Here is a 576,716-nt window from a genome sequence, read left to right as displayed (position 1 = left end):
AAACAATTCTTCCACCAGCCAGTCCATAACCAGCTCTGATTCCACTCGATGCAGCTATAACTGGTAAAACCCTGAAAGAGATCCAAATGGCTTATGCAACAAGAGAAAAACAACAAAAGCAACAAGAAAACATAATAAGATTACATAAACAGATCATATTATTGCTTTAGAACTTTCGGTAATCATTCGGCTATCATCATATAATCATCAAAGAATGTCCGACAATTAACCGGTTACATGCAGGCTATCAACCACATACAATCCAATCCAAGACTCTAAGAATCAACCAGATCACAAAATGTGAATCTCAATTCTTATTCGCAATTCTACTTCCTCTACCCCTACAAATGATTATATAACATCATATTTATACCCACCAGAACATATCCAAGTCGACCTTATAAGATTACATTTACTAATGCTAGAAAATGAAACGTGTAATTAGGTCAGCCCTAAGAATTAAATAAATCTTTTCAAAAAATAACAACCATGAAGTGTGGTTCAGCAAGAAGGTCAGCCACACGCCAAAGAACATCGAACAAGACCTAAAATAGATCCACACGCTAAGAATCATGCTAGTTATGAAGGAAAACCAACTGGTAAGCACAAGAACTGTCCCGAAACCCAGAAGCAGTCAACCGGAAGCGATAATTGACCCAAAAAGAACCCAAACGGACTGAAAAATCTTGAATTAAGCACACAAACTAGCCTGGAAACCAAAAATAAGACGTGTCATGAAAAGAAAGTAGCTATTGGTGCCAACCGGTAAGAATATAGAAAACTGCATTAAAAACTAAACAAGAACAAAACTAAAAGGAAATATTTTTGGTTGATGCAAGATTGCTCATCGACCGGGGATGCTCCTGCATCAAACAACCTAGGTAGAAAAGATGTTCCATGAGAGGCAACTCATGAACATATAAAAGGATTCAGAATAAAGACCCCATTGCTCATTTCTAATTCAAACATCTTCTTTATCTGCCAACCTCTTCTTTAGCTCCTTTGGTGCCTCAATCGGCTTCTCTAACCTCTGACTCTCTTTGTTTCTCTTCCTTTGCTTCAAATCTACACATTGCCTCTGTTTACTCCCTTCTTTCTTCTGCAACTCTGATTTGTTTCTGCCACAAGACTTCATCTAGTTTGTCACCATAATCTCTCTACAATTCGGTTCCATCTGTCCATCACGTTTATCTGTCAAGTCCTTATGCAAGCTCATGTCACCCTTCGGTATAACCTTTCCAATTGGTTCTATCAAATATTCCTTTAAACCTTCTGGTATAACCTTTGCCACTGGTTTCTTAGTACTACAACTTTTCTCAACACTTAGATTCTTCACCTTCTCAATAGTAACTAGGTTTCTTCTACAGTCATAAATAGATCCCCTATCAAACTACCAAGGTTTTTCCAACAAGACATGACAAGCACTCATAGATACAACATCACACAAAACCTCATCTCTAAAAGGCCCAATGTTGAAATTCACCAAACATTGTTCCTTTATCTCTATCTTTTGATCATCTTGCAACCAACTTACCTCATAAGGACAAGGATGTTCAAGCCTCTTCAATCCAAGCTTCACAACCATCTCCTCAGATACCAAATTGTCAGTACTTTCACTATCTATAATAACCTTGCAACATTTACCACCTGAGTTACACATTGTCCAGAAAAGATTGTTCCTCTAAGTTGATCTGGTATCCTTTCTCCTAAACATAAGGGATTCTCCTTGCTTTGGTGCATAGTCAAATCTGGTACCTTCACCTTTTGGTTCCTCAGTTGCCACACAACTTATTTCCATTCCCTTTTTATATTCATAGAATCTATGTCTGATTTCTCCACACTTGAATCATTTGCCAGGAAACTCTATACCGATACTGCTACTACCTTTCCTCTGGGATTTCTGGTCTAGTTCTTTACTCCACTTAGGTTTTGATTCATCTTCCTCAATAGGTTTCTTAATACTATCACTCATCTAAACTTTGAATTTCTCCTTCCCTTTATTTGGTTGTCTTCTTCTCATCTTTTCCTCAGCCTTCAAAGCATACTAGTAAGCTTCTTCAACTGTGGAAACCCTCAACATACTCATCTCATCCTGAATGTTAAAAGAATGTACATTTACATACCTCGCCACCTTTTCTCTGTCCATCTCTCTATGTCCAAATCTAATCACCACATTGTAGGATTCCTCAATATATTCCTTCACAGTCATGTTTCTTTGTTTCAGGTTCTGTAATTTCTTGAACAACTCCAATTCATAGTCTCTCGGTATGAACTTGGCCTTCAATCTTGCAATCATCTGTCTCCACCGGGTGATCTTCAATTCACCATTCTCCACTTTGTCTTTCTGCAATTCTTTCCACCATAAGGAAGCATTCCCTTTCAACTTAGTTTGTGCCAACTAGACTCTTTGTGGGTTCTTGACATCCTCATACTCGAAGTAATCCTCCAAATTTTTGATCCAATCGATTAGATCCTCTGGGTTCAACATTCCAGAATAGTTGGAAACTTCAAATTCATGAACTTTACTGGCTTGTGCCACTGCTCGCAGGAATCTTTCCTCTCTTTCATCTTTCAGTCCTTCAGCTTCCTCAAGCTCTTCACTGAGTTCCTCATATTCATCCTTAGAATTAGGGTTTCTTCACAAACCATCCAAAGCATTTCGGATTTCATTCCTCACTTCATTCTTCAAGTCTTCCATCATCTGCTCTACCCTCCGAGGGTTTGTCCTTCTAGGCGACATCTCCTCTTCCACTCCGATGAACTACCTCAACTCGGCAATCTGACTGTCAATTTCAATTGCCTCCCCTTGGTGATCTATTGAACACACGCACAACCTGCCTCCAATCGGTGATATGTCCACCCAAAGGAATGTCTCAATGTTTGCAAACAATTCTTCCACCAACCAGTTCATAACCAGCTCTGATTCCACTTGAATGCAGCCATAACCGGTAAAACCCTCAAAGAGAGTCAAACGACTTATGTAGCAAGAACAACACAATGAAAGCAGCAAGAAAACATAATAAGATTGCATAAACAGATCATATTATTGCTTTAGAACTTTCAGCAATCATCTGACTATCATCATATAATCATCAAAGAACGTCTGACAATTAACCGGTTACATGCAGGCTATCAACCAGATACAATCAATCCAATCTGGGACTCTAATAATCAACCAGATCACAAAATGTGAATCTCAACTCTTATTCTCAATTCTACTTCCTCTGCCCCTACAAATGATTACATAACATCATATTTATACTCACCGAAACATATCCAGGTCGGCCACTCCGGTGAACTGCCTCAACTCGGCGATCTGACTGTTGGTTTCAATTGCCTCCCCTTGGCGATCTATTGAACACACGCACAACCAGCCTCCAATCAATGATCTGTCCACCCAAAGGAATGCCTCAATGTTCACAAACAATTCTTCCACTAGTCAGTCCATTACTAGCTTTGATTCAATGCAGCCATAACCAGTAAAACCCTCAAAGAGAGTCAAACGGCTTATGCAGCAAGAGCAACACAATGAAAGCAACAAGGAAACATAATAAGATTGCATAAATAGATCATATTATTGCTTTAGAACTTTCAGCAATCATCTGGCTATCATCATATAATCATCAAAGAATGTCCGACAATTAACCGGTTACATGCAGGCTATCAACCAGATACAATCCAATCTGAGACTCTAAGAATCAACCAGATCACAAAATGTGAATCTCAATTCTACTTCCTCTACCCCTACAAATGATTATACAACATCATATTTATACCCACCAGAACATATCCAGGTCGGCCTCATAAGATTACATTTACCAATGCTAGAAAATGAAACGTGTAATTATGTCGGCCCTAAGAATTAAATAAATCTTTTCAAAAAATAACAACCACGAAGTGTGGTTCAGCAGGAAGGTCGGCCTCATGCCAAAGAACATCGGACAAGACCCGAAATAGATCTAGATGCTAAGAATCATGTTGGTAATGAAGGAAAACTAACTAGTAAGCACAAGAACTGTCCTGAAACCCAGAAGCAGTGAACTGGAAGCGATAACTAACTCAAAAAGAACCCGAATGGACTGAAAAATATTGAATTAAGAACACAAACTATCCTGGAAACTAAAAATAAGATCTACCACGAAAAAAAAGCAACTACTGGTGCCAACCGGTAAGTATATAGGAAACTGCATAAAGAACTAAACAAGAACAAAACTGAAAGCAAATATTTTTGGTTGGTGCAAGATTTCTCATCGACCGAGGATGCTCGTGCATCATAATCAAAGCATACACCATGTGAAACATGGTGTATTGTCGAGGTTAGAGGCTTGCAATCAACTGTGTTTCACAAACCTAACTCGATAAATGGTATTCCAAAAATGGAGTATGACAAGATTAAGGTCTTCCATACACCATCATGATTTGAAATATGATGTATGTCAACTCGTAATCTTCAACATACACCAAAAACTAGAGGTAGAATAATAATGTAAGTCTTAAGAAAAAAGGATAAAGAGAGTTACTCAAAAGGGAAAAATAGCTTCGACCTTGAGCAGTCACTCCCAAAATCCATCAAAAATCCTCGAGCATAAACAAACTAAAGAGGGTGAAAAAAAAACTGTAAAAGATATAAAAAGAAGAAGAAATCAAAATGATTTTGAAAACTTAAAACAATTAATGAGTCTAAATCATGTGAATTAAATATGCAATTCAGACTTATAAACCTGATATGCACATTGGTGCACAAGAAAACAAAAAAAGGGTGTAATTTGAACCTATAAGTTTGATGTGCACTAAAAATGACCAAAATGGTGTAATTTGGGCTCATAGGTCTGAATTAAACCTAGAAAGACAAGAAGGTGAAATGTTGGAGTTAAACATCCACTTCGCACTTAAAGACTAAAAGTGGTGCAATATCAAACTTAAAATCTAACTTTGCACCAAAAGACAGAAACAAAAAACTCTTTGAGAAGACAAATTTGAGTAAATTTTTTGAATTAACCACCAAGACTAGGATTGAGAAACGACTACAAAGATTCTAAAAGACTAACGAGGCAAACAAATGCCTTGAAAAATGGGCTAAGAGAGTTGAATTACAAATTTGAACAAAAATTTGTAGGGGTTATCCAAATTCTTTTTCATGATAAAAAACTGGGATAACAAACCTGATAGCAAAAGGTCCCCCACAGAGTTGTAAATGTTGTTTTATGTTGATCTTCCTCTGCAATTTTGATCTTATTATAGCCTGACAAGTCATCCATGAGGGAAAGCATTTCGTGTCTTGATGTTAAGTCAACAAGAATCTCAATGTTCAGGAGAAGGAAATCATCATCTGGGCAAGCTTTATTGAGGTCTCGAAAGTCTATACAGATTCTAATGGCTCCATCAAGTTTGGAGATAGGTACCATGTTGGGAATCCATTTTAAATAATCAATAGGTTGCATGAATTTTGCCTCTGATAATTTTTCTATATTTTCTTTAACTAGTAATGCTATTTGGGGATGCATCTTTCTCAATTTCTATTTAACTGAATTTGCATCAGGCTCGATGATGAGATGGTGTACAACAAGATCTGGGTCCAAGCTGGGCATATCAACATAAGACCAAGCAAAAATAATAGGTCATCATTGAAGAATTTGCGTAAATACTTGAAGCTCTTTTATAGACATTGAGGCATAACATGTGTAATGAGTAGATTTTCTATGGTGCCCAGGTTGATAGGCCGAGTCTCATCAATAAGGATTGGAGATCTATTAGGCCATTGTATATCCATGAGAGGAAGGGGGAAACCTCATCTTCTAGCACCTCAAAGAGGTTTTCACTAGAAGATACACCCTTTCTTTTTACTATTTTGTGTTCAAGAGGTGCCTTAGAGAGGTTTTCACTAGAAGACTACTTTTTTATTTCTTTTTCACTATTGCAGTTAAGGATCCCCTCTTCCCCAAAATAATCTTGAGGATATAACATGTACACTGTGTTTGGAGTTGGATCCTGATAGGATGCGGAATCAATTGCACCCAGTAATTCTAGGAGTGCAACATCATTTTGGAAAGTATTGAGGTGTGCAATAGTTTGAGCCCAATCGATAAGTTCAAGATGGAGAAGGGGAAGGTCAATCAAAAGGATGCATGTGTGGAAGAGGTTGGAAGTTTCAAAGGTTGAGGAGTTTTCTATATTGTCATGTGCGTGTTTGACAATGTCCTCAGGTATGTCTTATATGTCAATGAAGCTACTCTTATCATTTTGAGTAGTACTAGCCAAAGTTGAGGCTTCATTAGAGGGACACCCAAAACCAAGCCCTTGATAGTGAAAATTATGAGTCGGATCCACAAGTCTTCTGATCCCTTGTTCTTCATGTCTTCATCGTCCAACTTGATAATCCCATATCTTGGTGGCTAACTTATGGGAAGCTAGATATTTGTCTTTGAAGTAATCAAGGCATGCATCATTATCTTTGGGAGAGTCTTTATAAAGCCATTGATTGATATCTCCCTCTATCTTACCCAATTTAGTTCTCCATGGGATTGAAATGTGGTGTGCCCAAATGTTAAAACTATAGGTTCTTTCTTTTTATGCTCTTTGGTGGGTTTTCGATCAGTGGAGATCTAATGGGAGGGCCTCGACTATAAAGGTTCCTTGTAAAGCATATTCTCCACGACCAACGTCATTGATCTTGAGTTGGAAAAAGAAATTTGAGATGGATGTCTTTTCTTTAGCAGTAGTGAGTATTGTGTTAGGATTAACATATGAAGAGGATGAAGCAATGTGGGAAGTGTCAATGTTGACCCCAAGGAAATGGTATGCCTAAGGCGATGAGGCTTCGAGGGCATGACAATACTCAAATGGTTGGAAGTCTCCACGGATGCTAATTTGTAGCCTTGATATGGAAATTTCAAGCATTGATGGAAGATGGATGGGATAGCTCACATGGCATGAATCCAAGGACAACCAAGAAGGATATTGAATCGAAGATCAAGATCAAGGATGTGGCACAATTTGTCCTACATCATTGGGCCCACCTAGGAGATTGATCATACCCATTGAACTTCTTTCAGCATTATCATAATCCTTTATAGTGATACATTGATTGTGCATGGTAGCGACAGTATACCCCACTTGAGTAATGAACTTAAATGTACATAGATTTAGGGTCGAAACCATTATCAATCAAGACCCATTTCACTTTGAATTTATTTATAATATTTTCAATAGTAAGTGGTCGAATGTGATTAGGATCAAGAACCATAGCATCGGATTGGGTAAAACTTAGGTGATATGTGGAAGACAAATGTGCTACATTGCTTGGAATTGGGTAGGATCAATATTTCTTGGAACACGAGTTTCTTACAAAGTGCGCATGAGGATCTCTTGATGAGAAGGTGACAACTTGAGAAAATCTAAGATGGAAATCTATGTTGGAGTCTTTCCTAAATGCTCTAGGATATTATACTGCATGATACCAAAGCTTGAGGCAAGGTAGGGGGTGCAAGACCAAGAGAAATCATGTGAGCCTTTCTAGTGGTGACAGTGCATTGATTATTTTCCCCTTTGACATGAATCATATTGACATGACCTTTAGAATAGCTAATACAGCCAATGGTGTTACTCTAGTTAAATGGGACTTCATTGTAGTTGATGTTATTGGTTGCATTAGATTGACTAGAACCAGACTTGCTAGCTTCACCTTAATGCTAAGGAGAAGTATTCTTATACATACCAAGGTGGGCATTTGGAGACTTTTATGTAATAGGATCAATGACAATTTTTTCCATCATTAATAAAATATTCAACCAAATGCTTAAGCTTCATACACTTATTTGTAGAATGATCCTTGATGCGATGATAGGCGAAATGATCGTTTTCTTTGTACCAATTGAACTTAGGCTTAGATTCATCAAATGGTTGCATTTGTGAGTATACAACCAAGTTGTGTTGCTCCATTATTTTAAAGATAGCCTCAAGAGGTTCCTCCCATGGGGTGAAGTGATGCTTCAAGTTGTTATGAGGCATTGGTTTTTGTGGAGCTTGAGGAATGGTAACAGCATTGGTTCAATTGGTTTGAGGATGTTGCGTTGGCGATTGAGGATAGATTAGGACTGATGGGGAGGGATTAACATACAATTGTTGTGATAGAGTGACATAAGCTGGTTGTGGTGGTGACTTGGCGGCCACGATCATTTGAATAGTTTTAGAATCTATCAATCCATCTCCGACCACATTCTTGTTCTTATTGCAATACTTTGATTTATCATTGGTTGTCTTATCTGAATGATCCTTATAAAGTTTGATGACCCCCTCATCAATTAAGGCCTTTTCAACTATCGGTCCCTTTGACATGATATCGTTGAATGTGCTTGCACAATTTAATTGAATGTGATAAGAAAGATTGGGTCAATGTTACTAATGAACACTAGTACCAATTGAGAATTAGGGAAATTGCATGAAAGGCGACTGACGAGAGCCCTCCAACATTGAATGTAATCCAAGAGACTCTCTCCTCCCTTTTGTTTAGCTTGATAGAGGTGAAGCATATAAATATAGTTTTTCATATATAGTGGTGTAACGTCCTAAAATTGCGACACTTGCAATTTTGACTACATTTGGGTCTTCACGATGGTAGCGCAACGTTGAACCTGAATGGAGACCCTGAAACTTGCTTGTGACATCAAAAACTGCATATTTCTACACCTTGGCCTAATCCTTCCTTGCACCCTGCTATCCCGGGAGGTGGGACCATGGCGCCCAGCGCCCTGGTCCCTGGCCCTATTTTGGGCCCGGTCTCTTGTTGGGCATCGGGTCTTTAAGTTTGCAATTCGGAAAATGATGCTTCTAGGTCGGCCTAAGGTCGGAAAAATCAGTCTCTCAACCCTAATTGACAAGTATATAAACTACTTTTCCTCTCCTAGAAAGGGAGGAAGAAAATAAGCAAGAGCAAGACGCGGAAGCGATATTCAAACATTCAAACATTCAAGCATTCAAGTATTCCTTCAAGCAATTGAGCATTCTAAGTCTCCATTCAAGGCTAGGTGTTGCATTCAAGACAAGGATTCAACCATTGAAGAGGAGATCACCTACAACATACAACATACAACATTATTACACCTTCGCATGTAAGAATACAAACATTCTTACAACAAGGTATCAGTACTTGTTTACATTACAAACATTTACATTTACAGCATCCTCATTTCTTGGTTAATTCCAAAACCGGGGTTTGACCTCAAGGCAAACCCCTAATCCCTAACCCCCCAATCATCCTCTCTTTTTTGTGTGTAGGTTGCAGGTACGTGGCTGTAATTGAAGATCTGGAATCCTTGTGCAGAGACGAACAGATCCCCCTTCGTTTCGCGGATTTTTCGGAGGACCGTGTGCACTCCGAGCGCCATCGTCCCATCAACTTTCGCTCAAATTTGCAGAACAGCATTGTCTCGACATTTTACTGCTAATTCCAGGTCCGCAGCTTCATCCCGTATCCCTATCTCTGTCTATAAGCGAATCTTTCCTACTTTACATGCATTCCTAGTTCAATCATTCTATCTACATTCTTTACAAAAGAGGGTATCCTTGATGTCACAACCCTTGAAACTCATCTAGAATTCAATCTTGCATTGTGTGGGATTGGATCTTGTGAGTTTCAACCCCTCTTTTGAATGTAAAGTCTCTCCTAAGTGAAAACTGTCAACCCTAGTGACCCTCCTTTCTCTCTCCTTGGAGTGGGGGGGGGAAACACCTAGGGTTCAATTTTTCCGCTTTACAAGTGGTAATGTGCTACAAACCTCTCTGACAATTCAACAAATGAAGTGATTGTGTGGAATGACAATTCAGAGAACCATTCTAAGGCAAGTCCATTGAGACTTTTTTTTATATATTAAAGATAGTTCAATAAAGCTCAATACATCAAAAAACGGAAAGTATTGTATTTGATCGATCAGAGAGTTACTACAGTCATCTAATCAGCAATGTTGATCATATTTTTACAATGTTGTAACATTATAAAAAAATATTTATCACGAGAGTTCCTTAGCAATAGTTAGCAAATATATAAGAGAAGATAAGCTATGTGCAAGAGATCACTAGTCCCACTATCCAATAATATTATTGTTGCATTCAATATGGTCTAACTCAAAATTTTCAAGTGGAGGAACCATAGCCTGGGGGATTTCAGTTGCTTCTTCCCAGTTCGATGCATCTGGGCCAGGAGTTTTCAAAATCTTCTCATTTTCCTTCTCAATGTTGATTTCTTTATCCTTTACCAATTGTTTAAGCATTCCAAATCCTTCTCATCAAGCATGTAATTGTAGGTACTGAAGTAATGTGTTGATTGTAGATCTGCTTTATATATAATGAGGGTACCTTTCTGGATAAGTATCATAAATATGCTCTTAAGTATCTTGAGCACTGTTGATACCTATGACATTATAAGATGGTGAGTTTTTTATTGAACTCAGCAAGTACCCTCTTTTTACCTTGTAAGACTTCATCATTTCTCTGTTTCCAGAGGAACCAAAGAACTTAAACTAAAAAAGAAAACCAGAACTTGTTAAGTTTAGCATAAAAAAGATCAACATAGCTAGCACGAATTTCAATCCAAGAGAAGCCAGGGCGAGAGTTCCAGTGAATGGGGACTCCAAAAAAGAGAGACCAGACCAAAGTGGAAAACTTGCAATCAAAACAAATATGCTCAATGCTTTCAGGGACATGACACAGTGGACAACATGGAGGCAAGATACCAACAGAATGCAAAACAAGACCTACAACAAGTTTTTTAAGCAGCAAAATTCATCTAAAACAAGTCTTCTTAGGCTCATTGGGGTGGTTCTAGAACAAGTCTAATACGGAGTGCCATTTGGAGTCCAGTCAATCAAGGCCTCATAACTAATTCAAACACCTAAGAATTAAAGAGTCATCCTTAATAATATTATAAATATGTCTGGTAGATGCTTCCATTAGCAGGGTACCATCCTACCATTTCATCTGCTTAATAAATTCAACATTGTAGACCATTTTAGCTGGAAAGAATACACCAACAACCTTGACAATCAAAGTATATGTTTTTTTTTCTGAGAATTAGGAATGCCCAATTTATTTTTGATCTCATCCCACGTCCCTAGCCTGTTGTCAATCAAGATACCCTTAATCAAAGAAATGCCTTTTTCATTCGATTGTTTAACAGAACAACTCTGTGTAAGAGCAAGTGTTTTACCATTTAGTTGAATACCCCACCAAAGAGACCTATCAACAACAAAGAAACAAGGAGGGCCATCAACTGCAACTTTGGAACATAATAGCCTCCTTACCTGAGTCCATGCCCTCCATAATGAGGCAAAAAACACTGGAGGCAAATATTTTAACATCAAAATCACCCATGATGATATCACAGAGAGAAAGACCCTTCCACCACTTGCCTTTTTTAATGGAGTATCTCAGAATATTGCTTCTTATGAGTACTTTCCAAGGCTCATTACCATGTATAGATTTAAAAATCCATTTAGAAGATAAAGCTATACCATGGGTTTTCAAGTCTCTCAGACCCAAACCCCCTAAGGTTCTAGGCATACAACACCAGACCCATCTGACCGAATGTCTCTTTTTTTATCCAAGACCATCAGACCAGAGAAAATCTCGCATGATTTTGTCCAACTTATCAATTTGGTAATTGGCAAATAGCCAAGAAGAGGAACAATATATGGTATGAGAAGCCAAGACTTTTTGAACTATCTGAACCATGTCAGCTAGCAAGAGCATATGTGTTTGCCATTTTTTATGCTTTTTCCCACTTTGGAGTATACCCATGCCCACATATCTTTAGGAGAGGGGGAAAATGCTAAAGGTATCCCAAGATATCTGACAATACATGTCAGGCCAGCCCACATCCATCCTTTGTTGCTCATCCACTGTGGGGTATCACTCTGCTATCCAAGCACAGTTGATTTGTGTGCAGCAATTTTTGCCCCTTATGCAAGACAAAAAAAATTTGCAATCTATCCAACACATTATCAAAGTTCTCTTCAATAAGCTCAACAAATAGTGTAGTGTCATCTGCAAACGGAGTATTGATTAATTCCTCTTGGTTTGAAAGAGTAATTCTTTTGACATGTGGACCCAAAGTAGGGGATCTGAGAATGTAAAATAGGGCATTTGCCACAATCACAAATAGGGATGGAGTTAGAGGACAACCTTGTCTAATAGACATTTGTATGGGGATGGACTCAGACAACTACCCATTGATATCTATAACTGTTGAAAAGTCTTTCAAAAGATTTTCAATCCATTTACAAAAATAAGGAGGAAATCCAAATGCTTTAAGCATTCCTGTTACAAAAGGTCATTCTATTCTATCATATGCTTTTTCAAAATCTAGAAGAATCATAGCAAAATTTTGCCCATCTGTTTTAGCTCAGTGCAGGGTCTCCCAACTAGTTATCAGATTTTCAAGGATATACCTTCCCTTAATAAAATCGGTTTGTGTAACATTAATGACATGCTGAAGAAATCCTACAATCCTTCTAGCAAGAAGTTTAGCAATAATTTTATAAGATAGATTGAGGAGAGTTATTGGTCTCCAATTCTTAACTTGAGTTTTGTCTCCACCTTTTGGGATCAATTTGATCACTCCTCTGTTAATGTTTTCTCTCACTGACCCTTGTTCAAAACCTTCATTATATAGCTCAAAGAGCTCCAAACTAACCCAATCAATGTTTTCCTTGTAGAACTCAACAAGCAGCCCATCAAGCCCGGGTGATTTCTCATTGGCCATGTCTCTAATAGAGTCTTCAATTTCTTCGACAATGATGCTCTTCTCAAGGTTCTTTGCAATAGAGTCAGGCACTCTTTTTGGGATCAGCTCTAAGCATTTGTTTAAAGCTTCTTGATTAGTGCTTCCATGTTTAGTAAAGAAGAGGTTCTTATAGAAATTAAAGAATGCATTTTTCACCTCTTTAACATCTGTAATAAGTCCCATATCCCCTTGAATTTTTTCAATAAGTTCTCTCTTATGTTTGTCTCTAATCAGATTAAAGAAGTATCTTGTGTCTTTCTCTCCTTCCTTAAGCCAGTTTGCTTTGGCTCTAATTCTTTGGCCTTGCAATCTGTAATTTTGCACTTTCCTTAGATCCATTTTTGTTTTAACTAACTCATCCTCTAAAGCTTTTTCATAGCCCTGAGTTTGCAACCTTCTTTCAATCAACTTCAGTTTGGACTGTAAAAATGTCTCCATTAGATTTTTATCCTTGACCTGTTTTTCTCCTATAGCTTGGAATATCTTTCTCTAGACAATAGTAAGGGAATTCCATTGGGATCTCGGATCAAGACCTGAGTTACAGAATTTTGACAGAAGAGTAGCCATCTTGATGGCATCCAAGGAGTCTTGGTCTTTAAGCAAGGAGACATTGAGTTTAAAAGTATTTTTAACCTTGATTCTATCAGAGTGAGAATGGACAACATCAATCAGAATAGAGAAGGAGATTGGGGAATGATCCGAGATGGAGGTCAAGGTTACAATAACAGGTGAAATTCCAATAGGAGAGGAGAAAGAAAAAAAAGGAGGAATCAACACAGACCCTGTCCAGTCTACAATTGACCCTTTTCTTTCCGAGTTGATTGTTACACCATGTGAACAAGATATCAGAGAACAAATCCTTCTTCCTTTCTATGGGATCCACAAGATTGAGTCTTCGCTTGAACTTGGCCCAGAAAAAGTGCTCATTAACTTTCCAAGAATTTTTTATACCTCCACATTTATCCTCTCCATATTCAATCATGTTAAAGTCACCAGCAATGATCCAATTTGCCTTGGACAAGCATGAGGCTAACCAATCCCAGAGAGTAGCTTTGTCTCTGTAACCAGTAGGGGCATAGATATTACAAATTCCAAGAGTATTGCCATTCTGATTAAAAGTAACCCAAATTGCTCTATTACATGGGGAGACTCCATTGTCTTGGATCAAGTCAGCCCATTTGGGCCCAATAAGAATAGTCATGCAACCTTTCCTCTTTCATGCTCAGATATAAAATGTGTGGCATGGTTCCAAATGAATTTCATAGTAGTGTATGCATGATAACCAATCACTTTGACTTTTTGAAGGAATAAGATGTCTTTGTTCTGAATCTTATTACTCCAATCTGTGAAAACATATTTCCTGTCAGACATTTCTAAACCTCTAACATTCCAACTTGCAATGTTCATCATCATTAATGATTTTGGTTTGGTTTTAGATTCTTGTAAATCTTGTTGAAGCAATCACGCAACTCTAAGTTCTTAGTCTTGCTGCTATTATTATTTGAATTTGAGATAAAGTTTATGTCCATAGTCTTTCTCTTCTTTTTTGAGCTCTTTATAACAACTTTTGTAAATTCCTTTTCATTAATGTCAAAATCTTTGGAGACAGACACAATTTGCTTGTCATTTTCGTCCTCAACCATGGGGTCCATGGGCTCCACAAGGGGACCATCATATTTCAAAAGAAGTTGTTCAAATTTTTTATGTATCTCTGCCCTCTCCTTAATAGTTTCTAGGGCAATTTGTTGGGCATTTTTCCTTCTAGGAATAATTGGATTATCAGAAGGCTTACCTAATTGACAACGGGCTAAAGAGGTGGTTGTATTAGCTTGGTTATCCTTATGAGGAATCACTTCATACTCATCCTCGAAAAGAGGATTTGAGAGGGAAGTAAATTTAGACCTCTCGTTATTAGTCAAGGCATCTTGAATTTCAGAATTTAAGGTATTACCCTCCTTATCAGCAGTAACTTCTATATATGTCTTGGCATTTTTCAAATTTATGTCATTATTGTCCTGAATAATAGTATTAGGATTTGGCCCCTTATTAGAGTTTACAGCAAACGCTCCTTTCTGCAAGTTTTTGAGAGAAGGGCATTCTCTCCTGGTGTGACCATTCAATTTACAGTGAAAGCATGCATTTAAGTTGCCGAGTAGAGCAAGTTCCCATGAATAGAGGTCTTCATAAATTTTAACAGAAATATTATCTGGTATAGCAACCTCTGGGGCTAGGGCAATAAGGATCCTTGCATTCAGATGGGGCAGTGTAACCCTAGAGTCTTCGACTTGCAACACCGACCCTAGGGGTTTAAGAATTTGTGGGATGAAGGGCCAGAATTCTGGTTGAAGCCCTTTGAGTTCTACCCAATTAGGGGAAGAACGACCCACGACCTACTCAAGATTCCCCTTGGGGGACCACGGGATGGCTCGAAACAGCGACTTTCAAACATTCCAGAAAACCTTTTCAAAAAAAATTCTTGCATATTATGAATTTTTAGAAAAACAACAAATAAACCCTTATGAATTAAACGAAAAAAATTTACATAAATCCCCAAACATTTGATATCCATTCATCAAAGAATTTTCTAGATGGTAAAGATTCAGAATCCATATACACAAAGAAAATAGCCACATTTTTTAGTCCGGTTTGTTCATTTTTTATGGCCTTTATCATGTCCTCATTAGGAGAAAGAGACAAAGTCTTTAGGGTAGCAAGAGGAGACTTACCATCTCTTCCCCCTCGAGGGTCTGCAGTGTTGAACTCGCCTCTGTCTCTATCTCCATCGGGGCGGGACCCCAATGGTCCTCTTGATTATGTCTCGGTGTTGACGAAGACTCCATTAAATTTTGCAGATGGAGGGCAGGAAACCACTGAATCTTTTGCAAGAACAGATTTATAGGAAGGTTTAGGACCTTCTTTCCCACTTTGTTGTTGTGGAATGTCCATTGTTTTTCCACCACCTTGCTTAATACCATCTTCCTTTGGTAGTATATCGTTATTAACTTCCATTAAAACCTAGGTGAAATAAATGCAGGATGTGGCTCGAAGAGCCGAACTCCAAAAGCACCACACCAGACTCTCACATGCGAGGGCAAAGGAATGATGTTTGCCTAAGGCAATCCAGAAAAAAGCAAATAAAAACCAAGAAAGAGCATAGCCAACAAAAAGCACATTAAAAAACACACAAAAAGACGCCAGCAATCGAAAGCAACAGAAAATATAGCCAACTTGGTCCGCTCGCCCAGGCAGGTGATGTGTCTATTCACCTCCCGAGGAGCGTACCAGGTTGCAGATCTCGACTTCCAAGTCCATTGAGACTCTTGGAAAACAACCGCAATAGACAATTGTCACAATGAGCCACCTCTTGACAAGCCATGGGTTACTCTGCTGAGGTAGTATGACTGATGATGGGACTTGTGATTGGGGTGGTACTTAGGATATCACAACTTGCTAGTGATGCATCGAGAGAGCAATCTGTTGTTGAGGTGACTCTAGAGGATTAGCAGTCACTGGTGTAACTGAAGAGGCATTAGTCATGCCTTGAGAAACCATGTTTAAAAAAATGATGTCCTTGCAACTTTCGATGATGTTCTCCATTCTATGAGCATTATCTGGAATTTGGAGGAAATGATCTATAGGACTGATTTGGACATCAGTTTCATCAAGTTGATTTACCATGGTCTCATCAAAATAAATTTGATTAAGAGGATCAAAATTGAAGGGTGGATTCCCTGACATAATGGGTGTGACAGTCGAATTTGGATCTGGTTGAGGATCAAGGAATCCTAGACCCAATCGGAAAGGTTCTTTCTCCATTGCTTACTTTGATTTGGATTAAGTGGTGACAAGCATGAATTGAGAAGTGAAGAGATGTGATAATGAAAATGCAATGCTAAAATCAAGGATTGAGATTGAAGACCAATTTGTATGATTTGATGTAATATTGATGACAAAAAAGACTTGATTGATTGGACTTTTGATGCTCAAATTGCAATTGGATAAGTCTAATTGAGTGATGCAACACAAAAGTTACTCCAGAGGATGCACTCAAACAACAAGATGAATCAATGTGAACCAAACCTCTTGCTCAAGGTGATAAGGTTACAATAATGTGAAAAGATCAAAACTCTAGACACGGAATAGTCAAAAGAGTTAATAATGAGGGTCGCTAATGTCAGCTATATCACAATTTACTGGGATACGAGATGAAGTATGGAAAAAGGATTGATCCTTGACTTGATTGATTTGATTGATCAGATGTTGAATTGGATGAAAGACTGAATGATTGATTGATTGATTGGTTTGATGAAATGATTAGTTGATTGGATCGGATGACTGACCACCCAATTGAAATTGAAGGATTGATTGACTCGATTCAATTGCACTTGACAATTGATTTGGGATTCAATTGGCATCTGATAAGGAACCTTGATTGGTGACACAAATCAATTTAATTGAAATATTGATTTGATTTATGATCCTCGACTTAGGAAAAAAGCAACGATGATGTGAATTGGGAGACAAGTGAAGATAGGTGAAAAAGATGATTATGACAATGCCAAAACTGAATGATGACAACCAAGATTGTTGATGATATAGCGTCGATAGAAATCCTACAGGTCGACTCAGCAAGGTCAAATGTGTGAATGGCCTATTGGCCTTACACATTTGATGAATCTATAACTTATATTAATCCTTTAATATCTTTATTTAGTCACATATGCATTATTAGGTTTAATGATTAAACATACATTATCGAGTTTGACTTATTGGATTTGTTTCAAACGGGCGGACTTTTGGTTAAAGTCTGCCACCCCTCGTTTGAAGGCATACAATGCTTCATGAAGGTCGTGTCTCCTTGATGAGAGTCAACTATTGGATATCTCCTTTCGACGAATATATATGGATGTGGTCTTCCCTCTTTGGAATGGAGATAAGACAACAAGTTCGATCATAATCAGGCAGATCGAATTCATGTACAAGCAGATCAATTGATGGTGAGAAATTTATGTAGCGTGCTCGGGGGTGATGATAAGAGCTTATCGTCTATGGTTGGGAAGGCAATAGATTTGATGTTTGCATGTGGTTAACGAGCACTACCTTAAAATCAACATGATATCAGAGCGGGTTCCTTCTATAGAGCCTAACCGCTTGAAGGTAGATCTTGTGCTCTACAGGGAAATTCTATCACAAACAATTGCAGATTTAAGTTCTCTTCCAGATTGAAAGGTGACTACAGAGGATAATGCAGTGATTACACTCGTTGACCTTCGCCCTTCATGGTGGTGTCGGTCAGGTGTCTAAACAAATTAGGTGGCAATCAGGGGATCGAGTCTCCCCAGGCCTCGAGAACAAGTATGATCACCCAAAATCCTTTGCGCCTGAAATTTTGTGGGAAAACACAGACAACAACCTGTGCAAAAAGTTGCCTGCTTCCCAATCACAAGATTTCGCCCAAGATTTCAAAGCTCGCCATTGTCAGCGTTGAAAGATGTCAACTTGTGACTCAAACTCAGGCTGTTGTGGCTGGAGAGGTTTTTGTGCTCAATACAAATTCTTTGTACAAGAAGAAAGGGCTAGAGACGGAACCCGCAACCCTGTGGAATTGGTACTTGGATTGGCTTTATCAGCACAAGGAGCTCGGATTGTATATCGATGCCAGCCAAATGGGGTTTACGGATGAATTCGTGGAGGCGATGGAACCCAAGTTTCAAAGCGCTTTTAAGGCATTGGAAGAGCTTGAGGTTGGTTCAATTGCCAATTCGAACGAATGCTTGACGCTATCTGCAAATTTGCTGACGATGTAGTCAACGTCAAGGATGGCCTCTCTACTTAGAGCATCGCTCAATTCTTGTTGCCAGCTTCCCAGTGTGAATTCACTTTGAATTTCATTTTGGAAGAGTTGCAGAAGGATCCGTGGGTGGTGCAGACAGATGCAATAGTTGCACGTTGCACTGGCACTACTCTCAACGTGGCCACGGGGCTGGTTGGGGCTTGTGTGCCTAGAATTGCTGCCAGAATCATGCTTTTCATTGGCGGTCACTCTACCCAAGGTTTAGGCACTGACTCTCTATTCAAGGAAGGAAGAATGCTTGCATTTCTTCGCAGAGGAAGAATCAGCATTCAGAGGGAGTCTGACATATCATTAGAAGTAACCTTGGACGAAGAGGTCATAAGGTTGATATTTGCTTCAGAGGGAGCTTGTTTTTCAGCTTTAAAGGGAGCCTAACATTTCAGCTTCAAAGGGAGCCTAACATTTTAGCTTCAGAGGGAGCCACGTCATCATGAAGATTTGGTTAATGCATTTTTCTCTATGATGGAGAAATTTGAGGTGAAAGCCCTTGTTAATGAGTTTTTCTCTGAGAGAGAGAAGTTTGAGGTGCAATCCCTTGTTAATGAGTTCTTCTTTATTAGAGAGAAGTTTGAGGTGCAATCACTTGTTAATGAGTTCTTCTCTGAGAGAGAGAAGTTCGAGGTGAAATCCCTTGTTAATGAGTTCTTCTTTGTGAGAAGTTTGAGATGCAATCCCTTGTTAATGCATTCTTCTTTGGGAGAAGTTTGAGGTGAAAGCCCTCGATCCACCCTCTGCAAGTAGGTATGGTGGATCCACCCTCTGTGAGTAGGCATGGTGGAGATGCATTCTTCTCTGTGAGAGAAGTTTGAGGTTTCAGCCCTTGTTATGCATTCTTCTCTGTGAGAGAAGTTTGAGGTATCAACCCTTGTTGTGCATTCTTCTCTATGAGAGAAGTTTGAAGTTTCAGCCCTTGTTATGCATTCTTCTCTGTGAGAGAAGTTTGAGGTTTCAGCCCTTGTTGTGCATTCTTCTCTGTGAGACAAGTTTGAAGTATCAGCCCTTGTTGTGCATTCTTCTCTATGAGAGAAGTTTGAGGTTCCAGCCCTTGTTCCACCCTCTGCGAGTAGGGTATGGTGGATCTACCCTCTGCGAGTAGGTATGATGGATGTCATGTGAGAGACTCCATGACTTAGCATTTGTGTGTATTCACCCACTAAGAGTAGCCATTGTGGTCAAACATCACGATTAGGTGATATGCTATCACAATGAGGTGATAAGCTTCTTTCATTCACATGAGTGTAGTCGTTATGTTAGTCATCACGATGAGGTGATGTGACTTGTAGAGATTAAGAGGATTCCTCTCTAGCTAAGAGGGAGTGTTGATGATATAGCGTTAGTAGAAATCCTACAAGCCAACTCAGCAAGATCAAATGTGTGAATGGCCTATTGGCCTTACACATTTGATGAATCTATAACTTATATTAATCCTTTAATGTATGTATTAAGTCACATATGCATTATCAGGTTTAATGATTAAACATACATTATCAAGTTTGACTTATCGGATTTGTTTCAAAGGGGCGGACTTTTGGTTAAAGTTTGCCACCCCTTGTTTGAAGGCATGTGATGCTTCATGAAGGTCGTGCCTCCTTGATGAGAGCCGACTCTTGGATATCTCCTTTCGACAGATATATATGGGCGTGGTCTTCCCTCTTTGGAATGGAGATAAGACAACAAGTTCGATCATAATCAGGCAGATCAAATTCATGTACAAGCAGATCAATTGATGGTGAGAAATTTATGTAGCGTGCTTGGGGGTGATGATAAGAGCTTATTGTCTATGGTTGGGAAGGCAACAGATCTAATGTTTGCCTGTGGTTAACGAGCACTACCTTAAAATCAACAAAGATGACAACTCTAAAACTAGGATGATAGAGATGACAATGCAAATTGAGACCCTAGTAGGCGATAATAACAATACAATGGACTAAAACCTTGCTAGGGTAAGCAACAAACCTGCCGAACTTGGTAAACAATTTTGAATCTTGGGAAAAATTAGGTAGAATAACTAGGTAAATAACATTCTCACAACTTGTGGGTGCACACTCGATATTCTAAAGCACAATCTCATGGTTAGTGACAGTAAACTTGCAGTTTTGACAAGACTAGTAAAATTGATTTCTCAGAGACAGCGTTCCTGTTGTTTCTACACACAAACTCGCAATTTTGACAAAAGTGGCAACTTACACCTAACAATGTTCCCATCATTTCAAGGTACAATCCCATTGTTTCGCAACAGCTTACAATTAACTTTAAAATTATAATAAATCAAATCACCATAATATTTTTTAAGCTTACAATTAACTTTAAAATTATAATAAATTGTAATTTTTAAAATTCATAAACATTTATTATCTGATACAAATAAAATTAATAAAATTAAATTTTTATTTAAAAATAAATCAACAATGAGTAATTATAATTTTAGAATAAGTTAAAGACTAAAATCTAGATTTAAAACTAACTTTCGATTCTAATTTATTCTTTTTTGCATTCAAATCATTTCATATTCAAATTTTTAAATGATTAGTAAATTAAATAAAATTAAATATATCAAATATATATATATATATATATATATATATATATATATATAACATGCAAATCATTTCATATTCAAATTTTTAAATGATTAGTAAATTATATAAAATTAAATATATCAAATAAATATATATATATATATTAAAAAACATTCTATTTTATTTATAAAATCAATTTTAACCAAAAAATCAACTTAAAATTAAAAAGAAGTTATGTATCTAATAATGAAAAACATCGTACTTTATCAAATGAACTTGTTTTTAAACAAAATTCTAAGATTTAATATAAATAAAATTTTGTGGGATTTTTGTTGCTTTTCCATGTAATAGTTGTAAACATTGCAAACCTCTTGCCTCTAAGCTGATATCAACTGTGGATCATCTAGTTGAGTTTGTAAAGCTCACATAGGGAACACCTTCAACGTAATGACCATGGTTATCTACAATTGTGAAGAAATTTGTTACAATTGGATTTGAAAATCTTGTGATAGGTGTAGTGACTATGTATGTTTGTTGTCTTGCAGTGTCTGTTATTAACATTGTATTTCTAACTATCAATCACGGAATGGATAGGTCATGCTTGTTTACGTTGCTTTGAGTGTTTATCATTGTTTTAGTTTCACTATTTTCTTTAATAGATTTTACTATAATTGTAGATTTTACATTTGATGTCTTGTATCATGCTAGTTGTAGATGATTTACAACAGATGTGATGATTTGTTATCATTTGAAATGTGTGTGCATTGATTGACATGTTTATCATATGAAATGTACTACATGCATTTTATGTCATGTGTTTAGACCACTCACATATTAGAGATGATATTCCTATACTTATCTAAATAGAAATATGACACTCCTTAAAAATGCTCATTTAATTTGAAAGATATGCAACTCAATTACATTAAAATCCTGATAATGATTTTATCATCCTCTTGGTGCACATGATGCATTCCTCATGTTAATTGTCTTAAAGTATGCTAGTTGATGAAGTTTGCAACACAAGCACTTACAAAATCAAATTAAAAAACAAAACACCTTCCACAAACAAGAGCTATAAGAAAAAATTTGTTATATTCCTCAAAAGCAAAGAATACAGAATAAATGAAAAAAAACATAAAAACTTACTTTTTAAAAAAGCAAATGAAACCTAATCTATAATGAAAAAAATAAAATTAACTTAGAGAAACTAAAATTAACTCAATGAAATCCTAAGTGAATTTAACCTATATATATAGCATAGCTCCTAAACATAGAATGTTCTAACAAAGTGTTCAGTGCATTTAGTCAAATGATATGTTATCTTCTTTATCCCTGACTGTTGAAACCATTCGTTGCAAAACATGAGGAATAAAGTAACTAGTATGACAGGGCAACTTAGTATGTTAAATGAACTTAAATTTGCTAATATTGTACTATATTTTTTAGTCATTGCATTAAATATTAACAATTTTGGTTTTCTGAATGATTTTTTTTTGTCTTCATAAGGTAAAGAACCTAAAGATACTTGCAAATCATATATCTATTTTTTTTTAAACTACCCTACTCCATTTATTGTTGCTTGTGACTGTTGTTTTTCTTAACATGATGTGGCCTTACTAGCATGTAATAAATGGTTCCCTCAGTCCTAAAGAAATGATTCTCTTTCAATGGAAACTTTTAGATCTATAAAAGTTAAGATAGAAGTATTTTGCTATTTGTAGTTTGATAAAAAGAGGGTGTTTATTAGGAAAGGAAATAATATTTTGAATGTGTTGTTTAAGTTCAATACATGAAGTTTTATTGTAAATGTTTGGACATGATTTTATGGCAAAGAAAATGTTATAAAGTCTCTTGGATAATAATCATAATCTTATAGAAATCATTTGTAGCATATGTATATTTCATTATGATCCTTTACAACTAATCTTAGCAAACTAATATGAATAGTATGAATGCAGCTGAATATGTTATTATCTTTACAGTGTTGATTGGAGTTCTCAAATCAAACCCTTTAACACCGTATACAATTTAAATACCCTTACCTTTTGTTTAGGATAAGTGGCATCAAGTTGTCAAGCTATATCCTTTGGTATGATAAGGAATAATCATCATTTTACTACTTTCTTCTTAGTCACATCTAAAACATGCATTCTCTATTTACCTTGCTGCAATATCTTTGTAAGTGTTAATGCTTTAAAAGACTAAAAAATCTGATATGTTTGTATAGAGGCAAATTTAAATGTCCTTTAAGTTGAGATTCTTTTGTTATGAATTACTGAAGGACGTAGAGCTTATTATTAATACATGAACATGGTAACGAAGATCAAACTAGGGAGAGTTGATTAACAAATTAATGAATACTCGGATAGAATAATTGTCCCCCAATAATCTGATTGCAATCAAGGTATCAAAATATATCAGATAATAACTTTTATATTATATAAAAATAACATCAAAAGTGTGACCTTTGATTATCACCTTATATAATTATTTGAGTACTTCAAATGCATCCTATATAGGCACCCAATCTGATAAAGAACAAACACTTTTATAGAACATATACATGTAGCATTGTAATAAAAGCACAACCTTAAAACCATAACTTCCATTTTTGGGCATGTAGCAATAGAAACCTTCTAAATTATTCATTGTCATACAAAAATTAATAAAGGGATATATTCCAAATATGACACAATACTCATTGGTAGGAGAGCAAACCACTCTAACCAGCAGGCCCAACCTCCTTGCATTCGGGCGTTGCCATTTTTGTGAGGATGAGCATAAGGAAGGCACAAACAGGATAGGCTAAACCATTTGTCAGTGAACTAAATCTCTTATGCTTCCTAAGAAAACTGGAAGGATACGAGTGATAAAATAAACCATAAATCAAAAGTAAAGTTAATAATATGTGAGAAGATAATATTATAGGTTATAAGATGACATATTTTAAATTAACAATAACAGTAAATTTAGTTCCTTTCCATGAATACAATTAAAGGTAAGCTGAAAACTAAGAGTCAGAAAAACACTACCTAAGTGGGGCATGGTTACATAGTATAAGGTTAACTCATTATCTTGTCTTACTATATTGGATTATTTGGGTTTCCAAATGTGGATGATTGGGTGCAATTCTGGGATTGCATACATGAACCTTACCATGGTTCCATTAAATAAGATGAATGTGATATAGCTAGTTCTTTCCTTGTATGGCCTTTGTTAGGTTGGAAACTCTAGTCTTCCCCATATTGGGATGTCAACTTGAAACATCACGTGAATGTATAGTCTTCACTCATCATCATATATGCAATAATTTATGAGTTGATTTTCTAGTGGTATTGTGAGCAAGGAAATGAAGTGAATGATCATTGATATTGTTTAATTCATAAATTAGTATTGGCTTATTCACGTTTACAGTTGTAAGCTAGTTTATGTGGACTTAATGCATTATTTGTGTGTTTGTAAATTGAATCCCAAACCTATAGGACCATGTACATAGATCAATGGATCACTCTATGGTAATTTAACAAAATCAACTACTCTAAGGTTTGTGAACTCTAAAGAAAATATATGTTAGATCAGTTGTGTGCTTTCTAAACATCACGATACCAAAACCAAGATGGATACAAGAGTCAACTTCTATGCCATCACAACCAAAGCTGAGTAAGGAGTACTACAAAGACATAGGCAAAGGACAATCATTTTCTTTAATCATAGCTCTTCTTACTCATCTCAAGGTGATCAACAAATTAGTAAAACCTATGACCCACTCTGTTGGTAAACAGATTTGTCATTGCGATCGTTTACCTGAAACTGACCCTATTTGCCCGATAAGCAGTGACAAACGTTCCAACAGTTGGAGAGATCGTTTTGTGAAACACAATCTTCCTCTGTGTTTGAGAGGGGCAGCTCCCTCGTACGATAGGGGTGTTTAGAGTTTTCGTGTACTTTTAACCTGAAAGTACATAAAGGAGAAAACATAGAACTTAAACAAGATTAATAACAAAAACCCTACTAGAAGACATACGAACAACAAGTAGGATTCCATAAATGATAACAATCACAAAAGGGGTTACCACCAAAAAGGTTATTCATGCAACAATGATGAAAGAAATACAATAAACCTTGACACACGAAGAGATAGGTTGTACTAGCACATGCAAGTCAAGATACCATGAAATGATGTGTTTCATCAATGGATTTCACCAATACATAAAGGGATTACTAATTCAACATACACAAAATTAGCAACAATAACTCATGAATACATTCAAGACACACGAACTCAATGCATTCTTCGTTATTCTTTTTGAAAATATACACGTTCAAAAACCCCTTGGTCAAAGGTATGAATATCAAAAGATCTCACTTAGTTTCTCTACAAAATTCTACAGAGTTTTCCCCCCTCTGTAAGAGTCCCCTCCTTTACAATGCAAAAGCCTTCTATTTATAGGCTTATAGGATAACTACCTAATAACCAACTTCAATCTTGGATTAATAACTAACTCTTTTCTGCGTAAATCTCAATGAGTTAGTAACCTACACTTTTATGCACAAAAGAAGTCAACTTTCTAACCTTGGGTTACAATAAGCAACATAAGTCACCTTTTACAAAAATAATATCAAACCCATTAGATTGAAGAAATAACTTATTGTCGATTTTGTCGAGGTGGCCTCCATCTTCATTTGCTTCATTTGATCTCGTAATCACTTCACCATCTATTTCATATGTCGATATCTTGATCATTGAAACAAGGTATTTACCTACCAATATCTTTTGTTCGAGGACTCACCCATTGTGATCACATCAACTAGAATCCTTTACTGCCATCTTGCAATGTTTGTTAATTATCAAATCATCAGCTATGTTGAGGCACTTCTCCATCTTTATCTACTTCACCTGAAGATGTCATCATCTCGCCATCTAACCATTTGAGATCACAACATGTCCATACATTAGTGCATTGCTTGTCGAAATAAAGTAGTCATTTGCCCTCCAAAAACACACATTCCAACTACATTAGCTAGATATCCTTCATGGTCAGCACCTACACTTCCTTGGGGTCACAGAGCCTAGCATTTCTGGACATAACATCTTTTTGATTCATTTTGTCAAAGAATTTCTTATGATTTCACTGATCAATTACATAAATGTTATAGTTTATGTGATTAAAACATCTACAACACTTATTCACCTCTTAGAACACAAACAAAGCTTATAATGTCAAGCTGCATTAATTCAATAATTTTGTGAGATTCCTTGTAAAATCCATTTTGTGCACACACTTTTCTCATTGCGGTCCATGGGGTAACGTCTCTTCAAGGTTTTCTGTCAACTAACCCAATTTTGTACATATGCTACAACCATGGCATTCCATGAGACCACATTCCTTTGAGAATTTTGTCTCAAAGTTACAAGATTTGCATTATATTTTGATTAATGTAGTTCTTTAAACAAATTTGTGTGCCACATATCTCATAACCATACATCTCATGAGATGATGCCTCTATGAGGAATTTTGTCAAACGAATCAACTGAAATGATATCCTCTCGGGGCTATGAATTGGGTACGTTGAGGGACCTTGCCAAATAGTTCATTTATCATGTCTTATCTTCTATATTTGCATCCATGCATTTCATGAAATGACATTTCTAAGATATTCTGTCAAACATTAACGTGCATTGCTTATGCTTTCCATGATCTGCATCATGCTATTCTATCAAACATCTCATGGTTTTGGCTATGATCCCACGATGCATGTAAGTCTGCCAAAACAGTTACACGACTGGAAAGTCTCCCTTATCCTTTGTGCTTGAACGACTTCCACATTGGCTCGTGAGCAAGAAAACTGCAATGTTAAATAAAACAATTCACGTGCGAGGTTGATGCTTCCACGATTTGCACCAACTGCGACTACAACATCTGACGCAATTCCACTATCTTTCATGCGTTGATGAATGTGTTGACAATTTGGTGCATATTCTGCGATTATTGCATTAAAAGAGACCACATTTATTTAAAACATTCTATCAAATGCTTCCCATGCCACGTCTGAGCTTTCCGTTATTGCATGTTACGTGTAACTCGGGTTTACACCTGCCAATACACTCCTTGAAGCATTTTGTCAAACAATTCACTAAATGTCTATGCTTCATAACTTATACCCCACGGGGAAGGAAGGGAGTAAAAGAAAGTCGACATTAGGAAGGTTAACTTAAAATCCGAGGGTGGGTGTATTAGCTGGCCATCCTCGCTGAACAAAATACGTTTAGAGAATAAAGTGGATAGGGAAGCGCTATAGCATGGACATCTTTTCAACCTTCAATCTCAGAAACCCCTAATCCCTAGTGCAGAGATATAGGCGCCTAGCTTGCTTTCATCTAGCAAAATAAAATGCTTTGAATCTTGTCACTTAGTCATTCTGAATATTTAATACGTAATTAGCCCTCTTCGCAAGTGTTCATTCCAGGAAGTTAGTTGCCTTCAAGCGGAACTAGCATGGGGTGTGTTCTCACCATTAATGGTATTTAGGAAGAAGAATGAACCCGGCCAGCAGCTCTTTCATTTTCGAAACGGGCTGCTACGTGCCCATAATGCTTTGTAGAACTTTTCACATGCCAACACGATGCTCCCATTCTCTGCGGATTTTTTTTTTCTCTAAACCATATGACATTTCTTCAAGGCATCCGGTCAAACAAATCAGGTACGTTGGAATCATTGCAAGAGCATTCTCTAATTTTCCTTTGTGCATACGTAAGTTGCAGAGCTGAAGATATAATAACTCACGTGTCCCAAGAGTATGCACTCACTTTTTGGTTCAAACATTCCAGTTTATCATCGGCATGGAGGATGTTGCATAGCTTCAAAAGCATCTTCAATATATACCACGAGACCACGTTTCTTCGAGGGATTCTGTCAAACAGCTCACTTGCTGGTTTTAACCTTCAACTCATAGCATTTCACGTGGCATTTTATCAAACAATGCACATGCAGTTTATACATTCAACTTATGACATTTCACGAGGTATTATATCAAACACTTCGCATGCATTGTTTATGCCTTCAACTCCCTACACTTTACATGGCGTTAAATGACCCAGCGGTGAGGAGAATGGAATGCACAGCGTTTATTAGGCGTTAAACCTGCAGTACCTTTATACCGTGGCAAGGTGACATGAATCCTGAGGCACTTCGTAGGACAATTCACCAGATGTTTTTGCTTCTCATTCTGCACGCAAGACTACCAAAGTGGTTACATCTGCCGGCTTGCAAACCATTCCATCTTTTACGCTTTGACAAGTGACTTAGACAGTGCGGTGCATACCCTGCAATCATATACATTTAAACTTTATTAATTGCAACCTCTGATGTGATTCGATGCAGTTCATCTATCTTTATCCGGCAAGGAAAATATATTGTGTGAGGGTGAGAGGTTGAATTAATCAAACAAATCTCTACAAATCTTCGTTGTGTGCAAACAATTCATGCGCCTTGACCACACCTCTCATACTTTTGCATTCATATCTAGAATTCGCGGCATGTCTGTGCTTCCATTCTGCAATTATAAGAGGTCAAGAATGCTCAAAAAGTGAGCATTTCTAACCTTCTTGACAAAGTGGGGCCCGTGAGGTTAAGAAATGAGGTTAGGAATGCTCACTTTTTGAGCATTCTTAACCTTTTTTTTTTTTTGTTTATGAGAGGTTAAAAATATGGGTTAGAAATGCTCAAAAAGTGAGCATTTCTAACCTTCTTAACAAAAGGTTAAGAAATGAGGTTAGGAATGCTCAAAAAGTGAGCATTTCTAACCTTCTGCTTCACGAACTATCCTTTAGACCTTAGAAACCATTGATCACAGAGAGGAAACAAGGAAGAGTGCAACCGATGCTTTTGAACAACTTTTTAATCGCAAACAACCAAACATATTAAAATAATTTAAAATATTAAATTATTATTTGAGAAATAATTTAAATATTTCAAATATATTGCTTTGGCTGGAGAAAAATGGCATAACTTTCAAACGGTAGGGATTTAGGTCTTGAAATTCGAAACACACGTCAATGAAAGGGAAAAAAGTCCACACAATTATTTACACCTCATGACGAAGCCTAGGATGAGATATTTTAATCATTTGGGAGCAACAAACACCAAAAATTGAAAGTTTAAAATATGACAAAGTATGAACTGGGTTCAAGTGAAAGTTGGACATGTGATACAAAATGATGTTTAGATCCTAACTGTCAAGTGATTTCCCTCAATTTGTGATAATTTTCAAAATTCTTCCACCTTTCGTATTTTGACTAGTAATGACCTTGGACGACGTGTTCACTATTTATGCAAAAACACCTATTGGATCTTCATTCAACATTGAGATCGATTTGAAATTCAAATTTTAGGTATGCCAAATATGGGGGCAACACACTCAAAAACAAGCTTATTGCTACTCCAGTGTGATAGAAATCAAGGAGCATGCTTTACCAAAAGAAGTAATCAGCCAAATCATAGGGTTAGCTTTCATCAGCAACATGCAGGTGATAAATAATAAGAGCTACTGACTTTTATAGGTTACTAAAATAAGTAATCAGCTGACTCATAGGGTTAGCCAGCTTCCACCAGCAACTTGCAGGTGATAGACGCCAAGAGCTACTAACTGTTATAAGTTTTTTTTACTAATTAGTAATAACCAAGGGTAACAATTATAGGAATATACCATTCACCACTTACAATGGAGATAAGATAGTGAAGCATAGGTACCATGAATTCAACCCAAACAAATTCTGTAGGTATTCAGTGGTTACATAAAATGGTATAAGAATGCTTACGATATTGAACCCTCTCACTGCATGCCTATTGTCTTGGAGATAAAAGTAAGATTTTCTATATATCAATAAATGATCAAAAACAGACAATATTATTGAAATGTACAACAGGGGTGTGCATAAGAGGCGAAGTGTGAGAAGAAACTCCAACCTAGATTAAATGTAAAGGCATCAAGCCTGAGAGAATGGATCAATAATATGAATTAAACTATAAAAATATGTTAAGATTTATCAGGTCAAATAGAGATCTACAACTCATCTCCAACTGCAATATAGACTTGAAAAAATTATCTATCGAGTGTCATCTGAAACCGTTTGACTACCTTCTTGTATATGTGTAATAGAAACGAGGTGTTTTATGAAGATGCTAAAGATGTTGCTAAGGTAGGCTGCAGATAATCAATTTAAATGCCCTGACAGTAAAATGGAAAAAGAAAACAAATGATAAAAGAAATTAACAACATGATCTTCAAATATTCTAGGTTAGCTCATGCTCCAGTAGTTCTACAAAGGGAAGCTAATTATCTGGCAGCCCTCATCAAATTATAAAAAGACCAAAATCCCAAACTGAACCATAAGAAACTGTTGGTTAAATGAGATTATTAAGTAGGTCTTATGTTTGGTAGAAATATCCTATAAATAATCTATCAGTCTCTAGAAATAACAAAAACACATCATCTTTGCAAAGTCTAAGCGTCATTATAGGGCCCTGAGAATTGCATTCCATGGTATAAATAAGAGCTGAGATTGGCCCAAGAAGTGGAATCTCACAAATGGTTGCAAGAGAGCAATACCATGTAGATCATCTTGCATGGAGAACAAAATAACAACATTTTCTGTAAATAAGTAGATTGATATCATGAGCTCCTATTGCAAACATTCATCCCCCTTTCTAGCCTTGAGTATGTCTATTAATCTCATCATTGCACAGTGCACATATCAAATCATCCCCGTTTGATGCTGAAAGTTATATTAAATCCCTATGGGAAGTCATAAAGTGTATGAATCATTCTCATATAATACCAAACTACTCAAAAGAATCTTATGCCTCAAAAGTAGTTGTTGACAGATTACATCCGAAGCCTTTTGTAAGTCCACAAAGCAAAAATTGACCTCTAAGCGGCAATTACTTGCCTTCTCAAACCAATCCTCAACATCAAAGGATGGTCAAGGATCCAATAATATCTACAGACTGCTGTACTGAAGGCTATCCTTGTCTACATAAGCTAATGTACGAGCATCCAGTAGAAAAAATCTTGGCCAAGTATGTGCTAAACTGATGCCTAGAAAAGAAAAATCAGACATATTCTAAAGTCACAAGCAAAGTTTGTGATCATGATAATTGATGGTCCAAACGTTGTTAGCAAGTTACAACTATGCAATATCTTCTGCTTCTGCACAATGATGACAAGGTTCCATTGATGAAGATGCCTGAAAGGCAAACTGATGAATTTTGTTGTATGTGAATTGATGTAATGTCTTTCACAATGTTAAAGAATGTCTAAAACTAAAATGGTAAGATTAACTTACAAAGTGTGATGAAATCATACACTATGGGAGAAAGAAACCATCGTCAAAGGAGATAGCTAGACAAAGACCATAAACAACTTCACATAATGATACTCATAAATGAGCAAACAGATGGTTATATTAAGGATGGAGAAAATAAGTTAAAAAAAGAATTTTACAGCACAAAACCATCAGCAAGAGTAAATGAATAACATGACTGGACTGAAAATTTGAGATTAGAGTTGATAGACACGATTTGGATGGAGCGTGCGAGAGCTTTGCAGGTCTGTGCTAGGACAACCGAGCCCTAGCCCGTGGGGGGTCTGTGTTTGGCTGTGCGTCGAGGGGGGGAACTGTTCTGTGCTTCCGTGGGTGTGGCGGTTTTGCTGTGGAGAGCGGTGGCTGGTGGCGGGGAGGACTGCCGTGAGGAGTTTAGTTTGAGTGCAGGTGCGGGGTGTGCAGGGCGGCTGGTGTTTGGTGGCAGCAGTAGGAAGAGCTCGAGGGGTGTGGAGGGCTGTGGCCTTTTTCTCCCCGTTACAGAGTTTGGGAGGAGTGTGAGGCTTGGGTGGAGGGTTTGGTGGGTAGGGTTTTGGGATGGGTCTTCAATGTGTCGGACCCTTCTCCTTTGTGATGTCGGCTGCTGGGGGAGAAGCCTTGGGGGACTCTTCCAGTATAGATTTTTGAGGTGCGTTGGGCACGAAATCCCCATCCCAAGGTATCAAGACCTTCACTAATGATCTTTTTGTTACAGATTCAGGGTTTACTAGGGCAGGTTTGTCCAATGGCTCTCGGATTTCGAAGATAAATGGCTGTCTTGAGAGATGCAAAGAGAGGCTGAAATTGGTAATCCCGTCTAAGATGATTGCTGAAGATGTTGAATATTTCTCAAAGCACTCGTTATACTGCAATTTTTTGGGGATGAGGGTTTCTCTACAGTTTTTGGAGAATTGGGCTCAAAGGACTTGGGCGCCGGAAGGGGAAATGGATGTTATGTTGTTGGCAAACAATTACTTCATGGTCACTTTTAATTGCATCAATAGGATCTTTGAAGGAGGTCCATATTTTTATAATCAGGTGGGGCTGTTCATAAAACCTTGGCATGCAGGATTTAACCCTTCGGAGAAGCTCCCAAATCGGGTCCCAGTGTGGGTTCAATTACCTCGTTTTCCGATGGAATGTTGTCAGGAGTACGTGTTGCGAATGCTATCTTCATTTCTTGGGAAGCTGGTTGGATCTTCAACGCAAACCTTGGGGAGAAAGGTAATGACCTTTGCTCGTATTTGTGTTGAAATTGATCTTAGTAAGCCTTTGCCAGATGCTATAGATATGTGTGCGGGCTCTTACTCTTGGGTCCAACAGCTTGATTATGAGACTTTACCTTTCTGGTGTCGTCTATGTCGTGAGTGGTCATTTGCAGCATAAGTGCCCTAGGTCTAAATCGTCTGAACTTCAGCCTCAACAGCCGTCCCGTAACCTTGATGGGGTTGATAAAGGAAAAGCTTCCATGTCTGATGGGGGGCTGTGGATGTTGATGGTTTTGTCCCGGTTAAGACAAAGAATAAGAACCGAGGTCAAAAGAGGTCTTTGCAGGAGAGTCAGGAGGAGAATACCTTTAACAGATTTGAAGCCTTGGATAATCTTAGCCAGCAGGAGGTGAATCCGGGGATGATTCCTTTGGATCATAGTGCAGCAAGGTTGATTCCTAATAGTGTGAACTTGGTTACTACCCAGAGTCTGCAGGTGGGGGTGAGTTATCAGATGGAGATGGATCAGCAGGTAGTGGCTCAGATGGGACCCATCTCTAGTGCTGAAGTGAAGATGGTTGGTGGGGATGTTTCTCCTACAGCACATAAATTGGACTTTGTTGGGGTTAAAAATAATAAGATCTCTTTACATCTGGGTATTCTTCAGAAAGACATTAAAAAAGGTGCAATGGAGAAGATTTCGAAGGTTGGCAAAAAGGACTTGGATAAGATCAAATTGATGGGGGAGAATTTGGTTGAGTCAGGGTCAGTTAAGACTATAGATTCTCATTTTTCTAATCCCTCGAAATGATTGTGCTATCATGGATTGTGAGGGGCTTGAACAGTGGCCCTAGAAAAAAAGTTGTTCGGGAGTTGTTAAGGAGTCATTCTCCTGATGTCATTTTCTTGCAAGAAACTAAATTATCTATGGAAAGTATGTTGGGTCTGGTGCCAAAGCTATGGGGGAGAGGCGAATGTCAGTGTATTGGGGCATTTGGCTCCTCTGGTGGTGTGGCTTGTCTTTGGAACCCCTTGAGGATTCGTCCTATATGGTGGGTTTCTTTCAAATCATCTTTATCCGGGGTTGCCTCTAGTCTTGAGACTGGGGAATATATCTTGTTTACTAACATTTATGCCCCCACTGATCTTCAGGGTAAGCAAAATTTGTGGTCTCGTATTACTTTTATGCGTGGGTTTTTTCCTTTTCATCTATGGATTATGGTGGGTGATTTCAATGCCATCTTAGAGTTGAGTGAGAAGAAGGGTGGTGTTTTGCGGTTGGAGCCTTCTTCCTTCCTTCTTCGAGATAGTATATCCACCTTGAATCTTGTTGACATCAAGCCCGGTAATGATCTGTTCACTTGGAACAACAAGAGGGTAGGGGAGAATTGGATTGCAAAGAGGCTGGATCGCTTTCTGGTTTCTAATTTTTGGGTTGGTGGGGGGTGGTCCACATGCTCTGAGATTTTAGATTGCAGAGGTTCGGACCACTGGCCCATCAAATTGGTGTCTTCTTCTGCTCAGGTCGCTCGCATTCCTTCATTCAAATTCTAGCTTATGTGGTTGCGAGATCCTTCTTTGCAGGATCATGTTGCGACTTGGTGGAAGAAAGGGAGGCCAGCCTTTGGCACTGCTGTGTACACTTTTGCCAAGCAGTTGCAATTTGTTAAGCTTCAGCTTAAACGGTGGAATCGTCAGTGTTTCAGTAATATTTTTCATGCTAAGACAGCTGCTCAATTAGAGTTGAATGGTATTACCAAAGAAATAAGAGAGCATGGACTGTCAAAAGCCTTGCTTAGAGAGGAAGACAGGGCAATCAAGGTTTTAGAGGAGTGGGAGCTTAGGGAGGAAATATACTAGAAACAGAGAACTCGTATTGATTGGCTTCAAGCAGGGGATAAGAATACTGCATTCTTTTTCAACTCAGTGAAAGCAAGAAGACATGGCAATTCCATCACTATTCTGGTTAATGATAGAGGTGAGCAGTGTTTATCTTTGCAGGAGATTTCTCGGGAGTCTATGCAGTATTTCTGATCCCTTTTTAGTGAGGATTCTCAGGGGGAATCGGAAGAGGGGAATCAGGTTCTTGCTTGTATTCCTTCTCTAGTTACTAGGGAGATGAATGAGCAGCTTATGGGTCCTATTTTGTTGGAAGAACTTGAGAAGATTGTTTTCCACATGAAGAAGGGGAAAGCTCCTGGACTGGATGGGTTTCCGATTGAGTTCTATCAAGAATTTTGGGATACTATCAAATTGGACTTATTGGAATTGGTCCAAGAGTCCCAGAGGAATAAGTAGATGCTTCGGGCTTTGAATGCGGCTTTCATTGCGCTCATCCCCAAGTGTGATGGGGTTGACCGGTTAGGCCAGTTCCACCCTATTTCTCTCTGTAATGTGATTTATAAGATTATTTCTAAGCTGATAGCGGAAAGGTTGAAGAATTGGCTTGGGGGTATCATCTCTGAGGAGCAGAGTGGGTTTGTGAAGGGTCGTCAAATCTTGGATGGAGTGGTCATTGCTACTGAGACCATTCATTCTATGGTTGCTTACAAGGAAAATGCTATGTTTATCAAGCTGGACACGGCAAAGGCTTATGATAGAGTCCATTGGTCCTTTCTCCGAAAGATTCTTAGGGCTTTTGGTTTTGTTGAAGAATGGATCCAATGGGTAATGAGTTGTGTTTCGTCTACCTCATTCTCTGTGCTAATTAATGGAGATCATACTGAGTTGTTTGGTGCGTCCAAGGGTCTTCGTCGAGGGGACCCTCTTTCCCCGTACTTACTCATTCTTTTGGCTGAGGGTCTAGGGAGATTGATTAAGTATAATGTGGGACTAGGTATTATTCATGGTTGGAGCTGGGGTAACGACATACCCCCTCAGTCTCATTTGCAGTTTGTGGATGATACGACCCTGATGGGACTTGCTAGGATCAGAGAAGGTATAAATCTGCCTAAAGTCATGGATGTCTATCTTGCTGCTTCTGGCCAGTTGATCAATGAGGATAAATCTTCCATTCTCTTCTTCAACACACCTGGAACTATTCAGATGAGGATTTCTCATATCTTGAGATTCCAAGTCGGTTCTCTTCCCTTGACTTACCTGGGTATTCCTATCTTTGCTGGTAATCCTCCCAAGACTCTTGGCAGGGTATTCTGGACAAATTTCACATGAAGGTTGAACATTGGACACACAGATGGTTATCCTTTGCTGGGCGAGTTCAACTAATCCAGTAGGTGGTTCATGCTCTTCCGATTTATAGGTGTATGCTCCAAGTGGCCCCAAAGTGGTTTGTGAAGGAATTGGATTCTTTGGCAAGGCAATTCTTATGGGCAGGCAACCTGTCCTCCTATAAGAGGAGTCTTATCAATTGGGACTTAGTGTGCAGCCCGAAGCAGTTGGGTGTGCTTGGCTTAAGGCAGTCTTCCTTATTTGGGGAGGTTTTTGCGGAAAAATTGTACTGGAGGTGGTGTGTTGAACAGGATCGAGGCTAGGCTAGGATTTTATCTTACAAGTATATGCAGAGGATCTTGAAGGAGGAAATCCCAAGATAATCCGCTTGCGGGAAAAGGCTCTACGATTTGGAGTACTCTCAAGAAAGGGGCTACACTGATAAAAGGACTTTTTTTTATCAATAAGAGAGGGGAAGAGGTTCTTTTTTGGTTTGATTCTTGGGATGGCTATCCCCCCATTATTGATCGGTTTCCTAATTTAGTGAATCTTTGCCAGAGGTTCTTGGAAGCAAGGTGGTCTAGAGTGAGCGACTTTAAGTCTGTTTATAGGTGTGGGCAATTGGAGATGGTGCGGTGGAAGGTTCCTAATGAATGGCCAGTTTTTGGTATGGAGGAAGACTGCATGGAGCTTCATGGCATTTAGGCTAGTAGACATTGTAGTTCCCTTAAGGATAGGGATAGGCTTGCTTGGTCCCAGAATCCTAAGGGGGTTTTTACTGTTGCCAATGGGTACTAGGAGTTGTTGTCCCCTAGATTGGAGGGGAGGGAGGTGCACTGGTGGAAATATGTTTGGAACAATTTCTCTTGGCCGAAGTGTAACCGTTTTGCTTGGACTTTGGCTTTGAATAGATGTCTAACATGGGACAATATTCGCAAGCGGGGGTTCCACGAGCCTGCCATCTGTGTTTTGTGTAGTAATGGGGAGGAGGATTCTTCACACCTGTTCTTTAGATGCCCTTTCTCGTTGCTGATTTGGCATTACTAGTGGGGGGTGTGGAAGCACCCTTGTGTTCACACAAATTCTTTGGTGGAGTTTTGGAGCAGTTTGGGCAAGCCTCCTATTTCATCCTCTTTTCTCCAAACTGTCTGGCACATTGGGCCCATTTTCATACTTTGGCAGATCTAGCTAGAGAGGAATAGGAGGATATTTAGGGAAGTCAGACTGCTAGTTCAACAAGTGTGGAATAGAATCATTGGAATGATCCAGGAAACGATGGAAGCTAAATGTGCGGTGAATTTTCCTCTGGACAGAGGAGAGATTGATATAGTGTGTAGGTTGGGTTTGCAGGAGATGTCTCCCGTCTCATCTTGTGTCAGGAGAGCTAGACGTGCTATGAGGAAGGTTCTTAGGGTGGGAAGATGGTTGCCCCCTCAAGATGAATCCATTAAGATTAACACCGATGGCTCCTCTAGGGGTAATCCGGGTCCTGCTGGGATTGGTGGTGTTGGTAGGGATCGTATGGGGGAGGTGGTTTTCTTCTTTTCAGTGCATAAAGGGCAGCAGTCTAATAATTTTATGGAGGGATTAGCAATTTTCTATGCCCTGGAGCGTGCGTTTGAGTTGGGGTGGCGTAAGGTTATCTGCAAATCGGATTCGCAGATTATGGTTAATCTGTTGATTGAGCAGAAGGTGAGTGGGATTAATTGGTAGCTGGCAGGGATTGTTCACCAAATTTTGCAAATTAGTGCTATGATGGAGAAGGTGTCTTTCATCCACATTCCTCGTGAATGGAATAGAGCAGCTGATTGTTTGGCTAAGTGGGCCTCAAAACATGGTGATGATTGGAAAGTTGAGGGTTGGGAGCATCTTTCCCCGGATTATTGTCAGGGCTTGCATAAGATCTTTGTTGAGGATATGGATAGTCATGAAGTTGGTTGATAATTGGTTGGGTTTGTTGTTCTCTTTTGGAGCTTTGAGGCTCTGGTTTTCTTATGTAATGCTTGCGTCTGATTATTAATAAAGTTTTTACCCCTTTATTCAAAAAAATAAATAAATTTGAGATTAGAGTTCAATTGGCTAGAGCCAAAAGTACCTATTTTTCTTCTAATGATGTTCGACAATGTATCTAAAAACACAGATGAGACAGATCACACTAAGGAAGTATGATATATTTTAGTAAGTCGGCTGTAAACTAATGTAGACAAGGGAAAAGTATGAAGATTGGTATTGGAGCTTGAGATAGAAATAAGTGGCAATGATTTCTGATGACAAGAAAAAAGGATTCTAATAGGAGACAATGTCATTTGAAACAAGAAACCTGAGCTTTCGAGCCTTCACACTATTTGTTGCACCTTGATTAAGAAGATTGAGAACTAAATACAAAGCAAGAGAAGTATCTAGGAGGAATCAGACCTGATTATCACAGAGGCAGCCGCATCAATTTGTTGTATTTTCAAAATTGTAATGATAGGGAGTAAACAATATGCATTCTTATGTATCCCCTGCCTTGCATGATTGAAGTGAGTACAGCTGTTTAGACTACATTTCTCAATTTATGTATATCAAAATAAGCCCAGAATGTGGGTTTGGTCCATGGTAAGCACATAAAGTATTACATTTGTAGGGACATAAATATACCAAAAAATTGCAATTATTTCATTAGAAAGCCAGGAGAAAGCTTTATTTATTAATAATTATTAAACGAAACAGAGACACAGACAGAGACAGAGAGGTTCATTCATTATGGGAGACTCACAGAATCCAATAGCTTTGTGTCTCTTTAAAAGACACAAGATTATAGCAGTCATTAAGCTGGGCTGACTCACATCACTTACCAAGCATCAGGAAATTACAATGGAAAAATGAAACAGGAACATAAATCGCCTGGATCCCAAAATTAATTATTTATACCAACATAGGAATCTTTACATCTGAATAATTTGCAACTTATCCTACACGTCCAAATCAGTTTGATCCCATCTGTCGATTTAAAAATCTGCCAATGTTTATCTGTGAAGCTCACTAAACTATACGAAGATGACAGTGCTTTGGCCCTCTTTCTAAACATTACCATGAATATAATGGTTGGGAATGTAAAGAACTCCATTGGAAATTGTCATTTGCAGCAAACCCTTGTGCTATTTTGATGCTTGCTCCTATTTGCTATTTTGAGTTCCTTCAATAATATAAAATAAACTAGATCTTTTATACTTAAATTTTGGTATTAGCTTGAAATGTTGATAATGTGGGCCTTAGTTGTTATTGTTTCAGAAAATACTAAAATGTTCCCAGTACTTCTTAATAGATAACATTCACACATACCAAACAAACGAAAAAGATTTGAACAATGCTATACCATTTTAGATATATCTCCGCTCCTTTAACTGTGAATATAAAAACATCAAACTCATATTCCAAAAGGCATAAGAGAATATTCAATTAAAACAAGCACAGAATAATTTTGTGTTTCAGCAAAATAACCTGACTGGAAACCATAGTAGCTTATCTCCAGCGAGAAGAGTAAACTTTGGCCAAAATCAGTTTGATCATTTCGGAATGTAAAGTCAAGGACCCTTGATAAAATTATGGTATTACTTAGTTCATACAGATGTTTATTCAGAATATGGACCAAAAATTTATTGTCCAAGGAAAGAAACTAAATGAATACATTGCTTTATTGACGGACCACTTTGGTAATTATTGAGAATGCGTGGCTAGTAGAGTAAAACCAACAAGTTTACTAAAATTGAAATAAGGTCCTGTGATAAGACAGCCATTTTTGACCCATCGTTAGCTACACAGCAGTTGCTCTGCTCTGCCATGCCCCATGGAGATCCAGAGGGCATAATGTCAAATTTTGGTTTGCCCTGGCAATTATTACTTTCAACATTTGATGGTACTCCTGACAATCAACCACGTAATTCAAAACACCATTCAACTTAAATCAACTCTCAGGCAACCTGATCAGGGTACACCAGAATTTCAGCCCTGAGTCTTGCCCGCTCAAATTAAAAACTGAAATCCAAATATCCATTAATATAGACTACCCTGAGCACTTCAACAACATTAGAGAAGATGCATTCAAGATGTCTCACTGTGTTGTAGATCCTTGCTCTGATCCCCCAATTCAATCCCTGGACTCAAAACTATTTTTTCTTCCTTCGGTGATAATGAACTCTCTTCAACCTTCTGGGACCCTGTTAATCTTGCCAAGAGCACAAATGACATACCTCCTAACAAATTGTTTATACAACGAAGCGCAATCACAGAAGCCTTAAACCTAAATGGAGGCAACCCCTTTGCAAGCAGAAATTCAATTCCATTTAGGGTCTGATACCTCAAATTGCTACTAAACCCCATGTGAAGCGCCCATGTGGATGCATTCAACAGGGGAGGTGGAGCCTTATTTAGGCTCACAAAATTGGGATCCATTCTTTCCCTTATGTTGATCAGAGCATTAGACAATGCAGTCCCCAAAAGACCTGCCCCAAACCCAGTTACCGAAAACAATGCACCCTTGTATACGAAAGTACCCAACCTCTCAACAATACCATATGAACCTGTCTCAAACATGTGACTAGGAGGACAACACGAGAAAAATCCTGGTAAGGCCTGGCCTCCTACTAATGAAGTGGGAGCCAGCAAGTACATCAATGTGAAATTCATTATGGATCCAACAACAAGAGTGGAAAACACAAAGTCGAGCTCATTAAGTCCAAAGTTGGGCCTGGAAGCCATGTCCCCAATTAAACACGAGCCCATCCCCACCACCTCCTCCATCAAAACCTTGAAAGGAAACTGTGGATCCGCCTCTACTCTCAACCTCCATCCTTGCAAAAACAGACCCAACAAGCCACCTTTAATTCTACCTTCTTCTCCATCACCATCAGAGTCCCCCCAATCAGGCCTACCATTATTAGAGTTCCCACCATTGTTATCATTGATCCCCCCAGATCCATTTCCTCCAACTTCATCTATGATTGATGATGCAGATACCCGTTTCTTAAAATTTCTCATATTCAATCCATCCTTATTATTTCTAAGATACCCATTGGAAAAAACAGAAATCAAACATTTTCTGTGATCCTTACCTCTTGGAGAAAGCCCAAGACAGTTGGCTTGCAAGCCTGTAGTCTTCCTTCGACAAGGATCGGTAGCTTTAAAACCAGCGATTGGCTCTTTGCATGACGTTGCAGGAGTATATAAACATCTCATGTTCGCCATTGTTGTACAAATCTGAGCAAAAAGGATGAAAATACTAGATGGCCAAGGTGGTGTGATTGACAGTGTATTTTAAATGCCAACCGATGGTGTCGTAAGTGTTAATAAGGCAGAAGGTTAGGTGACAGACAGGTTTGGATGTGATTTTCACGTGTTAGATATATAAACAAGCACTCTCAGCAGAGATGGTATTCGATTCAAAAACAAGGTGTTCAAAGATTTGGCGTGAGGTTCTCTTCAATCATTGTTCAACCTACAAAATACTTGTCAATCTCTATGGCTACCTAACAAATGTTTAATTAAGGGTAGGTAAGACAAAGTACTTAGTCACTCCATTGGTAGTTGAATTTTTTTTGATATTTATTATAAATATTATTTTATTTTATTGTAAAAACTATACAATCTTAATATAAGATTTTTTTATTTTTTTTAATTGATAAGTTACTATCAAAAGTGGTAGTGCATGTATATTATCAATAATTTACAGTATCTTTATTTAGCAAGAAATTCATTTATCAAGTATACAAATCAAGAGCATCATGCAAACAATCAAAATTTGTGTTCTTTAGTGTCTATAATATTGTTGGGTGAAAATTTGGTAAATTGGTGAAGGTTTACAAAATTTGAGTTTCACGACAGTACGTGAGATAATACTTCTAAAAGGCAAAGTACAATCTCTCCTAATTATAAGGGAAGACTATTTTTCCTATTCTACCTGATAAATTTACACTAATCCAGGATGCCACAACAACTACGTTCCCTTTTTCAAAACAAGTTTAATCTGATTCTCTATTTAGAACAAATTTCTTCTTTCAATCAAAACAACTCAAACTTGTAGTAATATTAAAACTATGCTAATTAGGAAGTAAAGTGTTCGCGAAAGAACAAAGTCTTCCATTACTTCCCTTTTGTGAAAATGACTTAGGGACGGGCCTTATGTATACAAAGAACTCAAAGTTTATTTCAAATACCTAAGTCCTATCAACCACTATAACCCAGAATAACGATATATTGCTAGCTCAAAGACTTTCAAATATATCTTAAGATTTTCTACTCTAACAAGATAACTTAGTATAGCACAAAGACTTTACCTTCTTATCTACTTAATATAAACTTCAAAGATAATAAACAAAAGCTCAAAGACTTTCTGATATTATCTACACCAATTTCCTATTCTTGAATTCTCAAAGTAACACAAAGTCTACCTTTATAAACTCAAGTTACTCTTCAATATTTTGCAACAATAACAATAGACAACTTAGATCTTTCAACAACATATAACACAAATGACATAAGAACATTTATATCATACTTAAGATTGATTCCAACACAAAGTTTGAAAGCCAAACTTGTCTTCTCTTTGATTAAGTTTTTAAATTCACAATATGAACACCAAGTCTCACTTTGCTTTTCACTTCGATGGAGTTTTGTTGCATAAAATAATGATGGAAAAAGATCCTTATTACAATGAAAATCCTCATATATAGAGAGGAGAGGTGCAACATGAAACTAGGAAAGTTACAACTAATTTGTGACCAAGTCAAAAGTAGAGACCTATTTGACTTAGAACACGTGTTGCCCTACATGTGTACTAGAGCATATGTTGAATGACACTTGAGGCGTCAATGGAAATTACAAAATGCCACTAAAAATACATAAAAATGACTAAGTGTCCAAAGACACATCTTTATTATGATCATCCTTCTTCAGAAAATCTTCGTATTGTTGCTAGGTTGCTTGTATTTTAGAATCATTTGGTGTTTGCAAAGTTTGACATTATTGAGGATGAGAAAGAGCGGATAGGGTTCTTGGTTCTCAAACTTCATTGTCTTTTCCCTAGAGATGGTTCTAACATTTGAATAGCATTGGGAAAACATCAACACTTGTAAGGAGCAACTCATCGACCATCTTGATCTTTTATACTGAAGAGGATCATGCATTACATATGCCAAATTTAATATCATTAGGGTTTCCAAAACCCCCATTGTATCATGGTCAAACAAGTTTAAATCAGGTCTACAACCCCAATTTACATGTGTGTGCATTTGGTGCAATTCGGGTTCGTAGACCCAATGTTCATAGACCCGATTTACATAAAGAGGCTACGTGTGGCTCAAAGGTGCAATTCAGGTTTGTAGACCCGAACTACACTTGTAATTGAGAACAAATACTAGGTGTAGTTCAGACCTAAAGACCCAAACTGCACCTTGGGGAAAAAAACATATCATTGGTGTAGGTCAGATCTATAAGTCCGAACTACACCTAAAAGTGTATAGGGCAAAACTAGTGTAGGTCGGACCTGTCAGGTCCGACATACACCAAAATAGTGAATGACAAGAACAAGTGTAGGGTGGACCTATAGGTCCAAACTACACCTAAGGAAGAGATAAATGGTGTAGGTCGGACCTACAAGCTCGCCATGCACCAAAATAGGGAAGAGCTAGGAATGGCGAGGTTCGCATTTGTAAACTCAAACACCACCATTAATTGGTGTGGCTTGGGTTTACAAACCCGAACCTCACCTAGAATTCAATTCACAAGGGAAATACAATGTTGTTCGAGTTCGTAGGCCTGAACAACACTAATAACATGGTGTAGTTTGGGACTACCACCTCAAACAACACCAATAACATGGTGTAGTTCAGGTCTACCAACCCGAACAACATCAAAAGATGTAAGGCAAGTGCGAGGAGGAGGTGCAGTTCGGGTTTGTAAACCCAATTTGCACTAGGAAGACTAAATGCTATAACTTGGGTTTGTAAACCTAAATTGCACCTGGACACTTAGAATTTGCAAGACAGACAAAAGACCAATAAACTTCAAATGAAGGTTCTAAGACGGGAAATCACGCATGGGAAGTGACACAAATTACCTTGAAAAGCGTGCATAAAGCATATAAGCTACAAATGGGTTAAAAATTTGTAGGGTTACCCCAATTATTCCAAACTGAGGATAACAAATATATTAGAGTCTCATGCCCTTGAATACTTCAAAATCTCATTCAATCTAAGAAGAGAAAAGATGTGTTTTATGTGGGCAATGAAGAAATTAAGTGTTTACATGCTATCTCTTTATATACCTTCATGAAACAATGTAATTGCTGCTTGATGTCTTTGCTTTGATGTGCACTAGCGATGTCAAATATTCCAACAATGGAACAGACCTGTGATGAAGTGTTGAAGACCCTAACAACATGGCCTAACTCAAACATCATGTGCCTAATGATGAAAGATGTCGTTTACTGATTGGCACAATTTGACAAGTTTGTTTAAATAAAATTCTTTGACCAACGTGTAGATGTTTTAGGTTTGAAGAGTTTTTTAAGATAACTTGCGTGTTATTGACTTTTAGAATGTTGCACAATAGACTCAATACAAATAGAAAACTAAATAATTTTGAAAATTTGAAAAATCAGAACTCTGATTTTTATTACAGCAGTGCAATTTGATAAGGAAAGATAATTTATTTTTGCTCAAGGTGCAAATTTGCATACCAGAAGTCCAAAGCTTGCCTGGTTGAGCCTCCTTAACTAACTGAACTTCAATACATGTTGATGTGTGAGCTTCGAAAGTGTGGAATTAGCTCCAAAAGACTTTATTGACTTTGAAATGAATTACCAAAAACAATTGGAGAAGATTTAAGCAGACTCGGATTGATTTCCAAAACCTTGCTAGGAGAAGTCACCCAATTTGACCTCTTTTTCCTAATAAATTGCATATGTAACTCAAATGAGATATGGATTCTTTGAAATAACCTCTAATCTGCCTTTATCCAATCCCAACAATGAATTCCCAAACAAAAGTTGATTCCAAAACCCTCATGTTTATTTATTTGATCTTGCAGACTAGCTAGGATGGTACAATCTAGCTGGGAAAGTACAAATGGCCCCAAGTGTGCACAATTTTCACTAAAAATGATCAAATTCCTGCTTAGATTTGAATTTCAGAATGATAACCTATAGTAGCTATCATTAAAACTTTGATTTTAGCCCTCCTTGACTAGATATAAGCATTTCAGGCAAATCGATATGTTGAAAAGTGAGAGGGGTTTCATCCTTTCACCAAGAAATGGAGGTTTTCATCTACAAATCCACTCTAGAACTCTGTCAAACTGGTTGCAAACCTGTAGAAGATAATATTCTCTCAAAAAATAAACAACTCAATGCCAAAATGATTGTCAAATTCACTTTTTTTATTTCAGCTCTAACCCTAATTTCGAATTAGGGTTTCATTTCCCCTTTTATTAATAAAATAAGTTTATTTTATTTATGCCTCCTTATGAAAATCTAGCCACAAGGGGCCTCCATCATTAATCTTAATTTGACCCCTTCATTATTATAGTAATATTTGCTAAAATGCCTAGGTAAGAGGGCCAATGAATTATTATAACTTATTTCTCCATAAAGTGATTATAATATCACTTTATTATTATTTTATTAAATCCAAATTGAGGAAATATTAAAATATTTCCCTTATTTATTAATAAAATTAGATTCGGGGCTCAAATTGGAATTTCGTCTAAAGTGCTATGATCGCTACTGATGACTAAACCCCTGCAAGCTGACTAACAGTTCCTCCTAAAAAATAGGAACCTCGCTCAAAGTGCCAAAAACTGTCTGAGAGGCTCCTGCTCAGCTCCGTTGTCCCCCGAGTGGTCAACCTGTTAACTGCCAATTCTCCCTAAAAAATAGGAGACCTCCCTAAAAAGTAGGAATTATCGTCTGAACATCTGAATCAACTCACAAAGCCCCTTGCAAGGCTCCATGACTCTTGAATGGGTTCCCTCTTCACTCCACTGGCCTATGAAAACCAGATGATAGGCCAATCCCTACTCAACTGCCTGTCACCTAGGAAGGGGACATTACAAATGACCTTCTTAATTGTATTTTCAATATCTATGTGAGATTCATTGTTGTTATTATAGAATATCTCTCAACATAATAATTGTACCATCAACTATTTATCACATTTGATAATGTAACAAGAAGAGATACCATGAACCCCTTATTTTGATTGTTTTTACATATAATATTAATTAATAATATACAATTTTATATCAATAAGGGGTCCATGGTATCTCATCTCGTTACATAATTAAATTTGATAATTAGGTGATAGTACAATTATCATGTTGAGAGATATTCTTAAAAAAAAACTAATGAATAAAATTAATTATTAATCGAGAGATGTATTATTTGCAACTATAGTAAATAAATTTTTAACCCTAACCTTAACCCCAATCTAATTATAACCCTAATCTTAAAGTAGAATTAGAATTATAGGTAAAGTTAGAATTGAAATTAAAAATTAAATTAAATTTTGAAATAACACATTTTAATGAATAAATTAAATAAATTATTAATCAAGAGATGCATTATTTTCAACTATTGTAAGATATAAAACTAAAAAAATGAAAAAGTATTCAAAATCTTATACCCTAATTTTAATCCTAAATATAAGTTTGACCCTAACCTTAACCCCAATCTAATTCTAACCCTAGTCTTAAAATAGAATTACGGTTGTAGGTAAAGTTAGAGTTGAAATTAAGAATAACACTAAAATTCGAAATAACACATTTTAATGAATAACATTCATTTAGTTGGGGTACTATACATGGCGAGCGAAGAGGAGCAGACGAACACCGAAGAACAGATAGGCAGGCGCACTAAGGAATCGAATGATCACGAGCAACGGTTTGGAAACCTCGTCAAAAGGAGGATCCTAGAGGTTGATTGGGAGGAGCAAACCACAACGTAGAAAGATCCTAAGGCGAGCAACAACAATCGAACCGTTGAAAACAAACACTATGAGGAAATAGGCACAAAAAGATCGGGATCTAAGATTGAGATTGACCTAACAGAGGAGGTAGCGGATGAAAGAACCCTTTTTGAAAAACAAGTGATCATCGCCAGATTCATAGGACCTAAGATGTCTAGGAAATCCTTTCATGACTGGGTTGAAAATAAATGGGGAAACAATATTGTTGTTAAATTCCTCCCAAAAGGCTTCTTCGTCGTCGTCTTCTTTGAAGAAACCAGAATGAATCAAATCCTAGAAAAAGAAAATTGGTACTTAGATAACCACCCATTATACATCCAACCCTAGACCCCTAACTTCGATCCCACCGTTCTTGCAGTCTATGAAGAACCGGTTTGGGTCCGATTGTTTAATCTCCTAATTGAATATTAGAGCGAATCAAGTCTGGAGAAAATTGGGCAAACCCCGGGTATACTTCTGGAAATCAGTGAGGATATTATTGAAAGTGATCTGTATACATACACAAGGTTAAAAATTGTAGCTGTTAAGACCATTCCATAGTCTGTCACAATCCTAACATTGAATGGTGAATGGAATCAACGGGTCGAGGTTGAGAAATAAATTAGGGCATGTCACAAATGCGGTAGTAAATTCCACCTATCTGACAAATGCAAAATGTTCGTGAGAAGAGCATTTAACAGACCACAAAGTAAGCCCAAACAAGAATGGAGGAAAAATAGGAGAATTCACATAAGCGCATACTTGTGTTAGAAGCACCAAAAAATGAAACCCTTCCCCCAATAACACATACGAATGATAACCCACCTCTGCACAATCAGGCGCCATTCCTCAATATGAGGGAAAGCGACATCCAGTGCAACCTGGAGAGGCCAATTCAAGAATATCCCCCAAAGGAGATGGAACAGAACTTGCATGGTTTTGAGGATGGTCTGGTGGATTCATGCTCTGAAACTTCTGAAACATTTGAGGAATTTGAAAATATGGAGAGCCTGGACCCCAAATGCATTAGCCAATCCGCCAACATCCTCCTTGGTCGATCCAAAGGTATGAGGGGCAGGAAGAGTAATAGATTGGTCAGAGAACAAAGAGCCAATGAAAAAGGAATTGCCAGTGTCTTGAATTACTTGAAAGTATCCAAGGGAAAGAACCCCTCACTTGGAGAAAAATGAAGATCTCCTCATGGAATGTCAGGGGCTTATCTGCCCCTGACAAAAAATGCTTGGTTAAAAGATCTTTGACCAAGCTCGATTATGAAATAATAATGATGCAAGAGACAAATCTCAATGGTGAAAAGGTAGTGGATTTTGTAAAATATTGCTATAAATGGGAAGGAATTTTCCAAGATGCTAGGGGATCGGCCGGTGGTCTGGGCTTGCTGTGGAATCCATCTCTCATTGCCTCATGTGATCATTGGATGGCTTGTATCATTCAATGTAGGAGTTCAGATCCTTAATTTCCCCCGTTTAATGTGTATGGACCTACCAAGACTGAGGAGAAGCAGAGAGTTTGGAATGAGATTTCCCTTTAGATAAACTTGTTAGCATCTAATAAGGAGATAGTTCCTAGCGATTTCAATGCCATCCTAGATATTGATAATAAGGCGGGTGGTCTAAGGAAACCTACCAAGGTAATGGAGGACTTTCGAGACTTCATTATCAATTGCAAATTGTTTGATATCATTCCCCAAAATGGGAGATTCACCTGGACAAATACAAGAATTAATTTTTCCAAAATTTCCAAAAGACTCGACAGGTTCCTGATAGGCGAATGGTGGATGAATGGCAACCCCTCACTGGAATCTAATATCATACCTCAAATTGGGTCAGATCATTTTCTAATTTCACTCTCTATTGTACAAGACAATCCTTGTAAGAAAAACTACTTCAAATTTCTTAACATGTGGTGGCGGGATCCAAAATTGTTAGGGAATCTAAGGGAATGGTGGCTCGAAAGTAATATCTTCTCTCAATCTCTAAGTTTCAAATTCACTAAATGCATACACTTTTTGAAAAATAAGCTCAAAACATGGAATAAATCATCCTTTAAAAACATCTTCGCGGAGAAGACCGGGATAGAGGGAGAATTGGAGGACATCAATAACCAGGTGACGGCAATAGGCATGACAAATGAAGAGTTCAAAGCCGAAAAATTCTTAAAAGATCAGTATTCGGAGATCCTTAAAAGGGAGGAGTTGTATTGGAAAGAAAAATCTAGGGAATTATGGATTGTAGATGGAGACCTGAACATAAAATTTTTCCACGCCTCATCCAAGGCCAAAAGAATAAACAACAAGATTGGATCCATCAAGGATGGAAATGGCATGGTATGCACCTCACAGAATGAAATTGAACATGCTGCTGTATATGGTGAAAATGGATAACAATAAACAACAATATTGAAAGACTAAAATGGATTCAACCACCAAACCCTAGCCTAACAATGAACAAAGATCCACCATAACATATGAAGATAACCTAAGACAATGCAAATAACTCAAAATCACAAAGATTATACCATCACATGTCCACTAGGGTTTTGATCTCCATTCTTCCTATCTTCATTGATCTTGTTTGATATGCTTGCTCTCAGATTTTTATGTGCACAAGAGCTCAATAAAGAACGGAATGTGGTTGCAAGTAGAATTGTAGTGTAGCCAAGTCCTCCAAAATCAGTCATTAGCATGTGTCATTAGGGTGCTTCATTAGGGTTTGTCAATGAAGAAAGCATCTCCTTAAATAGAAGACACAATAAGAAATGGAGGGTTAAGATTGAGAGGTGTAAAAAGAGAGGTCGGCTAGGATTAGAGGGTAGGTATAAGAAATACCAAAATAATGAAAGAGGTAGGTAGTGTAGGAATTAAGAGATGAATGACATGTGTCATGTGTAGAAAAAGATAATGAATTAATTAAATAAATAAAGATTTATTTAATTAATAGAAGAAGTAGGACAATTAAATAAATAAGATATTTATTTAATTTAGGAAAGGGGTAATTTAAATAAATAAATGTATTTATTTAAATGAGAAATAAGGCTAGAAGAGGATACATGAATTAATTAAATAAATAAAGATTTATTTAATTAATAGAAGAATTAGGCTTAGATAATTAAATAAATAAAATATTTATTTAATTAGACATGACAATTTTAGGTGTCTACATTTTGCCCCTCTTTGAGACAATGCGGCTTGTCGCGTTGTTTCAAAGAAGATAAGATGAACTGATACAGAGTTGCCCCAGAATAAGGAATTATATGCCCCCTCGAGAGATTGGATGAAAATGTCTGAAAAGATTGCAGACAATCTCTCGATAAGAAAGATGGAATAGAATGGGTTGAGTGGATAATGTGACAAAGTCACGGGATGAAGAATACTGACTCGGGAAATGAAGGGCAGGGCTAGGGTAGGCTATAAGATAGACCACGGGCAAAAGACATCCTCATTGTCATCCACACCCTTAGAAGATCACAGTGCAGAGTGAGAAAAGAGCAGCAGCAGTCAGCAGCGATGGCATTCGTTCATAGATTCGACCGTGTCCGCCGATTCCAACGACCAGCCGATGCAGGAGAGCCGGTAAGTACCCGAAAACCTCCTCGTACTTTCACGCATTTCGAGTTTTGTCATAAATGCATGTCTAGGAGCAATAAATGCGCTAGGAATAGGATAGTTTAAAAGTGCAAAAACGCGCAACCGTGTCTGTGTCAGCGCCAGGCGCGTCTGTGTCCAACAGGCGCGTCTGTGTCGGATCCAGGCGCGTCTATGCCTGGAACCGCGTTTGTGTTGTATGCGGACGCGTTTGTGAAATGTAGCAGCGTCTGTGATTTTTAATAGCGTTTATGTCATGTAGGGACGTCTGTGTCCCCTGGTCGCGTTTGTGTCTGGCATAGGCACGTTTGTGTTCAGAAAACGCGTCTGTGTTGCAGAGGCGCGTGTATGCAGTCTATAAGCGCGTTTATGAGTTAAAAGCGCGTGTGTGTTGAAACAGTGCGTTTGTGTGTTTAAATGCATGGTTTTAGTCCTTTAGGTCAAATCGGCAGTTCTGTGATGAACATACGCTGTCGATTGGATAAGCTGCTGAGAGGATATACTCAAGCAGGTCCTCTAGGAAGATTAGGATAGATCAAGGCACTTTGTGATGAACAGGGAGCACCAGGATAGACAGCACTTTGTGATGAACAGGGAGTGCGAATGTGAGTGACACTTTGTGATGAACAGGGAATGTCACACACGTAGTACTTTGTGATGAACAGGGAGCACTACTAGGATAAATAGCAACACTTTGTGATGAACAGTGAGTGTCACTAGGGTAGATAGCCATATGCATTTAGGTAGCGAGTAGCATTTTGTGATAAACAGTGAATGCCCCGATAACTGACAAGATTGAGTTGCTTGACTGCAGGAGTATTTGTCGATGTTGGAGTCACGGGAGAGATTCCCGTCGACTCAGAGACTGCGACCAGAGTTGTCTATCCAGGACATGATTTCCATTGAGGAGATGGGTCTCACACATATGCTCTATGTGCCCGAGTTTCGGGCAAACATGGGGTTGCTGACTGCGTTGGCCGAGAGATGGCACTCAGAGACATGCACGTTTCACCTGCCGATGGGTGAGATGACAGTGACATTAGAGGATGTATATAGGATTCTACATGTTCCCATTGATGGAGAGTTGATCCCCTACGACCGTGACGGTGACAGGGAGGCCTTGAGATGGGTTTTTCAGGATCCTGAGTTGGAGATGCGAGCAGGTCATGTAGCCTGGGACACCATGACTGCCACGAGATTAGCATTGTCGGCAGTTGTTGGGGGAGTCATCAGTGGATACTTGTGTCCAGACAGGGCCACACGAGGATTGGCAGTGGGCTGGGGAGGGGCCTTGGAGACGCTGATGGCAGAGCACACTAGGTATGCATGGGGGCCATGTGTCCTAGCACATTTGTATTATGAGCTGCATCAGTTTGTATATCATGGATCAGTGGGTTTGGGCTGCGGTGTGACTCTCTTGCAGGTGTGGGCCTATGAGCACCTTCCTATCACACGGCCTATTCATTTCAGAGGCAGAGGACAGGGACAGAGTTTTGTGCACCTATATGCCATGATTACATCCCAGCCTCGGATTGGGAGATTGGAGCACTGGAGGAGAGTCATTGATGACATTGACATGGTGATCTGGAGGCCGTACCTGGGGTGCGAGGAGTGGGAGGACGATGCATTGGAGCTGCCCTACACCTTCCGGAGCAGGTACCTGATTGGGCGGACGCCCTATATATTAGAGAGACAGCTGGTGGACAAGGTATGCAGGCAGTATGGCAGGATTCAGAGGATGCCCCGAGGCTCGGGCATGTATGCCCGTACGGTCAGAGATCAGGTGCAGTTTGGCCCACTGCTATCATATGATCAGGCAGTGATGCAGCTAGCGGAGATGATGCCGATGCCATGGGACATGTGGCCAGAGGTAGATGATGCAGGGATGGACGCAGAGTACTCTGCGTACTGGGCAGGGCATCCATTTCCTAGATTGACAGATCCAGCAGAGCCAGTGGATGGAGAGGGTGGAGGAGAGGATGATGATGGAGGAGGGGATGGAGGCAGGGGTCGGCGGAGGCGGAGGGGAGTGGTGGGAGAGAGACGGGTAGCACCTCGGAGGGAGGGAGGACAGGAGAGAGCAGCTCCAGTGGTGAGAGGACGGGGTGGACTGCCCCTACAGGTGCCAGCAACACAGGGTCCCAGAGAGGGACAGAGACAGGTGCAGCTAGAGGGACAGAGACAGGTACAGCCATAGGTACCTATACAGGCACAGGGACAGGTGCAGGCAGAGGCACAGGGACAGGCACCTGTAGAGGAGGAGCCACAGGCAGGGACGGAGAGCGGAGACTCTGAGGAGGATGAGGTGCTTAGGCTGCGGGAGATCTGCCAGGGCCAGGCAGATGAGATTGAGGATTTGGTTCGAGAGAGGAACCACCTCAGGATCAGGGTCCGAGATACAGAGCGGGAGAGGGATCAGGCCATCCAGAGATATACAGAGGCCGAGACAGCCCTGAGGGCAGGGAGGCGGGCAGCAGAGGATGCAGGGGCAGGCTACGCATATGTTTTGTGAACCGGAGAGGAGATCGCCTACTGGAGGGATCTATACTATGCAGCCGTGCCAGCAGATCAGCGGGCTAGGAGCTTTCATAGATCATCGCGCACAGCGACGGCTACGGGAGGGAGTCGCAGGAGACAGGCATCCAGCGGTGGGGTTATGGGGCCTCCACCACCACCAGAGAGACAGGGGGATCCTGGGGCAGGTCCATCTACAGCTCAGACTCCGTCGAGACGAGGCGGCTCCGAGGGAGGGAGTTCCTCATAGCTATAGTGGGCTCCCATTGTATCAGTATATGTACCATTATTGTATTGTAGACACCTGCGGGTGATTCCTTTTGTAGCCATATGATTCTTTTGACATCATTGTATTATGACACATTTGATTATATATGAGATGAGTCACCATTTTTGCGGCAGCTATATGCATATGTACCTTATGTGATGAGATGTTCTTATGTGATACATGTTTTATGATATGGATGCTTATATGATGCAATGCAATATATTTTTGTTCTTTTATGTTGTATATGTGATGCATGATGCAAATGTGAATGTATAAATGCAAATGAATATGATAATGCAAATGATTATTTACATAATGAAAATGTGAGATGTGCTAACATGTATATGCAGGATGTGATGCAATTGTGATATCTATATGTATGTATGAAATGCTTATATGTGGTGATGTAGGTGCAACTACATGAAATGCAAATGTTTTTTGGTGTGTCATTATACTCAGTCATGTGATAGCGGGCTACGCGGACTCGAGAAGGACAATGGAAGTCAATCAAGAAAGGGGGATGGAAGACAGAAGATATGAACATGAAAGAGCTTCTTGTGCGTTATCATCATTGAGCTTTATTATGGCAGAATAGGTTATGACAATCGAGGCGTTTGTTCGGCCCAGAAAGTCATTGTACCTGTTTGCATGGAGATAAGACAGTCACAAACAAGGAATGCCCCAGTTCATACTAGACTCACAGTGTCCTCATATCCTTGGACAAGTCATAGCATTACTAAGAGACAATCCACAGACAGCAAATGCAAATAGGTGACGATACCCCATCCTCGCCTTTCTAGTCAAAGACATCCTGGAGATAGAATCTCTAGTCAAAGACATCCTGGAAAAGCTAAAAGACATGTCACCAAAAGATAAAATCAAAAGAAAACCAAGACTCGACACCAACATCCACTGTAGTCCTCAAGTTTAGTGTCTCTTGTCACTTGTATAAGTCAAATTTTGATTGTGGTCACAATGTTCACTTTCACAAAAAGGATAGATAGCACTGAACCATATGTTGTCTGAGTCTGTTAAAAGATTTGATTTGTTGAAGCCCATTGTTGCTGCTGTGTCTCCTTGGAAACTGACTGAATCCATGAAACTGATACGTTATTGTGGAGAAGACGAAACTTTATTGCGGATTGGCGATGCAAATGTTGCTTTATTGCGGATTGTGCGCGGATAGACTGAAGAAAGCTGAAAGAAACTGTACTCCTCGAAACATGTGATGTTCTTAGTTCCACACCCATTACTAGACGTAGGAATTGGCTGTAGTCACAGATAGGATATGATTTATTATGGATGGAAAGGGGGTGAAAAAGGGAGGGTTATGGATGGCTAACTAATCTTAGGTAGATCAATAACAAGCCATGATGGGAATGGGTAAGTTTATTGTGAACGAATAGGTTGTGAGTGTGTGCAAAGTGAAAGGATGAAAGTGAATCCTGAAGGAGGGAGGAGCAAAGTCCCTACGCATGGCGCTGGTGACCCAGTTTTCACCATGGTACTTGCCCAGGGCGCCACCGAAGTGGTTTTCACCGTTGGACGAAATTATTTCTCTTTACTTTTTTGGATTTTTCAATTTTTTTGATTTTTTTGTTTTATAATTTTATTTTTTTTGTATTTTTGAAATTTTTTTGATTTTTTTGTATTTTTGCGTTAAGATGCTCTGAAAAGCTATGTGTAGAACCTGCGAAGGTGCATGCTGTTGATAGGATCCTCCAAGGGTTCACCTTCTGTAGTTGAGAGCTGATATGCCCCAGATCCATATACTGCTGTGATGATGTAAGGACCAAGCCAGTTGGGTTCAAATTTGCCCTTCTTTTCTCTATCTTGCTGATTCTTGGGGTTCTCTCTGAGGACTAAGTCACCTACCTCAAATGTGCGAGGCTTGACCTTGTGATTGTAACTGCGACTCATTCGTTGTTGGTAAGCCTTGAGATGATTAAAAGCAGTGTGTCGTCGTTCCTCCAGCAGTTCTAGTTCTTGTAAGCAAGAGACCCTATAGTCTTCATCGTTGATTATGTTTTTCAAGGAGACCCGTAAAGAAGGTAACTCGACCTCAATAGGCAAGATGGCTTCAGCACCATAGACAAGTGAGTAAGGTGTAGCTCCTGTAGGTGTGCGGACACCAGTACGATAGGCCCAAAGTGTGGGATTGAGTTGGACATGCCAGTTACGGCCAGCGTCGTCGACTGTCTTTTTAAGTATTTTGAGAATTGTTTTGTTAGACGCCTCAGCTTGGCCATTACCTTGGGGGTAATATGGTGTGGAGAAACGATGAGAGATATGGAAGCGCTCACAGAGTTCACGAACATCCTGGTTCTTGAAAGGATGCCCGTTATCGGTGATAATGGAAGTAGGAATCCCGTATCGGCAAATGATGTAGTTCAGGATGAAAGTAGCGATTTGTTTCCCAGTAACTTGTGTGAGAGGCACGGCTTCAATCCACTTTGTGAAATACTCTGTGGCTGTGATAATGAATTTATGTCCGTTGGAAGAAGGAGGGTGAATCTTGCCTATGAGATCGAGTCCCCACTGACAAAAGGGCCAAGGAGATGCAAGTGGCTGTAGTTCCTGCGCTGGTGCATGTATGAGGTCTCCATGAATTTGACACTGCTTACACTTCTTGACAAACTGATATGCATCTTTTTCCATAGTAGGCCAGTAATATCCAGTCCTGATAAGTTTCTTGGCCAAGGTAGGACCACTAGTATGCGGACCACATATCCCTTCGTGCACTTCTCGTAACGCAATCTGAGCTTCGTCACTCTCTAAACATCTAAGGAGGGTGCCATCTAGACCTCGTCGGTATAGGATATTAGCTAGGATAACGTATCGGGAGGATTGGCGAATGAAAGTGCGGCGTTGGTTGTTCGATAGATCGGGAGGTAAGATGTTGTCGCAAAGGTATGTGAATATGGAACCATATAACTGGGATTCAGGACCAACAACACATATCATTTCCGTAGGAGTGATCTCATATGATGGAATCAGCAGGTTGTCAACCAGGAACTCATAACAGGTCTCATTTTGCGGCAGATCAATGAGCGAAGCAATTGTAGCCATGGCATCAGCAGCACGATTCTGTTCTCTTGGTATCTGCTCAAACTCTATCTTTGCAAAGTGCTGTTTCAGATCATCTACCAGTTGTTTGTAAGGCATTAGCTTTTCATCTTTTGTTTGATAATCATCAGTTGCTTGACGGATGACAAGTTGAGAATCGCCAAAAACACGAAGTTCCTGGATCTTCCACTGAACTGCAATCCTTAGCCCCGTTGTTAATGCCTCGTATTCCGCTATATTGTTGGTGCAAGGAAATGATAAGCGGTATGACTTTGGTATAGAATCACCTTGGGGAGTTATAAAGAGTATACCCGCTCCTGCCCCATGCTGTGTGTATGAGCCATCAAAGTATAGTTGCCATGGCTTTGCCGGTGATATTGTTAGAATGGACTCATCTGGAAATTCTGACTGTAGAGGAACATCATCTATCATGGGAGCATCTGCCAGTTGATCTGCGATGGCTTGTCCTTTTATGGCTTTTCTGTCCACGTATTCAATGTCGAATTCACTCAAAATCATTACCCACTTGGCCAGTCGCCCAGTAAGTGTAGCTTTGTTGAGCAGATATTTTAGTGGATCAATTCTGGCAATCAACTTGGTCTTGTGAGTAAGCATGTAATGTCGTAATTTTTGTGAAGCGAAGACCACAGCGAGACATGCACGCTCAATTGGTGTGTAGTTCAGCTCATATCCCACCAATGTGCGACTGATATAGTAGACTGCTTTTTCCTTGCCGTCAGGTATTTGTTGTGCTAGGAGTGCCCCCAATGCTGTTGGAGTAGCTGATATGTAAAGTAGCAATAGTTGATCTTGAATTGGTGGCATCAAAACTGGCGGGTTCAAAAGATAGTCTTTGAGCGCCTGAAAAGCCTGTTGACAGTTCTCATCCCATTTGAACTTGATGTTTTTGTGTAGCAGGTGCTGGAAAGGGTTGCACTTATCTGCAAGTTGTGCTATGAATCTTCGTATGGACTGGAGTCTCCCTTGTAAAGACCGAAGTTGACTGATATTCTTGGGTGGCGGCATGTCCAAGATAGCCTTGACTTTTGCTGGATCCGCTTCTATTCCTCTTTTAGACACAATGAATCCTAGGAGCTTCCCGGAGGTTACTCCAAAGACACATTTCTTTGGATTTAATCTTACCTTGTATTTTTCCAGCCTATCAAAAGTAACTGAGAGTATATCCAAGTGTGTATTTCTGTCTATTGATTTAACCAAAAGGTCGTCAACATAATCTTCCACCGTTACATGCATGAGATCATGGAAGATAGTAGTCATGGCTCGTTGATACGTGGCACCTGCATTTTTCAACCCAAAGGGCATGACATTCCAGCAAAAGGTTCCCCATGGACAAGTGAATGACGTTTTATGTTGATCTTCAGGTGCAATCTTGATCTGATTATATCCAGAAAATCCGTCCATTAAAGATAACATCTCATGGCCTGCTGTGAGATCAACAATTAAATCAATGTTTGGCAGTGGGAAATCGTCCTTCGGACAAGCCTTATTGATATCCCTGAAGTCTGTACATATTCGGATGCTGCAATCTGGTTTGCTAACAAGTATTAAGTTGGAAATCCATTCAGGATAATCAATTGGGCGTATGAATCCGACATCTAGTAATTTCTCCAGGTCTGCCTTGACTAGCAATGCCACCTGTGGATGCATTTTCCTCAATTTCTGTTTTACTGGTTTTGCCCCCGGTTTGACTGTTAAATGATGCATTACTAAATCGGGGTCTAGTCCAGGCATATCAGCATAAGACCATGCGAAGTTGACTTGTCGTTCCTTAAAGAAGCTTATGAACCTTGCTTTCTCGTCCTTTGTCAATGATTGAGCCAAAAATATGTTGTGTGGAACCTCTGCTGTACCAATGTTTGTCTTTATAGTCTCCTCTACCAACATGGATGATTTTTCCTCATATGATGCTGGGAGAATGTCAAGCCTTCCATCTTCAGGTGCCTCAGAGAGGTTTTCACCCTCAGATACGTCCTTTCTTTTTACTTTTTTAGAGTCAGAGAGCGCCACAGTGTGGTTTTCGCCATAAGACCCTTGTTTTGTTTTTATTTTCACATTTTTGCGACTAGAAGGCCCGACACCCTCACCAAAGTATGCCATGTTATTTAGCTCTATGGCGTATCCTGCTTTATGGTCTCCAAGAGGAAGATCTTCGCGAATGCCAAGATAATCAACAATAGCTTCGTCATTTTGGAATGTATCAAACTGTGGTGGTCCATCCTGATCCCAGTCAATGAGTTGGGGGTGAACGAGGGGAAGGTCTTTAGTGTTTTTAGAGTCCGCAAGGCTAATAGTGAAGATGTGGTTATATTCAGGTATGTCAAGGTAGTCATCGAGTTCGTCAATGGCACTCTCCTCATCAGTGTCGATCATGAGTGAGTCCAAATTATCATCACTAGTAGCACCCTCAGGGACAGGTGTCCTCATCCTATGTGATCCTGACCTAAGGCCTTGAAACGAAGCTTGTGCGGGATCCTTATGGGTCGGTTCTTGACCAACTCTGAATTTCTTGTAAAACTCCTCCTCCTCTGTAGGTTCATCTGGCTCTCTAAATGTCTCATTGAGTTCATAGTCGCTGGAGGATTTGTCTGAACCCCATTCCCACTCATTGGAGTCTGTGGAATAATTATCCTCTTGTTGAACTTCAGCCACTTTGACTCGCCATATATGTTTTGTTCTCTTATTTTGAATCTTGGGATTTAGAAAACCAAGCCCCTTGGAGCGTTCCCTTCTTGTAGTTAGCTCAGGTTGTAGAGGCTCCATGACACCTTCTTTGCGTAGTCCGAGAGGACTTTTTCCATCATACCCAAATCTCTGCAGAATTTTGAAACCTTTACCATAGTTTTCACAGGGTATTATAATTTGATCATGTGTATCATCTTCAGCGTCCTTATATAGCATTTTATATAAATTTTCTTCCTCTAGTTCGCCCCATTTTTGAAAGACGGTAGGATCCCATTTGAGTAGCATGATGGAGATTTGCTTATTAAGATGTGGCCTCCCATATTCCTTGGGGGAGTTCATGACTTGTCGTAAGAACATTGTTTGATTCAGAGTGTATTCTCCCATGCCTTTGTCTTGAAACTTGGCTCTAAGTTCACCTTGTTTGGATGTCGAGGGCTTTAATGACTCAGGATCAATATATGTTGAAGAAGGAGTAGCCTCACGATTGCTAGGAATGATAGTCTCAGTATGTGATCTCAAGTTATTGCAATATATGAATGGATTTGGATCACCATTGACCGTTACCTCGACTCCATTATGAGGAAATTTTATGCACTGATGGTACGTTGATGGGACTGCTCTCATTTCATGAATCCACGGACATCCTAGCAATATGTTATATGTGAGGTCTAGATCCAGGACTTGACAAATCACGTCCTTTGTGACTGGCCCTATTCTTAGTGGTAAGATGACCGTGCCCTTGGACGAACGCTCTTCATCATCATAAGCCTTAATGGTGATTTGATTCATAGAATTCACAGCTTTGTCAGAATATCCCAATTGTCTGATGGTGCTCAATGTACAAATATTAAGACCTGCTCCTCCATCTATCAGGACTCGTTTTATTCTGTGTTTATGTATGAAGGCTTCAATATGTAGAGGTGCATTATGAGGCTGACTTATGGAGGCGTCATCGGCTTCTGTGAATGTGAGGGAGTGTGGAACGGATAGGTATCCCACCATGGCTTGAAACTGATCCACGTTCAGATCAGTAGGGACAGCAGTATCTCTCAAGGTTTTATCAAGGATAGCTTTATGTGCAGGAGATATACGTAAGAGCTCAAGAATAGAGATGAGTGCGGGTGTTTTCCCTAATTGCTCTACAAGGTCGTACTCAGGCTTAGTTGACGGAAGATTGGTATTCTTAGTAGAGGTACCTGGCAATGTGATCTTACCTCGACGGGTTGTAACATGACATTCAGAGGTAGATGTGGATAAAGATCCCACACCTTTTAGGACAATTTTGGGTCGCTGAGGAGGATTCTCAGGATTTTTATTTTTGATAGTAATGGTAGAAATATGATTGTCCATTGAGATGTGATTAATAGTGGAATCATAATTGTAAGATGTTCTGGTGTAATTGGCTTGATCATCTGTGACTTTGCCTTTTCCCTTGTCATGTTTTGGGAATGGTTCCTTAAACACCTCATGCTCTTGGTTAGATGAATGTCCCTCAATCTCAATATCTCCTCTGTCAATGAGATCTTGTACAATGTTTTTCAATCGATGGCAATTACTTGTCTTATGACCCTTGCTCTTATGAAACTCGCAATATTCATCATCATTCCACCAATTCGGTTTTACCTTCGGTTCATATGGAGGAAAGTCTGGGACCGTGATCACTTTGTTTGCTACAAGCTTTTTGAATACTGATTCAAGTGGTTCTCCCAATGGAGTGTACTTCCTTCGTGGTTTAGCAGCCGTTTGATTGTTCACCTGATTGTTGGTAGAACTTGATCCAGAAAAGACGAACTTTGGTCTCACTGTGTTGGCATCAACAACACCATCATTAACTGTGTTCTTGTTCTTGTTCCAAAACTTTGGTTTGTCCTTTCCCTTAAAGTCCTCTTTGTTTTCTTTAAATAGTTTGATAACTCCTTGTTCAATCAAGACCTTTTCTGTTGCTAGGCCCTTTTCAATGACATCCTTAAATGTAGACAAACAAGCTTTTCTGAGATCATAACCAATAGCCTTGTTAACATTTTGTGTGAACATCTCCACCATTTGTTTCTACGGGATTTCACAAGAGCATCTGCTAGCTAAGTTTCTCCATCTTTGTAAAAATGACGCAAAAGATTCTCCTTCTTTTTGTTTCGTATTGCACAAGGTAGTAACTGAGACATCTGTTTCAATGTTGTAAGAGAAATGTTGGATGAATGCCTCTGCCAAGTCGCCCCATGACTTAATACCAGGAGGTAATTGAGAAAACCATTCCATCGCTTGATCTCCTAAGCTCTGTGGGAACAACCTCATTAAGTATGTTTCTTCTGCGGCTACCTCAATGCAAGCTGTGAAGAATTGTCTTATATGTGCCTTGGGGTCTCCTCTCCCTCTATATTTGTCAAATTTCGACGTTGCAAAGTGCGGAGGAAACGGAGGCATTGGAATGCTCTTATCAAATGGATAAGGGCATATATCTCTCATAGTATATGTGGGTTTTGATGTGCCCATGTCTTCCACTTTCTTTTGTAGATCTCTAATTTGTTGCTCCAAATTATTTTTGGGAGGAGATGGATTTCTTGTAGCATACCCCATGTTTGAAACACCCATTTGAGGAGGAACTTGTTGCATATATGGATGATACTGATCGTAGACATGTCCATATGGAGGTCTATATTGTTGCGACATGTATGGAGCACTTGGCATAATTTCTTGTTGAGGGACCCCATATCTGTTTTGTGTATATAAACCATATTCAATAGGCCTTTCATTTTCCATTGTGTTGCCCCCAATTTTGGCATGAGGTCTCCTTGTGTCAAAATTTTGAGGAAGTCCTTGAGTATCCATTTGTCTTGGTTGACCCATATCTTGAGCATGTGTTTGAGCATAGGGCCTCCATGATGGTCTTTGAGTGTAAGTATCATGCATTTGAGCTTGTGTATGTGGGATTGCTGGTTTCTGAAGCAAAATTGATGGTGACTCCGGCATCATATTATTTAGTCCTCCACTATTAGGTTGAGTTTGTTGTGAAGGTCTACTTTCCATAAGTTGAGATAAGTCAAAATCATGTGGTATTTTAGCTCCACTTTGTGCCATCATGTTTAGGAAATATTGACGATCTCTCCTCATTATCTCTTCAACCAATCTATTGAATTGAGGATCCATTATAGATTCTTGTATGTCTGCTGATAGTATTGAAGAATTGTCCACATTATCATTGTGTGTAGCGTTGTGTATAACGTTTGCGCTTTCCACATTTGGATTGTGTCTATAAACATTCATGTCTGGTAATGTAGTGTGCTCAGGATTGTAGAAGACATCATTGTCATACTCATAAGAACTCATGTTTACGGACCCTTGAGCTTCTTTAGCTTTTCTCCTAGATTTTTGAAGACGGGTTTCAACCATGAACTAGGTGTTTAGCAATATGTGAGAGACTAGACGAAAATGACAAGAGTATGTAAGACTAAGAGTTGTATGGAATGTAAATGAATCTGAAGTTTACTTGCAATGTCCAAAGTGTAAGACCAAGTATGTAAGTAGTAGAGTAGGTGTGACTTCCAAAGAGAGGATAGTTTCTCTTGATGAGGTAAGCTGACCTTGACTCTAAGTAAGACCAAATGAGACCCAAAGGTAAGAAACCTTGATGAGGGACCACTTAGCAAAGTGTTGTAGTGTGTTGACAAAGTATGATGAGGACAAGCAAGTGACCTTTTGACTCAAGTTTAGACAAGTCTGAATGTAAAATGAGGTATGAAGCAATGATGGACTGTGTAAGACCTTAGAACAGGCTGAATGCTAGATGAAATCTGAAGAGACAACCTAGGAAGCTCAAGTATGCCGAAACTGATTTCTTTGTTTGCTTGACTGTTAAACTTTTCAAATCCTGACACAGACGCCTCTGTATACTTCACAGACGCGGTTTTAATACACAGACGCTATTCTGTTTGACGCAGACGTGATTATGAGATTTTCTGTTGATGTTTGCTGGGACTGTAACAGTTTTTGCAATTGTGGACACAGACGCGCCTGTATACTTCACAGGCGCGATTTCCAGACACAGACGTGTCTATGTTTGACACAGACGCTGATAAAAACACAGACGCTATTCTGTACTTCACAGACGCGTTTATCAGACACAGACGCGATTTTAACCGACACAGACGCGTTTCTGCAACCTTAGTGCAATCTTTCCTATATGTGAATTTGTTTTGTTGTGACCAAATCTGATTTTTCGACTGTTTTTCGTGACAAGAGGACACAGTGTTGATGACCCAATGTTTGCAGACTGTTTAGACTCCAAAAAGTGTGTTGTTTGATGTAAAAAGTTTTTGCATACACTTGAAGACACAAAAGACACAATGTTTTGCTGTTTTGTCTTGATTGTTTGAATGTTTATCATAAGTCAAGCACAATTCTTATGGCTGGCCAGGACAATAATTGTTGATCCCACATGGGGTTTTACCCCCGAGGCTACGCTATTCAGAGCGGATACTTAGATGCTTGACCTCACTGGCTCCACCCTCGGCACTCACTTCTTGGGTCAGCCAAGCATCAGTCCCCATGAAAACTCCCCATGGCGAACTTTGTATCTCTACTAAGAACCGTATGTGTGTGGGCCGCTACCAGAGGTCCGACCTCCTGCCTCAACAACTAGAAGGATTTGGGCATCTAAAACAAAATGGTGCTAGTAAGGGCATCCGCTCGTGTGGCCATACATGCGGCACTTTCAGCTCTGTAAATACAGAAGGCTCCCAGCCGGTAGGGGTTACGCCCTACAAATGATCAAATAAATTTGATCAAACGGGTTTATGGGGAGACATAGTGTCGGTATGAACTAATCAGCACACGTTATTCATAGTTTTCACCATGAATACATTTGATTATAGTGGCTTGGAAGAAGATGGCTTTTCTTTTGCTACCACTTGGGTCGTTCTCTTCTCACTAGTAGTCCTAATGACCACACGGGAAGACAGGCCCTCTAAAGAATAAACAAAAAGAGCCTATTGCTCAAGACACAAAAGACAATGGTTCAATTTTAGTGCACCAATTGAAGTGTTTGCTAAGCTATGAAACAAGGCACACAATAAAAAATTACAAAACCCTAGCTAAGGCCCTGCAACAAAATTGTTAGTAGTTTGGGTTGTTTCAAATGATAACCCCTTCCTGCAAGCACACAAGTTAGGTAAATTTTAGAAAACCCAAAAAGACTTTGTGAAAAGGGGCCTTCAACAAAACGTATTTGTCTCCAAAGCAAGCTGCACAAACCAGGTTAGCTAGATCTGCAAAGGTTAGCCAAAAAAAAACCAGATCTGAAACCCTAAGTACAAAATCCGAAAACCCAAATCGAAAAACTTGAAAAATTTGCAAAACAGAATGCACAGACGCTGTTATACCAGACACAGACGCGGTTGTCCGACACAGACGCGGTTATGTGATTCGCAGACGCGATCTAATAACACAGACGCCTCTTTCTTCTACAGACGCGATCAGATGGTGCACAGACGCGATTCGGGATCACAGACGCGACTTTCGGAAACCTGCAAAAATAGAAATGACAGAAACACAGACGCGATCCAAGATATCACAGATGCCTCTGAAATACAAAAACGCGATCCGAACACTCGCAGACGCGGAAAAAACCTAAAATGTCGTCGAAATCGTCCGATCTGCAACTTCAAAAATGCCAAATCTGCAACAAAATGTTAAATGCAAAGGGACAAGAGTCCCACCGGGCGTGCCAAAATGTATATGGTGAAAATGGATAACAATAAACAACAATATTGAAAGACTAAAATGGATTCAACCACCAAACCCTAGCCTAACAATGAACAAAGATCCACCATAACATATGAAGATAACCTAAGACAATGCAAATAACTCAAAATCACAAAGATTATACCATCACATGTCCACTAGGGTTTTGATCTCCATTCTTCCTATCTCCATTGATCTTGTTTGATATGCTTGCTCTCAGATTTTTATGTGCACAAGAGCTCAATAAAGAACGGAATGTGGTTGCAAGTAGAATTGTAGTGTAGCCAAGTCCTCCAAAATCAGTCATTAGCATGTGTCATTAGGGTGCTTCATTAGGGTTTGTCAATGAAGAAAGCATCTCCTTAAATAGAAGACACAATAAGAAATGGAGGGTTAAGATTGAGAGGTGTAAAAAGAGAGGTCGGCTAGGATTAGAGGGTAGGTATAAGAAATACCAAAATAATGAAAGAGGTAGGTAGTGTAGGAATTAAGAGATGAATGACATGTGTCATGTGTAGAAAAAGATAATGAATTAATTAAATAAATAAAGATTTATTTAATTAATAGAAGAAGTAGGACAATTAAATAAATAAGATATTTATTTAATTTAGGAAAGGGGTAATTTAAATAAATAAATGTATTTATTTAAATGAGAAATAAGGCTAGAAGAGGATACATGAATTAATTAAATAAATAAAGATTTATTTAATTAATAGAAGAATTAGGCTTAGATAATTAAATAAATAAAATATTTATTTAATTAGACATGACAATTTTAGGTGTCTACAGCTGCCATCGAATATTTCACTGATTTGTTGGGGAGCAAAAACAGTGACAACAACTTGACAAATTCATTAATTGATGAGGTTATTGAAACACTCATAACAGATGAAGATTGCGCGATGCTACAAGCTCCGTATACCTTGGAAGAAGTTAAAAGTGCAACCTTTTCCCTCCACCCACATAAGGCGCCCAGACCAGATGGTATAACTGTCGAATGTTTTTAGAAATGTTGAGATTTCATGGGATAGGACATCTGGTTGGTGGTGGAAGAATTTAGGAAAAAACATTAATTCATCAAAGAAATCAACCATACCCTGATAACACTGATTCCCAAGAGACAGGACTGTGAATCAATGATGGATTATCTCCCCATCTCATTGTGCAATATTATTTACAAGATTATCTCTAAAGCAATGGCAGAAAGACTTAAGAAATTATTACTGAAGCTCATCTCAGAGAACCAAAATGGCTTCACCCCCGGACGAGAGATTGTTGATAGCATCATTCTAGTCTCATAAGTTGTCCACTCAATTTACAAAGAGAAACAAAAAGGTATGGTCATTAAACTTGATGTTGCCAAAGCTTATGATCGGGTTGTATGGGGCTTTTTAACATGCATACTAAGAAAATTCGGTTTTCCTATCAAATGGATCGAATGCATCAAATTTTGCATATCCATCGTTAACTTCTCGATGATAGTCAATGGAAATGTGTGTGGCTTCTTCGGAGCCACGAATGGCCTACGAAAGGGAGACCCGCTATCACCTGCCCTGTTTGTGATTATGGCAGAAGTTCTTGGGAAATTGATAGAAAAAAGACATTGATCTGAATTATTTTGTCAATTCAAAGGATAATACCCAAAGCAGAATTTGTGGTATTGTAAACACATAAAAAATCCTATAAAATTTCATTTCATTGAAAATATGTAAGAACCATACAATTTTTGGCAAACTCTGTGAAAGAGAGTTGTGTGCCCTTGAATCTATCCCATTTGGGCAAACTCTGTAAAAGAGAGTTGTATGCCTGGAATCTATCTGATTTGGGCAAACTCTGTAAAAGAGTTGTATGCTTGAGCCTGTACAATTTAGGCAATCTTGTGAAGGAGCGTATGCCTACAACTCTGTAACTCCATAACTCTCCAACTCCTTGCAATTGGATTCGAATTGGGCTTATTTATAAGCTTTCAAAGAAGTTGAACAACCACCACATTTATGTCCTCATCGGAAGTCAAAAAGACAATCCAGTATTGAAAGGTTATTACATTTATATGAGGACAAAAATTAATTAAAGATTAAAATATTTAATACTCTGACTTATTTATGATCATTACTCCCTTCTTGAAAGGCAATGGGCCCCATTGCTCGATAATCTTCCAAATAAAATTCTGCCATGTAACTTGAAAGTGCCAATGAGACTCTCGAGAGGATAATCGCTTCTTCCTAATCTGCTGTAGCAGCAGGAGCCTTAGGAAAATCGCTAATTCAGATCAGACATGCAGATAGCAAATGGAAAGGAATAAAGGTAAACAGCCAATTGGACATTATTACTCATTCCCAATTTGCTGATGACACAGTAATCTTCGGGGAGGCCTCGCTGATTGAAGCCAAGAACATCTTGAGCACACTGACTGTATACTTTGAGCAATCCGGGCAGGTGATGAACAAAAATAAATCGCAACTTTTTTTCTTTAATACTAAAATGCAGGATCAACAAAGGATCTCGAACCTGTTGGGAATTAAAGTCTCTCCACTTCCAATCAAATATTATTTGGGGGTTAGAATTGAGAAATGTTGCAGACAATCTCATATTTGGGAAGATGTGTTGAAATCTTTCTCGACCAAAACAACACTTTGGAAGAATAGATGGCTTACACAAGCTGGTAGATTGACAATGGTTAAATCTGTCTTATCAACCATTCTCATTTATAGTATGTCATGCTTCAAGATGCCCTTTCCTACTGGTAAGAACATTGACAACTTGTTTAGAAAAATTGTTTAGGAGGGGGCAAAAGACAAAAAAAGATACCACTTATTAATTGGGACACCATGTGTTTATTGAAAGAAGATGGCGGAGCTGGACTTAGGAAAATGACACTTCAGAATATTGCATTGGGTGCCAAATTATCTTGGAAGATGTACACAGAACCACATAAATTATGGTGCAAAATATTCAAGAAGAAATATTTTGATTCTAACAACCCTTGTCGAATCCTCACTATGGAAAACACTGAGTGGGGATCCGCCTCCTAGAACTTTCTTTGGGATTGCAGATTCATTATAACTGATCACATTTTGTGGCACATTGGAAATGGCAAATCTGCAAAATTTTGGAGGGACTCATGGGATGGTGCTCCTGCACTATCTGACAGCTTTAGTCTTGATTGGATTGAGCTCGTCGAGTCTAAATATGGTGTGTTTGTTGAGGATTATTTCGAGCAGAATAAGGAACTGGATGGGAACAGGGTGTGGAAACAGATATCCATTGGAAATCTGATTTTATGTGAATCTCTGAAAGATGTGCTAAAAAGTAGATGTATTCCTTTGTCTAATGATGAGGATACGATATTTTGGTGTGTTGCTAATCAGGTGAATACTCTGTCAAATTGGGGTATGAGGTACAAAGACAAAGGAGTCAGTGCACGGACTGGCCACATAAGCTATGTTGGAGCAATATGTTACTCCCTAAAGTGGTGGCATTTCTTTGGTTGGCACTTCACAATAGGATCCTCGTTGGGGAAAAATTAAAATTAATAGGTATCTCTGGACCTAACATGTATGTCATGTGCAAGGCAGATGAAGAATCTTCCAATCATCTACTCTTCAATTGCCCCATGGTGGTGGCTTGCTGGAATTGGTTCTTGGATAATACCAATCTTAGAACTGTTAGAAATGAAGTACTCAAGGATTTTCTTATTTCTTGGCCAAGGATCTACAAATCAAGGTGGAGTGACATGTGGTTGGTAGGGCCTTCATTAATTGTTTGGCACATTTGGAAAGAGAGAAATGGGAGGATCAAAGAAACCTCACTTCCAGTTAGCAAAATCATTGAGAACATGAAAAGAGTTGTTGAGGAAATGATAAATGGGAAATCTGCCTCAAGGAAAATCAGATCCTATAATGATTGGGACCAAAGCATGGAAAAGATATGGCTCCTTAAACCCCCTATAATCATATACAACAATAATAGAGCGAAAAGGAGGGATATCAAATGGATGGCCCCACCACTAGATTGGATGAAATTAAACTTCGATGGAGCTAGCAAGGGTAACCCGGGAGATGTTGGATTTGGAGCCATAATTAGAAACAATTCTAGTAAGATAATTCATGGTGTTTATGGTAGACTAGGCAAGGCTACTAACAACGAGGCTAAAATTAGAGCATTGGAGGCTGGATTAAATCTCTGTGTTCAAAATGGTATCTCCAAGGTACTCATTGAGGGAGATTCCCAAATAATTATAAATGGCATTACCAATTCAAAGTTCCAATGTTGGAATTTACGCAAATGGCTCCCTCGAATAACACATCTGTTGGATTTGACTGGCACTTTTGAATTTATGCATGTGTACCGGGAAGGGAATCACTTGGCCGATTACTTGCAAACTTGGGAGTGGTATGCAATGACAACATGACTACCTTTGACCAACATTTTTCAAGCAACGATATAATGAATCACATCAACATGGATGCTTCACGTGACAGTATTAGCTGAGACAAGTACCCGGGATGGAGGTGGCACTAGACTGGACTCTGGTTCAGTCACATGGTACTGCGATTGGATGTCACTGTCATCTTTATCCCAAAAAGAAGATTCAATTTTGATTTCCTGCAGTAGTGGCGGCACAGTCGCATTATACTTCTCTAGACAAATTGGGCAATCTATATCAAAAACTCTATTTTTTGGATTTTGAAAAAGAAACTTCCAGAGACATCCGGCTCTATAAAGAAATGCCTTACAGTTGGATGTCACCAGTATTGATGACCTTGGAAAATGGCTCACTTTGGAGAGATCAGTTGTGTGAACTATGAAAGGCATGTGGGTGCCCAAATCAGAAGTCTATTCGTAATAGAGGAGTATGTGTATGAGGCAATCCAAGCGTTGATGGGGATCACTCTTAATTTCGACATGCACTGATGTGATGCACTAGTTTATGAAGCGATGGTGCTTCCCATAGTTGATATCATCAACTCAAGGGAGAGGTCTGTTGAGCTATTGTGCGACTTTGTTAAGCCGTCTGTGGGAAATATTATTGCCAATGGCATCCTCGGCTTGGATGAAAACACAAAGGTCAGCATACTGAAAATGTATTTCCATCTAGAGTACTATTTGCCTTATGATTCTAGTGAGGATGCAAACAACTCTAAAGAGGATGAGCTGGCAGATGGGTCAGATTCTGAGAATAGCGACCAGGGCAGCACAACCCAAAGAAAGTTGGAGAAGGCGGAAGAAAGGGAGCAAATGTAGACCTTCATAGAAAACGCCTGGGAGATATTTAGGTGTGCGGTCTTGAATGGGAACATAGATCCTTTCAAGTGCGTTACTAACTCTGACGATTGGTGGTTCCCTGTTGCCTCTATTGCGAATGTTATTAGCCTTGGAGAGTATGCAGCGTTGATTCTCTAGGCTATTCGAGGTGAATAATTGTTCTGCACTTGGTCACCACCCTATCTCTGTATATGTTAGTCATTTAGGTCATCTACTCTAGTCTTTGTCTCTAAGGTTGGTGTTGTTATCAATCATAATGGCAAGTCCTATGGTAGTATAGATGAGAGATTCACCCACCTTTTGTCATATGTGGGTGATGGTACTTAATATAATTTTCAGCATTTTAATAAAGGGTGCTATCCCCATAATTGATAGCACTTACCTTAAAAAAAACACACACACGCACACATTTTAATGAATAAAATTAAATAAATTATTACTTAAGAGATGTATTATTTTCAACTATTGTAAAATATATAACTAAATCAACGAAAAAAAATTCAAAATCTTATACTCTAATTTTAATCCTAAATATAATTTTAACCATAATCTTAACCCTAATCTAATTTCAACTAATCTTAAATTAGGAAGTAGAGTTTCACTTCCTAAATCTATGTTGCCAAGGTGGGAATCACAGCCTCCGGCTTGGTGCAACAAATATTCTCTTGTGGGGTGGTCTTAATCAATTAGCGAGGTATCTTGGTATACCTTTTGTCATAGAACCAAATCTAAAGGATATGTGGGAATGGATTAAGGAGAAGATAGATAAGAAGCTTGGGAAGTGGAATAGGCACTTCCTCTCACTTACTGGGTGAGTTCAGGTCTGTTAAAAAATTATTTCATCCTATAACATCTATTATACCTCAACCTAGCTCTTCAATAACTACCAGTTTTGTCATATACAAAAACAAATTAGGGAATTCCTATGGTCAGATGGGAAAGGAGGCAAAAAGAGACATGTTAAGTGGAAATGGTGCACTATGAGCAACAATAAAGGTGGCCTGGGTCTTAAGGACCTAAGGTGGCAGGGTATCCCTCTTGCTACGAAATGGATATTCAAAGCCTTACAAGGGAATGAACCCTATAAAATACTAAAAAGGCATAATCTTGCTAAATCCACCCCTAAAAAAGCCCTACTTGGAAAGGGTTGTCACTAAGTGACATCATTGCAGGTAACTTTGATGTTAGGCCCTCAGGATCTATTGTCTTCAGGTCAATTTGGACAGCTTGGGAGGTTGTGAGAAGCCATATCTCTCATAATGGCATTATTTGGGAGAATGGGGAGGTCTGTGGAGAAAGATATATATGGTGGAATTTAAAATACAAGGACAAACCTATAGCTCTTATACAAGATTGCTCAACCAAGGCATGGGCAGGAAAAGGATTGAAGAAGTTCTCTAATATAATTAGAGATCGTCACCTTTTGAGTTGGAATGATATTATGTTGAAGTACGATGTGCCCATTTCACAATGGAAGACCTTCACTGTGCTTAGAGAGGCTTCTACCCCTCTTAATCTTCCCAAACCCTATCTTGAAGATAGCTCCAGATTCTGCCTCTATAGGTGGTCAGATGGGTCCTTTTGCCTAAAACCAGAGCTAATTTTATATATGCTACTCTTGTGGATGATGATTCTATCTTCTCTCATGTTAATACCTATTGGAATCTAAATTTTGATGTTACCTTTTGGCAGAAAGTGTTTGAGGCCCTATGGGGCAGAACTGTTGAACCTAAGAAGAGGTATTTTTGTTGGCAGTTCACACTAGAGAAAAGCTTTCCATCAGTAAACACAATGGGGAACCCAACATTTGTTCTTGTTTGAAAATACTTAAGTCTGTCAACCATATTTTCTTTGATTACATGTTCACCAAGGAATTTTGCAAAATATTTGGTATATGCATTGGTACTAATATTGTGATTTTTGATGTTGTAACTGGTTGTGTCCAAAGCCTTGAGAAAAATGCTAATATTTTCTAGTTTGTGTTTTCTGTAGAAATATTATAGCTGATTTGAAAATTTAGGAATGACAATTTGTTTAGTGGCAAGGATAGATCTCTTACTAAGCCTTCGAGGAGACTCATTATCCATAATGTTGATGTGCAAGTTACTGTGGCCATGAGGTCAGCTCAAAGGAAGTTCAAGAGATTCTTGCAAGATGGTTCAGCTAGAGTCTTCACTTGTTAGATCTCACATAGATTCACTTGGACCAAAACATCTAAAGACGGATCTCCCTTTTAAATTGGCTTGGAAAATTTCATGAGAGACCTCAAATATGCAACAAATTAGGAATGTACAGGAGCAGGTTCAAAACATTTTGGTAGCAGAACCCTTCATCCATCCATATATTGATCCTTTATGGGGCAGGGTCCTAATGTGGAGTGATGGCCCACAAGGGTGGATGTTAGGAATTGCATGCAAAAAATATCAATTATATGCAGATAAATATTAACACAAGAATGAAAAAAAAAAAACACAGAAATAGTAATAGCGAAGACACAATATTTAACATGGTTCACCCAATCTCGGGCTACATCCACCAAACAGAGAGTCCAATATTATTATCCAGTAAATCAAGACCGATTACAACCAGCAATCCCTTGCAACTCAATACCACTACAAAAATGCTATAAAATTCTCTATAGAAGACCCCTAACCCAGGGGTGCTACCCCTTGACCCCACCTTCATCGAAAAATATGGGGGGAAACCGCGCCGATAAAAGTAGGGAAAATTTAACCTCTGAGTCTAATTAGGCTCCATATAACAACAGTGGATTGTCTGGGTTGAATCTATTGGAGATTCTAGCTCTCCTAATGGGGAGATCTCCTTTGAGTAACATAACTCTGAGTATCATGATCCTTTTGTATACCGTTGACACTGTTTATATGCTTTAGTATATACTGTTAACATATGATCTATATTTTGACTAGTGGAACGTACTGATTCAGCTATGATGTATATTCTGGTTAGTGGAGCATACTGATACAAGTAGGATGTATACTTGAATGGTGGGATATTTTGATATAGCAATACTTTTGTAATGTGATCTCATTAAATTTAATAGAAAGTCTCTAATCTTAAAGTAGAATTATGGTTGGAGATAAATTTAGAATTGAAATTAAAAATAAAACTAAATTTTGAAATAACACATTATAATTTAAAAATTATTAATTTGTTGCTAAAAACTTAGAAAATATTAAATATGCTAACCTAATAAAATTTATTTAAAAAATAATGTATAACAATTTGATTTATAAAATTTATTTAAAAAATAATGTATAACAATTTGATTTATAAAATTTATTTAATATTCAAACTTAAATTAAATTCATTATTTAATAAAATTTAAATTTTATTTTTAAATAAATAAAGAATTATAAAAATAAACATAAGTTATAAATATTGTAATTATTATTTTTAAATAGTTTTAAAAATTAGCCAAAAAAATAATATTGTTATAACTTACTTTTAATGATTGAATTAAAATTAAAACTTGAATTAAATTTATTATTTAATAATTTAAATTTTATTTTGATAAATAAAAATAAATATAAATTATACATAAAATTATAAAAAAAAAATTTAAAATAATTGTAAAAAATGACAATACAAAATAATGTATATGTTATTTTTCATGGTTGAACTAAAATTGAAACCTAAAATTTCCCATTGTAGACCCCTTTAAACTTAAACTTTTAATAAGCCTATTTTAATTACATATCTACAAAATTTTGGAAAAAGGTCCAATACATTTAGGTTGATATATATGTAATTACATATATGGTGTTGGTTGCGTTCTTGTATTAGTTTTGCCATAAACAAAATAATAAATATTAAGGGTGTTGAATTCGGCCAAAAACAATTATGTTGCATTCCTTCGTCACCAATATGGTAATTAATTGTCCTTTCATTGATGCAATCCTAATGTTGCAAAAACAATATTAAAGTTTTACCAATTATCTATTTACAATAATTTATCGAGTTGTACTTGTTCACCGAATGAGTGAAAAAATAAAACAAGATTTTTTCAAGTCCAAGTTTCCTTTTTTTGGTGCAGGCAAATCATGCCACGAGACTCATGACTTTTCTGTCTATGGCTATAACTACTGAAAATTAAATTTTAGTAATGTTGTATTAGTATTACTATTACTATTTAACATCATTTTTGTCTATTCTATTACCATAAACTCGTGTAATGTATTTTAATGCCCTTTTGTGTATGTTATGAAGGAGTCTCTGCATTTCAAACCTAAATAGTGGTAAACTCAACGAAAATATGTCATAATAACTTCCTGGGAAATGGATGCTCTGTTAAAGGGAGGATATTTATGAGCAAGAATTTCCTCCCTTTACCCCTTTGACAAATTGATAGAGAGATTGGCCTGGTGCATCATCGATTCCAACACCAACATTCACATTCCTCATGGTCTCCTCTTCTATAGTGCCAAATACACTCTTTTTGTGGAAAGATTATGTATGGCCAGGCTTCCTTTTTAATACTTTCATCCTCTACGTATTGATTTTAATCTAAAACTTGATGGATAGAATCAATGAATGTTTACTTGGGATTGGTTTTAAATTCTTAATAATGATGCAAACAAAAAATTCAAAGTAGACACTTTGTTTGCTCACATTAGTAGAATTATTCAACAGTATATGATTTCAAGGAGTTTATATGTCCAAATGACTTCGTTTATTTAAAAAAGAATGGATAAAATAATTTAGAGGATTAAAATCCAATACCTGTAATATGATGCAATTCTTTGTAGGTGTTGACTTAGGTTGCTCACATTCTTTGGCCAGTTCTATTTAGCTTTTTCTTTGTAGTGCGCATATTGTTTAGTCTTTTTGTTTGGTCTATTTGGCTTCTTATATGTCACATATAATGCTTAGATGGGGTGGTGCCTAAGATAACTGACAACATTTAATGATATTCATTGGCATCTTTGCTATTGCACACATCGTCTATTTAGCTCAGCTTAAACTTTGATTTTCTTTCTAATACTCTTGAGATTAGCAGCCAATAATTAATGAACTCACTAATCACTTACTTTTGATGTCATGCGCATTGAAATGTATAACAACTCACAAACTTCGTCAATGCTTTACAGGGAACAGAGGAAATTGACAATTTGAATTTTCCACCAGAAAGAGAGTCTTGGCGTGAGACATTACAAGCGCGGTAAGTAATTCTGACAATAAATAGCCTATCCGCTAAATATGACTGAAAAATGCAAATCATACTAATTATTTTAGATGAAAAAAATATTAATATATAGAATAGGTGTAATGATGAAATTTGCATGCCTACGTTAACTTTCATTTAGTTTGGGATTCATTTTGAGAGATTGTCTTAATATGATTACATAATGATATGTGATACATTCCCATTTTAAGTTTGACTCATTTCTCGATCCTCACTACTATCATTTGTTGGCATATGGACACTCCAATGAGACATTGAAGGTGATTGAAGGTTTTGTCATTGATGGCAACCTTACAATCCTATGGCACCGACAAGGCAACTCACCGGCATCAGCAGAACACGCTTTGCACCGTCACTCAGAACACAGGCACCGGCACAGAGAAAGCAAGTATACTGGCACAGAGGCCGACAGGATTTTGTTATAATATATTTTGTTTATTATTTAATAAACTTTGTAAGCCGACTCAATATCATTGTAAAATGACTTGTATATGTAAGAAGTCATTGTAGGACATTTTGTAAGATGGAGGAAAATATGATAAGGCGAAATTAGGCAGACCTATTATGCGAAATATAGGTTAAGGGGTATATGTAAAGAACAGAGCAGAAACCGGTACTAAATCTGGCATTGAAGATGCTATTGTAAAGCAGTACAAGATATTGGATTTGTATAATCCACATTGTAAGTCAGTGAGACTTCCCATTTGCGTTTGAGCAGTGAGCTCTAGGCTGTTGGCCTTCCTGCATGTGCAGGCCCCCCTATTGTAAGTAATATTCTCTTATTGGCCAGTAAGATAATATTGTGGGTCACAAATCCCACCGAGGTTTTTCCCACACCAGGTTTCCTCGTTAAATCATTGTGTTATGGTGTGTTTTTCATGTGGATATTCTTAATTCTGTTTATTGCATTATTTCTTGTATACCGGTACACTGTTATATTATGTTCTACATGTTTTAAGATAAGAAATTCCAATAACCAATTAGATACTGATTCACCCCCCCCCCTCCCCCCTCAGTATCTTTAGGAATCCTAACAATTGGTATCAGAGCCTGGTCCTCTATTTTCAGAAGCCTAACAGCTTGAGGAAGATCTTGACACCGGTAAAGATGGAAAACTTGATGAAGCAACTTGAAGCAGCTCTCTCAGACTATGATAAAGAAAAATTGAAAAACATCAAACTTGAAGATGATCTAAAGGCAGCTCAGGATATCATTCAGGCACTTCAAAAAAATCTCACCACTGCAAGAAACAAGAGAAGAAAACTTTGTGAAAAGATGCAATTTGAGAATGATGAAAAGGAAACTCTAAATAATATGATAGGGAAGCTAAAGCAAGAAAACATGGCAACAAAGAATGAGATGCAGGATATGACTATGAGATTTTTCAAAGAAATTGAAGATAGGAAGAAGAATGAAGAAGAATTGATCAGAAGACTAAGTGATGTAGCAAATAAGAACACAAGACTTAGCTATGAAAATGACCTATTGAAGACAGATCTGATGCATACACAGAATGACTCAAATGAACTAATGAGACAGAAAGAGATCTTACAAAGAGAACTAGATATTGCAAATCAACACAAAGATAAATTCAAGAAAAGCTCAGAGGAACTTGGTGATTTGTTGAAGACTCAAAAACCTAATGGTGATACTTGTTGAATTGGCTTTGAAGTTGGTGAAAGCTTCGGTACTGCAAATACTCAAGATCACAGCAAACCGATAAGACAACCTAATGCTTATAAATTCAATGGAAAATACTTTAATTGTAATAAGTATGGGCATAGAGCAAATCAATGTAGATCTAGAAGTCATCAGAACAACAACACACCCACCGGTCAATGTTCTAAATGCAATAGAATTGGTCACAACTCAGAAAATTATAGAATGAATGTGAGATGTTATGTTTGTGGAAGATATGGACATTTATCTAATCAATGCAGAACACAAACTGGCATAGGTTATAGCAAAGCTATTCAGAAAAACAATGTAACTTGTTATGCATGTAACAAGATTGGGCATATTGCAAAATTCTGTAGAAGCAAAGGAACACCGGTAGACAACAAAGGTGCTAGCTTGAAATGAAAAGAAAAAGTTGAAGAGGTAAAGCAAGAATTCTCAAAACAATGGATTAGAAAAACAGATCTAAATGTTGGGAATACTCCTCAACTGGTAGAATCAATTAACACCCCACCGGCAGAACAGAGTATTACTGCACCGGAAGGACAGAATAGTGCTCCACCGACAGGAAGTTCTTCATCGAATTGAAAAAAGTTTCTTTGAGGGTTTGGCAAATCAAATGACACATGCTATTATTCCCTCGGTTAGAGATGAGAAGTTGAAATATACTCATACCGGCAGACATGTTAAGTTATTACTTAACCGGCATACATTTAATGTGGAAGATGGCAAATAAAGTTTATAAATTTGTGGTTTTGGCTCCATTTCACTTCACCGAGATTTCAAACTTACGAAGAGCGCGAATACTTCGAGCTAAGGCATTTCGAGCATAAAGCAAGAACACTCTAAGCAATCATCCATCCCAAAGGCAGTTAAAGGTATTTTATCATGGCATCCACCTCTGCAATTGAATATGTAGCAAACCCTACTGTTGTAGAAATCATAAAAAGACCTAGGCCTGTATTTCAAATAATTCCCGAAGTAGCAAAGAAAGATGATGCTTTAGGTGCTTTTTCTCAAATTCCTAAAGGAGTAGTTTATGCTGAAGACCCTAGAATTTACATTCACTGCAACATTGAGGAACTAGGAGATGAAGAGATTAAGACAATGTTCAAATCTGTGATATGTGATGAAACCGATAAAGTAAAAGATGAACACAAAATCATTGAAACCCTAGGATTCACAGAGATCCTTAGCATTCCCGAATTTCCCAAGGATGTTATTAGGATAGTCTTAAGTAGGGTGCATGGAGAATTTTTTTGGCTAGATGCAATCCATAAAATCACTAAAGAAGCTGTGAAAGCTATCACAGGGTTACCGACCACCGGTAAAAGACCAAATAAAACCAAGAAGGTATCCAATGACCTAGTTATGGATTTAACTGGTGCCACATCTGATAAAAGGTCTCTAAGAGTAAATGATATAAAAGACATTAATGTGAGATTTATCAGCATGATATTAGGGTATAAGGCCACTCATGCAAATAGACTTAATTTAGTATCAAGTTTATGCATTAAGAGTGCTTATGACATGGTCACAGATAATGCAAAGATTGATGTATGTGAATGGTTAAAGAATGAATTAATTGACAATCTTGGAAAGATCAAGAAGGACAAGAAAGGAACCTTTAAGTTTGGAAATCTGTTAGTATGCCTAATGCTACACATATGCAAACAGGTTCCCGGTATAGGCTACAAAGAACTTGGATATGATATACCGGTAGGCAAACAGTTAACAAAACTATTCAATAATATGGGAGAATACAAGGAACAGAATATAAATGACTTCTTTCAAGCATTTATGGCCAAAATGAAGAAGAGGATCAGACTATCACAAAAGATGGTTGACAAATACAAGAAGGAAATCTACTTTGTGATCAAAAAGGATGAAATCTGGATGGAAGCGGTCATCCCTAGGACTGTTTGGGTAATAGAGATGGGCTATGAAACAGATGATCTGATCATAGAAACATATGCTAAAGCACTTTTAGAAGCCCCCAAAGAACCTAAGGAAGAAGTATTTGGTAATGTTGAGACCATAGAAAGCCAAACACAATCTAAGAAAAGAGTGAAAAAGGTTGAGGCAACAGTAAGAAGAGGTTCCAGACAAGCAAAGGCCATTAAAGAAGATGTGCTAAAACAAATCGGCATAACAGAGGATGAGTTAGCAGCTCTACAACCTGAAACTCACCTATCACCGGTAGGTACTTCTTCGGAGAATGACATGCCTGCAACTTTCAAGAGAGTTGTAAGGAAAAGAGATCCCTCACCGGCAACCACACCCTCACCCAGGAGGACAAGACAAAAACAACAAGCAGTGAGATCTCCGATAAGAAAGGCTACACCAAAGAAGAAACTGACACCCGTAAGGAAGAAGAAGACAAACAAAGACTTGGCCCCTCTTGATGTATTGTTAAATGAAATTACAGAGGAAGGAAAATTGAAGAACATAGAGAAAATATATGACACTCTGACAACTGATGAAAAAGAACAAGTTGAAAACAGTGTTATATTGCATATGGACATGTATAAGAAATTTTTGATGGAAGGAGCAAATGAAATTCCAGTTGAGCTATTTAAAAGGATAGAAGCAAGGAGACTAGCAGTAGTAGAACTTGACAAGAAAATCAAGATAGAAAAACTACTTGTTGTGTACCCAGTAAACTCACCCAAGGAAATTGATGATCTAATTGCTGAAGCCAACCGGTCAGTATTTTCTACTGCACATCGACAAATTGCTTTAATGGTAGGAAGAGTCAAAGAAGTGACTGAAGAGACAGAGAATGCATGGGACATATTCCTAGTGGAAAAAGAAAAATAGGAAGAATATATGAGCCCTAGACCAATTAAGGTATATCAGAAGGCAAAAGACAAGGGTAAAGGTATAGCTGGTGGACCACCTTGCATCAAAGTCAAAGACAACTTACCCCCACTTCCTTTGATTACTCCACCAGTAATAACAACAACAACTATAGCTACTGAAGATCAACCGGCAATTGAAAGTATGGATATAGAGGATAATAATCCTGATCTTGAAGTTTTATATATTGTGGATGTTGATACTCAAAAGATCAACATAGTGGTAGATAAAGATACAACAGGTAAGACAGATATGGCTAGTGAGCCTCTGGTAGCTGAAGAAATTGATAAACCGGCAAAAGATAAAGAACAAAAGGTAGAGACTGATTCACAGACTGAGGCAATGCAACATACAAAGAAACAAATAGAGCTAAAGGCTCTGGAACAACAACAGCAACAGGAATAGGTACATAAGGAAACAGTGCCACCGACAACTAGTGAAGTAGGAAAACCAGTGCTTAAAGAAATGCAGACACAAACAGACCTAACAGAGGTCAATACAAGCTTGGTTACTTCCACCCATACTCAGATTGTTGGATCATCATCAGGATACAAATCAACAAATGTGACTGAGGTATTACTAGATTCTATCAAGAAAATAACCGACTGCAGCTCACAAGCTTACAAGGCAATTGATGATGCCATACCAATTTTGAAGGTAATTGCTCCCAACTATAACATAGATAAAAAAGATTCTTTAGGAAAACTGAATACACTGTGTAAATATATCTCTGAAAACATTGAGAAAATAAAGGAAGAGTCAGTAAAGGATAAGGTAGAAATTGAAAAACAAAAATTCTTTGATGAGCAAATAAAGAAGTGTAATAGAGATTTTGACACACTTCTATCGGAATTATGTAATTTGTTGAAAGAGTACAAAAATCTGTACAAAGATGTCTATAAAACAAACTTTTTGACTGTAGATATAGATAAGAAAATGAGCAAGGTACAGGATGAGATCAATAAACTTGCAGATAGTTTTGTCAACTCACCTGATACACTATCAGTCTTTGAGGAGAAGATATCAAATTTTGAGGAAGAACTACTCAAATTGGAAAGAGAGAAAGAAAAAATAGTGAATAAGGCAAAACATTTGAGATCAAAACTAAGTCCGAGATTGGACTATCTAGCATCTCTACGGAAGGAAGTATCTAAGGTACTAATACAAGGAAACAAAACACCAGCAGAGCATTTACAGCATCTCACCGGTACAATGAAGAGAACAGAGACAGCAATAAAGGATAGCAAAAAGTTTATGGACAATATAAACTTGATCTTGGGAGATATTTTTCAAATTGTAACTTCCTAGTTACAAGGTTGAAACTACAAACTCTACCGACATCCTGACAACCTTTGTCATTGATGTCAAAGGGGGAGTAGAGGAATGAGAAAATTCAAAAACACTACAGGAATCATATGCTCAGGGGGAGCACACGTTTTTGGTAACATTTTTGGACACACATTTTTGGAGAACACTTTTTGAAATTTCTCATGAGTGTTGCCATCAATTCCAAAGGGGGAGATTGTTGGCATATGGACACTCCAATGAGACATTGAAGGTGATTGAAGGTTTTGTCATTGATGGCAACCTTACAATCCTATGGCACCGACAAGGCAACTCACCGGCATCAGCAGAACACACTTTGCACCGGCACTCAAGACACCGGCATCGGCACAGAGAAAGCAAGTATACCAGCACAGAGGCCGACAGGATTTTGTTATAATATATTTTGTTTATTATTTAATAAACTTTATAAGCCAACTCAATATCATTGTAAAATGAATTGTATAGGTAAGAAGTCATTGTAGGACATTTTGTAAGATGGAGGAAAATATGATAAGGCGAAATTAGGCAGACCTATTATGCGAAATATAGGTTAAGGGGTATATGTAAAGAATAGAGCAGAAACCGGTACTGAATCTGGCATTGAAGATGCCATTGTAAAGTAGTACAAGATATTGGATTTGTATAATCCACATTGTAAGTCAGTGAGACTTCCCATTTGTGTTTGAGCAGTGAGCTCTAGGCTGTTGGCCTTCCTGCATGTGCAGGCCCCCCTATTGTAAGTAATATTCTCTTATTGGCCAGTAAGATAATATTGTGGGTCACAAATCCCACCGAGGTTTTTCCCACACTGGGTTTCCTCGTTAAATCATTGTGTTATGGTGTGCTTTTCATGTGGATGTTCTTAATTTTGTTTATTGCATTATTTCTTGCATACCGGTACACTGTTATATTATGTTCTACATGTTTTAAGATAAGAAATTCCAATAACCGGTTAGATACTAATTCACCCACCACCCCCCCCCCCCCCTCCTCTCAGTATCTGTGGGAATCCTAACATCATTTACTCTCCCTCACATACATTCCTATATACTTGTTATATCCATATTATGCATTATCATTTATTATCTCAAATTTCCACACATTCAACCATAATACCTAGATTCCACATTCCCCATCTTGGGTCATTTTGGCAACAAGTGTGGTTCATCTCACACAACACAATTTAAAATTCAAGTCCCTATCTCTCACCATATCCTTGTAATAGATGGGAACCAACTTGATACACATTTGTGTGACAATTTGTTATACATCAGTATTTAAAGAAACTCATTCAAGCATTAATCTTTTTTTTAATCGATATATGCATTCAAGCATTAATCTTATCACCTAAAAATCATTCAAAATCTTGAGCAATCAATGAATATTCATTATAAGAATTCTTCAATTTAGAGCACTAAAAAGAATCAAAATATTAAATTAAGATTGCTATCTATATTATTTGAATGCTTACTTGTTTATTATATATGTCCCAAAATAGATATTTTATACACCAAATAAGGTATATGTAGCTTCTTAGGGTCATGCATGTATACACTAAAATCATATACATGTGTCAATTAAAGTTAATTTGATGAAAATTCCAACTCACTATTGAATGCATGGTAGGAGCTAGTCTAGTGATGAGGCATTGACCAAATTCTCTTCTTCTCAAAGAAGTAACATGCATTTGGTGGGTACAATAAAATATCTTGAAATAAGTTTATGACTAATGGGGATGCAAATAAATGTGATACAAGGATTATTTTGTGAAAGAAATAGTAAGTGTTTTGTGCAAGAGTGTTTAGTTATTGGTTTTTCATTAAAATATTTTTAGAGAAGTGTTCTCTCACTAGAAGGCTTTGAGAAGAACTAGTTGTTCAAGAACAATGAAAAAAGGAACATGTGGGACCTCTATAAATCTTTTGAGATTTCCTCAAACAAATGTAGCCTTAACCTAAGATTATGATCCTCTAAAATAAAGTAAACAAATTAAATTGTTCAAGCACATGTTCAAATTCAAATGATTTAATCCTGATTTTATTTGCTATCTTTTTTTTTAATAAGTAAATAGTTGGATAGGCCAACACCTGTATTAGTGATAAAGTATTAACATCCAAGAGGTGTCTATATGTCGTTTCCTCCATCAAAAAACTAAAGAATTTCTAGTTTCAAGTACAAACAACAAAAAAACCAACTATCCATATACTAGCTCTGGCCAGGGATACAAAATTTGAGCTCAGAGACCTACTCCCTATCGACATTCTATTATCTATCAGCCATTAATCAAAACCTAGTAAAAACACCATAGAAATATTTGAAAAGATAAAAAAACCTTGAGGAAAGGGGCACCATCAATCACTGTCTGAGGGGCTTTAAATGCTTTCATATACCCTCTGAGCAACAAGGGTCTATGCTATAATAGGTAAATCTTTGCCATAGTCCACATGAGCCTCTCCAGCCGCAATTTCCTCCACCATCCTCATGTCATTAGGAATCCACAACTCTCCAAACCCCAGACCGCAGTCATTACCTTTCGCTACCACCCCATTCTCATCCACCCCAATATCCCACCTACCCTACAAACCTTCCTCCCTCACATACTTTCCCAGGTCGAACCCTTCTGACCTTACCAGGTTGTCAGTCATAAACAAAATAAAAATTGAATTTCTACTTCTCTCCTCACGACCTTGGTTATATTTCTCCAACTCCATAGTCTACAAAATGTAGAATTTCCTCGTCTCTCCTCCCCGCATCATGGGACATGTAGTATTGATGGGCCAGTAGAATTTGGTTTTGGTCGTCTATGTTGTCTAAGACCACATCGATTTCTCCCAAAAAAGGGTGCCTAAAAACCATCTGACAAACCTTCTTTGTTCTGGGTTTGCAGACACCCATATGAATGCAGATAGCCAAGAACATGCTCAAAATGCTCAATTCCACTCTATATTTGTGTGCTACCCATAGAAACTTTGAACCCAAAATCTTCCTCACCACATGCAAAATTATTGGGTGCTTTGATTTCGACACCATCAGGAGCCACTTCTCCGTGATCTCCCCAAGAAATGTCATTTGTTGTTTGGTTGATTCCAAAGTAGAAAGGGTGTCCATATCTATAGCTTCCAAATTACTCAGAGAGAAAGAAATATACAATGCAGTTACTACCATGCTTTCCAAATCTATAATCCCCTTCACCCAAAAAGGTTGTGAGTTGTATTGATTGACCATCATAATGAAAACATAGCTCGACCCGTACTCAAAATATATGTTAGTTGCAACTTTTATTTATTATTATTCCTTATGGAATGAAGGCTTAGGCCGCCGCCACCTAAGCCTCATATACCAATTCGAGTACAAATCACATATTTGGTTAATCTTTGGTAATAAGTATTTTGTCACTTGTTTATAGTCTCGAACATGTCACTTGGTTATTGAGTACTTGTATGTCATATCCACACTTGCCAACTTCCTTTAAAATTGTACCACCACCATCTACCCAATCCTCGTTATTATTTCCTCACCGATTGCTTGTCAATTCCAAATCATTATGCAAAGTTAATAGTTTCAAAGCTCCTTTTTTTCTCCCCCACTTGTTTGGCCAAATCATCTGCCAACCCATTGCCTTCTCGATAAATATGACAGATTTTAAATTCTTCAAAACTCTTCAAAGCATTTGTAATTGGTGTGAGTCATCTCTCAAGTTGCCATTTCACCCTCCATTGATTCCTGATTGCATTGATCGTTAGCAAAGAATCCCCTTCAAGATATATATTTTTGACCCCCAACCTCCTAGCAAGCTCAACTCCTTTCAAGGTTGCTCAAAATTCTGCAATGTTGTTGGTGGTCTTCCCAATATATTCAGCTGACATCCTGATAGTATGGCCCTGATCATATTTGGCTATAGAAGCAATACTTGCATGTCCAAGATTACCCAAGGAGGCGTCGTCAACATTTATTTTGATCCAACCCTTCTTCGGCACCTACCACCTCGTAGCCCTATGTTTCTCATCCACAATCGATTGCTCCAACTTGTAACCCTTATGAACCATCAAACCTGAGAATTTCTTCTTCAACTCATTGTCTTGATTTGTAAAAATATTGGACTTATTGAAAATCCTTTTGGCTACTTCATTTAACAATTCTACTATTGCAACTTCCCTTTTTGACACAAGAACCTCCCTCGGCATTGCCTGATCTTTGAAAACCCGCCTATTCCTTTCTTTCCAAAGTTCCCATACATCTGTGGATGGGAGAATAGACCATATGTTGTTGAACATACCTTTAGGCATCTTTGTTGGCCAAGATACAAACCATTCGTTGATGCTCTAAGGCTCTACATGCTGAAAGCCTAGATTTCCCAAAATGAATTTCCAGTAGAATTGAGCATATGGACAAACCCAGAGGAGGTGATCAACATCTTCTGCACTATTCTTGCACAACATACATATGCTAGGTCCACAAATCCCAATTTTGGCAAGTCTATCCTGAGTCAAAATCCTACCTTGAATGGCTAGCCAGGAGTACACCCCAACTTTAGGCAAAAAATCTTTGCCCCAAAGAAGTTTAGTCGGTCAGTGACTTTCCTCCATAGCTGCTTCTTTCAGCCTATAGCCAAGTTTTACCTTGTATTCCCCATCTTTGGAGGCACACCATCTGATTTTGTTAGCTTCCTGAGAAATGGGTATGGTTCTATCTTTGAGAATGTTGGTTAAAGTGTCTTTTTTATTTTGAGGGGCATCAATGACATCCAAGGATTTCCAACACCATTTTTCAATATCATTATCAATGACCACCTCACCAAAGTTGCATAATTTTGACCCCCAATCCCTAATGATTTCCGCTCTAATCTACCTCAAATTGAGGTCTAGGTCCAGCATTTTGTGACCATCCCATGAGTCCTTCCAAAAATTTGTTGGTTGACCATTACATATTTACCAAGTGGTATATTTGGACACCAACTCCCTGCTTTTGCATATAAAATTTCAAATGGCAGAACCTTTTGGGGTTTTTCTAACTCTTAGAATATTGAGAGGGTCATCTGAATCCAAATACTTTTTTCTTATTATTCTTACCCACTTCAGATTTGATTTAGTCATGGTCCAAGTGAGCTTAACCCCAAGGGCCAAATTCATGATTTTGAGTTGGCGAATCCCAACACCCCCAGCATTCCACGATTTGCAAACCTTTTCCTAAGCAAGTAATGGATTCTTTTGATCCTCATGAGGACTAGACTAGAAGAATCTTCTTAGAATCTTACTTAGGTTGTCCTCTACTGATACTGGAAGTTTCAAACATGTCATCGAATAGATTGGGATAGTTGATAAAACAACTTTCACCATTTGCAATTTGCCTGTCGAGGTCAACCATTTCCCTTTCCAAAGCTTCATATTATTTTTGCAGTTCTGAATCAATCTGTCCCAATAGCATTTTTTTATAATACCTCCAAATAGAGGCAAACCTAATAAATTCCTTGGGATTTGTGCTACTTTTAATCCCAATATTCTTGCAATGTCTAGCTAGAGGCCCGGTTGGACATTGAGGAAAAATACTTCAGATTTCCACCAGTTGATAGCTTGACTAGTGGCCTCACTATAATTATCCAAGATGGATTTGATACTTATCGCTTCCCCTCTAGAGGCTTCTCCAAAGAGGATGGTGTCATCCGCAAACTGTTGGTGGGTGTCTGGCTCTATGTCAGGGGTGACCTCGATGCCCTTTCACCGACCCCCAACCCTCGCAACTGTTATACTCCTCCCTAAGGTCTCTGTCATTATAATGAATAAATATAGAGATAATGGATCCCCTTGCCTTAAGCCTCTGCTTGAACTGAAATACCCATTAGTTGAACCGTTGATAAGAATAGAGAACTTTGGGGCTTCGATGCATCCTCTAACCCAGTCAATCCAATTCTGATCAAACCCAAATCTAGCCAAAACATCTAGCAGAAAGTTTCTATCAACCATATCATATGCTTTTAAGATATCCAACTTGATGATCATGTTGGGGGTCCTTAACTTCCTAGCTGTATGGATCACTTCATGAGCAACTATGATTCCCTCTGCAATAGACCTACCCGCCCGGGTAAAGCCACTTTGTTCTTCCAATATGATCTTTCCAGAACCTTTTTCAATCTATTTGCCATTACTTTAGTGATTATCTTATAACAGGTATTGCATAAAGCAATTGGCCAAAAATTATTCATACCTGAGGCATCCTTCTTTTTAGGGATAATGGCTAGAAAAGTATGATTAATGGATCCCAAAATTGTTTTTTTTTCTAGACTCCTCTGCTACTAGCTTTGAGTAGCTCATCCTTAATGATCTCCCAAAAAATTTGATAGAAGCAAGCCAGGAATCCATCTGGTCTGGGGGACTTATCAAGGGCAAGTTGGAAAGTAGCCATTCTGAGCTCCTCCATAGATATTGACCTAAACATATCCTTGTTCTCCTCTTCAGTGATGATACTAGCTATCTGATTGAGAAATTCACTCAACTTTTGCCTCCAAAATTTTTCCTCTCTGATTAGTATTTTTGCTTGCTCCACCTTGAATTTTTTCTCCATTCTGAACTCTTATTCTATCATACCTTGAGTTATCACTATTTCATTTAGAGCCCTTAGTTCTTTTTCAATCCTTTGGCCTTCAGTCAAGATGTTCTTGAAGTGTACCTTGATCCACTCCTTGAGTTTTATCTTTATGTAAGAGAGTTTCTTATGAAAAATAAACATCTTGGAGTGTTTTCTAAATCTACATTCCTTCCACCATTGATTCAATGAAGCCGAAAGGGATGGATACTTGATCCACATCCTTACAAACCTGAAAGGGGATCCACCAGAGTATGGATTTGATGCAAAGAGAAATTCGATTGGAAAATGATCAGATCCACTAAATGGAAGAATTGAAGACTCCGCCAAACCTGGGATCTTGGACCAATCACCAAAAAGAAAAGAATTTGTCTAATTTTTCAATTATGCTAGTAAATCCCTATCTTCTATTGGTCTAGGTATATTTACCATTATTTGTCACAATCTCCCTCAACTAATTAGAGTCCACAAAATCCTGAAAGTCTTGTTCTATTCTATTCTTCACCATAGACCCTCCCAAGTTCTCCAAACTATTGAGAGTTTCATTAAAATCCCCCCCACTAATAATCTTCTCATCCTTGTTCAAACTCAGTTTCCTAGACAACTCATGCCAAATGATAGGGAGCTTGGTAGGAAAGTGCTCACAAGGCTAACTTGCTCCAAAAGGATCACTGTATTGGCCAAAACCTTGTAGGATCTGATGTGTATGTTTTACTCAACCTGTCTGGTTATTGAAATGCCAAGGATTCCATGGTCTACTTGCCTAGCAAACTCCATTTATGGTGTTGGCTTACTCCCATGCTCCAGAACTACTCAAAGTGCTTGTTCTCCCCATCTTCAACTACTTGTGCTTGGTTCTTGGGGTCTTAAACTTTCAGTTCCAATGTGTACTAGGAGATTTCCACATGGAAATGTAGGGGTAGCAAAGTGAAACTCTTCATGGAATGCTCAACTTCTAGTTTTAGGCCTATAACCCACAATTTGCTCAAACTCACTAATAAGGTTCAACTACCCCAAAATGGTTGCTCACCATCTAGGAGACCTAAGGAGCACTTGGAGGACTTCTTGAAATGTTTCCATACTATTTTACAAGCCCAAGACTCATTTCCCAATCGAGTTCATACAATTTTGCAAAAACTGCCAATTTTCTGTGTTATGCAGCAGGGCTAGTAGCCCATGGAGGCCTAATTGGCCCTTTTTTGCTCCCACTGGTCAATGATGGCCATTCCAACCACAAATAAATCTTGGAATGGTGTTTTAGGAGTGAATACTTAAATATTTTTGTGGTTTTGAGTTCCATGGGGTGTGTTTGAGGACTGTCCACATTTTAAGGCCCAAAAGGAGGGTTCAGTGAGGGTTTGATACTTGCTTTGTTTGATTTGCATTCTCCTGGATGAACCAAGGCCTAAGACTGTTCAAGAGGGTCTACCACACCATATATAATCCTTCCCTACCTTTGGTGGACTGACATTTTGCCATACACTTGGAAAACAAGAAGAAGTACAGTCACTAACTCTGTCTTTTCACTGCCTTTACCAGTCAGCAATTTGTTTGTCTTTGGAACCTGCAAGAATGAGGAGATTGGGATGGAGTTACACCTTAATGAGGACTTCCATAGAAAAAATACATCTCCCTATTACATTTCCTTAAGATGCAAGGCTTGGATTATGCTCAACAAGCATTCCATGGGCATTTTGCCAATTACAAATTCATAAAAACAGTGAACTCACTGTTTGGTTACAAAAGGAACAAGATTGAAATAAGAAAAAGTTAAATATCCATCTAAGAGGATCCTCAACATCCTTTTCCCAATCTCCAGGACCTTGACACATCCATTTGCCTACTCAAATCATTTTTGAGTGCAAACTATGAGTTTAGTCAAGTTACTAGCGAAATGACAAACACTTTTCTAGTAATCACTCATTTGCATCTTCAAACCATTCTTCTGGCACAAAAAGAAAGGAATGTACAATATATATACATAGATAAACTTGGAATAATCCATTGGAGGGATCCCAGACCTGGATCAACCAAGTTGACACATTTTGCAACCCCAAACCCTTGGCAGGGCAACAGGTACCTAGTTTCCACTTATTTTTGTAAAAACACTTTGAAAAAGAGAAAATGATAATAATTACATGGAAAGCTTGGTTACATCCATATTACAACTTCCAAGAAGGTACAGTACAGATTGTACAACTACAGTACGGACTGCCCCTCAAAAAGGAAGAAAAATAGTCATAAAAGCCAAAAAAACACTTGTTTTCTATTGAGTTATTCTTGCAAATACAATCAAAAACCTTTCCCAAGACAAGGAGAGACCTTATATAGTTTCTCAAGTTGGTTTCTACACCCATGTACGGACAAGAGACTTTTTAAAATACATTTTTCAAGAAAATGACCTTTTTGACAACTTTCTTGAGCAAAATGATAACTTTTCTTGCTCACAAAGGCATTTTTGACATCCTAGCCTTATCAACTTGCCTAAACCATTTAGACATGATTAAAAACACTAAAAAAACATGTTTCAATGCTCTTGAAACCATTACGAGACCTTTTTGGCACTTTTCCACATTTTTGCCAAAAATTGTCAACTCAAGGCCTGAGATGCAAGATTTGATCTCTCAAGTCCAAAATGAGATCAAAACCAGTACAAATGAATAAAAACAACCTAAAACAAAAAAAAAACAACCTACAACAAGAATTTACAAACATATAATCATGAAATACCCAAAAATGAAGTTTTGACTCAACTGGGTGCTCCTGCACCATACTCCCCCAAAAATAAAGAAGTCATGTGACTCCTTGAGGCAGCAAAGAAGAATAAATGCCAACTTTCTGAAAGTCAGCTTCAGGTATCTAAGTGGCTTCTGAGATAGGTTGATCCTTCCACTTGATGAGATGCTCCATGTAGGTATGATTCCTAGTCTTTTTGAGAACTCTGGAGTCTAGAACCTGTTCAGCACGGGAAAAAGAAAGAGAAGGGAGAGAGAGATCAGAAAGGGATTGAGAAACATTTGAAACTCTTTGAACCTCCTCAGGTGGTTGCCCTTTGAAAGCAATCAGATCTACAACATTAAAAATGGGGGACAAAGAAACATTAGTAGGCAAATCAACTTTATAAGCATTAGACCCATACTTAGCCAAGATCTTGCAAGGGCCTATCCTCCTCATCTGAAGCTTGCTTGGAACTCCTTTTGTAGCCTTGCCTTATTCAAATGTACCATCACATAATCATCTATGGCAAACTGAACATCTCTCTTTGTAGCATCCACTCTTGCCTTGACCTTTTGAGAGGTATCTTGGAGAGCTTTCCTTACTTGCTCATGAACCTTCTTCATGGAGTGTGCCATGTCATCTGTTGTCCCACTCTTTTTCTACAAGTTAGTGATATCCCTCAACTCCATTATACCCCTTGGATGCATACCATAAACAAATTCAAATGGACTTTTACCTGTAGATCTGTTGACACTCTCATTGTAGGCATATTCTGCTTGAGGAATGAGTTGATCCCAACTCTGTCCATACTCCTTTGTCAAACACCTAAGAATGTTTCCAAGAGACCCATTCACCACTTTTGTTTGGCCATCAGTTTGTGGATGATAAGTTGAACCAAAAGAGAGATTAGTACCCAATCTCTTCCACAATGTGTTCCAAAAATGTCCAAGAAACTTAACATCTCTATCAGATACAATGCTAGTAGGTAGGCCATGAATTCTAACAACTTCTTTGAAAACAAATAGGCAATATGACTTGCATCATGTGTTGTTTTGCAAGGAATGAAGTGAGCCATCTTACTGAATCCATCAACTACTACAAAGATGCTATCAAATCCTGCTTGAGTTCTAGGTAATCCTACTACAAAATCCATGCTAATACAATCCCAAGGCCTATGTGGAATGGGAAGAGGCTGATATAAACCAGCATTAGAGGAGTTACCTTTTTCTTTTTGGCATACCAAGCACTGCTCAACATACCTCCTGATGTCTCTCTGCATCTTAGGCCAATAATAGAACCGTTGAACCAGCTCTAAGGTCTTATTGAGACCAAAATGTCCACTTAAGCACCTATTGTGCTTCTCTTGAATGAGGTTCTCTCTCATAGAACCTTGTGGAACACATAACTGTCCACCCCTGAATAACAAACCATCCTGCAAAGTAAAATCAGCATAGGCACCATGGAAGTTATTCTCAAAATCTTTACAAACTTTGTAAGCTTCTACAAAATCATTATCAGTAGGATACATGTCCCTGAAACTATCAATATCAATGCTCTGAACTTGAATCTCATGAACAGTTAACAATCTTCTACTCAAAGCATCTGCTACTTTATTCAATTGACCCTTCTTATGCTTAAGAGTAAAAGTGTAAGCTTGTAGATATTCTACCCATTTAACATGCCTGTGATTCAGTTTATCCTATGAGTTAAAAAACTGAGTGCTTGATTATCTGTGTATACAACAAACTCTTTAGGAAGAAGATAGTGTCTCCATTTCCTAAGTGCTTGTACTAATGCATAAAGTTCTAAATCATAGGATGAGTACTTTTTCTTTGCAACATTTAAATTTTCGCTAAAGAATCCAACTGGTCTATTTTCTTGACTTAAAACAACTCCTACTGCAATATTACTAGCATCACATTCAATAGTAAAAAGCTTATCAAAACTAGGCAAAATGAGCATTGGTTGAGTAGCTACCTTAGTTTTTAGTAATTCAAACCCCTTATTTGTTGCATTTGTCCATTGAAACTTTACCTTTACACCCCCTTTGATGGTGTCCAACATTGGAGCACAAATCTCACTGAATCCCTTGATGAATTTCCTGTAAAACTGAGCCAAACCATGGAAGCTTCTGACATCACTGGTTGTCTTAGGAGTTGGCCAACTGGTTATTGCGGCAACCTTTGATTGATCCATTTTTAGATTGCCTCATGATACAACAAAGTCAAGATAGACTAATTCTTGTTGCATGAAATCACATTTTTCTAGATTTATGGTTAGTTGTTCATCAGATAATTGTTTCAAAACAATAGCTAAATGTTGTAAGTGTTCTTCCTTAGTCTTGCTGAAAATAAGAATATCATCTAAATACACTACAACAAATTTTCCAATGAAATCATGTAAAACTTCATTCATGAGCCTCATGAATGTGCTAGGAGCATTAGAGAGTCCAAAAGGCATGACTAGCCACTCATAGAGACCCTCATTTGTTTTGAAAGTTGTCTTCCACTCATCCCCCTCTTTGATTCTTATATGATGGTAACCACTCTTCAAGTCTATCTTACTGAAACACTATGCACCCCCCAAACAATCCATCAAATCCTCTATCCTGGGTATGGGAAATATGTATCTGATGGTGATTTTATTTATGGCTCTGGAATCTGTACAAAGTCTCCATGTTCCACCCTTCTTAGGTGCCAACACTGTAGGTACTACACAAGGAATAATGCTCTTCCTAATCATCCTTTCGTCTAAGAGTTCTTGTATTTGTCTTGCTACCTCTTTTTTTTGCTCAGGGGTCATCTTGTAGGCTGCCTTATTGGGCAAAGAGGCTCCAGGAATAAAGTCAATTTGATGGCTAATGGCTCTAGAAGGTCGTAAGGCTGTAGGCGTACCATCACTGATTATTTGTTTGAAGTTATCAAGGATTTTCTGCACTTCATATGGTATTTCAACTTTCTTTTCTACCTTTTCCTCCTTAGGCGTCACCATGAGTGCAAATCCTACTCCCTCACCTTCTTCTAGTGTCTTTATGAACTCTTTCTCATTCACTAACAGGATGTTAGGCACTTTGTTGCTGCTCTCTCCTTCTTCATTGAGGGATTGAATCTGATAGTTTACTCCATCTTTTTGAAAGGAATAGGAGTTTCTTTCCCCATCATGCTGTGCTTTTCGGTCAAATTGCCAAGGTCTACCCAACAATAGGTGGCAAGCATCCATTGGAAGGATGTCACATAGGATCCTATCAGTATATCCGCCTATGTGGAAATCTACCCAGACTTGCTCATTTACCAACACATGTTGCCCCTTGTTTAGCCATGTTACTTTGTATGGTTCTTTGTGTTTTATTCTAGGTAGTTTCAACTTACTGATTGCTTCTTCTGATATGATGTTGTCAGTGGATCCTAAATCTATGATCACCTTACACACCTTTCCCATGATTTTACACTTAATCCTGAACAATGCTCTTCTATGTGAGGCCTCTATGCTCTGTGGCTTTTTCATTAACACCCTCTTGATCATCAAACTCTCACCATCTTCTGAAGCTAGGTGGTTCAATGCTAAAGTTCTGGTATTACCTCCATCTTCTTGAACATAGTTTACTCTCTTTTCACCTCCATAGGATGAACTAGGCTTCTCTGGGCATCTATAAGCAGGGTGGCCTAACTTTTGGCAGTTGTAGAATTTCATGGTTGAGAAGTAGGACCCTCTCCCTGGTCCATTAGATCTACCTCTACTCAGGTTGCTTGATCACCTACCCCTATAGTTTGGTTTGCTTTGAGAATCCCCACTTTGCTCAATAAGCTTAGACTCTCCCTGGGATCGTTGATCTATGCTTCTTCCCCCAAAACTGCCTCTATGGCCTCTGCCATCTCTTCTCCTACCTCGGCCTCTATTGTTTTGTTCTTGCTTTCTTCTACCTTTCTCTTCCACTCTAAGTGCCAATTGATAGCACTTGTGGACTGTTTGTGGGCACAACAAGCTCATCTCCTCCTGGATGTTCCATCTTAGCCCATTCATATACCTTGCCACTTTTATGCTCTCATCCTCTACTACTCTGGATCTCATACACAGTTTCTGAAACTCTTCAGTGTAGCTACTGACATCTAGGTTTTTCTATCTCAAGTTCTGTCTTTTCTTGTGAAGTTGTATCTCATAGTCTTCAGGAAGGTAGGTCTCTTTGATTTTGGCTACCATTGCCTTCCAGGTGGCTAGTGGTTGCTTGCCTTCTTTCACCCTTTCCTCTTGGATGAACTTCCACCATGTTAAGGTTGCCCCTCTCAGCCTTGACTTTGCCACCTTGACCTTTTGTGCTTCGGTCACTCCATCACATTCAAATGGTTTTCTAACCCTTCGATCCACTCTATTAGAGCATCTGGATCCATCTTCCCACTGAAAAGGGCCACTCCTTCTAAGGTCTTACCACTCATAGCTCTTGAGGCTTTCAAGAATGGTTCTTTCTCAATGTCAGGGTCAGGTATGGGAACCTTATCTTCTATGGCCACCATTTTACCCTTATCTCCAACCTTATCATGGACCCCTTCAGTTTTGGATTCTACTTCAGCTAGTTTCGTTGCTATTTGGTCTAATCTTTCTCTGAGTGCCCTATTTTCCTCTTCTTGGTCCTCTACCTTCTTTACCAATTCTGCATTGGTCACCATGTTTGCTTAATGTGTCTTTCCCCTGAATCTTTTGTTGGCTCTGATACCACTATGATAGGGAGCTTGGTAGGAAAGTGCTCACAAGGCTAACTTGCTCCAAAAGGATCACTGTATTGGCCAAAACCTTGTAGGATCTGATGTGTATGTTTTACTCAACCTATTTGGTTATTGAAATGCCAAGGATTCCAAGGTCTACTTGCCTAGCAAACTCCATTTATGGTGTTGGCTTACTCCAATGCTCCAAAACTACTCAAAGTGCTTGTTCTCCCCATCTTCAACTACTTGTGCTTGGTTCTTGGGGTCTTCAACTTTCAGTTCCAATGTGTACTAGGAGATTTCCACATGGAAATGCAAGGGCAGCAAAGTGAAACTCTTCATGGAATGCTCAACTTCTAGTTTTAGGCCTATAACCCACAATTTGCTCAAACTCACTAATAAGGTTCAACTACCCCAAAATGGTTGCTCACTGTTTAGGAGACCTAAGGAGAACTTGGAGGAATTCTTGGAATGTTTCCATATTGGTTTACAATCCCAAGACTCATTTCCCAACCGAGTTCATACAATTTTTCAAAAACTGCCAATTTTGTGTGTTTTGCAGCAGGGCTAGTAGCCCGTGGAGGCCTAATTGGCCCTTTTTTGCTCCCACTGGTCAACGATGGCCATTCCAACCACAAAGAAAGCTTGGAATGGTGTTTTAGGAGTGAATACTTAAATATTTTTGTGTTTTTGAGTTCCATGGGGTGTGTTTGAGGACTGTCCACATTTTAAGGCCCAAAAGGAGGGTTCAGTGAGGGTTTGATACTTGCTTTGTTTGATTTGCATTCTCTTGGATGAACCAAGGCCTAAGACTGTTCAAGAGGGTCTTCCACACCATATAGAAGCCTTCCCTACCTTTGGTGGACTGAAATTTTGCCATACACTTGGCAAACAAGAAGAAGTACAATCACTAACTCTGTCTTTTCACTACCTTTACCAGTCAGCAATCTGTTTGTCTTTGGAACTTGCAAGAATGAGGAGATTGGGATGGATTTACACCTCAAAAAGGACTTCCATAGAACAAATACATCTCCCTATTACATTTCCTTAAGATGCAAGGCTTGGATTATGCTCAACAGGCATTCCATGGGCATTTTGCCAATTACAAATTCATAAAAATAGTGAACTCACTGTTTGGTTACAAAAGGAACAAGATTGAAATAAGAACAAGTTAAATATCCATCTAATAGTATCCTCAAAATCCTTGGCCCAATCTCTAGGCCCTCGACACATCCATTTGCTCACTCAAATCGTTTTTGAGTGCAAACTATGAGTTTAGTCAAGTTACTAGCCAAATGACAAACACTTGCCTAGTAATCACTCATTTGCATCTTCAAACCATTCTTATAGCACAAAAATAAAGGAATTAAAAATATATACACATGGATAAACTTGGAAGAATCAATTGGAGGGATCCCAGACCTGGATCAACCAAGTTGACACATTTTGCAACCCCAAACCCTTGGCAGGGCAGCAGATACCTAGTTTCCAATTATTTTTGTAAAAACACTTTGGAAAAGAGAAAATAATGAAATAATTACATGGAAATATTTTTTACATCCATATTACAACTTCCAAGAAGGTACAGTACAGATTGTACAACTATAGTATGAACTGCCCCTCAAAAAGGAAGAAAAACAGTCATAAAAGCTAAAAAAACACTTGTTTTCTATTGAGTTATTCTTGAAAATACAATCACCAACCTTTCCCAAGACAAGGAGAGGCCTTATATAGTTTCTTGAATTTTTTTCCACACCCATGTATGGACAAGATACTTTTTAAAATGCATTTATCAAGAAAATGACCTTTTTGACAACTTTCTTGAGCAAAATGACAACTTTTCTTGCTCACAAAGGCATTTTTGACATCCTAGCCTTATCAACTTGCCTAAACCATTTAGATATGCTTAAAAACACTAAAAAAACATGTTTCAATGCTCTTGAAACCATTAGGAGACCTTTTTGGCACTTTTTCCACATTTTTGCCAAAAATTGTCAACTCAAGCCCTGAAATGCAAGATTTGATCTCTCAAGCCCAAAATGAGATCAAAACCACTAAAAATGACTCAAAAAAACCTAAAACAACAAGAAAAACCTACAACAAGACTTTACAAACATATAAGCATGAAATACCCAAAAATGAAGTTTTGACTCAACTGGGTGCTCCTGCACCAGCAAATCTCCCTCTTAGCTGGTGTGGCAATGGGTCCATATACATTGATCACTTTCCAACACTGATTACTCTTGAAATATTGATATACTACCATCATCCAATTACTATGGGATTCCACCGAGGACCATCATGCCTTTGAAGGGTTCCAAAGACAACCAATTCCGCCTGAGGCCCCCATGGACTCCATAAATTCTTCCTCCCACTATCTCCAGAACTTCATCTTCCTCTCCTGCTCTACTTTACTCCATTTGGTTTCCTAAATCAGCACCAAGTCTGTCTTACATGACTCAATCTAGCGCTTAAATAGGCACCATTTTCTAGGGGCATTTAAGCCCCTAGCATTTGATCTTATTATCCTCATGGCTCCTCGGGAAGGGGTAACTCCTTCCCATTTTTAAGAATTGTTTGGAATAATTTGGACTACCCATTCGCACAACCGACCATTTCCAATTTGGATTTGTTTGTCTGACGACCCCTTTGCTTGCTTGATCTGATTTTGGGGGTTTTCAAAGAGGATTGGATTTTCTCTAATCCCCTTTCCTCTAGGATTCCAGCCTGAAATTATTCAAAGGTGTCATCCATGTCTGAGTCTATGTTTAGCTCATCTTCAACATCTATATTTACAATTGGGTCCTCAGGACTCTGCCTCTCTCCTCACTCCAGGTCAAGTGTCTTTGTACCTTTACCCATATTACCCTCTTTGATTTGAACTATCATTTCCTCCAAGTGATCCACTTGATTAGGCAATGGGATATCTAATAGTCCCAAGTTCTCTGCCCCAAATCAATCTTCTTATGGAGGTTCAATCGACTCTTACGCAAATTTTGACTTCTTCAATTCTATTTCCCCTGAGTCAACTACTTGTGTCGGTGACTCCACATGAATATGCATGCCCTTTGTATCCTCAAGAGGGTTGTCCTTAGATTTTTTGAGGTCTGCTTCCAGTGTCTCCAAATTTCCATTTTTCAGAATAACCTTCTCTGGCCAAATTAGATCTATCAGTTATTTCTTCATGTTAGTGAATGGGGCCCCACTTGATCTCTCCCTTACATTTCCAAGGAAGGATTTCTCAATTATGTGATTAGAATCTACAAAGATCTTTAATTCATAGCTAACCAAGGTGTGAGTCAGCGACCTACAGTTCGGGCATAAAGCCAACTTATCCTCCCTATCAATCAACTGTGTCCAATTTCCCACCTCCGACAACAATTCAATTTCTGACGGAATCTTTTCCTCTGAGGTTACACTCACACAGATTCTGAAATAAGTTCACATAGTCTAATCTTCCAGAGGATTGTCTAGGAATAGGAAATTACCAAATTTCTTGCCAATACTTTTTAGGACTCCATCGCCCCAGAATTCTAAAGGCAGGTTATAAATGCTAAACCACACCGTGGTATCAAGGACCATCTAGGTCTTGGGATTGAACCCTGGTTTCCAATCAAAGAGATGCATCTGATCTCCATTCATGAAGAGGGCGACAAAATTGAGGACATTCTATTTGTCTTCCATTGATGCCAAGGTGACCAGGTAAAACCCATTTGCAAGAGGCTTACTCAATGTGCTCTCACCCCATTTCTCTTTGCACCAGTTGCTTATTAGCTCCCGACTCTTCCATCTAAATCCCCCCATTTGATAAAAAAACCCAAATTTTTCTATACACTCTTTATTTTGCATCACTATTTCATCTACAATTACAATTGACTAGGGACTCAAAGATTCCTTATCAGTTTCTTCTTTTGAGCTAGGGGGTGTTTTCGTTGAAATTTGAATTCGTGCTCTATTTTGGTTGGCCCTTTGAAGTTCCAGCTTTGAAGCGATCTAATCTCCATTTGCACTTCACATCCACTTCGGATATCAACATTTCCCTAAACCACCCATTCTTTCCTCTCTGAAAACATTTTGCCTTCCATTCCTGCGAGTTTGCAGGCCACTTGCTAGTGGGACGCTTGTCACTAAATTTGTCTATTTTGATTCCTGCTCCGAATCCATGGAGGTCCAACAAAATTTTGATTCTTAATTGGCATTGGTAGTCATTCTTTCTCAGCCTGCTAAAGTGAATCTATCGACCGCCCATTCCTGAATACCCATTATGGACGATATTATATCAGATGATCCAAATGGGGTTCCTTCTGCCTCCTGGCATCTTTCATCAAATAATGTCTTGGTTTGTTGTAGTCCTTCCATCCATTGTTGACTCTAGCCTTGATTGCCTCCATCGAGATAGTTTGATATGCCTCGTCGCTCCATGACGTCACCTTCCATCTAGTGCTCCACTCGCCTTGCTAACAATCACCTTGTTGGATTCATCTGGTCTGGATCTTCTCTCGAACCCCGGAGATACCCGCGCCATGCCTGCCATGCAAAATTTCACCATCGCCTCCTGCTCCCGCCATTTCGCTTGTTAAATTATTTTTTATTAAATAACATGACAATGATTTGCTTTGCTATCTTATTTGAACTTGAATGAATATTTTATTGTCTTTATGTGTTGGATGAGTGCTTGTTTGAATGTAAAATATTTTTCTTTTATTTTTTTAATATGTAAGAAATAAATTGATTTTGAGAGCTTTTCAATTATTTTAAAAGAATTAAATATTTTAATTAATTAATAATGAGTAAATAATTTATGGGGTTGTTGAGTGCGTTATACGGTGGTAAAAGTGTGAGAATGTCGATTCTCTCATGATGTGTTGAACCCTCGAAGGGACGGAGGAAGAAGGTAAGGAGAGTAGTAAAGGAGGATAGCAAACGACGACACTCGGTGACAGATTGTCAGTAGTCGATGGCAGAATAGTGACGATTGTGGCGATGGTGATTATTAGAGGTGGCAAAGAATATGGTGGTAAGGGAAAGAGGTGTAGGTGAGATGGAAGGTGGAGAAGGTGCATGATTGAGGAGGATATGGACATGAAGGTGGAAGAAGAGGAGAACATGTGTTAATGTCAAGGACGAGGCCCCTATTTATAGCCTCACCTAGAGCTAGGGTCGGGCTAAAAATCATAGCACATCACCAATAAAAAAAAACAAGTATTTAATTTATTAACCAAATCAATTAGATTGTTCCTTTTAATTTTAATGTAATTCATTAAATGATAATCACGCAAAACCTTCATAACTAATTAATGTAAAACAAACAATGTGACTTTCTTTTTGTATTTTTTGTATTTTAAAGGAGCTAAACAAAGCAACAAAAGATGATTGATTGGATTCAAAAACTAAATCAAATAAATTATTTTAAATGAATTAATATCATTAATTAAATTAAATTAAATTACTTCTTTTTTCGCTCGATAAAAGGCTGAAAATTAAATTACTTTTAAATCTAATTGAGACTCGTAAAAATTTAAAACATGTAAGGAAGAGGTATAAAATAAGCAAACAAGGATTCTTCCATTGTTCTTTTAAAAAAACATGTAATTATAATGATATAATTTGAATATCGTATCACACTTTTGTCATTATTTTAGCCCTTTTGTCATATGTGTGTTATGAGTTCTTATTTTGACCTTTTTTTTCTTTCCATATGTTGTATCATAATTGTGTTGTTACGCTTATGTTCTTGAGCCTTTATAATATTTTATGTAGTCACATAAATCTGTCCATTTTAATTAAATGAATATTTGCTATTTATTTGATTAAAAACCCCACTAGCCATCATTTAATTAAATTAATATTTAATTAATTCATTTTCAAACATTCTCCTATTGATTAAATAAATTATTCAATTTATTTTAATTAATTCATTAAACCAAATTCACAATCAATTAAATGAATAAATCATATTTATTTCATTTAACCCCTTTTCCTCTTTTAAATAAATTAAATAAAACATTTATTTACATCATTAAATCCCCCCCACTTGCATTTTCGTACAAATGTAACTTGCAACCACAAAGTTGAAATAAATTAATTTTATTTTAATAAAAATCCTATTTTCCCTCACCCACCAACCCACTTGCACTCCTAAACCCCCTTCTAGATTCTTCTAAACCCTTCCTAATTAACTTAATCCATCCCCTAATTATTGTCACATTCCTAAGCAACTCGGAGTCACTTCTCAAAGACTTTAAAGTCTTTGAAAAACATTAAATGCTTTGTGTGTTCAACAAATTAACCTCTAAAGTCTTCCAAACCACTAATGGCTCTTACATGACCATTTATAGTTAATTCCACTTGCACCCATGGTTAAGGACTTTAACCCTTAACTCAACCCTCATATAACCCATGTCTCCTCAAGCATTTATTGCTTTGACCATGGTTATCTCTTTAACCTTTGCACAAGAATTTACCCATTGGATAAAAGCATTATTCTTTGGATAATGAATTTATTCACTCGACCCAACCTTGACCTTAACTCCCAAGTCATGTCAAGCATTTAATTCTTATTCCCTCTCCTCTCAAGCCCTCTCATGTTGACACTTGCCATCCTGGGATTGGGTTGAAAGCCCTCACATGGATTGAATATTATTCAATCCTGACCCTTGTTGAGATTACTCAATCTCAACCATCCATTGCTCTATTTTTTCTATAAATAGAGCCCATTTCTTCATAATCCAGATCTTGAAAACTTGTATGCATTTAATCTATAGTGAATTTTAGAGAGCATTTAGCATATTTTAGTCATATTCACTCTTTTGGATTAAAATCAACACTAGATTAGATAATAATCTCATTTCTAACTTGTTCATACTTGCATAGCATTTAGAGTAATCATCTATAATCTTCAACCTCCAGAAGGCATCCATAGTGCAAAAAGCTGCTGAGAGCTACACTAATTTGGAACTTGGAGAGGAGAGAAACAAAAGAGAAAGAGGTAAGAGCATGTTAGAAGGCATTTGGAGATGCCTTGTGATATTTGTTTCCATAGTTAAAAATACTTTAGCATGTTTTTAGTGTCTCTTTTGATATGCCTGCTTAGATTAGTTTTTGGTTGAATAACACTAACTTTGATCTTCGTTTTCTTGTGTTTTTGAGTGTTATACGACCACAGTTTTAGTCTAACCATTGTGTATTTTGCAGAGCATCATTTGGTGAACCTGACGTGAATCCAGCACCCAACAACTTTTTTGTTTTTGTTTACAAAACTAACTTTTGACTGTTTAGCTTGACACATAGGTCACGCTTTGGCGCTTTTGTTCACTTTTTAGCGCTATTGTTTTTGGTATTCTAGCACTTTTGTTCTTACAATAGCGCTATTGTCCAAGAATTAGCACTTTTGCTAGTAGTATGGTGCTTTTGTTCATTAATTAGTGCTTTTGTTTCTGTATTAGCGCTTTTGTATTGTTGTAAAAATCTTTTCTTTTAGCGCTTTTGTCTATATTGTAGCGTGTTTGTGTTAAGTAGCGCTTCTGTTTTCACACAAAGTAGTGCTATTGTAACAGAACGTTGTAAAAAAAGGGCCATGTAACCGATAAAATAATTTTCTTTAGGCTTGTGGAAGCCCACCATATGGTCGAATTTTACTAACTATTTGCTTCATGTGCAGGTTTTAAACTAACTTCTTTTTTTTTTTGCTTAAAAATCAAAAAAAAAAAAAAACACACTTCGTTTTGATGCTCTAAAACTTACAAACAAATTTTATTTCTTTGCAAGTTAGGTTCACTTCATTTTTGGTGCTCTAAAACTTACAAAACAAATTTTATTTCTTTGCAAGTTAGGTTCACTTCATTTTTGGTGCTCTAAAACTTACAAACAAATTTCATTTCTTGCAAGCTAGGATCCATTTCATTTGGTGCTCTAAAATTCACAACACAAACTTTATTTCTTGCATCAAACTAAAAATTCACAATCAACACTTCATTTTTGGGCAAGTAAAAATTCAAATTCTTTGTTGCCAAACGATTTTACTTCATGCAAACGTGTTTTACATTAAGTTGACTAGGATTTCAAATTCTAGTTTACTCAAACATATTGCCTTTGAAGTTAAAAAGAACATCATGATTGTTGGAGCAACATCTCCAATTAGATAGAACACCATGCAATGACAAGTTAAAAAGAACAAGTGCATTTCATGTTTGGCACACTTGTGCAAAAAGAGTTTTTCGAGTGGTCCTACTTCTAACACACACTATCCTCTCCCTTGGCTCTTGTGGTCCTAGGTGCAAGAGAAAAGTGTTAGTAACACTCAAGTTTTATCTTTTTAAGAGAGGTCTGCCAAGAGATCGATCACTCTTGGGAACGACCTCGCGTAGTAAATCCTTCGAGCCGCTATAGAAATCAGGTGAGAGCGAAAGTTGTAGCCTTGGATGTAGTTGTTCCTACAGTGTAACTTGCCGAAAGGACAAATAGGCCCCACCACAAGTTACAAGGCTCTTAAGTGAGTCACTGCAGAATGAACTTATGTCCAAAAACATAAAAAATTACTAAACACCTTTAAGTAGTAGCTCACCCATTCTATTGATTGAGGATATTTGTGATAAATTCAGTGCAAGAGCATAGAAGGTTTTGCTCCCAATATACTCACCATACATATTTCCTTGAGTAGAAACATAGCTTTTTGAAAGGTTACTTGTAGCCTGATAAAAGTGGTGACTCCCCCATCATAGGGATCATCTATTTGTTATGCTCGTGCAAGACTTAGTATATCACATCCTTACCTGCCACGACGGGATTCATAAGGTATGTAGTACCAAAGTCAAAGAAATATCAAGATGTGGGTTGAACTTATCGCAACTGGCCATTTGACCTTAGGGATAAAAAGTGTTTGAAGTGTTTTCGTTTTGAGTCAAGACCAGTGCAAATTGAGCCGACTTTAGACTTTGGAAAACACCTAAAATACATTTAAAGGAAAGAGTCATAAAAAGTCCAAAGATTGGGTTGATCTAGACCCATACTTATTTTTGCCTTTTTAAGGTAACATTCTTGTGTTTGTGTGCTTACTTTGTTTTCTTGTTAAAGAAAAATAAAAAATCAATTCCAAAAACAAGTATTCATCCAACACAAACATTTTTCAGAAACCAACAAAGGATCAAAATCAAACAGCAAAAGTATCAAACTATATGACCATTCTTCACATCTTGAGAAAGAAGAATCTTCATCAACACATCAACTTGAAGAAAAGACCATTGAGCTCAAAGGCTCTTATCAAAAGGAGGAAATTCTTCTATCTTAATAGACAAATTTTTGTCTCTAATAGAGATTTTCTATGTCACATGCGTCTCTATCTTCAAGGAAAATCAAACAAGTTTGATCAAGAGTCATTAAATTGCCAAGCTTTTATGCAATATCACGCTTTGAGTTGTCACAAAAACAAAGGAGGCAAGATCAATCCTGACTTCTTTCTAGACATTTGCATTACATATAACGTAGCTCAAGAAGAACCACCAACTCCTGAAAGAGAAGAAGAAGAAGAAGAATTTGTCCTGTATGTAACACGAAGTTTCTATTGAAGTTAAACATTCCATCCATTACCAGATTCACATCATTACTCCATTTCAACTCTCAAAACATTAAGAGGTTCTTATCCTAAGTTCTATTTCGACATTGCTTGAATCAAACACAAAACATCACTTTTTAGAGTGTCTCTACATCTAGGATAAACTCATCCTAAGAGGCATTTCTACGCAGGTTAAAACTAGTCTATGAGTGAATCCTCTCATTACTAGGTAGTTAAGTTTGTAACACATCTCATATTTCTCTAAAACCTTATCACATCAAACTTTGTCAAAAACAACAAGCAATTCAAGAAAGAACTTTGGTAACATCTACCTTTAGTGCTAGAGATCCATATGCAAAATACCCCACCAAACATAAATCTCTCATTTCATCAACAACTCATCATCATTTTCACCCAACTTCAACAAAAACTTGTAAACAAAATGGCTCAAACCAGATCTAGAACTAGACAAATGGAAATTGAGGAAGAAGAGGAGGAAAATATCAATGAATTCCAAGAAGCCCTGGGAGGAAACATAAATGACGAAAATCCAAGTACTCCTACTCTTGCGGCAATAGAAAGGGTACAACACAACCCTCTCTTTAATAGTCTGTTTGATGAAATACTCAGGAGCAATGCTAATGCTCACTTTTTAAGACTTGCTCAAGAAGGAGCCAAACTACCCTCTGACTTTGATGTTGCACAACTAAGGCAAGCATCAGAATGACAAAGTCGCAATGAGGAAGAAAGAGGTCAAGATCACATCAAATACAACCTTCATCAAGGCAATCCACCACCTCCTCCTCCTCCAAATGAAATAAGAAAAGTTGCGACAACAAGTTGAAAATCTCACCCAACAACTTCATAGTGGTGTGAAAACTAATCAATTTTCACTCAATGACATTTGTCCCTATCCCTTTGATAGGAATCTTCATATGCCACCTTTTCCACGAGGGTTTGAAACACCCAAGTTCAAAAAGTATAGAGGAAAAGGAGATCCTCGTGATCATGTTAGAGAATTCCATTCAGCTTTCCTCGAAGTGGCATATGAGGATACGTACCTCATGCGCCTTTTTCCCCAAAGCTTGGGAGGAACAACCACATCATGGTTTTCCCAATTACCAGGTGGCATTAGGACATTTGAAGAACTCATCCAAAAGTTCGTGGCACATTACTCACACAACATTGAACGTGACATCACCAGGGCTGATCTATGTAACACTAAACAAAAACCAGGTGAACTATTTTTCAGTCTTTTTGCAACAATGGCGTCAAATGTCTAGCAGACATTCTCTTTAGTTACCTGAACAAGAACTAGTGGAAATATTTATTTCCAACTTAAACGAAGAAATGGAATTTCACCTAGACGTAAAAGACACAGATTCTTTCAATGACATGATCACCAAAGGCTTAAAATGTGAGCGGGATCTCATCAAGAAAGGACTTATCAAAATCTACAATGAGCCAAAGGATGGCCCTCGTCCATGCTTCAATAGTGACAAACCTAACTTTTGGAACAAAAACAAAAATATCGTCAACGACGGGGTTGTGGATGCAAGAACTATCAAAAGTGCACAACCTGTGGTCCGATTTGCAGGATAGAACCCACCCCCCAAGAATAACACAGTTGCTACTCCAAATCAAGGATGCAACGAGGAACCCAGACAATGTCAACAAAATTTTAAACCAAAGCGAACATACACTTCCTTAGGGGAACCCATTGAAACAATGTTACGTCAGTTGGTTTCTCAAAATCTAGTAACCTTACCCAAAACATCAAATTATGAACCTCAAGTCAAACCTTCATGGTAGAGGGATACCGAACATTGCGATTTCCATCAAGGGAAAGGGCATAAGACAAGCAATTGTCACAGATTGAAAGATCTTATTTAGGATCTTATTGACCAAGGTGAAATCAAAATCGAAGGACATGACCCAAAGACAACAAACAATGATAATCTCATGTTTAAAAATCCACTTCCATCACAAAATCAAAGGGGTCCTTCCACTTCAGGGAGAAACAAACACCATTGATTATACGCAAGCAGCATATAATTACACTATGAATCACCTATACGATGCCAGTGAACAAATTGCAACTATTACCATCAAAAATCCTAGCTCTACTTGCAATGTTGTTACACGTCGCGGCAAGATTACCATAAAAGCATCTCCACAAGGCACCACATCTATCCCAAAGCAGTATAACCTTGTGGACCAATTAGATAAAATGCCCACACTGATATCTATCTTAGAACTATTGCGCCTATCTCCCTCTCATAAAACAATCTTGGATCAAGCTCTCCAAGAGGCGTCAGTTCCTGCAAACTTAAATACAGATCAGTTCCAAGCCATGGTTGGAAATCTAAGGTCATCACCTTGTCTCACTTTCTCTAAAAGTGACAACACATCCTTCTAGCAACCTCATAACACCTCACTCCACATTGAAGGGTTTATCCACCAGCATAGGATCAAGCGAGTCTTGATCGACAATGGAGCGGGCTTGAATATTTGTACACTACAATTAGTCACAGCTTTGGGATATGCAATTGAATCAGTGGATCCCCGCAAGAAGATCACAATCAAAGCTTATGATGATGCAGAGCGTTCATCCAAAGGAGCTGTTGTACTACCAATCTGAGTGGGCACCGTGGTGAAGCACATCATATGTCAGGTTCTGGACCTTCCTCTGCCATACAATTTGTTGTTGGGAAGACCTTAGATACACGCCATGCAAACTGTTCCATTCACTTACCATCAGTGTATCAAGTTACCACATAATGGTGTAGAAATCACGATCTTGGGCGATGCAAACCCCTTTGCATATTGTCATAACATAAGTCATCAACCAGAGATTACCGTTCCCAAAAATAGAGAAGCCATCTCCTCCACATCATACGTAAGTCCAACCTCTCTTTCCAATTCAAACACCACTATACCCAAGCAAGAGAAGCTCAAGATGAAAATAGCAAAGGAAGGTCCCGGAGAATACAATCTAAGCCAACTCTTTTGTGTTGGAAAAATGCCCACTTCTCCTATAAGACATAGCAAACCTCAACAAGTACTTCAAACGTCACTGGTCAAACCAGCATGTACTTTGACACCTTTCATCATTGGAAAGAGTCAAGAAGAGGAAACCAGGGATGAAGACTTAGCAGAATGGATCTATAAAGATCCTATCACCACTGACATTCCGCAAGCTAAGCTTCCCATCGATCAATATGGAAAAGGTCTTCTCATTATGCAAAGAATGGGATATGATGGTCAAAGTGCTTTAGGGCATTGTAAGCAAGGGCGACATGAGCCGCTGCAGCCGGAATTAAAACCCAATGATAACACAGGTTCAAGCTTTCAAAAGGAGATCCTTCCTAAGCTCAGATTCAAAGGGAAACCCAACAAACCACTATATCAACCTACTACAATAAGGTCGCCTTTAATTATAAAAGCAGCACCCAAAAACATAGCAACTGCCCCATTGAGGCTAAAAAACCCAACAAAACCACCTGCAACGCCAGTCACCCCATCGATCAAACCAGCAACACCATCAACAGCAGCAATAACATCAATAGTCCCCTTAGCGGCAGCAACTCTATCAGAATTCCTAGCAGTATCGACAACACTGGCAATTCCAGTAGAAGCAACAGATTCATCACTACCAATACTTCCTGTATCAGGTCCATTGATCCCCATAATTCTTCCTGCAGCACCGATCATTCCATCTACAAAAGTACCTCAACCAATCACACCTGCAATTTTTAACTCCAAAGATATCCTAGTATGGTATAGTAATCGGCTACTGGAAAGCGACTCAGAAACTGACTCACATGAGTGGGAATTTGATTTAGTACAACTTAATACTTCAGATGAGGAAGACGCATCACTACCTCCACCTCACAAAGACATCCCTGTTTATGGAGAAGCATAGATAAAGACCTCTTGGGTTCCTGAACTCGACACATCTTCCATAGACCCTACGTCACATCCTACGCCCGATTCTGACAGGGAGAGTACCATCAACGACCTTCACCATAACGTCTTAACCCTCACCAACACATCTAATGAACTTAACCTAATCGATGAAGTAATGCCCATTATCCATCCTGAACTCATCGAATGGAACCAACCTAATCCCCTTTCCTTGACCACTTCCAAAATGATGAGGTGATCATTGACTTTTTGGAACTACGGGATAACATACCAAGCGAGGATCACAAAGCTGGATTTCCCATAGAACTTAATAACACAACATACTTTGGAGTGGATGTCAAACCTTTCAGCTGCAAAAATATAACAATAAAACATGGATCTTCCAGTGAAAACCACACTGTGGCACTGTTTGATCCCACAAAAGTAAAAAGAAAGAATGTATCCAATGGTGAAAAGCTCTCTGAGGTGCCCGAGGATGAAAGGTTTGACATCCTCCCCTCTAGTACACAGCCGAAATGATCAACGATTCTCATCAAGGAAACAAAAGAATACAACATGGGGACTCCTAAAACTCCTCACCACATACATCTGGCATCTCTTTTAACTTCAGAGGAATAGCCTAAGTTTGTTGAATTCTTCTAGAAATGCCAGATTAACTTTGCATGGTCATATGCAGACATGCCTGGTCATGATCCGAATTTAGTCATGCATCACCTCATAGTAGTAGAAGGAGCCAAGCCTGTCAAATAGAAGCTTCACAAGATGCATCCCCAGATTGCAGTACTAGTCAAAGCAGAACTTAAGAAACTTCTGGATGTTGGTTTCATTAGACCAATTGATTATGCAGACTGGATATCCAATATTGTGTCTGTCGGCAAACCAAATGGGGGCATCCGTATTTGTACTGACTTTAGAGATATGAACAAGGCATGTCCTAAAGATGACTTCCCCCTACCAAATATCGACATCATAGTAGACCTAACCATAGGGCATGCCATGCTTTCACTCACGGATGGTTTTTCAGGATACAATCAGATAAAGATCGCACCAGAGGATCAACATAAGATAACCTTCACATGCCCATGGGGCACATACTGCTGGAATGCAATGCCTTTTGGTCTAAAGAATGCAGGAGCAATCTATCAATGAGCAATGACCACCATCTTTCATGACATGATGCATACCATAATGGAAGATTATGTTGATGACTTACTAGCAAAATCACTCACAAGAGAAGGTCATCTGGAAATATTAGAGAAAATCTTTGACAAACTAGAACAATATCATGTTCGACTCAACCCAAAGAAATGTGTATTTGAAGTAACCTCGAGGAAGCTTCTAGGATACATTGTCTCAAGCAAAGGCATTGAGGTCAATCCAACAAAGGTCAAAGTAATCATGGACATGCCACCTCCAAAGAACATCAACTAGCTAAGGACACTACAAGGATGGCTTCAAACTATCCGAAGATTCATTGCACAACTGGCAGATAAGTGTCACCCATTTACACACCTGCTACACAAGAACATCCACTTTTGGTGGGATGCTAAATGCCAGCAAGCATTCCAGATGCTTAAAGATTATCTCATGAATATGCCATTGTTGATCCCACCAGGTCCAAGTAGGCCTTTATTGCTCTATATTTCAGCAACAAGTACAACATTGGGTGTACTATTGGCACAACACAATGCAGAGAGTGTGTTGTTTACTACATCTCTCACACACTGGTTGGCTATGAAATCAATTACACCCCTATTGAGTGAGCTTGCCTAGCAGTAATCTTGGCAACCACTAAATTGAGGCACTATCTGTTAACACATAAAGTACAACTCATTGCAAAGATCAATCCACTCAAGTAATTACTCAACAAAGCAGCATTGACAGGCCATTTGGCCAAATGGGTGATGATTCTCAGTGAATTTGACATCGAGCATGTGGACCATAAGGCTATCAAAGGACAATTTATTGCAGATCAGTTGGCCAATACACCACTCATAGGCGATCATCCTCTCATTTCCAATTTTCCAGATGAAGAGATATTCATGATCACAACAACACAACCATGGAAACTATACTTTGATGGTTCATACACTAGGCATGGCTCGGGGGCAGGCATTCTGTTTATCACACCTCAAGGTGACAGCATCCCGAAGTCTTACAGGCTCACATTTCCATGCATAAACAACATAGCCGAATGTGAGGCCTTGATCACAGGACTCAAGCTAGCCATACAATGGAAGTCACAAGAACTGCAAGTATACGATGACTCCCAACTGGTCATTTGATAAGAAATCGATGAATATCAAACTAAAGATGAAAAACTCATGTCGTACAAACAAATGGTGGATATTCTAAAGGCATCATTTACTACTATCACCTTTGAGCAGATACCAAGAGATCAAAATCGTGTTGCTGACGCTATGGCTACTATTGCATCTCTCCTAGATCTTCCGAAAAGTTCAACACGCTATGAGTTCTTGGTCGAACAACTTTGGATTCCCGCTCATGATATCCCTGAATCCAAGATGATATGTCACCTTGTCAGTTCTGAATCCCCATGGTACGGTGAGTTTTACACTTACCTCCACGATCACACACTTCCTCCTAACCAATCGAATAACCAACGTAAAACCTTCATTCGGCAAACCACTCGATATACCATTATTGTTGAAACCCTATACCGATGCAGTCTTGATGGTACTCTCCTTCGATGTCTAGAATAGGATGAGATAACAAAGGCCTTGAAAGAGGTACATGAAGGAATTTGTGGAACTCATGCAAGTGGCCCGTCACTGGCCAAGAAGATCATATGAGCTGGATACTATTGGCCATCAATGGAAAAAGACTCCTACTGCTTTGTCAGAAAGTGCAAAAAATGCCAAGTTCATGGAGACCCGATACATGCACTAGCATAGGAATTGCAACCAATCACAAAACCATGGCCCTTTTGTCAATGGGGACTTGACCTTGTGGGTAAAATCCATCCATCTTCATCCAACGACCACAAATTCATTATTACTACCACCGAATACTTCACAAAGTGGATCGAAGTTGTTCCACTTACCCAAGTCACCGGCAAGCAGATCGCCTCATTCATCCTCAATTACATCATCTGCTAGTATGGTGTACCCATGTCCATCATCACAGATAACGGTCTTCCTTTCAAAAATCAGGATGTCTGTGAACTCTGTGAGAAATTTCACATCCAGCATCGCTTTTCCACTCCCTATTACCCACAAGGCAATGGTCAGGCCAAAGCATTAAACAAGAACATATTGAGAATCCTCAAGAAGAGAGTCAATGATGCCGACTGTGATTGGCATGTTCAATTGAATCCAACACTATGGGCATATCAAACTAGTATTCGAACCCCTACAGGCGCAACTCCCTACTCATTGGTCTATGGAGCAAAAGCTATCTTACCTATTGAGGTTGAGATACCATCACTACAGGTTTCCTTGCATAATCTAATAGATGATGAAGCCTACAGGGTATCACGTCTTCGAGACTTAGAGCTACTTGATGAGAAATGACAAGCTGCATACAATCACCTCAAAGCCTATCAGCAGCGCATGAGCAGAAGCTACAATCACCGAGTTAGAACTCATACATTTGAGGTAGGTGATCTCATTCTTCGAGAGAATCCTTGTAACCAACCCAATCGAGAACATTAGGGAAAGTTTGAATCGAATTGGCTGGGTCCATATGTTATCACTATTGTATTTGGGTCCAGGGCATATCAGTTGGCTACTTCAGAAGGAGAACTGCTAGCAGATCCAATCAACAGCATGCACCTCAAACGGTTTTATACCTAAAAGTTGTACAGAGCGTCAGGCTCTCATACATACCAGAAAAACACCAAAAACATTCAGAAAATGTCCTAAAGAAAATACAAAAACATCAAAATAGTAAAGAAAAATCATGCATTCAAACGGTGAACAAACACTCTGGTGTCACCTTGGGTAAGTGTGATGGTGAAAACCTGGCAAATAGGTGCCACTCGTAAAGGATATGGTTCCATTGTCTTTCAAGCTTGTTGCGATCACATTCATTGCATCCACTCATCCACCAGTCCAAAACCATGGCTTGTTGTTGATCTGCAATCAAGGATAGTCCTTCATGCGTCTTATATCCCGCTTTTTCATAGTCATCTCTAAACTGGGGGAAATACCCTTAACCTATTTGATGGAAGTGGATTGTGAATTACTTATGATTCATTGAGTTCTTCATTCGAAACTGTCTCACAAAATTCAAAAACATTCAAAACAATCATCAAAATACCAAAAACATTCAAAACATTCATCAAAATACCAAAAACATTCAAAAACACTTACAAAATCCTAAAATATCATAAAACATCAAAAATCAATAAAAACCATGGCAACACATTGTATATATGAATCCAAGTAGATAACCAAGTAAACCTTGTAATTTTTTTTTTAAAATGACCTCTTATCGCATCAAAATCAACAATCAACCATCAACACACAAACTATCTTAACAAGGATGCATCCTTCCTTACCAAAAACAAAGACAAGCTGACATTTTCTTTGACAAGAAAATTTTGTTTAAGCTATCAAAATACTTGACTGATTTGTAGGTTATTCAATCATTTATATATATCAGGTTCCTATGCTACTCCGGGATATCCACAAGTGATTAGAGTGGCCGGGATGGTTCCTATGCATTGTTTGTAAGTCTTCTATGAATTATTCCGATGAAGTTCTGGGGCATGTACTAATGGTGTCTACGTGGGAAGTTCACTAAGTTACGTGATCTTATGCGAAATACAGTCATAGATCACTACGGCTTGCTGACTACAGCGTATACCTCGACCATATGAGCATGAACCATTATCAAGGGTCCATATTTTTTATTCTTTATTATTTATATATGTTATTTGCTTACAGGTACAATGCTCTCTCTTTGGTTCCTACTGCCTCATCCAAACTCGATAAAGGTTTATCTCTTACTATAGTATGAACTTGTCTCGGGATATGATCGGCCAAAGATCAAGGAGGACGTTCCAAGTCATGCATGAAAGGAGATAATCCTTGTTTGTTCTGTAAGCAATACCCAGGTCAACTCGATCCATTATATCAAGTTGCTTGTATTAACTTGCTATATCAAAATCCATGTAAGGAATACTCAGGTCATCTTGAATCATTATGTCAAGTTGCTTGTATTTTCTTACAACATTGTAAAAGTTGGATGATGAAAATAAAGCACTATGGATCGTCATTTCATCTCATTTGCTTATATTGCATTCCTTTGTATATCGCCCATCCATTTACTCATTCATTCTTCATATGCATGGTTTTGTATGCAAGTGTGAACAATATTGAAAAGTTATGGAAAAATGAGTGGATCTTGGATACAATCACGATAGAGTACTCTGATACATCATCACTGCATCATGCAAAGTCTAAACAACCTTGCATTCATCAATCATAATCACATCTTCATCCTTGCATTTAGTTGCATTTGCATCAAGTGCATTTCATGTAGTTGCATTTAAATACATATCGTTCATTATCATTTATTGGCATTAGTCTCATTATATCATTTCATCATTGCATTAATCCTAACATTTTAGGTTCATTTATATATCACCCTTGTTTGCATTAACTATCATTATTAACCATTACTATGCATTCATTTAGTGTCAGTTACCAATCATCATTTATCATCATTTAAACACATGTACCATGCATTTGTTCATAATTCCATCATTGCATAAATTTATTTATCCATCCATTAGTTAAATACATTTAGTTATCCATTTAGTATATTCTTATACTCATTCATTTCATTTAAGATTCATTAAAATGCATTCATTCTCCTTGTTAAAATTGCATTAAGGTGCAATTATTCGTCCACCCATGAGTTGCATTATCATTATCATTATCATTGTCATTTTACTTCATCATATTTTGACATTTAGAATCATAATAAAACTATTTGCCTCAAAACATTGGTTCATGCATTATACATATACATTCATTTTTAAACCATCTAGATGCATATACATAAATAAATCATTCACTCAACACATTACATTAACATCATTACATATCATTATCTCATCATTATATCAATATAAAGTACACAATACTATCTATACCATCATAATCATCATTTCATTATGCATACATAACCATCATGGCATTACATACATAAGGCATTCCATCCCAAAACATCAATGCACACATATATCAACCTGCATCCACATGTTAGCATCCCACATCATACACCCTGCATATCAACATCATGTAAGAATAAATCATCATAAAACATGCATATAGGAATCATCTCATAAACAAATACATATAGCAAGTACAAGTATCCATCTAAGCATAACTCATAAGATCGTGATCCTGCATAAAATCCATACATATCAACATGCATATCATCACAAAATATGGGATCTCCTCATATATATCATCTCATGTATTAGAGTACAATAAAGTCCAAAAAAATCGGCTACCAAGAGCCATCCAAGGTATAGTCCAAAATGGCAATATCAAAATATACAAAATGCTCTCTTAGATGCCACTCTAAACGGATGCCGCACCATCACCACTTGCTCCCCCACTACCCCCTACACCACCTGATCTATCTCTTCGTGGAGGACCCATCACACCCCCACTGCTCTGCATCCTCTGAGACCGCTCTGATCTCTCCTGACGCATCTATGAATAACTCAGTGCCCATCAACTAGATGGCACCTTCTGCTCATATAAGCCCCACTAGTAATCCACCTTTGCACCTACTCTCCGTACCTCCCTCGCCAATGCCTCCATAGATGGCCCCTGTCCCTGTACTCCCTCCAAGGCCCGCACCCTCTCCTACAACTGGATCACCCTATCCACGACCTAATCTCTCTCCTGCAACACTACAGTCAGCTCTGACTCTCATGCAAATAATTGCACATCTCTAGCAGCCACCTCTGCTTCCAAATCCTCTACGTGAGTATGCAAATATCCTATCATATGGTCCCGCAGATCTCCACCTGTAGCTCCCTCCCCCATATCCATAGGTGCCTCTCCAGTGGCTCCCTCTCCTGTAGCTCCCTCCTCTGTATCCATCGGTGCTTGTCCCTCACTTGCATCCCTGCCACCTAGTCTCATGCCTCCCTGCATCAAAGGTCTCTGAGATAGCCGCAATGGCTGCCCACCTCTCCCTCTCCACTGTAATCGACCACCTCCTCCTCTGAATCCACCACCTCCTCCAAAACCCCCACCCACTCCTCCTCCTCCTCCTCCTCCTCCATCACTACCTCCTCCATCCCCACCACCACCATCCCCTCTCCCTCGTGCACCTACTCCTCCGTGACCTCCTCTCCTCCTCTATCTTCGTCCCCTATCCTCCTCAAAATCCAGAATTGGCTCTGTCGGATTTGATATCCAAGGAATCGGATGTGCCGCAATGTATTGCGTGTACTCCTCTGACACCCACAACATCTACTACCCCTGGCCTCATCTGCCATGGTCTCACCTGTAAGGTGCAAAACTCTGCTAGCGCCTGATCCTAGGGTAACACTGGTCCCCACAAGTACCTCTCTCATACCACTCGTGCATACTCGCCCGATCCACTAGGCAATCCCTATCGCCGCCCAAACTGTCTCAACACCCTACCCGACAACTGTCTCTCCACATTGTAGGTTGTCCTACCAATGAGGTATTGAGTCATAAAAACATACGGCAATGCCTCCGCATCATCCTCCCATGGCTCACGCTCAATATATGGCCTCTAGATCATTGTATCCAAGTCATCCAGTGCCTGCCGCCACCACTCTAACTTCCCCAGGTGGGGCTGACTCATCATCCCACCATACATGTATACATATGGTCGATCCATTGCTCAAAATCTCAGATTGACTAGTCGGGTAACCAGTAAGTGCTCCCAGGTCTAGATATGCAGCAGTGTGATCCCTACTCCCAATGAGCTCACTCCTCGGTATGCTACCTCATGCAACTCTTGATATAAGTGCGATAGCATGTACGGTCCCCATGCAAATCGGGTCCCCTCTGTAATCATCTGCTCGATCGCCTGACCGTAACCAACGACCAATCCATGCGATCGTCAATCTGGGCATAAGAGTCCCCCAACAATACCTGATAGCACTGATGGTAATGGCTTATACAATGCGGCTATGTCCTCCCAGGCTATCGATCCATCATCAATATAGACATCCTCCTCAAAAAATCTCTGCACTGCTAAGGTCCCCCACGCTCGGTCATAGCTCACCAGCTCTCCTTGGATAGGAATGTGCAGGATGTGCCATACATCCTCTAGAGTCACTATCATCTCTCCTTGCACTAAGTGAAATGAGCATGTCTCACTATGCCATCGCTCTGCCAATGTTGTGATCAACCCACGTTTCGTTCGAATCACGGGCATATACATAACGTCATATAGGTCGGTCACTGCAATACAATCCACCTCGGCTTCGGTCAAACGATCGTGCAACACCTATGTGGCGGGATGCCTCTCGCGCATCTGTAAGACGCGTAGATCCTCCTGCACACGTGCATCAACCATCACCATCAATTGTTTTGTTTCAAATTTTCTTAAGTTTAAACCTAGACTATCAATAGATACTTTGATCAAGTATCTTCAGGTCTCACCACGTAAACAATCATGCACACCTAGACTTCAATAGACATTTATCCTAATGACGTAACTCTCATCAGGGCTGCTATGGTTCAAAACAATTCTCACATCACCTCTCCATCCATCCATCATTGGCATCAGGAGATTCTTGTTCACACACACTGGGGCATCTCTTTTTATAGCAAAAGCGCTATTTTATACACCAAAGCACTAAAGTGTTGACAAATGCGCTACATCCACTACCCAATAACGTTAAAACATCAATAGCGCTACATTGACTATACCATAGTGCTACTTCACATCAATAGCGCTAATTTAACTACTTAATAGCACTAAACATGCAAAAGCGCTAAAATAGCTATACAATAGCGCAACTCTTGACAAAAGCGCTAAAACTGCTATGCAATAACGCTAAAACACAGTTTTAGCGCTGTTGTCTTGACTCAACTTGGACTTAGTTAAAAACATATAAAAAATGCATAAAATTTGAAAATTCAAATTCACATACCACTGATCCGTAGTCGTCTGGCTGCTGGAATCGACAGACTCGCTCTAATCGATGCTCTGCTATGGGAACCGGCATCCTGACTGCTCCTTGTTCTTTTCAAAAGTCACTCCCAGAACTCTAATTTCATTATGGACGTGAATGCAAATAACCCTGTTTTCGCCCCTTTCCCCCCATATATACCCTTTGTCGTAACTCCAATTTTTCCCTACTCACCGCCGTGGTCCCCTAGAACTTCCCGAGCCTCCCATTTCTTCGTTTTATCTTCAATTTCTTCTATTTTTCACTAGCATTGCTAAACTCTTCTCTTCTACCACCCTGCCAATTTTCATTCTTTTTCGAGAGATCGCCCGATTTTTTGAAAATTTTCTTCCCATCTCTCGAGGGGGCATACCACCCATTAAATTAATATTTTGTGGGCCATATTTCTTCACACCTATTTTTCTTTCTTTGAAATGACGCGACAAACTGCATCGTCTCAAAGAGGGGCAAATGTAGTCACATAAATCTGTCCATTTTAATTAAATGAATATTTGTTATTTATTTGATTAAAAAACCCACTAGCCATCAATTAATTAAATTAATATTTAATTAATTCATTTTCAAACATTCTCCTATTAATTAAATAAACTATTCAATTTATTTTAATTAATTCATTAAACCAAATTCACAATCAATTAAATGAATAAATCATATTTATTTCATTTAACCCATTTTCCTCTTTTAAATAAATTAAATAAAACATTTATTTAAATCATTAAATCCCCCCCACTTGCATTTTCTTACCAATGCAACTTGCAACCACAAAGTTGAAATAAATTTATTTTATTTTAATAAAAATCCTATTTTCCCTCACCCACCAAACCCACTTGTATTCCTAAACCCCCTTCTAGATTCTTCTAAACCCTTCATAATTAACCTAATCCATCCCCTAATTATTGTCACGTTCCTAAGCAACTTGGAGTCACTTCTCAAAGACTTTAAAGTCTTTGAAAAGCATTAAATTCTTTATGTGTTCAACAAATTAACCTCTAAAGTCTTCCAAACCACTAATGGCTCTTACATGACCATTTATGGTTAATTCCACTTGCACCCATGGTTAAGGACTTTAACCCTTAACTCAACCCTCATATAACCCATGTGTCTCCTCAAGCATTTATTGCTTTGACCATGGTTATCTCTTTAACCTTTGCACAAGAATTTACCCATTGGATAAAAGCATTATTCTTTGGATAATGAATTTATTCACTCAATCTCACATTGACCTTAACTCCCAAGTCATGTCAAGCATTTAATGCTTATTCCCTCTCCTCTCAACCCCTCTCATGTTGACACTTTCCATCCTGGGATTGGGTTGAAAGCCCTCACATGGATTGAATATCATTCCTGACCCTTGTTGAGATTACTCAATCTCAACCATCCATTGCTCCATTTTTCCTATAAATAGAGCCCATTTCTTCATAATCCAGATCCTGAAAACTTGTATGCATTTAATCTATAGTGAATTTTAGAAAGCATTTAGCATATTTTAGTCATATTCACTCTTTTGGATTAAAATCAACACTAGATTAGATAATAATCTCATTTCTAGCTTGTCCATACTTGCATAGCATTTAGAGTAATCATCTATAATCTTGAACCTCCATAAGGCATCCATAGTGCAAAAAGTTGTTGAGAGCTACACTAATTTGGAACTTGGAGAGGAGAGAAATAAAGGAGAAAGAGCTAAGAGCATGTTAGAAGGCATTTGGAGATACCTTGTGATATTTGTTTCCATAGTTAAAAATACTTTAGCATGTTTTTAGTGTCTCTTTTGATATGTCTGCTTAGATTAGTTTTTGGTTGAATAACACTAACTTTGATCTTCATTTTCTTGTGTTTTTGTGTGTTATACGACCACAGGTTTTAGTCTAACCATTGTGTATTTTGTAGAGCGTCATTTTCTAAGTAATGTTTTGTATTTAATTATTGGCCCTTTATATGTTCAAATTATTCATGTGTTTGTTGGGCCCCCATTATCTCTTTGTTTACACTTATTATTTTATCCCTATGATTTGCATGTGTGTGATCCCCACCTTTTCCTGACTAAAGTCATGTCTATAGAAGAAAATTTACCACCTAAACACCTATCTCTAGATGACCACCGTGTTGCTCGCACTTTCCTATAAATTTGAGCTTGAAAATCATTTAGAGATATTACCCTAGAATAGGTTAGCTAGGTATATTTATCCTCCTACCAAATACTTTGGATAGGATCTCATTTATTATAATCCATGAAAACCTTGCTATTTTTATAGAAGGGCTTAAATTTTGCCTTGTTTTAACATGAGAAAAGCAAAATTTTGTAGTGGTTCTAAAGGTTTTTATATTTAGCATGAGTGTAATATTGTTGCATTATTTCAAGAACATTCTAGAGAGAGTTAGCTTCTAGCTATACCTTGCAAAATATTTTTGTCTAATTTGGATAATTTTCCACTTGGATTATTTGCAACTAGGTCCTAATTTTTCAATGTTTCAGGCAAATGAGGAATTTTGTTGTGATGGGTTTTATATGAAATGTTCTTATTTTTCTTATATAACCATTCCTAAGCTATCCCACACCCTCCTACTTCCATTTCATTTGATCCCTTTTTTAACCTTAACATTTTCCCTAGTTAGCTTACATATTTTCATAGTGTATTGAACCAAAAATATAAAGGTTTAGTTCAAACCCAACCATAACTTGTACTACAAAATTCTTGTTAGATTAAATGAGAATCGAGAACCAAGCCTCAATATGATGTAGACCGTACATCAAATGCCACTCCGATTGACATATGATCAAAGATCTAAATAGTAGAGTGGAAACAAAATTTGAAATGAGAGAAAAGTAAAGACAATGCAAAATAATTTTACAATACTCTTGTCACTCTCGCCAAACAAGTTACTGAACTAGTGAAGGTGAGAGGAGACTTCCATATATATAAAATAAGGACATATACATCTACAAGGTGCATTAACTTAGGTACTACCCATGAAAAGGTGGGAAGTTGTACCTACTTTTTAAATGCCAAAATATGTCCAACATAACCTTCTCAAGTAAAGACGAGAGAGAGGTTACAAGATGTGGCACACAAATTCAAAGTAGGGTGTGTAACCCAACTACCCCATAACCTACTCTGGTAAAGACAAAATAATGGTTATGAGAGGTGGCATGACAAGCCAAAAGAGGGTGTGTAACTCAACTACCCATTTCTGAGAGAGAGTGTCATATAGATAATGTATTCCACCACATGTCCTCATATTAACCACATCTAATAAACCTAGGTGTAATGTAGAGAAAATGGGACTCACTAACCCAAACATGCAAACTAGGAATCAAACTCAATCCCATCAATTACATTCCAAAGAAAAACCAATAGGCCCAACTTCAAACCCTCGGGAGAGCCAGGCATAATAGTATTGTTCTCTTTTGATTTGTTAGAATGGATGAGATGGATGTAAATAAATAGGCTAAATGATCCAATATTGATAACAAATCGTATAAATAGACAAATTCATATATGAGAATAAACTAAAATGTATAGAACTAGAAAGGGAATGTAGAGAGGAACCTATGAAAGAAATTTGAGCTCAAAATGGTAGGACATTGTGGCTAGGTTCCCTAGTCCTAAAAGGTGTCCAGGTGCAGAGCAAGGGTCAAACTGGTCTTGGGAGCTCCCAAAATACCTTTTGATAAAATTGTAGGTTAAAACACTTGGACTATGGTTCTAGGTGCCCTAGTCCTTGCCTTTTTCGATGAACTTTCTTTGGTTGTATTTGTCTTTGTCTACATTATGCTAGTATAGCCTCAATCTAAACCTAAAATGTATTTCAAAACCTGCACATACACAAAAGGAGAGGAAAAGGTGTTGGGTTGTACAAGGGCTTTCCTAAGTAAAACCCTAGGTTGGAATTAACCCTAGAAAAATGATAAAAAGGAGAGCTTACCCCTGATAGAGTAGAGGCTAAATCTAAAATTAAATGCTTGAATGGAAATGTTAAATTAAAATTATTAGACCTTTTGATGATGCAATTCCCTTAGGATAATTCTTCGAAGTTTTGATGCAATAACATGATAAATCATCACAAGATCCATCATGAAAACGTACTTGAAGATGCCTTGTTGTAGCTTTATGCTCCTTAAACTTAGATTTGCTCTTGAACAATATTAATTATTGTTAAATAATGAAGATGGGATGATGAAATGAGTTAGTGATGATGTCCTACATAGCGTTCTTGAGGTATTTTCACTTTTTGGTTGACTTACAATGGTCATGTCCCAATTTCAAGACTAGATTTAGAAACATCAAGGATGATAGATTATTCTCTCAAAAATTTAGCCAAAAAGCATCAGACTATGTGGCTATAGTCTTGACAATTTAGGCACAAATTTTAAGGGAAGCAAGATAATAGGGCCCTCATATTAGATCTATAATTTAGATTAGGATTGACAACATTTAAATGGGAGAAAAGGTGCTTTGAAATTTAAAAGGATACTGGACCCATATAGACTTAAAATGATACAGGAGAAAGTCCACACTTAAAGTAAGGTCCCAAATAGGAATGTGTTGAAGTTTTAAAGTAGGATAGGACTCATATTATTGAATTGAGGATTAATTCAAGGCAAGAAATGGTCAAAATTCTTAGAGGATGGAAAAATAAAATGAGTGCTAGGAGAGTGTGAAATTGGACTCAGTAATTAGAGTACAATTTACGACACTGCACTAAGATATTAGATAATATGTGTATGAAAATATTACCTCTAAAATAAGGAAAATAAAAAAACCTACATTAGCACCATCCCTTAAGCTTAGATTAGGTGGATGAAATATGGGCCTTCACAATTAAATCCTGATGAGGCACCCATGTATATAGGAATCCATTCCCTCCATAAGAGGAATAACCCCCAAAAAATAAAGAGAGAAAATACCTCCTAAAGTAGAGAGAGAGAAGACTCAAAAGCCCCTATTTAAGTAGACACTTGTCACACCTCTAACAAATCTCGCAAATGAGGAAACTTTCTTTCTATGAAAGGTTTAATGAAAATGTCCATAGTATCATCTAATGTATAATAGTACTTAAGATCAAATATGTCTTCCTAAATCAACCCCCAAATGTAGTGCATATGTATCTCAATGTGTTTCATCCTTTAGTGATGAACTAAATTCCATAAGATCTGCATCATGCTCTTATTATCATAAAATATGATTGTAAGATTTTTGAATAGAATGTAAAATTTAGTGAGAATATTTTAAAGTTAAATAGTCATGGTGGTGGCACTAATTGCCCCTCGATACTTAGCCTTTGATGATGAAAGTGCAATTGCAATTGCAAACTGCTTCTTGCTTGACCAACAAATTCGATCAAAACCAATTGACAAGTAATATCCAAAAGTATACTTGTGATCCTAATAATCCCTTGCCCAATCTAACTCCATGTGTCCCACCAAGTCAATATCCATGCTCACTACATAAGGAATCCCATAATTGTGTTTATCTTGAATATAGTTCAGGATTTGCTTAGCTTCTTTCCAATACAACTCATGTGGCTCCTACATGAATTGAGAGACCATTCTCACAACATATGAAATATTGGGTCTCGTGTGATTTAAATAGATAAAACTCCCAACAATTTATCAGTGTAAAGTTTCGTTAACCAAGGGTGAGAAACAAAACCTCAAGTTTGACTTGTAAAAGAAATGGAGTCGGTGCAAGCTTACTATTAACCATAAGCAATTTACAGAGCATATCAAGTGCATACTTGGGTTGTCCAAGGAAGATACCTAAAGATGAATGATTGGCCTCAATCCATGAGAAGTAATATAAAAGACCAAGTTTGACATAAAAAATCTATCATGTAGAGCATTTTCAACTAATCTAATTTTTTTTAAAGGAGTTACCCCCTCTATAGCTTTATGAGGAGCTCGATTTTGGATCTAACATGAACAATTGATTGCCTCTACCTAGTATTGAGGTGCTAAGGATTTGGAGTGTATCATACAAATTTTCATCTCCTTCAAGGACATGTTCTTACTTTTTGTAAAACTCTTTTGTTAAGGACTATATGGAAATGTGTGTTACATGTTGATAGTTTATGATGTAAAAAATTGTTAAAAATAATGGTTAGCTTATTCACCCCCATTATTTATATGTAGAATATTGATTAATTTTCTAGATTATTACTCTACAAATGGTTTGAAGCCCTATAAATTATCAAATATCTTAAAAATTTGTTTAAGAAAGTAAACCCATGTGTAGCTAGAAGTCATCAATAAATGTCAAGACATATCCAACCCTGTTGAAATATGGTTGTGGAAATGGCACTTCCAAGTCACTATGTACCAAACCCCAGTAGTTATGTATCTCTCCATGCTTTGGCTTTGTCATATTTCTCCTCGAGATGCTTATCAAGAATGCATCTGTAGCAAAAACCATTAGAAAATCGAATAGAAGGCAACCCTAAAACTGTGTCCTATTATTTGAAATGTTGTAAGTAATGATAGCTCAACTAGACAATCCATTGATGCCACAAATAACTCACCTCATCTGCATGAGTTAGTAGGATTGCCAAAGAAGAGTTAGGAATAACTGAGGAAATTGATATAATCTAGACTAACAATCTTCTTTTCCCATGACAATTGTAAATCCATTATGTATTTCACTAACTACCATTGTATCTAGTGCGAACTCAACTCACTTGCCATATGAACTAGTGTGAGTGATATGATAAAAAAGATAGGAGAATAGTTGATAAATATGCAACACAAAGAATTTCCTCAAATGTTCCTTCACTCATGTCAACATACCCGCTCTTGTGCACTTCAATAAAAGTGTCATCACTCATTAGTGTGGTAGGCATAACACATGGCTACGAGGAGGAAAAATTATATTTTGAATAGGCCATGTGGTGCAAAGAACCTAATTTAGTGATCCAAGAATTTGTTTGTAATGAAACTATAAATAGGGCCTTTCCTTTTCCGTTCCCCTTACTTCTTTTTTTATGTCCTTAAAATAACCTTCTGATGAACTATGTTTGACTAACTCAAGCAGCTTGATATCATTATTTAAAAAAAAAAATGTGATAGGTGATAAATTTGTTTTTTTAAACACTTACGTTCATCATGGACGTGCCTTTTAAAATAGGAACACTTAGCCTTCGCCTTATTAGGTTGATCAGCCTTTTGATGAAGAGGTTTGATTTTCTCCTTTTGAAGTAGTAGGTTTATGATCTTTCTTCTTCTCTCCTTAATTATTTAATTTCTTATCTTATATACTAGACCCTTTTTGTTCTTTTGTTCCTTAATTAATAGCCAAAGCATGTGACTTAGATGTTTTAATTTCACCTATTAGAACTAGTTTATCTTGCTCCTCACCAACAAGTTAATCTACAAAAGGTATTTTATAAGTGGAATCAAGGGAAATTTGTACAATAGAATGTAGAAACAAATACATATTAACTAGTACCAAACTTAGCAAGAGTACTTAAGGTAATTTCCTTAGCATAATTCTTGATTCCATGCTATTCTAATTACAATCTAAGAACTTTGAATTTTGTGAAGCAGTCTCTTTTTATGTCAAAATTAGTAGGACTTGACCCTTTTCAAGTTCATTCTCTAACTATTCGACCCCTAGTTTATCCTACTTACCAAAGAGGATTTTCAAAGTGGTCCAAACTACATTTGGTGTATTTTATATTGAATGTAAAAATGTAGGTCTAGATTAACATACATAGTGTAATAAAGGCTTTATCACATTTTTTAAAGCATTTTACCTTTTTTTTGTTTCAAGTCACATTATAACCCAGTGATAACCATGCATTTTGAGATAGATTGTCATTTTATATTTTCATTCAAAATAGTTATATGGAATTAAAATAATAATTCTTGATGAATCCATAATTGTAAAAAAAGAGAAAGAAAAAAGTGTGAAAAATAAGACATACAAGAAACCACCCTTCCACTATTCTTGAAAATCACGTTGTCTAGATATTACAGTGTTAGCACTTTATGATTGATACAATTACAAGGCTTTTACCGAATTATAATGCTTTTTAAGCCTGCAATGGCTAAAATTATAATTTTTGATACAAAATCTTAAGACAAAAACCTTGTAGATGTGTAGTGCTCTTCAATACCTTTATAATGCCTATTTGATTTTGAAAAATAGAGCTCCAGCGTAAAAGTTAAGGTCTGTTGAGGAAAAAAATGTACCAACTTCAACCTGTAATATCTAGAAAAAATGGTAAAATTTTTTATCAAACCTTTGTGGATAGAAAGTTCTTGTCTCCAAATTTTATTGACTATTTATTTGCCAAAATTCATCACCCAAGGCAAAGTTATGCACTTTTCAAAAAAACAATTGAATTTCCCCTCAGCAACATCTCGTCTAGTAACACATATTTTCATTTTGATGTACTTTATACAAATTTATTAAATATATGCAAAAATTAATGGATACCTAAAAAACAATCATCCTTGGGAACAAAAACTAGAAAGAATTTTTCTTTCTAGCAAGTGGAAGATGAGTTTGTGATGTAACAATGCAAACTTGCCTTGCAAATAGTTTTAAAATTCCAAACTCTTATTTGTTATCTAACCTTCAATCTCTGATTTTAGTAAATAAAATTCAATATTGAATTTATCAAACCATTTGGAGCTATAGGAAAATTGAAATATTAAAAAACTAGCTCTAGATTAGTCTCAAATCTCTAAAAAAAATTAGAAAATAGAATGAACTATACCAAACAAATATGTTCTGATATTATGTCAAATTTTGCAAGAAGTGAGATGTGCTTTCCATCTTCTTCTATGACAAGATTTTAAAAATAATATATAAAATATCCCACTCAAACTACTACCCAACAATGGAACAAAAACTGACCAAGCTCTAACACCAATTGAAAAGAAGCAAAGGTGAGAAAAATGCTTCCTAACACTAATCTGGTGGGAAAGATAGTGCATTTTTTCTTTATAATCTTTAACGATTATAGAATAAGAAACAACTTTGAAATGAGATAATAAACATGCACAAAGATATGCAACAATGAACACAAGATATGCACGGGGAAAACCCTTTCAAGAGAAAATCCTCACACTCCAAAAACATAGTACTTTGTATTCTAGCAAACTAATCAGTTACAATACAATATCACCACTTAGCTTCTTCAACATGAGTATACAACCAAAAACACACAATTTGGATTAATTTTGGCAACATAACACTTCACCTGCAAAACATGATATGTGTAATGCTCTTGAAGACCACCTTATATAGAGAAATGCAACAAAAGAGGATATTTATGAATGAGGATAGAAGAGGGAATCCTGCAAAACACTTGGCACACTTTTTCAATAACATGTAAGCATGAAGGTATCAGACATGATAGAGGAAGATGAGAGGAAATAGACGTTGTGAAACTACAGAAGGCAGGTGGATTAGGAGGAGGCCAGACTACTCATGCAAGCCCTTGCATTGCGTGGGCATCAAAAGACCTTCCTTGGTGGCCTCTATGTCCCAAAGTTTAATAAATTAATGTCAATATGCTAGAGTAGGCATTTTTAATAGGCAGTAAGCCGCTAGATAAAAATGTTAACCCTAGAGTGGATTCTAGAGAACGAGGCAAGAAAACATTTAACAGGCGGTTTTAGACACTCAACATTTACCAGAAGGAGAATGTTTACTTGCAAAGTGAGCGCAGGCTGAAGAAGGCTCAAATGGTGGAAGAGGAAGTAAGGATCTCTGTAACACTACTCTTGTTGTCATTCCTAATTTGAAAAAATGACTGTAGCTATTTAGAATGAAAAAAATGTGTTAAAGAATATTGTGATTTTTCTTGCTGCCCTAGACATTAACAAAATTCCCTGTAGAAATTATATCAATATGTGGCTGCAAAATACTTGGGGGAAAAAACTAGGGTTTTCCTATACCTTCCGCTGAATGATTCAAAAAGGGCTTTTATTAATTTTTTTCAATAACCCTAGTAGCAAAAAAGAGGTAATTAAGAGGCAATACTAGAATATTGGATACGGTTGCTTTAGGGCTATTATTTGGGAGCCTAATGCAAATTTGAATGAAAAATTAGCTCTATCGAGCCCTGAGTGGATAATTGTTCATAAAATTCCTATTTTTTTGTGGAACACTATTCCTAATACCTTGGAGCCTATAGGAAATGTGTTGCGAATGGATAAGACGTCTTCCCTATTTTCACATATGGATGCTCATCTACTTATCTCAATTAACCTTAGGAAGGATCTCCCGAGTGATCTCAAGATGGAGTTGAAAAATGAAACCATTGTTTGTCCCATTGAATTTTTGGAAGAAATCGATACATGTTTCCTATGTAGAAGGGAGGGACATGTTAGAAAGATCTGCCTCTTGATTAAAAAGAAAGGTAAAGATAGTAACCCTAACTCAAAATTTATTGACTCTAGTAACCCTAAATTGACTGCTTCGGTTGATGCAAATCATGTTGACTCGGCCCCCAGTGAGTCTCTGCTTGTGGAAACTAATGAAGCTAACCTTGACTCTCAAGACTCTCCCGAGATTTCTAATCTCATCCCTCCGCTCACTAGTGACTCTCAGGATGATAGTATGGTTGCTAACCCTAACTCCACTATGCAGGCATGTGATGATGACTGAATCCCCTCCTCTTCTTGTCTTTGAAACCAAGGTGTTGCTCCTTCTATCTCCAACCCTGCAAATTCCCTAATTAGTAAGTTGAACTCTATAAGAATTGTAATTAGAGTTGCTCATCAATCCTCTGTTGCTGACCAAACCCCTATCAATATATTTATTCATAAAGTGTCAACCCCAAGAACTTATTCTGGGAAATCTTAAATACTTGATAGACACAAGAACAAGGATCCAGAACTTATTGGATGGTGAAAAATAGATATTGAATAATTGAAAATAAAATTAGAATGAGAATATATCCCAGGCCCCCTTGAATTCCCATACCGGTGGAAAAAACAGGGCCCCTAAGATTCAATCTCAAGATCCTATTGGTGAGCTGCCAAAGCCTAAAGGGGTGAAGGATACACTCGATCTGATGAAATCCTTGTTAAAGGAACTGTCAAAATGGTGGATGCCATAAATGAATCACCTAATATTGTTGAGAGGGAAGATGAATCTATGGGAAGTGAATTTAAAGTCTCTTTGGGGAACCCCTCATATAGTGCTCCCCCCTTCAAACTTGGATAGAGACTCAACAAAGAGTTTTGAGGGTCTAACAAGGACACTTGATGTATCATTGTTAGTGAAATTATAGATAGTATGGAGATTGAGACAACTAGCAAGGGTAGAGATGTTGATGATAAAGCTATCAAGTGGGCTATAGTTCCATTCAAGGGAGATCCTAATAAGGATTTGGTTGAGGAGCAATGAAAGAATTTGGGGTTAGGAAGGCTAAGAGGAAAAATAAATTAAAAAAGAGTAAAAAACAAACTGCTCCTCGCTTGGAGGCTGATCAAATATTTGAGTTTAAAAGAAAAAGGGGAAGTCCCAGTGGCTCCTCTACTTCTACTCAAGAGAAGAAAGCTCCTAAAGGGTCTATGTCCAAATGTTATAATAGCTTCAAGGCTCCTATGGATATTGCTCCTTAGTCTCTAATGGAATTGAATCTTTGTTCATAGAACGTTAGGGGGCTTGAGTCCCCGAGTAGGAAGTATGTCATGAAAAGATTTTAAAGAATGAAGAAAGATATTGACATCAAACTTCTCTGAGAATTGAAAGTCATTGACTTTTGCCTAGACATCAATTTGAAATGCAATTGGAGGGATGCTAAGTACTTTACCACCAGGCATGACAAAAGGAAAGGTGGTGCACCATCTTAGTGAGTAATAGGTGGAGTAGGTCTATTGTCTGATGGGGGTACTCATCCTGTAATAGGTTGGTATGGGTCATCTTGAAACATAGAGAATTTGAATTTGGGATTGGATCTATATATGCGCCCCATGATCACAAGGAAATGATAGAACTTTGGAAGTGGATTTATCAAATTGAAGAGATTTTGTGGATTCTTGGGGGAGACTTTAATATGATAGAAAACCCTCAGGACAAAAGTGAAGGAAACAAATTTGAGTGGAAAGGAGATGAAAGATTTTTTGGAACGAAATGCTAAGTAAGATTAAACTCATGGATCCCTTGGCGTGAGGGAAAAATGATTCCAAAGGCATCTGGTATACTTGGTGCAATTCCCAGCAAGGAAATAGGAGGATTTGTTGCAAATTGGATAGGTTCTATTTCAATATAGAGTTCTTTGGGGCTAAGAAGGATCTTGATGGATCCTCGATGAGGACCACCCCCTTCACCCTCTCAAACCACCATCCTATTCATATTGTTGTCTTTCACAAGGACCCCCCCTAAGATCGTGTTTTGAGAAAAATGCATTTGCCCTTGACACTAGTCTGTTATGCAAAAAAGAGATAAAGCAAACAATTCTGATTATTAGACAGTTCAACAAACAGATTGCGAAGCAAGATTGTTGTATTGTTAGGTAGAAATAATGTGTCAATAGTTGGAAAGCTTTGTTTCAAATAGTGGGTAAGAAGAGAGCCAAGGATTTTAGGAAAAGGGAGTTTGAGGCTCATCTTATGCTATTGAGATCAGAGGAGAGTATCCAAAATAATCCCTCCAATGCCACTTCCTTAGATTCCTTGTGTCAAGCCAAGTATGCACTCAAAACAATGTAGAATGTGAGAATACAAGTAGCTAGAACTAGAGCCAGAATCAATTGGTTGGAGAATGGAGATAAAGGCTCTAATTATTTCTTCCAGCTTCTTAAAAATAAGGAGGCTATAGAGAGTATTGATAGTATATGGGAAAATGGGGTTGCTATTACTAATCAAGCAGATATTTTGAAGGCATTTGAGCAATTTTATCAGTATTTGTTCACTTTAGAAGATAATGATGGTGATAAGTTCAGGGCAATGGATAAAATCAGGGGTATCATCCTTAAGAAAATTTGTAAGGAAGACTCGGATATGCTTGATAGAGAGATATACTTGGAAGAGGTTAATAGGGCTATCCTAGCGCTCAATAATGATAAAGCACCTAGACTTGATGAGATATCTACAAAGAATGTATTGATTGGATAAGAGAGGACCTCCTTTAGGTTTATAAGGAAGCTATTTCTAGGGGGTCTTTAGGGGATGAGATTAACAAATGCCTTATCAAGTTAATCTCTATAGATGGTGATAGATCCTTGATGAAAAACTGGAGACGTATTATGCTGCTAAATGTCTCCTATAAAATACTGGCTAAAGTCTTGGCGAGGAGATTGGAAAACATTATGCCCAAAGAGATTAGCCCCACTTAAACAGGACTTGTGAAGGGTAGATACATTCTTTAAAACCTAATAACTTGTTTGAAAGCAATGAAATATCAATAAAATTCGATCTTTACAAGGAAGACTCCAGTCCATACAAAGATTCACAGCACAACTTGCAGATAAATGTCATCCTTTTCAGCAATTGCTACACAAAAACATCAAATTCAAATGGGATGATAACTGTCAATAGGATTTTCAGATACTCAAAGATTATCTTCTAAATCCACCAGTCTTGATGCCACCGGTCCCAAAACAACCCCTATTACTCTACATATCAGCTACATGAACAATACTGGGGGCACTCATGGCGCAACAAGATGCTAAGGGCAAAGAAAAGGCAGTATATTACATTAGTCATACTTTGGTCGGTTATGAGCTAAACTACACACCAATTGAGTGTGTGTGTCTCGCTGTGGTTTTTGCTTCGCAAAAATTATGACATTACTTGCTAATTCATAAAACTAAGCTAGTCGCAAGGATCGATCCATTGAAATATCTTCTCAATAAGGCGACGCTTACTGGAAGACTAGCCAAATGGGTGATGCTTGTGAGTGAATTCGACATTGAATATGTGGACAGAAAAGCAGTTAAGGGACAAGCTATCACAGATCAGTTAGCAGATGCACCCATGATAGATGATGCTCCTCTAATTTCAGAATTTCCAGATGAATCCATCCTAGCAGTATCACACACAAAGCCTTGGCAACTGTACTTTGACGGCTCATACATGCAGCATGGTGCAGGAGTTGGCATCCTCTTTATCACACCTGAAGGGGATTCCATTCCAAAATCATACTGTTTGTCATTTCCTTGCACTAATAACATAGCAGAATATGAGGCATTAACAACTGGATTACAGATTTTAGTTCAGTGGAAGATCCAAGAACTTCATGTTTTTGGGGACTCTCAACTTGTAATTCGTCAAGCAACCGATGACTACCAAACAAAGGATGAAACATTAATACCTTACAAGAAAATGGTAGATGACTTCAAGCAACATTTCATAAAGATGACCTTTGAGAAGATACCAAGAGAGCAGAACCGAGCCGCAGATACCATGGCTACTATTGCCTCGTTGATTCATCTACCACATAATGAAACCCGCTATGAGTTCTTGGTGGATAACCTTTTGGTTCCCTCGTATGAGATTACTCCTGTGGAGATGTTATGTGTTGTTGGTCCTTATTCCCAGTTATATAGTTCCATTTTCACATACCTTCGTAACAACACCCTTCCTCTTGACTTATCCAACAACCAACGCCGCACTTTCATTCGCCTATCTTCCCGATACGTTATTTTTGTCGATATCCTATAATGTCGAGGTCTAGATGACACTCTCCTTAGATGTTTAGAAAGGGAAAAAGCTCAGATTGTGTTACACTAAGTTCATGAAGGTATATGTGGTCCACATTCTAGTGGTCCTACCTTAGCCAAGAAACTCATTAGGATTGCATATTACTGGCCCAATATGGAAAAAGATTCATATTAGTTTGTCAAGAAATGTAAGCAATGTCAAATTCATGGAGACCTTATGCATGTGCTAGCACAAGAACTTCAACCGATTGTGACTCCTTGGCCCTTTTGTTAGTGGGGACTCGCTCTCATAGGCAAGATTCAACCTCCTTCCAATGGCCACAAATTCATTATCACTGCCACAAAGTATTTCACAAAATGGATTGAAGTCATGCCTGTTACACAAGTCATTGGAAAATAGATTGCTACATTCATTCTTAATTATATCATTTGTCGGTACAGTATTCCTCTTTCCATCATCACTGATAACGGACATCCCTTCAAAAATTGGGATGTTCGTGAACTTTGTGATCGCTTCCATATTAGCCATCGTTTCTCCACTCCCTATTACCCCCAAGGTAATGGTCAAGTTGAGGCATCTAATAAAACCATTCTCAAAATCCTCAAAAAGACAGTCGATGATGCTGGCCGAAATTGGCATATTCAACTTAATCTCGCACTTTGGGCTTATCGCACAAGTGTTCGCACACCTCCAGGAGCCACACCTTATTCACTTGTCTATGGCGTCGAAGTTATCCTGCCTATTGAGGTTGAGTTACCATCTTTACGAGTCTTTGCAAAACATTATCAGTGATGAAGACTACAGGGTCTCTCGCTTACAAGAACTAGAACTATTGGATGAATGAAGACAAAATTCTTTTAATAATCTCAAGGCTTATCAACAATGAATGAGTCACAGTTACAATCACAAAGTGAAGCCTCGTACATTTGAGGTGGGTGAATTAGTTCTCAAGGAAAATCCTGAAAATCAGCAAGACAGAGAGAAGAAGGGCAAGTTCGGACCAAATTGGCTTGGTCCTTATATCACTACAACAGCCTATGGATCTGGTGCATATCAGCTCTCAACCCCAAAGGATGAACCTTTGGAGGATCCTATCAATAACATGCATCTTCATAGGTTTTACACATAGCTCTTCAGAGCATCCTAATTCAAAAATACAAAAAAATCAAAAAATACAAAAAAATTAAAAAATTAAAAAATACAAAAAAATTATCAAAAAATTATCAAGAATACAAAAAAAAAATCATAAAATAAAATTAAATAAATAAAATCGTTACTTGGTGAAAACTTGGAAAATAGGCGCCTTGTGACACAAAAAAAATTGAAAAAAATTTGAAAAAAGTAAAGAGAAATAAATTTGTCCAACGGTGAAAACCATTTCGGTGGCGCCCTGGGCAAGTACCATGGTGAAAACCGGGTTACTGGCACCATGTGTAGAGACATTGCTCCTCGTTCCTTCGGGATTCCATTTCATCCTTTCACTTCGCTCACACTCACAGCCTATCCATCCATAATAAACTTACCCATTCCCATCATGGCTTGTTATTGATCTACCCAAGATTGGTTAGCCATTCATAATAATCCTTCCTTTTCACCCCTTTCCATCCATAATAAATCAGCTCCTATCTGTGGCTAAGGCGAATCCTATGTTTGGTGATGGGTGTGGAACTAAGAGCATTACATGTTCTGAGGAGTATAGTTTCTTCCAATTTTCTTTAGTCTATCCATGCACAATCCACAATAAAGCAACACTTGCATCGCAAATCTGCAATAAAGTTCTGTATTCTCTATAATAAAATATCAGTTTCATGGGTTCAGTTAGTTTCAGATGCGACACAGTAGCAACAATGGGCTTCAACAAATCATTTTTTTCAATAGACTCAGACAACATTATGGTTCAATGCTATCTATCCTTTTGTGAAAGTAAACATTGTGACCACAATCAAATAGACTTATACAAGTGACAAGAGACACCAAACTTGAGGACTACAATGGATGTTGGTGTTGAGTCTTGGTTTTCTTTTTATTTTATCTTTTTGGTGAGATGTCTTTTAGCTTTTCCGGGATGTCTTTGACTAGAGATTTTAGCTCCAAGATGTCTTTGACTAAAAAGGCAAGGATGGGATATTGTCACCTATTTTTCTTTGTTGTCTATGGATTGTCTCTTAGTAATGCTATGACTTGTCCAAGGATATGAGGACAGTGTGAGTCTAGTGTGAATCGGGGTATTCTTTGTTTGTGACTGTCTGATCTCCATGCAAACGGGTACAATGACTTTTTGGGTTGAACATATACCTGGATTGTCAAAACCTATTTGCCATAATAAAGCTCAATGATGATAATAGCTCAAGAAGCTCTTTCACTTCCATATCTTCTATCTTCCATCCTCCTTTCTTGATTGACCTCCATCATCCTTTCTGAGTCGGTGTAGCCTGTTATCACATGATTAAGTATAATCAATGACATGCCAAAAATATTTGCATTTCATGTAGATTGCACCTGCATCATCACATGCTAGCATATCTCATTCCATACATACATATAGATATCACAATTACATCAGATTTTGCACACACCATTGATTAGTGTATTATATACATCATGCATCTCATCCTGTGAATTTCATACATTCACATATGCATAACATCTTTAAAACATAAAAGAAACAAAAATATTGCATTTCATCATATACATATTTGCATCCATGTCATAAACATCACATAGAAACACACATCATATAGAAACATGCATCACATAGGTACACATGCATATAGCAGCCGCAAGGATGAATCATCTCATATATATATATATATACATATATATATATATATATATATATATATATACATATATATATATATATACATATATGTATATATATATATATGTATATACATATGTATATGTATATATATATATATGTATATATATATACATATATATGTATATATATATACATATATATATATATATATATGTATATGTACATATATGTATATATATATATATGTACATATACATATATAGATATATATGTATGCATATACATATATACATATATGTATACATATACATATATACATATATATATATATATACATATATACATATATATATACATATATATATATATGTATATATATGTATATATATATATATACATATGTATATATATGTATGTATATATATATATATACATATGTATATATATGTATATATATATATATATATATATATATCTCAAAATCATAAGTGTCATGATACAATGATGTCAAGATGAATATGGCTACAAAATCACCCGAAGGTGTCTACATCATCATACAAAATGGTACAAAACTGATACATAGGGAGCCCTCTAAGGTTATGATGAACTCCCTCCCTCGGATCCAGCTGACCTCAACGAAGTCTGAGCCCTGGAAGGACCTTCCCTAGGATCATCTCTCCTACCCCCTCTATCTGGTGGTGGTGGAGGACCCATGACCCCACTGCTAGACGCCTGTCTCTTATCTCTCCCTCCAGAGGTCGTCGTCATTCATGATGGTCTCCAGAAGCTCCTAGCCCGTTGATTTGGTGGTACCACTCCAGGGATTTCTTATCCCTGGCTGGAAGAGTTCAAGTGTGTCAATTTTTTTTGTCTTCCTACAATATTTATTATACTTTAGCCTGACTTTCAATAATTATCAGTTTGGCTATATCTAGAAACAAATTAGAGACTTCCTTTGGTCTCATGAGAAATGAGGGAAGAAGAGGCATGTTGTGAAATGGTAGTGGTGCATCATGAGCAAGAATAAAGAAGGCCTTGGTCTTAAGGACTTAAGATGGTAGGGAATCTCCCTTATGACCAAGTGGATTTTTAAGGCTTTACAAGGAGATGAGCCTTAGAAAATTCTGATTAGATACAATATATCTAACTCTGTTCCTAGAAGAAACCCTTCTTGGAAGGGGTTGTTACTCAATGATATTAGCGCTAGGCAATTTCAAGTTAAACCCGTGGGATCCTCTATTTTCAAATCCATTTGGAAAGCCTGGATATTGTGAGGAAGTTCATCTCTCATAATAACATCATTTGGGATAACAAGGAGGTATGTGGGGAAAGGTCTCCGTGGTGGAATCTTAAGCATAATGATAAGCCTTTGGCATTGCTTCAAGAGTGTTCAGCCAGGGTATGGTCCTCAAAAGTCTTGGTGAATTTCTCAGATATTATTAAGGATAGCCACTTGCTTAGCTGTAATGAAGTGATGCAGATCTATGATATTCTTATTTCCCACCGCAAAACCTATGTTGTGCTCAGAGACGCATGTAATCCTCTTGCTCTCCCCAAGTAGTGTATTGTTAATAGCTCCAAGTTTTTGTCCTTTAGGTGGCCTGATAGTTATTTGCTTCCAGACACTAAAGCCAAATCTATTTACATGTACCTTGTTGATGATGAATCTATCTTCTCACATGTTAATACTCACTAGAATATGAATCATTGTGTGTCCTATTAGCCAAAACTGCTTTATTCTCTTTGGGATATACCTATGGAGCCAAAGAAAAGATGCTTCATTTGCCACCTTATCCTGCATAAACTTCCCACCAGATTTCCCAATGGTGAACCCTCCATTTTCTCCTCTTACAAACTGCCTGAGACCGTTGAACACATTTTTTTGGAATGCCTTTTTGCTAGGGAAGTATGGAATATATTTAGTCTATCTATTGGTAATAAAATCTATATCCTAGGGATTGTTTTTTTTTTTATGTCTAGCGCATTAAGAGAGATGCTAATGTTGCCCCCACGGGTTAGAGTAGTTGGTCTTAAGTCTCGGGTTTGCTCCCTGGGGTCTTGGGATCGACTCTCTCTCTCTCCCAAAGTTATTCTGCCACAGACACTTGGGGGCGGTGTTGATGGCACCATGGCCGCAGGGATTAGTCTTTCCCTCAGCTCGGCCCTTGCCTGAACCAAGGTAAGGTCGGGGCGCTGGGTTGGGGCCGCGGGGATACCCTAATGACAAAAAAAAAAAGGAAAAAAAAGGAAAGATGCTAATGTTTTTGGGTCTATTTTTTGTTGTTGAAATACTATGGTTAATTTGGAAATTCAGGAATGATAACGTGTTCAGTGGTAGAGATAGATTCCTTACCGAGTCTTTGAGAAGGCTCAATATTTATGACATTGATATGCATGTTACAATGGCCATGAGGATTGCCAGGAGGAAGTTCAAGAAGCTGCTCTAGGATGGCTTTGTTAGGGTGTTTAGTCGAGAGATGTCACATTAATTTTCATAGTCTAGATGTACCAAGGAAAGAACCCCTTTTGAAATTGGACTTGAATATTTCATTAGAGAACTCAATCACCAGAGGAAATCAGAGGCATGGCCTCAGGATCAGATTCTTCCAGTAGTTGAACCAGTTGTTCACCCATATATTGACCCCATTCTATGAGTTAAGGAGTTGCTTTGGAGAGAAGGTCCATAGGGTTGGATTGCATGGATAGAGGTTGTTGTAGATGCCAGCTCTCATGATGGAGAGATTATATATGCTTAACATGTTACTAAATTGACATATCACATTTTGTATTTTATGATATATAATTTCAGATTTAGATGTATAGAGGTGTCATTTTTGTAAACTATGGCGGTTGTTATCGGTAGTATATATTGGACATGATTGTAATCTAGTCCTCTTTTGACTACAATATATGATCAATGTGGTTATGTGATACATCCCCCTTTTTTACTATGCTTTACTAGTATCAAATAGAAAAAAATAACATATAAGCATGCAAACCACACATGCACATCACCAAATGAATCCTCTTTCAAACCTTCTAAGCTAAGCACCAAAGATTTGCCATATTAAGGTATGATAGATGCTTTTATACCTCTTACAACTATCTTAAAAATAATTACGACTAACCGCTCTTATGGGTGTAAGAGAATCGATAATAATTGACTATTAATAACAAACCCTCTTATAGCCTGTCATTACCCAACTTGGGTGTCTGCCTTCTCCATGCAAAGATATCTCTTGTCACTTGTCCATTTTATCATAAAATATGTCAAAAGTTATCATTTGTAAGTTTGTCATAATAACTATCGTAGCTTTTGTCATAAATCTATCATAACATGAAATTTGACACTTACATATCATTAATACAAGATCTTTAAAGTGATACACCTACCTCCACATATACAATAAATGTGTCATATTGTCACTACCAAGTAGGACGCTACAAAGCCTATGGGTTCCACTAAATAAATAGACATTCATAGGTAATTAATTAAACAAATATAAAGAAACAAGTGCAATAAACCAATAATCAATGTTAGAAATTGCAAAGGTTGAGACACCTTAATCCCAACATAACTTTGGCTTGTTGGCTAATATTGATCAAGCATCTATTATAGGTAACATATGCAAGGAGAGGAAGCATGGATTGGGATGTTTGATTACATTATTCTCATTCATTTGTTCACAAGGAGTACAAGTAGGAATGTTGGTGGTTTGGAAGCTTTTCATGGAGACTCTACAAATGCATTATAATCTTTATTCACTAGATAAATACAATGACTGTGTGAGTGAATTTGGATGTTGTTGGTGTGAGAGAACCTAGTTGGATTCATGCCTCCATGAGGCTATTTTATCAAAATTGCTTTGTCATTATGTTTCGGTCATGTAATAAGGTCTTGTAGATCATTTTGAACTTAGTTGTATCAAGTTAGTGTCTTAGGAAGTCATGTTCGGGTTGTATGTCAAAAGTTACAAAAGTTGCATTTGTTGTCAAGCAACTTTTATTGTCAATTTTGTCATAATGGGCATTTGGTTGTTTATGGTAATTGTACATTTAAATGTTGGTTAGTAACCATCGGAGAGGTTGGCCAACCATGTAAATAGCCCTGTTCCATTGGCTAAGGGGTTGGTTGATGATTTTCGAAGAAGAATTAATAAAAGAAACAACTTTGTTTCTTGTGTTTTATTGTTTTGTTGTTGTTGCAGAGATTTATATAGCCCTATACAATGAATCTATGGTCTAAGATTGACTAGGTTGGATGGAGAAGTGAGTACCCTTTCTATTACTTCTGGTCCCATTGAATTTCATCAAGTTTTGAGTGATTTGTCGCTATTCCTTTGAAAACTGATCTAAAACCCTAAGTTTGAGGGTTTGGTGAGAATAAATCATGAAATAAGTCCATTCCACCAGTGAAAAGTTCTAAAACTCGGTAGAATGGAATTAGATACAATGTTTTTATTATTCTAGAGTTCACAAGGGCGGGGATGGAGTTTGTTGCAGTTTTGTTGACGCCCTGACCTAATATCCCTATGTATTAGACTTAAAAGGCACGGGTAGACCTAAGTGTTAGAGGCCAATTGAATTGGGAATGCTTCTAGTTGATATAATATACATATTCAGACCCCTTGAGACCTAAGAGATGCCTTGAAGTGGAGTTTAGTAGTTTGGGAGAAGGATTTCTTGTGGTTGCTTTGTAAAAGTGACCTAATTAGGCCTAGCTTGCAATGCAGCAGTCAAAAATTGAGGCCTTTGTTCCAAAATACCCCTAGCTACAATTTGGACATGTTATTAAATTGCCAAAAGCGTACTCAAATGAGGTTTTATTTTTCTAGTATGAATCCTACCCTGGTGATTATGTTCTGCCAAACCCTTCAAGAGGGTTGTTAGGCTAGAGGCCTAATTGTGAAAGAAGTAAGATTGATCCATGCTCCAAGAAAGATAAAAGTGTTTAATTGTGTTGAGAATAATACTCTAAGCCCCTGCTCTATATCAGTTGTATTTTTCCTTGTGAGGGTATTTCCAATGTACATCTTGTGTAATCTTAATAGTGTGATTGTCTATCCTTTTGCATTATGAACTTTGAAAAATTGCTAACATGTTTGTATCATGCGGGGTTATATGAAAATATTTTAGCATGGTTATGAATTTATTTTCATTTGGTATCAAAGTCTAGTTATTGGGTCATTCCAGAGGAGATATCCCTAGTATTGTTAATCCATGGAATGAATATATATTTTCCCAAAGTTGAATCCATGTCTTTAAGAAAAAGGTATTTTTAGAGTCATAGATGCGTTGATGAACTGGAGTTGTTGTAGATTTAAGGCTTAGTCAAGATGTATCAAATATTTTTTATTTGATCTTTTTCTATGAGAGTTTTAAGGATAACATTTTTTGAAAGAGACTTCATGGATAAAAATCTACCTCACCGTTGACTCTAAAAAGATCATAAGATATAAATATGACTATGGTCGAGGCCACTTTTTGGTCATTTTCATGCCCTCTGAGGAATTTATATAGGTTGAAGTCTATACCAGAATACAACACCCATAAAATCACATGGTTTATAAGCATGGTAGGGGAGGTACAATCATGTTCAATGTTGCCACTTATTGTTAGACCTGAGCATACATGATTTATCAACTAGATTTATCTTATATAATTTAATAACCCTTTGGGAACAAATAGAATGTTCTTTACATTCAAATAAACCAATGTTTTTCACCAAAATTGACATTAAAAAGACTTACAACCATGTTGAATGGCCTTTCATTTTGGCCATGCTCCAAGATCTTGGTTTTGGTTTGTGATTCATTGAATTGGTGCAAATTATTTTTCTAGATTCTTCTGCTTGCATTACCATTTCTGATTTGTAATCGTGCTCAATTAGAGTCTTTTGTTCCATCAAGGAAGGGTGCCCTCTTGACATGACTCTTTATGTTTTGGCTAGGAAATGTTTTTGCTACCTTCTTTCTCGAGCTATTTTTCAATCCCATATGCAGGGGATTGTTCTTCCTAATTTTCAGCAACAACTTTTTAATGACTGTTTTGTTAATAATTTTTTTCTTACCCTTCATGAGGAAGAAGAGAATATCAATTATGCTCTTAAGTTCCTTGACATTTTCCATCATGTCTTTGGATCTTGTGTATAATGACACGAGACTCTATGTTACAAGTAATCCTTCTTTCCCAAGATTGCTTTGTTGGCCTCTTTTAATTGAAAATGGATTGATCGGGGAGAAATCTTTAAATTTTTGGGCATCCCTTTTGCTTTCCATGCTAGCTCGTTTTAGGTTTGGCAAGTGGTGTTAGTGGTAATTGAGAAGAAACTTCAATATTAGATCACCAAGCCTCTTTCATTACATAGGAAGTTTTAAATTTTTTCCAAGATACTGGTGGTCATATGTGTTTTTTATTCCTCTTGTTGGGTTTCCTCTATGGCTTCATACCTAAAAGTTGAAAACTCATCAGAGACTTTATCTAGGCTTCTAACGATGGACATAATGGATTTCACTAGATGCCATGAGAATTTTGTTGCTTGTTGTGGGAGGCTAGAGGCTTTGGTTTGATCTCTATTTGTTTTTATGGTACAACTCTGTGTGCTAAGTGGGTAATTAGGGTACTCGTTGGCAATGAGGCCTAGAAAGTACTTGTTTTCCATTGCATTGACATCGGGATTCCTCATGGCCACTTGACTTGGAATGAACTGGTTCATATTTAAGGCACCTTTTTCTTCAAAAGTATTTGGAAAGCATGGGAAGCTCTGAAACTTTGCCTTCATTGGGTTGAAGATGATTTTTGTAATGGTTTATGCATTAATCAATGCTCCATTCAGGGTCCCATCTTTTTTCATTCTCAAGGGAGGCTAGTGGCTCTCTTACCTTTGATCAAGTCTCTAGATTTTTTCAAAAGAGAAGACAACATGTTTCTAGATTTTATTCACTCGAGCACCAAGAATTTTCTTCCTAAGTTAGATTTTAAATTGAAATATAAAATTTTAAATTATGATTAAGAGATATACATGGTATGATTTTTCTATAATACATAAATTATTGTACAATATTTTGGGTAAAAGGTATGGGTATTTTTAGTTTTGACATTTTATATCACACTTTGTGATCCAAAACATCAAAAATAAAAATACACACAATTTCCACACAAAATATTGTAACAATAATTAAGAAACTACATAAAAATTATTGAGTCCATACCTCCATAATCAATGCATAAACTAGGTGCGCATTGTTTCAAACCTTGATGGAAGGACTAGAAATGGTTTTCAAATACTAATTTTCAAAGTTGTCTCTAAGAAGTATTCTTAGTTGTATCTGCACCTACATATGGTTGATCAACTTAATTTTTACTAGCAATTACATTCCTCTTTATGGGGCTTGGCAATAAAGGTTTCAGGGTGTTTGGGTTGCTATGTTGGAGCCTAAACTAGCTAACTTTGCTTGATGTTTACCATACCAAGCACATCCTATGGGGTCCCATCTCACCCATATGTACATTCCCACTCTAAATTATACTACACATGAAAAATCGAGTCTCTCGAGCACCTCTTTTGATTACGTTCTTGATCTCAATAAGCTTAGTATTAGATTCACGACTTTTCAAGCCCTTTGGGCCTCCCCTTTCTTGTGACACATGGTTATCTTTAAGATTTACCTTTCCTCCCTCACAAGTATACCCAGATATGACACACTTTTAGGATGAAAATTTTATTGAATATTTGGAAAGATAGAAAAATTGCATTGTTTAATCACAACACCATTGATAAAAAAATTCTTTATATTGTAAAGTTGTGATTTTTCTCTAATGTTCTAATGTAGATTCATGTGCAATCTAGCAATGTTACACTTAAATTTACTCATCTCCAAGATCCATTGGACCATTGGGGTAATTCCCCTTGTACTGCTACCTGGTTTCCCCTTGATTCCATATCTCCTTTTGGGCATTGATGTAGACATAGCTAATCTTCTCAATGGGACAATCGTGGAAATCATGGGTCTCCCTTTATGGTCCTATGCATATGAATCCTAAAGACTTTGTTGACCATGGAGGATGGCCTCAACCTTCGCGTCCATCCTCTTCGCGATATACCACTAGCTAGTCGAACACCAACTAATTTATTCGTGTGTTGTTTACCATCTCTTTGGTTCACACTTAGCCTCGTAAGGAGAATTGAAAAGATAATTCTTTCATTGGTTTGGATCTAGTGATGTTTGGGATAAACGTGATGATAAAGTTCCTCCTCCCCCTTCCATATCCATGAATACTTAATTATTTTATCGGCTTGACCCTTATGAATTTGTAATATTGTTTCAAAGTTTGATCATTTTGTTTAAAGACTCAAGGTTGTTCCTTTCTACCACTCTCTTTTAAAAAAAAATATTGTACTATTTTCTTTATATTGATATAAAGTTAAATAAAATACATGACATTTAATCTTGATATATGAAAAATGCTTTAAAAAAAATGCAAACAAGAAAGAGAAAATATCCAAAGAAACAACGAAATGTTAGAAAATAAACTCCTTCCAAAGCTCAAAAGTAGAGAAGATGACCGAGGGATGGAAAAATATTCAAAACAATTAAAATGATATGTTGAACATTCTAACTCGGATAAATTATATCCCCATAGATAAGTATGCAAGGTACACCCCCCAAAAGAAAAAAAACAATAAACATAAGGGCTTTGCTCAAATTAAAAAAAGGCAGGCTTCTCTAAAACACAATAATCAAGAATAATAGAAAACCCGTCATTTACAATCAATGTATCTTTCATCTTCAACAATGAAATGGGATATTTTATTCACATGACACTAATTAGGAAGATCATCAAGAAAAATGCAAGCATAAAACAAATAAGAGCTTCGGTGAAATAAAACTAGAAAACAAAACCAAATCTTATATTCATACCAAAAAAAAAAATCATTTTTATATTTCATAAAGAAGAAGAAAGTGATGAAATAATCAATTCTCCCTCATGGAGATTTGAAGGTGTTAGAGTAATCTTTTATTAACTAATAATTGTTTATTTAATTATTATTCTATTATACTCTATGCTTAAGCTAAACTTAGGAATCTTATAATTCTTTAGGGTTTTCTCCATTAGGGTTTCGAGTATCCTTTTATAAGGATTCTCTCTTTGTATTTTCATAATGACAATAATTATTAAATTGCATTCTTGTTGCACAATCAATATGACTCCTCTTTTCCGGATCTCTGAATTTTGGCCTCCATAGCTATTTTGCTTCTCTCTTTCTGTGACAGGTTTGCATGCAGGTGATCTTTGGGAGCTGTAGAGTTGATTTTCCTCAACTCCAATATGGTATCAGAGCTTCAGATCTGCATGCCCCTATTTTCTTTATGAGAGTTTTTGGGCCTTGTTCTTCAGATCTGTGTATTTGGGGGTTAGTGCAATTGTTTTTTTTCCATTTCTGGGGGTAGCTAGTTTTTTGGTACATTTTGGTGCCAAAAGGACCTCACGGTTGGATTCAGAAGACTGATTCCATGAATTTTGATATATAATTTGCCTAATTTCGGTGACAAGGGCATTTGGGGCATGATTTTTTATTGGCACAAAAATCTATACGACTGTACTTGCAACTGCGTTAGAAAATTTTTGTCAAAAAAACTAAAAAATTATTATTTTTTTTTACCCTTTTTATGCCCTAAAAAGAGAGGTTTTTTTTTTCTTTTGGCCGTAACTTGGTCATACAGAGGCGCTTTTTCAAAAACCTTATATTGTCGGAAAGCTCTTTTCGAGCTCTATCCAAATTTGGAGGTTTGAACTTTTGATTTTGAGTTTTTGATGGTGTTTTTTGTTGTTAAAGTCAGATGTTTGTTTTGCACTCTGGGAGACATAACTTGAGCATCCAACTTTGTTTTTCAAAAACTTTATATCGTTGGAAAACGTATTCTATGTTCTTTCCATTCATATGAGTTTTCTTTCTAGATTATTCTCTAGGTATATTTTATTCATTTTTTTGCTTTTCAGCACTCTAGTGAATATCTTGGATGTTTCAGGTCCTGGGATCTCTTTCTTTGAGTAGGATGTCTCGTCTTTGGCTATTCTTTTTGTTTCCAGTCTTCTGTCTCTTCTGATCATTGTAGAATTTTATTTATGCAAAGACACTAAGATAAAGTGTCATCATGCATTGTATACTTGGGATCTTGCACATCTTGTGCCTTATTGTACATGCACTGCTTATAAACCGCCATGGGGGGTTGATGTTTGCCTTTGTTTGCCATCTACCTTTGTCATGTGAGTGTTCCTTCCATGACATTAGCCTCATGATGTGTGTCAAGTGAGTGTTCCTCCCACGACACTATGTACTTTCTCTGCACCTTTGATGTTTCTGGTTCTTCATCATGCAGTTCTTGTTGGTTGTTATTTTCAATGTACTTGTCCCTCTCCCTTTTCAACATTATGGGGAGGTTTGTCCTGTTGTTCTAATGCTACCTTGGTATGATTGATCAGCTCTTCAGGATATGGTGTTTCATGCCATCTATATCTTCGAGTTCAGTTGTTTGCCTTTGTTTGCCATTTGATTCGAGCAGTGTCATTTGAGGACACTCATGCAGATTACAGTCTTCTCTACCTGGTCATGTTCTATTTTAGTGGAGGTTCTTCAGATCAGCAGTTACTCTTCGACAGTGTTTGCAGCTATTTCATGCTTCAGTGGTGTTCTTAATGCTCTTTTTTTGTTCCTATCTTCTGGAACACTCTTGTTTGGAGGCTTCTTAGTCCTTCACTTGAGCTTTTCATCTCTTCTTGGATAGGAGTTTTGTTCCCCAAGGTTTTTTCCTTTTTCTCCACTTTACAGAGATTTTATTGTACTTGGGTACCTCATCAGGCCCAGTTGTTGGGACCCATTGATGCTTTCTTGCATGTTTTAGTCCTTAGTTGGTTTTTAGCTACTCCCTCAGTTCATCTTAAGGGGGGGTGTTAGAGTAATCTTTTATTAGCTAATAATTATTTATTTAATTATTAGTCTATTATACTCTATGTTTAAGATAAACTTAGGAATGCTATAATTCTTTAGGGTTTTCTCCTTTAGGGTTTCGAGTATCCTTTTATAAGGATTCTCTCTTTGTATTTTCATAACAACTGTAATTATTGAATTGTATTCTTGTTGCACAATCAATATGACTCCTCTTTTCTGGCTCTCTGAATTTTGGCCTCCATAGCTATTTTGGTTCTCTCTTTCTGTGACAGGTTATCTTTGGGAGCTATAGAGTTGTTTTTTCCTCAACTCCAATAGAAGGAAAACAAGTGTATGTGGAGGAATGGATTAATAACTTAAACCCAGGATGAAATCTATCTCAACAAGTGCAATTTGGATTTGTCTATATAATTGACCTATTGAGTATTGGAACACAAATTGTCTTAGATTAATTGGTTCAAAATTGGGTGTGGTCTTGGAGTTGGACATGGGAACAAGTGACTCTACCCTTTTTTTCAAAGCCAAACTAATCACAATAGATTCAATTCCAAAGAGCATTTATATCACGAATTTAGGGGGAGAATGGGAACACAAGTGGAAGTGGAAACTCAAAAACTCTATATTGTGTTAAATGAGGAATTTGAAGCCATACACAGGAAAAATATACAATGCCATTTCCAAAAAGATAGACCCCAAAACAAAACAAACTAGAATGGAAGGATCCTCCCAAACCCCAATCCGATAAGAAAACACAAATTTCAAACAAAAGAGAAAATAACTGAGAAATAACCCCTCAAGATATAGTGATAGTTGTATGCAAAGAAACATTAAAAATGAAACAACAACAAAAGAAATAGATATCAAAAAAGAGGTACCAATTCATGAGGCAATGGGAGAAAATGAACCCAAGAAAATGGAGATTTGAGGATACTAAAATAGTTTCTCCTTCATGCTCAGTAACACAAGAAATCTCAGAAGACAAATATAAAAAAATATTCATCTTAAGGGAATGAGCATTCAAATCACACTTCTCTTGCAATGAATCAAACAAAGAAGATGTTTTCAATTAGGAAGACCCCTTAAACACCATTGATATCCTTGAATCGAGATGTATAACTCAAACTGTGACAATTTTTCTAAATAATGATCTAATTAAGAAAAGTAAAGGAAGGAAGTCAAATAAACAAAAAATGATTGAATAGGTTCTAAAAAGGGAGTAAACGTCAATTAAACCTTACTTGGTAAGATCTTGATTGAAGGGAGGAAAACTCTTTCTTGGAGGGTAATGAAGGTACTTACATGGAATGTCAAGGGATTAAAGACACTTGACAAAAGGATTCAGGTAAAGTGCCAATTAGAAAGAAGCGAATTCAATTTTATTCTCTTATAGGAAACTGATGTAGGAGCATCCCCAGTTCATAGCAATCCTGCATCAACCAAAAATATTTCCTTTTTGTTTTGCTTTTAGTTTGCAGTTTTAGCATTTCTTTCTGTGTCCCGAATTTGTCTCACTAGAACTTGTGGAGTTCGATTTTGCTTAAAGACCTGATCATCTTCCTTATTTCCAAACCATGGAGCATTTGGATCATTTTCCGACAAGTTATCGCTACCGGTTTTTGAGACAGTTTTGTGTTACCGGTTGCCTGGACCTATTTGCATTGGTGATCTACCGGATCCCTTTCATAGCTTGCGGAGCCCTAAGTGTTGATTCTGATGTTCCTTAGCATGTGGCCGACCTTTTCTCATGATCTACACTTCATCCTTTGGATTTTCCAGAGGAATTTCTTTGGCGGAGGCTGACCTTGTTGGTTTTGCACGTTGGGTCTTGTTCTTCGGGTTTTGATCCCTTTTTGGGCCGACCATATCCCCTTGGATCATATAAATCATTGTAATAGAGCATTAGAATGAATCAAGAAGTTAGATTGAGCATAGAAGATAGATCTTAAGATTTGAGGTCCTGGTTGTGACCTGTTTTATATTTTGAGCATGTTTTAGAAGGCCTATGAGCTGGTTTCTGTAACCCGGTTGCTACCGGTTGGTTGTAATTAGTTTTCATGATATAATTCAATCTGTTCTGCATTGTCTCCATCATGTCCCTATGTTTCTGTTGTGTTTACTCTTGTTGAAAAGTCTAGATTGATCTCTTTGAGGTCCCTCCTAGCTGATGACTGTTTCAAGTGGTATCAGAGCGAGCTTTCATTCCAGAGATTGTGTTGTCTTGAGAATTTTGTTGTAGGGTGGCGGACTGTGGATACGACCTGCAACTGCAAAGGACTGGCATAAATATGGTGCGAAGAGGAACTAGGAATGGTGGAGCACATGGGAATGTAGACCCTGTTGTGAAGGAAATGTTGTGAGGAATAGAAGCCTGGTTGGAAGCCGTGGAGAAAACCCAAAGAAGAGGCCGACACATTGAAGATGTAAGTGAAGATGAAGGAGAAGAAGCCTCGATAGAACAAGTAAACCCACTAGCGGTTGATCCAGATGAGGAAAGGTTTTTGAGGGTTTTGAGTAGGGCGAATACTAAACCTCATTTTACCCCATTGAAATATGATGGAAAGTTGGATTCAGATGAATTGATGGATTGGATCTCAGAGATGGAGAAATATTTTGATTTTGAAAACACTGCAAAAGAAAGGAAGGTGAAATATGCCTATACTCGGTTGAAAGGTCATGCATCTCTTTGGTGGGATCATTTGCAGGTTGATAGACAGAGAAGAGGTAAAGAGAAGATCAAGATATGGGATTGAATGGTTGTTAAGTTGAAATCAAAATTTATGCCAGCTGATTATCAAGTAAATCTATTTCGAAAGTTGCATAATTTGAGACAAAAGGAATCTAGTGTGAAGAAATACACTGAAGCATTTTAAAAGTTTAATATCATATCTAGAGATGTTGATGACGAAGTTGAACAAGTTGTAAGATATTTGAATGGATTGTAGGTGAGTATACAAGATGAACTTAGTTTGATCAAATTGCAAAGTGTTGAAGAGGCTTACCAGTATGCCTGAAGGTAGAAGAGAAGCTAAATAAAAGGCATGAGCAGAGGCAGAGAGGAAGAGGTGGAAGGTTTTTCGGAGGAAGAGGATATACCAGAGGTAGAGGAACCTGTGCAGATCAGAACAAGGACAAAGAAGTGAGCAAAGAAGGTAATTCATACTAGAAAGATGATAGAAATTTCTATCAAAGGAGAGAACTAGATGGCTACCAGAATGAGAATTTTGGAAGAGATGACAAAAGACAAGAGAAAGGGGATATTTAGAGGAACTTGCTATAAGTATGGAGGAGAAGGACATCGTGATTTCGAGTGTAAGGAGACAGAGAATACCAAAAGAGCAATAGTGGCGGAAGAAAACCCCACTGGATTAGATAATAAACCAGAAGATGGAGAACTGTTGAAGATGAGGAGAGCTTTGTGTCATACCGGGAGAGATGAAGAGCCCTTGCAGAGAAAGAATTTGTTCAAGACTAGATGCAAGGTATCCGATAAGTGTTGTAAATTTGTTATCGATAGTGGTAGTTCAAATAATGTTATTTCATAAGAGATGGAAAATAAGTTGGATTTGGAAAGATTAAAGCACCCTAAGCCTTATCTGATAACATTGATTCAGGATAAACATAAGTTATTAGTAAGAGAGAAATGTTTGGTGAAATTGAAAATTAGGAATTATCATGTTGAAGTCTTATGTGATATTATGCTTATGGATATTTGTCATCTTTTGTTGGGTAGACCTAGGTAGTTTGACAGACATGAATACATGATGGGAGGAAGAATACATACACTATTGTGGCCAATGGGATGAAGCAAACCTTGTTGCCCTTACATGAACCTTTGAAGAGTGAAGTCTATACGAATGCTAGAATCTGTTTGGTAGATGGAAGGAAATTCCTCGATGGATTGAGACATGAGAATGTGTGTTTTGTGTAAGGACCCGCTTGTCCTAACCCTAGTTAAACCAAACTTAAACTCACTGTTTTAATTAAAAATTAAATTAACCATTATTGCACATGCAAAAGCAATATTATCAACATGCAAGTAATAGATAAGTAACTGAACAACCATGCAACTCATAAATAACATGTAGAAATTAAATGTGCATGCGAAAAATAACAAACTAAAATGACGCATGAGGACCGAATAGAATACAAACCATAATTAGTTAAGATGTCGAGTTATGTTTGCGCATGTGTAGCGTAAATTGCATGCATGAAATTATTACAAATTAAATTAACATGCAAAAACTCATAATTAAATAATCTACCAAATAATAAAATACGACCATGCATGCATGCGTAAATGAAAACTAATCTAAGAAAGTAAATCATGCATGTTAGTGGATTAGCATGTTAGTAGCCTTTTTCTCTTCTTTTCTTTGTTAGTTACATTGCATGGCGACTTCTTGTCGCTTTACATCAGGTTACCTTATAGGTCCTTTTTAATAGCTTCTACATGCGAACATTCTGGTCTTTACAATGAAATAAAATATACACCTTTAATTATTACATAAATTTTTATCTAGAATCTCTGGCTTTCTCTGTCTCTGGATGTGTCACCTTCGTTTGACCTAGATAACCTCCTCTCGCAAACCAGATGACAGACATATGACCCAGGCATTTTATCTGCCCAACCAAATGAAGCATAAACTTCTCGGTGCTCTTGATAAGCTCTTGTCCCTCACGACGGAGTATCCTAGCAAGCCGGTGCCAACTGGTAGTAAAGGAATCATGTGCAATCATGTATAACTAACAACCCATCCTGGTTGAACTAACTACATGTGTTATGGCAGGGAAAAAAATAAATAAATAAATATGATGGCCATCATTACCCTATTGGGGAGCTGAAGAAAATCACCCTTCCCTGGTTAGCCCATAACAAGCACTCTCGTTCCATAATCATCCCTCATAGACAGAAAAATAATTAACCCTCCACGGATTATTGTTAGAATAATATTATTATATGTTTTCTTTATAAATTTTTATAAATTTTCCCTTTAAAATATAATTTCCTCAAATCAAAATTAAATTTAATATTTTCAATAATTCTAAATTAAGAATCTCTATTTAAGTTAATATAATCTTTAAAATGAATTCCATATATATATATATATATATATATATATATATATATATATATATATATATATATATATATATATATATATATATTATTGCTTTTATTCTTTTCTTAAAAATTCCTAAATCAATCTTGAAGTTAGAATTTACCACTATCAAGACTTTCCAAACATAACAACCTTGTTTGAAAGTTATTTTATTTTCAATTATCAATTTTTTTCCATATTTTGTTAGTACTCTCCTAAGCAATTAACATAATGCATATTCTATGATAAAAATAACAACAAATAATCAAAAAGAAATCAAGATTCACGTACCTAAAGGAATAAATCTACAGAGGAATGCAATGATTAAAGAGGATACAGGTGGGAATACTTAGCCTGACATTTAAGTCCACTAAGAAAATACTCTAGAAATCAAAGAGAAAACGCTTAGTGAGAAATAAACTCAAATCAGTGTTTGGAATGTGTTATGGGGATTTCCAAAATTCTAAGTTACGCAAGTGTGGAAGCATAGAAACTGAATTATGATCTGAGGCGGTCAACTTTCAGTGATGAGCACATATCATATTCAGTCATGATACAATCGTAATGTTTCAGTTGTTTCTTAAAAACCCAGATCCCAATTTCTCTGAAATATTCATAAAACTTAGAAATCTTTGAAACGCAAAAACCTAGTAAATTTCCTAAAAACCTAGTTTCTATTTTTAAAGATACATGGATTAGAAGGCGTTGACAACACAACTGGCACATCAAACAAACTAGCATTAAATCCACAATATCCAATTACTCTCAGCAACAAAACAATACTAGCCAATCGATTTCATAGATAGAAGTCTTGTGGTAAAGAAGAGATTAAAAACCTACCTTGAACAAATTTATTTCCCATACTTAAATTTTTAATCAGAAATTATGACAAGAAGAACAAATTTAAAGGAAAAGGTCAAATTAAGACTCAAATAAAATATGTAAAATAAATGAACCTGGCTGTGAGAAAAAAGAATCGCAGGCATTTCTCCAATTTCAAACAATCTCTTCAATCTGCCTTGTTGACTTCATAGAAATCACATGAATCAAGAAGCTCAAAAGAAATTGAAATGAATGAAATAAGAGATTTATCCCTATATTTATAGATATTAAATTCTCTAAAAATAAAATTTAACTAATTGCATGATTAAGTTCTAAAAATAAAACCAAATTTTTAATTATAAAATGCATGATTAGAATTCACAAAATAATTCTTAAATTAAATCACAAATTTGTTAGCATGATTTTTAAGATTTAGTTTTAAAGAAAATAATCTACTAATTTAAATATTTAGTTTTCATCATGCCTTGCATGTCGTCTATATTTTTAGCACATTATTTTCCCTAAATTTAGTATCTTACTATTTACTCATGCATTGTATCTTGCATGTCGAAAATATAATTTATAATCTTGATTATACATATATATTTAAATTATTTTATTAATTAATATTTTAATAAATTCCTTTAATTGATCCCCTTTTTTAAAATAAAATTAGTCCTCTAATTATTTACAAGATGTTATCTCTTTAAATAGCTTTTATTTATTTTATAATTTAATTATCAAATAACTTTTTTTTTTAATTAGTCACTTTTAAATAATTATATTATAATTAATTTCTAGCTTGATTGTAATATTAAATACTTGTATATTTAATAATTTATCCTTATTATTATTTTATTTTTATTTTGATAATATTATTTAATCATTTTATATTAAACTCCCCAATTTAATTTACTAATTGCTTATCTAATTGGGTACTTTGCACAAGGTTCCAATACTTAGGTTGCTACTGGCGAGCTAGAAAAACCCCTCCTCGGTCATATGTCTGCCTTCGACGATTAACCTGCAACTTACTCCAACTCAACAAAAGGTCGTTAGATCACGATAATAAAATGCATTATTCATATTATCAAGTTTAAAATCTAATTAAAGCATTAATATCATTAATGATCATAATTGAAAATAATAATTCATCATCATTAAATAACGATATTATAAAATAATTGACCATCATTAATGTCATTAAACCACAAAATACCATCTAACATCATTAAAAAGTTAATCAAATAATTACGTGTAAAATGTAAACAATATAAGTATCTGACATAGTAAAGTAAATCTGACTAGGGTCTAATTCAAGTCGTGACATTTTGCCTTAGTTCCTAAGAAGACTGAGAATTCAAAGCATGAAGAGGAACAACCGGAAGAGATAAAAGATTTGTTAACAGAATATGAAGACATCATTTTAGATAATGTGCCTAGTGGATTTCCACGTGTGAGAAGTATCAGTCATTACATGGACCTGGTTCCCATAGCTAGTTTGCCTAACAAAGTTGCACACCGGATGACACCGACATAGAATGAAGAGCTGAATAGGCAAGTGCAGGAGTTGTTGCAAAAAGGTTTGATCAAAGAAAGTTTGAGCCCTTGTGCATTACTAGTAATATTAGCACCCAAGAAGAATGGAGAGTGGAGAATGTGCACCGATTCCAGAGCAATAAACAAGATCACAATGAAATGTTAGTTTCCTTTGGCTAGGATGGATGACATAATGGACTATTTGAGCATAGCCAAATACTTTACAAAGATATACTTGAAGAGTGGATATCATGAGATCAAGATTAGAGAAGGAGATGAGTGGAAGACAACATTTAAGATAAATGAAGGACTATATGAATGGTTGGTGATGCCTTTTGGGTTAACTAATGCACCAAGTACTTTCATGAGGCTAATGAATGAGGTTTGTTATTGTATATTTGGATGACATTCAGATTTTCAGTAAGATAAAAGAGGAGCATTTATTGCATTTGAGACAATTTTTGCAGAGGTTGAGGGAAGAAAAGTTGCTGATAAATCTTAAGTGTACTTTCATGAAGGAAGAATTAGTCTATTTGGGATTTGTGATATCTAAGGATTGTTTGAAGATGGACCCTGAGAAAGTAAAATCAATTGTTGGCTGGCCTACACCGGAAAGCATTAGAGAGGTAAGATCATTTCATGGATTGGCTAGTTTTTACTGGAAGTTCATCAGAAATTTTAGTTCAGTTTGTAACCCTATGACTGAGACCATCAGGGGAGATTAGAAGGAATTTAAGTGGATCACTAGAGCAAACAAAAGTTTTGAACAATTGAAATGAAAGGTGATCGAGTAGCCTATGTTGGCTTTACCAGATTTCAATAAAGTATTTCAAGTGGATTGTGATGCAAGTGGAACAACAATAGGAGCAGTCTTGAGTCAGGAAGGGAGAGCAGTATCTTATTTCGGTGAGAAATTGAATGATGCTCAAAGGAGATATTCAATGTATGATCAAGAGTTTTATGTCATAGTTTAAGCCTTGAAAAAGTGGAGACATACCTATTGCCTAAGGAGTTTATGTTGTATACGTATCATCAAGCTTTGCAATATTTGAACAGTCCGAGTAAGTTGAATCAGAGGCATGTGAGATGGGTAGAATTTTTGCAGAGTTACACTTTTGTGTTGAAGTATAGAAGTGGGAAATCTAAAAAATTTGTTGATGAATTGAGTAGGAGAAGGAATTTGTTGACAAAGATGAGGGTGATAGTATTAGGATTTGAGGAATTGAAGACCTTGTATGATGATGACTTAGATTTTGCAGAACCTTGGAGAGCATGTAGAGAACCGGCTACGGTAGATAGAAGCAAGTGGTTGGATTACTTCATTCAGGGTGGGATGTTATTCAAAGGAGTTCAGTTGTGCATACCTAAGAGTTATATGAGGGAGAATTTGATAAAGGAGAAACATAGTGGAGGATTAGCTGAAAATTTTGGAATTGACAAAAAAGTAGCATTGGTGAGTGAGCATTAATTTTGGCCCCAGATTCATAAGGATGTTAGGAAATATGTGCAAAGTTGTAGAGTTTGTCGAGTTGCAAAGGGTAGTAGTCAGAATGTGGGATTGTATAAACCTTTGGCAGTACTGGTAAGACCTTGGGAGGATATAAGCATGGAATTCATGCTTGGATTGCCTAAAACACCGAAAATGAATGATTATATATTTGTTGTAGTGGATAGATTCTCGAAGATGGCTCATTTCATACCTTGTAAGAAGACATCGGATGCATTACATGTAGCAGACCTAATTTTCAGTAAGTAGTGAGATTGTATGGATTACCTAAGAGCATAGTTTCAAACAAAGACATTAAATTTGTTGACTATTTTTAGAGAACACTTTGGAAGAAGATGAAGACAAATTTGAAGTTCAGTTCTACTTTTCATCCACAGACTAATGGACAGACAAAAGTAGTTAACTGAAGCTTGGAAAATTTGTTGAGATGTTTTGTTGGAGATAAAACCGGAAGTTGGGATTTGAATCTTGCACAAGTAGAGTTTGCCTGCAATAATTCAGTAAATAGGAGTACCGAAAGAACACCTTTTGATATTGATACCGGAGTACATCCTAGAGGTATACTAGAATTAAGAGATATTAGCAGTGAAGAGCAGAGAAGTTCAAAAGGAGAATAATTTGCAGATCACATGAAGGACTTACATATTCAAGTTAAGCAACATCTGGAGGACATGAACATCAAGTTTAAGGAGAAGGCAGATGAGAAGAGGAGACATAGGGAATTTGAATTTGGCGATGAAGTGATGGTGTATATGAGAAAAGAAAGGTTCCTGGTTGAAACTTATAACAAGTTGTAGATGAGAAAGTTTGAACCTTGTAGGATTTTGAGAAAGTTCAGTTTTGGGAATGCATATGAAGTGGAGTTACTGGATAGTCTGAGTATTTCACCTGTGTTTAACATTGCAGATCTTCATCAGTATCATGAACCAGAATTTAGTAAGGACAATATTGCAAACTTGGAGAAACAGTTACCCCAGAAGGAACCGGATCAGATTGAAGACATTTTGGATAGTAGGATTGGGTGTAGTACCCGAAGCAGTTAGTATAAGGAGTATCTTGTGAAGTGGAAGGACAAACCAATTGAAGATTCATCTTGGATTTCTCAGGCAGAGGTAGAACACCTTGGTTTTCCTTTGACCCCAATAAAGTGAGAGACAACTTTTCAACAACCCCAGATGTTTGATGCAGGAGCATCCTTGGTTCATAGCAATCTTGCATCAACCAAAAATATTTCCTTACTATTTACAGTTTCAGCATTTCTTTCTGTGTGTATTGGATTTGGCTCACCAGGACCTGTGGAGTTGGATTTTTCTTGAAGACTTGATCATCTTCCCTATTTCCAAACCATGGAGCATTTGGATCATTTTTTGACAAGTTATCGCTACCGATTTCTGAGACAGTTTTCTGTTACCGGTTGCCTAGACCTATTTGCATTGGTGATCTACTGAATCCCTTATGTATCTTGCAGAGCCCTAAGTGTTGAATCTGATGTTCCTTAGCGTGTGTCCGACCTTTTCCCATGATCTACACTTCATCCTTTGGATTTTCCAGAGGAATTTCTTTGGCGGAGGACGACCTTGTTGGTTTTGCACGTTAGGTCTTGTTCTTCGGGTTTTGATCCCTTTTTGGGCCAATCGGATCCCCTTGGATTGTATAAATCATTGCAATAGAGAATTAGAATGAATCAAAAAGTCAGATTGAGCATAGAAGATAGATCTTAAGATTTGAGGTCCCGATTGTGACTTGTTCTGTATTTTGAGCATGTTTTAGCAAGCATGTGAGCCGATGTTGCTACCGGTTGGTTGTAATCAATTTTCATGATATAATTCAATCTGTTATGCATTGCCTCCATCGTGTCCCTATGTTTTTGTTGTGTTTACTCTTGTTGACCGGTCTAGACTGATCTCTTTGAGGTCCCTCCTAGCCGATGATTGCTTCAAAAACAAAGTTAACATATAGAGAAATAAAGATAAACACAAACCACTATAATGGTTGGAACATATTTTTTATTGAAGCTTGGGAGCTTCAACTGAATTAGGGATTCCATGGTGAATAAATAAAGTGGACATCAACATCACCTCATCATGTACAAACTATCAATTAGCAAAAGTTGAAAGTCTGAATTTGACACTCGAGTTCTCTCTATTTAAAATTTATGGATTAGTGAAGAATGAGGACGAGAGGTGAAATTGGTTTAATATTATCAATTAAATTATGACTACTCAAAATAAATGTGCTCTTGGAGGTGATTTCAATGCAATACTTAATCAGAAGGAGAAAATGGGAGATTTGGGATTGTAAGATTTAGCCTCCAGAGTACGATTTAGACGAACCAAAAGACAACTTTGATTGAAAATTACCTTCTAAATCCAATGGTGGCATTGGATTTGGCCCATAAAGCTATAATATTGACCTACAACAACAAAAGCACAAATCCAAAACCCCAAATTATACCAAATTTCTCTCCAAATGGCAAACTAGTGACACTCTAAAAGATCTAATAACAATAACAATAGAGAATAAATGTGACAAGAATAGACAACATTCCTATCAATGATGAAATACAATGGATCAACTGGATTTGAATGATAGTACATAGGAGACCCCTTGGTTAAATAGGCCAAGGTGAAACATAGGAAGGCATAGGATTAGGACAAATGCCATAATCTTATGACATGAGACATAAAGTGAAAACCTATCATCTCACCTAAATTGGAAGAGTGATAGCGTGATAAGACCACTAAAGGTGGATCACCTAGCTAAGGTGAAAAAGTGAAACCACGAAAGGTGGTTGTGATAATGTGATAAAACAACTAATGGGGACACCAAATAAAGTGGAAAATGATAACATGATAACACCACCTAAAGTGGAGATGCTCCTAAAAAACTCCTATGTGGTTCCTAAGTAAGCTTAAGTGACATGTAATTAGGACCTAGGTGAAGAATAACCAATGTATAACACTTTAATTACGTCAATGGGGACAAATCGCCCAATCTCAAAAAGATTTCTCAAAATCTGTCGAGGACAACAAATTAATAGATTGGGAATTATCCAATGGGTTATACACTTGAAATAATCATAGAAATGGATTTATAAACATTGTACAGAGACTAGATCATTTACTATTGACAAAATATTGGATCAATTGGCCAAATCTCTCAACATCGCTTACTTGCCCAACACCTATCCTAAGAACTTCCTAGTCGAATTGGTAATAATGTAAAAGAAACAACTTGTTCGAGGTCAAAATTTCATTTCGAAAAGATGTAGCTGAGACATCTAGATTTGCTCCATAAAATGAAAACATGGTGATAAGAACAATTGAGGGAGAAAGTAACAAAATTTATATTTTCATATAAAACTTAAAAGACTAAAGGAAAAACTAAAAGTATGGAACAAATAATTCTTTGGTAAATCTTTACCAAAAAATTGAAGTATCAAAGTGGAGATAGTTGCTCTTAGTGAAGTTGCGATGAATGAAGGAATGACTCAAACAAAATATAACAAATAAAAAAATATTGTTAGCTAAGTATCAATAAATACTACCATGCAAATAAATATATTCGAGGTCAAAGTTGAGATAGACATGGTTGGTAGAATGTGATCAAAACATGATTTGTTTTGACAACACGACAAAGGAAAAATGTGGAATGGACATAATTTTACAAATCAAGAAAGAGGATGATGCTACCATGATAGACATGTCAATAATACAAAATAATGGTTGTAGATCATTTTTATATTCTCCTTGGAAGTGAAGGGGAAGAAGATTTATTGCATCATAGGTTCCAGGATTGCATCCCCAAGATAATCAGGATAATGACTTCTTAGTAGGACCAACATCAATGGAGGAGGTCAAAAGAGAAACCTTCAAATTGAATCTAGACAAGGCTCCAAGTCCCGATGGATTCCCAACTCTAATATTCCAATTTTTTGGGGATTTTATGGGTGATAAGGTTTAGCAACTAGCTGAAGAGTTGAGGAGGAAGACAACAATCCTTAAATATCTAAACAGTACCAACATAGTTGTCATCCCCGAAAAGGCACTTGATTCTTTGATTATCAACCTATTTCATTATGTAATTCAATATATAAAATAATTGCAAAGGTAAATGGCCAAAAGGCTCAACACTTTCCTATCAAAATGATTTCTTAAGAGAAAAGTAGTTTTGTTCTCTAAAGGAACATATTAGATGAAATAATCATAGCCCACAAAATAATGCATTTTATTTAGAAATCAAATTTAAAAGGCATGATTATAAAACTAGATGTGAGCAAGGCCTATGACAGGGTTAAATGGAGATTTCTATTAACAATAATGGAGAAATTTGGTTTCAACAAGGAATGGATTGATTGGATATTTAGTTGTATCTATACTCCTAGATACTTGATGATAATTAATAGAACTCCGTTTACATTATTTAAGTGTGACAAAGGGTTAAGGTAGGGGGATCCTTTAACCCCCTCCCTCTTTGTAATATTAGCAGATGCCTTAAATAGGGAAATACAAAGGAAAGTGACAACTACGTTATGAGAAGGAATAAAGGTATTGCATAACACATCCCAACATTCACCTGTTAGATATTTATAGTTGACACCTTGATTTATGGTGCACCAATGGTGGATGGAGCCTGGAGTATAAACAAAACAGTAGCAGGATATTCAAAAGCATCAGGGCAAATCATTAACAAAGAAAAATCAAATGTTTTTATTAAATACATAAAAAACATTCCAAAGAAGAATATCTAATACTCTTGGTTTTAACATAGAGAAGCTTCCCTCAACATATTTGGGAATACCATTCTTCACTGAAGCAATAAATGGTTATTATTGGAAGATCACAATTGAGAAGTGCATAAGGAAAATAGAAGGATGGAAGGAGTGATGGCTCATGACGGCAAGTAGGATCACAATGATCTAATTTGTCATTTCAACCATTCCCATTTATACTCTATCTTGCTTGGAACTTACAAAGTGAGCAAATAAAAAACTTAGTGCTCAACAGAGGAAGTTCCTTTGGGAAAGGCTAAATGAGAAAAATCGAATTCCTTTGATTGCATGGGACAAAGTAACAAAGGATAAACCAAATGGTGGAGCCAATATTCACATCCTACAATTATGCAATATGACACTAGGTTGAAAGTTAACATTGAGAATTTACCAACAATCAAATGCATTATGGAATAAATTCTTATGTGCAAAGTACTTGGATACAAAAGAACCTATCAAAATTATCACCATACCTAATCCTCCAATAGGATCTACAATCTAGAACTTCATAATTAAAAGTAGAAACATTGTTACAAGCCACACTACTTAGAAAAATAGAAATGGATAGTTTGCATCCCTTTACCATGAGTCATGGAATCGATATATCCCATTGGACTCCATCGCCAAACCAACCAACGCCATTCAACCCACAATGATTGTTTATGGCAATAAAGTTAGCAATTGTTTTACAGTACCTATTTTCAATGGTATCCCAAATTACAAGTGGAAGCAATTTGAGTTTGTCAAGCCAGTTTGTAGAGCCCTACTTACAGTCGAGTTGGAGAATCACAAGATTTATTTGACAAAGGGAACTACTAAAATAATCTAGAGTGCAACTAGATTTTTCTCTTACTCAATATGAATTGGTTATATTGTTGCTAAATTACACCAAACATCTGGATCTTGGGGCAAAGATCTATGCTAGGGAAAAATGTGTTCCCAAAGGCTAGAGCATTTGCATGGACTACACTTCATGAGAGGATTCTAACAGGAGGCAAACTTCAAAATAGGCATTGTGGGTCCTCAAAGATGTGTTACGTGCAATGAATTGAAATAAACAATAAACTACCTTTTGGTACAATGTAGGTGGCTTGTGAATGTTGGGTTTACTTTTTAGGAAATTAGAATGGTATGGACCACTACCAAATGATATAAAGTATTTTTATGACATGGTTGAGAATGTATAAAGGAGCCACATGGGATGGTTTATGGATCGAAACACCATTGCAAATTATATGGCAAATATGGAAAGAGATAAATGAGAGAATATTCAATGAAAAAGAATCTTCGTAGAGAACACTTTTGAACAAAATTGAAATCAGAGTATCAAAACATTTGAACACAGAAGTTTTTTGAAGATAGTGTAAATTTTTCTCATCATGGGATAATCATAGAGAATTGGGGGCTAGATTCCCTATTTGTAATGACAAAGGTTCAATTGTATGTGTTGGTGCAGTAAAAATAATGACAAAGGTTTAATTGTATGTGTTGGTGCAGTTAAAATAATGACAAAGGTTCAATTGTATGTGTTGGTGCAGTTAAACTCTTGGTAGGAACAATTAATGATGTTGGATTTGTAGTCCTTTATGCTGGCATTCAAATATGTATGAAAAAAGAATATTAGACAAATATGTGTGGAAGGGGATTCTATGATTGTCATCTATGCCATTGTAAAATTGCATGCTCCTAGTTGGAAATTTTTGGCACGGATAAACAAGATTTATATGTACTTGTAGCAAATGGAAGAATTTTCCTTTACACATGTTTATTGTGAAGGTAATGTCGATGTTGATTTTTTATCAAAGAAAGCCATACAACAATCTGAGGTGGAAGTCATCGAGGACAATACAAATTCTTGGCTTGAAATAAAAATAATCATAGAGATTCAAGATGCTAAGAAGGTTGGACACAATGACACCACTCAATTCTAGGCAATTTGATGCATCATTATGCTTATCCCAAAGTAAAAAGCACCGAGCAAGAAAGTAGGCTAAGGGTTGAAAGTTATACCTGATCAATAACGAAGACACTAAAAAGAAAGATCATGCAATCCGAATGGGGATGCATAATTGCTTGGGGCTAGTTACCAATAGGTTCCAGTTCATGGTAACCACTTGTTTACAAAAAAAGTGCGACTAAAAGGGAATCAAATCGCCATATTCAACCTAAAAATGTCACATTAAATAGCCTAATATTGAGAACTTTGACTAAGGATAATACAAAAGTTAGATGAAAATGTATGTTGCTTGATCCAAACAAATGAAAAAGGAAGCCTTGAGAATATCAAAAGAAATAATTTGACTGTTTTGTGAAAGGTAATAATTTTGCTCTTTGAAAAATTTGATGTTGGGGACTGACAGAAGAATACTTTAAATAACTATCAAGAAGCAAATAAATAATCAAGAAGGAAGGATTTTAAAGTTGTAGCATTGTAAATTGTACTTCTTTAATTACGGTGTCCAATTTCACATTCCTAGCACTCATTTTAAATTATTTTCCATTCCTTTATGCATTCTAAGACCTTTTATTGCTTTAAATTAATATTTAGTTCAATATCATGAGTCTTATTTCACTTTAATACATCAATACTTTATTATTTGGACTCTTATTTTAAGTGTGCACTTTATCTTATTTCATTTCTTGCTTGTATGGGTCCCATGTTATTTCAAAGTTCAATACACCTTTTCCCATATCTAAGTATTATAAATTTTCATATAAATTTTATTTCTGGAATCGGGAACCTATTATCTCATGACCCTAAAAATTTGAGCCTCATTTGATGCTTTTTGGCAATTTTTTTGAGAGGATAATATGTTGGTCTTGCCATTTCTAGAACTAGCCCGATGTGAAAATATGATAATTTCAATTCAGCCAAAAGGGGATTTTACTATGAAATCCATATATAGAGCATCTCTCCTAATTCATTTTAATATCTCATCTTACTATCATTTCATTATTATCATTCCACTTCAAGAGAAAATACGAGGCTAATAAGCAATGAGCTACATCAAGGTATCTTCAATTATGTTTCAATTACAATTTTGATGATTTATCATGTTACTGCATCAACACATGAAGGACTTATCCTAAGATCATCACATCATCAATTGAAGGTATAATCACCTCAATTAAGCATTTACATTCAAGAATTTAAATTTAGATTTCTATTCCAATTCATCATCGTTGTAGGGTTGAGTCCCAACTTGTGGTTTAACTAGGGCAAACCCCTATACAACCCCAAACACCATTTTTCTCCTCTTGTGTGCAAATTCAAGTACAAGCTTCCAATAGAGTTTGAAGATGAGAAAGTGATAAAGAGCCAGAGATAGAGGATCTCTTCAAATTTCATCAGGAATCCTCTAAACAAGGGTGTTTTCTAGGACAAGGGCATTTTTCTTGGACAAGGGTGCCCAAATGCCCTTTTACCTCAAAATTTGGCTGAAATTTGGTAGACAATAGGCACATGGCCTCGGGATTTTAGATCCAATTCAGTGCTTAGAAATTCACCTATTGGATAGGGGAACCCAAGCACCATTGTCCACGCAAATTCAACTTACATTTTTGTAACAGGTTCCTCTCTGCATCCTCTTTCCAAATATGGGTTGGTTATGTGATTATTAGTTCTATATTTGATTATTTATGTTATCCTTTGTCAATTTTGCACCTTCTAGCCTGAGTTCTCACATTCAATTCACATACTTTCAATTGCTCATTTTCAACTCAATCAAGGAGTATTGAATTCACCTTGTGCCCAACCCTTTCCTAATAAGTTTGAGGTTGAGCCTATTGAGTTCATTCACCTTCTAAGGTAATCATTGTGAAATAGGTTTAGTTCCTAGTTTATATGCATAAACTAGTGAGCCCTATTTCCATACATTACAAAAGTTTCAAGCTAAGTTGGGCAAAACTTAGTGTGCAGTTTTGGAATGACAAGTTCTTTAGTGAATACTATTGCACAAAGGAAGTTGATTTTCTATTCATTCCTGAATGCAGTTGTGATTGCAATCAGAGAACGATGGAGGATTAACTCAAAGAAAATTTTGTGATCAAAGAAGACATAGAAGATGATGTGAAAGGGTGGATAATTGGGGAAAGGATAGTGTCAAGAGCCCATTTGTATAATGCAGAATTATTGGAATTCTTTGAATACAACTAACACAAACGATTGGTGACTTTGACATTACTGAAAGGCTATCAATGGGATGGTTAATCTTGATTCGAGGGTGTTAGAAACAAGTGTCCTAAGGAGCTTATTGGTCAAGCCAACTAAGGGTTTAATTGGGGTTGCAATATGCATCGAAACAATAAAGGACAATAGGAACTTGAAGGTCATGGTCATTGTCACAAAGGAAGGACTAAATAACAACATCAAAAACACCTACACATACTTAGTAAGATTCCATAAGAACTTCTTAACCCTGACACAGATCGAACGTTTATAGAAGATCATAGAGACATGTAAAATTATGTTCCAGACTCTTTACAACTAAAACAAAACAATGTAATTGGTGCAGGAGCACCCAATGAGACATGGAGGTTCAAGAAGTCATTATGGCATGATCAATGTGATCAAGGGTCCAAATGACCTAAACATATTGTAATAAAGCCTACTAAGGCATTTGAATGTAATAGGAAGAATGAATTGAGTTATGAGTCCTAATGGACCTAATAGGGGTCATTACGTCTAAATATGTAATAATGGCACATAGGATGCCTAATGAGTTCAATAAGGTTATGTTTAGTCATGAATGATGTAATAAGGCCAAATAACGAGTCTTTGAATTGGATTGGGGGTCATAGGAGTAAAAAATTATCATATTGTTAAAATGTTGTCAAAGCAACTTTTCAAAGTTGCTTGACAACTTGTCCCTAATGGGTAGTTAGTTTGAAATATAGTTAGGGGTCGGTTTAGAGGTTGGTTTTGGGTCTATTAAACCATATATTGCACGCCATGAATGGTTGTTGAACATGGAGAAGAGATTGGAATGTAAGGAGAACCAAAAACATGAATAAGAATACACGGTTTCTGCAATTTGAGTACAAAATCTGAACATTACTTGCTTTGTTTTGAATTGCTTCCTACTCATAAGTATTGGCATTGTTTCATAGATGACCCCTTAAGGTTTTTGTGAGCATTTGAATTCATTTTGAAAGGGTTTTACATCTGTTTTGTTCCATTTATTCTGATTGTCGCTAAACCTATTGTAGGTGACAGTTTGGAGCCATTTTGTGAGTTCCAATGTGGATATAGGCTCTCCCACTTTATGTATTAACTGTGCCTTGTGGAATGAACCCGAGACATTGTATTATAACCCTACTAACATGAAAATCACAAAGGAATGAGGTTGGAGTTGGTGATCACCTAGTTGGAGGGCAAGTTTGCTCATGAAAGCACATGGAAAAGAGGGCGTGGGTATTAGTTCTGGAGTTTTGCCTTAAGGAGGGTATCATTTTCTGATGTAATATGTTTGCACATGATCATTACATGGTGAAACAACTTGGGTTCAAGTTTGGAAGTGCTTGGAGAGGTTAGTTTGGAGAAGCCCTAGGTTTTCATGCATAGAAACAAGGGTTTGACATTTCAAGGGGTAGATGAATGGGGCAACCCCTAAAAATTTGAAAATCCTTTGTTTTGAAACATTTCCTAAGACTATTTGAGGGTCTGGAGTTTCAAATTCAAGTCTACAATAGGGTTCCTTTGGAAAAGTGGGTTAATTAGGCCTAGTTAGAAGGTTGCAGGGTACTAGTCCAATGTGTTGGTCCAAAGGAATGATACTTGATTTTGACATATGTTGAACAACTTCCAAAAGGGTGCTTGCAAATGTATTTTGCTTAGTAGGTGCTTTGGAAAAGTTTTGAGCAAAGGTCAAATTACTTGCTGAACAAGGTTGCTAGGAATTGACCTATCTAGTTACTCGGGTAAGGGTTTGTGATTGAACCGATTGATAGGATGGGTGAAGCCTGTTGGAACAAGTGGAATAGGGTATGTTGAGACCCTAGGAAGTGTTGGAACAAGTTGGTGAAGTTGAGAGATCTGTTTGGACACCTTGGTGAAGCCTAGAGAAGAAAGAAGGTCAGTAAACCTTATAAGTTGGAAGTCACAGTTGATTGAATCCATTTGGTTGTTGATTGTTGCTTGAGTTGGGCCACATACTTCTCCATTAGTAATCTTTTTCTTTGATGTTAATGAAAGGGATCTACCCCCTACAAAAGCAATTTGTTTAAAAAAAATACCAAATACAGAGTTAAATAAAATTTATTAAAAAAATCAATAATTTAATAACATATCTGTTTAAAAAAAATAAATCTGAAAATTGCAAGTCTAGGTAATGAAAACATATGTTTTTCACAAAACATCACTTCATGGCATCACAATTGATCTCCTCCTGGATTGCTCCACCCAATTTAAAAAACATGAACTAGATGAATGCAAGCATCATTCATTGATGTCCGTTAAGAAACCAAATGAAAACGTATCGTTCTTTTTTCTCAAAGCATTCTGCCGCGTAAATCTTTTTGTCAGCCGGTTTCTGCAACTCCCTGTTCTTCTGCGCTCTGTAATTCAGCATTAGCTTCAAATGGATCGCCTGGTTGCGGCCAACGAACTTCCCTTCAGGGTTTCGTTCACCGGTCACAGTGGGCACCTCAGAGTGGAACCTCTTCCGCCGGTTGAACGCCCCAACCCTCTCAGAAGCCTTCCTGATTTGATCCTGGTAAGTTTGAATTTTTTTTTTTTAAAGACATGAATTTAGTTTTCTGTTTATTTGGTTTTTGCAGATTTCATTTTAGGCGGTGCTTATCTTTCTCTTTCCTAAAAACTTTTCGAAACGCCTTTTTTTTCGGTTCTAAAAAAACGAAAGCTGAAGCTCAATGTAGGGTTTTGTGAAATCTATATATGTATACGTGCATACATGTACATATATACAATGTGTAAATAACACATACATATATATACGGGTGCATATATATGCAGATATATCTTTGTGTATATACTGCTAAAGGTTTCTGTTAAACTTGGAGAAACGTCAATCTTAAGGTGACAACCTAAAACGGTCCTGCCATACGGGAGTCATGGGAAGAACATCCAAGCTGCATTACTCTGCGGGAGAATTGAGTCGGCTCTGTAGCCGAAAATCTTCGCAAAAACTCATAACACAAACGCACTGAAGAAAGAAATTCGCTTAGTCTCCCAGAAATTTCCTCTCACAGGCTTCAGTCGGGAGCGGCCATTTCCGCACGTGTCACAGGCACCTAGTTGTTAATACGACACATGGGGCCTTACTTCCTTCCTGCTGCAAGATTATATTGAATCTCTCCAAGATCCTGAAATCAATATATTTACCAGCATAACTATATAAAAGCAAATTCCTAAGGGGGAGAGTGAAAGTATGGGCCACGTTTCGTCGAAGGAGATGGATGTACGGCTAGGATAGGGGGCGACAGGTACTCACATTCATGTGCGATATCGATCTTTTCCGAGCAAGGTAACTGATGTATTTCTACATTGGCTAGAAGATCCGCAGCTTTATTACACTCTCTAAAACAGTGTTGATAAACAATATCTTTAAAACACTTACAAAAGCTACAGGCTTCCGAGAGAATGCTATCGAGATACCAATCCTTGAAAGCCCCTTTGAGCGAGCTTGCAATCATCACCTGTGAGCCGCATTCAACTATTAGCTTCTTACAGCCCAGCCTAACTGCCATCTCGAGACCTTCCAGCACCGTCTCCATCTCTTATTCGTTGTTAGACCTTGTATCTGAAAAGAAAGATTTCCTTTGATGAACTGCCTAGAGGAAGATTGAATCAAAGCCCCTGACCTAGCCAAACTAGGATTTCTCCTTGCTGCGTTTAAAAACTTTCCAGAGGAGGTTTCTAAGATCCCTCAAGTCATTTGATGTGATTCTAAACTACCTCATAAGGAGGGAAGGGGGGGAATGATTCTAGTTCTTCGGGACCTACACCTCTAATAGAGAAAACTGAGAGCTTCTCCAAGTGAGAGAACCTCTGGGATAAGAATAATGAACAGCCTCGATTTATATCCAGCATCTCTCCCAATAGGAGGCTTTAGCTGATTCATGAACTAGAAGGGTATCCTTCAACTAGCTCGTTAACAAGGTATTTTAATTCTTAGTTTAAGAGAGAAATAAGACTAAAATCAAATAACATAACTGAGGAAGGTAATTGGAAACAAATTAAAGAGCAACACCATAAAAGAAGACATGCTTACATTGGATATATCCCTTGTGGGTAAAAATTCCAGCAAATGCAAGCGCTCACATAATGGTTCTAAAGGACATGGCAATGGAAGAACAACCCTTAGATTTAATGGACATAATCTTCAAACAACTGAGATAACTCCCAATGATCTCCAATAGTTCTTAGAATCACTTCCCTTGCTGCTGCTACAATAGTCTCAAATTACAAAGAACTCCTACAAGAACTCCACTAACAACTCTCTAAGATGATAGAATAATGCTAAGAGCTTATTTTAGCATAAACCCTGAAAAAATCATAGAAAGATTGATGCCAGACAAGCACTTTCTATCAAAAGGAGGAAAACAAACTTAGAAACACCCAAAATGCTGGTGTCGAAATGAGCACTTACTATAAATAGCAGTTGTATTGTCCCCTCTTCTCTAGTGCCATTCAGAGCTCAGATTCACCTGTCACCCATCTCCACAAGTGAAGTTGATGTTTGGAGATGAATTCGCTAGCCAAAGGGGACTTAGATTAGTCATTTCTTTTGACTTTGGTGGGTGTAATAAAGTAACTTTATGATATAAAAGTTACATAAGTCATTTTTCTTAAAATAGAAAATCTAATAAAATAACTTGTAAGTTACTAATAAAACTTAATAAATGACTTTATTTCAAAAGTCCTTGCACACCTTCCTAGGCGAACTCCAATAACTTAAAAGGTGGTTGTTTATTCATGTTGGAGAACCCCTCTCATGTGGGTGCCACTTTTTAGAGAATAAAAGATTCCAAAGAATCTATCTTTGATGCCTCTAGGGTTCTTTTTGGTTAAAGAGGCTTGTACGATTCGTTTGGAGCATTCATGATTTGTTAATTTTTGCAACCTTTGCACATTGGAGGACTGCAGCAGCATGTATTCAGCTATGGCAGCCCAGGGAGGACGAAAACCCTCTATTATTTGATGGTGTGGATGGAATCCTACACCCTCAGCAACACTACAGCAGCAACATCTTCTCAGAAATTGACCATTAGAGATTACAGTCAGCAAAGAACACACCTACAGCAGCATCAATTGGTCTTAATCTGCAGATCTGAGCAAGTTGTGTGTGATTTCCAGCAAGAAATAAGCCACAAATGCCAGCCGTACAGCTCCCTTGGCCAGCCGTACCATTCTCCTGCATGGGGATCTATTAATAAATAAACTAAAGGGTTTTGGCACCACTATTGGTGTGTAAATTTATTGTTGTGGTAATAATAAGTGATCACAGTTGGTTTGGTGTGAAGAAAATATCAGATTTGGGCAGCAGCAGCAATTCTTTGAGGAAAAGAGACATAATTTGGGAATCTTGCCTAGAAGAATTTGGAATTCCAACTGGGTCTGAATAATTCTTCAATATTAGTTTTTGGTAATTATCCTAAAGTTAAATAAAGTCATTTGCAGCCATTGGTAGCAGCTGGAGGTGCTTGGTTCAGTCATTGCTTCATTCCAGGCTCAAATTCCACCCTCAAACCCAAACATTGGACTCTTGGTAAACCTTGAACGACTTAATTCTATCAAGAATCCTCTTTACTGTTTATTTGTACTTGCTGCAATTAATAATCAGAATTCTGGACACTATTTAGTTTTATATTTATTGTATTGCATTTATTATTTTCCATGTATTGTCAAAAATCCAAAAAACTACAAAAAAATTGAAAATACAATAAACTTCCAAAAACTCTTTCGCTGGTCAAAGAATTTGAATTTGTAAACAAACAACATTTTTGGTTAAGAATTTTAGTAAGGGATCTTTCAGTGGTATCAAAGCGATGATCCTGCCAGCCTGGGGGTCATCAGAGTAATTCTATGCAGCGGGGCAGATTTGGTACCTATAGATATTACACACGCAGGAGACCTAGAGTGGATTTAAATTTTGTCACAACCACCCTTTGAGACTATTATGGGTGATATACCCGAAGGACAAAGGAGCCCACCCAGACAGGAGAGACAAATTCCACTCAATCCTGATGAGGTTATGAGGAGCTTGGCTGAAGCACAGCCAAGAATTGTTGACACAATCAACAGGTTACAAGACACACTTGACAAAATGGATTTGGGAAATAATAGGGGAAGGCACAGGAGCCGTAGTAGTTAAGTATTAGCTACAGGAAGTAGGGGCAGCAGTAGATCTCACCACAGAGGGACAGGACCCATACTAGGACAGCGGATAGGCCTATGCTTCCACGGTTCACTCCTAGAGATGTACCACCATTGGCTGAGCCTCAGAATGGAATCACCTTCTAGGACACAGTTATGGCTGCCAGCGATGAGTGGGCACGTCTACCAGCACATGTTAGAGATGCATTCCCGTTGCATCAATATTGTATGCAACATCATGATTCCATGAGGGGACAGAATGACAGGGGACCCAAACATCAGTGGAATAATGATTTGAAGAAGGCTACAGATAAGCTGATTTTATCCACTTTTGATGGCAGCGGTTCCACTAGTGCACGAGCGTGGTTCACAAGCTAGATATATACCTCTCCTTGAAACCCATGGCTGAAAACGAGGCCATTCAGATTGCTGTCCTACATTTGGAGGGTGTCGCATATGATTGGTGGCACCATGGATTGGTCACGCAGAATCACTCTCTCATTCATTCATACGCAGAGTTCACAGATAGGCTGATTTCTCGATTTGAGAGGAAAGATGTGGAACTTTATTGCAGGGATTTAGCTCTCCTGAAACAGTCGGGTCATGTGGATACATCAACGTATAGTAGTGATGGTACCAGAGATGCTTGTTAGGAGGGTAGTTATGCTTTCATAGAGGGACTTCATGAGAGATACCGTGGTTTAGTCAAGGCTTTGAAGCCTAAGACTTTATAGGAGGCTATTCAGCTCACGTTAGACTTGGACACCACTCCTCCATCCTCCACTTTTCAGCAAAACAAAAACTTTCCCAGGAACTCCAAACCCTTCCAGAAGCCTTTCAATCCACAAAAGGGTAACACATCTTCTCCTAGGATTGATCAGGAGACTAGAAATGAATTAAGGAGAAAGAAGCTGTGTTTTACTTGTAAGGAACCTTGGGAACTGGGTCACAGATGCCTTGGCAAAGGCAAAGCTCATCTCATTGAAGTGAGCTCAGATGTGGAGGATGAGCACATACAGGATACTGATGATGAGGGAGAGCATATTGAGTCTCCCCAGATTGAGCTTGACTCTACTGATGCACAGGCTACGACCAATGTTACCACGGCAACTCTTTCCAGTTATCCTAAGTTCCACGCTTTCAGATTGAAGGGAACTATTCAGGGGCAGCGTGTAGTGTGTTTAGTAGATATTGGAGTGACCCATAACTTTATTGATCAGCATATGGTAGAGAGACATGGGTTACAGACAGAGGAATTTTTAGGATTTGGTGTGAAGGTTGCAGATAGTGTAGTGTTGGGATGTACCAGGAGAATTCCTCAACTCAGTATCCAGATGGGGGACTACACTTTGACATATTACTTTTATGTTTTACCCTTAGAGGATTATGATATAGTTATAGGTATGCAGTGGTTACAGGGAATTGGTAGATATGTCATTGATCACCGCAGAATGCAGTTGGAGTTCTTAGCTGATGGTAAGAAGAGAATACTGAGGGCATTATCGGATGGAGGCCCCAAGGAGGTTTCCTCTCGCAGGATGGAGACTATTATCAGGCACAGAGATGGGCTACACAGTGCTTTGTTTCATCTAAAGCACCTTCATCTCAGGATGGCAATTCATATCACATTGATATACAACAGATTTTAGATTAACATGGGATGGTGTTTGGTGATATACCTCCTAGAGTACCACCTGATAGAGGCTTTGAGCATGTGATAGAATTAGAGGATGGAGCAAAACCAGTCATGACCACTCCTTACCGCCATCCTAAGGCCTACAGAGATGAGATTGAGAAGACCATCAGGGAACTTCTGGACATGGGATTCATTAGACCGAGCTCTAGTCCCTTTGCTTCTTCAGTTGTGTTGTAAAGAAGAAGGATGGGACCTTATGCATGTGTATTGACTACCGTGCACTTAATAAGAAAACCATTAAGAATCGGTACCCCATTCCACACATAGATGAGTTGTTGGATGAGCTTCATGGCTCAGTTTATTTTTCGAAGATTGATCTTCGATCAGGGTATCACCAGATTAAGGTGCGGGAGTTTGATATTCACAAAACAGCCTTCAGATGCCATTATGGTCATTATGAGTTCTTAGTGATGCCTTTCGGTCTCACTAACGCCCTTGCTACATTTCAGTCATGTATGAACCACATATTTAATAAGCATTTGCGTAAGTTTGTATTGGTATTATTTGATGATATATTGATTTACAACAGATCATGGGAGGAACATCTGAGGCACTTAGATGAGGTGTTGAGCATTATGGAATTTCAGTCCTTGTATGCTAAGATGTCCAAATGTGAATTTGGGCTCACTGAGATTTTATACTTGGGTCATGTGATAGGAGTTGATGGAGTCAAAGTCCATCAGGAAAAGATCCAAGGTATTATTGATTGGCCACCTCCCAGGAATATTTCAGAGTTGCGTGGTTTCCTTGGTTTATGTGCTTATTACAAGAGGTTTGTAAGGGGTTACTCTCAGTTTGCAGCACCTTTGACAGATGTCACCCGGAAAGGGGCTTTCAGATGGACTGAGGAAGCACAGGAGGTATTTGATAGTCTTAAACAGGTGATGAGCACTTGTCCTATGTTGGCATTTCCTAATTTCACCCAACCTTTTGTGCATGAATGTGATGCTTCAAGAGAAGGTGTGGGTGCAGTACTTTTGCAAAATCATCATCCTATTGTGTATGAAAGTAGAAAACTGAAAGACAATGAGAAATTATACTCTACCCATGATAAAGAAATGTTGGCTATTATGCATGCTCTCTCAAAATTCAGGCAGTACTCAGTGGGGAGGAAATTCATTGTTAGAACTGATCATAACAGCCTTTAGTAATTTTTAGGACAAAAAGATCTTAATGAGAGGCAGCAAAAATGGGTCAGTAAGATCCAAGCATATGATTTTGACATTGAATATGTCAAGGGGAAAAATAATGTAGCTGCTGATGCATTATCTCCTTAGGAACTTGATTCATAAAATCTGCAAGTAATCTCCTTAGGAACTGCTCTTTATCTGCTGGTATGCATTTTTATCTTTCACACTCTGCACACCTCTATCACACTTCAAAGAACTCTTTATGTATCTTTACCGAGGGAGGTGATCTCGTGAAATGATGCATCTATTTGCAAAGTGAGACAACTCTAAACAAACACACAGCTCTTCATTACTACCTTAACATAAATGATTTCTCATGATCACGTATGTAAAACAGTGCGAGACACGCAATGGATTTCAAAGAATTGATTGATTAATCAGAATGAGCAAGACGCTCATAAATAATACAAAGCTATTTACAAGAATAGCAAGTTTCTAATAAGAAACTGCTGAGAAGATCGAAGACGATCTGTCTAAAATAGAATATACACTGAATGAGCATTAATACTAAATTTAACATATTTTTAATATTCTATTACCCTCCCTTAATGCTCAATCTATTAACTACACCTATAGACCCCCTGAATTTTACAAATTTATCAGGACCAAGGGGCTTGGTGAAGATGTCTGCTGGCTGCTCCGAGGTAGGAACATACAGCAACTAGATGGATCCGTCTTCAACCAGCTGTCGAATATAGTGACAATGCGTTTCCACATGCTTGGTTCTTTCATGGAAGACTGGATTCTTGGCGAGTTTGAGCACTCCCTGATTATCACAGAACAAGGGAGTAGGACCTGCCTGGGAGACATGCATATCCGCAAGCATTCGTCGAAGCCAAACCGCCTCACAAGATGCCTTAACTGCTCCCCGATACTCTGCTTCTGTCGAGGAGAGAGCCACAGCCTGCTGCTTCTTACTAGTCCATGTGACAGCACCAGATCCCAAACTAAACACATACCTTGCTGTAGACTTACGGTCATCAACCGAACCTGCCCAGTCAGAATCTGTGTAACCACTGAGTATAGGATCAGAACTCCGAGTGTACAGAAGTCCATAATCAGGAGTGCCACTCACATAACGCAGCACACGCTTCGCTGCTAACCAATGATCAGCCTTGGGAGCTGTCATGAAGCGTGAAATGTAGCTCACTGCAAAACTAATGTCAGGTCTAGTGGCAGTAAGATAGATGAGGCTGCCCACTAGTTGCCTGAACAGAGATTCATCCACAACTGGTGAGGATGACTGAGCTGAAAGTTTGAGCCCGGGTTCCATAGGAGTAGAGGCAGGTTTGCAATCCTGCATTCTGAACCTGTCCACAAGACTTCTGGCATACTTGGACTGAGAGAGAAAGATACTGGTCTCAGTCTGCCAGACTTCAACTCCTAAGCAGTAATGTAGAAGTCCCAAATCTGTCATATCAAAGGTGCGGCACAAATCCTGTTTGATCCCAGTGATCAAATGTGCTGAACTGCCAGTAATGATTAAGTCATCCACATAGACAACCACAAACAGAATATCATTACTAGAATGCTTGATATACAAGTTTGCATCAGATGGACTCCGCTGAAAGTTATGATCTGTCAGGTACTTATCAATTTTCATGTACCAAGCCCGAGGAGCTTGTTTCAGACCATAGAGTGCTTTGACTAGTCTACAGACCTTTTGTTCTTGACCAGCAACCTTGAATCCTGGGGGTTGCGTCATGTAGACTTCTTCCTGTAAGTCACCATTCAAAAAAGCACTCTTGATGTCCATCTGATGGACTTTCCAACTGAACTGGGCTGCCAAGGCAAGAACGAGCTGTATGGTACTCATTTTGGTTGTAGGAGCAAAAGTCTCCTCGTAGTCAATGCCTTCTTTCTGTGAGAACCCACGAGCAACAAGACGAGCCTTATACTTGTCTATGGTTCCATCAGCTTTGTATTTTACTTTGTACACCCATTTGCAGCTAATGGGCTTCTTCCCTGAAGGAAGATCAGAAAGGGCCCAAGTGTGATTCTTCTGAAGACTCTGGAACTCAGCTTCCATAGCCTGTTCCCACTCAGGTATACCTTTAGCCTCTGAGTATGTCTGAGGCTCAAAAACACTGTGTATGTTAGCCATGAGAGCAAAATTGACTGTATGCTGCTGTTTGCTCTTATTACGGGAGGTTCTACCCTCAATGAGCTCAGTATCCCTGAGATCACCAATGGTCTTGGCCCACCATTTAGGCCGGAGAGTAGAAGTGCGAACATCTGGAGGAGCTGGAAGAGGCTCAGGATCAGGAACAGGAGCAGCAAGAGGAGGATTATTCTCCGGAGGGAACTCAGGTAGTGCATCATCGAAAATAGATTCTGCATCATCCCTCCCATTAGGCGAACCTAATGGAATAAGAACACTGTGAGGCTGATCCTCAGAACTCTGCTCAGAAGAAGGGGACTGAAAGAATCCTCTGTCTTCATCAAATACAACATCACGACTGAAGATAAGACGTTCAGTGTCTATATCTATCAGTCTGTAGGCCTTATGGTGATCACTGTATCCGGTCATCATGAGTTTCTGACTTTTGGAATCCAACTTGGAGCGCTTAGCATCTGGAATCCAAACATAGGCAACAGAGCCAAAAACCTTCAGGTGGCTGATCTGAGGCTTCCGACCAGACCAAACCTCTTCTGGAGTCTTCCCCTTAACAGCCTGAGTAGGAGAACGGTTAAGTAGGTAGACAGTAGTAAACACCGCTTCAGCCCAATACTTATTCGGAACACTTCTGTGTTGTAACATAGAGCGAGCCATCTCAACAATCGTACGATTGCGACGCTCGACAACACTGTTTTGCTGAGGAGTGTAGGGTGTAGTCAATTGGCGTTTGATGCCATGGGTATCACAGAAGTTGGAGAATGCAGAAGAACAAAATTCCCCCCCGTTATCTGTCCTAAGAGTAATGATACTATGTCCAGACTCTTTTTCAACAAAGGACTTAAACTTCTGAAAGATACTAAATACATCTGATTTATGTTTAAGAAAGTACACCCACATCTTTCTACTAAAATCATCTACAATAAGCAAAAAAAATTTGCAACCAGTAACAGAAGATGTATTCATAGGACCACAAATATCAGCATGAAGTAATTGAAGTACCTTAGATGCACGCCAAGACTTTCCATGTGGGAATGAAGTCCGATGCTGTTTGCCAGCTTGACAGGCGCCACATACTCCAAGATGCTGAGTCTGAATATCAGGTAACCCTGAAACAAGTCCCTCCCGAGACAGCTGAGAGAGATACTGAATGTTGAGATGTCCATATCTCTGATGCCACAAAGTGCTATGAGGAGAAACACGAGCTGCTAGAGCCACTTCAGGAGAATCACCAGTGTCAAGGAGCCTATATAGGCCATGATCCTCTAGACCAACAGCAACAGTAAGACGAGTCTCCCGATCAATGATGGAGCACTTGTGAGCACTGAACACCACATCTAGTTGAGGAGAATTCCTCATAATCTGGCTGACAGAGAGCAGATTAAGTTCCATTCCAGGAACATAGTACACATTCAAAAAAATGAGAGTCCTGCCACTAGACTGTATCTGAACAGTGCCTCTGCCAACAACTGTATACTCCTCACCTCCGCCAAATACAACGGAATCACTGAAAGGTGAGAAGTCTGTAAACCAGTCACGCCGATGAGAAAAGTGACGTGATGCACCAGAGTCGATGTACCAAGCAGAAGACCTAGCATGATCGGAAGACCGCTTAGCCTTAAAGGCATAAAAGGCAGACTCTTTCTGCTCGGAATGTTCAGGAACATGCGCCCTCTGGTGTGACCCTCCCTGCTTCTTTTGTTCAGAAGCGAGCCTCTGACGGCAATCTTTCTTCATATGGCCGTACTTGTGACAGTAATTGCACTGCACATTCTTCTTCTTAGCTCCATCCTGTGTCTGAGAAGAGCCTTTCTGCTGAGAAGAGCCTTTCTGCTGAGAAGACTGAGAGGATTGAAATTTGCCTTTATCCTTCTGAAAGGATTGAGCTGTGAAGGCATTTTCCGAGGAGGCTGATGTAGTACCACTACCAAATTGCTGTTTCCAGCGATCCTGCTGTAGAAGTTTGGTGCACAATTCTGAAAAGTTCAGATCAACATTAGTGGAAGTAATATTGAGGGTTTCAATGAAGTGTTCATACGATTTCGGAACACTTTTTAAAGTGATTACAACCATGTCTTCTTCCTCCATAGTCCGACCAATAGCTTCGAGTTGATCTCGAATGTCCTTAATCCTTGTGAGGTGCTCCTGTAAGGACATACGTTCGTCCATCATAATGGAGAACAACTGATTCTTCAGAAAGAATGCTTGGCTCTTGTCGGATGTCTCATGCAATTCCTTCAGATGCTTCCAGATGTCAGAGGCTGTCTTGCCGGAAGGAATCTGTGGTAACTGATCATCAGTTACTGAGAGTTTGAGAAGCATGACTGCCTCCCGATTGCGTTCATCAAACTTATCTTGATCTGCACCAGGTGTACCAGGACTGAGCTCTTTGCCCAAAACAAGCTGGTCAAGACGCCTATATTCAAAAATGGTCAACATACGCTGTTTCCAGATGTTGTAGTTGTGACCATTAAAGCGTTGACTGCCTTCTAACATCAGATTGGTGAGAGAAGCCATTTGCACGTTTCCCAAGAAAAAAATTCCTGGCTGACCCAGAAAAATCCAAAGACAGCCCAGAAATGCGTGCAAAAAACCCAGAAGGATTCTCCTGTCAGAATGGGGATCCGCGGGCTCGAAAATCGAGGCACGAAAATTGAGGCACCCAGAATAAATGGACAACAACCCAGATTAGGGTTTGAAAAACCCACCACGACTCTGCAAAAAAAACTGAACTTCGATAAAAACTGGAGGTAAACACCTCAATCGAAGATTGCAGAGGTCGGCGCCATTGTTTGCAGAGAGAAACGCTGGAGGGAGTTGCAGATGGCGACGCTGTTGGAGGCGACGCCTGAGTTTGAAGTTGCGACGCCGAAGTCAGAAACAAGCTCAGAGTTTGCACAGAGTCGCGGACACCACCGGAGTTTGAAGTTTGCGATCGCCAAGAAGGCGCGACGCTGTTTGCAGAGAGTTGCAGGTCGCGCGGGACGTTGCAGGTGGAGCTCGCGACGCGGAGGTTATAGAATGTGAACGCCGAAAGACGATGACCTTGCGCGAACACAGGTCGCGGTAAAACGCGACGCCGGAAAAAAAACGACGACCCTGCATGAACACAGGTCGCGACGACCCTGCAAACAGAGGTTGCTGAAAAAAAAACCGATGAACCTGCAGGTCGAAAACCGACGATTCCACCCCAGAAGCCAAAAAAAACTTTGATAAATTTTTCCAGAAAATAAGTTCGAAAATTTCCACTAATTGGAAATTAGAATTAAAAAATTTTCGAAAAAATTCCTCCTATGGCTCTGATACCATAAAACAGTGTGAGACACGCAATGGATTTCAAAGAATTGATTGATTAATCAGAATGAGCAAGACGCTCATAAATAATACAAAGCTATTTACAAGAATAGCAAGTTTCTAATAAGAAACTGCTGAGAAGATCGAAGACGATCTGTCTAAAATAGAATATACACTGAATGAGCATTAATACTAAATTTAACATATTTTTAATATTCTATTAGTATGTTTGCATTTTCTTTTATTCATTACTTCTCTTTGAACGATCTTTATATATCTTTTATTATATCCTTCTTATACTTGCTGTTGTTATGATGTATCTTCAATTGTTTACGCTCTTCATTTAATTGATGTATTGTTTAATAATGAGTGATCTCCATAAATCTTTTGTTTGCTTCCTTCTCAAATTTGAATATGAACAATGAGATATTTACACAATTTTCCTTCAAATATTTTGTCTCGAGGTCTGCTTTGGAATTCCGAATGATATATCTTTTTAACTCATGTATTCAGCATACACTACAAACAATCTTCTCTTAATCTCCTTATTCCATATATATCTTTATCTCTAAGAGTCATACCCTTTAATATAGATATTTTTCTGAAGAGACATGTCTTCATTTTTAGTAATTGCTACCTTTATGATCATTCCTCCTTTATAAACAATCATTTCTTTTTGTTAGTAACTTTCCTTCATTATATAGATCGCACCTCTTTTTTAAAGCTTAAACTCAACTCATTAGTTTCATCTCATACAATCACACCTCTTGCAAATGATTGTTGTCTTCACTTAATTGCCATTTGGTTGAGTGCTTTTATTTTAGACAAATTGCCACCTTTATAAATCACATCTCTTTTATGAATTACTTTTTACATAAGTCGCCACTTTTTATTTATTGCAAACTGTACTTGTCTCAACATTGCTGCTACATCATAATCACCTTATAGCTATTGCTGCTGTATGTATGTTTATGTTTATTGCTGCTGCAATATGATATTGCTGTCGGTTTGCTTATTGGCTTGTAATCGCTTGTTTGAAATCAATATCTTCTTGAATCAAACATATCTGCTTTACATATTAGTGCTCTTCTATAGATATTAATAGTTGTTATTAAATCTCTGCTTATATTATTGTTGCTTTTAATAGTTAATTACTCCCTTTGTGAATGCCATTGCTCCCTTCACATTATCTTAAATGCTGCCTTCACAATATCTGAAGTGCTGCCCTTTATCATCTTATCTCTGCTCATTAAAACATTAAAAAACTTGTTCGTTGTTTTCTCTACCAATTGCTGTCTTCTTTCAAATCTTATATTGCCGCTTTGTAAAGACAATCATTGCTTTTTTTTTAAATAATTATTTTGTTCGTTTATAAGATTGCTGCATATAAACATGATTCTCTTCTTTGTTCATTGCTGCTCCATTTATGAATAGCTCTTATAAAATCGCTATTTCATAGTTGTTTTATCAAAACAATTCTTAATGGAATTGCTGCCTTATGAAATACTTTTATATAGGTGCTATCTTTATTATTATCAAATCTCTTAATCGCTGCTGATTGGATAATGAACTTGCTACTGATACCTTCGTAAACATAAGTGCTTTAGTAACTTGTTACCCCCACTTACTTTGAAAGTCCTCAAATTGCACTATTACATGTGGCCAACATGGGAAGACTGCCTCTATGAATTCATTAATAGCTGACACAAATTCTTTCTCCATCAAGCCTGTGATTTAGCAAGCTTAGGCTCTGCTTATTATTTGTACCACAGTTTATTATAATAGGGAGTATCCTTGGAGGATTTATATCTGCAGCTGCAACATATAACTCCAGATTTTAAAATGCAATCCCAATGCACTATATTCTTTTCTATTTTCCTCTGTAATCATAACCATATCAACTTGACCAATTATAGGCCATTGACATCAATGACAATCTCAAACAATGAATTCCTTTGATATTATTGATAGGAATCTCATTAATGTGCCTTTAACATCAATGACAACATTTCCAACAGTTAGCTGATGGAAAATCTTTTGTTAATCTTTCAATGCATAAATCAAGTGTATTGACAACATATTTATGTACTGCTCTTACAAATAATGGCTACAGGGATAACTACAGTGGCAGCAAGGAGCAAAATGTAATGGTGTTAGAGTGTTAACAAAAGTTATTAAAGAGTGGACATATAAAAATAGTAAAAATACGTATGGCCCACATAATTTTTTTTTAAATTTTAATTATAATGAAATAATTATGTATTTTAGTAAATAAAATACTAAATAGTAAATAGCTATTCACTTTACTAAGTAAAAATAATTAACAAAATATCTTTATAGTAAATAGCTATTCACTTTACTAAATGAAATATAATTAAGATAATATGTTTATATTAATTCTGCAGATGATAGTAAATATCTTTATAGTAAATAAAATAGATAATGATGTGATTAAAAATATAATTAAGATATATCTTTATATTACACTTAAAGATAGGTACCTGCATTTAATAACTTAATCTATTCAAAAAATAATATTAACATATTTATTTATCTCTAGTAAAAAGTGTATACTAGCATAACTATCTCAGATAGATCTATAAAAATTAAATAACTTTTTTAAGTAAATAAAGTAACAGAGATTGATATCTCTTGGAGTTTTTTAGACAGATGTATTTTAGATATCTATACTGGTGTAATACCAGAGGAATAAAAATAGTAAAATAGAGATTGAATTCAGTGCATCGTAACCCTAGCAGTATTATCTAAATTTAGCTCCATGTGAGTAACAATCATGATGTGGATACTGTTAGTGTTAGTGTGATGTAAGTTAAATACAAGTGTCAAACATAGATGGACTTTGACTGAATGTGGTTATTACTTATTGATAATAATCATGCAACGTGAAAATATTAGTCAAATGCGTATCTGTGAATTAATTCAGTTCATAATGACATGAAGCATGCTCTAGTTGTGGAGGATAGTTGATTCCTGCCTCCTGTTCATTAGGCTTCTAACAAATCTAGTTTTTAAAGAGTAATTGTTTCCATATCGTTTTATGCAGCCTCCAGCATTTGAACCAGACACACCAGACTCAATTCTGAAGAATGTGGAGAACAAGTATCTTATGCCAGATCTTGATGTTGAAGAATTTAATCCTGACAAATGTGGCAGGCAGTGGGAGTTTGATTGGTTTAACAATGCTATTGTACATCTGGAGCCATCTGCACCACGTTTAACTATAATTCCAGTTTGGGAACCACCATATAGACGTGCCTGCAAAGAAGAACCTGGCAACAAAGAAGAGTTGATGCTACCTCAAAATGCAAACGATAAATCTTCAAGCAACTGGATTCCAAAATCTCTGCAGGTAATGCTGACCTATAATTCCTTTGCATCTGTTATTTCCACACCTCTGGCTTTGGACAAGATAGGTCAGCTCATGTTACAGCAAAATGAATGTATATTGTGAAGAAAATGTAGGATAATTTATTTTCAGGTAATGTAATAAGTTAAGTTGAATTTAATAGAATGATCCCAAGTCTAGAAAATAAATTATTTTGCAAACTAAAGTTGTGTTCACAAGAAGGAAGAAGATCTCTTCTTGTGATAGTTTTTGAGCTATTTATGAACTTATGTAGGGTTCATTATTTCACACATTTTCAATTTTGTATTATCTACTGTATAATTTAGAACTTTTTGTGGTGCAGGTGTGAATCAATGTTAGAGGTTGAAAGCATGTTTATATGATTTATATACAGGCAGTTTAAAAAGCAGGATATCTAGAAGGCATCTCTTTTTATTTTGCGAGAAGTTGAGTTTATCGTATTTTGTGATTTTGTGCCAAGTCCTTAGGTGATATGGCCCCCTATGGTGAGATTTTCCCATGGAAAACTTTCTATCTTAGTTCACCTTGTAGCTTTTGTCTCACGCTTTTCTCTTCTGCTTACTTTATCCAGCCAGTGCCTCTCCTCATTGTACATCTATCCATTCTACTGTAATCAAGAGTGTAAACATAGAACTTTTTCAGTATATTTTTATTTCTCTTGCATTTTTCATGTGTTTCCACCGAGTGTTCTTGTTTACTAAATGATTATGACGAAGAGTTGATATACTTGATATGGAGGAGATAAATATGCATTTCCACATCTGAAAATTCGAAGTTCAACCTTAATACTATTTCAATGAAATAACTGAGCCCAGTGATTAAATGACCCAGTCAAATGTTAAGAGGTTTTTCCATGGCTTGTCTTAGCCATAAGAACTCTAATTCCTAATGACAATATAATTTAAGTGTGGAAGAAAATACAAATACATTTAAATTTCTCAAAGGTGAAGATTCTTTAGTCTTAAAATTCTTAAGGAAATGCTAATTGAGTTATCTATGTCTTACTCAATGTTTTATTAGGATATAGCTGTGTAGTTTTTGAGTCAATCTCGTTGACCCATATTTTTTGAGTAGTGTTTCACAAGAACCCACCACTTACGAGCATGAATGGTCCACTCAGTGCTCATTGCATCAAGGTGATGGTCATAGGTGTGAATTATTAAGACTCCTTAGGAGATCATCTATCTTAGTACTATTGTAATTCAAATGTTCTTTAATCATGGATTTTTCCCCAAGATCAAGTGCACTTAGCTTGTTGTCTTATTTGCAAAACATTCAACAAGTGTTGTGTTGTTATCAAGTAGGTAGCGTTTTATGTAGTGTGTCAAATTATATGATGTTTTGTTAGGATTCAATTGTGTAGTTTGTGAGTTAATCTCATTGATCCATATTTCCTGAGTAGTGTTTTATAAAAAGTTATTTCTCATTTCTCATTAGTGCCCACCTTAGCACTTAGGTCTCTCATCCTATTACTACTGTTACCCAAGCATGCTTGACCATGGAGGTGATTTCTTGGGAAGCCTTGATGCTTCATCCTTAGGAGTATCAAATCAGTACAATAAGTGCTAATTGGAACTCTCATGCTCATGAGGGATGGGTTCTTGTGAATTATTATTGATGGAATACGAATCTTGATAAAACATCACATAGTTTTTTGTACTACAAAAAACACCACTTGATAATAATTGAGCTAAGGAGCTCCATAATTCGTAAGGTACAACACTTACTATAGGTTTCGGAAATGGGGAAGTGTTGTGACGTAATCACACATTGCCCCATTGCAAATGGGGACCCCCTCTTTTTTGTTTGCTTTTAGTTTAGGGTTTTGGTCTCTAGTCTCTAAGTCTCAGAAATGAGTCAAGTTTTGTGAAATTTGGAGTCTCATAGTCAAAAAGTGAAGGAACGGTCGAAAGAATGTTTTAATGCTACAGATGGTCTGAGATGGGACGACGGAGTAAAATCGCAATTTTTCGGGGTCAATTTTGACAACTTGCTTTTTTAGGAATTTTTTTTCTTTCTAAATTTAGAAAGTTTTGTTTTTGGCATTTTGGGGCCAATTCGGGAACTTGCTTTTTCGGCTTGTTTTTTTCTAAAAATAAAAACGTTGCTTTTTGCTTTTTTTAAGGTCTTGGATGGTTTTAGGTTCAAAAGATGTGTCAAGTAAGAGGAATTCATCCAGAATGTTCCAATTGTGAAATAGATTTTGAATTCAGAAGATGTGTTCCTAAAAAGCTAAGTTGAAGATCTAGAAAAAAAGGCTAAGTCCAAAACCAAAGTCAAGAAATTCCTTGTTCAAATCATGGAGGTGGCGTGAAAAGAAGAGAATTTTCAATTGAAGACCAGGGCATACTTTGCGTAGCACTGTGCAAAGCTTGCCCATGGTAGGTTGGCAATTATACGTGACCTTGTGCAAAGTCCGCCCTAGCATGATTAAAACTTACTTGTCCTTGTGCAAAGTACACCCAAGTAGGGGTAATAAGGGTAATGAAGTATAAGCACTTGGAGGAGGAAAGGTTTGAAATTTTGGTTAAGTGTTGGTAGGTTTCTCAAACCTCATAACAAGTCCCTCATCTTGGTGTGGAAATTTCCAAATCATCATGAGGTCAAGTAATGGAACAGGAGAATCTTCGATTACTAGCTTTCCCAGTCTCTGCTTCAGTAACTACTGCTCAGTCTTGCGAATAATAGGGAATGTTCTCATTTGAATTTGATCCTCCTCTTTCTTATCCCATTCTATCTCAGGGATTAGGGAAACCTGTACTTTCTCAGCATACTGCGGATCAATCAAATCCTCACCATTATCTACAACCCCTGTTACATTCATTCTGAGCTGAAAGGTATTGATCTGATCCACCGTGAACCTAGAAAATGTTCTCCTCCTTACTTCAAATTCATCACCGCAATCCTCCTAGAAGTCCTCAAGTTGTGAGATGTGAGAAAAACCTTCTTTGAGAGCTAAATGCGCCTGAGCATAACCTTTGTTGTCAAAATTAGGTCGAGCTGTATAGTATTGAAGGTTAAGCTTTTTGAAGTCAACCTCTAGGTTCAACGCATCAGAAACAGTATGGCAAATATAATAATGCAGTTCAACTGGGAAAGAAACACCTGAATCTTGTCTAGCTAGTGTCCTCTTATCAATGTGAGCAAGTTGCCTACAAAGTTCAATCAATACGAAGCGATCAAGGGCAAACCTCGGTAATTTAAACGGTTCTCCTTCTAACCCTTCAACTCTAATGTAAGTGAACCGAGGATACTGAATAAAATAACTCCCATATGTGCTCACTAGTTGCATAGCCTCATCAAATAATCTTTTGCTTACATTCCCTTGAAGTTCATAGATTAATCTCCCTGCAAACACATCATGAACCCTCCAAAAATCCTCTTGGCACTTGTAGCTGAAGGTGTGGATGATAATCATAAATTTTCTTTCCATCAACCCATTCCTCATGATACAAATTGGGCCAAGGCCTGACACACGCCAAACAATAGAACAAATATGAGGACATATAGAAGTTTTTACTCCCAAGGTAGTTACTTAGTCCTTCATGTAACCTTTCAGCAATTAGCTCTGCCCAATCTATATAGCGCTTCTCATCTAATATGACTTGAATGAAAAAGTACATCCAGTGTTCCCAATAGAACGCCTGCTGGTTCCCTTTCACTTTGTGCAGCAAAATGACAATGTCCCTTACCTCCCTGATCAAGTGCTCTCTAGTTAAGGGCTTGCGTGATCTAGAACCGCCTTTTTGAAATTTCAAGAGCCAATTCCTGGCTATGACACTTCTATACTGGGACTTCTTTTCTGAGAAGAATCCATAAGACGTGCTTATTGTCCAATCCTCATACGGTTCCTTATCAGGTATTTCAAAACAGCCATAACAATTTCTCTATTTACATTCAATAGAACGCCCCCATTTGCATTTCTAATACATCTGTGTTCTGGGTCATACTTATTCATGCACTCGAGCACTAATTTAGGGCACTGTATAGCAGGAGGAAAAACAATAGCTTCTATTAAGCCACTATCCACAAACTTTTCCATCATGGGTTAACCAGAGGGATTCTTAGCTCTTTCTAAGAATTCATCCAAATCAGCATGAGCTAAGGACGTGTCCCCAAATTTTGGGAGAGAACAACTGAGACCTGATTTTGACCCTAACTTTGGTGGAATGGGTCTCATTTTCAAATTTCACTCAAATTCAGCACACTGACATAGACTGCAATGACACCCACTACAGCTACTACAACAAAAATTAACAATTTCTTCCTTGAGGCACGAAAACGACAGAGACGGCAAAGACTTTTAACTCACCTTTCATTCAACTGAGTGTCTGCCAATCTTGGGAAATGAGAAAATTACCTCCAGCGCCGAACTTCCACCTTTCCTAATTTAGCTTCTTCATGAAGATACAAATCTTTTTGAAATCAATATAATGGCTAAAAACTCGGTTTAATGATTACCACAACTCATTCGTTCGTGTCGAGTTACCATTGAAGTGACACTTCTGACACATGCTTTTATTACGAAATACTTCGCGAGATCTCTTATCAAGAAAATGATTACCTCCTTAAGTGAGAATTCCTTAAAATAAATTGCCGAGATTCTCAGAATATTCTCCTCCATACAAGTCATTTCCCTCCTTTGGTCTCCTGCTTTTATGATGTTTCTAGTTTGAATGTTGAAGTGCTGAACCATTGAACCATTGAACTCTTGAACCAATGAAGGTTCAAAGGTTCAAGTTCATTCTTCGCACGAGCTTTTCTGCACAAGTTAGACTTGCTGCAACTAAGACGTAATACACACAAAGACTCAATGAACCGATGAGCTCTGGAACTAAACTCTGGGTTCAAACAAAAGGTTCAAAGACGCGAACACTTAGACATAAAGATGCATGGGCCGAGACGTACTTAAAGGAGAAAGATAACAATTTAAGAGAATTAACTTTTCTGAATTAAACACACATTATCTGGGCACGAATATTCCAATTTAAGAAAAATCAATGAGTGCGAAAATAGGGGGTAATAGGCCTGAAGAAAGCCCCTCGGGCTTGGTACTTCAAGATTGATCAGTATTTGGTTGAACATGGTTTTTAGCGCAATCCCTCTGACACTAATCTGTATGTCAAACTCTTCGGTGATGATATCCTTTTTCTTGTTGTCTACGTGGATGACTTGATCATTACTGGCAATTCAACACATTTGATTACAGCCATCAAACAGGACTTGTGCCAAGCTTTTGACATGACAGATTTGGGGCTTGTTCATTATTGCTTAGGTGTTGAAGTGTGACAGATTGATGACAGTATCTTTATTTCACAGTCCAAGTATGCTCGCAGTTTGCTTGACAAGTTTCGAATGCAGGGTTGTAAATTTGCTTCCACACTTATGGAGAAAGGGTTGAAGTTATTAGCCAAGTTTGATTCACTTGCCATAGATGAAACTGAATTCAGGCAACTAGTAGGCAACCTCATCTACCTCATTGCCACTAGACCTGACATCAGTTTTGCTGTCAGCTACATCTCTCGCTTCATGACGACCCGAAAAGCTGATCATTGGATTGCAGCAAAGCGAGTGCTGCGATATGTGAAAGGCACTTCAGACTATGACATTCTGTATTGCAAGTGCAACGATCCAAAGCTGATTTGTTATACTGACTCAAATTGGCAGAATTAGTGGATGATAGAAAATCCACTTCTGGGTACGTATTCAATTTGGGTACAAGTGCCATCACTTGGAGCAGCAAGAAGCAACAGGCCGTGGCTCTTTCCTCGACCAAAGCCGAATACTGGGGAATAGTCAAGGCCGCATGTGAGGCAGTTTGACTCCGGAGGATGCTCTCTGACATGCAGATGCCACAAGTAGGTCTTTCTCCCTTGTATACTGATAATCGAGGGGTGCTCAAACTGGCCAAAAATCCAGTCTTCCATGAATGTACCAAGCATGTCGAGCTTCATTGTCACTACATCCGCAAGCTTGTAGAAGATGGAGCAGTTCAGTTGCAGTATGTTCCGATAACGGATCAGACTGCGGATATTCTCACCAAGTCTTTGAGCCTGGATAAGTTTGTAAAATTCATGGGGCAACTTGGTGTTTTTGATCGATTGACCATTAAGGGAGGGTGTTAGAATAATATTTCTTTATACTGTAATGGTCAAGTTAGTAGGTATAGGTTGTTAGACATCTTAAATGTCTACAGTTGTAGGTAGTTAGAAGTAGGTGATTTCTTTTATATCTACAGTACTTTGTTATTCCTATATATTGTAATATTTTCTCAGTTAATAGATACTGCAGATTTTTACTAGTGAATCTCTAAATTTCACAATGACATCTTAATCGTAACTAGGTAGCATCTGAAAAGGGGTTGTATTATATAACATAGATAAGGGTCATATCATTGGATTGCAGCGAAGCGAGTGCTGCGATATGTGAAAGGCACTTCAGACTATGGCATTTTGTATCGCAGGTGCAACAATCTAAAGCTGATTGGTTATACTGACTCAAATTGGCAGAATTAGTGGATGATAGAAAATCCACTTCTGGGTACGTATTCAGTTTGGGTACAGGTGCCATCACTTGGAGCAACAAGAAGCAACAGGCCGTGGCTCTTTCCTCGACCAAAGCCGAATACTGGGGAACAGTCAAGGCCGCATGTGAGGCAGTTTGACTCCAGAGGATGCTCTCTGACATGCAGATGGCACAAGTAGGTCCTTCTCCCTTGTATGCTGATAATCGAGGGGTGCTCAAACTGGCCTAAAATCGAGTCTTCCATGAACGTACCAAGCATGTCGAGCTTCATTGTCACTATATCCGCAAGCTTGTAGAAGATGGATTAGTTCAGTTGCAGTATGTTCCGATAACGGATCAGACTGCAGATATTCTCACCAAGTCTTTGAGCTTGGATAAGTTTGTAAAATTCAGGGGGCAACTTGGTGTTTTTGATCGATTGACCATTAAGGGAGGGTGTTAGAATAATGTTTCTTTATACTGTAATGGTCAAGTTAGTAGGTATAGGTTGTTAGACATCTTAAATGTCTACAATTGTAGGTAGTTAGAAGTAGGTGATTTCTTTTATATCTACAGTGCTTTGTTATTCCTATATATTGTAATATTTTCTCAGTTAATAGATACTACAGATTTTTACCAGTGAATCTATGATTTTCACAATGACATCTTAATCGTAATTAGGTAGCATCTGAAAACGGGTTGTATTATATAACATAGATAAGGGTCATGAGATGTGAGAACAACTAAAAATTATCCTGATTTCTTCCCAAAATTTTGTTGGGATTATGCCATAGATGCTATTGTAGCAATTGTGTTATGTGTTGGATGTGGTAGTGCAATGTGATGATTTTAATTGTAAATGTGAATTGGAGGCACTATTGGTACCAAATACAACACATACTTATAGTTTGGAGATTTTGTTATAAATTAGAAAAATACAGGCTTTGCAAGAATATACACCTTATATATGCCCAAGATGTCCGATATTGCATGTGCAATTGTTTTTAAAAACCCTTTTTTTGTTCTTTTACATAAGATTTCCCTTTGAAACTTGTTGATGTGTCTTTCATGCACATGCGAACACATAATAAAATACCAAGGTATCTTATCCTCTCTTGAACAAAATTTCCTCGAATGCTGAAGATTTCGCCTAAGGATCATTCGAGAAGACTCCAAGGTTCTTATATGTAGGGTCTCTACGTGTGTATAAGCTCTGTGGTTTGATGTAATTTTGTTGGAATCACAAGGGGACTTACATTCGACTGCCTGAGCGTTTAAATTTGCTGGAACTCAAGTCCTATCTACTCACCAGGAAATAAAGAAATAGCAAAAGGTAAAGGGTTTGGAGAATCTAATCTAAGACCTAGACTGCAAGAAGATGGATGAACGACTAGGTGGAGTCCTATTGGGCTGGGTCTCACCATCAGGTTGAACAATCCGACACAAAATCAGTGCGATCTTCAAAGGGAATTTTGAAGATGTTCAAATCGTACACCATCAGACACTGATCACCATTCAAGTTAATGCATGAACAATAGACGCGTAACGACTTGAGATTAAGCTCATTCTATGCCAATTGACCACGCAGGGCGCACTTACAATTAGCAAGAGGCTAGTGGTTTGGACTAGGCGGATTCCACGTGAGTGCATCCAATAACATCCTTCATTTAATCTAATTATTTACCATCTAAAATAAAGATTCAACGAGAAACCATGCATATTGCAAAAAAACGACATATTTCACCATATCTTCAATGAAAATGGAGTTCATTTACAATCAAGACAACAATTTCTTGCTTTCTCTTCCTAATCTACTCTAATTGCTATTAATCATTAGCTATTCTAACCTCTATGAACTAACTATTAACTATTAACATTTACAAATGAAGAGCCAAAGCCTTATATAGGGAGCTCTTTATAATTTGATGGCTTTGATTGATTTAGAATGAATGGCTAGTATTACAAGATAGAAACCCTAATTAGGGTTTGTTATAACAAACTCCTTTAGCCAATGATAAAATTACATTTCATGAGAATGGACCAATAGATGTTAGGGGTAGGTGCCTCGAAGTTTGTGTCATCACTGGTGAGTCAGGTACATTGAATCTTGACATGCTGAGGTGGAGCTATCTGATTTGAGGAACAGTGACTGGGACGCCACCTTGTCTGGTATCTGCTCATATCTCTTTTGATACTCAATTTGGTGATGTTGAGAAGCTAACTTTGATTAACTCTTCTAAAACTATCTGCTTCTTCAACGTACCCTTGCACTGACTTTGGTTGATCTTCTTCTATCCTTGATGTACTTGATGGATGATGTACCTCTCCTTGACCCTCCTGTGTTTGATGAGGCCTCTTCATGGTCAAGTCGCTCCTCTAGTAGCCCATCTTGCCTTGAAATGTTTACAAGATCCTTCTTCTCTGTCATCCTGTGATCTCTTTAAGGATAGTTCTAACACATTGCTTGCAATTGTTGATCATTCGAAGTCCTTCAATTTAGTAGCACCTTGAGTACATTCTCATGCATCCAAGGCTTCCTTAGTGATGATGAAACTTGAATAGGTCCTCCTTGTCTGTTCTTCCTTCTAGCCTGGTCTTGTTGATCTGCAAACAAGCAAAAGATGATTAAGAATACTTGTGATATATTCATTCTAACATGGCATTTCTTACCTTAAATCATCAATAAGAAGATATTTGAATCAATTTCCCTTGAAGCTAGGAGGAAAAGACACACTTTTAGAAGAAATTCACTTCTGTACCTTAGAGAGGGTGAGGAGCGAATTTGCCATTTGTGTTCAAATTCATCAGGTTTACTCATTTCTACTAGCTCAAACCATGATTATAGGTCCTTAAGGCTTGGATGAGGTCATTCTTCCTTATGCAAAGTTCTTGAACCAAGGATTCTACCCAAACTGGAGGTGAGATGTACATTTTGAAAGAATTCGCTCCTGTACCTTTGGAAGGGTCAGGTGCGAATTTGATCCTCTAGGCTCAATTCATATTCCTTTTCACTTAGCCTTGTCTTAGACTTGACCTTTCAATCCCTCTCTCCTGAAGACATTATTGATTTGACCCCCAAAAAGGCCTAAAAGAAGGATTTCGCTTTGGACCTTGGCCGAGGACAAGACCTATCATGAAATTCGCTCTGGATCCTCTCCAAGGACAGGCCCAATAAAGAAATTCGCTCTGGATCCTTTGGAAGGGTCAGGAGCGAAATTGACATTTCTAGACAAATTCCTCACGTTTTGTGACCACAACTCACTCAAATGCATGCCTAAGGATGCTTCTAAGTTCAATCCACCTTAATCAATGCTAGGCTTGACACAAAATTGGGAGCAAAAGAGGTTTCAAGAAAATTCGCTCTGGACCCTTTGGAAGGGTCAAGAGCGAAATTTGCATTTTGACACCATTCTTCTTCTTTTCAAATCTTCCTCTATCATCATCAAGTGAATTTGCCCTCAATTTGGCCTAAAACAAGATCTTTTTGGGTGCATTAGATGAAATAAGGAGTCCTCCTAAGGAGGATCCTTTGGAAGGGTCAGGAGCTTGGAAAAAATTTCGCTCTGGACCCTTTGGAAGGGTCAGGAGCGAATTTTGTCTTTTGACCTCAAATCCATCGTTGCCTTTACTTCCATTCACTTCTTAAGGCAAGCATATATCCATCTTCTCTCAACCATGCCTTAGGAACTAAGATTTTGACCTCAAACAAGGAGAAAATAGGTGTTTAAGAAATTTCGCTTTGGATCCTTTGGAAGGGTTAGGAGCAAAATTTGTCTTTAGGCTCAATTCACACTTCTTTTCCTCTCAACTCACCTCAAACTTGACTTATCAAATTTCCTCTTACCATAATCAAGTCAATTCGCCATCTATTTAGCTTAAAACAAGGTCCTTTTAGTGCATTAGGCAAAATAGAGAGTCTTGTTAGGAATTTCGCTCTGGACCCTTTGGAAGGGTCAGGAGCTTAAAAGGAATTTCGCTCTGGATCCTCTGGAAGGGTCAGGAGCAAAATTGACATTGTGCTTGATCTTCCTTCACAAAACTCCATTTCTCATCCTTTAATCATAAAAAATAAGTCTTTTGCCTTCAAAATTGCTTGGGAATGAGTTAGTTCGTAGGTTTGAGCAAGATATAATGTTTTATGAAGAAATTCGCTCTGGACCCTTTGGAAGGGTCAGAAGCGAATTTGCTCAATTAGGCTCAATTCTCATCCTTTTCCACTCATCTTTGCTTTAGACTTGATCCTTGATCCTTTTCTCTGCCATGCATGACCACCATTCAATGTCCCTAGTGAAGAAATAAGCCATTTGGAGGATTTCGCTCTAGACCCTTTGGAAGGGTCAGGAGCTTAGAAAAGTTTCGCTCTAGACCCTTTGGAAGGGTCAGGAGCGAAATTTGCAATTATGCTCAAATTCCTTACTTTTCATTACTTCACTTTGTTTCACACCTCAATACTCTCTCAACTATGCCATAAGGACAAGGTTTATCAGGCAAATTAAGACCAGGAAGGGAGATATTAGGAAATTCGCTCTGGACCCTTTCGAAGGGTCGGGAGTGAAATTGAAGAATTAACCTTAAATACCTTCCAAACACTCAAACTTCTCCCTCAATCACATTGTTCTCACTTTAGGACACACTAACAAACCACCTTAAAGGAGTTCCTGGCTCAAAAGTTGGATGAAAAGTGCATTTTAACCATTTCGCCTAAGTACCCCTGGAAGGACAGGACCTATTCAGGAATTTCGCTCTGGACCCTTGGAAGGGTCGGGAGCGAAATTCTCTAAAATGCTCAAATTCTTGACCTTTCTCCAAATTTTCAAGTCCAGACTTGATCATTAGGCGTTCTCCAAGGATAAATAGGTCAGTTTCACATCAATTAATGCCTAGAACTTCATCATTCATCAACTGGACCAATCTCAAACCCTCAAAGGGAAAATCCTTGATGATACTCACAAACCTTCATTCACTTCCTTAATTCAAAGACATAGGTAAAAAAGGCAAGACTCCTAGCAGAATATAAGGACTTCGTCAAACTCAATCAAGACTTAACCTAGAAACAAGAGCAAAGGCCTGACCTAGAGAAGGCCTTTGAAGAGACCCTGACCTGGACCACCTACTGACCCACCTCAATTCAAGCAGAGCCTGCTATCCTAATGAACCCCCTGGCGACCCTTCAATGCAAAGACTAATAGCCAGGACCAGGCAACCAGGCAACCAAGCAAACTAAACTAACCCTAGAAAGCAAAAAGCAGGGGTCCCCATTTACAATGGGGCGATGTGTGAATACGTCACAACAAAACTCTGTAAGCAATCTTCTATTTATATGCAAAATTGACCATTAATTTGACCCCTTCTCTCATACAAAATTCACCATTAAGTTCAACCGTTTCTTCTTTCAGGAAAATGATATCAAAGAAAAATTTATTTTTATTTAGCTAGTCACCTTTTAAAGTTAAAGCTTCAACAAAACCTTTTGTTGGCTATACATGCAAATATAATCCTGACATGCAACTATGAAGTTTGAATGTGTAAAAATTTTAACCACTGAATGCCAATGTTAAACTTGTTCTGACCACTCCATAAAAAGAAGAATCCTCAACACAAACTCTGAATAGAATAAGAATTACTGTACTTGACTGCAGGATGTTAGCAGTAATCTCTTGGCAGAGAATCCATGCTACCAGGTTGGTAGTGAATGGATTCGATTATGACAGGATTTATAGAGATCCATGATTCTAATGACTTGATATTCATAGAGATTCACACATTAGCGTCAACAGTGTGAGGTCATTGTTGAACCTCAATAAATGGCTGCACAGTCATATCTTGGGAGCAGTTTTTTCAGTCATTGACATATAACATGTTGACAAAGTTTTGAAGACTGTAACACACCTTCCAAAAGTTTAGGAAATATCAATTACTACACACAAGTGTGATAACGATATAGAGATGACAAATGACAGTCAACTTTACAAAAAAGTAAACAACAAAGATTAAATACCATACACTGATCCAGAGTAGAGATTTGAATGTTATGGGGGATTGCAACATTTAATGTTTAATGAGTACAATACAATGAAAATGAGTGAAAGCAACCATATCATATACATGAACTTACATTTAAATTTTGGACTAAGATCTTAATGTGAAACTTCACAAGAAGAATGAATGTGCTAGCAGAACCTTCACACTACACTTTGCAGGAGCAAACAAAAAAAATGCGACAAACCTCTTTGTTTACAAATGATCTAGGGCTTCTGCACAACTTTCTTTTTAGCTAAGCCTTCTACAAGCTGTGATACAACATGCAAACTCATGGAAAATACGAAATCTGGGTATTGTATTCGTCTAAATTAAAAATTACATGGAGAGGTGCCTATAGACAGTTTCCCTTTCAATATAAAGTCTCTACTAGCAATGTGGTGCTTTAACAACTTCCACATCCACCACCTATGGGAGTCAGTTCTCGAGATTAAGTTTCTTATATGACTAAATTGTACACTGACACCAAGTTTACGTCTAAGCCTAAGGGTCTATCTCTATGAATAGAGATGCGTGCCCCTTTTACAATACTAAGACATAGATCTACCTAGAATGTTACCTTGGTAGTGAGAAGCCAACAAAAAGTACCCTTTATTTTGTACCTTGTTGTAGCAGTCTTGAGAGTTCAGGTTGTTAGGCTACATGGACTTTGACTGGGATGGTTCTGTTGACACAAGGACATATACTAGTGAGTGTGTTTCTTCCATGAATTTAGTAGATATTTCGCAGCAAATCATTCTCCATCATTCAGTGCCTTGCCTTCTGGTGAAGCTGAGTACAAGGCAGCTGTTAGTGCAGGTTGTGAGATGGTATGGATACAATGTTACTCCGTGCTTAGCTAGAATCAGTGACACTGACTCCACTGTGCTGCAATAATCTAAGTTTTTTGAATTTTGGGAATAACCCACTATATCATGGCTTGACTGAACTCATCACTACATTCAACAGTGAGTTAATTGTGAGCACAGTTCCCTTCATTACTGTATCACACAGAAGCAGACTGCCCGGGCCTGATAAATATGTACTTTTTCAAGACAAGCATAGGGTTGTCTCCTGTTTAGTCATTGCGGCTTTAGACATAAGGTATTGATGCATGAGATAGGATATTAATGCCACAATGTTGTAATGTTAGCTAAATTAATTATGTCTAATACCACAGTTAAATAACTTAGACAATGTAAGTTACACTTGATGTAACTTCCTCATTAACAAATAAATGCACAAACACATTTTAAAATGTGCTTAATTCCCCCATCACCTTTTTGGAACATGCTCTAGTTGTTAAAGGCAAATGTTTCATAAAAGGGTGCATTTTGATTATATTGTGGGGATATATTGATTTTTCTTTCTAATCTACAGGGTTATTATCTGATATTTGAGAATATATTTACTACTAAAGAATTCAGTGTTGTAAAGCTGAATGGTCATAGTCTCATAGATGTTCTTGGACTCTATATAAGGTTATGGGGTCCTTGTAAAACCCTTACTTCTACCCATATCAAAAAAATAAATCATTGATTTTATTAAACAGTTGGTGGTCAAATCGTATTTTAACATGCTAATTTAATTGTTGATAATTTATCCATCTTATACTAATGCTACCATATTTCATTGAGCGAACCACTAGTTTCTTATGTCTGGACCTCTTTGGGTCATTTTTTTTCTTTTAAATCATAAAGTGATTTAATTTTGTCATTTCATCTTGAATTGCATCAAGCTTGACGAATAACTGTTTACTCATTTTGTGAAAACTTGTACAGTGCTTTTAAAAAATGATTTCTTGTAAGGACAGATTGGCATGGTCTGACTTAATAGCTTGGCCTGAATGCCAGAAATATGAAAATGGATGATAAACTTGATTTTTCAGATAACAATGTGACATGTGATATAGATGCTTCAAATCTGAGATGTTATTGTTTCTGCTTGCAAAATATGATACTTGCTTATGTGAAAATGGTACATTATTGGAAATATGATTTGGTTTGGCCCCTATGCTTTATTGGAAATAGTTCTAGCATTATTTGTTTTGGAGTTCTTATATGCCTGCTAATATGGTTACAATCAGATTGAAGTGAGAGACATAGAAAGAACACAAGATTCATCCTCTGTTTTGCGTCGGCCTGGAGCCCCAGAAGACTTTGTAAGGGGAAATACAAACAGCCGTCCATTTCTTCCTGGAGGCTTTGAAGAAACCCAGACTTCAGAAAGATACCTTCCTGAAGGTGCATCTAATGGGGATTGGGTGCATGAAATTATTGAAGGTGGTTGTATGCAGACAATCCCACCGGGATTTAAACATGGGTTGGATCTTGGCACCCCCAAGGTGAATATTTCTGTTTATTTTAGCACGTTTTTAATATGTACCATATGGTAGTCGTTTCTTGTAACTGGGTTAGGCTATTGGATGAACTTTAAGGATAGACAGTAGCCGTTTTTTGTAACTGGGTAAGGTTATTGCATGAACTAATAGGGTAGATAGTAATCCTTTTTTTGTAACTGGGTTATGTTACTGCATAAATATGACTGCACAAAATCACGAGACTATGCAACTTTTGCAGGCATATTCACAGTCAAGAATCAACGTTGATGAACATCGTCCCCAAATTGCAGATTTTTCCAAGAATAAAAGGGTTAGCACTATTATCAATCTATATAATAATTTTTTTAATTTAGCTTTATAATATTCTACAATGAAAAGCATTTGGTTACAGGTTTCAACATATGTAATGCCAGCCTTTGAGCTTGTATTGTGTATTTGTTACGAACAGTGTGCTTATAATATGTCTTTGTAGGGAAGAGAATGGGTTTTGTTATGCAGTTAATTACAAAGAATTAATTACCATGTTACAGCCTAATGTTTGCTTGAATGCCTGTGATTACCCTGTTATTGTTTTTTAATGAATTTTATGACATGCATCCAGCTCTTTAGGTTCTCTAGTTTCTCTTGTATAGAAAAGTAAATCAATAACACTGATTATAAAGGAGATCATCAAATATTTTCATTTTCAATTCACAACCTAAGGAAAAACTATTCCCTGAAATTCAAAAAAACTACATCATGTATTTGTTTCTGATGCAACTTTTTCGTCAGGGCTATGCCAACTATATGATTATTTTCTTTTTAACTACAAATGTGTAAATGACTGATTTTTTTTGTCTCTTCCCTTTAAATGAGTGTCAAGCAGAGGGTTTATTTACTGTTCATTTGTGCTTGAGGAAAAGGTGCACTGCTGATCATGCTATTTGTTAATATAAACAAGAGCCAAGTGTTGAAGACTGCACTTTTAAGATCTGGACAAGCACACACACATAAAAAGAATGAAGTTTTAGCTTTATGTTTTGAATGATTTGAACTCGTATGAATCTTCTTGACCACAGAAAATGAAGACTTTCCATATTCATTCAGTGACTTGTATTGAATTTCTCTTATGTCTTGAATGAAGTGAACATTTTTGTGGTTTGGTTCCGTTCCTCCAATAATCTGTTGACTAGGAATGGTAGCAATACAATTCAGTTGACACAAAAAGAAATGAATCTGTGATATGAAAAAAGAATGAAGAGGAACCAGGAAACTGAATTGGAGCAGGAAGAGGAGGAAGATCTTTCACTCTAACCTACTCAGCCAGTAAGCTATCCTGAAACTAGAGGAAGGAATATTATTTACAATGTTAAATATGATCCCTTTCTTGGGATTTAATGTAATTTGCTAGGTTATGGTAATGTGATCTCAATCCTATCTGTTAGAATTTTACAATGATTTTTGGGAACATCTTGAAGTTTCTGTGAAGACTTCTTTCTTAGTCTAGTTGATCACCTTTTGCAAGTGATGCAAAATGGAATATCAGAATTTGTCGAGGTGCTCATATATTGCAGATCTGGAAAACTCATAATGGTAAATCAATTTAGAGGTCGTAGAATTAAATATGTTAGATCATACCAGTATATTAAATATTTTAATAATAAACAAACAGCATGTAGGGTTCCACCCCCGGATCAAGAATGCTGGTTTGAATTTTTTTTTGCTGAATGGTATTGTTTTTGATGATTTTCTGTTTTTTTTTTTTTTTTTGGTTTCTAGTTTTCTGATTTTTTTAATTTTTGCTTGGTTTGGCCAAGTCAAATACAATACAAAATAAAGAATGCTGAACGGAAATGATACAGCAAATAAAAACATACAATAGATAAATTTTTATGAGCCTTTATTGAGTAATTTGCTGGTTACATACCCCTGATCGGCAAGTACAAGTCTGATACAAAATCTGGAACAGCAAATTTGCCTCGATGAGTTAGATATTTCACCCAAGAACGCTGTCCATGGGTCTGATCCACATTATCAGGCTCATATAAGGTCTGATCAGCTCCAATAAAGGTTTGAAACCCCATGTCCCAGCTAGGGTTGGCTGCAAATGCTCCCAAGAAGGTACGGTTAGCTGTAGGTGTAGTGTCCCACTCCTATTTGCCACTAAATTTTTGCACTTTCTCTTCTTCTGTATTACTGAGGAATTATGTCAAACAGTTAGCATACATTCAAGCAAAGTTTTAATACTCGGACTCGCCACGGACTCGGCAAACCAAAAAATTGGACTCAGACTTGGACTCATGAAAGATTCGCGAAAGGACTCGGCAAAAAAAACCGTAGTTTTACAAAAAAGGCATAAAGAAATTAATGCATTTAGAGAACATAACAGCCATAATTGAAACACTACACGTCATATGATCTCCAAACACTCAATATTTGAAATTTCATCATTCATACTCTAGTTTCAAACTTTAAAATGTATAATGGCAGCATAAGCTTATAAATGTTTACAAAATTACATATAAGGATATGTCCAAATGTGAAAATCAACAATGAACAAACTAAAGAGAAGACTACATCTTCCTCTTCCTAGCTCTAGTGAAAACCAAGGAAGAGATAGAACTGGAGGGTCTAGTTCTAGGAGTCCGATGTGGCTTCTCCAGCTCGTCAAAATTAGGTTGAGGGTAGTACCAGTTGCTAGGGGCTGAGCGTGTGAGAGAGAGAGGGGTAGAGAGATAGGTCTAGATTTTGGGGGAGAGAGGAGAGAGTGAGATAGAGAGTGGTAGAGAGAGGGGATAGAGGAAGAGTGATAGGGAGATAAAATGATAGAAAGGTCTAAAATTCGGGGCAGATAAAGTGAGTGAGATAGAGAAAGCAAGAGAATGCTAATAGGAGCCTATTGATTACTGAAATTTGACTAAGTCTGAAAAGATTTTTTAAAACATAGAATTTGCATTATAACTCCTAGAGATCTAAAACCACTCTCAAACATCCTGCCAATATATACATGAAATATAACTTATACTTAGATGTTATATTTCATGTATATATTCTGATGAAGAGAATGAGTTTGACTTCAAAAAAAAATGAGATAATTTTTTGATGCGTTTCCTCTCCTTCTAGGCGTACATGCTGGGTGACATGAGTCAATGTAAAAAACTTGCGAGTCCATGTAAAAAACTCGTGAGTCTTTTGTTGAGACTCACCAGGACTTGGCTCGCAAATCCTTGGCGAGTTGACTTGGCCCACCAATGGACTCGCGAGTCTGTGGTGAGTCCCACGAGTCTTAAAACTATGTATTCAAGCACTGTGATTCGTAGTTCCCTGGCCTCATTTTTGTTTTTAAATTTGTTTGATGGGGGTTTATTTGCAATGTTTCCACAATGATAATAAATACATATATCCAGTTTCAGCTAGAGTCTAGTAACTGTAAATGATTAAGTAATCAGCACAGCTATATCTGAGATTACAAATCTGATTAACCAGCCCAAGCTATTTAGTTTCATCAAGGAAATACATGGAAATCAGAAAACAACATACCCATTAACGCAGTCATTAAATATTTTAATAATCATAATCATTACTTCATAACCCTGTGCGCAGTCCATACTCAGACCAGCATTGGCTCAGCAGCAATACTCAGAAAATAGCTCTAAGAGGTGACTAATGACCCTTCAATCACTGCGCAAGCACTTCCAGGTCTTGTCTCCAGCAAAGAGGAACGTGGCTGTTATTTATATTGACGGCTAGCAATGGGGTTTCAGCTCCAGCAGTCAATTACGGCCCTGTCAAGTTGTACGGCCTCCAGCAGTATCTCCAGCAACAATGGAAGATGTCCTCTATAACCTCCCTAAAATCTCAGCAAACTTCAATTAAAATCAACACCAGCCCTTTGAACAAGACAGCTAAGCTAAGGTAAAGCCTCCAGCACTGAAGTATGGCCCAGCTGGTATAGTACGACAAGAAATGTGTATGAACAGCTAACACTTCTCTAGAAAACCTCTCTGGTCACTCTCGCAAATCTGATAAAATATTCCAAATGCAACTTAAACTGAAATATAAAAAGCTTGTGCACAATAATGTTACCTGAATGCAAGCATTGACTGAATCTCCAAACTTACAACAACAGTACCTTCATTTTCCAAAATATGAACCACGTGAGATACTTGAATGATATCTTCAACTGACAATGGATTTCCGTCCACTGCCTCCAAGCACGAGGGTTTCCGTCCTCAAACTTGCTGAAAGCTAAAGCTCCCAGTTTCTCCAAGAGAAAATAATAAGCCAAGTATAACCAAGAATATTTGAAAGAGAGCTCTTGAATCTCTTTTATAACTCTCTCATAAGAGTTCATTCACTCACCTTGCCAATGTGGGATAAACAAAATCACTTTTTGCCTTTTCCTATTTTTTGGGATTTTGCTTTTTCCCCTATTTTCTCGCAATTGCTTTTTCCCCCCCTATTTTATTGCGATTGCTTTTTTCCTTTAATATTTCCCATGACATTAACTAATTTTCACTTCAACTTAAGGCCCTGTTGACGTGTATTTTGTACACAATCATACACAGAATAAAATACCCAAGGGTACCTTATCCTCTCTTGAATAAAGCCTCTGATTGCTGAAGATGTTGCAAAAAAGGATCAATCAGGGTGACTCCAATGTTCTTTTATGTAGGGTCTCTACGTGTGGATAAGCTCTTTGTGGTATGATGTGATTTGCTGGAATCACAAGGGGACTTACATTTGATGATTGAACGTCTGATCTGCTTTGAATATTGCTGGAACACAGGCTCTTACTAGCTTTGATTTGAAAAAAAGGAAAAAAAGATGAGGGCGAGGAGAGGATCTAATCCTAACACTAAGGAATGTAGGAGCAATGATTGATCTTCGATGAAATTCTAACTAAGTCTTGTTTTGACATCGTCGGACCATCTCCACAAGGCTAGTGCGATCTTCGAAGGAAAGCTTTATGATGTTCAAATCATCACTGCAGGCATAGACACCATCACGCTGATGCATATCAATGAAGAAGCGATAATTGAAGTTAGGCTTAAGCTGAATGATTCCAATTGACTACACAAGGCAAGTCTGCAATCAACAAACTGCTAGTAGTATGGATATACGAATTCCACCATCAATCAAGCACATTTCTTCCACTCATTTATTAACATGAAATCAAATATGAGAAGTATAAAGACCATGCAAATTGTCGAATCGACCCATAAATTTCACCATTTCTTCAATGAAGTTACAAGTCTTTTACAACAACATCTTGGCAACAATCTTTGCCTTCTCTCTCTACTCTACTCTAATTGCTATTCTAATACTTCCAACTGCTTACTAACTATTCTAACTCTCTCTAATTGCCTTTACAAAATGAAATGCCAGGGCTTATATAGTGCCCTCAATACAATTCGATGGCTTAGATCAATTCGAGATCAATGGCCAAGATTCAACAATGAAAACCCTAATTAGGGTTTGTTACAACCATTACATAACATTTAATGCTTGACCAATGATAAAATTGTATTGCTTGGACACATGTCCTCTCTAGAAAATTCCACCAATGGATATCTGGGGTAGGTACATCGGAGTTTGTGCCACCTTCCGTGAGTTAGGTACATTGAATCTGGACATGCTGAGGTGGACCACACTGATTGGAGAAGTGATGACTAGGATGCCACCTCGTCTGACACTTGTAACTTGGTAGATATTCAACTTGATGTTGTTGAGAAGCTAGCTTTAATTAATTCATCTGGAACTATCTGCTTCTTCAACGAACCCTTGTTCTAACTTCTTGTGTCCTTGATGTGCAGGATGATTGTTGTACCTCGCCTTGGAATACTGGATTGGAGAAGTCGCCCTTGATGACGTTAGATCGAAGAAGGTTGTCCTTGTCGATGCTAGACTAGAGGGGGTCGCCCTTGTCCTTGCTTGATCGTCCTTGATCTGGCTTGATTTTCCTTGAGGAGAGTCTTCCGACTTGTAGACCTTTCGAGCTTGGGAGTCGCCATCTTGATACCTACACAACATTTCAAAATTAGTAATATATCTTGAAATCTAAAAATTAAACTTTAAAAGGAAGATTCAAGATTTTAATTTAGGAAACCTCATGATAAATCTTGAGTTATCATTTCCTAATTTAGGATTTTCAAAGCAAAATTTAAATCTTCAAAAATGGTGCCAAGGTGATTACGCCATACCTCCACTTGGGAATTAATTCTAAAAAATGATGCAAAAATAGGAGAATTCGCTAGGCAAAATGTAGATCAAGACTCCCTTTAGCAAAATGCGCCCCCTTTAGTCTTCACAAGCATCAACTCCACCACCTCTAGCCTTCAAAAATCTGGAAATTCGCCTTCAAATGTCTTCAAAATCTGGATATTTTCCTCCAAACTAGCAAGAAATACGCCTCTCTAATAGCCTTCAAGATGAATTTCACCCTCCTTAGTCTCCACACTTGGTAGAAATTTGCTCCACTCCTCTGGATTTTGCTCCTCAAATTGCTCTCCAATTTCGCACTTAGGAAAGGATGATTGAATGATTTGAATAATGAAAAATCACCTCCAATATATAGAGCGCTCACCTTCCACTTACCCATGAGGCCGACCTTGCAAATCAAGGCAAAAAAATAAATAAAATTAAAAAAAGAAGAGGCCGACTTGATAAAAACATTAAATAATACCCCAAGCGCCCCAATTTTATTTTTAAATTAATAATAATTAATTTTAAATGCCTTTATAATTAAAATTTCGATTTTTTAAAGGCATAAATTAATTATTAAATGTTTTGCACACTTATTAAATGTCAATTTAATTTCAAAAATATTTCAAGGTTTTATCGAAATTGGCATTTAATGTGTCATAGATGATATTGGCGCCTAGGCATGGCAAGATAATGGACATCAACAAGATCGCTCTGGTCCTTGGGAGAGGGACAGGAGCGCCCTTACACTTTAGCCTTGCAATTCTTGTTTTTCACGTTCAACACTTCATCCTGGACGTCCAAAATGGCATTTTACTTGAAATCTTGAGTTTGATCTATTCAATTTTTGGAACGAATGCTCCTTAGAACCATTTTCGCCCTGGTCCCTTGGTGAGGGACAGGAGCGATTTTGCCTTTTGCCCTTTGTTTTTGTCTTTTCCAATCGCCAATGCAAGTTGTGAGGTAGGCAATGGTCATTATTGTTCGTCCTATGCATGTTCAATTCGCCCTCTCAAGACAAAACGAGCTCTTCTAAGGATTTTCGCCCTGGTCCTCCAGTGAAGGACAGGAGCGATTTTTGTATTTGAGCCTAAGATTATTGATTCTTGGGGTAATTTCTTTGTTCACCATCTTCTTAAAGGCATTTCTGACTTTGCACAACCTTGCCTTGGCGTGGTCTAGGAAGGAAATGATTGTTTTAATGAATATTGCCTTGGTCCTTGACTGAAGGACAGGAGCACCTTTTAGTTTATTGCACAAATTCTTAATCGTATCAACCTTGAATCACTTTATAGACGTAGAATATCATTCCCCCCTTCATCTTGAGTCCTGGAAGCAAGAAATAGTATTTCACAATGCTAGGTAATTAAGTACTTTGAAAATTTCGCTCAGGTCCCTTGGTGAGGGACAGGAGCGCCCTAGCCATTTTTCATCAACTTGATGGCCTTTGTTACTTCATTCCTCCGTGAAACCTTTTAAACATCATTTTGACCTTGCGTCTTGACTTGGATTCATCCGAATTTGGAGAGGAAGGTTAGCTAATGTGTTTTTCGCCCTAGTCCCTGGGAGAGGGACATGAGCAATTTTGCATTTATAAGCTCACTTGTGTTTTGCTAGCTTCGAAAATTATCTTCAACGGATCGATTGCGTCTTCCTTCACCCACCTCAAACGCGAAACTTGCCTTCCTTTTGCCAAAAACATGTCTTGAGGGAAAATCGCTCTGGTCCCTTGGAGAGGGACAGGAGCGCCCTGGCCTTTATGAGCTCATTTATGCCTTGTTAACTTTCAAAACTATCTTCAATGGGTTGATTACGTCCTCCTTCATGCCTTTGATGTCTCAATTTGTCCAAACAAGGTCAGGAATGACTCCACTAAGCTTTTTCGCTCTGGACCCTTGGTGAGGGACATGAGCGATTCGCCTTGGACCCTTGGAGAGGGACAGGAGCGCTTTTCGCTCTGGATCCTCAGTGAAGGACAGGAGCGAAATTTGACTTTTTGAACTCTCCATCAGGATAATTTTTATGGAATATAACATTTAAGTATAAGAGACATTTCCTTCTTTAAGTTATATTCCATATATACTTTCAGGATGTTTGAGAGTGGTTTCAGACCTCCAGGAGTTATATAGCAAAATCTAGTTTTTGGAGGTTTTTCAGTTTCCAGACTTAGTCAAATTTCAGGATTAGGACATTCCAGACTTAGCCAAATTTCAGGATCAGGACTTTCAGACTTAGCCAAATTTCAGGATCAGGACTTTCAGACTTAGCCAAATTTCAGGATCAGGACTTTCACTCAAGCCGAACTTGCTATCCAATTGATCTCCCCGACAGCACTCAAAATGCAAAGGCTAACTAACAAAAACCCTAAAAGACCTAGAAAACAAACCCTAAAAAGCAAAAAGCAAGGGTCCCCATTTGCAATGGGGCGATGTGTGAAAACGTCACAATAGGCCCCAAACATTGTATGTCTTCAACGTGTTATTAAATAAAGGGACTTTAAATACTTGCACTTAACTATAGTCCTGCATTAATAAAGTTAAATATTTTGAAAGGAAATACAAGAGCAAGGAAAGAAAAACAAAATCCAAGTAAGTTTATTGATGAAGTAAATGTTACCAAGAGAAATGCAGAAACCTTGGAGCAATCACCCAAATGTGAAGGAGGAGGCACAAGAACTTCTGAAAGGGGAAAAACAAAGAAAAACCCTTTGTGATATTATGAATGAGGCAATGCCTAAAATGTGTGTGTGTGTGAGAGAGAGAGAGAGAGAGAGAGAGAGAGAGAGAGAGAGAGAGAGAGAGAAGCTCTTTACATTAATGTCATTAAGAAGAAATGAGAGAGGAGACATCTCTTAAATAGAAATGAGGAGAGGAGTTACAAAGAAACTCCCAAATCTATGAATGCCACCATTCATAAAATGTCTGTGCCATGTGTCCACATCCTCTTATGAAGGAAATCTAATATTCCTTAATAAAGAAAAATAAAAGAAATGACTTGTCCTCACACATGTACTAGAGGACAAATTACATGTAGGAATTCCAAAGGAATATCCTAAACTAAATACAAATAAACCTAAGCCCAGTAAAGATTAAATATTCTAACATATTTAATTTAACTTTATAACTTAACTTTATTAATAAATGAATAATTAATCACAAGCGATTATTAAAAACTCCAATAAAAAAATCATCATGAGGATATTATTTATGAGATCACTGTTGATCCAGACTTGGCCCAGCTAACTTACTATAAATAGCGTCCTAAAAACCCATCAAAACACATCAGAATCACTTGCAACTGAAATTGCCTAGGCCAAATATTCTCAAGATCCCTAAAATGTCCTGGTTAGCGTATGCAACCATGGAGAAATAGGCTAACGACAACCTCATACAACATGTGCTAGAAAGGGGACATTACAATAGGGATCAATGGTTTGCTGATATATGGTTGAAATTCTGTAAATTACTTCTCCAAACTTTGAGCCAATAATTCTGAAAAATGAATAATAACTTGTGAGAATAACCTTGGGCGATCTTCCACACTTGTAGGCTCTCAATCCTCTGAAAGTTTTCATTCTCAAAGTCTGATTTCCTGTCGAAACCCTTGCTCCAGAGCTCCAAATCCAAGTTGCTGCTGTAAAAATGAATTCATGAATGCCAAAAAGAAGACTCCAATTGTTACTTTATTGACCTCAACCCTCTTCAAACTCTTTTGGAGGAATCTTGGATTTAATTTGGAATATTCTATATTTTATGATTTCATTCCCTTTCTCCTGCTTAGTCTAAACGAACCTTCTCATGAAGTCCCTTTAATTTATTAAGTTGTGTTTTAAAAACAACTTTTATGTTTCCTAGGTGCCATGTCCTCATGGTGCTCCCCATATTTGGTGACTTTATTAAAATAATATAAAGTAAGTTTATGAAGTAAGCGCTTTATTAAAATCAATTAAAATATTGAAGTTATTACTTTAATATTGCAAATTTTTATTGTGAGATCATCACCCATCCTTGCCGTTGGAAACTGATGTTGCAATTGGTCCCACAATGATGTCTGAAAGAAGCAAGCCATTGTTAATCACCTCCTTAACAACTAGGGATCCTCCTTAAAATTACGGAATCATCTCTAGTCATTTGAAAGGGCTCATAACGCCTCCTGCAAGGCTCCACAAGCTTTGAGTGGTCATCAGGTTGACCGTCAGTCTCCTAAAAAATAGGAATTGTCTCTAAGCTCTTGAAACTCTTCACAAACCTCCCCAAAGGTCACTTGACTCCTTGAATGGGCTCTCTATCCACTGCATTGGCCTACAGGAGCCCTAATAATAGGCTAACCTTGCTAGACGTCATATGCTATTAGGAAGGGGACATTACACAACAATTAAATAAACTTTTGAAATTCGTGTTTGTTGTCTCTTTGCATGCTGCAATACACTTGCCTCTCAAATCCTCATTTGCATTCTTCAAGTGACCTGCAAAAATCAGTAAGTTGTTTTTATTAAGAATTTTTTTTTATTGCATATAATTACTATTAAATTTTTTAAGGAAAAGTAGTAGTACCTAAGGAGAAGCATAAGTTTCAAATAGTAGTGTTATTTTTCCAACGTTTGGAAACTAATTGTTTTTTTGAGAAAAACAGTTTTGGAGGATATGAACATTTATATATTTTCATGAAATATTTAAAATATAGCGAAACATGTCATTCTTGATGCAAACAAAATCAAAACTAATTTTGCAAACTTAAATTGATTGTAACGTTTAGTAAGCACAATGCCTTTGTTTGATGATTATAGGTCAATCCGTCAAAATTGAACTACTGCATCCAACGCCTAACATTGTTGCAACAATGAGGTTTGTGGCACTGACCCTATAAATCGCTAGGGAGTAATAAGGACATTTTCATTTTCCATTTCTCTCTATTACCCATTCATTGCTATCTTACGATGTAAACCCTAATAGGAAGAAATTTTGATTTTCTACTAATAAAGTGCCATTGATAGGATATATCGTTTTCATGTGATGCCTAAGTGCTACACATTTATTTGTTTCTATGTTTGTTAATGGCACTTTCACATATCAACAGGTTTATCAAAAGGATGAGCTTTTTCCACCTACCAATGGGTATATTGGAAGGGCGAGCATATTGAGAGGTTTGGTATATTGGTCTGGCAGTCTGTAGAAAATGAAACCTCTGAGAGGAATTAGGAACCAATCTATCTCCCATTGACAACAAAATGCATTCCAACATATCAATTGTTGGTGCAACATTAACCAGAAAGACACTTGGTGATAATGGTCAAGGCAAGCTTAGAATACTCTCATCTTTAATGATTTGTGCTTCAACATTTGTGATGAAGACTCACGATCAACTTAACCAACAACAATTGGAAAATAGAAAATCTATAAAAAGTAAAAATTTTATGGATTGGCCTTGATAAGGGCCTCACTTGATGGGGGAGTCTTCTGTCACATTCAAGGGTGCAACACACCATTGGAAGTGCTAAAAAAGTGGAAGGGTTTGTATGATTTCCATTCAAAATTGGAATGCATACAATTGTAGATGAAGTTGTTAAAAGTTGAGTTAAAAAATAGTGATGTAATGAGCCTCTGTTTATAAATCCAAGCAATCAAGCATGACGTTAAAGCTGCTGGTGTAAAATATATATATATATATATATATGAGACACTGCCTTCATAAAAACTCTTCTTTCGACATATTAAACTTAGTTGAAGTCATTGCAACCAAGCGATCAGCTGAAGGCACTTCCTTTTAATCAGTTGATTTAAAAGATGGTTGACAGGGAAAAGGCACTTGTTAGAAAAATAGAAACCATTGGAGAGGATACTTGCTATGCTCAACAAAAAGGCAATTCCTCAAATAAGAGTTCATCTTCCAAAAAATGAAGGGAATGAAAGAGGGAATGGAGGCTGTATATAGTGAAATTGGAAGACTAAATTATTATAAAACCAAACAAAGATCCAACCACATAAAACCGTAGTTCTAGTATGAAATCTACCATACACCAATGAAAAACCTAAAAATGTGCAAAACAACAAAATAGAAAGATTATACCATTCGTGTACTCATTAGGGTTTTGTTGACGTAGCTAAAATCGCAGAACTACGACTTCATTCGGGCAACGCAAAATAGAATGCTAAGTATCCTATCCTCTCTTGAGATAACGAAATCCCTAATGCTGTTTTTAATTGATCAATGGGGGATGACCTCAAGGTTTCGGTTGTCAAGTCTTGACTGTAGGATAACTTAGCAGTTGATGTGTTTTGCTGGAAACACAAAGGGGACTTACCGTTAGACGGAATCGGTTTCGCACAGGTTCCCTAAATTCTTACAGTCCCATTTCATCTAATTTGCTTTTAATTGATGCTACTTCAGCTTGACTTGCGGGTTTCTTTTTAATAAAAAAGGGAAAAAGGGGGAATAAGGATAAAGAGTAAATAAAAACAGCTAGCTAACCTAACTAAGACAACATATTTGAACACATAGATGCAAATCTTAAAATAACCTGAAATTACTTTGCCAGCTAATTAGCACAACTAGGTAAAAACTAGTGCAATCATCTAGGAATTTTGAATTTTCAACATGTTAAATACAAATGCTGGACTCTTACACCCACTCATTCAACTCTAACAACCGAACTTATCACAAAATTGTGCTCAGACTAACCATGCAGAGGGAATAATAATCAATTATTTCCTAATGGTATGGACCAAGATTTCCATCAAATACATGCATAATCAAATGTAAGGCTCAATTTTCTCATTTGTAAAGGTTAATAGAGAATAGTTAGTAGCCAGAGAGTAGAAGTAGAGTAGGAGGAAAACTCAAAGTTGTGGCAAGGATTTGTTTAAATAAATACTTGATTTCATTGAAGTTATGGTGGATCATGATGTTATTTCTACTTGTTGCATGGTTTCTTGCTTACTTCTCATGGTCTAGATAACATTCATTGATTGCAAAGGAGAAATGTATGGATGTTGATGATTCCTTGGTTCATACTTTTTGTAGTTTTTTGATTGTAGGCTACAATGCAAAGTCACCCTGAACCTTACACTTGTTCTTAGTTCAATTAGGGATGCTTATTCAAGTTTGTGCCATGTATGGGTATTTGAATGAGTATTCATGATATGAAAACCTTTCTCATCCTTAGAAGATTGCACTAGTTTTGCAGAGTTGTTCCTAGCATGGCGAAGGAAAGCTCAGTTTAAGGAATATGTCTGTCCAAACATCATCCCTTACTATCATTGATCTTAGGAATAGATTAGATCTCTCTAGACTCTTTATCTCGTTTTTTTCCTTTTTTTCAAATCAAGTAAGATTCCACGTTCTAGCGGCATTCAGACATTCAAGTTCAACGAAAGTGCCCTTGTGATTCTGTAATGTCCCCACTTTGAAATACAATTTAATGGTAAATGATAATAGTAAAATAAAAATAAAAATATAAAAGTATATAATTAAATTTTAATTAAGTTAATGAATGGTCAAAGACATGAAATGAAAAGTTGTGACTCCCTCAAACAGGTGATATAAAAGGGAGAAGAGAACCTCATTTGAGGGGGATAATTTGGGAATCAGAGGTGCAGACCTAATTTAAATAAAAGTGCAGATCTGATTGTGAAAGGTTGTGTCCCTTTCAAAAAGGCAGAAATAATTAAGAGCTGCACTCTTTCAAAGGGTACTGATGGTGAAAGGGTGTACCTCTTGCCAAAGGGCATACATGGTGAAGAGGTGTGACCCCTCCCTCACATTGAGAGATATAAAGGAAAGGAATCCAAGCATCCAAGGAGATCAACATCGATCAGATCAAATCAGAACTGTTATTAAGTTACGGGCAGTAACATCTTTGTTCTTGGTTGGGGATGTGCTTAATATATATGCTTAATATATGAAGCCTGATAATGTTCTTATGCAGAATTCAGTAGTAATATTAATATAGACTGCAATATGTATGACATTCATACTTAATCCATAATACATGAATCAGTTGGAAAGAAATATATTGCACTCAGAATTACATCAACATCGCAGGCGGATCAAACTTAAAGATACCTTCAGAAAGCCACACCGAAATTGACTGATTGCTTATAACAGCATCTGGGTATGATTACCAGTGAATTCCTTATGCAGATAGAAAACACATACAAATAGATTAATATGCAGATAGAAAACACATACAAATAGATTAACATGCAGATATATACAGAAGTTCGATCTACACTCTGATCTAAATGAAAAAAGAATCAAAAAGGAGAATATTTTAGCAGAACAGAAAACAATAAAGGGACTGGCAAACTGTTTTCCCTTTAAGAAGATATAGGAACCCTCTCTCTAACCCTCCCTTATCAATTGAGAATAGTAATCTAAGGCAAGATTTAGGGGAATTCCAAATGGGGACATTACAGATTCCAGCAAATCACATCACCATCACTGAGTCTATCCATGTATAAGGTCAAGATCTGACTATCGGAATCTTGGAGTCGTCTCGTTTGACCACATTGTTTAGCATCCGAGAGGTCTTTGTTCAAGAGAGGATGGAATACTTAGTATTTTATTCTGTGTTGCATGATGTGATAAAAAACACATCAACAGGTGCCACACAACACATGACTTTTAAAAGGGATTTCTTTCATGAGTTTCATAACGCAAAGATGTCGCATCAATGGAAGATAGCACCAAATTTCATACGGATCCATCATTTTAAAGAGCTGCTGAAGATGACCTACTGCAGCGATAGACTATTGTTTGAGGCTTTGAGCTACTTATGCCCATAAGCGTAGCTTTACTTCTTTGAAATACAAAATTGCTTGAACCATATTTTTCACAATTTTGTTCATCCTTTCAACTACTCTGTTTTGTCAAGGAGTACGAGAAACTTTGAGAGAATGCCTGATCCCATGTTTCTTTAGATAGTCATCAAACACCGTTGATGTGAATTCACCACTATTATCGGTCCTCAGTGTGCAAATATGGGATTGTCCATCATTTTCAAACATGGAGAGAAACTTCTAAAATGTTTCAAAAGTTTCTGATTTTTTATTCAAAAAATAGATCTAGGTCAATTTGTTGTAGTGGCCAAGGAACAACATCAGAAAATTAGGGGACAGAGGAGATATTACTTAAATTTAAACTTTCAGTGGTCCTTTGAGTGATAATGCATATCCAGTCAATAATCTTTGATTCATTGAGGAGAGTCCTTTGATTATCAATATTTGATGTTACTTATGCACCATTAGAAGCCAGAGGAAACCTTTTGTTACTACGAACTATCAAGTTGTGAGGCAACTAAAATTAATTGTATCTATGAATTATCATTGAATACCAATGAAAGAGCTTAAGATACTACAATGAAGATTTTCACCCAAAACTGATATCGCTGATTTACTGGGAGAAAGAAAACTAGCTAACACAATCTAATTTGCAAGACTGAAGGAGGATGATGCATAAGATGTCACGGGACATGCAAATTGCACGTTGCTCAAGAAAAATGATACATAATGAGCACTTACCACTTTTAAGGTGTCTTGGCCTTAATAAGATTGAATACAAAAACAAGTTCCATTGAATTGCCTTTATCATGTGTGTAAATCAATATGGTTTCTTTCTTTCTTCTCTATGACAAAATAAAAAGCTTTGGAAAGATGATCATAAAAACCTTAAATTATTTAATCAGATTACTCAGAGAGGTATAATAGATGTTATTTGTCTGCATAGATTTTAAATCAATCAAAAACCATTCTTTTGTTTATTTTTTATTTTGAAGCAAATATTTTATTTTTGCTTGAGTTGAGTTTGTGATGCTTTCATGAAATAAGTGAATGGCTGATTGAGTGTGACGCTACTTTTATGGTAGTTCTTGTGTATATTCTTGTTAGCTTTTGTCGACTTTCAATTGGATTTCTTTCATGTTTTCTTACTAGCTGCTTCTTTTCAAAAACATTTCTAGGATGGATTATCTGTGCAATTTGATGACTTATTCAAGAAAGCTTGGGAAGAAAATGTTCCAGTGGAAGAGAGTGATGAAGGTAAGTGGAAAGTGGTTTCCCAGTTGGAATATTGCAGGGCAATGCAAATGTTTATTTGTACTTCTGTAATTTTTTGGAGAAATTGTTTCACTTTTGAAGGAAACCTGATGAAGATTTTTTAACTGACTCAGAGGGTGTGCTTGCTTCCATTGGTTTCTGAGTGGATTTGTGGTACTGTTAAGATTAGTCAGATCTGCGAGTTCTAGGTGATTTGTGTTATGTTGGTTGGGAAGCGTTTAGCATTTTTTGCCCTGAATGATCAAAAGTTTTGTGCTTAGAGTGTTGGTCTGTCATTGTTGATTGTCTTTCTTGGAATTGCTTGAAGGTAAATGATGTCATCCATTTTGTAAAATTGTTTGGTTATCAACTTTCTTGATAAAAGATCATATATTTCTTGTTATCAATGATGTCAAAATGAAATTAAATACACACTGCAATTGGGTAAGGAACATGTCAGCATTTTGGAAGGTGGGAGTTGATTTTCAATGATCTGTGTAGTGTGGAACACACTGATTTTTCCCCCAACCCTAGTATCCTTGTTTCTCATATATGTATAGTAAGCATACTTCGATTAACAATTAACTCTCTAAAACAGGAGAATCGTGTCTTCCTAGTGGTTTTGAAGTAATAGTTTTTGAGTTCTTATATAATCACTGTACAACCTCTTGGCTTACAATTTATCTTTACAATTGTTGTCGAAGTCTTTATTTTAGCACAGGAATAGTTATACAATCTACTGAGTGCACATTTAGCTCTTCAAGTGAGGATCATGCACTAATTAATTTTTATTTAGTTCTAGTGTAGAATAAGATTTCTGAAGCCATGAAAATGCAAACATACTTGAACCCCCATTGATTATATGTATTCTTTTCGCGTGTCCCTGCTTGCTGAATAAAAATCTGCTTTTGTTAAATTTGACAAAAGGCTAGTTATTTTGTAACCTTGCAGAGAAGCATATCTTAAGAAATTAGTATTTGATGTCAAGAAATGGGCAAATAATTGTTTTTTATTATAGCTGCACTCTCTTGTTGTTGCTTCTTGGATTTTATTTAATGGGTTAGAGTGATGTTTATTGATTTGAATCACCTTAGAACATTCTTGAACCTCTTTGGATTCGTTTACTCTCCTTCACACCTAATACTTGCTGAAACAAATGCAGCAAGATCGAGTGTTTTTCAAGTTGCTATCATTATACTTGAACTATGATCTCACCATCTCCATTGTGGATATGTAACTCTCTTCTCCGCTCCCCTCACTTCCTCAGCCTAAGAAACCATCTGGCTGTGCTATTGAATCCTCCTTCAAAGGAGCAGTTAATGGCCTTCTTTGGATGCTCATCATCAGCCACCAAGTCATTTCTTCACAATATGAAGGCAACAGCTCAACAAGAAACAAACCAAATCTGTAAGAAAAATCTGAATATTCTATGTTACATGGGATTTTAAGGACAGGGACAGTGGTTTATGTTTCTAGGATGGCAGTCTGGTGGGTGGGGTTGGGAGGGCATTTTTGCTGGACACTACGGGATAGTGTATATATGTATGCCCTGATTTTATAAGTACACAGCATCAAAAGTTAAGTTTAGAGTCTCGACATTTATAATTCATTGATTCAAATATTCATACAATATATCAAAGGAAATAGCAGAAAGTATGTTCATTGATTCAAGTATAGCAGCAAAAAAAAAAAACAAATATAAAATATTTTGATTTCAATGTTTCATTGTTGAACAGAGAATATCAGAATTAAAATCAAAATGGACAATTATGCTCCATTTGTGATATCAATATCAAAAGAGTCGTCTGACATTATGTTAGTATGCATAAGTCATGACTCATCTGATGGAATCCCAAACAATCTTGGCTGCACGTCCTCATCGTCAGTCTTTCTAGCATCTTCAGCATCAATATCCCAATGCGCAATTGGAGTTAAATGATTTGGAGTCACAAGGTAGTATGAATTGGAACTAGCTTCTTTGCTTGTTTAGAGATAAGCTTATTCCTATTGATCAAGTAGATGGAGCTATATTCAGACTCGTTCCTTTGTTCAGTAGAGAAAATATTAAATAACAATCTTTGACTGTAGGTGAACAGCAAGCTGGTTCATCTCGAGTGTATCCTTCCCATGTCATGTCCACCATGCAATAGGATCTTTTTGAGCAAAAATGATCCTGTCTATTCTAGCCTTTGGATTGTTTAATGTACGAGCTCAAAGGTTGATAAAATCAATTTGTTGACATCCTTATTATTATACATATTCCAAATGGGGTTTTCATAAATGCCTTGTTTACTTGATCATCATCAGAAGGAGCATCCAAGCCTGTTCTAGGTGCATACTACTTGGGTTTAACAGCAGCATAGGCAGCCATATGAAGTGGGGAGCTAATTTTGTTCCACCTCTTTGTAAGAATAGGATTGATATACTCATCATAGAATTGCAATTTAGTTTCCTTAGTATGAACTGCTTGCCTCATTTGATCAAGCATGCCATCAAATGTGTCATAAATTCCTTTAAGTCTAGGAGACTTTATATTAGCATACCTAATCAACCCCATGATAGATGATATAATAGAGCTAATATATATGCAAGCTACATTTAGAAATTTAGAATGAATAGTAAGTTTTTTAAATTTGTCAAATTGAAATGAGTCGATGACAAAATTATAAATTAATGTTTAAAATTGAAAGCAACATGGAAAATACATTTAATTTCTTACCTAGAAGCGGTCCACCAAGCGTCATCAAGTATTTTTTGTTTCATCTTTTTCCCCTTCTTTTTGACTTTAATTCAAGCCACTTTTTCTACTCTCCACAAACCACCATGTATTGTAGATCCTCCAATACCTCCAACATCTTCTTTAACAAATTAAAATGGCTTGTTTATCTAGATTCAGTTGGCTTGAAGATTTTTCTACTTTAAAAAGATTTGAATATTGCAAAATTGCAAATGATGTGGGGTGTTACATTTAACCATTTATACATCTCTGGCTTTAGCTACCACTATCTTCAGTCAATTTATTTTCTTGATGTCTTTTGAAGAATGGACACATGGGTCCAAAAAATGTTTGTAAGTGCTTTCAACCATCAAACCAGCTAGCTTACAAACACAAACTAAATTAGGCACCACTTGCACAAAAATAGAATACCCTCGATGGTTGCTTTCAAGATTTGAAACTAGTAATTTTTGTGCTTGGGCTTCTAAACGAAAACAATAACTCTAAGAAAGTGGGTGCCAGTTGGACACGTAACAATAATATTAACGTGGCTAATGTCGAATATTAGTGTACCTATCCATGACAAGGAGTGATTAGTTTTAGTTCATGTTTTTTTCATGTCCTCTAATATGTTCACTTTGAAATAGTGTTTGTCAAGGAGGGAGGTATGGAATTTATGTTCTCCAGGGGACATGAGTGGACTTATTTTTTTTTGATTTCTTGAGAAAGTCTTTGGAATATGGAGAGTGTGACACATGAAACATGATGTCATGGGCATGAAAGAATGCGATTATTGAATCATTGGCTTCCTCTTGTGCATGTATATTCAACAACCTTGCCGTTGTGTTTCTAACAGCAGTGGCCATCCTTTACCCTTTATTGCAAGAAGAACCCTTTCTGCTTATATCTTTTATAACCATAGATGACATAGTGGAATGCATTGGAATAAATTCTATGGATACACCTTTCATTTTTGCATCACTCATCACAACCAGTCGAGCCATTTCAACTCTCTTCTAAAACTCTTTCACTTTTGTTAAACTTGTGTCACAAACTTTAGTTTGCAACTCTAATAACGGGCTGTTATGTTAGGAATCTGGCCCTTCAAGTATTATCCTTATATAGATCCTTTCAATGTTTGATGTCCTGCTTTTGGGTTTATGGATTTCCAATTAATTTAATCTTTCTATTTCTAAATTTTTCTCTTCTCAGATTAACATGGCTGTATTACTAGTAATACATCCTTGGAAAATGAAATTCATTCTGTTCTACACTTTTTTTTTTTTTTAGATTTAAAATAAATGATTTTTTGTTACTTTGTATCAAGAATATTCACTGATGTACAGATGCAGAAAATTCTCTGGGAGCAGAAGATATCAATCCAGAGGGCAGAGAACCTGACAGTATGGATATCAATCCAGAGGGCAGAGAACCTGACAATATGGATGATGAAGTGCATGATATAGCTTTAGATGAAACTACAGTTTTGGATGAAATTCTTTCTAGCACCCAACAAGATATAAAGAAAGAAGAAAGTTACGGAAAAGCTGAACAAAAGAAAGAGGTATCAAGGCATATATGGTTGAAAAATCCGTGATTTGGAGAATTTGTATTTTTGGCACTTTATTGTTCTGTGTATGCTGTTGTTATCTTATTTATGAAATGTATAATTTGTAACCAGCGTTGAAATTAGAATTATTTATTCTTGGTTGATTACAAACACAGACGATGATCTCTTTTGCTCGAGAAACTCCATCTGAATGTTTATCTATATAATTGATGACATGTTGAATGAATTTTTTTGTTTGATGCACACAAACTAGAACTTCTGCTATATTCTGCACAAATAATGACAATCACCCAATGGATTTACAAATTATTGTTTCATGTATTCATAAGTATTAAGACTCTGGCAAATAGCTGTATTTATGATTGGATAAGTAACATACTAAATTTTCTTAACAATTTGTTATATAAATGAAATCTCCTACTTTACAAAAGAAATCAGAAATAACAATTTAACAGAGGAATATTGGAAGAGGATAGGTTGACAATGACAGAATATATCTGTGGTTGTGCCTCTTTAAAAGCAGGATCTAGTGCTTTATGTTGTATGTTAATCTCTAAAGACCCGAGCCAATTTCTAACCCAATTTTTTTCCAACTTCCCACTGTTACCATAAAGACTTTTTGTCAAACCGTTAATATTTACCTCCTTGAGTGTTTTTCTGTTTTGCAGACTCTGTGGTGTTTGTAGAGCTCAAAATGCAATGTCCACCCAGCAACACTTGAAACTAAACTAAACATTCAGTTACCAACAAAAGATAATTGCAATGATTGAGACAATAATACTTGCAGCGAATTTTCATCTGCATGTTTGTGAATATTGGACGCCGTATCCTCGGTATTTTCTGGATGCAGTTCTTGCAGTGTCTCGGGCACAGATCTTTGTGCTTTTGGCTACTGTGATTTGTTTCTGCTGTAAATCCGAACTAGGGTTTTTAACCCTGCCATGACCTGGGGCTTCAGTAGCCTATTTTTTTACAATTTTTTTAGTAAAAAAAATCTAAGTTATTTTTCTGCAGAACTATACCTTGGGATCTGTGCAAGTTTTTTTTCTTCAGGTTATTATTTTTTCTGATTTTTTTCAGAAAATTTTCAGGGTTCAGATTTGCAGGAAATTTTAATTTCTGGGTTTTTAGCAAACCTCGAAATTCATGCATTGGGATTCGTGCCTCGAAATCCATTTCAGTGTTTTAGATTCTTTGTGCAGCTGTTTCAGTTCTGATTTTTTAATTAGATTCTTTTGTCCCATTTTCTGTGCCTTCACCAGGTTGAATTGATTCAACCTTGGTTTTCGTGATGGCATCCTTGACCAACATCATGTTGGAGCACAGTTAAAAGTTCAACGACTGCAACTACAACACCTGGAAACAGCACATGCTGACCGTTTTTGAGTATCGTTGCCTTGATTAGATTGTTTTGGGCAAGGCTACTCGTCCTGCAACATCAGATTCAGACCAGGATGAATTTGATGAGCGCAATCGAGAGGCTGTCATGCTCATCAAGTTGTCCGTCATAGATGATCAACTTCCTCAAGTGCCTTCGTGGAAAACAACTAAAGAGATCTGAAATTTCTTGAAGGCTCTTCATGAAACATCCGACAAGAGCCGAGCTTGCTTTTTGAGGAATATGCTTTTTTCTATCATGATGGATGAAAAGACGTCTATCTAGACACATCTTATGAAGATCAAGGACATCCGTGACCAGTTAGAAGCTATTGACCGAACCATGGAGGAAATGATATGGTAGTGATCATGTTGAAGAGCCTGCCCAGATCCTACGAGCATTCCATTGATACGATCAATATCTCTTATGCTATTGTTGATCTGAAGTTTCTTGATCTCTACAACAAGCTTCTACAACAAGATCGATGGAAGCAATAGTTTGGAAGCAACGCTAGTTCGTCCACTAAACAGGTCTTCACAGCTAAATCTTTGGATAAGAACAAGGGTAAAGCTCAGTCCTTCCAGCAAAAGGGATAAGGTGAATCTAAACAACCTTAGAAGAAGAAAAGTGTACAGTGTAACTATTGTCACCAGTTTGGCCATATTAAGAAAGATTACAGGAAATTGTTAGCATTTGTGCAATCTAAACTGGGAGGGTCTTAGGAATAGGAGCAGGCTTTGAATAGAAGGAGTTAACCTTCTATGCTTTGTGATAAGCAAATTTCCTGTCTGCTAGGTTTTCACGATTTATACCTAAAAAATTGTTTGAGTGTTTTCATGATTTTTTTGTGAAAAATTGTTTGTGGGTTTTCATTTTTTTTTCCTCAAAAATTGTTTATAGGTTTTCACGAATTTTTTCCTCGAAAATTGTTTGTTGGTTTTTACATTTTTTCCACAAAAATCATCTGTAATTCACGAAGTTCGCGTGGGATTCTGTGATTTGCGAAGTTTTTAGGGTTTGATAGATTTTTCCTCAAAAAATCATGCTTTGTTGTAGTTTGTTTTATGTCACATTATAAACATTAAATTATATTTACACCATTATGTTTTATTATATTAATATTATTTAACATTCCCCTCTTATGTCACATTAACCATATTAATTATATTGATTAGTATTATACTTAAAATAGTCATTAATAAAGGGTGATTTCTAAAGCCAGTGAGTTGGGCAATAGGGATTGTTGGTTCTAGGAAATTGAGTTTGCGTTGCTGGTTTGGACATGGCAGCTCATCCTTGTAGGCAATTTTAGCATCCATTTCTAGCTGCCAATCACCTAAGGGCTGGGCATTTGATGCATGCGGTGACGTGAGACTATGGTAAGATGGCATGAAATTTTTTGCAGCCATTATTGACCCTTGGCGTGAGGATTTAAGCTCTAATACTTCAGGTGCAGACCTTGTAAAGTTCACTGTTCATTCAATGACAAAAAAATGTTGATATAAATGTTGTATCCAGCTCCTTCCAGAGGACAACATTGCTGAACTTTGAGGTCAGAGTTGTATATCCATTTATCTCTGTAACCTGCTCATTTAAGATTGCATGAAAATATTGTTGTTATCATCTATTCCAAATAGTGCAGTTATTTCTTATATCTTATTTATGAATGCCAAAGTATAGTTGTGAATGTTATGTGATAAATCCATCAAACCAAGCATCACATAAACTTGCAAATCAGAAACTACACAGGAGCATGTACATAATCTGTTTGATTAAGTGCATGCTTAGTGAACATTGAGGAAAAAGAGAAAAAATTGGTATAAAATTGGCATGGATCTTTACAATCAGCATGAAGTTTATTGAGTCGTACCAAATTGAAGTGCTCTAAGCAAGTGAAACGTGAAGCATTGGAAGCAGGGTTTCAAATTCATCATTCAATATTCAAGGCTAGGGTTTGCGAATTTTCAAATGTTATATGTGTGCCACTGCTATAATGATTACCTTGTTGAACAAGGTAATGGGGCAGCTAGAGGCGAGAATATTCAAAAGCTATTATCTATATCATCATCAACATTTGTGAAGAAAAAAAAATCCTTGATTGCAGCAGCTGAGAAGAGAATAGCATTCACTGGCAATTTTGCAATTTCTTCTAAACTCGGAGGTTTCATATGGTCTCTTACTTGATGAATAGTAATACCTTGGTGCAGTTAAGAGAATTTTTAGGATTGCGCAAGGGAAGCACAGTTGTTTTAGAAGCAATAATCATAGCTAGAATATAGTCACAGCATGAGACACCACAAGAAGGTCAATGGCACTTTTCTGATGATTAGAGAGAGAAACTTAAAGAATCAAAGTGACATCATAAATATCAAATCATGCTGGGGCTATAATATCCAATGGGGCTGATTGTTTTATGACCAAAAAACACACTTATACTGGTTCAAATGTGTTATGAATGTAGGAATTTGTGGAAATGATAACAGTCCCAAACTTAGTTGGAGTACGTTAGATGACAAGCATGATGCAAAGTAGACAAGACACTTTATTAGAATTGTAAACTAAATGATTTGTTTTTGAAATTTTTTCTTCAAAATCTGAAAGGTCAAATGTCTCATAAGGTGTCTATCTATTATCTTATCATCAAGTCATGTAACCCTCAAGAATAGTTTAGCAGATTACTATTAAAGTATGAAAGGAAAAGGTACAACTTAGCAGTGACAGGAAGCATGGCTCTTCCTCTTTTGTGGATTCATTTCCTTGGTTTTGTTGTTTTTAGAAAATTCTGGAGAAGAGCAATATGGACGACATTGTTGAAAGTTGTACAACATTAACAGAGGGGATATTGGGCTTCACTGTATGTACACATTCTAGAAGAGATCCCAAAACTGATGATGAAGTCAGGATATGCCATGAAGCAACACCATTGCTTGCTGTGTTTAACAAGCTCAAATATCTTGATCAATGCTTATAAGTATTATGTTTGTAAATCTATGTTCTACAGAGCTGTAATGTTTTCTTCTCTTATATCGCTTTCTCTTTGGCTTATATCAGCCCTTAAAGGTCCTTTTATTTCTCACCCAGAGATTTTGGTTAGCTGTTTTGAACTTCAGGTTTCTGTAATATTCTTTTTTCAATATATTTTTGCTTATGATCAAAGAAAATTTCTTGCTTATACCCCCTAACATCCCCCCTCCCAGCCTCTCTGTTTCCTGCCTCCTCGTCATCCTCTCTCCTGATTCCTCTCCTTCCTGAAAGCATGAAAGCATGTGAATCCACTCTCTAAAACTGAAATATATAGAATCAAATGTTATTTTTGTGATCAAGTTAAAATGGTTATTACAGGTTTACCATTTTAAATATTGTTTTCGTTTTTCCTGATAAGAATTTTCTAACATCTAACTCTTTTACCTTTTTGCTCGAAATCCTGTGTCTATATGTGTCTCCAGGATTTTGTTTAATAATGCCATAAATTCCACATTGCATTGATTTTCTGTATGAGATGTAAGAGAGTATTCTATTCAGTCATGGAGCTGATTGTTTGTGTAAGATAATTTTTGTGTTGTGGGGAGACATTTCTCTGTATTCATAATTCAATTATAGCATAATGGCCTCTGGTTTGTATATTGTTTATTGCAGTTACTGCAAGCTAATTAGAACAAGTGTGCAGGTGTGGGCTGTCATGGGAGGTGATGGCGACATTGCAGGCCGTTTTTCAGAACTTGTGCCTGATATGGCCCTTAATTTTCCTTTTGAGCTGGATAAGTTTCAGAAAGAGGTATTTTGCCACGTTGTGGATATGGTTTGTTATTTTTTGACTCTAAAATCTTTCAGGCTTTTGATTTCCCTTTTGAGCTCAATAAGTTTGAGAAAGAGATACTTTACCATGTTATGGACACCATTCCTTATTTATCTTGTGAAAATCTTTTGATGTTGTCTAGTAGAACTTTTGCAAAATCTATTTTAAATTTTATTTCTTTAAATTTTGTTATTGTTCAGGATTTTTTGTCTACCTTATTTACAGTTTTTTCTGCGTTACATTATTTCTGCTTAGATTCTTCATCGAAACTCATTCCTTGCAATTCTATGTTCTCATTGATTATGAAATTTAATGACATCTTGATATTGTTTTTGTTATTACTATTCTTTTCTTAAACTCAGATGCCTCTGGGTATATCACTTATTTTCCATACATAGATTGATAGCATGCATATTTGAGATCTTGGTTATATAATGGTTTTCAGAGTTCATTCTTGCAAATTGTTCATTTGGCCTTCCTCTATGTTAATGTTTGTAGCTGCAGGAGATTTTTTATTTTTTGCGATGTTTGTATGACCGTCTTGTTGATATCATGTCTTACCTTTTATCTGTTCGTTTATTCTGTTCGATTATATTGTACTTTGCTTTCGAGTCTTTGGTTTCCTCCAAGCTGGAAGTGTAACGGATCATTTGTTAACTGTCACCGACCATTGGGTTTAATTACGGCTCCATGGGAGTCACGTACTTGGTGGCTACGTCTCCTGCCTTTATCGTATTTCTTCCATCAAGAGGTATGGTGGTGTCTTCAGCTGTGCGGCTCTTTTTGGTAACCGTCTATGAAGCAGCTTGTATTGTAACCACCACTAAGCTTGCAGCATGGGCTCTTCAACTTCCATCACCCTTAGACATTCTCGGAGGCTTGTATATGTTATTTAGATATGTTGCGGATTATTTTTTGGTGTTAGCGCTGGCGTGAAGTTCTGAGAAGAGAATATATTATATATGTGTTTATCCGTGTGGTGGTTCTGATCTGATCATATCTCCTTCAGCAATCTTTTATCTTCCTCTGTGCTTCTGCATCATCGCTGCCTCCTCATATATTATTGATGTATGAAAGTCTATGTACTGGATATATGGTAGAAGTCTTCACTCTTCTGAGATGATATTGGCTTATGCTGTTGATTGTTAAAGTGTTAACAATCTTGTTCAGTTAATTGCTTGTTAAGCTCGAGCATTGTATCAGATTTGTGCCTTTAATAAAGTTAATTTTTGTGTGGCTGGGTTTGTCACCCTCAGGTGGAGGGTTTTCCCAGGAATTTTTTTGTCTTCCTTGTTCTTGTGAGTTTTTTAAGTGTCAGATTTCTGAGTTTAATTTTAACACTCTACACTACACTATTTTCTTGTTTTTTCAGAAACTTAAGAATTTTAACCTATTCCCAAGTCAACAAAAAAAGAATACAATCATATTCTATGTCAGGAACATAAGATGGAGCTGTGGCAGACTTATGTAAAAAATGAATTGATGTATCCCTTTTTCTTTATGTTGTTGGGTTTTACACATGAAGTTTGCCTGGCAAATTATGTTTCAGAATACCACCAAAGAAACAATAGGTCTTTTAAATCACAATCTCCAATGAGCTTTTGAGATTATAAAATATCATTGGAACATGTGCATATATATATGTTTGTATAACTGGTTTACCTAAATATAGAGGGTTTTGTGATTGTTTACAATCAATGTAGATTATTGGAGAATGAAAAACATGTAATGTCCCCATTTTAAGAATAAATGGTTTGTGGGCATTTACTCAGTTTGAGTTTTCTCATAAGCTACTTGGCGAGTTGGCGAGAACTTGAAAAAAAATGTTGTGCTAAGGTTGTGTCTTGCAGGGTTGTTGGTTGACAACGAGTTCAATATGGAGCCTTTTGATGGTTTTGGAATCAATACCTAACCTTTTGGGTGCTCTGCAAACTTCTTGGAGGAGCAAGCCAGTTTTAGTAAGTCAACCAATTGTAATGTCCCCTTCTCCGCAGTGATTAGTTCGGTTGGTCGTTAGCCTAGTTCGGAGGCCCGTAGGCTAGTCGGGAGTAGAAATTAGGGTTTCCTATTTTCTAGGAGGATTCTTTGGTGTTTTCAGGGGGTATATGTGGGAGTTTGACAGTTTGGATTCTGGATTCCTTCTGGGTTTTCAGAGAGGTTCAGGATGGTTTGACATGCATTTGCATCGGGTGACTTTTTCCAGACTTACTATTTTTAGTAAGTGCGACGACTTCTCAGACTGTGGTTAAAATTACTTTGGAAACACCGACTATTTTTAGTAAGTACTATTTTTAGCAGTTCTATTTTTAGTAGGATGTCAGCAGGCTTGTTCAGATGGCTATTTCCAGCAAGTCAGTTTGAGTAGTTGGTCTTCCAGTATTTTTTGGTGCTATTCTTGGCAAGGATTCTGCAGCTCAGTTTAGTGGCTATTTCTGGCGGTATTATTTTGGCAGGATCCTGTATTCACTCGGATGACTATTTTTAGTAGTTTAGTTCAGAGCTCCAACTCAGTTTAGTTTTGGTGATTTCCAGCACTTCAGTCTCCGGCTCAATTTGGCAATAATCAATATTTGAGAAGGTATTTTTAATATATTAATACCTTAGGCACCAGGTATTAATATTTGATTATTTTATGGATGGACGACTTAGGAAGGGAGAAAATATTAATTTTATCCTAAGTCTATTTGGGTGAAATTTGCATATGACTTCAAGGGGCTTGTCATGGTTTTAATAATTGAATTATAATTCAAGGCAAATGGGGCGATTTTCTAATTATATTGCCTTAGTAAAATTTTTTATTTCGAAGTCATAGTTGGGCGCCCACTTTACACTTTATTTTATGACACTTAAATTTATTAAAAAGGGCAATTTTGGATGAATGTGAATTGGACGAATTTGTGCAAGGAAATGAAATGCAATGCAATGCTAAATGTGGATGAAATGGAATGGCATTTGGTTTGGGTGTATTTGGAGTGCATTTGAATTTGAATTTGGTTGGCAAAAAGTTATAAATAAGTGACTTGGGCTCTCATTTTGGGATCTCAGACAATTTACATTGTTATGCTGTCAGATTGACTCTAGACAATCTTCGAGAGTGAATACCTCCTAGGGCTCTTGACAGACTTCGAGTATGAGATCACACTCCTAGCTGTGATTGGATCTTCTGAATGTGGTTCGATTTTAGTGTGCATTTTCAGATTTTCAGTGTGGTGTGGATTTCAGTGTCGTTGGTTTTTGGTGTGGCTGTAGCACGTTTTAGTTCATAACTCTCAGTTCGTGTGTCAGATCATTCTGGGTAGTGGCTCGTTCTCTTCCTATGCCACAGGCGATCAAGTTTGTAAGTTTGTAGAGCTTAATGTTGAGTATTTAATTTTTAAATGCAAATCGTACTTCTTTCCTAGCCGTACTATGATGGGCTGCTTGGGAATGCGTGCATAAATTCATTTGGGAGTTTTGGGTGCAGTTTATTGGTTCTAATCTCATCGCCTGTCTTGTATCTCTCATTTGCATTCGTTTGGGGGTCATTTCATTGAGTGTGAATAGAGTTACAAGCATTTTTGTGAGTTTCTAGGCTGCGGTCTGTGTGTTTCCAGCACATGGTTGCATATCAAAATCTAAAAAATTGTTAGTTTGGAGTGTTTCCTTGTGTGGAGTTGGTTTTAGAGTGTGTGGGTTCTTTGGAGTGTGTTTAGAGATAATTTGAGTGTGTGGGGAGTGATTTAGAAGTGTTTGTGAGGATTTTAATGTTGCTGGTCTGTATTTCCAGCTTGCTGTTCATTCATATCAGATTTAGTTTTTTGGGGTTGAAGCTGGTTTTCAGGTGTGTGAGTCTATGGGTGTGGTGTGAAGAGTCTTGGTAATAAGTTGCAGCTGTTAGTTTGGGTTTTGGCATTTGAATATCCATGACGAATCATATTGTAATGCTTGTTAGTAGTACTAACAACAATTTATTTGAACTCTCCTAGTCCCACTGCATAAGTGGAAGAGGCTGGCCTTGCCACCTAGTTTGGACAATGATTATAATAATTTGGTAATCCATGTTTGCATTTTAAAGCTGATTAGTAGTACTAACAACTTTATACTTGGATTGTTGTTCTTTGGCCCATTGCATAAGTGGAAGAGGCTGGCTTGCCGCCTTCTTATCTATTGTAATTCTGTCCTCCCGCTGAATAAGCGGTTGAGTTGATTGTAATCTCATTTTCAGTCCTCTTGCTGAATAAGCGGTGGAGTTGATTGCTATTTCATTTCTAGTACTCCCGCTGCATAAGTGGTAGGGTGATTGTTCTTTAGTTTCTTGCATCATCCTTGGTTGGTTTATCGCCAAGTGATTTTTAATATTCAACATATCCAAGTATTGTATTATTTCCAGTTATTTGAAGCTAACGATCCCCTCAACACCGTATGCTCTCACCTTCCCATATTGGGCTTTTGGTGATCAGAAAGTGGAAGGGTTACAATTTCAGCATTATTGTATCTTCGTTTCCTAACCTTAACGAGTTCTTGTTGTGATTGTAACTGGAAATAAATGGAAAACAATTGTGGGGATATTACACCAATTGCTTTGGTACATCATCCCATGACTCCAGTATCACTTGTTATGATTCAAATTGCATAATTATGTCATCTGTATATTTTCTACAACTTGGGTAAGCTATTGAGTAATCTTTAAGTTGTCTAATGTTGGAAACATTAAAATGACAACTTACTCTAATAGGTCATTGAAAATGTATTTAAGATGTGTTTAAATTGGAAACCTAGGCTTGGGGGCCTTTGTACATGAAAAATAATATTAATTCTTTTAAAAAGCCTTTGTGAGAGTAAAAAAAAGAAGAAATTAATATATTTTAAAATTGAATATTTCCCTCTAGAAGGCTATGTAAGGAGGATGTGGGCTTATTTGTGAGGTTAGATTTGTGAATGATATTTTTATGTCGCTGGAATGACCTGAGTTTTTCCAAAGCTTCTTGAGGATGAAAACTTTCTTGGAATTGTTGTTTTTGGGGACAAAACCCCCTCTAGCTAGCCGAGTAGTTTTATAGAATGATCACCATTGTGCTTGAAATCAAAGTTTTAGTTTTGATGCGTGAATATGGAGGTTTTTTATGTGTTATGAGTTGTAGATTTTAGTGATTTCTATCAAGGAATTTGAAGTGTGTTTGAGGTGATTTGAGAGGTGACATGTAGGCTGTACCATTAATGAAAAATTCACTGTCTTGAAAAACTCACGAGTTTTTCTGCTCAGCAAGTAATTACAGCAAAATCTTACCGAAAAACTCCCAAGGTTTTTGGGAAAAACTTGTCAAGGTTTTGGCGACTTTTTCCAAAAACTCTGCAAGTCTTTGGCAAAAATTCTGTTGTGTAAAAAAGAGGGGCCCAAATTGTCAAAAAATCATTTAATTTTTTTTTTCTTTAAATCAATCCGATTCTCTTCATCAGAATATATACATGAAATATAACATTTAAGTATAAGAAAGGAATAAGACATTATACTTTTAAGTTATTTTTCTAGTGTATATTGGCAGGATGTTTGAGAGTGGTTTTAGATCCCTAGGAGTTGTAATGCAAATTTTAGGTTTTGAAGAACTTATAAATTTTTAGATAGTCAAAATTTAAGTAATCAACGAGCTTCTGGCACCATTCTCTAGCTTACTGGCAATCTAGATGATAACCTTTTCCTGATGTCAGATTGTTAGAACATAATGTTATTAGGGATCACATCCTTATAACATTTATATATAATGTTCTAATATAAGGTTATAAAACCTTATATATTATATGCTTTATAAGCATATCCCATTTGAAATAATTATAATCTAATAACTATTAGATTATTAATTATTTATGAGTGAGGGTTATTGAAAAGGTGTGACTAGTGAAGTCACCCTTCCTCCTATATTTAAGGAGGTTCTCTCTCATTTGAGAGGTGTGTGAATTTGGAGCTTTATGGTGAGTTGTATCACTATGCATATGAGATATTATTGGCCATGTGGAAGTATTGGAGGAGTATCCCCAGGTTCATGTCTATTTTATTATAGACTATATTTGTAAGTGTTTTAATTAAATGATGCTTTATGGGGTTTTTTACCCGAAAGGGTTTTCCCCATGTATAGCTTGTGTAATGTGTACATTTTGCATGTATGTTTCATATTTCATTTACTTCATAATCTTGTTTATAATGATTAGTATCCTTAGATCCTATTTTCTAACAATCTAGACCTATCTCTGTACCTCTCTCTCTGTCACCCTCAGAGCCTTGTGAGGGGTGTTACCCTCAACCTCGTTTTGGCGAGGTGGGGGAGCCACAACAGACTCCTAGGACTAGACCCTCTAGTTCTACCGCTCCCCTAGTTTTCACTTGAGTTGGGAATAGGAAGATGTAAAATGTTTTGATGTAGTATTTGCTTTTAGTTTTACATAAACAATTTGCTATTTTTATTTAGTTTCAGACTCAACCATTGACATTCCTGAAATATCCTATTGTCCGTGTGGTGGTTCTGATCTGATCATATCTCTATTGGAATGGTGAATTTTGGCACTTATTACAATAGCATTTGATGCTGCAATTACTCAGAAATTTACCAACGGTACATGCAACACATACACAATTCTGCAATCATTTTCAAACATGCCCTACAAGGGATTGCCCAATCTAGAAGTATCATATAAATTCATGCAACCTTCAACCTGCAACATGGCTCCATTATTGTGTCCAAACCCTAGCTAGAACTTCCACAAATCTGCTCAAAATTCTGCAAATAAGCTCAATGACAAACTCTGAATGAATCCACCTCACAAGTAGTGTTGGGTTTCTGTCCAACCTACAAATATCCAAGGGGTTTCGTCCTTAGAAATGGCTGTCACTGTCACACCAGCAACTAAGGAGAAATATTAAGTATCAAACAATCACATAATATCCCCTTGGAGAAGGACGAGGCTCGTTATAAATACTTTCCAAACCGTTGTTGAGCTTCCACTCTCAATGTGGGATTAAAAATCACTTTATTTTATTTACTCCTTATAAAGTCACTTTATGACTTTATTATCATTTCTATAAATAAAGTCACTTTACTTTTATAATTTTATTTTATAACATAAAGTAACTTTTCCCACCAAATAATAATATAATATCCCATAAAATAATATTCCACCTTTTATTTCTCCACCAATAGAAATTTATGACGTGATCAGCATATCATCCCTTATATCTCCTAATTAGCCTATTGGGATGATGTGAAATAGGCTAATCAACTCTCATGTGGTCACTGAGAAGGGGACATTACAATTCTACATGAGGATGCCATTTTCCACATAATTTGCGTTTAAATCAATTAACTATAACTAGACTCAGCTTTTTTCTTTTATGTACTCATTTATTGACTCATTGGATGCATATCCTCCTTGAAGTTTGCAAATGAAATGCATTTCTAATGATATTTGAGCAATCTTTTAAGTCGCTAAGTGTTTGCTGAGTTGTATTTTCAGGCCTTGCCGAGTCCGAGTTTTATAACTATGGGCTGTACCAATCACTTGAGGCAGGCCGTACCTCTCTTCATGCTGGTTGTACCATATGAGATATCTTCAATTTTTGTATTGAGACTCATTTCTCTGTCATTTTTTTATAATGATGATAATAGAAATGCAGATCGTATAGTTTAAGGTTGTAGATTTGATAAATGGCTACGTGTATCATTGACTAGATGTTCTTGGAGGTTGTGGGAAGCCTAGGCTGAAATGTTGAGGTTTTAGTGTGCTAATAACCTTGTTCAGGGTCACCGTATTCATATTTGCAGTTTTCAAGACTTCTTGAGTTGGACAAATTGCTGATTGAAGAGTTATGTTGCATATATTGGTGCTGTACCTGCCATAACAGCACCATTTCCAGATCTGTACTAGTGCATTATATTATATATTTTCTAACTTGCAGTGTTTTAGTCAAGGCAACAAGCATCTCTAATCCTTATTCACCTTCATTTAGGGCAGAAATTGGGCATCTCTAATTTGGGGACATTACAGAGTCTTGGTGAGGATATCTGCAGTTTGATCATGAGTTGGAATATACTGCAAATTTACTGATTTGACTTCAACCAGATTTTGGATGAAATGACAGTGAAGATCAGCATGCTTGGTTCGTTCATGGAAGACTGAATTCTTGGAGGGTTTGAGCGCCCCTTGATTGTCACAGTTTCGGGGTGAAGGACCTGGTTGAGACATCTGCATGTTTGAAAGAATCCTTCGAAGCCAAACTGCCTCACAAGCTGCTTTTACAGCTCCCCAATATTCTGCTTCGGTCAAGGAAAGAGCTACGACTTGCAACTTCTTTCTGGTCCAAGTAATGGCACATGTTCCTAGGCTAAAACCATACCCAAATGTAGTTTTTCTGTCATCAACAGAGCTTGCCCAATCTGAGTCTGTGTAACCAATGATTCTCGGATCTTTGTTTCTGCCATTTAGAATGCCAAAGTTAGAAGTGCCCTTGACATAGTGTAGGACACGCTTCGCTGCAACCCAATGTTCAGCTGTAGGGGCTGTCATGAAGCGAGAAATGTAGCTCATAGCATAACTGAGATCAGGTCTAGTGGCGATGAGATAGATGAGACTGCCTACTAGTTGCTTGAATGCAGATTCATTCTCAATAGGAGAGTCAGATTTGGCCAACAACTTCAGGCCTTTCTCCATAGGTGTAGATGCAGGTTTGCAGTCCCGCATTCAAAACTTGTCTAGCAGAGCCCTAACATACTTTGATTGAGAGATGAAGATGTTGTCACTATTCTCCCAAGCTTCAACACCTATGCAGTAATGCCGAAGCCCTAGGTCCATCATGTCAAATGACTGGCACAAATTGTGTTTGATTTCCTTAATCAAAAGTGTCGAACTGCTACTGATAATCAGATCATCCACATAGATAACAAGAAGGATGATATCACTGCTTGTGGTTTTGACATACAAATTTGAGTCTGAAGGACTCCTTTGGAAGCCTTGATCAGTGAGGTAGTTATCAATTTTCATGTACAAAGCACGATGAGCCTATTTTAGGCCATAGAGTGCTTTCACCAGTTTGCATACTTGGTGTTCTTTACTGACAACCTTGAATCCAAGAGCCTGTGTCATGTAGACTTCTTGCAACTCACCATTGAAGAAGGCACTCTTGACTTGATGGACCTTCCAGCCAAACTGAGCTGTCATGGCTATAACTAATCTGTTGGTGCTCATCTTCGTTGTTGGAGCAAAGGTCTCCTCGTAGTCAATGCCTTCACAGTGAGAGAAGGTTTTCGCTACTAGCCGAGCATGGTGCTTATTGTTGGTTGAAAATTTTGTAAACCTAGACGGATGTGCAAAATTGTGGTTTCAGCCACAGTGTGTGAGTATGATACTCCCCTAATTTAGCGAAGGCTCCCCCTATCTACTAACTAATTTAATCTAATATGGGGCAGGACAACAATCTTTCCTCTTTTTTTAGGGAAGACTATATTCTTTTCTCTTCACAGAAAAGTAATGACTGTTGTAAAGAAATAATAACAACTTTTAAAGCAAAACCGAGAGAGGAAATGAAGTTTCCTGAAAGCACAAAGACTTCCACTAGCTCCGCCGGGATGGAAAAACAATAACAAGCACAAAGTCTTGAATATGTGAAATCCTATACCCTTTTATAATGATAATTTAAGAACAAAGTACATCGTATAGTAGCGCAAAGTCAGCAAATATGATGCACTTTAAAAACTACTTTAGATGGGAATTACTACAAGCACAAAGTCTTGCAACACTTCTCAGCTTCAGATCACAAACTAAACTAGTTTCGCCTTCAATATCTGCAACACAAAGTTTGCAACTATATGCGGTGAAGCTCTTCTTAACAACCTTCTACAATCTTCAAGTAAGCACAAAGAACTTCCCGAATATGACGCAAGAACACAATGGGAACAAGGTAAGATTTCAACACAAAATCTGAAATCCCACACTCCTTTATATTACTCAAAAGAAAACAATTTACAACTATAAAGCTCAAATTTTTCTGGGAGGTTTCTTGAAGGGTCCCGATTCCACTTCTAAGTTCAGTTTTTCCAAAACAGTAAAAGAAACCCCTAAAATCTACGACTGAAGGCAGAAACCCTAAAATTAAGTCTTGGACTTCATCAAATTCACCCAATCAAAAAGCAGACTTGACCAATATGACCCTCAAACACTCGCAAACTTAGAGAGAGATTGATGAGGCTGCTACAAAAAGACCCAAAAACGCAAGCCAAAAGACTGGGAGGGCCTAAAAAGTAGGGGGTCCCCATTTGCAATGGGGCGATGTGTGAAAAGGTCACAACAGGTAGGTGATAGTTGGGAACTGTAGAAACAAGCAACTGTACTCATTTTCCTTCTTCCAGGCTACCTCAAAGACTCTTCTATTTTTGAGGGTCTTATCGAAGAGACACATAAAGTTTCCGAAGAACGCATCTTGCACTCTTCTATATTGAATCCTGCTGGGCCTAAGAGTCAGCTGATCATAATATTTCCATACAGGCACCAACGATCTGTCACCTTTGGTGGAAAGACCAGGAAATTGTCTGAGTGATGCTGCAATATACACCAAATATGAATTGATATAGAAGGGGAGGGTATTGAGAACTTGCGGCAGCTGCTCGCACAAGTTGTCACTGATGATTTCTGCCCAGAAAATGTGACATTGCCCCTTTCTCATGATCACAATATATTTTTACATCCAGATCTCAAACACGTTAGAGTGTTTCAAACCCATAATCCTGTTGAGAAGGGTGATCATATCGCCAATTTCTTCAATGAAGTCGCAGCGATAAAGCTTAGGCCATCTGGAAAAACAAGTTCTGGGAGTCTTCAGCCACTTAGCATTAATATGCCTGATTCAATCTGACCTTCTCTGATTATAGTGATCCAGGGCGCTTTTCATCGTGATGTCTGCATACACTGAAGCTACGGGAACTCTGAAAATTTTATCGATAGTCTCCGGATCCAACTTGATAATGACGTTCCCATCATCGTCTCTGATTGATCTAGTCTCCTTATCAAAGTGAGATGCGCATGCGAGCACAAATTCAAGCTCTAAGGCAGCCATTGGAAATGAAGACACCAAATGAATATGACTGTTCATGAGCAACTGCATCCCATGTGTAGGCGAACCCTCTGTTCTTTCTAAGAACTTGGAAATGCCAACATGTCCAATCTCTGTGTCTCGGATCTCATCAATGAGAGAGACTACCTGAGTAGGAGCAATCTGATTCTGATATTTGTTGTATTTGTATTTCATCTTTTTGTTTGGAGGTGATGCCGGTTCCCCTGACATCGAACAAGAATCTGCAACACTGTGATGAAAATCCAAAAGAGTAAGAACGTCTTCAGCACCAACTGGAGATTCCATAGTCTTCAAGTTTTGAAAACCAATGCTCACACCACGACTTGGGAAGGATTTTATCATTAAATAGCTTGGACTGACTCAAAGATGCTTTATAAATGAGCTTGGATAGCGATGTGAAGGAAAATCGGATCTCGTGGGGGGGATTGCAAGTGGGAAAAAAATTCACTTTTCGCACTTGTAATCGGGTCTCAAGAGATCGGACTGCAAGTGGAAATGTGAAGACATGGAATGATGAATATTTGTAATGGAGGGTTTGGGACTTGATTGCACATGGATGATGAATCAATGATATTTTGGAAAGCATCTCGTAGTGAAGGAGTATGACTGCAAGCAGTGTGAGCTTACCAAACGAAGGGGAAAAAATCATTTTGGGCATTTAACTCGTAGTCGGGTTTCTAACCCCCGATTACAAGCAAAAGGATACCCAATCTAATGAGAGTTTGGGAAGGAAAATCGCGAAAAGTTCACTTGTAGTCGGGTCTTAGAGACCTGATTGCAAGTGAAGTTTTTTTTTTTTTTACTTGCAACTCATAAAACTTGCAATGATGTGTGACAAACCTGAACTTGCAATGATATATGACAAACCTGATTCATAAAGCAATATTGAACTTGCAATCGGGTATAGAAAACCCGACTACATATGACAAGAGCTAATGAAAGGAACAAAGCACAAGGGAAATACTTGCAGTTGAGTTTAGAAAACCCGACTGCAAGTCATTCAAATGTGAAAGACTTGTGTTTAAAAACGAATGGCCTTGTTGCAGAGATGAATGCAAAGCATGGACGCATGCTTACAGGTGCAGGGGAAGAACACATAGATGCCATCGAATCAAACGAAAATACTCACAATGGAGGGTAAAACTTATATGCTAGGACGACTAGGAACTTTGACAATAAAATACATCATGGCGTGGAAGGAACCCCATCGCTTGTAGTTGGGTCTAGAAAACCCGATAACAAGTGATCAAAACATGCATTTGATAAAGAAATATACTGACACAAAGCATGAAAGAAATTAAAAGAAATGCTCATACCTGAAAGAGAAAGACGCTAAACCGAAAACCACGAAATCTAAAGGGAAGAAAAACAACTCTTGGAATGCAACTTCCCAAGAACTTATAGCCGATTTTAGAAGAAAGACTCCCTTTAGAAAACAATCTCATCACTCATAAATGCAAAACCGTTTCCCCAACAAAACGGATTCCATCATAGAGTGGAAAGAACAAAAGAACCCCTTCAAACTCTTGTAATCGGGTTTTGAAAGAGCCAATACAAGTAGATGAAAACTCTTCCTTTCAAAATAAAAAAAAGGAACTTGAAGTCGGGTTTAAAGAGACTTGATACAAGTGCATCACTTTTGCTTATGACTCTAAGAAGTGACTTAACTTGTAGTCGGGTTTTGAAAGAGACGATACATGTTAAGCATTTTTTACAAAACCTGTTAAAAAGAAAATAGAATCGGGTTTCCAGAAAGCAAATGCAAGTGATTATTCACTTGTACATGAAAAGGGAGGCAACACTTGTAATCGGGTTTCTAAGCCCCGATTACAAGTGACACAAAGAATCTAAAACATACTATTGAGAAATCGGGTTTGAAGAGACTGACTACAAGTTAAGTCATTACAACTTGTTGCATAAAGGGAAAGACCCCCAACTTGCGCTCCCAACCTCCAAACCCGAATTTGCACTAAGGATGCAAAAATGAAAACTTAAAACAATTAAAAACTACTAAAGAAAACCAAAGAAAAAGCACACACTCAACAAAGGTAAAATTTGAGACAAATTTCAACCTTGGAAAGCGTGCATAGGAAGTCTAAAGTATGAATTTTAATCAAAAAATTGAAGAGGGTTGCTCACGTTTTTGGTTTACAAAAATAAGGACAACAAACGATATAAAGGCTGATATTCTGTGAACCAATCATGTTGATGAGTGAAGTGTCGAGAAGCACCTGAATCAATATACCAGGCAAAAGACTTCACATGATTTGCAGGTCTTTATGCCATGAAGGCGTAAAAGGTAGATTCGTTCTGCTTAGTGTACTGTGCAACATTTGCCTTTGGTTGAGAACCTCCTTGCTTGGATTGAGCAGCCAAGTGTTTATGACATTCTAGCTTCATGTGACTGTACTTGTGAGAATAGTTGCACTGAACTTTCTTCTTCTTCGAGCCTTCTGATGATAGAGCAGAGCTCTTCTGCTGAGAAGATTGAGATTTACCTTTATCCTTGTTAAAGGATTTGGCTAGAAAAGCTTGTTCTGTGGAGGACGAATTGACATGTTGCCGAACTGCTGTTTCCATTGATCTTGCTGTAGAAAATTGTACTCTTCCGCCATCTTCCGCTCGATTGCTTCCAATTGATCATGGATGTACTTGATTTTGGTGAGATGCTCCTGAAGAGATTTCCGTTCATCCATGATGATAGAGAAAAGCATGTTCTTGAGAAAGAATGCTCTGTTTTTATTGGAAGTCTCATGCAATGCCTTTAGATGCTCCCAAATCTCGACAACTGTCTTGCTAGACAAAACCTGCGGTAGCTGATCATCGGTAATCGATAGTTTGATGAGCATGATTGCCTCACGATTCTGCTTATCAAATTTAACTTGATCGGGACAGGCTGCCAGATGACATGTGGATTTACCTAGAGGCATCTGATCAAGGCAACAATATTTGAAGATTGTGAACATCCATTGCTTCCAGGTTTTATAATTCATGCCATTAAACTTTTGACTGCCTTCAAGCATGATATTTGTTAGTAACGCTATTCAACACGCTTCCCGAGGCATTATAAATGAGGGACATGCAACAAATATTTGCACGAAACTCGATACAAATTCTAATGCACAAATCCCAAGGCGTTGAAAATAGAACAAATATTCCTCGTGACAAAGATCAAATTGCAGAAAATATAACTAGGGCGTAAGAAACCCTAGTAGGTATGTAGTAATATTGACAAACTTTTCCAGCAAACCTAGCTGGCTCAGGAATTTGTAGACCCTAGCAAAAACCAAGGTTTTTGAAAACCTAGGTCACATAAAAAGATGCCACGATTTTGAGAAAAATCGTTTGAAAAAACCTTTTCACGATGTGAGCACAAGAATGTAGACGACAAAGAAAAAATGTGACTTCCGTTGAAAATGCCAGAGCCTGTGTCTTTAAAGAAAGACGTGTGTAGATTGAAGAAGTTCGTGTGCTCGTTGAAGGGCACAAAAATGATATGCTCCAAGAAAAAAACCGAGGCACTTAGATAGGGAAATCCCGACGTGAGAGAAGGTAGGGCCGCAAAAATAATCGTGCACAAAAAAAAAAGACTTGCAGAGATGTTGCAATTTGCAAAGAAGTCTCAAGACAGAGTTGTCACAGGAATAGGCCACGGGAAGAAGAAAGCAGTTCACGAAAGACCCAAAAATGAAATTGCGACATGAAAATAAATGCCCCCGGATTTGCAAAAAATTGCACGAACTTCCTTGTCAAATTGTCAGAACAAAAGCCCTTTGCAGGTTTTGAATAGAGACGACCCTTCAGAAAAACGATAAAAAGGTTGACTTACTGAAAAAACTTTTCAAAAAATTTCTTCTGAATTTTTAAATTTTATTTTTTGATGAATTTTTATGTCTTCCTGTTTTGATACCATGATAATATGGTAATTGCATAAATTATTGAAAAAAATGAATGTACATATATAAGCAATTACAAAGATGATGTTTCCTAATGAAACAATTGTTCACAGAGTGCAAAATTAGAAACAATCTAATTAAGCTAATGCTAGACCTAAACTACATTATTGACCATTAAATAATAATAGAATAATATTATTCTAACAGATGCTATTCATGAAGGAAAGGAAAAACTCAGTCCCTCAGTTCGCCCTTATACCACCTGATACAATGAGGGCATCCACCTTCAGTTAGTGAAAAAGCACTCAAAATCCATGACTGAGCTAGATTATTTCATGCCATGCCAAACTAGTACTTCAGATATGTATTAAATCGTCTAGTGAACAATTGATAAATGACAAAATATTGTCTTTTACAAATACTTCATGAATTTCAGTGACTCTAGATGATTAAATTCAACGAAAACCTCTTTAACACAATTGCGAACCTTGACTTGATATGCCTTGAAAGGTGCACCATGAATGAGAGTTTTCGTCCTTTCATTGACCTTTAATGCCTTGCCAATCCTTGTGTAGATCTGCTTTGGTGAAGCATGAGGGTTTCCACCCTCCACTCGAAGAAACCTTTGAGTTTTTCCTCTTGGAGACAAAATTTTAGCCACAAACACAAATGTTTAAATCTTCACAGAGAAAACAACGAGCATTTGAATATTCTATATATCACAAATGATCCCTCAACCACCTTTTTATAACCACGACGTGAACTTTTTGGCAAGTGCATTATAAACAAGGTTAAGCATCCAACATTTGAAACTTTTGAGTCTCTTTCCAATGAGCTATCATACTGAGGTGCCTGATAAAATATTTAAAGTAGTATGGTAACATGAGTAAAAGTAATTAAATATAGCTCAAAATTACAATTAGCTGTGAAAATGGTCGAAAAGTGTCAGAATCGAAAATTGACTGCACGAGTGATGCTGATGATGAAAGATGATTATCGGACCTAACCAAGTGTACAAAAAGTGCCTAGTAAGCCCTCTAGGACATTTGAATTCACTAGTAACATCAAATTACCACTCAAATACAGCCAACTCACACCTTGAAGGATAGAACCAATTGCAAAGTAGGAGAAACTGAAAATGGGGACATTACAATCCTCCCTTTCCAAAGATTGCTTGTCCTCAATCAGTGCTTCACCGTAGGAGTAACCCTATGCTCACAATGGTCAAAGTTGGGTGTTTGTTTCATTTTGTGTCGTTTCACGTTAAGAAGGCTATTTTGGGCCATTATTGCTCATTTGGACCCATTTGTGAAAGTTTGGAATCAATTTGTTCAAAATTGTAAAAGTTGTCACATATTGTCAAAGTTGTCTTGACAACTTTTTGCATTTTCTTGTCAACTTTTCAAAAAAGTTGTTAGGTGGTACTTGGGGTCGGTTTGAAGGTTGAAAACTGATTGTATGGGCATAAATAGGCCTACATTGTACGTCCCAAGGGTTGAATGTTTTGTTTTTGAGGTTTGAGCAATAAAAACATACAATTTTCTGCACTTTTCCACGTTTTTTTCTGCTCTCTTGCATGGTACGGATCTGTACGGCCTGATACGGTCCTGAGGTTGATTGGGATTGATAGAGGGATGAATCACCTTTCATTTGCAATTGGTTTGGTGGTTTTTTATTGAGTTTGGAGAAAATTATGGTCATTTTACCATAGGCAGCCCGGTAAGACTGTTTTTTCTGAATGTTGTGGGCTGTTGCAACAAATGGTACGGACTGTATGGTGTATTAAATTATCTGAGACCAATTGGGAATGGAAGTGATATGAATTTACTTTCTTTCGGTTTTGGTTTCATTCATTCTCATCAAGTACTTTAAAAGTTATTGTCTTTTCTTTCAAAACTGGTAAGAACCCTATCTAGGGTAACCAGTGAGTTTAAAAATGATGTAATTTGGTCCTCCATCGCTGCATAACCACAAAAAGGGGTGGAGAGGCTTGTGTTAATGTACTTAATCATATTCCAAATTTGCAGGGCCTGAGATTGGAGTTTGCACGTGCAACAATATGACTGTTGGTCGGATATCCTCATGTATCAGACTGTCAAAGAACAGTGAGGGGCAGAATCAAAACAAAGTGTACATCATTTGAGTTTTGAGAAGGAAGGAGGGTAAAGGGAGATGTGCAGCGGTCGTACAAACCCAAAATAAGTGATTTGATCACTTTTGAAGGTGTTATTCAAGTTATGATTATGACTGTCCTAAGAGGACTGTTATGATACTCATTGTAACATAGGCAGTCACAAAACAAGTTAGAGTTGTTATATGGGTCTCAGTAGTGAAAATTCAATGAAGGCACCGTTGAGAGGTTGTGAGAAGGCACCCAAGTCAGATTTGAAAGTTTGAAACTCTCTATAATTTTGTTTGGTCAAAGTCCATTAAATTTGTCTTGCTTAGTTGAACAAAACAAGAGTTGGAAGTCTCATGAGTTTGCTGCACTATTGAAAGTTATTACAAAGAAGTTGTTCATGATCTTATCAGCCTATTGTGGGTCTGCCCATGCCATTTGCACTGCCCAAAGTATGTTGGTTTAAAGCCTCTAAAAGAGATCAATACTAGAGTCTAGAAATGTGCACCTAGGCTCTCCAAATGAAGTTGGTATAGAAAAACCTTATCATTTCGTTTGTTTTAATTTCCTATATGGTGCCTCCTCTGCATCAATGCCAACTAAACCCCAAAATCACCAAACTGATTGAAACTGAAACCAAATATGATCCTAGGGTCCCGAGTCAACCAAGGAGGTCTATAGTTACATCCACTCAAAGCACTATCTTGCTGGACATTGGTACAAGAGACTTCTTGTAATTTAGCTGTAAAAAGATCATTCAAATACTGCGAAAACTTGGTCACATCCTCAAAAAATTGTTCTTCAAAGAAACGAGTCCAAAGCACCATAGGAGTTGGCTCAAAATGGTTAATGTTTTTGTACTAACAAACCCAAAACTGCCCAAAAAAAATTGAGTGAAGCCGAACCTCGAATCCAAACCCAAGCCCGAACCAGGAATCGGTAACTCAGCTTTTACTGATTGGTCCTTTGAGCTTACACTGTACATACAATTGCAAAGTTTAGTTTGTTTTCTTATTTATTTCTCCGTTAGTTATCTTGTATGCCATATTCCTTTGTTCACTATTCTTCAGTAGGATAAAGTTTGAATGTTTGGATTCCTTTATTATCTTTGACCATTGTAAATATGCATCCAATGGTTTTCTATTTTGGGTCACTTTTAACAATGTGGGTTTTAGTGAATTGCAATATGAGTTAATAAATCTAGTATAGACTTCTGATATCTAGTTAGGTCTTTATTTGTTGATCTCGTTTTTGTTTTAATGTAAATATAAATGTGCAGGCTGTGTATTATATTGAAAGGGGTGATTCAGTTTTTGTGGCTGCTCATACATCAGCTGGAAAAACGGTTGTTGCAGAATATGCCTTTGCATTGGCTGCCAAAGTATGGCTCTTTTGAAGCTCCTATAATTGTTTAATTGTTTCAATTTTTATGGTGATTTTGTAAGGCCATCAAATTATCGTTTGAAATGAAAATTACAGTCTTTTCTGGTTTTTTGTAAGTTTTTGATCATTGAGTTTTGAGATGTACACATATTAATTGCCTAATTATGGGGCATGACAAAATACTTGCAGAATATACCAGAAAATAAAAGAAACAAACTCAATTAAAAATTCAAAGAACCTGTCAAAAGAAATAAAAAATTACAAAACTATTGGCGCCCATATAAAACTTTCTTTACAGTCGAGTTTGTCATGTTGAATCAGATAATTCTGGTCATGTTATCAATGTTAATTGTGGTCTTTCGCAGTCAGATGCAAAATTTTGTTCAATCTTGGTATTTTTTTCTAACAACTTTTGTAGGGTAAAGAGAATTATTTCAACTTTCAAGCTAGATAAGGGGTAAATGGTGGAGATGTTCAAGGAAAGAACAAGGAGGAGCAAATGACAAGGTAACAAGGCAGAATAAGGACAGTATCATGAGATTTTAGCTTATGGAAGGCGTCAAATTGCAAAGGAAAGCATGCTTAATAAATAAGGGACTGAATGCCAAGGATATGGCACATAAGTATATATTGGCATCACAGCAAGGCTGCCTAAAATGTTGGAAAGAGTTGATATTATTCTGCCCAAGGTATGATAAGAAATTTAATGTGGGCGAGCTACACAGTTTGGGTGGCAATAGCACACTACAAAGAAAAGGGCCCAATGGTGGCAAACTCAATGGGAAACCGTGCCTAGAAAAGATGAGACCCTTGATGCTAAATCAGAGTGGTTTAATCATGAAAAAATCATGCCTGGTATTAAAAAGATGGCAAGGAGTAATAAATCTGCCTAAAGAAATGAGTTAAGTAAGATAATTATAGTGCACTTCCCAGCGGCTAGGCCACAAGAAAAAGCATCTAAGTTGGTGGGAGAGTTAGTGGTATGTGCTACATCAAAAAGACATAAAATGATAAAAGATATCCAATTTTAGCACTGAAATAAGGTCGCTCACCAATCTTTGGTTTACCAAAGAGGGTATGGTCATTCTGAAACTACACCGGCCGTTAAGGGTAATAAACAAGCAAAAAAGTGCAGAATTTAGGTGGCATAACCATTTTGAAATTGTACCATAGGAGGGGCAAATGACTGTTAATCACGCCTGGGAAATGAAGGTGTAAAGAAGCGTGAAGTTGACAAGATTTTAGGGTGGCACTGCCATCTCATTTCTCTGCCATAATATCACCAAAGTCGTAACTCCAAAACTTAAAGGTGCCTAATTTGAAGGGCAGTTTATAACATCAAAAAGTGTTACATTTTTTCCTTGGCAATAGTAACAAGTTTTTTGTGCCATTTGTCTGCAAACTCAAGTCATTTAAGTGGATTCACTACGTGGAAACTCATTTAAAAGAAAAGTCAATGATAGTTTTTTTTTGTGTGGCACTGTCACCTGAATGCTTAACCCTTTATGCGTAAGTCAGGAACATCAAGTTTCCAATACCAAGTTAGAGGTTTTAAAGCAAAAGGTAGCAAATTATAGCCATTTCTTGTCATAGCCAGCCTCTATTAACTAGAAAGCAGATTTATAGCAAGAATGAGCCTAGGTTTCACTATTTGAGTATATCAACTAATGTAGTCTAGTTCCAAGTCTTATCAGACAGTTGGAATTAATAGCTCAAAGAGTTTATCAGCATGCAAATGATTCACAGGAAATTGATGCATTCATTTATTAATTTGCAGTAACAGGAGTACAATGAATACTATCAATTCAGTCTCTTCAAATTACAATGGTCTTTAGAACCTTTGTTTCACCTCTAGCCAGCCTCAAATGTCTCCTTAATGAATTGTCCAGCGCTCTTTGTATCTCTCCCAAATTCCCTTTTATATCCTCCTCTCTAGAAAACCCACAAAGGGTGTTTGAATCGCTATTTATACGACAGTTGGAGAAGTTGAATTGTCACAACTGATTCATACTCACAAAATTAATTTAGCTTTGCAAGAATGTGTTTTGTCTTTGCTGCACATGGAATTTTGACCACCGAACACTATTTGAATATCTGCAAACTCTTTTTGCAAAATATTGAGTTTGTGAAATTGTGATTTCATTGAAAATGACTTTCAGCAAACTCACTCTTCCATGAACCACTTTTTATTGCACATCCTCAACAACTTCTTTTCTTCTTTTTCTTCTCTGTCTTTTGATGAACCAAAGAGTTCCTGAATCAAGTTTTTGTCTTTGTCATTGTCCTTTGATTGAGAGGTTGGAGTGCACAAGATTGCTAAGCACACCAAAGATAGGTGAGTGCACAACATATATCAACCCATCATGAGTGCATTCCAAGGGGAGGTTTGCAGTAAAAGTAGAGTGCATCTAGGAGGTTGATGTGCACAAAAGACCTAGGAATGCATTTAGGAGGTGAGGTTGTAGAAATGTGCACACACCACAAGGAGGTAGCACTGCACTTAGCCAAATATTTTCCTCATACATCCCATACCTAGGGCACATGCTAGGGTTTATTTTATGCAAAAATTACATGTTGAAGCACCCCTTGAACCAACACTTAGACAATTTTCGAATGACAAGATGAGGTAGGGCATGACATTAGTGCACAACTTATCCCTCTTAACCTTGCACAAATTTATACATGAAATGAGGGTGTTGATCCTCAGTATTTTCACAATTGTTTTCTCACCTAGGTCCTACACAAATATAAGCTTGTAATACATGACCTTGAGGTGATGTGCTTGCAGTTGCTGATAGAACTACAAGCAAACTTACTACTTCTTCACTTGAAACCCACTCCTCACAACACCTCTCCCTCTAACAACTTTTGATAACTTAGCACCCTTGACATCCTTTGCAACATTGGCAATATCAACAACTCACCTCAATCTTGAACTGACAAAAGTAAGCTCCTCTCAAGAGCAAAAGGTTAACAGCTAGGATTATTGCCAAGCTAAAGACGACTGAGTAAAACACCTAAGCAAGGAATCAGAAAATTGGGGTCCCCATTTGCAATGGGGCAATGTATGATAACATCACAATAGGTGAAAGCAATAACAAGTATGTGGAGCACAATGCTCTAAGATCTTGATAAATTTGACATCATGGATATGCGGTCCATCCTTGATTATAAACATTTCGAAATATACTTCATAGAATTAACAAGAATAACAGAAGAAGTGTGTTAGGGGTAAATAACGTATGTTAGTAAGAATAATATTTATAAGTGTGTTTATGTTGTGTTTATGATTATGTTTTGTCACCGAGAGGTTCCCGTCGGGTAGTTGGGAGTTGGTGACGGTAGGCAACTTGGCCAACTGTCGGGTCTATATATTGTTTAGATGGATCCTCGACAGGGGAGATTATGTATGGATATATTTTGGATAAATCAATAAAGATATAACTCTTCTGGTCTAGTTGTTTATCATTATTACTTATGCTGTGACATATGAATGTACAGGTATATGAATAAATGGTACGTGTGGAAAACACTGTGTTATCTGTGAGTTTTACCAATCATACATTAAGGACTCAACATTTTGGCGTCGTTGCCAGAACGAACCTGGAGACAACTATGGCGGTAGGCGAAAGGAATTAATGGGCCGGCCATTCAACCAACAATTAATTGTCGTGGACAGCGACACACACGAAGAGAGTACCGTGGAAGAGGCACGAGAGGATCAGTTGATGATTGACTTGGTAGAGTTGTGGGACGTGTCGGTCACGCAGTACGTGCAGAGAGAGGTTCGGGAGAGAGTCGTCTCGGAAGGCACGGTACGTGGTGAACTCACCGTTAGCACTCGCGTCTTTGACCTGCTCGGAAGTATTCCAAAGTTACTCGCCAAAAATTTGATTACACTTCAAGACCGAAGCTAGGAAACTACATGAGAACTCCGTCGGCAACAAGTACTCCGAAGGTACGAGCAGCGGAGCCATAGGGAGGAAGAGGAGAGGGAGGCTAGTCGACGCCGTACCTCTGGCACTTGATGCCCCTACGGCCAAACGAGGACAAACGTACCACTACCACCGAAGGTGTAGATGAGGGAGCCGTACGGAGATCTCTCCGCGTACAAGAACAGGCCGAAAGGAGACGGTGGCTAAGGGAGGTTGCTGACTCGAAGAGCTTGGAGAGACACAGTAGGAGTCAGAGTGTGAGTCGGAGTTGTAATCGGGAGAGACATGCCGTGTATGTGGAAGGAGTTGGCCGAGGTCGCCAGGAACCTGCCACTTCTAGACGTAGTGGAGGAAGATCTCGTCGACCAGGCCCCACACTCGACGTCAAGCGAAGAGGACACTCGACGTCAAGCGAAGAGGACTCCGGAGCCGAGTCACAGAGCAACCCGTCGGAATATTCTGAACAAGGAGAGGCGGTGGTACGGGACCTGCATGAAGAGATTGCCACTGTTTTTGAAGCAACATTATTTGGCATTAGGAACTTATCCTTGTCAGAGGGCATCAAAGTAGGAGGGTCAGATCCAGAAACCCCGAGAAGGAGGGACTATCGGAGCGAGGGTGACAAAAGCCCTGTGGCAAGAGTGTACGATACCTCCCGGACACATAGTACCTTTCCGACATACAGTCACTTCCAAGCGCTATACATAAAACCCTCCAGACAAGAACAATGGCACACACCCCGGAAAAACAAAAGCTTCCAAAATTCATGGGTGACGGGGCGAAGGATCTCGTATGGCATTGTAAGACATGCGTAACCATTTGTGAAGCAAATGGCCAGGATAACCAAGACTACTGGTTGAAAGCATTTCCAGCCACTCTGCGGGGAATAGCGATTGATTTGTATACAGACCTGGATGCCCAGTACAAAACATCCTGGAATAGTTTGAAGAAAGCTTTCTAGGAGGAGTTCAAACTAATAAGAGATGATAATGAAATTGTGGCGGAGATTTACAACACCAAGCAAGGAAAAAGCGAATGCGTGCGCGCATATAATAGAAGGCTAAGGGAACTGCTTAACAAAATGGAGAACCAATCGGCTGATGGCCTCAAGGAGCGGTGGTTTGTTGAAGGATTGGTACCATCACTCAGACGGAAGATGAAAGTGGTTCCTCCGCCCTCGTATGATGAAGCATACAATTGCGTGATGGATATTGAAAGTGAAAACAAGACATCCTGGGGGAAGCGACGGGTGAGCGATGGTGACAGTACGGATGAAGATAGTGATGGGGAGTCCAAAACCGTGCAAGCACTTCGGAAGGATATGGTGAGGATGATGAAAGAATTAAAGGGTGACAAGGAAAGCGGCAGGGAAGGAAAAGAACTATGGTGCACTGACTGCAAGACGGAGGGACACACTAAGGGAAGTTGTCCTCGCAAAGTTTTCTATGACATCTGCCAAGTAATGGGACATTCCATTAAGGAATGCCCGTACAACTTGAAAGCATGGAGCACACAAGTGCTCTACGCCCAACCCGACCAAGCCACACCACCAGACACACCTTCGAAGCCAACAACAAACTCTGACGCCTCTCCTGGAGGGTACAGAAACAATCGGTGGGGTAACAATAGATCCAACAATAACACGCCAAGGAGTGGAATTCAATAAGACGCGAAGGGATGATCCATGATTCAATGCAGAAAGTGCAACGAATGGGGTCACTTTGCGAGGGAATGTCAAAACTGGGGCGACGCAGGAAGTCTGTTGTGCAAATGGTGTGGTCCAGGAAATTATGAGGACATAGATTGTGCAAAGCAAAAAGGGGTGAATATGCTGGAGGTGGAAGGACCGAGGGAAGGCGTATTGGCAATCACACGATTGCAAAACAAAAAAGCCATGTACCTTGACCCTCGCACGGAGAAGGAAAGACTCCAGGAAGCTAGGGCGGATATTGAGCGTGCAATGGCAGAAGAGCGGAGGGTCTCGCACCTAGCTGCGAGTACACCACTCCGGTTAGGACTAGAGAAAACTATCATTAAGCAAATGTTATAGACCACAATACCCATACGGGTATCCGACCTTCTGCAGACCATGCCACAGTTGAGGATGGCTCTGACAAATGTAACTGGGGACACTACCCTCGGCCAGGAACACCAAACGATGATGGAACCATGTAGTACGGACCCGATGAAGGGACTTGGTACGGACGCCATGAACCCTATGCTACTCACGGTAAGCGTTGGACGAAAACCGACAGTAGTAGTGATGGATATAATGGGACAAAAGCTCACGAACACCATTGTGGATGGTGGGTCCAGAGTCAACGTACTACGGGAGGAAACTTGGCGAAGCCTCAAAAAGCCTACACTCTAGCCACCAACCTTCCACCTGGTCGGTGCAGATCAACGCGGTATCAAACCCCTCGGTACCCTCATTGCACAAAAGGTGGAAATCGGGTTGCAACAATTCCTTCTGGATTTTGTAGTCATCCCACTAGAAAGAAAAGCGTACAACGCCCTCCTAGGAAGGGGATGGTTGATCATGGCCAGAGCTAATCATAATTGGAAAAAGAATACGCTCTCAATCGAGAGTGACGGTGATAAGTATGTAATCGATCTAAGGAACCAGTTCGTCAGTGAAGAGCTCTTGTCATCCGACTCTGACACAAAAGATTCAAATAGATGGGAGTGGGGTTCTGAAGGAGACAGAGGAGGGAAAGAGCTCGACGAGGAAGGAGTATTGGAACTGGGCAGATGTTCTGAAGATGGAACTAGTTCACTGGCCGGACTCTTTCATTGGCAGATGGAGGACTATGAGGTCTTCCACCCGGAGTGTCACATGCTGCAAATATGTGAGATAGGAGAATCAAGTGGCAGGATGGAAGAACAATCCTTTCCCTCGGAGTACGGTAGGTAGCAGGAGGGAATGGCGTGGATGGACGACATGCCAGCCCACTAGTTTGAACAAGATAAACCCATCAAGTACAAGGAAAGAGGTGTTGAGAAGGTTAATCTTGGCAATGAGGAAGAACCACAGATGATACTTGTAGGGGATGATTGGAACCCCGTGCTGAAGGCAACAACCTTCAAAATATTCCTCGAATATAAGGACGTCTTTGCCTGGACTTGCAAGGACTTGAAGGGGGTACCACCGGAGCTATGCGTACATCGCATAACCCTCATACCAGGAGGCCAACCGGTACGAAGGAGGCCGTACAGGATGAATAGAAACTACACAGTCAATGTAAATGAGAGCAATAAAATGCTAGAAGCAGGGATCATATTCAAAGGAGAAACTAGTGATTGGGTTTCCCAATAGTTATCTCTCTCAAGAAGGAAGCTAATCAGATAAGGATATGCGTAGACTTCAGGTACCTGAATGCAGTAACCATCAAGGATCCATTTCCGATCTCAATCACTGACAACATCCTAGAGGAAGTCGTCGGGCATGAGATATACACATTCCTAGATGGATTCTCCGAGTACAACCAGATAAGTATCGCGAAGGAAGACAAGTTGAAGACCACATTAGTGGTGGAGGAAGGGGTGTACGCCTATAATCGCATGCACTTCGGACTATGTAATGCTCTTGCAACCTTCCAGAGAATAATTTTACACATTTTCGACAAGATGTTTGTAGGAAACTTCAGGGCATTCCTGGATGACTAGTCGATTTTCAGCGATCAGGACACCCACTTGAAGGCTCTGGGGGAGTGTATGGAGAGGTGTCGGAAGGCTAGGCTAGCCCTGAACCCAAGGAAATGCAGGTTTATGGTACCACAAGGGAAGCTTGAAGACAGACTCGGACAAGATAGGAGTGATCGTTAACATGGAAAGCCCAACAATGTGATAGGGGTGAAATCATTCCTGGGCCATGTCGGCTACTACTGAAGATTCATCAAAGGCTTCGCACAGGTTTCCTGGCCCTTACATAAGCTAACGAGGAAGGGAGAGCCGTTCGTTTGAGGTACGGAGTAGGAAGAAGCCTTCAAGGAATTGAAGGACCGACTGACGAGTGCACTAATATTGGTATACCTTGACTGGAACAAGGAGTTTCATGTACATGTTGACGCCTCCAACTTTGCAATTGGTGCTACCCTCGCGTAGTTAGGGACACAAGGATTGGACCATTCCGTGTTTTTCGCCAGCCGACTCCTGTCAAAGGCAGAGCGGAACTACAACACGACAGAGCGGGAGGCACAAGGGATGGTGTACGCAATACAAAAGTTCTGACACTACCTATTGGCCACGCTGTTCACATTTTATGTTGACCTTCAGGCATTGATGTACCTGGTAAATAAACCAATCATCCAAGGTAGGGTAAGTCGTTGGCTATTACTCCTGCAGGAATTCACCTTCACCATCATCGTACGGCCAGGAAAGTCCCATGTAATAGCCGACCAACTATCAAGGATCAGATTAGGGGAGTCTGCCGAGGGGGTGAACGAGGACTTCACAGATGCACACTTGTTTCAAATTGCGATACTACCAGCTTGGTATGCAAAGATCGGCCAGTACCTCTCTACCTCCACATTTCGAAGAGAGATGCCTTTAGGGGAACGAATTAAGCTGGCACTAAAGAGCAAGACCTTCTAGCTAATCAATGGGCTTCTATGTAAGATGGGTTCCGACCAAATCTTGAGGAGGTGTGTTAAGGAGGAGGAAATCCCTTGTGTGTTGAAGGAGGCACACGACAGGTTGGCAGGCAGACATATGGGACTAGATGCAATTGCAAGGAAAGTGCTTCTAGCTGGCCTATGGTGGCCAACCCTACACACCGACGCTCGAGAGTGGGTGATTGGGTGTGACACGTGCCAACGGGCGGGAAAACCACTCAAAAGGGACTTCATGCCCCTCTTTCCTTCACAGCCACAAGAGTTATTCGAACTGTGGGGTCTGGACTTTGTGGGAGCTTTTGAAGCCAAGTAACATGCACAGGTGTAGATATATTGTGGTAGCCACGAATACCCTCACTAACTCTTTCACAAATGCATTTCCCTTCTTGAAATCAATAGTCTCCAAGTTGTAATGCACCTCCAACTTCAACATGTCATGGATTGTCTTCATTGTATCATTCAAGTCTTCCATTGCCTATTCAGTGGTAGGAGGACCTAAATCAATAGTCTCCAAGTTGTAATCATGGGTCTTGTTGAAAGTTCTTCCCATTTTCTTGAAGATGTTCTTCCCAAAATCTTTTCATTTTCACTCATATTCATTTCCATCATCCGTACATACCATTTCATCCACTCATTTCACACCTTTATTCATTTTCTCCATTTAAAGTCTACCTGCGGTCAGCCATCCAGAACCCGAAATTGGTCCAAAATGCACTCAAAAAAACACTTGTAAATGAGTTTTAAAGGTCCAATTGCAAGTGCAAATTTGTAGATACCCATTACACATATGAAGTTGCATGTTTGTTCCCCGCAATTGTAAGTTAATGCTCTTGTTTTCCCCACACATGTAATGCAACTTCCGTAACCCGAAACTCACTTGTGAGTCCATTTTCGCATCAATTTATCTCTTCCCTTGTCAGTCCGGTTTGCACACACGATCTACCAAATCAATGGATTAAGGCATGGGCCTTATTTTGCAAGAAGATTTCAAGAATGAAGGATGATTCAAAGAAGAGATACAACAACAATTCATGGTTGAGAGCATAAAATGCTTTCAAGACAAAGATGGTCATGACATGAAAAGAGGAAGGCAACCGTTTCCCTCCTGAAAAGATAGTACTACCCCAAGCAAGAAGACAAGGATGCAAGTTCCCGTTCCGGTTCAAGATGTCTTTACCAATCCAAAATACTTCAAGTTCTAGCATCCTGAAGCGACATGAAGATCATCACAGACAAAGGATGATGCAGTTAGAGTCGTGTCTTTAGACACATGGAATAGTTTTAGTTATGCATTTGTAATTTTGTTTTGACAAGTTACATGTAAAAAAATAACTTTGTAATTGCAAGTTAACTCATTACTTGCACTTTTGTAATTACATGTAAATCAACTACAAGTTGTGTTCAATTATGACTGTAGTTGGAATAAGTCATAGTTAGTTATTGAATAAGTCTTGGTAGTTGAGAGAATCTCTCAAATTAGTTGGGATCCTCCCACCTTTTTCTCATGACTCCTCTCCTATAAATACTTGAGGGGGTCTATTGTAATTTTTATCTTTTGGAAAGCAAGCAAAAGCTCTGCCAAATTTATAGCAAAGAAGTCTTTGAGCTTTCATGTGTAAATTCAAGAATTGAAAGGAATAGAAGGAAATTGCTCAAGCTTTGAGTCTTTGTGCTACATTCTTGAGTTAGTGTTCTATATTATCTTTCTTGCAAGTGTTCCTAAAGAGCTTAATCACATCTGATTTGCAGTCTTTGTGCTACAAGTAGTTGAGTTTAATATAGATTAAAATAAATATTTTGTTGAGAGAAGCTGCAAGTCTTTGTGCTTTGACTTGTTCTTAGGAGAATTTAGGAGTAGATTTTGTGGGAAATAGCTGAGAGTCTTTGAGCTTACACTACTTCTCATTGTTTTAAAGAAGAAAAGAATAGTGTTTTTCAGTCTTTGAGCTGTCATAACTTGTTCTTTATAGCATTAGTGTAGAAAAGGGTAGATAGGACTTCACATAATCAAGTCTTTGAGCTTGATATTGTCGTCCCGTCCCAAAGGAAGTGATGGAAGTCTTTGCGCTTTCAAGAAACTTCATTTCCTTTCTCTCATTTCATTTGAAAGTGGTTAATGCTGTTTATATTCAATTGCTATCCTTTTTTGTGAAGAGAAAAGGATATTGTCTTTCTTGAAAGAAGAAGAAAGATTGTTGTCCCATCCTATTTTATTTTCAAAGTTGTAGTTAGATAGGGGGAGCCTTCCCTTAATTAGGAGAGTTTTACTCACGTGCTGTGGTTGAAACCGTAATTTTGTATATTTCCCCAATTGTACAAAATTTTCAACCAACATATTTAGTATTTTGTTTTTGAAGTTTGAACTTTAAACATTATTGAATCTTGATAACTTGATCAGTTGATTGTAATTTTGATGAACATTGGATCGTGATTAAGTTGATTATGAAATGAAATTTTTTTGAAAATTCTTGTTCGAATATCTATATTTGATATTTTGACATTTGTCATTTGAATACTAGACTGTGATTATCATGCTATACATCTTTATCTTTTTGAAACTAATTTTTCAGGTACTACATGTATTATGTCAACATTGCTCCCTTGCCGCTATCCCCTCAGCGTTCCCAAACTTAGGCCCCAAGTAACCCTGTCAGTAAAACTCGTCCCCTCGTCCCCTTGTCCCCTCGAGGAAACATCCCCAAACCCTGTGGAACTTTGATATTATATGATTAAGATGGCTTTGTATATATGTTCTCTAACCCTATATGGATTCGGATTTGGGTACGTGGGTATGGCAAATTGTTTTCCCCTTTGGGTACGAGTATATATATATATATATATATATATATGAATTTACAAATAATTAAAATTAATAGATAAATAAAAATATATTTTGCTAAACATTATTAAATATATAAAAATAAATTTGAAATGTTCAAAAGTAATTTAATCAAATAGTTTGCATGAAAACTGAGTTCTATTGACATAACAGATTATATTGAAAATCATAGAATATCAAGACATCTGAAATTCTAAATGAATAAAGAATAGATAAATCATTACAACCTCAACAAAAATCAACATCATTAAACTTCCAATCGTAGCCACAAAACTTACAAAAAGATTGGATGTATTGAAATTTTCCCAATCACAGATATAGGATGTACAGAAGGATTGGAAATCCACATACCGACAGCAGATATGTCTGATACCTTTAGCAAACACCAGGCAGAGTAGATCTTTCACTACCTTAGCTAGTCTTCTTCAAGAGGGATTTCGTCCTTAGGAAGGCTGATATGGACCAAGTCCAAATCTCCAGAACCTCACAAGGTTACAACCAAGAAATGAATAAACCCAACATGATCAAATAATCATCTTAATCCTCCTTTATAACTTCTGAATGTCCCTTGGCCTTCCATGTACTCTTTTAAAGGAATAATATTAAATAATTACATTAATGGCTTATTAAATAATCAAACATGCTTTTAATTATTTAATTATATCTTAAGCCAAAAGGAGTCATTACAAATTTTTACAAAACTTATACTGTTAAAACCTACGATACGGAAAAGAATAGCATGTTACATATGGCAAAAATGGAAAAATGAAGATTAAACACTGCGAGAAGAACTTTGACGATTCCTGATGATTTCTTGTGATTCCTGGCGAGCGATTCATGGCGATTTCTAACAATTTCTGGCGATTTGTGCAATGTCCCGAACCAGGTATGAACCCATGGCCGAATTGGGCTCGGATCTCGTCCCAGTTCATAACTAGCTTTGCACCTAGTGGCTACGAGACAGTTCTGGTATCGTAGGCTATAAGTAATAATTGATATTGTGTATTGTATTTTGTATAATTGGTCTAACATGATTGCAGGGTTAGAACCAAGATCTCTTTTGCTTTGTATTCTTTGGGTAAAATTTATATCTCTAACTATATTATGTTATTTGTTTTTTTTGAATTTGTGATTCTCGGGCAAAATCTAGACTAATTGCCAAAAGGGGACATTACATTTACTATAAGTGATAGATTGTATTGTCAGTTTTACAGGTTTGCTGTACCTCAAGAATCCTCGTAAAAATGCTTGATTTCGCTTGACCCCCCTTAAGTGCCCTTGTTTGCCTTTTATTTGTCTTCCTGGTTTGCTTTACACTAAGGATGAAGAAATGAGTCATATAATAGATTCAAGTTACAAAGAGATAGAAGAAGTGATTCAGCTTCTGTTTTGGCACTTGGCCCTACTTTTTTTCTCATACGAAAGGTTCGTAGAGCCTAGAAAAATTGATGTTACTAATGTTGTTCCTTTTTTATGGTTTCAAACCCAGGTGAAACTGTTTGATGGATAGAGTTCCAGTTGGTGTAGCCTCAAGTTGTTTGAATCATCTCTAAGTTGGAATGCACTTATTTCTAACATTCTCTATCTTAGTTTTCATCTATGCCATGCCCAAGTCTATCTCAATTAGGTTATTAGCATGTCTTTAGTTTCTTTTTAGCTTCATGAACTAAGAAGTACAGCTGATCATCTAAAGCAACTGAATCATGAAGGTTTTCAAAAATAAATTTGGATGAAAAGATTGGAAACTAAGAAAATCAATTTTTTCTATCATTTGAAGGTTTGTAGAGAAACAAAGAGAAGAAACAGTTCACCTCAAAATTGAAATTTGTAGCTTTTCTCAAGAAAGTATTTATAGGTTCTTTATATAAATCACAGTAATGTGTCTCATTAGTGTCCAAGAAAATATCTAAAGTTTACAAGTTTAAGCATATAAATTCTATCTAGTTGCCGCTTTTCTTGTTTTAAAAATTATGTTTCTTGATATTCAATTGATCATCTGTAATCCTTTGAAATACTTTTCAGAGCATTGAAATCTCAAGTGAGTGATCGTAATTTAAGTGTAGCCGATTCATAAGATTTAGGCACTACTCCTTGTTAGACATGGTTATTTATGTGCTCAACTGTAATAATATGTGTTGTAGACCATATATACTGAACTCAATAGGATATGCAAAGTTGCATTAGTGGATCTGAGTTCACACTACGCACTATGATTTGAAAGTCAAGCTAGATACTTATTATGACACTAAAGTTTATAAACCTGTAGACTCTGAATGGTCCGAAGTAACCATTTGCATAAAACTAATAAAATATTGCCAATTATATTTACAGCCTACATTCCTTTGATACTATTGATTCATGTGATGTTCTATTATTTTAATTATTTTTGACGTAGCTATATTTTCATTAGTTATGTAAGTTGAATACTGTGGAAAACTCTATCGAGTTTAAAACAAGTTTGGCAATGCCTGTGTTTCTGAAAGGTTAGTTGTGTCCTTACAGAGTTTAATAGTTTCCAATATTGTCACTATCATTTAACTACAGCTTGTTCTTTGGTTTGCAGCACTGTACACGAGCTGTGTATACATCTCCAATAAAGACCATCAGTAACCAGAAATATCGTGATTTTAGTGAAAAGTTTGATGTTGGTCTTCTGACCGGTGATGTTAGCTTGAGACCTGAAGCCTCGTGCCTCATCATGACAACAGAAATTTTAAGGTCTATGCTCTACAAAGGAGCAGACATTATTCGTGACATTGAATGGGTGAGTGATATCTGACATAAATTTTCATTAGAAAGGATTGGGTTAAAGTTGCAAAGTTTATATGAAATGTTTTTGATAAAGTTAATTTTGTTAGATATACTTTCAGCTAACACTCTTATATATGTAGGTTATATTTGATGAAGTGCATTATGTAAATGATGTTGAGCGTGGAGTTGTTTGGGAGGAGGTTATTATAATGCTTCCAAGACATATCAATATTGTACTCCTATCTGCAACGGTAAAAATAAATTTTGATCAGTTAGTGATTAAATGTTTTTTGCAACGGATTTCTTTTAGTATGCTATCTTGAAATGTAAAGAATATAGACATGTATTCAAATGCCAATGTATCTGGAAATCCGTATTCCCTTTTTTGTTTTTATCTTGAGAAGGAAGTGAGTAACGTGTAACATAGCAGCTTGTAATGTCCAAGAAATTCGAAAGAAATTAATCAGCATCATTTGGTCAACACCTCTCATACATCTCCTGTAGAATCCTAAAGGAAACAAAAAGATTAAATATGTTGCTCAGCCACACTAGGAGACAAAAGTCACTAGAAGACAAATATGTAAAAGACAGAAGGATAAGTAAATGTATTAAGTATCATTCCCTAGCTGTAAGTATTTATTATTACGCAGCGATGATATTATTAGAGGCTGCAATAAATATTATTAAAGTCAGCAATAAGAGAAAGATTAAAAGCGGTAAATATATCATTTAATGCAACAGTTAAAAAGAAGTAACTAATAAAGCAGCGATTTTGTAGAACAGGAAATAATTAAAATATAATTAAGTTTTAAGCTAGTCATTAGGAGGAATGGTTGTGACTCTTTCAAAGGGGTAAAAATATTGAAGACTGATGACTTATCCCTTATATTGGAGGATATAAAAGGAAGGAGAATTCATTTGAAATGATCATCAGGGGATGGGAATAAAATAAGAATTCTGATCTACAATAAGGAGGTCTAATACTGATTATTGCATCAAATCAGAGTAGAGTTCTTATACATAAATCTGCATTCAACAAGGTTCAGAATCGTTACAGTCTGCAATCTGTATTCATCAGATCAGACTAGAAATATATATGGAACAAGAAGAAATCTGATACAATGCAGTCAGATTCAGGCATACAATTATTAAGTATTACACCTCATGATTTGGTGGTAGGCAATATGATGTGATTCTATATATATAGAGACACACACACACACACACACACACACACACATTATATAATGAGGGAATACAAGGAGGGGAATCAATTATGATGTCCTCTTCTAGGAAAACTAGCTTATGGTGGTGAATGATAGTTCCATGAGGCAAAGGGGATGCAAGGACTGCCCCGCCCTTGGGCTTAGAAGGGAAGGATGTTTCAGACACCCTATTGTAGTATCTTCTCAAAAGCTCTACCATGGTTGACCATTGAATTAAGGAGCCCAATCATTGGGAGGAGAATAAGGATGGCATGATGAAGGGTAACGGTTAAAGGATTCCTCACTACTTACACCACCTCATATGAGATGGTGGAAGGCCATATAAGGCCAAGAGGGATGGTAGATCTGCTCCTCGGTCTAGGGTGGAGGATCTCTTCGACACCCTATCATGTCTCCTTATCCATTATGGTTGAACCCTAATAAAAAATTAGATATGTTATATGATTAAAATGATTATGGATATATACTCTTAAACCCTAGTAATGGTTGATCTTATGAATTGCATCTTCAATATTTGTCTAACATGATTGTAGGATCTCAACAAGGAGTTATTTGGTTTTACATCTTTTTGGGTAAAGTTATATCTCTAACTATATTATGTTCCGTGTTTATTTGAATTTGTGATTCTAGGGTAAATTATATGGTAGTCCTGAAAAGGGACATACCACAACTCCAAAAAAAATGATTTGATTTTATGAAGCTTACATTGTTAAATTTTGTAATGTCGGTCGTAGTATTTCATGCTTCTGATATATATATATATATTAATTTGATTACATATACTAATATGTTAACGTTAACTAATGATAAATAAAACCAAAGTTAACTTATCGCACTCCTTTCGATCGGGTAAGTAAATGGTGACTAGTTTATATACTGTGGTGAGAGGTACGTAGGAAAGAGATGTGTCTTCCCACCCATGTGGGAAGACATAGCTCCTCACTATGTAACCCCTCATCCACTTATATAGCATGCTTACATTGAGGAGGATGTATACACCGAAATTAATAAGTGTGGTGCATCTTCAAAACACGCTATAGTAGATAAAATACAACTTTCAGATCATATCTCCATCTCTTCTATTTTGATCACAAAATTTTGAAAGAAGTTAACATGGTATCATAGTGAAGTTAAGGAAGATCATATTAAATTTCGGTGGGAAGACATATCTCCTCACTATGTAACCCCTCATCCACTTATATAGCATGCTTACATTGAGGAGGATGTATACACCGAAATTAATAAGTGTGGTGCATCTTCAAAACACGCTATAGTAGATAAAATACAACTTTCAGATCATATCTCCATCTCTTCTATTTTGATCACAAAATTTTGAAAGAACTTAACATGGTATCATAGTGAAGTTAAGGAAGATCATATTAAATTTCTTTAACGATCTCATGAACTTTCAGCAGGCTCTTACTAAGATCACATTCCCATAATCCTAATGACAACCGGAGTTAGGTTTGAAGATAGATTAGATGGAGCACCAAATTTTGTATCTTGGAAATTCAGGATCATGCTTGTTTTGAAAGAAAATAAAATTGACTCCCATGTCAAAAATGAAATTCTTGAACCCTCTGATGATACAGAGAAAATTCAGTGGAGCAAGGATAGTGAGAAGGCCCTTAAGATAATTGTGGATTTAGTAAGAGACCACATTGTACTAGTTACTTCTAAATATGAGACGACCTTTCAGATGTTCAAAGCACCAGCTGACATTTATGAAATCAACAACACTAGCAGGGCTCTCACCCTAAAGAATCAACTACACCAAATAAAGATGAATAAAGGAGAAACGGTTACATCATATTTCTTGAGGATCACTGAGCTTAGGGATCAACTATCCACTATTGGACATCTAGTAGACAACAAAGAACTTGCTATGATGGCCCTAAATGGACTTCCGACCTCATGGGAATCGTTCATTCAAGGAATCAATGCTCGTTCTAATTTTCCCAAGTTTGATAGATTGAAAACCGATTGCAATCAAGAGGAATCTTAGCTTGTCACAAGAGGAATAAAACAAAACAATGGTAATGAAGACATTCGAGTTCTAAACTCTAATTCCCACAAGAAAGGAAAGAAGAAGAACTTTAAGAGAAAGAGGGACAACAACTCAAATGGGAAGAGGTCTTCAAAGAAGAAGAGAGACATTTCTGAAGTACAATGTTTTAGATGTGACCAATATGGGCACTATGCAATGAAGTGTTTAGACAGGATCAAACAACAAGCTTCAATGGCAGAAATTAAGAAAGGGAGTAATTCCGAGAAGCTAGTCTTCTACTCAGCCATCTCTAGTCAAATCACCTCCAGTTTCAACACATGGGTGATTGATAGCGGAGCATCTTGACACATTACTGGATTTCGTGAGCACCTAGATACACTTGTGGAATGTTCAAATGAAGAAGTGACAATTGGTGATGACTCAAATTATCCAGTTATGGGAATAGGAACCTGCAATATCAACCTAAAGTCAGGCATATCCCTACAGCTGACTGGAGTTCTATTTGTACCTGGTATAAAGAGAAACCTTGTCTCAATTTCTGCACTTGAAGATAAGGGTTACAGATTAACCTTTATGGAAGGAAAGGTACTTGCTTGGCCAAAGAACTCCACCATCAAGAAAGCCCACACCATTGGAGTACGCCAAGGGAGCCTCTACAGACTTTGCACCACTCCACCTCGAGCCTTGATTCATGAGACTCCAGATTCGAATGAGCTTTGGCACAAAAGATTAGGGCACCTTCATTTCCATGCCCTACCTAAGATAGAGAAGATGGCGATCGACTTACCCAAGCTAAGTCAAAAATCTGAAGGAGCCTGCAAAGGGTGTGCCTTGGGAAAGAAAGAATACTAAAGGGTCTTTTCATTCTAGCAACGGTAAATCCAAAAATGTATTAGAATTAGTTCATTCTGGTTTATGTGGACCCATGTCTGTACCCTCATTAGGGGGATTTTTATATTATGTAATATTTGTAGATGATTATTCTAGGAAGACCTAGATATATTTTCTGACGTACAAAGAGTCTGAAGAAATCCTTTCTAAATTTAAGGAATTCAAAGCTCTTGCGGAAAATATGACAAGTAAGAAAATCATAACCTTAAGAACAGACAATGGGGGGAAATACACTTCTGATATGTTTAAAGATTATTGTATAAATGCTGGGATTAAGAGGGAGTTAACTGTACCTTTTAACCCACAACAAAATGGGGTAGCTGAAAGAAAGAATAGGACTATAGTAGAAGCTGCTAGGGCTATGTTGTTTGACCAAAATATAGAAACCTCATTTTGGGCTGAAGCATCTAGGACAGCTGTGTACATTCAAAATAGATGTCCTCATTCTCTTCTTGACAATAAAACCCCTGAAGTTGCCTTTACTGGCAACAAACTTGTCATAAGTCATTTCCGGATCTTTGGGTGTCCAGTCTATATTCATGTCCCCAAAGAAAAGAGGTCAAAGTTAGAACCTTCTGGAAAGAAAGGAGTATTTGTTGGGTACAGTGAAACCTCTAAAGCCTACAAAATATACATACCTGGTCAAAGACAAATTGAACTAAGCAGAGATGTCATCTTTAAGGAAGACATAGCATTCAGGAGGTCCAAAAGCTGTAATGAATTAGAACACCAAGATCTTCTTATAAGCTTGGATGAGGATTCCACCCCTGAGATTCAGAGGGAGACCCCTAAAGATGCTGAGCATGAAGTTCAAGGCTTACCTTTAGAAGAAAATTATCCCGAAACTAGGAAGAGACAACTTTGGGCTAAAAAGATGCTTCAAGAAGCTGAAAATTATGCTGCTCCAAAGGGGACCTTTAGAGAAAGTAAGAGACCTAACCTATTTTCTAGTTATACTGCCTTGATGAATGAGATCATTGATGCAAAACCTTCTTGTGTTGGAGATGCGCTCAAGCATCAGTTTTGGAAAGATGCTATGTCAGAAGAGTTTCAGTCAATTCTGAAAAATAATGTCTGGGATATTGTGCCTAGGCCTAAAGGCAAATCTGTGGTATCTTCTAAATGGCTCTTCAAAATCAAACATGCAACAGATGGCAGCATTGAGAAGCACAAAGCAATGTTTGTTGCTAGAGGTTTCTCATAGAAAGAAGGCTTTGATTATGAAGAGACATTTGGTCCTGTTGCCAGATACACTTCTGTCTGAGTAGTTTTGTCTATTGCAACATCTAAAGGATGGAAAGTCCATCAAATGGATGTTAAGATTGCTTTACTGAATGGTAAGATTGAAGAAGAAGTTTATTTGGAGCAACCTGAAGGTTTTGTGATTCATAAGGTTGCAGATTAAAGAAAGCTCTATATGGATTGAAACAGGCCCCCAGAGCATGGTATGAAAGAATTGATCACTATCTCTTGGAATTAGGGTTTTCCAAGAATGAAGCAGATCCAAATCTCTACTACAAGGTAATCAATGGTGAATTATTAATTCTTATTCTTTATGTTGATGATCTACTAATCACAAGAGAGGATAATTGTATTTCTCAATGTAAGAAAGAATTAGCGTCTGAGTTTGATATGAAATATTTAGGAATTCTTCACTACTTCCTTGGATTGGAAGTTTGGCAGCAGGCAGATGGTATAATCCTTAATCAGGGAAAATACACCATTGATATACTCAAGAGATTTGGAATGATGGATTGTAGATCCATGACCACACCTATGGAGACAAATCTGCACAAACTAAAGGAAGCAGCTGCAGAATCAGAGTTTGCAAATCCTACCCCCTACAGACAGATTATTGGATCTCTGATGTATTTGGTAAACACAAGACCTGATATATGTTATGCTCTTAATGCACTAAGTTAGTTCATGTGTGAACCTAGGGAAATACATCTTGTTGCTGCAAAACATATTCTGAGATAACTTCGAGGAACTATTGGTTTTGGTCTGAAGTATAAACATGTAGACCTTGACCTACATGGATTCACTGATTTTGATTGGGTTGGAAGCGTAGTTGACAGGAAAAGCACATCAGGATGTTGCTTCAGTTTAGGATCAGGAATGATCTCATGGATATGTAGAAAACAGTCTTCAGTTGCTCTTAGTTCTACAGAAGCTGAATACATTGCAGCCTCCATGGGAGCAAGAGAAGCAGTATGGCTTCGGAAACTGCTTGTAGGACTGTTTGGTCAGCCCTTAAATCCTGCTGTCATCTACAGTGACAATCAGAGTTGCATCAAACTTTCAATGAATCCAATATTTCATGACAGGTCTAAACACATTGAGATACCTTATCACTATGTTCGAGATATGGTGGAAAGGAATGTGATCCGACTGAATTATATTGCTACAGGTGACCAAATTGCAGACATTCTGACCAAGCCTCTCTCCAAGATCAAGATTGAACACTTTAGAGATAAACTTGGTATGGTTGAAAATGTTCTTTAATTTTGAGATAGTCTCATTTATTCTGATATACTAATATATTTAAAGATGTTTAGTGTGTAAACTCTTGTATTTGTCATGTGTGTGACTCCATGACTGCATGGGCCTTATGTGAACATTATTGAAGGGTGACGACTTTTCAATAATGAACACTTGTTTCAAATTGATATTGTAAGGTGACGATTTTACAATTACCAATTTAACTATCTTGATGGATATCATGTGACTTGATATCTGTGGACATGTTGTGATAGTATATATATCTCTGAGACATTATGGTAAATATCTGTTGGTTGATATCATTAAATAAAGCATAATTATGATAGAGATCTTCATGGTGAATATTATGAACATAATATTCGTGGACATGCCATGAAATCATTATTAGTATGGTAGGCATCATGTGACTTGATGCCAGTGCACATACCTTACTTGATAACTATGAGTTATGGTGAGTATCATGAGACTTGATATTCATTGTTGAACCATATCTCTGAATATCACTATGGTGTGATATCTCCTCTCTTCACAATCAATGGATGAATTGTGATGTTTTCTCTAACATGAAATGTGTCCTCACTAGTTAAGAGGGAGTGTTAAATTTTGCAACGTCAGTCGTACTATTTCATGCTTCCGATATAAATATATATATATATATATATATATTAATTTGATTACATATACTAATATGTTAACGTTAACTAATGATAAATAAAACCAAAGTTAACTTATCCCGTTTGATCAACGGTTACACCGTTAATGGTATCGGGTGGTAAAGCGATTCTCAAACAAGTCACACTCCTTCCGATCGGGTAAATAAATGGTGACTAGTTTATATATTGTGGTGAGAGGTACGTAGGGAAGAGATGTGTCTTCCCACGTGGGAAGAGATGTGTCTTCCTACGTGGGAAGATATATCTCCTCACTACGTAACCCCTCATCCACTTATATAGCATGCTTACATTGAGGAGGATGCATACACCGAAATTAATAAGTGTGGTGCATTTTTAAAACACGCTATAGCAGATAAAATACAACTTTCAGATCATATCTCCATCTCTTCTATTTTGATCACTGAATTTTGAAAGAACTTAACATACATAACTATAGTTTGTCTATAAAATTGCCCTTCTAAAGCATATGCAGTTTGCTTAGTGCTCAAATCCTACTTTACGCTAACTCCATCGAATTTATGATATGTAACAATCCCATGATTTATATCAATTAAGAAAAATTCAAGATGTATGAGCCACTGTTTGGTCCTTCACGTGCCCGTTTGAATTGCACAATACAGGAATTATACACTGATAATATTCATAAAGTAAATAACAGAGCATCACACAATCATATAGGCTAGAAAGATGTCTTTATTGCACTCAATAATGGATACACAGTCAACAACACTTATTGCCGATACAGTGCCAAATTATATACTACCCGGTCGGTTGGCGGGAATGCCAACTACCGTAACTACTAACTACCTTTGAAAAAGTACCCATTACAGGCCAGATTATGCTAACGACTAAGTTTTTATTTAATGACGACATAATTGCCGTCTACATCAGCCCCCCCCCCAAAAGAAGTCGTCTGCCAGACGACTCGAAAAAATGGGTCTAAACAAAAAACTACTGTTGAGAGGACGTCCCTGGAGTGGTGGTGGAATCTGAAGCCTGACGCTAAAGTTGCTGAAGTTGTGCCATGCGAAGCCAATAATGTACCCAATCACACGGTACCAGAATTTCACCTTCGACATGTTTTCACTCTCGGCGTACTGGATTACGTTCTCGACGTTCTACACCTTTGGCGGGTTTCACTCTTGGCAAAAATACACTCTTGACGTACTACACCTTCGGCGGGTTTCACTCTCAGCAAGATTACATTCTTGGCGTACTACACCTTCGACGGGTTTCATTCTCAGCGTACTACACCTTCGACGGGTTTCACTCTCGACAGGATTACACTCTCGGCGTACTACACCTTCGACAAGATTCACTCTTGGCGTACTACACCTTCAGCGGGTTTCACTCTCGACAGGATTACAAATCGTAGATATTACCTCCGTCGATAAGATTATTCTAGGTACGGGTATGAATTATCAACACATAGTATACACCAACAACATGGAATGGCCAAGAACTAAATATTTGTAATTATATTTCCACACGGTAGAGATAGATCCGACAATGAAGTACAAAGTGAAATATCAGAAATGATATCTCCAACGACAGACTAGGGTGGCTGCTAACCACCGAAACTGTGATTACAGAATAGGGAGGATCTTGCACCTTCGAAACTGCAACAAAACGAAACTCCACTTGGAATTCGCAAATACAAAGAAAACATCAAATTCACCATACCTACAACTATGCCAAACTTGGCCTTATAAAGAGCTCTGGGAAGTTTCCCGAAGGGTTACAGGCAGGCCGACAATAGTTTATGATTTTATTAATTTGGGCCCCTTTATTTAATAATTAAATTAATTAATTAAATAAGTCCTTATGATATTATTTAAAATTTAGGACCACTTAATTAATAAACTTAATTAAGTCACTATTAAAATTGGGGACATTACAAAGCCGTAGGTCATGCTCGGCCACCAACTAACGCTTGCGGGCTTTCTTCACCATGTGTGCTGCCTCCAGTAGATCCTTGCCTTTCTGCTCCACTTGGCTTGTCAAGGAAGCCAGCTTATCGTCAAGTGTTGTTATCTGAACACTCTGCTCTGACACATGGGTCGCCTGGGAGGCGATTATCTCCTCCAGCTCAACTCGGATTTGTTTCTCCATGGTACCAAGTTTTGCACGTTTGTCTAACTCCTACTGGAGTCTAGCAATCACTTCCTTCGCAGCGGCCTGTTCTGCCAGAGTCCGCCTTATCTGAAAAAATAGTTCTTAGTAGGAACTTTTCATACCTTGGAAGATAAGACCCAGCACCCCCTGATCCTACATGATGTGCCCTTGCTGCCAAGTGGTAACCGTCTGCTCAGTCTCCGTCGTTGGCCAACCTTGCTGGGTGAATTGTCGCTCAAACTCCTCCTGGCATCCTCTCCTCATAAACTCCAACAGCTTCTCAGCCTCCGTACAGGGGATATTTCTACCGACATCGACAATGGTATTTGTTATTTTGCGTCCCATGATTTCCATTTCCACTACCGCTAGCTTCCGGCCAATACTTACAACAAGTAGCATTGGATCCGTAGCAGATGTGCCAGGTAGTTATCCTGCCGATAGATTCGTGGTAGACTTGCCAGGTGATTTTGTCGCCGGCTAGTTACATTCCTGGCCAATAATGTTATTACCGACTACATTTGTGAGAGACATCTTCAATTGTGGCATTGTCTTCAGAAGGTCAGATACTCATACAGGTACGGTGGCTTGCAACATCTGTTTGATTATAGCTCTTTCCAGAGTTCCGTGACTTGCGGCGAGTCACGCGAGTCCGGGTGACCCCTGCCGGGTCACGGTGACCCTGACCCGGGCTCGGACGGGTCAGAGGGCGTGACTCGCCCGACTCGCCGAGTCAGGCGAGTCATTCCCTGACTCGCCGAGTTCGAGGGTTGTGACCCGGCTGGAGTCACTTAATAAAGTGTAGTAAAAAAAAAAAAAAAAAACATAACATTTTTTAATGACTTTTTTTGCCATTTCCCTTTCTTATAACACCCGACACCTTTAGAAAATAATAAAAGTATTTTTGTCCTCGCGGGGCGATGCCCCTTGACCCCAAGTTGGGGGCGCTGCCCCCAAACCCCCGTTGAAAAATGTAGGGGGAAACTACGCCGATAGAAGTAGGGAAAATCTAACCTCTGAGTCTGATTAGGCTCCATATAACAACACAACTTAGAAATCTTGGTAATTGGTATTTAGATTTAGTATTTCAAATTTCCTATAGTCTCATTTGAAAATGTAATTCTTATATTGTAATACTGTCATACATCTTTTCAAAACTAGTTTTTCAAGTACTATATGTATATGTATAACTATATCAGCACCACCACCCCGCCACCCCCCCATCGCCGTCCCCTTGCTGTCCCCAAACTTAGGCCCTTGGTCCCCCCATCCCGGAAACATGTCCCCTCGTCCCCAACACCTATGGCTACTCAGACTGGCACATCACAGGCAGAGACTATGGCTACTCAGTCATCCAGGACCTACCTTAGACGCCTTTCTAAGAGGCAGATAGACGAGGCTGAGGCTGAGCCTGAGCCATAGACTTGTTTTTGTTTACACTTTACAGTTACATATATGTTTGGGAACATTTGAAGTCATGGATTTTATATACATTGGACAACATTTATAACTCTATATATCTATGTTTTCTAATTCCTTCAGCTACAATTTACATTTCTACGCATGTGATGGATGTATGTTTATGTATGTGATCAAATTAGCTTCTATTTGATGATGTTATAGTGTCTTTAAGCTTAATTCAATAATGGGTGAACGAAACAAGTTTTAAATCGTTAAAAATCTCTAAATTTCAAGGGTTTTCTTATTTTGCCGAGTCGTTGCCGAGTCATTGCCGAGTCCGAGCCGAGTCACGAGTCGAGTCAGCCTTGCCGAGTTAGAGCCGAGTCCGAGTCTGGGAACTTTGGTTCTTTCAGACTCTGACCGAAGTGGGCTATTGGCAGTGTTATGTGAGGCCCGTCGTTCCTTTGCCATCGCCCGTTCAACATTAGCCTTTGCCTCATAGAGCCTTTCTTTCTCTGTAGGGGAAGCAGGGTACATAGACTTTTTGCTCTGCAATCTTGTAATTGCTAGTACCTCCTTGTTTGGCTCTTTGATGTCCAGATATTTACCCCCTTCTGTTTTTGGCAATCAATGTCCTCATGCTTCCCAGGACTGCACCACTTACACGACAAACTTCCATTATTGTTTCCATTTTGACACTCCCGAGCAAAGTGGCCCCATTCATTACATTTGTGGCATTGAATCATAGGTCGCCCTTTTGCGTTGTACTGGATTTTACTTCTTGGCGTGTTGGTATTGGACCGATTATTCTCTCGCCAATTGTTAAGATATCCCCTTGGTGAAGCATTAGAGTTTGTTGGTTTGGGTGATGTGGCTGGCAGAGTGATTTGCTCCGGTTGGGTAAGGAGCACTTGTGTGCTCCTTGTTTTAGATTGTACGGTTATTTCTTGATGGAATGCCCCAACACCTGATAGATGTCGCAAAAAGACTTCCGTGGGCATGTTCCCTTAGTGTGACCTTCTGCCTTGTAGTCGGTATACCAGAGTTCTTTACCCTCTTTACCATTCTCCTTGTCGGCTTTCAACTCTCTCATCATTTGCATCATATCCCTACAGAGGGCCTGTACGTTCTTCGACTCGCCATCAGTATTTTCATCTGTACCGTCGTTGTCGCTCGCCCTCCTCTTCCCTTTTTATTGTTTGCTTTCACTTTCAATATCCATTGCTTTGTTGTAGGCCTCCTCATATGACGATGGAGGGACTGCCCTCATCTTCTTCCTAAGGGACGGTACGAGTCCGTCCACAAACCATCTTTTCTTCAACCCATCAGTTGACTAATTCTCCATCTTGTTTAGCAACTCCTTCAGCCTATGGTTATAGGCCCTGGCACTTTCACATTTCCCTTTCTTAGTATATAGATTTCGGCCACAATCTCATTATCATCCCTCAGGAGCTTGAAGTCCTCTTGGAAGGCCCTCCTCAAAGCATTCCAACTTGTGTTGTGTTGGGCATCAAGGTCCGTATAATAGTCAATTGCAATCCCCTAAAGAGTGGCTGGGAACACTTTCAACTAGTAATCTTGGTCATCTTGGCCGTTCGCTTCCCATATGGTTACACATGTTTTGCAGTGCTGTACGGGGTCCTCTGACCTGTCGCCCATGAATCTTGGGAGTTTCTGTTGCTCTAGAGTTTTTTGGTTGTGGGCCATTGCTTTTACCTGGAAGGTACTCTGTCTCGCTTGGGAGGTGTTATGTGCCGCCTGGAAGGTACCGTACGTGTTCGACTAGATTGAACCGTTCGACTCCATACGTGAGCTTTCTACGCGTCCCCCTCCGTTTTTCGCACCTTAGTCACCCTCCCTCCTATAGTCCCTCCTTCCTGGGGTTTTTGACTCCGACCCTCCTATTTTTGACTTTTCCGCGAGAGACAAATTCATAATTCTATAGATTATTTTCAAATATTTCGGCGACCTCACCCTGCAAGTCCCGTACGACCCTCCTATTTTTGACTTTTCCGCGAGAGACAAATTCCCAATTCTATAGATTATTTTCAAATATTTCGGCGACCTCACCGTGCAAATCCCGTACGACCTCTTCGTCACAGTCGGATTGCTCTCAGACCGAGTTCCGGTTTCTTCACTTGACATTGAGTGAGCGGCCTGGTCGGGGAGATCTTCCTCCGCTATGTTCGACAATGGTAGGTTGCTCACAATCTCTACCAACTAGTTCCACGTACAGGGTTTCTACCTCTTCCAACTACGGCTCCGATTCACACTCCGACTCTTGCTCTGCCTTTCTGGACTCTCCGGGCCTTCAAGAATCTTCCTCAGGCTACGTCTCCGTTCGTTTTGTTCTCTGAAACGTAGGGATCTCCGTACCTACCCCTCGCCTATGTCTCTGTTGGTTTCTGTACGCTGTTGGTCTTTGTTGTGATGTAGGGGCATTAATTGCCAGGGGTACAATGTTTGCCCATATCCCTCTCTTCTTCTTCCCTACGTCTCCGTTCCTCTTACTGTTGCAGTATTTGCTGCCTACGATGTTCATGACTAATTTCTTCCCTCTACTCTTGTCGTTCATTGAGGTTCCATGCCAACAGTCTAGGAAGGCTCCCAAGAAGATCAAACACGACAAAATTTATTGTTCAATCCTCCCATACTGTGCCCTCAGGGACCGCTCTCTCCCAAGCTTCCCTCTGCACGTACTGAGTGATGGAAATGTCCCACAGTTGCACCAAATCGTCCATCATTTGATCCTCTCGTACTTCTGCTTGCATGGCCTCTTCGTGTGTATCACCTTAAGTGACTATCAACTGCTGTTCGAATGGTTGGCCCATTAGTGGTTACCACCTACCGCCATATTGATCTCCGGAATTCGAATCGGCAATGGTGCCAAAATGTTTGCTCCTTCATGTGTTAGTTTGAATTGCACAATACAGGAATTATACACTGATAATATTCATAAAGTAAATAACATAGTATCATACAATCATATAGGCCAGAAAGTTGTCTTTATTGCACTCAATAATGGATACACAGTCAACAACACTTCTTCCCGATACAATGCCAAATTATATACTACTTGGTCGGTTGGCAGGAATGCCAACTGTCGAAACTACCAACGACCTTCAGAAAAGTACCCATTACATGCCAGATTATGCTAACAACTAAGGTTTTATTTAATGACAACATAATTGCAGTCTACAGCCACTCTTATCAACATATAGAAAATATGAGAATGCCAAAATTATAAGGTGACCTGGAAATTTTATTTTTGAGGAGGGGTGTAATTTTGTGAACCAACATGCGTTGGGTTGTGCTACACATTTCTGTTCAAATCTTATGCGCAATAGTTAACTGAATAATTTACATTCACTGTAAAATATGTTCCTGGATGAATGCTCGGTTAGAAATTGATATGTTTATGCTCGGTCAGAGACTAGCTATGTCAATCCTTTAAAATGTAATGTTTTAGTTTTTTAAAAGTAAATTAGGGTTTTAACAGGGTGGGGTCTAGGAGTGGTGCCCTTGTTGGAAATATTGTCTTTGATGTTATATAAAACATGGGCAAGATTTTTGTAATTGGTGTGAAGGTGCATAAGAGAGATTGTTGGCTTCAAAGGTGAAAATACAATATTGCCATTTACGTAAAATGCAGGTAAATAAGATTGTTGATGCCAAAGGTATTTGGAGAGGATTATTATCATTGATGTATGAATGAAATTATTAGATGTGGTTGTTGGTATTAAGATAAGAGGATATCATTAAGGTCAAAAGTCACTATCCATTGTTCAAGGACAGATTCTATGAAAGGGTAGATCACAGGCACAAATATTGGGCAAGCTTATTGGAATAGTCACCCACTATGGAATAACATGTGTTTGACACTTAAAAAGACTTTTCTGAAGAAAGAGGATTGCTGGTTGATTCCTTTTTGGTCTAAGATGCCAAAATTAAGAATAAATTAACAGACAAGAAGGCAGCAAAGTCAAGGATAAGTGGCAATGAAGCAGGGTATAATACAGATCATGTGCTTCAAATAAAGACAGCAAATGTTATGAGACTAAAGCAATGATTAATTTTGTAAAGGCAGTGATGTCTTGCTTCTGTGTAGAAGGAGATGCAATGACTATATGCAACATTGATATTGCCAGGCAGCAACTACTATATGGGAAGATGGTGACAAAGTCTGAATCTCCCATGTGAAACAAATAATGAGCAGCATCAATGTATATTTTAACAGTAGCAATGTCAGTTTGTTTGATAGCAGTGATTCAAATTAACACTGGCAGGCAGATTATTATCTGGAAGTTGTGATAAAGTGATGTGATTTTATTATATTTAGCATCGTGTTTTAGAAGGTGCGTGTTGTGACCATTTCACACATCGCCCCATTGCAAATGGGGACCCCTCTTTTGCTTTTAGTTTCTAAGTTTTAGGATAGGTTAGGAGTAGTTCGATCCTTTAGATTGAATAAGGTTGAGCTGATTTTGTCCTCAACGGTTTGAAATGAGTGATTCATGATGATCATTCCATTTGATCATCATCATAGGCTTGCAAAATCAGAGATGAAGTGCTGAAGTTTGATCTAGGCAAATTGTTGAAAGAGAGTTAAGGCTTGGAAGGAGAACAGGCTAAGGTCAAGGCAATCATCAAGCGGCTTAGTGTAAGGTGATTAAGTGAGCAAAATTGAATATTCAAAGTCATTGCCTTTGCCCCCTTGAGAGCCCAATCCAGCTTGTGATCACTTCCTTGACTCAACCAAGGTATTGACATTTCTTCCTTCGATCTCATAGAAGCCTGATCTGGATGGGAGACCTCCGAAATTTTGATCAAGGTTGATTATTTGATGTTTTGCAGTGATATGGGAAGATGATGAACTTGAGCGAACAAGGTAGGAGCAATTAAAGTCATTTCCTTTGCCCCGAAAATCAGCAAACTACATTTGAGTCATTTCCTTTGGCTCCCAAAAGCAATGACCTTCCTTTGATGACACTTCCTTTGGGGTGCAAAAACCGCGACCTATCATGTGCCATTTCCTTTGAGCCCCCAAATGCGCAATCTTACTCTCATTCATTTCCTTTGACCCCCAAAAGTTAAGATTTTCCCTTAGTCGTTTTCTTTGCTTAGTGAAAATTCTGACCATGCTTGAACGCTTCTAAAAGGGGGATATCAAAAGTCTAATCCAAAGCAAGTGAAGGGAGCAATTCAATTTGCAAGTCTTGAGGTGCTGTTAACGCTCTTTCAAACCACGATTTGAGTTATTTACTTTGGGGTGTCAAAACCGTGACCTCCCTTTAAGTACTTCCTTTGCCCATGCTAAGGCACAAACTTCCTTTGCCCTTCAAAACCCGCAACCTCCCTTTAAGCACTTCCTTTGCCCATTCTAAGGCACAAACTTCCTTTGCCCTTCAAAACCCGCGACCTTCCGCTCAGCACTTACTTCGCTCACCCAAAAGTGTGAACTTCCTTTGACACTTGAAAAGTGTGATCTTTTCCTTGATCCTTGCCACCCACAACCAAGGGAAAGACACATAAGTTTTAGTGCCAGCCTATGAGAAGGGGCCCATGAAGGGAAGGAGACGTTTTGATTTAAATTGAAAATGAGGAAAGCAAGTCGGCCTTCATCCTTTGAAAAACGAAATTGCAAAACATTCAATGAACAGCACAAGTCAGTCTTGAGATGAAGAAGCGCATCCCTTACAACATCTATAAAGACAATGTTGATCGTTTCCATTGATCAACATACAATCGACAAAGCGAATGATCTCAATCAGGTGCGGCGCTTGCTTTTTAGGAAGCAGTGACTCCATTCAAAGCAAGACATTGTCAAATTCATCTTTGCTAAGGCAGAAAATTCACTTTGAATAGGTAGCGTTTCCGTTCAAGCATTAGGCGAATTCAACAGTAATATTGAGGACTTGGCATTGTTAATTCATTCAAGGCACAAAGTGAATTCATTGTTGCAGACCACCGTTCTTGCATTATCAAAATCAGCGATCACCATCAATAATCAGCGAATTCCACCCTCAATTTCAGCATTTGACATCATTATCATGGCGAAAGCACTTGAATACAAGGAGAATTCTGCCAAATTAAAGACTAATTGGAAGTCATCAGTCAATTTAAGACATAGTTTCAGGTTTGAAACAAGTGGTTTTGATCGTTTTTCATTAAAAAAAAGACTTTAATGCGCTGATGTAGCTCCACAGCTAGGGTTTGTGATGAGGTTTCAAGTATAGAATTTATTTCATACCATGCTTGAGAACACTTGAAATTGATCATTTGACAAGTTTTAAAGCAAAGTTCATGATTATCTTCAAGTAGGAACAGATTTGACAATGTAGGGTTTTAATATAAACTCCTTGAGTTCTAGCAATATTGAAGATTTTAGTGAATTATCAGCTTTAGAGCAGAAGGTGCTAACTTATGTGGTTAATTTCAGCTTGGGAGCATTGATATCCTATTATGGAACTAACTTAGACAACTCTCGCAGGTAGAGCATGGGAGCTCTGAAGATTGGAGTAGGTACATGCCAAACCCTCATCAAGGAAGACTCGAAGGGAGAGGCGTTGCAATCCAAGATGACCTCATTTTGGAGCAATGTGGGTGACACCAACCTAGGATGAATAGACATGAAGAAGTTCCAAGTCCCCTTGTATACCACCAGGCCATCCAAATTCTCAAATATGATGGTCGAGAGCAGGATAGTAAAAGCAACAGGCTTCTCTTCGGCCATACAATGCAATGAGTTGATGAGTGTGCCAAACACTATGATGCTAGCACAAGAAGAATAGTGGCACCAGATGGCAAAGTACTTGCCTACCTATCTAATACAATTATTAGCAAAGCAAATACCTGAGCCCAAGGGCATGATTTACAAAAGCAAAGAAGTAGCACGGGCATTCTATGAAATGCCTTGGCATAATGAACAAGTATTGGTTATCAAAGAGTAGGCCTGACATATCCAAGCTACTCGCCAATCTTCACATGATTGATTTTAAGGAAGAGTTTAGTGATTTGATTACTTTGCTCAACCGAGTCATGGGGACCTCTCAGGCATCTCAATTCGAGAATTGGATATTCTATTTCATGCAAGTAGTTTTGACTGGAAAGAGAAGATTAACTGAGCAAGAATCATAAGTAATAACCTTGGCGTACAGTTGAAGACGCTTGCATGCACTAAGACGTTATCATATATTCACTTGCTAGAGCTCATGAGTACACAGGATTGACATATAGAGGTCCAGTTGAAATGGAAGTAGGAGAGTTAAGAGCATCTAACTCATACACATAGTTGCATTATCCTGGCAAGGACCACTACAGGAGGGTGAACAGTGCTTTCACCATGCACATAACAAGAACCTGGCAAGGCCGCATTTATCACAGGCTATCCCCACAAGCAAAGGAGTTGATAAAGAAATTTGGTACTTGGTATATTCAGTTTCCCAAGTTCACGTACATAAGAATTCAAGGTATTTCTTGTCCGCCCTACATGCTAGCACGATAGCCTACCGACAAGATATTATTGCTTGAGTTGGTGAGGCAGTTGACGAGATATAATAAAGTGTAAAAGAAAATACAGAAGACAAGAAAATCGTTGGGAGTGTGTCCCTCCTTGTAGGCTTTAGAGAAAGTAGAAGAAGAACTGAAATCTCCCTCCTTATCCCATACTTCTCTAGAGAAAACTTTGATCCTTATGGCCACATTAAAAGAACTAATGGAAGAAAACACAAACACAAGGTACAGTTGGAACATCATTTCATGAATGCCCAAGATGATCTTGGGATAAGAAGAAGAATGTGCTCAAGACTACCGATTGACATCGTCAGGATGTGCAAGGTCTTCAACATTCCAGATCAAGCACAAGATAGGAAAATGCCTTCAACCAATATACGAGCAAGAGAAAGATAGGAAGGAGGAAGCCAATTGGATTGATGTGGAGGTCACCGATTTGAAAGATTTGATGAAGCCAATCTTAGCATATACACGATGATGGGTTGATATCCAAATCTAGAAGTTGAAGAGCCGGAATACGCAATTGCCTTTCGAGTTGATGGGAGAGACAAAATCCACCCAGTCAAGTCACTCCATAGGATCGAAGAGAAAAGAAAATCGCAAGGAAGGGCTTCCACACAAGGAGCATATGTCAAATTCAGGCCGCCCCTCTACTAGCACTTCTTGTATACATGATGTGGAGATGAATCAAGCAGCTGATAAAAACAGTCAACCACTAAGAGAAAATATAGATCATGGGGTGAATGAATCCATGGAATCCACAGTCTAGAATAATAGAGGTGAAACAATAAATAAAGGAAAGCAACCGCAAAGTCAAGACAATTCAGTTCCACATGAGCAAGCTAATAATAAATAAGGCAGAGATGTATATGTGGATATTGAGAATGAAGATGAAAAGTAACCTCTTCACACTGAGAGGATCCACCACTTAAGGAAGTGCATGTAGGAGAAGAGAAATCTACTATTCCAGCATGGCTTAAGGAGAGTTTGGCGAAATAATTAATAATAGTGGAGGAAGATCCTATGATGATTTGGATAGCTTCTTGAATAGAACTCAAGAGATAGATGAGAAGAAGAAAGCAACTAAGATATCAAGAGACAAATGAGAAGAAGAAAGCAACTAAGATGTCAAAGATGACAAAAGATATTACAGGATCTCAAGTGATACAGGTTGCCACTCCAAGAGTAGACAAGCCTAAAGGTGAGATCACTACAGAGGATTACAACTTGGAGACTATTGATTTAGGTCCTCCTACCGCTGAATAGGCAATGGAAGACTTGAATGATACAATGAAGACAATCCATGACATATTGAAGATTGGAGGTGCATTACAACTTGGAGACTATTGATTTCAAGAAGGGAAATGCATTTGTGAAAGAGTTAGTGAGGGTATTTGACAAAGCTGGAAATGTGCTTGAAAGAACGCAAATCCTCATGGTGGCTTATGATACTTTCGTTTTCACTAGAGATTATACCATGCCGAGATTGCAAGCAATGAAGAATCTACCTAAGCAAACTTTGGTGAACGAAGGAGTGCTAAATGATGAACAATTACCTGATTTCTAGCAATGGTGTAACTTGCTGCCAATGAGGAAGGTCATCGTTGAAGATATCAGCAATGGTTACAACCAAGTCGACGAGACAATAAACTTGATACATTACAAGATTTTAGAGGTAGTTGAGATCATACTTGAAAAGGAGATGAGTGAAGGAATCCACATAGATATCGATCAGTTACCTGAGAGGGTAAAAACCATATTCTTTGGAACAGACAGATCACCTTCGGAGAAGCAATTAGAAGACATACACGCATTCATGGTACTCGCCAGCAAGACTAAAGATATGGGCTAGGACGGGAGAAAACCTGTGCTTCTATCTTAGACGAAGTGAGCTTCCTAGAAGAACAGTTGAGGAACCTCTTGCTGTCCCAATAATCGAAATTGAGTTCAGATGTCCAGATTCGTTGAATTTGCAACAAAAGAAATGGATAAGGGAAACAAAGTTCTAGAAGATAGTGTGTTATGATCCCATGTGGCATCATTTTTCTTATTGGAGGATTTTTCCTCGATGTTTGTGCGAAATGGATGTCACATTCCCATTGGTTGATATTTAATAATTTGCAATAAGATTAGGTTTTGATGGAACAAACCCTAATTAGGGTTTAGGTGGCAAGATCTTGGCCCTTAATTCTAATTCAATCTTGGCCATTCATTGTATTTGGGAGCATTATATAAGCCCCACTCATTTCATTTGTAAATGATCGACTAGAAGAGTTTTGAATATCTGTTGCTCGATGCTGCCAGAATTAATAAAATTATTGAAGTGTTGGTGACTTATTGTGTTTTGGAGTATTTTCTTGTTTCTTCAGTGGTTTATGAGAGAACTTAATATTTGAAATGACAAAAAAAAGAGATACAATAGAATTTACTTTAGGTATTTTAGATGAATGAAAGATGCATGTGCATGATTGATAGTGAAGCTCTCATTGTTAATACTACTAGTACTCCATTGATGGTGAAGTATCTCACGTAGTGAACTAAAAAATATTTTGGCCAAGCTTATCTTCAATTGCTGTTCCATTATTGATATGGTTCATCTTGAAGACATCTATGCTTGTGGTAGTGATTTGAAAATCATCAAGCTATCCGTTGAAGATTGCACTAGCATTGTGGAGATGTTCATGGCATGTCAAAGCAAAGCTTATTCGAGCTCACTTGAAGTTGTCCATTGTCTTGCATTCTTAGCATTAGCATAGCATTTTTAAACCTTACTCTTTTTTCACTTTTTTATCAAAGATCATTAGTGGTAGTTAAAAGACCGACATTGCAATATCATTCGAAGAATAGTATTCCTTGAGCTTGAAGAGAACAATTACATAAGCCCCTTTGAAGGTACAACAAACACATCACACCATTGAAGCTATCCAACATGTTAAGACTTGACATTGTAAACATTATAGTTGTCTCAAGTGAGCACAGAGTTGAGCATTTGAGAAGTCTTTTTTCAAGAGAGGATAGAGTATTCAATACTTTATTCTGTGTTCAATCGTGATAAAAACCATGTCAACAACGTGATTAAAAATTCTGAAAAGGTGTGATTGTTTGGTTAAGAAAAATAATAACAAATGGAAAGGTGCAATCCATAAAGTAATTGTTAAGTGTGAGATATATTCATTGAAAAATTAAGGAAGAGGTGTGATCAGTTTGAAGGATATTAAAGCTGATTTATGTTAATGAAGAGATGTGTTTTTAGAAAGGCATGTTTCATTAGAGATGCCTAAATTCAAAAGGTATGTCACTTCAAAGAATTTGAAGATAAAAAGGGAGAAGTATGAGATAAGGAGTGTGTTGTTGTGTAAGTGCGAGGTGTGAGTGGAGTATGTGATTTATAAAGGATATGCCATTCAGAATTTTAGAGCAGATCTTGAAGAAATATCTGAAGGCGAATTGTGTGGAAATATATCATTGCCCATGTGCAGATTTGAGAAGTGGGCAGACAAAAGATTTACAAATATCATTCAAGGAGAGGTTATATGCAAATATATGTGATCATGAGAATAATTTTTTGTTAAGGTTGCAATGGAGAGTGTGTGTGCAAGAAGTAAAAGATATATCAGATCTACACATTCAGATCTGTACAGGAAAGTAAGTAATGATTTATTATTTAGTTTAATGCAGATATAAACGAAGAGAAGGGGCATAAATATTAAGCGTGATTCAGATTCATATTGAAGAATATATGCAGCTCATGTATAAAGGATAAATGCAGATATATATTAAGAACATGTTGGAATTGTTATCATTGATGTCAAGGGTATACATAGACATTTGGAAGTTGTCATTGATGTCGAAATGATAGTTAGATGATGTCCAAACATATGCAAAGAGAAGATTGAGAAAATGGATGGTGATCTTTATAATTGGGGAGTTTATGAAATGGCAAGATCATAAAAAACAAAGACTATAACTTGTTATGGCATTGAGTTTATATCTATATGGTCGACTTTATAAAACAGTCGACTTCATCCCTGGCGAGTATTTATAAATGAGCAGAGATAAAAGTAAAGACATAAATCTCTAAAAGCAGCGTTGGCATGACTTAATGAATCTCAGGAGAAATTGATTTAAAGTGAGCAGTTTCATGCACATGGACATTGTTTTGAGTTGGAGACAAGCTGCTATGGAACATCCTGCACAGGTGATTTTGTACACCTTTCTCATGATTAACAGGTTGTTGCCTCTGATGCTAAAGAGCTATAGCATTTGTCAAGGTTGTTGAAATCTTGATGCATGTATTGTTTAAAGAATGAGAAGTAATCTGGTGCAGCGATTAGCAAGTAATTACGTTACAAGAAGTAGTGATTACACTACAGAGAGTGCTGAAGATTAGTATTATGAATTAGTCTCAAAGGGAAATCAATTATCAAAGAAAAGGCAGCGAAAAATTGTAAGGAAGGACGCATAACTTTCTTAGAGAAAACTAATGATGTGATTTGTCACAAATAGATGCATAGTCAATGTCCAAACAAATAAGCATACGATGGTAGTCAAAATGGAAATCGCTGATCTGGTAATCAGTTATATTAAAAACCAAAGATTATTATCAAGCAAGCCTGATAAAGAATGAAACATTGAAAATAAAGAATTATCAATAATGGAGACTGGTGTTCCTTCAATATAGATGACTCCTGTAATGGTGATTGAAGTTAGTTTTTCTACAAAAGACAAGTGCATCTGTTTGTCAGTAAAAACAAACAGTAGTTAATAAGTAGTGATAAATATTAACAAACCATAATGTATGCAGCAGTTAGTTATTATTAAGACAAGCCGATTGTTTGAAAAGTTTATGGTAAGGACAGTGCTTATATGTTATTAGACAAAAACAATTACCATTGTTTGTTTAGAACAGTGATTTAATTCTGATGTGTAATGAAGCAATGAAGTTTCATTAAGGGAGCAGTGGACAGTAATCATTAAAGAAGCAGCGATTAATCAATGGAAGAGTAGCGACTAAAAAGGTAGCTACTAAGTTTGTCAACAAAAGCTACAATTAAAGATAATGAAGAAGCATTAATGAAAAGGTCCGATTGAGTTAAAGAAAATAACAATCAAAAGGGTGCTATTTTGTTAAGCAAGGAGTTGCAGTTCTTCATGAAAAGTTAAGTGAATGATACAAAACCATAAGACAAGAGTTGATTGGTGTGTGTGAGTTAATAAAATGAAATATCATTCAATAAAGAATGAAATAAAATAAAGTAAGGAGTGTATAAAGATAAAATAGAGATGGTTATGTGCAGACATATATAAGATATATGCCTGGATATCTATAAGTTTATGCATGCAGATTTGAAAGGAGGAGCGTACAGATCTATAAAGTCTTTGTAATAGACAGAGCTATGAAGCATTCTTGAGCAGATATATAAGGTCTTTTTGAGCACTCTATAGCAGATTTGAAGATCAAGTTGAGAAGAATAGGATCATCCATCTTCCGTCAAAATGTGGAATTTGAATGAGGGGTTGGTGCCTCTAGTGGGTTGAGATCTAGAAATTTGTAAAAGAGGTTTTGTATATGTAAGGAAGCCATTTTATCGTCGTTTTCTCCCATAAGCGTTTCCATGTATATATCTTGTGTTGAACTTGTGATGCATAATAGTTAGATTTTTGTTAATATTAATATGTAATGAATATGTTAATGAGATCAAGTTAGATGCTTATAATTTAAAGTTGAAAAAGTGAAAGTTTGTCATTATACTGATTCACCAAAGCCTAGAATCTGTACCAAGACCGTGAACTCAACCTATTTCAAATATTGCTTCATGCAAGTGAACGACCTTGGCAATGTTTTATAAACTTTGGGAGTATTCTTCAACCAGATTATCATTTTGTTATGTCAATAGTGGCCACTACAAGGGCCTCCAAGTACTCACATAAATATTTCTAATCACTTAGGTCAATGCATGGCAGTGTTTTGACCCTTATCCTCTTGTAAGGTGGAAGTGTCGGTTAAAGACTTACAGGTGATGTTTCCACCTTTATCTTTCAAATTTTCTGCTCTATGTGCATGACCTCATTAGCACCTTCATGTGGAGTGATAGTCTGCATGATTCCCATTTAACAAAGTCACTAGGAAAGAGCTAGTGAAAATTGAGAAAAGACATAATTCATTTTGTCAAGGAAGTGATGGAAAAATTCATTTTGGGAAGGGTGGTGAATTAATGCCTTATTAGACAAATTGAACTCCGGTATCACCCTCTTTGACAAATGTATCTTTAATATTGGGTTAAAAGTAAAGATCTACACATATCATATTGACATTGGGTAACATATTTGTTTCTATGGTGATATTTATAGCCTTGTAGCGAAGGAGAGGAAAATGGTAAATAGAAAGAATGTATCCTTTCAAGCCATGGTCCATGCTCTGTGGTTAAAGAACATGTTCAATGTAGAAAACCCTGATACTCTGGCTATGAATTGATTTGTACTAGTTAAAGATAGCATTGAAGGGAGTGGAAGCAAAAGAACAAGAGCCATGAGAAATTTGATTTATTTTTTAGAAAGTTGCCAAGGCTTGTCCAAATGAATGATTTCTTCACTTGTATTTTAATGAATATTTAAACAATATATGATTTCTTCTTGGGCCATAACATTGGTAGATGTGACAACCACTGAGAGGAATTGAGGTGCATTGAAAGAATACTATAGGTCTTGTGAAGCTAATTGCTTTATAGAGATGACTTAAAGGCTAGCACCCTTCCGGAATTGTCAAGAAAGCTTGTACGTTCCCAAGTTCGGATCCTCTCACACTCTCAAGCAAGATTTGTTCTTTGGTAACAATATAAAAATAGGTCAGGCATATATTCTATAGTGTTGAACAAAAACAAGGTAGAAAACTCATTGTTGTGTCTCCAATGTCATAGTGGAAGGACCACCAAGATTTATTTTGATGTGAGCCATAGCCTATGATTCGTTACTTGTCTTGTTGGCCCCGTTGTGTTCTTTGATACATCCTAGTTTTTGTCCTTTGAAAACTCCTTTTATTTGGCTATAGACATATCTTTTCTCCTACGGTGGTTGTAGCACTTTGAGAAGCTTTCACTTGACAATACAAGGTCTTATACCTATGCTCACATTGTGTGCAACACCAACAATATTCCCAGTATAAGGAAGTTGCTCAATCATGGTTGTATGTCACCAAATAGGTAACATTGCGTCAAATTAAAATGTGCTTTCTGCACATGGATCAATTGAAGTAGAATTAAAAAGCATTCTACGTGTATAAGAGAATTTTTTTTATAAATAGTACATTAAATTAAAATAAATAAAAGAAATCAACATTATGCTATATTGCGTATAAGAGGTTTCTAAACTTTTTTGAAACATTTTTATTTAAAAATCTTGATATTTTAAAAAAAGGTTTCAAAATTCTGTAAATCTCGAAAAAATCTCAAGATTCACTCACCTTTGATAGATAAATCTTCTTTGTGCAGCTCTTTCACTCATGTTGGTGTAGGTATTTTTTTCTTGTAGTCTTCATCTTCAACCAAAAATGCAGTAACCTTTGAAAATTAGCAATGACAGCTTGGAGGAAGAAATGTTGGTTTACTCATTTGTCTTTTTGAAATGAGGCAAAATAAGTGAAGTCTCTTCAATTTAGGGCAAAATTTGGTTTTTAGGAATTTTTTTTTCAAGTTAAAATTTTTTAAAATAAGTGTTTTTTGTTTTTGTTTTTGTTTTTCAGCAGCTTGTTGATCTAGTCTAGGCTCTTCAAGAAAGGACCATAGGGTACCTAGGGTTCTTGGGGCATGTGTTGGGTAAAACAGACCTATATGGGTAAGGCTGGGTTTTCTAAAAGAAATCCATATTGTAGGAAATAAATGAAAACAACCTCTATGTTAGGCCCATGGCTGCTTTGAGGATGCATTGGGTTTGCAGGTAGGTTTATCATGTTTCTTTATGGCATTACAAGTCCCATACTATAGAAGGATGGTAGATGCACTTCGATATCAACATTTTCAAGCCATTAACAAATCAAGTAGGTTTTACCTCATGAGGACCATGCAAACTTTTGATTTAAACAACTTGTTCCAACCAAGCCTCATTTCCTATATCACTCTCCATGAAAAGTGGGTTTATGTTAGTTTGGAGGTGGTGATCTCCGTTTTACATTTGTATGGATTATATCTTTAGTCTTTTCCTTTAAAGGAACTGCCATGTTATTAGTACTATGGTTTCGTATGTTTTGTTTTGTTTCAACTTTCAATGGCTTTTACTTTGAACTTGCCCTTATCTGGAATAATATAAAGGTTTGATTTGAAAAAACATGTAGATTCTTTTATTCTTTTTATACTTGTATGGTGCTTTGCACCTTGTTTGTTTCCAATGTCTAGGAACATTTATCATATTACTTTTATACTATAATTATATTTACTCTTTTGAGTCCTGTTGAGCATTTTTTTGTCATTTGTGGATATTTGTAGTCTTTTTATCTTTGCTAATTGTACAAGGAAAGCTGAAGAGAGAAGCTTCCTTTTACTGAGGTTGTCTTCTAAAACATTGTATGTGCATTTATTTTTGTTGATGTTTTTGCTGATATGTTTTAGGTACCAAACAGATTGGAGTTTGCTGATTGGATTGGACGAACCAAGAAGAAAAAAATATATGTCACAGGGTATGTTTTCAGCATTGGTACATTGCATGTGTTTGTGAAGTGATTTCAAGCTTTAACCTTATGCAAAGATAGAAATAAGTGTGTGGTTTTCTATAGACTTTTCTAGAGCCACTAGATTTGTAAGTATGATTTCTTTGCCATTTCTTAAACATCTATTGCATAACCATAGATTAGTTGAGTCATTTCTAGTTGTAAATTGTATAGAAACTTAGATACTCATCGAGATGTTTTTTCTTTGTACTGTATATCTTCTGTACTAATCTTCCTTTTGTCCTAAAGAGAAGCAAATGTACGTTTCAATGTGATAGATCTTTTAATTTTAAACTATTTATTGTTCTTAGGCCATGGTTTCCACAAACCATTAGGATTGTTAAATATAAGTTCAGAGGATTAGTGAAATACAATGTTATCAGTAGACGTTGGTCATGAAGATGTTCAACATGATTGAAGTAAATGTTTTGCTCTAACTTTAGGAATATTAAAGTAGAGTTCAATGAATTCATGGAATACCATGCTATTAACATTCATTTGAGATCCAAATGTTTAACATGAATAAAATAAATTGGTTTTGTTGGTGCATGTTGTTGGAAATATTGTCATTGATGTCAAGAAGGTTATTATTGATGTGAAAGCAAATGAACAAGGTTATGACTGACCATTGATGTAAGAATGAGGTTGATAGAAGTTTTGTCACTGATGTCAAAGAAGAATTGGTTGAGAAAGCATGATGGCCAAATGCCACTAATAATTTAGATGTTTGATTTAGAAGAATTGAAAAGAGTGCTAATGCGTTCATGTTTTACACCCAAGACAAAGGCTTACATATGAAATGTTTAGAAAAGAATGAATGATGCAAATGAAGTAGCAATTAAGATGTTTAATAGGCTGAAGTTTAACATTAGTGGAAGTTAAAGTTCAATTTACCTAATGCAGTGATAAAGAAGCCTTGACGTGCAGCGATCACAAGGTGGTGATTAATGACTTCACATGTTTAAGAAACCCATGCTTATGGAGGAGAGGTTACTAAGCACCATAATACACATCAGCAATATTGTTTGAAGAATGAAGAAGGCAGCACTTTTGTTTATTAAAGGCAAGCAGTAATTAGTATGATTAAAATAAGTAAACAACAAGTAAACAGCAATTATTATACGCAGCAAATAATATTGTTTATATAAATTATAAACAATCAGATAAAGCAGATTAGTGACATGAAGGCAACAATTATATTTGTAAAGAGAAAGAGCAGATAAGACAAATTAAGAAAAGGACAAAATTCCATATGAGACAAAAGTCAAATAATTTATCTTATTTACCTTGTCTTTTTCAAGGAAGGAAGACAGCAATTCTATAATGAAAAGACATACGATTTGGTTAGTATTTATTTGCAAAAAGATAGCGCTTTGTTCACAAAGACAAAATGGTGCGATTTGTTAACAATAAAAAGCAGTGATTATTATAAATGAAAAGGTGCATCTTAATACAATTAAAAAACTAGCAACAACTTGATATTTCATAAGTAGAGGTGTGATTACTTAAAAATTAGTTTGTTTTGAAGGAATGTGACCGGTTGGGATGCATCCATGTGTTGTGAAAGGGCATGACTTTTAGAAAATGGGTGTGTAGAGTGTGTAATAAGAAAAGACATATCTGATCATATCACCAGCCAATAAAGAATAAATACAAAGAAGACTATATGCAGTTTAGATAAGGTAATTGTAAGTTGTTTAAAGGCAGATTTTGATAAACTTATTTGTTTGCAAAGGATTAACTTTTGAGAAACATCGTGTCTCTCAATAAGAGTTACATTCCTTGAGAAGAATTTGAAGATATAAGAGAAATATTGATTTGAAGATGAGGAATAGGTGTTGGGTCGTGTGAAGAAAAAAAAGATATATCAGATCTACACATTCAGATCTGTACATGCAAGTAATAGAAGATCATCAAGGCAGATATAATCCTGCCAAACTATGAAAGAATTAACACTCTAAAGATGAACCATGAGACCTAGCAAAAAGTCTCAAACATCCAAAGAGAAAGATCATCTACTGTCAACCTGGGAAAATACATCATGATCTCAAGTCTATACTGAAGAAAGAAACTACTTGTACAGAAATCGTACAAAATTATTAGCAAATTGAGACTTCCTACATCGCTTCCATGATTTTACACATGGCAACAACATCTTTACGACAAGATAACGGTGGACAAAAGCCTTCTTGTGGAGAGTATTCCTGTCGTTTACAATGATCTAGCACACTACATTCTTCCATAAAATGAGGAAAATTGGTATGAAGACAATATTGAAAATAGTACCGTATATTCAATTGTAAAAAGAAGAAGATATTAAAACATTCAAGGAAAAACAAAATTAGCTTGAACATGAATGAATAGTACTCTATACCAGTGAAGCATTAATCGACATTGAATTGCGATTAATCACGATTCTGATTAAGTCGGCCTTGCTCCCGATTTTTTCACTATAATCGCACAAAAAATGGATGACCTAAAGTCAACGACTTATTACTGATTAAATTGCGTATAGTCGCGTTGCAAATCGTGATTGAAATCCGGAATATGTTGCGAAATGTTTTTCTTGCGAACTGGTAAAAAAAACCTCAAAAAAGACACCCAAAACCTGGGACACCATTAGGTAGGATTTTGACTAGTTGCAGAATGAGAGACTCAAGAATAGAAGAATCACGACACTAGTGCGAATAGCTGTGTTTGTCTCTTTTTATCACCTGCCGTATGCTACCGTAGGTCTTTCGGTGTATCAGTTTTCAATAAAATGTTTATGCAAGCATAAATCTAATAATTTCCTCTGGTTTGAAGTCATATTATGATTTTCCAATAAAGTTTTTTTTAACTGAATTAATTCTTTTTTCAATTTTGCAATAAAGTTTTCAATTAGAAATTCGATGGATTTGATTTTAAATTGTAAAATGTTAAAAGTTGGGTGCATTATTTTTACTCGTTTGTGAACAATTATATGAAATTGTTGAGTTTGTATAGTTCTATTCTAAGTCACAAGGTTCGAATTCGAATTCGAAATCGACGGACATGAAATTCGGATGAAATTCGACAAGGGAAAAATTCGAAAAAAAAAATCGGATAAAATTCGCCTTATATAATTTTGTTTATTTTTTAAATATATGTATACTTCTAATAAATTATCAAAATAGCTTAACATGGCTAAATAGATTTGAAGTCATTATAAAAAGATGGCACATTTATAAAATATAAACCATAAGAAACATGTGAAATCATGATTGCGAAGATGTTTTCTTTTCAAAAAGTTACAATAAAAAGTTAAGACTTCAAAAAAGCTCTAAGTCATCAAGAGCACTTGGCTCAGATGGTGTAGCATCATCATCTGTATCACTATCCAATTCCTCATCAAGAAAGTCAGGCTCATCTGCAACTAGCACTTCTATGTCTTGTGGAATGTGTTGTTGTGAAGAAGAAGTGGAGTAACTTGCTGATTTGTTCATGAGCAATTTCAAATTGCTGCGAACGTAGACAAGATCTCCCAACTTTCCAGACAACAATTTGTTCCTCTTCTTGGAATGGATGTGGTCAAAGCAACTCCAATTCCTCTCACAAGCTGATGAACTTGCTCTCTGACTCAGTATTCTAATGGCAAAGCGCTGAAGTTCAGGAGTTTGTGTTGCATAGCTCATCCACCATCTATAACTAGGTACCGCATCTCGTTTCATATCATATTTGGCTCCTGCTACTCCAAACAACCCTTCTGCTCTCTTGTATAGCCAACTTTGGTCTCTGATTAGACTTGCAATTGCTGGATCTAGTTCAAATTTGCTAATGGCTTCATAAAACCCTGCCATAATTTCAAAATCAGCTTGTCGATCAATATGAAATAGCTTAGGCTCCAAATAACAAGCTGCTGCATGTAAAGGTGTGTGCATCATTTTCCATCTAGAATCAACTGCTGCCCATATCTCCATGTACTCTGCATCTACATTATTTAGTGCTCTCTGAATAGCTTCCTTACAACGATCCATGCTTTCATAAAGCATGCCAAGGCAAGGTTTGTCACCATCAACCATGCGAAGCACATCAACAATTGGCTCACATATACTCAAAACCTTTGTTCCACTTTCCCAAAAGCTGCTATTTAAAACAATTTGCTCTATGTTCTTGCCCTTGGCACTTTTCGAAAGCGCTGAATTTTCCCACTCATTGGAACAAACAACAGATCTCAAAGCTGCTTTCTCTTCAACAACTCTCTTCAAAGTGATATAAAATGAAGCAAATCTTGTGTCACAAGGCCGCAACAACTCCCTAGATGCATGTTGCCTGTAAAGACTCAATGTGAGACGATGATTTCTTATGAAGTTTGCAATTGCTCTCCCTCTATGAATTGCTTCATGTATCCATGGAAACTTAGCCAAATCATGAAGCAGCAAATCCAAACAATGTGCTGCACATGGACTCCAATATATTTGAGGGTATTTCTCAACAATCAGTTTTCCAGCTCCCACACAATTTGCTGCACTGTCAGTGACCACTTGAACCACATTTTCCACCCCTACTTCAAGAATGGCTTCCTCTAATATTTGAAATATGTATTCAAAAGTTTTCTTGTGGTTCATGGTGTCAATCACTTTCAAGAATGCAACACCTTCAGGACAAGCCACCAAAACATTGATCAATGGCCTTTGACATATATCTGACCATCCATCACTCAATATGGTGCAACCTGTTACCTTCCAAGAGGCTTTGACCTCAGCTAGTTTCTCAGTCACTCTTTCTTTTGACCTCTCCAAAAGACTTGTCCTGAAAGCCTCAGAAGTGGGAGGTGTGTACCCTTTGCCAAACTCTACAACTTTTTGAATTGCATTGTGAAAATGCGGATTTCTAGCTACATTGAACGGAATAGCACTTGTGTAAAACAAATCTGCTAGTGCATCATCCACCTGTTGTTTCTCTACTGGTTTCCAAAGACTCTTCAAAGTTCCACTCTCTTTGGATGTCCTTGTGGCCTTGGGTAGACTCGAAGAGGAAGACATAATAGATGTGGATCTAGACAGATCCTCTTCAATTCTCTGTTTCTTTTGTGCCACCTGCATGTTTCCTGCAATCGAAGAGGCTTGCTCTTTCTCTAAAATATCTCTAATTTCTTTGGACACATTTGGACATGCAGTAACACCTCCACCTTTACCCCCTGAAATACAAAGCAAGTGGTCCTTTATCCTTGTTAAAGTTCCGGTATAAATTTTCGGGCACAAGTTACAATGAAGATAAGTACCATTGCGGGTCACATGTTTCCATCCCTTTGAAGTTGATTTGTTGGGAGCCATTACAACCTGTACAATTTAGAAGAAAAATGATTTTTAATATTTAAAACATGGATTAAATTTTATTTAAAAACATTATAACAAAAAATATATAATATGTTAATTTTTAACTCTAAAAAAAAAAATAATTCAATAAGTTTAAAACTTTATTTAAATATATATTTAACTCTAAAAAGAAAAATATATAATAAAATCACTGTAATAAAATAACTTATATGTTTAAAATATAATGGTGTCTTGAAGTATATATTATAATGTTTAATATTTAGAATAAAATCACTGTAGTAAAATATTGCACTACAGTTCATGACTATTTGTAGCTAAAAATTAAAATCATTGGAGTAAAATCAGCATCAAACTTTAATATATTGGAGTCCGATAAGCTACGAATAAAATTACTATTATAAAATCACTGTAGCAAAATAAGCTACAAAAGATCATGAACGGTAGTAAAATAAAAAATCACAGTAGTATTATAATATTGATAATAATAAAATCTATGAAATGAATAAAATATATAATACCATTTTCTTTAAAAACATAAAATATATGAAATGAATAAAATATACAAATACCATTTTCTTTAAAACCATAAAATATATGAATGCACAGAAAAAAAATGAAATGAATAAAATGATAATACAAAAAATAAACGAAATAATGAAAGCATACAAAAAATAAATGAAATGAGTTCGGCGCCTACCTCAACCTGAACACGGCACGGCAGCAGCTCGGGTAGGAGAAAACGTGACAGCAGTGGCTCGGCCAGGAGAAAACGCAGCGGCAGCTGGAGAAAATCCGACGGATACCGGAGTGCAGATACAAATACCAGTGAATACTAGCGAATACCCGAGTGCAGATACAAATACCAGCAAATACCTTTGACGCCACGAAAGCGAATACCAACGAATCGCGACCCAGCTGTTGCAGATAAAAATACCCTCGACAGCGCTTTATAGAGAATCCGCCGAAAATCTTTTAAAAAAACCCTAAACGCTTTACACAAACCCTAGAAAAACGTTTTAAATTTTTTTACTTTAATAAAAAAAAATGACGTCATGGCCATCCGATTTTTTGGTCGAATTTGAACGAATTTTTCATATTAGTTTGAAATTCGATTAAAATCGGCCCTCATCTTTGAAAATCGCCGATTTCTATGACTCAGGTTCTATTATTAATCCTTTTTACTAGACTACAATTTAGTTATATTATTTGTTTATTTGTTTAAAGTTTTGATAGATAATAAATTAAAAGTGGTATTTTTGAAACAAAAATTCAAAAAATATTATTTATCTTAAATATTATTATTTTTTATATTTTAAATTTATTTGCAGAAATACTAGTTCATAAAGTGAATTAAAAACTAGATTCCCAAACTGACTCATATTATTGTTGGCGGTGTATCAATGTTTTTTATAACATGTGAAACAAACTATTGACTATTTTGAATCCTCAAATCATTATTTTCTTGGTTTATATTTCATGTCAAAACATTGTTCAAGCATTGACATCAAATCTCAAACAAAAATCACTTGAATGCTATCCCAAAACCATTCAATCAGCAACGTTAAAAATCAGGAAGATTAGTTCAAATTTGGCTGGGGATCTTTTAAAAACACGTTAAACTTACGTAACATGTTACTGATTTCTTTCACGTATAGATAAAAATTAGAGTTCAATACACTTCATATACAAAAAAATGAGTTCCAATTTTTTCATACATATGAACTTCAAATTTGAATATCGATAAAAGTAAAATCACAATTTTCTTCTGTGGCTAAACCTCAAAAAAGTCTAATGCCATTGCTTGGGTGTCATATGGATAGTATAGCAAAATTAAAGATGACTGATATAAAATTTTGTGTTCTGATTTTTAATAACAGCAAGATAACAACTTTTCAGAATTTATTGAATTAAGCCAAATATGCATACCTGGAGTCCAACGCTCTACCAATGATGGGTTTTATTGAAGAATTCAATAAAATCACAATCAATGAGTATCCACTGAGATGCAATGACTCCAATGGACTTTATTTGCACGAACAATAATTATAAAAAATAAATACTGGAAGAAATAGTGGAATGAAAGATCCCCAACCCAATCTTTACCAAATCTGATCCAATCTCTGATGTTTTTTGTAATTGTTTGTTTGCTGATAAAGTCTTTGGCCAGTGTATGTTGAAAAAGGGTTTAGACTGATTTTCATGTTTTTGTGTGGTTTCTGAGTGTTTTTGAATGAATTTTGAATGCTAAATGAAAGAAACTGCTGATACAAAATAGAATAATGGATAACACACAAAGAAGAACAAATAAGATGAGTTTCTTTCACTTAATGGACGATATACATACCAATAGCTGAGCATATAGGTCTAATACAAATTTCCAGCTGATTGAATATGAGGATCAGCTCCAATATTAGCTGAAAACCCCAAATACAACCTAGGTTTTGATGCAAGCCAACAACATATATAGACCCTTTCCCATGAAGAACAATGTTCATATATCATCCCACATGAGTATCCTTATAGTCAGATGAATCTAGAACAGCAATTCCATCAAGCATATTGGCTACATCAAGGGCTGGTTTTAAACATGTACCCACTAGAGTTACCAAATGATGATGCAATTCCTTTGTTACCAATGGATTTTTTGAATGTATACCCTTATTAAGTCCCATTTCCAAGCATGAAGTATCATTGCATGAAGATATTATAGCACCGCTAGCACCATGTACCAAGCTTGCTATGCCATGAGTATAAGGAGATATGTTGCTGTTGTCATAAAGGGAATAATCTGATTTATCCCCATACGTCCATTTGGTATTATCATCAAAGTATGCTTGCATACACTTGGCTGCCACAATTTTTGGGTTATCATTGTTGGTAGCCTTTAACATAATTTGTTTACCTCCATGGGTAAAGTCAAGCTCCATGTGTCTTCTTCCCTAACCATATATGCCTTCCAAGTGTGATGAAGGAATGATATTGTTATGAAACAAAGGCACAATGTTGAACCTTGCATGCAATGGGGTTCTTTAATTCTTATCACATGCTCTTGCATAACAAGATGAATGAAACCATGTAAAAATGGGAGATGGTTAATCATCAATATGAGACCCACCCTTATTTGTAGATGCTTTCGTAGCCTATTGTCCAAAGATGTCACATATTGTAAACTCCCCTCATGATGTCCGTATACCCATGCATATGAAAGAAGCCCATCTCATACACCTTACCTATCGAATAAATGTGTCTCCACACACTCCAATCCAACCCATAAACTGATGTAGATCTAGATAAATCTGGAAATACAATGCATAACCACGTAGGACAGCCACATGTCAACCATGAATCTCATGAAAATTATGTCACAACCCAACCAATAAACAGCTGCATAAGCATCTGAAATAGGCGATATGATGGGGGAGCATCATTGGTTCTTGGCAATCTTGCATCAACCAAAAACATTTTCTTTGAGTTTGTTTCTTGTTTTGCAGTTTCAACATTTCATACTGTGTTTCTTTGGATTTGCTCACCAGATCTTGCAGAGCTGGAATTTGTTTGTGGACATGTTCATCTACCTTATCCTAAGTCCATGGGACATTTGGATCTTTTTTCCGGCAAGTTATTGCTTCCGGAATCTGAGACAGTTTTCTGTCTTGGAGCTCAAGAACCGCTTGGACCTATTTGCTATTGGTGAATCTTGCGGATCCTTTTTATAGCTTGCGGAGCTTCAGTTTGTTGTTTCCAACGTTCCTTGGTGTGTGGCCAGTCTTCCCTTTGGTTCACACTTCATTTTATGAATTTTTCGGAGGGATCTCTTTGGCTGAGGCCGACTTGGTTGTTTTATACATTTCATCTTGTTCTGTGGCGTTTGCATCATCTTGGGGTGACGTAGATCATTCTTGATCATATAAATCAATGTAATTGTGTATTTAGAGATCATCATTAGAACATAGGAAAAAAAAATCAAAAGGGTAAGAGGTTTGGAGTTGGCCAATACTGCATTTGACCATGTATGTAAACGAGCCAATGTGCCGAATCTTGTAAGCCTGCATGTTGCCGATAAATTGTAATTGATTTTCATGATATAATCCAGTTTGATTCTGCATTGGCTCCATCACATTGTGTTGATTCCGTTGTGTAACTCTTGCTGCACGGTCCAGACTGTTCTCTTTGAGGACGCTCCTGTTGTGACTGCATTGAGTGGCATTAGAGCGAGTTTTCATTTCGGAGATTGCGGAGTCCTGAAGGAATTTGTTTTAGGGTGGCGGATTGAGGATCTAGCTTGCAACTGCAGAGGACTGGCGTGAAGATCGTGCGACGAGTAAATGTTAGAGTTGGTGGAGCGCGTGGAAATGCAGACCCTGCTACGATGAAAATGTTGTGAGGAATTGTGGCCCAGTTAGAAGCTGTTGAAACGGCCCAGAGAAGAGGTCGACATGTTGAAGATGTGAGTGATGATAAGAAGTAGCTAGGGAACAAGGAGCAAATCCATCGGCGAATGTTCTAGATGAAGAGAGGTTTACAAGAGCATTGCCAAGAGCGATTATCAGACCACATTTCACCCCACCGAATTATGATGGTAAGTTAGGTTCAGATGAATTGTTGGATCGGGTCATGAAGGTGGAAAAGTATTTTGATGTTGAAGGCACCGCGGAAGATAGGAAGGTGAGATATGCGTGTACTAAGTTGAAAGGACATGCATCCCTTTGGTGGGAACGTTTGTAGGTAGATAGACAGACAAGAGGTAAAGAGAAGATCAAATCTTGGGAGTGGATGGTCAACAAGTTGAAATCAAAGTTTATGCCAGCTGATTATCAAGTGAATTTGTTTCGGAAGTTGTAGAACTTGAAGCAGAAGGAATCTAGTATGAAGGAGTATACTGAAGCATTCTACAAGTTGAATATCAGATCCAGACATATTGATGATGATACTGAAGAAGTTGCTAGGCATTTGAATGGGTTGCAGATGTCTATACAAGATGAACTCAGTTTAATCAAGTTGGAGAGTGTTGAGTAAGCTTATCAATATGCCCTGAAAGCAGAGGAGAAGTTGAATAAAAGACATGAGCAGAAGCAAAAAGGTACAGTAAATAGATTTTAGGGAGGAAGATTTCAAGGAAGAAGAAGTTATTTTAGAGGAAGAGGACCCTGTGCAGATCAGAACAAAGACAAGGAAGCTAGCAGAGATGATAGTTCATACGGGAAGGATGACATAAATTTTTACCAGAGAATAAAACCTGATGTATAGCGGAATGAGAGTTACGGAAAAGAAGATAGAAGACAAGAAAAGAGAGTGTTTAGAGGAACTTGCTTTAAGTGCGGAGAAGAGGGACATCGTGCTTTTGAATGTAAGAAGACAAAGAACATTGGAAGAGTAGCATTGGTAGAAGAAGACCATACCGGATCAGCTAACAAACCGGAGGATGCAAAACTGTTGGTGATGAGGAGAGCTTTGTGTCATACCGAAGATGATGAGGAGCCCTTGCAGAGGAGGAATTTGTTCAAGAGAAGACGTAAGGTATCCGGTAAGTGTTGTAAAGTCATTATTGATAGTGGTAGTTCAGATAATCTTGTTTCAGAGGAGATGGTGAATAAGTTGAATTTGGAAAGATTGAAGCACCCTAAGCCTTATCAGATAGCATGGATTCAGGATGATCATAAGATACTAGTAAGTGAACAATGTTTGGTAAAATTGAAAATTGGAGCTTATCATGATGAAGTTTTGTGTGATATTATGCCTTTGGATATTTGCCATATTTTATTGGGAAGACCTTGGCAGTTTGATAAACAAGCAATACATGATGGGAGAAAGAACATATACACTATTGTTGCAAATGGGATGAAGCAGACGCTGTTACCCTTCGAGGAGCCTCTGAAGAGTGAAGTTTGTACAAGTGCTAGAATTTGGTTGGTGGGTGGAAGGAAATTCTTGGATGGGATGAGACATGAGAATGTGTGTTTTGCCTTAGTTCCTAAGAAGGTTGAGAATCCAGAGCATGAAGGAGACCAACAGGAAGAGATAAAGGAGTTGCTGACAGAGTATGAGACATCATTTTAGATAACGTACCTGATGGATTACCCCTTGTGAGAAGTATCAGTCATTGCATGGACTTGATTCTCAGAGCTAGTTTGCCTAATAAAGCAGCACACCAGATGACACCAACAGAGAATGAGGAGTTGAATAGACAAGTACAAGAGTTGTTGAGGAAAGATTTGATCAGAGAAAGCTTGAGTCCTTGTGCAGTGCTAGTAGTGTCAGCAACTAAGAAGAATGGAGAATGGAGGATGTGCACTGACTCTAGAGCAATAAACAAGATCATAGTGAAGTACCGATTTCCTTTGCCTAGGATGGATGACATAATAGATTGTTTGAGTGGAGCCAAATACTACACAAAGATAGACTTGAAGAGTGGATACCATCAGATCAAAATTAGAGAAGGGGATGAGTTGAAGACAACATTCAAGACAAATGAAGGACTATATGAATGGTTGGTGATGCCTTTTGGATTGACTAATGCACCGAGTATTTTCATGAGGTTGATGAATGAGGTATTTAGGAAATTCTTTGGTAAGTTTGTTATTGTTGGAATCAGTGAACACTGAGAGAGGGGGGGGGGGTGAATTAGTCTTCTGCAATTAACAATTTTTTTAAGTTGATTCTTAAACCACCAGATGCAAATGAATAAAAGCAAAGTGCAGAAACTAAAAGCAAACAAGCACAAAACCATAACACTGGAATTTTTACGTGGAAACTCGGAAAGGGGAAAACCACAGCGGGATTGGAACTCACAATATTATAATACTGGGATCAGGAGTATATTAATATTACAAGAAGGGAATGGACATGCATTCAGGCACACTGCCTAGAGCTCACTGCTCAATTACAAAAGAGGGCTACAACTCGGAGGAAGGTTCACTGCCTTACAAGAGATTACAAGGGATGACAATAATGTCTGAACTGAATAGTAGCATCTACATATGCCAAAACGAAGTTCCGGTTAGGCGCAAAAGGTCTTCTTCCTCTGTTCTATCTCTTTGCTCTGTCATATACTAGAGCACAAAGACTTCCAATCACACACACAAAACTTCGCACAATTGCTCATACAATTTTCGCACACTCATACCATCTCACAAAATGCTGAAATGAATCGGTCTTATATATCCGCACTAACAAATTAAATCGATTTCCATGTCGGCTTCCAAAAACGACATAACATGCAACATGAAATGTGTAACATAAGTCGGCTTAATCCGATTACCAATCCATATGCGGATATAAACAAATTGATAATAAGATTCCCACATGTGGGCTCTGCCACCTCGAACTCAAAACAATTCACCGAAACCATCTCGAAGATTCCACATAACACGTTATACCAAAATAACTCTGTTCTTCCTAAATTACCATTTACTGGATTTTCAATCTTGCAGAAGAATGAATACCGGAGTCTAGGATTGCGAAATAAACTGCCTCAAATGTCCAATCAACTACCTCTTCCACCATGACCAAAACTATGCAACCAAAATGGAGATCTGGACAATGTACTCATACTCTACCGCATACTGTATTCCACCTTCCAGACTTAAGCATAAATGAATATCAAACTTCTCAAACTTTCGGTAGATCACTTCTACATATATCGAATAGAATATCTGATCTGAGTTGCCATCAATAACAACCCAAAAACAATCCTCACACACTAATCTCTACTGGTACAATGTCTCTTGCCAACAATCTCCCCTTTTGGCATTGATGGTAGCATTTTATGAAAAATGACATTGCAGCTGCAAAACTTCAAAACTGAAACAACTCAATAAGCTCCCCGATAGAATATACATCATTTTTCACTCCATTCTCTCCCCCTTTGACATCAATGGCAAAGGTAGGAATTCACCAAAATTTGTGTCCAAGAGTATACTCACTAACTTACATAAATTCAAAGATGTCTGCAAAAATGGTTTTCAGGGACTGCAGGTGATCATCCCAACCTTTCTTATAATTTTCCAAAATGTTTATTAGAGCACTAAAAAGGTAGGCGTGCATCTCTGCTCCTCTGAGATATGCCGGAACACTCTTATTCAGAGCATTCATGGCATCGTGTTGATTAGTCAGAAAGCTGTCCAATTGAGGAGTAATTAAATTCTTGAGTTCTCCCACTCTCCCAACTACTCTATCTTTTTCTTGATTAAGGCTCTTGATTTTGTCAAGTAGAGCCATCACCTGTGCTTCATAGTTACTAGCAAAAACTGACTGAGGGGCATAAGATTGAGATACCTTGGCATCCTCTATTGCTCTGATAGAATTCTATCAGGGCTTAGGGAACAGTAGAATTCTAATAGGGTACAATGGCTTCCTCTATTGCTCTTTGATCATTTTCATCACATTTCTTATAGTATTATGATATATTGTTCAAATTTCCTTCCTTTACTACTTCGTCAACAATCTAACTATGTGAAATTGGGGGCACAATAGTATAGGTACCTTCTATTTTTCCAAACTTCAAAGCTTCATCAAGCTCAGACTTAGGTTTCCTGCTCGGACAAAGTCTACCGGATTGTTTAGCTGCAACTTTAGGCTTTTTGCTTGGCTTACCTTCACCAGATTGTGGCTTCTTGACTACCTTGGTAGAGGTAGCGGTCTTCTTCACTTCCCACATTGCTTCATCAGACTCTGTTTCTTCCTCTGTAGTGGCTGCCACATTGACTCTCGTAGGCTTCCCTTTCTTCCTCTTCTCTGCTCCACCAGATGATTTGGTTTGCGGCTTAGCTGGAGGGACAGGCTTCTGAGCACCGGAGGAGGGTGCTGACTTTGTTTGCCTTGGCTTAGGAGGGGTAGAGGCCGGTTTGGTCTTCTTGGGTTGCACCATGTCCTCCTCTTTCAGGATGTTTTGCTCTCTGGCCCTATGGACAACTTCCTTTGTGATTCACATGTCTTCAGCAAGTAGTTCTACTTCTTTCCTTACTCTCTTTTGCATATGGGGCTTAGTGAACTGAGAATGCAAGCTTAAACTTTTCTCTTTATAATTTCCAAATCTCTCTTCCTTCGCATCCACTGGCTTGCTCAAAAGATGTTGACCATACATGTCAAGTATATTAGCATCAACTTCATACCCCTTGGGCATGATCCATACCGTTCTAGGCTCAACAACTTCCATCAGGCATTGGTCAATTTCCACCATGAAGCATATGGTGTCCTCATATTTCTCTACAATCTCTTTCAGAATCCTTTCCCGACTTTGTACCATACCTTGGAAGGATTTGGAATATCCCCACAAAACAACTTTCTCTGCTTGTGCATCACCCAATCCTTGCAAAGCTTCTTTGATCTACGCAACCACTCGTTTCTCATATGCCCACTGTACCTTACTTACACCGGGGATCTCATTCATGAAATAGAGGGCCAAACAGACAATCAAAGTGCCAAACTTAAAGGCATGCTTCTTATCTTGTTTAATCTTCTTCAAGTTGCTCTTTAATTGACTCAACAATACTCCACAGAAGTCATACAACTTGTTTTCCGTCAGGATTTTCTGTAATGTCCCCGTCTCCTTAGCACGTGGACATTCACGGTTGGCCTATTATTTGACCTTCAGAGGCCAAGGTGTTGATTAGAGGGTTGATTTGGCGGGATATGGATGGCTTCACATTTTTATTTCTACATGGTTTTGATGAGATTACACATGTGATGTTATAATTGCACTTTATAACATAATATTATTTTTATTTAATAATTAAAGTGCAATTAAATAATTAAAATCTAAAAAGAGAATATGAGCTAGTTAGAGAAAAATCTTCTAGAAGGGACCAATCATGTGGAGAAATAAGGATAAATAGAGGGAGTTGGTTCATTGTGCATCATTGGTTATTTGTTATCTTCTCTTGTATTGTGGTTGTGGAGCGAAGGTTTGTCCGCAGATTTGGTCTTAGGGAACGATACCTCCGTTTGATATGCATAATTAAGGGGGTGAGAGATCCTCCAAAGGGTTGCCTTGAGAGTGAGGGACATTGAGTCCTTCATATAGAATTAATTGGTGTTTGATATCAGTTTTCATGGTGTACGATTTTTGTTTAAGACTTCAGCTGTTGGGTGAATGAATGGTGATGATTGTGCCTACACATTGAGAGAGGCTACACGGTGATGATGTCGTTGATGGAAGAAGACAAAGATGCATGAATTGAGAGGAAATTTGACACCATGCTAGACATGATGTCTCAATTGTTGGGGAAAATGGAACAGCAGTCCAACAACAATAACTTCCATCAACGACATGAAGTTGAACATAGTGGAAACAATGAAAATATTAGGAATACTGAAGGTGATAGGTTTGAGGATCAGCCTCTAGACCACTTTTCTCTACTTTCACACCAAGGGAAGAACAACCTCCAGTTGTTGCAGCCACTACCTTTGGAGAGGAAGCAAGGCAAGCTTACCAAGACTACAATGCGTTACCTGCTGATTTGAAGGATTAATGGACCTTTGATCAATTCTTGAATCAAAGGAATAGGAGAGGAGGAGGAGGGAATGATCATTATGTTCCGCCAAGGAATGATTATCAGTAGACCCTTGGTAAGATCACTATGCCATATTTTGATGGAAGCAACAAATGTACAGCTAGGTCTTGGGTACAAAAACTTGACAATTATCTATCATTAAGACCAATGCTTGAAGAAGATACAATAAGATTTGCCACCTTACCTTTGGAAGGAGCTACTGATGAGTGGTGGTACCATGGGCTGATCACTCTTGGTCACAACCTAATTACCACTTATGATGAGTTCACTGTAAAGCTGATTGAAAGATTTGATATTAAAGACCCCGAGGTAAGCTTTCATGAGCTAGCACAACTTAAGCAACATGGTTCCCTTGAAACATATGTTACTCAGTCATGGTTTCTATTATCAGTGAAAGGAGATTGGTAGTTTTGTTTATTGAAGAGCTAATTGAACCACTGAAGGGCTGGTTGAAAGCCTTTGATCCTCCATCTTTACAAGAAGCTATGAAGAAGGCACGTGGGATGGAGTTTGCAGTACCTACCAGCAACTTTACATCAAAAGGGTCATCTTCCTACCGTGACAACAAGAAATTTCCAAAGAAGGATGATAAGGCAAAGGGTAAGTCAACTTTTCCGCTTGACCGTGAGACACTCAATGACTTAAGAGAGAAGAAATTGTGCTTCTATTGTAAGGGGCGTTATGATGCTAATCATGACTGTCCTTTAAGGCCTAAAGGGAAAGCAAATAGAGCTATGTGGGTTCTCTATGAAGGCTCATATTTTGACTAGCAATCAGATAATGAAGATTCAAAATCAAAAAAGTCAGAACAAGAAGGGGAAGTTGAGACTGAAATGAAGCTTAAGGAGACTCGTCTCAATAGCATTCAGCTTGAGGGTTCTTTCAGGATGAGAGGAGTGCTTGCTGGACAAAAAATCATCACTCTAGTTGACACAGGCGCAACACAATTTTATTGATGCAAGACTTCTTGAGAGACGTGGCATACGCACCGAGGATTTTGAAGGAATACGAGTAATGGTTGCTTATGGTTACACTCTCAAGTGTGACAAAATGATTTCCAACCTTCCTATGCGCTTGAATAATTTTGAATTCAAGACTGATTTTTATGTGGTAAATATGGGGGACACAAATATGGTTTCAGGGATGACATGGCTGCATGACATAGGAATATTCATCGTCAACCTCCGTGAGATGGAAAGGAAATTTGAAAGAGATGGAAAGACTCTTGCATTGAAGGCACTGAGGGACACTAGTTGCAAGACTATATCATTTAGGAGGATGGAGCGTCTTTTGTGACATTGCATGTTTGAGTGGGCAGCAGGTTGTGTTTTGAAGCCAACACGAGGAGCAACAAAAACCTATCTATCCATCTGACATTCAGGAGTTGAGTATGAAGCATGATAAGGTCTTCAGCGAGATTCCACCTGGTAGACCTCCAGATAGAGGGATAGAGCACATCATTGAGTTGGAGGAGGGGGCTAAGCCCGTGATAGTCACTCCCTATAGGCATCCTAAGCGGCTCAAGGATGAGATAGAAAAAACCATTAAGGAGCTGCTAGCTCTGGGACATATCCGACCTAGTAAGTCACCCTTTTGCTTCATCCGTAGTTTTGGTCAATAAGAAGGATGGTACGTTGTTGATGTGTATTGACTACATGTTGTTGAACAAAAAGACTATCAAGAACAGGTATCCTATCCCTAGAATTGATGAATTGATTGATGAGCTACATGGTGCACGGTATTTCTCTAAAATTGATTCAAGGTCACGATATCATCAGATTCGAGTTAGGGAGCAGGACATTGAGAAGACATTTTGTTGTCATTGTGGACATTTTGAGTTCGTGGTTATGCCATTTGGGCTAACCAATGTACCTGCTACTTTTCAGTCCATGATGAATAGGGTGTTTCATTTACAATTGTGGAAATTTGTGCTAGTCTTCTTTGATGGCATTTTGGTGTACAACAGGACATGGGAGGAACACGTTGCACATCTTGATAGAGTTTTGGGTATTCTTGGCAAGGAGTCTCTATATGCCAAGGAATCCAAGTGTGACTTGGGTATGACAGAGTTACTTTATTTAGGTCACATCATCAGTGCTGAAGGAGTGCGTATGGATCTCGACAAGGTTAAGGCAATTGTAGAATGGCCTACACCTATAAATCTTACACAACTTAGGGGGTGTTTTGGCTTATGTGGTTTGTATCGCAGGTTTGTTAATGTTTACTCACGACATGCAATTGCACTCACCGATTTGACTAAGAAGGGAGCTTTTGTTTGGACTCCCGAAGCGCAGGAATGTGTAATGTCCATTTTTTGATTATCTTAGAAGGCTGGGGCGATTACCTAATTCTATCTTCTTACTTTATCAAATAATTACAATTAGAATCAAGTAAAGATGTTACACAAGATACCTATTGATATTTCTGATATATATGTATGGATATGTGCAAAATTGATGTTGAATGAGTAGCAATGTCTGATATACACTGATGGAAAATGCAATGAATGTTTACTGCTCTACCACTTGTAGTGATAAAGAATTGAAACTATGTCTGTACACAATATGCTTGTGTAAACGATATGTATTGCTTCCAACAGTAGGATTGCTATATCTGATATATCTATTTGTATATGCTATGATAATTGTAACGCTATTCTAGATTACGACAGTAATATCTTGCGATGAAAATGAGCTATGTCTGCTATACAAATTGATTGTTACATGTTCCGATATTGGGCCTTTGGCTTTGCTATCTTCACGCCTTCCAAGTTGGAATTATGAAGATATAAATAACTTTGATGAGGTCTTTTTTATTGGCCTTTGAGTGCTTGCATTAATGGTGGTGCCTTCTTTAATTTTGAATGTGTTCTTTATGCAATCGATTCTTGACTCGAGGTCAAATGCTCAGATTAAGCTATCCAATAAGATATATAAAAGAGATACAAAATCCACGATGATCCATTGGGAGATTGTGAATGCTCTCTTATATCGTGCGAATGATTTCCAAAGGATATGTCTTATGCCTCTTCTCTTCTCTTACTAATAGCACCTTTTCGTTATTGGTTAGATTTGTATTCTAATCGCACCTATTCACAATGTAATTGATTAGCCTTCAAATTCAGATTGATTTGTCTTGATGCTTAGTCACACCCTCTTCCATTATGATTAACTCTCATACTAACAAGCGTTGTTTGTTAACTAATCATCTTTTCATACTGATTGTGCTTAATAATTAATATTCTTAATTGCTCGTGTTTGTACTTAAGATTGGATAGCAATCCAATCATCATCGATGTGGAATTTGTTCATACCTCACGTGATGATAATAGTAATCATCCTTAACTTCTTCAGAATCGGTATTGCACACAAATTTCTATCCTGATGAATTTGTTATTGAGAGATCCTTTAATACATTGTTATCATTGATGACGAACCCATCACTAATTATTAGTAATGTTCCTTATAATGTCAATGATGTTCTAGATCACTTAAACCTTGTCTGGCGGTGCTTCCTCATGGTGCGATAACCATCTTTGCTAAAGATTCGATTAATCTTCCCTTCGAGGTGTTAATTATCTCTCTATAATAATATTGACTGTTGAATGATAACCAATAGCTAATAGTCGGTTTTGCACCAGCTTGGATATTGTTCTTTTCATCGCAATGGATTCGTGCCTTAGCCGAGTATCATCATATTCAATCTTTGAAGTATTGTTATCACTCTCGACCTATGTTAGTCATTGTCCATTAATTCCTAATGGATTTTGCTATTGATCCATCTCCCACCGAAGCTTGGTTCAGTCTTCTTCCTTTCGATAGTTATTGTGGTTCTATGATATATTCCAGTCGCTATCTCATTCATTTTAAGTCGCTTAATGAATATTATATTTTTTTATTATTATTTATTTATATTATTATATAAAAAATACATATATATATGTTTATTTATTTTAATTTCAATTTTATCATCATTATTTATCATTAAATTGTGTTTTAAAGTGGGGACATTACAAAGTTAACCAAGATTCATATGTTCCATGGTCTTCCTACAATATAGAATGAACAACATGAATGTGAAGGTTGTCAGTTGGGAACGTTACATTAAAATAAAACAATAATAATAAATAATAATCATAACAAATAATAAATATTAATAATCATATATTAAAGGAAAATCGTGAAGTCTCATAAATGAGACTATTTTCCAATATTATTAAATGTTAATTAACAAATGTTTTAATTATCATCTTTATTTAATCCCATGTCCAAAGAGAGGTTATGACAGAATGCTTTGAGATGTTCAAAGAAATTATGACTACTTGCCCAGTACTTGCTTTGCCAGATTTCAGCAAACCCTTTGATTTGCAGTGTGATGCTTTAGGTGAAGGGATTGGGGCTGTCCTTAGGCAAGACAAATATCCGATTGCATTTCAGAGTAGGAAGTTGAGAGGTCCTGAGAGGAGCTACAACATATATGATAAGGAAATGTCGGCCATCATGCATGCTTTGGCCAAATTCAGGCAGTATTTGGTAGGCAGCAAATTCATTGTAAAAACGAATCATAACAGCTTGAGACATTTCCTTGGGCAACAGGATCTTAATGATAGGCAACAGAAATGGGTAAGCAAGCTGCAATCATATGACTTTGACATTTCCTTTATCAAAGGTACACAAAATGTAGTTGCTGATGCACTATCTCGCCTTCCACATTTGAACTCCATGGCAGAGGTTTCAGAGGATTGGAGGCATCTGATTGCGGCAGAATATGCCAAGGACTCTTGGGCTTCATGTATAATTGAGGGGTCGATTCATGATGATAGGTATTCCATTGTGAATGATTTAATCATTTACAAGGGGAGAATATTTCTGACTCTAGGATCGGATGTGAAGAACATGGTGCTGAGAACCTTTCATGATACACCTATGGCAGGGCATCCCGACTACTTCAAGACATACAAATAGATTCGAGAGAGGTTTACTTGGGAGGGTTTGAAATTAGATGTTCTTCAATATGTCAGAGAGTGTCCTGTTTGCCAGTAGAATAAATGGGATCACACATACCTTGCAGGTTTTCTTCAGCCACTTCTGATTGCTGACAGGAAGTGGGAGTGCATATCCATGGACTTCATCATAGGCTTACCTAAGGTGCAGGGTAAGGATTGTATTTATGTGGTGGTTGATCGTTTGACTAAGTATGCTCGTTTCTTCCTGATCACCATTACATATTCAACTACAAAGGTAGCAGAGCTTTTCTTCCATGAGATATTCAGATTGTATAGTTCACCTCGGAGTATTGTGAGTGATAGAGATTGTCGGTTTATGAGCCATTTCTGGCATGAGCTCTTCAGACTTTTCGGGACCGAACTCACTCCGAGCAGCAGCTACCACCCATAGACTGATGGACAGACAGAGATAGTGAATAAGTGGGTGGAGGGATATCTGAAGAATTATATTGCAGGGCAGCAGAAGGGTTGGGTCAAGTGGATATATCTTTGCGAGTATTGCTATAATACCACTTGCCACCTTTCTATTCAGATGACACCATTCATGGCCTTGTATGGGTATGAGGCGCCCTGCTTTCTCGATTTGTTGTTGAGTGATAGTAGAGTGCCTAGTGTGGGAGACACGTTACAGGAGAATCAAGATATTATGAGGGCTCTTCGAGAGAATATACAAAAGGGACAAAATCAACAGAAGTAGTATGCAAATCAGAAGAGAGGAGAGTGTTCATTGGAGGTAGGTGACATGGTGTATTTGATGTTGCAGTCGTATAGACAGTCCACTCTCAAGAAGAGTGGTGCAGAAAAACTTAAGCCATAATATTATGGACCTTATTAGATTGCCAGGCGTGTTGGGGAGGTGGCTTATAAGCTTGAGTTACCGGCGGACAACATAGTGCATAATGTGTTTCATGTCTCACGCCTCAAGAAGGCGTTAGGACATCATGTGATTCCTTCTACGACTATAACACCCTTGGATGATGAGGGTAAGTTGATTTTAGTACCCAAGACTATCTTGGATGTCAGGTAGAAGCAGCTGAGGAGACGAGTCATCAGGGAATATTTAATCAAATGGAAGGATTTGCCGGTTGAGGATGCTACCTCGGAGAGTGAGGATATTTTGCAGCATCCAACACTGTGATTGCTTGAGGACAAGCAATTTCAGGGAGGGCCGATTGTAATGTCCTTTTCTCCTTAGCACATGGACATTCATGAGGTTGGCCTATTATTTGAACCTCGTAGGCCAAGGTGTTGATTAGAGGGTCGATTTGGTAGATATGGATGGCTTCACATTTTTATTTCTACATGGTTTTGATGAGATTACACTTGTGATGTTATAATTGCACTTTATAACATAATATTATTTTTATTTAATAATTAAAGTGCAATTAAATAATTAAATTGTAAAAAGAGAATATGAGTTAGTTACAGAAGAATCTTCTTGAAGGGACCAATCATGTGGAGAAATAAGGATAAATAGAGGGGGTTGGTTCATTGTGCATCATCGGTTATTTGTTATCTTCTCTTGTATTGTGGTTGTGGAGCCAAGGGTTTTCCGCAGATTTGGTCTTAGGGAACGATACCTCCCTACGATTTGCATAACTGAGGGGTTGAGAGATCCTCTGAAGGGTTGCCTTGAGAGTGAGGGACATCTAGTCCTTCATACATAACTAATTGGTGTTTGATATTAGCTTTCATGGTGTATGATTTTTGTTGAAGATTCAGCTCTTGGGTGAATGAACTGCGATGATTGTGCCTACACATTGAGAGAGGCTAGACGACTTTCCTTGGAGCATATTGGAGGAGTTTTTTGTTGTTTGCAGGTGATATATCAGATCTGAAACATATTGCATCGGGCGCTCATCTACCACGATTTTGCTCATAGGCCATTGTGGATGCATCATAGCGAGGCTTTGAGGACAGTGGAAGTATCTTGGGGGAAGGGCGATTTTGTTTGATGTATTTTGGAGGAGGAAAAGGTGAAGTTCGAGGTCTAATTATTTACTAAGCAAAATCGTACGAGTCTGAAGGAATTCTACAAATTTGTTCATTGGCTCCCATTGTGACATCGATTTGGAGAATGGACTTGAGCGATCTTCTCGGAAAGAGATAGCGATTCATTTTGGCATCGCAAATAAAGGATCAGCACTTCAAATTTATTTGTTTTCAGACCTCCCTAGCAGCAGGGGTGATTTTGACATTAAGGTCGATTTGGGCCATTGGAGACTCCAACAACAAAGATATTGCTTGGTTCTTCAAGGCGCCACATTCCAGGTTCATCTGTCATTTGTAATCTCAGTTTGTATGTTGAGTCTTTGCTGTCATATGTCCTCAGACAATCTGAAATTGGTCACTGTTATTAGTCAATGTTACTAATAACAACTCTCTTTCATTCTTTAGGACTGATTTAATGTTTCAGGTGAAGGAATGCTGTCATATGCATTCCTTTCCTTCACCTGTCAACTCTCTTTCATTCTTTAGGACTGATTTAATGTTACTGTCCCAAAGTTTACAAATCCAATCCTCTCATAGCATTCATTATCACAAATATTATGTCTAACCTTTGCATCTTGTAGATCATTAATTGGAGAGCCCGTAGCCCTTACTTTTTCATGAAAATAGGCAGCTAACTCATGGGTATATAGAGATATAGTGTTGCGGTCCTTAATTAGGGATTTAGGACTGAATATACCCTTTTTTTTGGTGCCCTGTAAGTCTTCAATACAAGAGTACACTTGCATAGACTTGGTGTCCCTATCTTGTAGCATTTCATGTCTTGAAGCCTAGTCATTATCATGCTCCATCAATGTATCACTAATTGATTCATGCCCTTCTTCAACTGCCGATATAAAATCAGATTGCTGGCAATTTTAAGTTTCAATCTTTACCTCATACTTGTCAATCCACTCGCGAATGTCTACCATGCTACATTTGTTGTCACCACTCTCCGTCTTGGATTCGTGCCAATGTGATGTCACAATATTGCTGTCCCAACTCCAAGAACCAGAATTATGCTCATACCTTTCCATGGTGTCTTTATTGCTCTTTCTTGTATCTTTTTTGAGGGAAGATGGTTCCTCTATGAGTGCAGGCCTATGTGGTGTGACCTGCTGCGAGTAACATAAATTCCTAGTTGCTAAAGCCAATCTGTCTTTTATTACTAATCAACTCCATGGTGTAGTATGCAAAACAAACCAAACATTATCAAATTGGAAGATCTTCCCATTAGGGAATCTCTTAATCTCTATAGTCAGCTGTCTAAGACAAAATACCTCATATGATCTTAGCAAATGTTCTTTCATTGTGGATGATGCTTGTTCAATCAAAATGAAATCAATAATGTTTCCTGCTACACAAATAGGTATAATAGTAGTGGTTGGTCCACCAAGTGTGTGTCCATTATCATAATAGTTTTGAATCATCAAAGGACTCTCTAAAAGAGGAAACTCATGAACCTCGTAATGCATCTAGATACACATACTGAATTTTCTGAATCATCTCTTGTCCATACACACTATGTTCTTCTTGTTTGCTTACCTCAAGAAGATCTTCCTTTGCATGCTCAACTTGTATACATTCTTCTCTTGGAAGAAATAATGATCTAATGCATGATTCCCTTTGTTTCCTAGCATTATCTAGCTGGTTGCATTGTTCGTTGACCTCTTGTAGGCGATGTCTTGCTTTGGCAGCAAGCATCTTTGCCTTCTTAGCTCTTTGTAACCATCCATCACACATTCTTTGTGTCTTCTTTACATCTTCCAAGCTGTGATATATAAAATCAAAACATTTGTGGCTTGAATCCACAACATATTCCTCATGTTTGACTCGCAAATCTGGAGTGCCATGTTCTGATCTTTCTTCATGTGTAGGGGTTTTGTCATCATGAGAATCATCTATCACACTAGAAGATGGATTGTGATCACCTAAGGAATCCATACCATCATTATCCATGCTAATCTCATGCCATACATCAAGGGAAGCCATGCTTATCTCTGTAATAGAATCTTCTTGTGGATCTTCTTGCAAAGATGATGAAGCCTCATGTAAGTCACTCCCAAATGCTATCCTTTTGTCCTCATGAACCGAATTTACATATTTATCAAATTCTTCATGTAGATTTTTGCATACTTCATTTCAATTTTCTTTCCTCTTACGCTGCTGATTTGAACTTGTAGATACCAATTCATTATCATCCTCATTTGGTATACCCATAAATTGTACGAAGGTAAGCATGTCTTGTATCTTTGGAGGAAGAGAGCGATACTTCTCATAGCCGGCCGTATTTGCCTTTTTTGTTGGTGAAACATTAGGACCCTTAGATGTTCTGATAGATGGAGACGATCCACTAAAATGCCCAATTTTATTTGAAATTGTATCATTCAATTGCTGCAATTGACGGTTGATCTTATGTTGTGACTGTTCTAACTCTTTCCACACTTGTGTATCCTTAAGCAACTTCTCCATGATGACTCATCATGCTGCCCAACTGAAAACTAAGCCAAACGGAAGTACACACACTTTGAATTCACCCAACGGGCTAACAAGATCCAGGCTCTGATACCACAGAAGATCCGTAACCCAATCTTTACCAAATCTGATCCAAACTCTGATGTTTTTTGTAATTGTTTGTTTGCTGGTAAAGTCTTTGGCCAGCGTATGTTGAAAAAGGTTTTGACTAATTTTCTTGCTTTTGTTTGGTCTTTGAGTGTTTTTGAATGATTTTTGAATGCTAAATGTCAAAAAACTGGTGATACAATATAGAATAATGCATAACACACAAAGATGAACAAATAAGATGATTTTCTTTCAGTTAATGGCCGATGTATATACCGTTAGCTGAGCATATAGGTCTGATACAAATTTCTCGCTGGTTAAATATGAAGATCACGTCCAATATTAGCTAAAAACGCCAAATACAACATAGGGTTTGATGCCCTTATTTCCAAGATGGAATGATTGGCTGAGATAATGCTGGAAATGTGTTGTAGTGACCTCTAGAAGGCCTAATTTGCAATTAGTTGAAGAGGATCAACCCTCAAGGTGATCAATCTGCAATTAGAACCCCAAATAATTTTGCCAGCTACACACTAAAGCTGGATAATGCTGAAATGTGTCACCAGCAGAGATGGGTCTTCGCCCAAATCTCCATATTCTCCCAAAAGTTTGCGTTTCTCGAAGCTCCAAGCTGTTCAAACCCTCAAGTTCGTTGCTGCTCTCCAAAATGAAATCATAAGAATGACTCCACATTATAGACAAAATGCCTTTTTATCCTCTCTAAGAAAGTTTGATTCGTTTTGGGGTTACTATTTGGCCTAAAATTCATAAAAGAATATTCACGGTCTAATTCCTGATTGTTTACTTGGCCCCCTTTCAAAAATAACTTAAGTTACTAGGATGGGGGGAACTTTTCGCTATTCCTCTTATGTTTCTCTGTTACTATTCACTTTTTAGTATTCCCTTAAGCGCAACTTTAATATTTCAATTTTAATCATGGATTCAACCGCATAACTCCAATCTGAAAGGCCCGTAAAGCTCCCTACTGAGCTCCAAAACCCCTGTTGGGTCTGCAAACCACACTGTTGATCTACAAGACCCTAATAGTAGGCCAACCTCCGCTAAAGTCTGAGAGGCCTAAGGAAGGGACATTACATGGAATTGCTAAATCCCACGCCTGGCCTCCGAGCAAGATTATTGAATTTTCTGAATTTTCCCAATGAACAAACAATCTGAATCACATCTAACTCCTAATGCTTGCTGAGATCACAAAGTCCCTACTGATAAACACTGAAGATGAGGTTTGTAACATTTTCCAAGCTCTTGCTGAATGGTACGACTTGGAAGAGTGGTGATTTGGGCTCCAAAAAGGTACGGCCAGCCCTAGGAAAGGTGCAGCTGAATTGTGTGAGTTTCAAACCTTTCCAAACTCTGTGCTAATGCCTTGGAAGCAGCTGTAAACAATTTCCCTTGAAGCACTTGCAAAAAGCTTTGTCAAACAGAGAGTAATTGAACAACTAAGGGCTTATTTCTTATTGAATTTTGCCTGATCTATGTGCAGCAAACGCTTGATGCTTATTTGCTGGAAATAATCTGTAAAATAGTCGAATGCATCAACCGCTTGATGCTTATTTGCTGGAAATAACCTGTAAATCTGTCTGTAAAATACTCCAATTAAGCACAAGTGGAAACCCTGTATAGATTTCCCTCAACTGTGAACTGGGTTTCTGTCCAATTCACAAATCTCCAGGGAGTTTTTGTTACTAGAAGTCTGATTTGCTACTGAAATTCACCGTTAGAGCTCAATTGTCAATTTCGTGATGTAAAAATGAATGCGTGAATGCTTAAATGAGACCCCAAAATGTTCTTTTACTAACCCCAAACCGTAATGGACCTCTTGTGGGTTTCCTTTTCATTTTAATAAGGCTATTTTATAAATTTTTTCTCTCGTAAGTGGTATAGCCACCTCGAACTTCTTATTCATCATTAATAAAAGCCCACCTTTTAAAACAACCTTATAAAACCTAGGGGGGTGTGCAATGGGGGTGTGTTGTGCGTTGCACATGCTCCCTGTCGCTGACAGGGTCCCCCTTTCTTTTTGTGGGCCCTTTTCCGTCTTCGCCCTGTTGAGTCCCACGCAGAGTGTCTCGCGCCCTTTCGAGGGAGCCCGCGACCAGTCCGTGAGATGATGATGTTGAGCGAAGGAGCCGGTGATTCCATTAGGTCAGTCGATCCCTCGAGCACGAATTCCAAGGGATTTTTCAAGCTTGTGAAATCGCCTTGAATGGGCATGTGATGATGGAGACTGGCGAAGTCCGCCAAGTAAAAGGACAACGCATCTGAAGGTCGCATGAGGACCCAAAGTTGCCGATTTTCGCATAAGAATGATGAGAGAGATTATATGATGTTTGTTTTTACAAGTTTACGAGATTTGAATGAATAGCGATTTTCGCCAGCTGAAAGGCAAAAGAAGGGCGAAGTCTTTAAAAGTGCCTCAAGGTGAAAACTTGTCAAAATGCCCAAAAGGGACGAAATTCGGACCTTTAGGCCGAAATGTCAGAAAATTAGAAAAGTTGACAAAATGGCCAAAAGGGCCGAAATTCGGACCTTTAGCCCGAAATGAAAGAAAAGTGAAAACTTGTCAAAATGCCCAAAAGGGGTGAAATTCGGACCTTTAGGCCGAAATGTTAGAAAATTAGAAAAGTTGACAAAATGGCGAAAAGGGCCGAAATTCGGACCTTTAGGCCGAAATGAAAGAAAAGTGAAAACTTGTCAAAATGCCCAAAAGGGGCGAAATTTAGACCTTAAGGCCAGAATGTTAGAAAGTTGAAAAATTTGCAAAAAGGCCAAAAGGGCCGAAATTCAGACCTATGTGCCGAAATGCCAAAAGTCTGAAGTTCGCAAATAACTAAAAAGGTCCGAAAATATTGAAAAGTTGACAAAATGTTATAAAATGCTGAAAATCGCGATCCAAGTGATAGGTGAGTATTTCGAAAGGTTTAAAAAATTATCCCAAGGCACCGAATTTTGCATAAAGACGTAAACGCGTGAGAAACGAGATTGACGAATTGCCCCAGTCCGCCGAAGTTCGGAATGAAGTGTGAAAATCGTGAAATATGGAACCACGCGAAAGTTTTCAAAAACTCTCATAGCGTCGAAAATCGCATTTTAGGGTTTAAGTGCGTGAAAGTAAAAATTGGCAAAAACTCTCACAGCGCTGAAAATCGCGATTTGGGGTAAATATGAAAGAAAGTTTAAAGTTTTAAATGGTTTTTAAAACTCTCCGATTCACCGAAATTTGCCATCCAAGCTTGAGGAAGAACCACAAAGTCTGAAGTTCGCAAACCCTTCCCCCCCATTTTCCGAAATTCGCCCATAGCGCCGTGAGTGTTGAAGTGTAAGGTATGAATAGCTCTTCGAAAATCAAAATTGCGATTTCTTAAACGTTGCAGCCCCTTTTCAGAATCACGTTTCAACTAGGTTAAAATTGCAAAACGGCCAAGGTAAAATCGCTGTAGTAAATCACGAGGTTAGAAAACGCAGAAGTCAAAATCACCAAAATCGCCCAAGGTAAATTGCTAAGTCTGTATAAAAATTGCAAATTCTTTTCAAACCATAGGCATGAGAATTTGGATTAAAAGTCAACCTTTGAAATTAAAAAAATTGCAGAACTCTCCCATTCAAATTTGCAAATCGTGCAAATTCTCGCCATTCATTTTCACCAGGTAAGTGTGCTTCATCTCTCTCGATCGTCTAAAGTATTTGCAAATTGGATAGATGTGTGTGCGAAAAATCTGATTAAAATGCTTAAGTCTTGAAAATCGCATCTTTTCCGTTTATAGGGCGTCATGCAAAACAATTGAAATCAGAATTTACTCCTAAGAATCAGTTAGAAAATGCTTTTACAAACTTAGGAGAATTTCTCAGGCTTTGTCCGTTTTGAAAATTGATCCTGAAAATGCCTAAGTGTAAATCCACAATCGAAAGCTTCATAAATACTTATGTTTAAATCAATCAAGCTTTTAGCTAACGAAATCATGTTGTTCTTCCAATTTGTTTTTTTTGAATTAATCTTGGTATGCTGGTATATCCTTTATCTAACCCGCTTTACTTCCTTTTTATCTCCTCGTAATCCGCATCCGGCTGTGCAGGATGAATTCCTAAATCGGCAGTAGAATCATCAAAGTCGCCTGCTATAACCGAGACATCCCGAGCGTCCAAATCAGATATCCCTCGCAAAGTAGAAAGGATGAAGTATCAATATCAAAGAGGGGGACTGAGGGAGTCAAAAGTTCAGTGTTTGGGACAGTGTCAGTGATACTGACCTGGGCCATATTGATATCCAAGATTTCAGGAACCGAGTCTTCTCCCCTAATGCCTATGGCAGACCTAGGCAGATGATGGAAAGTGGCATCGCCCAAGCGGCGGGATTTCCTTTAGCAGTGCAAAACTATGAGTTAGTAGTAGAAGCTGCCCGACATTACCAGCCAGGTTCCAGATTGGTGCTCCTCGAGAACATGACCCTCACTAACTTCACTCCTGAGGCCATTGGTGACGCATTTGACATTCCCTTTCCAAACAACCCTATAGCAACGACTATGGACGAAGCACAGGGGGTGTATGATATGAATCTTGCCAGGTGCAAAACACTAATGAATGAAGAGTGGTACAAGAAAAGAAGATCCCCAAGCGTCAGGATTGGGAAAAAGACCTCTTGAAGCGACTTTCACAATGAGCATGGGGACATGGTCACATTGCTCAGCAGGATTATGGGACTTCCCCAATCCAACTACTTTGAAGAATTGATGTTTTACTTCACAAAGCAGGTCTTCGCTGGGAAATCCAAGTTTGACTGGGCCCAGATCATAAGCGACAACATCCAGACTCAGCTGATAGAACTTGAAACAAAGAAATACTTCACTATGACCTCCTATTTGGTCTACATGTTCGCCAAGAACCAGCCACTGCCAGGTTTAATAATGAAAGATGAAATTGGGAATGGGCCTGGTCAGGTAAAAGTGTATGATTGTTACCCACAGCTGCACTATCACGATATAGCTCAAAGAGAAAAGAACAACCTGACCTATGCGGTTGGTAAATATGAGCGCGTCAATGACGCCTTCACGATTTGCCTGGTTAGGCTAATGCAGGGAGGATTACACATGAGGCTTTCAGAGCAAGCTACTGTTCTAGTACAAAGAGATGGAGCCTGGTTCATCCAGTTCCCAAGGTTCTCCTACATCCGGATAGCTGGCTTTGATGGTGCCCCTCTCCGGCTTCCACGGTACCCAATCGACAAGATAGTTGTTATGGAGGTCGCAAGGCAGTCGCGTCCGACAGGTAGCTTACTCAGGGACAGGAGGCTAGCTGGATTTGCATTCCCCATGGTTATAGGCAATCAGGATGTCCATCTAAAGACCCCATCTCAGGCGGAGGAATCCTTTGCGGAGCTAGCCTCATATGGCCTACAAGAGCATTTTCCAAGGAAATGCTTTGATCACGACAATCTGGCAAAGAGAGCCTATGGTAGGCGGTATAGAGTAAAGGAATCAGTTGAAGATTATTGGAAAAACTGCTCTGATGACTATGAGGTCCGAAGGCGTGAATATTCTAGGCTAAGTGTGCAGCAAATGCGACTCTTTGAATACCACCGGATCCCAAATCAACTCACAAATTCAGGGAATTGTCTGCAAGTCCGAGAATTTGAGGCAGTAAGGCATCTTTTGCCAGGCGTTGATTGGTTGCAAGACCCGATCACTGATTTTGAGGCAGTCATGGCAGCCCCAACAAGATATACAGGCCAATGGTTGCATCAGCAGATTGAGCGACTAATTCATGAAGGAGTCCAGTTCACCTACCACTTAATGGGTAGCCTTGATTCTCAGTCCTTCGAAGATGAGGGAACTTCCAGCGCACGTAGGGCAGAAATTGAAAAGCCCGAGAAGAGGAAGAAGGCTAAGGCCAACAGAGGAACCCGGACATCCAAGTGAACACAGAGGGAAAAGATTCCCATTAGGAGACCAAAGGTTGCTTCATCGTCAAAGGACCCTAGTTCGTCCGACGATGTAGTAGAACTAGATTATATACCTGCTCCACCTTCCCAGAGTGACATTGATGCATTTGGAGTTGATGATCCTCCCCCACCCGACATACTAGACGCCGAGGTAAGAGCTATTGAATCAGCCGAGTTGGGTAACCAAATTGCGGAAGGAGAAATTCCATCCATTCAGGGGATTGAATTGCATGAACTCACCCAACAAAGCCGCCATGAGTTGCTGCTCCATAATACTACCAAAGATGACTCTACCGTTGAAGGAGAGCAAAGAACAGAGGAGACTCACGACCTCGAAAGGAGTGAAGAGCAACCATCACGTTAAGGCACCAGACAATTGTTCAGTGAAGTAGGAGAAAATTCAGCTGCAAGCAAGGAACTTGACACCTCCTCCACTCCTCCGGTAACGAAACAACTGCAAATTTGTGATGAGACGGTTGAGAACATCAAAGAACAGAGTGCAAATTTAACCATAGCATCAGCCCAGGTTGTACCTCAAGAATGGTTAATTGCGCAAGGCCGGCACAAAGCCACCCATCGATTTGGAGGATATCTTCTCACGCATAGACCAAGCTAAAGCCAAGGGGAAGAAAAAGCCCAAGGCATATTCTAGAATGACCAAAGATGAGCAAAGGAACCGTACTCTTCACATCGCCACCCCGCCTGTAAACAAGCCAGCAGATTAGATCACACTGGCAGATTATAGCATCATGACCGTCCCCATCAGCCGAGCCACTAAGGAACAAGAGGAGGAGGAATTCAAGGATTCAGTGCAGAACATACTCAGGCAACTTGGAGAAATAATAGCTAAGAAGGATATGTATCGAGCTCGTGCCGAGCAGGCCGAAGGATACATTGATCAACTCCTAAGACCATTACACAATGCTTCCGAATCCCATATTCCCCCGACAACATTAGCACAGAGAACCACAATAGAATTTGAAGGGGTATGAGACACTGCAAGAGCCATCAGGGAATGGATACAAGACATCAAAAGAAGGGGAGAATGAATCCTTGAAGAAGTAAAAGAGATGGCCCACCATCGAGAGACCACTCAGGTCAGGCTATTAGAGGTGAAAAGGGAATCCCTTAGAAAGTATGAAGTAGCTGCCGCTACTCTTCCCCTCATAAACGCTCTCTTTTGGACCCAAGCACAGGTCCCTACACACTCCGACATCCTGCACCCTCATGGTATCGACGTTTTCAAAGAGTGGTACCGGACTATCAACATGAAGAATGATTCGAAGGAAATCCTTGATAAAGAAAACGATGCATGCGAGGCAATCCTGAAAGGCATGCAAGAACTCGGCAAGACGATCCTCCGATCAATGGTCTCGGGATGGCAAAATGACCTATCCGATGATGTGATACAGCCAGATTGGGAAGAAAGACTAGGGACGGATAGGATCACCTATTCCGCTAGAGACTTGAGTTTTGCTGGTAAGTTCCATTCAGACATGATGTGCTTTGAGCGTAACCGTTCCAGCTAGAAGGATGGTTTGAAGCACGTAGACCAATACCTTGAAGGCATGCAATATAAAATTCGTGATCCTCCTATGCCTCCATTCAATCTGCTATTCCAATTGTGCCACAGGTTCCAAGAATATGTTCGTAAAGAACGTGGAGCAGGTCAGGACCTTTGGCAAGAATATTTGCATGGCGAGGACGAATTCCTAGAAAAGGGATGTGAAGCTGAAAAAGAAAAAGTGCTCTCCTAAAGTGCTTTTCCCTACTAATTTTGAAAAGTGCACTTTTTGGCCAAAGGGTCATATTTGACTTCCAAGTCAATTGTAAAATGTAAAACTTAATGTATGCCCTTTTTGGATTATTTGTGGATAAGTTTTAATTACCTTTTTGGGTAGTTATTACTCCCTTTGGGGTAGTTGCTGATATTTACGCTCCATTTATGGGTATGGGTACCTTTTGTAAGGATGAATCTGGGCCATTTGTTTAGATTAAATCTTGGCCATTCATCCATTTTTGAAGCCTATTTAAGGGACTGGTTTTCCCTCATTTTGTAAGAAGTTCTTGGATTGTTGTTGAAGCTCTTGCGAAATTTACAGGATTTAATGCAAAGTTAAGACTGTTTCAAGTTTCCTTGTGAGTGCATGGTCTCCTTTTTCATTAATTTGGAATTTTCAGTTATGTTTCTTTCCTTTATATATAGCATTTTCTAAGTAAACATCTGATAGAATCCTCGCTGTTCATACCATTAGGGAATGGCTGACTGTCTTTCCTTCTGCATGGTTAATCTGAACCTTTTCATATGCTTAGTTTTGTTATTGAATGCTCATTGAATGAATGTAAAAGTTTTGATGTTGTATTTGATAGCATGAAAACTTAATTTCCCCTTGAAGATCGCACTGGATTGATGCAAGTATTGTGCTTAAATGGCTGGTAATGCTTAATCTAGTTATTTGGAGGTGTTTGTCTGTTTACTGAAACTGCTATCTTAGTTAAGTAATTTAGATTTTTTGTACCTCTCTCTCTATCCCTCCTTTTTCCCCTTTTTTATCAAGAAGAATCCACATTCCTGCTGAAGACAGTATCAATCCGACTTAAACCATCCGATAAGCGAGACTATTGAAGTTTTAAGGGAACTCATCCAGCAATTGCCTATTTTACCGTAAGTCCCCTTGTGTTTCCAGCAAAAACACATCAAACCACTGAGTAATCCCGCAGTCAAGACCTGACAAACGAAACCTTCAGGTGATCCCCTTTGATCAAACGCAAGAAATAGCATTAGGGATTTCCTTATCTCAAGAGAGGATAGGATACTCAGTGAGTACATTCTATTCTGTGTTGGCCGTATGGAGTTTGCAGCAATGTGACTTTAGACACGTCAACAGGGTGTCTCATTAATATTTTATTTCTAACTTTATAACATAAGATTATAAAGCTACCTTATTATGGCTTTTAATTATTGTTAAAAATAGCCACCATAATGAGGAATTACCCGTTTTAACCATGGGGGATGTCTATTTTTAGCAGAAGGTGACTTAGCCATCAAATAATATTATTTGCTTTAGAATGAAGACGACCAGTTGCCAAATGCAGTGTATAAGGTCCTTCCCTGCCTAGAATATCATCTGCTATCCATTGGATTTGCCTACGGAAATGGATAATAGGCAAATATCAGCATCTGAGTGATCATCTAGGAAAGAGGGGACATTACATATTTTAAAAAATGCATGTATTTTTAATGTTCGATAAAATTTGTTTATTTTTTCATCGAGTTTTCGCTAAGTTTTGAGATTTGAAATTAATCGTATCAGCTAATTAATTGTCCAACCTGAGCTTTAAAATTGTGAGTTATACTCTTGTCATGCTAGTTCCTCTAGTTATCTCCACCTATTATGAATATGTAGTTCTAGTTAAAACAATTTGTCATCGATATCTACCTTTATTTATGAAAAATTTGAAAGGAGTTGAGCTGGTCGTTTCTCCTAAAAGGTGCATCTATTCAGGAAACCTAGACCTTCCTACTTAAGGATCTCATAGGAGGCTGTTAAGCCACGTCACAAATCCTGAGGGGATATGTTGGACACTTACCAAGAATCTTCACCTTCTAAGGGGATTCAAACTTGCGACCCTGCTCTGATACCACTTGAAAAGAGTTGAGGTGGCCGTTTCTCCCAAAAGATGCATCTATTCTAGAAACCGATACCATCCTAGTTAAGGATCTTACAGGAGGGTTTTAAGCCATGTCATGAATCCTGAGGGGATATGCTGGACACTTACCAAAAAGATTCCCTCTGATTTGATGACTGCAAGTTCTGATATTTTTTGGTTTTTCTGAGGTTTTCAATATTTTGATTTTTTTTGTATTTGTTGGGGTTTTTCTGATTTTTTTTGGTGTTTTCTTGATATATGCAAATTATAAATGAAGTACAACAAGTTAAGTTTGATCTGGTACGGATCGGAAAATTGTTGAGATGTCCAACCAGCACATAAAATGTTTGAATTCATGCATAGGGGCTGTTTGTTAAGTTTGATCTGTAACAGCAGGTCTGAAAAACTCCCAAAAATGTCTGGAAATGGCTTCCAAAACCCTACGCCCAGCTAGCTATTTGCTGCGATCGATATGCAAGAGGTATGACAGGCTTGCTATACTACTGGATGATGAATGTATAGGCCCAAACAGCCCAGATTTGCAATCAATTCCTTTGAATCTGCTCTGCAATAAATCTGAAACACTGGTTTCTGCTCAGTGATGAATTCTGTATGAATTCACCCTCCAAACAATGTTGGGTTTTCGTCCAACCCTTGAATCTCTAGGGAGTTTTCGTTCCCAGAAGTTTGATTTGCTTCTCAAACTCTTCCTCAGAGCTCAAACTCAATTTGCGGTTGTAAAAATGAATGCTTGAATGGTGAAATGATGCCTCATGTTGCTTTATTGACTCCCAAACCTAATCGAACTTTTTAGGGTTTCCACTTTATTTAATTGAGTTTATTTTACAAACTTATTTCTCCTCATCAAGATCGAACCCCTTATGACTCCTTTATTAATAAAAATAAGCTGTTTTTAAAACAACTTAATTTAAGCCTTCCTAGGTGTCATGTCGCATGGTGGCCCACGAGTTGGTTACTTTACTAAAATAATATAAAGTATCTTTATTAGATATTTATTTAGAACATTAAAGTCATAACTTCAATATTCCATTTTATTCTTGAAATCATCACCTAGACTCCAAACTGAAAACTGAGTGTTGCGACCAGTCCAAGGGTGATGTCTAAATATAGCAGGGCCATTGCCAATCCCCTCCTAAAAAATAGAACCCTCTTCGTAAAATTTAGGAAACTATCTCAGACCATCCAAAATGATTCTTGAACCATCTCCCAGACAACTCCTAAAAAATAGGGTTCCTCCTAAAAAATAGGAGACTGCATCTACATATCTGGAAAGGTTTGTAAAGCCCCATGCAAGGCTCCACTAACCCCGGTTGGGTCCCCTATCCGTTCTGCTAACCTACGGGAACCTTGATAGTAGGCTAACCCCTGCTGAAAACCGGTTTGCCTAAGGAAGGGGCTTTACAAGTTAGTCTTATTATGTCATGCATTGCCTTGCTTTGTATAAGCATAGGATTATTTTTACTTTGTAACAACAATCACCAATATTGAATTATTCTATTATTCATTCTATTGGTTGTCTTATTTGTCTGTGTTTTTCATTAACTTTGTATAGATCTGTTTGTTGAATGTTTGTTGGTTTGATAGTTCTTGAATCTGTGAAATATTTCATTATTGCTACTGGTCGAAGTTACTGGGTTCAGTGACTGCCTGGCTTGATCCGAGTCCGGTCAGCTCCAGGTTCGAGGTGCCGGTCTGGTTTGCATACGGGTCTGGCAAATTTTTTGGGAGGGGAAATTTTTGCCAGGAGATTTTGTCACGAATCTGTTTCCGAGGGCACTGGAGTGGAGTTAGGTGGAGATCAGACGTTGAAGCGGACTTGGGTGGAGAGGAAAGTAGGGTGGAGTGGAAATATTTTTATAAGACTAAAGTTTTAATCTTTCAAAATATTATATTTAGATATGTTAAATTAATATATTTTAGTATTTATAATATTTATGGTAGTTTTTTTAACAAATTTGCATTCTAATATTTTATAATTTATATATGGTGAATTTATTTTCATACATACATATATAAATATGTATAAACAACTTAGGTACTGGTTCATGTTTTATATTTGCATTCAATTAACGGAGAGTATTTTCCGGTCTTTTGGGGCAAAGTTGCAGTATTGATGCATTTGAGAGCACTATGTTCTGTGGTCTGACTGTTCGTAATTATTAGAATAATTTCTTTTTGTGTTTCATCTGATACATTACAGTAGCCTGAGTTTTATTTTGTGCTTGTTGCGTAATATCTGCACCCTTGTGTTCCTATCTAGTTCGTTCTAGCGTTATTTAATTGCTGAGATTTCATTATTTGAGATGCAAGTGAAGGCTTATTTGCTACTATTCTTGCTAGTTAGACTTGTCTTTACACATGAATGGTTTGTTTTATTTTATGTTGAAATCTTTTAGGTTAACAAAGTTTATTGACAAAGTCTAATATGTCTTATGTTACCTAAATCAGCAACATGACAGTATTCTAGCTTACCAGAAAATAAATGAAAACCTCATAAAGAAATAAAATTTTAAAATATATTTGTAGAATATTTGTCGTACTTTCAGAACAGGATTCATTTCCTGTTTAGGTTCTATTTTGGGTCATCTTACTTAAATGTATAATCATCATTATTTTTATTAAGGTTTTTAAAGCTCTTCATTCTTATATGTTTAGGCTGATTTTCTTTTCCTTCTGTTGATACATTTGCTATTGACCATATCTTTCAAATTTTATTTGTCTTGTAATTCTTATTCAAATTTATGTGAAATATTTTTGAGACCAGAACAACACAGAGGCCTGTGCCACTTGAACACTATCTGTATTATTCAGGGGAACTCCATAAAATTTGTGAGAGAGAAATGTTTCTACCACATGGAGTAAAAGCAGCAAAAGAAGCATATGTGAAAAAGAACAGCAAGGCAGGGTCTGCTCCTGTAAAAGCTACAGGAACAGCGAATCGTGCTGGAGTTCCTCATGGTCGGATTGGGGAGAAAGGAGGTGGCTACCAAGCACAAAAGTTTGTACAATCTCATGTAGCAGGGAATGCATCCGGTGGTGGGACTCAACGTAGATCAGAGACTACTCAGTTGTTCTCACTGGTTAATAAGCTATCGCAAATGAATTTGCTACCTGTATGTTTGTCTGAACATACCTTCTTATATGTTTTTGACTTCCCCTTCGCCGTACTCCATTATATTTGTCTAAATGCAGATACCTTGTTAGCAGTTGTATAATTATGCATTGGTTGAGATAATGCTTCTACTACATGATAGTTATTTTTATAAATATTACTCTGATGCTTATTTTATGTTGTTTCTAATAGAAGGCTAATGACCTGTTATGTTTAGGCTAATGACCTGTTGTCTGTTCTGTAAGCATATAAGTAGCAAGTTTTTAATAGAAGGCTAGTGACCTGTTATGTTTAGGCAGTTGTTTTTTGCTTCTCAAAAAACCGTTGTGACCAGTCAGCGGACAGCTTAAATTCTGTGGATCTTACAAGCGGATCAGAGAAGAGTGAGATACATGTTTTCTGTGAGAAGGCATTCTCACGTTTAAAAGGATCTGATCGGCAACTCCCTCAGGTAAGTGAACTCCTTTTTTTTTTGGATATTTGCAACTTTAGCAATTTTTTTGATGAAATCTTCAACTGGTTTTAAAATATAAGGGATAATTTTCTCAGAAGCTATGCAATTTCTAAAACATTTCTTGGCTGCAATGCTGCATATAGGTCTTAAGATTGAAAGAATTGTTGCGCAGAGGAATTGGTGTGCACCATGCTGGTCTTCTTCCAATTGTAAAGGAAGTTGTTGAGATGCTTTTCTGCCGTGGTGTTATCAAGGTTATTTGCATTTCATTTCATCATTTCCAAACTAATTTCTTGTTATTAACTTATATGTGAATATGTGGTAAAGCCCGATCTCTTCTCATTGTTCACTAAGTGATAATCTTATTTTCTACTGTGCAATGATGTATATTGTTTTGTATTGAGTTTTTATTGTCAATATTTGGTTTGGCTTTCATTCCTCTTGGTAAACTCTTCTAATGAAGCTTTCTATTTATTAATGTCAATTTTTTTTAAATATTTGCCATGCTCAACAAACGGACTTCACCAAGTATGAAGCATCACAAATTGGCAATCGTGTTTCATTTTTGTCTGCTTCTTTGTATGCAAATACCCATTTAATTTTGGAATTCCTCATGGACGGTTTTTGGAAATTAGTTACCTTTTACTTATTTCAGATTTTAATCAGATCAATTCTAATTTAACTCTGTTTAAGCCAACAATTATAGAATTTCTCCTTTGTACCATGATATTTAATAAAAAGAACATGCCAACTGGATAAAATCTTTACAAAACTTATTTGATCAACAATGTAGTGGATTTATGCAAGTAGCCATTTAATCTTGAAATTCCTCATGGATAATTGGAAATTACTTGCCTTCTGTTTATTTCAGATTTTATTGGATTTGATCTAGTTGAACAGTGTTAAAACCAACCATTCTAACATAATTTTGCTTATTTGTATCAAGGCATTTAATGAACAGATCTCATCAACTGGAACATTTTATGAGGAAACTATACTTGATTGACATGGTAGTGGATTTGATGGTGTATCACAGGTCTGCAAGCATATTCTGTGTTATAGAATTTGTAACAGTTGATTAAGGTTATTTCCAGTGGGCATGATGATGGCCTTAGTTCAGACCTCCATGGGCACTGCTGGGCCATCTTTCTTTCAAAATGCATCTGTAATAAAGTGGGCCTTCAAAAGCAATCTTTCCATGCACCCAGGAAATGAGGCTCCCATAAGTTTCTCCCAGGTTGAGGGGCCTATGGTACTGTTATATGTCTATGCTGACTAGGATGAGTTAACTAGTTCTGGGATGATTATATTTTTGAATAGAGACTTCATACATGCATCTTTATAGATATGTAATTTTTGGGTCTTCACCTAGATATGCTTTTTGTTAAGGAATTTAGATCACAGATAGAGAATACAATAGTCTGGTGATATGTAGTGAGGATAGACTTTAATAAGATCACTGCAATGAATATGTTTTACCTCCGATGTGTATATATATATATAACTCTAACTATTAATTTTCTATGATAATATCGACAGCTTGCTGGTTCGTGAAACTGCCACAGTTATTGGTCTCGGTTCACAGCAAGTGTCGATGCCTATAAATAAAAGGATGAAGAGTCATGTCCACGTAGGGGTATGACTTCTACGTGGCTTATGCCACGTAGAGTCATGACCCTACGGGGACATGACCCTTCGTTCAATGTCGTTCTATATTACTTGCTTCAATCTGAATGAAGCTATATCCTTAACACTCCCTCTTAGCGAAAGAGGATTGAATTTCATAATTAAGTTTTAAGGAACAACATTCTAGATATACACATTCATTTGACATGATCAATCACTTAGTAACACTTACTAGTGAAATACTTCATATCTCAGAGAGATATGGATTATCTAATATCCAGCACCCTGGGACAACAACTACTTGAAGTCTTATCAGATTACAACCTTGATTCTAGTGACAATTGTAACATTGTCATTATCACAGGTGAAATAATTTTAGTATCATGATATCCGACACATTCCAAGACAACAAATTAATGTAGTCAATCATGATATGATTGTTATCATAATTTCCGACATATTTCGGAACAATCATTTAATGATATCAATTCAATAACTCATCATAGCAAATTTAGTATCAAGATTTCCGGCACATTCCGGGACAGCAACTTAATGTAGTCAATCTTGATAACAAATCAGGCCATTGTGAAAGTCGTCACCTTACAACAGCGATCCTACACTTAAATCACAGGAAAGATCGTCACCTTCCATGACATAACACATACATGCAATATTGCATTCAAGATATTCATGAATATATCAATTACATATGATTAAGATTAATATCAGAAATTTCCATTATAATTTAGTCATACCAAGTTTACCTCTAAAGTACTCCACTTTCAACTTTGCAAGAGGTTTGGTGAATATGGCGACACTTTGCTTTTCAGTGGTGATGTAGGTCAATTTGATGACAACTCTATCTACCATATCTCTTATCTAATGGTATGCGATTTCTATATGCTTGGATCGATTATGAAAAACTGGATTTACAGAAAGTTTGATGCAGCTTTGATTATCACAGTGAATCACAGTGGGGTTTAGGGGCTTCCCAAATAGTCCAACTAGCAATTTCCTTAACCATACTGCTTCACGTGCTCCCATGGAGGCAGCCATATATTCGGCTTCAGTGGAACTCTGAGCAACTGCTGACTGTTTTCTGCTAAACCGGGATATCATAGCTGATCCAAGACTAAAGCAACACCCCGTTGTACTTTTACGATCAATGGAACTTCCTGCCCAATCGGAATCAGAATACCCTAGGAGTTGGATTTCAACATATTTTATACTTCTGGCCAAGTCCAATAGTGCCACGCAAGTATCTCAGAATATGCTTAGCAGCCATTAGGTGAATCTTCTTAGGTTCGCACATGAAATGACTTAACACATTGGTAGCGTAACAAATATTAGGGCGAGTGTTTACCAGGTACATAAGAGATCCAATAATTTGTCTATAGTATGTAGGATCTGTAGGTTTTGAATCTACTGCTTGACTTTTGAGCTTATGAAGATTTGTTTCCATTGGAATGGATAGAGGCTTACAATCTATCATACCAAATCTGGTCAGGATATCAGTGGTATATTTTCCTTGATTTAGGAAAATATAATTCTCTTTTTGCCATACTTCTAGGCCCACAAAATAGTGCTGTAGACCTAGATCCTTCATATCGAATTCAGCCACAAGATCTTGTTTGCATTTTGCAATGAGGTGATCTTCTCCTATTATCAACAAGTCATCAACATAGAGAACAAGTATTAACATGTCACCATCCAATATTTTTAAGTATATGTTAGAATCTGCTTCATTTTTGGAATATCCTTGTTTGGAGAGATAACTATCTATCCTTCCGTACCATGCTCTGGGAGCTTTGTTAAGGCTGTAGAGAGCTTTTTTTAGTCTACACACATAGAGATTTTTATCACGTGTAGCAAAGCCTTCAGGTTGTTCTATATATACTTCTTCCTCAATAACACCATTAAAAAATGCGGTCTTCACGTCCATTTGGTGTGTCTTCCACCCTTTGGAAGCTGCAATGGCAATGATGGTTCTTACAGAAGTATATTGGGCAACTGGAGAAAATGTGTCTTCGTAATGAATTCTAGCCTTTTGAGAGAACCCCTTGGCAACGAATCTGGCTTTGTGTTTTTCAATATTACCATCTGGTGGATATTTGATTTTGAATAACCACTTTGATGAGACAACTGATTTGTCTTTTGGTCTAGGTACAATGTCCCAGACATCATTTTTTAAGATAGATTGGTATTCCTCAATCATTGCATCTTTCCAAGCTTGATGTGTTAAAGCCTCTTCAATATTTGATGGTTCAGATTTTGTAAGTTCGGTCATGAGGGCAACATAGCATGATTGACTTCTTGTTTTCTTATTCTCTTTGAAGATTTCATCAGGTTCCACATTATTTTCTTTAATCATCTTTCTTGCCCATAGTGGTCTTTTCTTGTTGTTAGGATTTTCAGCATTCTCGAAATTAGGTGATTGAAGTTCATGATTTTCTATGCTATTCTCCCTATGATTTTCAATTGTAGGATTTTCATCTGATTCTGCGGTTAGATCATCTTCTGCACTTAGAGATAGTTTATAAGCGGCATCTTCTTCAAATTTTACATCTCTACTGATTTCAATGGATCTTTGTCCTGGAATATAGACTCTGTATCCTTTAGTGGTTTCACTGTAGCCAACAAATATGCCTTTCTTTCCAGAGGGTTCTAGTTTGGTTCTCTTTTCTTTAGGAACGTGAATATACACGTGGCAACCAAAGATTCTTAGATGGCTTAAATTTGGTTTATTTCCTGTAAAGGCTTCTTTAGGTGTTATATTCTGTAGGATTGAATGAGGGCATCTGTTTTGAATGTACACAGCTGTAATTGAGGCTTCAGCCCAAAATGAGATGTGTAGATTTTGATCATGCATCATGGCTTTAGCAGCTTCGATGATGGTTCTGTTTTTTCTTTCTGCACTCCATTTTGTTGAGGATTATAAAGTATAGTACACTCCCTCTTAATCCCAACAGAAATGCAGAATTCTTTAAAATTTTCAGAGATATATTCACCCCCATTAGCTGATCTTAGAGTCTTTATTTTCTTCCCAGTTTGATTTTCCACGAGGGCCTTAATTCTTTAAATTTCAATAACACTTCATTTGATTCGTTGAGTTTTATGAAATAGATCCAAGTTTTCCTAGAGTAATCATCAACAAATATCACGTAATACAATAATTCCCCTAGTGATGGTAATGACATTGGACCACACAAATTAGTGTGGACAAGTTCTAGTACAACTTTTGATTTGTGTTCACTTGGGGGAAAGGACCCTTTTGAGTTCTTTCCTAGAGCACATCCTTTACAAGTTCCAACATGATCAGATTTTAGATTGGGTAATCGTGTGGTAATTTCTCCTATAGAAGGTAGTGCACTAAATCGAAGATGTCCTAATCGTCTATGCCAAATTTCATTAGAGTTTGATAGTTCATGATTTAGTGCTTGTTTTTGAGTATTACATAATTTGTATAAACTACCATCTCTAGTTCCTATATGAATAACATTCTTTATGTTAGAGTTTTTAGGCCAGAGTAGAACTTTATCTTCATGGAAGGTGACACGATATCCTTGATCAGCTAGTCTTGAAATAGAGCCAAATTCCTTTTGATACCTGGTACAAAGAGAACATCTTTCAATTGTAATGTAACTCCTGTTCTTAATTGAATTTAGTAGGTCCCAATTCCTTTCACTGGATAGGTAGAATTGTCTCCTATTGTAACTTCTTCAGTTGAGTGGCCTTCAAAGGTTTCGAATTGATCTCTAAAACCAGTTATGTGTCGAGATGCTCCACTGTCGATTATCCACAAATGTTTGTTTGAGTTTAGTTCGCTTGATAAGGCTAAGAAAAATAGAGGATTCTCTACTTCCTTGACTTTAGCTATGGTTGCTTCAACTTTCTTTCTTTTTGGGCAGAACCTGTGAGTGTGTCCAAAATTATCACACTTGTAGCATTGAATCTTGGAGAAGTCTTTACTTTTGTGATTATTTCCTCTCGTCCGTTTGAACTTCCTTTTCTTCCCTTTGTTGCTTGTGTTAGCATGTAGTGCTTGAATTTCTCCCCGTTTCTTTGGACCGAATCCTCTTGTGATTAGTCGAGATTCTTCTTGAGTACAATCATTCTTGAGTTGATCGAATTTTGGTAGTGTTGGATGAGCACTAATGCCTTGAATAAAGGATTCCCAATTGGATGGGAATCCCTTAAGTGCTATTAGATATAACTCCATATCATCTATATTATTCCCAATAGTTGACAATTGGTCTTTTAATTCTGAAATCCTCATGAAATAGGATGTGATTGTTTCTCTTTTGTTCATGTAGATATGCATTAATTGTTGTTTTAAAGTGAGCAATGTGCTTGCATTATTTATTTGATATGAGTTTTGAATGGTCTTGAACATATCATAAGCTCTAGTTAGTTTTCAGATGGTTGGGAGAATGTGATCTTTAACAACATCAATTATGATTTTCTTAGCCTTGTTGTTGTGTCTTTTCCAGGTTGTTTTCTTTGGCTCGTCTTCGGGCATCTTAGTATCTTCTTGTATGTATGCATCTTGTTCGAGTTCTTGAAGAATTGTTGTTATTCGAATTCTCCATGAGACGAAGTTGGATGTGCCTTCAAGTCTATCCTCCACTCTAACACTGTTCACCATGATTGAATTTTCCTTTGATTCTGAGTGTAAGTCTGAATTTTGTTTTAGAAAAGAGGTGTCACTATATTATTATTTCTCTACCAACGTGGCTTTGATACCATGTTAAGGAATTTAGATCAGAGATAGAGAATACAATAGTCTGGTAATATGTAGTGAGGATAGACTTTAATAAGATCACTGCAATGAATATGTTTTACCTCCGATGTGTATATATATATATATATATATAACTCTAACTATTAATTTTCTATGATAATATCGACAGCTTGCTGGTTAGTTAAACTTCTACAGTTATTGTTATCGGTTCACAGCAAGTGTCGACGCCTATAAATAAAAGGATGAAGAGTCATGTCCACGTAGGGGCATGACTTCTACGTGGCTTATGCCACGTAGAGTCATGACCCTTCGTTCAATGTCGTTATATATTACTTGCTTCAATCCGAATGAAGCTATATCCTTAACACTTTTGACAGGAGTTTGGTGTGTTGAGGGACATCTCAGCTTAATAGTTTTGATATTTGTATACCAATTAATTTAGCACTGCCGTTTTGCTAGAAGCAGATATTGCTATGTCAAAAGGTAGGGGAGGGATATTGTAGACCCTTCACAATAGACTTTAATAATATCATAGCTTGGTCTACAAGTAGATATGTAGACAAAAGGTTTCTACCAAGATCGTTCAAGCAATAAACAGCACGTAGAAGGCACGTTTTAAATATTTATGATCTGCATATTGCCAGAGAAGTTTAAAGTTATGGCCTACTCTACTATATCGTTTCCAACATTCTGAAAGATTCCATCTTGGTGTTAAACCAGTAATAGAATTCCCAAATTTTTAAATCATTTTCTATATCAAAAACCTGTAGGGGAGAGGGACCAATAGGTGATAGGGGTACCAATACATGCTATTGTAAATGGACAAAATGAGACCAATAGTGGTGCCTTAAAAATGTCATGTCAATGCTTATCCGCAAAAAAGTACCTTTAAAATTCAAATAATAACCGATGATGTGATCTCACATCAGCATACAAGTAAACATGACTTAGTGCACACCTATGGGTCTTATGAGAATTTGGGACCATTTTGGATACCTTCACAAAAATGCATGCTAATGTGGCATCATATTTGATCATGTGGACTTGAAATTCTGTTTTTAAGTAGGGGACTTGACAAGTAAGCTGCTGTGTAAAATTGTGAAAAGTTTGAAATGTCCACATGATTTTGAGAAGCGTGAAGTTAGGGTGCACATGTATAGGGCCCTCTCCCTTAATTTGTGATGGTACAATTTGTTTTTTTTTCTATTTAAAGCGATGAACACTTTTGACCCGGAGCTATAAACTGGTGAGGTCAGAAATGACGGACCTCATCCCCATTTAAACTGATGCAAGATAGCAACTCCTCTCCGCTCTATAAATTGAACACTCAAAAACAGACAACATAAAACAGAGACTCATTGGTAGTAACATTCAGATTGAAACCAAGGAACAAAAAAGTTTGTATTCACATCAAATCTGCATTTTTATTATTTATATAGATGGCATTTCATGGCCGTTCTCTCTCTTTCTCTACTGTGACAGATACCTCTACTGGCGTTTTCCTGCAACCCACAATGTTCCATATTCTGAAGGCCAAAACCAGCCTATTTAATGGCACAACTTCGATTCTCCAATGCCCCTACTTTTTTCTTGGGATTCTTCCATGTTTTCTTCTATCTACAGCCATACGTTTTATTCACCACTTTGTGCAGGCTTTGTTTCTTTTTCCCCTCAATTGATGCCCACTCCATCTCACCTGGCTGATACTTCATTATATAATCTTCTTCCTCTATTGATTCAGGTTCCTCTTCCATTATTGGTGCATTCTGCCGTATGTCTTTTCAATTTTCATACCATTCAATCATACCTGTAATTAGCATTTATAAGTTGCTTCCAGCAAGTAACCTTGTTCATTTTTCCGCATATCTTCGTTGAAACAACATTTTCTTTTACGCATTCGGTCAAATAGTTCATTCCCTTGCCCATGCGTCCACAAATTGCATACGTGTCTACGATGGCAGTTGCAATTACAGCAACTGACAAAATTTTCTTTATGGTTCGATGGTTGTCCAAACTCTATTTTGCTCTGTTATCCCTAATTTGGACATGTGGAAAAATTGTGGTAACCTCACAAATTTTTGGTCTGTTTGTGGTTTATTTGCTCTATGCATGCATTTTGGGATAACTTTGTTATCTCGTGCATGATTACTGTTTTGCAATTCCTAGTTAATCTTCCTTTTTTCAGTTTAGGTGTCATTCGGGCCTATAAACTTGATTTACACCATTTTGGATTCTAGGTGCAATTCGGGTTTATAGACCTTATTTACACCTCCCTTTATGCCTTACCTTTTCGCACTAGGTGTAAATTGGGTTTGTAAATAAAAAATGCACCTTGTCATTGCTAAGTGTAAATTGAGTTTACAAATTGGATTTGCACTTATTAATGACACTTGAGCGATACTAATGCCCCTTGTTCTGATTCAATTAGGAATCGTTTTGCCTTGTTTTTAATCATTTGGGCTTATCATTTGGACTCTAAGTCGACTTTGTGGAGCGTTTTTTCTCTCCGAATTTGTAGGGTTCCTTCGTTGGTAAGATCATTTTCTTTTTTATATTCCACGATTTGCTCTTCCCATGATAAATCTTTTCCATTTTTGGTTCGTTCTGGATTGAAACCCTACTTGTTTTTCTTTGTGATGGTTTTTGGCTTTTATATGAGGCAAATGCATATCCTCTTTTCGTTTTTGAGTGACTGGTGGTATTTGGATTTGAGAACTCGAATCACACCTGTGTTTGGTGAAATTTGGGTTCATCAAACCTTAATACCCTTTCGCCTTTCGTTTCGTTTCATGACACTATGATTAATGACTTAGCACACCCATGATTGGTGCTGTTCGGGTCTACAGGCCTGAACAACACCATATACATGTTATCCGCAATTTGGACATGTGGAAAAACTGTGGTACCCCACAAATTTATGGTCCATTTGTGGTTTATTTGCTTTATGCACACATTCCGAGATACCATTATCTCGTGCGTGATTACCATTTTGCAATTTCAAGTTAATCTTCTATTTTTGAGTTTAGGTGTCAATCAGGCCTATAAATCTGGTTTACACCATTTTAGACTCTAGGTACAAATCGGGTTCATGGACTCGATTTACACCTCCCTTTATGCCTTACCTTTTTGCACTATGTGCAAATCGGCTTTGTAAACCTGAAATGCACCTTGTCATTGATAAGTCCAAATTGGGTTTACAAACCCGACTTGCACCTATTAATGACACTTGAGTGATATTAATGCCTCTTGCGCTAATTCAATGAGGAATCGTTTTATGTTAGCCCGAAAGAGTATCAGAGTTGGCTTGGACCATGGGTTTGCTCCCCATTGGTCTCGGGTTCGACTTTCAAGCTTGGAATCAACCGATGGATCTGCCTTACGTGCGGCTTAGTACATCTCCAAGGACTAGTCTCGCCTAAACTCGCCCCATAATGGGAAACCTGTGTCGTTGGGTTGAGTCGTGGGGATAGCTTGGACTAACCAAAAAAAAAAAGGAATCGTTTTATCTTGTTTTTAATCTTTTGGGGTTATCATTTGGACTCTAAGGCGACTTCGTGGACCGTGTTTTCTCTCCGAATTCGCAGGATTCGTTCGCTGGTAAGATCATTTTCTTTTTTATCTTCCATGATTTGCTCTTCTGATGATAAATCTTTTCCATTTTTGGTTCATTTGGTATTGAAACCCTACTTGTTTTTCTTTCTGATGGTTCTCAAGTTTTATATGAGCCAAATGCATATCCTCTTCTTGTTTTTCAGTGACTGGTGGTATTCGGATTTGAGAACCCGAATCACACCAATGTTTGTTGGAATTCGGGTTCATGAAACCCGAATACCCTTTTGCCTTTCTTTTCGTTTCATGACACTATGATTAATGACCTAGCACACCATGATTGGTGCTGTTTGGGTCTACAGGCCCGGACAACAATATATACATGGTGTTGCTCGGGTCTGTAAATCCGAGCAGCACCCTCAATCCCCTATTCAAAGCAAAGGTGGGGTTCGAGTTTGTAAACCTAAACCACTCTAGCATTTGGTGGTGTTTGGGTTTACAAACCTGCACCTCACCTTCTTTTAGCCATTGCTTGTTGTAGGTCGGACTTATAAGCTCGCCCTACACCATAGATCCAACCTTTGGTGTAAGGTGGACTTATAGGTTTTGCCCTACACTACTTCAGTCCTTGCACTTTGTTTGTTATTCCCTTGGTGTATAGTGTACCCATAAGTCCGACCTACACCAATTTCACCTTATGCATTCAATAAGTGTGGTTCGGACCTATGGGTCCAACCTTAACCTATTACAAGTTTTACCCTAGGTGCAGTTCGGGTCCATAGGCCTGAACTACACCTAGCCTTATTTCCAAAGTGTATTTCGAGTCTACAAACTAGAACTACGCCTTTGAGCCACACTTAGCCATAAGTGTGATTCGGGCCTACGAACCCGAATTACACCAAATGCACACACATGTAAATACGGTTCATAGGTTCGATTTACACTTGTTCTACCATGATGCAATGAGGGTTTTTATAACCTCGATGATACCAAATGCAACTAATTCATGGGCTTGTTCAGTTCAAGATGATCAAGATAGTCGAGGTTTGCTCTTCTCAAGTATTGATGATTCTTCTATGCTATAGTGTCATTCCTGTAGAAATGACAGTACTATCTCCAGGCAAGAAGGCCATGAAGTTCAAGAAGCAAGATCCGCATCCGGTCTTCCCTCCTTCGTCAGTGTCTATGGATATTGATCATATAAGGGACACTGAAATAGGACATTTGGAGCTTGCACAGTTTCTCAAGTGAATTGAGTAGCCACCTTCATACTATAAGATGGAACATACCATCAATAGTGGTATTCATCTAGTTTCAGCAATTCGCATGTCTACTGAGGATCGTGAATTTGTCATGGTATTTGCAAATCATTTTGATCCAGTTTGCAGGAGCGTGAAGGACACAAGTGGCAAAAAGTTAATCAGACTTATGAAGACTTCTTTGACACTATCTTCAAGTGTCCAAACATTGAAAAGTATTCTGATATCACATCAGCACAAGCTTATTATGGAAAGAATTCAGATAAGTGTAGGAAGAATATGAATGACAATTGGCTGAAGACCACAATGCCTACAATTGCTAGGTGGCCAAAAACCTTTCCTAGAAGTGATCTTATTGAAGAGGTCAATGAATTGGTTACTCTCTTATGTAGGGTGAAAGGGCTTCCTACTTCAAACACCTATTATGAATGGATGTATTAGTACATCCATGTCATTAGACAAAATATGGAAGAGATATTTTGGGGGAAGCAAATAAGTGATGCCATATGTGAGCAACTCACCAAAGTACCAACTATCCTGAAGTTTTACGTGACATCCTATTTGGTGTACTCAACAACTTGTATGAGGCATTTCTCAGGTTTGTCTACTTTAAGAGACATGAGGCATGTTGTTGTGTATGAGTACTATTCCCAGTTGGTATTGAAGAATAGTTTCATACATTTTCGAATAGTGAATGATGCATTCTTTGGTTATCACATGTGTATGCTAAACAAAGATTTATATAGAAAAAGAGTATTTGATCATGCATGGGAAGTAGTGAACGAATACGGATTTATGTTCCTACAATTCCCTACCTTCACCTATCTTAGGGTGGGATGTTCTAATGGTGAACCTTTTATGCTCCCAAGGTATCCATTAGATAAAATTGTCTTGATGGAATTGGCTCGTTAAATGGTGGTAGTACATGAGGCACAATTCGGTTCACACAAGACAGGTTTGAAGTTCTCATTAAGTATTGGCCAGTATTCCATTAATTCTATCTTCAAGGTAAGAGCAATGGAAGAAGAGATGAGAGTAACTATGTGGTTCTTCAAGGCAAGAAGGGACTTTGATTACAAAGGAATGTGAAACAAATGAAAGAAAGCATATGTTCATGTGCACTGCATTGAAGACATCTGGAGTGATTGCAGGACAAAGCATGATCTTAGGAAGCTTGATTACTGTCGGCTCATAGCGGACCAAATTTGAGAATTTGACCTGTCAGATATCCTAGATGATCTTGAGGAGGATGGTAATGTTTTAAACCTTACCTATGTAGAAAAGAAAGTTTCATCAACACCCTTGCCACTCATTCAATGGTCACAAAAAGAGTCAACTTCCATTAGATATAGATTACAGAGTATTCTTGCGAATAGTAATGTTTTGCTTTCGAGCAAAGGAATTTAGTTGAAGCCTTTCTCTATTGGTTCTGATGATGATACAGCTGGACCTATTGGTAGGTGATTAGAGATTAGGAGGCTCCAAATTTGAAATTCACAGATGGGGCTAGCAAAGGAAATACCCAAGGAGAACCATCCACTTCAAATGTTCAAGAGACAAAAGAGTCTGAGGTACAAGATGAGCATTTGTATGATGAACATCCTGATCTAGAGCCTATTGATGTAGACCAATTTGAAGGTAAGGAAGAGGATAATAAAGAGTAGGATGATGAATATGATGAAGGTCTACCACAATCTTCCAAGACTTCTCAGTCAGATAAGTCTCATGAGTCCCACCGTAGGTATCTTTTTCTTCTTCCGCCACGGTTCATTCTCCTGTTTCTATCATTGAATCAGAACCTTTTGGATCTTCTCTCAGTTGTGTCACCCCTAGCAACAATTTTTCATGTTTCTTCCACTAGTGATAGTGAGTCTACGTTAGATACCCTGCATGATAATATTGAGAATGTTTTCTCTACTTTCCCAAATTTATTTGAAGTGTCGGCCACTGTGTTAGAGGATTTTGATAAATTCATGACAAAGACTGGTCCTAGACCTAATGGGTCATCTCTCGAAAATCCTCCCATCATTGTTATTACAACATCACTGATTGTGACTATTACTCCTTAGGAACAAACAAATCCGTCTCAAGCTTTAGTCACAATTGTTGATGATGATTCTTCCTTGCCACCATGGTTGTTCTCGTATGCTCCCAAGAGGAAGAAAGAAGTTGTTTCTCCAAATGATTTTGATTTCATTCAGCTCATCTCCACTAAGCCTAAGACTACCAAGAAAGCCAAGACCTTGTCAAGGGTAAAGTTAGATAAAGCTAAAAACAATTATGTAGAGATTGCCATCCCTCCCCTTGATAAAGACATTGATCAAATTCAAGACTCAGACTATATTGTCAATAGGGGTGATCTGGGCAAACAAACGCATGATTTTGCTAAAGGAGATTTTCAGGCAGCTTTGGATGCCCTTGTTTCTAGATATGATGAGGACAAGATTAAGAGGGATAAGCTTAAGGCACAGGTTAAACAACTCACTACTGTGTTGATCAAGGTGACTAAGTCTTTTGAAGCAATTGAACCAGTGACTTCATCACTGGATGAATAGGTTATGAAGAGAGCCGAGCAAGCAGCTTGATAGAGCAGAGCAATGGGAGAATGGATGGATAAAATGCTTGGTCATGTTATGCGGCTCTTAAGCCTAGCTGTCACAATAGTCAACAATCTTGATATTGCAAAAACTGAGGTGGATGACACCATAGAACTCTTCTTCCAAGAGTTGGAAACCAGGAGAAAGATTTTGATGCATGGTTGAAATTTGAAAATTTTGATTTAGATGATCTTGTGCAAAATAGTGTCATTCCTTCTTGGGATATGTATGTTGAGCAGCGAGAGACATTAGAGCATCGAATGAATTCTCTAGAGCGGCTTATCAAGGACATGAGAAAAGCTCAAAAGGAATGCATAGATAAAAATAAAAAGATTGTTGATAAGATATAAAAAATTCCTTGTACGTTGCTTGATGAAAATCAGAAGGCTCTAAATGTTGATATTGTCATAAAAAAGATTAGTTAATTGCTAATTGATGAAATTCAGAGAGAGCACTTCTGTTTGTCCTCTATTGACAAATTGGTTGATCTATAGTTTGTTCTGGATTTTTTGGATTCTCTTTTAAAGAAACATAAGAAATGCTATGTTGATAATGATATTCATTTTTATGCTTTTCCAGTGGCATTTTGTAATTCTAAGTGACACCTTAAGTGTCATTTCATATATGCCCTAGTACACATGTAGGGCTGCACGTATCCTAAGTCAAATAGGTCTCTACTTTTGACTTGGTCACAATTAGTTGTAACTTCTATATTTGTGCATCATCCCTCTTCTATATGTATGAGGGATCTCATCGAAATAAAGATTTTTTTCCATCTTTTTGCGAAATACGCCGAAACTTTGCAGAATTGAAAAACTATCTAAGACTTTGAGCTTGTAGTGTATTCAAGAAAGTTTAATCAAAGAAGAAAAGAAGTTGCATCCAATCTTTGTCTTCGAAATGCTTTATTGTGTGAGGGAATGTTCTTATGTCATTCTCTTCTACTTTCTTTGAGGTTAAATCTTGCATCCTGAATAGGAGCTAGAAGAGGTAAAGTAAAATATTGTAAACTTTGTTTTATGATATCTAACTGAAAATGTTTGTATTAAGTGGATAATAAGGTGAAGTCTTTGTACTTTGTTGAGTTATCTTGTTAGAGTAGATAGTTTTATGATATACTTGGATGACTTTGTGCTTACAATATATCAATATTTGGGTTAAATCGGTTGATAGGACTTAAGTATCTAAAGGAAACTTTGAGTTCTTTTGTATACAAAAAATTTGTCCCTGAAGTCATTTTCAGAAAAGGAAGCAATGGAAGGCTTTGTACTTTCACAAACACTTTGCTTCCAATTAGCATATATTTTTAAATTACTGCAAGTTAGAATTGTTTTATGAAAAAAAAAAAAAGAGAAATCTGTTCTAAATTGAGAATTAGATAAACACTTGTTCTGAAAATAAAAGAACTAAGTTATTATACCATCTTGGATTAGTGTAAAGTTAGCTGGTAGATTAAGAATAAATACAAATTGCAATTGAAATGGGGAAGCTTCCCTTATAACTAGGAGAGATTATACCTTGCCTTCTGAGAGGTATTATCTCATGTACTGTCATGAAACTTAAATTTTGTAAACCCTCCCTAGTTTACAAATTTTTTACCCAACAGGCTTTACGCTTGTCGATTTGCATTTACTTGAAAGTTTAAAGCCTTTCAAATAACAAGATTTTAGGCAGTATAATAGAGGCAGTAAAAATCTAACATAAGAAAACACGACGCATCCTTTTATTTTGCAATCAAATACATCACTTAATAGGAGTTTAATCTCCTACATTATAGGAACCACTCCCTAATTATGAGTTGTTCTAACAATTCACACACCTATAATATATCAAATAATTAATAATATATATTATCATATAACATTCTAATAGACCACACTAACTATTATATCCAAACAATAATATTTAGTTGTTTGTGAACAGCTTTATAGCTAACCTAAAATACCTATGTGAACATGAGGAGAAAGTACATCACAATACTTGATGACCACTTTCAATAGCTCACCAAAAATATAAGGTAAGAGTAGGGACATACATGTCTACTCATGTCAAGCAATAGTGGAACTAGCCTTAGTATGCGTAGTGTATTTTCATCCAAGGATAGGGACAAACAAATCTACCCATGGAACCAGGGATAGGGACAAACCCACCTATCCAAAGTCTTACATCAAGTTTGGATAGGGACAAACACATCTGCTCACAACATTTATGATTGGGGACACACACATCTTATCATAATCACCAAGTGTTTTGATTTGGGACAACGAAATCGAATCATTTACTTCATTTTGTGAATTGGGACAAACACATCCATTCACAATTAACCAACAATAGTGATTGGGGAGAAACACATCCAATCACTTACTTCAAAAGCTTGAACACCAAGCCCTTGTTGTCATGTATGCAACCACCATTATAAATCATTGCCACTCTGACCACAAATGATATGAGACGATTGCCGCTACCACCTAGAAATCAATGTTGGCTTTAGTCATTTTGCTACAAATTAATGGTAGGGCCAGATTGTTTTTGGCCGTGTATTGTTCTTAAATTGCTGCAGTAAGAAATGTGGAATGTATTCTTTGAATCAGCTCTTCAAAAACCTCAAACATATACCTTCCATCTGCTCAAATAAGCTTGTAATCTGTCATTAATGGCTGCCAATGGTGAATACTTGGGTTTGTTGTAGATAAACCTCCAAAAACTTGAAACCCTAGATGAAATTCTTCACTTTTAAGCACAAATAGAACTCCTGGATGAATCCCTCTCAAGCAATAATAACAGCTGATACTGCATAGCCTCAAAATTGCACAAACACAAAAGAGTTTTCGTTCTCCAATGTTGTAGGTGACTGAAACTCTTGTGTATTTCTACACTCAGCTCTCATATCAAAAAGCACATGTCCAAAATAACATCAAGAATGAGTTTGATTTTCTTTTTGAAACCCTTTATATCCTCTCAACTCTTAAATGCCTTTAATTCCCTTTTGAAATCCACTTTTAGGGTTTTAATAAAACTTTATAATAACTTTTCAAACTTGGGCTCTCATATTCATGAATAATAAATGCACTTTAATACCATTTAAAATAACATAAGTTGTGTGCACATTAACTTTATGAAATACTTTAATATTTTGGTCTCCAAAATATAATCCATTAATTGCACTTTAAGTCACTTAAATGAAGGGTCATTGCCCCATTGAATATAAAGTTACTTTTTAACTTTACGATTGCACTTAGTAAATAATTATTAATAAAGTAATCACTTTATTAATAATTAATATAACATATCTCCACAAATAATCATTATTTCTCCCTGCCTTTTGTACCTAACAGTTAACCATTATGTCCACTGTGCATCCAGTTGCCTTACTAAAAATAGTAAGGGTCGCTCTCTATCAACCACTGATTTACTATAAATACTAAATCCCTCATTATCTGATCAAACTAGTTGTGCAAGGGATCGACACTGCAATCATAGCTTGTCCTGTTGCCCTTCTATAAATAGAAACCATGTCTTTCCTGAAATGATGACTTACTATAAGTAGTAAGTGTACCAAACTGAGTCCAACGAAGGCCAGACGTATACTTGAACTGAGCTCTGAGAGAAATAACACATTGATCTCTGCCCATTGGAACCCTCTAACCATCTGATTTAGTCTACGAGGGCTAATGATAGGTTAACCAATCATAAAATGAAAGCGGCTAAAAAGGGGACATTACAACTACAACTTGTGTGTGAGCATGTCTTCTAATTGGCTCTAATATTTAGACAGCGACTAAGGTTGTAGTTCATTGTACTGTAGATAATTTCTTCTTCAAGATCAAATAAAATGCCACTTTTAGGGAAAGGAGTCGCAGCAGCAAAACTGGAAGAAAATCCCTAAACAAAACCCATAAAACATGATCTCCATTGAGATCGTTCACACTTTCTAGGAACTCAGTTGTGAAATACTAATGAAATCTATTTTTTCATTGTATATTCTTCACCGAAGGTAGTGGACTACCTTCCCTTTATGGAACAGAGGAGTCAATCGTTGCACACAAAGGTGGAGTCGTACTAAATACAAAGGAGGAGTGGCAAGATAGAAACGAGAACTTATGCTTGACGCCCTTTAACTGCTCATTGGTTGATCCCTTACATGGAACTTGTATACAAGCACTTCATATAGTCCTTGCTTTGACAAGGATTATTGTGTCCTACATTGTCAATTTCATCACAAATCCACAACAAAAGGATATGGACAAGTGAGAACTATCGTGACTTTCAATGGGATATTACGAGTGGAAACAAAACTGATTATTCTAAGAAAATTATTAAAATTTCTAGCAATTGCTGCTCAAAACTTTGCTAGGCAGAATTGAATTGCCTTCTATATGTAATTGCACCTTTAGCATACATCTATGGCTCTTTACAAAGAGTACTGACACCTTTCACATAGGCTCTTGCCCACAATAGAGTCTAAATGGCATGCATTATATCCTAGTACTGCCTGGTCCCCCATTACATGAGTGTCTGTATTGCGACAAACAAGAGATATGAACATGCATCTCAACTATCTCTCATGCTTGGGCCTTTAAAAACATTGCCAAGTCTCTTTTGAACTGCTATAGTTATGCAACCGCTACACTCTCCTCACAATCAGTCGAAACATAAACATGAAAAGATCTTCTCTACCAAATTACGATACGTACCAAATTTCTTTCTGGAAAGAATGCATCCTAGATCAATGAGTTAGTTTTAAATAGACCTTTCTTTTGATCTCCTATTTTCACAAATTATGTATACTATGCTCTGATACAATAATAGAGATTTCAGGTAGTATAATAGTAGTAAAAATCAAACATAGGAAAACATGGTGCTTCCTTTTTTTTTCAATCAAACACATCACTTATATAGGAATTTAATCTTTTTTTTTTTTTTTGGATCAGAATTTAAAATTACAGAAGTACAGAACAATATCTTTGATATTGTTGAATTAACACAGAATTACAACTGAAATATCTGAAGCAATATGTCAATATGCTGAAGATATTGATTGTGCTAAGGATATCGATTATGCTGAGGATCTTAAGACTTTCATTAATTGCTAGATTTCCAAATGTATTCGATCTGGTTGTATGAGTTTTCTTGGTTGATTATATGCAGCATATAAACCCCACAGATAATGCAAATGTGCAGAAGAATATTTACACAGGCGATTCTGTACCCAATAACCCCGATTAAAGAAGCATAAATACGTGACAATGCCAGTTGAAATGACATGACTCTAGTTGGGGAAGCATGACTAATACAAAGGGTTGCGATTAGAACTAATCAACCCAATAGTCAACCGTTCTTTAATCATCCCTTAACTAACCATAATGAATCACACGTATAAAGATTAACAAACAGTTTAGTAAATAAAAATTGCAGATATAATACAATGATGAAAGGAAATGAATAAAGTTAAGATAGTAGTGAGAAAGATAACTCCTCCTGCTACAAGAACATCAACAAATCTCCTACATTATAGGAACCGATCCCCAATTATACGAGTTGTTCTGACAACTTACACACTTATAATCTGTCGTATGACTAATAATATATATTATCCTATTGCATTCTAACAGACCACACTAACTTTTATATACTAGCAATAATATTATGTTGTTTTTCAACAACCTTATAGCTAACCTAAATACCTATGTGGACGCTAATTTGCAATATCAATGAAATCCATTTTGCATGTATCCAGTGGCCATGGTAGTCCAAGAGACAACGTCTCTTTTGGGGCATTCTGTCAATATTTCACGTACCTCGTATGTGCTTCCATATTTCGCATGTATGCCGACCAGGGCAGCCGCATCTGAAAAAATTCTCAAATCCATTAGGTTTTGACCCCTATGTGGTTTCATGATCCCATAGGCCCAATGCTGAAGTGTGATTAGATGCTTATGCATTTGAAGTTTCTTGTGAGTTACAAAAGACTATATCAAGGAAGTAGAAGACCAGAAATTTTTGTGTGATAAGATCCATAAGTTCATTAGTAGGTGCTTCTTGAAACATAAAGATAACAAACAAAGCCAAGACAAAGCAAAATCGAAAAATATAATGATAATATTTTTGGTTGATGCCTATCGTCAATTAACTCGGATGCTTGTGCATCAGACACATCATGTAGGAAATTTGTGAGCATAGGCTCACAAAATGGGGTTAAGAGTACAACTACTCCTCTATGTTGTAAACAACCTACAACAGATCTCATTACTGCTTCAAGTACATTAGAAGTCTTGTTCATTTGCCTCTTCCAGCACTTAGTTGGGACTTTTGCCGACCTCCTTTGCCAAGTGTGCTCTCTTCTCTTCCCTCTCGTGGACTCTTGTCCACCAAAGACCGTTCTCCTTTGCCAAAGGTTTTCTCTTCGTCTTCTCCAAATACTCTCTACTCCCCTATCCTTCGTGGAACCTTATCCACTGCAAACTGACCACCTCCACCAATTTCCTACAACATGCTCAACATGCTCTACATGCAAAGAATCAATACCCATATGGAAAATCAATTGCATTCTCTCTTACTTTCAACGTTGCACATAAAGGCAAATTGAACTCAATATTTTCAAATTTTAGGTCTCATGCTCCTCTATTGCTTCAACCTCCACTTCATGTGCATCTTCATCGTCTGTAGCCTTTACACATTCCATGCCGTTGCTCAAAAGTGGTGACATGAATAACCCGTCAAATTAACGCACTATAATGATCAATCCTCTTTTACATAAACTTTTTGGGAGCATGATAGAAAGACTAATCAGTGTTTGGGCTGAAAAGGAGGGAAAGAGAGCAAAAGGGCAAGCAGGGTTTAGGCCAAAGCACTTTACCATTGATCATTGCATTACACTGAGACATTTGATTGAGAAGGTATGTGAGAAACAAGGAGGGGAAGTCTTTTGCTGCTTTGTTGATTTCAAATAAGCTTTTGACATGGTACCTAGAAGCAAATTGTATGGTAGAATGGAAGAGGTGGAAATTCCAAAACAATATAGAGCTATTGTTCATAGATTGTATGACCAAGTCCGGGCTAAGATATGAAGCAAACAGGGATTATCTAAATGCTTTAGAAGTGACATTGGGTTCAAGTGGGGCTGCCCGTCATCTCCTACTCTATTTAGGATATACATTGACAAGTTAGAGGAATGGATAGAGAAGTTTTGTGGTGGGGGAGTTCGTTTGACCAATTATGTAATAAAGCTGCTTCTATATGCTGGTGATCTTATTTTAATGCCAAAAACAACACAAGATTTGAAAGAACACTTGAAGGCTCTATTACAACCATTAGGTGGGGATCCAGGTGAACACGTGCAAAACCAAGGTCATGATCTTTACCTTGAAGAGAAAGGAGGTCCAGAGAGAATTTGTTTTTGAGGGCAACCTCTTTCAAATGGTCAATGAATATAAGTACCCTGGCTTGGACTTCCACAATAAACTAAGTTGGGAAACATTTAGATAAAAAACAATCCAAGGGGGATGGAAAGCCTTATACTCACTCCAAAATAGATGTAGAAGAGCTGAACTATGGGATTGGTAAGCTAAGAAAACTCTTTACGGGCTTCTTGTGGCTCTAGTGGTACTATACGGATGTGAGGTATATGGTAGTAGCAGTACTGCAAGGAAATGGAGACAAATAGAGTGATTACAAAAGCATTTAATTGCGACTAGCCTCAAGATTAAATCATTTATCTTATATGAGATTGTACTAGCAGAAGCAGGGGCCTTTCCTATTGAGGCATCAACTATGTTCCGGCTGCTAAGTTATTCAAGAAGGTTGGAAAACATGGAGATACATTGCTGACCGAAAATGGTAGTAGGAGAGAAACTAGATTGAAGGGAGAGCACATGGATGAAACAAAACATTAAATTGATGAATAAGTGGGTTATTAACATAAAAGATTGCCCAAATAACAATGGAGAAATAAACAAGTACGTGGAAGAAAAATTCAAAGAAAATGTGTGGGCACGTTAAATAGGGAGGAAAAAGGAATACTATATCAAACATTGCAATCCCACACATGACCATACACAAAAGAACTACATAGGAATGGACATAAAATGGAAGGCAAAAATCTTAATTGCTCAGATAAGGATCGGCTCTAATCAACTTAGATGCAAAATAGGAAGATGGATGATACCGAAAAAGGAATGGGAAGATAGAAGATGTAGATATTGCACTCAAGGGGTGGTGGAGATAAGATGGCATTACATTATGGAGTTTCCAGCTTACAGTGATATTCAGATCAACTATGTTGAGACACTAAATGTAAACACGTTGAGTAACCTATTTGACTAAGAAAAGATAACATGAGTTGTATATTTCTGAAATATCCCAAATTCAAATATTGCTTGCTTTTTTTCATCACAATGTAATATTGCGACATGCAAACATGCAGATTGAACATTCAAGATGAACAATATAGATTTTCAAAGAAATCAATCAATGAAATACAAAGAGTTTAAATAAGCCAATCGTATTCTTTGATATAGAAATGTATTGCTATTTACCAACACATGCTGCTGTTACAAATCAGAATGTCATAACCCCTCTTTGGACATTGGATTATTGTGATTAAATAAATACGATAATTAAAACATTTATTAATTAACATTTAATAATATTGGAAAATCGTCTCATTTATGAGACTTCACGATTTTCCTCTAAAGTGAGAGGGTTGTCATAACCCCACATCCTGGTGATGTAATTAATAACAGATTTTGTGATTCTTCATCATAATAATAAATTATCATTTATTATGTAATTAATTATTGATGTTAATAGTAATATTAATGATTGAATAATATTAATCATATCAATATTAAATATTATTTTAATACAATATCATACCCAAGAATGTCCAAGATTATTAAATGAATAACGGATTAGGGTATTAGAAGCAGTGTGATAATACGACAAGGTGGAAGTGGACAATAATCAAGGAACGAATGTGAAGGACACCTAAAAGTGGGTGGAGTATTCATAGGAGTTAATTATGTAGAGCAAAGTTTAGAGGAAATCCGTATTATCAAAGAGACCCAATTTGGTGTTCTATAAGATATCAATATTTAGCAAGTCGATTGGCTATAGAGGAAAGCCATATTTCCGAAGACAAGTGTATTCCATTACAGATTTTTATTCATTGCTATCATAAGATGACGGAAAGAGTATCGATTGCGTCATGGATCCGATTGTGTATATTATCAAGAAGCATATTGCTGGATAAGAAAGATTCAGTTCGAGCGCATGATCAAACAAATATTAATTATTATCAGCAACTAACCATTCCATTGGTTCGTTAGTCAAACAATGACTATAATAATCATAGAGCAACTTCAATCAGAAAATGATTAATTAATCCTTAACAATGACCAATGATTAATAATGGCATCCATAAAAAATGATCATGTAAAGGTGCGATTAGAGGATAAGTTCATTCGAGGAAGAGACAAAACCCATCGATCCCATGAGATATTTAATGAGGATGAAATACTCACTTTGAGTCATGGGATATCTTTATTTCTTATTTCATCCTTTGTGGATTCGCTCTTATTGAGCGAACAGCCCTTGACTTTTGGACACATATTTACCAGCGATACATATCAGACACACCAACTTTGGAATTTCTATAATTCACAAGATAAATAAGGCAGGCATCTATATCTGGAGATCATATAGAATTGCTACATAAACACATATATCAGGCAAGCATTTATATATAGATCGAAGATCTTATTAGACCAATACAAAGTTACTTGCATGTCGATAGAGCCAAATCAGGCATAGAAATTATCTTATTGCTATAAGCTATAATTAAGGAGATCACTGCATACTTCAGGAGTCTAATCAGAAACAGAAAATCTACATCATCGCTATAAGCGATTGAGAAGAGAACATACAACATATTAATATCGATGTATGAAAAAAAGGGATTAGGAGGTCATGGACAAAAAACACCCTTGTTCTCAGTGGTATGCACGAGGAGGGCTTAATACGTATGCCTAATATTGAAGTCTAATAATCTTTGAATGCAGAATTTAATAGTAATGTTAATATAGACTGCTTAATTTCTTATATAGTGGCAGACCAGATCTGACGCATGTCAGATCTGTCGGCCCTTACACCCCACAAAATATAATTATTGGTTTTTAGGCATTGATCAAGGGAAGGAAACAAGAAGTATCTAGTAACATTTTTTTATATATATGTTGTATGCAGAATTTAATTTTAATATTAACATAGACTGCAGTTGGTATAATAGTAATACTTAAATCCATGATAGTGGCAAACCAGATCTGCTTTATGTCAGATCTGTCTGCCCTTTACTACCCATTAAATATATTAATAACTAATACCAATAAGGTATATTACAGGTCATTAAGCAAACATATCAATAATTGATTATATTATTTAATTAATTAATTTATTTATGTGTATATAATCAAGACAATATATATATATATATCAAGTTTGCATGGGTACTCGTACTGGAGACTCGGACGCGTCTCCCGCACCGGAAACTTCGTTGGAAACGTCTCCATAGAGAGGAGACTTCTCGCTAACGTATCCGCCCGTCTCCCACCGCCTCCAAGCCAAACAAAAAAAAAGGAAACCTTAAAATGTTAAAAAAAACAAAACACAAGCAACAAAATAATCAAAATGTAGTACAAATGGAAAAAAAACAAATGCAGGTCACAAGGATTTCTTAAAATGTTGCAACAGCCATTACTAAATTATTATATTATATTTAATGTCATTATATTTAATGTTCAATGTCATTATATTTTCAGAATTTCTATAAATTATTAAATTATATTGAAAAGAAATTGGCGTCTACAAGTACCCACATCTCCTATTTTGAAAAAATAGCTGTACCACTACGAGCACCAGTCTCCAAAGTCTCCAAGTACCCCCGTACCCGTGCAACCTTGATATATATATATATATATATATATATATATATATCAATGATGTAATATCAATAGGGCTGTAAACACATGCATTTATATATATACATAGTGTCATAATCAGACAAATGGTAATATTAGATTGTGATCAGTAAGAGTTCATAAAACAATAAACGGAAGGAGAATATGTTTATCTTTGTTACTACTGCTAGTGTTTAAGAAGTTGGGAAAGGAGATGTTTCCATGTAGGGGACATTACGATTGGTTTGACACTCGCATTAAGAGTTATGATAGATGTACAATTTATTTAATAATAGTTAATTGATTGAGTAGTGGAATATCACTGTTTGGGTTCATGTTAAGGTGGAAATGTCACCTAATATATTTAGCTTGAGTCATAAGTATATTGAAATAGATTATTTATGGTTTAAACATGTCTAAGCCTAGTAGGGGAGATTACATAGAAAATGCCCAATGCCATCGAGTAACACGTACTCGGAAGGCCTCCATACATAAAATAACAAACCCTTTGAAATTCTGCAAGATTGATTATCAAATCTCCATGAAAACTAATCATTGATGCACAACTGTGAATCTTGAGATGAATTCACCAAGAGGGCTGATCTGGGTTTCTGTCCAAATAGCCAAAACCTCTAGGGTTTCCATCGTAGGGTTTACTGAACCTGCAAGCTAAAGCTCTCAAGTTCTCAAGGAAAAGTTTCTTTTGAAAATAAAAACTCAAGAATCAATCCTCATTGCATGTTTTCCTCCTTTTATAATACTTTTCATTTTTGAAAGTAGTACTTTATTTTATATCTCTTTTAAATTACATTTCCCCTCAAAAGTGATTTTACTTTATAATTTGTCATTGGCATTGTGATAAAGTCACTTTATAAAGTAAAGTATGTCAAACTGCTAATTAATTAAATTTAAATAATCCGATAGGACTTAGGTTTATTTAACATTTAATTAATTAATTTATTCCCTTAAATAAATCCAATTAGCCTATGGGAATAAAATAGGCTAATAATCTCCTCTAGGTGATCACTTGGAGAAAAGGGGACATTATAGTTCTCCCATCCCAAGATTGCTTGTCCTCAAGCAATCACATTATCAAATCTGTATTAAGCTCAAATGTTCCAACCACTACTTGGATCCCATATTAATCTAGGACTTTGGTATGTCTTCCCATGTGTATCTCCCTTAAGCTTCCGCTGCTCCACTTTGATATAAACATCATTATGCCCAAAGCTGTGAAGCAACTCATCATGATCCCAATGAAGTAGTGCACCAAACATGCCAATGGCAGGATCCCAAATCAGAATGCTGTCACACCAACGAAAATTGGAGGAATAGATGTCTCTTATCATGTCACCAATGCGAAATGTCCATCTAAATCTTTATGAGTTCCCATGGATGTGAGAAATTATCATGACAAGTGCACGATCAATCATTTCAATCATCCATATGCTACTGGAAATCCCACTCAAAATGATGCAGCAAGTACCTATAATGACAAAGGATGATGGAATCTCATTACCATACCAACCTCCAACAAAGAGAGAATGATCCCAATCTTTCCAAATCCTCTAACCAGCTGCTGTCCTAGAGAACTCTTACCCAATGAACTATGGCTGAAAATTCCATGCTCAAAAATGTAGAACAACCCGTTGTCCTTGTGATGTAACTCAAAACCCAAAGGTTTGAGCATTAAGTGCTACCGTCCTCTACATGCTCCAGGATGTCTTCTTCATTTACCAAATATACTCTCCAAGTGTGATCAAGGAATGATATTGCTATCTAACAAAGGTATAATGCCAAACCTTGTATGCAATGTGGTTCTTCAATTCTTATCGCATGTTCTTGCATAACAACAAGATGAATGAAACCATGTAAAGATGAGAGATGGCTGATCAACATGAGACTCACCTTTATTTTGTATCTTCCAAGTTTGCCTTCATAGGTTTTATCATAAGCTATTGTCCTGGTGCAGGAGCCCTGTAGAGGCCTAGGTTTGGCCAATAGGGTCAAAATTTGACTTTTTTGTTTGTTTTGTGTTCTTTTATGTAAATAAGGCCAGTTGAGGCCATTTTGATGTATTTGGACCTAATTGTTCAAATATGAGGTCCATTGGGCAAAAATTGCAAAAGTTGCAAAAAAAGTTGTCATTGTTGTCATGACAATTTTTGCAACCTTGTAACAACTTTTTGAAAATATGGTTGGAAGGTCGGTTTTCGGCAGTTGGAGGTTGTAACCCACTTGGATGGGCATAAATAGGCCTTTGGCACACCATCCAAGGGTTGATTGTTGAATTTTGAAAGTTTCGCTAAATAAAGCTGGAGTTTACTGTGTATTAAAATACTTTGCATTCTGATTTTCATTACTTTTTACTGTTAAATCCTTCTTGTTTGCATTTGAAACCTATTGGGTATGATACGACAGTAAATCCATGAAATTTTGCCTTTTGTTTCATTGAAATTCATTGTGATTTGTAGGAGATATCATCATTTTCCTAAAAACTGTCAAAACCCTAGATAAGGGTATCCAGTGGCAACAGAATAATGTATTTTTGGTCATTCCCACATTAAAAAGTCACAAAACTGAGTGGGATGACCATTGTAAATATGTATTTTCATGTTCCATGTTTTGCAGGGATCCAAAACCAAATGGCACGTGCAGATGAGGCTTAATTGGTCTGGTTGTCTGAGTATATCAGACCTAATAAGACAGTGAGGTTGAAAGATTTGTTGAAGAACAAAGTGTGTGGCCTTCACGTGACTGCGTGAGGGGTGTGGGGACCCTATGCAACCTGCTCAAGTGGTTGGGAGTGTCATGTGCCCTCCTTGATCGTTATATATATACTAAATGAAGCAATTATTATTATTAACAAATATAATAACTATCAACGAATGATTATTTGAAATTTATTTATTTATTAGATATTATTATTTAATTAATATTTTTACTAATAATAATATTTTTAATGGTCAGAGGAAAGTTGGCTTTCAGAGGGAAGCGTTGAGCGGGTGGCTCTGATCGGAACTCGGGTTGCCACCATTTTGAGGCTCATGTAAAATGGTCCGCAAAGGGTTATAAGCCATGTGTATGTAGAATGTTGCTAGTAGATGTCTGGAATATGATTGTAATATCGTTTCATAATTAATATAGGGAGCTATCCCCATCAAAGATAGCACTTGCTTTAAAAATAAAATAAAATTAATAATATTTTTAAAATATTCAAATAAAAAATAAAAGAATTAATATTATATTATAAACATAATTAAGTCTTCTTAATTGTAAATACAATTCATATATTTAAAATAATAAATATATAAGTGTGAAAATTAGGGATGATAACTAACCAATATAATTGTTGAGCGCATTCATTATTGTGAAATATGTAACATCGTAATGAAACAATACAATATATTACGATAATACTGAGAAGCACAGATCGACCAAGTCTAAAGAAGTTGTCAAATACAAATAAACACCAGAATCACAAAGGGTATAAATTATTAATACTTCGTAAAGAAGCCAAAATATCATACACATTAAGGGAGGTGCTTAAGATCAATCTCCCCAAATCCGTTAAAGGGAATGGATCATGTTTATTGAAAATGATGGTACATATCCAAGTTATTGAAACGTCTATAATCCTGTCATCACATCATCGAGAAAGGAATAGAACGATCAATAAGTCATCATCGATTAATGATAAAGAATAGCGACTTTATCTATAAGACTAATAGAGTAGAACTAAATAAATATCCATCAAGGAATATCGACTATGAATGAAATAACAAATGTAGTAGAATTATTAGTTAAGACTTCATATAAATTCGTAATCGTGAAGAGACACCATTCGTATATTATTTGGAAATGCGCTTCATAACTAAGAAGTAATAAATAAGTGTGCTTAGTTTATAAACTACACTTGGTTTTAAGAAGCTGTCCGATTAAGGAATAAGGATGCTTAATGAATAGAAGAGATTTACATGGAAGGGTGTGACTGAAGAAGGATACCGTTCAAAAAAGTATTAAAGGAGAACACAGAGAGCAAGATCAGGGATATAATGGAGGAGGAAAAAATAAAATAAATATAAATTTTCTGGCAGCATCGATCAGATCAGATGAGAACTGTTATTAATTTACAGACAGTAACATCCCTGTTCTAGGTGGTATGCATGGGGGATGTGTTTAGCAAGTATGCTTAATATATGAAGCCCATGAAACCCGATAATGTTTATATGCAGAATTTAATAATAATATTAACATAGATTGTAATATGTATACTAGTAATAATTAATTTCATAACAGTGGCAAACCAGATCTGTTACGCGTCAGAATCTGTCTGCCCTATTACCCGCCATTAAGTATATTAACAACTGATGTCTTAAGCAGTGGTAATATCAGTAATGTATATTATAGGAAATTAGCAAATATATCAATAATGGATTATATTATTTTATATATATATATGGTGTAATATCAATAAGGTTATATACGTATATATATACATAATGTCTTAATCAGACAGATAACAGTATTAGATTGTGAATTAGAAAGAGTTCATAAGATGATAAACAGGTAAGCGGTTGACTTACACGCCACAGGGATATATATGTGTGTGGACATGTGTGCCACTCACACACATATATATTAATGAGGATTCTGTCGTATGTGATAGTATACGAATCTCTTTGGCAGAGTTATAGTAGTATAATAATATTGTCTCATGGGTATGTAGCAATAAATATATGTATGTATGCAGCATATCTGTATGTATTTAGGAACAATAATTGTAATTAAGGTATATGTAGATGCACGCATAAAATATAGAGGATAATGAAATATAAAATGTTATATGAATAACAATAATTTGGCTATGTGATGGAGGCTATTGGGAGAAAATTCCCTTGGCCTAATTCAGGGATTATGATAATCCCTGGTAGGCAGAATATACTGAGTATTTATATGCATAAATGTTATGGCTTGGGTGTCAAAGGCTCACCCAAGAAGAGACGGATCTGGCCGGTCCTCTTTGGTAGACTTTAATGATGAGATGCATCATCCAAGGCAAGGAATTGATCATATATGATGGTCTTCCTTGGTAGGCTTGGATGTAAGATGTTACGTCCAAGACAAGAATCGAATTATCCATCGATTTTTTAGTATGGCTTGGAAGCAAGATGGGTTCCAATAAGGCGAGCATTAGAACCGCCTAAGGACAGGTCCCATTATTGTACTCGTATCCTTTCATTAAAGAAGAATTGAGATTAGTTTTAATGAAGTAATTGAAGTTTAATTGCAAATTAGATTAGTAATATATATATTTGTTGCATTCTAACAGTCTGTTTTGTAGGATAGTGATCTCTAACTAGTAGGGACATTACAGTAGTATCAGAGCTATGATACTGCCATCTTGCAGGGTAAAGATGAATAATTGAATCATTCTAGTCAATAAGAAAAATCTGACAATGCGTGTATTCACGTGTATGCTTCATGTTTGAAATTATCCATGTGTATGCTTCGTGTTTTTCATGTGTATGCAACGTGTTTTTGATTCATATTGGGAGATAACTCAGTTTGATAAAATTTTCAATTGCTTGAGGACAAGCAATTTTGAGAAGGGCGGATTGTCATGTCCCCTCCTTGATCGTTATATATATACTAAATGAAGCAATTATTATTGTTAAGTAATATAATAACTATCAACGAATGATTATTTGAAATTTATTTATTTATTGGATATTATTATTTAATTAATATTTTTACTAATAATAATATTTTTAAAATATTCAAATAAAAAATAAAAGAATTAATATTATATTATAAACATAATTGAAGTATTCTTAATTGTAAATACAATTAATATATTTAAAATAATAAATATATAATATTGAAAATTAGGGATGATAATTGACCAATATAATTGTTGAGCGCATTCATTATGGTGAAATATGTAACATCGTAATGAAACCATACAATATATTACGATAATACTGAGAAGCATAGATCGACCAAGTCTAAAGAAGTTGTCAAATACAAATAAACACCATAATCACAAAAGGTATAAATTATTAATACTTCGTAAAGAATTCAAAATATCATACACGTTAAGGGAGGTGCTTAAGATCAATCTCCCCAAATCCGTTAAAGGGAATGAAGCATGTTTATTGAAAATGATGGTACATATCTGTTGACGTGTCTGAAATCGCATTACTGCAAACTCCATACGGCCAACGCAGAATAGAATAAACTTACTGAGTATCCTATCCTCTCTTGAGATAAGGAAATCCCTATTGCTATTTTCTCCGTTTGATCAAAGGGGACAACCTCAAGGTTTCGTTTGTCAGGTCTTGACTGCGTGATTGCTCAGTGGTTTGATGTGTTTTCTGGAAACACAAGGGGACTTGCGATAGGATAGATAATTGCTGGATGAGTTCCCCAAAACTTCAATGGTCTTGCTTATCAAATGGTTTAAGTTGGGTTGATACTGTCTTCAATAGGACTGCGGATTCTCTTGATAAAAAAGGGGAAAAAGAGGGATAGGGAGAGAGAGATACATAAAATATAAATTTTAACTAAGATAGCAAATTCAGTAAACAGACGGACACCTCCAAATAACTAGATTAAGCATTACCAGCCATCTAAGCACAATACGTACATCAATCTAGTGCGATCTTCAAGGGAAAATTGGATTTTCATGTTATCAAACACAACATCAAAACTTTGATATTCATTCAGTTAGCATTCAACAACCGAACTAAGCATGTGAAAGGTTCAGATTAACCATGCAGAAGGAAATGCTATATAAAGGAAATAAGAATTCCTGAAAAATTCTAAATTAATGAAGAAGGAGACCATGCACTCACAAGGAAAGTTGAAACAGTTTTAACTTTGCATTAATTCCTGTAAATTTCGCCAGAGCCTTTGCAACAATCCAAGAACTTTTTACAAAAAAGAGGGAAAACCAGTCCCTTTTATAGGCTTCAAAATGGATGAATGGCCAGGATTTAATCTAAACAAGTGGCCCAGATTCATCCATAAAACATGGCTGCCCATACCCATAAATGGGAGGCAAATATCAACAACCACCCCAAAGGGACTAATAACTACCCAAAAAGGATAATTAAGACTTATCCAAAAATAGTTCAAAAGGTGCATACATAAAGTTTTACATTTAATTGTCTTGGGAGTCAAATATGACCCTTTGGTCAAAAAGTGCACTTTTCAAAATTTAAAAAGGAAAAGCACTTTAGGAGAGCACTTTTTCTTTTTCAACTTCACATTCTTTTTCCAGGAACTCATCTTCACCATGCAGATACTCCTGCCAAAGATCCCGACCTGCGGCGCGCTCTTTGAGAACATATTCCTAGAATTTGTGGCACAATTGGAATAGTAGACTGACTGGAAGCATAGGAGGATGGCGAATTTTATATTGCATGCCCTCGAGGTACTGGTCTACTTGCTTCAGACCATCTCGCCAACTGGAACGATTACGCTCAAAGCACAACATGTCCGAGTGGAATTGACCGACAAAGCCTAGGTCTTTAGTGGAATAATTGATCTTATTTGTTCCCAATCTTTCCTCCCAGTCTGGCGGTATCACTTCATCGGACTGGTTATTTACCCATCCCGAAACCATTGATCGGAGGATTATCTTGCCAAGTTCCTGCATGGTTTTCAGAATTGCGTCGCATGCATTATGTTGTCTATTGATGATTTCCTTAGCATCATTGTTCAGGTTGATCGTCCAGTACCACTCTTTGAAAACACTGATACCATGAGGGTGCAGGATGTCGGAGAGTGTAGGGATTTGTGCCTGGGTCCAAAAGAGAGCATTCATGAGGGGAAGAGTAGTGACAGCTACTTCATGCATTCTAAGGAGTTCCCTTTTACCTCCAACAGCTTAACCAAAGTGGTCTCTCGGTGGTGAGCCATTTCCTTCACTTCCTCAAGGATTCGTTCTCCCCTTCTTCTGATGCCTTTTATCCATTCCTTGATGGCCCTGTTAGCCGCATTATTGTATACAGGAATAAGAATATTTAATTAAGTCGTAATTGGGTTTGTTAGTTGGCAACCGAGGGGTGGCAGTTGCAGTGCGACGGTTGGCGCTCGTACCCCCTCGGTATCTTTATATACTCCCGATTGTAACTTGTGAAGGACACGAATTATAAATGGAATAACATATCTGATACTTGTCTGATATCTATGGCATTGTTCTGCATTACGTACTTTATGTTTTAAGCTATTCACCTGAGAGGGTAAACATTTGGCACTGTTGCCTAGACATACTTGGGAACGGAAGACACGGATGGCGCACAGACACAATTGGCCTACTCGTTGGTGAAATAAACCCAGAGGCCGACGACGCGCGATCAAAACTTTACATAGGAGACGACACGGCAACGAGAGAATTTTCAATTCTACTCCAGGTAGCCATCGAGACCTACGTCCGACGAGAGGCGGCGACAGAGGCAGAAATCCCACCAAGTGCCGTGTGGACAGCTCTGGAGGCTAGGTCGGCAGTAAACCGGTTGATGAACCACCTCCCCCGGTTGCTTCCACAAGCATCGCTGGCACAACAGGCTCACCTGGAGGAGATTGCCCAGGAAGAGCGACGCCAACAGATCCTTCGACACTACGAAGAAAACAGCCAACGGGAAACGGAACGGGATGGCGCCAGGCCAGGGGGGAATTGAACCTTGAACTTTTTATTTTCAAATAAAAGTGTCATTGACACGAGTTGTATTTGAGCAGATGAATTAATAAAGACATGTTTTGATTTATGTATTGTGAGTTATGGAAATGTGCGACAATTAATGCCAAACCTATTGAATAAAGATAGAAATAAAAAAGCAGAAATGGACGAGTGGGAGGCCGTGCAGAGGGCCTTGTTTTTGGAGCAGCAAGTAGAACGTAGACGGAGGCTGAGGCAACTTGCCGAAGGACGACCTGTCGAAGGGTGGCCTGAGGGGAACCAAGGAGGTGTCACGGAGGGTGCAAAGGTCGACGGAAGTTTCTACGTGTCACCAGATCATCGTAGGACGTGGAGCCACGAAGAGTTTATGGAAGAAACAAGGTTACGACGAAATCTAGTCGAGGAGACTCGGGATCAGTTTAGGAACTTATCCCTTACACCACGGAGTGAAGATCATCAACGGGAACCAGGAGTGGGCGCGTGTGAGAGTGAAGGGGAGGGCAACTGTACAGGTGTAGGTGCCACACACGACAGGCAAAACACCATACCTCCAGTCGCCCACGCAGGACACACCACTGACGCCTCTGGAGGAAGCAACGCAGGGTCACAGACACAGACAAAACCGCCCCCAGAAAGACGACCCAGGATGGCGAGTAAACAAAAATTGCCAAAGTTCACAGGGGATGGCAAGGAAGACCCCTTACGACACTGCTGTACATGTGAAATCATTTGGTCTGCCAACGGAGTAACAGACCAGGATGACTGGGTACAGCAGTTCCCAGCCACGTTATGTGGAGTTGCCATAGATTGGTACTCCGATGTAGATAAGCAAAAAGTGGCCACGTGGGCCAACCTACAGAAGGAATTCACGGAGGAGTTTCGGTTGCTCCGTGATGACAACGAAATTGTAACGGAGATATACAGTACCAAACAAGGTACCAAGGAGATAGTACGGGCATACAGCAGGAGACTGAAGGAATTGTTGGGTAAAATGGAAAGCCAACCGACTGAGGGCTTGCAAAAACGATGGTTCGTTGAAGGATTGAAATCCTCCATACGGAAAAAAATGAAAATTGTACCCCTGACGTCATATGATGACGCCTATAATAGGGCGATGGACCTAGAGAGCGAATACAAAACATCAAGGAAGAAGAAAAGTAATAAATATTCATCTGACGATGATGAAGACATTGACGGGGAAAGCAGCAGTGGTGGCGAATCGAGTAAAAAGGTGCACGCTCTCCAAAAGGACATGGAACGAATGCTGAAAGAATTCAAATCCATGAAAGGGAGTACAAGTAAGACGGAAGAAAATGACGTGTGGTGTACCGACTGTAGGAGTGATGGACACACCAAGGGGTCCTGTCCCAAGAAGGCTTTCTGCGACATTTGTCAGATTGCAGGACATTTGACAAAGGAATGTCCCTACAATATGAAAAGCAGGAACCAACAAGTTCTCTTTACGCAAGAGCAGCCGGTCGTCGGAACTTCGCAAACCGCCAACAATAATGCATCATCTGGCGGATATCGGAACAATCGGCGAGGGGGGAGGACCAATAATAATAATAGGAGCCGAATCCAATATGATGCAAAGGGACGGCCAATGATCCAGTGCCGAGCCTGCAATCAATGTGGCCACTTTGCCAGAGAATGCACCTTACTAGAAACGCTACAAAAACTATGCAAATGGTGTGGGCCTGGAGACCACGATGATGGAACTTGCCCAAAGTCTGGAGTGAACCTGCTCAACATCGACAGGACGGAGGAACAGGTATTGGCAATCATATGGTCACAGGCAAAGAAGGCCACATACGCAGACCCTCGCACGGAGAAGCAGCGGGCGCTAGAGGCCAAGGTTGAAGTGGCGAAGGAAATGTTGGCACAAGGGAGCACCCAGGAAGCGGTAAGTACTCCCCGATCTGAGGCGGAGGAAAATATCTTGAAGCAAATGCTGCAGATTGAAGTGCCGGTGAGAATGAAGGACCTCCTGGAAACGATGCCGCAATTACGTACGACACTCCTACGTATAGTCCAAGTAACCCCGCACAGTTAGGCGACCCGAAATACGGATGGTTTCGGTAGAACACCTACAGACCCATTGGTCCTGACACTATATACAGTGGTCGGCACCCGACGGTGGTAGAAATGGGAATACTGGGCACCATTTTGACTGACACTATCATCGACGGCAGGTCCGGAGTGAATGTGCTTCCGGAAGATATCTGGAAGCAGCTTGGGAAGCCGACACTATGGCCGTCAACCTTCAACTTACTGGGAGCGGATCAACATGGTATCAAACCCCTTGGAATGCTCATGGCGCAACAAGTGAGCATCGGGGGACAACCATTTGTCCTCGACTTCGTGGTGATTCCGCTCGCCAAGAAAGGGTATGACGCCATTCTGGGCAGAGGGTGGTTGGTTGCAACCAGAGTGAATCACAACTGGAAGCGTAACATGTTGTCAATGGAGAAAGCCGGGAGAAAATTTATTATCGACCTGAAAACACAACTTGTGAGTGAAGAAGTCGCGTCAGAGTCGGAATCAGACGGCAAAGGTGGAGTTGACGGAGGAAAGTACGGAAGGGAACCGAACGAGGAAGGCGTTCTCGAAATCCAAGGATGTTCTGTGGACGAGACCGATTCCCTTAATGGGCTCTTCCATTGGCAAATGGAGGACTACGAGCTGCTGTATGGGTGTAACATGTTGCAGGTTGACGAGGATTGGGACGAGAACGAATTTCCGCCAGCGTACGGGGAATACACCGAAGGGGATGCCCCGGTCAACGAAGTACTACCACATAGGTTTGACATGACAAAACCAATCCGGTACGAAGAGTCCGTAAAACCTACAAACCTCGGCACGGAAGCAGATCCAAGGAACATCTTGGTTGGCGACGACTGGAATCCAGTTCTGAAAGCCGCCGCGTTTAAAATATTCATGGAATACAAGGATGTATTCGCTTGGACGTATAAGGACCTCAAAGGGGTGCCACCAGAACTATGCGTACACCGAATCTCACTCGTACCTGGGGCCATACTTGTACGGAAGAGGCCGTATAGAATGAATTAAAACTATGTGGCGAGAGTGAATTATGAAATTGAATGTATGCTCGAAGCTTGGACTATTTCTAAAGTACAGACCAGCGAGTGGGTGTCGCCCATAGTGATATCCCTTAAAAAGGAGGCAAACCAGATCCGAATCTGCGTGGATTTCAGATGCCTTAACGCGGTCACCATAAAAGACCCGTTTCCAATACCATTTACGGATAGCATCTTGGAAGAAGTGGCCGGTCATGAAAGTTTTTCATACATGGATGGATTTTTTGGGTATAACCAGATATCCTTCGCCGATCACCTTCATAGTGGAGGATGTCGTGTATGCATATAATCGAATGCCGTTCGGATTATGCAATGCACCAGCGACCTTTCAACGGATAATCCTTCACATATTTGAAAAGATGTCAGTAGGGAACTTCGGGGCGTTCCTTGACAACTGGTCCATCTACAGTAACCAAGATACACATTTGGCCGCACTTGGCGAATGCATGGAGAGATGCAGGCGAGCTTGCCTAGCACTCAACCCCCAAAAATGCAGATTCATGGTGCCTCAAGGGAAGCTGTTAGGACACATAGTGTGTAAGGCTGGACTCAAGACTGACCCAGACAAGATTCGGGTGATAGTGGAAATGGAGGCACCCACAGATTTCACGGGAGTGAAATCCTTCCTAGGACACATAGGGTATTATAGGCGATTTATCAAAAATTTTGCTCGAGTATCCTGCCCTCGGGACAAACTGACAAGGAAAGGTGAACGGTATACATGGGGGACGGCTCAGGAGGAGGCCTTCCAAGAACTGAAGTCACGGTTGGTGGGTGCGCCAATCCTAACATATCCTGACTGGGACAAAGAGTTCCATGTACACGTTGACGCATCCAACTTTGGCATAGGGGCCACACTGGCGCAGGTTGGCGACCACGGGCTAGATCACCCGGTGTACTTTGCAAGCAAACTCCTATCGAAGGCAGAGAAAAATTATAGCACCACAGAAAGGGAAGCCCTCGGGATGGTGTACTCCGTCCAAAAATTTCGACATTACTTGCTTGCCACCCCGTTCACATTTTATGTGGACCACTAGGCTTTAATGTATTTGGTAAACAAGCCAATTATCCAAGGACGAATCAGCCGATGGCAGCTATTTGTGCAGGAATCAACATTCAACATTATAGTAAGACCTGAAGAGCCATGTGATAACTGACCAGCTGTCGAGAATCCAGTCAGGAGAACCAGCCGAAGGAGTGAATGAAGATTTTCCAGACGCTCACTTATTTCGCATCGCGGTTCTCCCCGCCTGGTACGCAAGCGTGGGGGAGTACTTGTCGACATCATGGTTCCCGAGGGAGATGCCACCAGGAGAAAGAAGGAAACTGGTACTGAGGAGTAGGACATTTCAACTCATTAATGGCCTCTTGTATAAAATGGGGCCCGATCAAATCCTACGGCGATGCATCCTAGAAGAGGAAATTCCGGGCGTCCTAAGGGAAGCACATGAAGGGCCCACAGGTGGACACATGGGGCCCGACAACACGGTGAGGAAAGTTCTGTTGGCAGGACTGTGGTGGCGGACACTACATAATGACACAAGGGAGTGGGTGACAAGCTGTGATACATGCCAACGGGCCGGACGACCATTAAAGAGGGATTTTATGCTCCTCAACCCATCGAATGGCTAGGAACTGTTTGAGAGATGGGGATTGGATTTCGTCGGACCATTAAAACCAAGTAGAGCCCGACGATGCAGATACATTGTAGTGGTAACAAAATACTTGACCAAGTGGGTGGAGGCACGGGCTTTACCCGACAATTTGGCGGTCAATACAGCAAAATTCATCTATGAACACATCATTACGCGGTATGGGATTCCAATCCAACTGACGAGTGACAGAGGAGGCCATTTTGTAAATCACATAATCAGATTGCTAACAACGGAGTTTAAAATCTTTCACTCCTTATCAAGCGCCTACTATCCACGGGTGAATGGGCAGGCCGAGGCGACCAATAAAATAATCATGTCGGTGATATATAACTCTTGCGGAGTGGAGAAGGATGACTGGGAGGAGCGCCTACCGTCAGTACTTTGGGCATATCGAACAACTTACAAGGTAACTACTGGACAGACTCCCTTCTAGCTAATGTATGGACAAGAAGCCGTGGTGCCAGTTGAATTCATGGTGCCGAGTCTCTTGATCGCCATCGATAATCGACGTGGCAACATGGAAAGCCTGAGGGAGAGACTGTACGCTTTGAACAAATTGGACGAACGAAGGATGATGGCTCAATGGGTGACAGAGATGACCAAGCAAAGACGGAAGGTTTGGCACGACAAGCATCTCCGACGAATGAAGTTTACTCTTGGGCAGTTGGTGTTGAAATTCAACAGAAGGAACCAAATCAAACCTGGGAAATTCAAAGTGCGTTGGCTAGGACCCTTCAAGGTACATGAGGTCAATACCAACGGGGCAATTAAGTTGTGGACGCTGGACGGGGAAGAGATACCAGATGTCATCAACGGGTCAAAATTAAAAATTTACCACGAATGGAGGGAGCCCTGACCATGACTGATGCTTAAAAGACTTAAAAATAAATAATTAAATAATTAGAAAAAAAAAAAGTGGGCCCACCGTACGGTGGAACCACCGACTATGGGACCACTGACGGTGGAACTACCGTGCGGTTGGGCCATCGGCGGTGGATCCGACCGTGCGGTGGTCACCGCACACCACAAATAAAAGTCCGCACAGCCCTGCGAGAACAGAAAAAATGACAGCCGAGGGAGAAAGAAAAAAGGACAGCCGCAGGGGGAAGAAAGAGAAACAATGCGCAGCCGCACAACCGCAGCCACGCAGCCACGCAGCCCACAGCCGGACAGCCACAACCGCACAGCCCACATCCCCACAGCCGACACAAGCCTGCACAGATACACGCACCAAGCCACACAAGTCTGTGCCGCTACGGCAGACGGGTTTTAGTTTTGAAAAAAAAAGAAGAGTTTATAAAAGCAGAATTGAAGAAGTAATCTGGTACTAATGGACATAAATAGGAACAAGGCAGATTGGCAGAAACGGTTGCAACCGTTAGAAGACAAGTTGCAAGGAGGGCAAAAAGAAACCAGTGCAGACACAAGCAAACGGATTTTACCATCTGGGGTGCGCATTGCAGGTAGTCTCGGTATGAGCACCAGTCAAAAAAGCAAGAAGCATCGTCCCAAACCCTTGGCGACAAAGCACAAAGATGAAATAATGACAGATAATATTATGTTCGAGGGTTTGAATGGAATCGATTGTCGGAATTGGTGGGCAAAGACACCTCAGGATGATTTAATAAAGAAAAGCCTTCGCTAGGCACAGGTACACTGGGTCGTCCAGATGCCAGTTTTTTCGATAAAGGACTTTGATGCAGTTTTGCGTGCCATGATTGGTAGCTATGACAGACATCGCCACCAGTTGGTATTTGATTATCAACATCAGAGGATAACAGTGTCATTCACAGCAGGGGAGTTCACTAGGGTATTTGGCATACCAGGGATAAAAGGAAAGAAAATAGACACTTCACAAAAAATATCCCCAGAGAATCGTGCCACACTGCTCCAGTTGATGTTGCGCAATAACCTTACCCAAGGCGAGAAAGATAGCCTCAAGAGTGCAGGCAAGAGTCGGGGAGTGAAGAAACAATTTTTTGCCAAGGGCGTATGGCAATGCCTGTTGTCGGTAGTGAAGAGTCGCCTCACAGGTGCCACCCGCGCATTGGACATAGCCATTGCACAGATAGTGCTGATGAATGGGCTGCACAATGGAGTGGTATACGATTGGGCGTCACTATTGGCCAATAGGATGGATGAGTTCATGACGTTGCAATACAAGAAGTTCTACATGCCGCATCACGGCATTGGATTATTCCTGGACGCAGTCCGCACGCAGATCACCCCGGGCTCACAGCCATTCGAGCCACAGGGGCGTGTTGCACCAGACCAGCCGCCCATATTCTATTGGTCCCACTTGGATGTCTTGGCACATGGCACAGAGGCACGTTTGGGTACAAAAAGGAAGAACGTCACCATGTCCGATACGGAGTCCGACACGGAAGAGTCTGAGGCTGAGGATGCAGAAAGAGGCAGGGAGGAATCCGCAGACACCTCCTTGGTAAGCGGAGGGAGTTTCCGACTGGCAGGGAGAAGGGGCGACCAGTTGCCTGAAGAGGGGGTAGTGGAGTCTGCAGGTATAGTAGGGTCTACTGTAGCATCACAGGTGCAGGTCCACTTTACACCAGCCCGCTTACCAGAGACTTGTCAGTTGGCGGTGCCACGGTCCTTCAGGACAGTGAGTGTAGTCACCACGGTACCAATTCCTAGTTTCGGGTAGCCTCGGGCGACGATAGCCATGACACCACCACGGGTGGAGACCTTGGCGAGAGCAGAGGCTTCCATGGTGCACGAGGTGTCGGATGTGATAGGACAGGATGTGCCAAGGTTGCTCGGATATATGCAGGAGGCAATGACGGTAGTAGGCACTCTTCATGATGACCTCACTAACTGGTTGAGCCGTTACCAGATGGTACCCATGGCATTGGGAGAGGCCACTCTATCCCCAGGGCGGACCACGTATTCCTTGGATGTCATTGACCTCGAGGAAGGGAGTTCCCCGAGCAGCAGGGCAGTTCAGAGGGTTGCTTCACCCCCTGCGGTGGTAGTAACCAGTCTGTACAAAGTAGAGGAGGTGCCTGTAGGAAGTCAGCAGGGTGCAGAGTTGGAGCAGTTTATTACGGAGATGACTCTGGGAGCACAGTGGCTTGTGTCATCTGCCACGCTCCAGTCCGATGCGACCATGGTTGAGTGGATGGAAGGGTTGTTGACCTTTGCCCACACGGGATGCCGAGCTGAGTTTGAGAGGTGTTTTGAGTGTGCCGGATGGCCGGACATGCTGGAGGCTTGGTGCCTCACTGAGGGGGTTGGCGAGACCCAGATGGTGCCTCACAACAGACGACAACTACAGTTGAGGCTTTGAGGGTGGCAGCAGTAACAGCTCGGGAGGAGCTGGATACCAGGTTTCGCGAGCTAGAGGCTACCATGGCACAAAACCAGGCAGCGGTGGACATTTTAGTAGCAGAGAAGTCTGCCTTGCTGATACAGTTGGAAGAGGAGAGGGCCTCGAGGGAGCTGTTGGAGACTCGGTTGGTTAGTGCCCTGGAAAATGTGGACAAGAAGGATAAGGAGGTGCTCGAGGCAGCCTATATTGTAAAGACTGCAATGGAGTGGCAGATGGTAGCGAAACGGGATCTCAAGAGGAGGACGGAGCAGGTGTATGAGCTCCGTGGGTGCTTGGCATCCACTGCTACACGACCACCGGCGCCTTCTTTATCAGGGACGCCTTCTGCACTTCCTTAGTTTTTTTTCTTCTTCGGGATTTTTGCGAGCTCCATGTATTCTCCATTTTGTTGTAAGTCGCCTGGAGACGACTTTTCTTTTTGGGGGGGATGATGTTAGCCGCATTATTGTATACGGGAATAAGAATAGTTAATTAAGTCGTGATTGTGTTTGTTAATGGCAACCGAGGGGTGGCAGTTGCGGTGCGATGGTTGGCGCTCGCACCCCCTCGGTATCTTTATATACTCCCGATTGTAACTTGTGAAGGACACGAATTATGAATGGAATAACATATCTGATACTTGTCTGATATCTATGGTATTGTTCTGCATTATGTACTTTATGTTTTAAGCTATTCACCCGAGAGGGTAAACAGGCCCTTGCGGTGTCTCGTACTCCTTCAAATTCCGTTGTGGTTCTTTGAGCCAATGCCGTCGGGGGAATATGGGACTTGGAAGCATTGTGTAATGGTCTTAGGAGTTGATCGATGCATCCCTCGACCTGCTCAGCACGAGCTCAATACATGTCGTTTTTAGCTGTTATCTCTTCAAGCTGCCTGAGCATATTCTGTATCGAATCCTTGAATTCCTCCTTTTCTTGCTCCTTAGTGGCTCGTCCGATGGGGACAGTCGTGATGCTATAATCTGCCAGTGTAATCTGATCTGCTGGCTTGTCTACAGGCGGGGTGGCGATGTGAAGAGTGCGGTTCCTTTGCTCATCTTTGGTGATTCTGGAATATGCCTTGGGCTTTTTCTTCCCCTTGGCTTTAGCTTGTTCTATGCGTGAGAAGATGTCCTTCAAATCGATAGGTGGTTTGGTGGCGGCCTTGCGTTGGGCTCTGGCAATCAACCATTCTTGAGGTACAGCCTGGGCTGATGCTACGGTTAAACTTGCACTTTGTTCTTTGATATTCCCAGCCATTTCATCACAAATTTGCAGTTGTTCTGTTACCGGAGGGGTAGAGGAGGTGTCAAGTTTTTTGCTTGCAGCTGAATTTTCTCCCACTTTGCTGAATAATTGTCTCATGCCTTCGCGTGATGGTTGCTCTTCGGTCCTTTCGAACTCGCGGGTCTCCTTTGTTCTTTGCTCTCCTTCAACGGTAGTGTCATCTTTGGTAGTATCATGGAGCAACAATTCATGGCGGCTCTGTTGGGTAGGTTCGTGCACTTCGATCCCCTGGATGGATGGAATTTCTCCTTCCTCAATTTGGTTACCCGGCTCGGCTGATTCAATGACTCTTAGCTCGGCGTCTAGCATGTCGGGTGCGGGAGGATCATCAGCTCCGAATGCATCGATGTCGCTTTGGGAAGGCAGAGTAGGTATATAGTCCAATTCTACTACATCATTGGACGAACTAGGGTCCTTTGACGATGAAGTGACCTTTGGTCTGCTAATGGGAATCTTTTCCCTTTTTGTTCTTTTGGATGTCCGAGTTCCTCTGCAAGCCTCACCCTTCTTTCTCTTGTCGGGTTTTTCAGTTTCTTCCCTGGGTGCACTGGAAGTTCCCTCATCTTCGGAGGACTGAGAATTGAGGCTACCCATTAAGTGGTAGGTGAACTGGACTCCTTCATGGATTAGTCGCTCAATCTGCGGATGCAACCATTGGTCTGCATATCTTACTGGGGCTGCCATGACCGCCTCAAAATCAGTGATAGCGTCCTGCGACCAATCAACGCTTGGCAGAAGATTCCTCATTGCCTCAAATTCTCCGACTTGTAGAGAATTCCTTGAATCTGTGAGCTAATCTGTGACCCGACGATATTCAAAGAGTTTCATTTGCTGCACACTCAGCCTCGACTATTCACGCCTTCGGACCTCATAGTCGTCAGAGCTATTTTTCCAAAAATTTTCAACTGATTCCTTTGGTCTGTACCGCTTGCCATGGGCTCTCTTTGCCAGATTATCGTGATCAAAGCATTTCCTTGGAAAATGCTCCTGTTGGCCATAGGAAGCTAGCTCTGCGAAGGATTCCTCTGCTTGGGTGGGGGTCTTCAGATGGACATCCTGGTTGCCTATCATCATGGGGAACGCGAATTGAGCCTGCTTGCTGTCTTTGAGTAAGATGCCGTCCGGACGTGACTGCCTTGCGACTTCCATAAGAACTATCTTGTCGGTTGGGTACCGTGGAAGTCGGTGAGGGGCACCATCAAAGCTAGCTATCCGGATATAGGAGAACCTTGGGAACTGGATGAACCAGGCCCCGTATCTCTGTACTAGAATAGTAGCTTGCTTTGAGAGTCTTATGTGTAATCCTCCTTGCATTAGCCTGACCAGGCGCATTGTGAAGGCATCATTGGTGCGCTCATACTGGCCAACTGCCTTAGCCGGGCTGTTCTTTTCTCTCTGAGCTATATCCTGATAGTGAAGCTGTGGGTAACAATCATATACCTTTACTTGACCAGGTCCTTTCCCAATTTCACCTTTCATTATCAAACCTGGTAGTGGTTGGTTCTTGGCGAACATGTAGACCAAATAGGAGGTCATAGTGAATTACTTTTTGCTCTCCAGTTCAATTAGCTGAGTGTGGATGTTGTCGCTTATAATCTGGGCCTAGTCAAACTTAGACTTCCCAACGAAGACTTGCTCTGTGAAATAAAACATCCACTCTTCAAAGTAGTTGGATTTAGGAAGTCCCATAACCTTGCTGAGTAATGTGACCATATCCCCATGCTCATTGTGAAAGTCACTTCTTGGGGTCTTTTTCCCAATTCTGACGCTTGGAGGCCTTCTCTCCTTGTACCACTCTTCATTGATCAGGGTTCTGCATCTGGCCGGATTCATATCATACGCCCCCTGTGCTTCATCTATAGTTGTGGCCGTGGGATTGTTTGGGAAGGGAATGTCGAATGCGTTGCCAATGGTCTTAGGAGTGAAGTTGGCGAGGGTCATATTCTCGAGGAGCACTAATCTGGAACCTGGTTGATAATGCCGGGCAACCTCTACCACTAACTCATAGTTTTGTATTGCTGGAGGAAATCTCGCCTCTTGGGTGATGCCACTTTCCACCATCTGTCTGGGCTTGCCATATGCGTTAGGGGAGAAGACCCGATTCCTGAATTCTTGGATATCAATATGGCCTAGGTCGGTATCACGGACACTGTCCCAGACACTTTGAACTTTTGACTCCCTCAATCCCCCTCTTTGATACTGGTACTTCATCCTTTCGATGTTGCGTGGGATATCTGACTTGGATGCTCGTGATGTCTCGGCTGTAGCAGGCATTTTTGATGATTCCACCGCCGATTTAGGCATTTATCTTGCACAGTCGGACGCGGATTACTAGGCGATATAAAAGAAGTAAGGCAAGCTAGATAGAGAATATGCTAGCATTCAAGAAATACTTCAGAAATTAGATTGGAAACAGAGTGATATTGCTAGCTGAGAGCTTGATCTAGCAAAACATTTATTCATGAAGCTTTTGATCGCGAATTTATACTTAAGCATTTTCGGGATTAATTTTCAAAAGGGACAAAGCTCGAAAAATTCTCCTAAGTTTGAAAATGCAATTCCTAGCTGATCCTTAGGAGCAAATTCTAATTTCGATTGCTTTGTAGGACGTTTTAATAATCGGAAAAAGGATGCAAATTTTGAAGATTTAAGTGCTTTAATCAATTTTGCACAGGCATGCATCCAATTTATAAATATTTTAGACGATCGAGAGAGACAAAGCGTACTTACTTGACGAATATGGACGGCAAGAAATTGCCTGACTTGCTGTGCAAAGATGAATGGATAGTTCTGCAAATTTTGGAATTTCAACAGTTATCTCTCTAATTCAAATTTTTGCGGCTGCGATTTGAAAGGAGTTTGTCATTTTTAGAGTAAGCGATCTTTTACCTTGGGCGATTTAGTTGAACGTGATGCTGAAGAGGGGCTGCGGATGGCAAACTTCGGTGAATCGGAGAGTTTGAAGAGCATTTAAAACTTTAAACCATCTTTCGCATTCACCCTAAATCGCGATTTTCGGCACTCTTAGGTGTTTTACCAATTTAAACACTTCGCACTTTTACCCTAAAATGCGATTTTCGGAGCTATGAGGGTTTTTGAAAATTTTCGCGTGGTATGGGGGGGGGTTTTGCAGCCTTTTAAGCTTCACGTCTCCCTTCGCCTAAATTGCGAACTTCGCGTTTTTCACGTTTTGTCGCCCAATGCACTTACTGGGCTGCGATGTGAATTTCGGATGTCTGCATTTTCGGAGGATTTGGACGTTTTGGCGATTCTAAACAAACTTCGGACCTTTTAACGCTTTTGGCAACTTTATCAAATTTTTTCATTTTGCCCTTAGGGTCCGAAATTCGGCCCTCTGGGCGTTTTGCAAATTTAAAGTCAAATTCGGACCTTTAGAGGTTTTTGCCAATTTTCGGAGTTTCTCATTTTGCTGTTAGGATCTGAAATTCGGCCCATAAGGCATTTTTCGAGCCTTTGGAGGGTTTTGTCAACTTAAAGTTTTTTCGGACCTCTAGAGGTTTTTGCAAACTTCAAGCATTTTCGGACCTCTAGAGGTTTTTGTCAATTTTTTAAACTTTTCTGAAATTTTTGCCCCAGGGTCCGAAATTCGGCCCTCCGGGCAATTTTGCCAACTTTTACGAATTTCGGACCTTAGGCCCATTTTGCCAGTTTTTACAAATTTCAGACGTTAGGCCGATTTTGCCAGATTTTACAAATTTCGGGCCTTAGGCCCATTTTGCCAATTTTTACAAATTTCGGATCTTAGGCCTGAAAGTCCGAAATTCGCCGTTCTTGGGTATTTTGGCGATTTTTAACTTTTCTACTCGAGAAGCGCGAGCTTGGGCACTTGGGCAAGTTTGTCAACCTTGGCCTTTTGCCAGGAAATTCGCTCCTCCTTCTCCAGCCGGCGAAAATCGTTATTCACTCAAATCTCGTAAACTCCGTAAAAACAAAACCTCATGCAATCTATCTCATCGCTGTTACGCGAAAAACGACAACTTTGGGTCCTCATATGACCTTCAGATGCGCTGGCCCTTACTCGGCAGACCTCGGATGCTTCATCATCAGACGCCTGTTAAAGGTGACTTCACAAGTTTGAACAATCCTTTGGAATTTGTGCTCGAGGGCTAGACTAGCCCAATGGAATCACTGGCTTCTTTTGCTAACAATGCTGTCTTACGGATTGAACACGAGCTCGCTCGAAAGGACGCGAGAGGCTTTGCACTAAACTCAACAGGGCGAAGACGAAAGGCTCAAAAAAGGGAAGGGGGACCCTTTCGGCGACAGGGAGCGTGTGCAATGCACAACAATATCCAAGTTATTGAAAAGTCTATAATCTAGTCATCACATCGTCGGGAAAGGAATAGAACGATCAATAAGTCATCATTGATTAATGATAAAGAATAGCGACATTATATATAACACTAATCGAGTAGAACTAAATAAATATCCATCAAGGAATATCGACTAAGGATGAAATAACAAATGTAGTAGAATTATTAGTTAAGACTTCATATAAATTCGTAATCGTGAAGAGACACCATTGGTATATTATTTGGAAATGTGCTTCATAACTAAGAAGTAATAAATAAGTGTGCTTAGTTTATAAACTACACTTGGTTTTAAGAAGCTGTTTGATTAAGGAATAAGGATGCTTAATGAATAGAAGAGATTTACATGGAAGGGTGTGACTGAAGAAGGATACCGTTCAATAAAGTATTAAAGGAGAACACTGAGAGGAAGATCAGGGATATAGCGGAGGAGGAAAAATGAAAATAAATATAAATTTTCTGGCAGCATCGATGTAATGTCCCTAGTAGTTTGGGATCTTTGGCTTGCAAAACAGTTTGTAATGTCCCTACTAGTTAAAGATTACTGTCCTGCAAAACAAATTGTTAGAATACAACATATGAATATATATATAAACCATTTTAAATTTGCAATCTATCTTTAATACTTAATTAACATAATCATCATTTTCATCTAAAAAAGGATACGAATGCCATACGAAAGTATGTCCTTAGGCGGCCGTGAAGTTTGCCCTCTTGGAACCCCTTGATTCCAAGATGTCCTTAGGTGGCCGTGAAGCTCGCCCTCTTGGAACCCCTTGGTTCCAAATTGTCCTTAGGCGGCCGTGAAGCTCGTCCTCTTGGAACCCCTTGGTTCCAAGCCCTCCAGGAAATCGAAGATGAGTTCGAATCCTATCTTGGGTGTAACCTCTTATACCCAAGCCATCCAAGGAAGACCCTCGTCGATTCCTTGCCTTGGGTGATGCCTCCATCATCCAAGTCCTCAAAGGGGACCGGCCAGATCCATCTCTTCTTGGTTGAGTTTAATCAACCAAGCCAAACATATGCATATCAGTGTTTAGTATATATACTGCCCTAGGGATTATCATAATCCCTCCATTAGGCTAAAGGAGTTTCCTCCCTATAGCCTCCATCATATAATCACATTTATAATACATTTTTGCATTTTATTACTATTTTCCATTCCATAATCCACATTTACATATTCCTTATTTACATGTATTCCCTAACATATATTCATAAAACATTCATTATCATATACTCACATTTATTTATTAATGTGTATTCCTAACTATTCATTAATATATTTCCCCATATTCATTAACATACGTTTACATATTCCTTAACACCTAAAAACCCTTCATTAACATTGATATAAAAAATATCCATTACGTATATATTAAATATGTCTTAATTATATTTATTAACATATATATATTAAAATATTCCTTTATTAACCTATATATTAAAATATGCATTTAATTATATATATATATATATTAAAATATTCATTTATTAACATATGCATTTAATTATATTTATTAATATAGATATATATATATAATAAAATATTCATTTATTAACATATGCATTTAAATATATATATATATATATAAAATAAAATTTTGATTTATTAACATATGCATTTAATTATATATATATATATATATATATATTAAAATATTTATTTATTACTTACCTCTTTTCCCCGAGCACCTTCCCTTCTTCCTTACCTCTTTTTACTAAATGAGTTCCTTCCTTGTATAGAAATCATACTTTTTTTTCCCCCATTTCTTGTTCCATGTGTTCTTATGTAATGTCCCCTTTTTAGCGCAACATTATATGGGGTGTCGTTAGCCTATTTTGACACGGTCCCGAAGGCTAACAAGGACATTGGTGGGATCCTGAGGTGTTTTGGCCTAGGTGTTTTCAGTTTCAAGCCAATCGGTGCTGGTGCTGCTCTGACAGGGTTTCTAGACACTTACTATTTATAGTAAGTTAGTCTCCAAGCAGTGACTTGAAATTTTTAGTGTTTCCCTGGTTGGCATAATTATTAGTAAAAAATATTTGAAGGCGACAATGTTTTAAAGGGATTATCAACAATGTTTTAATATTTAACGATAAAGTGTAAAGTTAAATTAAATATTTAACTTTATTGTTATATTATAAGGTTGGGAATATAAATTAATGTTTAAAATATTAAAAGTTCCCTTTAATGTGTACATTGTGGGAAATAATATTTTATTCTAAAATGTATTATCCCACATTTAGGAAATGAAGTGTTCCATCCAGGAAGAAAATATAAATTGATGTTGAGAGCTCTTTTTTGGGGTATACTTGGATGAGATTAATGTTATGCTGTTGGATTTTGTAGAGATCTGATTATTGGGCTTGGAGGACGGAATCCCTCTTTGCTAGCATTCTCTTCACTGTTGAAAGACACAGTCAAGAGGATTAATGGTGTTTTCATTCAGGAAACACATTGGGCTTCATCTAGTGCTCTCGCATGAAGTTTTTACAGGGGTTAGAAAGTGCAGATTTGATGATAGTGATTTTGCTACAGTACCGTGTGAATAGTGTTTTTTCTACAGTACCGCGTGAATAGTGTTTTTGCTACAGTACCACGTGAATAGTGTCTTTGCTACAGTGCCACGTGAATAGTATTTTGCTACAGTGAGCGTGAATAGTGAAAATGCTACAGTGCCATGAATAGTGCTGTTATAGTGCATGAACAATGTTGGTATGAAGTTTACTTGTTTTTCTTGCTGATTAGAAGTTTGGAAGGCTACCATTACATCTGCAGACCACTACAACATTCAATTCCAGGTTTTTTCTATCATATTTTCATAACTAAGCATTGTAATTGTTGAATATAAACCTGAATAATTGTCGCAGCCCATAAGGCAGTTGAATGTGCACATTTATATTGCAAATCAGTATTTAACAACAAATAAGAAGTTTCGGGTTTTGCATATATTGTTGTATGTTTGTCAAGTGTTTGATAAAATGCCATGTTGATTATTAAGCAATTTAATTGATATCACATAGTAGTTTGCAAGTCTCTTTCATTGGAAAATAGGGGTGGTCATTACATCTTATTAAATATATCCCCTCCTCAATGGGCAAATGGTCATACCTTTTTCAAACAGTTGCTACCTTTGATAAATTATTTTTAATTCACAACCTTTCAGTTGCTTCCCCAAAAACTCTTAATTTAATTTAATTTTTAATTAAACTCATTTGTTTGATGAATAACTTTTATCTTTATTAACTCTTGATTGTTTAAAATGATTTTCATAGGGCTGCGATGTTTGTGATAGAGAAATACACGGTTACTAATTTTCGGTACTTATTTATTATCGTATCTTGTTGTTTATTGATATTTGCTACCACATTGGCTGATTCTAGTCTTCCCTTAATGCATTGATACCTTAATGTTAATCGATACTTATGATTTAGAGAATGTTAATTGTTGATTGTGATAATATGCTTGATGTTTGTTGTTAATACATCGATACTGTCTATTAATTGATATGTCTTTTATTTCTATTATAATCTCTCTTGTATGATAGATATTATAAATTAATGTAAGAGTTATTTATTAACTTAGTTGATTGCATACCCTTATATCTTTATTCTTGATTGTGAGGTGTTGAAGTTATATAGCTGCGAATATTATATCTTAGTATTACCTATTTATTTATATTATTATTATTTATTATTGATTGTGTAAATTATATCTTATAATATAATATTAATTTATTTTATTTTAATTATTAATAAATATATAAATAAATTTCAAATAGTCATTCTTTGGTAATTATTATATTAATTAATAATAATCGTTTCATTTAGGATATATATATATATATAAATATATAACGATCAAGGAGGGGACATGACAATCGATCAGATCAGAACTGTTATTAATTTACAGGCAGTAACATCCCTGTTTTGTGTGGTATGCATTGGGGATGTGTTTAGTAAGTATGCTTAATATATGAGGCCCATGAAACCCGATAATGTTTACATGCAGAATTTAATAATAATATTAACATAGATTGTAATATGTATACTAGTAATAATTAATTTCATAACAGTGGCAAACCAGATCTGTTACGCGTCAGAATCTGTCTGCCCTCTTACTCGCCATTGAATATATTAACAACTGATGTCTTAAGCAGTGGTAATATCAGTAATGTATATTATAGGAAATTATCAAAGATATCAATAATGGATTATATAATTTTATATGTATATATATATGGTGTAATATCAATATATATATATATATGGTGTAATATCAATAAGGTTATATACGTATATATATACATAATGTCTTAATCAGACAGATAACAATATTAGATTGTGAATTAGAAAGAGTTCATAAGATAATAAACAGGTAAGCAATTGACTTACACGCCGGAGGGATATATATGTGTGTGGACATGTGTGCCCCACACACACATATATATTAATGAGGATTCTGTCGTATGTGATAGTATACCAATCTCTTTGGCAGAGTTATAGTAGTATAATAATATTGTCTCATGGGTATGTAGCAATAAAGATATGTATGTATGCAGCATATTTGTATGTATTTAGGAACAATAATAGTAATTAAGGAATATGTAGATGCAGGCATAAAATATAGAGGATAATGAAATATAAAATGTTATATGAATAACAATAATTTGGCTATGTGATGGAGGCTATAGGGAGAAAATTCCCTTAGCCTAATTCAGGGATTATGATAATCCCTGGTAGGCAGTATATACTGAGTATTTATATGCATATATGTTATGGCTTGGGTGTCAAAGGCTCACCCAAGAAGAGACGGATCTGACCGGTCCTCTTTGGTAGACTTGAATGATGAGATGCATCATCCAAGGCAAGGAATTGATCATATATGATGGTCTTCCTTGGTAGGCTTGGATGTAAGATGACAGGAATCGAATTATCCATCGATTTCTTGGTATGGCTTGGAACCAAGATGGGTTCCAAGAAGGCAAGCATTACAACTGCCTAAGGACAGGTACCAGTACTGCACTCGTATCCTTTTATTAAACAAGAATTGAGGTTAGTTTTAATTAAGTAATTGAAGTTTAACTGCAAATTAGATTAGTTATATATATATATATATTTGTTGCATTCTAACAGTCCGTTTTGCAGGATAGTGATCTCTAACTAGTACGGACATTACAGTGAGGCATAGCAAGAAGAACTAATTTCACTTTGGGGTGACTGTCCTAGACACCTTCTCTGTCACACTCAGAATGAACAGTCATATACATGCTGCAAACAGGGTTGTAGAAGAAACCACTCACTGTGGAAGGGCCTACATGTAGTCTGCAAGGGTCCTAGGGACACATCCCCTCTGGAGTTTAAAGCTTAAAAATTAGTTTTGTTGTCTTTGTTTGTGACTGTCCTTTTAGGACAGCGTTGGCCACTTTTGGTACCCAATGAACAGTCACCTTGTGGAATTTTGCATTGAGAGTGTGTTGAGGTCTCCCTAAGGCATTTAGGTGAGCATTGTGAATGACTCTACACCAACATTAAGGTCAGGAACTATCAGCTTTTGGTGTTACCCCAATGCCAAGGGTTAGAAGACTCCTAATTGGCAATCCCAATAGTGCAGAAACTGATATTGTAGACCACCAAATGAAAATATCACATGGCTGTATAAGACATAGCATAAGCTCATGATAAGCCTCTCCTCTGTCTAAACTTCATGAGTAAGAAACCTAAGCCTTGTGTAATGAGCCATGGTGGAAAACTAAGGAACATGTCCAAGTGAGTTACATTAAGGATTGTGTTGGAGAAGCCCTTATGTTGAGTTGGCCTTTGTGGGTCTAACCCTGCTTCTGCATCATGTCCCAAGGTGTGTGACATGTTGAGAACTCCTCTCAAGAGCTGTCAGACTTTCCATCTGAAGGCTGCTGTTATAAATCATACCAGCAGCTAAATCACAGGCAATGATGTTGTCATGTCCCCTAATAAGTAATTGTCGAATCTTTAAAAATATTAATTACTTTATATAAAGTCCCCATTCACTTATATAAATAATTAATATTTCTCAAATATTAGTCTTAACTATTACTAACAATTACGGGAATTCTTAACTATTATGGGAATTCTCAAACCAATTGATGTTAATAAAGGATGGGGACCCGAGAGGAAGAATATGGAATTTTTATACAAGCCAAGTCTGAGTAAAGATTGATATTTGGTGGGATATCAAGCATTAAAAAAAAGAATTCCTTTCGCTAGCTTAACTGGCCTATTGGAAGCAGTGACCGCGAGGTGATGTACAGCAGGGGTATTGTCCAACATCGTGGCTAAGAGCATTCATACGCACCAACCAATCTATCTGGAGATTGTCAGGAAGGCACGCCATTAATTCATCACGGAGATTACCCGAAGGCACAACAATTTATTCTTCCTCTCGCGTCAGAAGAACCCGATATCAGGTGCAGTCTACACGAACACTTGTTCGCTCACGTGAGGCAGATGCGCGTCATCTGGAGTATTTTCGTCTGCGTACACAAGGCTCGGTGGAATGACAAAAGCAACGCGAAGGGTTTAACGTATTCCGGCCCATGGTGGAGTTGATTGGCTTTCAGGAGTGCCATCGCGAGACCCGATATCGGGTATCATTTCGGGATCCCTGCAGTCACAAGGAATCAACAACATGGAAGAACGGAAGCAGCATTGATGTGTAGCATTTGAAGTAGATTCTAAGCATGAAGGTATCGCTCAACACACAACCAGAAGTCTCGTGGACCGGAAGAGACAATACATAACCCAGGAGGCTGCCTGACATGCTTAGGGTGAAATTTAGATTATCATCTGATAACCAGCAGCAAAAGGAGGGCATCTACAATTATACTATGGCTACCAGGTGCACTATTAAGTATTCCTCCTGAAGAATGGATGTTTATTTTATCGATGAATGAAATACCAGCCAATGGAATGGAAACTAAGTCATATTTATGAAACAAATGTCACTGTTTGAACTTGTTTCATTATTCTGTCAATAACTCACTGGCTATGTTGAATATATATTACCGATGAATTGAACATATATCCAATAGATAATTTAAGGAATTTTACAGTGGTATCAGAGCTTTTGAATCCTGCCAGCCTGTAGGGTATTGAAATTTCATGAAAACTTAATGCACAATTGAGTATGCACCAGGGAAATTATAATTTCCGAAGTTCTAGGGCCTGTCAAAACAGATTCCCAAACTCTCCTTTAGCACAGAGTAGTTCATATATTTTGTTTGAAATTGAGGATAGCCACACAAAAATTGACGAGGAATTTATTTTTGAAACCAACATGGGAGGCCCGGATAACAATAGGGACTTATTGGCTGCATTAAGCAGAAGTCAGGAAGATATGCAAGATAATGTTAACACGATGACCAACTTGATGACCCAATTTATGGCTAATAATATAAATCAGCACCAAAATAATGGAAGACAGAATAATCAACATCAAAATAATGGGGGAAACAATGGGGGTAGAGATAAACTGTCAGTTAATAATCAGCTAGAAAGAACAGGAACAACTAGACCATTTATGCCTACATTTACTGCTAGAAACCAGCCACTTGAAAATGAACCAACAATAAGAGAAATACAGGAAGAAATACATCAGGATTGGTTAGGTTCCGGTGAAGAATTCAGATCAGCAATGACATTTAGAGAATATTTAGATGTCAGAATGAAACATAGGCCAAGAGGACAGCGAGGAAATAACAGTGAATTGCAAAGGAAAATTGGAAAAATGTCCATTCCTTATTTTGATGGAACAGGTAAAACAACTGCTTGGGCTTGGGTGCAAAAATTAGACACGTACTTCCAATTAAATCCTATGTTGGAAGAGGAGGCAATTAAATATGCTGCGTTACATCATGATGGTGTAGCACATGAATGGTGGCATCATGGACAAATAACCTTGGGTCATAATTTGATAGGCACTTATGTTGAGTTCATTGAGAAACTTATTGATAGGTTTGATTCTAAAGTTCCTGAATTACATCTTAAGGATTTGACTCAGCTTAAGCAGACTGGAACTGTTGAACAATATATTTCCGAATTTGAAAAATTGGCTGTCTTAGTTACTGAAATTTTAGAAAAACACAAGATTGTAATATTCATAGATGGATTGTCTGATTCCCTAAAAGGTTGGGTTAAGTCCTTAAACCCTCTGACCTTACAAACCGCTGTCAAAAGAGCAAGAGAATTAGAACCATGTTCAAAAGGAAATTTTTTTAACAAAGGACCACCTCCTAAACCGGAAAAAGACAAACAACCCTTCAACAAAGATAATTTCCCTAAAAACAGGTTAGATAAAGAGGAAAGGAAAGAGCTCAGAAGGAAAAAACTATGTTTCAGTTGTAGGGAAGCATGGCAGCCTGGACACAGATGTTTAGGGAAGGGAAAAATTCATTATATTGAGGTTATGTCTGACAGTGAGGATGAGGAAAATGTTGATCCTAACACAGAACGAGCACCACAGAACACAGAGTCAGAAATAGGTATCCAATTCCTCGAATTGATGAATTGTTAGATGAATTGCATGGTGCTGTATACTTTTGTAAAATTGATTTGAGATTAGGGTATCATCAGATTAAGTTAAGAGAACAAGACATTCATAAAACTGCTTTTCGTTGTCATTATGGTCATTATGAATTCTTGGTTATGCCGTCCGGTTTAACAAATGCTCCAGCAACATTTCAGTCTTGTATGAATCATATTTTTAACAAACAATTAAGGAAATTTTTGCTAGTATTCTTTGATGATATATTAATTTACAACAAAACTTGGGAAGAGCATTTGAAACATATTGATATAGTTCTTGGTATTATGGAATCACAATCACTGTATGCAAAGGCGTCTAAATGTGAATTTGGAATGACTGAAATTTTGTATTTAGGGCATATGATCAGTGCAACAGGGGTACAGGTTCATCAAGAAAAGATAAGAGCCATTTTGGATTCTTTGTTTTATGCAGTTATTACTGGAGGTTTGTCAAAGGTTTTTCATAGCTTGGGGCACCCTTGATAGATCTTACCAAAAAAGGGGCATTCCGATGGACTGAGGAAGCTCAACAAGTATTTGAGAAACTTAAAGAGGTAATGAGTTCTTGTCCGGTACTCAAAACCCAATCAATCACAAATCCTCGCTTCTTCTTTCTTTTCTCAATCAATAGCTTCTGGTATTTCCAACTCTCACCTTTCCAGGACTCCTCCACACCTACACTAGTCTCTCGAGCTCCTCTCAGACTCTCACTACTACAGTCTCTTTCCCAGCCATAGGTCTCTGCATAGGCTACCTCACTTTTGGTGGTCTGCCTATATACTCAGGACCTCTAGCTCTAGTACCATTTGATGCAATGCAACTCCCCTCCTTTGTATAACTTAAACATTGAAAAACACACAACATAAAACAAAGACTCATTGGTAGTAACATTTTGATTGAAACCAATGAACAAAAAAGTTTGTATTCACATCAAATCTGCATTACTATTATTGACATAGATGGCATTTCATGGTCGTTCTCTCTCTTTCTCTACTGTAACAGATACCTCTATCGGTGTTCCTCTGTAACTCACAATGTTCCCTATCCTCAAGGCCTAAACCAGCCTATCAATGGCATAGCTTCTATTCTCCAATTCCCCTGCTTTCTTCTCATGGTTCTTCCATGATGTCTTCTATCTATAGGACCACATTTTATTCACCACTGTTAAGGGTAAATAATGTATGTTAGTAAGAATAATATTTATAAGTGTTTTATGTTTATGTTTGTCGTCGAGAGGTTCCCGTCGGGTAGTTGGGAGTTGGTGACGGGTGGGAACTTGACCAACCGTCGGGTCTTTATATTGTTTGGTTGGAACCTCGGGTCTTTATATTGTTTGGTTGGAACCTCGTCAGGGGAGATTATGTATGGACAATTCTGAACACTGGAATAAAGATATAACTTTTTTGGTCTAATTATTATCATTGTCATTTATGTTGTTATGTACAATCGTTCTGTTTCATGAATACTTGCTATGTGTGGGAAATATTGTGTTATCTGATTATTCACCAACCATACATTTAGGACTAAACAACCACTTTGCGTAGGCTTTTTCCCCATTTTCCCTCAATCAATGCCCACCGCATCTCACATGGCCGATACTTCATTATATCATCTCCATTGTCTATTGATTCAGATTCGTCTTCCATTATTGTGCTCTGCCCCTTTTTATTTTGCCGTATGTCTCTTCAATTTTCAGACTATATGATCATACAGACGTCATTAGCATTTGTTTGCCCTCTCGGGTAAACGGTTAAATGCAGAAAGTAAATGCACAGAACATAATGGAAATATATTAAATAACCAGCCTTTGTATTAATTCCACAGTCCATGTACAATAAGTGCTTATAACATTACATCTGACATGACTAACATGATCCTTTCGAAGAAAAGGTACACAATATATAATACCCGAAGGGGTATGACACAACCGTTGCGATTCCAACTACCTACCCGTCGGCCAACTAACTGACCGCCGTAACTCATTATTACCGACGACAACATAAACATAATATAACAACATAACATAATGATTATTCCCGTCAACATCATCCCCCCCAAGAAAAGAAGTCGACTCCGACGACTTAATACAAAATAGAGATGAACGGCAGGAACTCCTGACGCCAGTCGGGCCCGGATCTTATACACTTGCTGCGTCCTCGCCTGAAAACCCTTTTCTGCTACCATCTGATGCTAAAGTGCGGAATTCACCAATATTGCTTCCTTTGCCATCACAGTCCTCCTGTGCCTAACCCAAACTTGTCTGCAAAACACGTTTTTCAGTCTCAGCTTCCACCAACTGCTACTCAATTGATACTATCTCCCTAGCCAATTTGTCCTCGATGGCCATCTGTGCTGCTCTCCCGACATCCAACTCCTGGGTACGCTGAACTAAGTCTCACGCGACTATTGCCTCCAACTTGGTGGTCAGCTCCTCCCGAGCCCTCTGTGCATCCACCAAGGCAACCTCACGTCCAACCGAGACATACTCCGAGTTCCTCAAAGCGTACCAGTCATGCCTGGAGGTGGCCACAATCCGCTGGCACAAATGCTAGGAGACACCTCAAATCCTCCATCACACTCCCCAAAGGCTAAAAACTGAACTGAATAACTCCCTGGTGTCATACAACTGCGCAGACCTGCAATGCCTTCCCTCGAACTCTGTTTGTTCCCAACCTCCAAATCCGTCTCCCTCTACGACTTATGGCTTCCCCGCCAATGCTTAGCTGTGGGCTTCTTCCTCACAATACGGACAACCACAACACTTCCCGTGGTCTTCTGTAGCTCAAAATAAACTGGGGGTCTGGGGGCAACGCCCCCAGCGGGGTCGAGGGGCAGCGCCCCAGCGGGGTCGAGGGGCAGCGCCCCTCGCGGGGTCCTGGGGCAGCGAAAGTCCATGGCGCACATCATTTCTGTGATATTTTATGATGTCAAAACCCTTCTTCTACACTCCAATATTTTCAGTGTCTAGGCTCCAGACTCCAGCAAATCATTTTAAATCTGGCCGTCGTCTTTTTTTTTTTTTTTGTAGGCACTGTAATGTCCCCGATGGCATCCCGGCCATACAACCTTCCTGTACGGTCAACACAGCACTGGCACCTCCGATCGTGCGATCAACACCCTCCACCATACGACTGTGCCATAGGTAAGCATATTGGATTTGAGAATTTTGTTGGTAAGCATGCATGCAAAATGTGGAAACACATATGAGATACGTGAAATATTGATAGAATGCCCCAAAAGGGACACTGTCTCTTAGACTACCAAGACAATTGTATATGCACAAAATGGATTCGTCTAAAAGGCCATAAACTTTCAAGCAAATGCAAATTGGTAGGCATAAAGCCAAATAGAGTTGGGACATCCATAGAACCATAAAGAAAATTTTGTCTGCTGTTGTAATTGCAACTACCATTGTAGACATGTATGCAAGTTGTGGAAGCATGGGCAAGGCAATGAACTATTTGACCGAATGCCTCAAAGAAAACATTATTTCAATGAAGATATGCGCAAAACTGGAGAAGGCTGCTTGCTGGCAGCAACTTGTAAATGCTGTTGACGGGAATAATCATTATGTTATGTTGTTATATTATGTTTATGTTGTCGTCGGTAATAATGAGTTACGGCGGTCAGTTAGTTGGCCGACGGGTAGGTAGTTGGAGTCGCAACGGTTGTGTCATACCCCTTCGGGTATTATATATTGTGTACCTTTTCTTCGAAAGGATCATGTTAGTCATGTCAGATGTAATGTTATAAGAACTTATTGTAATCTGAACATTTTCTTCTTTAGAATCTGAATATTGTGCCATAGGTGGAGTTGTTTGTGATGTGATATGGTTATGAGTATCCTTATAGGCTTGAGAAATAACTTATAATTCTAGTTTGCAGGAATGAGGGTCTGTTGAAGTTTGTTTGTATCACATTTTTTTATCAGCACACAAAACACATTAAGTCTCAATGCTACAACATTTGAGAGTGTGTTCAATAGTATAATATTCAGGGCATGAGCAACATGCTTTTGCGAAAATGATGTAATAAGGGGTGATTGTTTGAATAAAATAATAATTTTACATCATAATAACACTTGTTTGTAATAAAAAATAATGTAGTAGAAGTGCTTATATTTGATTAACCATGTAATTGGTTAGTGGGTGGTGGAGGTTGGTCAGAATGTGTATGCAACTTACATTTCAGTAAAATTGTTTATTGATTGCCTGAATCACGATTTCTAATTATTTCTAATTATTTTGACATTGATGAAAGTGTGGAATTCTCCCTTGAGTAAGGTGACTTCTTTCTTTGATTTTATTCTTTTCATAGGCTTTGGTTTGAATTGGCATGGCTTTGTGATTGTATCTCTTATTGTGAATGGTGATGTTGTGGGTCGAGACTTCCTATGTACATATGACAACACTAATCTCTTTTATTGTTACTTGTAAAAGAAAAGCAAAACATATGTGAAATTGTTCGTTGAGTGCTTGTGAAATTTGAATATTGTTTGAGAATATTTAAATGCCATATTTGAGACACCTGCATGTTATATTTGAGATAATGAGTATTGCAGGTTTTAATCTTATATCCATTTTGCTTCTCCAGCTGATGTATATAAAAGGATTATTTAACAATATTATATAAATCTTTCGTGAAGCTATGTTTTCAATCATGTAATCCTTAAATTGTTAAACAATAATTGGTAAATTGTGTAGGAAGTTTATTCTCAGTTGCTAATTGTATATTAGTATTCTAAGCATCTTCATAAGGATGATTTTTAAAGTACAAATCAGAGTAAAATATTTTGAATGCTTCTGTGTCAAATAGCTTATTGTATCAGCTTTTATAAGACTGAAAATTTAAAATCTTACCAGTTCTAACAGATTACCTTGGCTTTGTGTGACAGGTATTGTTTTCAACAGAGACATTTGCTATGGGAGTAAACGCCCCTGCAAAAACTGTGAGTACCTTAGGCCATTTTGCATTGTTATCCAGTAGTTAATTTCAAAATTTTGAATGTTTTATTAATGCAAGGTTCCTTTGTATGGCTCTTGATGACACACCCATTCTAGAGTGTGTTCTGAAACTTTTTCTTGGTTTCAAAGTACATCATAGTTTCTTTATGTTGGTCGGTTTAAATCTTATTGATGTGTCAAGTAAATTTTTCCCTACTGTTGAATTTGTTGAGTTTTGTCATCGATGACAATATTTTCGTTCAGTTTGGGACATGTGGCTGGTATGTGTATTTTCTGCAAGCCAGTGCTGATCTGTATGATCGCTATTTCTTTCTTCTTCAGCGAGTGCCATTTGTATATGTTATGCATGCGATGTTGTTGCAAAGATTGCAGAGAATGTCTGCAGGTAGAGTCAGCGATTTCTTTATTCTGCTCAGTGTTGTTTCTGAGTGCTGGAGAGTGTTAGGGGCGTTAGATTCTGTGAGGCAGTTTTATATTCTTTGAATTGCAGTTTCGGTTATGGTTTGTAGGAGCAGTTTCAGAGGATCTTTTTTTATGATGTGGCAGCTGGATTGTTCATTTTGTCGGAGGCGTTTTGTTTCTTTTGGCAGCGCTTTCATTTCTTACCCATTTTTTTTCTGGAACTTTTTTAGTTCTCAGTTTTCTGTTTTCATATGAGGGTGCCTTTGTTCGCTTTTGGAGGTGAAGTGGCACAAAACTAAACCATATGATTCGAACATAGTTATGAATGGTTTTTGGCATATTTGATAACGGCGTGATGAAAGGATATTGATGTTTGACGTGATTCAAAACGGTTTTTTTTTAAGACGGTTTTTCTGTGTGCAATGTGCACATCCCTCTTTCATTTGTGTGGGTTTCTCTAAATGATGAAGTCCTTTTCATGGCTGTAGAAGAAACATTGTCTGAAAATGATGAAGAAGTTGAAGTTGATTTGGAACAAGAACTTATTTATGTTCTAAATGAATAATGAAGCTTAGAAAGAAGAAACAAAGTTTGGAAGTGCTGCCTAAAGAGGAAAGTAACAAGGTTTCCGAATAAACCACTGCATTAGAGGTTGCTGTAAAACTTATTGAAGATCTAAAAGTGCAGATTGAAGAAGCCAAAAAACTTGAAGAATATATTAGGAAACAACTCAAGGAGAAGGAACTTGGTTGTGATAATCTTCAAAGTGAAGTTGTCTGATTGGGAAAGTTGGAAAAATCCTCACAACAGTTTAGTAATGAGAACACTTTTCAGAATAGCACTATGACTCTGGACTGTCTTCTTGTTCTTTTTTTTGTTCTAAAAAATGAAGGAGCATTACATAAAAATTTTGTCAAAAAATGAAAATTTTACTCTATGGCATGCTTCCCGAGGTAGAATTTCGCCTAATCCTTGGACTGGCTTAACCCTCAGTCCATCCTCGAACGACGTTTCAAATTTCGTCGCATTCTGGGTTCGTTTGCTATGTCTTTCCTTCAATTTCAGGTTTTTTCTTGCTGACTGCAGGTGGGTAATTTTCCTTGAAGTGCAAGTTTTGATGATTTCCTTTGTTTTGGTCTTTGTAGGGAAATTTTTGGCTAATTACTAGTGCACTTTATTGAAAAATAAGAACTTGTAATTTGCTTTTTATTTCCTCCTTGATGCCTTTTGGCTTTTTAAGTTATGATAGGGATTTTTTGGATAGGTTACAAGTTGATTTTAAATTACATGTTTATAAATAACTTGTAATTTTTTTCTAAAACTCCTATTTTAATGTCTTTTGCTTTTAATAGGGATTTTAAACCCCTATTACATATGTGCAAGTTATTAAAACTTGTTGTAGGGATTTTATTTTCCCTTTACAAGTATTTTGTAACTTGCACATCTTTCTCCAAAACCCGATTTTGCCTAGAAATGAAATAAAGTGACATTTTAAACTTGCTATTTTAGCAAAAAACCCGATTTTCTCCATGAAGTGCAAATTGAAGGATTTTAAACTTGTAATTGCATTTCTAAAACCCGATTTTGCCTTGTGAAGGGAAAAGTGACAATTAAAACATGTAATATGAACCCCAAAACCCGATTGTCACTATTCTCATGCAAAATCGAACTTGTTCTTTCTTCTTAAGAACCCGACCAGCCAAGAAAAACGTTTTTGTTGGAAATTTGGAGCATTTTTGTGGAGAATTTGTTGGGAGATGTAAGGCATTTGGGATTCTTCCCTATTTTCATGCAATTGCAAACATCTTTCACGCCATTTGGGGGTTTTTGTTTGCTGATTTTCTGATAAAACGCCTACTAAGTGGTTCTTTGAATCCACATTTTGGGTGATCTAAACTCCATCAAGTTGCAATCTCCTAAGGCGTTTTTGCCTTTCATACCTAGGCGTTGAAGTTGGAAGGAGATTTGGTCACTTCTTGTGCCATTTTAAATTCATTTGATGCCACGTTTTTTCCACGTGATCCTTCAAAGGCTGCGTTTTGGAGGGTTTTGATGCCATGTTTTCATTTCTCCCTTGGGCGTTTTGCTTTGGGACTCTTAGGCGTGATTCCTCTTTGGCATTTTGGCTCTTCAAACTTGCATGTGATGCCACGTTTTGCTGCTTATGGCGTTTTAGTAAAAACGTGGCAAGGGTTTTCGGATTGCGGTTTATCTCTATTTAAGAGCTATTCTTCCTGCTTTCAAAGATTGATCATCTTTTGAAGAGACATTTTTAGATTGAAGCAAGGTATGATTTCTTTTCTTTTCTTGTTTCATTTTCTTGTTTTCTTGTTTTCTTATTTTCCTTTCTAGTTGTGGATTTGTATATATGTTGTTCTTGCCTCAAAAATCGGTTTTGTGAAAGATATTTTCCCCTTTGAAAAGCAATTTTTGAATTGCATTGATCTTCCCCATCTTCCCTCTTTACTTGTATTCGGGATTTTAAATCCCAATTACAAGTTAGATGAAAATCATTGTTCTTCGCTTACGGTTAAAAGAATTTAACCATCTTTTGTTGAAATTCCAAGTTGCAAAGATGAAAAATACCCATCCTTTCAAAATCGGGTTTTCAAAACCGGATTGCATGTTCAAATTCTTCCCATTTTCATGAAAATATAATTCCCAATATCTTTCCATTTTTATCCATCCATAATGCCTATATCCCTACTTTCCGTTCACGTCATTTCCTGCAAGTCTAATTCTCATTTGAAGCACAAGGGTTGTAGTTCTTCCCATTTGAAGGAGGAAAAATGATGGTTGCAACTGATTATGATGTTGCTTTAACACTTTTAAGTCTTCATTGCAGTATACCAGGTTGTCCTTCAATGTCAGATTTGCCGTCATCCCTAATTCCAAAGAAGATGAAGTATAAATATGATAAGTACCAAAATGAGGTTTCACCTTCTCAAGTCTCTTCTCGTTTGGATCGCATAAAAGATATAGAGATAGGGCATGTGGTCATCTTAGAATTTGTCAAGAGGGTAGAGGATCCGCAAGATAGCAATATGCAATGGCTGTTGGATAGCCATATCCATCACGCATCTTCTTTTCCAGTGGCTGCCCTAGAACTTGAATTTGTTCTCGCTTGCGCCCATCACTTTGACAAGGAGACAAGAACCATTAAAAGTGATGATGGTGAAGCAATAATCCGCCTTGACGCAGACACAATTGAAAAAGTCTTCGGAATACCACCGACAACTGTTTATATGGAAATCTCCAAAGATAGTGCGACTAAGTACTATGTCAAAAGTGAAAAGGACTGCAAACGTCATATTAACAGGTGGATTCATGAGCCACGAGCTGCCTTCTCAAGGTGGGTTAAGTTGTATTGCTGTGACTTCAAATGGGAGATTGTAGACATCATAACTCTCCTCAGCAGGATGATGGGTCTTGAACATTCTAATGTTTTTGAGCCCTGGATGTTGCAGTTCGTCATGTTCATAAGGCAGTCCCATCATATTTCATGGGGAGAAGTCATCAGTGATACCTTGAGTGAGAAACTTGCAGCAATCCCTTCCACCATTACTTTCTATATTAGTTTATACTTAGTGTATTTGGCAGCGTCACTTAGACATTTCCTTGGTCTTTCTACCAAGGGTGACCGCTCGCTTATACCGGTATGGGAATACTATGATCAGCTACGTTTGAGACCCAACATATTGCATTTCAGAAGAGTTCAAGATGCATTTTTCAGTTACTTCATGTACCAGTTTGACAGAACTCTAAAGAATAGAAGGGTGTCAGATGTGGCATGGGAAAGAGTGAATGAGTATGGGTGCTTGCTTCTTCAATTCCCGACCTTTACCTATATGAGAGTCGGATGCTACAGTGGGCAGCCGTACATGCTTCCTAGGTACCCAACTGATAAGATCATTCTTATGGAGTTGGGAAGACAGATCATAGCTGTGCACGCTCATTAGTCAATCAGACATAAGGTTGGGATGGGGATTTCTACAACAAACCCATTGAAAATTGGCCGATATTCTCTTATCACTTCCGTCAAAACCAAGGCCATGGAGACTGAAATGCGGGAAATTAAGCTCAAAAGGTTTAAGTCCAGTGTAATGCCCCTACTACTTAGAGATCACTTTCCTGCAAAACAAATTGTTAGAATACAACAAACATATATATATATATAACTAATCTAACTTGCAATTTAACTTTAAAATACTTAATTAACATAATCACAATTCATATCTAATAAAAAAGATACGAATGCCATACGAAGATATGTCCTTAGGCGGCCGTGAAGCTCGCCTTCTTGGAACCCATCTTGGTTCCAAGCCATCCAGGAAATCGAAGGTGAATTCGATTCCTACATCCAAGCCATCCAGGAAATCAAAGGTTAATTCGATTCTTGTCTTGGGTGTAATTTCTTACACCCAAGCCATCCAGGAAATTGAAGGTTAATTCGATTCCTGTCTCTTACACCCAAGCCATCCAAGGAAGACCATATGTCAATTCCTTGCCTTGGATGATGCATCTCATCATCCAAGTCCTCAGAGGGGATCGGCTAGATCCGTCTCTTCTTGGATGAACTTAGTCAACCAAGCCATATATATGCATATAGATATTTAGTATATATACTGCCCCAGGGATTGCCATAATCCCTCCATTAGACTAAGGAAGTTTCCTCCCTATAGCCTCCATCATGTAATCACATTTATATTACATTTAACAATTTATTACTATTTTCCATTCCATAATCCACGTTTACATATTCCTAATTTAACATGTATTCCCTAACATATATTCAGAAAATATATATTATCCAACATTCATATTTATTTATTAACGTATATTCCTAACTATGCATTGAGATGTATTTATTAACATCTAAGAACCATTCATTAACATATGTAATAAAATGTTCATTACTTATATTCATCAACATATGTATTAAAATATTCATTATTAATATTCATTAATATACATATTAAAATATTCATTAATATATATATTAAAATATTCGTTATTAATATTCATTAATATATGTATTAAAATATTCATTATTAATATTCATTAATATATATATTAAAATATTCATCGTTGATATTCATCAATATATATATTAAAATATTCATTATTAATATTCATTAATATATATATTAAAATATTTATTAACTATATTCATTTATATCTACATTGTGACATCCCTTACCTACCTGCACCTCCCGTAGCAGCTTCCACTCTGCAGTTCCTTTTGCTGTTCTCAGCTTTCCGAAGACCACGCGCTGTGACGTCTCCTCTCTATATAGAGTTTGAATGCTTAATGTTGGTGTTTCCGTAATCTTTTTTCCTCCCTCCTTATCCACGTACTTTCATCATCCTCTCTTATACCTTCCAAGAGAGGTATTTGTTCCTTTACAAGACATACCTCTTCTCAAACAAGGGAGAATTTCAAAAAGTTTGCAAAATGGGTGAAATCTCCGAGATTTGCATTACAAGGGAGAATTGCAAAATATTTCAAAAAGCTTGCAAAATGCTTTATTTCGCCGAGTTTTCAATGGTCTAAAATCGCGATTTTATAGAGTTTGAAAAAGATCACGTCTTCGCCGAAATCGCGCCATAAGGAAATCGCAGAGTTCAAGTTTTCTAAAAAGTTTGCAAAACCCCCTCATTCACTGAAATCGCGCCACAAGGGAGAATCACGATTTTTATAGCTTCAAGAAGAAGGAAATCGCGAGGTTAAAGTTTTCAAAACCCCCTCATTCTCCGAAATTCGTCATAAAGGGCATAAGTGTTAAAATTTTAAAGTTTGCAAAAGCTCCCAAAATCCCGAAGTTTGGCAATATTGCGGTATAAGAGGGTTTTCAAGAGATCACAAATCCATTTTCAACGTCATAGGTAAAATCGCGAAGTAGTTTGAAGGTTTAGAAGGAGAGCAAAACGCCCAAGACGCCATTGAGGAGAGAAAACGCAAAAGTTAATAGTTTGAAAACATTGTAACCCCCGAAGTTTGCCATTAAAATCGCAAAGTAAGAGCTTGCAGCAGAAGTAAAATCACTGAAAATTCCAACCAAGGTAAAAATCGCTAAATCTAAGTTTTCAAAACTGCATTTTTCTCCAAACTTAGGTGTAAAATAAGAGATAGAGAGTTAACCGTTAGAATTCGAAATTGCAGAAACCCTACCATTCCAAAAAATTTGCAAGCTGTGCATTTGTCTTTTCAAAAGCATAGGGCATAAGAGGGGCATTTTCAAATTTCAAAGGAGATCAATCCTGCACGCTGGATTTGTGCGTGTTGACACCATATTTTGCCAGGTAAGTCTGCTTTGTCTCCCTTGGAATCATTTAAAATGCATGCAGAATTGGATAGATGTGTTTATGCAAAATTGATTAAATGATTAAAAAGGCATCAGGCAATGCAGTTAAAATCAGAGTTTGTTCCTATAAGTTAACCAAAAATGCATTTTCGGACTTAGGGAAACTTGAACCTCATGGATTTTGAAAACTGATCTTAAATGACTAAGTGCAAATTTAGCAGTCAAAATTGCCTAAGTCCTTGAATCACAGCCGAATAAGTAAATTTTTAATCAAAGAGCTTAATAATGTTCATGTCCAAATTAATCAAGCTCTTTAGTTGAAGTATAATGCTTTCTTCAAATTCGATTTTCAATTGATCCTGATGTGCTAACGTATCCCTCTTATGTAACCCATTTTGTTTCCTTCATCTCGTCTCGTAATCCACGTCCGACTGTGCAGGATAGATGCCTAAATCTGTAGTAGAGACCTGAAAGACACCTGGTGCAGCCGAAACGTCCCGAGCATCCAAATCAGACATCCCTCGCAAAGGCGAAAAATGAAATACAATTATCAGAGGGGAGGACTGAGGGAATCAAATGTCCAGAGCATACGGGAAAATGTAGGTGATACTGACCTAGGCCACATTGATATTCAAGACTTCAGAGACAGAGTATTCTCCCCTAACGCCTATGGCAAGCCTAGGCGGATGATGGAAAGTGGTATTGCCCAGGCAACAGGATTTCCCCCGTCAGTGCAGAATTATGAGCTGGTTGTAGAGGCTGCCCGACATTACCAACCAAACACCAGATTGGTGCTCCTTGAGAATATGGTCCTAGCTGACTTAACTCCTGAGGCCATTGGCGACGCATTTGACATCCCCTTCTTGAACAACCCCATAGCAACAACTATAGATGAAGCGCAAGTGGCATATGATATGAATCCTGCCAAATGCAGGACATTGATAAATGAGGAGTGGTATAAGGAGAGAAGACCTCCAAGCATCAGAATTGGGAAAAAGACCCCCAGAAGCGACTTTCACAATGAGCATGGACATATGGTCACATTGCTCAGCAGGGTTATGGGACTCTTCCAATCTAACTTCTTTGAAGAGTGGATGTTCTACTTTACAGAGCAGGTCTTCACCGAGAAATCCAAGTTCGACTGGGCCCAGATCATAAGTGACAACATCCATACCCAGTTGGTCGAACTTGAAGAGTAAAAGTACTCTACCATGACATCCTATCTAGTCTATATGTTTGCAGAAACCAGCCACTGCCAAGTTTAATCATGAAGGATGAAATTGGGAACGGGCCCAATTAGGTGAAGGTGTACGATTGCTATCCACAATTACATTATCAGGGCATAGCTCAAAGGGAAAATAACAACCCTGCTTATGCAATTGGTCAGTATGAGCGTGTCAATGACGCCTTCACAATGCGCCTGGTCAGACTGATGCAAGGGGGACTACACATAAGGCTTTCAAAGAAAGCTACCATTTTGGTACAGAGGTATGGCATCCGGTTCATTCAGTTCCCAAGATTCTCCTACATCCGAATAGTTGGCTTTGAGGGCGCTCCTTTCTGACTTCCACGATATCCAATCGACAAAATAGTTCTTTTGGAAGTTGCAAGGCAGGCACGTCCGGCGAACAGTTTATTCAGAGACAAGAAGTAGTCCGGATTCACCTTCCCTATGATTTTAGGTAACCTTGATATCCATTTGAAGAATCCAACTCATGCCGAAGAATCCCTTGTTGAGTTAGCCTCCTATGGCTTACAAGAACATTTCGCAAGGAAATGTTTTGATCATGACAATTTGGCGAAGAGAGCCTAGGACAGGTTCTACAGAGCAAAGGAGTCAATTGAAGATTGTTGGAAGAATTGTTCTGATGACTATGAGGTCCGACGATGTGAATATTGCAGCAAATGCGACTTTATGAATACTATCGGGTCCCGGATCAGTTAACAGATTTTGGAAATTGATTACAATTTCGGGAGTTTGAGGCAGTAAGACATCTCTTGCCAGGCATCAATTGGTCACAGGATCCAATCACTGATTTTGAGGCAGTTATGGCAGCCCCAGGAAGGTACACTGATCAGTGGCTGCACCAGCAGATTGAGCGGTAGATTCATGAGCGAGACCAGTTCACCTACCATATGATGGGTAACCTTGATTCTCAGTCCTCGGAAGATGAGGGAACCTTGAGTGCACCAAAGGAAGAGGTTGAAAAGCCCGGAAAAAAGGAAGAAAGCTAAAGCCAGCAGAGGGACTCGGACATCTAAAAGGACAAGAAGGGAGAAGATCCCTATTAGGAGACCAGAGGTCACTTCATCATCAAAAGACCCCAGTTCATCTGATGATGTAATTGAACTTGATTATATACCCGCTCCGGCTTCCCAAAGCGATGTTGATGCATTCAGACCTGATGATCCTCCTGCACAAGAAGGGCTAAATACAGAGTTGAGGGTAATTGAGTCCTGTGAACCTGAGAATCAAGTGGAGGAAGGAGAAATTCCGTCCACTCAAGGGCTTGCGGTGCAAAAACCCACCCAGGAGAGCTGCCATGAATTGCAATTGCACAGTACCGGCAAGGATGACACCACTGTTGAAGGAGAGCAAAAGACAGATGAGACCTGGGAGCCTGATAGAACTGAAGAACAACCATCACATGGAGATACCAGACAGTTGTTCAACGAAGTAGGAGAGAATTCAGCTGCAAGCAAAGGACTTGACACCTCCTCCACTCCCCTTGTAACAGATCAGCTACAGATATGCAATGATCTAGCGGAAAGCATTAAGGAGCAGAGTGGGAATTTAACCATAGCATCCGGGCAGACTATACCTCAAGATTGGTTAGTTGCTCGAGCTCAGCGAAAGGCAGCCACCAAGCCACCTATTGACTTGGAAGACATTTTCTTGCGCATAGGGGAAGCAAAGTCCAAAGGAAAGAAACAGCCTAAAGCCTATTCTCGAATAACCAAGGATGAACAAAGGAACCGTACCCTCCATATCGCCACCTCGCCTGTCAGTAAGCCAACAGATCAAATTACACTGGCTGATTATAGCATCACAACCGTCCTGATCAGACGAGCCACCAAGGAACAGGAAAGGGAGGAGTTCAAGGACTCCGTGCAAAACATGCTCAGGCAACTCGAAGAGATAACTGCTGAGAAAGACATGTATCGAGTTCGTGCTGAGCAGGCCGAGGGGTACATTGATCAACTACTGAGACCATTGCATAATGCCCCCGAATCCCATGTTCCCTCAACAACATTAGTGCAAAGGACTACTATAGAATTTGAAGGAGTACGAGATACCGCCAAGGCTGTCAAGGAATGGATGCGAAGCATTAAAGAAAGGGGAGAGGTAATCATTGAAGAGGTAAAGGAAATGGCCCACCACCGAGAGACCATTTTGGTCAAGCTGCTCGAGGTGAAGCAGGAATGCCTCAAAGTTCATGAGGTAGTTGCTACGACTCTTCCTCTCGTAAGCGCTCTTCTCTGGACCCAAACACAGATTCCTACATTGTCCGCCATCCTGGACCCCCACAACATCGACAATTTAAAGAATGGTACTGGACCATCACTATGAAGAGTGAGACAAGAGAAACCATTGACAAAGAGCAGGCGGAATGCGATCAAATTTTGAAGAACATGGAAGAACTTGGCAAGACAATCCTTCGATCAATGGTTTTGGGTTGGAAAAATGATCTGTCCGATGACGTAGAGCAACCGGACTGGGAGGAAAGATTGAGGACGGATAAGATTGCCTACTCGGAGGCCCTGGATTTTGCCGGTAAATTACATTCAGACATTTTGTGTTATGAGGCAAATCGGTCCAGCTGGCAAGATGGTTTAAAACACGTAGATCGTCATTTGGAAGGCGTGCAATATAAGATACGTCATCCTCCTATGCCTCAATTCACGGTGCTGTTCTAGCTGTGCATCAAGTTTCAAGAGTATGTTCGTGAAGAACGTGCAGAAGGTCGGGACCTTTGGAAAGAGTATTTGCATGACGGAGATGAATTTTTAGTAAAAGGATATGCAACTGAAAAGGATAAAGTGCTTTCTTAAAATATATGTATTTCTTTTAAAAATCTGAAAAAACACTTTTGACCATAAAGTTCATATTTGACTACCAAGTCAGCTGCAAATTTTGAGCTCCGTGCATGTGCAAATTTTGAGCTCCGTGCATGTGCACTTTTTGAGCTGTTATGGATAGTTATTAATTACCTTTTTTAGGTAGTTATTGTGCTCCTTTGGGTGGTTGTTGATATTTACCTTCTATTTATGGGTATGGGTACTATTTTGTACAGATGAATTTGGGCCACTTGTTTATTTTAAATCTTGGCCATTCATCTATTTCTGGAAATCTATTTAAAGGGACTGGTTTTCCCTTATTTTTGTAAGAAGTCCAAGATTGTTGCTGAAGCTCTGACGAAATTTACACAGGATTAATGGAAAATTAAGGTTATTTCATTTCTTTGTGAGTGCATGCTCTTCTTCACCATTTAATTATTCTGTTATGTCTTTTATTTTCAAATAGCATTTTTAGGATAAACATCTAATAGAAGCTTTGCTGTTCATACCATTAAGGAGTGACTGATTGTCTTTCCCCCTGCATGGATAGTCTGAACCCACTTATATGCTCAGTTCGGTTATTAAACAGTAAGCGAATGAATGTTAAAATTCTAAAATTATGTTAAGTAGCATGAAAATCTACTTCTCCTTGAAGATTGCACTGGATTTTTATAGCATTGTGCTTAGATACCTGATAATGTTAAATCTGGTTATTTGGAGGTTTCTGTCTGTTTTTCCTGAACGTGTTATCTTAGTTAATTAGTCAGATTTTTCTATATCTCTTTTCCCTATCCCTCTTTTTCCTTTTTTTTTACCAAGAAGAAACCCCACAGTCCAACTGAGTTAGTATCGATCCAACTGAAATCAACCGATAATAAGATTGTTAGAATTTTAGGGAACTCACCTGAAAGTTGTTTATCTAACTGTAAGTCGCCTTTGTGTTATTCTGCGTTGGCCAGATGGAACTGTAGTGATGCGATTTCAGACACGTCAACAGAATTGCCGCTAGAAGGAGCGCCTCTGAGAGAACAACTTCCTAATAGTTGGACTTGAGGTCATAATAGTTCATGCTTGTGAGCAATTACCTAGAGTTTTTATCGCTAAATAAATCCTGAGCAGCTAAAGTTACCTATTATGGATAATAGATATGATGCAGTATGGTATTGTTGCATGAATTCCCATTCGATCTGCCTCTTGAACAACGTGGTCAAGGACTGAATCAATCATATATTGCAGATCAATTACTAACACTTGCTTGGAAATCAGAAATAAATCATCCTCATTTTAGACAAGTAAGTCACACTATTGCTAAGGAAGAGGAAAAAGGCTGGCAAATAGAGACTCTGATCAAGGAAAATCTAGACAGACAAAGGATTTCTGCCCTTCACAAGCAAGTTCTTAAAGAGATCCGACAATTTTCTTTCCAGTCTGCTAACATGGTAAGAAATGGGTCTGCCCACCAATCCTTCTGAACCAAGAAGAGATCCCGAACCAGTGATACAACTAGATTTGAACTTCAACGACGAACAAGAGGACCTCATCACTGAGTTATATAGCTTGGCCTGGTCTGTGAAAAGAAATTATCTTGATTGGTCTTGAATGTACTTTGTCCTCAAAGAAGAAGAGGAGAGTGCTGATCGCATCCACACACAAAATCAAAGAGAACAAGAGGAAGTTAATCCAGCTCCTGAACCTGCTCCCGCACTGCATCAGCAGAATTGGCATTAGAAATAGCTCACGCTGGAACGAATTGGATCTTTCTTTCCGGAGAGATTCGAAAGAGTCGTGAAGTCTAGCCCAGAACGGGAAAGATTTGCTGGATTTCACTTCTATAGGCGTAAAAGTTACCGCCGGGTTGCAGACCCTAGTGAGCCCAGTTCATCAGACCAACAGTTTGCTGTCCCAGAAAGCATGGTTTTCACGACCCCATCTGTTACAACTCCAGTTCCCCCTTTAGTTCCATTAATTCAGCCACAGATGGCGCACAATCCACCTGCCCCAAATGGTGCCACTTGGTTGGTAGACAACCCGTCACCAATAATTTTCCCAGCTTACCATGATATGCCCAAGAGCCCGGATAGGTTCTGTTCTATTTTTCATAGAAATGATCCGAACAGAACAGCAGAAGAGCATATAAAAATATTAGAAGATGCGTTGCGTAATAGACAGATTGAGTATGCAGATGTTGCCTGTAGACTCTTCTCTTACTCTTTGGGAGAAGACGTATTTTACTGGTTTATCCACTTGCTAGTATCTTCTATTGATTCTTGGGAAAAGCTGAAGACGGCTTTTACGGGAAAATATGGTATTCCTACAACCCCCACAGAGTTGTACAGACAGTTCGTGGAAGTGAAAAGACAGAGACATGAGCCAATTAGTTCCTTCAACAACAAATTCCACAAAGCCTTTACTCGGTTGCAAGACCCATATGTGGTAAGTGATGCTTCAGCAAGAGAGATTTATTATTCAGCTCTGGACTATTTGACAGCCATATTTGTCCGACAGTCCCAACCTGTACTAACAGAAGCATATGCTAAGGCTATGGAGATCAGTAAGAGATTAGGCTAGAATATCGCAGGACCATTGCTGCAATTAGGACCTCCTGCTATGCCTAACCAAACTCAAGAAATCAGTCAGGCCTTGGCTCACCAAACGCCTATCATGAACTCGATCCCACAATTGGGATATCAGCCCCAACAACCTACAAATCAGCTGGTGCTCCATCAGATTGTTGCTGAAGCTCTGACGAAATTTACACAGGATTAATGGAAAATTAAGGTTGTTTCATTTCTTTGTGAGTGCATGGTCTCCTTCACCATTTAATTATTCTGTTATGTCTTTTATTTTCAAATAGCATTTTTAGGATAAACATCTGATAGAAGCTTTGTTGTTCATACCATTAAGAACTGATTGATTGTCATTACCCCTGCATGGTTAGTCTGAACCCACTTATATGCTCAGTTCGGTTATTAAACAGTAAGTGAATGGGTGTTAAAATTCTGAATTTATGTTAAGTAGCATGAAAATCTACTTCTCCTTGAAGATTGCACTGGATTTTTACAGCATTGTGCTTAGATAGCTGATAATGTTAAATCTGGTTATTTGGAGGTTTCTGTCTGTTTTTCTTGAACATGTTATCGTAGTTAATTAGTCAGATTTTTCTATATATCTTTTCCCTGTCCCTCTTTTTCCTTTTTTTTTACCAAGAAGAAACCCCACAGTCCAGCTGAGTTAGTATCGATCCAACTGAAATCAACCGATAATAAAACTGTTAGAATTTTAGGGAACTCACCCGAAAGTTGTTCATCTAACCGTAAGTCCCCTTTGTGTTTCCAGCAAAACACATCAAACCACTAAGTTATCCTGCAGTCAAGACCTGACAAAAGAAACATTGAGGTAATCCCCATTGATAAAAAAAACAGCATTAGGGATTTCCTTATTTCAAGAGAGGATAGGATTCTTAGTATTCTCTTCTGCGTTGGCCGGATGGAACCATAGTGATGCAATTTGAGACACGTCAACAAGCCGACAACTTAAAAGGAAAAATCGGCTTAATGAGCCGAAATATTAGATAAAGGCAAAAATAGGCCTAAAAGACCGAAATGTGAGATAAGCTCACAAATCGCCTCTATAAGCAAAAAAAATAAAACGTCAAAGCAATTTCGGCCTAAAAGGTCGAAATAATAGAGTAGGTCGAAATGCAAAGATCTCTAACAAACTTGCAAAAAAGCCCCATGGGCCGAAAATGAGCACGAACTCGCAAAAGAGGCTTTAAGGTCGAAACAACGCTAGCTCTCATAAAGCCTTACTAAGTTGAATTTGAAAGGAAGGAGGGCATCTAAACAAAACCAAGTCGTGAAATTTCGGCCTCCTAGACCGAAAATAATTAATAAACAAAAGCTCACAAAACCTTGTTTTGGGCTGAAAGTGAATAAAGCTTGCTAAATTGTCTATTTGGCCAAAAAGGTTTCGAAATTCAAAAGGAAGAGAATCAAATCCCGCAATTCGCATCATAAGGACGAAACCAAGCCAAGGTAAATTCGTGCAGGAGAATAACATCGGCCTGATGAATTGAAAGTTTAAAGAGCTCTAAAAATCACTCTCTAAGCTGAAAGTGCTCATCAAAGTTCAAATTCGCACCAAACCCTCATTTCGTCTAAAGGGCTTCAACATCGACCAAGTCGCAAATAGTTTTTGAGTCGCACAAAACGTGGTTTCAAGCCGAAATTGGCTAAAAGGAAGTCGCTCAAAATAATTCTTTAGGCCGAAAATCTCCATGGGGTTTCGTACAGTTTGAAGCCGAAATCAAGAGAGTCAAGGACCGCGGTATTCATTTGAAGCTTGAATTATTCAAACTTAAGGCAAGATCGCTCCAGTTAGAAAGGCGTTTTTAGACTCAGCCAAGAGGAGTTCAAAATCGTATGAAGGAAGTTATCTTGAGCCGAAATCTTCCAAAGAATCAAATCACGTAGGGAGTCTCCATTAAGTCAAAATCAGACAGACGCAAAAGAGATAAAATCGGCATTGTTGGAAGCAAGACTAGCCAAAAGCTAATAGTTAGCAAACCAAAATCTCTAGGTAAGTGCAAATTTCTCCTCCCGAATGGTTAAAATTGTGCAAAGTTATAATGTTTTAAAACCCAGGTTTTAATCTACAAAGCAAAATTCAAAATTGATACCCATCACCGTTTAATGAAGACCCAAGGAATATCCATTATTTGCTAGAATCATCTTTCCAATCGAAACTAGGACTTAGACAAAATCTAGGAAGTCTAGTCTGAAACGGTTACAATCACATAAACTCATCTTTCAAAAATTGCAAACGCATAATCATTTTCTAGACAGTCAGCGCAAAGCAAAATTTAAAATTTAAAATGGTTATTCGCACAAACGAACCTTTGTCACTTTTTGTTCATCAACAATCCAAGAACCGACCAATTTAAAATGTGTTCGAACCAACTACCCGAAATTAAAAAAACATCTAATCTTTAGTGTCCAGATTCTGTTTAAAATGCACAAATTTGAATTGTTTAAATAGCTCGTTTTAACACGCTTTCAAGTTCTAAATTGTCTAGCTGTTTAATAATTTTTATGCTGACGCCATCTTCTGGCACTACTAACCCATCTTTTCGCTTTAAAACATGTCTCGTAATCCGTGTCCGTGTGTGCAGGAGAAATGCCTAACTAGGCGGCAGAGTCTTCAAAGGCACCCAATGCACCAGTAACATCACAAACCTCCGGAGCCGACATTCCCCTCAAGGTAGAAAAATGAAATATCAGTATCAGGGGGGGTTGATCAAAGAGTCAAAGATCTAGAGTGAGTGGGATAAAGTTGGTGATACAAACCTTGGGTATATAAACATTCAAGACTTCAGAGACAGAGTGTATGCTCCAAATGCATACGACAAACCTAGGCGGATGCTAAAATGTGGCATGGTGCAGGCTGTTGGTTTCCCATCGACTGTACAAAATTATGAGCTTGTGGTGGAGGCCACAAGGCACTATCAGCTAGGAGGAAACAAGAATGGTGGCGGTAAAGAGAATGGTAATGGCCAACTTCACACCTGAGGCCATCAAGGAAGCATTTGACATCCCACTGCCTGAATGCACCACCAAAGTGACCATTGATGAAGTCTAGCGCGCTGTTGACAAGGAACCCAATAAGTGCAAGATATTAATAAACGAAGAATGGTTTAAAGTAAGAAGACCCCCAAGCACTGGGATCGTCAAAAAGACCTACAAAAGAGAGTTTAATGATGAGTACGGGGACATGGTCATGTTGCTAAGCAAAGTTATGGGGCTCCCCCAGTCTAACCTGTATGAGGATGGGATGTTCTATTTTATCGAGTAAGTCTTTAGTGGAAAGGCTAAATTTGGCTGGGGTCAAATCATCAGCGACAACATCCACATGCAGCTAGTTGAGCTTGAGGAGAAGAAATACTTCACCATGACCTCCTCCTTAGTCTATATGTTCGCTAGGCATCAGCAGCTGCCATGGTTGATCAAAAAGGGTGAGATTGGGAATGGGCCGAATTAGGTAAAGGTGTATGACTGCCACCCCCAATTGCATTATTATAACATAACTCATAGAGAAAAGAACAACATTGCCTATGCAATTGGTTAGTATGAGTGCATGAATGATGCATTCACAATGCGCATGGTTAGGACGATGCAGGGGGGATTACACATAAGGCTGCCACAACAAGCTACCACATTGATATAGTTTTACGGGAGCTAGTTCATTTAGTTCCCTTGCTTCTCCTACATTAGAATCTCAGGCTTTGAGGGCGCACCATACCGGCTTCCCCGTTATCCATTAGACAAAATGGCCCTCATGGAAGTAGCAAGATAGGCACACCCAGCAGCCAGCATACTTAGAGAAAAAAAGCATTCGGGGTTCACATTCTGAATGGTCATAGGCAAGAAGGACGTGTATTTCAAAAACTCTGTGTAGGCCAAAGAATCCTTTGATGAATTGGCAACATATTGCTTGCAGGAGCATCTCCCCAGGATATAGTTCGACCCCGCTGGGTTAGGAAAGAGGGCCTATGGTATTCATTACAGAGCTAAGGCATCCAAAAACGACTACTTGGCTAACTGCCTAGATGACTTTGAGGTTCTCCGGCGAGAATACTCAAGGTTAGATGTTCAACAAATGAGAGATTTCGAGTACCGCTATGTCCCAGATCAAGTAGTTGATTATGGAGATTGCCTGCAGACTCAAGATTATGAGGTAGTTAAAGACCTCCCACCAGCCATAAACTGGGCCCAAGACCTGATCAAAGACTTGGAGGCCATCATGGAAAGCCCTAGCAGATATAACAAACAACTGGCTATCTGAACAGATAGAAAGGCTAACTCATGAAGGGACTTTGTTCACCTATGGTCTCATGGGCAATCTTGATTCCCAATCTTCAGAGGACGAAGGAGCGTCAAGTGCGCCAAGGGAAGAAGAAGTTGAAAAGCCAAAGAAGAAAAGAACAAGAAGGGAGCTCAGCCATGAAAGAGAACAAGAAGGGAGAAGATGCCAATTAGGAGGCCAGAAGTTACGACCTCATCGAAGGATCCCAGTTCGCATGATGATGTAGTCGAGCTTGAAACAGAGACACGGATCATTAGTCTAGAGGGACCTGAAAATCAATTCGAAGTTGGAGAGATGGTGCTAGATCAGGGGATTAATAGATAAGAGCTCATGCAGGGGAGCAGACATGAGTTGCAATAGGAGGAAGGTGACAACATGGATAACACTACAGTTGAGGGAGAAAAGGAGGAAGATAGAACCCAAGAACCCAGTAGAATTGAGGAACAACCACTTTTAGAAGCTACACATCAGTTGCTCAGTGAAGTGGGAGAAAACTCAACAGTGAGTAAGGGACCAAATACAGCGCCTAACCCACCTTCTACATCCGATCAGCCGTAGATAGGTAGTGAGTCCGCAAAGAGATCTAGAGGACAAGATAGGGAGCTGGTGGTTACCTCAGGATAAACCATCCCTCACGATTGGTTGATAGCCCGGACACAGCGAAAGGCGGCTATCAAGTCAACAATTGACCTGGAGGACATATTCTCTCGGATAGGAGAAGCAAAAGCCAAAGGAAAGAAGAAGCCAAGGATTTACTCCAGGATCACCAAGGATGAGCAGAGGAATCAGACGATTCATATTGCTGCTCTGCCCACAGAAAAATGAACTAATCAGGTTGCATTGGCCGACTATAGCATCACATCCATCTCGATAGGGAGAGCGACCAAAGAGCAAGAGAGAGAAGAATTCAAGGATTCTGTGCAGAATATGCTTAGACAGCTAGATGAAATAACCGTTGAAAGAAATATGTTTCAAGCTCGTGTTGAGCAAGCTGAGGGATACATAGATCACTTGTTAAGACCGCTGCAACACACTGTTGAGTCCCACATTCCTCCATTGGCGTTGGCGTAGAAAACTACAACTGAATTCAAAGGAGTGCGTGGCACCGCCAAAGTAGTCAGAGAATGGATCCAGAGCATTAGGACAAGAGGGGAGAGAATCATCAAAGATGTGCACAGCGTGGCACTCAATATACGGTCAGCCTGTGTAAAGATACTGAAGGTAAAGTGGGAGTGCTTCAAAATCCAGGCGATGATTGATATAGCTCTACCCATCATGAGAGCTCTCTTCTAGACTCACGCTCAGATTCCGGTGCTACAAACAATCTTAGATCCTCACAATATCAACACCTTTAAGGAATGGTATTGGATTGTAAACATGAAGAATGGAACGACGAACACCGTTGAAAAATCTCATGAGGAGTGCGATGAAGTTTTGTCTAGCATTGAGAATGTCGGTGAAAATATCGTCAGGTTATTGGTCACTAGCTGCAAAGATGGCATGGGAGGTGATGATGTGGTGTCATGATGGAATGACAGGTTGAGCACCGATAAAATATCATACTCCATGGCTACATAAAATTTGCCAACAGTCTGCACTCATACATACTTAGTTTTGAAGCTCGTCAATTAGAATGGCGCGATCGACTGAGGATAGTGGATGTCCATAGGGAGGGTATTCAATACAAAATGCATAATCCTCCTACTTCTCCCAACAAGGAATTATTCCTGTTATGCATAAGGTTCCAAGACCATGTTTGGATAGAATGCCCAACAGGTTGGGATATCTGGGAAGATTATTTGCAAGGGGAAGTTGAATTTTTGGTGAAAGAATCTGCCTCGGAAAAGGAAAAAGTGCTTTCATAAAATAATTGTTTCTTTTAAATTCCAAATGCACTTTTCTACAATGAGTTATGTCTTTCCAACTACCCAAGTTCATTGCAGATTTTGAGCTCCATGCAAGTGCACTTTTTGAGGATCAACTTTATGTTGGGTAGTTATTAGTTGGTAGTTGGTGGGAGATATTTGTTCCTTATTAATAGGTATGGGCAGCCATACTTTGTAGGATGAATCTGGGCCACTTGTAAAGTTTAGATCAGGCCCATTCATCCAATTTTGGAAATCTATAAAAGGGACTGTTTTTCCCTCTTTTTGTAAGAAGTTCTAAGATTGTTGCTGAAACTTTGGCGAATTTTATGCAGATTTAATGGAAATTAAAGCTGTCTTGTTTTCATGTGAGTGCATGGTCTCCTTCAGTTTTTAACTGGCAAATTTTATGCAGATTTAATGGAAATTAAAGCTATCTTATTTTCATGTGAGTGCATGGTCTCCTTCAGTTTTTAATCTTTATGTCAAGTATTTTGTTTTCAGATAGTATTTTCAAGTAAGTATTTGATAGAAACCTTGGAGTTTATACCCTTAAGGATTGACTGATTGTCATTCCCCCTGCATGTTTAATCTAAAGCTGCTTATATGCTTAGTTTAGTTGTTAAATATCAGATGGATGGATGTAAAATTTCTACATTTTATGTTTAATAGCATGAAAATCTAACTCTCCTTGAAGATTGCATCAGATTTTACAAAATTGTGCTTTATTAGCTGGTGAAGTTAAATCTGGTTTTTTGACGGTTTCGGTCTATTTTCGTGAATATGCTGTCTTAGATAGACTAATTAGCTTCTTTATCCCTCTTTTCCCCTCTTTTTTTTTATCAAAGTTGAAACCTAAACATCATGTCAAAGATAAAATCTGATGGAATCAAGACTGTAGAGTCTTAGGGAACTGTTGTGACCATTTCACACATCGCCCCATCCCAAATGGGGACCCCCTCTTTTTGCTTGTTTTTCGCTCGTTTTCGCTTTTGTTTTTAGGGTTTTGTCAGTTAGTTGGTCGTCTGGATTTAGGGCCAAGCCTTAGGGTTTTAAATTTTGCCTTTTCAAGCCAAAATCCAGTTGTTTTTTGAAAGCTTTTGAGCTTCTTTTCTAGAATGCAAATTTTGAATGCAATGAATTCGCCAAATTGGTCTAATTTTCAATTGGAATGTTAATGCAGAGCTTAAACTTGTCTAAGTGTTGACCGTCAATGTGAATTTTTGTCCGATTGAATATTTTGACCAAATTTTGACTTTTTTGAATTTTGATCCTGGGCATTGGAATTGATTTGTTTTCGCCTCGTGAAGTGTTAGAATGTGAAAAATCTTGTTATTTTGGCCTGTAGGAGCAAAATCGCTCCTGTCCCTCAGTGAAGGACGGGAGCTCAATTTCAAATATCTCATCATCCTTGCAGAGTCCAGACAAATTTTACGTTTGAAGTGATGAAGAACGACGAGATCTTTCCATTGAATATAAATTGAAGATTTTCATGAGCACAGAAAGGCCTCCAGAAGGAAAATCGCTCCTGTCCCTCAGTGAAGGACCGGAGCTACGAATCAAACTTCGCCTCGTCCTTGCAAGATTTTAATGACTTAGCAATTTGAGGACGTCCAAGGGAAGATGCTTTGCCAAATGAATATAATTTGAGATGCAAAAACGAAGGAAAATGACCTATATTGACTAAATCGCTCCTGTCCCTTTCCAAGGGACCAGGGCGAGGTACCTTGTAGCTCTCGTCCCTCTCCCAGGGACCAGAGCGATTTCCTCCATTTTGCAAAATCCAGACAAGGGTCAAGGCAAGTTTACGTTCGAAAACAAGGGAAAACATGAGATGAATGCATTGAATATAATTTGAAGATTTTTTGGACGTCCATACCAGTGCTAAATGCCTAGTTCGCTCCTGTCCCTCAGGAAGGGACCAGAGCGATTTTTGATATAATTGCTTTTCTTGCAAAGTTACAAATGATGTCAAGGCATGAACGAATAGAGGGAAGAAGGACGAGTCCGTTGAATATAAACTTGGAACCAGGCAAAGTGAGATAGTGGCCACAAGGGAAGGATCGCTCCTGTCCCTCTCCAAGGGACTAGGGCGATGATGATGATAATACTCTCTACGCAAGTTCAAGGTCGTTCCTCCAAAGTTCAAGACCGCTCCAAGTCAAGACGAAGGGTGGCGAAGACATTTCAAGGCATTTCCATCAAGCGCAAGGTTGTAAAGGTCATCACATGGAAGGATTTGCGCTCTAAAGACCCAGATCGCTCCTGTCCCTTGGGAAGGGACCAGAGCGATATCTACATAATGGCGTAGATTTCAAAAGGCAAACAAGTTTCGAACAACCAAGAAGGTCGAAAGGACGTCATCCCACGCAATGAAGTTGATTGCAAGTTGGTACAAACAAGAACAAGCACATAATGATGAACTTCGCTCCTGTCCCTCAGGAAGGGACCAGAGCGATATTAGATGTATTGATCATTTCATACAAAATTCACGTAAGGACAATATATTGCAATGTTTTGGAGGGTCCATGGTATGACAACAAGGTGATAAACAAGAGTTTTGAACGTCCAAACATCGCCAAATGGTGTAAACGCCCCACATCGCTCCTGTCCTTTGGACAAGGACCAAGGCGATACTATCAAAACACTCACGTTCCTTCAAAGATCAAGGCGAAGCGAGGTTAGGAAGTGCGAAGGACGACGTTTGAAGGACATTGCAAAGGAGATCGAAGTTTAAAAATCGCCAAGATCAAGGAGAAATAATGGATCGCTCCTGTCCCTCTCCAAGGGACAAGGGCGATGGTCCCTTTAATGCATCCAAACACATAATAAAAGCAAATGGGAATAAGCGCAAAAGAACACAAACATTGATATTTCGAAGGTCAAAGATACAAGATGAACATGAAGACATGGAGATCGCTCCTGTCCCTCTCCAAGGGACCAGGGCGATAATGATCATGAGATGCATTTGCTCGCACAAGAAAGGCATTCAAATTCGAAAGGACCACCAGATGATCAATTTGGGACATGGAAGTAAAGGAGTTAAACGTTGAAAACGCAGGAATCTAGACCAAAATCATGGATCGCTCCTGTCCCTCTCCAAGGGACCAGAGCGATGAGGTACGTCCCTTTATTTTCATATTTTTGGCGCCAAATTAAACAATTCGAATTTCCTTAAATGCTAAATCGATTTAAAAATTGAAAATCTTATTTAAATTGGCATTTAATATGGCGTTAGACATTTATTAATTATTTTGCCTTTATTTAAAATCGAAATTCTCAAATAAAAAACGCAAGGCATTAATTAATTAATTAATTAATTAATAAAAAAATCAATTGGAGCGCTCATATATGGAGGTCAGCCTTGTCATGTCATTGCAAATCATTTAAAAATCGTTTAAAATGGTTTTATTTTTGTTAAGTCGGCCTAAGGGGTGAAGGATGAATGCGCTATATAAGGGGGGGTAGAATTATCATTTTCTACATCATTATTTTACCTTCCTTCATGCGAATTGAGAAGAGGCGAATGTAGTGCGAGTTTCATTCATCCAAAGGTGGTGCGATTTCAAACCAAAGGTGGCGCTAGTATCATCTTGCGTGGAGTGCGAAGTGTGTTTGGAGAGGTGCAAATTCCATCCAAGGTGGCGTAAGCAATCAAAAGGTGATGCGAATTTGAAGATCCATCTAAGACCACGCCAAAGGGGAATTTGCTAAGGACTTGGAGATTTGTTAGTGCGAATTTGAAGATCCATTTGAGACCACGTCCAAGGCGATAAGTGAAGATCACATTCTATCCAGAAGTGGCGAAGTCAATTTTGAGGGGATCATATTGAAGATTACTTCATACCTCAAATTTTGCCTAGGCAAATTTTGTTTTTTGCATTCTAGAATTAGCTCTCTATCGAGGTATGGCGATTTAATTGTTATTGTTTTATTCATTCATCGTCATATTTCAAATTTTGAGATTTTGATTCTTGAATTTCTCTTAGCTCAATCGTTGTATTTTAGGAAATGATAACTCTAGAGACTTATCATGAGATTTCCTAAAATTTATCTCTCTTATTTACGTTATTTATTGCAAAATCTATTTCTTATAATGAAATGTTGTGTAGGTATGGCGACCCCAAAGGCGGGAGCATCCACCAGTCGCTCGGCTCTCATGAAAGAAGATCAGAAGACTGAAGAAGTGGAGACCAAGATCGTGTCCAAGTGGAGCAACATTGGAGATACCAACTTGGGGAACTTTAGCACAAAGAAGTTCCGAGAGGTTCCTTACATCGGCAAGCCATCACCTGTCGCCCGGAGAATAATAGAGAGTGGCATCATTAAGGCGGCCGGTTTTCCTCCAGCCATTCAGTGCCACGAGTTGATGATCGAGTGTGCCCGTCATTACAATCCACAGTCCAGGACAATTGTGTCCAACGAAGGAAACACTTAGGCGTACCTTTCAGAGGAAGCCATAAGTGAAGCCTTCCATCTTCCAGAGCACAGGGACATGATATACAAGAGCATTGAAGGAGCCAGATCAGTGTACGATGATGATCCAGATGCTTGCCTAAGCATAATCAACAAGAACTGGCTACTTAAGAGTCGTCCCCGTCTGAGCAAAGTACCGAACACACCACACAGGATTGATTTCCAAGAGGAGTACAGAGATTTGATCACCATGCTCAACAGAGTTACAGGGGCACCTCATGCCTTCTATTTTGAGAAATGGATGTTTTACTTCATCCAGGTGATTGTTCAAGGAAAGGGTACAATACATTGGGCTAGGATAATTAGCCATTGCTTAGACGTACAGCTGAGAAGACTCAGGGCTACTAAGTCTTTCCACATGAGTTCATACGTCATCTATGCCTTAATCAGGAGCGTTGAGTACGCAGGACTACCTCACAGAGGAGTGATTGGAAGAGGACCCGGCGAGGTCAGAGTTTGTGAATCCTATACCTACTTGCATCATCCACCAGGGAAGAACTACAAGTTAATCAATGATACTTTCACAATGAACATCACAAGGACGCTGCAAGGAGGGATTCACAACAGATTATCTCAGGATGCCCAGGAATTCATCAAGAGGTACGGTGCTTGGTTCATTCAGTTTCCCAAGTTCACTTACATTAGAGTGTATGGATGTCCTTTACCTCCATACATGTTGCCGAGGTACCCGACAGACAGAATTGTGTTACTTGAAGTAACAAGGCAGTTGGCAGCATATGTGAAGGCATTCAGACACAGACATCAGAATGGAGTTCAGGTACCTATTATTTTGGGTAATTTAGTTGAGGTATGTCCTAATGTCTTAGCCATGGATGACGCAGAGAAGGAGTTAGCCTTGTATCCTTTTTCATCTTTTGCTTGGAGGAATAGTTTTGATCCACATGGACATTTAGAGGAGACGGTCGGTAGAAGATTTAGACATGAGTACCAAATTGAAGATTTTATGATGAATCTCCTAGATGATCTCGAAGTGAAACGAAAGATACATTCTAGATTGCCTTTGGATTTCATCAGGAAATGTAAGATTTACAGAGTAGCCGACCAAGCTCAGGACAACGGCAGGCACATCCAATTTTCATATGATAGAGAAAGCAAAACAATAAGTTTGAATTGGAATGAGCCCGAGGCCGTGGATTTAGATGATTTGATGGCACCAGTCTTGTCTTGTACTCGCAGGTGGGTAGACGTTCAGCATCAGAAGTTGAGAGAACAAGGCATAGCCATGTCTTTTACTTTGGAAGAGAAGCCAGCCGAAGGTGGAGCCAGTGTTAGTGGAGGCAATCCTAATCCTAGGAATTCAGGTGAAGGTAACCTTCGATGTGCCAGTGAGGGCAATCTCCATTCGAGAGGTTGAAAGAGAAAGGAAAGATCAGAAAAGAAAGAGCCTTCCAAGAAAAAGCAAGGTGCTAACAAAGATCAAACACCAGGTACTTCTTCCAGGCCAGAGGATAGAACAGTTCGAGTGGAAGAATCCATGGAATCGATGGTACAGAATGACAGACAGGAAGAAGAACAGGCACAGCATGTTTCATCCGATGGATCTCTCCAAGACTATGATTTAGATAATGATAATGAAGTAACATCTCCTCCCAGACAAGAAGAAATAGTACATAAAGAAATTCAAGTTCAAGAGACAAGATCAAATATCCCAGATTGGTTGAAGGAAAGATTGACTAAGGTGATCGTAATTGAGGACGAGGACAGTGCAATTGATTTAGAGAGCCTTGTTGGACGTTCACATATGACAACAGAGAAAAAGAAGGCTACAAAGATGTCCAAGATGATTCGAGATGAGACTGGATCAAGAAAACTGCAGATAGCTACACCGGCAGCAGACAAATATGAGGGTGAGATCCTAGCAGAGGACTATCATATACAGACTATTGAGTTAGGACCATCCACAGCAGAGCAGACTTTAGATGATGCCACCGACACATTTGAGGCATTGAAGGACAAGTTTAGAGAAGAAGTAGAAAAGAATAGAAGGCTGGAGAAAGAGGTCGGTGCATGGAGGACATATTTCAGTCACATCAATGAACCTTTGGGACGTCAGGATCCAGTTAGATCACCATTGCAGGCATTGCCCCTTCAATCAATCAATGAAGCAGAAAGATTCAGGAATATGGTCCAGCGTACATGTAGTTGGATGGATAGATCTCACACGGTGGCCATAGAGTTTGTTACAAGGATGTCGAAGATCACCCATCAGGCTATCCAAGTTCTTGAGATTATTCACAGATTGATGGCGACAGTAGCTGCATTTGCCCATACCAAGGACGTTGTCATCCCTGTCTTGAAAGTTATAAGACACACATCCAGAAGAATTTTAGCACAAGAGAAGATCTTAGAAGGTGATTCTCACAGTTTGTTTCAGTGGTCAACCTTACTCCATATAAAGAGTGTTCTCTTTGAGGACATCAGTGTTAGATGTGGTCAAGTTGAGGAGGTGATCAATCCGATCCAGGACAGAGTATTTGAGGTACTTCGTACCATTCTTGGCAGAAGGATCGAGGTCGAGACAGATGTAGATTTACAAGAATTTGAGGATAGAATCAAGATCATCTTTCGCAAGGATGCAGATGTTACAGATGAGCAGTATGATCAGATGTATGCTACCATGCTCCTGATTGATAGAACGAAGGAACTTGAACCTACTTGGGACACAGCTCTTCTAGATGCATTTGATCAGGTTATCCACTTAGAAGAGAGTATCAAGAATCTTCCCGAGATTCCAAGCACAGAAATCGAAGGAATCGTGACAAAATTCATTGCATATGCTAAGAAAGAGAATTGGAAAGGGAATAAGATTCTAGATGAAAGGTTGTTACAAATGACATGACATCTTATTTCTCATTGGGTGATACCTCCTAGATTTTTGTGCCAAATTTAATATTTGGCTATGTATTTAATATTGTTCAGTAAAAAGGAGGTCATTTGTAACAAACCCTAATTAGGGTTTAGGTGTCATGATCTTGTCCATTGATTTACTTTCAATCTGGACCTTTCATTGTAACTGGGGATGCTATTTATACCCCCATTTTTCATTTCATTTGTAAGTGAGTTAATAGTAAAATAGAGTTAAGAGTGAAATAGAGAGATTAGAGTTGTAAGCAATTTTTATTTTGTAGCAAGATTGAGTCTTGAAGAGAGAAATTCAAGCAATTGTTGTATATGATGACTTGGAAATCAATAAAATATTGAAGTTATGGTGTTTTGTTGCAAATTTCATAAGTTATCTTCATGGTTGTTGGATGCACTTGAATCACGCTCAATCAAAGTAGTTTGTTAATTTGAAAGGCTAAGTGTGAGATTTGATATTTGGTAGGATTCGCAATCCAAACCACTAGCTTCTTGCTGATTGTAGGAACGCCTTGCGTGGTCGACTGGAAAACATTTTTGAGTCCTTAACCTTCAAGCATTTTCGCATCTAGGATATGTACCTTCGTAGTAGTGTCCTTGGTCTTTGATGCATTGAATACCATTATTACCTTAGAAGATCGCACTAATTTCAATTGAGTTGTTATCTTATGGCAAAATTGAAGTTAGTTGAGTCTTGCCAAATCTCATTCATGCTAAGTCGTTCATAGGGTTAGGCTAGATTAGACCTCTTAAAACCCTGTCCTTTTGCCATTTTTTTTGAAAGTTCCTTTTAGATTAGTAAAACCTTCGAACTTTTGGAATCCGTAAGAAGCCTTGGAGGAAACAGCAAATCACATCATACCACTAAAAAGCTTGTCCACACGTGGAGACCCCACTAAAAGAACCTTGGAGTCCATCTAACTGATCCTTTTTGCAGATCTTCAGCAGTTAGAGACTATTTTCTCAAGAGAGGATAAGATGCCCGTCGGTATTTTATTCTGTGTATGATTGTGTACAAAATACACGTCAACAGGAACCCGTATGAACAGAACCGATTCTACCCAACCGTAAGTCCCCTTTGTGTTTCCAGCAAAACTCATCAAACTCTTGAGCTATCTTGCAGTCATGATCTGACAGTTGAAACATTGAGGTCATCCCCGTTGATCAATTTAAAACAGCATTAGGGATTTCCTTATTTCAAGAGAGGAAAGGATTCTCAGCATTCTATTATGTGTTTGCCAGATAGAGTTGTAGCGATACGATTTTAGCCATGTCAACAACTGGCTGTTTGGACTTACCACCAAAAAAATATTTCAGTTTTTTTGTTAGTTATGAATTTATATTTGGTTCACAATACATCAGTTTTTGTATATTGATTAGTTTAAGGATAATTGATGTATTACTTGCATTGGAATGAAATTACCTAGTAAAATTTTGACCATACCTATTTCAACCTTGGAGGAGTCGAATTATAAAGGTGTTGTCGGATCAGTCTTGGTGAAAATTGCACAAGTCCTTCAACTGCAAGTCATTTGTGAAAGTCCTTTGTTATGTAAACTTGATAAAATGGAACTTTGAGTATTTGTTCGTTGCTCCCTTTGTTTACCCCGTGGGGTGGCCCATTTTACGACCAACACCCTTTGCATGAAAGGAAAACCCTAATGATTTTACAATGTCTTTACTTATTTCAGCTCTCTTTGATTTTTTAGTTTTGTTCGATTTATTGATTTTATATTATTTAATTTTTCAATTTTAACTTTTAATCTATTTAAATAAGTAAATTTTTATTTATTTATATAAATAATATATGTGGTCTATTTTTTATATTAATATATAAATGTTACTATGATATTTGTATAATATATGTTTTCAATTCCTTAAATTAATAATTAAATATTTATTATAACTTTTATATAATATGTTTTGTTTATTTATTAAATTAATAAATGTTTATATAATATAATAATATCTATAGAAAAAATGAATATTTATTATGAAGTATATTATATTTAGAATTTGTAATATTTATAAACATTTTGATATATATATATATTATAGTTGTACCCAAAACTTATGCTGCCCCCTTAAAAAACTTGCCGTAGTAGTGTATCGTACCCATGTAACCGTACTTGTGCCTGTACCATATTTGGCAACTTAGCCCACAACCCCAACCGTGCAAATCATATCAAGATTTATATCTTGTTTGCAGTTTTGCACTTAGTGCCAAAATCGTTACTCTTCTGGTAAATGCACACATTGTATGCAAAGTGGGGATTACTAGCACCTTGGGACTGTTTTCTATTTTTTGAGCCAATTGCAAAAACCCATCATATTTTGAGTGGTCATATTTTATATACCTTAGCACAATTGCACAAATCTCCTTTTGTGCCAATGTCAGTACCAAGTTTGAAAACCCACCACACTCTAACTTAGTTGGACATTTACACTAATTGACACTTGGTACCTCAGGGTCCTTGATCCCCAAAACTACTATTTCACTTATGACCTTTATATCCCTAATGAACTAGAAAACTCAATTTTGAACATTTCCATCACTTTAGTGCGACAATTCCCTTTTTTGAATGCATATTTTGAATCTTGTTTCTCTATACTAATTAAGATAGTTTATTGTCAAAATAATGTAATGTTAGCTCTCAAAGATGTGCTTCAAATAAAAATAGATATTTTCTATAAGCGCAATATGGGACTTGTAAATTCCTTGCACTCTTAGCTTCTATGACACCATTTTAGTTAGTTGGAATGGTAAAATTAATGTTATATCCTTCAATAAGAAGTCATCAAAGCAATAGGAAATCCTTGACATTATTTGTAATGTGTGGACTTTTACCCACCCTACTTGGAGGAGTGCATACCATTGTTTGTGCGTGTGAGGTTGAGATGTACCTCAACACTTAAAGAAACCCAATAGCTTTTGAAAGTAGACTCGCAATACACTTGAGAACTTGAAGACTCAACAAATTCATGACAACAAGAGTTGTGCATTTGTATCTTGAAAGTGAATGACAAAGGTGTTAATAAAAGCCAAAGAATTGAGATTGAGAAGAATTATATGATTTCTCCATTTGAGAGCACAACCTTATATTATATAAACAGGTCTGAATATAGATATCAGTTGGATATGATCATAGTCACAACGCCCTCATCAACGACCACTAACATATTATGTGTTACATTGAAATGTAAACATATAATTTACTATATTATTAAACTAATATTTTAATGCCCTCCCTCTTTAATGACTAAACTAGAAGGATTTGGAGGTTTAGTCGTTGATTTGTAATATGGTACTTTAGATGTGTAGAAATAGGACTACATATCTATACAAGGAACCTTCTTGACAGTAGGCAGTTGAGAAAGATACATAAAAAGAACCAAATGAACATGCACTTTTGTGGAATGATTAATTGGTTTTCCTAGCCTTCGTGCTGGTAAATCTAATTTTGGAAACTCATTATTTTCACGTTCAAAATACTATTGGAGCTTCCAAAGCACTTAGGTGAATGCTAAGCTGCACCTTAGTTGGAATTGAGACACATGGAGTTTGTTGTTGTTGATACAACGAAAGAGTTGAAATGGAGACACATGGAGGTTGGTGTTGTTGATACATTGAAAGAGAAGAACCACCCAAAGGCTGATGTACTTGAAGATGTACTTGAATACTCCATAAATGGAAGGTACGTTTGTTAATGGCATGATAGTACTAGCTTCTATCCTAGCCTCCTCAGGTTTATCACAAGACCAAGGTTCCTTTGATGTAGTATGTAAAGCAAAATTTACAAGTATAATTGGATATAACCAGTATAAAGTTGGTTTAATATTTATAATGATAATATCAGTTTTGAGTCTATGGGAGAAACAAGAACTGGTCAATGCCTATTCAAGGTTATAGTCACTAAGACATACGCCACTAAGACATACATCTTCATACCATAACACATTAGTATACTTTAATGGTCACTAAGAAATCGCCACCTTGTAGTAACTGAACTTGCATCGGGCTAATAATGTGATCACAAACCATGAAGCAACATAGTGGAATCCATGTGGAATAATGTACCACGCAAATCAATACCAAGATTCCATATCAAAATGAAGAATCTGTTGTAGGAGATGAAGTAGGAGAATGTCAAATGATCACCATGAAGTAACCATACAAGCATGTAGGACATCAAGGCAATGTGAACTTGAACTCCCATATGCTAAATAACCAACACAAATGGCCACCAACCCTCCCTGTCATAACTGTGATCAGCAACATAGATGATACCAAACATGTCATCAAACCAATGCAAATCTAAATTATCCATGTCATGCCTTATCTCCCTCTAGTAGACTTCATGCCAAACACTCCCAAGCGACTCAAAAGCTGATACAGACCATGCTAAATCTGAAGGTGCAGTGGAAACCCAAGTAGGACAGCCTCTAATCCGTAAAGTAACAAATAAAATTAAGTCACCCACCAACAAATATATCATTGCCATACCATAAAATTTTGGGGACATAACCAAAGATGAGCTATAGATGACATCAATGCTCTTAAAAACAACTCGAGTGGCTGGCCCACTAAGAGAGTCATCAATCAAACCACTATCACCATCATGAGAATGATCAAATACCTCAATTGGAAATTCTGAATTAAGCAACTCATGTCTCACAACATCAAATGAATGGTGAACATCACGAACATGTCGAAGATTGATCTTGAATTGTTGAGCCAATAACTTGGCTTGCCTTGCCCTTTCTAGCCAATCATCATTCATCATTTGGGACTGAGCTATATCAGCTGCTTTAAAATGTCTAAACCCAGTCCTTGGTGGCAAATCTTCAGTTGAGACAAGCACCTTTTTCTTGTAAACTTCATGCTCAACCTTTATATCTTGAATGCTAATAATTGGAGAGTCCATAGTGCTTACTTTTTCATGAAAATAGGCAGCTAACTCAGGAGTATAAAGAGATATAGTGCTGCTGCCCTTAATCAGGGATTTAGGACTGATTGTAACTTTTCTTTTTTTTGCCTTGTAAGTCTTTAATACTAGAGTACACTTGCATACATTTCATAGCTCTATCTTGTAGCATATCATGTCTTAAAGCAAAGTCATTATCATATTCCATCAAGGTATCTCGAATTGATTCATGCCCTTCTTCAACTGCTGTTATAAAATCAGATTGTTGGCAATTTGAAGTTTCAATCTTTACCTCATACTTATCTATCCACTCACGAATGTTTACCATGCTACATTTCTTGTCACCACTATCCCTCTTGGATTTGTGCCCATGTGATGTCACGATATTGCTGTCCCAACTCAAAGAATTAGAATTATGCTCATACCTTTCCAAGGTGCCTTTATTGCTCTTGTATCTTTTTTGAGGGAAGATTGTTCCTACATGAGTGCAGGCCTATGAGGTGTGATCTGTTGCAAGTAGCGTAATTTTTTAGCTGCTAAAGCCGATCTGTCTTTCATAACTAACCAACTCCATTGTATAGTATGCAAAACAAACCAAGCATTATCAAATTCTAAGATCTTCCTATTAGGGAATCTCTTAGTCTCTATAGTCAGCTGTCTGAGACAAAATGCCTCATATGATCTTAGCAATTGTCTTTCATTGTGGATGATGCATGTTCAATCAAAACAGAGTCAATAATGTTTCCTTCTACACAAATAGGTATAATACTAGTGGCTGGTCCACCAAGTGTGTGTCCATTATCATCATGGTTTTGAACCTTGAAAGAACTCTCTAAAAGAGTGATGCAGAGCACTGGTATGAATGATGTAAAAAATCTCAATCAACAACTTGGAAGGGTATTTTGGCCATTACACAACGTACTTCCTTCACAGACCACCACTAGTCCTTGTAGCCCTCTTGAAGGGTCTATTCCCCCACAACTTTTGAGGAATGAATGATAAACAAAATGTAAGACCAGTTTTGGATATTCTTTTTGGCCTTATTTAACATATCCCAAATTTAGGGTAGGTTATTTTGTACGGATAGACCCTAATTTTGACTGTCCTATTTCCTGACCCTAAGGCATGGTAGCAGCAAATTGGGTTTTTCAACCATAAAATTCAAACCAGACTTGATACCAAAATTATAAACACAGTTCTAGATACCCCATGGGCTGTTTTATAACACATCTTGAAATGGGTAGGGGGTGTTTTGGAATAGATGACTCAAATTTGGACCGTTCTCCCTCAAATTAGGCCTCCTAGAGGTTCCAAACCTGCACGTAGAAAAATGATCATAACTTCTGTAAATCTTCATGAAATTGAACCAAACCAAAAACAAATGAAACTAGATTCATTTATCCTTCTTTTCTCGTTGGTTTTAAGCCAATACAGGTTTGTACAAGGACGTGCAACATGCTGCAATAGGAATGTGACAGGGAAAATCTGGGAATCGCAGCCACTAAAACGTTCATAACTTCCTCAAAACTCAATGAAATTGAATGAAAGAAAAAGGAAAAGAAAGTAGATTCGATGGTATTTCATCCACAATCGTTTCCAGGTCAATATCAATTCATACAAACATGTACAATGCAAACAAATAGCAAGGTAATGTTCAGATTTGCAGAATACAGAGATATATTTTTATTACAACTTCAAGATTTTCAATAATCACCATCTCCAACAACCTCCAACCATGGAATTCGAGTTGGAGGCCATATTTATACATTTTTAATCAATTCTAGTTGTTTTGTAACCCCTTCTTGATTAACATTGACCCTTCATATTCCACATTGTGCAATTTTACAACATTTGCAACATTGACATTTTTAATAACAACTAAACACTTCCAGTCACCTAATGATCTAACTTAGACTCCAACACCCATGAAATGGTCTTCTTAGACCTTTACACCAAAGACACAAAACTAAAACCAAAATGACGAAATTGCCTCATGGAGGCATGAAATCAACGAGGTGCTCCTACACCATACTCTCGAACAAAAATGAACTAAGTCCAGTTGAGTGCAGGTCTTCTTTCTCTTCTTGGTCTTCCAATTCTTTTGTACCATTGCCTCTATCTCTTCTTGGCTTTGCCTTTGTGTCTGCAACTTGTTGGCTCTAGGTTGTCTTCTCAACTCCTCCACTTCTTTCATCCTTCTAAGGTAGTCTTCTTTGTTGGTATGTTTGTCGTTGTGCCAAAAGCTGGAGCTATCAACACCCGCTACAAACACCACACTTAACCAAATCCATGGGAGGCGGTTAAGCCATGTCGCGAATCCCAAAGGAGGTGCTGACCACCAAGTCAACAATCTCCCGCTCAACACCGACTGAGGTTTCCGCACTGACGAAATGAAGGAGACCTCCTGGGATTCGAACCCGTTACCCAATGCTCCAATACCAATTGTTGGTATGTTTGCTGTTGCACCAAAAGATCGAGCTATCAATGCTCGCTACAAACGCCACACTTACCCAGATCCATAGGAGGCAGTTAAGCCATGTCGCGAACCCCGAAGGAGGTGCTGATCAAGAAGTCAACATTTCTTTGGCATCCTTACTTGAACCTTATGTCTTTGAATAGCCTTCTTCTCAATGATTTGAATCTCCTTGTCTAACAAACCTACACATACATAGTCCAATGAAAGATTAGAAATAAAATATTGAGACCTTGAGGTCTCCTACTTGTCTCCTTGCACCATACACTCCACTTCAACCTTGTCTTCTAAGGGTCTCCTTTGATGAACAACATCTTCCAACTCTTCCATCATCAACAAAGAGTCTTTAATGCTTGGTACTTCTATCGTCTCTTGTCTTCTTCTCTTCTGAATGCTTTGAATAATCTTTCCTCTTACACTACTGATTTGAACTTATAGATACCAAATCATCATCATCCTCTTCGGGTACAACCATAAATTGTGTGAACAAAGGGAGGTCACATATTTTCTTAGGAAGAGTGCAATACTTATGGTGGCTGCTCATAATTGCATCATTGAATGCCTTGGCATAAGGCCTCTTACTTGTACTTGTCGATGGAGATGAAACCTTAGAGTGGATAGTTTTCCTTGAATGTGCAACATCTAAATACTGCAATTCTTGATTGTTCTGAGGTTGAGTTTCTCTTAACTTTGTAGGATCCTTCGTTATTTTCTCACGGCCAGGTACCTTTTCCTTCATTGGTGAAGCAGGAAGAAAGGTAGGTAATAATCTTCCACCCTTAATTCTGGCCATTGATGTAATCGGCAAATGAAGCAAATTGATTTCTATCCTCAGGCTGGCAGAATCAAGGTATTGATACCACTGTAAGATTCCAGACTGAAATCTTTTCCAATTTCCTGATTTTGTTTTCAATTTTGTCTTTGGTCAGCGAATGGGTTTTGTTTTGATATTTTCTGGGTTTTTTGTGTTTTTTGACTTTGAAAGAATAATGAATGCAAAATACAAGGAAATAAATTGACTGAAAAATAATTCTAGAATTCTGAATTTTACAACAACAAACTATAATTTTAATAAATATTCTTATTTCACCACAAAGAGACAAATTTCATACCAGGAGTCAAATTGCCTAGCCTGGAAGTGCACTTTTTATTGACGATTCTCACCAGGAATGACAATATGGAGCTATCAGGCAATGACAATACCTCCAATGAGGTTTATTTGCATCCACTAGAATCATCAAAAACAATTATTGTAGAATCAAGTAAATCTGCTACCAGGTCTACTAGGCTCCCAGGCAAGACCACTGAATTTGCCCTGTAATCCTCAAAGAATTGCTCACACTGATCATATAAGCTTGAGAAAGTTTGTTGCAAAAATTTATTTGCTGATTGCTAGAACTAACAATGGATTTCCTACAATTTTCAAACCCTTATTGCTACTGATTTATTCATTCAACCATACTGATGACAATATGATGGTATGGCTAGCATACGATGACCACGTGGAGCTGGAAAATGATATTTGCTGCCCTCACTCGCCCCCAATAACTGATCTCCTTGGTCTTGCAGGTCTTCATTGCTGATAACGACTGAATTTGAAGCCCAAATAGGAATTTTGAGTGAATTTGTCTGAAATATGGCCTGGGGTTTTATCCAAGCTTGCCTGGAATTGAAGAGTTTTCGTTCTCCAACACTTGAATGCTGCTGATTTGGTCTCAGAGCTGCAATTTCCCAAAGAAGAGATGAAAAATGAACAATAATATGCCAAAATGACGGTCGTACATTTTCTTTTATGTTTCTCCAAAGCCCAACGCCCAAATTAGGGCTCCAATATGCCAAGATTCCAAAAGAATATCCCTTCAACTTGGGTGCCCATCTTGAGGGTTATGATTCATCATTGATGGGGCCACTTTTTTAATTGAAGTTTACTCACCCTCTGCTTAGACAGGCGTGCATAAAGGGGTAAACTTTATATTTTATCATTGACATTTTAATTAACCCCTTTTATAAAGTTACTTTATAGAATATGTCTACGTTTAGAAAAAGTAACTTTATAATTAAATATTATAAAGTTTACATAATATAAGCTCACCAAGGCCAAGAAAATGACTAACTGCAAATCCCTTTGGTTATCCAATCATCTCCTAACCTCTAAACTTGCTTGCGGAGATGGCTAGTATGCAAATCTATGCTCTCGAGTGATCATTGGGAAAGTGGGGACATTACATACTACTAATTTTTTTATGCTGTCTCTCTTTTTCTAGGCTTCATTTTTATTGTTTTTAAAAGGATTATGGATTTTAAAAATAGATCTATTGGCAAACTGTAATGTTCCCAATTGGGGATTGGATTATTTGGCGTTCAAGTCCTACAAACAAACGTTAGTATACAAACAATATGAAAGATAATTAAACATATATATTTATTTGTGCAATTATACAAGAAAGAATGCTATACGTTATTCTACATATTTAACAAATAATGTTAACTGATTTATTGTATCTATAAAAAAAGATACAATACTCAGTTGGACCTTACCTGGATTGACCCAACCCTCTATTGAGAAATATTTCTCAGTTAGGAGCAACCCAGGATGTCATCCTCCTAAGGTCTCTATTTGGGATCTCTATTAATGAATGAAATCAATAATGTTCTCAAAGCTTGGCAGAGATCCCACCCCTGCTCAAACTTCTCTATCTCTAACATATGCATATGGTTAACCTCTACAATATAATATATATTGTCTCTAAGAGATTCCCTATGAATCTCTCTCTGGATTCCTCTTGGAATCTTGGCATTCAATTATGCCCTCTGGTCTCTATGGCTCCTTTAAAAGGAGCAGTCATTGTAGACATTATCAAGGACTTAAATATAATTCTACTCTGAAATGCCTCAATGATCCCTAGCTCTGTAAATTGCCTCTGAAGCAATCTCTATTTCCTCTGTTTTAATTCTGAGTGTATCTCTACAATCTTATGGTAATTGTTATTTAATATCACTAATATATCACTATTATATTATAATCCTGAGTGTATCTCTGTCTCTAGAAGTGTCATTACAATTCTGAGTGCATCTCTATTATGCTAATTCTGAATGTATCTCTGCAACATTGATTCTAAATGCATCTCTGATATATTAATTTAGAATGTATCTCTGTTATTTACCGGCTATTCTGCTTTAATTTATCTTGCGGTATGATTCGAATTCCACGACATTATTCATGAAGTATTTCCTACGGTTTAGGACAAACCACTTACCGTTCACTTGCCGATGGTGTATCTTGGATATGCTGGGTACGCTTTACTCCTTCCACAGTTTTTGCTTCCAATGTGGCTATCCCTGTTAGCACTATCCCCCCTTTTTCTTTATATCTCTCAATGTGAGGGAGAGGTCATACCTCTTCATCATGTATGCCCTTTGGCAAGGGACACACCCTTTCACCATTAACACCCTTTGAAACTGTGCAACTCTTCATTATTTCTGCCCTTTGAAAGGGACACAACCTTTCACAATCAGACCTGCACTTCTTATTTAAATCAGATCTGCACTTCTGATTTCCAAGTTATCCCCCTCCCAAATGAGGTTTTCTTCTCCCTTTTATATCTTATTGTTGAGGGAGTCACAACTTTTCCTTCCATGTCTTTTAACCATTCATTAACTTAATTAAATTTTAATTAATTATATTCTTTATATTATAATTTAATTCTTAATATTTTAATTTTATTATTATTATTTATTATTAAATTCTATTTCAAAGGGGGGACATTACACAAACCTAGAGATCTTTGCTGGAAACATGGACACAAGGTCTAGAGCGAGGAGAGATTATTTGTATCCATTGTACTAAGAGTTTGTATGGAGGCGTGAATCAACTTAAAGATAACATTTTGTAGATCCCTCGCCGAGACAATAGTTGGTCTAGAGTTGGAAAGAGAGGTAAAAGCATTTGTTGTAGCATATGAGCAAAGCAAAGCAAAGAAAAAGACTACAATGGAGACAATTGTAGTACCATGCTTAGTGTTATGTTTTGTATGGTCAAAGAGAGATATGGGTCTCTTCTTGTATTGGGCCACCGATACGAGGAACATTAAGTGTGGGCAATTCTAGTTCTAGCTGCTTTGTTCCTCATAACACTTTTGTTGTGCAATCTTCATTGGAAGGTATTGCATGCAATAGAGAATTGCAACATGAGGTAAAGTTGGCATGTGCAAGATTTTGGTTCAACAACAATAATAAAAAATGTTGCTTCAAGACTTTATTAAAAACAGTGGATGAATGCATTGACTACGACAAGTTAAGGGTTCTAAGCCCCAAGTCATCATGAGTGGAGTGGACCATTGTTGTAGGATGAGTTCCAAATCAAAATACGTGGTTATTAGTAGAAGAACAAAAAAAAGGAAAATGAAGGTTGCACCATTTGAGCTGACAGGTGGATGAATGGTAGGAATAGAAGACTCATCAACTCTTTAATAGCTTCAAGGGGCAAGCTAGGCTCTTTAAAGCCACCTGATGCCTTCAATGAAATTAAAAAAGCAGAGACCTTGTGCAACAAGAGGTGATGATGGAGGTGAGAGTGGAAAATGTCATTCAAATAGTGACCAATGATGCAACTGCATATGTGGCAGTTTGTTAACTTCTATAGGTGTAGTACCCGACATTGTTATGTAGCTCTTGTTTTGCCCACAGTGTTGACCTATTCCTTGAGTCAACAAATGGAGTTTTTTGAGGTCATTCACACAAAGAAGTGCAATAGGTTGAATTGCTGTTGTAAATTTTCACTTCCTATCAGCGTAATTTTTTTAATTTAAAGAAATAATACTAGTATTTGATCATATACAAATCTGCTTGTATTTCTGTACATTTTGGTTCCTTATAAAGAAATTTACCATACGTGAACAAAGCAGCAAGTCATATCCTTTTGGAAAAAATTTGGAGGCTATTTCTTAATATAAACAAACCATTTGCTACGAATGTTTATTACACCTCTGTATTATATTAGGGACAAGGTAAAATTGTTAATTATATTATTCATTGCTTACATGGTATTCCAGTCCTTACCCTTTTCTTTGCTTCTATCATTTCAGGTGTCCCTTTGGACATGTTCATATATGAGCATAAAAAAATAGTATGGTGGTTTCTATTTTTAAAATGATTTATGGTATATTCTGACCGTATTTTAGGGATAAATATTGATGTTTCAGGTAGCCTTCCACACTGTGAGAAAGTTTGATGGAAAATCATTCAGACAATTGCTCCCTGGTGAATATACGCAAATGGCTGGGCGAGCAGGTCGGCGGGGGCTAGATGAGGTTGGTTAATATAAACAGAGTAGTTTTATGTTCTATTGAGATAATATGCTATAGAAAAGAGAACATTGTAGACATACCTTTTGTTCATGTGCTCGAAAATTCATTTTTCTTGGATACGTCATGTGTCTTTGGCTGTTTTCTGTCTTTGCAGTTGTAATGAATCATTTTAGATTAAGTCTCCATCTAACATCCTCATTGCAGGTGGGTATAGTCATCCTGATTTGTTGGGATGAAGTACCAGAGGAGAGTGACTTGAAGCATCTAATTACTGGAAAACCAACAAAGCTTGAATCCCAGTTTCGATTAACCTACAGCATGATTTTAAATCTACTTCGTGTTGAAGATCTGAAGGTATATATGATTATGCATGGCCCATTTATCAACTTGGATAACTACACATCTTAGTTTCTGAAACCCAGTTCCCCATAGTTTTGGCTTTCAATCCATTCATTTTAAGATTGATATAAGTTTTGTAAGACTGATACTGTCAGTTTTCTCAATATTTTCAATTGAGCTTGAGCTGTGCAAGACACAGAATATTCTTAGGGTTATGAAGTTTTCATCTTAACTGGTAATTATGTTTGATTTCTATTCAATAACCATGATGACAGAATATGCAAGGGGAAGTCTTAAGCTTTTAGCAGAAAACACATACTGGGTTGTTACAGTAAAGCAGTAGTTAATATAATGCACTTAAGGACTGTTAATACTGGAGGCTACTGTAATTAAGATTATTGATCTCTACTATACTGCAGTTCAACAGGTGTTGTTCTATAATAAATATATTTTACTATGTGCTTTATGTGATCTGAACTAATCTGGTTGAACATGGCTCTCTTGTATATTTGCTCTTTAGATTGACCTTTGTAATGAATAAAATGAGATCCATAAGTTTAAGGCCATTTTATGGTTTTTACTATATTACTGTTCTATATAAAATCACCCCTGTTTACTTCATTGTCAAATATTTTGATGGCTGGATATAACTTGGGATGATTAGCTGATTGAATTATTTTGGTTGTAGAAATATATAAAATACTAGAGCTTTATGTTGATGGTTTAATTAATTTGATATTTTGAACTTCAGGTAGAAGACATGTTAAAGAGGAGCTTTGCTGAATTTCATGCACAACAAGCTCTGTATGAACAGCAGAAACAACTTCAGAAGGGAGAGGGAGAGCTTTCAAAGATGAGGGCAGCTATTGAGTAATATTTTATTTCCTACTTTCTTAATTAATGGAACAAGAGATCTGCTGTAAATTTTGATTAATTACAGAGTAAAGAAAAAACTAAGATACAATAATGTCCACAAATAACAAAAATAACAAGACGTGAAGAAATGCTTCATATAAAATCTTTAATGGACAGATGAAATAGCATAGAAACATTTTGATTTAATCCTCGTCATGTTTCAAAGAATCTGGAATACTCTTGATCTTTACTCTTGGAAATGTTTCGTTGATGTCAACTGTACAAAGACGAAGTTGTCATTGATGTCAAAGTCATGTCACAAAGGGTTTTGCTGTCTAAGCCTATTATGTATAGATGAGATTGTTAGAAGGTTGTGCTTGATGTCAAAGGAGTACTGAAGATTGTTGGTAAGCTTATTGCGATTAGTTAACAAAGTTTGTTTCCCTTGAAGAATTGCCTTTGTACATGAATGGGATGACTCTCTTCAAAAAAACATGTCAATCTCGTGTTTAATCCTATCACTCACCGTGCCTGTATAAGAAAGGCTTCTGTACACTTTATATCATATCTTATTGATCATCATTTGATCAATCTCATAGATCTTAATATCAAGCAAGCTCATTTCTTGAACACTCTCTTGTGAAAGGTTTCTTATGTTTTTGTAGGTGATCTTGGGTATTGAGCTAATCTTTAGCTCCTACATGGAATCAAAGCCATGGCCATGCATAATCCTTCTCAGATTTGAGGGTGGATGGTTGTTTTTAGTAAAGTTGGGTATGGTGTTCGCTTGCATCATATGGTGACCTTGAGAATTAAAAAAGATCGTAAAAACCACCAGAGATGGGGTTTCGTGTTTTGTGGGTTTTCATTGCAGGTTCATATTGAAGTATGATAGAGAAAAATTGAGCTCACCATTGAGTTTAGGGAGAATAAACTCGGTTTTGTCTTTTGTTTTGCCCAAATCGACCTTGTGACGCTAGATCTACAAGGGTTTGAAGTTGGGAGGGGATTGCCCAATCTGGGAGGTAGCTGAATTTTTAGAGTATTTGGGCCAAAACAAACCTCGCCATTGCATCCAAAGGCTTAAAAACCCTAAGTTCAATTGTCAAATTGCTAGAATTAAAAACTTTTGCCCCGTGCCCTTAGAGGAAAATTTTGCCCTATTGCCATTATTGCAATCCATACAATTGTACACTTCTCCATAGTGAATGACGCCAAACAATTTGTACACTTCGTCTTAGGTTCTAACTACTTAGTTGGCTAGGAAAACATAGAATATTTAATGGCATATTCTTTATAGGTACTTTTTGCACCATCATTGAATCATTCGGGTACATAGGGTATGGCAGTCCTATCAATAGGTGATGTCAATATTTTTTTTTTTTTCAAAATTTTATTTAGTGTTTAAAATTTAGGTTAAGTGCCTTTTTCATAAGCATAGTTTTTTTTCTTTTCCGGAGATTGTGTAATCACCACCCACCTGAAATTACCTACTAGCCCAATGATGTTGCCTTGTGTGGTGGTGTGTTTTTATTCCCTCAGCCAACATCAACAGTCTTGTGGGTGATCGATTTTTCAGCCCCAGACGTTTAGTTTGGCCACTCTAGAGCCCGAATAGTGGATTTATTTCTATTGAGCATAATTTCCCGTCAAGGTGTTACAATTTTGGAAATGAGATATTTGATGGAAAGTTGTTTCCACGTATTTCGTAGTGGTGTACAAGTTTTTTTCATATTTTTGCTCTAGCTGAATTTTATTGCTAGTTGAAGGCAATTTTTCCATTTTGGGTCTTCGAGCCCAAAACTTTTTTGCCATGATCTCACAATTTTTGTGATTTTTGCAATGTTGGAAAGTTATTGAGGAGCTTGTTAGGCAGAAAACACAATAATACATTTTGGTTATGTTTTTAATAATATTTTGCTATGTATGGGTTCCCGTAGGAGTTAGTGTCAGTTATGACGGTTGGTACCTCGACCAACCGCCAAATATTATATATATTGCCACGTAAGGGAACGCAGGCAAGGAATAATCATGTACTGAAGTTCTGGAATAAAATAAAATACATCTTCTGCCACTCTATTGTGATTTGAATTATGTTTTGAGTACATTTGAATTCTCTGTTTATATGTTCTGTGTATGTTGGAACTTTTTGTTTATTCCGAGAACTTAAGCATACTCACCATACGAAGTAAACATTTTGGCACCATTGTCGGGGAAGAGCCACGTCATCACCGATCGGTTGTTGAGGATCAAGTCCGATGAACCCACGAAAGGGGTGAATGAAGACTTCCAAGATGCGCATTTGTTCCAAATAGTAGCGTTACCTCCATGGTACGAGAATATCGAGGAGTATTTGTCCACTTCAACATTTCCACAGGGCATGCCGCCAGGGGAGCAATTTAAGTTGGTAGTGTAAAGAGCAAAACCTTCCAGCTGATCAATAGCCTACTGTACAAGATGGGAACTGACCAGATCTTGCGCAAATGTGTGATGGAGGAGGAAATTCCGAGTGTACTAAAAGTTCATGATGGACTGGTAGGAGGCCACATGGGACCTAATTCTATGGCACAAAAGGTACAATTGGCAGGGCTGTGGTGGCCAACCTTGCATAACGATGCACAGGAATGGGTTGTGCGATGTGATACATGTCAGCGTATGGGGAAACCACTTAAACGAGATTTTATGCCTCTATTCCCTTCTCAGCCGCAGGAACTATTCGAAAGATGGGGTTTGGATTTTGTGGGAACCCTGAAAGTGAGCAACATGCACAGGTGTCAGTACATTGTTGTAGCCACGAAGTACTTGACGAAGTGGGCTGGAGCCAGAGCTCTCCCAGACAATACTGCCGTAAGTACGACAAGGTTCTTGTACGAGCAAAATGTAACCAGGTTTGGGATCCCCATCCAGATTACAAGTGATCGGAGAGATCACTTTGTTAATCAAGTCATTCATACAATGACGGTGGATTTTTTAGACTTTCACAATCTGTCAATAGCGTACTACCCACGGGCAAATGGTCAGGCGGAGGCAACGAATAAAGTGCTCGTATCCATCATTTATAAGTCATGTGGAGTGGAATAGGAGGATCGGGAGGAACGTCTTCCGACGGTACTATGGGCATACCGTACAACATACAAAGTGACCATGGGTCACACACCCTTCCAGCTCATGTACGGCCAAGAGGCCGTGGTGTCGGCAAAATACACTGTACCAAGCTTGCAAATTGCAATAGACAATTGACTTGGAATCGAGGACAGTCTCAATGCCCGTTTTATGAATCTCACCTGGTTGGATGAATGACGAATGATGGCGCAGTGGGCGATGGAGGTGGCCCAACGCCGACATAAGTATTGGCACGATAAACATCTGCGGCAGATGAACTTTTGTCCCGATCAGTCGGTTCTACAGTATAACGACCGCAACGAACTTCAACCTGGGAAGTTCAAAGTTCGTTGGTCGGGGCCTTATAAAATCAGAGAAGTCGGGAAGAATGGAGCAGTAAAACTTTCTACCCTGGATGACAATCCTATACGTGACCGTGTAAATGGCTCCAAATTGAAGATTTATCGAGAACATGAGAAACTAGTAATAGCAATCAACATGTTGGGTTATGCAACGAAGGGGGATTGGACCATCGGAAGGAGTAAGGAAGTGGAAGAAGATTCGATGGTCGCTGTAGAACCTTACAGACTCGACAAAGATTGGACAAACCAATCACCTTCATAGAAGAAAGGTTGTTGTCGAAGCAAGTTGAAGGCATTGTAGTGCCTCGAGTGCATAAGCAACATACGAATGCATATTTTGGCGACGTGAAAGATCCCTGACTAGAAATCTGATCCAATCTGTTGTTTGTTTACAAATTCAAATTCTTTGACCGGCGAATTGTTTACTTTAGAATTTGATGAGGTTTTGAATTTTTGAAGTTTTGATGTTTTATGCGAGAAACATAGACAATGCTTATAGGAAAATAGATGCCAAACATGAATATCAACTGAACTAAATTCAAGATTCTGATTTTTATTGCAGCTTTTAAAGAAATCAGAATACCAAATTAGAGATATTAAGCCCAATTGTCTTACCAAGAGTCCAACGCCTTCCTGGATGAGCTTCGTTTATTGACCCACAATGCACTAACTACTGAAACGGAAGCTTTCAAAGCACTACAACAGCTCCAATGAGCTTTATTTGACTAATAATGAATTACCAAAACAAAATATGAGAAGAAATAGCAAGTCAGCTAAGAATTCCAAAATGTTGTCAAGCAAGATTCCCAAATTGTGACCTTTTTCCCCAATGATTTGCTGCTGCTGCTCAGATCTGATATTTTCTTCCCTCCAAACCTACTGTGATCTCTTATTTAGACCCCAACAATCAAATCACAAGCAATTCTAACTCTCCAAACCCTCCAATTATTTTATTTGGAACCCCAGGCTGCCCAAAATGGTACGGCTGTCATAAATGCACTTATTTTGCTGAAGAGACCCTCCAATCTGCTATGAGCTGTGGTTCTCACCCTATAATTCCTGTTACAATCAGTAACCTCTGATTTGTGACCCCAAATGGCCAAATATGAGGTGAATTCTGAATGCTGATGTAGTGTGAATGGCTGGGGTATCGTCCAACCAGGCCCAGATCAAAGGTTTTCGTCTGCAATCAGGTTTCCTCAAGCTGTTCCTGCAATGGCAGACTGCTGCAAGGTAAAAGATTCAATAATTTCCCAAAAGCATACCTCCCAATTGGCACGTACAAGCCTTATAAGCCTCCTAACCCTAGATCAAAACCCTACATGGCATCTTAGAAGATTCCAAATGGAATCTTTGGGCTTCATAATGGTTCGCTCAACATGAGGGGTCAGCTTATCATTGAATGGGGCCACTTTTTAAAATATAATTCACTTAGGAAAGTGTGCCAAGGGGGAAAAAAGTTACTTTATTAACTTACCAAAGCCATAAAAATGACTAAGTGTATGATTCCCTTTGGCAAGTATATCGTCCCCAAACGCTAGAATTCACTTGTGGAGATGGGTGTCAGGTAAATTCCCCATCCTGATAGATCACTCAGGAAGTGGGGACATGTTGACGTGTATTTTATACACAATCATACACAGAATAAAATACCTAAAGGCATCTTATCCTCTCTTGAGAAAATAGTCTCTAACTGCTGAAGATTCGCGTAAAGGATCAGTTAGGTAGACTCCAAGGTTCTTTTAGTGGGGTCTCCATGTGTGGACAAGCTCCAGTGGTATGATGTGATTTGCTGGAATCACAAGGGGACTTACATTGAACTTCCGATCTGCTTTGCTGGACACAGGCTCTTACTAACTTAGATTTGAAAAAATGAAAAAGGAAGGGCGAAGAGAGGATCTAATCCTAATACTAAGAATGTAGGAGCAATGATTTGATTTTTGACAAAACTCTAACTAGATCTTGTTTTGACATCAATGGAACATCTACACAAGACTAGTGCAATCTTCTAAGGGGAGCTTTATGATGTTCAAATTATCACCGCAGGCATAGATACCATCCAAGTTGATGCATATCAATGAAGAGGCGACAAATTGAAATTGAGCTTAAGCTGAACGATTCCAGTTGACTACACAAGGCAAGTTTGCAATCAACAAACTGCTAGTAGTATGGATGTACGAATTCCACCATCAATCAATCACATTTCCTCCATTCATCTAATTATCTACCATCTAAGATTGAAGACTCAACAAGAAACCATGCAAATTGCAAGAAAACGACATATTTCACCATTACTTCAATGAAAATGGAGTTTGTTTACAATCAATGGCAACAATTTCTTGCCTTGTCCTCCTATTCTACTCTAATTGCTATTCTATCAACTATATTCTAACTCTTCCAACTATTTACAACTCTCTCTAATCATCTCTAAAATTTTTCTCTTACAAAATGAAATGCCTGGGCTTATATAGTGCCCACAATACAATTTGATGGCTTAGATCAATTCAAGATCAATGGCCAAGATTTTACAATGAAAACCCTAATTAGGGTTTGTTACAACCATTACATAACATTTAATGCTTGACCAATGATAAAATTGTATTGCTTGGACACATGTCCCTTCTAGAAAAATCGACCAATGGATAGCCGGGGTAGGTACATCGGAGTTTGTGCCACCTTCCATGAGTTAAGTACATTGAATCTGGACGTGCTGAGGTGGAACACACTGACTGGAGAAATGATGACTAGGACGCCACCTCATTTGACACTTGGAACTTGGTAGATATTCAACTTGATGTTGTTGAGAAGCTTGCTTTAATTAATTCATCTAGAACTATTTTGCTTCTTCAACGAGCCCTTGTTCTAACTCCTTGCGTCCTTGATGTGCAGGAAGATGATGTACCTCGCCTTGGAATACTGGATTGAAAGAGTTCGCCCTTGTCCTGGCTAAGACCGTCCCGGCGAAGACCGTCCTGGATCCGGCTTGATTTTCCTTGAAGAGACCTCCATTTGATGCCTACACAACATTTCAAAATTAGTACCATGATTTTGCAATACATAACATAAATTAGAGAGCAATTTTTTAGGAAACTTAATGATAAGTCCTTTATTAATCATTTCCTAAAAACAACTGAGCTAAGGCAAAACAAAATTTCAAAATCCAAAATTAAGGAAATGACGATCAACGTTCGAAATTAAAACAATAAATCCATATCGTCATACCTCTTTGAGAGCTTAACTCTAGAATGCAAAATGAGTAAAATTGCCTAGGCAAAATTTGAAATAAGATGGTCCTCAACGTGATCTCCCTTCAAAATAGCAATTTCGCCACCTTTCAAGTTTTTGACATGATCTCCTCTTCAAGTTAGCAATTTCGCCATCTTTGATATGTCTTTGACGTCCTAGGCAACTTCGCTCAAATGGAAACTTCAAGTTCGCACCACCTTGGAAGTTATTAGCGCCTTCTAACTTGAAATGAAATTCGCTCCTTGAATACAACTTCGCACTTTGCTTTGTCTTCCTCAAGATCGCATGTAAGAAATGACAAATAATGATGTGAAAATAACAATTTTCACCCTCCCTTTATAGCGCTCCCCTCTTATTCACCTTTAGGCCGACTTGGTGAAAACAAAGATAATTAAAAGCCATTTTTAATAAAAACCAAGGCCGACCTTGTGTAAAATAAACAAATAAATATCAAGCGCTCACTCAATTTTTATTAAAATAATTAATTATTTGCCAACGTTTTTTTTTTTAATTTAACAATTTCGATTTTTTACAAGGCAAAACAATTAATTAATGAATATCAAGCGCAAATTTTAAATGCTACTTAATTGAATTTTCAAAAATTATCGAACTTAGCATTTAAGGAAATTTGAATTGTTTATTTGGCGCCAAAACTATGAAAACAAAGGGGACGTACCTCATCGCTCTGGTCCCTTGGAGAGGGACAGGAGCGATTTTGCTCTTGTGGGCCTCATTTCACTTCATCACCTTCGTAAATTATATTCAACGGATTCGCAATGCCCCCTTTCATTCATTCATGCCTTGAGATCGGTTGAAATTTGGCGAGAAAATCATCTACAACAAAAATCGCTCTGGTCCCTTCCTGAGGGACAGGAGCGAACTTAAGCATTTTGGTCCTTTGTTGACGTTTGATAATCTTCAATTTGTCTTCAACGGGTTCGATTGACCTCCTTTCTTGCCTTCGAACATAAAATTTGCTTGATCTTTGCCCAGATCGTACCTTATGAAGAACTTCGCTCTGGTCCTTCAGTGAGGGACAGGAGCGGATTTGACCCTCTAGGCAAAACTTCATCATTTCATTGTTTTTTGATCAAGTCTGGATGTTCTATCATGCTCATTTCGTCCTTCACCATGCCTTTGATGTCTCGATTCGTCCAAACAAGGTCAGGAATGGCTCAACTAAGCATTTTCGCTCTGGTCCCTTGGTGAGGGACACGAGCGATTCGCCTTGGTCCCTTGGAGAGGGACACGAGCGCATTTCGCTCTGGACCCTTGGAGAAGGACACGAGCGAAATTTGACTTTTCGCACTCTCAATCAGGACAATTTTAATGGAATATAACATTTAAGTATAAGTGACATTTCCTTCTATGTTTCTTCTTTCTTATACTTTAAGTTATATTCCATATATACTTTCAGGATGTTTGAGAGTGGTTTCAGACCTCCAGGAGTTATATTGCAAAATCTAGTTTTTGGAGGTTTTTCAGTTTCCAGACTTAGTCAAATTTCAGGATCAGGACATTCCAGACTTAGCCAAATTTCAGGATCAGGACCTCACTCAAGCCGGACTTGCTACCCTGTTGATCTCCCCGACAGCACTTCAAGTTATATTCATTTGATAAAATGTACCTCTTTGGACCTTCTCACATCGTCAAGACGTTAAAATCTTGCAAGGACAAAGCAAAATTGGATTTGTAGCTCCGGTCCTTCACTGAGGGACAGGAGCGATTTAGGCAATTAGCACTGTTAGGGACGTCCCAAAAATCTTCAATTTATATTCAACGCATTTATCTCATGTTTTTCCTTGTTTTTGAACGTAAACTTGCCTTGACCTTTGTCTGGATTTTGCATAATGAAGGAAATCGCTCTGGTCCCTGGGAGAGGGACGAGAGCTACAAGGTACCTCGCCCTGGTCCCTTGGAGAGGGACAGGAGCGATATGGTCAATATAGGTCATTCTCCTTCGTTTTTGCATATCAAATTATATTCATTTGGCAAAGTATCTTCCTTCGGACGTCCTCAAATCATTAAACTTTCAAAATCTTGCAAGGACAAGACGAAATTTGAATTGTAGCTCCGGTCCTTCACTGAGGGACAGGAGCGATTTTCCTCCTGGAGGCATTTCTGTGCTCATGAAAATCTTCAATTTATATTCAATGGAAAGATCTCGCCTTTCTCCATCACTTCCAATTCGTAATTCATCTTGACCCTGCAGGAATAGTAAAATATTTGAAAACGAGCTCCCGTCCTTCACTAAGGGACAGGAGCGATTTTGCTCCTACAGGCCAAAATATCATGATTTTACACATTTTATCACTTCACAAGGCGAAAACAAATCATTTGAAATGCCTAGGATCAAAATTCAAAAAAGTCAAAATTTGGTCAAAAATATTCAATTGGACAAAAAATCACATTTCATCTTCAACACTTAGACAAATTTAGACTTTGCGTTCAAAATTCCAATTGAAAATAGACCATTCTGGCGAATTCATTGCATTCAAAATTTGCATCCTAGCAAGGAAACTCAAAAAGCTCTCAAAACTGACTGGATTCTGGCCTGAAAAGACGGTAATTAAAACCCTAAGGCTTGACCCTAAATCCAGACAACTAACAAACTAACAAAACCCTAAAAAAGCAAAGCGAAAACGAACAAAACGAGCAAAAAACATGGGTCCCCATTTGCAATGGGGCGATGTGTGAAAACGTCACAACATCTAGTGCCACCTTGAATAAATGTTGAAAAACATTTCAGAGATAAAGACTCAATCGACACCTAGAACCTCTGGAAAATTCAACCTAGCTCATCAAGAGATTAGAAAATGTACTCAAAGTAGAAGGAGAATCCTTAACCATATCTAGACGCTTAGTCTTTGATTACCCAAGTGTGTGCAAGTGTATTTATTCCTCTCGACAAGACAACTATAACTTTCAGGTTCCCCTGTGATTAGCTACGTAGTTTATCTGAACTTCAAAAGCATCCTGGATAGAGCCTCGCTGCCAGCCAGACGTCCATAGTCCCGACGAGGTTATCGCCGGAAGCTCACGAACATTGCTCCATTGCCAGCCAGGCGTCTATAGCCCCGATGGAGTTACTCGCATATTCCCTTTAGCCAATTTTGATATTTCATTTCATTTCATTTTTCTCCTCATTTTTCTTTTTCGTTTTCTCTTTTTTTTCATTTTCCTTTTGATATTGCTTTTTCCTTCGTCAATTCCTTTGGCTTGTAGGCAGTGAAGCTTACTAGGGTTTGAGGATTGCGGTGGCGCTGAGGCCAGATTTTAGATTTTTCACCAATCACAACTTTGCCTGAAAACCATAATGACTGGGAGTCTATTAATGTGTGAAGATATAGTAATCAACAGATGTCGGCATCAAGACACAGAAAATGATTCCCTTCCAAGTCAAATACAGGTCCTGATCAGATGATAAAGCTAAAGAGGAACAACCTCGGATTCCACACACTTCATGAATAGATATCTAAGAAATGAGTCTAACATAAGATCCAGGATATTGCCAGCGTGCGGGCAACAACACAAACGCCTTTCTCACAAAATGGAGGCTCCCACTCAAGACACCTAAACTAAAGCAAACCGACCGACAGACCGACCCAAAGCAAACTAAACTAAAACGCACACCAAAAGAAAACTACTAAACTACCTGAGCCACACTAGATCATGAGTCAAATGACTCAAGGCAAATCAAGAACAAGGCTCAAAAGACCTCTAATCTAAAAACACAAAAAGAAAACCTACTCTAAACCTATATACAAGAGTCCTAGACTCGACACGACTCAAGGAAGCAAAATATACACATAACTTTACATGATTTCTCAGGTTGTGCAACAGGAGTATGGCAAACGTGACGGTTCTCAATCGGGCAAATTCATCCTTAAATACAGAAAAGCAAACTCTCACCATGCATTTCTCATACTCAAGCAAGTTTTCACTCAAAATGATCAACTGAGGTAATTGACAAGTACCACGGTAAATTGAAGGTATGAAGGCTAAAATTAAAAAGTTTTTGCCAAGTGAAAATATTAAAAGAATATTTTAAAAGAAGAATATTAAAAATAGAAAAAGCAAGGCAAGTATTAAAAATTAAAGGGAAAGGGTTAGGAAAAATTAAAAAATTAAAACAAATGGGAAATATTATAAAGTTAGTAAACGAAAAATTACACCCTAACCCTAAAAGTGAAGTTGTATAAAAAACCCTACCCAACAATTCTAAGCAAATTATGTAGAGAAGAAGCAAGTGGATTTGTGAAGGAAACAACAAAAATCACTAGGGGCAAGTCCGTACGATTCCGTACGGAACAACAGAGGAGAGTGAAGGAGGTATCTGTACTAGTTCGTACGGAAATCATGTAGCAAAGGCAAATTATTGTCTTACGGATCCGTACAGTTGGCAGAAGAGGAGAAATTGCTAGTTATAACATCTTTGTACAGTCGGTAGAACCTGTAGAGGAAATTCAATATTTGTACGGATCAGTATGAAAATCTGATAAGTTTGTGCACGTGAAAATTATTCAACACCTGTACGGATACACAGTGGAAATTTTCAGGCGGAAGAATTCGCGTATGAATAGAAGTGGGAAGAAATTCCATACGGAAAGTACAACCAATAGATTTATCATACGAATTCATACGAAAGTTGCAGACGGAGAAGTTGGAAGTTTTTTCGTACGAATAGGTACAAAATTTATAGACGGACAGAATGGTCTTGTACGGTTCTATATGGAAAGCATAGACAAAGACAAAAGGGTTGGTAGCGTTGTACGGAAATGAGAGAAATCGGTCGGATTCTCCCATTCGCCAGAAAAAATTATCCTACGTACAGGAAGGAAATTGGTCGTACAAATCCGTATGGACCCTGCAAGCGGCTGAAGGGGGAGGAAGACTTTTGTGGCTGCAGACGAAAGAATTTTGTACGGGTCGCAGACGTGAAGAGATCTAGAAAAAATTTGAAAGCATCCGTACAAGGTTGGTGGACATCCGTACGGAACTGAGTGGAAGAAACAGTCTAGACAAACTTCACAGAAGCATAGAATTGACTCTATACGGTCAACTAGGTGGCTAGGAAGAATTTTCGTACGGAAAAGGCAGCTAGCAGAATTCATTTGATTGCGGAAATAGTTGCTGTAATTGTTTGGATAGAAAAATTGTACATCTGGCGGGAGACTTTTATGAAGGAAAAATATCCAGGTTTATAAAAATTGATGGGAGCATGACAAGAATCAATTTTGGAAACCCCGACGACGGAAGCAAAGTGATACACGCAGGAACCATGACCACCCCAAGAAGCAGCAAGGGAAAAAAAGGTCAGGCATGAGTACAAAGAGATGAGCCCGTGATTGTACAGTCCCTGACATGGGAAGGCTTGAATGGCAGTGATTGCAAAGCATGGTGGGAAGAGACGGATGACTCCAATGTCATCAAGACAAATTTGAAGAGAGCATGGGTCGACAAAATTTTGGCCATGCCAGTTTTCAACATCAAAGATTTTGAACCTGTGCTGAAGGGGATGGTGACGGGCTATGAGAGGCCCACACACAGGTCAATGGTGAAGTATGGCGGCTGCCACATTACCATATCCTTCTCTGCCATGGAGTTCGCCAGGCTATTTGGGATTCCAAACCAGGGAAGCCCGGTGGTCAACAGGAAGATAATATTGAAACAGAAACAACAGTTGGTTCGGTTGGTTTGTCGGGGGGCCTTGAGACAAGAAGAACAAGACAACATTTGGAAGTTTGGAAGTAGCCACGATGTGAAAAAAGCATTCTTAGCAAATACGAAATGGCGTTGCATCATGGACATTATCAAGAGAAGATTGACGGGAGCAAGCAGAGGGTCGAATATTGTTGTGTGGATGTTGTACCAGATGAATGGGCTGCGGAATGGCACGGTGTATAATTGAGCATCTTTTCTCTCTGGGCGCATCCGAGAATGTCTAGGGTTGCAACACAAGGTATCCTACATGTCACACCATTCTATTGCCATGTTCCTAGAAGCCATCCACACAACAGTGCTAGCAGAAAAGAGGGATGAGTTGCAGCCGCTTTCAACAGTGGAACCGTGTAACCCACCAATTTTTAATTGGGCCCACTTGGACACCATGGTCGCTTGCGGGGAGCCGCAGAGGAAAAGATGATGGCAGAATGTGGGTTAGTTCGCCAGTGCAGAGAGCGGGGTCAGTGAAGAGGAGGCTATGGAGGCATCCTCATCCGACGAAGAAAGTGTAGAAGAAGATACTTTCCGAGTGGTTCCAGCCGAGGGTGTGACAAAAGGGGTAGGAGAAAGCAACACGGCGAAGGAAGTAATGGCAGCCGATAACCCTCCTGCACCATTAGACAACGACCGTGGCAACTGACCACCACCACCACAAGGGGAAGAGCGGAATAAGGAGGTGTCGCACCAGGTAATTGATGTGGTGGATGTGGAAGCTTCATCGCCACTTACGATGACTCCTCGCTTGGACACAGTAGCCCAGTTGAGTCCTACACGTACTAACCATCAAGTGGAAACTATAGACTCATGGCTCTTGGAGACTCTAGGGGTACTAGGGGAAGAATTGCAGGAGCTTCCACCATCACCAGGCGTTTTTGGGGGAGTTGGTTGCACTAGCGGATTGGAATTTGGAGGAGGGGATCCTCAGACTCATCAGAAGACATTGGAGCACACCGAGCAGAGAGAGGAACAGGTAATCTCCTCTCCTCATGGAGAGGAACTGGTGCTTCGATTGGAGAAGCCCAATTTAGCGGATCCATTCGGCACTATGCAACAGTGTGCATCCCAGATTGGATAAGTGGCCAAATTTTTGAGTGATGTTGGCCACATTGTAAAAGATGTTGAGCTCGAACATGATCCCAGAGTTGCTCAAGTGGTTGAACGGCTTCTATCTTTTGTGAAGGATGACTAAGAGGGAGATTTTTTTCGTTGCTTCACGACCAAAGGATGGCCAAAATCTGAAACTCCCGAGATGATTGACACATGAATGGCTAATGTGATAGTTATCGAGGAGCCTAGCATTCATGGCTCTCTGCGTAGAATTGAGATTGTCTTCTGAGATCTGGTCCAGAAATATCGCAGGACGACAGTAGTCAGGATGGAAGCCATTACAACACAGTGGGATCAGGCGATACGAGAAGTTGAGGGTGCCAGGAAAACATTGGCTCACCACATCCAGAGGAGCCAGGAGCAGTTGGCTCAAGACAACTCACGAGTTACTGCCTTGGAGGAGACCGTGGCCAAGAATATCTAGGAGTTGGAAACGAGTGGCAAGGAGAAGGCCGAGCTGGCGGCTAAGGTGGCAGGATTGGAGGCTAGCTTGGTAGAGAAAGAGAAGCATTTGCATGGATAGGGGGAGGAGCTTCAGAAAGCTCGCAACAAGGTAATTGAGGCAGCCCACATGGTTAAGATGGCAAGAGAACGGGAACTGGCGGTCACACAATGTCTCCAGCACCTTCAGTAGCAGGCGGGCACTTCCTAGTCGTCATTACTGCCAAAGACGCCCTCTCATCCCTCTCAGCATTAGTTTTTAGATTTGATGAGCTTCCATTTTGTTTCTGTCGTCTGGAAGATTACTTTTTAGGGGGGTTGATGTTAGGCGGAAAACACAATAATACATTTTGGTTATGTTTTTAATAATATTTTGCTATGTATGGGTTCCTGTAGGAGTTAGTGTCAGTTATGACGGTTGGTACCTTGGCCAACCACCAAATATTATATATATTGCCATGTAAGGGAACCCAGGCAGGGAATAATCATGTATTGAAGTTCTTGAATAAAATAAATACATATCTTTTGCCACTCTATTGTGATTTGAATTATGTTCTGAGTACATTTGAATTCTCTGTTTATATGTTCTGTGTATGTTGGAACTCTCTGTTTATTCTGAGAACTTAAGCATACTCACCCATAGGGAGTAAACAAAGCTCTAACACTATGCTCATCCACTTTTTCCAGATTCAGCCCCAATTATATTTTATTCAATTTTTTTTTGGACACATGGCATATAGTGATTGCTTAGACATCTATACTCCTAGAGATGTTCTTTCATTTTGGGAAGGCTTCATATGCAGTATTGATCATATATGGGATTTTCTATATATGCAGTATTAAGCAATTGAGACAAAAGAAACCTCACATGAGGGGGCAAACTAGAAACTTTTATCCACCTAGAGGACGAATAGGAAAAAACATCTTCCCAGGTGAAATATAGGGTCCAATGACAAAACCCTAACTATGGATTAAGCAACTTTCAAAAAATTTAGCCACCACCCTATTTTGCGTCAAAGCAATTAAAAAGCAACCCTTTTTGGATTAGTATGCACATATTTATATACAAAGCCAGCTGTTTTCTCCAAACCAACATGATCCAATCATTAAAAAACTTTTGAGAGAATATAAAATGTTTACTCAAGAAAACAAAAAAATCCCAACACTCTTAAACCAATGCTCTTCCTTCTCATTCTCAATAACCTTTAACATTTCATCATTTTGGAATATTTTCATGTTAGTAACATGATTATTACCTTGCTCAAAATTTCCCTGTTCTGTCCCTCCATCTCCAGTAAATGCTGCACCTTTGAGAACTGAAATATTCTCATCAGATACTAGGGTAGATTTGTAAGTCTTGCGACCAATTGCACTATTTTTAAAAAAATGGAAGCATCATCTCCAACACCACAGCAAGACATGACATCACTGGGGATTAGTACCTGAATCTTGTACCTTGCCTCACTTCTTGGGGAAATCGCCCAAAAGGCCAACAAACACCTGGGCAACCATAGGATGAGCAAAATAAAAGTGAATACATAGCAAAAACCCACTGAACCCAATATTAAACAAAGGAAACAAAAGCCACTTAATTAATAACAATAAAGGACACAAATCAATTCCTAGTAAGAAAGAAGAGAGCATTGCTATGGAGAACGACTCTTGCCTCCCCTAGCACCAGTTGTCTACTCTTTTTCTTGCCTTCACTAATAGCACTAGTTGAGCTGAAATTTTATGTGACATAAAAATTTGTGGACAAAGATACATTTCAGCAACTCTTGAACAAACATTCTTATGTGTTTATTTTGTCATTAAATTACTGTTTTTATATTATTTTTAGATCTTCTATCCTTCCCTGAAATATAAACAAAAATAGAGGATCAATAATCTTGTGTCTATAGAATGTTGAAACATCTAGGTATTATGAGCTCTTGAACACAAGGAGTCGAGATATCATGCATGTTCTCCTTTTTGTTTAATCTGTATTTACTATTTCTACATGCTAATTCTGTAAAAGTGTGATTCATTCCTTCTAGATTTTGAAATCTTAAGATGCCACATAAAGATTGTTTTTCACAAATTTTGTCACTTATTTTATTTTATTTGTGATGGATATGATTTCATACTATTGTTAATTGAAAATTTATATGAGAATTGCAGATTATAATTATAGTTATTAGAGTTTTCTACTTTTGTAATTGATTATTTAAATATTTTCCCACTCTAGCACAATGTTTGATTAGAGCTTCTAATTAATGAAGTGACTATTTGTGCCTATCTGCTGGACTCTGTTTTCTTTTGACTCTAATGCTTTCTTTTTACAACTGAATTTAATTTTTGATCTCAGCAACCAATTTCAGATATTAGTGGACATTAATAGAATTTCCTTATTTATTTCTAACTACCAGTTTTCTGGTTGGATCCTAGTTGTATCCGAGGTGACCCAACCATTGAAGAATATTACGAAATGCAAAGGGAAGCAGAGAAACTGGGTGGAGAAATCCAGGAGACAGTCATGCAGTCACGTGCAGCTCTACAGGCACTAACCCCAGGAAGGTTAGTGGTTGTCCGTACACCTTTGGTAAGTTTCGAGAATGAATTCAATTTCTACCTTTATTGATCCTTAATGTTTGTGTGTATGTGATCTCTCTAGGATGAAAGAACTGGAGCACAATTTGTAAAGTACAATTGTAGAACACGTCTTTATTAGAAAAATTGTCTGTAAAAAGCAAGGAAAGATATCAATCTGTATGAATTGCCCCATGGCTTCGTATCTAGACAGTGTATGCATGACATGTTTTATAGAAATCATACATGTACAACTATAACTAAATGACTACAGTTTAATGTCTCACCTCTTGGTTTTTTATGATTAGTTTCATAAACTCATGAAATATTGTAGTTTCTAATCTGAGCATGCTAGTAAATAGAATATTTCAACCAAGTCTTGTGTCAAGCAGTACATTATTTGTGATTTTGTATCAATGCTCTAAAAGAAATAGTGAACGAGAACAAAAAGGTTACAGCTGTCAATTTCATTTCTGACATCTCTTTAAAGATATTAGAAGTGAGTTCTACCCTGGTTAATGCAGGTGCAACTTCCAATTTTTTGCTGTTGTTGTTAATGTTCTTGATATCTTTTGTGTGGGTAATGTTATAGACAAATTTTTGGCTTTGATTGTGTCAAGTGTAACTCTTAGATTGAAAAATAGATTTGTGTTTCAGTAAAAATTTAGGGAAAACAGAAATAAATAATTAGTTGATGTGGCATAATATTAAGATGTGAATTTACCAAAATTTGGCATACAACGCAGACTTGATTGATAAACTTGATTGATCATCACTCTTCTAATATGTCATAATCTATTTGGTTAGTGCCACATGAGATTCATTCTTATTAACTATTGTAATGGTGAAATTTGTATATCCATGACAAGTTTTGAAGTAGTTATGGGTGTATTTTGATGGAATGACTCTATAATTACACATTGACAAGCCGCACACTTTTGTGCTAAGTTTTGCACTCCCTGATTGTTATCCATCCCATTTTACATTCATTTACACACATTTCTATACATTCAAAGACATTCATTTGTGAAATTAAAAACATGAAGAGATCATCCTAGTTCATCAAGGAACATTTGATTATCAGAAGAGCAATCATTCAAGGAACACTTGAATTTTTTGAACTTGAAAGGAATCTACTGCACCAAAATCTTCATTTAGGCCATCCATACACTAATGTGTGCCCTTTTCCAATGTTTGTCCAAGGCTGTAAAGCTGGTCTGGGTAGGAGGTTGACCTAGAAGAATATGACCCTAGCAATGCAGCAACTTCCCCTAAGCTGTTAATACTGCCATTCTTGTCTGCATTCAGATATTAATAAATACAGCAAACCAAGTTGTAGATATCTGATGTCTGCCAGATCAGATCCACAGTTTGGGATCGTTTCCAAGTCACTTGGGATTGACCCATAAAAGATTCAGGGTCTATGCAAAGTCTGAGACAATGAGTGCATGGAAGACGTCAATTTTCTGTACTATGATGAAGATTCTGCACATCTTCAAATCCATATTCCATCATTGATTTGACAGCAATATATAACTATCCATTTACTTTAAATTTCTAAATTATCTTTTCAATTTATCATTTCCTATCTCATCTAAATCAATTATTTCAAGGTTAATTTATGTTTTGATCTATGTTACCCCGAGTTTCTGGGATAGGGGGATGGGGAAACGGGTTTCCAGGACTTTTTCTTTTTTCCTAGAACAGGGGACAGCTATATATATATATATATATATATATATACACATGGAAATCTAAATTTATATACATGGAAATCTAAAATTTATATAACATTGTAACACAGTAAACATTCATCATAGCAACCCTTCAAATGGTAAATCCAAATAACCTTGCTGTTGCCTCTTAAATTTTCTTCTTTTCTTCAAACCCTAGGTGATAAAGTTCACACTTCACAGTCTTGAGTCTTCTCTTCTCTAGCCTGGACGGAGAAACCTATTTGGCTATTTCTGCAGTGCTGCTGTGAAAGTTCATTCGATAATTTTTTATTATCGCAGGGTTCCTTTTTTCTTGTTCTTTGGTGGCTCGCCCTATCGGGACGGTTGTAATGCTATAATCGGCCAACGCAATTTGATCTATTGGCTTATCAACAGGCGGGGTAGTGATATGGATGGTGCGATTCCTCTGCTCATCCTTGGTGATCCGGGAATAGGTCTTGGGCTTTTTCTTCCCTTTGGACTTTGTTTCCCCTATGCGAGAAAAAATATCCTCCAAGCCGATAGGTGGCTTGGTGGCTTCCTTCCGCTGTGCACGAGCAACTAACCAGTCCTGAGGTATGGCCTGCCCGAATGTTATGGTCAAATTTCCACTCTGTTCCTTAGAGGTTTCAGCTGGTTCATTGCATATCTGCAATTGATCTGTTATAGGAGGAGTAGAGGTAGTGTCTAGCCCTTTGCTTATAGCTGAGTTCTCCCCTACCTCACTGTACAACTGTCGGGTATCCCCATATGATGGTTGCTCCTCAGTTCTGTCGGGCTGATGGGTCTCATCTGCCCTTCGTTCTCCTTCGACGGTGGTGTCATCTTTGCCGGTACTATGCAGTTGCAACTCATGTCGACTCCCATGGGTGAGTTCATGAACATCAGCCTCTTGATTGGATGGAATTTCTCCTTCCTCAACTTGGTTTTCAGGTTCACCAGAATCAATGATGCTCACCTCTATATTTAGCTCGTTTTGTGCCAGAGGATTATCAGCCTCAAATGCATCAAAATCGCTCTGGGAGGGCAGAGCAGGTATATAATCAAGTTCAATTACATCATCATCGGAACTAGGGTCCTTGGATGATGAAGTGACTTCTGGTCTTCTAATAGGGATCTTCTCCCTTCTAGTCCTTTTTGACATCCGAGTCCCTCTATTAGCTTTGGCTTTCTTCCTTTTTTCGGGCTTCTCAACCTCTTCCTTTGGTGCACTTGAGATTCCCTCATCTTCTCAGGACTGAGAATCAAGACTACCCATCATATGGTATGTGAATTGAACTCTCTCATGGGTTAGTCGCTCCATTTGCTGGTGTAACCAATGATCGGTGTACCTTCCCGGGGCTGCCATAACTGTCTCAAAATCAGTAATTGGATCCTGACACCAATCAATGCCCGACAAGCGGTGCCTTAGTGCCTCAAACTCCCGAACCTGCAAGCAATTTCCAAAATCTGTCACTTGATTCGGGACCCGACGTTATTCATAAAGTCGCATTTGCTTCACACTTAACCTTGAATATTCACGTCGTCGGACCTCATAGTCATCAAAACAATTCTTCCAATAGTCTTCAATTGATTCCTTTGCTTTGTAGCGCTTGCCATAGGCACTTTTTGCCAAATTGTCATGATCAAAATATTTCCTTGGGAAATGTTCCTATAGGCCATAAGAGGCTAACTCAGCAAGTGACTCATCGGCATGTGCTACATTCTTTAAATGCACATCTAGGTTACCCAAAATCATAGGGAAGGTGAATCCGGAATGCTTCTTGTCTCTGAGTAAGCTGCCCGCTGGACGTGCTTGCCTTGCCACTTCTAGAAGAATTACTTTGTCTATTGGATAGCGTGGAAGTCGAAACGGAGCTCCTTCAAAGCCGGCTATCCGAATATAGAAGAACCTAGGGAATTGAATAAACCAAGCGCCGTACCTTTGTACCAAAATGGTAGCCTTCTCTGAGAGCCTTATGTGCAATCCCCCCTGCATTAGCCTGACTAGGCGCATTGTGAAGGCGTCATTGACACACTCATATTGACCAATTGCATAAGCAGGATTGTTCTTTTCCCTCTGAGCTATGTCATGGTAATGTAGTTGAGGATAGCAGTCGTACACCATCACCTAATTGTGCCCGTTCCCGATTTCACCCTGTCAGTGGCTGGTGTCGGACGAACATATAAACTAGGTAAGAGGTCATGGTGAAGTGCTTTTTCTCTTCAAGTTCGACCAACTGGGTATGGATATTATCACTGATGATTTGGGCCCAGTCGAACTTGGATTTCCCAGCAAAGACCTGCTTCGTAAAGTAGAACATCCATTCTTAAAAAAAGTTAGACTGGGGGAGTCCCATAACTCGACTGAGCAAGGTGACCATATCTCCATGCTCATTGTGAAAGTCACTTCTGGGGGTCTTTTTCCCAATTCTAATACTCGGAGGCCTTCTCTCCTTATACCATTCCTTGTTTATCAATGTCCTGCATTTAGCAGGGTTCATGTCATATGCAACTTGTGCTTCATCTATGGTTGTCACAATGGGGTTATCCGGTTACGGGATGTCGAATCTGTCGCCAATGGCCTTAGGTGTGAAGTCAGCTAGGACCATATTCTCCAGAACCACTAATCTAGTCTTTGGCTGATAATGTCGGGCAACCTCAACTACTAGCTCATAATTCTGCACTGATGGAGGAAATCCTACTGCCTGGGCGATATCATTTTCCATCATCCGCCTAGGCCTGCCATAGGCATTAGGGGAAAATACCCGGTCTCTAAAGTCCTGAATGTCTATGTGGCCCAAGTCAGTATCACCTACGTTTTCCCACATGCTCTAGACCTTTGACTCCCTCAGTCCTCCTCTCTGGTACTGGTATTTCATCTTCTCGCGTTTGCGAGGGATGTCTTATTTAGAAGCCCAAGATGTTCCGGCTGCACCAGGCGTCTTTGAGGATTCTACCGCAGATTTAGGCATCTATACTGCACAAATGGACGCGGATTACAAGACGAGATGAAGGAAACAAACAGGTTAGTCAAAAGAGGATAGCGCTAGCACATAGGATCAATGGAAAACTGAAATTTGAAGAAAGTACAATGCTTCAACAAAAGAGCCTAATTAATTTGGACATGAAATGCTACGAAACAAGAAACTAAGCTGGTTTTGTTTAAGATTTGTTGCTTGGAGGGGGTTCCAATAGTGCCACTTCTAACCAATTACGACGGCACGGGAAAATGCTCAATTTTGCAACTCAAGGCTCGGATGTTTTAACGACTGCTAATTTTGTACTTGGAAAAGAGTTTGGCCTAAGTTCAGTTTTTAAAATATTCAAAATTTCTCAAAGTCTGAAATTTGCATTCCTGGGTTAATTTTGGGCAGACTCCGCTTCAGATGCTTTGTTTGATGCCTTTTAAAAGAAAAGATGCGGTCCACGGAATTTTATCATTTAATCAATTTATTTATTATCTGCCTAAACACATCTAACCAATCTTGCATTCATTTTAAATGATTTCAAAGGAGACAAAACGAGCTTACCTGGCAAACAAGGTGTCAATCCTGCGATCTCCCCAAACTTCGGGTTTAAAAGGGCCTTGTGCAAACTCGACCTGCAGGGTCGTTCTACAAACTTTTAAGAACTTCCTTCTTGCGATTTTGACTGCGGAGGAAATTGAAAAGGCTTTGCAAAAAAAAGAAGGGTTTACACCTTCCCTTTTATCGCAACTTTCGGCCAAGAGAAGTATTTTGCAAGCTTGGAACAGCTAAAATGCCGCTTATGAACTGCGCGATTTCCCCAAACTTTGGCGATTCTGGGTGCTGGGTGAAGAGACAAATGCACAGTTTAAGACACCGCCTAGGCTTAGTTTCGCGACTTCCTCCCTCTTTGTGAACTTCGGCCTCTTGGGGGGGGGTTTTTGCAAGATTAATGATTCGGTTGCTTTGCTCAATTTCGGGCAAAATGCGAGTTTTGCAAGGCTTTTAACTTTCAACGATTTTACCCTTTGGTGTGCCGACTTTGGGTTATATCATTCCTTTGCAAACTTCTTATATTTCGCATTTTACCTCTGCCCCAAAATTCGGCGCTTTGGGCTCCTTTGCAAACTTTTGGACATTTTAAAGCTTTCTCGGAAATCGGCAAATATGGCAATTTTGCGAACTTTCAAAGACATTTTGACATTTTACCTCCTAACGCCGAAGTTCGAGAGTTTACATGATTTTGCAAGGTTTTAACATTTCACTCTATATCGCCGAAATTCAGGCCTTAAGGCGATTTTATGAAAGTTTTAACTTTTTGGCATTTTACTCCCTAACGCCGAATTTTGGGACTTAACCACTTTCGCAAGTTTAAACGCTTTTTTGCATTGGCACTCTAACGCCGAAGTTCAGGGTTTCATCCCTTTTTTGCAAGTTTTAACTTTTTCACATTCTACCTTATATTGCCGAAATTCGGCATTCTCAGGGCATTTGCAAAGTTTAACGTTTTACATTTAACCTCCTAACGCCGAAATTCAGGATTTTACATGATTTTTGCAAAGTTTAAACGCTTTTCACATTCTACCTTATATTGCCAAAATTCGGGATTTTCAGGGCATTTGCAAAGTTTAACGTTTTACATTTTAACGTGCATTTGCCAATTTCAACGAAAATGTAGCTTTTGCAAGGTTTTTGACGTTTAGCTTAGTTTAGGCAATTTTGGCGAATGAGGACATTTTGCAAGTTTTTTGCCTTAAGCGTTAAACTCACCTTGCAGATTCCAGGCTCAAGCTATGACAAGATCTCCCTTGGACTGATTTTGGGCACTCAAAAATGACGCGAGACCCTCCATGCAGAACTTAGCAGGACGAAGGCTGAAAACCAAAAGATGGAGACCCTGTCGGCGACAAGGAGTGTGTGCAATGCATGACAATCCCGAGGGCTAACTAGGACTTTACAGGGATCAGTGAGGGATTTGGTCTAGGCGATTTCAATTTCAGGCAATCGGAGGTGTTTTGACAGGGTTTCCAGATACTTATTATTTATAGTAAGTCAGTTGTGGCTCAATATTTGATAATTTTTGAAGCAATTTTGGTTGTCAGTATTCTGGATTGCAAATTTAATGGTCCTTTAATTAATTAGGCAATAAATCAAAAGTTCCTAAAGTAAAAATTAAATATTTAACTTTAGTAATTTATTTAATGCTGGGACTAATGTTCAATGCGAACTTTTTGGAGACATAGGGGATATTAATATTTTATTGTACTATTCTTTATCACACACTTATGGTGCATTGGTGATTGTGCCCAAACGGAGTTATAAGTGCATTAAATGCTGGCTGGATATCTTGGAAATTGAGTCTCTTGGAAACTGCATTTCTGGAGTTCATCTCTGGAATGATTTTCAGGCATTTGAGGACGAAATCCTCAAGTGTGACATTTCTCTTGCCTATGAAAGACCAGGTTTGGGAGTTTTTTTAGAAAACAAATTGGCCTTGTACGAGTTGAAGAGCATAGATGTTTCAGGTTGATTGCGAAAGCTCAGCTGGGAAAAAGTCGTGGTATTAAGTCAGGTATTCCTTAGTTTCCAGCACTACTGAATGAGGTTGCTAATCGAATATTGTCTTTGAAGGTTGGGTATTGACTAGGGCCTTGAACGGCGTAGCTATTGTAAGAATTGACATGGCAGTCACGGGAAAACGCAGAACTTATGTGACAGGCAGTGGATATATTCGTAGTACTTGTAGACTTGGCAACACAGGTGTCTATTAGGAACGGCAAGCACTCGTAACAGCTTGCGGGGCTCAGTGAATGTTTGGTCACTCCAAACAAATTAGTAATGAATAAAACAATGGCATGGAAATTCCCAGTAGTGACTGCGAATTCGTAGCTGTGTCTGAATTGCAGAGAAAGGTCAGGTTAACACTCCAGTTGCAGCATTGAAGTCATCATTGCAGTCATCGTATTGGAAGGGTACTAGTCCTACACATACCATATTAGTACGGCTTCTTGAAGGAGCAAACAGTAAGTTTTGAAGCTGCCGCAGCACTCAGAAACAGTCCGTAACAGTTCATACACCAGCAGTGAGGCTCTTTGGGCATATCACCTGAGTTTGAAGCTAGCTGCCTTGGAGTTTGATAGTGGTTGGGTGGAGAGACAGCAGCCAGCTTGTATCCAGCATGCTTATCGTACATCAGCTGGGACACGTAGAGGGAAACATGGAAGCTGAACACTAACCATAGCACTGTGTACACTCAACGAGTGGAGAATGGCCTTGCACACCACTGATTGACCAGGTTTTGTGTTGACTTTCATATTGTAATATTGTCTTCATTAAGGAAGCTGTGTTGATTGCTTATGTGGTGAAGAACCATATGCGTGAACTTTATTATTCGGGTGTTTTGAACAGTAAATTAAATAAGTTAGTTTGGGGTACATCTGCCTTAGAACTGTCTGTATGAACTCAATGTCATAAAGTATGCATGTAAGCTGTTATGTCATCTAACGAATCAGGTATCAACAAATCCACACCTCTACATTGAGGAGAAAAGAAAAAATCAGTACGCAGGTTGAATGTATGACAACTGTTTGAAGATATTCCTCATTGACTGTTTGGAAGAGTTTGTGGTAAATAGGGCAGCCCATTACATTTAAACATTTCCTTGCACTATAACCTGATGGATCTTCTGAGGATCGAAAACCCCAAGCATGGCTCTTTGTGTCTCTAATAAATTATTGAATGGGTACTTTCTCACAAGTCCCAACCACAGAAGTTACAATCATTCAAACCACTATATAACAAATCTAGCTGATGACAGCCATAAGAAACAAACCACATCTTAAACCCAAGAGCTTGCCAAGTATGATATGTGTTCTTTTCTCAATCTGAGTACTAAGACTAAACCCTCTAGAAAGCCTGTACTACAATAATTAAAAACAAGGTAAACTTTACGTGATCCCAATCCACTGAGAGGACTCTAGAGATGAGTTAGTAGTTCCCCACATTTTATATTGAAACACCACTTGACATTCTTTTTTAATTGAAATTTCAATCCCCTCCTTGTTCTTATTTTCTTTTGCAGAGCAACATTATTGTTCACCCCTTGTTTAGTGTTAGGTACAAAATCTTCTGGAAGATACCAATTGCATTCTTCTTCACAGTTTAGAGCATAGAAGGCTCAAGAGGACTCAAGTTCTCAATATTCACAATTGAATATATCTTCAAATAGGGACATAGGTGTAATTTGAAATCATTTTTACCGACTTGTCTCAAAGGGGTTTAAGCTTCGTAGCTTGTCCTTGGATATCTTCTTTGCTTGATTAAAGTTTTGTCCCTAATATGGACCTTATTCTTAGTTGTATGCTGATTTACCATGGTGGGAAAATGATGCCTTAACACTGCAAACAGTAAATGAGCTACATACAAGGAGAAAGGATCAATACCACCGAGGAGTGCCAAATTCACTTAGGAGGACATGGCTCAGTTATCTGGGTCACAAAAAACGATTGCAGCTATTTAAGCTTAGCTTCGGGAGTTGACATGTAATATCCCCATTTCTGAAACCAAACATTGTGTGGTGCAGGCATGTTTAATGTCCCTACTATTTAGAGATCACTGTCCTGCAAAATAGTTTGTTAGAATACAACAAACATATATATATATATATATATATATATATATATATATATATATATATATATATATATATATATATATATATATATATATATATATATATATATATATATATAACTAATCTAAATTGCAATCTAACTTTAAAATACTTAATTAACATAATCACAATTTTTATCTAATAAAAAGGATACGAATGCCATACGCAAGTATGTCCTTAAGCGGCCGTGAAGCTCGCCTTCTTGGATCCCACCTTGGTTCCAAGCCCTCCAGGAAGTCGAAGGTGAATTCGACCTCTATCTTGAATGTAATTTCTTACATCCAAGCCATCTAGGAAATCGAAGGTTAATTCGTTTCTTGTCTTGGGTGTAACCTCTTACACCCAAGCCATCCAAGGAAGATCCTATGTCCATTCCTTGCCTTGGCTGATGCATCCCATCATCCAAGTCCTCAGAGGGGACCGACCAAATCCATCTCTTCTTGGTTGAACTTAATCAACCAAGCCATACATATGCATATCAATGTTTAGTAAATACTGCCCTAAGGATTATCATAATCCCTCCTTTAGACTAAGGGAGTTTCCTCCCTATAGCCTCCATCATGTGATTACATTTATAATACATTTTTGCATTTTTATTACTATTTCCCTATTCCAGAACCCACATGTACATATTCCTGAATTAACATGTATTCATTACATATACTCATAAAAATGTTCATTAACCAATATTCACATGTATTTGTTAACATATATTCCTACTATCCTGATATGTATTTACTATTTATGTTTATACGCATTCCTTAACATTTAAGAACCTTTCATTACATATGTATTCAGCATGTCCTTTATTTATATTTATTAATATATATATTAAACTATTCCTATGTTCATTAATATATATATATATATTAAATATTATTACTTATTTTTATACATACATCCTGAGACTTCTTACCTGTCTACCGCAGTTTGGTTTCCAATCTGCAGTGTCGTAATCTCCTGTCCGCCCTGTCTCCCTTTCCTCCTTTTTCTTCCCTTGACCCTTGCGGATTTGCTGGGTTTAATACCCATGGAGGGGAGTGATCGTGTCCCTCCATGGGCACCCTTCTGTGGGAAGGGATGTGGCGGCCCGCAGCCTAAGTTGCGACTACCGTCACACCACTTCCCTTCCGAAGGAAGGGGTGTGATGGTAGTCGCAGCCTGGGTTGTGCCTTCCCGTCCCACCACTTCCCACGGGGGGGGGGGTGTCCACCTAATTCTATAAACAAGTTTCGTTGTTTCAATGTAAGTATGTTTAAATACAAATACATTAACTATTAATTTATTAAATAAAAACGATTCCTAGTTCAATGTAAGTATATTTAATAAATTACATTAACTATTAATTATTAAATATCAACATACTCTAAACATATTAATTATATTAAATCAATTGAATATAAATATAATTAATTAATTCTTTTCTAATAATTTATTAGTATTATTTCCTGTCTAGTGTATTAACACTATTACCTCATTTAATAATTGATTTTATCATTATTTGTGTTAAAAGGTCTTACATCATGTGGCGAGGTAGGGATATCACAGTCCCTCTGTCTCAACTTTGCTTGTCCTCAAGCATTTTTAGATCCTCCTCTTTTTCCCAAGTGGCATCTTCATTTGGGAGATTCCTCCATTTTATCAGGTGTTCGGTGATGGTTCGGTTCCTGAGCTCTCTTTTCCGTGTATCCAGAATGATCTTCGGGTACAATGTGAGTTTCCCTTCATCATCTAGGGGGGGTAGTTCGCTGCAAGGAACCAAGTGTTGTCCGAGAACCTTCTTAACTCGGGAAACATGGAACACATTATGTATTTTACTGCTTTTGGGAAGTTCAATCTCATAAGCTACTTCTCCAATCCTTCGAATTACCTCGTAGGGTCCATAGAATCGGGGTTTTAATTTTTCAGTCCCATTCTTTTTGAGGGACGATTGCTTATATGGTTGTAATCTTAGAAACACCAGATCTCCGGCCTCAAATGACCGTTCTATACGCTTCCTGTCGGCATAGATCTTTTGTTGATTTTGAGCTTGTTGTAAATTCTCTTTCAAAGTCTTCATGATATCCCTACTCTGCTGCACAAAGTCTTGTGCTTTTAGTACTTTGCTTTCTTGGGTTATTAGTTCCCCAAAGCTTGTGGCCTCATAGCCGTATAAGGCTTGGAAAGGACTCATCCCCATTGACATGTGGTGAGTCGTGTTGTAGCAATGTTCTCCTAAGTGTAAGCACTTAACCCAAGCAGTTTGTTGCCCTACAACATAATTCCTTAGGTAGCCCTCTATCCATTTGTTCACTATTTTAGTTTGCCCATCGGTTTGAAGATGGTAACTGGTACTAGGGGTCAAGTTTGTTCCTACCATTCTGAAGAGTTCCTACCAAAATTGGCTAATAAACTTGCTATCTCTGTCATTGACAATATTCAGAGGGAGCCCGTGGAGTCTGAAAATTTCCCTGAAGAATAGATCTGCTATTTGGTAGGCTTTGTATTCGGTTGAGATTGCAAGGAAATGGGCATACTTCGTGAGTCTGTCTACCACCACAAAAATGCTATCCTTCCCTTGCGTCCTTGGCAACCCAGTTATGAAATCCATAGAAATACTCTCCCACTTTTGATTAGGAATAGGTAATGGCTGAAGCAATCCAGTGGGGTGGGTGAGTTTTGTTTTATTGCACTGACATGTTAGGCATTCTTGTACATATTTTTGGATATCTCTTTTTTGTTCTTTCCATGCATATCGCTCCCAAATGTGTTTATAAGTTTTGTAGTACCCTGGGTGTCTTGCTAGGGGGTTATCATGAAATTCTTTGAGAACTTTGCTTTTGAATCTGGTCTGAGGGGTCAAGTATATCCTTCCTTTATACAAGATGAGATTTCCTTTAACTTTAAAATCTTCATTTGGAAGATTTCCCGCCAAGATTTCCTTTGCCTGTGGATCTTGGGCATATTCATTAAGGATTTCTTCCTTCCAATCTTTTGAGATACTGGTGATGGTATTGAGATGAGCCCTTCAGGATAGTGCATCTACTGCCTCGTTGTTCACCCCTTTTACATATTCTATATCAGAGTCGTAGGCTTGTATTTTGCTCACCCATTTTTGTTGCCTATCATTAAGATCCTGTTGGCTCAAGAAGAAGCGTAGACTGTTATGATCTGTTTTCACACCAAACCTCCCATAGACAAGGTATTGGCGAAATTTGGCCAAGGCGTGCATTATGGCTAGCATTTCTTTGTCATAGACAAAGTAGTGTCTTTCTGCATCGGTAAGTTTACAGCTCTCAAAAGCTATGGGATGTTTCTTTTGCATGAGTACGGCCCCAATTCCTTCCCCTGATGCATCACATTGTAGTTCTAAAGGTATAGAGAAGTCGGGGATGGCTAATACTGGACAAGTGCTCATGGTTATCTTAAGTTGTTCAAAGGCCTGTTGGGCCTGGTCATTCCACGCGAAAGCCCCATTCTTAGTTAGATCGGTATGGCTTGGTTGATTAAGTTCAACCAAGAAGAGACAGATCTGGCCGGTCCCCTCTGAGGACTTGGATGATGGGATGCATCACCCAAGGCAAGGAATGGACATAGGGTCTTCCTTGGATGGCTTGGGTGTAAGAGGTTACACCCAAGACAGGAATCGAATTAACCTTCGATTTCCTGGATGGCTTGGATGTAAGAAATTACATTCAAGACAGGGGTCGAATTCACCTTCAACTTCTAGGAGGGCTTGGAACCAAGGTGGGTTCCAGGAAGGCAAGCTTCGCGGCCGCCTAAAGACATACTTGCGTATGGCATTCGTATCCTTTTTATTAGATAAAAATTGTGATTATGTTAATTAAGTATTTTAAAGTTAGATTGCAATTTAGATTAGTTATATATATATATGTCTGTTGTATTCTAACAAACTATTTTGCAAGACAGTGATCTCTAACTAGTAGGGACATTACAGCGTGGCAGGCCTAGGACATCTCCAAATTAGTTAGTAGCAGAAAGAGTGAATGGGTTTAGCAAGAATGATAAATAAAGGATGGTAACAAGACTTCATTAAGTATTGTGTTGATAACTTGGGAAAGCTAGTTGTATTATCTTTATAAATTGTAATAGTATTCAAAGTCAATACAGTGATCCTTGAGAAGAAGAAGAATGACAAGATAAAAAAGTGTCATTATTGATCAGCAATTATAGATGACCTTGGTGATTTATATGCCTCAATATACTTGTGGATTTCCTCAATCTTGAACAGCTGGCTCAAACAAGGAATGCAATAAGGTGAACATAACTCTGACATGAAAATGAAACATACACATTTATAGTATCACTCCAATAAATTGTGATATGAGCAGTGACTAAGTTTATTATGCAGCAGTTAATGAGTAGAAAATATATTATCAAGAAGAAGTGACTAAATTTTGTTCAAGTCAACATATAGAAAATTTAAACGACGGGGATGAGAAAGGATAATAGTGCAGAGAAGCAGCAATTCTAGATTATGAACAATATGATATATGAAGCAATTTTTAAATAATAGCAATTCAATCTATGATATATGTGCAGCGATACAGTATTCAAGCTGTCAACACACAGAACACTTTATAGCAGCGACTTCAAGGGCGACTTCAATGCTGGGCAAATTTCCTACACTTTTTGGCCGATCTCACTACAATAATCTGATGATCCAATAAATTATTAGAAAGTGCTTATTATTGACAAAACTGATTCCTATTTGATAAGGTGATTAATATTGAAGGATGTGATTTTTTACAAGCAGATACCTAGTTAATGTGCAAACAAATAGGCATAAGCAGCGATTGATTATTATTATCAATAAGCACAAAGGAAAGGGTGCAATCCTAAGAGGAATATTAACAAACTATAAAGAGTTGTGATTTAATCAATAAAATGAGATATTCTAAATGGTGCGATTTAGTAACGAAGAGGTATGATTTATTAAAGAAGTGTGATGAAGAGTTATGACTTGTGAAAAGACATGCCCTCTTGGTACAATGCAGATATAAATAGAGGTTTTAATGAAGATGGAAAAAGTGTGTGAAGATATAATTTTATTATTACTCTAATCTGAAGAGCTCAGTTAAGCAGGAGGAGTTTAGAATATGGAAGCATATATTTCAAATATATAAATCAGGGTAAGCTTCATAGCAGAACTGCATAATATAGGCATTTTGATCAGCTAAAGCAGTCAAATTTCAAGGCCTATAATAGGCAGGCTTATACAAGGTTAATGAATGGTTTTAGAGTCATAATTCAGGAACAGCAGTATCTCATATAGGTGGATCTATATCCAAGCTTATGCATGTTTTAAAAGACATTATTCTGGAACAGCAATCAGATCTTGATATGGATCAACGTCATCTTCTTGTATGTACAAATCAGACTTTATCAGAAATCCAACAGAGTTATGATCATCCGTAGTTATCTAATATTTTTATCCATTTTTGTTCATTGTTAAATATATTGCAATTTTAGCTGATATATTTCATTATTCCTAAAAGGGGACATTACATGACAGCTGTAAGGCTTGATATAGAATGGTTTTGAAATTCACTTTAGGCTAATAAACAGCCTTGTTAGATAGTAAATAACGTGCTAGCATTTTTCTCTATCCTCAGAATATTTGCTTCTCTTTTCTTTCCATTGTTAATGTCACCTAATTCATGACATTATAAAACTTTGTTTAAAATTTTTTCAATTAATAAAGATTGAGTTGTAGCAAACATGTTCAACACTTTATTAATAGTTATATGCTTTGTAACAATATGTATAACAAGTTAAACTCATCATGTTCATAACAACCTTTTTCTCCTGGTGTTGAACAGATTTCCTTGATTTCATTGGGAGTAGTGTTGAAACCCCCATCTACTGGCAACAAAAATTCCATTGTTCTGGTATTGAATCAAGATCCAGCTTTCTCTGTGCCAGACAAAGAGGTGACCAATAACAAATTGGAGATAAAAGGAGCCAATAAACTTTCAGAAGGTTATTACCGGAAAGGTAACAGGGACCTTGAAGATGAATACTTTGCATTTGGGGGATCATCACGCAAAGGAACTGGAGCAGTAAATGTGAGCCTCCCTCACTATGGAAAAGCAGCAGGTACTGGGTATGTGGTTACTGAAATTGACAATATGGGATTTATAAGTATTTGCAAGAACAAAATACGTGTAGATAATGTCCGTCTACTTGAGGATGTCAGTGCTACAGCCTATTCAAAGACAGTACAAGAGCTATTACAGCAAGAAAGGGAAAATCCAAAAAACTATCCCCCAGCCCTTGATCCCTTTAAGGGTATGTTGCTCCTTATTCATGCTACCAATATATTTTCTAAATTTTAGTATTTTACTAATGTAACATGAATTTTTAATTTTTATCAATTGGAATGTTTTTATGAGAATAAGCAAATACTAATCATAAAACCATGCAAGTGATCATTACCACATAGATTTTGATATTTTAACTTTGAAATATAAATATGTGCTTCTTATGTTGAGAGTAACACTTGTGAATTTCTCTCAAGTATATACAAATAGATTCTATGTGTGTGTGTTTATGATAATGCCTTCTATTGAGAATAAGGCTTGTGAATTTCTCTCAAGTAAGTAGAAATGGATTCTAAAGACCATTGTACTCACACTTTTTGAAGTGCAAAATATTATCAGTGAGTACCTAGTTACACATGGCTACATGCCAGCTAAACTAAATAAATGATCTTATCATCCTCCCATATTAAATGATTGGTGTCCGTTAATTGCATATATACACACTTCTTTAATTTAGACATACGATGCTAATTTCTTAACAGATAAGATTATCATAATCGGTGTTCGTTAATTGCATATATACACACTTCTTTAAGACTATCGATCCATGATGGATCCTCATACTTGTCATCAGCATATGAAAAGACAATTATCATATTAAAATGTGAATAAATATTTAACTGGGAAAATTAAAAAATCAATAATAATTACACAGCTATGGTGGACGTCTATATTGTAGGTAATCATTGCCATACTAATGAATTCTCTTGGGTATAGCCTATCTTATATAATGAAAAATCTATGAACCAATGATAAAATGTTCTCATATCTAACCTTTTTCTCAATTAATATATTGTGGATACATCTGGCTGTCAGTTGTTTTGCCCCTGAGGGGTGTGTGTGCATTCAGTGCATAACATTAGAAGAATATAGAAAAGGTAGCAGTACACAAGGATGCAAGTGAGAAGAACTCATATGTTTGTATTCATTGATTCCACAATACCAGTACATTCAAAGCATAGTTTCCCTTCCGCCTATCACATATCTGGAAATAGAAGCCCAAGTACATATATATAGGTGTCGGTACAGGTTGTCCGGTGCCAACTGCCGACAACCGTCACGTAACCACCAACCCTTAACACACGTAACATTCTAATTACAATATGACATAATTACCCAACAACATCAATGACCCAGTCAAGAGACATCAGATATTTTCATGGCCATCTTGGAAATATGCCCTAGGATGTAGGGCACACTTTTGATTCATTTTGAAGAATCCTTGAATTTTTTGACTGGTAGGGGATGGCAAGACACCCCTCCTTCCCTCCACATTTAATAGAAACAGCAAGCAGACAAGAATGCATCATTTTATTTTGACTCCAACTAGAGTATTTTATTTTGATAAAAAAATGTTGTTTTGCCTTGGGAGGTGCATAACTTTCGTCCTATAGTAGATTGTTGGAGGGTGGTTAGGATTTTGTTTAAATTATCAAATAAGGTTGTCTATAGTTTCTAGAAAGCAGATCTGGGCCATTGAATGGATTTAATCTTGGTCGTTGATGTTAAATGTAATATCTATAAAAGGTCACTGCCTCTCTCATTGTACGGGATTAGAAATTAGATTTAGAATTAGAAGTAGCTGTAGCCAGCAAGTAGAACTAAGAGTAGAATAGGAATTGTTGTACCAACAATTGAAGCCTATGAATAAAGCATTGAAGTATGGTGTTTTGCCAGTTGCCTTCATTTGTTTGCATGGTTTCTTTCATCAAGTTAGTTAAAGTTCAGTGATTTTAATGGTGAAGTGTGAGGATATTTGATTGATTTCCGATTCATATCATTAGGGATTAGCTGATTGTTAATTTTTGTGCATGGTTAGTCAAAGCCTATTATTACTATTAGTTCAATTGTGGATGTTTGTTTGAGTTGCACTAGAATTGGGTACTTAGATGTATGTTCATGATCAGAAATTCTTTTATTTTTCTTTGCAGATTGCACTATTTCTATGGCATTGTGAGTTTATCTTTGGTTAAGCAAGAATCAGTTTATGAGAAATCTGTCTATCTACAGCATCAACCATTATTATCATTGTCCTTAGATTCACTGAACCCTATCCTTTTGCTTTTTATTTTAATCAGTTTGAGAAGTAAAGCATCAATCAGATTGTCATATCAGATGCAAACTATCTTGTCAGATGCGTAAGTCCCTTGTGATTACTAGCAAATCACACTGAGTTATCCTAAGGACAGTCAAGACCTAACATTCGGAACCTTGAGGTTATCTTGTTTGGACAGTCAGAAGGCATACAAGATTTCCTTATTCAAGAGAGAATAGTATATACTTTGTGTATTTTATTTTGTGTTAACAGAAGTGCAAACTTCCCCATCAAAATACTCTAGTTGGAGTCAAAATAAAATGCCCAACATCTGGATCTGTACTTGGACTGTCATTGTAAGCCATGTCCTCATTAAAATTCATGAATCTAAGAATTAAACAAAATTCATGAATCTAAGAATTAAACACATCCACTCAATGTAATTAAAAGTGAAATATTATACATGAAAGTGGGATTGCTTTGCAAATCTTGTGTGAACTTGTTTGAAGTTCAGTATTTCCAATGATTTTAATTTTCATTCTTAAGTATTTTAACATGCTTAATCGTTGATTTTTTGTTATATATTTACAAAGTCCTTAATATGTTTCATTGATTGGTTTTTTCTTCTCTTGTATTAATGCCTACATTTCTAGAAACTTGTAATTGGAAAACAACTGCATATGTCTGATTCTTGTAGCCTAGCTTCTGGTGACTCTGTTTTCTTTCTCCCTAGTTTGCTATCCTTTGATTTTGATCATTGATTAGAGAGCAAATGAAACAATATCTTCCCTAATGACAGAGAATTTTAAAAGCAAGATAAAATGTATAAGATGAGGTCTTGCTTAGTTTGTTCATTCTATTAGAATGATATTAAATTATTATTAGGAGATAAGACTTACTTTTGTGATAAAGTCACCTCAGTGACTTAATTGAGTGTACTATTTTTAGTTTACTTTTTTTGGCGTATAGGTTGAGTCATATGTCATGTTTTTCCTTTGGACCTTTTGCATGTAACTCCATATAAGGAGATGAGCTTCATTGTAATCTGTATCTTGATATCTAATAGAATAATAATATTTTGTGCTACTTCATTTTTTACAACACATGCATTTTCCATAGAATAATAAAAACTGGTGGCATTCAGCCTGTCTTTGTTTTTTTTTGTTTTAGGGTATGTACTACCGCATGTTTCTAACCATTAAAAAAAAAAGTAAATTATCAAGACATATCAGTACTTTCCCAATAATATTCTGAATTTTGCTCAATTTTTTGATTCAATCATAATTTAAGATATCAAGCTGAAAGATCCGGAGATAGTTGATGGGTACCGAAAAAGAGAGACCCTTTTACAAAAGATGGCACAAAATCAATGTCATGGTTGTCCAAAGCTTCAAGAAAATTATGAGATGATCCACAAGCAGCAGATCCTGAAAGAAAAAATCAAGAAACTAAAATATGAAATGTCGGACGCTGCTCTCCAGCAAATGCCTGATTTTGAACAACGAGTAGGTGTTTTTCCCTTTCATTTCTTTGTGCTATATTCTCATAGGAGGTCAAACAAGTGTGATTAGTGGCACACCATGACGATGCTAGTATTTTTATATTACATTGTCTTCTATATTTTGATTTCTCTGGCTACTATTTCATCAGATTCAAGTGCTGCAAGAAGTGGGCTGCATTGATTTTGATCTTGTGGTTCAACTCAAAGGACGAGTAGCATGTGAAATCAATTCTGGAGATGAGTTGGTTGCCACAGAAATGCTCTTTGAGAATCACCTGGATGAACTGGAACCAGCTGAAGCAGTCGCTATTATGTCTGCACTTATATTTCAGCAGAAGGATACAAGTGAGCCTTGTCTAACCCCAAAGCTCAAGATGGCAAAGGAAAGGTAAAAATTTTAAACCCATTCCTGTTAGTTCCACATGCTTTTTAGTATACCTAAAACATGCTTTTGTTTTACTTAGCTCCCCTTTGTTCTTTGTTCACTATACAATTATAGCAGACTGGTTTCTGTGTTAGAGTGTTGAACGACAACTTGTCTATCTTAAAGAGATTCAAATGACTGATAATAGATAGTTTCTTCACTTTAATACCATATGCATTTTGTTTTATCAAATATAAAATCTTGTTATCAGGTCATTCTTGTTTAGAATTTTTAATTCTGTTAAGTTGATGATCTGCAGAATTTACAATATTTATTATTTAATAACAAGGGCAAAGACAATGATTTATATTTTCAGAATTCTCATTTCCTAAATACCATAAGCTATGAATTGATGTGCAAAGTATCTGAAAAATGTACAGATGAAGATAAGTTTTGATGAAAAAATGTTCATCCCTTCTGATGGAAAAGTCACCAAGATTCCAAACACTTCTCTTCTATGTTGCTTTTTAAGTATGATATCTAAATGAGCATATAAATATAATATCGAAGTGATATTTGTTGGTTGAAAATTTTGTACACATGGGGAATGTGCAAAATTGTGGTTTCAGCCACAGTGTGAGTATGATCCTCTCCTAATTTAGGGAAGGCTCCCCCTATCTACAAACTAACCTAATCTTATATGGGTGAAACAACAATCTTTTTTCTTCTTTCAAGAAAAACTATACTCTTTTCTCTTCATAGAAAAGTAATAGCAATTGGAAATAAATAACAACAAATACAGAAAGTAATAGCAATTGGAAATAAATAACAGCAAATACAGAAATGAAACTATTTTGTAGGATTTTTGGGACATAAAAGGAAGCAAAGTTTCCACAAAAACACAAAGACCTCTGTCACTTCACCGGGACGGGAAAACAGAAATGAAAGCACAAAGTCTTCAGCACTTCTACTGTCCTATCAACCTTCTCAAAATGATAACAATGTACAACACACAACAGCTCAAAGTCTGTCTATATGATGCACTTCACCTTACATGCACAAGTCTTAAAAATAAAAGCAGCACAAAGTCTACAAGTTATCTCCTTCCTTGAGCTTTCTACACTAGCTTGAAACGTGATAAACAGCTCAAAGTCTACAAGATCAAGTCTGAAAACCAAACCTATATCTCCAAATGCAATTAGCAACTCAAAGTCTGCAAGATTGAATTTAAATCCCTCTTGAACAATAGAACAAAAATCACAATCAACTCCAGAAAATGTCGTCACATAACAACTTGAATTGGCACAAAGTCTCAAACAACTTGCCTCTTTTATTGAAGGCAATTTGATTTACATCTAAGCTCAAAGTCTTAGAGTGCACATATAAACTGGTAGAATTTTGTTGCATTGCCAAAAGATATCAATTACAATAGATCCCCTCAAGTATTTATAGGAGAGGAGCCTTGACAAAAAGGTGGGACGATCCCAACTAACTTGAGCAATTCTCTCAACCACCATGACTTATTCCAACTACTAACTAAGACTTATTCAAAATTACAAGTCCTATTCTAAATTGACTTGTAATCAGCTTACTTGTAATCACAAAAGTGCAAATGATAAACTTGCAATTAAAAAATTGTTTTTTTTTTTACAAGTAAACTTGCCAAAACAAAATTACAAATACATAATTGAAACTATTCTATGTGTTCGAAGACACAACTTTAACTACATCATCCTCTATTTTGAAAATCTTCATGTTGCTTCAGGATGCTAGAACTTGAAGTATTTAGGATTGGTGAAGACATCTCAAACCGGAATGAGAATTTGCATCCTTAATGTGATGGTATGATGAAAGAATAAGTATCCAGTAGAATACTGAGAGGGGGGGGGTGAATCAGTACACTAAAAAACTGATACAAACTTCCCAAACTCAACCTCAGACGAACAAAGTAATCATATCCCAGTCAAGATCAATATTCATAAGAATACTTGACATCAACCGGTTTAACTGTTATGATAACTTTAACAATAAACAACTTCAATCTTGTGAATATCAACAATGCTTAATCATAACTCAACATATTCATCTCTCAATGCTTCTTCTTAACATGCCTTATCAGAGATTAACCAAATCAACAAATAAGATCACAACCACAAAAGCATTCACCACTTGACACAAATGTTTATACGTGGAAAACCCAAATAGGTAAAAACCACGGTGAGATGAGACTCACAAGGATAGCTATCTGAACTCTTTCGAAGTTCGCCCTGTTAGGAGCCAAAGCCTGTTAGAGCTCTACAATAAGTCATGTTAAGAACCAATTCCGGTTAGGAATCACCCGGTTAAGGGATTTTACAAATATGCCTTGTCAGAAGCACAATACCCTGTTAGGAGTAACCTCGCTGGAGGATTTAAGAATCCAAGCTAATGGACCACCTTGTTAGAGGATTTAATGAGTAACCAAGCTTGTTAGAGCTTACCCGATTAAGGGATTTAACTTCTTCCGTAATTGTTAGAAAACAACAGTTTTGTTGATCTGTCTGAATAGCACTACTTTTGCTTGATCAGATCCTTCTATAACCTTCAGTCTGCCTTCACTCAAAGTGCAGATCCATTCATCGGTTTGGCAACTATACACTCAACAAGTTTTCTACCAACCTTAACAAACAACTTCATCGACCTTAAATAGAAATCAATTAGGTTGGTAACACAGCAAAAACCTAATTCTCATCATCGATATTACAAACAAGTTGGTACAATCTTGACCGTTAGAAATCATGACAATCTCTTCACATTCTTGAAGATAATTTCAACCGCTCCATGATCACCGCTCTATTGGACTTTGTAACTCATCACGCGCTATGCATTAGATGCAATCCACTTTGCTCCTTCCCTAGACAAGAACAAACACGCCGAAACAATTTGAATATCTCCTTAATCAAATGATCACACATGTCTCCATCATTACCACTTTTTAGATAATAAACCATCAAACTTGGTCCGTTAGGGTTTAACAGCTGATAGGGTTTACCGGTTACATTACATAGAAAGGTTTAACCCTTTACACTGGTTCAACTCACAAACTTAACATACAGGTTTACAACATCTTCCACAAATCTCTTCTTACCGATTGCAAGCCAATATCAAAAACAACAATATCAGCAATAACATGAATACCATTTACTGGTCCAATTGACATCAATGACAACATATCATTAATGCAATCTTGATGCAAAATACCAACAAACTCAAAATGCCACCAATCTCCCCCTTTGGCATTGATGGCAATACAAATATCAACGCCTCTAATTGCTACTGAGATTGCTGAATAGGAATCCTGGTTTACATTACCAAGTATTCACCTTGCTTTGTCTGTCTTCAGCCTGCCGCTGGTTCACTTAATCAGACACAATTCTTCTCCCCAATCACATAATTCTTCTCCCCCTTTGACAACAATGTCAAAGTGAAAGTAACACATGTAATTCTGCTCTCATTGTAATGTTGATGCGCCCCCTGTGGAATACATTCACTCCTTCATCAATCCATATAAGATTCTACAAGTGGTTCAGGGACTGATGCAATCAGCATCATGCTTAACTAACTTCATGAAGAGGGACAACCCCCAATTGACTTCTAAGATACTCGAAAGTGGTCTTAGGCAGAGGTTTGGTAAAGATATCTACAAGCTACTCCTTGGTAGAAACATGCTCCAAGATAACATCTTTACTTTGAACCTTTTCCCTCAAGAAGTGATATTTTAATTCAATGTGCTTAGTCCTTGCGTGCAAAACAGGATTTTTTGAAATGTTTATTGCACTTGTATTATCACACAAAATCTTTATAGGTTCTGAGATTTCTATCTTCAAACCTTCCAAAATGTGCCTCATCCACATAGCTTGTGTGCAATTCATATAAGCTGCTACATACTCAGCTTCAGCAGTAGATTGTGAAGTGCAACTCTGCTTTTTACTACTCCAAGAGACTAGCCTTCCTCCTAAACAAAATGCTCCATCGGTAGTACTCTTCCGGTCATCAATGTTTCCTGCCCAATCAGCATCCGTGTATGCTTTCAAATCAAAATTTCTACCATATGGATACCATAACCCATAGCCAACATTACCTTTCAGATATCTAAAAATTCTCTTGGTTGCCATCAGATGTGCCTCCTTTGGATTCTTCTGAAATCTAGCAACAATACCAACTGCATGGGCAATATCCGATCGACTGTGAACAACATAGTGTAGTTTGCCAATCATTGCCCTGTATTCCTTTTCATCTATAGACTTAGATGCATCTTCCTTGGACAACTTACAACCTATAACCATTGGGGTTCCAACTGGTTTACAGTCACTCATACCGAAAGTCTTCAAAACCTCTTTCACATACTTGGATTGAATAATGAAAATACCATTCTTCATCTGTTGTATCTGTAAGCCTATGAAAAATTTTATTTCCCCTACTAATGACATCTCAAATTCATTCTTCATTACATCTGTAAAACAATTACTCATGTCATCATTACCTCCAAATATAATGTCATCTACAAATACTTCACTGACTAGTATTTCATCTCCTTCAAACTTGAGATAAATGTTGTTGTCATCACTGGTTCTAGTAAAGCCTATCTTCATCAAATGAGTATGAAGTCGTTCATACCGTGCTCTAGGTGTCTGCTTTAATCCATACAAGGCTTTATACAATTTGCATACCATGTCTTCCTTATCTGTCAATGCATAACCATCAGGCTGCTCTATATAAACCTCTTCTTCTACTATCCCATTCAAGAATGCAGACTTAACATCCATCTGGTATACCTTGAACTTCTTATGAGCTGCAAATGCAAGCAATGTTCTGACACCTTTCAGTCTTGCTACTGGTGCAAAAGTTTCTCCATAGTCTTCTCCTTCTTCTTGTGCATAACCTTTGCATACTAATCTTGCCTTATTCTGAACTATCACGCCATCTTCATTTAACTTATTTCTGAACACCCATTTGGTACCTATAACATTCTTGTTTACCGGTCGGGGTACCAGGGTCCAAGTGTTGTTCTTCTCAATTTGATCTAACTCCTCCTCCATAGCTTTCACCCAATGATCATCACCAAATGCCTCTTTAGCACTTCTAGGTTCAAAGGTGGATATCATGCAAGAGTTCTCTCTTATTCTTCTTTTAGTTAGTACTCCAGCATCCTTATCCCCAATTATCTGTTCAGGACTGTGATTCAGTCTGACATACCTAGGAATAACATGACCATTCTCTTCAGGTTCAGCTTCATCATTGTCATCTTCCTCTGAATTTATTTGTTCCAGTTGAACAAGTTCATCAAGATTTGCTTTACCGTTTTTGTTCAACAGTTTTAGGTTCCAAAAGCAAAATGCAAGGATCTTCATCCTTCTTCTCAGAACTGGTTCCTTATGCAATTTCAGGACATTCATCTACACGAATGTCAGCACTTTCAACAATTTTTTGTGTCTGGTTGTTGAAGCATTTATAGGCCTTACTCTTGGTAGAATAGCCAAGAAATATGCCTTCATCACTCTTAGCTTCAAACTTGCTTATGTAATCACCTCTTTTGCTAAAACATTTGCTACCAAATATCTTAAAATAGCTAACGTCAGGTGATCTCCCATACCAGTACTCATATGGAGTCTTGTCCTTACCTCTTTTCACCAAAACTCAGTTCATTGTGTACACAGCTGTACTTACAGCTTCTTTCCAAAATGTTTTAGATACACCTCCTTGTATCAACATAGTCCTAGCAGCTTCAACCACTGACCGGTTGTTTCTTTATGTTGTACCATTCTGATGTGGTGCCCTTGGTGCAGAAAGCTACCGCTTGATACCATTATCATCACAATATTTAGTGAACTCTACAGAAGTGAATTCATTGCCTTGATATGTTCTTAGACATTTTATCTTTTTGCCACTCTTTCTCAGCTAAGGCTCTAAATGTAATGTCCCTACTAGTTAGAGATCACTGTCCTGCAAAACAGATTGTTAGAATACAACAAATATATATATATATATATATATATAACTAATCTAACTTGCAATTTAACTTTAAAAGGCTTAATTAACACTAATCACAATTCTTATCTAATAAAAAGGATACGAATGCCATACGGAGATATGTCCTTAGGCGGCTGTGAAGCTCACCTTCTTGGAACCCATCTTGGTTCCAAGCCATCCAGGAAATCGAAGGTGAATTCGATTCCTATCTTGGATATAATTTCTTACACCCAAGCCATCCAGGAAATCAAAGGTTAATTCGATTCCTGTCTTGGATGTAATTTCTTACACCCAAGCCATCCAAGAAATCGAAGGTTAATTCGATTCCTGTCTTGGATGTAACTTCTTACACCCAAGCCATCCAGGAAATCGAAGGTTAATTCAATTCCTGTCTTGGGTGTAATTTCTTACACCCAAGCCATCCAAGGAAGACCATATGTCAATTCCTTGCCTTGGATGATGCATCTCATCATCCAAGTCCATCAGAGGGGACCGGCCAAATCCGTCTCTTCTTGGATGAACTTAGTCAACCAAGCCATATATATGCATATATATATTCAGTATATACTGCCTACCAAGGATTATCATAATCCCTCCATTAGGCTAAGGGAATTTATTCCCTATAGCCTCCATCATATAATCACATTAATATTACATTTTATAATTCATTACTGTTTTCCATTCCATAATTTACGTCTTCATTTACATATTCTTTAATCTTTCTAATGATCCTAAATATACATACATATTCTACATAGATACCTATCTTTATTGCTACATTCATATAAGTAATCATTAGAGATATATGTATTCATAAAAATGCATTAATATATATGTGTGTGTGTGGCACACGCGTCCACACATATATATATACCTTAAGACTTCTTAACCCCCGTTACCTGTATGCAGATTGTAGCTTGCGGTTGGAGTTCGCACAGTAGATGTCTCCTGCAGATTGGGAGGCATACCACAAAGAACACAAATGTTACTTCCTATAACTTGATAACAATTCTGATCTGATCTTGTTAATGGTGATGTCACTAGATGCTTTTGATTCCTTCCCTTTATATCTCTCAATTTGAGGGAGAGGTCACACCTCTTCATCATGTATGCCCTTTGGCAAGAGACATACCCTTTCACCATTAGCACCCTTTGAAAGAGTGCAACTCTTCATTATTTCTACCATTTGAAAGGGACCCAACCTTTCATAATCAGATCTGCACTTATTATTTAAATCAGATCTGCACTTCTCATTTCCAAATTCTTCCCCCCCTCTCAAATGAGGTTTTCTTCTCCCTTTTATATATCATTGTTGATGGAGACAACTTTTCCTTTCATGTCTTTGAATTTTCATTCACTTAATTAATTTTTAATTAATCATATTTAATTATATCATTTTATATTTTAATTTTATTATTATCATTTATTATTAAATTCTATTTCAACTGGGGATATTATTATCATTTATTATTAAATTTTATTTCAAAGTGGGGATATTATTATCATTTATTATTAAATTCTATTTCAAATATTCATTCGTTGGTAATTATTATATAAATTAAGAATCATTGGCTTATTTAGGATATATATATATATATATATATAACGATCATGGAGGGGACATGACACTAAATGCCTTGAATTTACCAAAAGCTTCATTTTTATCCTTCAAGAATGTGACCCATATCATCCTTGAACAATCATCAGTGAAGATCATAAAGTATCTATCACCTTGAATGCTTCTTGTTCTAATTGGTCCACATAGATCTGTATGAACCAAATCTAACAAGTTCTCTGCTGAGAAGGACTTGCTCTTGAAAGTTGAAGAAGTCATCTTTCCTAGTTGACATTCTTTACAAAGAGCATTAACCGGTTTGTCTAGCTGAGGCAGACCTCTTACTGTCTTAGACTTGCTTACTTTAATATTGTCAAAATTAATATGACAAAATCTCTTTTGGCAGAGCTAGCTATCATCCACTTTCCCAATCAAACAGTTGCTAATTTTAAGATTGAGATGAAGCAAATTACCTTTGGTCTGTTTACCGGTTGCAATCAATTCTCCTTTGTTGTCAAAGATTTTGCATATACCATTTCTGAATTCCAGTGGGTATCCCGTGTCATTAAGTTGTGCCACACTAAGAAGATTGTGCTTTAGGCCTTCAACCCAACAGACATCGCCAGCACTGCTTTTCCCATTAAGAGAGATAACTCCCTTACCTTTAACCATACATGGTGAGTCATTGCCAAATCTGACAACACCACCATCAAATTCCTTCAGCGAAAGAAATTTGCTTCGATCACCGGTCATGTGATGTGAATAGCCACTATCAATGATCCAATCATCAGAGTTATCCATTCTGGATACTAGTGCCTTCTGATCTGATATTTCTTCCTTAATTGCTACAAACACAATACCTTCACTAGCATCATTATCAGATTCTTCGTCAATAACACCATTGTCAATAGCTACAAAACAATCTCTCTTGCCTTTACCCTTGTGTTTCTTAAATTTGTCTCTCTTGTATTCATTTTCGCCATTAGGGCAATTTGCTACTATATGACCAATCCTGTTGCATGCAAAACATTTTAAAGGTAGCTTACCTCTATATTTACCAGTGCCTCTAGGCAGTTGTTTTGCCAACAATGCTTCAAGTTCTACTAAGTTGTCTTCATCTTCAGCGTCTCTGTTGGGTCTAGATTCATAGTTATGGCTGGTTTCTCTACTTCTTCTCACAGATGGGTTAGAGACAGAAGCTCTAAATGCAGATTTTGATTTCTATACACTACCATCATAGCCATTTAGTTCAAAAGTAGTAAGTTTGCCAATAATAGAGTCAAGAGTTACCTTTGTCTTATCAATAGATTTCAGCTCCTGAATAGCTGCAACTGGGATAGCATAGACCGGTAGCAAGGTTCTCAGTACCTTACTGATTACTGTGGCATCTTCCACTTTCCCTCTTGCACTCTTTATCTCACCAACTATCTCTTTAATCCTTTGACCATACTGCTGGATATTCTCACCTTCAGACATTCTCATGTTGTCAAACTTGCCTCTTAAACTCTCCTCTTTGGCAATCTTAACATGTTCATCACCGCTATAAATCTCTTCCAGTTTCTTCCATACTTCATATGCAGTTTCAAGACCATGAACATTTACATATTCAGCATCAAACAGGGAACTGATAATAGCTTCTAGTGCCTAGTGATTTTCTTGTTGTTCTTTCTTCTGATCATCAGTCAGGGGTCCAATAGGTGTAGTATACTTATTTTCTATATGCTCCCAATACTTACTACCAAGACTCTTAATGTAAATCTTCATTCTATCACTCCATATTCATAGTTATCCTTGTTGAACTTCGGACCTTCTTTCTTCATCATGATCTACAAGATCTTTTCCTCAAGCTGTTAGGCTTTTAGATTAAGAGGACCTGAGATGCTCTGATACCAATTGATGGTATGATGAAAGAATAAGTATCCGGTAGAATACTAGGAGGGGGGGGTGAATCAGTACACTGAAAAACTGATACAAAGTTCCCAAACTCAACCTCAGTCAAACAAAGTAATCATATCTCAGTCAAGATCAATATTCATAAGAATACTTGACATCAACCGGTTTAACTGTTATGACAACTTTAACAGCAAACAACTTCAATCTTTTGATTATCAACAATGCTTAATCATAACTCAACATATTCATCTCTCAATGGTTCTACTTAACATTCCTTATCAGAGATTAACCAAATCAACAAATAAGATCACAACCACAAAAGCATTCACCACTTGACACAAGTTTGGCAAATTGTCAAGTTTGAACTCGATCACTTCCAATGTATCAGCACAAGTAGCAAAAACCCTTTGCCATTCCATCTCTTGCCTCCTAAACATCCCCATGAAAAACATGAATGAACATACTCTAGTCAAAACAGCATCTAAGAAACCTGTGGTTGGCAAGAAAATAGACTTTATCTTATTATGTAATTCATCAATGCTAAAACCGTCTTCATCAAGCATATCTTGAAGGAATATTTCTCAGGTTGAGATGATGAATTGTTCTTGAATTCCTTTGAGTGCCTCTTCCATCTTGTTGCAATCATCCTTTGTCTTATCAATAGTTTCTTTCTTAGTCACCAAAATGCAATACCATCTGTTGAAGTCATAAATTGTTTTTGCATCCATCACTCCACCATCAATTATCACCTGCTTGGGAATTTCTTTCAATGCTTGCAAACATGGAATGGTTTTCTCTCGAATGAATTGAAATTCATCCCATGTCTCCATAATGTTTTGGATTCTACACAAGAAAGTGGTGACTCTATCATAAGTTTGTAGATACTCATGAATGAATGCACTAGCTTGTTGGAAAGCATTTTCGATCCATGCCTTAGTGGCTTGAGCTATCATTCTTGTTTCTTCTACTCCTTCAACTGCTTCTTTGGAGAGTATCTTGAGGTGGGAGAGGTGTATCTTCTTCCTGTCGGGATGACATGTGGTGGATGTAATCTATCAATTGTCTTTTTTCTTACCTCAATCTCCAATCATTCTTCCATGTTAGAGGCTGATCCTCTAAATTCTTCAACAACCTAAGTGCGAGTGATAGGACCAATATCTATCTCTCTTATGTCATAATTTTCCGCCATAGTTTGATCCCTTGGTTTATCAAATTTGGGGATAGCTACTTGTACTTTCCGAGATCCAGAGGCATCATTCACAATCCTGGAATACTTCTTAGGCTTCTTTTCTTTATTTTGTTCTACTCTTGCCAGCAAAGCATCCAAATCTCTAACTTCATCTACTATTGTTACTGATTTCTTCTTCATTCTTTCTCTCAACCTTTTGGGTGCTTGATCATCCATCTCTTCTAAATCAGATTGCTGCTGATTGCCTTCGGGGGCCATGAATGTGTCTTCATTATGTTCTTGATTTTGATTATCAACATTCAGACCTTGTACTTCTTCATTTGCATTGATTTGTTGATCATAAATAGGTTCCTCGTCGTGGGGTGGTGAATTAACTTCTTGATCTTCTTGCTGATTAATATCATTAGATTCATTAACACTCCTCCTATCTTGTGTATTGTGAATAACTCCTTCATCTTCTTGTGAGATGTTCTTCCCTTTCAAAGCTGCATTCATGTCTACAAATATGTCCACTTCTCCCCCAAAAGGAGCACTAGTGGTAGATGGAGTCTTTGTTGACCTTTGTTTCTTTTGCGGAGCTGAGTTATCTTTCACCCCTTTTCTCTTCTTTGCTTGAGCTTGTGGACTTTCAGGAATGTTTTCTCGATTGCTTTCCCCTTGTGTGTTCACTTCATTTCTTGTGCTTTCATCTTCGGATTCTTCTGAATTCTCATATTGATAAGATGATGACTTCTCATTATCCATCCAATCATATGTTAAGGTGATGCCTTTCGCTCTCAATTTATCAGCTTGATATAATATCCACCTCTTAGTGTTGTCTAACACTATTTGATTTATGGCTTCTGGTTGAGTGATCTCGAGAGCATGCCAATCTCTTGAAGAAAGAGGCTTGTCTTTTTCTTTTCTATAGTGGAGTAATATCATACCTTCATCTCCTTCAATCTGACTTGGTACCCATAATACTTTTGTGTGTCTGATCAATTTAAGAGATAATCTTGAGTATGCTCTTTCTCTTATTTCAAAGTCATCAACTGCATTAGCCCAATGGTCTTCAATATGTATGAAGTGGTGAAACTTCTCTTTATTCACTATTCCGATGTTATGATGCGGATCAAAGTTGCTCCTAGAGGTGTGAGTCCTAAGATTGTAGTGTTGTAGCTCTTCCTCCGCTCCTTATGCTGCCAAAAGGGTGGGGCATGTTTCAAATGATTTTCCTACCATGACTGGGAAGGTGGTTTTAGCTGTCTTCCTTCTCTTCTTGATTGCATCATATTCTAACAATTGCCTTGATACTTCTAACAGCACAATCCTGTCAGTAGGATATCTTGGTAGTCAATAGGCATATGAAGAACATCCTTGTATCCTCAAATATGTGAATTTTTAGGAATTGAGTATACCAACACCCATACTTCTTTACTAGGTTCATTGACTCCTTAGATAGTCTAATATGAGTGCCCCTTGTAATGTTCTCACAATATGCATGGTGAATGCAACGTTCACTCTTCTGAAATGAGAAACACTATTGTTCAAGTGCAACTATGGATAGGCATCATATGAGAGCATTTGTCCTTCTGCTGGTCCAACGGATGCTCTACAATTCAAACCTTTGTATTTCCCATATCTTGCCAAAATGTAGACTAAGTATGAGCTCATATAGAATGTTTTAGTTTGTTCTACATTTTTCAATTGCTCATGTAGATTATCGCTCACTATCTTGGCCCCATCGATTATGTTAACACCTTTAGTCACTTCCTTTATGTAGTACCACATCCAAGGTCCGTAAGATGCACTTTTTGGGGATCCCATAACTCTGTTTACATAATTATAAGCTTGGCTATTCCTTCCTTGAAATCTGATTTTAGGAGTGTTTTCTTGGGTATTCTCTTATGATTACAACATGGTTCTATGATCCAATTTTTCTTAAGGATGTCATCGCATTTCTCTGGTTTGCTTTGGTATAGGGCTAATGCATCCTCCTTACTCTTGTAAATGAGCTTGTCGTATGTAGACACATTGAACACTTCAGCTATAGATAGCTCTGTGAGGTATGCTATCTTGCTTCCATCCGGTGCTACTATAATTCTCCTCTTCGGGTCATAATGCTCTGCACATTCTAGAACCAATTCGCTACATTGTACTACTGATGAGAAGCTTGCAATGTGAGAAATGCCATTGCTTGTGAGTTTCTTTGCCATCTTTGAAGCGGTGTATTTGCCTCTATCGAACACTCGATCTTGAAAATCTTCCATATCAGTGTGCCCGAAGTTGGTGTCGCCAATCTTCCACCATTTCGGGGTGAAGCAGATGAGAGTTTTAATTTGAATTACAGCAATTGATATAAACAATACAAGATGATCAGAGCAACACGAAAAACTCAAACACAGAGATGTACGCCAAATTTCACGTGGGAAAACCCTTACGGTTGAAAACCCACACACCAAAGTAATCCCTTGTATTACAGTAAAACTATTACATAGAAGTTCCAGACCTTTGATCTAATCTCTGTTCAGGGAGCAGTACAGAAGATTACAATCTTAATCGGCTTTTCAATTCAGCTTTCAGAATTACCAATCGATTGCTTCAATCCTCTTTTGCACAATGATAGAAATCATCACCACACGATCCCAACCGCCTGCAACTCTTTTCCAGACGTTTTTACATGTCTCTGTTGAAAAACAATTTGTTTCAGTTGCCTAACTATCGAACTTCCCAAATTGTCAATAACACACGTTGTCTACATTGCTTCCTCTGAGTCGTTCCACTTTCCACCAATCGTCAGCAGACAATTCGGCAAGTAGATAAAGCGACTACAGAAAATAATGTACATGACAATGCATACCAGACACGGTAGTAAAATATATCTTTATTCGCACTTGCAATTATTACAGAGAAGAAGACCAGAGATGGTTGTCCAAGGATTACAATAGATCTGACTATACCATACTACTTCCTTGGCGGTAAACGATATATTTAAAGGACTCGACGGTTGCTGAGAGGTACACAACCGTCAACCAACCGACACATAACTACTCGAGAGTGACAACCCACTTAATACAATTAATTAATACACTGACAGGTAACCAAAATTATCAAATATAACAATATGCGTTTTATGCCAACTACATTATCCCCCCCAAAAGAAAAAGTCGTCTTCCAGACGACAAGTAAACATCAAGTCATATTTGGAAAGACTAATGACAAGAGTGTAGGCCAAGACTTGTACTAGACAACCCCAACATGTAGTGTATTTGCCAGATCAAAGGGAGGTTTGGGGGCAACGCCCCCAATGGGGTCAAGGGGCAGCGCCCCTTGCTCGTGTTGTAACTGCAATGCCCTTCTTGAGTTTTGTCCACCAGATGGAATTTCCATCCCTCCATGGGTTTCCATATCACCAAACAGAAGTTCAAGTCTGCTAGGACCGCCAGATAGTTCCATTCCGCCAACTTTGTCGGACCGCTAGATGGCAGTTCCATTCCGCCAACTCCGCCACGACCACCAGATGACAGGTCCACTCCGCCATGTCCTGGACCGCCAACTCCGCCACGACCACCAGATGGCAGGTCCACTATGCCATGTCCAGGACCGCCAACTCCACCACGACCGCCAGATGGCAGGTCCACTCTGCCATGTCTAGGACCGCCAACTCCGCCAAGTGATGGTAGCATCCCCTCTTCCCTTGACAGTGGCATCTCCTCCATCTGACAAACAGAGCTCTTGTGACTACCAGGAGTTTCCATAATTTCGTACGGCCAGTACAGATGCCTCCAAATGTCACCATATGAGATCTCCTCAACTGCCAATTCTATACGGATTCCTCCAAATTTACCCTCTAGCTAGCTCTGTATGAATTTCTGGCAATTCTGTACGGATCTCTTCAAACTTCTCTACCAACTCTGTACTGACAGCTCCAAACTTCGTACGGATGTCTTCATTGTTCATATGGAGTTCTCCTATCTGTCCATACGGATTTCCTTGTGTCTAGCCATACGGATTTTCCTGTGTCTGGCCATACGGATTTTCATGTGTCTGGCCATACGGATTTCCCTGCCTAGCCGTACGGATTTCCCTGTGTTTGGTTGTACGGATTTTCCTTGAATCTCGTGCAAATTTTTGTACGGATTTTCTTGCTTTTCATCGTACGGGTTTCCCTGTGTCTGGCCATACGGATTTTCCTTGAATCTCGTGCAAATTTTGGTACGGATTTTCTTGCTTTTCATCATACAGATTCCTTTTGCCTTGTACGAAACCCTACACACCTCGTACGGACTCCTCCATAGAACTCTGCACACCCCGTACAGACGACCCATCCTACCTTTGTACAGTTCGTTTCACCCTACGTACAGATTTCTCTTCCTTGTGTACGGATGCCTTTCGGAAGGTCTTTTAATCTCCTCCTTGCGTTGACCTATGTGGTTCCGTATGTTTGTCCTCACCCTTTGCTCAATTTTGCCTCCATCAAAATGTTTTCTTGCTCGCGTATGGGTTTGTACGAGTCACTTTCCCCTTGCCATATGGATGTGTACGGACTTTTGCTGCCTTTTGCTACTTGTACGGACTGGGGAGATGTGTACGGTGCTCCTTCTCTAGACCAGCTTCGATTTTTCCCTGCTTCTTGTCTGTGTACTTGGCTTTGGATGGCCTTTAAGGTGCTCTGGTACTTGACAACTTGTAATTCATTCCGAGTGCCTTGTTTGTATTGCCTTTGTTCTTCCTTGATGGGCTTTTCCCTTCCACTTTCCATCTCCATACTACTAGATGTATCATTCATAACTTTACATGCTTTCATCAGTTGCTCTTCACGAAGAGTGGGAGGTTCAAGAAAATTGCATGTTGGTGAAAATACCTCATAGTCCTCCATTTGCCAGTGGAATAGTCCATTCAAGGAACTCGTCTCATCTTCAGAGCAATCTTCCACTTCATCGTTGGGTTCCATGCCACTTCCACCCTCAAACTCTGAGTCGAAGGATGCCAACTCTTCACTCACGGCCTGGTTCCTCAAGTCAATGACGTGCTTCCTCCAATCACTCTCAATTGAGAGTGTGTTGCGCTACCAATTATGATTTGCCTTGGCAGTAATCAACCATCCCCTCCCAAGGAGTGCGTCGTACGCCTTCTTCTATAATGGGATGACTACAAAGTCTAAGAAAAATTGTTGTGTCCCAATCATTACTTTTTGTGCCATCAATGTTCCCAACGGTTGGATGTCATGTTGGTCGGCACCTACCAAATGGAAGATTGGCAGCCAGAGCGTCGGCTTCCCCAAACATTTTCAAGTGTCTTTTGGCAATACGTTTACTCCCGAGCCTCCATCGACAATGGTGTTTGTCAACTTTTTCCCCATTATTTCCATCTCGACGACTGTCGGCTTCCTCTCAATGCTCACCATCAGCAACATTGGATAACTGGACTCATTCCCTTCGGGTGATGGTTTTCCTGTCAATTCCTCGTGCGGCTTACATTGTTTCTGGATGACTATGTCATCACTGACTGTGTTGGCAATTGCCATTCTCAGTTGCGGCATAGTTTGAAGAAGGTCTACCACCTTGATGGGTACGGTTGTTTGTAGCACCTGTCGAACTATGTTCTTCTCTGACTCCTGCAATGACAGACTTGCAGTTCCATTGGAAGTTACTCATTCCTTCGCCAACACTTGTTCTTCTTTGGCTCGTTCCTTTTCCGTACCAAAGTTTGAATATATCGGCTTCTTTGTCAATGCTCTCGTGATTGCCAAAATTGCATCCTCTTGTGCCTCCACATCCAACATATCAATACCCTTCTACTTCGGGCAGTTGGTGTCTTCCTAGTCCACACCATTTGCACAATAATTGTACATTGTCTTTTTTGTTATGGCAGTCTCTCGCAAAGTGTCCCCATTCACTACATTGTTGACACTATATGATAGGACGTCATCTAGAGTCGTACTGTATTTGGTTTCGCCCTCGTTGATTTCCATAACCACTTGACGATAGATTTTGTGATTTCGATGGGCTGGACTCTCCCTGTGTGAAGAGTACTTGTGTACTTCTCATCTTCAAATTGTACAGGCACTCCTTGATTGAATGCCCCAGCACTGGGCAAATTTCACAAAACATATGTCTAGGACAATTACCTTTCATGTGCCCCTCCCTTTTGCACTCACTACACCATAGTTCATTACCTTCTTTGCTGGTTCCTTTCTCAGCCTTAAATTCTTTCATCATTCTCAACATATCTTGTCGAAGGGCTCATACGGTTTTGGATTCTTCGTCACTGTCGGTGCTCTCATCATTGTCAGTCTTCCCCTTCTCTCAGGAGGAGGTTTTGTTTCCACTCTCGATGTCCATCGCTCGATTGTAAGCATCAACGTATGAGGACGGAGGCACTACTTTCATCTTCTTGCACAGTGAGGGTATCAATCCCTTCATGAACCACCTCTTCTTCAACCCGTCAATTGGCTGGTTCTCCATCTTGTTCAATAGTTCTTTGAGCCAACAGTTGTAAGCGCGTACACTCTCATTTTTCCCTTGCTTAGTATTATAGATTTTAGCCACAATCTCATTATCACCCCTCAGGAGTTTGAATTCCTTCTGGAACACCCTCTTCAAATCACTCCATCTCGTCTTGTGCTGGGCATCGAGGTCTATGTACCAGTCAATGGCGATCCCCTGAAGGGTGGCGGGAAATGCCTTCAGCCAGTAGTCCCTTTCATCTTGGCCATTTGCCTCCCAAATGGTTATGCATGTTTTTCAATGTCGCACGGGGTCCTCCGACTCATCTCCCGTGAACTTCAGCAATTTCTGCTTTTCCTGGGTGTTCAACATTGTTTTCACTTTGAAGGTACGTGTGTATTCGCCTTGTGTGCTGGACCTAGGTGGACTGTTTCGACCACTACGTTCCAGTGCTTTCCTTGCACTCTCGGCCACACAGGCGTCCTCTACACGTCCACCTTCAGCGTCCCCAACACTTTGAGTACTTCTAGGTGTGTCTGACCTAAGTGAACTATTCCGACCGCTACATTCTGGTGCTTTCCTTGTACTCTCAGACACGCGCGCGTCCTCTACATTTCCACCTCCAACGTTCCAACACTTCGAGTACTTCCAGACTTTGACTCGTCTCTGTGCTCCCTCCAGCCGAGGGTCAGCGAATTACCTAATCGCTTGGTCTTGACCACCCTATGGCCTCTTTTCACCTTTAATGGGATCTACGGACATGAATCACTCAAGGCTGACCTGATTTCTTTTTAGGCAATGGCGCCAAAATGTTTACCGCTACAACTGGTAAATTAAACACAGAAATAATAACGTACATGACAATGCATAACAGACCCGGTAGTAAAATATATCTTTATTCGCACATGCAATTATTACAGAGAAGAAGACCAAAGATGGTCGACCAAGGATTACAATAGACCCGACTATACCGTACTACTTCCTTGGCGGTACACGACATATTTAAAGGACTCAATGGTTGTCGAGAGGTACACAACCGTCAGCCAACCGACACATAACTACCCAAGAGTGACAACCCACTTAATACAATTAATTAATACACTGTCGGGTAACCAAAATTATCAAACATAACGATATGCGTTTTATGCCAACTACAGTTGCCGCTTTCTCATCCAACTGATTGCACCACCATTCAACGTGAATACATATCCACTAGTGGATCTTCTGCTATCAATGTCCCCTGCCCAATCAGAATCCACATATCCCTAAATGTTTACAGTCCTTTGCGATCCAACCAAATTTCCATGATAACATGGAGCATACTGAGAGGTACCTTTCAGGTATCTAAACACTCTCTTCATAGCATCCCATTGCAGTCTTCCTGGATTTTCCATAAATCGACTTAATACTCCCACTGCTTGGGCAATGTTTGGCCTTGTACAGACCATTGCATACATTAGGTTGCCAACTGCACTTGCATAAGGCACCTTGGCCATGTCCTCCTTCTTAGTAGAAGATTTTGGACAATCTTCAATAGAAAGCTTCATTCCCTACAACACTGGAACAACTAACTGTTAAGGATGTAGCCTCATTCGGATTGAAGCAAGTATCACATCATATATTAATTGACAGTAACAATAAACATGTTACAAATTTCCTACAGCAGAATAATCCCGATGATTGTCGAAGTTGAAAGACATAGATAGTGACTATCATCGTTGCATTATCCGATGACAGTCGAAGTATTTAGTAAACCGAGCACCGTAAATAAGTTAACTAATGAACATAACGGTGAACGATGTACGAAGAGTCATGTTCCTGTAGGGTCATGACTCTACGTGGCATAAGCCACGTAGAAGTCATGCCCCTATGTGGACATGACCCTTCACCCCTCTATTTATGCAAAGGCATCGACACTTGCTGGGGAGGAAACCAATAACCGTGCCAATTTCATGATCCGGCAAGCAGTCCATGTTTTCATAAAAGATTAATAGACAAAGTCATATATATACATCGGTGGTCAATATATTCAAAGCAGTGATCTCATAAAAAGTCTATTCTTACTATATATTATCAGACTATTGAAATCAGTAGAGATGTCAAATTTGAAGAAGATGTTGCTTATAAACTCTCTCTAAGTGCAGAAGATAATCTAACCACAGAATCAGATGAAAATCTTACAATTGAGAATCAGAGGGAGAATAGCATAGAAAATCATGAACTTCAATCACCTAATTCCGAGAATGCTGAAAATCCTAACAACAAGAAAAGACCACTATGGGTAAGAAAGATGATTGAAGAAAATAATGTGGAACCTAATAAAATCTTCAAAGAGAATAAGAAAACAAGAAGTCAATCATGCTATGTTGCACTCATGACCGAACTTACAAAATCTGAACCATCAAATGTTGAAGAGGCTTTAACATGTCAAGCTTGGAAAAATGCAATGATTGAGGAATACCAATCAATCTTAAAAAATGATGTCTGGGACATTGTACCTAGACCAAAAGACAAATCAGTTGTCTCATCAAAGTGGTTATTCAAAATCAAATATGCACCAGATGGTAGTATTGTAAAACACAAAACCAGATTCGTTGCCAAGGGGTTCTCTCAAAAGGCTAGAATTGATTACGAAGAGACATTTGCTCCAGTTGCCCGATATACTTCTGTAAGAACCATCATTGCCATTGCAACTTCCAAAGGGTGGAAGATACATCGAATGAACGTAAAGACCACACTTTTGAATGGTGTTATTGACGAAGAAGTATATATAGAACAACCTGAAGGCTTTGCTACACGTGATAGAAATCTCTGTGTGTAGACTAAAAAAAGCTCTCTACGGCCTTAAGAAAGCTCCCAGGGCATGGTACGGAAGGATAGATAGTTATCTCTCCAAACTAGGATATTCCAAAAATGAAGCAAATTCTAACATATACTTCAAAATATTGGATGGTGACATGTTAATACTTGTTCTCTATGTTGATGACTTGCTGATAACAAGAGAAGATCACCTCATTGCAAAATGCAAACAAGATCTTGTGGCTGAATTCGATATGAAGGATCTAGGTCTACAGCACTATTTTGTGGGCCTAGAAGTATGGCAAAAAGAGAATTATATTTTCCTAAATCAAGGAAAATACACCACTGATATCCTGACCAGATTTGGTATGATAGATTGTAAGCCTCTATCCATTCCAATGGAAACAAATCTTCATAAGCTCAAAAGTCAAGCAGTAGATTCAGAACCTACATACTATAGACAAATTATTGGATCTCTTATGTACCTGGTAAACACTCGCCCTGATATTTGTTACGCTACCAATGTGTTACGTCATTTCATGTGCAAACCTAAGAAGATTCACCTAATGGCTATTAAGCATATTCTGAGATACTTGCGTGGCACTATTGGACTTGGCCCGAAGTATAAAAAAATTTGAGATGCAACTCCAAGGGTATTCTGATTCCGACTGGGCAGGAAGTTCCATTGATCGTAAAAGTACAACGGGGTGTTGCTTTAGTCTTGGATCACCTTTGATATCTTGGTTTAGCAGAAAAGAATCAGCAATTTCTCTGAGTTCCATTGAAGCCGAATATATGGCTGCCTCCATGGGAGCACGTGAAGCAGTATGGTTAAGGAAATTGCTAGTTGGACTATTTGGGAAGCCCCTAAACCCCATTTTGATTCACTATGATAATCAAAGCTGCATCAAACTTTCTGTAAATCCAGTTTTTCATAATCGATCCAAGCATATAGAAATCCCATACCATTACATAAGAGATATGGTAGACAGAGATGTCATCAAATTGACCTACATCACCACTGAAGAGCAAAGTGTCGACATACTCACCAATCCTCTTGCAAAGTTGAAAGTGGAGTACTTTAGAGGTAAACTTGGTATGACTAAATTATAATGGAAATTTCTGATATTAATCTTAATCATATGTAATTTGATATATTCATGAATATCTTGGATGCAATATTGCATGTATGTGTTATGTCATGAAAGGTGATGATCTTTCGTGTGATGTAAGTGTAAGATCGCTATTGTAAGGTGTCGACTTTCACAATAGCCTGATCTGTTATCAAGATTGACTACATTAAGTTGTTGTCTCGGAATGTGCCGGAAATCTTGATACTAAATTTGCTATGTTGAGTTATTGAATTGTTATCATTAAGTGGTTGTTCTAAAATATGTCAGAAATTATGATAACAATCATATCATGATTGACTACATTAAATTGTTGTCCTGGAATGTGCCAGATATCATGATACTAAAATTATTTCACCTGTGATAATGACAATGTTATAGTTGTCACTAAGATCAAGGTTGTAATCTGATAAGATTTCATGTAGTTGTTGTCCCAGAGTGCTGGATATCAGATAATCAATATCTTTCTGAGATATGAAGTATTTTACTAGTAGGCATTATTGAGTGAATGATCATGTCAAATGAATATGTATATCTAGAATGTTGTTCCTTAAACTTAATTATGAAATTCAATCCTCTTTTGCTAATATTACGCAAGTAATTGGTAAAAAAATGAATGTATTAACAATGAGCAAACGCTCAATAAATAGGATTACAAAGAATTACAATATTGAGCCTTAATAATAAAATAATAAAGTATTATTTTAATACCCTCTCTTAATGCTCAATCTATCAACTACACCAATAGACCCCCTAAATTTTACAAACTTATCTGGACTGAGGGGTTTGGTGAAAATATCTGCTGACTGCTCCGAGGTAGGAACATACAGCTATTGAATGGATCCATCTTCAACCAACTATCGAATGTAGTGACAATGAAGTTCTATATGTTTGGTTTTGTTGACGTGTCTGAAATCGTATTACTACGGTTCCATTCGGCCAACGCAGAATAGAATACTAAGAATCCTATCCTCTCTTGAAATAAGGAAATCCCTAGTGTTGTTTTCATTTGATCAATGGGGATTACCTCAATGTTTCTGTTGTCAGGTCTTGATTGCAGGATAACTTAGTGGTTTGATATGTTTTTCTAGAAACACAAAGGGGACTTAAGGTTAGATGAACAACTTTCGAGTGAGTTCCCAAAAGTTTTACAGTCTTATATCGGTTGATTTCAGTTGGATTGATACTAACTCAGCTTAACTGTATGGTTTCTTCTTGGTAAAAAAAAGGAAAAAGAGGAATGGGGAAAAGAGATAGAGAAAATCTGATTAATTATCTAAGGTAACATGTTCAGGAAAACAAACAGAAACCTCCAAATAACCAGATTTAACATTATCAGCTACTCAAGCACAATGCTGTAAAAAATCTAGTGCAATCTTCAAGGGGAACTAAATTTTCATGCTACTAAACATAAATGCAGAATTTTGACATTCATTCACTCAATGTTTAACAACCAAACTGAGCATATAAGTGGGTTCAGACTAACCATGCAGGGGGAGTGACAATCAGTCAATCCTTAATGGTATGAACGTCAAGGCTTCTATCAAATGTTTATCCTAAAAATACTATCTAAAAATAAAAGACATAACAGAATAATTAAATGGTGAAGAAGGAGACCATGCACTCACAAAGAAATGAAACAGCTTTAATTTCCATTAATCCTGCATAAATTTCGCCAGAGCTTCAGCAACAATCTTAGACTTCTTCCCAAAAATAAGGGAAAACCAGTCTCTTTAAATAGAGCTTCAGAATTAGATGAATGGTCAAGATTTAAACAAAATAAGTGGCCCATATTCATCTGTACAAAATAGTACCCATGCTCATAAATAGGAGGTAAATATCAACAACCACCCAAAGAAGAACAATGACTACCTAAAAAAGGTAATTAATAACTATCAACAACAGCTCAAAAAGTGCACATGCACGGAGCTCAAAATTTACAACTGACTTGGCAGTTAAATATGAACTTTATGGCCAAAAGTGCCTTTTTAGATTTAAAAGACGTGTATTTTATGAAGGCACTTTTTCCTTTTCAGCTGCAGATCCCTTTACTAAAAATTCATCCTCGGCACTCAAATAGTCCTTCCAGAGGTCCCGACCTGCTATACGTTCTGCACAAACATACTCTTGAAACCTGATGCACAGCTGGAACAACACCCTGAACCGAGGCATAGGAGGATGACGTATCTTATATTGCATGCCTTCCAGATGACAATCTACGTGCTTTAAACCATCTTTCCAGTTGGACCGATGAGCCTCAAAACACAAAATGTCTGTGTAATTTACTGGCAGTAGGCGATCTTATCCATTCTCAATCTATCCTCCCAGTCCGGGTGCATTATGTCATCAGACAAACTATTTTTCCAACCTAAAACCATTGATCGGAGGATTGTCCCACCAAGGTCCCTCATGTCCTTCAAAATTTGCTCGCATTCCGCCTGCTCTTTGTTAATGGTTTCTTTTGTTTCGCTCTTCATGGTGATGGTCTAGTACCATTCTTTAAAAATGTTGATGTTATAGGGGTCCAGGATGGAGGACAATGTAGGAATCTGCGCTTGGGTCCAAAAAAGAGCCCTTACGAGGGGAAGAGTTGTAGCAACTACCTCATGAACTTTGAGGCATTCCTGCTTCACCTCGAACATCTTGACCAAAATGGTCTCTCGGTGGTGGGCCATTTCCTTTACATCTTCAATGATTAGCTCTCCCCTTTCTTTAATGCTTCGAATCCATTCCTTGACAACCTTGGCGGTATCTCGTACTCCTTCAAACTTTGTGGTTGTCCTTTGCACCAATGCTGATAGGGGAACATGAGATTCGGGGGCAGGATGCAATGGTCTCAGTAGGTGATCAATGTACCCCTCGGCCTGCTTAGCACGAACTCGATACATGTTTTTCTCCGCAGTTATCTCTTCAAGTTGCCTAAGCATGTTTTGCACAGAGTCCTTGAACTCCTCCCTTTCCTGTTCTTTGGTGGCTCGCCTGATCGGGACGGTTGTGATGCTATAATCAGCCAGTGTAATTTGATCTGCTGGCTTATCGACAGGCGGGGTGGCGATATGGATGGTACGGTTCCTTTGTTCATCCTTGGTTATTCGGGAATAGACTTTAGGCTTTTTCTTCCCTTTGGACTTTGTTTCCCCTATGCAAGAGAAAATGTCCTCCAACTAACCAATCTTGAGGTATGGTCTGCCCGGATGCTATGGTCAAATTCCCACTCTGCTCGTTAATACTTTTGGCTGGTTCATTGCATATCTGTAACTGATCTGTTACAGGACAAGTTGAGGAAGTGTCTAGTCCTTTGCTTGCAGCTGAAATCTCTCCTACTTCGTTGAACAACTGTCTGGTATCTCCATGTGATGGTTGTTCCTCAGTTCTATCAGGCTCGTGGGTCTCGTTTTCCCTTTGCTCTCCTTCAACAGTGGTGTCATCTTTGCCGGTACTATGCAATTGCAATTCGTGCTGACTCCCTTGGGTGAGTTCATGCACATCAACCCCTTGATTGGACGAAATTTCTCCTTCCTCAACTTGATTCTTAGGTTCGCCAGACTCAATGACCCTCACCTTTGTATTTAGCTTGTCTTGTGTCGGAGGATTATCAGCTTCGAATGCATCAACATCGCTCTGGGAAGGCGAAGGAGGTATATAATCAAGTTCAATTACATCGTTATCGAAACTGGGGTCTTTTGATGATGAATTGACCTCTGGTCTCCTAATAGGGATCTTCTCCCTTCTTGTCCTTTTAGATGTCCGAGTCCCTCTACTGGCTTTGGCTTTCTTCCTTTTTTCGGGCTTCTCAACCTCTTCCTTTGGTATGCTTGAGGTTCCCTCATCCTCAGAGGACTGAGAATCAAGACTACCCATCATATGGTAGGTGAACTGGACTCCTTCATGAGTTAGCCGCTCAATCTGCTGGTGTAGCCAATGATCAGTGTACCTTCCTGGGGCTGCCATAACTGCCTCAAAATCAATGATTGGATCCTGTGACCAATCGATGCCTGGCAAGAGATGTCTTACTACCTCAAACTCCCGAACTTGTAATAATTTCCAGAATCCGTTACTTGATCCGGGACCCGACGGTATTCATAAAGTCGCATTTGTTGCACACGAACCTTGAGTATTCGCGTCGTTGGACCTCATAGTCATCAGAACAATTCTTCCAATAATCTTCAATTGATTCCTTTGCTCTGTAGCGTCGGCCATACGCTCTCTTCGCCAAATTGTCATGATCAAAACATTTCCTTGGGAAATGTTCCTGCAGGCCATAAGAGGCTTACTCAGCAAGTGATTCTTCGGCATGATTTGCATTCTTCAAATGTACATCAAGGTTACCCACCACCATGGGGAAGGTGAATCCGGACTGCTTCTTGTCTCTGAGTAAACCACTCGTCGGACGTGCTTGCCTTGCAACTTCCAAAAGAATTATTTTGTCGATTGGATATCGTGGAAGTCAGAAAGGAGCACCTTCAAAGCCAACTATTCGGATATAGGAGAACCTTGGGAACTGAATGAACCAGGCACCATACCTTTGTACCAAAATGGTAGCTTGCTATGAGAGCCTTATGTGTAATCCCCCTTGCATCACCCTGACTAGGCGCATTGTGAAGGCGTCATTGACACGCTCATACTGACCAATAGTATAAGCAGGGTTGTTCTTTTCCCTCTGAGCTAATCCCTAATAATGTAGCTAAGGATAGCAATCGTACACCTTTACTTGATTGGGCCCGTTCCCGATTTCACCTTTCTTGATCAACCCTGGCAGTGGCTAGTGTCGAGCGAACATATAGACTAGATAAGAGGTCATGGTAAAGTACTTTTTCTCTTCAAGTTCGACCAATTGGGTATGGATATTGTCGCTTATGATCTGGGCCTAGTCGAACTTGGATTTCCCGGTGAAGACCTGTTCTATGGCGAAGACCTGCTCTGTAAAATAGAACATCCACTCCTCAAAAAGGTTAGATTGAGGGAGTCCCATAACCCAGCTGAGCAAGGTGACCATATCTCCATGCTCATTCTGAAAGTCGCTTCTGGGGGTCTTTTTCCCAATTCTAATGCTTGGAGGCCTTCTCTTCTTATACCACTCATTTATTAATGTCCTGCATTTGACAGGGTTCATATCATATGCCACTTGCGCTTCATCTATGGTTGTTGCTATGGGGTTATCCGAGACGAGGATGTCGAATGCGTCGCCAATGGCCTCAGGAGTGAAGTCAACGAGGACCATATTCTCAAGGACCACTAATCTGGTGTTTGGTTGATAATGTCAGGCAGTCTCTACTACCAACTCATAATTCTGCACTGATGGAGGAAATCCTGCTGCCTGGGCGATACCACTTTCCATCATCCACCTAGGCTTGCCATAGGCATTAGGGGAGAATACCCTGTCTCTGAAGTCCTGAATGTCGATGTGGCCTAGGTCAGTATCACCTACATTTTCCCATATGCTTTGGACCTTTGACTCCCTTGGTCCTCCTCTCTGATACTGGCATTTCATCTTTTCGCCTTTGCGAGGGATGTCTGATTTAGAAGCTCGGGACGTTTCGGCTGGACCAAGTGTCTTTGAGAACTCTACTGCAGATTTAGGCATCTATCCTGCACAACCGGGTGCGGATTACGAGATGAGATGAAGGAAACAAAACAGGTTAGATAAGAGGGATACGTTAGTGCACAAGGATTAATTGAAAACCGAATTTGAAGAAAGCAGGACACTTCAGCGAAAGAGCTTTTTATCTTTGGACATGAAACATTATTAAGCTCTTTGATTAAGAAAAATTACTATACGGCTGCGGTTCAAGGACTTAGGCGATTTTGACTGCTAAATTTGCACTTAGTCTTTTAAGTTCAGTTTTTTCAAAAAATGGATGAGGTTTAAGATTCCGTAAGTCTGAAAAAATGCATTCCCGGTTAACTTCTGGGACAGACTCTGATTTTAACTGCTTTGCCTGATGCCTTTCAAACGAGAAAAGATGCGGTTCAAAGACTTAATCATTTAATCAATTTTGCAAAAACACATCTAACCAATTTTGCATGCATTTTAAATGATTCCAAGGGAGGCAAAGCGAGCTTACCTGGCGAAATATGGTGTCAATCCGCACAAATCTAGCCTGCAGGATTGATTTCCTTTGAAATTTGAAAATGCCCCTTTCCTATGCCTTACGCTTTTTGGAAAAGACAAAATGCACAGCTCGCAATTTTGTGGAATGGTAGGGTTTCTGCAATTTTCAAATCCTTCACATGGTTAACCCTCTATCTCTTTCTACGCTGAAGTTGGGGAAAAGAATACCCTCTTTGAAGACTTATACTTCGCGTTTTACCTTGGTTGAAATTTCGGCGTTTTTGCTTCTATTGCAAGCTTTATACTTTGCGATTTTCAAATTCTGCAGACCTCTCAAACTTGGTGATTTTCTTATGGCAAACTTCGGCGGTATAACGTCTTGCAAATCTTAACCTCTGCGATTTTCCTATGGCGTCGAGCTTGGGTGTTATAGCTCTCTCCGCAAACTTTCAAACTCATGCGTTTAACTATGTCGTTGCCGAAAATGGGGGTTTTGCATCATCGCAAGGATTTAAAGTTTTGCAATTTACGCTTCACGCGAATTTCGGCGTTTTCATACCTTTTTCAAACTCTAAAAATTTCGCCCTTTATGCATATCGCAGACTTCAGGGTAACGTCTTTTTGCAAAGTTTTAAAACTTTTCGCAATTCCCTTTAGATGCCGAACTTCGGCGATTTCATACTTTATGCAAACTTCAGCGACTTTGAATGGTTTGCTAACTTTTTAAAACTTTTGTGATTTCCCTCTAGATTCCAAACTTCGGCGATTTAGATGGTTTGCAAACTTTACATTGCAATTCCCCTTAGTTCGCGAACTTCGGTGAATGAAAGGCTTTTTCAAACTTTAAACATTGCGATTTCGCCTTTTCCATATATCGCGAACTTCGGCGATTAAGTGGCCTTTTTCACACTTTAAAAATTTTGCCCTTATGCGAGGTTTTGGCTTATTTCCAAGTCTATCACAAACTTCGGGGCTTTGGGGGCGATTGCAAACTTCAGCGATTGAGGTCCCTTTTTCAAACTAAAAATTCCACGATTTTACGCCTTGGGAACTTCGAGATTTTTAGATGGTTTTTCAAACTTTTATAAAAATCATGTCCTACACTGTTGTTGCGAAAATCGGGGTTTGAGAGCCTTTTGAAAACTTTAAAACTTTGACATTTACGCCTTTTATGGCGAACTTCAGGATTTTTAGACCAAGTTTAAAACTTTTGACAATTTTCTCTGTTGTATGCGAACTTCGGCAATTTTAGCTAGTTTGCAAACCTTTTAAACCTTCACAATTTACCCATTATTGGTGAATTTCAGGATTTGAGAGCACTTTGCAAACTTTTTAAAACTTCGCAATTCTCCTCCTTAGCGCGAATTTCGGGATTTTGGAGCCTTTTGAAAAGTTTTGACACTTTAACATTTTACGCCTTTCAATCTCCTTTTGGCAACTAATCTGGCCTTATATTTATCTAAGGTACCATCTACATGATACTTGACCTTATATACCCATTTACAGCTAATGGGTTTCTTCCCTGGAGGAAGATCTAAAAGAACCCAGGTGTGATTCTTCTAAAGACTTTGGAACTCAGCATCCATTGCCTGTTCCCACTCTGGAATCCCTTTGGCCTCTGCATATGTTTGAGGCTCATAGATACTGTGGATGTTAGCCATAAGAGCAAAATTAACTATGTTTTGTTGTTTGCCCTTATTTCTGGAAGCTCTACCCTCAATGAGCTCATCAGGACGAAGATCACTGATGGTCTTAGCCCACCATTTAGGCCGAAGAGTAGATGTGCCAACATCAGGAGCAGGAGGAATAATTGGAAGAGGAAGCGGATCAGGATCAGGAGTAGGAGGAAGATTAGCATCTTCCGGAGGAAACTCAGGTAGTGCATCATCAAATACAGAATTTGCATCATCCCTCCCATCAGGTGAACCGAATGGAAGACAGATACTCAAGTCAGAAATCTTCAAAGGCTGATCCTCAAAATGCTACTGAGACGAGGAAAGCTGAAATGGTACTCGTTCTTCATCAAAGACAACATCACGACTGAAGATAAGACGATGAGAGTCTACATCAATCAGTCGGTAGGCCTTATGGCTATCACTGTACCCTGTAAACATGAGCTTCTGACTCTTGGAATCCAACTTAGTACGCTTGGCATCAGGAATTCACACATAAGCTAAGGAGCCAAAAACTTTCAAATGGCTGATCCGAGGTTTGCGACCAGACCATGCTTCCTTAGGAGTCTTATTTTTAACAGCATGAGTGAGTGACCTATTAAGAAGATAGATTGTTGTGAACACTGCTTCTGCCCAATATTTCTTAGGAACGTTTCTATGTTCCATCATAGACCTAGCCATTTCTGTAATGGTGCGGTTACGACGTTCTACAACGCCGTTTTGTTGAGGGGTGTATGGTGTGGTTAACTGACGTTTTATGCCATGTGTATCACAGAAAGTAGAGAAAGAAGAAGAATAAAACTCCCCCTCATTATCAGACCTAAGAGTAATAATAGAAGAACTAAACTCTTTTTCTACTAAGGCCTTAAATTTCTGAAATAGAGTAAACACATATGATTTGTGCTTAAGGAAATACACCCACATTTTACGACTGAAATCATCAACAAAAAGCAAGAAATACCTGCACCCAGTAACAGAAGTAGTATTCGTAGGACCACATACATCAGCGTGGACCAGCTGCAGTACCTTAGAAGCTCGCCATGAGTCACCATCCTTGAACGATGTCTGGTGCTACTTCCCAGCCTGGCAAGCTTCACAAACGCGATGATTCTGAGTCTGAATATCACGGAGACCATGTATTAAGTCTTCCCGAACAAGCTGTGCAAGATATTGAATGTTTAGGTGACCATATCGTTGATGCCAGAGACTACTGATAGATGAAGATTTAGCTGCGAAGGCATGCTCAAGAGAATCGCCTGTATCCACAAGTCTATATAGACCATGATCCTCAATGCCAACAGCTACAGTAGTGCTAGAAACACAATCAACAATCGAGCACTTATGTGTACTGAAAACAACATCCAGCTGAGGAGAATGCCGCATAATCTAACTGACAGAAAGGAGGTTAAGTTCCATACCAGGAACATAGTACACATTGAGGAATATGAGATTCCTCCCTCCAAACTGTATCTGGACGTTGCCCTTGCCGACAACAATGTACTCTTCACCACCTCCAAAAATAACTGAATCAGTGTAGGGAGAGAACTCAACAAACCAGTCACGCCTGTGAATGAAATGACGAGAAGCACCAAAATCAATGTACGAGGCATAAGACTTCACATGATCTGCAAGTCTTTTAGCCATGAAGGCATAAAAGGCAGACTCTTTCTGCTCTGTGTGCTCAACAACATTGGCTTTAGGCTGAGAGCCTCCCTGCTTCCGCTTCTCGGAAGCCAATCTGGTACGGCAATCTTTGATCATATGACCAAATTTGTGACAGTAATTGCATTGCACCTTCTTTTTCTTGGAACCATCCGGAGATTGAGAAGAGCCCTTCTGCTGAAAGGACTAGGATGATTGGGATTTGCATTTATCCTTGTGAAAGGATTTGGCAACAAAGGCATGTTCTGAGGAGGCTAAAGTAGCACCGCTACCAAACTGTTGTTTCCAACGATCCTGTTGCAGAAGTTTGGTGCATAACTTTGGAAATTTCAGATCAACATTAGTAGAAGTAATGTTGAGAGTCTCTGTAAAGTGCTCATACGGCTTGGGTAGACTTTTTAGAGTAATGACTACCATATCCTCTTCCTCCATTTGCCGACCAATAGCTTCGAGCTGATCTCGAATGTCCTTAATCTTTGTAAGATGCTCCTGTAAGGACATGTGTTCATCCATCATAATGGAGAACAACTGATTCTTCAGAAAAAAGGCTCGACTCTTGTCGGATGTCTCATGCAACTCCTTCAGATGCTTCCAGATTTCTGCAACTGACTTGCCGGAAGGAATCTAAGGTAGCTGGTCATCTGTAACAGAGAGCTTGAGAAGCATAATAGCTTCTCGATTGCGGTCATCAAACTTGTCCTGGTCAGCTCCAGGTGTTTGAGGACAAGACTCCGTGCCCAAAACAAGATTATCTAGGCGGCGATATTCAAAAATAGTCAGCATGCGCTGCTTCCAAGTGTTATAATTTTTCCCATTAAATTGTTGACTGCCTTCCAACATCAAGTTGGTCAATGACGCCATCTTGCACATTACCTAATGCACGGAAAACGAAAAAAACTAAGAGGCATTGGCACGAAATTCAAAAAAATTGAATCCCAATGTAGAAATAGGGGCAGATGCAGGTACAGACTTCAAAAAACTAAGTTACCAGTTCGGCTACGGATTCGCGGATTCGGCAAAAAAAAAAATTGGGGTACAGGTACGGGTTCGTCCGTCCATATATATATATATATATATATATATATATATATGTGTGTGTGTGTGTGTGTGTGTGTGTGTGTGTGTGTGTGTGTGTGTGTGTGTTCAAACTTCAAACATCAAAATTATATATGTTGACAGTTCAAACATACAAATATGAAACATACAATGATAACAGATAAATCATAAATCATAAATCCATAATTGCCAATGCCAATAAATATTCTGATATTGATATATCGTAAATCATAAATGTAATATCATATTCATAATTTGCAAAAAAGATAATATTCAAGTTTCAAGTTTCAAGTTTCAAAATGTGAAAATGTCATGACACAATAAAGTATAAAGTTAAACATTCAAATTACAAGCCATCTATGGGATTTAAATTCCATATTCATCTTCATCTGTAGCATCCAACCCAAGCCCAAGGTCATCAAGTGGTTCAAATTCAGCATCAATTGAACCAATATCAAATGGAATGCCACTCCCACTAGCTATGTCTCTCTCAAATTCCATAACTGCCTCGTCTATAGAGACTTGGCAAAGTTGTGCAACTGTAGCATCTAAATCAGCACACTCAGGGGCTAGATCCCAATTCCTTGTTACACCCTCACTATATCCAGGGTCCTTATGTGACAACAAACAAAGGTTGGAATGTACGTAGACCAAATCCTCAGCTTTCTTTGCACCCAAACGATTAGACTGAGTGGATGAAGGAGTATGTACTCCAATTCCGCTCAGCTGAAGAAGAACTTGCAACCTGTTAAAAGTTAAAACATAATTAGAAATTTATAAATTAAAATTATAAAATAAAAATATGATAGCATCAAATGGAATTGGAAAACTATAAAAATAAAAATAAAAAGATACATACTTGGGAGTTAAGTTTAATTGCAAGAGGCTGCAAGTAAACGAAGCCTTGACCATGTACATACCACCACTCATCAACATCCATCCCATATCTAGCATTAAGAGCTACAACATCATGATTTTTTGCAGATACAAATTGGCCAAACTCTCTCAAGTCAATATTTCTTGTCTCCTCATCTTGATATATCTTTTTAAAGGCAGCCCTATAGCCAGAAGCAACCTCTGCATCTCTATATGGTGGCACCCTCCTTGGTGTTGCAAGCATCTCTGCACTACAAAATTTTGGCGTCAAAGCAAATGCTAAGAGATGCAAGGGGTGGTCATCTTGGTCCAACGATCAACAACAATTTTCTACACAACTTTGAAAAATGTTTCCGTTGGGTCATTTTCTTTTCTATTTATTACTTCTTTTATTTTTTCCACCATGCAATCTATGCCATCATAAATCTCATCCAAACATGGGCGATCAATATCAGCATACCTGATCATGCTCATGATGGGCTTAGTGAAATTCAAAACATATTCCACATCATCCCACCATTTCTCACTAAGGATCAATGCTCTTACTTTTAGAGCTCTTTCTGTGTGGGACTACTTCCATACACTCCACAAGTTGTTGATGACTATTGGTGTTGGAAATAAGCCACACTTGGACCAACGATGGACTGGTCCAAGAGGGGCCAGTAGCTTAGTGGTAGAGCACTCCAGCAGTGTTGGAAGGTCCTAGGTTCGAGTCTTAGCTGGTCCATGTCTCAACATGGTATCAGAGCCAGGTCCAGGCTAGAAGCCCCAAGCACACAAGAGGTGTGGCTTAAGGGGGGTGTTGGTGTTGGAAATAAGCCACACTCGGACTGACGATGGACTGGTCCAAGAGGGGCCAGTAGCTCAGTGGTAGAGCACTCCAGCAGTGTTGGAAGGTCCTAGGTTCGAGTCTTAGCTGGTCCATGTCTCAACAATGACCATAGAACTTAAAGCGTCTCGCACCTTCAGAAGTCGTCTTGAGACGAGCGTGTGAGATGCAAATCGTGTCTCAGCAACCTAACATGACATAAGAAAATACACAACATATATCAAATGTAAGTCTATAAAAAATACAAATTTAAAACTAAAAAATTAAAAAATAAAATTTAAAATTAGTAATTATAAATTACCTTCAACAACTCCAACTTGGAGAAGGTCCTGAAAATGGCTTGTGACATATGATGATTAGTCACAAACATTTGAATCTCCTCGCCCTCCGCATACAGTTTTTTCACCCAATAAATTTGTGTGCCAAGCTTTTGCATGATTAAATTGAGTGAGTGTATTGTGCATGTTGTCCAAAAGATGTGACCATATGTAGCCTCTCACATTTGAGGCCCCACCATGTCAATGCATTCTATCAAGATATTGGCAATGAAACTTGCATCTTTCACTTGCCCCTCACAATCCACTGCTCTCAAAAACATTGCCCCTTTAGGACACACTGCTATAACATTGATCAATGGCCTATTTTTACTATCTTTCCATCTATTAGAAACAATGGTCACACCTGTTTCTTGCCATGTATCTTTGATGACCTTCAACTGTGACTCTACGGATGCTTTCTCCTTTGCCAATAAGGTGGTTCTCACCTTTTCATACCCTGGACAAACATAATCAGAAGGTGTATTGCAAAGAGTATGCACCATGTCCCAAAAGTAAGGTGATCTAACAAGGTTGAAAGGAAGCCCATTGCCATAAAGGCAACATCCAATTTTGGAATCTGCAATCTCTCTCAGTTCATTTTTTAAGGCAAAATCCAATGGGCCTCTTTTCCGTGAAGCCACAACATTCTGATTCTCTACTGCATCAACTGGTGGGTTTTTCATGAAAGGATGTGAACCAGTTGGTCTTGTGGAGCCACTGCTACTAGAAGGCCTCGTAGACGTTGATTTTGGATGGACGAGAGGATGATCAATCTTTGCTTTGCTACTTCTCCTACCAGTTTCCTCTTGTTCTCTAATATATCCCAAAACTAGAGCTTTTGACAGCCCCCTGCCATCTGATCCCTTACAAAATTTTATTCCACGCCCAAGGATGAAACAAAGGTGGCCTTTCACTTGAAAGTATGAGCTGGTATACTCAGTGCCACAATGGTTGCATTGCCAAACAAAACCCCCACCACCAGACACTAGCTTGATCATTGTTGTATAATGCCAAAGTGGTGAATCTTGATCAATTTTAAAGGGGTTATTTTCAGTGCGAACATTTGCAACTGAACTAGAACTTGCACTTGCACTTCCAGTTCCAGCCATTACGTATGATTATATGAATAATGCACCTAAAATGAAAAGAGAAAGCACAACATTATTGAAAAAAATTATTAAAATTTCGGCATTATAACCCCATACTACGCATACAAAGTGTAAAAAAATATACAAGACTTCTTTAAAAAAAATTAAAAAATTCTTTAAAAACTTGGAAAAATTCTTGAAAACTTGAAAAAAATTCAGATTCACTTACCTTTAATGGCTAAATCTTCCTTCTCTAGTGATTCCTACGCCTTTGATGCATGTCTCACAACTTCGTAGTCGTCACCTTCGAAGAAAAATACAAAAACTAAGAAACTAGATTGTAGAGAAAAAATCTTCAAAAATGCAAGTAGAATGAGTTGAATGCATGTTTTGATGCATGAAATGCATCATAAAGGGGTGGATTAGGGTTTAGATGTTAAAATAAGATTAAAAAATTTGTATTTTAATTGTTTTTCTTTGTTTTCTAACTCGTGGGCCCCGTTTTTGGGAACCCACGGGCTTGGGTTCACCCGAGTCCTTCCTGGTTCGACCTGCGTCCCACTCAGGTGCTGCCCAGGCAGCTGGGTTCTCTGTGGGTCTTGCACGAACCGGGACCAGGACCCGGCCATTTTTGGCAAGAACCGGTAACTAAGTCAAAAAAATGAAGTACGGCGGGCACGAATTTCAAGAAAAAATTCCGACTAACCCAAAAAAATCCGAAGACAACCCAGAAAGAATTTGCTATCGGAATCTGGATCCGTTGGCACAAAAATCGAGGCACCCAGAAAATTCTAACGACGACCCAGTTGAGATCTTGAAAAACCCACCAAGAATTTGCAATCGGAAAAAAAAATTCGACTTGATCTAAAGGGAAAAAACCCTAGTCGAAAATGCAGATTTTTGTCTTAAAAATGGTTGAAAAAATTTGCAACCAAGAAAAAAATTGCGTCGTGTGGTCGCGCGAAATGCAAGAGAGACAGGTCGCGGGAGAGGGCAGAAAATAGCTGAAAACCCTAGTAGCTGCAGCCAAAACGAACTGCCAGAAAACAAAATCACGGAAATAGACTGCAGAAGACAAAACGTGATTTTAAATCACGTCACTATTCATGAGCAGAAAGAATGACGCAAAAAGACCCTCGACCAATCCACACGAACCAGTAGCAATTTCGAATAAACAAAGAAATTTTTCAAAAAAAAACTATTAAAAATTCGTGACGAATTTTTAATTGAAAAATTAATTCGAAAATAACCAAGGCTCTGATACCATATTACGCAAGTAATTGGTAAAAAATTGAATGTATTAACAATGAGCAAATGCTCAATAAATAGGATTACAAAGAATTACAAGAGAGCAAGTTTCTAAAAAGAAACTGCCAATAAGATTGAGCAAGATCTTATTAAGATATTTACACTAAGTTTACAATATTGAGCATTAATAATAAAATAATAAAGTATTATTCTAATAGCTAAGAGGGAGTGTTAAGGATGTAGCCTCATTTGGATTGAAGCAAGCAATATATATATATATATATATATATCACATCATATATTAATTGACAATAACACTAAACATGTTACAAATTTCCTACAACAAAATAATCCCGATGACTGTCGAAGTCGAAAGACATAGATAGTGACTGTCATCGTTGCATTATTCGATGACAGTCGAAGTAGTTAGTAAACCCGAGCACCGTAAATAAGTTAACTAATGAACATAACGGTGAACAATGTACGAAGAGTCATGGTCCCGTAGGGTCTGTTAGGACCCGGAGGCAACTGAGAGGGGGGGGTTGGTGAATCAGTTGACGATTAATTTCAACCCAAATATAACTTAATCAAACTTGATACTTAATACCGGTAAACCAAACTTAATGCTAGTTAACAGATTAACAGTTAATATTAATACCGGTGAAACTTAATGCATGAAACAGGAAGAGAAACAACATCCACAACACATAACACAGGGATTTGTACGTGGAAACCCTGTAAGGGGAAAAACCACGATGGGAAACCTTACCCACAATTAGATGATACTACTGCAGATAGTATGTGTGTACAGATGGAGTCTGCACATGCAGAAAGGCCAACTGCCTAGAGCGCACTGCTCAATCACAAGATGGGAGTCACACTGACTACATGTAATATCCCTTGGCTAATCTGACCCTGTTTTGCTTATATGAACACCAAGGAATATTGTCAAACATTTGGCATACAATGTTTGAAGCCGCTGTAGTGAATTCTTTATTTGTCTTCTTTGGGTTTGTAGGCTGCAAATGAAGTTATGGAAAGCTTCTAACAATGCAAAGTGGTTATAGAAATGATATACTAGCTGTTTTAGACCTTTCCACACATATGTAATGACTGAAATTAACTAGTACAGCTAGTTGACATTAAGACAAACACTTGTCATGCATCCCAAAGTACACCTACAGCCATTAGGCATTTAAGCAAACAATTGGCATGAAAGCTAAATGGCTGATCAATGTTGAATGTGGAATATGCAAATTATATCTCCATTAAACATATGCAACCTCCAAATATTTCATGATATAATCATAATAGAAAATGATGCAATGAAGTAATGATTTTCTAATACAATGACCATAGATAGAAAACCTGGTATTTCAATGGCTGCCTTGATATATTGGTTTGATTCTCCTCATATGCAAATCCCTTGTCACATATATATAGCTGTTCAACCTCTCTAAATCCCCTTCTATAGAACTCCAACTACTGTAGCGCACTGTTCATGCGCACTGTAGCGCACTATTCACGGCACTGTTCATGCGCACTGTAGCAGCAAGAACAAACTTGCAATCTGCTCTTAAAACCTTGAATAATTTGTTGCCAAATAAGGATGATTCACAACCAACTATAAATGTTCTTCAACAATAAACTTCAAACCCTTGTAGAAAACTTCACCAATTTGCACAAATGAAAGAACTGAAGTATTCTTTCCCACAACTGCAATAATTCAGGTGTTATTTCACACCTTCAAAATTGCTATCAATAGGAAGTTTTCGTTTCCTATGATCAAAGAAGAAAATTGCGAAAGCCCTAGGCTCCACAATAAAAATCAATCAAAATACGATTCATCAACTGGATGCCGAGAATGAACTCCTGCCTTTCCTTTTATTCTTTCCTTAAGAGAGCTCAAACACCTTCCTGGCCAATGTGGGATAAAAGATTTATTCCCACATTAAATTATTCACTTAACGCACTTTATTATATTAAAGTGACTTTATTATTATAAAGTTACTTTAGAACTTTATAATAATATTAAAATATTAAATAAATCACTTAAGTCACTTAAACTTTAATATCTCTTGATGTACTTGTCTGATTGCTAAGCCGTCTGAGCCAGGAGTCGACTCTCCCTGTTCTCCATGTGATTGGATGCCTGTCTAAAAATAGAAACCCTGAATAGTGACTTACTATAAATAGTAAGTATGTGGAACTGAGGCTAGAAATAGCTGCAAAGGCCCAATCAAGGTCGACACTGCCAATAAGCTCTGCTCAGGTGTCTTTCTATTAATAGGAACCCTGACTCTCCCAAAATAGTAACTTACTATAAATAGTAAGTGTGCCAATCTGAGTCAAAAAACCTGTGCAAAGGCCAAAACCTGAATCCAGCTGAAGAGTAATGTCTTTAATCACCAAGTAACTGCCACACGAGGCCCTCTATCAATAATTATTAGCCTACGAGGGTCAAATGATAGGCTAATTCTTACAAACTCTGATGCTCGCAAAATGGGGACATTACACTACAATTGGATGATTAAATCCAATGATAATGTACTACTCAAAGTAGCACCTTCTATGTTGGATTCATTACCGGTCAAGTCAAGCTCTGATAATCTCCTTCAAACCTTCCTTGAATCTTCAAATGATGTCTGCGTGAGTAGCTCTGCTTATATTCGCATATACCGAATATCACAACCTTACCATACCATATTACATACCATATCATAATCTCACAAATGAGATCTTCCATATATACCAAAACCTAGGACCAAATGTGTAGGTCGGCTCACTAAGAATATTACAATTAGATCAATTACAAATAAGTCAAGATGCGATGCATCATGTCGGCTCAATACAATTACAACAATAACCAAATGATTAAATCATCTCCATAACGTGTCGTGCGAGCGATCTGGATTAGATAATGCATGCTAGTCCATAGCCTAGACCAGTTTGCCGGTAACAGCAAATATGTCAAGCCGATTAGACCAATAACCAAAATACCAAAACTAAGTGTCCAAACCATGTTTTCAACATAACCGAGTGATCTCTAGATGATAACAAGTCATCCTTAGTGTCAGTGAACAATATAACCTACCGGTGAACCAAATACCGGTGATTGTGCATAAGTCACTGAACTTGCCAGTGAACATAACCAAAGATCTCCAGAAGGATAAGTGCTGATAAGTGTTGACATCAATGACAAAACCAATGCAACACATCCATAATACCAACAAGGTCATGACTCTACGTGGCATAAGCCACGTAGAAGTCATGCCCCTACGTGGACATGACCCTTCACCCCTCTATTTATGCAAAGGCATCGACACTCGCTGGGGAGGAAACCAATAACCGTGGCAATTTCACGATCCAGCAAGTAGTCGGTGTTTTCATAAAAGATTAATAGACAGAGTTGTATATATACATCGGTGGTCAATATATTCATAGCAGTGATCTCATAAAAAGTCTATTCTTACTATATATTATCAGACTATTGTTTTCTCTATCTCTGATCTAGATTCCTTAACACTAACTGCTTGCAATCTGACATGTTAAATCTCTCCAAGACAGTACTAATGTACTTGCTCTGACTAAGCCAAAGCTTTCTATTCTTTCTATCCCTATTGATTTCCATCCCCAGAATATACCTAGCTACACCTAAATCTTTCATTTCAAACCGTGCTAACAACTGAGATTTTAAGTCGGAAAGCATACCCTTATCATTCCCAATGAACAACATATCGTCCACATACAAAGCAATGATAAGTAAACGATCATTCTCAGTCTTGTAATACACACAATGATAAGACTTTGACCTTTTACAACAAAATGCTCAGGCTGGGACATATAAATCTCTTCCTCCAAGTCGCCATGAAGGAACGTTGTTTTCACATCCATCTACTCGATCTCAAAGTCATATGTTGTTGCAAGTGACAAAAGAAATCTGATAGATGTCAGCTTTGCTATAGGAGAAAAGATTTCTCCATAATCAATTCCCTCAACTTGGGAATAGCCCTTCACAACCAATCTGGCTTTATACTTTTCCATACTGCCATCCAAACCAATTTTTTTTTTAAATACCCATTTGCAGCCAACAGGTCTTCTACCTTCAGGCAAGGGCACTAGATCCCAGGTTTCATTCTTCTTTAGTAAAGCCATTTCTTCATTCATGGCCTCCAACCAAGAATCTGAATTGGGCATTTGTATGGCCTCTTTCACAGTCCTAGGCTCATCAGTGTTAGAAACCAAAGCATAGGCACAGTTTGTATCCAACAATGAGAAACCATATGTATCAGGTTGTCTTCTCTCCCATGTAGACCTCCTCAATGGCTGAGGTGGAGGGAATGGAGGTGTAATGGATGTGTAATGGACCTTGAGAGCCCTTACCTTGAGGAGTCTAGCAACCTGGTTACAGCCTCATCTCAAACTCACAGGTTAAGTCATAATATCCTCATAGTATCCTCTAAGCAGTCCTCATAGTATCCTCCTTCCAAACATTTTTGTTCATACTAAATTGGAATTCATGTCATAATATTGAACTTACATGATTATTAATCAAATGGAATGTATCTATATGCATACGGTTTATTGTTACCTGAAGGAAACTTTATTCAATCTGCTGTTCCTAAGATAATCAGGTATCATCTCTAACCCTAACTGTATAATTTTCACTGTTTTCAATACATAATATAGAAGGGGACATTCCAACAGTTCCTTGTTCTGTTACATACACATCAGGTGTATCACTGTACTCCAAGGCCAGTTGAAGCTTGTAATGTCGCACCCTAGTCTGGAACACTGAACAAATTGTAGAACTGAAATTGACCTGCTTGTTCCCTGTATTATTTTTGTTTGGTTGATTTTATCTTTTAGAACCAGACAAAAGTTGCAGAAGAGGTTTTGTGTTTTTGTTTTGCAATGTTTGAGTTGATAATATTGAACAACAATTTTTTGCAATAGTAAACACAAGTAATACAAAATATTGAACAACATCCACTGTTATGCAACTAGAGAGCATTTAATTTCCAGATTTCATTATAGTATCACGCAGAGATCTGATTGCAGCACCTTCAAATCTGTCCTCTCGAACCCAAAATACTTCTTAATGCGATTGTCTGATTTGGCCACTCGAAGTGCAAAAAGGTGTCACCAAAACCTAGGCGAGTTGGCCTCCTTTAAATCTGGTTTTTAATATTAGTAACCCTTTAGTCCCCTGAAACTGTTGGAAATCTGCTTCAAACCCGCTGAGACTGGAGGACTGATGTAGCTCAATACCAAACAGCAGTTGAGTGACTTTTCCCAACTCCAAAATGGCTAGAAAAGGGTGCGGCCAAGCAAGCAAGCTCCTCACTCGGAAAATAACCAGCAAACTGCTCCAAACTGATTTCTTTGATGCTTTAATGAAACCCTTGAAGTAGGATTTCCTCACACACCCTGGGAAGATCTTTCACTTCTACAGATGTAAGCTTTATGAAGGGTTTCGTCTTCACAAGCTGCTCTAAACCTTCAGGTTCAGCTAACTCCTTAGGAGGCAAAAGAGATAATATTCAACATGCCCTAACAAATGATTCCAAGTTGCCTTTTATGGCCTCCTATTCCTATGCCCTAATTAGGTTTTTTCCTTTCCAAGCACCCACTTTTGATTATATAAGTTTATTCACTTTTAATCTCTCACTAACAAACCTTTTTCTCTCTCCTAAAGCCGCCCACTCACTCTCTCTCTAGACTCCATAAATTACACTTTTGGAGGAGTTTCACTTAAGTTTAAATATTTATTTAACTTAGCAACTGGAGATATTATAAAATAACAACTGATGCCTCCCAATCCACTCTAGCAAGCTGTCTGAACCATGAGAGAATCAACCCAACATGGGTCCTCTATCTATTCTATTAGTCTACGAGGACCTGGTGATAAACTAACCCTATTAACTGAAGCTGGCTAGGAAAGGGACATTACAAAGCTCTCATCAAGCAGCTTACGGCTAGCTCATTTGTTCAAATCATTTTTAAGAATGCGCTGCTCAGAACAGTGATACTGCAGCTCTGAGCCCTACTCAGAGAGGAAATAGGGTCAATAGTTTAATTGGTTGAATTGTCCCACTTGTAACTGTTGCTTTTCTAAGTTAAACTATCTTTAGAAATTAATCACAATATATTAGTAATTGATGATTTATTGATCTAGCTGAAAATAATCCCCTAAACTATCCTAGCCATGCTTCTGGACTTTGAAGACTCTTTGAAATACAGTGTGCAATCAACCAGTTATTTTTAAATAGAAAGTGTGGACCTTTAATCACCAGATGCCAACCTCTATATTTCATGCAATCTTGTTTGCTTTTCAAACTTCATCTAACACAACTTAAACTGTTTGGATTGTAGACTTTTCAATACTGCTCTTCGACTTGGAAATACTCAAGCATATTATGGGCTTCCAGTAAATCCTCAGGATTATGCAAAGGATTCTCTAAAGTTCGGTCTTGTTGAAGTTGTATATGAGTGGGCCAAGGTTTGCATCTTCCATCATTTTTCAGATTTGTGTGATCTTCTTTTTATTGGTCTGTTAAAAGAATTAATTTGGTCTGCTTCTTCTGATTTAGGGTACACCTTTTGCCGATATCTGTTTTTTGACTGATGTCCCGGAAGGATCAATAGTACGCACCATTGTTCGTCTTGATGAGACCTGCAGAGAGTTCAAAAATGCAGCACGTATAATGGGTAATTCATCTCTTTATGAAAAGATGGAGGTGGCATCTGATGCCATCAAGCGTGATATTGTTTTTGCAGCCAGTTTATATGTTACCGGTGTTACATCATAGAATACTTATTTTTATAATTTTCATTTTTTACGTTATGTGTTGGTTGTTGTGCATATGCATAACAATGTGTACAAGTATGTAAATGTATATTTCTTTGCACTCTTCCAATTAGAAATCAGACATTGTAACAATCAACCAGGCAGATATTTAAGAACTTGCATAGGTATTTCTTAAATAGTGTTAAGCGATTTAAAACTTGCTCAACTGTAGTAAGTTTTCTGGTATAGATTTGATATTAGTTTGCTAACCTATCATAGATTGGGCATATTCAAAGCTTATTATGATCGAACTTTTAGGAATTGTTTTCTCATTTTGTTTTTTAACAAATAAAAGAATGAAATATCTTTACACCCACAACTGAAGACAAATGAGTATATTGCAGAAGCAAAATCCAGTAAGTGATAGCAGCATTTTCCATAAATTTAAATGTCATTTTTTCACATTCAAATTTTATCTAAATTGTCAAGGTTGTATCAATGTGTAGATTGACAGAAATAGAAGTGGGTTATTTGGCCCTATTAAATCCTTGCTTTGTACCATGCTTTCTCAATTGTGTCGGCAATGAATCTGAATACCAAAAATACAAATACGAGACTACTGAAGTTAGGGGTACACCTACAACTCTTCGAAAATGACACTAAAAAACAAATGCATGTGTGATGCATATATTCAAGAGATTACAGCAAGGAAGGTTCAAACCCTGCAATAGTTATTCAGAAATGGCACTCCAAAATCTCTCCATGTAGTTAAATAGAAAATATGTACCTGAGAGATGTTAAACACTAAACAAATCTTCCAAAATCAACCTGAGAAACGTTAAATCAGTATAAGTCTTCTGAAACCACACTCAAAAACATATACTCATGTAGTCAAATCCAAATGCAATATTATACAATGATGCTGAAATTAGAGTCCACTATAAATAGTGTGGTAAATTAAATCCCTTTAACAAAAATTATTATCGATACAATATAATTAAACTAGGATTGAAGACCTCCTTAGAGCTAATTCTCAACTGAAGGGTTCTAGAACTTGGAACTTAATTGTCTCTTGTAGAAACTTAATTTCAGATTCCCTGTCTTGGGATATTCATGATGGACCCTCTAGCCTCTTTTGGGAAGATTCATGGGGAGGATACCCAAGCATTGAAAGTTCTCTTAACATTCCAACAGCAAAGCAAGGATGGAGCTGAAAGTCTATGGAAAGGACCTTTAGCATGCAAGGATGGAGTTGGAAGTCTATGGAAGGATTGCCTATTCCAATTGCTGAAATTAAACAACTTTTAGATCTTATAAGAGTAAGAAATATTAACCCTAGAAGAGGGAAAGATACACTTATTTGGGCTTCCTTAAAAATAGGTCAATATAATGCCAAAGATGGCTACAGAGTCTAGCTAACTCTCAGAATCAAGAGGAACAGGATATTCCAGTTAGGCTCTTTTGGAGCAATAAAATCATCCCAAAAGCAGGGATCTTTGCATGGTTAGCTTTCAAAAAGAGGATTCTTATTGCAGAAAAGTTTACTAAAATGGGCTACGAAGGGCCCTCAAGATGCATCATGTGCAAAGCCCATGTAGAGACAGTTGATCACCTTCTCTTGAATTGCCCTTTTGCCTCAAAATGTTGGCGATGGCTTTGTGCAAAATTGGGGTGGATATTAGCCTTGCCTAATGATATAATCTCCCTCTTTCTTCTAAGGAAAGCACTTTAAGCTAGATTTTGGAAATTTCTCCGTCCTGCCTTGTTTGGGAAATTTGGAAAGAAAGGAATCGAAGACTCTTTGATAATATAGCAATGAGATTTGAATCAGTTTTAAGCTCAATTGAAACCTCAATTGTTGAAATAGTAAACTGCAAACTAGCTTTCTCAACAGATTCATCCAAAAAAATTTCTTGGGATGAAAGTATAAGAAATAACTGGCAAGGAATCAAGGTTCCTCCTTCACTTGGGCAAAAACCTAATGCTCGAAAGAAAGCTATATGGTCTCCTCCTAAGAAAGGATGGTTCAAACTAAACTTTGATGGAGCCTCCAAAGGTAACCTAGACCCTTTGGGTATAGGACATGTGGTTAGAGACTACGCAAGTTCAATTATTGGAAAAATGGCCAAGCCAATGCCATCGGATACCAATAAGAAACATCATAGTGGAGGGAGACTTAGAAATAGCAATCAATGCAATCAAATTGAAAAAAAACCCCAAATTGGTGGCTACGGGCAATTCTAGATAGCATAATTGACAATCTGGCTATACTAGAGCAATATGAGGTTAAACATATCTACAGAGAAGCGAATATAGAGGCAGCTGCTCTCTCAAAATCTACAACAAAAGGCATTTCTCTACACTGGTGGGAGCAGGGAGGCAATCACCAGGGCTAACCTACAAAGTATCTTCATCATTTCCCAAAGCTTCTATCAGAGGCAAACCTTAATTTTAAAATCTGCAGTAGATGGTTTCCTTTGTTTTGGCGAGAGCATGGCAGGAATTCCCAAAATCAATCTAATCTGCTCAACAGAGGCTTTCTTTTTCAATTTTTCAAACTTTACTTCTAGCGTTAAAGTTTAGTGAAACGGCTACTTCTTTGAATTCAAACTTTTCCGCCAGCTTAAAGATTTGAAACAAACACGTCATTTCTGGCATCACCTATTCTTGGTCTTGCTATAATCATATTCTCCCACTCACCTCCCGAAAAGACAGCTTATGATCTACCGTCATTCTAAGTATGAGGCATTCGTTGTCCACTAGATAGAGATTAACCCTTTAACCGGTAGATTTGGCATGATTAGAGACAAATACCCTTCGCCACCTTTGCAGGCGAATTCATTGCAAGGCATTTCTCATTAATGCATGTTGAAGAAAGTGTCGTCAAGCCTTTACTAAGCTTCCTCTGCAAGTTTATCAACTACTCTATTTCTGCAATCGCATTCAAAATAGGTTAAGCTGCTTCAGACCCTCGATTATCTTTGCAATTGCTCTCTAGAAGATCAAGGTGATACAAAATCCTAAAGCTATGTCTGGTGAGGAGCCGTTTGGATTCATAATGAGTGTCTACCCTAGGCCAACCTCAATGCTTTGGTGCGGACACTCCCATTTCTCTCTCGACTTCCACCCGTCAAGTTCCCTTTAGGAAAATCATGGATTTAAGACTGAAGAGGCTACTCCTATATCTTGAGCCATCGGTTATCTTGGTCGTGAAACTCATCCTTGGCAGTGGACATATTAGCAGAGAGGAATACCCTCGCGACAACACCAGTATTTCATCTCAGTTTGTCGCCTCCCTCATGGATTTAAAACTTGACAAACAAGCAGTCTGGACCCTCACCAAAAGGCTATTCCCTAATGACATTCTGCTTGAATTGCAAGAGGTTCTTAATAAGGTGTGTCATGATTCAAGGGCTCCTTGACCAAGCGAGAGAATTCTCTTCAACGTTCTTGGGGAGCTCATCAAATTTTACCCTTTTCTACTTGATCTTACTGGCAAGGACTTTGATAAGCACAGATCATTTGCAAGCATGGGTCTCAGATTTCTGAAATGGCGTTTTCTCGGGGGAAAATCCGGAAGATTTGGGCAGGGAGGAAGAGCTTCTTGAATTCGCCAGACTTAATGGTGTCTTGCCTTCAAAAACAGAAGAAGAGGAACCCCAAGTAGAACAGGGCAGGCAAGGTGGTGGCAGAGGTTCGGGTCGCAATTCTGGTCAGGCCAGGGGACATCCTCTGAGTAGAGGCTCTGGAAGAGGTCGAGCTCCAAAGCCTCCATCAGTGCCAGATGAAGACTCTTAATCAGATAGGTGTTTCAAGCTGGGGTTTTTTTTCCTTTGAGGTCGTTGCAGAGCCTTTAGTTGGTTGTTTGGGTTTTTTGGTTTTTTTTTTTTTAATTCTCTATTAAAATTAAACTCTCATAATCTCTGCTATGACTTCGTTATTGTAGCTTTAAACTTTCAAGATATTTTTGAATGACTGAAGAGGTTTCATAATGTTTAATGTTTAATGTTTATAAGAAAAACTTATGTCCATTCCGAGCCCAGAAATTTTTTGAGGTTACTATTTGTGTAGGGATGTATATCTAAGACCACAGAGGAAAATAGATATTAGTCATCCCTACACAAATAGTAACCTCAGGCCAATAAACTTGCAAGCATGGAAGAAGAATGGCTTTTCATGGAGCAATGATGGTTGGTTTCGTAATGTGAAGCTTCCTGCTACTGAATTGGTGCACAATTGGAATTCAATATTAAATCCTAATCCCTCTGTATCGGAGACAGAAAGATTTAACATCCCTAATTGTCATAGGCAAGGTTTCAACCCTCCACCGAGTAATGGCCCTAAAAAGTTTCGGAATGGGTGGTTTAAACAAGACAACTTCGCGAGCCAATCGTGCAGAGGTGTGGTGGTCCATTGCGCTAGCCAGAAACCAATGATCTAACTTGGATCGAGTGGGGCAATATGAACTTTGGCGAAGATACCAACCATCGGTTTATCCAAACATTCACAAATCAGTAAGGAAAATCTCGAGACCCACTGTTAATTTGGATGATAACAAGATCAATTTGGCTAGGTCAAATCTTCAAGATTACTCTTTTTTTACTAAATGGGGTGGAGGTAAATGGTTAAGGGGAAATTTTGAGAAATAGTGTAGATCGCAATGGGGGGAGGACATTAACTTTAATGTTCTTTTGAATGATTACTATCTGATTGAGTTTATGAAAAAAGAGGACATATGGAACGCTATAAATAAAGGTCCTTATACTTTGGATGGGATTGGAGTGCATTATTATTGATTGGATACCTAATTTTAATCCCCGGTTTCATACCTTACCAGAAACCACAGCCTAGTTAAGGCTATACAACTACCCATTGGACTATTGGCACATTGAAATTATTAAAGACATCTGCAAAGAGATTGGCACTTTTGTATTTGTTGATGACATTTTGGAGGATAGGGTTTGGGGTAGTTTTATCAGGATATGCATTAATACCGGCCAAATTTCCAGAATCCCAGAAGAAGTCAAAATTATTGGTGCCGGCAAGGTATGGATTCAAAGGATCGACAGAGAAGATCAATTGCATCTTTGCCCCAAATACTTCTCAAGGGAACATATTGATCTTGAATGTGAAGTTTCGGCCTCTATCTTAAGAAGTTATGCTTGTGTGCAAACTAAGTCGACCGATGTGAAGTCATATAAGGAAAATACTGGGAACAAACGATGTAGAATAATCCTCGGCGGCTAGTATGAAGGAGGTGGAAATTAATAATCATGTTGATAATTCTCCCCTCGTATCTAGCCAACAACAAATCCATACTGACAACAGTGATAGTGCTCAAGCTCTACTAAATCTATTGGAAGATGCTAAATCCCTTCAAACTGATATTGCAATGGAGTTTGCAGCTTCTCTTTCCTCAGAATCCACTAAGGTCGGTGAATTTAGGGTGACGGAGGATGAGAATATTCCCCCTCTGCCAGTTGATCCAAACGCCTCTGGTGTTTTGGGCAAGAAAGGCGTCACCACTAACTTGGAAGAAGGAGAAATTGTTTCCTCTACCTCGGAATGGTAAGAAGATTTTGAACCAGTTGCCAACCTTATAATGGATAATACTGCGAAAGGTTTTGGAAAGACTACTTCATATATTAATGCTCCAAACTTTAAACAACAAGGAAAAAGGGGGCGCAAATCAAGGAAATCAATGCTAAAAATCGCAGGTGCGGCTAGTGGGCAATCCAAACTTAATTTAGGGAAGGGGACCCCCCTTCCCCAAGATCAATGAGGCTACTATCCTAGAATGTCAGGGGCCTTAATGCCCCTGACAAATGGTGCTTAATTAAGCGCTAGATTGATGAGACTAAGGGAGATATTTGGGTATTGCAGGAAACTAAATGGATTCAGGCTGAGATAGAAAAAAAAAAATGATGAAAACATGGAAACAATGGAAAGGTCTATTGAGGCAATATGAGGGGGCCTCTGGTGGTATGGGAATAATCTGGAATCCTACGAATGTTAAAATCACTCCTTGGAGAAGATAAATATTGGCAACATTGTCTGGTCACTAGTTTATGCAAAAATGAGAGTTTCAATCTCTTTAATTTCTACGGACCTTCTGCTGCTAATGACAATCGAGAACTTTGGGCACTTCTCTCAAACAGATTCCAAAATATTTCTAAGGGCAGCAGTGTGTTTGGAGGTGACTTCAATGCTATCCTGGCAGGTAATGAAAAGAAGGGTGGTATTCAAAAGATTGGTACGGTTCAGAAAGACTTCCAGGAATTTGTAGAAATTAATCATCTATTGGATGTTGTCCCGAAGAATGGAATCTTCACATGGACAAATAGGAGAACCGGTTTCCGATGGCCGGTGATTGGCTTGAACAAAATCTTATCCTTGAATCAACTATTCTACCCCTTGTAGGATCAGACCATTTCCCTATTTGCCTAAATGTGTCTATAGGACAATCCGAGGGTGGCAACCCTTTCCGGTTTGAGTTGATGTGGCCTAAAGTGTCAGAACTACATGAATTGATAGCAGCATGGTGGAATGAGCCGGTACTAAGAAATAACCCAAGGTTGTTCAAGCTAAATAAGAAGCTCAAGTATATTAAGATCAAAATCAAAGAGTGGAACTTGAGTCAATTCCAAAACATCCATAAGGAGAAACTCAGGGTCACGGCAGAGTTGGAGGAAATAACCAATTCTATCATAAAGACAGGCATGAATGAAGAACTTTTCAAAAGGGAGAGCTCTCTTAAGACTGAACTAAATGAAATTCTTCGACATGAAGAAATTCACTGGAGGCAAAAATCTAGGGAACTTTGGCTCAAGGATGGGGATAGAAATACCAAGTTCTTCCACAGATCGGCTATTGCCAACCGAAACAGGAACAGAATATTGGAGATTGTGAGGCCGGATGGTAGTATTGCCAGGGACTATGGGGATATTGCTCGGGAAGCAGTAAGACATTTTGAATCTCTAATGAATGGTAATTGCCAGAGTGTTCAGGAAGCAAGAAACAGAATTCTAGACTCAATCCCTTCTATAATCACTAAAAGACACAATAAAGAGCTCTTCAAACCTATTCACTTAGATGAAGTCGTGAAAGTTACCTTCCAGTTGAATCCTGATAAGACTCCAAGCCTTGATGGTTTTCCTACGGCCTTCTTTCAGCATTTCCGGGACATTATTGCCCAAGACCTACACCTAGCGATAGAAGAATCCAGAAAAAGAATGACTATGCTAGGAGTTATTAATCACACCTTTCTAGCTTTAGTCCCAAAAAAGAAGAACCCTCAGCAAATGGGTGATTTTAGACCAATTTCATTATGCAATTTAGTCTACAAAATAGTAACAAAGATCATTGCCAACAAAATGAAACCTCTTCTAAAACATATTATTTCAGATGAGCAGAGTGTCTTTTGTTGAATTTGAGCCCTAGTTCAGTAATCAGATTTGTAACATTTAATTATGCCCTAGTTTATTAATCAGATTTGTAACATTTGATTAGTTTGTTGTAATTTAGTAAACTATAATCAAATAAACTCAAGAATGAAACAAGGAAATAAGAGACAAACACAAATACCCTGGGAAAACCTCCAAGGAGGAAAAACCTAGCATTAAAGACCCACAGGTCAGAGTATGTATTCACTCTTATTGCACAAATACAATACTTAGCTTGCTTCTCTGGATCTGATATTTTATATATCAGATCTGCCCTTCTAAATGCTTCAAGACTGCACCAAAATGCCCTATATCCTCTTGGATAAGTTCGCACAATCCTTAGATAAGTTCGTACAATCCTCTTTAGTGATTTCGCACCTTTAGTTGCAAAGCTAATTCGCTGATTGCATGAATGAATGAATTGTTTTTGTGTTTGCAATTTAACCTTTATTTATATGGGTCTTTAACCCATATATCCTAGGTCGGCCTTAGTCCTTTTGGCGCCAATTTACTTTATTGTGGCGTGTTGCTTTTAATGTGGCGTGGAGGATGGGGTCGGACTTGTCTTGGGGGCACACTACCCCTTTAAGATAGGACCTAGTCCTAAATGGGTTCGGATGTTGCCTTAAGGCAATCCGAACCCATCTTCCCTAGTTATAAATAACACTCCCTCTTAACTAGGGAAGAAGAGAATACATAATCTGAACCTTTAGAGTTCCATCTAGCACACAAGCATAGATTGTATACTTTTCATTCTTGCACACAAGCAAAGAATGATCAAAGCGCAACATATAGAGTCACTGAGATTGGAGCTCTCTCTCAATCAGGAATTCATTTTCCACAATACCAAGTCTGTCTCTGAAGTATTCGAACTTCACTCTAGTTAAGGGTTTGGTAAAGATGTCTGCAACCTGTTCATTTGTTCTAATGTACTTTAGTTGAATGGCGCCTCTTTGCACCATATCCCAAATGAAGTGATAGTGCATTTCCACATGTTTGGACCGGTCATGGAACACAGGATTTACTGACATCTTTATACAGCTTTGATTATCACAATGAATGGTGGTAGGACCACTAGCTTGACCAAATAATCCAACAAGGAGTTTGTGAAGCCACACTGCTTCTCTGGATGCTACAAATGTTGCAATGTACTCAGCTTCTGCAGTGCTCAATGCTACAGAAGATTGTTTTCTACATGCCCAAGAGATCACTGCAAAGCCAAAGTTGAAGCAGATACCCGAAGTACTTTTCCTGTCCTTGAAACTTCTTGCCCAATCTGAATCTGAATAGCCTTCCAAGAAGATTGAAGTATTAAGTGAACACTTCAGCCCATAACCAATAGTGCCATGCAGGTATCTTAGAATGTGCTTGGCAGCCACCAGGTGAACAAGTTTAGGCAAGCTCATGAACTGACTAAGGGCATTCACAGCATAACAGATATCTGGCCTTGTATTGACTAGATACATCAAGGATCCAATCAGCTGCCTATACTTAGATGGATCTACAAAATCAGAGTTAGCTGCAAAAACACTTAACTTCTTTAAGTTAGATTCCATAGGAGTATGCATGGGTTTACAATCCATCATTCTAAATCTTTTCAGAATATCAATATTATATTTTCCTCGACTTAAAAAAAATTCATTGGATTTTTGCCATACTTCTAACCCTAGGAAGTAATGCATTAGTCCTAAATCCTTCATTTCAAATTCTAAGGCTAATTTTTTCTTACATCTTATGATTAGTTTATTTTCACCAGTGAGAAATAAATCATCCACATACAAAACCAAAATAAGCATATCATCATTATAAATCTTTAACTAAATGTTAGCATCAGCATCATTCTTACGAAATCTTAAGCTTAGTATGTACTTAGCAATTCTTTCATACCAAGCACGAGGAGCCTGTTTGAGCTTGTTTGAGCAATACTTCCTCCTCAATAACACCATTGAGGAAGGTTGTCTTAACGTCCATTTGATATAGTTCCCAACCTTTGGCTGCAGCAATAGCTATTATAGATCTAATAGAAGTATATCTAGCAACAGGAACAAAAGTTTCTTCATAATCTATTCCTTCCTTCTGAGAAAAACCACGAGCTACAAACCTAGCTTTGTATTTTTGCATACTACTATCAGCATTATGGTTAATTTTAAACAACCATTTAGAAGAAACAACAGACTTACCTTTGGGTCTGAGTACAATGTCCCAGACATCATTCTTGATGATAGACCCATACTCTTCATCCATGGCTGATTTCCAAGCATGATGGGACATAGCTTCTTCGACATTGTGAGGTTCAGACTCAATGATATTACACATCACAGAAATGTAGTTGGCGTGATTTTGGAATCTCTTACTATCTCTAAAGGTTCCTCTAGGAGCAACAAATCCTTCAGCATCTTGAATCGTGTTTCTAACTCAAAGTGGTCTCTTCTTGCAGACGACAATATCCTGAGGTATATCAGTAGTCTATGGGTTCTGTTGGGTCATTCTGAACTTCCTGATCCGAAAGGTCAGTGGACTCCTCCTGTATCTCGGGGTTAGCATCAACTATTGAATCTTGATTTTCAATCACCATATCATTATTGTCAAATAATGAACCTTTAGATCTTTTGAAAGCAATATCTTCTTCAAAAGTTACATCTCTACTTACCTCAACATACCTTTGACCTGAAATGTAGATCTCGAAGGCTTTGGAAGATTCACTGTATCCCACTAAGATGCCTTTCTTTCCAGAGGGATCCAACTTGGTTCGTTTTTCTTTAGGCACATGAACATACACCGGGTGTTGGTGTTGGAAATAAGACACCTGGATTGACGATGGATTTGTCCAAGAGGGGCCAGTAGCTCAATGGTAGAGCACTCCAGCAGCATATGGAAGGTCCTAGGTTCGAGTCCTAGTTGGTTCATGTCTCAACATGGTATCAGAGCCAGGTCCAGGCTAGGAGCCCCAAGCACACGAGAGGTGTGGCTTAAGGGGGGGTGTTGGTGTTGGAAATAAACCACACCCGGATTGACGATGGATTGGTCCAAGAGGGGCCAGCAGCTCAGTGGTAGAGCACTCCAGCAGCGTATGGAAGGTCCTAGGTTCGAGTCCTAGCTGGTCCATGTCTCAACACCCGGCTCCCGAATATCCTTAGGTGGCTGATGTCAGGTTTGATTCTTGTAAAGGCTTCTTCAGGAGTTACATCCTTTAGAGCACGATGAGGACATCTATTCTAAATGTAAACTGTTGTTTTGGATGCTTCCGCCCATAGAAAAGGTTGCAGGTCTTGATCATGGATCATGGATCATGGCTCTTGCAACTTCAACAATAGTCTTGTTCTTTCTTTCAGCAACTCCATTTTGCTGAGGATTGTAGGGAACACAAAACTCCCTCTTAATTCCTGCCTTAACACAAAAGTCATAGAAACTGCCTGAGGTGTATTCACCTCCATTGTCAGACCTTAAACATTTAATTCGATTTCCTGTAGTGTTTTCAACTAAGGCTTTGAATTCTTTAAATCTGTTTAGGACTTCTTCAGACTCTTTAGATTTAAGAAAGTAAATCCATGTTTTCCTAGAGAAATCATCTATGAAGATAAAATAATACAGGAAACCGCTAGGAGATGCTACAGACATAGGACCACATAAATCTGAATGAATAAGTTCTAACTTTTCTTTAGCCCTACTATCGCTTTTATGAATAGGATTCTTTACATTCTTACCCATTGCACAACCTTTACAAGCATCATCTTGAGATAAACTAAGTTTAGGCATACCTTTAACCATTTTACCGAGAGTGGGAAGAGCTTGAAAGTGTAGATGTTCAAGTCTTCTACGCCATAGCTCGCATGATTCAGGGGCCTCATGGATGAGAGCTTGAATTGGATTAGCTGCAAGCTTATATAAACTATCTCATCTATTTCTAATAACACGAGCAATTTTGAAATTAGATTTCTTAGACCAAGCGAGTACTTTCCCTTCAGAAAATGCTATTTGCAAACCCTTATCTTTTAAGGCAAAAATGGAAATAAGATTTTTTTTAATACCAAGTACAAAAAGAATATCATAGAGTTGTAAGGAAATACCAGAATTTAGTTTTAAAGAGGTAGTACCAGAACCTTTTACGGAGTATCGAGCATCATCACCGATTACCACATGAAGGTTGGTGTCTTTTTCAATCAGATCTGAATGATGCTCACGAAAACCTGAGATGTGTCTGGAGGGATCACTGTCAAGTATCCAAGTATTATTGTCCATAGGAACATTGCTGGATAGAGCAGAGATAAGAAGATAATCCTCACTTTGTTCGACAACTTCATTTAAATTGACTTCCCTTTCCTTGGGATCATTCTGACAATCTCTGGCGTAGCGACCATACTTATCACATCTGAAGCAACGAATGTGAGAGGAATCTCTTGACTTCTTCCTTGGATCATAGGAGGATCTAAAATCTTTACTTCTCTTTTCTTTCTTCCAATGACCACCTTTCCTAGATTTAGCTAAGAGAACATGATTATCTTTGTGAGAGTTCTTGAGTTTTCCTCTTACCTCAATTCGAGATTCCTCTTCAATGCAATCAAATTGAAGACGTTCAAAGTTGGGACGATCGGCTCTTCCACCAATGCTATGAATGAATGGTTCCCATTCATCAAGTAGACCATTTAATGGAATCACAACAAGATCTTTATCCGAAATTTGGCAATCAAGAGTACTTAGCTTGTCCTTTAGTTCATTGATCTTCATGAAGTAGGCTATGATTGAGTCTTCTTCTTTCAATTTCATGTGAAGAAGTTGTTGCCTTAGAGCAAGAGCCTGTTGAGATTGTTGACTTCATACATCCCTTCCAAGTGTTTGATCATTTCCCTGGAAGACGCAAATTTTGATATGACAGTGACAAGATGATTCTTGATGGATTCAATTATAATCTTCCTAGCCTTGAGGGAGTCTTTCTTGAACTACTTCAGCTCTTCAGCGTCTTCTGGAGGGGACAGCATTTCTTCTTCTACGAACTTCAGCAGATCATTCTCTTCAAGGATCAATAGAATACGGACTTTCCAAGCAGCAAAATCAAGGGCTCCATCAAGTCTATCTTTAGCCCTCAAACCTGACATTTTAATCTGAAAACAAACAGCAACTATATGCAATAAATGATTTACTAAAATCTAAAGTTAGTGACACCTTAGCTCTGATACCATGTTGAATTTGTGCCCTAGTTCAGTAATCAGATTTGTAACATTTAATTATGCCCTAGTTTATTAATCAAATTTGTAACATTTGATTAGTTGTTTGTAATTTAGTAAACTATAATCAAGTAAACTCAAGAATGAAACAAGGAAACAAGAGACAAACACAAATACCCTAGGAAAACCTCCAAGGAGGAAAAACGCAACATTAAAAACCCACAGGTCAAATTATGTATTCACTCTTAATGCACAAATACAATACTTAGCTTGCTTCTCCGGATCTGATTTTTTATATATCAGATCTGCCCTTCTAAATGTTTCAAGACTGCACCAAAATGCCCTATATCCTCTTGCATAAGTTCGCACAATCCTTGGATAAGTTCGTACAATCCTCTTTAGTGATTTCGCACCTTTAGTTGCAGAGCTAATTTGCTAATTGCATGAATGAATTGATAGCTCTGATACCAATTGATAGTTCTGATACTAATATGTTTAGTACAAATGCCAAGCTTAACAAGATGAGAGGGGGGGTGAATCATACAAACTTAATCTTCCATAATAACAATAGATTCAACCTCGGTAAACTTATCAGAAAAACTATAAAGCATGCAGACTCATAAATAGATAAGATCACACAACATATAACATCAGATTTAATGTGGAAACCCAAATAGGGAAAAACCACTGTGGGATTTCAGACCCACTAAGAAATATACTCTTCTAGAGTATGCTCGGTTAAAAGCAAATCCTGTTAAAGATTACAAACACATTGCTAGATGTGACCCGGTTAAGGGATTTCCCTCAGATCTATTAGGATCTTCACCTTGTTAGAGGTGACCTTATTAAAGGATTTCAAACAATCAATCTAAATGTCACCTTGCTAAAGGGTTTTACAAATAAGGCTGTTAAGTCCACTCGGTTAAGAGATTTTCTGTCACTTCACAAAATAACAATAATAAAATATATCTGCAACTTCACATCTACAAATGCTAAAGCAGATTCTTATTTGCTCAATACAATCTTGGTCATAGGACTTATCTTGTCCCTCTGCTGGGCTCTATACTCTGTTATCAAAACAGATCTTCAAGCTTCAATGCTCGGTAATCACTATGTAGCATTCATGTGCTTACAGTTGCCCGCATGCATTGTTTATCAACAGTTCTTTATTTATAAACAATTTGCCAACTGCTTAATCTCCTTGATCACATTTCCCATGATCAATCATAGTCGTCAGATCTTCAAACTCGACCAGGTTCAATGTATCATTCAATCAGAAAACGTTTTACCTCGCCTTGGAACTTGCATACATTTTTTGAAACTTGTGCTAAGGTATTACGGTCCAATCTGAGCTGTAGATCTTCCTACTGATCTTTCATTGCCATAGATTCTTTAACAAACTTCATGCATGGCTTACCAATCATTTAATCAACTCCAGCTCATCAGCTTCCTTCATTAAATAATGCTTTCATATATTCAATGCATTTTGTTATTACTCGGTTGCAACTCGGTAAATACTAAACTTTACTCGGTAGACATTTCTGCCTTTATTAACCGATAGCGATAACCTTAGGGTTTACCGACTAGGTTCCTTGCTCGGTAACATAGTATAGTATTAACCTTACAAACAATAGCATATGTAGGATATCAAAACAATCTAAACATCTTGATCTCATCATTGTCTAACTCGGTAATAGTTGCTCATTGAATAACTTATTCCTCCCCTTATTCATTACATTCTTTTTGTGTCTTTTACCGACATCTTAACTCTTTTCAAAACATTCTTCTTAAGATATGGCAACACCATACTGAATCAGAAAATCAATTTCTTGACATCAATGACAAAATAATAATGTTAAGACAGTGAACATCCTTAATCAGTTATATCCATAGTCATCAACAACCTTCTCAATATCCTTATTGAAATACCAACAATCTCTTATTGTAATTAGAATGCCAACAATCTCCCCCTTTGGCATTGATGGCAAAACCAATTGATTTGACTTAAATGATTCGGATTGCTGTGAAATTCTGAAATGCTGAAATGCTCTCCCCCTGTCATTAGTCTTCTCCCCCTTTGACAACAATGCCAAAAATGAAAAGAACTAAAACATAATTTCTGTCGCTGAGAAGTGAATTCCTTCTTGTCATGTATCTACTGAGTCGCGGTTTGAGCATTATGTCTTCAATCCCTGTTCCCTGTTATTGTTTCCTGCACACCTTTAGAAAACTTCCTAAAGTGTGTAAATCAGCATCAACTCTTAAAAGATATTTTGTAGAGTCATCGAATTGATGCTTTCACCGAACTCGGTCAGTGAATGGAAGATAGGGGTAGGACCCCTAACTGACTTTTGAGATATTCAAAAGTGTCCCTTGGTAGTGGCTTGGTGAAGATATCTGCGATTTGCTCCTTTGTGCTAACATACTCCAACACCACTTTCTTCTCTTGAACTTCTTCTTTAAGATAATGATATTTGATAGAGATGTGCTTTGTCTTAGAGTGCATTACAGGATTCTTTGAAATGTTTATGGCACTAGTATTATCACAGAATATGGTTACTGGCTTGGTAACTTGCTCATTTATGCCTTCCACCAATTGTCTGATCCATGCTATATTAGTACAATTCAATGTTGCAGCAACATATTCAGCTTCTGTTGTTGACTGTGAAACACATCCTTGTTTTTTGCTAAGCCAACTCACTACTCTTTCTCCTAAAAACAAAACTCATCCACTTGTGTTTTTCCTTTCATCAATGTTGCCTGCCCAATCAGCATCAATATAAACTTTTAAATCAAAGACATTTCCTTTCTGATATACTAAGCCATACTCTTCAATGCCTTTCAAGTATCTGAAAATTCTTTTGATTGTTGTCATGTGTGTTTCCTTGGGATCTGCAGAGAATCTTGCAACTATTCCTACTACATGTGTTATATCTGGCTTGCTGTGAACAACATATTGCAATTTTCCAATCATAGATCGGTAAAGTGTTTCATCAATAGATGCAGATTCATCATTCTTTGATAGTTTACAGTTGGTAGTCATAGGAGTACTTACTGGTTTTGAATCCTCCATTACAAATTTCTTCAGATTTCCTTTATGTACTTGGATTGGGTAATGAAAATTTCATCTTTCATTTGCAGTATCTATAAACCTATAAAATATTTTATCTCACCGATTAATGACATCTCAAATTCTTTGCTCATTTCATTTCCAAAGCTTTTGCATAGAGAGTCATTTCCACAAAAGATAATATCATCAACAAATATGGCTGAGATTAGTATTCCATACTCATCATTCTTCATGTACATATTGTTGTTTTCACTTGTTCTTATAAAACCAATTTTGATCAAATATGAATGCAATCTCTCATACCATGCTCTAAGTGCTTGTTTCAAGCCATATAAAGCTTTATTCAATTTACATACCTGATCATTATTTTCTTTTTCAACAAATCCTTCAGGTTGTTCAATGAAAATTTCTTCTTCTAATATACCATTCAGAAATGCAGATTTGACATCCATTTGATATACCTTGAAATTTTTGAATGCAGCATATGCCAACAATGTTCTTACTCATTCAAGTCTCGCCACAGATGCAAAAGTTTCACCATAATCAATTCCTTCTTCTTGAGCATAACCTTTGCAAACTAGTCTTGTTTTATTTCAAATAACCTCACCTTTTTCATTTAGCTTGTTTCTAAAAATCCACTTTGTATCAATTACATTTTTGTCCTTCGGTCTTGGGACCAGTGTCCATGTGTCATTCTTTTTGATATGATCAATCTCTTCTCTCATAGCATTTATCCAATCTTCACTGTTAAATGCCTCTTTCACTATCCTCGATTCAAATTCAGATATCAGACATGTGTTTTGTCTCAGTTTGTTCATTGTCATCACTGGATCATCCTTATCTCCTATAATCTGACTTGATGTATGATTCCTTCTGACATACTGGGCTAATGCAGGCTCGGTAGACTCTGTATGTTCTTCTTCATCACTCGGTAATTGGATATTCTCTTCGTTTCCTTCAGCAGTCTTTTCGGTAGGACTTATCGGTTGAACATAGACAAATCCTTCATAATCTTCTGGTTCTTTGGAGTTTCCTTCATCATTTCTGTCTGTAAATTCATCAATTTTCACATTTGCACTTTCTACTATTTTGTTAGATAATTTGATCAGAGATTTATATGCTTTGCTTCTAGAAGAATAACCTAGAAATGTTCCTTCTTCACTTTTCTGATCAAACTTACCATTTTTATCATCTTTGTGTACATAGCATCTACTTCCAAAAATTTTAAAATAATTTACATTGGGTTTCTTGTCATACCAGATTTCATAAGGTGTCTTCAAAGTTCCTTTCTTCAGTTGTACTCGGTTCAGGGTGTAAACTGCTGTGCTTATTGCTTTTCTCCAAAATATTTGTGGCTCTTTCTTTTCAATCATCAGGGTTCTGGCACAATCCACAATAGATTTGTTTCTCCTCTCAGCTATTCCATTTTGTTGTGGGGTTCTCAGTGTAGAGACTTGCTTTTTAATACCATGATCATTGCAAAACAAGTTGAACTCATTAGATGTGAACTCTCCTTCTCTGTCTGATCTAAGACATTTCAGTTGTCTTCTTGTCTCATTTTCAACTATTGCCTTGTACCATTTAAACATTTGAAAAGCTTCTGATTTTTCTTTTAAAAACATTACTAACATCATCCTTGAGTAATCATCCACAAATAATATGAAATATTTATCACCATAGTAACTTTGAACTTTCATAGGACCACAAAGATCAGTATGCACAAGATCTAAAATTTCCTTAGAAGTGTAGGACTTACTTGTAAAGCTTGATCTTGTCATCTTTCCCATCTGGCATCCTCGGCACATAGCATTCTCAGGTTTTTCAAGACTCAGTAGCCCTCTTACTCGGTGTTTCTTACTTATTTTGATCATATTGTCAAAATTTACATGACAAAACCTTTTATGCCATAACCAAGTATCATCTATCTTTGCATACAGACACTTATTTCGAGTTGAGTCAAGGTGAAATGTGTTACCTTTTATTTGTGTCCCGGTAGCAACTAACTTTCCATGCTTGTCATGAACTTTGACAATTTCTTTTTGAAACTCTATTCGGTAACATGTGTTGTTTAGCTGTGCTACACTCAACAAATTGTATTTCAAACCTTCAACCCAATAAACATCATTACATTTAGCATTGTCAAGAAGTGTTATGGATCCTTTACCTCTTACCGGACATGGTGCATCATTACCAAATCTCACATAGCCTCCATCATAATCTTCTAATATAACAAATTTGTGTTTATCACCTGTCATGTGATGTGAGCATCCACTATCTATGATCCAAGAATCATTAGTATTTATATGAGATATTAAAGTTTTTTTTTCATACCTTTCTTCATCTGATCCATCTTTGATAGCCACATAAACAACTTCTTTTGTATCAGTTTCATCTGATTTATCATCATTAGATTCTTCATCAGCTACTAGGCATGTCTTTTTATCTCTTCTCCTGAAGTCTCGATGTCCTCTGTGATGATTATCTTTCTATCTATCATCTCGGTAATCTCTCTTTTCACTAGATTCTTTGTTAGGACAGTTAGAAGCCATATGTCCAATTCTATCACAGTTAAAACATTTCAAGGGTAACTTTCCTTTGTACTTACCTTTTCCTCTCGGTAACCTTCTGGCTAATAGTGCTTCAAACTCTTCTTGCTTTCTGATTTCCTCATACAGTTTGTGTACCTCCTCCATGTTTTTACGAAATCTTTCACTTGCTCCACTGTGATTCCCTTCAAAATACTTATACTTTCTATCATTGTAATTATCAAATTCATCAAGATGGAAATAATTAAATGCAGACTCAACTTAATTTACCGATGACCCACTGTTATCAAAATTACTTAACTCAAATGCATGTAGCTTACCAATAGTAGCATCTAGAGAAACTGGCATATTGGGTACAGACCTCAATTCATTGATTGCAGAGTCTCGGATTGCATAAGCTGGTAGAAGGGTTCTTAACAACTTACTTGTTACATCCTTTTCTTCAATAGTTCCACCTGCTCCTTTGATTTGATTGACAATCTCATTTAGTCTTGTACTGTACTGGGTTATGTTATCACCTTCATTCATCCTCATAGATTCAAGTTGTCTTCTTAGACTATCCACTTTTGCTCTTTGAACATGTTCATCTCCACCATACACAAATATGAGCTTATCCCACATTGCCTTTGCATCCTTGCAGCCTTCTAGGTCATTAAACTCTGAGTCGGTCAATGCGGATGTTATTTCAATCATTGCTTGGATGTGTTCTTGCTTTGCCTTTATCTCTTCCATTGTCATTGGATAGGTGCTAGGTGCAGTGTAGTCATTCTCCAGATAATATACAGCATATTCTCCAACTCCTGATAGGTGCAGCTTCATCCTTTTCTGCCATGTAGAGAAACTAGACTTGTTCAGCTTCGGTGCATCCCTCTTATACATCTTTGGATCTTTGCCTCAAGTACTTTTAAACCCTTTTTTTTTCGGAGTCCAAAGTTGTGATACCAATTGATAGCTCTGATACCAATTGATAGTTCTGATACTAATATGTTTAGTACAGATGTCAAGCTTAACAAGATGAGAGGGGGGGGGAGGGGGGGGGTCTGAATCATACAAACTTAATCTTCCATGATAACAATAGATTCAACCTTGGTAAACTTATCAGAAAAATTGTAAAGCATGCAGACTCATAAACAGATAAGATCACACAACATTTAACACCAGATTTAACGTGGAAACCCAAATAGGGAAAAACCACTGTGGGATTTCGAACCCACTAAGAAATATACTCTTCTAGAGTATGCTCGGTTAAAAGCAAATCATGTTAAAGATTACAAACGCATTGCTAGATGTGACCCGGTTAAGGGATTTCCCTCAGATCTGTTAGGATCTTCACCTTGTTAGAGGTGACCTTATTAAAGGATTTCAAACACTCAATCTGAATGTCACCTTGCTAAAGGGTTTTACAAATAAGACTGTTAAGTCCACTCGGTTAAGAGATTTTCTGTCACTTCACAAAATAACAGTAATAAAATATATCTGCAATTTCACATCTACAAGTGCTAAAGCAAATTCTTATTTTCTCAATACAATCTTAGTCATAGGACTTATCTTGTCCCTCTGCTGGGCTCTATACTCTGTTATCAAAACAGATCTTCAAGCTTCAGTGCTCGGTAATCACTATGTAGCATTCTTGTGCTTACCCTTGCCTGCATGCATTGTTTATCAATAGTTCTTTATTTATAAACAATTTGCCAACCGCTTAATCTCCTTGATCACATTTCCCATGATCAATCATAGCCTTCAAATCTTCAAACTCGACCAGGTTCAATGTTCCTTCGATCAGAAAATGTTTTACCTCGCCTTGGAACTTGCATACATTTCTTGGAACTTGTGCTAAGGTATTGCAGTTCAATCTGAGTTGTAGATCTTCCTGCCGATCTTTCATTGCCATAGATTCTTTAACAAACTTCATGCACGGCTTACCAATCATTTAATCAACTCCAGCTCATCAGCTTCCTTTATTAAATAATGCTTTCATATATTCAATGCATTCTATTATTACTCGGTTGCAACTTGGTAAATACTAAACTTTACTCGGTAGACATTTCTGCCTTCATTAACCGATAACGATAACCTTAGGGTTTATCGACTAGATTCCTTGCTCGATAACATAGTATAGTATTAACCTTACAAACAATAGCATATGTAGGATATCAAAACAATCTAAACATCATGATCTCATCATTGTCTAACTCGGTAATAGTTGCCCATTGAATAACTTATTCCTCCCCTTATTCATTACATTTTTTTTGTTTCTTTTACCGACATCTTAACTCTTTTCAAAACATTCTTCTTAAGATATGGCAACACCATACTGAATCAGAAAATCAATTTCTTGACATCAATGACAAAATAATAATGTTAAGACAGTGAACATCCTTAATCAGTTATATCCATAGTCATCAACAACCTTCTCAATATCCTTATTGAAATACCAACAATCTCTTATTGTAATTGGAATGCCAACAATCTCCCTTGTCTGTTATAATGCCAACATGAATGAATTGTTTTTGTGTTTGCAATTTAACCTTTATTTATATGGGTCTTTAACCCATATATCCTAGGTCGGCCTTAGTCCTTTTGGCGCCAATTTACTTTATTGTGGCGTGTTGCTTTTAGTGTGGCGTGGAGGATGGGGCCGGACTTGTCTTGGGGGCACGCTACACCTTTAAGATAGGACCCAGTCCTAAATGGGTTCGGATGTTACCTTAAGGCAATCCGAACCCATCTTCCCTAGTTATAAACAACATCTTTGCCCCTGTACGCTCTATTGTTGAAGGCATCATCATTGCTCATGAAACACTCCACACTGCAAGGAAAACTAAATATTCTTGTATGATTTTAAAGTTGGATATTATGAAATCGTATGATATGGTGGACAGGGAATTTCTTGTAGAAGTATTGAGGAAATTTGGCTTCTGCAATGAATGGATCACATGGGTCAAGAATTGTCTATCAACACCCAAATTCTCAGTTTTGGTTAATGGTTCATCTCATGGTTTCTTCCCTTCAATGAGAGGTATTCGCCAAGGGGATCCTATGTTGCCATTTTTGTTTATAATTATGGTTGAAGCCTTAGGTCGATTGATTAAATCTCTTCACCATAATGGTCGTTGGCTGGGTGTCAATGTGGCTACAGGAGTTGAACATTCACCCCACTTGCAATTTGCTAATGATACTATTATGTTTGGAGTCTCTAGTAGAAGAGAGGCAAGGACTATAAATACTTGCCTGAATGACTATTGCAAGGCATTGGGGCAAAAAAACAATTGGAACAAGTCAGAAGTTTTCTTTATCAACACTTTGCCGAATATGCAAGGTGTTCTATCAAGGATCCTCAATTTAAGAGTTGCAAATTTTCCAGGTAAATTCCTTGGGACTCCTCTTTTCATTGGCAGTAATAAGACTTGCTATTGGATGCATCTTATTGAGAAATGTAAATCTAGGCTTGAAAATTGGAAAGGGAAGTGGTTATCATCTGTCAGTAAGCTTACTATGATAAAATCGGTCCTCTCTGCCATACCGGGTTTTTTCCATGGCTTGCTTGAGACTACCGGCTACCATAGAAGATGAGTTAATTACTATAATGAGGAATTTCCTTTGGAATGGGTCAGATGACAAAGGGAAATTTCCTTTGATTGCCTAGAATAAAATAAGTCAACCAAAAAATATTGGGGGTGCTGGAATTCGACATATTTCTATTATGAATTTGGTTGTGGGAGAAAAATTGGTATGGAAAATTTGTAGAGGTGGTAATCAGAAGTGGGTAAGAATCCTAAAACACAAATATCTGGACTCACTTGAGCCTAAAAGGATTCTCACAGTTATCAACCCACCCAGGGGTTCGGCCATTTGGAATTTTATTCTAGAATGCAAAGAAATCATAAGCGATCAGGTCACTTGGGACATCAAAAATGGTAGGAATGCATCCTTTTGGTTGGATTCTTGGAGTGGCAAAGAAGCCTTGTGTCATAGCCCTGCTCTTCAATCTATAATGAGAGAAACATGTCGACTTTGGGGACACAAAGTTTGTGATTATGGTCATTCAGTTAAGGAGAATGGTATTGACAGATGGGTGTGGAATTCTCTGGACCCCTTGGACTTATTCCAAAATCAAAAAGATATTTTTGTCGGTATTCTAAGGAATCGAATCATCCATCCATCCCCAGATGAGGACATCATTAGATGGTGTGACTCGTCTGATGGTAAGTATAAGGTATGTTTTGGCTATAAATTGAAAGAAGTTGTTGTAGATAAGAAGGATTGGTCGGTTAATCTGTTCTGGCACAGACATCTACTTTCTAAAGCAGGTTCCTTTGCTTGGATGGCTTTCCAGAGAAAGATTCCAACCAGTGAAAGACTCCTTAAATCGAGTATTAATGGGCCTAGTAGATGTATATTATGTTGAAATCAAGAGGAGACAATTGATCACCTTCTGCTTCACTGCAAATTCTCCAGCAACTATTGGTGGCATTTTATGGGTAAAGTAAATTTTGCATGCCCTTTTCCGAAAGGTTTGGATGATTGGTTTCTACTATGGCCTAAATCAAAATGCAAGGCGTTATTTGGGGACTTATTTGTCATCTTGCACTCACTGCTGATTTGGGAAATTTGGAAAGAGAGGAATCGTAAAATTTTCCAGGATAAAGATATGGGCCAGATTGTCCTCTATGGAAAAATTGAGAATCACTTGGTTGAACTCCTAAATGAATCGGCTAAGTCCAAATCACTGAAAAAGAATCTATACACTGACTGGGATTGGAAGCTAAAGCTTGCATTCCCAAATTTGATCATCCCCCCACTTTTTGGAAGTGGCAACCCTAAGATACCGACTAATACAAGATTGGGTGTTAAATGGGAAATCCCAGATCCAGGGTGGCATAAGATTAACTTTGATGGTGCCTCTGCAGGGAATCCAGGGCGGAGTGGAATTGGATGTATTATTAGAGATTCTGAAGGTATCCGTATTAAGGAAATCTCTGAAGATATCGGTATGGCCACTAACAATGAGGTTGAATTCCGAGCGGCATTAAGAGGTTTGCAATTGGGGATTGAGTTGGGGATAAAAAGAATCCATTTGGGGGGTGATTCATTAAATGTTATCAATGTTGTTCGTAGTAACCAAACCCCTAGTTGGCGTCTTAACCTATGGCTTCGACCGATGGTGGATTTGCTTGAGACCATTGAAGAATTTCAGATTAGCCATATCTATAGAGAAGGTAATATGGAAGCAAACAGACTATCTAAGATGGCAATTGTAGATGGAGGCCTTGATCCAGAGCTTACAGCTAGGGCATAGATAAATTTTGATTATAGCAATTTATATGGTTAAAGTGTTGCAACCTATTATGGCAGATGAATGATCCGGCTTTGTTTCCTCGATGGTCTGGGTTTCTACCGGTTTGTAGTACTTACCGGGAGATGAACTCTTACTGGGTGTGGGTTTTTCTTTGATTGTGGTATCCTTCTGGTTCCTACCGATAGGGGTATCCCACCCGGCTACGCAGTCTCTACCGGTTGGCGATGTTGTCATTTGCATAGGTCTCTTGTACTTGTCTCTTACCGGTATTTATTACGTTTCGGTAATATGGTCTTATCGGGGTCATTTACTCTAGTGCTAGAATAGATGTTGTCAGAAAGATAATCTAGCAAAATTTCTGATAAGCGGCTGCAATCAGTTCTCTCCTCAAGTCACCCTATGTGGATGGAGGCCTTGATTCGGGACATACAGTTAGGGCACATCTATATTTGATTATGGTGGTTAATATGGTTTAAGTGATGCAACCTATCTTGTTCTAAGAATGAAACGGCTTTGTTTCCCCAATGGTCTTGGCCTCTACTAGTTTGTAGTACTTACCGGGGGTGAATTCTTACCGAGTGTGGGCTTCTTTCAGTTGTGGTTTCCTTCTGGCTCTTACCAGTAGGGGTATCCCCCTCGTCTACGAGGTCGAATGGTTGGCTATGTTGTCGGATGCATAGGTCTCTTTCATTTGTCTCCTACCGGTATTTTTTATGGTTCCAGTAATATGATATTACCGAGGTCATTAACTCCAGTTCCGGTGTAGATGTTGTCAGAAAGGTAATCTAATGCCCATAATTACTATTAGATATGATAAAGTCGGACGGTGCCAGACATCAAAGAGGCAATCAATTGCAAATAAAGGTAACTTGCTTAAGATGTGTTTTGTTTGTGCGAAGTAATTTGGCACGGTTTAGCCAGTTCCTCGAGCTCCTCAACCTTTATGAGTTGTCGAGATAAACAAAGGAAGGCCTTCTTAATTTAAGCATATCAAGCTCTTCCCCTTTCTTGCTCTGCTATTCATACAATGGATACACCGATATTGTTGGAGGCAACATGTCGTCAGATGGCGTTTCTAGGCAAAATTTCTGATAAGCGCCTGCAATCAGTTCTTTCCTCAAATCACCCTTTGATTCTGCACTGTGTAAAAAGAATTTTAGGGAAGGAATTCTTAAATGCTTACCACAGATATAGAGCCAATGCAGACATTCTGGCTTTCTTTTTAGTGATGTTGCTCTACATGGGGACTAGCAAGCAAAGGGTGAAGTTGCTCACTCAAATGGTGTTTGAGCACCGCTTCCTTGGGGAAATTGATACCGTAGTGGATAATGTCGACGGCAATCTCAAAATGCCCTTTCCCAAAATTATTATATGAGTTTGGGAAATGGTGTGGAGGTGAGGAAAGAGGTGATAGTAACCTTTCTTGATTTCAATGCCTTGGAGGACTCCTAGCCTAACATTAACAGAAATATTGAGTTCCTTTTCAAGGTTGTCGGAATACTGCCTGGCTTCATGGCTGCCTGTTGAAGAACCTATATTCAGGATGAAGGGCTTTCGGGCAGAGGAGACATTGGTATTTTGGCCAACAGTGACATAGACAATGGCAACTCTTGGGGTCTTGGTCGTGGAGAAGAGTGGTTTCCAAACGATGTCTGCCACCCCTTGGAAAAAGCAGAATCGATGGCTCATGTTGCTTGTGGGAATGATTGCCCGGTAATATTGGATGTTGTTGTTGCTCTTGCACCCGATGACAAGGACCCAGATTCAAGCTCTGAAGAATCTTGAAATGTTTGGACCTCCTCGGCTCTGTGTGTCGGTTCTCTTTGGTATTCCATTTCTCAAGTTCTTTGTACTATTAAGAAGATTGTAGACCTTTGGCCAAATTAGGCATAGTAACAACCAGCATTTTGTTCTCATCCAGTTGATTTTGTCTAGGAATGTAGGATCCTCACCAGCTCGGTTGGTTTTTGGTTGTTTGGAGCAATGGTAGGGGGTTTTCTTCATGGTTCTTTCCCCCTACGGCTCTTTCTGAACCAGGTTTGTATTTTTCAAATTTTGTTTAATACAAGGGTGTTGCCCCTCTGCAACTATTAATCTATTAAAAAAAAATTAAATAAATTATAAAGTGATATTATTATTTTTTTATAATAAAATAACGTATAATAAGTTGGCCCCCTTTTTTTTAGGTGTTTGAGGCATAATATGTCGTAATAAAAAAGAGAAAACATTATAATAGTAAAATATAATGCCTAAGGGGTCAATTTTTAAAGAAAGGCGGAGATTTTAAAAATAATAAGTTGAAAATATGGAATACCTAAAAGTGACGACCTAGGGTTTGGAGTCTTTTAAAAAGGTATTTGGTAACATTCTTCGTCATTCTATTGTTCATTTTCATCTCTCTTTTGGGAAATTGCGACTCTAAGATTAGATCAATAGCATACAGGTGTTGAAGAGCAAAAACTCTTTAATTCCAGGCAAGCTTGGACGAAATCCCAGGCCATATAATAGAGGAATTCACTCAAAATTCCTAATTGGGCTTCAAAATTCAGTTTTAATCAGCATTTGCAGACCTACTATAGCAAGAAGATCAATTATTTGAGGTAGTAGAAGGTAGCATTCATCATATTTCAGCCCCATGTGGTTCTCCTATGTTAGTCGTACCATCTTGAAGACGTTGAATAAATAAAATAGCAACAATAAGGGTTTGAAAATTGAAGGAAATTCATTGTTAGTGATAGTAACCAACAAATAAATTGTTCTTTAAGACTTTCTCAAGCTTATATGAGCAGTGTGAGCATTTCTTTGAGGATTACAGAGCAAATTCAGTGATCTTGCCTAGGAGACTAGAGGAATTGGTAGCAGAAGTACTTGATTGTTCAATAATTGCTTTTGATAATTCTAGTGGAAGCAAATTGTCTCAGCTTGATAGCTCCATATTGTCATTCCTGGTGAGATCATTCAATAAAAAGTGCACTTCCAAGCTAGACGTTTGGACTCTTGATATGAAATTTGTCTTTTATGGTGAAATAAGCACATTTATTGAAATTATAGTTTGCTGTTGTAAATTTTAAATTTCTAGAATTTATTTTCAGTCAATTTATTTCCTTGTATTTCGCATTCATTATTCATTCCAAACCCAACAAAAAAAAAAAAAATCAACAAAATCCCTTCACTGGCCAAAAAAAAAAATTGGAAACAAAATCAGCAAATTGGATAAGATTTCAGTTCAGAATCTTACAGCTTCATAATGGTGTGAAATTTACATTGGCAAATCTTATTTGTTTTTGCCCTTCAAAATTTACATTTCTATTTGTAAAAGAATATGATAATAGAAAGTACATTGCTAAAAAAGTAGTTCTACTTATGTAAAATATATTTATTGTATAAAAAATCTTCGATATGCATTCTTATATGTAAGACGATATAACAATAAAAGTATAATATGATAATATTATGTAAATTGTCTTGCTTTGTATGTGAAGTATATATCTTTACTTCTAATTTAAATTTGTTCATACTATACCAAGTAACTATTATTATCATTTATATTGCCAATCTTTGTTGTCTTGTATTTTTAAACACTTATCGACCTTCACTAGTAAAGATATCTAAACTATATGAAGGAATTATACTTTATGTTAGAAGTAATTGACCTTCTTGGGTACTACTATATTTTGTGAAAACCATATTACCCTATTTAAGATTGTCTAATATATTTGAAAAAAAAATATAAGGAAATATATTTTCAATTTGATTTTCAAATGTTAGTGGTGCATGCATCTAATGCAAGTCAAGTTGCCAAATAGTTTATCTATCACAGCTTATTATACACTTAAGATTTTTCAGAACAACTAAGTAAACTAGACCATTATCTCACCCCTTTCTTTTGAAGATCCATCTCAATCCACACCTTGAAGGGTATTGAGTATTCAATCACTTATTCTTCAATAACCATTTATAATTGCTCATTAACTAGGCAATCTGGATGAGCACACAATTATACTAAAAGGGGGGTGAATCAATATAACAACAATCTTTTCTTTTTTCAACCTTAATAACATAAGCATATTTATTGCATAAGAACAACATAAAATGCAACAATAATACAATTAAAACACATGATTACATGAAAACCTTCACGAAAGAAAATCACAACACAATAATGTTTTTTATTAAAAAAAAATTTACAAATTTTATAGACACCAACCCCATTCAATTTGTGAGCACTAACTCATTAGAGACATCAAGCCTTCATTCAATATAGATTCCTCTTTAAAAGAGTTGCTATAACTCTCTTCTCTAATTTGTTATTATGTTTAAAAAACTGATTATAATCTCCTTACAAATCTGCCATATAACTTCTCACAATCTCCTCGTATGTCTGCAAATAATCTTTCTCACAATTTGCTCTTCATTAGTCTGGTATATCGAATGTATTTCTTTGTCTTGCACATTATATTAGCAGTCGGCCATATTGATCACTGTTTGTAATGAATTCATTGCTCATTGTGTCAGCTTTATCAAAAATATCAAACATAAAGATATCAAACATATTAATATGTTTTTGGGTGCTTAACGAAGATCTGATTCTAATGTTCATTGTTTATTTGTCTTTAGTTTGTTGTCTTAGTCAAATACAATCGCTTTTGTTCATCATGAAATCGCTGCTCATAATTTCTTTAATTACATATCATTCTATGTAATTGCTTTTCTTTATTTATTATTTTCGTTGCTACTTGATAATTGTTGTGTTTTTACTTTGCTTGATCATTTGTTGTCATTGCCGTGTATTTACTGAAGAAGCCGACCAGACTTGATAAAGTAATCATTGCTTATCTTCTTAACAAACCAGTCGCTCCTCTCCTTAGGCAAAGCGCTACCTTAATGGCATTCTTTGTAGGATAAACTTGTCATTCTTCATGAAATAAACTACCTATAGCATTCTTTGCTTTCACAAATAGAGTACTTTTTATTCTCTAAACAAATTCTTCATGATCATAAAAATTTCTTTGTAATCGACTTGAATGCTACCATTTAAATAATTTCTTCTAGATAATGCAAATCGTTGTGTAATTGATCGGCATGATTTCTTTGTCTGGGCTTCAATAAAGTCAACTAGATAAGTTTAAATTGTTCATTTAAATTTCTATATAATTGCACTTATATCCTTCATTTCTTACATAGTTGTCTTTGATGGAGATCGGTTTTATTTGAGACTATATTTATTAAACCTACTCCATAATCTAAATAATTATTTTGTTAAATTTTATCAAACATCATCGTTGTTTTATCTTCTCCTTAACCAATAATCAATCTTAATAATAATGATTCCATCAATGTTATATGTCTTATCAAACATGTTGCTATCAATTTTAATCTTTTGTTGCATCTTGACACTTATCATTCGTCTTCTCTATAGTAGCCACATTATTCTATATGAACAATCTCTTGTGCCACAAACTTTCTAACATATTTGATATTAGATGCAATCCCTAAATGGTAAGTAGACCCATTAAATTCTTACTTATTTTGTCTTTGTTTCCATCATGTTTTCTTGTGTACATTTGCAGACTCTTTTCCTTCTAATTGCTTCACGAGAATGTATCTTCCTTGTTTACTTTCTAGCCTTGTGAGGCCATTGTTTCTCACTCACCTTTAGCATCAATGACAAATTCGTCCAATGACTTTGATATCATTGACAACCAATCTCCCTCATACACCTTTGACATCAATGTCAACGATCTTGCCCATACCTTTTGAAATCAATGATATTATTCTAACACATTTATTAAATATCTCATCCTTAAACCAATTTTTAATACCTTAAGTGTTTTATGCAGTGAATGCAAGAGAGAATATGATTGAATACTACTAAGCTAATCTAAGTTGGCAATTTAAGAGAAAAAAACATATATTATGTAATTTAATGTGTTATAAACCAACTTTTCAACAAATGAAGATACTAAAATTAGCATTTTACAATATTTGGGTTAGTAAAGTGGTAATTCTATATGATGTTGAATATTGAATATCTAAACAAAACTAGGAGAATGTACATAAGAGAAAAAAATTAAAAGAGACATGTATGCATTTGTACTACATTTTTTTGATAGAATGGTTTTAGAACACTTGTAGTCACCTAAAAGTGCTCATGTTCTAACATGTCTTGATTAACCATTTATTTTTTATTAATTACAAAAATTAGCTCATTTTTTTAAAGTTCTAATCCATTTTCCTTAGGTCTCAAGCTTTGTTTAAGCTCTAATAATCAAGTACATTTCCCACTTCATAGGTTTAATAAATATTATTTATTAAAACTTTTATTTTCCCATTCAACCACATAAAAATCAATAAAAAGAAATATTTAAATTATTTTTATTTCCACCACCTATCTTATAAATAGCTTCCAAATTGGTTGATGGTTATACAAGGGCAAAGCGTTCGAGAGGCTTGGGTTTTTGTGACCAAGCATTTTTGTGGAGACATCGACTCTCCTATGTTGAGCTTTGGTGGTTCCTTCTTGTAGGTGCCTTCTTTGTCTCTAGAATTTTCCTCATGCTTGTTGTGGTATGCTAAGTGTTAACATTTCTTTGCTCAAACATGTTTTTAATTTTATGCATGCATTTATTGTGGGAGTGTTCTTTCTACATTTTTGATAGTGCATTTAAGATTGCAATATTGGGCCTTAATGGATGGTAAACCACTCGATATCCCAATAAAGGCATCTTATATTAAAAAAAAATAGTAAAATCTTTTGTGATGTGGTTGTGGAAGAAAACTCAAAGGTCTCAACTTTTGCATATTTGTCTCTAGATTTGATGGTGAAGGCCAAGAGGATGGGCTTGAGGGAGGACAAGGTAAGTGTCCTCTCACTAGCCCCAAGAAATTAACCATTTCTCCTAATTTTGAGATGATTGTTGCATTAAATAATGAGAAAACCATATTTAAAAACATTGTCATTTTTCTTGTGGTGATTGATTACAACAAAATCCCTCATAAATTTTTAGATGACTGGATGAAGGGTGTTTGGGCCAAAAAATTGGGGGTTCATGTATCATTCTATAAAATGATTCAACAAGGACTCTCTTTAATATTTTTTAAAGAGCACAAAATGTAGGAAGTTGTCACCAGTAGGCACTCTTAGAAGATTGGGATCTATATGTGTAGCATCCTAAATTATACTCCCTTACAATTTTGTCCTCATTCCGGCCTTACCCTGGCATTTGTCTCCCAAGGCCTGATCAAAGCCCTGATTCTGCTCACACCATGCACCAAACTTAAATTTTTCAACATAGACATTATCTCCCCTAAGATTTGTGTCCCTAATTGGTTAGGACTAGCGCGCTAGTGCCCTAGTCCTCAAGGACCAAAGCGCCCTTGCTTTGATCCTCCCAATCAGGGCCCATTTTGGGGCCTCTTAACAGTCATTTGAAATGAGAGGGAATCTTGATCCTGTGTTGGCTCATGTCAGAAAAATAAGTTATTTTTCGACTAGCAAGCATAAAAGGAGGTCTACTCCTCTCATTTTGATATATCAAAAAAAAGTAATCACACATCCATCAAGCAAACAAGCATTCAAATTCAAGTGAGAAAGCAATCAGTCTTCTTTCAAGCATTGGAGCAGAAGTGAAGTCAAGATTCCAGCATTCAAGATGACATTCATGTTCTATGTTTTATGAAGACTACATGAAACCCTAATTACTTGTGAAGACAAACAAAACTTCATAAAAAGGAGCAAATATGGAGCTGTAATTTTCAAGATCAACCTTATTCACTGTAATATCAAAAATTGTACCTTGTACAATTCATCGCAACAAATGGTGCCTTCCTCCATGTCATCGAAGGTCGTGTACCTTCATTTTTGTCTTTTTGCCCACTTAGATCGCTTTGTCAGCTCCAAATCGGAATCCTACCAACTTTGTCGACCTCTCATCCTCGGGACACTAGTGTGACGCGCTAGCATCCACGAATCTGACAGTCTGCAGGTGGTCATTTGAGTATTACATGTGCACCTAGAAGGAATCATAATGCCTCTGCATGCGCCCACCAACATCGGTTTCTCTTCCAGAGCCTATATCTCCCCCATTTGAAGACATTTTGAGGATCTTTTTGGCATTTTGGATCACTTCTTGCAGGTTGGAGCTCTTAGCAATCTTGTTGGGCAATACTTACGAGCTATCATAAAACTACCATTGTTAAAACCTTTTGAAGAACTCATGGTGTCGTCTTTGCAAGTGCTCAAGGAATTGTTTCTTACTCTTCTTAGTTCATTTGTCCATCAATAATCTCTCATTTTCAATCTATTTATTATGTTAATTGCATCTCTTCTATCTTTGTCATGTCAAGTTTCTCCATTGTTACTATCTGGGTTGTCTGTGGAGGTGGAAACACGAAAATGGGAGTCTAACTAAGGCATACTCCAAAACACAACCCCCAACATTTTCCTTCTTGTTTGTGTGCAGGTTTTTGATCATTTGGAAGAAGATCATTTAGTAGGAGGCTTCAATCATGGACCATTCGTGAGCTTCCTTCATTCCCTCTTCTCAAGTCATCTTAATATTTTGCATTTTGTGTTATTAGCTTATTCTGTTATTTTTCCACACATATTTAATATTATAATTGCATTCACCACCCCTATACAGTTTATGTGTTTTGTCTATACAGGACGGTGCACTGGTGTCCCAGCTCCACACGCTTGTCCCGAGGACAAAGGCTAAACAAAGTCCTATATGAGTCTTCTTTGTAGTCTATTAGTTTATCTTGTCATTTTCATCCCTTGGCTCACCCTTAGCACCAGTATAAGTGAGGTACTGGAGGGTCAATTTGTTCTCTTGGGTTTATCATCCTTGATAGCAAATTTCCTCTGCTACATTTTGGTGAACTTGACATGAAGGCTAGTTTTCTTTATGCATCATTTTTTATCATTTAGTTCATTGCATACATTTAACATCTAAAATCTAAATTCCAAAAAAAAAAAACATAGTTTGCATCTTTGTTTTAGCATTGTGTGCATTTGTTTCTTCATTTTCTGTTTAATTTTACCAAAAGACAAAACCCTTCATGTCCCTGTAGTGTGGTCTTAGCGTCGCAAGGCTTGTCTATGAGATTTACGACCCAGACTACCACAAGAGCTATAGTTAGGAGGACATCTAGACGAGGTTTCTCTCTTAATCGTAACAACCCTCCTCTACCCAACACGATGATCAAAAACCCTCAGCCTGACTCGGGCGAGTCTTTCCCCTCTTATACTCTCCAGATACCTTTCATGTGGGTCTTGTCAGTCACTAGCTCTCATAACAACTCCCGGACGAACTCTCTACCGCCTGCTACTATGTTTTGCTATTAGGATTTGGTACAGGTTGTGCTGGTAATTGAGTGGGTCTAGGTGCACTGGTGTTTGGGCGAGCTTGAGGCAATAAGGCTTGTTGAGGAGGAGGAATAGGTGGCTACATGTAGCCAGCAGATTGGTTTTGCCATTGTTGTCCTCCTCTCCATTGAGTTAATGATTGCCATTTCCCCATGGGAGGTTGCCAATTACCTTGAGGTGGCATATTCTGATATCTAATTTGGCCTTGAAGGATGTTGGTTTGCCCAATAATTTTGCCCAGAATTTGACCAAGTGGGAGGATTTTGGGATTGCCAATTGTTGTTATTAGCATTGGGATTTGCATAAGGAAGATTGAAAGAAAGAGGATCTTGAGGCATACTTTGTCTTGGTGCCCATGGTCTCCTTTGTGCCACAAAGAAGACTTGTCCTTCCTCATCCTCTATTGGTCAAAATTCTCGATAAGCAGGCCTGCACTCAATGCTTGAAATGTTTTTACATCTCCAGTCTCTCTTCTCCTACCTACAATGAGACAATATTCTTCTAACATAGCTTATGTTTCAGCATGCGTCTTGTTGGCTTGAAATGTGTCCAATTGTGTTTCCAAATTGTTGATAATATCTTCCTTGAAATCTTTCAGCAGATGAGTTATCTCCATCCTGGAAACTGTTGAAGGTGCTTTTGTTGCTGTAGAACCAATCCTATAGTGTCTTCCCTTCTTGGTAGAAGCCCCAGAATACTTCTAACAAATGCTTCAGGTTTCATCCCATTCAACTTGAGTAATGTCTCCTCCTCCCATGAGATCAAGTTCTTCAATACAATCCTCATTGATTCCCCTTAGAAAAATTGATTTCAGGGATTCGTTACTTAAAGTGTTGTGCTTGGACTTTTTGACACTAAACAAGAACCTTTCAAGGTAATCCCCCAGACTCTCATCCTCCTTTTGTGCCATTATGAAGATGTCATCACCATGTCGATCAATTCCTCTTCAATAGTCCTTATATTTCTCCACGAATTTTGTCTTCATTTCATCCCAAGTAGTTATTGCATCCCTACCTAAGCTCATAAACCACCTAAGAGCGGCTTCTTTCAATGTAGCAGGGAACAACTTGAGTTTATGGGCATCAGTGGTATAATCATAACTTTTGCAGAGGATATCAAATTCAAAAAAAAAGGTATCTGGGTCTTCTGTGACTAGGCCATAGAATTTTGGAAGAGAGGATGTTAGAATATTCTCCAGGTTTGCATTATCATGCTGGTCGGGAATAGGGAATTTAAAAGTAGGATTAGGAGGTGGGTTACCCCCTCCACCAGGAGTTGCCATTGGAATTTGATAAGGAACTAGAGGTAAAATATTCTCTTCAGGAGGTTCGTTTAAGAAATTAAGGTCTCCTTCCAATAGTTTAAAAGCATCTCGGTTTCCAGCTTCCACAAGAATTTCAGCAAAAGGATTTATATTTGGGGCTTGGTAAGGATTTATTTCAAGATTAGACTGAGAGGGAAGGAATCTTCCTAATGCATCCCTCCTTCTTCCCCTATGCATGCAGATTTTCTCTCAATTATCAATATGCCTACACAAAATGTCAGGTGATAGGTTTGTGCTTTTACTTTCAAATGATTCAAAGGTGTCTCTACCTCTAATAACATCAAACTGGAAGCTTAAAAATTCTAAATCCTATATTCCCACTAAGTTCTTAGTTTGACACCATCCCCGGCAATGACACCAAAAATGTTGATTCCTAATAATGTCCTAGTAATTAAGACACATTTCCTTGACCTAATGGTTCAATTCTCTGCTTCGCTTGGTTACTAATTCATTGGCATAAGCTCATTCACTTGTCAACCCAAGAACGTCTACTTGAAACGGGTGTGCACTATATGTGCACTAAGAAACTCATAAGGAACGCTAACTTTATCTTGAAGCAATTGAATAAGGAATTAATGGAATGCATTGAATTCTAGTGTTATTTCTATTGATATCAATCTAACCTACCACATATGAAACTTATAACTTCATGCAGAAAATAAACTAACCAACTAGTGATCTTAAACTCTACTTTTCGTTGGTTGTAGGAACAGACACAGAATGGAGCTTTTGTGGTTGCAGGATAGTCAACTAAAAGATTTTAACCAATGAACATAAGCTTGCTAATGAACTCACTCAATAGAGCATGGAAGTAAATGGGTGTGGATGCTCCCCAAGTGGGCCCCCTTGGATGAGCTTCCAAAATATTAACCAGATCTAGAAGTTACAGCAACATCATAAACACATTGATACTCTCGACAACAAAATGGCAGAACTGAATTTTCTTTATTATTCAGACTATGAAACAAAGTACACTTAATGCTTAAGAAAGATAAAAATTGCATTACATACTCCATCCTTAACTAATGGATTTATAAGAGATTCTACAACTAACTTACTACATAGTCGATCTACTCCCAATAAACTAGGAGGACGGCTTTTATTAGAAATAAAAGCATAGAAAGATGAATCATTCTAGGACTTAGTCTCATGCACAAATATAGGCCAAGGTTCCCTCTAGATTTCTTTGACAATCTGGCACATGTTCAGAAACAAATAACTGCATCAACCACAACTAGGAGTTTTGTCACAGTCATCAGCTACTGGCTTGACCGGTTCAACAATCTTATTTGATTATGACTGCAATTGTTTGAAACAACAATAGATGTCCTTTGTTGACTTAGTCCCTCCTCCAGCTGCATACACAAAGGTTAACACGCACAGCATACCTTTGCATAATATCACCTTTAATCACCATTCAATCAAGCATTCCCTTATCATTAATATGGATTTAGTATATCATTTATAAGATTGTTCAATAGATAACAAAGTTCATAGATTAAACATAAAAAGGCTTATATCTATCACAACCGTAATGTCTGAGTCATAAAATGACAAATATAACTTAATATAAAGTTCATATCGAACGACCAAAAAGGTGACTCATCATAGCCCCCGGTGGTGTCTTTTGTTCTTGAGACTGCGCCTAAGATAAGGGAAAGGCGCTCGTGTTGTCAAAGTCTGCAGCCTGCCCTCCCTTTGAGCTCTCGATCATGGCCAATATCCCTCGGCCTTCTCAATATGAGAAAGGGAGGCATTCTTCTCGTATTCGTTCATCGCTTGCTCTTGCTTCATAGCTCATGTCGTCACCCTCTGTCCCTCCAATTTCTCCTTGAATGAAGTGAGGTAGGGTACCCGCTGCTGTGAATGTAGTACCTATCTCAGATGCACGTACTTTTCCATCGGTTGGGCCTTCTCTTGTCCCTGACATGGTTCAAGAGGTCTCTCCTATGGAGAATGATACCCTTGAATCCTCTCGGGCTTCAGTTGGCAATCCTCATCTTCGTCGTAATTAGAATGTGCATGAGCATAAGCACTATCGACGAGCCATGGCTTGAGAGCATGATGCTACTCTGCAAGTTGTTGATTCATCTACAGTACCCAGCTCTATCGCATCAGCTCCTGCTTCATTTGGTGCTCATGTTTTTGGATCCTCTTCGGTTTTACTCCCAGCTGCTTCGGGGTCAATCGATGAACCTCCCTCTAAGAGGATTCAATTCTTCGTCACTCCTTCTTTGGAGTTGCCCCTCATCACCTCTTTACCAGACATACCTTCATTGTCTCGGCCTATTGACCTGTTGCATACATAGGTGATGTCCAGCGCAGCTCTATTTGCTCCCCCTATTCCACAACCATTCTAGCATCAGAGTTTTCCTGGGGTCCTTAAGCGTGCTACGGTTGATAGGAGACTGTTTCTCCTGTCTAACCCAAGTGCAAGCTTGAACAAGGCCCTATACCGTAGTTTCGACGACACAAATCCTCATAGGTATGATCTTCATCCTTTTCTCTACATGTTTCAGTGCCTACTGGTTTGCCTGTTTCTATGTGCGTGGTTGAGAAGGCTCTACCTTCACCTGAGTTTGTCACTGCCCCTCTTCTGGAGGTCGATAGTCTTGTTCTTGTTTCATCTTCCCTAAGTGAGTCACCTGCTTCCTCTATGGAGGCTTTCTTGTTCAACTCCTTGGAGGACATCCCCACATTGTCTACAATCTTCACGTGATTGTTGACCCTTACCTCCTTCGAGCCTGTGGACGTAGATGTTGATGTTGCTTTGTCCCTCACCCTCGCTACTGGTGAGGTGCCTGGTGCCGCTCTTATCATTGTCCTGCTTTTATCTCATCTTCCTCCCTATGATCTCGATTGGGAGGATGCTGATCTCCTAAGGGATGACCTCTAGGATATTTAGCTTTTATCTCCATCTTTGTGTGTGTGTGCATGATTATGTTCCCCCGTGCTTTCTTTATATGTTTGTTCCCTCCTGGAAGACCCAGGTCACTCTGTAGGTACTTAGATACGAGAGGTCGATTGTCTTTATCTGTTGTGCTCCCTCGGAAGACCCAAGTTAGTGTAGGTTCTCGGATATGGGAGATTTTTTGTTGTACATCTTCTATTTGTCTCTCTACTTCTTCTATTTGTCGTATCTTGCTTTTCGATATTTGTGAACGATGCGAAGCATTGGGGACATCTTTGTCCTTCTTCAATGTTGACCCGAATTTTTATTTTTATTTTGTCTTCATGTTCTCTTCTTTAGATCCGAGAACTTTGGCACTATGACGATATACCCATCTCGCAGCTGTATTACATATTTTTCTCACTGTTATGGGTTCTGACACCAAACTATCATATCCCCCTATCCTCTTGCATTCATCCTTGATGTTGTGGAAATTTATGTGTCACCAACTACTAATGGCATTCCACAAAAACATCTTGCTATGTTGACGTGCCACAACTTCTCTTCTCCTTAGAATAACATGTCTTTCATGCATATCATTCTAAGGGTGGGCCACCATATCTACATGTCTACATGATCTGCATTTGTTATTTAGCCTCTTACATTTATGTTTTTTGTCATTCGCTCTTTCATATTTGCCTAGGTGGGGGCCAAACCACTTGATCTTTTTCGCCTAGATGGGGGCCAAACCATTTGATCTATCTCCCTCATTCACCTTTGTAGGGGTCAATCTACTACTTATCAAATCTATCTTCAATCGCCCAATTGCATGGCTATCTAGTGTATTTCTACCCATGTCAGCATGATCTCATCTTATCGTATAGCTATCTAGCATAATGCACTTTTTTATCCATATTGGCATATCTCATATCACGACAGTTGCTTATCTTATATCTTTTCATAACAAGGGGATTTCCTCCAAAGTGAGGTTTGTTTTTGTTACGCTATCTTATCTATCATCTATCTTAAATCTATCATTTATCTTATCATCTGACATGTTAGTCTATAGCTAACATGTTTGTGATGCATCAATTAGCAATATCTATTTCAAACTTCAGTTTCATCTCGTTGGGGGCAACCTCGTCTGATCAACGAAATTATGCCTCCCCGTCGCAATTTCTTTCTTTATCCTCCTCTACTTTATCTTTGCATCTCTCAGCAAAGACCTGCTCGCTAAAGTGGGGGCAAAATATAACATTAAAAATCGCACCTTGTATAATTCATCGCACCAAATGTCACCTTCCTCTATGTCATTGAAGGTCATGTACCATCGTTTTTGTCTTTTAGCCCAATTAATTAGACCGCTTCTTCAGCTCCAGATTGAAATCCTACCAACTCTGTCGATCTGTCATCCTTGAGATACTAGCGCGACACACTATCATCCCATGAATCTGACAATCCGCAAGTGGTTGTTTGAGTGTTATGCTTGTGCCTAGAAGGAATCGTAATGCCTCTGCATGCACCCATCGAAGTCGATTTCTCTTCCAGAGCCTATATCTCTCTCGTTTGAAGATATTTTGAGGATCCTTTTGGCATTTTGGATCACTTATTACAGTTGGAGCTCTTAGCAATCTTCTTGGGCAATACTTATGAGTTATCATAACACTACAATTGTTACAACCTTTTGAAGAACTCACGGTGTCATCTTCACAAGTTCTCGGGGAAGTCTTTCTTACTCTTCTTAGTTCATTTGTGTATCAATAATCTCTCATTTTCAATCTATTTACTATCTTAATTGCATCTCTTCTATCTTTATCATTTCTATTTTCTTCGTTGTTACTATCTGGGTTGCCCGTGGAGGTGGACACACCAAAACAGGAGTCTAACTAAGGAAGACTCCAAAACACAACCCCCAACATTTCCTTCTTGTTTGTGTGTAGGTTTTTAATCATGCGAAGAAGATCATTTAGCGGGAGGCTTCAATCATGGACCATTTGTGAGTTTCCTTCATTCCCTCTTCTCAAGTCATCTTAAAATTTCACATTTCATGTTATTAGCTTATTCTATTGTTTTTCCACTCATTTAATGTTATAATTGCATTCGCCACCCTTGTACGGTTTCTATGTTCCATCTGTCCAGGACGACAACGCGTCTCACTAGTGTCCTAGCTCCTCGCACTCGTCCCGAGAACAGAGACTCAATAGAGTCGTCTGAGAGTCTTCTTTTTCGTCTATTAGTTTAGCTTATCATTTTCATCCCCTGGCTCACCCTTAGCGCCAGTATAAGTGAGGTACTAAAGGTTCAATTTTTTCTCTTAGGTTTATCATCGTTAGGGTAGCAAATTTCCTCTGCTACATTCACAAAAATGAACAAATTCCCTTATGGACGGTGAAAAGTTCGAAGGACTAGAGTGATGGGCATTCTGGTCCTGACAATTCAAGATGACCTTTTGGGAACAGATGTGAAAACTCACATATTGCTCAAATCCAAGTTTGTGGCTTTGTTTGACAACTATAGCTCAGTATTTATGCATAATTACTTCAATTTACACACATTTACCCTAATTTCAACATTTTCACAATTTAACTTAAAAGAGGAATCTAATTAGAATTCTCAACCCTATCCTTGCTTATTTGAGGCTAGACCTATTGGATTCACGCCTCTTTAATGTAATTGGTCCCTAAGAAAAAAGTAAGGGTTTTACTACATCTATTGGGTGAAACCCTAATTTTCCACCATTTTACATTTTGGTGAACCCAACATCCTACACCCTTAATTTTTTATTTATATTTTCAGATTTGACTGTTTATGTATTTTCAAATTCAAATTTACATTTGCAAGTTAGATTTTCAATTGAATTTCAAAAATTTAGAGGTTAAATTCATAAAAAGCCCTAATTTTAAATTCTAAAATTGAGCTTGTGGATTGTCTAATTTGGATTCATTATTTCAGATCTGATTATTTATGCAATTTAAAATTCAAATTTGCATTCATAGATCTCATTTTCAATTGGATTACATAAATTTAGTGGTTGAATTTATAAAAACCCTAATTTATAGTTGTAAAATTTACTTGTGGGTTGCATAATTTTTCAGATTTGATTTTTATGATATGATATAAATGCATGTATCTTTCAAATTCATGAATTAAACTGTCTAACTAATTGGTTAATCAATCACTTTTATAAAATTTTGCATTGTTTAATCACAATTTTTAAATTTCAAGTTCAAATTTATTTCCTTTGTTCATGAGTTTTACTACCATTAGTCCTAGATACAATATTCTTGGGAGAAGAAGTTGTAGAATTAAGGCTTCCCAAGGTTTAATTACTACGGATATGGAGCCTAATTTGGATAGCTTATTTCACGAAAATGTTGGTGGTTCCTCTAATCCAACAAATGATGTCATTTATCCTCATTCTTTCCATAATTCATAATTCTCATGATGTGGATGAGTCACTAACTAGGATTTTTCGTTGATCAATTGGAGAATATTGACAATGAATTTGAAAATCTTCAACAATGGATGAGTCAACAATACCTAGAAAGTGAGGCAATCCCATTGATTGAAAGATTAAAAAGAATGGTTCAAAGTGATACAATTGGTGTTGATTTGATGTGTGGCCTTTCTCATATTGTTGACACTAATATCATGCCTATGAAAAGTTGTGCCGAAGTTCTTGGTTACACTCAAGCTACTAGTCAAGTCAATCATTCCATTCCTATGCCTACATCACTGCCTAGTGTGCCTACATTCACATCTTCTATCATGACTACTTCCACACAAAATATTAATCTTGCACATGTTAGTCAAGGGGGCAACTTTGTTAATCAAAATTCTTTTTATACCTCCTTTTGTGAGTCTTCCATTTGTGACCCAATCATGTCCCATACCTACATATCATAGTGTTCCACCTTACTCTCAACCTCAACCTACATACAACAATGTTACTCCATCACAATCCAATATGTCCAATTTTAATCCATCTACCGAAGCACCATCAATAACTTGGCCCAAACCATCTAATCTTTACAACAAAAAATGGCTTCCATTACCCAATCCAAGTTTAATGTGCCAACATTTGATGTTGTGAGCCCATTATCCGATGACATTGTGCATGCAGTCCCTCCTAAACATATGGAAGTCCCTCAAGTAGAGCTTTAGAATGAAAAAAGTGATCCCTTGACTCATGTGAAAACATTCCAAACTTTGTGTAGTGATTTTGCTCATGATCAAAGACTTATGGCTAGATTGTTTACTCGAACCTTTAGGGATAAAGCTTTGCAATGGTATTGTTCTTTGCATCCCTATTCTATTACATCATTTCAACAATTAGCTAATGCTTTCATTCAAAAATTACACAATAATATTGGTCCCAAAATTTCTTTGATTGATTTGATTCATTGTAAACAAGGTGCTAAAGAAAAAGTGACAAATTTTATTGGTAGATATTGAAATTTGGTTCTCAAATTGCTTATCCTATGCCCAATCAATATATTCAAAGAATTTTTGTTGCTAATTTACAAAAAAACATTAGAGATAAGCTTGTCTTTTCTAAGTTTACTTCCTTTACACAGTTTTGCATAGTGCTTCATAATTATCAACTTCAAGTGAGTCAATTTGAATCATCTCCTTCAATGGCTCTGGTTGATAAGAATGAGAGTGCTCAACAATCTTTTATGAATTTTAAACCAAACAAGGGATACATCAAGTTTAATGACAACATCAATACTTAAGTGGCAACCACGACATCAAGTGTGGTACTCCTCTTTCTAAGCCTTTTCATAGCATAATGACACAATTGATGAATAAAAATGTGTTGAAACTTCCTCCCATCAAGCCAAATGATACCTCCAAAACTTTACCACCTTATCATGATCCCAAAGTTGTTTGTGAATTCCATCATCAACTCGGTCATGGCACTAAGAAGTGTTATACCTTAAGGAGTAGAATTCAATAATTTATTGATAACAATACCATATTTGTGGTTGATGTTAATGATAAAGGAAACAAATTCGTAGCTCCTCCTAATCAAAATCTTCAAATCTTCACTAATCCTTTGCCTTCCCATTCTACTAATGTGGTTGAGTCCAAACCTCTTGCATATTCTCCCAATGACCTTAGCCTTGAGTCTAATAATGTGGTGAATCTTGTTGATAAACCTATACCTCATAAGGACCTATGCATTACCTTTGATCCTAGCAAGACTATTGATGCACCTGATGGCCCACTATATATCACTGCGAAGATCAAAGATAAACTCTCACGAGGGATTCTCATTAGCATGTATGGTGAATGTGATGTGTTGGAACTCCAAAAAATATAGGATTGTCTAGCATAATTAATGTGTCCCTAAGTTTTCATAATTTTCCCACTATTGTCCATATCAGTGTCTAAACTAAAACAAACAAAACTCATGTTTGTGCATATTCATTTAACAGCAACATCATAGCCAAGTTCCCTTTTGTGGCATAATTCAATGTGTTTTCTAGCCTAAATTCCAAAAATCAACACCAAATTGCTTGATAATTAATCATGAGTTATCAAGAATCCTTAAAAAGAATTATGATTTTATACCCTTCAAGACACCTTAATTAATCGTTCCTATTCATATTTCCCATCATACTTCTTAATTATTCCTATTCACCTTGCTTGTCATGTCGCCTAGACCCTAACATTGCTTTATTACTAATTATCGCAATCTCGTGAAACCCTTCCCTCATCATATTAAGTGGTATGTGATATAGCGACAAAGGGAATAGAGTTTGTAAGGTTATCATTATATTGCAAAAGGGCACAGTGTTAAGATGAGTGTGCTACAATAGAGCGATAAGTTGATGACTGAGCTTAATTGAAGGTGACATCAGTAGGTCATAACTGTTTTTTGAAAAGGTGGAAGAGTTGTTAAATCCATCACAATGGCACGAACGAATTAGATGAGAAATGACCTTTGCAGGTTTCCATTAAAAAACCAAATTCTTGCTTGCAAAATTTATTCAAAACTTGAAGATTATACAAGGTGAGCTCTGTGATGAAGGGGAAAGGGTCGAGATCACTTGTGAATTCACAAGTACTCCATTATCTCTAAGTCTTCTTGAATAGTGAATTTGAGTATAATTCTAGCTAAATTTAAAGTAGAAAAACAAAATGCCTTAGATGGTGAGGAGTCTAAAATGGAAGAAAGTTCAAAAAAGGGGAAGGGTTTCGAGAAAAAGACGCAACCATCTAACCCTATTGAGAAGAATAGGACCACTTCAAAAGTCTTTTTTAGATGCATTACTAGGGTCAAAAGACACTGAAGCCAAGAATGTTTTTTAAGGATAGGATGGAAGGTTGTAGGGATGTCATGATTCCCATAGCTGGTAGGGATTTATTTCGGTATTTCTATAAAATTTGAGATGGGAAAATCCCAGTGTCAAACCCCTGGACCTTGGACATGGCTAAATTGATTGTGCCAAATATTTTTATTTATGTGGAATTAATTCAAGTACTGGCTGAAAAATATCACCTTGTGACACAGATGGTAAGAATGCCTAGTGAGAATCCATTGTTAGTCATCACAAAGTTAGCCATTATCAATTGTTTCATGTTGAACAAAGAGGCCCTAACTAGGATTGATTTGGAGCAATTTGAGATAGATTACACTAGGTTAAAAAAGACTTTCAATAGAGATGAGCTTCCATTCTACCGAAAGAGGAGCATAAATAATCGACCTGTGGTGATTACAAGCAATGAACCTTTCCCAATTGATGAGTTTCTTGTTTATTCCCAAAGAACATACTTTGCTTTATGCCAAATACTAGGAGAGGATGCTAGGGAAAAAATGCCAATTTATTTGATGTATATGACAATGAGGATCTAGAACTCTAAGCTAAATCTTGAATGTGACTTTGACCTGGAGTTGGAGAAGAAAATTCATACACAACTTGTGACTTGGAAAGAGAAGAAAGGGTGTGACTTTCATCACTACTCTTTGTTATGTTATTTGATTATGTACCAAAATAGGCAAGCCTTGGGTCAGCATTTGAAGTTGGGAATTGTAGATAGCAATGGAAATAGAGTGCTTGTAAATTGTGGTGTTATATATGGGACAAGAGATGCAGAGACAATAGCTACAAAGTTTTCCATGATGCAATTATTGTTGTAATTTTTCATTTCTTGAATCACCAAGTTGAAAGGTTGTCATTGCAGATAAGAAAGGTAATAAGGTCATTGACCATGGATTCTAAGAAAGGACACACACATAATTTTGTTGATTGGTTCTATATGGGGAATACACTCTTATCAGAATATATGAATGTCCTCAAGCTCCTCATCAACTACATGTGTTTGTGTTAGATACAATTGCATTCTTAGAATTTATGTGGCAAATGTTGTTGCTAGAGGAGGTTATGGGGAAAAGAAAGAAGGGGACGTTCCTACCCCATGTAACCAAATGTGTGGGGTTCTCCATAGGATCAAATGTTCTTCAAAAGATACAAGGATACATAAAAACAAACTATTCTTTAAAATTTGGTCAAGAGAGAATGTGTGACCCAGAAGGTCACATCAATAATATCAATAGAGCTATAACACATGAAGTGTTGATAGATGAAAACTTGATTAGAAACTATGTCACATTTTATGAAATTGTTCAGGGAAAAAAGAAATGGAATTTATTGACTCAACTAGAAGAAGATAAGAGGAAGAGGGATCTAAGTTTTCTTGTATTTTTCAAAGAGGAGACTAATGTCTTAAAGAAAATTGATTTGTATATAAACAATTTTGAAAAGTATATGGAAAATCAGTAGGCAGTGGATCTCCACCAAAAAGGGCCAAATTTGCCATTAAAGAAACCCCAAGGGGTGGTAATTCATGATGTACCAGATGATGAATCAGTGCAAGAAACCTCACCTATCCCAGTCCCATCAAAGAAACAAAAGAAGAATGACCCTAAGCCCTTCATGCCATATGAGGATACAAAAGGAGGAGGTGACACTGATGAAGCCATTAGTGAGAGCTTTGAAGGGTGATGAGGAGGTGGAGCAACCACAAATATCCCCGTTGAGGTATGAAGAGGAAGTACATGGATATGAAGCTCAAGTTGAAGAAGATGCAAAGCCAGTAAACCATGTAGATGAAAGGGTGGCAATTTCATTGAGATTCATAGAGAATGATGAATTCATCGCCTTTCCCAAATTGAAGGATTTTTGGATGAAGATGAAGATGAAGGAATTTGAGGAGAGAAAACAAATAAACTTAATGGGTGTGGGTGAATCAAAGCATGATGAGGTGACAGCACAAAATTTCAAAGAAATAAGGTTTGATGAGATAAACATTACCCAAGTTGAGGCAAGAGAAATGGTCATGAAAATTAAAGTAATATATTAATTGTTCCTAGAATGACATTAAAGAAAATGTTTCTGTTAGACCAAGTCATACATTAGGAAGATCCAACGTTGGTGGCAGAATTTGATTTTGAAGAAGGGGTAAGTGGCACTCGATACAATCCCAAAATAGAAATTCTGGTAGCTTGGGTGAATTTCAAGAGTACTAATAAGCCCAAATTAGTAGATATGGTTAAAGAAACTAAAGGCACAACCATCTTGAAAACCTTGAAAGATACCTCCCCATTGGAGGCGACCACTATGACCATGCATTCTGCAATGTTCACTAGAGATGTGGTGGAGAATATGCAACAAAAATTAATTGAACTTGAAAAGGGATAGGGTGAAATGAATGAGCAAATAAACAGGTTATGTGTTAAGAATGTCATGTTGAAAGAGCAAACAAAAGGGCAATCAGTTAATTAGTTATTGTTTTCCATAAAAATACTAAACCCCAGCCAATTGAGGGCATCAGAGATGATCAAGGATGGCTTGAAGAGAAACAAAAATATGAAAAGGAAATCAATGAGTTAAAGAGAGCCAATGGAGAGATCCAACAAAAGATACCCCACCAAATCCTTGACACTTTTGAATAGATATTGATACACATGATAAATAATGTCATTGATAAACTGGATGATGTCTATAAGGGCTATGAAGCTTGGCTGAAAATGTTAGATACATTCAAAGAAAATAGACCTGCATTGGAAACATTACCAAAAAGATGGAAGCTAGTTCACCACACTCTCATCACTTTGTGTAAAGTGATACATAGGGATCCAATTGCTTCTCCTTCTATAAAAGGAACTGAGAAAATGGTGAACATGATTATTGAAGAACTCAATTATATTTCTGGTGAAGAGCCCAAGGTAAAGGTCAAAATAGACTCTTTTCACACATTTAAGCACTTGACTATACCACAGATCACTGAAAAAGATAAACATGTAAGAGACTTTGGTGATTGAAGAACTTATTTCAATCAAATGGTGCCTCAAATTGTAACGCATATGAAAGAAGAGAAGGATATCACTGTGCAAAGTTTCAATCTATTTCTGGACAAAATTGTGACATTGGATGTTGGATACACTAGATTCATCACAGAGGTGCCATAATAGATAAGAGGTGGAGAGACCACTTAACAAATGTGTATGTTGTTCAAAATCACAAACAACCAAGTGATTATGACATCTACCAGTGGAAGAACACCTATTTAAAGCCCTTAGAAGATTGATGCAAAACAAAGCCAATCGATGGATATGAAGAATTCTCTTATTTAAAGTAGAACCTTGCCAGACCCATTGGTCACGGGTTGTTGCTCACAATATGATGATAAAAGGCATACTTATATTCACCAACTGTGCTCATGTTATGTTTTATTTGCAATCTTTTTTTCAAAAACTTTGTTCTAATCAACCAAACTTTAAATTAAGATTTGTTTAGGTTATAAAAAGTCATTTCCTTTAGTTATGAACAGTTATTTTGTAACGGAATGAAGCTTGTAGCTTCTCCTATTTTTATATGAGGGAGAAACCAAGACCGAGAAGAAGAGATAGACAGATAGAACAAATATAGTAGTGGCATAAGAGACCTTTGTACTTTCCTTGCAGTGGCGATTATATAATACAAAAAGTTTCAATTTCTGCTCTTAATTACTTGTTTGGTTGTGAATGACATATATTATATGGTTGTCTCCAATTTAGTGTTGTCTTATTTTTTTAATTCAGATTATCAAAGATATTTCTGATTTATCAAAGTAGCTTTCTTTCTGTAAGGTAGAATTAAATTTCATTTAATAAAGTTAAAGAAAATTGGAAGGAATTAACTGGATTAAAAAGAACCTGTTAGCACCATATTAATGCACATTTATATAAGGTATAAAAAAAATTAAGTGTCAAGTAATTTGAATTTTGATCAGAGATTACATGTATGTGGACTCTGTAGCCCTATAGGAAGGCACCAATCTTAATCATTTTCAAGATAATTTTCATTAGAAATGCAATTTTTCTCTTTTCATTTCAAGAAGTATTAGAATTAAAAATAGTAAGGAGTAACATATCTATCTCAAACATTCATGTCATGTTGAAGTGGATTTAAATTAGGGTTTCATCACAATTAACATAAGAAATTTGGGATCTACTTAAGTTATTAGAAGGTACACCTACCAAGTTTTAGCAGAGCCTAAAGAGTAGAAGACGTCTTCTTTTAGAAGATTCTTGTCTGTTGGCCAAGTCAGTTGCATAACCTGATTATAGAAATTGTCATATTCTTATGGTTTTGCAATCTGTTGATTTGGGAACCAACATGATCACTAAAGAATATCTTTATACTTTACAAGTAACATATGATAAATATGATGTAGTGGTCAAGGTGTATGATGGTTTCTCTTTCCCTACTATTGGTTCTATTACTCTTCTCCTTGAGGTTGGTACTAAGTGCTTAGATATCATTTTTGTTATCATTCCTACATTGGATCAATTTCGTGTGAAGTTGGGGCATCCTTGGCTCTCTTCCATGAAAGTGATTCCTTCTACTATTCATAAATGTTAAAATTTCCTCATAATGATAAAATCATAACAATTAATAATAGAACATGTATAAACCTATGATGAGGCATGGAGATGTCAACCTTGATTACTTTTGGCCTAAACAATTTGAACCTCTTAAGCCTCGAAGTGATGCTCTTTTTCAATTTTATCAAAAGTGGAAGAATAAGATGATTTTATCTTTGAGGAAGCCTAGAGATCCTAGACATATTCCTCCTCCTCGTGATGGACCCGGTCTCCTTCTTACACCTTCTATTCCTCCTATATATCTTGCAGGCTCGCATCCTACATCTTACAAAGGGAAGCACTTGGCATCTCCTATTGTTAAACCTAGTAGACCTTCTCATATTCCTCCTCCTTTGAAGGACGAGGAGAAGCCTATGTCTATCGACTCTAAACATTCACAACCCTTGGCTAAAACTAAAAGAAATTGTTGTGTGAGAGAACGTCGACGACGTCGTGCTAAAGCCCATGAACTTGCTTCTCAACCCATTTCCTCCCCAAAAATACCAAATGTTGACTTGGTCCTGTAGACGTATAAATATGACCACTTTCCTAAATAAATATTTAATATTTATTTTAACCCCATTCCTCCTATTAATTAAATTCTATTTAGTTAATTTCTTCACATTCATCTATTTGATTAAATGAATTACTCTATTTATTTAATTAAATTCACCTAAACCTTTTTTGGCCTTTAATTAAATAAATCACTTTATTTAATTAATTCCCCTTTCTCCCTTTTTAATTAAATTTACATTTAATTAAATTGATCCTTGCAAATAAATAAATCTAATTTATTTATTAAAATCCCCCCACTTGTATTTATGCAAGTTGCATCTATTTTGATTGAAATAAAGTAATTTTATTTTCATTAAAATATTTTCTCCTCCATCCACTTGTATTTTCCTACATCTTCCACTTGCCTCCTAAAACCCTTCTATATTCTTCTAATCACTTCCAATTTAGCCTAATTCATCTCCTAATTATTGTCACATTCCTAAGCAAAGAGAAGTCACTTCTCAAAGCCTCCAAAGTCTTCAATAACCATTAAAGGCTTTATGTCTTCAAATGGTTAACCTCTAAAGTCTTCCAAACCATTAAAGGCTCTTGCATCTATTTTGGTTGAAATAAAGTAATTTTGCTTTATTAAAATCATTTCTCCTCCATCCACTTGCATTTTCCTACATCTTCCACTTGCCTCCTAAAACCCTTCTAGATTCTTCTAATCACTTTCAATTTATCCTAATTCATCTCCTAATTATTGTCACATTCCTAAGCAAAGGGAAGTCACTTCTTGAAGCCTCCAAAGTCTTCAATAACCATTAAAGGCTTTATGTGTTCAAATGGTTAACCTCTAAAGTCTTCCAAACCATTTATGGTTAACTCAACCTTCTTACATGGTTAGAGACTTTCTCTCTAACTTAACCCTCAACTAACCCAAGGGTCTCAACAAACAGTCATGGCTTTAACCTTGGTTATCCTATTAACCCTTGCACAAAAGTTTACCCCTTGGGTAAAAGCTTTATCCATTGGATGACCCTAACTTAACCTTTACCTTTACCTCCTAAGGTAACCCTCATGTCTTCTCAAGCATTTAATGCTTCTTGCATCTCCTCTCAAGCAACCTCTTGTTGACAATTGTCACCATTTCATTGGTGAGAATTGTAAACATGGATTGATAACTTTCAATCTTAGCCCTTGTTAAGATTACTCAATCTTAACCATCCATGGCCTTATTTTCCTTATAAATAGAACTCGCATTCCTCATTTTAAAAAAAGATCCAAGTTTCATGCATCTACATTATAGTCTAATTTACTAAACATTTTAGCCTCTCTTTGTTAAATCATCATAATAGCATTTAGAAGCATATTTCATATCATAGAATATTCATGCTAGGCTAGTATATCATGTTAGGATAATTTTTTTAATCTTTTATCATATCACTATCTTCATTTTAAGCTTAATCTTCATAGTTTTACCATATCATATAGATCTTAGAATGCATTTATGCATATAGATCAAATATCACTCGTTCTTGGAGTTGTCATTCCTAAGTCATTTTCTCAATGATATGAGAGCAAAAACATTGACTTTAGGGATCCTGTGAGATAGAGAACAATGGGACACCCCTTGGGAAGTTGAACTAATTTAGTTAGTTCATATACTTGCACCAAGAGTCTCATTGGTGTGTGGGTCTTTTGAATTCGGTTTATTCGTTTTGGTCACCGCATTTTCCTACATACATTTCTGGCACCCATCATGGGGCGATAGTACGAACAAGGTTATATCGAGGAAAGTACCTTTGAAGACCTTGAAAATATCATAGACCTCACCAATATCCCAAAAAACTATAACGATGACTCTATCATGACACTTACGGTAGTTGATCTTAACCCGCCAAATGACTCCTTACCACTCATATATCCTGATGTCATAGACTAGGAAGAACCCGAACATCATGATATACCAATATTGTCAAACGATGAGTCCATTTTCCAATACCTATGCTCAGTCAACTCGGAAGCATGCTCCACCAGTTAACAAAATAACATATTTGCAATCAGGGGAGTGCCAAGTCTCTCAGTCGCAAAAATAAAATAAATGACGAGTCTAATGGTGAAAATCAGTTAATGGCAGTATTAGATCACAAAAAAGTAAAAATAAAGGATGAATCTGAGGGTGAAAACCTTTTTTGAGGCACCTAAGGATGGGAGACTTGACACTCTTCCTGAACATTACCAAGAAAGGTCACCAATATTGTCATGGTATGATGAAAGAATAAGTATCTAGTAGATTACTGAGATGGGGGGTGAATCAGTAAACTGAAAAACTGATACAAACTTCCCAATCTCAAACTCAAACTCACAAAGTAAACTTATCAATAGAATATTACTGTCAAGATCAATACTCATAAGAATACTCAACATCAACCGGTTAACTATTATAACAACTTAACAATAAACAACTTTAATATTGTAAACTTCCAAATGCTTAATCATATATCAACACACTTTATCTCTCAATGCTTCCAGTTATCATGTCTTATCAAAAGTTAATCAAATCAACAAATAAGATCATAACCACAAAAACATTCACCACATGACACAAATGTTCATACGAGGAAAACCCAAATAGGTAAAAACCACGGTGAGATGAGACTCACAAGATAGCTATCTGAACTCTTATGAAGTTTGCCTTGTTAGGAGCCAAGCTTGCTAAAGTTTTTACAATAAGTCTTGTTAAGAACTGATCCTGTTAGGAATCACCTGGTTAAGGGATTTACAAAATGCCTTGATAAAAAGTAAATACCCTGCTAGGAGTAACCTCGGTAGAGGATTTGAGAATCCAAGCTAATGGACCACCTTGTTAGAGGATTTAAGAAGTAACCAAGCTCGTTAGAGCTTACCCGATTAGGGGATTTCAATTCTGCTGTAATTGTTAGAAGACAATAGGTTTTTCTTGATCTGTCTGAATGGCACTACATTTGCTTGATCAGATCCTTTTAAGCTTCAATCTGCCCTTACTCAAACTACAGATCCATTCTCCGGTTTAGGCAACCACACACTCAACTGATTTCAGCCAACACTTTGCCAACACTAAACAAAACAACTTCATCGACCTTAAAAAAAATCAATTAGGTCGGTAACACAACAAAAACCTAATTCTCTCATAGAGATTACAAACAAATCGGTTCAAGTGTGACCGTTGGATTTACATAGCAATCTATACACATTCTTCAAGAAAATTCCAACCGCTCCATGATCACCACTTCATCGGACTTGTAACCCATCACACGCTTTGCATTAGATGCAATCCACTTTGCTCATTCCCTAGACAATCAAACAAACACGCCAAAACAATCTAAACTTATCTTCTTACAATGATCACATGTGTCTCCATCATTACCGCTCAACAGATAATAAACCAACATATCTATTTCAGCAAACTTAATTGGTTAGGATTTAACAAAAACAACTGGTAGGGTTTATCGGTTACATAACATAAAAAGGGTTTAACCTTATACACTGGTTACCAGTTCAACTCACAAACTTACATACCGGTTTACAACATCTTCCTCAAAGCTCTTCCTACCGGTTACAAGACAATATCAATAACAACAATATCAGCAATATCATAAATACCATTACCGGTTTGGTTGACATCAATGATAACATAACATATCATTAATGCAATCTTCATGCAAATGCCAACAATCTCCCCCTTTGGCATTGATGGCAATACAAATATCAACGCCTTTGATTGTTGTTGTGAATGGTGAATAGGAATCCTGGTTTACATTACCAAATATTCACCATGCTTTGTCTGTCTTCAGCCTATCGCTGGTTTTCCTTTGCCAATCACATAATTCTTCTCCCCCTTTGACAGCAATGCCAAATTGAAAGTAAAACATGTAATTGCAAATTTTCACTGTGCATCAACAACATACTGCAACTTGATGTTGCCCCTGTGGAATACATCCACTTCTACATCAATCCTTCTAAGATTTTGCAAGTGATTCAGGGACTGATGCAATCAGCATCATTTTCAACTAACTTCATGAAGAGGGACAACCCCCAACTGACTTCTAAGATGCTCAAAAGTGGTCTTAGGCAGAGGTTTGGTAAAGATATCTGCAAGCTACTCCTTGGTAGAAACATGCTCTAAGATAACATCTTTACTTTGAACGTTTTCCCTCAAAAAGTGATAATTCGATTCAATGTGCGTGGTTCGTGCATGCAAAACAGGATTCTTATAAACATTTATGGCACTTGTGTTATCACATAAAATCTTTATAGGTTCTGAGATCTTCATCTTAAAACCCTCCAAAATGTGCCTCATCCAAATAGCCTGTGTGCAATTCATATAAGTTGCAACATACTCAGCTTCAGCAGTAGATTGTGAAGTACAACTCTGCTTTTTACTACTCCATGAAACAAGTCTTCATCCTAGAAAGAATGTTCCACTGATAGTGCTTTTCCAGTCATCAACATTTCCTGCCCAATTAGCTTTTGTAGCCTTCAAATCAAAGTTTCCTCCATATGGATACCATAATCTATAGTCAACAGTACCTTTTCGATACCTAAAAATTCTCTTGGTTGTTATCAGGTGTGTCTCCTTTGGATTCTTTTGGAATCTTGCAACTATACCAACTGCATGGGCTATATCTGGTCTGTTGTGAACAACATAGTGTAATTTACCAATCATTGACCTATATTCCTTTTCATCAACAGACTTAGATGCATCTTCCTTGGACAACTTACAACCTGTAACCAGTGGTGTTCCAACTAGTTTACAATCACTCATGCCAAAAGTTTTCAAAACCTCTTTCACATACTTAGATTGTGTAATGAAAATACCATTCTTCATTTGTTGTATCTGCAAGCCTATGAAAAAATTTATTTCCCCTACTAAAGACATTTCAAACTCATTTTTCATTTCATCTGCAAAACTATTTCTCATGACATCATTACCTCCAAAAATAATATCATCAACAAATACTTCACTGGCCAATATTTCATCTCCTTCAAACTTGAGATAAATATTACTATCATCACTGGTTCTTGCAAAGCCTATCTTCATCAGATGTGTATGAAGTCGTTCATACCATGCTCACGGTGCCTGCTTTAATCCATACAAAGCTTTATGCAATCTGCATACCATGTCTTTCTCATCAGTCAATGCATAACCATATGGTTGCTCTATGTATACCTCTTCTTCCAATATCCAATTCAAAAATGAAGACTTAACATCCATCTGATATACCTTGAACTTATTATGGGCTGCAAATGCAAGTAAAGTTCTGACACCTTCCAATCTTGCTACTGGTGCAAAAGTTTCTCCATAATCTTCTCCTTCTTCTTGCGCATATTCCTTGCAGACTAATCTTTCCTTGTTGCGAACTACAACACCATCTTCATTTAACTTTTTTTTGAATACCCATTTAGTACCTATAACATTCTTATTTACCGGTCGGGGTACCAGGGTCCAACTATTGTTCTTCTCAATTTGATCCAATTCCTCCTCCATAGCTTTAACCCAATAATCATCACCAAATGCCTCCTTAGCACTTCTAGGTTCAATGGTGGAGATCAAGCAAGAGTTCTCTCTTGTTCTTCTTCTAGTTAGTACTCCAGCATCCTTATCCCCAATAATCTTCTCAGGACTGTGATTCAGTCTCACATACCTAGGAATAACATGATCATTCTCTTCAGGTTCAGCTTCTTCATTATCATCTTCTTCTGAATTTATTTGTTCCGGTTGAACAGGTGCATCAGAATTTGCTTTACCAATTCCTAATTTAACAGTTTCAGGTTCCAAAAGCAAAATGCAATGATCTTAATCCTTTTTCTCTGAATTGGTTCCTTTTGAGACTTCAAGACATTCATCTACTCGAACATCGGCGCTCTCAATAATTCTCTGTGTCCGATTGTTGAAGCATTTATAGGCCTTACTCTTGATGGAATAGCTAAGAAATATGCCTTCATCACTCGTAGCTTCAAACTTTCTTATGTAATCACCTCTTTTAATAAAACATTTGCTACCAAATATCTTAAAATAGCTAACATTAGGTGATCTTCCATACCAATATTCATAAGGGGTCTTGTCCTTACCTCTTTTCACCAGAACTCAACTCATTGTGTAGAAAGTTGTACTTACAGCTTCTTTCCAAAATGTTTTTGCTACACCTCCTTGTATCAACATTATCCTAGCAGCTTCAACCATCGATCGGTTGTTCCTCTCTGCGATACCATTCTATTGTGGTGTCCTTGGTGTAGAAAGATGTCGTTTGATACCATTCTCATCACATTACTTAGTGAATTCCTCAAAAGTAAATTCACCGCCTTGATTTGTTCTCAGACATTTTATCTTTTTGCCACTCTCTTTCTCAGCTAAGGCCCTGAATGCCTTGAACTTACCAAAAGCTTCATTGTTATCCTTCAAGAATGTGACCCACATCATCCTTGAACAATCATCAGTGAAGATCATGAAATATATGTCACCTTTAATGCTTCTTGTTCTTATTGGTCCACATAGATCTGTATGAACCAAATATGACAAGTGCTATGTTGAGAAGGACTTGCTCTTGAAAGTTGAAGAAGTCATCTTTCCTAACTGACATTCCTTGCAAAGAGCATTAACCGTTTGTTTAGCTGAGGCAGGCCTCTTACTGTCTTGGACTTGCTTACTTTAACAATGTTATCAAAGTTTATATGACAAAATCTCCTATGCCAAAGCCAGCTATCATCTATCTTTGCAATCAAACAGTTGTTAACTTTAGGATTAAGATGAAATAGATTACCTTTGGTTTGTTTCCCGGTTGCAATCAATTCACCTTTGTTGTCAAAGATTTTGCACATACCATTTCTAAACTCCAGTGGGTATCCTTTGTCATTAAGTTGTGCCACACTCAAAAGATTGTGCTTTAGACCTTCAACCCAATAGACAGTGCCAGCACTGCTCTTCCCATTAAGAGAAATAACTCCCTTACGTTTAACCATACAGGATGAGTCATTTCCAAATCTGATAACACCGCCATCAAAATCCTTCAAGGAAAGAAATTTGCTCTGATCACCATTCATATGATGTGAACAACCACTATCAATGATCCAATCATCAAAGTTATAACCATCTTGGACACCAGTGCCTTCTGATCTGATATCTCTTCCTTAATAGCTACAAATACAATATCTTCACTAGCATCATCATCAGATTCTTCATCAGTGATACCACTATCAATAGCAATAAGACAATCTCTCTTGCCTTTACCCTTATACTTCTTGAATTTGTCTCTCTTGTATTCATTTTCACCATTAGGACAATTAGCTTCTATATGACCAATCTTGTTGCATGCAAAACATTTTAAAGGTAGTTTACCTCTATATTTACCAGTGCCTCTAGGCAGACGTTTTGCAAACAATGCTTCAAGCTCCACTAGGTTGTCTTCATCATCAGCATCTCTGCTGGATCTAGATTCATAACCATGACAAGAATCTCTACTTTTTTTCATAGATGTGTTAGAGACAGAAGCTCTGAATGCAGATTTTGATTTGTGTACACTACCATCATAGACGTTTAATTAAAAAGTAGTAAGTTTGCCAATGATACTTTGATAGATTTCCGATCAATATATTCTATATCAAACTCACTTAGTATCATAACCCATTTAGCCAATCTCCCTATCAAAGTTGACTTGCTTAGAAAATATTTTAGTGGATCTATTTTTGCTATCAATTTTACAAAATGAGTCAGCATATAGTGTCGCAATTTCTAAGTTGCAAATACAATTGTTGGACATGTCTTCTCAACTGATGTATAATTCAATTCATAGCCTACAAGTGTTCTACGGATGTAATACACTGCTCTTTCTTTTCCTTCGTCATCATGGTGTGCTAAGATAGCTCCTAGTGATACATTTGTTGCTGAAATATAAAGCAACAAGGGTTTCCCTTTGATCGGTGATACCAGTACTGGAGGATTTGCCAGATATTCCTTGATTTGCATAAAGGCTTCCTCACACTTATGATCACATTTGAATGGAACATTCTTGTGTAATAGGTGAGTAAAGGGATGACATATATCTGCTAGCGGGGCAACAAATATTTTGATCGATTGCAATCTCCCTTGTAGAGAACGCAATTGACTTATGTTCGTAGGTGACTAATGTACCATTTATTTGGATTTAATGTCATAGTCATCATCATCATTGTTGGGTATTTCAAGGTTCATGACATAATAGTCATAGTTTGGTGTAAAATAGGTTATGTCATAGATAGAACTCTCTTGAGAATAATTTCTCCCAAGTTCTCTCCAATTAGCTCTAACAAAATCAGGATTGTTATTTTACGATTCGCTCTCAAGTGACTCATCATCTGACGTTTGTCCCTCAAATGAATGGATTATATCAACACATACATCTTCGATACTATAGGTTCCTTCTTGGTCAATTTCATCAAATTCATTTGTGGCTTGAAGTTGACATACTTGTGCACATGATATAGAAGATTCTTTTGTTATCTTTTGTCTTCTCTCAAACTCAGCTTCTTCTGGACTAGTAGTCATTCCTGCTTGACTTCCTATTAGTTCTTCTATACTTCTTCCATACCTTGGTATCTCTTGCTCAATATTTGATATAGATCTGATATTCTATGTTTCCTGTGTTGTCATTTCTTGATCTTTCTCATTCTCTTTTCTTTGTTGTCTTGCATATACTTCTTTCCTCTGAATTTTGATTTATTCTTGTCTTCTTTCCAGCTCTATTCTTTATTTTGTGAAAAGTGTATCCTCACCTGTAACAGCGACTTGTTCCTCATCATTTTTTTCACTTGATATATCAGATGATGGATCTAGACCCCATTCATATTCATTTGAATTTGTTTTTGAATCATTGTCTAGAATCACACCACTATACCTAACAGGAATGTTATATGGTGAGAAGAGTTCTTTGATTTTCGCCATATGTTCTTTCACTGCTTCTGGAATATCTTGATCAGGTTTCGTGATTGCGTGTATTCCTTGGATGTGTTTGCAAGATTCTTCTTATCTTTTGATAGCAAGTTCTTCATGTTGTTTCTCATATTCTTCTTGATATTACTTGTTAGCTATTGTTTATGTTGTTTGATGTAGCTTTTCTTGTCATGGTTCTTCTTTAGGGATTGCTTTCTTTCGCCACTTTGGATGTCGATAATTGTGGTGCCTTTACTTTGATTTAGAAAACCCAAGTCCTGATTTATCTTTCTTAGATTGTCTATGAGGACAAATAGGTTCTAAAATACCTTCTTATCTCTTGCCAATTGGTCATTTTCCTTCATATCCCATCTTTTGCATGATCTTGTAACCATTGCCATATTGTCCTATGGGAATATTAACTTTTGCAGTTGTTGCTATGGTTTCATTTTTATCTCCGTACAACCAACTAAGGATGTCCTTGTCTTCAGTTTCCTCTGCAAGTGTTCCAGCTCTAACAAATGCTCCATGAAACATTTCAATTGATTTATGTGGGATCCATGGTTGAGCATTTGTAGGTTTTCCATATGATTTAGGTGAAAGTGGTAAGTTATGCAAAGAATACTTTCACATTTCTTCATCATTTAATTTGACCTTTTTCTCAAAGTTTTCCCATATTTTTTCTTGAGTTTCTTTAGTGGGATAAACTGCTTCTCTGAAATGCGGAACTCTTGCCTCTTGTGTTGGTTTCAGATTATTGCAATATTGACTGGAGTCTACTTCTATAGTGATTTCTTGTCCATTACGAGGAAATTTTGCACACTGATGATAGGTAGAAGGAATGGCTTGCATGTCATGAATCCATGGTCTTCCCAAAAGAATGTTATAAGATAAATTCAAGTCTAAAACTTGGCACAATGTATCTTTTTCCACAGGTCCTATTTTGATTGGTAACACTACAGTCCCTTTAGAAGAACGCTCTTCCTCATCATAAGCCTTGATAGTTATTTTCTTCTTTGGATCCACTGCATTTTTTAAATATCCTAAAGCCTTTATTAAACTTAATGCACAAACATTCAATCCAGCTCCTCCATCTATGAGTATGCGTTTGATATAAATTTTATGAATGGTGACTTCAATATGTAGGGGTGCATTATGAGGGTGTTGCAAGGATGCGTCATCATTTTCAAAAAAGGATAAGCAATGTGGGGTTATGAGGTGTCCTACCACGTTTTGGAATTGATCCACATCCAGATCTTTTGAGACTGTTGTTTCTGCTAGAGCTTTCTCCAATATTTCCTTATGCATAGGTGAAACTTTTAGGAGCTCCAAAATTGAAATTTGAGTGGGTATCTTTTGCAATTGTTCCATTAACTTGTATTGTCTTGAAGTGGATGTTGATTCATTTGTTATACCCAGAAATGTAACCTTTGCTTTGCTTCTTGCAATGACGTTGATTGGTTCTGAAGGTGTTTTGTCTTTGACAATGATGACATTTACCACGTCATCATATGTATAAGTATAATTTACCTTAACTTTGCCCTTGTCATCTTTTGGGTTGGATTGTTCACCTTTTTAATATTTTGGGAGTGGAGTTTTGAATGCTAGATGTGATTCATTCATTTTATGACCATCCACTATGATAGTTCCATTATCAATTAAATCTTGAATAAGGTGCTTCAGTCTTTGACAATCATTAGTTTGGTGTCATTTGTTCGATGATAGTTGCAAAAATGATTGTCATTCCACCAATTGAGGTCTGACTTGAGGCTCATACTTTCTTGCTTCTAGTAAGGTAATCAATTTATTTGCAAGAAGAGTCTTCAAAGCTGATTCCAATGGTTCCCCAATGTTTGTGAATTTCCTGTGAGGATTGGAGAAGAGAGACTTGGATTTATTGTTCTCTTGATTGTTGTTATTTGGTACTTGACTTGATAAGTTGAAGTGGTTGTTGTTTGGTAGCATTGTTATCGTCATTTCCTCCATTGGTAACATTCCTATTCTTTGACCAAAATTTGGGTTTGTCATTGTTATTATTACCACTATTGTTGTTGTTGTTGTTGTAATTGTTATTGTGGGAACTGTTGTAGAGTTTTAACTCTCCTTTCTTTACCATTGCATCCTCTATCTTTAGACCATTTTCAATCATTTTAGCAAAAGAAGGAGGACATTGCATTTTAAAATGGTAACTCATTTCACTAGTAAGGTTGTCAATGAATATATCCATTTTCTATTGATCAGGTATATCTCTTGGATATCTATTGAACATTCATCTCCATCACTGTAAAAAGACCATGAAAGGTTCACCATTCTTTTGCTTGATGTTGCATAGATCTAGCATTGTTATCTCATACCTTATGTTGTAGGAATATTGTGAGATAATTTTGTTCACATGTTCTTAAAAATATTTAATCCTAGATGGTAGTCTTGATAACTATTCCATTGATTGTATGCTTAAGCTTCTAGGAAATAGACGCATTAAGTTTCATTGTGTGCAAACTCCATACTCATGGTGCAAAATTCTCTAATGTGATCCCGAGGATCAGATTTCCCATCATATTTATCGTACTTAGGGATTTCAAAATGTTGTGGGAATGGTATCATGTTTAAATTCTTGTCAAAAGGATATGGACAGATGTCCTCCAATGAATATTTCTTAGAACTTGTTCCATTCTGCATATCTTGTATTTGTTGTTGCAAGGTTTGTCTTTGTTGAGAAAGAGTTAACAAAGGATTATCAACGCAGGTTCTTCTGTTGCCATGCTCTCTTCTTGTATCATCATGGTTCCTTGCATCATCATGGTCTTTTTTTGTTCTATCCCCTCTTGTTTCCTCATGATTTACTTGATTTACATCTTCATTATTGAATTCATCAGTGTTTTGATTGTTACTTGTTCCTGCATCTTGTTTCAAAACTTCTATATTAAAATCTTGTGGAAATTTAGCTCCTGAATTTGCCAACATTAGGATGTACTTTTCCCTTTGTTTTTCCAATAACTTTTTCATTAGTTTGTTAAGTTTATAATCTTGTTCTAGGTCTCTAATGGTGTTATTTACTGCTTCTTCATCAACATTTGTGTATCCAAATAGATGAAACATTGGATTTTCCTCTTCCATTTGTTTTTGTTATCTTTTGAATTGCTCATATTGAGCTATAGTCCAAACTGGTATGTGATTGATTTGAACTTCCCAAGTTTTTTATTTTCTAAATGCCACTCAAAAGGTAATCATTGGTTTAGGAAGATAAGCTTTGTTGATTTTACCACCGTTGTTAGTGCGTTGTGATAAGGCATTTTTTGTTGAAAGGCACGTGCTTGCAAAAGTTCTCAATCAAAGTTTGTTCCGTAACCACATAAATAGTGACGAAAACGGTATAGGAATATTCTATGTTTTAGTAAGATTTTGCGATTGATGTATAATAATTTCTTCTTCTTCAAGATAGCCTTCCAACTTGGTTTTCTCTTCTTGAAGTGATATCTAAAAGTCATATAAGCATCTAATAATTTTCAAGTTGTTTGATTCCAATGTGAGTGCAATCTTGATTTTGATAAAACCTAGGTTCAAAAGAGGAACGATATATCCAAGATAATGAACAAAGGTTGATATGATCAAGTTTCGTGATAAAGGATTTGAGATATTCTGATATGAAACTGATAATGATATTGATTTGCACTTGAGATGGTTGAATCACTAAGTTGTTGGATGTTTTATGCTTATGAAAACTTTTGGAAAAAAACCTATTTGATTGATAAGTTAATCGTTTGACTAGCTTGAAGACCTATGATAGTTGAAGACAAATCTACTCGAAAAAGGGTATCTGAATATGATGTTGAAATTTTGGTCAAATATGTGGAAGTGTTCATTGTTTCAAATGCAGGAAAATAAATGCACTAACCTTTTTCTCAAAAGCGCTAATCTACGCAACAGATGCGTTGCTCTGTTGAATGGAAGCATTGCTCTGTGTTGTAAAAGCGTTAAACTAAGGTGCAAAAGCGTTGTTTTATTGAGAAAATGCATGATTCTAAAGGTCAAAAGTGTTATACTATTGATCAAAAGTGTTGTTATGCACAACAAATGCGTTCTTCTATGCAACAAATGCATGATTCTGACTGTGTTTAAAGAAATTCTCAGTTTTCCAGCAAGTTCTTGGATTTTTGACTCATTTCAGGATGATGATTTTTTTAAGTTTTTGACCATTTTGAGAACATTTTGCAAACATAAAAGACACAATGTTTAAAAATTAAAGTGCACAAGAAAGCACAAGTCTTATGGTAGGCTGAGACAATAATTGTTGAATCTCACATAGGGTTTCGTCTGAGGCTATGCTATTCAGAGCGGATATTTAGGTGCTTGACCCCACTGGCTCCACCCTCGACACTCACTTCTTCGGGGCAGCCAAGCACCAATTTCCATGAAAACTCCCCGTGGCAAACTTCATATCTCTACTAAGAATCGTATGTGTGTGAGTCACTTTAGAGGTTCGACCTCCTGCACCAACAATTAGAAGGATTTTGGTAGCTAATACAAATGGGTTTTAGTAAGGGCTTTCGGTCATGTGGCCATACATGCGGCACTCTACACCCTATAAATACAAAAGGTTCCTAGCCTATAGAGGTTACGCTCCATAGGGTTTATGGGGAAACATAGTGTCGGTACGAACTATTTAGCACATGTTGTCCATGACTTTCGTCATAGACATGATTTATTTAGAGTGGATCAAAAGGACTTGGTATTAGCTTGTTTCCACTTGGGTTGTTCCCCTCTCACTGGCCCCCTCAAGGCAGCTCGGGAAGGCAGGCCCTTTAAAGGTAAAACATGAAAAATGAAAGTAGGTCTATTTTTCTGATCACTGTATTAGGGTGAGAGCATACTCACCTACTACTTTCAAAACTATCATGGTAGACAATGGTTCTTTTACCCTTTAGATTACCTATGTACAACTACCTTACTGAAAACACACGATTCAAGTTGCATGCTATTCATTTACCTCTTAGTTAAACTAGGTGAAACATGTATGATTTTTTACTTCCCAAAGTAATCCTAGTCAAACTAAGTGAGGAAATGCATGAAAATTTGCTCAAAATAAACCATGCATGCACACAAGTCAGTAGTTTCCAAAATTTGATCTTGGACAATCGAACCTGCGAAAGTATGTTAGCTAAGAAATTGTAAAAAATTTAAAATTTTGTAGTTTGACATAACAAAAGCGCTAAACCTGTAAAAGCATGATTCTAAACTATAAAAGCGCTATTTTGCAGAATAAATGCACTGCCCTGCATCACAAATGTGCTAACATATTGATTGAATGTGTGATTTCAACATCAAAAGCGTTAACCTATTTAACATATGTGTTAACCAAAGTAGTAAATGCGTTGTCAGATTCTGTATAGGCGTGAATCTTAGTTACAAATGTGTTAAATTGATTTATATGAGAATAAGACAGGATATTAGAAGGATAGGTGCAAGACCTGAGCCCCACGGTGGACGCCAAAAATGTATCATGCAAATATAACTCAAGTTTCAAACAATGAAACAACATGAAATAGAAAAGCAAATGAAATTGTTATACCTTCATGAATTATGTCTCATTATGTCTGAACCCCATTGTTCTTGGTTGCAGATGATTTTGCTCTCAGACAAGCACTGGTAGCTTCCAAGATGGCACATGAAGAATGGACAGATAACTGGTTGTTGATTGATATGCTAAATAATATTAAGCTAATATGCAAATATAATGATATGCTATGATAAAATTCCTTAAATGCTAAATTGCTTCAAACTCAAAACTCACGGATGCAAAATGAAGACTATGTGATTAGCTATTAGTTCAAAAATGCCTTAAGAGACCTCTATTTATAGATGTTTGAGTGCATAAGCTTAGGTGGCAGAGATCAACGTTCATGATTAAATCTTACAATTTGGATGGCTATGAGAAAGAGGTTGAGATGTGAGAGAGAAAGGTAGAAGATGTTCCTCCTACACCTACAAGATGGAGGAAAAGGTGGAAGGAGAAGCCAAGTGTCATTAATCTCACCTTGACTAAGAATGAAGACTTAGAGAATATAGGATAGTTGGAGAAGATTTAGGGATAAGAGGACAAGTGGACTCAACTTCCTCCAAAGATGTAGGAAGGTTGGAGAGAATATATGAAGGTTGAAGAATGTATGTACGTACACATTATTTGAAGAATAGAATGAATGTTGAAGATAATGATGCATATTAATATTAATTAAATATTAATATCTTTAGCCACATGATGGATGAGTTGGCAAAGAATAAGTGATGTGGAGATGAGGGAACTTGAAAAAGGGAGACTAAATAATTAAGAAATTATTTAATTGATGAGACCATAAGATAGTGGATAAAAGAATAATTAAATTTAGATATTTAATTAATTGATTAGAAAAAAGGAATATGAATTAATTAATAAAAATTTTCAATTAAATTAATTAATAGAAGAATATGAAATGAATTAAATAAATTAATCTTTTCAAATTAACTATTTAATAGAAGAATAATTATTAAATAAATATAAAACATTTATTTAATTACTCATAGCCAATTTTATGTGTATACAATCTCAATCGAGAAAAGAGATATAATATGATCTAGAACATGGAGAGCTAAATATTGTTTATCACAAAAATCTATGTGTACTATTGTCTATGGTGTATTCTTCTATCGGGTAATTCCAGTTGTAGGGGAAACTTCATTACTCACAATGTGATCTGCTTTCACTAGATAGTTGTTAGAATCATCCATAAAATTGTAGGGGGAGTAACAATTCTAGTTGCTAGCTATTAATGTAATGAAGACTTAAAAAATTTCTTGTTGAGCTGGAAGTGAAAATTGGGACTAATAAAGAAACATTTTCTAAGTGCATCAAGACTATTTTCTGCATTTAATATCTTAGTCTATTGATGTTTAAATAAAGTTAGAATCTTCAAGGTTCCCATCTATATTTAGCACATATAGATCTGGTGAAGAAAATATCCATTGATGTGTTAATTATATGTTGTTATTTATGCATATGAATGTAAGAGGGCTTGCAATTCCATTATCCAAAAAATTCAAAATATTATCATTGACTTTGCATCAAGAAACATTACTAAAACCAGTGCAAGCATGTTGTTTGCCAAAATTAAAGTGAGAACCTAGTTCAATGCCTTTACCAACGAATGCATGTCAGCTATTTGACATAATTCCTACATAGTTGAGTGGGTGAATGAAGTGTGGAAAATTTTAGGTGCAATTTGGGGTACGACATTACAGTGGTATCAGAGCCCAGGTTTTTGCCATCTTATGGGGAGATTCAGTAAAAATTCAGTGTTATGACAATGGGTTCCAACAAGGTTGAAGACCATATTAAGAGGGGTTGTGAACTAGAAGCTATCCAACTCTTTGAAGAGTACCTAAGCATGCATGAGGAGTTTGAAAAATAGGTTTTCTATGATGATTTCTTAAGTTTGGTTGTAACCTTGAGACCTAGTAAAATGAGTGTGGTAAAGTACATCAAAAGGATAATGAAAGAAAAAATAGAAGTTACCCTTGAAGAAAGGTTAGAGAGGGAAGAAGTACTTTTTTGTGACTTGCAACCAACAAGTATTCATGAAGGAGACATAAACCAGTCAACATACATTGAAGATTGGACTCTAAGCCCCAAAGAAAATAAAGAGCACACAACGATTGAGGAAGATACCATCATAGAGATTACCAAACCAGCTATGTTAGATCAGATACAAGAAGGTATAAGTTCATTTGTTTTTCCTCTTATTGAGCCTAGCATTGCTTCATCACCCTCACCTCATCTTGGCAAGGAATCAAATTATGGTTTGGGTGTCTTTGAGATGGATATTTTTAATACATATGGTGGTAAGTAAAAAAATTTAGCATGTGGTGAACAAAGAGGTTTGGATCAAATATTCCTTGAATAGAGAAATCAATATTTTTGCACTTGGGATCCGAGTATGATGGTACCTACATATGAGGTGGATCTTGCTTGGGATGGATCTACTTATGACCATACTACAATTCCTACTACATCTACAAATTTGAGCATAAGGGATGGCTTAGATAGAATTGATGGTATGGTTATGAACATTGATAATAATTCTGACTTGACATTTCAAGATAAGGAGATTTTAGGTGTCCATACACTGCCTAGAGAAGTTATAAAGGAAGATCTATTTTAATAGAGCATGATGATACCCCATTTTTCACACACGGACATATTGGAGAAGAGGCCAAGAAGGGGGTTGATTTGAAGGTGCATAAATATGAAGACAAATTAACATTTTTTTCATGGAGGAGTTGTCTCATAATTTACATCCTTCGAAAGGTCAACTAAGGCTAAATGAAGGTATGGTCATGGTATCTCTAAACCACTTCAATCATGTTCATAAGATGATGGTAGGTCTATGTTATAATTATTTTGAGAATCATGATGGTTTTAAAGGAGGTTCATCTCTTGCCAACTTGAACAAGCTCGAGGAGGCCTTAAAAGTAGTGAAATTAAACTACCTACACTTGTGGATAGAGATCAACTCCTCACAAATGGTGATTTATACTTTGATGCCTTAAGAAGAAAAAGAGATGACATGGGAAATATTGGTGAGGAGTTGGGTATACCACACTCTTCATCATACACAATATAATTTCAATCTTCTATATCAACCACATTGAATGATTAAATACAATATGAAGATGGAAAAAAGTGGAGGCACATAAGAGGGACTTGAAGGGTCCTTTAATGAAGGCATGAAGGTAGAAGACACACACACATGAAGAGTTATCTTCTAGCTATGAGATAGAGTTTGTGACACCTGATACACTTGATTTTCACTTGGAGATGTCTTGTAGACTAACACTTGTTGATATCTACCCACTCATGGAAAGAGAGATGATTGAGATTGAGTATGTATGATAGTATTTCCTTATCTTCACATCATCATGATATACCACCCAAGAGGATAAATCTAGAGGCTTTTGATTTTCCTTAGAAGACTCGTGTTAGTTTTCTCTTGATGCAAAAATGAGGAATAAGATATTTGAGAGTGAAGACACCATGGAAAGGTATGACAATGATTCTAGTTTTATGATTTGGAACAATAATCATTGGTTTCGCATAATCTTGAGCTGGCAACTCCTACTCATGAGGATGATAGTAAGAAGTCTTTTTTTATTGTTGATATTCATTTGGGAGATAGACATGAGGTTTTATTTGTGTCCAAGACACAAGAAGACCAAGTTAGTATAGCATTACAATAGAGTTTGCAACTTCCTTTCTTTAGGTATTTTCGATGGAGGATTTACTCATGTGTGGCATACCCTCAAGAAAACAAGGTTACAGAGGAGCTATGATTATAGTGAGCATGATGACATTGGTATCCCAGCCCACAATGATGGATTTTTACTCCATAAGTTGATGGGAGATGGCTATCCTACCTCATGGAGCATAGACTTCTTTCATATTTTTTGGAGGATACCAATTGTACATGATTTTGGAGGAGAGTTACATAATCTCCTCTTCATTGTAGAGTAGAACAAGGTTGATACTCTATTACCCTATGACCTCACCAGTGTTATTTATATCCCCATAAGTCATATTTTTTGTTTGGAGGTTGTTGATCTATTCCATATCAAAAACCTAGAAGGAGTAGTTATGCATTATCTTGTACCGACGATGGGAATTTATCATATCCGTAGGAGACCTACAAGATTTGGAGAATGGATCTATGTAGCTACTAGCACTTTAGGATGCTTCTTTGCTTATGTTTGGTGTATTTAGGGATTTAGGTGGTGACAGGCTTAACACATCGATTCATTTAAATCGAAATGAGTTATGTTACCCCTCTGAACATGGTGGTGATTATATCAGGATGACACAATGGAAGTCAAAAAGTATTAAGAATGGTGAACTTCCAGTTTGGTTGTGGGATCTTAGGATTTATATGATAGATGGAGTGCTTCCTAGGTTGTTACATAGATTTATGACAGTTATGTGTAGCATATTGGGGGAGCTATATCTTTGAGATTGATATGGGATCCTTGTATTCATATCGGCATATAGGTGTTGTAATGTGTGAAAAATTAGGAATTAGGATTTCAACACATAAAACCACTAATAGCCCAATTAACACACATACATTGAAAGAAGGGAGTAAATCCAATAGATCTAGCCATAATTTGATTAGAAAAAGGCTTGATAATGTTGATCGTATTTACCATAATTGTGTGTGTGGGAACCCCCTTCTTCCTAAGTTGAATTGTAATGTAATTTATGAAAATAGGGTTAAATGAGGGATTATTGAAGCAATTTGACAGAAACAATAAGCTACAAATGTCCCACAGAACCACCAACCTGGATCTAATCAAAATGAGATTTTTAAAACATGTCATCTGAAGTTTGAGCTAATTTTCCATGACCAAGTAGCATAGATCCGTACTGGTGGACTCCGAATTTTCCATCATCAAAAGTTGACTTGTTCATCACTGTTGACTCTGTCGGATTTCCTGAGTATAGCTCTAGACCTATTTCCTACACACATAAAGAAAGGAAAAGATGTTGGGAATAGGGGTTTGACTTAGGGGTTTGCCTTAGGTCAAACCCCAGTTTTGGAATTAACCATAAATGAAATAATATAAATACTAAAATAAATATTAAGGGGATATACCTCAAATCTACAATTGTTGATGATGATGCAATTCTCTTTGAATGTAATCACAAATGTCCAATGTAATGGCATGACAAACACATGGACATGAAAAACCCTAAGCACATACATATGCTTGCATGAATATTGATGTAAATTTTCTCCACAATGATTGAATGATGAACATGTAGCCTTGAATCTTTGAAAATTATTGATGATGAATGCTTCATAGATGCATGAATACTTTAGGTATCTTATGGATATTAAAATGAATTGGTATGATGTCTTTATATAGGGTTCCCTATGTAATTTACCAGTTAGGCCGACCTCCAACAGTCATGTGTAGCCTTGGGAATCAAATTATGTTGCCCCATTTCAAATTGGATCCCCTTTGAGAGAGACCAGGGCATTGTTACTATTTACTAAGTTGTCATTAGTTTTATGTCCAAAGTCATCCTATATACTCCAGTCGGTTAATACTACTAGAATACTCAGTCGGTAAGCACTAAGGGTGTCGGTTATAGAAGAAAGGCTAGTCACCGAGATGATATATACTGTGTTGTCTACCAAGTAAAGTTCTTATATCCACCAAGTAACAAAGAAGGTATACCGCGTTAATCTGAACCGAGTGGAAACATGTTACCAGATTCAATGAACCTAGACACATATGTGGAAACGTGTTACAAGATTCGAGAACAAGGAACCGTTATTTCATAGGGAATTTCACTTGAAGATTTTGTATAATTTTGAGGAAGTTTATCCAATGAAATAATTTCTATGTTTATTCATTCGATAAAACATGTTTGTATAATCGATGTATGAACAAGATCACCGCCTCAGAGAGCTATATATATAGAATGATTTGAGTATCAAATATATAGAGGGAAGATGATGAGTTGAAAATGAAAATATTGAGAGAAGTTAAGATGTGATGATTGAACAAAGATATTTAGAGGTCACCAAGAAGATTTCTCAGGAAAATAGTTTAAGGGACAGAGAATACAGAAGAGGTCACCGAGTTGATCTATCAATTACCGAGGTATGCTATGAGCATGGTAATTTCATATTGAGAACATAGAGTCTTCTATAACATTTCAGATGTAAAGTTGCAGATATTTGTAAAGATTTTGATTGAATTATTTTGAGTTGTGTTAGAAACCTTTAACAGGGTAAAAGCCTCTAACAAAGTCTATAAAGTGTAAAGCCTTTAACCAGGTACAACATTTTGTAAAAGTGTTTGTAAAATCCTTTAGCAAGGTAGATCTAAAGATCTTGATACTCCTAACAGGGTAAGCTATTAGAAATAGCTAAACATGTATCTCTAACTGAGCAACCTTTATTATTGTAGTAGTGAAGTTGTGGGTGCCATCCCCACCGCAGTTTTTCTCTCTAACCAAGAGTTTCTGCGTAGCCAAAATCTTTGTGTTATGGAGTGAAATGTGTATCGATGTTATTTCTATGATTATGTTTTAGTATTATATATTATGAGATCAACTATACATAGTTTATGTTTATCAGTAAGATTGTTTTTGAAGAAAAGTTTTGAAGTACTGATTCAACCCTCCCCTCTCAGTACATTGGCTTTCCTTGTTGGACCTAACAATTGGTATCAGAGCTATACTCTTGGAAAAGGGTTTTACAGCCTAAAGAGAAAGATCCCATCAATGGAAGGCTATAAACAATCACAAAAAATTGTGAATCTCCAAGAAGAATTGGATCGTGCTAATCAAGTGATTGCAGACATGCAGAGACAAATGCAAAAATCACTGAAAGTCAGAAGAAGATTGTCTGACGATTTACAGGACTCACAAGAGTTGGTGGAACAAATTGAGACATCATCTGAGAATAGCATATCAAAAGAGTCTGAAGAAATGATTGTAGAATTGAAAGAAAAGAACAAAGCACTGAATGATCAACTAAAAGCAATGAGAAGGGAACATGAGTATTTCAGCACACAGATGACTGAAAATCTTGATGCATTAAGAACAGCTGAAGATAACATAAGAGATGTAGAAAGAGAAAAACAACAGCTAGAAGAAATGGTATCTAAAAAGAATGATGAAATCACAAGGATGACTGGAATTCAACATAATCTGACTAATCAATTGGGTTATGCACATCATGAAGCAACTCTAAAAGAAAATGAGAACCAAGCATTGAAACTTGAAGTATCAAGATTGACCGATGAACTTGAAGCAAAAAAGGAGTCAAAAGAAACACTGAAGAAAAGTTATGAAGCGTCAAGAATGTTGGACGAACAACTAAACATAAGATCACCCAACAAATCTGTCGGACTCGGTTACAAAAGAAACAACACTACCGATAAAGGAATCAACACCACCGAGAAAGGAGAATCATCAAAGAAGGCTAGAAACAAAGATAAGAATCCTATTTGCAACTACTATGGAAAATAAGGACATACTGCCAACATGTGCCGAATCAGAAAAGGTAAGCAACCGAATGTCACTAGGTCTGATAGTTATTGTTACAACTGCAATAAGTATGGTCACACATCTAAACAATGTAGGACAAAGTCTGATAGCAATTATTAGAAGGCAAAGTTCAAGGGATTTTGCAAAAACTACAATAGATATGGACACAATACCAAGAAGTGTTGGTTTAAGCAGAAAAACTATATGTGGTCTCCACACCAAGCAAATGATAGAAGCTACCGAACTCACACAGATCTCAATCATCAATATACTGCAGTACCATGGGATTACAATACAAGGATATGGTGTGAATGTTGTGGAAGATATGGACATATAAGTGCAAATTGTATGATAAGGTTTAGAATGAACAACCGGAGATCATGGAGAAATCCTGGAATGGCATGCTTTCATTGTCATAAAGTTGGACACTTGGCTAAAGATTGCAAAGATCAACACAGAGGAGCTACTGAAGAGATAAGAATCAAATTATAGAAAATCTGGAAAAAGAAGGAAAATGGGTCAAATAATGAAGAAAGCACCTTACCTACCGAGTTAGGTGCATCTACTTCTAATTAATCAATAAAGGTATGAAGGGACTGCATCTTCACAAGGTTAGATCTTAACAGTTCCTATTTTAATCATGAACATAATTCCAAAATCTGCATAGCTAAGGTGTATTAACATTTTTGAAATTGTATCTAGTCTTATGATTTACCAATGAAGTCGGTAAATGCAGTAAACCTGTCTAGTCGGTAAAAGCATATAAGGAAGTTAGTCGGTAAAGTGAAACCAAGTGCATTTAATGCCTATCTTACCTAACTACACGAAGCCCGATAAGGTAAAGGGTGTATTTAAAGTTCTTTATGCGGTCATTTTACACTTACCAGTTTTCAAAGAGCAGAGCTAAGTGAATCAAAGGCGATCAAAATTTCTCCAGAGTGAATTCAAGGTATTTTCACACAATCTTAAATGCATTTTCAAGTGAGTTAATCGATCAATAACAACTGTGAATATTTGCATTATATTTACTAAGTCAAAAGTGTTTTCTGGTTAGTTGAAACCCTAAGCTATTTTGTTAGTAGAAATCAAAGTTTGAAATGGCTCCCAAGATGCAGAAACCAATTGTAGTTGAGACTATTGAGAAGCCCTCACTTAAGTATTCCTTACCTCCCAAAGTGGCATCTGAACCCGATGAGAAAACTGCATTTTCTCTTATTCCGAATAGGGTTCTATTGGTTGAAGATGTCAGATTTTATACTAAGTGTCGTGTTGAAGAGCTAGGTCATACCAAAATTAAGGACATGTATGATGAACTATGCACCGATGGAATCCTAGATGGTAAGTTTGAGCATATCAAGGTTAAGGGATTGACCGAAGCCCTAACCTATCCTCAAGTTTTCAAAACCCAGTGGGTCAAATTTGTCTTGAGCAGAGTGCATGATGAATTTATGTGGTTATAGGAACAATCATTCAAGATCACCAAGGAGATTATTCACATAATAACCGGATACCCTATATTTGACCATGCCCGAGCACAGAAGATGATTTCACAAAAGGAATTGATAACTTTAACCGGAGTTGAGTCTAATTGCAGAGGTCTTAAGTTGAATAATGTAACAGATGCAGAACTAAAGTTTGCAATTAGAGTCATTGGTTATTGTTTCTTCCAGTCGGTAAGAGAAAATAGTGTACCGTGTGCAGCTGTGGATTTGGCCTATAAAATTGTGAAAAAGGGTATGAAAATTGATCTGTGTGAAGTATTGTTGAAGAATCTTTTTGAAAATCTCAACACAATAAGGAAACCGAAGAAGAATAACACTGCTAACACACTAAAGTTTGGGTCACTCTTAGTGTGCATGTTCTTCTATTTTTAGAAGTTCTTTCCTTCAGTCGGTAACATTGTTTGGGAACTACACCGACCAATCACCCATCAGATAAATGATTTTATCAATCAACTAGGTGATAATTTCAATGAGATAATGGATGATTACTTTAATAAATTTTGGAAAAAGATGCATAACAGGTACAGGATCTCGCTTCAGCTAGTGGAAAAATATAAAGATACTATATGTTTTGAAGTGGACACCGACTACTACTATGTCAATGCAGTAGAACCCAGAACTCAATCTTTACCGCCTATGGGTTATGAGATTGATTTTGATATTACTCAACAACAGATAGATGCCTTTCTGGCACTTCCAAGGCACTCGACCGAGATCAGATATGGTACCTATGAAGAGGTAAAATAGAAGGTAAAAATGAGCATAGTTGTACCAAAGGCTACCAGAAAAGCCACTAAAATGATTAAAGACTTAACTAAGAAATTTGGAGAAGGTTCTACCTCCACACCTACTAAGCCAACAGGTAGCAAAGATGATCAAATTTCAATTGAGGAAGAATCTGAAGCTCAAGAAGCAGCCATCACTCTAAGCATCGAGTTGCCAAATGGGAAAAATATTGAAAAGGAAGAAACAAGATACAACTAAGGTATCACCGACTCCACCAGTTAATCGACCTAACACTAGATCATCTACAGTGTCGCCCGGTAAGAGGCAGAAAAATGTTGAATTGCCTAAAGTTACAAAGACTTATAGAAAGTCAACTAGGAGACTCATTTTGAATAAGGAGTCAAGTGACACAGAATCTGAAGACAAAAATAAATTTCAGATTGTTAAAAGCACAAAGGAAGATGTACACAATGTTGACAACTTTTGTGTAAAATTGAAACAATATGGAGGATTTGGGTCATTCAGGTATGTAAAATATGACTCCCGGACAGAAGAAGAAAAGAGGCAAATAGAAGAGTCAGTAGTATGTACACTTCTCAAATTCTGAGTAGTTCCATTAGAAGTAACTGATTTTCTTCCAAAAGCATTATACTCTCATATTGACAACAGATAGAAATATGTTATGGACTCGGAGAAGTAGATAAGAGAAAGAGTTTTGGTACATCTCTTTCCAGACATGTCGGTAGATGATATCAGAAATCATTTGAAAAACTACCAGACAAATTTTCAAGTAAAGCAAAGGGCCTTGAAAATGATTAATGGACTTTATCTTGAAGTCGAAAAGGAAACTAAAGAAAGATGGCAAGAAATTTTTAGAATTCAGGCTAAAGAACCTCAAGGTGAAGTGGAAATAGTTGACATCACCGAACAAGATCTTGCTTCAACTATTCAACTAGATGAGGATGTCATGGACACTGAGGCATAGGAAGAATAAATGATAGAAGGAAATGTCTATGCCAAACTGGTATCCAGTGAATCGGTCTTGGAACAGGTTAAGTCCTATCCTCTGATAACTCCACAAGTGTCAACCGAGAAACCTCGGGACACCGAACAAGGCAAAGAGGATCAAAAGGATACTCAAGGTGAATCTACCTCTCAGGCCACAGGCGAGCAAACTTCTCAAGCCCCTGCAAGCACTGAAATTGTTGCCACTGAGACCCCATGCAAGGAAACACCGAAGGCTACAATAGAGGCTACAGGAACCGACAAAAGTGTTGCTCCCACCGAGCAACATACCGAGGAAGATCAAGCCTCCAAAGCCATTGTACTCATTCAACTGGTGAAGGCATCATCATCAAAGAAGTGTAGAAAGCAATTGCTATAGGTAAAATCAAGCTTGTTGGATTCATTGTTGAGTTGTCCCCTCAATTCAAGCACATTATTTATTTATTCCAGAAATTATGTACATTCTCATTCTTTATTAAAGATATCAAGCATAAGACCAAAGTCATTGAAAAAGAGATTACCGATCTCTCAAATAAACTGACTACTGAGCCAAATTCTGTTCAAAAATTTTATACAAAGCTACAAACTCTTATGGCTCAGCAGTTAGAACTTTGGAATGAAGAGCACAAAATAAGGATGGATATTATGACTATTCAAACATTATTTATTCCCCATCTGTCGTTAGTACAAGAGCAGATTAACCGAGCTACCCAACTGTCCACACAAGCAGAGGGAAGCACTTTAGATGGTTTGATTTCATTGTTAGTTGATATTACAACTCAAAATTCTTTAATGGAAAGTGTCAAAGGTGCACTTACCAATGCTCTCACCGACGCTCGTACTAAGTATAAATCTATTTTTGATTAGTTGCCCCCACTGAATGGTAACTAGTTTTGATGTTTGTCAAAAAGGGGGAGTGTATCGAGTGTATACAGATGAATTTGAGTGTACAGAGGTCATACTATCTACCGAGTATACAGATGAAATTGACAGGGGGAGCATGGAACATCAGGCGCATGCAAATCAAGTTTTGTATAGCATATTGATAAGGGGAGTATGTATTTGAAGTATGTATTTGAACAAATGTATATACTGTCATTTCAGTCAAATTTTGTAAGTATATAGATTTTGTGTTATGACTTTGAAAGGAGTTTTGTCAAACATAACAAACTAATGTCAAAATGGGAGATTGTTACTATTTACTAAGTTGTCGTTAGTTTTATGTCCAAAGTCATCCTATATACTCCAGTCGGTTAATACTACCAGAATACTCAGTCGGTAAGCACTAAGGGTGTTGGTTATAGAAGAAAGGCTAGTCATCGAGATGATATATACCGAGCTGCCTACCGAGTAAAGTTCTTATGTCCACCGAGTAACAAAGAAGGTATACCGAGTTAATCTGAACCGAGTGGAAATGTGTTACCAGATTCAATGAACCTGGACACATATGTGGAAACGCGTTACAAGATTCGAGAACAAGGAACCATTATTTCATAGGGAATTGCACTTGAAGATTTTGTATGATTTTAAGGAAGTTTATCCAATGAAATAATTTCTATGTTTATTCATTCGATAAAACATGTTTGTATAATCGATGTATGAACAAGATCACCGCCTTAGAGAGCTATATATACAGAGTGATTTGAGTATTAAATATATAGAGGGAAGATGATGAGTTGAAAATGAAAATCTTGAGAGAAGTTAAGATGTGATGATTGAACAAAGATATTCAGAGGTCACCGAGAAGATTTCTCAGGAAAATAGTTTAAGGGACAGAGAATACAGAAGAGGTCACCGAGGTATGCTATGAGCATGGTAATTTCATATTGAGCACATAGAATCTGCTATAACATTTCAAATGTAAAGTTGCAAATATTTGTAAAGATTTTGATTGAATTATTTTGAGTTGTGTTAGAAACCTTTAACAGGGTAAAAGACTCTAACAAAGTCTATAAAGTGTAAAGCCTTTAACCAGGTACAACATTTTGTAAAAGTGTTTGTAAAATCCTTTAGCAAGGTAGATCTAAAGATCTTGATACTCCTAACAGGGTAAGCTATTAGAAATAGCTAAACATGTATCTCTAACTGAGCAACCTTTATTATTGTAGTAGTGAAGTTGTGGGTGCCATCCCCACCGCAGTTTTTCTCTCTAACCAAGAGTTTCTGCGTAGCCAAAATCTTTGTGTTATGGAGTGAAATGTGTATCGATGTTATTTCTATGATTATGTTTTAGTATTATATATTATGAGATCAACTATACACAGTTTATGTTTATCAGTAAGATTGTTTTTGAAGAAAAGTTTTG

At 37.8% G+C, this 576,716-nt stretch overlaps 2 protein-coding genes across 3 annotated transcripts; one reads left to right on the top strand and one right to left on the bottom strand.

The window, feature by feature from the left end:
- Positions 1–39,448: 39,448 nt before the first annotated feature.
- On the bottom strand, positions 39,449–41,353 carry LOC131061433 (protein RETICULATA-RELATED 3, chloroplastic). Its single transcript, XM_057995122.2, has one exon. It carries the CDS (start codon positions 41,111–41,113, stop codon positions 39,971–39,973), a length of 1,143 nt encoding a protein of 380 aa, XP_057851105.2. The 5' UTR covers positions 41,114–41,353; the 3' UTR covers positions 39,449–39,970.
- A 124,790-nt stretch (positions 41,354–166,143) lies between these two features.
- Positions 166,144–500,926, top strand: LOC131061434 (DExH-box ATP-dependent RNA helicase DExH11). 2 transcript variants are annotated; one of them, XM_057995124.2, is made up of 24 exons: positions 166,144–166,504; positions 181,488–181,793; positions 196,420–196,677; positions 196,913–196,984; positions 212,813–212,891; positions 216,957–217,168; positions 222,220–222,327; positions 240,735–240,836; positions 254,789–254,989; positions 255,117–255,227; positions 281,903–281,970; positions 319,754–320,102; positions 320,397–320,552; positions 320,699–320,809; positions 381,120–381,173; positions 420,637–420,744; positions 420,946–421,095; positions 421,832–421,950; positions 438,345–438,498; positions 453,643–454,111; positions 457,469–457,683; positions 457,829–458,067; positions 500,223–500,349; positions 500,441–500,926. In XM_057995124.2, the coding sequence occupies exons 1-24, from the start codon at positions 166,370–166,372 to the stop codon at positions 500,657–500,659; spliced, it is 4,122 nt and encodes a 1,373-aa protein (XP_057851107.1). In that variant the 5' UTR covers positions 166,144–166,369; the 3' UTR covers positions 500,660–500,926. The 2 variants fall into 2 exon arrangements, with proteins under 2 accessions (XP_057851107.1, XP_057851106.1); XM_057995123.2 differs by having other exon boundaries at positions 216,951–217,168.
- The last annotated feature ends 75,790 nt before the right edge of the window (positions 500,927–576,716 follow it).

Source organism: Cryptomeria japonica, chromosome 8, assembly GCF_030272615.1.
Source record: "Cryptomeria japonica chromosome 8, Sugi_1.0, whole genome shotgun sequence".
In the NCBI taxonomy this organism is placed as follows: domain Eukaryota; kingdom Viridiplantae; phylum Streptophyta; class Pinopsida; order Cupressales; family Cupressaceae; genus Cryptomeria; species Cryptomeria japonica.
The sequence above is the reverse complement of the archived record's forward strand: the minus strand, read 5'-3'. Positions and strand labels throughout refer to the sequence as shown.

Coding starts and splice junctions, on each gene's coding strand:
- LOC131061433 (XM_057995122.2), bottom strand. CDS start 41,113: ATGGCGAACATGAGATGTTTATATACTCCTGCAACGTCATGCAAAGAG.
- LOC131061434 (XM_057995123.2), top strand. CDS start 166,370: ATGGATCGCCTGGTTGCGGCCAACGAACTTCCCTTCAGGGTTTCGTTC. Junction 212,892..216,950: donor AGTGGAAGAGAGTGATGAAG/GTAAGTGGAAAG, acceptor ACTGATGTACAG/ATGCAGAAAATTCTCTGGGA. Junction 500,350..500,440: donor TTGTATATGAGTGGGCCAAG/GTTTGCATCTTC, acceptor CTTCTGATTTAG/GGTACACCTTTTGCCGATAT.